The 535,095-nt window shown below is 41.2% G+C and overlaps 6 protein-coding genes across 14 annotated transcripts; 2 read left to right on the forward strand and 4 right to left on the reverse strand.

Moving 5' to 3' along the window:
* Positions 1-17,949: 17,949 nt before the first annotated feature.
* Positions 17,950-48,025, reverse strand: GART (phosphoribosylglycinamide formyltransferase, phosphoribosylglycinamide synthetase, phosphoribosylaminoimidazole synthetase). 2 transcript variants are annotated; one of them, XM_036850908.1, is made up of 22 exons: positions 47,937-48,025; positions 44,746-44,931; positions 41,889-41,984; positions 41,236-41,410; positions 39,008-39,119; positions 37,866-37,934; positions 36,497-36,622; positions 35,558-35,645; positions 34,905-34,990; positions 34,548-34,716; positions 31,706-31,937; positions 29,219-29,313; positions 28,819-28,928; positions 27,894-28,092; positions 26,634-26,885; positions 26,015-26,167; positions 24,259-24,465; positions 23,016-23,153; positions 21,446-21,576; positions 21,057-21,198; positions 19,901-20,016; positions 17,950-19,804 (listed from the first exon to the last, which is right to left on the reverse strand). In XM_036850908.1, exons 2-22 carry the CDS (start codon positions 44,888-44,890, stop codon positions 19,613-19,615), a joined length of 3,033 nt encoding a protein of 1,010 aa, XP_036706803.1. In that variant the 5' UTR covers positions 44,891-44,931; positions 47,937-48,025; the 3' UTR covers positions 17,950-19,612. The 2 variants fall into 2 exon arrangements, 1 of the variants encoding a protein (XP_036706803.1); XR_005019720.1 differs by lacking the exons at positions 17,950-19,804; positions 19,901-20,016; positions 21,057-21,198 and adding an exon at positions 23,558-23,616 and having other exon boundaries at positions 21,448-21,576; positions 47,937-48,019.
* Positions 48,026-48,977: 952 nt separating this feature from the next.
* SON (SON DNA and RNA binding protein) lies at positions 48,978-80,060 on the forward strand. Of its 6 annotated transcripts, none has more exons than XM_036849765.1 (12): positions 48,978-49,104; positions 52,171-52,337; positions 54,093-60,011; positions 61,327-61,487; positions 63,404-63,550; positions 63,731-63,919; positions 71,001-71,111; positions 72,092-72,208; positions 76,342-76,489; positions 78,107-78,178; positions 78,285-78,400; positions 78,932-80,060. In XM_036849765.1, exons 1-12 carry the CDS (start codon positions 49,028-49,030, stop codon positions 78,989-78,991), a joined length of 7,284 nt encoding a protein of 2,427 aa, XP_036705660.1. In that variant the 5' UTR covers positions 48,978-49,027; the 3' UTR covers positions 78,992-80,060. The 6 variants fall into 6 exon arrangements, with proteins under 6 accessions (XP_036705660.1, XP_036705658.1, XP_036705661.1 ...); XM_036849763.1 differs by having other exon boundaries at positions 78,985-80,060; XM_036849766.1 differs by lacking the exons at positions 78,107-78,178; positions 78,285-78,400; positions 78,932-80,060 and adding an exon at positions 75,628-75,707 and having other exon boundaries at positions 76,342-76,486.
* A 540-nt stretch (positions 80,061-80,600) lies between these two features.
* DONSON (DNA replication fork stabilization factor DONSON) lies at positions 80,601-89,839 on the reverse strand. The gene is made up of 10 exons (XM_036849770.1): positions 89,450-89,839; positions 88,621-88,701; positions 87,284-87,487; positions 86,125-86,303; positions 84,753-84,931; positions 84,039-84,120; positions 83,827-83,931; positions 83,029-83,227; positions 82,107-82,319; positions 80,601-81,014 (listed from the first exon to the last, which is right to left on the reverse strand). The coding sequence occupies exons 1-10, from the start codon at positions 89,762-89,764 to the stop codon at positions 80,877-80,879; spliced, it is 1,695 nt and encodes a 564-aa protein (XP_036705665.1). The 5' UTR covers positions 89,765-89,839; the 3' UTR covers positions 80,601-80,876.
* A 584-nt stretch (positions 89,840-90,423) lies between these two features.
* Positions 90,424-123,681, reverse strand: CRYZL1 (crystallin zeta like 1). Of its 3 annotated transcripts, none has more exons than XM_036849771.1 (13): positions 123,214-123,679; positions 114,938-115,009; positions 113,208-113,285; positions 110,862-110,934; positions 107,764-107,808; positions 106,460-106,528; positions 99,817-99,950; positions 98,678-98,789; positions 96,714-96,812; positions 95,193-95,314; positions 94,255-94,360; positions 91,520-91,565; positions 90,424-90,997 (listed from the first exon to the last, which is right to left on the reverse strand). In XM_036849771.1, the coding sequence occupies exons 1-13, from the start codon at positions 123,310-123,312 to the stop codon at positions 90,898-90,900; spliced, it is 1,155 nt and encodes a 384-aa protein (XP_036705666.1). In that variant the 5' UTR covers positions 123,313-123,679; the 3' UTR covers positions 90,424-90,897. The 3 variants fall into 3 exon arrangements, with proteins under 3 accessions (XP_036705666.1, XP_036705668.1, XP_036705667.1); XM_036849773.1 differs by having other exon boundaries at positions 90,498-90,997; positions 91,520-91,569; positions 123,214-123,681; XM_036849772.1 differs by lacking the exon at positions 107,764-107,808 and having other exon boundaries at positions 90,498-90,997; positions 123,214-123,681.
* Positions 123,682-123,977: 296 nt separating this feature from the next.
* ITSN1 (intersectin 1) lies at positions 123,978-359,746 on the forward strand. The gene is given in 40 exon segments (XM_036850123.1): positions 123,978-124,236; positions 184,373-184,432; positions 186,636-186,728; positions 187,718-187,781; positions 201,113-201,273; positions 210,473-210,652; positions 212,137-212,233; positions 215,673-215,773; positions 220,173-220,236; positions 223,484-223,621; positions 225,048-225,163; positions 228,530-228,792; positions 230,962-231,111; positions 231,198-231,338; positions 242,367-242,454; positions 242,589-242,728; positions 261,507-261,634; positions 264,589-264,818; positions 266,650-266,771; positions 276,683-276,930; positions 279,726-279,885; positions 283,449-283,577; positions 283,580-283,659; positions 284,431-284,513; positions 288,436-288,602; positions 291,729-291,774; positions 294,126-294,247; positions 297,633-297,750; positions 299,439-299,630; positions 318,498-318,619; positions 320,446-320,552; positions 326,024-326,207; positions 328,219-328,317; positions 339,846-340,013; positions 344,087-344,299; positions 345,313-345,434; positions 346,502-346,584; positions 346,908-346,991; positions 347,810-347,983; positions 350,075-359,746. Coding segments are annotated over 39 exon segments (5,154 nt in total). The 5' UTR covers positions 123,978-124,236; positions 184,373-184,404; the 3' UTR covers positions 350,224-359,746.
* Positions 359,747-364,831: 5,085 nt separating this feature from the next.
* Positions 364,832-374,049, reverse strand: ATP5PO (ATP synthase peripheral stalk subunit OSCP). The gene is made up of 7 exons (XM_036851263.1): positions 373,939-374,049; positions 372,686-372,736; positions 371,577-371,687; positions 368,694-368,823; positions 367,864-367,976; positions 365,317-365,403; positions 364,832-365,015 (listed from the first exon to the last, which is right to left on the reverse strand). The coding sequence occupies exons 1-7, from the start codon at positions 373,972-373,974 to the stop codon at positions 364,902-364,904; spliced, it is 642 nt and encodes a 213-aa protein (XP_036707158.1). The 5' UTR covers positions 373,975-374,049; the 3' UTR covers positions 364,832-364,901.
* Positions 374,050-535,095: the final 161,046 nt, after the last annotated feature.

Genomic DNA, 535,095 nt, shown 5'->3' on the forward strand with positions numbered 1-535,095 from the left:
ACTGTTATCAAATTCAGCAGATTTAACATAGATACAATATTATTATTTATTTTTTTTGGCCATGCCACATGGCTTGTGGGATCTGGGATCTTAGTTTCCCTCACCAGGGATGGAACCAGTGCCGCCTGCAGTGGAAGCGCAGAACCCTAACAACTGGACTGCCAGGGAATCCCCAACCCATGGACTTTTAAGTCAGCAGGTCTTCTTCAGTTTAGTTATGGGCAGAAAGAGTCCACCATTTGAAAATATAGTTCTCATTAAAACAGAAAAAAACCCAAAAGAATTAAAATATAGTTCTGTTCTTTTTTTTTTGGCTGTGTTGGGTCTTTGTTGCTGCCTGTGGGCTTTCTCTAGTTGCGGCGAGCGGGCTTCTCATTGCAGTGGCTTCTCTTGTTGTGGAGCACGGGCTCCAGTAGTTGCGGTGCGTGGGCTCTAGAGCACCCGGGCTTCAGTAGTTGTGGCTATGTGGGATCTTCCCGGACCAGGGCTCAAACCCGTGTCCCCTACATTGGCAGGCAGATTCTCAACCACTGGACCACCAGTGAAGTCCTAGTTCTTTTCCTTGTAGAAGGTGCCTGCATAGTCTGCAGTCAACAGTCCTAAAGATTATAAGATGTGATCAGAGGATCAAATTTAGAGTCAGAACCAAACACGTAGGTTGACTAACATTTTTTTTTTTTTTTAATTTTGGCTGTACCGCTTGTTGGCAGTTCCCGCGGCCGGGGATTGAACCGAGGCCACGGTGAAAGCGCCGAATCCTAACCACTAAACCACCAGGGAATTCCTGGTTGACTAGCGTTTTGAATGTGATCATGCTACCTCGCTTATTTAAACTCCATAGACTATTTTTTTTAAAGATTTATTTATTATTTATTTTATTTATTTTTGGCTGCATCAGGTCCTAGTTGTGGCATGCGGGATCTTCACTGAGGCATGCGGGATCTTTTGTTGTGGCGCGCAGGCTCTTCATTGTAGTGCGTGGGCTTCTCTCTAGTGGTGGCGTGCGGCTTTTCTCTCTCTAGTTGTGGCGTGTAGGTTCCAGGGCACGTGGGCTCTGTAATCTGCAGCACACAGGCTCTAGTTGAGGCACGCGAGCTCAGTAGTTGTGGCGTGCGGGCTTAGTTGCCCCGCAGCATGTGGGATCTTAGTTCCCTAACCAGGGATCGAACCCGCGTCCTTGCATTGTAAGGCAGATTCTTTACCACTGGACCACCAGGGAAGTACTTCCACAGACTTTTAAAAACCTGTTCATTTTCTATATAAAATTGTTAACCACTTTAAGGTTATGTCATGATTCAAATCAACATGCTTGAACCTCAATCTATTATTTTCCACAAAGTCTAATTATTACCTCCAGTTTGTCAGCTGGGTTGTAGTATAATCTTGCACATAGGGCTGGTTTTAAATTAAAGTGTGTTGGATTAGATGTGTGTGACATTTCCTAGTCTGGAACATCTTTTTCATAATTCCATGCTCTCAGAATAGAGTTGAGCATTTTGAAACAGATTTCCCCATAAACAAGGGAGGGTAGAGAATTGGCATGAATTTAGTTAGCACACCAAAACTTAATCATTAATTCTGTTTCTGAGTGGGTGGGAAATAGATGTGTGATATTTTTAAAAAGTTACCAGAAAACAAATTTTCTTACCTAATAGTTATATTAAATACTTCACTGAGCTACTGCAAGAAGCATGGCACTACAAAAGTAACCTCTTTTCTCTTTGTACTCTCAGATGTAGTTTCACACTTTGACTAAAGCAAGTGAAGGCTCAAGACTTCCTTGGTGGTCCAGTGGTTAAGACTCTGAGATCCCAATGCAGGGGGCCCAGGTTCGATCCCTGGTCAGGGAACTAGATCCCACATGCATGCTGCAACTAAGAAGTCCTCATGCTGTAACTAAAGATCCTGCATGCTGCAACGGAGATGCCACAACTAAGACCTGCTGCAGCCAAAATAAATAAATATTAAAAAAAGAAAATAAAGCAAGTGAGGACTCTTTTAATCCATCTGTTTCTTTTTTTCCCCTTTCTTTCATTTGCTGGTTCTGTGGTAACTGCAAAGAAGTTGATTTATTTCCAGTAAGTTGTGGTACCATAGTAACCAAAATCACACTCCCCTGAAGATTGATTTATGGTTCCATTTGCATCCTAAAATCACATATTTTTCAATGATGTTTGCGAATCTTATCTTCTGAAGCTACAATTCCCAGAAGCACTATGAAATATGCTTCTCAATTCATTTACTATGAAATATGATTCTCAATTCATCTCAATTCCTTTTTTTGTTAATTTTATTGAAATAGAGTTGAGGTACAGTATTATGTTAGTTTGAGTGTATTAATTCATTTTTTACTCTATTTGATCAAGGAAGAGTTGGCTGTAGACAGTGTCAGCTTTAAAAGAAAGACAAGGAGGGAATTCCCTGGTGGCTTAATGGTTAGGTTTCAGTGCTTTCACTGCAGAGGCCTGGGTTTTATCTCTGGTCCAGCATGCTGCAAGGTGTGGCCAAAATTTTTTTTAAAGAGGCAGTAGATTAACTTAATTAGCATAACAAACACCTAAAGTCTAGGGGGGTTGGGAAAAGGTACCCTGGAAAAGAGGAGATTCACACTCATTTAGATATTTTTCCATTTTCCCTCTTCGCAGGTGGGTTGCCCAGTTATTGAACCATTCTAAGGTGGTCAGTAAGGGCCACACGCAGGATTTGTGGAAATTTGCTAATGGAAAACTGCCTTCCCCAACCCAGGATGCCAGTTTTCATTTTTGGCATCGAATTAACAAGGTGATTTATTGTCATTTGAGCCTGAATTATCTGCATTTGACTGGTGCTGATCTCTAGTGCTTTCTGTTCCTTGAAACTATGAATAATGTATATACTTCACTCTAATTGCTGGCTACTAATGGGAAAACAAGTGCACATCAGCTGCCTGAGAATCGAGATTTGAATTGATTCCAACCCATATTATATTTACCCAACCTGTTTATCAAAATCACTGCTTTACAGCACAACACTATGTTTTTCTCATCCTTCAAAATTTGTTTCCAGCTTTATTGAGGTATAATTGACAAAAATTGTATATGTGTAAGATGCACAACTTGATAATTTCATATATGTATAATTGTGAAATAATCATCACAACCATGCTAATTAACAAATTAACATATCATCACCTCACATAGTTACCGTTTTCTTTTTCTTTTCTTTCTTCCCTTTTTTGAGATCCCAACTGCAGGGTGGAAAGCCTTCATCAATCCTTGGGAAACCTGGGACTTCATTTATAGGTAAAGAATTTTTATATGAAGTTAAGATCCATTATGTTCTTTTTCTCTTATGCATTGGGTTTGTTCAATAATTAAAGTCCTATGTGATCCGAATTCCCCTGGTATCTACTACCATGTACATTCATTATCTTTGGCTTTAAACATTTTAGCTCTGATGTGTCTGGATGTGAATCTTTTTGAGTTTATCCTTCTTGGAGTTCATGGAGCTTCTTGGATGATAAATGAATGTTTTTCCATAAAATTTGGGATGTTCTCAGCCATTATTTCTTCAATTGTTTTTCTCATCCCTTTCTCTCCTTCTGACACCCCCATTATGCATTTGATGGTGTATTTAATGGTGTCAGATTTCTCTGAGGCTCTGTTTATTTTTCTTCATTCTTTTTTCTCTCTGTTCCTCAGGTTGGATAATCTCTATTTGATCTATCTTCAAGTTCACCATTTCTTCTGCCAGCTCAAATCTACTACTGAGGGGACTTCCCTGGTGGTCCATTGGTAAAGAATCCGCTTTCCAATGCAGGGGACTCGGGTTCGATCCCTGGTCGGGGAACTAAGCTCCCACATGCTGCAGGGCAACTACCGAGCCCATGCGCTCTAGAGCCCACATGCCGCAACTACTGAGCCCTCACGCTCTGGAGCCCATGCACCACAACTAGAGAGAAGCCTGTGAGCCACAACAAAGAGCCTGTGTGCCGCAACAAAAGATCCCACATGCCACAACTAAGACCCAACACAGCCTAATAAATAAAATTAATTATTTAATTAAAAATATAAAAATAAAAAATAAAAACTTTTTAAAAACCCCAAATCTACTGAGTCCCTCTAGTGAAGTTTTCATTTCAAATGTTATATTTTTCAACTTCAGAATTTCTATTTGAATCTTAATAATTTCTCTTTATTAATATTCTATATTTGATGAGACATTTTCATGATACCGTCTTTTAATTCTTTTTTTAAAAAATATTTATTTATTTATTTAGGCTGCGCCAGGTCTTAGTTGCGGCACGTGGGATCTTTGTTGTGGCATGTGGGATCTTTAGTTGCGGCATATGGACTTACCCACTGGACCACCAGGGAAGTTCCCCTGTCTTTTAATTCTTTGTACATATTTATAATGGCTGCTTTGAAGTCTTTGCAAAGTGCACCATTCAGGCCCCTTCAAAGGCAGTTTTTATTGCCTACTTTTTTTCCTGTATATGGGTCACACTTTCCTATTTTTTGCATGTCTTGTAATTTTTTGTTGAAAATTGGACATTTTAGGTAATATATTGTAACAACTTTGGATACTGATATCCCCCCTCTAAAGGTGGTTGTTATTTGCTTTGTTGTCTGTTTGTCTAGTGACTTGGCTGAACTAATTCTGCCAAGTCTGTTTCTCCACAATGTGTAGCCTCTGATGTTATTGCTCAGATTTTCCCCTCTTGCTTTTTTCTTTTAACATGGCTATTTAGGGGTTGCCTCTGCGTGGGAATAAGACACTTATTGGGCAAAGGTTGTGCTTAAGCCCTCCTAGCCAGTTAGATTTTTGCTCTTTACCATTGTATGTGTGTGTGGCTATCATGGTTCAGGGAATTTATGTTTTTGCCTCTTGTTCAGCCAGGGAATAGTAACTTGGAGGTTTCCTCTCTGATCGTTCCTGAAAGGGCGCAGCCTTGGGCATGCACACAGTTTTCAGACTGCCAGGGATGAGTATGGTATTTTTAGGCCTGGCTTCCTAGAAGTTGCTTCTGGGTCAGAGTAGCTTATTGGTGAACCACTGTTAGTAAGAGATTGTGTTTAAGTCCCTTGTGCCAGTGAGGCTTCTGCCCTGGATGGGCAGTTCTGTGTGTAGCTTGGGGAACACTTTCAAGTTTGCTCATGTCCTGCTCTGATTGCTCCTGAGTAGGTGCAACCTACTGTGTGCACATGACTTTCCCAAACTCAGAGTTGACTAGATTCCAGGAGGGCTCTTCTTGGCCGTCTCTTTCCCTGATTAACTCCTTGCTTTGCCATTGTGTCCTGACAGATCTATTCAAGTGAAGCAGAGTGTTAAGTACATGTGCCCTGGATCCTTACTGCCTTTGTTCAAATCTTGGATATGCCTAGCACTCAATGAAAGTTCTTGGGCAAGTGACTTAACTCCTCTATGCCTCAGTTTCCTCATTTATAAAAAGGGAGTGATGATGGTATCCACCTGGTAATATTGCTATATGGATTCAATGAGCTAATGTTGTAAAGGATGTGGTGAGCACTGTGTCAGGGTTTGTTTTGAATTCAGTGTTTCTATAGTCAGAATCAGGAACTTGGAGTCTCTTTCCTTCTTTTGGGCTAATCTGAATTCAAGCAGAGTAGTGTTTGATGACCCTCTTCAGATATGAACTGGGAGGGCCTAGAGCATAGTTCTCACCCTATAGTGTTCAAAAGAGTGACCTGAGGAGCTTCTTTATAATTCCAGATGCTACCTCTAGAGATTCTAATTCTGTGGTGCTGCATAGAGCCAGAATCTGTATCTTTAATGCATTTTCAGATGATACTGATGCAGGGGGTCCATTGACCACATCTGAGGCAAACTGATTAGACCCTGAGATCCTTCTTGGAGTGACTGTAGACCACTGATTCTCAACTGGGGAGGAGGAAAATTTTGCCTTTCAGGGCGCGTTTGGCAATGTCTGGAGACAGTATTGATGGCCACAACTGAGAATTGTCACTGGCATCTGGTGAGTAGAGACCAAGGATGCTGTTCAACATCCTGCAGTGCACAGGACAGCCCCTACAATAAAGAACTATCTGGCCCAAAATGTCAGTAATGCTGAGGATCGGGGATTCTGCTGTGGACCATTTTTTCTCTCTTTTCTCTTTTTCCTGTATTTCCTCCTAGATCTATTATGATGTGCTAGAGTTGCTAATCAAGGAATAGAAGAATGTTGGAACTAGAAGGGACCTTCGAAATCATGTAGTCTTACTCATCTGAGAGAGAAAAATGACATGCCCAAGGCCATACAGTTAGTGGCAGTCTACTGCACGATGTTTTCCTATGATCCTCCCCATCCAGAGGACAAACATGCTGAAGTGCTGCAGAAGGAAAAGAAGTGCTAGAGTATTTGCATATTGGCTTGGCACATAGCTTTCTAAATTAACAATCTCAACTCTAGGAGAAATTGTTTCAAAATGTAGTTAGTAGTACCAGACTGTTGTTAAGTCATTTATTAGATTTTCTTTTTTAATTTATTTGTTTTATTTATTTATTTTTGGTGGCATTGGGCCTTCGTTGCTACGCATGGGCTTTCTCTAGTTGCCGCGAGTGGGGGCTACTCTTCATTGCTGTGTGTGGGCTTCTCATTGTGGTGGTTTCTCTTCTTGCGGAGCACGGGCTCGAGGCGCGTGAGCTTCAGTAGTTGTGGCACGCAGGCTCAGTAGTTGTGGAGCACGGGCTCTAGAGTGCAGGCTCAGTAGTTGTGGCGCATGGGCTTAGTTGCTCCGCAGCATGTGGGATCTTCCCAGACCAGGGCTCGAACCCGTGTCCCCTGCATTGGCAGGCAGGTTCTTAACCCCTGCGCCACTGGGAAAGCCCCATTTATTAGATATTTAAACATATTCTTTGTGTCCAAATCATCAGCTGACAAAAGTGCTAAGAATAAGAAATAATTTCTCAGCAAGGCTCCTAGGAGCCTTTATTGCTGCCTCCTACAGCTCTGGGGCAGGTTTGGGTACTTCTCTTCATATTATAAGATGTCACTGAAAAATGGACATTTCGCTGAAGATTAGAGGAGACGGAGGGGAGGGTTCCATTCAAAGCCACCAAGCAAAACTTCCTAAAAGTTGCCTGTAGGTATCCTGTTCTCCTGCCTTACACCTCTCATCTCCTTCCTTCTCCCTGCCTTGCCTCTGAAATGCTCTCCAAGTTTCAAAACTTCATGTAGAAAATAGAAGCACTGAAGTTTGCCATCCACCCAGCCTCTCAAGGACCATTTATTATCCTCAACTGGGTGCCTTGTAAAGGTGGGAGATGGGATGATGGTGTCTGTCTCATTTCCATTGCCGAGTGGTTTCTCAAAGGATTCAAACCACAAAACATTTCTCTTCTCTTCTCTAGGTACAGGAGTAAAATTCTGCTAGTAAGAAAAATCAGATTTTTTTTCTCCAAACCATTAACATGACAAAAATACATAAAACAAAGTAACAATGACAGAATGTTCTTAATCAATAAATTCTCCATTTAAAAGGCCGTGATCAGCATAAAAACAATTCACACAAACTTTAGGATCTTGATTACACAGCCTGTAAAAAGACTGACATGGATCTCTAGGCAAAGCCATGGAAAGATGGCCATTGTATTTTGTGAATAAATAAATATTGCTAAATTATGTTTGAAAGGGATGAACCAGTTTTCACTACCAGCATATTGGTGATTGCCTGTTACTCTACACACCCTTGATAATGCATTGAGTTAGTAATCTCTCTCTTATTTAAAAAAATATTTATTATTTATTTATTTATTTTGGTTGCACTGGGTCTTAGTTGCAGCAGGTGGGCTCCTTAGTTGTGGCACGTGGCCTCCTTAGTTGCAGCACACAGGCTCCTTAGTTGTGGCATGCGAACTCTTAGTTGTGGCATGCATGTGGGATCTAGTGCCCTGGACAGGGATCAAACCCGGGGCCCCTGCATTGGGAGCGCATAGTCTTAACCACTGCACCACCAGGGAAGTCCAGGTAATCTCTTTTCAATTTTTGCTAGTCTGACAGACTCATATGCACATATGTGTGCGCTCATTCTCGCGTGCATGCCCACACATGCGTAAAATCTCTTTATTCTAATTGCTAATGAGAAATGAGTAAAATCTGTTTACCATCCAAATTCTTTCTTTTTTCCCCAAAGGCTCTCCAGAGATTTATTTATTTATTATTATTACTATTTTTAACATCTTTATTGGAGTATAATTGCTTTATAATGGTGTGTTAGTTTCTGCTTTATAACAAAGTGAATCAGCTATACATATACATATATCCCCATATCTCCTCCCTCTTGCGTCTCCCTCCCACCCTCCCTCTAGGTGGTCAGAAAGCACCGAGCTGATCTCCCTGTGCTATGCGGCTGCTTCCCACTAGCTATCTATTTTACATATGGTAGTGTATATATGTCCATGCCACTCTCTCACTTCGTCCCAGCTTACCCTTCCCCGCCACGTGTCCTCAAGTCCATTCTCTACATCTCCGTCTTTATTCCTGTCCTGCCCCTAGGTTCTTCAGAACCTTTTTTTTTTTTTTAGATTCCATATATGTGTACTAGCATATGATATTTGTTTTTCTCTTTCTGACTTACTTCACTCTGTATGACAGACTCTAGGTCCATCCACCTCACTACAAATAACTCAATTTCATTTCTTTTTATGGCTAATATTCCATTGTATATATGTGCTACATCTTCTTTATCCATTCATCTGTCGATGGACACTTAGGTTGCTTCCATGTCCTGGCGACTGTAAATAGAGCTGCAATGAATATTGTGGTACATGACTCTTTTTAACACGTCCGTTTTTGTTTGTTTGTTTTTTAAATTTATTTTATTTATTTATGGCTGTGTTGGGTCTTAGTTTCTGTGCGAGGGCTTTCTCTAGTTGTGGCAAGCGGGGGCCACTCTTCATCGTGGTGCGCGGGCCTCTCACTATCGCGGCCTCTTTTCTTGCGGAGCACCGGCTCCAGACGCGCAGGCTCAGTAATTGTGGCTCACGGGCCCAGCTGCTCCGTGGCATGTGGGATCTTCCCAGACCAGGGCTCGAACCCGTGTCCCCTGCATTGGCAGGCAGACTCTCAACCACTGCACCACCAGGGAAGCCCCCATGACTCTTTTTGAATTATGGTTTTCTCAGGGTATATGCCCAGTAGTGGGATTACTGGGTCATATGGTAGTTCTATTTTTAGTTTTTTAAGGAACCTCCATACTGTTCTCCATAGTGGCTGTATCCATTTACATTCCCACCAACAGTGCAAGAGGGTTCCCTTTTCTCCACACCCTCTCCAGCATTTATTGTTTGTGGGTTTTTTGACGATGGCCGTTCTGACTGGTGTGAGGTGATACCTCATTGTGGTTTTGATTTGCATTTCTCTAATGATTAGTGACCATCCAAATTCTTGAAGGATCAGTTTGTCTACTCTTCGAGTGCACAAAGCTGATGGGATAAAATTAGTTACTTTGATTTGTTTTGAAACTTTCTCTGCCCTGGTGGTAAAGGCCTATTTGAAGGGTGCTAAGAAAAGAAAAATAGAAGAGGAGAAAACATTTCCTAAATGTTCCTCATTCTGTGAGGTCAGTATTATCCTGACACCAAAGCCAGACAAAGACATTACAAGAAAAGAAAACTACAGACTAATATGCTTTATGAATATAGATGAAAAAATTTCAACAAAATACTAGCAAGTCAAATCCAGCAGCATATTAAAAGATTATACACCATGACCAAGAGAGACATTCTAGGAAAGCAAGGATGATTTAGTATATGAAAATCAATTAATCTACCACATTGATAGAATGAAAGGAAAAAAAACACATGATCATCTCAATTGATGCAGAAAAAGCATTTAACAGTATCTAACTCTCACTCATAATAAAAACACCCAACAAACAAGGACTAGGAAGGAACTTCCTCAATCTGGTAAAGGGTATCTACTAAAATCCACTTAAAAGGAAGGATTGAAAACTTGTTCCCCTAGCAACAAGACAGGATGTCAGTTCTCACCACTTCTATTTAGCATTGTATTTGAAGATTTAACCAGGTAAATTAGACAAGAAAAAGAAATAAAAGACATATTTTATTTGGGAAAAAAGTGGGAAAGAAAGAAGTAAAACTACATTTCCAATGACATTATCTTCTATATAGAAAATCCTAAAGAGTTGATAAAGACACTGCCAAGACTTAATAAATGAACTCAGTGAAGTTGCAGGATACGAGGTCAAAATACAAACATAAGTTGTATTTCTATAAACTAGCACTGAACAAGCTGAAAAAGAAATTAACAATTCCACTTAAAATAGCATCAAAATGAAAAAAGAAAACAATTAGGAATAAACATTACCAGGGAGGTATAAGACACTCAAAATTATAAAATAATACACTACTGAATGTAAAATAGATAGCTATTGGGGAAGCAGCCGCATAGCACAGGGAGATCAGTTCGGTGCTTTGTGACCACCTGGAGGTGTGGGATAGGGAGGGTGGGAGGGAGACACAAGAGGGAGGGGATATGGGGATATATGTATACGTATAGCTGATTCAGTTTGTTATACAGCAGCAACTAACACAACAATGTAAAGCAATTATACTCCAATAAAGATGTTAAAAAAAATTATAAAATATTGCTGGAAGAAATGAAAGAAGACCCAAGTAAATGGAAAGACATCCTGTGTTCATTGATTGGAAGACTTAATATTGTTAAGATGGCAATACTCTCCAAATTAATCTACAGGTTAAAATAAATTCCTTTCAAAATCTCAGTCGGCCTTTCTGAAAAAAGTTGACAAGCAGATCATGAATTTATATGGCAATTCAAGGAACACAGAATATAAAAAATACTCTCGAAAAAGAAGAACAGGGGACTTCCCTGGTGGTCCAGTGGGTAAGACTCCACGCTCTCAATGCAGGGGACCTGGATTCCATCCCTGGTTGGGGAACGAGATCCCGCATGTATGCAGCAACTAAGAGTTCAAATGCCACAACTGAAGATCCTGCACGCTGCAACTAAGACCAGGCACAGCCTAAATAAATAAATAAATATTTTTTAAAAAAAGAAAAAAAAGAACAAAGTTAGAGAAGTCGCACTTCCTGATTTCAAAAGTCACTACAAAGCTACAGTAATCAAGACTTTGTGGTACTGGCATAAGGATAGACATATAGATAAATGGAATATAATTGAGAGTCCAGAAATAAACTCATACATTTATGGTCAACTGATTTTTGACAAGGGTGCCAAGACAATTAAATGGGGGAAAGAATAGATTTTTCAATAAATGGTGCTGGGACAACTGTATATCCACTTGCAAATGAATGAAGTCGAACCCTTGCTTCACATTATATACAAAGATGAACTTGGGATGGATCAAATGTAAGAGCTGAAACTCTAAAACTTTTAGAAGGAAACATAGGTGTAAATCTTTGTGACCTTGCATTTGGCAATGATTTCTTAGATTTGATACCGAAAGCACAACTAACAAAAGAAAAAATAGAAAAATTGGACTTCATCAAAATTAAAAATATTTGTGCTTCGAAGAATACCATTGAGAAACTGAAAACACAAGCCACATAATGTGAGAAAATATTTTCAAATCACGTATCTGGTAAGGGTCTGGTATCCAGAATATATAAAGAACTCTTACAACTCATTAATAAAAAGACATTTAACTCAGTTTTAAAATGAGCAAAGAATTTGAATAGACATTTCACCAAAGAAGACATACAAATGGCCACTAAAACATTAAAAGATGCTTAACATCATTAGTCATTAGGGAAATGTAAATCAAAACCACAGTGGGATACCCCTTCATACCCCTGGAATGGCTATAAAATGATAGACAATCATTGTCTATCATGATAGACAAAATGATAGACAATAGCAAGTGTTGGTGAGGATGTGGAAAAATCAGAACCCTTATATATTGATGATGGGAATGTAAAATGGAACAGCCCCTTTAGAAAACAGTTTGCAGTTTCTTGAAAGGTTAAACATGGAGTTACCAATGATTCAGCAATTCTACTCCTACCTATTTACCCAAGAGTACTGGAAACATGCTTCCACACAAAAACTTGTACATGAGTGTTCACAGCCACATTATTCATGATAGCCCCAAAGTAGAGACAACCCACATGTTCATCAACTGATGATAAACAAAATGTGATATATCCATACAGTGGAATATTATTCAGTCATAAAAATGTATGAGGTACCAATACATATTACAACATGCATAGACCTTACAAACATTATGCTAAGTGGAAGAAGCAAAACACTAAGGTGAGTGAATGCTAACGGATAGGGGTTTCTTTTTGGAGTGACATGAATGTTCTGGAATTAGATAGTAGTGATGGTTGTACAACTTTGTTCATATTCTAAAAATCACCGAATTGTACACTTTAAAAGTATAGTATGTGAATTATATCTCAGTGAAAAATCAGAAGTGTTAATTTTTTTGTGTTAAGAAATTAGAGTGTATTTGGTATTTTATATAGTTTAATATTTAGAAACTCACACCTAATAGAATTCTGGGACAGTCTTAAACTATAATTGAAAATGTGTAATTGAGTAATTTAGACTTTGATTTAAAATTGAAATCTTCCTAAGTTTATATACATTATTAGCATATCTAAGAGAATTTTAGCCATCAACTTATTTTGTAAGTTTAATGTATCATAGTGATACTCAGGCTTTTTATTTTCTTAAGTCAGATAATAGAAGTATTTGGAAAGGAAAACAAATATAGAAAACTTAAAATTCAGCCTCAAATGTTTTCATTTGTTAATGGAATCAACTATTTTTTAAAATATTTATTTATTTGGTTGTACCAGGTCTCAGTTGCGGCTCGCAGGCTCCTTAGTTGCACCATATGAACTCTTAGTTGCGGCATGCATGTGGGATCTAGTTCCCTAACCAGGGATCGAACCCAGGCCTCCTGCACTGGGAGTGCAGAGTCTTAACCACTGCACCATCAGGGAAGTCCCTGGAATCAACTATTAACTAAAGTTCCCTTAACAATGACAGTTAACCTTTGTTAAACTTATAAATAAGATAATAAGATATGTAAGCTGAATTTCAATTCTGTAACTTTAATAAATTAATTATTAGTTCTAAAAAGCAAAATATGCCTGAAAAATCTCCCCTTTCTTTTCTGCCCCCCTCCTTTGCTGGGGTGACAGAACAGAGTTACTTGTGTCCTCATAGAGATAGTCTATACATAAGCATGCTTTTTTACTCCCACTCCCACCTTTTTAATTCTCTCCCTTCTTCAGAATGACCTCTATGAATAGCCAACCCTGGACGGTTTTTGGGCTGGTACTTCACTTTGAGTGGCCGGAAGATGCCACTGCAGTGACAGCTCTCAGACCCAGTAGGCCATCTGTGAACTTGCACCTCAGATTTGGAGATAATAGTTGTTAGGGACTGAATTGTGTCCCCCCCCCACCAATTAATATGTTGAAATCCCAACCCCTAGTATCTCAGAATGTGACAAATAGGAAATTGGGCCTTCAAAGAAGTGATGAAGTTAAAATGAGGCCATTAGGGTGGGCCCTAATCCAATCTGACGGGTGTCCTACAAGGAGGAGGAAATCTGGACATAGAAAGTGAAACAGGAGGGAAGGGGGCAGGGCACAACCTTTAAAAGAATGATATAGCCATAGGACATGACAAAAACTGGTTAGAACTAACTAGATCCAAGATGGCGGAAGATTTGACTTCCAGTGGACCTTGAGCCTCATCATACACTCATTGTAGTACATTAGCGTAAGGTAAGTGACACACCCACCAGTGCCACGACAGTTCTGAGGCCAACCATCAAAGACCAGAAAGTGGGCTGTGGCCCAATTCCTGGAAGTCTCTGCCCCTCCCCCAAAATTATTGGAATAATCCTCCCACTCATTAGCCTATGAAATTACCCAGCCCATAAAAACTAACCATGCAGGCTCTAGAGCACAGGCTCAGGAGTTGTGGCGCATGGGCTTAGTTGCTCCGCAGCTTGTGTGATCTTCCTGGATCAGGGCTCGAACCCATGTCCCTTGCATTAGCAGGCAGATTCTTAGCCACTGTGCCACTGGGGAAGTCCCAAACCTGCTGACAAATTGATCTTGGACTTCCAGCCTCCAGAACTGTCAGAAAATCATATCCGTTGCTTAAGACACCCAGTCTGTGGTATTTTGTTATAGCAGTCCTAGCAAACTAATACAACAGTTCTCTTTGATCTCATGCATTCTTTCAGTGGACTTCAGGAATTTGTATTGTTATCCAAGCTGTTTCCTCCCAGATGGAAAACTCTGAAAGCAAGTAGAAGTTTTAGCTCTCTCCTTTCCCTCTTGCAGACATGCCCTGTCCTGCAGGTCTCCCCCTGGGGCTGCTGCTGCCTCCTCCCCTTTGAACTTTATTCTTCCCTTATTTTGCACACCTAGCCCTTATCCTGAATCTTACAGGATGCTCTAACCCTAAACACCCTCAGGGTACCAAACGGAGGCACAGTTGAAAAGGCTGATTTGCTGTGAGAATAAGATTATTCTCTTATTTGTAGAGAATAACAAATAAATTCTTTACAAAACTGGAGGTTTTCCAGTGCTTGGCTTTCAGCACAACGTAATAGCTTTGTCAGCTGATTTTTAAATTTTTTTTCCATGTGGGATCTTAGTTCCCCGACCAGGGATCGAACCCACGCCCCCTGCATAGGGAGCACAGAGTCTTAACACTGGACCACCAGGGAAGTCCCTTAGCTGAATATTTAATTTAAAATGATTTTTTAATGATAGATCTTGTTTTATTTTGTTTTTGCTTGTAACAGAAGCAGTCAAGGAATTGAGTGATACTGCTACACAAAACTTTTTTTTTTTTGGCTGCGTTGGGTCTCGTTGCTGCACGCGGGCTTTCTCTAGTTGCGGCGAGTGGGGGCTTCTCTTCATTGAGGTGTACGGGCTTCTCATTGCAGTGGCTTCTCTTGTTACAGAGCTGGCCCTAGAGCACGTGGGCTTCAGTAGTTGCGGTGCACATGCTCAGTAGTTGTGGCGCACGAGCTTAGCTGCTCCATGGCGTGTGGGATCTTCCCGGACCAGGGATGGAACCCGTGTCCCCTGCATTGGCAGGCGGATTCTTAACCACTGCACCACCAGGGAAGTTCCCCCAAACTCTTTTTTCCTATAAATTTTTGGAGGTTAGTGATGCAGAAAAATTTTAAATGCAATTTGACTTTCATTGTCCACAAATATTTCAATTCATGAAGCTTAAAAAAATGAAATCGATTTGGAATATTAAAATCTTCATGCAATGCTTTATTGCAATGCTCCGAATACAGATGGGGCTCAGGAGTTAGCATTTTTAATAAGCTTACCCAGGGAACTACCAGGTTAACAGATGGAGGCTTTGAGGATTAGGATTGCTATTCTGATGGATAGTCTTTAGTATGGTTTGGAAACCAGGGCGGGGGGGTGGGGTGACTGTGGGGCTCCCGCGCATGGAGGCCTCTTTTTGTCGCCCTTTCCTCGTAGACCAGACTCCAGCCTCCACGACCTTCCCTGAGTTCCAAAGGGCAGATTCATACAGTTGCTCATCAAGGGAGGAGCAGCCAAAAAACCACCTGAGGCGAGATTAGAGGGACCAGAGAAGCTCATCAAGATTAAGAGACCCACCACCTGAGACCCTGCTCACACCCTCATCTTGTCAGTAACCCCACCCTTGGAGTATTGTTATAAAACTCCTCATCAAATCCTTCTGGGTTGGGACACATTTTTTGAGACAGCGGCCTGTTCTGTCCCCCTTTGCCTGGCAAAGCAATAAAGCTATCCTTTTCTATTTCACCCAAAACTCTCTCCAAGATTCGATTTGACAGCGGTGCACAGAGGCCGAGCTTTTGGCATCAGTTTCCGTGACAAGGTGTGGAAGTCCTATCTGTATTCATTTAAGTGACTTCATGCTGAACGGGAAGTATTTTAAATGTAAACTTGATGCATTTTATAGCATAAGATGACATGTAATCTTGATGTATTTCAAAAACTATGAATTAATCTTTCTACGGTAACAGAGAAGGAGTTGTATCTCTCTTTTTTGGGGAACGGTTTTATTGAATATAATTCATATGCCACAGAATTCACCCATTTAAAGAGTACAATTCAATGGCTTAGGTGTGTTCATGGGGTGGTGCAACTGTCACACAATCGATTTTATTATATTCTCATTACCCCAAAAGAAACATTGCATCCTTTAGTCATCATCTCCAAATACCTCTATCCCCACAGCCCTGGGCAACTATTAATCTACTTGGTCTCTCAGGATTTGCTTATTCTGGACATTCCATATAAATGGAATCCTAAACATGCAGTCATGTGACTGGCTTCTTTCACTTAGCATAATGTTGTAAGGTTAGTCCATGTTGTAGGGTGTATCAGTATTTCTTTCCTTTTTTAAAAAAAAATATTTATTTATTTTTAATTTTTTAATTAATTAATTAATTTATTTATTTTTGGCTGTGTTGGGTCTTCGTTTCTGTGCGAGGGCTTTCCCTAGTTGCGGCAAGTGGGGGCCACTCTTCATCACGGTGCGCGGGCCTCTCACTGTCACAGCCTCTCTTGTTGCGGAGCACAGGCTCCAGACGCGCAGGCTCAGTAGTGGTGGCTCACGGGACCAGTCGCTCCGCGGCATGTGGGATCTTCCCGGACCAGGGCTCGAACCCGTGTCCCCTGCATTGGCAGGCAGATTCTCAACCACTGCGCCACCAGGGAAGCCCTATTTCTTTCCTTTTTATGGCAGAGTAATATTTCATTGTATGGATAGTCTACATTCTATTTTTCAATTCATTAGCTGACATTTGGATTATTTCTACTTATGGCCTTGTGTTGTGGTTAATATAAGCTTTACATGGCTTGAGAAAGAATGGCTATAAGACTGTCTAAAAGAGAATAGTGATGGAAGAGGTAAAATTTATGTATTAGATAATTGGTAAAAAGCAGTTCAGGGAGATAAAAAAGCCAGGAGGAACTGTCAGCATAACATGAACTTAAAAAGAAAAAACAAACAACTGGAATTTTATTAATCTTCCTGAACTACTTGCAGCTGCATCTATCAGGTGACCTGTGCAGCTGGACCTTTGTCAAGTGGGGGCTGCTGAGCATGGGAATCCCTTGTTGTCTGGGGCATCCACCATTGTGTGAGAGGCAGTTTTTCTCGTGACAGCCCAAAGGCCATTTTCCTGTTTTCTTTGACCCCCGGCCATGAGAGCAGGGTGAGTGACCTAGACTTGACCAATCAGATAATCCTGCCTGGGCAAGTGACCCAGAGATAGAGGCATTCTGAGTGCATTTCGATTGTGGGAGCAGCTACAAACTGAATGCTCACTGAAGTAGGGCCGAAGGAGCCTGCTGTGGCCGTGGCAGCAATGTCCTTGCCAGTCTCTTCCTGGGCGTGATTCTGGCTGTGGTTCTGGCTGCTTAGCATGGGAGAATAGCCAAGAAAATTCTGAAAAAAAGTAATGAGGAGGGACTAGCTGTACCAGTTGTTAGACTTTATTATAATTAAATACCATGTTGTACTTATTTATTTATTTATTTTTGGCTGTGCCGCGTGGCTTGTGGGATCTTAGTTCCCTGATCAGGGATTGAACCTGGGTCCTCGGCAGTGAAAGTGCCAAGTTCTAACTACTGGACTGCCAGGGAATTCCCTGTACTTGAGTTATTTTTAAAGTTTATGTATAGTAGTTAAAAATGGTAAATAATTTAAGAAGGAACAGTTAGAGACTGAAATCTCTTAGAAATTATTATAACATTCCTCTAGAATATTTGGCTTCCTCATCATTTTGGAACTCACATTTGAATCCTTTTTGATTGTTGTGTGTAACCAGCAGAACTGATTAACAGTTGAACCCTCTTTCCCCTATCCACCCCATCTTTCTACCTGAACACGATGTAGGGGCTCATTTGTATTACTCCTGCTTACACAAATAGAAACAGAGACATCTATAATAAAAGACAAATATCCATATTTATTACATTAGTAAAAGACTAACATCTTATTTTCACCCTTCTATGCATTGCCTTTTTCATAACCTAAATGACCTTTTCTCTTTGAGTATCACTATAAATCAACAGCTGCTCACACACTCAACATGTCCAAATAATAGTTTATCACAAACTAGACAGTAGGACACCCTTTCAGCTGACTCCTCTGTCCTTTCAGTATCATCCCTGCTACTTTCAACTTTTTTTTTTTTTGGTTTCTGTCAACCAGATATTTCAGACACACTTTGACTCTTCCTATCATCTGCAGATACTGAATCAGCTACCTTCCATGGTGTCCAGGTTCCTTTTAGTGGATATTAGTGTCTAAATAAGGGCTGGAAAATTGTATTTCTAAAGTCATAAACTCTTATTGATTTTTCTAATTTACCCTGGTAGCAGCTTCTACTTTTATTACGGTATATGATTTTATCAACCAATAACATTTTCCTTTATATCTTCTAACTTTCTAAAAACTTCATAGGATAGTTTGGCATATACATAATAGGTGCTTATTATGTTGAGTGAACCCTCTAGAAAAAAATGAGTCAGTTGTTTTTGCAGCAAAGACACCTATGTGAAATGATGTGCCTGGACATCATCTGATGGCAGTTGCTGACTACAGTCAAGGAGAGGTAGGGTAATGTTGGCCAGCTGCCTGGAGAAACTGACTTGCACCAGAGGCAGTGATGAGGGTCTCTCGGCAAAGGTGTCTGTCCTTTTCTCTGGCACTCTGCTTCTCTTGACCCTCTACTCTTTCCTGTATTAAGGCGAGAGTTTACTCTCTTCTGTATATAACTACTGTAAGAGTCCTGTGCCGTTAAGCTTTGAGTTTAAACTCCAAGGGAGGACTTGAACAGGGCTTCAAGGTACCCTTCCAGTAAGGTGCCCCCCTGTTGGGCAGGCAGAGCTCTTAGGCCACCCTGAAGGTGGCTCAGCAGTCTAAGGCTGGCTGGCTGCCTATGGGCCAGGTGGCCATTCCCTGTTTGCTCAGCTATGACAGAAACGTGGTCCTATGTGTAGGGTCATGCACATGTGCCCAGTATGTCAACCTAGACCTCCCAGTTCCAGAACTGCATATCCACATTAGAAATGACTGGCTAGAGTGGGAAATCATGCAGTCCCATTATACTCTTTACTAGTCTGAGTAGATTGCCTTCCATCTTCCCAAACTGTGAAGCTAAAATCTGGGTATTACAAAAATTGTCAATTATTAGAGGAATGTGTAATGATATTTCAAAGCACAAAGAACACTATCCCTCAGAAATGGGAGCTACCTCAAAATTTTATGACACCAACTTAGGATCAGAATAATTAGAGAAGTCTCAATTAAAATCAGTACAGATATACAATATGGGGAAGAGATATTAACTTATTAGACTTATTAGCTCTTCAAAAAAGAATATAAGAAAGATTAAGTTTTGGTATCTTATTTGGCTGAAAGTAAAAGGAATTCTGAATGCCTATTTTGATGATGAACAAAAAGGCCCCAAACAGGTAAAACCTGTAAGACCACTGGAAGCAACACATATATATCTTAGATATCTTTCAGGCTGAGTCCACGATAAAAGTCACCCTGCAAGCAGCTAGAATTCTTTCAAAGCTGGCTCCATTCTTGGATTAGGATGCTTCATTCCTCTTTGACCCAACAGATCTTGCCATTTTCTCCAAGCCGTACAGTTCCACTGGCCACCAGCTGGAGGGCTGAGGGAAATATTTTATGTTCTGCTAATTTTACTCTTTCAGATAGAGTTTCAACAGTGTCACCCCTCTTCACCGGAACAGCTTCTTGTAAAATAATTTGTCCAGCATCTACGTCTTCCTGGAGAAGAAAGTGAGAAAGTTTTGAACATTACCTCTGCCAAGTACAATTTACATTAAATACTAATAAGATTTTGGTAGAAAGAGACATACTCACAGCTACAAAGTGCACGGTGCACCCAGTGACAGTGACCCCGGCATCCAGGACTTGTTCATGGGCATTTGAACCCTTAAACGAAGGGAGCAAGGATGGGTGGATGTTGAGCATTTTCCCTGGAAATTAATTAAAACATAGTGGTCAGAATTTAAAAACCCTATGTATTCTGTTAAAGGAACATACACTTTCCTGTCTAGAATCAGGAGTCAATAGGAGCAAGGTTTTTCTAGGATGGGTGTTTTCTTTGTCAAAGACAGAAATGAGGAAAAGTGAAATACACATTCTCATCCAAGGAGGCCCTGGGAGCAGCAGGTTTCTGCCTTGCACAGCTGAAGACACACCAAGGGGCTTCTGAACAGGCGCCTGCAGTGACTCAAAGCTGGATGGGAGGGGTTCTAATCTGGATCATAGGGCTCTTGAAGAAAATTCAGCTTGTCCCTGGCACATAATATTAGAAAGACAGGAGGTTCCTGCGTAGTGTCTATGTGCTTGACTTCTAACCATGAAGTGGCATGTTCACATGCGACTAATCCACAGATGCCGGATTAGTCAGTCTGTGTGCCTTAAGTCACCAAAAGCATTGCCTGTGGTATATTACACCACAAGTGCTCTAACTATATTCACTTAAGAAAACAAACTCTCCGAAGAGGAAATACATTTATTGACCAAATATGTGCACAAAAAAGAACCACAGGAAGCAGTCAAAACTTCTGTGGGAAAGGCATTAACAGCAGATACTATGTTATCTGGCAACAATGCCTTCCTTTCCATCTTCTGGCAATGGTTCACACTTCCTCAGAAGAGGAACTCTATTTTGGGATACAGAGAGTCACCTTCTCTTGCTTCTGAACAAGTAAAAATAGTCTCTTCCCAATATTTATCCAGAAGATGAAATAGTACGTTTGTAGTAATGTGAAACCAACCTAAGCTACATTAGAAACCGTAATTATAGCAGGCCAGAGAAAACTGATAGAGAGAGCAGGATAATAAATCATTATTCTTTGGGCTAAAGGCAAAGGAAATTCCGATATGACGTGTGTCAAAATAAACCGTCACAATAAATACCATGCATGACTGGGATTGTTTGGCAAGTTAACCACCGTATGGCCCATTTTCAGTATATTCCTCAATGTAGTATCAAACAATTTTTGCTTACCATTCCATTTTCTGACAAAGGGGCCAGATAAAATTCTCATGAATCCTGCAAGACAGACTATGTCTGTGGAGAACTCTTCAAGGACTTGGTCTACTGTAGTGTCAAATGCTACACGATTTTTATATAATTTATGATTAATTACCTAGAATAGAAAAAGATAAGTACAATCTGTTTCCAACAAATTACAAAAAATAATTTAAAACTCAACCTTTACATAGACCATACTTCACCTCCTTCTGAAGATAGACGTGATGTCAAGAATTAAGTAATGGACAGGATGAGTATAAAGGCAAACCCAGCACCCACCCCAAATCCAGGCATCCAAAGAACACTTGGGGGCAGATTACGAGTTTAAATAATCTTGAAAGATACTTTTCAAAGTAACTTACTCTGGTGGGAATTCCGGCTCTTTCTGCTTTATCTAAGCCAGTCACTGCAGCTTTGTTGGAGATCACAACAACAATGTGTGCGGAGCTGCTTGGCTCCCTAGTACTGTCTATGAGAGCTTGGAGGTTTGATCCTGAAAAAGGGAGAAAAACACAGGTGAGTGCACACTGCTTTAAAACGTTTATACCATTTTGAATAGGGAATGGTCAAGATTTTTCAATAAAAATGTCTTAGAGGGCTTCCCTGGTGGCGCAGTGGTTGAGAATCCACCTGCCAATGCAGGGGACACGGGTTCGAGCCCTGGTCTGGGAGGATCCCACATGCCGCGGAGCAACTGGGCCCGTGAGCCACAACTACTGAGCCTGCGCGTCTGGAGCCCGTGCTCCGCAACAAGAGAGGCCACGATAGTGAGAGGCCTGCGCACCGCAACGAAGAGTGGCCCCCGTTTGCTGCAACTAGAGAAAGCCCTCGCACAGAAACGAAGACCCAACACAGCCAAATAAATAAATAAATAAATAAATAATAATTAAAGGTGCTAATAATTTAAAAAAAAAAAAGTCTTAGAAAAGATTGGCAAAATATGTGAGGCTTTAAAATTCCGTTCCTCTTAGAATAATGGATTAGTATCTTACAAAAACATAGGCACTCCTGGTTCAAGGATATGTAATTGCTCCTGCAAAATAGTATGATTTAGCATAGCAGTAGAAACAGTATAACATGATTTTAAAACTGATTGATGAGGAATAAGCTGCTTAATTAAGAAAAAAAAATCAACCCTCTGAAGAAGAACAAACCACTATGACCCTTACAGTAGTTTCTTTGCTTTACCATCAACTTGGGTCTAAAGTAGACTGAAACCTTAAAATAGACTTGTAAAGCAATTATACTTCTGGGAAAGTTAACCTAAAGAAATAATCAGATATGCACTTACGAACTTATTGTATATTTAAAAGAATGTTATTAGCAATGTTACTTAAAACAGTGGAGGGAATTCCCTGGCCGTCCAGTGGTTAGGACTCTGCTCTCACTGCTGAGGGCCTGGGTTCAATCCCCGGTCGGGGAACTAAGATCCCACAAGCCGCATGGCGTGGTGCAAATAAAAAAAATAAAAAATTTAAAAAAAAAGGAAAAAAGAATCATACTATATCCATCCATATGAGAGAATACAATGCTCTTAGTACTTCATTTACCCCGCTGTCCGTAAGAGTCAAACACAAATTTTGTATTGTTACTACTAACAACTTAAAAAAGCCTCAACTATCCTAAGACTTTTCAACTACAAAGCTATGATTCAAAAGAAGTTGGAATTTCCATTGTCTTTTCTAGCTTCTCTCTCTTCAGCCATCTTCCCAACACCCTCTACTTTTCCTTTAGAAGCTGTTTCAAATGCCTCAGAAAAGTGGAAAGACTGAGGATGTAGAAAAGATAACACTCCTTAATGATACCTAGCCCCAGTACTGAGAGTGTTCTCACAGTTGGAAGGAGGGTTTTTTTTTGGGGGGGGGTGGTGTGGGTGGGAGAAAAGGAAGAGCATTTCTACAGCTCTGTAGTAAAGAGGAAGCCACATCTCACCTGTCCCAGATATTAAGACAGCTACTCTTGCCTTTTTTGGTTGAACAGAGAAATGATTTTTCAGGGTGCCATTCTCCAATACTGATCCATTTATTTGCATGGTTTCAATCAGATGCTTGACTTTCACACGAGGAGAACCTTTGTTTCAAACACACCCAATAAATAAAAAAAGAACAACTGTGAATTAACAGTAATATGGAAAGAGAAGTGTTCTATAAAAACTTCAGAGTACTGTATTTTATTCTGAAAATAAGATATGCAAGGACTAAAATAATAGGTTTGCTTTACTTATCGTCACTCATTCATACAAACTTCCTGATGGTGAACATATATAACTGCCCACTTCAACTAAAAGCTACAGCACTATATCTAAACATAAAGTGGATATGTTACTGCCTGCCAGTGTTCTGTCTCCCCTTTCCTGCAAGTCTTGCATCCACAATAGTGCTATGACCTCTTGGCTTCAAGGGTAGGCATGTGACCCAAGCAAGGCCATTCAAAGACTTGATATAGGATGTTGAGAAAGAGAGGGCCTCTCTTACTGCAATGTGAGTTGAAGGATGTGGGCTCAAGACATCTTTCCGGTATTTGGAGAGCCTGCCTGAAAATGAAAGCCACACAATAAAGGGATGAAAGGCAGATACAGACAAAATAAACAAGCCTTGACATCTCTGTTAGAGAATCTGAGTTGGTTTTCTGTCAATCTGCCAATTTCTAGTACTTCTAACAGAGTTCTGAGTCATACACAGTACTGGTCAGGGTGCTTACTCACTACTCCTTGAATTGAGCTGAACCACAAAGCAGAGCCTGAGACAAGGTCTTACATGCGAGGTGATTACTTTGGGAAGTGATCCTAGGGAACCAGAATGAGGATGGGGAAGAGCCAATATAAGAGTGTTATTAAACTGGTCACCACTGTGGGCAATTGGGGCTTGATTCCACTGAGAACCTCAAAGGAGCCATGTAGACTGTGCCTCAGAACCGCTCCCTTCTTCTGTCCCTAGAGTGGGCATTTATTCACTAGTTCTCACCCCGCTGGTCAAGGGTTGTCCTGCAGGGTGCAGTTGTGCATATGTGACTGCTACACAGAGGTGTCAGAGCCCTGAGGCAGAAATGAAGAGATGAGTGCTATTACTGGCATGGGTGTTTTCATGTTACAGCTGCGTAAAGACAGCTGCCATATCAATGGCTTGAAATGGAGCAACTAAATATACCGAAGAGCAACTAAATAAGGAACAGTTACCTTCAGGACATGCAACCACTCTGCCGATCACCCAGGCTTCTTCCTTGTGCTGCTGAATATCCTGCAGAATCTGCTGTGTCAGATCCTTTGATACCACGAGGGCAGCCCCAATCCCACAGTTAAATGTTCTGGCCATCTCTTCTTCAGAGAGGTGTCCTTCCTGCTGTAACCACGAGAAGATCCTGGGGATCCTCCAGGTCTGGGCATCTGAAAACAGGCAAGAGATGTTCAATTAACCTATTATTGACACAAAGTGTAGAAGTATGTACATATACAAACCTATGGAAATTAAAACCAGCACTGCTATTTTATAGAGGGTAAAACTATAAACTGGCCTTTCAGAAGTTTTTTTGGGATCCATTTGTACCTCAGGCATTAAGAACACTTTTCTTGTCACACCTGGCCGGTATTCACAACTGAGTGAAGTTTTGTGCTGCGTTAACTAACCAGATTCTTAGAAATCCCCTAATGAATTAGATGCTCTAATGGCTGAATTCCAGTAAAGGTTGGCCTACTACCCTTTTGTGAATGAGAAAAAAAAACAACTAGATTTAGGTGTAAGAACATATCCTCTAATACAACAAAAATCTCTAATAAAAAATTTTAGGTAATACCTATATAGACACACACATAAAATTCTTTTTTTTTGGCCCTGCTGCATAGCTTGCAGGATCTTAGTTCCCCAACCAGGGACTGAAACCGGCCATTGCAGTGAAACCACTGAGTTCTAACCACTGGACCACCAGGGAATTCCCAACCAATAAGTTTCCTGAAACAGCAATCTTCACTCATTGTCTCTGTATCTCTGCCATCATCCCCCGCTCCAATATATGGGGGTTGGTATCTATCCTCACCAAGCTGCTTTTTGACACTGCTAACCAGTGTCATGTTGAAATCCTTGCTCGGAGTTGATACTTTTACATGGTTTACTGCCTGATTTTGACTATTCTTTTTTAGAAAGTCTACCTCTGCCAAACTTTAAGGTGGGTGGAATATTGAGGAACAACCTTTTGGTCCCTCCTATTCTCTTTGCGATTAACTATTACTACCTGCATATAAGTACCCAACTTAACTTCTGCTCACAAAAACACTACAATAAATACTTCAAAGATTTAAAACACTGTATTTCCACTTCCTATTCCAAATCTACTCACCTACTAAACTAGAAACTTGGGACTTCTTTTTTCCTTCTAAGCACAAAATGATTCTCCAATCTGTTTCCCTTCTCTATGCCTTGGTTCAGGTCTCCTTTATCCCCTGCAGGGACGATTTAATAACTACCACTTCCCTTCCCAGCATGTTCCTGATTCCATCTTGAAAGAGCTTGAGCTTACTGACCCCCTTGGAGAATCTGCTTAAAGAATTTCATCTAAGTCAATTACACGAGGACTTTATGCCTTATAAACATGGCTAATGAAGCGAGAAAAGGTGGAAAAGGGTCAGTCCTGTTTTTTCCCCAAGAAGCCCCAATGATTTAAGAATTTTCCAGGCAAGGACTTCCCTGGTGGTCCAGTGGCTAAGACTCTGCACTCCCAATGCAGGGGGCCCAGGTTTGATCCCTTGTCAGGGAACTAGACCCCACATGCCGCAACTAAGACCTGGCACAGCCAAATAAATAAATAAATAAATAAAATATTTAAAAAAAGAATTTTCCAGGTATAATCATATGTGTACTAACTACCCATAAAGTTTCCTTCCACAATGTATTTTTTCTCATAACAGTTTTCTGAGCAAACGTTCTTTTTAGCAATCTTACCTAAATCCACCCCAAATTTCTGAGGTAGGACTCTGGGGATGTTTTCTAGCAATCCTCCACCGGTAATATGTGCAAAGGCCTTAACATGTCCTGAACGCAGGACAGGTAACAGTGAATGGCTGTAGATTCTGGTTGGAGTTAGAAGTAAGTCACCTGTATATTAGAAAGATGAGACAAAAACTTAGTCTATGAATATACAACCAAAACATATGCAATTTGTTCCATTCTAACTTTATTTATTTATTAATTTATTTATTTTTAGCTGTGTTGGGTCTTCGTTTCTGTGCGAGGGCTTTCTCCAGCTGTGGCAAGCGGGAGCCACTCTTCATCGTGGTGAGCGGGCCTCCCACTGTCGCGGCCTCTCCTGTTGTGGAGCACAAGCTCCAGACGCGCAGGCTCAGTAGTTGTGGCACATGGGCTCAGCCGCTCCGTGGCGTGTGGGATCTTCCCGGACCAGGGCCAGGGCTCGAACCCATGTCCCCTGCATTAGCAGGCAGACCCTCAACCACTGCGCCACCAGGGAAGCCCCCATTCTAACTTTAAGTAACGAAAGCCTAACCCAACTAAGTGGTTGCTCAGACATTTCCAAGCAGGAGAGTTTAAATGTGAGTATGTTTACCTAAGGCCTGGCCACCACAGCCATCAGGTGCTGGAGAGGAGTACTGAAGGGAAGATTTCGCTACAATTTTCCTCACAAGGCTAAATCCATTGCTGTGAAGACCAGATGAAGCTATTCCAATAACAGCATCTCCTTCAGTGATTCTTTCCAGGTGAGGGAGTTTCTGATCCCGCTCCATTGCACCAACGGCAAAACCGGCTAGATCATACTCTCCAGGAGGGTACATGTCAGGCATTTCTGCCGTTTCACCTCCTGGCAGAAAGAGAAAACAAGAGCAAAGAAATCACCGAATACTTATAAACCTGTCTAGGAAGTAGTGACACTAGCTACTCTTCATATGAACAATTAAACAAAAGCTGTATTCTGCAAACATCTAAACATGATTTCAGGGGAAATAGCACTAATTTCCACAAAGGGTGAGTATAGCCTCCAAACATCATTATTTTTACGGGATGAACACTCAGTTGAATATAACACCATTTCTCCAGCAGTTTAGTTTCAGAAATGCTTTCACCTATATTTGATCTTTACAATCACTCTATGTTCCAATAATGGTACAGGCTTAGAGAAGTGATTTAATCAGACCTGCCTAACTCTAAGTGCCCTGGCCTAAAAAATATGTCATAGTTCATATTACCACCATATTGTGTAAAGACAGGGTCTAGGCAGGCAGATCCAAATTAGGAACTGTTCTAAAAGATGGTTGAAAGGCAATTTTGGCTTTTGGGACATACTAGTCCACAGAAATGGTAATATAAAATAGGTAGTTTTGTTCCTTGGTCAACCTACAAATTAATTTTGTTCAAAATTCTCATGTATGTATTTAATATTTCTGTAAACCTTGGGTACATTTTATTCTTAGTGTCATTTCTGTGGGAAAATAAGGCTTAAGTTAAGATTCAGAAAGCCAAGAACCGATCTGCCTCTGCTGCAGGGCCATAAGGAGGAAACAACCCCCTACCCTGTCTGTCCAGGAGGCCACTGAGAGAGATGGGAGTGAAATGGTGGCTGAGGATCAGGGAGAAAGATGAGGCCTGGGTGATGGTGGAGGAGTATGAGTCTCAGTCTGGGGACCAACCCTTGAGGGGAGGGTTTGAGGGCACAAAGGTCTAAGTTTTCCTTAGGTGGTATCATCTATATTTTACTTGCCTCATCTTGTGACACATAGTTTGTCTCGTTAGGTCTACTGGTAACCGATCATGTTTGTACATAGGGCTGAAATACATAAGAAGGATGCGTGATTAAAATAGATGATCATACCGAGGAGAGCACATCCGGCTTTTTTACAAGCTTTAGCGATTCCAGCAACAACAGCTTCAGTCGTACTGGGGTCAAGTTTTCCACAGGAAAAGTAGTCGAGGAAAAAGAGGGGCTCCGCTCCTTGTGCCAGAATATCATTTACACACATCGCAACCAAATCTTGACCAATGGTTTCATGTTTATGGCACTGCTGGGCAATCTACAGAAGAATATAAACATCCACATAAGCGAATAAGCTCCAAACTATATCTTGTCAATTATCAGTGGAGGCTAACAATATTACTGACTTTTGGCTAGGTGCTCTGAACACCTAAAGACAAAAGAACACTAAATTCCGATAAGCTACTTGGTCCGAAAGTATTCCCTTTTTTCCCCTAAGATAACCCTTCTGTCTGGATATAGCCTCACCAACACTGTGTTATTAGAAACACGTAGCTATTGTAGCCAACTGTATGATTACTTGGTGTGGTTCTCTTTAGTGCATATATGTCAAGAGGGGAAAGATATGTATTTTATTTGTTTATTTATTTATGGCTGCGTTGGGTCTTCGTTGCTGCACGTGGGCTGTTGCGGTGAGCGGGGGCTACTCTTCGTCGTGCTGCGCGGGCTTCTCATTGCACTGGCTTCTCTTGTCGTGGAGCACGGGCTCTAGGCGTGCGGGCTTCAGTAGTTGTGGCACGCGGGCTCAGTAGTTGTGGCTCACGTGCTCTAGAGTGCAGGCTCAGTAGCTGTGGCGCACGGGCTTAGGTGCTCCGCGCATGTGGGATCTTCCCGGACCAGGGCTTGAACCCGTGTCCCCTGCATTGGCAGGCGGATTCTTAACCACTGCACCACCAGGGAAGTCCCGAAAGATATGTATTTGATACACAGTAAATTCTTTCATATCTTTCATAAAAGGCCTTTACTCACATAAGTGTCTGATTACCTTCAGTTTAGTTCCAACGCCATCTGTTCCACAGGCCAGAAGAGGATCGTTGAAACCGGCTGCTTTCAAATCAAAAAGACCAGCAAAACCTCCAAGATCAACATCACAGCCTGTTGGAGAGAAAATTAATTACTTGCTGCATTTCAACAGCAAAGAGTTGATCACGAAAGCAGATATTAAAGGGGCATACATATCCTTTTGAGTTTAAGATCATGGATAAGAAATGCTTTTAATGTTAGAGATAAGAAAGCAGAACACTGTGAGTTTGGCTTAAATAGGGCAAGACTTACAGCAACTTGGCATTAATCTGGAACATTTTCCTCAGTAAACTACAAAGCACAAATCAATACACAATGTTTGTCACAGTTGATGAACTAGCAAAGGACAGACTCTGACTTACCTGGTCTGGAGGTGGCTTTTGCTAAAGGCTTAATTTTCTTGACCAGCATATTTCCAGCTGCAATGTCTACCCCAGATTCCTTGTAAGTCAGGCCCCTAAAGAGTTTAAAAAAAACAAAGACATCACCTAAATGCCAGGGAAGAATCATTTTAACCTTAAAATATTATTTAAAGCAGACGATATCACTAGTGATTTTCATATCCCCCAATACGCTGGGCCATATCCAGAGATTTTGATTTAGCTGGTCTAGGGCCGGTCCTAGGAATTGAAATGTGTTTAAACAACCTCCTCAGTTGATCATCACTATTTGGAACTTCACTATTTGTAACTACTTCTCTAACTTAACTATTTCTTCCAGAAGTACTTGTCACAGGCAGTTAAATATACCAATATTTGGCCGTAATATTTCTCTGTTCAATTTTGATATGGGAAGGAAAGGACTGCCAAAACGGAGTCAAAAAAGTGAAAATTAGGATTATAAGAACTCTACAAAGAAATCCCTCAATAATGAAACTGAGCCCTTACTGCAATAATAGAGAACTGTATTAGTTTCCTTATAGCTAAAGACAGTAAGAAATAAGATTTTAAAAACTCTAAAAAAAGCAAAACCAGGTAATGATATTCAGTGCATCATTTCCATCTATAATAGTGCCAACAAGTTGGAACAGTACATTTAGAGATCAAGTTTATAAATGGCAATGTGACTTCATTAGTCTTGCCTTACAAAAATGACAACTCTGGACTAGTGGGATTCAGGGATACGTGAAGAAATATGTCAAGTTTTATTAGAAGCAAGGTGCCAGGGTACAGACTTGAGAGAAATCTGGCAGTTAACTCCAATAAAGTTAGCAGTCTGGGGTCACACTTAGATAGGAAACGAAGTTCTACTGGTTAAAAACAACTCTTTTGTCAGGTAGCAACTGGCACTGTAGCCTCTCATCTTCTTCATCTTTAAAGAATTAGACGAGTATTAAGATTTCAAGTCCCTTGAAATAGGTCATTTCAATAGAATCTAGTCATTTTAAAATAAAAAATAAAATTTTAGCATGGTATTTTAATGTTCAAAAAAAAAAATTCCATTATTTAACCTTAAAAAATTTGCCTATCAGTAACAGTGTAACTTGAATTAAGTTGCTAAAAATTTCTCATTTTGTCCTAAAACACATTTATTTCTCATAGATGAACTCAATGAGCAATAGTAATTGTGATGAGATCAAAACACCCACATTTGCAGTTAATAGTTCATTGATTTTACAAAGGAATAGTTAGTTGTATATGACAATAAATGAATCAATAAAGGGTTACAAAATACATTTCAGTAATAAGTATAAATGCAGTGGCCAAATGAGATGGCCAAAATTTATAGTATAATTAAATAAAGTTGCAAAGTTAGACGACCAATATTTTCATCTTGAATTCTTTGACAAAATCATGAACTAAGATAAATACAACAGGGACTTCCCTGGTGGTGCAGTGGTTAAGAATCCGCCTGCCAATGCAGGGACACAGGTTCGTGCCCTGGTCCGGGAAGATCCCACACGCCGTGGAGCAACAAAGCCCATGTGCCACAGCTACTGAGCCTGTGCTCTAGAGCCCGAGAGCCACAACTGCTGAGCCCACGTGCCATAACTACTGAAGCCTGTGCACCTAGAGCCCATTCTCTGTAACAAGGAGCCTGTGCACCACAACAAAGAATAGCCCCTACTCGCCGCAACTAGAGAAAGCCCGCGTGCAGCAATGAAGACTCAATGCAGCCGAAAATAAATAAGTAAAAAAAAGATAAATACAACAGTAATATATAAATATATGATAACTCAAGGAATAAAAATCCCTTCCCCCATCTTTATTGATGAATAATTGACAACTGATTGCATGTATCTAAAACGTACAATGTGAAAAAATCTTTCAACAGCACTGATCTTATTGAGCTTTTCAAAGATGAGCTACCATGAAGTTTTTTCCATTTCATTTGAATATTGCTGTAACTAGTAGTTTCAATTCAAACTAAATGCAAATCAAAATCAGATCAGTCGGGCTTCCCTGGTGGCACAGTGGTTAAGAATCCACCTGTTGATGCAGGGGACATGGGTTCGAGCCCTGGTCTGGGAAGATCCCACATGCCACGGAGCAGCTAAGCCCGTGAGCCACAACTACTGAAGCCTGCACACCTACAGCCTGTGCTCCGCAGCAAGAGAAGCCACCACAATGAGAAGCCCACACACCGCAACGAAGAGTAGCCCGCGCACCGCAACAAACAGTAGCCCCCGCTCACCACAACTAGAGAAAGCCCACACCAGCAACGAAGACCCAACGCAGCCAAAAATAAAATAAGTAAAGTAAATAAATTTATATATATATAAAAAAATCAGATCAGTCTCATAGAGTTAAGAATATAGAATGACTTAGTACAGGGTTAATGGAGTTTTCTACATCGCCATTTATGCCAGTTCTGAAGCTGTGCTATAATCACCTTGGTCAGAAGTTTACCTGGGCTGCTGGAGGAAAGCTATGGCACGATAGCCAATGTCGTTCCTATAAATGGCTCCCTCAAACTTTATAGCAGCTAGTCCTTTCTTGGCTCCTTCAAGGGCTGAGATGAGATTTTCCCGGATGGCCGTTACTGTAAGGACCCTACCCCCGTTAGTCACCACTTTGCCATCTTTTAGGGCAGTGCCTGCTTGGAACACCTCTAGTCCTAAAGCTTGAGCCTCAGGAAACCCTGTAAGAGAGCATATTTGACATATCAATTGCAGTAATAATATTCTACACTGTGGCTTATAATTTCCAGAAGTTTTTAAATAAAATCTTTATTTCACTTAAATGAATCTTCACAAGAATCCTATCAGAAAGGAATTAATGTAATATAATAGTAAATACAGCCTTTCTCCTAAGAACAGTCTGTTCTGCTCTAGGGTGACAACTGTATTACTAAAACCTTGTGTTATCATAAATCTCATGTAAGAATGATTATTTCAATAAGGAAGGAAAAAAAAAAAGAAGCTAAGCCCTGAAAAGTTTGAAACTAGAAGCATAAAGTTATTTTCTCCTGAAAAGTTAAAAAAAAGAAAAAATTAACAAAACCTAAACATCATGAATAAATCCTGCATTTGATCACATTTTTTACTGAAGAGTAAAAGAATTTCTTTTTGCTTTATCATAGCCAACTAAATAAAGTTGCTTTCTTTTTTAAAAAAACCAATAAGATCATTGCAATGCAAAACATATTCTTAATCTTTTCCCTAATAAAACAATTGTAAAATTTTAAGACAAATATGATTTAAATTAGGTTTTGGGCTCCACCTAAAAGAAAATCCCTGGCTTCATTTTTTCTTTTGGCTGCGTTGGGTCTTCGTTGCTGTGTGTGGGCTTTCTCTAGTTGCAGGGAGTGGGCTCAGTAGTTGCGGTGCACGGGCTCTAGGGTGTGCAGGCTTCAGTAGTTGTGGCTCGCGGGCTCTAGAGCACACGGTCAGTAGTTGTGGTGCACGGGCTTAGTTGCTCCACGGCAAGTGGGATCTTCATGGACCAGGGATCGAATCCGTGTCCCCTGCACTGGCAGGCGGATTCTTAACCACTCTGTCACCAGGGAAGTCCCCTGGCTTCAATTTCTTTTGAATTAGTTTTAAGATCTCACATACGTATTTTACATTTAAAATATTATTAGACTGTGTTTTCTAAATTCTGAAATGACCAACATGGACAGTTTATACAAAGACAACCTCTTAATTAAAAAGAAATATTTTTTTCCTTATTAATTTATTTATTTTTGGCTGAGTTGGGTCTTTGTTGCTGTGTGCGGGCTTTCTCTATTATGTGGCGAGTGGGTGCTACTCTCTGTTGTGGTGCACGGGCTTCTCACTGAGGTGGTTTCTCTTGTTGCGGAGCACAGGCTCTAAGCTCATGGGCTCTAGAGCACAGGCTCAAAGGTTGTGGTGCACAGGCTTAGTTTCTCCATGGCAAGTTGCTCGGTGGCATGTGGGATCTTCCCGGACCAGGGCTCGAACACATGTCCCCTGCATTGGCAGGCGGATTCTTAACCACTGTGCCAGCAGGGAAGTCCCCCTGAAAAAAACTTTCATATCCCTAGTTTGTCCTTTTCCATTTCTCTTTTAGTACCATATTTGGTAATCTGTTAATACACGTCTTCCCTAAGTGTTGTTTTTTTTTGCTGTATCAAATTTTCTGTAAAACAATTTTTTTATTGTAGTTGATTTATAATATCGTGTCTTCTCTAGGTGTTTTTATTTTTATTTTTTCAAAATATTTATATATTATTTATTTATTTTGGCTGCTTTGGGTCTTAGTTGCGGCATGCAGGCTCTTACTTGCGGCACACGTGCGGGATCTAGTTCCCTGACCAGGGATTGAACCTGGGCCCCCTGTATTGGGAGCGCAGTCTTACCCACTGGACCACCAGGGAGGTCCCTCCAGGTGTTTTTATAACATAGGGGCATTTAGTCACAGGTACTCAAGTATCTGGTGGTATCAGTAACACCCAATATTGGGGTGTCAGAAATAACTATGACACTTGTCACCCCAATCTTAGGGAAATTTCACCAATACAAAAGATCTTGATTCTATTCCATCCTTTTCTTCATTTTAAAAGGCAATCAGCTCCTAACTGCCCAGCTGCCATGTGTGGGATGCACAGGGCAATGGACTTACTGTCTGGGTAAGACAGTAAATAGGGTGTCTGAATCAAACACAGTATTGGGGTATTAAGGGGGGCCAAATGACAGCCTGCTAGGGATTTTAAAGGTCTGGTGTTGGCCTTATGGTGCTGGAACTTATTTAGCATTTTAAAACACTGCTTTATCTAGCATCATTTAACTAGATGCCTCACCTCCTATAATGAGAAACAGAAAAGAAGGCTATACTTCCGAAACTTTTAATTCTGCCATCAAAGTGACCATGGGGTGCACTGCAAACTGGGGGGTTAATTTGTGATCATTCAGAGATCAAGCCCTGAAATTTTCTCCTTGATGTAATTTATATTAAAGTTCCTCCAACTCTCATACATTCCTATTATCTTCCTGGCTCTTGGAGGATGGACGAGAAAGGCAGCTCTGGGTGATTCTCTGGAAACTTAGCTAGGCCCACTTAAGTCTTCACTGTGCAGGAAGAGAAATGGACGGCAGTTCTTTAAATACAGTAATTTTGGATATCTGGACACCCATATCCAACAAGCAACGTGGTTATGTTAAAAACCCCTGAAAGGTTACTGATGTCTCTACACCCTTAAAAGGAACACAACATTGAATGGGACAAAGGCCTACTGTGGTACTGGTCACTTGTCACATTGCAATCCAACCTGTTGTTCTCTGATATTCACCTGTTATCTCTACACCCTTGGTGTAGTCTCCTGGATAGCCTTTACTTGCCATGACCACAGTTACGGCAGTGCGGTTGTCAAGCCAAACAGGCAGAGATGTGCAGAGCAGGCCATGTAAGGTAGACTGAATCACTTCATAAAGGTCACTTTTAAGAAGTGGGAGGATCACCTGGAAAAACATAATCAACACGGCAACTGAGAGAAATTTCAGTTGTCCTTAGACATTTTATTCACTGGGATACCAGAACTTGCATATGTTTCTCAAAGGTAATTATCTCAAGGCTGATAAATCCTGAGATTAAAACAGCACACATATTCTACAAAGTAACACTTTATATTATTATCTTTATTACTCACTTGGCACTCTGGATCACCAAAACGGCAATTAAACTCCAGAACTTTTGGGCCGTCCTTGGTCAGCATTATACCAGCATAGAGGATACCTTCGTTAAAAAATGGGGAAAAAAAAAATCTATAATGAAGACATTGTATTGTGACTATGAAAATCAGAATATAAACTTATAGTACTGAAAGTTTTGGAATGACCGTAACAAATGTTATAACAGTGGTCAATTAAGAAAAGAAAATGGTGGGCTTCCCTGGTGGCGCAGTGGTTAAGAATACACCTGCCAATGCAGGGGACATGGGTTCGAGCCCTGCTGGGAAGATCCCACATGCCGTGGAGCAACTAAGCCCATGCACCACATCTACTGAGCCTGCGCTCTAGAGCCCACGAGCCACAACTACTAAGCCTGTGTGCCACAACTACTGAAGCCCGGGCACCTAGAGCCCGAGCTCCGCAACAAGAGAAGCCACCGCAATGAGAAGCCCGTGCACTGCAACGAAGAGTAGCCCCTGCTTGCAGCAACTAGAGAGAGAAAGCCGCGCACAGCAACAAAGACCCAATGCGGCCAAAAATAAATAATAAATAAATAAATAAATTTATAAAAAAAGAAAATGGTGTAAACTTACTCTATAAATAATGTCCACAATGACATCAATATGCTTACCTGCATATGGCACACCCTCCTGCTGCATGCCATCCACTGTCCTCTGAAGAATAGTATTTTTAATTTTTAGCAACAAATCCTTAGAAACCTGGGGAACATAGAGACATATTTAAATGTAACTGGTATTAAACTGAAAAAGTCCTCGCCCACACTGAGGCTCCTTTGTATACTTACAGTATATTCTATGCATACCTCATTAGCCTATAAATTAAGAATCTAAAGTTTATAAATTAATTGTAGAAATTATTGCACATGCATGCCGCAACTAAGAGTCTGCAACTGAGACCCAGTGCAGCCAAAATAAATAAATAAATAAATAAATAAATTTTTTTTTAAGTAAAAAATATATATAAATAAAATCACTTATACTAAATGGTAGTTTTAATACACGACGTCTAAAGTAAACCCTGTTTGGTTTTTAATCTTTTAGTTAAGAAAAATATCTAAAAGGCACTATATTATTAGCACAAACAATTATAACTATCAGCAGTGAAAGGAAATGGGTGAGTTTCTGAAGTGCTAATCTATTTATAATATGCTCAATGCATATTTTTCATAAACATTGTCAAGGAATTGTTTGGAAACATGCTCTATCCGTTATGAAGTAGAAAGACTAGAAGAACAAATGACAGTCTGACTTGGTTCTCAATTCACCATACCTACTCTTACTGAGCACTTATGTATAGGGCCCTGGATGTCCAAAGATGAATAAGGAGGGGCTAGAAGGATCTGTTCAATCGATACTTAAGTTAGTTTCTCAAAGGCTTTTAGAAAAGGTTAGTTTTAGAGTGAGACCAGAAGAGACACTTTTCATTTAACAGGAAAACCAATTTGCTGATTAGTAATATCATTTACAGAAAGAAAAAACAGAAAAGTGTCTAAGAGCTCTTTGAGAAGACCAAACGACTACGGAACTTCAGCTGAGCCTCTGGGAAGTACCTGAGGTGCTGGACAATAGGCTCCCATTCCCCCTGTGTTGGGGCCCTGATCTCCCTCCAGCAATCGCTTATGGTCCTGTGCTGGGGGCATGGGGGCCACAGTCTTTCCATCAGTGAAGCACAGACACTGTAGAGAAAACAAACGGTCCACTTAACCTTAAATGCCAATAAGTAAAAAAATAATTGAATAAGGAGAACTATATGTATCTTAACTCTAATTAGAGGAAAAGTTTTCTTTTTTAAAGTAAAATGATTTAAAACATAAATAACCCTAAGTTTCCTAGATCGAGAATCAAAAGATCCTGTATACTCTGTTCTGAAGGATCTGTAATTTTTGAGCTAGGTTGGGGGGAAAAAAAAAAATCAAGCTACTCTCAAAGTAAAAAATTTCAACCTTTCCCCTGTTTAAATAATGGGTGATATAAGTCCAATTTGCCTACTGCTACACTGGGGATGATTAAAAGAAGATAAATTCTTCGGACTTCCCTGGTGGTGCAGTGGTTAAGAATCTGCCTGCCAATGCAGGGGACACGGGTTCGAGTCCTGTTCTGGGAAGATCCCACATGCTGCGGAGCAACTAAGCCCATGTGCCACAACTACTGAGCCTGCGCTCTAGAGCCCGCGAGCCACAACTGAGCCCGAGAGCCACAATCACTGAGGCCGTGTGCCACAACTACTGAAGCCCGCACGCCTAGAGCCTGTGCTCTGCAACAAGAGAAGCCACCGCAATGAGAAGCCCACGCACTGCAACAAAGAGTAGCCCCCGCTCTCAGCAACTAGAAAAAGCCCACGCAGCAACAAAGACCCAACGCAGCCAAAAATAAATAAATAAATAAGTTTGTATATTAAAAAAAAGAAGATAAATTCTTTTTTTAAAATATTTATTTATTATTTTTTCTTTCTTTTTTTTTTTAAATTAATTAATTAATTTATTTATTTTTGGCTGTGTTGGGTCTTCGTTTCTGTGCGAGGGCTTTGTCCAGTTGTGGCAAGCGGGGGCCACTCTTCATTGCGGTGCACGGGCCTCTCACCATCGCGGCCTCTCTTGTTGCGGAGCACAGGCTCCAGACGCGCAGGCTCAGTAGCCGTGGCTCACAGGCCTAGCTGCTCTGCGGCATGTGGGATCTTCCCAGACCAGGGCTCAAACCCATGTCCCCTGCATTGGCAGGCAGATTCTCAACCACCGCGCCACCAGGGAAGCCCTCTTTTTTCATTTGTATCCGAAATACTAAACGTATACAAATTCCTGTGTAACTGCTCAGTTTATGCTCTTGGATGAAGCGACCAGAGTAAACCAAGCCTTTTTTGGGATCATAGGTCAGATAACACAGCTTATACTCTGTAAAAGTCCAAAAGATGAATATACGTACAGACACCTCTTCTCCTTCAAGAAGTTCTTCAATGACAGTTGTTTCTCCAGCTTCTCCAAAAGCTTTATCCTTATTGTCGATAAAAACAAAACAAAAAGAGAAATAAATTATAAGCTTTTATTATTTACTTAATTGGCTGTTGTCATTTTGCACCATTTGTATTATGAACCAACGCACTAGTATTATAATTTCTCTTTCTCTTTCTGAAAGCTGCAAAGGAACATATATGAATGTTTCCTATTTTTATTTTATTTATTTATTTGTGGCTGCACTGGGTCTTCACTGGTGCGCGCAGGCTTTTCTCTGGTTGCCCCGAGTGGGGGCTACTCTTCGTTGTGGTGCGCGGGCTTCAGTAGTTGTGGCTCGCAGGCTCTAGAGCACAGGCTCAGTAGTTGTGGCACACGGGCTTAGTTGCTCCGCGGCATGTGAGATCTTCCCGGACCAGGGCTTGAACCCGTGTCCCCTGCACTGGCAGTCGGATTCTTAACCACTGTGCCACAAGGGAAGCCCGAATGTTTCCTATTTTCAGAGTTGCAATGATGTAGAGTTAGCACTGGTACAGATGAGATGAACACATCATTAAAACTCTTCTGGGGATCCAGCTTTCCAGTTTCAAATAAGGTTAACAGAAAAACAGATGTTTTCATCATTAGCATTTAACTCTTCTTTCTGACTTATAATTATGTTTGCTTACAATAATTATACTAAGGTCTGTGAAAACAGATTTCCACAAGGGGGAGAAACCCACAACAACCAAGAAGGATCATAAAAGCAAAGTATATTAATTCATTGCTTCACTTTTCTTAGACCTGAGACACAAAGGATAAATACTTTTTTTGTCCTCATGGATTGTTGAGTATTTATTTATATGTTCTGTAGTCTGAGGACTTTCTACCTTTCGGAGCAGACAACAAAGGATGCTAGACAGAACTTACTTGCAAAGAACAGAATCATCGTTTTAGCCATCAGTGTAGATGTGTCATAACCCTTTTATAGAGATGGGTTACAATACATAGTACTATGAAAAATAACTGTGTTTGCTATACGTTTTCCTTGCCTTGAGGAATATTTGTAAGCTTAAGAGTATTTATTTATCCAGTGTGACTAGAAAATTATAAACTTTTTAAGAGGGATCAACTTACCTGCATAATCTCCTGTACAGCTTTGCAGGCCTCTTCTTTGCTCTTTGCGACAACTACCCCTTTTCCAGCTGCAAGACCACTGGCCTTCACAACCAAAGCGGGGAAGTCTGCACTGTGAAGACAGAGTAAATTTCAATATCCAATAAATCTTTAAGATTCAAAAGTTTAAAATGCTTTGGGATTGTGTAATGATATGCTATAGCAACAACTGAAAAGCAGAAAAAAAAAAAACTGCTAACACCATTTTGATGTACTTCCTGCCAGGATTTTTTTTTCCTATGTATTCCTTTATAGTTGTGGTCATATGGTACATACAGTTTTGCTTTTCTCACTTATCATGAGATCATATAAACAAAATCTGTGGGGGAAAACAGCAGTTGCATAGCATGAATATGGAATGACCTTTAAGATACAATACAAAGTAATGAATCATGCTCTCCTTCAAGTAAAAGATGTAGCTGTATAAGACCAGTATAAGCACAGATACACAGATCATTTCTCCAAGTACACATAAGAAACTGTTGTTGGTAGTTTCTTCTGTTGAGTAGAACTGGAGATCTAGAAGGAGACTTACCCAAAGTAAGTAACAAAATTGTTACTTGGAAGGTATCTGGCTACTAGGAAATAATAAAATTCAATGTAGGATGAAGAAAAAACAAAGAATGAAACTGACCCAACTAAAAAGAAAACATACCAGGTAAAAAGGAAAAGTGTCAACAAAAATAGGGGGCAAAGGCATGTATCTACCAACATTCATTTATTGCTCAATGTTCTCCATATAATAGAGAACAGGATGTTTAATTTTAAGATTTAGGATTGAACAGTGGTGGCAGAAGGCCAAGTGATGATTCCTCACTCTAGTTAATTATTGATGAAAAAAATCACTATCCTTTATGTGGTAAGATGCCACTGTGTCAATTTGGCTAAGAGGGCACGCCTATAGAACCAAATGTATCCTTTTCTCCTAGAAACTCTTCAGCAACAAACATTAAAAAATTTATCTGGTGGTGTGCTGAATTGGGCGATTGGGATTGACATGTATACACTGATGTGTATAAAATTGATGCCTAATAAGAACCTGCAGTATAAAAAAACAAACAAAACAACTAATACTAAACTTTCATTGGGTTATTTGTATGGAAATATGTTAATATAAATGTTTCAGACATTACATGAAATTTCTAAAAATCCTATATTTGTATTTGTATGGAAATATGTATGGAAATATGTTAATATAAATGTTTCAGACATTAAATGAAATTTCTAAAAATCTTATATTTGTATTTGTATGGAAATATGTATGGAAATATGTTAATATAAATGTTTCAGACATTACATGAAATTTCTAAAAATCTTATATGTTCTGGTATAATGTTATAAGTAATAATCCTAGTTATTACTTTAAAATGTATATCTCAGAAATAACTAATTTTCTTGTCAACTGAATTATTATGAACTTTCATCAAATCTTTAACCGTGGTCATTTTTAAGTCTTTTGTCATTTACAGACAGTTCTGGGTGTACTCTGATGATTTTGCAAATATGTTCCTATAAAAGGGTTTCATCTTCAAGAAATTCATGGAAAAGACTCTGACAAGTACAGGTTTCTGGTAACTGACTGTACTGCTGAACTGAATGAATAAGCATTTTCAGAACTCTAATGAAAAACTGATGAACTCATAAAAGTGCTAACAAAAGATCAAGATGAAAAAAAAAATTAATTACATGGGACTGAGTGAGCTGATGAGGATGAGTATAATTTTTGTGACTTTCTGTCTGAATTTAAAAAAAAAAAAATCCCACAAGGACTCAGAGGCAAAGAATATACAAATCAATTTTCACTGCAAAGTAAAGGAGCTGTTACAGTGGAGGATTACTGGACTGAATGTCAATATTATGACATAGTATGAGTGTGTTTCATGTTTGGTAATTGCAATCATTGTTGCTTTTGTTGTGGTCATCCATGTACAATGCTTGGTGTCAGTCTATTTATCTCTTGTAAAAATAAAATACAGTGTGTGTGTGTGTGAAAAAAAAAAAAAAAAAAATTTTATCTTTCTGCAAGGCCGCAAGAGTAAATCCCATTTTATTTTGATGTTGGAAAAAGGCAATCTACATCCTATGAGTTTTCCCCTAGAATTATCTTACTATAAACTCATAACATAAAAGTGACCCCTATATTCAAATATCATGTAACAAGTGCCCTTCACAGGCTATCTTCTGTTTACCTCATAATGAAGCGGCAGGCTTCTTCAGCTTTGGTGAAGGCTCTCCACTGTGCAGTTGGGATTCCATGTCGGTCCATGAACTCTTTGGCAAATCTCTTGCTGGACTCTAACTGAGCTGCTTCCGCTGTCGGGCCAAAGCACCGCACTCCTGCAGACGCCAGGCTCCCAGCAATTCCTAGGGGCGGAAACAAGCAGCCGCAGCCCAGCTTTCTGCAGGGCCTTTTCATTCTGAAGAATTAGGATCAGGCTCAATATACACTGAGATGAGGCAAATGGCAGAGAATAACTACGTTTTTCATGTTTTCTATAGGATATAAACAAAATGCTACTGACACATGATTCAAATCCAACAAAAATCATGTGTGATATTCAAATATATGGATTATTAAATAGACACCAGAATAGAGCAGAATAAACACAAAATATCTCCCACAGCTGCAAATTTGATCTCTCATTCAAATTTAGTCTTGTTACTCATACTACTGATGCTTGGGGGGGAAAAAAATCCTAGAATCCATAAATTTCAAGAGGGTGAAAGCTTTTTCAGTGTATTATATTAGAAATCCTCATCTGTAAAATGTATTAGATGAGATGATCTCCAAGCTCCTGTTGGCACAGTGTATACCATAATAATAAACAGAAATGAACTTTACCAGCAGCCAGAGGTGCCTCTGGTCCAACAACTACAAATTCAATTTTCTCATCTTTGCAGAACTGTGCAAGGGCAGTGTGATCACTGATTGAGATGTCTGTGAAAAGAAAAAAGAAACAAACCCACCTTGTTTATAAAAACATTCTTTAAGTTAACTGTCTTTCTGAAATCTAAGTACTATACTTTGGTATGCCTATTAATTGTTGGTTTTCTTTTACTGGTACAGATGAGTTTCACCATGAGCAATTCAGAGCACAGTACATTAGGCTAACCAACAAAGCTCAGTTCTCTGCTATCACTACAGTGATAGCAGAGAACTGAGTAAGTTTTCCAAGAGCTATAAGGTACTTTCTTGACTATGGTGTTCATGTTGCTAGTGTCGATTGTAAACAAAAAAGTGTATCAGAGAATATACTCAGAAACTGGTCTTTTAAATGTCATTCATTCAAGATTTACTGAGAACTGCTATATGCTAGATACTGTCCGAGTCACCAGGTTAAGATGCAAACACAAACAGGGTCCCTACGCTTAAGATGCTTATATTTCACTGTGGGAATGCTAAGTTATAAATATCCAAGCAAAATAATACAAAGTATGAACAATTAGGCAAATCTGATGTGAGGTAAACTGGGAGGCTATTTCTGATTAAGCCAGAAAGGGTCTCTGTGCAAAGACGTTTAAGCTAAGAACTGAAGGATGACTTTTAAGACCTAGCTCACTTCTCCAATGTACAAGCCAGGTAAATTTTCTTTCTTGATGAGAGTTCTAAGTAGTAGCAGGATCAACCATATATTAATCATGAGTAGGTTCTATAGGCGCTCTTCTGCTTCACTGTTATTTGGGCCACCATTCTTAAGCTGGCTGAAGTCTCTGTACATATGTGGTATTTGTGATGTGTAGGGGATAAGTGCAGAAAAGGTAGAGTTCTCAGTCTACAGGAACTGCCTGAGTGGGATAAGGATGGAGTACCATGCACTCTGGGTTAGTAGCTGCAAACACAACTGGGCTGAACAGAGCCAACTACCTCAGCACAGCAAAGGGTGGCAAGAGGAAGATGACACACCTAACCTGTCACTACAAGTGATAGCAGCCTCATGACAATATTGGGAGATTTTCATGGGCTGGTCTGTATAACATCAATTGCATCTAGATAAAATGTGCCATTTCTTTAAAAAAAAAAAATACAATACCTCACTCTCAGAGTTAAGATCCCAGGGAAGCAGATATTTTCTTATTTATCTTTTTCTTATTATTTTTGCTCCTATGTACACAATTATCTTCTCCCAGTTGGTAGCTTGCTGGGTCTATGTTCTCTCCATAAATATTATGTGCCACGTAGGGTACTAGGCACAGTGCACACAGTGCAAAATAAGACAGGAGACACGGGACTTCCCTGGTGGTGCAGTGGTTAAGAATCCACCTGCCAATGCAGGGGACACCGGTTCGAGCCCTGGTCCTGGAAGACCCCACATGCTGTGGAGCAACTAAACCCGTGTGCCACAACTACTGAGCCTGCGCTCTAGAGCCCATGAGCCACAACTACTGAAGCCTGTGCACCTCGAGCCTGTGCTCTGCAACAAGAGAAGTCACCGCAGTGAGAAGCCCATTCACCGCAACGAAGAGTAGCCCCCGCTCACCACAACCAGAGAAAGCCCACACGCAGCAACGAAGACCCATCGCAGCCAAAAATAAAGAAATAAATAAATTTATTTTAAAAAAAAGACATGCGACTTCCTTGCCCTCATGCAGTTTACATTCTAGAGCTTATGTTCTAGGAGGGAAATGAAGATAGGAGACAGACAAAAGTAAAAGAAGATACAGATAATAGTTCATGATTGAAAACAAATGAATTGGGGGGTGAACATGCTTTACTTAGAAACTTTAGGAAAGTCCTCTTTGAGAAGGTAACATAAGTTGAGACCTGAATGATGAGGAGCCAGTCATGCTAGGAGTGAGAACAAAGTCCAAGGCAGCTCTGTTTGGGATGCTGGCAGGACTGCATGGATAGAGCACAGTGAAAAGGAAACAAGGGCTGTAAAAGATGAGGCTGGAAAGGCAGACAGAGGTCAGATCACAGAGGCTTTTGTAAGGACAGGAGTTTGAGCTTTATGCTAACTGCTATGAGAAGTCACTGAAGAATTTAAGGCAGCATAAGAACTGATCATCTTTTCCTATTTACCAGTGGAAGAGATGAAGGCTGAGATCTATTATGGAGTAAGAATTGCCAGAACTTACATTTAACAGCACTGCTCAATTTTGCATTCCCCAAAATATACACCAAAACACCTTTAACCAATATTAGGCATTTTGTAACTTTTTCAGTGGACGTGTTTTATAAGGTTTAAAATAATTTAAGGTAAGAAAATGATACACTCTGAACAACAGGATACCTTAAATTACAACATATGGCAAGTATTCAAATTACCACATAAATTTTTGGGTTAAAAAAAGCATTCAAATCTGAACAGCAATTGACCTTTATAAAGAAGAGTTGTGGGGGGCTTCCCTGGTGGCGCAGTGGTTAAGAATCTGCCTGCCAATGCAGGGGACACAGGTTCGAGCCCTGGTCTGGGAAGATCCCACATGCCATGGAGCAACTAAGCCCGTGAGCCACAACTACTGAGCTTGCGTGTCTGGAGCCTGTGCTCCGCAACGGGAGAGGCCACGACAGTGAGAGGCCCGCGCACCGCGATGAAGAGTGGCCCCCACTCGCCGCAACTGGAGAAAGCCCTCGCACAGAAACGAAGACCCAACACAGCCAAAAATAAATAAAAATAAATTAAAAAAAAAAAAAAAAGAGTTGTGAGTGACAGTTTATCATCTACAATCATTCAGTTTTACTTCAAAAAAATGATTACCAGTGTTCGAAATCTTTTCAGAGCAGGCAGTGCCTGCATTTCCTGGGGTGACTAACACTTGCTTGACATGATTAGACTGTGCAAGTTTCCAGGCCAGAGTATGTTCCCTTCCTCCATTGCCAATTACAAGTACTCGGGCTGCCATTGCTCAGTCTGCAAAGCAGGAATTCAGCAGGAAAATGAAAGCTGCAGAAAGAAAATCACAGTTGATAGTTTAGAATACATATACTTTAGAAACCACGATTTCTAAATATGATTTAAGTAGTCATTTGTAATCATACAAATAACATTTTATCCCAGCAATTCATTTGTGGAAAACTAGGATTCATAATTTGAGAAATATGACTGTGTACTCTTAAGGATTAGAGCTGTACTTTAAAGCTCCTTATTTCATTAAAGCAAAATCTATGAACAATCACCCTTCTTTGGGCTTCACTTTTATTTATTTATCTTGGCCGTGCTGGGTCTTAGCTGCAGCACGTGGGATCTGTGTTGCGGCATGCAGACTGCTAGCCGCGGCATGCATGCGGGATCCAGCTACCCGGACCAGGGATCGAACCCTGGCCCCCTGCATTGGGAGGGCGGACTCCCACCCACTGGGCCACCAGGGAAGTCCCTGGGCTTCACTTTTTAGAAGATTTAAAAATCATCAAACCTCAGTTAAAAATGAATCTTAATGTTTTAAATTTAGACACCAAATTGAAAATAACTTTTTAAACCTTTAGTCTTATAAATAATAGACTTCAAAGTTACAATAAATTCAAAGAAATGTTTAAGACTAGAGCCCGTAAAGGGTCAAATAGTAAATATTTTCTGAGGGCCATATAGTCTCTGTTGCAATTACTGAACTCTGCCACTGTAGTATGAAAGCTGCCTTGGACAAGAGACAAATGTGGCCAGGCTATGTCCAGTAAAAACTTACATAAATAGGCAGTTGGCTGTAGGTCATAGTTTGCCTACTTCTGCTCTAAGTAACAGGAAGCTATCAGAGGTTTATAAAGCATAACTGTGGCTGTGTTTCCATAAAACTGTATTTATGGACACGGCAATTTGAATTTTGTATAACTGTCATGTGTCACAGAAACACCACTTTTCCTTTTCTTCCCACAAACATTTAACAATGTAAAAACTATTCTTATTTGGTGCACTGTACAAAAACAGGTAGTAGGAAGGATTGGCACAAGAGCAGTAGTTTGCTGACCCCTATTTAAGAAGTTAGTGCAATATGCCAGAAAATTGGTAGAGAAGGCAAAAATCAAATTTGAACACGTCTTGCTTAGTTCTGGCATTTGATCCTGGGCAGGATGGGCAACTATCTCTCAAGCTAACAGTGTGACCCTGGTTAAGCTCTTACTACCTGCAATTCAATTTCTTCACATCTTAAAAGGTGGAATTAAGAGAATTTGTCTTATGAGGCATAGTAAGAATTGAAATGACATTTATAAACAATTAGTACAATTTCTTACACTCAGCAGTAGTAAATGCTAACCTGCTATATTTTATTTATTACTTTTGCCAAATTGATGCTTTAGGGAGAGAAAGAAATTCTAACAAGAGAAAAAAAGCCAAAGGGGGCTTCCCTGGTGGCGCAGTGGTTGAGAATCTGCCTGCTAATGCAGGGGACACGGGTTCGAGCCCTGGTCTGGGAAGATCCCACATGCCGCGGAGCAACTGGGCCCGTGAGCCACAACTACTGAGCCTGCGCGTCTGGAGCCTGTGCTCCGCAACAAGAGAGGCCGCGATAGTGAGAGGCCCGCGCACCGCGATGAAGAGTGGTCCCCGCTCGCCGTGACTAGAGAAAGCCCTCGCACAGAAACGAAGACCCAACACAGACAAAAATAAATAAATTAATTAGTTTAATAAATAAATAAATAAATTTATTAAAAAAAAAAGCCAAAGGAATGAATAACTTGTCACATTCATTTACTAATTTTCAGAAGACATGTAATTATGTAGAATGCAAACTGATAACAGGAAAAACTGAAATCAGTTAACTTCTTATGAGATGCTAGCATTACACATTTAAAGAAAAATATAACTTGATAATATAAAGAAGACCTTTTGAGCACTTACTTCGTGCCAGATGCTATTCTAAATGCTTTTCACGAATTACTTCACTTAATCTTAAGAATTCTGTGAGGCAGCTAGGATTACCATGCCCACTTCGCAGATAAATAACTAAGGTTCAGTTAGGTTATGTAACTTGCTGCAGATCACATAGATAAGTGGGGATGTAGCCTGGATTCCAACGGAACCAATTTTGCTTCAGATACTCTTTAACAGTTGAAAATATGAGGAAGAAAAAAATTACTAAATTATCGTCAGAGAGAAAAACACTATTTTAGCTTAATGGAAAACACAGACTTGCCGTGTGTATTGAAATATCTGAAATGAACGTATCTTTAAATCTAGAGAAAACATTTATGTTTAGTTTGAATAAGAGGGCCAATGAAGGGAAATTATCCTGATTACTGCCGCGGATCTCTGAAATAGGATTAGGACTCAGCCTGAGGGAATCTACACCCAGGAGTGGCTAGGAGGCCGCCAGCCAGAGTTGCCTAGGTTTGAGTTAAGGAGTTAAGACTTCCTAGCTGGGATACCTTGAGGGACTTAACCTTCTTGGGCCTCAGTCATCTAAATGGGTAACACGAGGAGAATTAGAGAGCCAGGAAAAGCCATTTCAAAGGACTTGGTGAATTGGGACTTCCCTGGCGGTCCAGTGGTTAAGACTCTGCGCTTCCACTGCAGGGGGCCTGCGTTCCACCCCTAGTCAGGGAACTTAGATACTGCATGCTGTGCAGCATTGCCAAAAAAAGAAAACAAAACAAAACACAAATGACTTGGTGAATAAAATAAGGTAGAAACCAACTACAAAATGGGACTAAGTAATCTGCTAGAGACAAAGGATGCATAATGAGAAAGTATGCAATTTAGGTGCATGACCTAAAAAACCTAAAAAAAGCAGAAAGATGCAAGAAGGCCCTGACATCTTACAAAGCAGAGAAAGTGATAGATCCAATGTAAACCTCAGTTAAAACTGAAAAGCACATGGCCAACCCTCACCCACTGCGATTAAAAATAAGAGGACAATCCCCACCGCCAAACCAGTTCCTACAGTTTCATCCAATTCCTGATAGTAATCCCCAAACCAAACCATAAATGTACTTTCCTGAAAAGCGGAGGAAACTTACCCACGTACCCAAGGCGGTCTGGGCGCACGCACTTAGACCCTCGCTGAGCGCTCTGAGCCCACTAGCCCGCCACGCGCCGGAAGTCCGCCGATGGGATCCGGCGCGCACGCCCCCCGCCCACCCGCCCCGCCCCGCCCCGCCCCCGGCTGGCTTCGCTTCCCCATTGGTCGGCGCGGTCAGTGGGCCCCACCGCGAGGTAATCAAGAGTGATTCCCTCCGGCTCTCGGGCGCGGCCTGAACCTCCCCTAGGGTAAAGCTCCCTATCCCTAGCAAGTTTACAGTGTAACACTGTAGTGTCAGGTGCCACGTAACGTCTCTTCGCTTCTTCCAGAGCCTCCTGAGCTCTGAGGAGGGGGAGCGCCAAAATGCTTAACCCATGTTCAGCTAATTGTGTGTTGCTCACGAGTCAGGACTGAACAGCTACCGTGCAAAAGTCTCGTGACACGCCTGGCTCCTGACGAGATTAGAGTGCACCAAGGTTTGAACACACATGGTTCAGGACCTCTGGCCTAATGCTAAAACGAAAAAAAAAGCCGAGGCCAATTATAGGATGCCACGGGAGGCAGATGGCGGTAAAAACGTGTTCTTCGTATGGGGGCAAGCGCTGATTAATGCTTTCCCGGATGGATCTCCCTGCCGAAACTCGGTGCCATCCGGGAACGTTGGAGGCCCCGGTCAAACACCATGTTGCCCTCCTTGCTCCCTTTCCTCACGGAATTTAATCTAGGGTGTTTAGTGACCAAAATAAACCTCTTAGGGCCCCCAAACACTGTTTAAGACTGACAACTTCAGCTGACAGTCGCCTCTAGAGAGACTTCTCCTGTAATGGCGCCTGCGTCAGTCACTAACATGGCGGACATAGTCGTGCGCGGCGCAAACGTCAGCAGCTCTACCCCAGACGCTCAGAAACAGCGGAGGAGAGCGGGGCCGTGCTCACTGATTGGTTCAGAGGCGGAGCGTGCCGGACTGGGCGCTCCCACAGGAGCCAATCAGGACGGCAAGAAACGGAATTGGCCGCTGCGCCTCCTCCCGAGGCATGCTGGGAGCCTGGAGGACTAGTGAGGAGGAGTTGAGAGAACGGAGCGGACGCCATGGCGACCAACATCGAGCAGATTTTTAGGTCTTTCGTGGTCAGTAAATTCCGGGAAATTCAACAGGAGCTTTCAAGGTAAACGCTTCCCAGACTCTTCTGCCCCCAAGGGACCGATAGGGCCTCACGTAGCCGTCCGTGGCACCTTTCTTCAGGGACGCTGTCGTTCCTCGTCTCAGGCCCGGCTACAGCCCCGCCTGGGCCTGGGATCCATTTTCCGGCCCCCCCCCCCGTCCGCTCCCTCCCTTCCCAGCGAGGAACTTCGCTCTTTCCGAGGTAATCCCAGGCTCTCTCGTCTAGAACCGAGTTAGGATGCTCAGGCTTCTCCCCCGTTTGGTCATCCCCTACCATTTAGCTACTGTAGGCCTGGTTGTCCACCACGGACGGGCCTAGTTCCTTCCTGAGCTCCTCCTCCGCCGCGGCGCTTCCCCTCCCCCTCTCTGCCTTCGCGGATTTCGCCGGCCGGTGTCTTTGACCGGAAAGGGGTCTAACGGCCGTTTCTTGGGTAATCTTAAATCCGTTTTATTATTGCGAGCTTCAGACCATTTGGGGGTCGGGATCCTTTAATTAGATTATTTGGGTCCTACTGTTCTGTGGCTTCCACCAGGTAGCATTCTAATAGTTTAATAGATTGGAAATTTAAATTGAAACAGTTCAAATTAATGTTAGCTACTTTGACAGAATATTCGAGGTGAGGATGGAAGGGGATTTTGCATTAGTGGTAATTTTTTTAATTTAGCAAGCGGAAAGTGGACTTCGTGTGTAGCTCTAAATATTTTTGCCGTCCCTGACCCAATTGACATATTTGACCAACACGCTACTTTTGTCATTGCTACTGGTTTACCCTTGCTTCCCCGCAGTTTGAATGAGAAGAGATTTTCAAAGAAATACTTGCTTACTCAGAAACGAAAATCGCGTGGGTCATGTTGTTATTCAGTGGTTGCCTTTTTGCTTTGTATAACGTAAATATTTGTTCCGAGTTCAAATGTATTGCTGGTTGTATTTTAAAAGTTGAGAGCAAGAACCAGACGTAACGTGAATTTGAAAATCAGCCGAAAACGCATTTGTAAACTGAGCGCTCAAATTAACATAAGGTTATTGGGGCAATGATACAGTATTGCTGTAATATTTTTCCAGGATATATTGTTTTTTCATTGGGAAATAGATCGTCTCATTGATTTAGTTCCTTTTTAAAATTTTGTTATATGCTGGTTATTTTTAGGATGATGAGAAACGACCTGAGTCAAGGGAATATAATTTTCCTGAAAACTTTTTAATAGTTGCATGTATTAAGTAGTTGTGTTTGCTGGTTGTAATGTCTTGTTTCTATACCTTTTAAAATTCAGTTTTTGTATTAGAAGTGTTATTGTTGTGGAAAGTTTAGAAAAAAGAGAGGAAAGAAAATTTTAAAACACCACATGGTTATTGATCTTTATGTTCTTTCGTTTTTTTCTTGTGCATACAGATGCACATGTTTTGTGAAGTGTGATCATCTTGTTTTGTGTTGGTTGTTTTTTTCACCCATATATTGTGAACACGTTTGTGTTTTATCAGTCTCAGTAGTCTTTGAAACATTTTTCATGGCTCTGTAGAATTCTGTTGTAGGATTGTATTGATGGATATTTAGGTGCTTTGAAATTTCCACCCCTTTTCAGCAGTTCAGTAAGCATCCTCACAGCTTTAAGATGATTCTTTGTTATAGACAGACAGGTTTTTTTTTTTTTTTAGCCCTACTTTTCTGATTTTTAAATCCGTGGCCTTTTTAGTAAGGTACGCACTGCGTAAGTGCTTAGGAAAAATGTAAAAGAGCTCCAGGAAGAAAGTTTAAAAAGAATATGAGATGAAGCAGTTTATTACTAGAGGAATATTCAGCTTATTTTCAAATATTATGCTATATATTGTCAGTATCAAAACAAGTTTTTGATTATTTGCCATTTCAATGAACTATAGTTCCTTTTTTTCTCATTTACTTTTACGAATACGGGTTTGGGTGAGGAGACTGACATTTAGACAGTTGAAGTTATTATATATAGATGGTTAAGAGTATGCGCTCTGATTTTGAATACCAGCTTTACCTCTTAATAGATGTATGACGTTCAGCTAGGTTTTTTTGTTTTCTCTGTGCCTCGTTTTCCTCATTTAAATAATCAGAACAATAGTGCTGATCTTAGAGTTTTGTTAGGATAAATGAGTTTGAAAATGTAGAACCGTGTAACCCTAATTAATAGTTAATAAATGTTACATATTGCTATTGTATGATTAATTGTATTAGAAAACCAAATGTTCCTTATTAACACTTGGTTAACTACTGAATTTTTTTGTTTTTTGACCATTCAGACTTTTATCAGGTAGTGGAGCATAATTGTCGACCCATTTTGTTACCTAAAATTTAAGTTACATTAAGTCAAACGTGCTGTTTAAAGTATTTTTCAAAACAATTTTGTAAATTTACACAAAATAGTACAAATGACTAAATGATATGTTTTTATGTCTGTTAAGATTCTTCTGACCCTGTGAATTGAAAATAAGTGATTCATTTACTGTTAATATAAATGAATTGTTTTACATGATTTTTGATAATTGGGTGAAAATTATATAAATGTATTTTTCCTTTTCAACATTATGGCATTTCAGCAAGTCTGATCAGTCTAAACCTGATTTTGACTTAATGTGTCTGTGGCTAAAGTTGTGTTCCTTGATACTGCTGATGGTGATTGTGATCCATGCACAAGTGTGGCTTTACTGTGGCTATAGCTTCTACCGTAATGTTAGGTCATGTATTTTTCTTTGGTTTTGTGATTGTGATCTTAATAATAATTTTCCTCCCCTGAGATAAATATGCTGGTTGGGGAGTATTTTGTTTAAAAAAAAAAAAAAAAAAAAGATGAGCTTAGAAACCTGTTTTAAAGACTTTTTCTTAACTTTCACAGTTCTGAAAACTTTATAATCGTGTGAAAATAAAAATGTACCAACTGTAAGTAGATAGTGTTAAGGAAGCACTATTGATGGGGAATAGCATCCAAAATAAATATAAAATGGTGAAGTGTACAAATAAGATTGTTTTAATCAGTTGAGTTACAAATATTAATTTATTATATGGCATGATAAAAATATTAATGAATTTTGGTAACTTTTCTTGTAAAGTGGAAGGAGTGAAGGCCAGCTCAATGGTGAAACAAATACACCTGTTGAAGGAAACCAGGCAGGTGATGCAGCTGCTTCTGCCAGGAGCCTACCAAATGAAGAAATAGTTCAGAAGATAGAGGAAGTACTTTCTGGGGTCTTAGATACGGAACTACGATATAAGCCAGGTAAGTTGGAGATAATCAGCTGTCTTGAAAACTTTAAGATTTTTTTTTTTAATAGTTAACAGTAGTATTTCTTGATTGCAGGGTATTTAAGATGTTCATTAGATTTAAAACTTCAATAAGTTTAATTTTTAGTTTAATTGATTTACTGAAGATTTTGTTTAAGTATTTTTTTGAAAATACAATTGTACTGGAACATGAGCATCGATGCATTTGTTTACTTTGCTGGTGGAATATAACTGTCTTTATTTGGTTCAGTCTAACAGTGCCTCAGTGCCAGGATTTTGATTGTGGGTTTTCATTGAACAATTGTATAAATGTCAATTTTGGAAGGTACAGGAGTCTGGACCATATCTGTAATGATTTTAAAACCCTGGAAGGTTTTATTTTAAAACTCAAGGTTAGAGATTATCTTGTTTTTGTATCTACTCCTCTTAAAGGTGCAATGAATGGAGAGGAATCATTGCTGGATATTTAGCATTTGGGGAATTGATTAAATAATTGATGCTTAGAAATGGATTTATGATCAACCACAAAAATAACAATATTGTTTAGTTTTGGAAATGGGGGGCCATGGTATGGGTTTTGTTTTTTACTTTTTTTATTTTTAGTATAGAGTATGGTTTAAAAAAATAGCATAGACTGTAGCCTTGCTTAGATTCATGGTTCTAGCAACTTTTTCTTGAAGTATAATGTAGCTAACTAACATTTGGTACATAATAAACAATTAGTGGAAAATGATTAATTTTGCTTTGGAGGAGGTCTTGTCATGTGTTGATATGCTTTTTCCATAATCTTGATGACCTGGATTTCTGATCAGCTAAGATCACTAAGGTTTATCTAATATGATATTGGCATTAGAGTAAATCTCATCTGGTTACAAAGTGGATTATAAACCACTTTTTCTTTTAGATATGCAAATTGAAATGTTCTTAAGTTACATGTTAAGGGCCATACGAATTTCCTTCTCCAAATGACTTTATTATCATTTTTAAAGTAGAAACATTAAAAAAATTATTTCTTAGTAACTTAGAAGAGTATTGGGGGGAAGAGATGTTATTTTTATTAGAATGCAACATGGGTGAAAATTCAGGTTCCATATTTTACATTTGTTGTTCAGACCTTATAGTATAAAAGCAATCTCTAGCATTTGCTGAGGGCTTACTTGGTGCCAGGCATTATTAGTGTACTTTGTATGTTTTAACTGAGTTCGTCCTCTAACTCTGGAAGACAGAGTGTCAGCGGTTTGGCCACGTCTATTCATTTAGTGAGTGGTGAATTGATTCAGTATCCAAAAGCAGACAGTGTGTTCCAGAGCTAGTGCTGTGTTGCTTCCTGTATAAATAAGGATTATAAAATAGTCACAAAAGTTCTTTAACGTATGTTTTTGTGGGAATTCTAATAGTTAATAATATGAAAGATATTCATCTTAACTGTAGTTTAAAAGTAATTTGCTGTATAGTGAGAGCTGGAGAAAATGTTTTAAATGAACTTAGTAAAAACACATCTTAATGTAATTCTAAAAGTTTTTGTAATAAATTAAGAACTTAATTCTAACCCAGGTTTCAGTTGTAAAAGAAGTATTGGAGAAGTGTCAGTCTTCAGATAACTGGTTTATGGAAAATAGTTTATTTAGTAACCTTTTATTTAACAAGAAGTGTTATGGTATCTTAACGTGGAATGTAAGTTTTGGTTTATACAACTTATCTAAATCTATTTTGGGGGATATTTGACAAAATTAATTTTCCTAAATTTCAGACTTGAAGGAGGCTTCCAGAAAAAGTAGATGTGTGTCTGTACAAACAGATCCTACGGATGAAATACCTACCAAAAAGTCGAAGAAACATAAAAAGCACAAAAATAAAAAGAAGAAAAAGAAGAAAGAAAAGGAAAAAAAGTATAAAAGACAGCCAGAAGAATCTGAATCAAAGCCGAAATCACATCATGATGGGAACGTAGATTTAGAATCAGATTCCTTTTTGAAGTTTGATTCTGAACCTTCAGAAATGGCACTGGAGCATCCTGTAAGAGTGTTCGGCCTATCTGACACCAGTGAGTCTCCTGCACTTGTGCTAGAACCTCCTGTAGTATCAATGGAGGTATTAGAGCCACACACCTTAGAAATTCTGAAGCCAGCTACAAAAACTGCAGAACTGTCAGTTGCATCTACATCAGTAGTTTCAGTGCAGTCAGAGCAGTCTGTAGCAGTAATGCTGGAACCATCCATGACAAAGATTCTGGATTCCTTTGCAGCAGCACCAGTGCCTACTACAACAGTAGTGCTAAAGTCATCTGAGCCGGTTGTAACAATGTCAGTGGAGTGTCAGATGAAGCCTGTGCTGAAATCATTGGAGAGCACACCTCCAGAGCCATCAAAGGTCATGTTGTTAGAGCCTCCAGTAGCAAAAGTGCTAGAGCCATCAGAAACCCTTGTGTCATCAGAGACACCTACTGAGGTGCACCCTGAGCCAAGCACATCGACAACAATGGATTTTCCAGAGTCATCGGCAACTGAAGTGCTAAGATTGCCAGAGCAGCCTGTAGAAGTACCATCGGAGATTGCAGATTCATCCATGACAAGACCGCAGGAGATGCTGGAGCTGCCCAAGACCACAGCGTTGGAGCTGCAGGAGTCGTCGGTGGCCTCAGCGATGGAGTTGCCGGGGCCACCTGCGACCTCCATGCTGGAGTTGCAGGGGCCCCCTGTGACTCCAGTGCTGGAGTTACCTGGGCCCTCTGCTACCCCGGTGCCAGAGTTGCCAGGGCCCCTTTCTACCCCAGTGCCTGAGTTGCTAGGGCCCCCTGCGACAGCAGTGCCTGAGTTGCCGGGGCCCTCTGTGACGTCAGTGCCACAGTTGTCGCAGGAATTGCCAGGGCTTCCAGCACCATCCATGGGGTTGGAGCCACCACAGGAGGTACCAGAGCCACCTGTGATGGCACAGGAGTTGCCAGGGCTGCCTGTGGTGACAGCAGCAGTAGAGCTGCCAGGGCAGCCTGTGGTTACAGTAGCAATGGAGTTGACCGAACAACCTGTGACGACGACAGAGTTGGAGCAGCCTGTGGGGATGACAACGGTGGAACATCCTGGGCAGCCTGAGGTGACGACGGCAACAGGGTTGCTGGGGCAGCCTGAGGCAGCAATGGTGCTGGAGTTGCCAGGACAGCCAGTGGCAACGACAGCGCTGGAGTTGCCAGGGCAGTCTTCGGTGACTGGGGTGCCTGAGTTGCCAGGGCTGCCTTCGGCAACTAGGGCACTGGAGTTGTCGGGGCAGCCTGTGGCAACTGGGGCACTGGAGTTGCCTGGGCAGCTCATGGCAGCTGGGGCACTGGAGTTCTCGGGGCAGTCTGGGGCAGCTGGAGCACTGGAGCTTTTGGGGCAGCCTTTGGCAACAGGGGTGCTGGAGTTGCCAGGGCAGCCTGGGGCGCCAGAGTTGCCTGGGCAGCCTGTGGCAACTGTGGCGCTGGAGATCTCTGTTCAGTCTGTGGTGACAACAACGGAGCTGTCAACGATGACCGTGTCGCAGTCCCTGGAGGTGCCCTCGACGACAGCGCTGGAGTCCTATAATACGGTAGCACAGGAGCTGCCTACTACATTAGTGGGGGAGACTTCTGTAACAGTAGGAGTGGATCCCTTGATGGCCCAAGAATCCCATATGTTAGCTTCTAACACCATGGAGACCCATATGTTAGCATCCAACACCATGGACTCCCAAATGCTAGCATCCAACACCATGGACTCCCAGATGCTAGCGTCCAACACCATGGACTCCCAGATGTTAGCCTCTAGCACCATGGACTCCCAGATGTTAGCAACCAGCTCCATGGACTCCCAGATGTTAGCAACCAGCTCCATGGACTCCCAGATGTTAGCAACCAGCTCCATGGACTCCCAGATGTTAGCAACCAGCTCCATGGACTCCCAGATGTTAGCAACCAGCTCCATGGACTCCCAGATGTTAGCAACCAGCTCCATGGACTCCCAGATGTTAGCAACCAGCTCCATGGACTCCCAGATGTTAGCAACCAGCTCCATGGACTCCCAGATGTTAGCAACCAGCACCATGGACTCCCAGATGTTAGCCACTAGCTCTATGGATTCCCAGATGTTAGCATCTGGCACTATGGACTCTCAGATGTTAGCTTCCGGCACCATGGATGCTCAGATGTTAGCGTCTGGTACCATGGATGCTCAGATGTTAGCATCTAGTACCCAAGATTCTGCTATGTTGGGTTCAAAATCTCCTGATCCCTACAGGTTAGCTCAGGATCCTTACAGGTTAGCTCAAGATCCCTATAGGTTAGGTCATGACCCTTACAGGCTAGGTCATGATGCCTACAGGTTAGGGCAAGACCCCTATAGATTAGGCCATGATCCCTACAGACTAACTCCTGATCCCTATAGGATGTCAGCTAGACCTTATAGGATAGCACCCAGGTCCTATAGAATAGCTCCCAGGCCATATAGGTTAGCACCTAGACCCCTGATGTTAGCATCTAGACGTTCTATGATGATGTCCTATGCTGCAGAACGTTCCATGATGTCATCTTACGAACGCTCTATGATGTCTTATGAGCGGTCTATGATGTCCCCTATGGCTGAACGCTCTATGATGTCAGCCTATGAGCGCTCTATGATGTCAGCTTATGAGCGCTCTATGATGTCCCCTATGGCTGAGCGCTCTATGATGTCAGCTTATGAACGCTCTATGATGTCAGCTTACGAGCGCTCCATGATGTCCCCGATGGCTGACCGATCTATGATGTCCATGGGTGCTGACCGGTCTATGATGTCGTCATACTCTGCTGCTGACCGGTCTATGATGTCATCGTACTCTGCAGCTGATCGATCTATGATGTCATCTTATACTGCTGATCGTTCAATGATGTCTATGGCAGCTGATTCTTACACCGATTCTTATACTGATACATATACGGAGGCATATATGGTGCCACCTTTGCCTCCTGAAGAGCCTCCAACAATGCCACCATTGCCACCTGAAGAGCCACCAATGACACCGCCATTGCCTCCTGAGGAACCACCAGAGGGTCCAGCATTACCCACTGAGCAGTCAGCATTAACAGCTGAAAATACTTGGCCTACTGAGGTGCCAGCATTACCTCCTGAAGAGTCTGTGTCGCTGCCTGAACCTCCTGTGAGTCAAAGTGAGATTTCAGAGCCTTCGGCAGTGCTTGCTAATTATTCAGTATCAGCATCAGAGCCTTCAATGTTAGCATCAGAGGCTGCCATGACTGTTCCAGAACCACCACTGGAGCCAGAGTCTTTGGTCACGTCAACACCTGTAGAGTCTGCTGCCGTAGCAGAAGAGCATGAAATTGTTCCAGAAAGACCAGTGACTTATATGGTGTCGGAAACTCCCACAACATCAGGTGAACTGACTGTGTTAACATCAGAGCCTTCTGTTATGTCAGAGGCAGCAGAAACTTTTGATTCCATGAGGGCTTCAGGACATGTTGCCTCAGAGGTATCTATGTCCCTGCTGGAGGCAGCAGTACCTATTCCAGAGCCATCACAGAGCACTGTAGATCTGCCAGCCATGGCTGTCTCAGAGCTACCAGCTGTGGCTGTCCTGGAGCAACCAGCTGGAACTGTTTCAGAGCCACCAGCCATGGCTGTTCCAGAGCCACAGGCTGAGGCTGTGCCAGACCCAGTGGCTGTGGCTGTCCAGGACCCACCGGCTGAGGCTGTCCCAGAGCCCCTGGCCTTTTCTGAGCCAGAGCATGTTACCGTTCCTGTGCCAGTTGTTTCTGCCCTGGAGCCTACTGTGCCTGTCCTGGAACCAGCGGTGTCAGTCCTTCAACCTAACTTGATTGTTTCAGAACCATCTATTTGTGTCCAAGAATCCACTGTGACAATTTCAGAGCCTCCTGTCACTGTCTCAGAGCCGACTCAAGTAATAGCAACTGAGATGGTTTTAGAGTCTACACCAATAATACTGGAGTCTAATGTTATAAAAGGAATGAATTTACTATCTGGCGATCAAAATCTTGCTCCAGAGATTGGCATGCAGGAGATTCCCATGCATTCAGACGAAGAGCCATATGCTGAAGGACACCTGAAGAATGACTCTTATGAAACTGAAAATGATATGAATATAGACCTTAATATAAATAATCACTTAATTGCTAAAGAGATGGAACATAACACAGTGTCTGCTGCCAGCACTGGTGCTGTTGGTGAAACTGGTGAAGAGAAAATTTTGCCCACCAATGAGACTAAACAATGCACAGTATTGGATATCTGCCCTAGTGTTAGTGAAACTGATGTAGGAGGGACTCTGTCTTCTACTGGTCCCCTTGCTCTTGAACCTGATGCAGTGGGAACTGGTAAGGGTCTTGAATTTGCCACAGCATCTGCTCTCAGTTCAGTTAGTAAATATGATGTTGAAGTATCATTAACTACTCAAGATACTGAACATGACATGGTAATTTCCACCAGCCCCAGTGGTGGTAGTGAAGCTGACATAGAGGGACCTTTACCTGCTAAAGACATCCATCCTGATATACCATCTACTAATAACTTTGTCAGTAAGGATGCAGAAGGATCATTACCTATGCTGGAGAGTGACCAGACATTAGCAGTGGCTCTCAGTCCTAAAGAAAGTAGTGGAGAAGATAAAGAAGTACCTCTCCCTACTAAAGAGATACTGTCTGATTCAGGATTTTCTGCCAACATTGATGATATTAATGAAGCTGATTTAGTGAGACCATTACTTCCTAAGGACATGGAACGTCTTACAAGCCTTAGAGCTGGTATTGAAGGACCTTTACTTGCAAGTGAAGTTGAACGGGATAAATCTGCTGCCAGTCCAGTTGTAATTAGTATACCGGAAAGAGCTTCAGAGTCGTCTTCAGAGGAAAAAGATGATTATGAAATTTTTGTAAAAGTTAAGGACACACATGAAAAAAGCAAGAAAAATAAGAACCGTGACAAAGGTGAGAAAGAGAAGAAAAGGGACTCTTCGTTAAGATCTCGAAGTAAGCGTTCCAAGTCTTCTGAACACAAATCGCGAAAGCGCACCAGTGAGTCTCGTTCTAGGGCAAGGAAGAGATCATCTAAGTCCAAGTCTCATCGCTCTCAAACACGTTCACGGTCACGATCAAGACGCAGAAGGAGGAGCAGCAGGTCAAGATCAAAGTCTAGAGGAAGGCGATCTGTATCAAAAGAGAAGCGCAAAAGATCCCCAAAGCACAGATCCAAGTCCAGGGAAAGAAAAAGAAAAAGATCAAGCTCCAGGGATAACCGGAAAACAGGTAGAGCTCGGAGTCGCACCCCAAGCCGTCGGAGCCGGAGTCACACTCCGAGTCGTCGAAGAAGATCTAGATCTGGGGGAAGAAGGAGCTTTAGCATCTCCCCGAGCCGAAGAAGCCGCACCCCCAGCCGAAGGAGTCGCACCCCGAGCCGACGGAGTCGCACCCCGAGCCGACGGAGCCGCACCCCGAGCCGTCGGAGCCGCACCCCGAGCCGTCGGAGCCGCACCCCGAGCCGTCGGAGAAGATCAAGATCTGTGGTAAGAAGACGAAGCTTCAGTATATCACCAGTCAGATTAAGGCGATCACGAACACCCTTGAGAAGAAGGTTTAGCAGGTCTCCCATCCGCCGTAAACGATCCAGGTCTTCTGAAAGAGGCAGATCACCCAAACGTCTGACGGATTTGAGTGAGTCATTTAAAAATTTAATGGTATTAGAGAATGATTTAAAGCTGAGTTTTTTCTGTGAGTCAAATGGAATATTTGGGGTTATTGGTTTAGGATAAATATTTTTATCTTTAAATTTTTGTAGTTAGGTTAGCTTCTGTTTAGAAAATGTAGGAATAAGTACATTTGTAATTAGCATTTAAAAGACCTGCTTTGGAGTAAATTAGAACCAAGGTATTTCCATACTTGCATGCTTTCTTTTTGCTTTAACCATATTCCATAACTAAAAATGGCAAGTAGAAGTCCAGTTAAAGACAAGGCTAGTATCTGCTCAGGTTGTTATTGTATGTATTCCAACATAAATTCTTGCAGATAAGCCTAAAATCAAATGTTTCTTTTTTAATAAGTTACATGTCTTAAACTGGCAATACAGTATTGTTATATGTTTGTGAAAATAATTCTGGTTGGTATAATGGGTGATGGAAGTGAGTAGGGAATTTTGCATATGGGGAGTTAAAGTGATATTTCAGTCTGCCTTTTAAAAGATGAAGTGTTCTAATTTCTCCTAATTTTAAAAAGTGTGCAGAGGTGATTAAAACTTGATGGATCATGTGTGACTATGTGTAATAATAATGGATAATTTATCATTATCCCAGTGGATTGGACATTTCCAGGTCAGAGTTGTCTAAAGAAAAAGATCTTAACAGAACCCTAAGGGAGAATGCATTCAGTTCAACAAATGTTTCTGAGTTCTTTTTTTATTCAAAGCAGAGGAACAGTATATGAGTGATTACAAGTTAGTACAAGAGACACAGATAAAATGCATATATGTCTCTTTTACCAAATAGTAAAACTGCCATGATTGCTGTAATTACTGGTATAGATTAGGTACTTTGGGAGCACGGTGGAGAGGAATGTTAAGTTCTGACTTAAGACTTGTTACTTTGAAGAGGTGGCAGTTTTGAACTCGGGCTCAAAGAGTGATTTAAAATGTTCTCCGAGATTAGAAGGAAAGTAATTTAAGGGGCATGATAGTTGTGGAAAATAAAGTAGGCTTTGGCAGGTGTGTGTCTTAATGTGTGTGGCAGAGTGATCATTTATAGTTGTGTAGTCTAGCTATTTTGTATAGTGTTTGAATGGTAAGCTAAATGTGGACTTAATTCTTTTTTAAATATGGGGCATTTGTTTTAAAACTTTGAGCCAAAGAGTGATTTTATCACAGCTATAAGTTAGGGCAGAAAATTGATGCCTTTAATTTTGTTAGCATATGAAACATTAGATAATACAAAATGTACAGCCTTTTAGGAAAACTGCTTCTTATATTTTCCTCTTGCAGATAAGGCTCAGTTACTTGAAATAGCCAAAGCTAATGCAGCTGCCATGTGTGCTAAGGCTGGTGTTCCTTTACCGCCAAACCTAAAGCCTGCACCTCCACCTTCAATAGAAGAGAAAGTTGCTAAAAAATCAGGAGGAGCTACTATAGAAGAACTAACTGAGGTAAGCTAGACAGAATTTGTCATTCTTAAATGGATTATTCCAGTGATGTTGACTCTGGAGCGTGCCAAAACCCGAATTGTGGGCTGAACTGATAATGGCTGGCACCGAGTGGCCAAAACCCGAAATACAGACGTGGCAGCGGCAGAAGCTCTATTTAGCAGGCCATTATCCGGGATGGCTAAGCTCCGCTAGCTAAAAGTTACTTCCCATTACTTTTGCTTTCCAGTTTTAGAAGCCAAACTGACTGAGGAGTGGGACGGTTCGTTTGAATGGAGGAGGTGTTGAGTGAGCAACACGCAGAAGCTCGCCTACAGTTTCGTTTCCATTCACGACGTGTTCACTGATCGCCACGAGTGTACTGCATATACGCAAAGACACAGACAATCTTCAGAAATGATCTTTTGCCACCGGAGCTTGGAAATTAATGAGAATAGCTGGCCATTGCCTGAAAGGAACTTCTTTCGCATCAACATTTCGGGTTTTGGCTGTTTGGTACCAGCCATTGGTGATAATGGCCGGCCATTATCAGTTCTTCCTGCGGTTCGGGTTTTGGCAGTAACATATATATTTTAGACACACTTATTTTTGTTTTTAAGAATTTGATCTTTTCAATTGAGGCTTTTTTTTTTGGTCTTTTGGCTTTATTTTATTAAAATTTGTTTTTTTTTTGGAGGACGCTGAAATATTGCTGCTAGGATCCAGAAATACCACATTGTTTCAGATATTGAAACTTGTTATTGGCTAGCCTGATGCCAGCCTGCCACTGTCAATATATTCTGTTCCCCTTGGTTACAAGCTTGGTATATTCTGTGTTTTTGGCTAAATGAGCTTTTTATCCTATTAAAATATTTTCAATTGATAAGGGATATGACGAATTCTACTGCTAGTATAGAGACATGTCCACCCAAATTTACTCTGACCTTTTTATAAAGCCAGGTAATGGAGTCGGTTCCTTTGCTTCTCAAGGCGGAATTGACTTTGCTTTACGTGTCAGACCTTCATCAGTTGCACCCTCCCCATCATGCCTTATATTCCATTCTTGAGTTCTATTCCTTTAGAGACTCAACCTACAAAACATTTATGGAAAGACATGCTATCATCTAACCCAGTTGCAAGTGTTTGAGATTTTATTTAGCCGTACATTTGGGGATCATATAGTTTCTTAATCTGTTTCCTCACTTAGATTTATTACAATATGAATTACAATTTTTTTTTTAAGTTTAAGGACCTAGTGAAGGCTTCTGTTGCTTGCTTATCAAATCCAAGCTCCTTATCCAAAACCTTGTGAACACTTAGTGTTTCCCTATATATTTTAGCCTCATCTTCAGCCCTTCTAATAAGTTTTTTCTCACCTCTTTACCACTACCTGACTAGGGTGACTTTCTTTTCCTTTCCCTGCTAGTCCTTGTTCTTAACTATGAAAATCTGGCTTAGAACTCTGTGAGGAATATTCCTTGATTATCAGATTCTGCCTGATTCTGTTCTCTCTTAAGCTTTTGTTCTTTGAGCACTTATGTACTCAGTTTGTATTATATCAGTTTGCACTTGTTAATTGTGTTGCTCTGTAAAAGCGTTCCTCAATTATCTCATGTGTATGTATTCCGTCTGTTGAACTAGATTGTAAGCTCCTTGAGAGCAGGGACCATGTCTTCTACTTTATTTTTTTGTATTCCCTGGACAGTGCCCAGTACAGTGCTCTGCACATAGTAGGTGCTCAATAAATGTTGTTAACTGACTGACCAACTAGAGTGTGTTTAAATAGTAACCAGTAAGCTAAGTTACGTATCTGTAACCTATCATTAATCTTGTTTTACTTTTGAAAGTTGATTTTATGTGGTTTTGATTCTTTTAAGAAATTACATGTTACTCTGCATAAAGTGTAAGGTTTATCTTTTGTTTGTTTTTACTTTTTTAAGAAATGCAAACAGATTGCACAGAGTAAAGAAGATGATGATGTAATAGTGAATAAACCTCATGTTTCGGATGAAGAGGAAGAAGAACCTCCTTTTTATCATCATCCTTTTAAACTCAGTGAACCCAAACCCATTTTTTTCAATCTGAATGTGAGTATTAGTGTTTCTGGACTAGTGAAACAGCACAACTTGTGGAACTGTTTAAGTAAAATTCAAATGGAATTTAGTTTTTAATTTAGGTTAAATACTGTGAGAAATAATGAACAAAGTCATTTTCAGATTATGTTGAACATCTATTGAGTTTTAATTAAGAAAAACATTATTTTTTAGATTGCTGCAGCAAAGCCAACTCCACCAAAAAGCCAGGTAACATTAACAAAAGAATTCCCTGTGTCATCTGGATCTCAACATCGGAAAAAAGAAGCAGATAGTGTTTATGGAGAATGGGTTCCTGTAGAGAAAAATGGTGAAGAAAACAAAGAGGATGATAATGTTTTCAGCAGCAGTTTGCCCTCTGAGGTAAGTAAAAGGAATATTATGTATTTTTTCCTTTTATATACCTGAATCTGCATTTTACTGTTATTTTATATCTGATTTGGATTCTGTTTCACTCTTCTTAGGGCCGGGTTAAACGGCAGGGCCGGGTTAGACGACAGATGAAACAACCCGCAGCTTCTCATTTGACAGTAACTCGATGCAATTCACTTTGTGGAACCAAGCCACAAAGTGAAAAGCATCGAATTGCAGAGAACAGTGTTATCACATCCCTACCCAACATTGGGCCCTCCTTGCACTTGTGGGAAGGTAGCCCAAGGTACAACTATTTAGCTTCCCGTTTTGCTTCAAGGCTCTATAGCTCTAGATTTTGGTGGTAGCAAATTTATTGGGTGGAGGGATTGAGCAGAGAGAGGCAGATCCTCAGGTTCAACACAAGAACTGGATTGGAAAAGGCATTGTAGGCTGATGTGAGCACCTTGGATACATAGCCCATTGCCCTTAAATAATGGTTTCTATTTCTCTGGGTTGTTTGTCAGATAGCCTTTAATTTTAATTATTTTCCCTTCCCTATGCTACCTTGGCCCTTTGGATTCTTGTGTTTAACCTAATGCTCAGCCTTGGTACTCCGTTTCCCTTCTTCTCCTTCCCCTTTTTGCTACTATTAAAAGTTGGAGAAGCGGAATTCACACCTTGAAATTTCCAGGAGGCTATAGTTGTATCTTGTCAAAATGACGCGGTAATAACGCCAAGTGTCAAAACAGCCCCATTAAAATGCCGCCTGATTAAATAATGTGCTGCTAAATATAGTGCACATGAAAACAGCAAGACTGTATATATATGTAAATATATATATATATATCTGTATCTTTGTATGTATCTCTGTATCTGTACCTTTGCTGTATCTTTTAATAAACAGTTTACTTTTATTTAACTTGTTGTGCAAAATCACGCTTGGGGGATCTGGGAGGGTGGAGACTTACTAGGGGGGTGGGAGTTTTAAATGATACCATAGACTAGTCATCACCTCTTGCCCTTCGTTTGCAAAGCCCAGACATTTGTCCAAGGACTGGATTAGCTATCTGATGCCCTTACAATGTAGGAATTCTTCCCCAGTTCCTTTCCTTGCAGTTCTGGGATATGTGGGTCAGAGAGACCTGTACTCTTCACATACAGGTTCCCTTTATTGGCCATATCATCGTCATCCAGTAAACACCTCTGATAATACAAATAAACGAATTCTGTTTATAAAGTTAAAAGTGAACAGAACCCAAATCAGAAACTTTGATAGTATTTTTTTTCCCCTGGGCTATTCACAGGTGACATTTTCACTGTGGTTTTCTTTTTACCTGTGGCATTTGAAAAGAGAGCAAGTTCTATACAATGAAGCTGGACATAACTAGCCAGTGCAACTTACAGTCACTGTTGATGATCTATATTTACATGGGGGTCAACAATTGAAGCAAGTTATACCATCACCAGTGAGGGAGAGGATAGATAGCTTGTTGGGACAGTTTTTAGTGAAGTCAGTTGAGTAGCTCAGTTGCTAATTCCCAAATCAAGCTACCTGCACATTTCAAGAGGGAAAGTTTAACTGACATTTGTAACTGATTTAAATCTTGTAGAGGCTGAATATAAACCATGGTGAGAGGGCTGAACAGACTGACTTAGAAATTCTGATACATACGCTTTTAGTAATTTCTTGAAGATTAAGCAATTAACAGAAAAAAAACATTAGGGGATTATTTATGTGAAAAATTTTCCAACAGAGTGAAGCCCTATAAATATTGCAAAATTCCAAGGGATTTTCCTGGGAAGATAAGTGACCATAACTATTTTGACTTCAGTTGAACATCGGGAGAGTGCTTAGTGAATCCTGGTGATTATGGTTCTTATTGATTGAGAGTTTATGTGTAAATATATGTATTTCAGTATTTAGCCATTTTCAGTTTTAACACTAAAACCGTGGTGCCTTACACTGTCATCAACAGTGGTTGTCAGATTTGAATGAAAAGTTGGGGGGAATTATTCCAAAGAAATCCTACGGGGGAGTAGGTGGGTATTCAGATTTTATAATAAGTAAAGGAGCCTTTTATTAAAGCAGGAGGGGAAAAAAAGTTTTGTTCATGAAGCAGATTTCTCCTGTGGGGAGGATATATACAACTATTTGATATCAGAACTCTAAGCTAGTTTCTTAGACGATTAGACTAAAAAAATATATATGTTAACTATAATTTCAAATAAAACAATCCCAAAATTTTAGGAAGAAAAGGGACAATTTTGCTTTTGCTTTCAGGTCTCCGTACTTTTACCTAGAAGTAATATGAAACACCTAGAGGAAATGTTCATAATATAAAATGTTTAGTTCCATTTATTTAGCTGTATCTTATAAATATATTTGTAAGATTAATGTTCTGTATTCCAGTGTTTGCAGAATACTATTGGTGACATTTTATGGGAGCACTGACTCTTGATTCCCTGTCAGGGGTTGAAATAAAGACTTTAGAGAGAAAAGGAAAGTTCTTCTAAATGGTCAACATTTTAACCGAATAGTACTTTGAATTTTTTTACCTGTTAGTCTTTTTTATTTTAATAAATGTAAATGGAATTTGTGGTTCTTTAGTTTTGAGCATGAAACATTTAGGCAAAGATCACAGATTTGATCTCAGCTTTGCTATGATCCTTAATCCCCCCAATTGTTTTGCACATGAGTGCTCTTTGACATAAGTATGAGTGGATAGACGTGGATGGATCAACATAAATCCATATCTTACGGAATATCAACTCATCAGACTGTGTGCCCTACTGCCATAGCATCGTCTTCCTACCCAGAAGCCAACCAGCATCATCCTCAGTAAGGAGTGACTGCAGAACCTTGATCATATTTGTGTCAGTTTGATTTATAAATGAAATCAAAAGTGTTGGAAAACATTTTAAAAATTGTCCTCGGGGGCATTAATTCTTGGTAATAAAGTTAGCAAAGACTTATTGGGTAGAAGATATAAATGTAGTCTCTGACATAAAATTTCCTTGGGTTAACTATTTATCATAATGTCCAGAGGTAGCTTGCCGTTAAGTCTAGTGATTGTTTACACGTTAGGACAGTTTTTGTCTCTGGCAACTGTGCTTGATTTGTTACTATTGAAGAGTATTTCCCCGTCCCAGTGGAGTTAAAATTCCCTTATATTTAGAAGCTCTAAATTTTTGAAGTTTAGGAAAGCTGAGTTCTTGTGGTAAGATGAAAATTTTAATTGAAAATGCAACAACTAGGACCTGGCAGTGCTAGAATGTGTTAAGTACAGCTTTGTTGTTCATTCTTCTCTCCTTAGATTCTCTTAGGTGATTAACATGGAATTTCTTTACCATTTAATGGTTTATCTCTTATCTTATTATAATTCATTTGGATTAAATGTACAAGTTAACTGAGAGTTGCACTAAGGAATTTTATGTGAAATAAAAGGTTCATAAATCAGTTTTAAAAACCAAGCCACATAACAACTGAGGCAGTGTGTATTTAGTGTGGCTTTTGTTTCTGTAGTTTTCATTTTCTACATGAACCTCTTTGTATTTTATTAATTTTAGCTAAATATTTTAAAATCATGTTTTGTATGCAGGTTAGGTGCTTTTTCTTTAATTCTATTTTCTTACAATTAAAAATTTCCTTTTTTACCATCTTTTAATTTGAGATACCTGCAATTACCTCTGTAGAAAATAATTTGCCTATTACAGGGATTATTTTTTCCTTACCTGACTGACCACCTTCTAATAATTCTCTTTAGTTCGTGTATATACTTTAATTGACTTTATAGGAAATACTTAAGATAATTGTTCTATTTATATAAACAGTTGGGTTAACAAAGGGGGGGGGAGGTAAATTGACTTAGAAGGGTTGTTTAAATGAGGAAGATACAGAAGGTACACAGCTGTAATTTAGGCCATGAAATGCATGTTACATGGTGTCAATTATATGTGTTTCATTAGTCCTGACAACTTTTTAGGTTATGGAAGTAGTAATCTGCTGTGTTACTGACGTAGAGGGGTGAAATAACTTGGACAGGTTTTTATTAATGTGAGAACTGGAATTATAATTCAGGGGATACTCTTTTATGTGGATTTCACCTTTTAGAACAAGTCCTAGGGAGAAGGAAATTAAACATTTCCCCCCATGATAATACCTAGAGTATTACTACACATTACATAGAAAGTCTATCATGTATTAGCGGAAATAAATAAGGCGTGTTGATGATAGCTTGATAACAGTATTCTGTACAGTTTAAGATAATTTTTCCCCCAGTTTTTAGCATTCTAAAACTTTTAGCATCATTTTGGTAACTTTTACACATTACTGTTTTTGAGCAACATTAAAAGATGATTAAGATTCTAAAGCCCTGCTACACTGTATAGTTTACTATATACTATATATACACAAACACTATACAGTCCAATACAGTAGTCATTAAGTGAACCACTGAAAAATCAGTTCTTTAATTGCACTAGACACATTTCAAGTGCTCATTTGCTTTCACTATAGAAAATTCTGTTGGACAGTGCTGTTCTAAAGGGTAGCTGTGATATTTTATGAGTGTTTTAATACTGATTCATAACATTTGGTGTAGTCTTTGAATATTACTGCTTTCGGGCTTTCTATTGCATATCCTGAGTTACCTTGAAAACCTGGAAATATGCTTTTTGATACAAACTCTTGAGAATCCTTAAGAGATTAAGGTAATCCTGATTGATTCTACTTTGAGTATATTTTTCCACATTAAAAAGTATGAATATGAAATTAATAGTCAAATTACTATTTGGTAATACTGTTTTGACATGAACTTACAGCTCACTTGGTAAGCCTGTTGAAGAATAAATGAAGCTGTATTAGGAAAAAACTAGTTGTAATTTTATCTAAAGTAAATTTATATTAAATCCCAATGTTGATATATTAAATAAATACTATTGAAATAAATAAATAAAAATTCCTTTCAGAGTGAGATGTGAATTTAACGTATAATATTAGTGAGATTTGAATGAAGTTTCATCCTGAGGATAATGATGGGGTATTTAGGTTACCTGCTTACTTAATAAAGGTTAAAAGAGAAAAATGTATGAAGATATAAAAATGTCTTCAGAAGGAAGAATTCACAGATAGGTATGTTAATTTACTTTCCAGTTGGCAAGAAGTAATTTTATTCTAGAAAAGTTGGTAGTTTTCGGAGCCATCTTAACTACATTTTTATGGCTAATTTACAGTTGGAAATTGGGGGATCAGAGCTTGGGGTGGTAATGGGTAGGTGCATTTTCCTCAGTATTGCCTCTGAGTTTCGACTTTTTAGAATAAAAACCTATTATTTTATACCTAAATAACCTAACACTTAGATTTGTAGATGGGTATGAAACCCAAAGTAATTGTGGCAAGGTTAAAGAACAGTACTTGAGATATATTTAGTGGGCTTTCAAAAATTACTTCGATGATCTTAAGATCTAAGGCCAAAGGAATGTAAATTTTGACCTAAGATATCTGGGTTCCCACTTAAAGTCCCAGCAGTGATCACAATTGTAAATAGAAGTGAAAAGTGAACCTACTAAGTTTTCTAGTGTTTCAATCTGGCTTTGCTTATATAGCCCCAGAAATATTCTAATTAGTGTGGATAATTTACTAAGTTGACTAAGAAATTAGGATCTTTCATAAATGAGATATGTAAGCAGTCTAATAAACAGTTACGGAATGAATTCAGTTTAATTCTGCTTTCATTTTAAGAAGGCAAATATATAGAAATCTGTACTTTCTGGTACCTTGTGGAAGAAAAATTGAGTTTTGCTAAAGGAATCTTACTAGGTGATTCAGCAAGATTACTAAGGATGATGGAGTGATTAAGGGGTTCTGAAGATAGGAAAAAGGAAGATTAGTAATCTTTATGCATGAGATATAATTATTCTTTCAAAGTCATATACCCTTCTCAACTATATAGGTCTTATTTTTAAAAGAAGTATTTCATACTCAACTACACAGTCAAATTACAGGTAACCTTAGTTTAGCTTTTTAAAAAAACCTTTGTTATTTTACTGAGTTCCTTGTATTTGTCACATCCATGCAGTACTTACTAGTCATTCTTTGTAAATGAATTTAGGAATACTTCATGTCAGATAAGCGTTTTCCAAAAATGAATTTTCTTGGGTGGAATACTAGAAAATATTAATGGGTTAAGTAGTGTTAGAAGAAAAACAAGTATTAAGAATTGGTGAGTTGACACAAATCAACCTAACCTCTTAATGTTAGAACAAAAAACATCAAATTTTCTTTCTCTGGTTGAGCCCTCCACAAATTTGGCAAATACAGTATTTGCTCTAAAGATTATCCTTAAAAATTTCCTGGACATTATGAAACTTCTTAAAAAGTTAAGTCCCATCTGCTTAGCTTAAGCTTTTTACAAGTAGAATATGAGCTTTGAAAAGGAGGACCTAAGACATTTCAAACATATTTTAAGTGTTTCAATTATGTACCCCACAGAAATATTTTAACTTCCATCATAAATGTACATAAACTGAAAACAAAAGATCCATTTACTTAAATAGTAAATATATTCTTTGAAGAAACCAAGTTCCTAAGACCAAACTATATGAACAACTGCAAGTAGGTGAAAACATGTGCAGACGAGTGAAGGAACGATCACTGACGTGATAATGGTTTTCTGCTTATTTAAGAACCTTGCTTATTGCTTTTGAGGGTTATGCTGAGAAGTAGGGTAAAATGAAAACTGCTAATGAGTTACAAAATTAATTGTTCAAAAAATTCTCATTTATTATAAATGACTGTTTTGTTAGTGAAGGCCAGAGATTGATTGTAATTTGATGTAGTAGAAAATATTAGGAAGAAGTCGGATTTTAGGTTGAGTTCAACTGCTGCCTGATACGTTGTAACTTACCTTAAACAATCGTTGTCTGTTTTCCAAGGTTAGTTTACCTTTTAGAGTCTTCTCCCTACTTTACAAAATTTTAATATATAAAACTTACTTTGTTTTTGACATGAAGCAACTAAAGATATGAGCATTTTTCAGAATTTAGGGGGACTGTTGTTATTTGAGATAATTATCTGTATTTTCTTTCTTAGCCTGTGGACATCTCTACAGCAATGAGTGAGCGGGCACTTGCTCAGAAAAGACTCAGCGAGAATGCATTTGACCTTGAAGCTATGAGCATGTTAAATCGTGCTCAGGAACGGGTATGTAGCAGTTTTAATATCTACATGATCATTTATCTAGCAAGCTCACTTAAAGTGATTTGGGGCTTGATCATTCAGTATATGTTGTGTACTGTGGGGCAGGAGCTGTTTCTTGAGAGAATAAAAATGGAAAAAATTATCTGCCCTCATAGAATTTATAATCAATCTAATGTATAAAAATAGCTAAGTGCCCATAATAGCCCTGTGAGGTGTATTGAGTTTCCACTTTCCATCTGAGAAGACAGGTAAAGAGTGGCTAAATGAGGCCCAAGGGCACAAAACCAGTTAAGTAGGGAACTGGGATCCAAACCCAGACAGTCTGAATCCAGAGTCTGTGCTTTTTAAACAGTGGACAGCGGCTCCATAGGCTACTTTTCTATGGTAAATATATGGAAGCAGTAAGTACATGTTCAGAGAGAAAATACATTGCCCGACAATACTGGGTGTTCAGTAAATATACTTTGAATGAATAACAGCTAATTCTTTAATTATCACAGTGTTTGAACAATTTCCTATGTTTATTATTCTTTAACTATCTTGAATTTATTCTCGATTTGTAACACTTCAAAGAAAGTAATTAAAAATTGAGGTTGTCAAATTAGCATGCATTTATGAGATATGTAAGCAGGAGGGCAAGGATCCTTTGCCATATGAGTGATTTTCTATATTTTTCATGTATCTGTGCTATTTTGAAGAATGAGTGTCAGCTATGCTTTTTAGTTGTTAGAGATATATCTCAAATTTTATCAGTGGGATCCACTGAGCAGTTACTGAACTGCTGCTTTGGAATGTTTAGGAAAACAATATTTTAAAGATGTACAAATTCAGTATATTGTTTTTGAAAAGTTGAAAATTTAAGTCTGTTATTAAGCCTTTTCGGGAACTAAGTAAACCATTTCATTTAGGGAATTAAATTAATACCAGTGGCACTTTAACTAGAGAAGTAATTTTACTTAATTGAGGACTCTTCTTTTCTTCAGATTGATGCCTGGGCTCAGCTGAACTCTATTCCTGGCCAGTTCACAGGAAGTACAGGAGTACAGGTTCTGACACAAGAACAGTTGGCCAATACTGGTGCCCAAGCCTGGATTAAAAAGGTACACAACATATGCACATACAAAAGTGTCCACGTACGAAGTTAAGATTTTTAAGAAAATGTTTTATTAAAAGTGCAGAAAGAGGCCAGTGAATCTAACCAGTTTCATGAGTAAATTTGCTATGTGTATATACTCCAGGATGGACACTGAAGATGGATCGATTCATGAGACAATGGCTAATGTATAAATATGGCTCAAGAGCCACTTAATTTATATCCTGCTGCTCCTGGGTTTTGTGGGGGTGGTTTTTTAAACTGTGTTTTGAATGCTAACAGTGTATCTCAGGTGCTGTTCAGAATATTCCACAGTTCCTGTTGGACAACCAATCTAATGATTTCAAAGCAGTGGTTCTCAGATTTTTTCTCATCATGGGATACTTTATTACAGGTTTATTTTTGGTGCACTGCCCCCAAGAGCCTTCTGCCACCTGATTTTCCGTTCCTCTATTCCTGTGCCCTTCTTTCCCTCTTCCTTAGTGCCTGCGCCCTCCTGTAAGCTCCCTTGGCCCCTAGTCCTCATTCCTGTTGTGAGCTCCAGCCCCAGGCCCCCGTGGTTGTCAGCTGTTCGTTACAGCAAGTGGTTGGGAGGCCCCAGTGTTAGTGCTGCATGTGGTGATCTTGCCAGGGGTCTGGAAAGCTGGGGGAGGATGGCTGAAGTGTTGGGTGGGCAGTGCTGAAGGGTGGGGAATCGGGTGGGATGGGGATGGCGAATACTATCTGTGGACCACCATTTAGGCCCTGGTGGCCTCTGGTGATCCACAGGTTCAATTTGAGAACCGCTGATCTCATGAAAAAACAGGATATGTAAGACCTAAATTCAAGGGAGAGGACGGACGCCTCGTGCTGTGAAGATGTAGGTGCTCCTGGTTTCAGATTCCTCCTGCAGTGAGACGTGTGAACTCCACCTACGGCTGCCTCGTTGTTGGGGGAGTCTTAGGTGGTTACAGAGGGCTTTCTGAAGAAATGTATTCTGGTGAAGGGAGTGGCTTGGTTGGATGGGTGATGGGGAAATTTGTTTCAGGAGTATTGGCAGCATAGCAGTGCTGAAACTGGGAGGCTGTGTGGTCTAATGGATTGGGGAGGTTTCTTTATTTATCCTGCTGTACTCCTGACTCCTTTTGTGACTGTGGCAAGTAATTACTTGGAATTTCAGTCTCCAAGTGCCTTCTTCCTGCCTCTCAGGGTGGTGATCAGTAATGGGATGGGTACCTATAGAAAACTGCTGTGAGTGCCAATGAGTGAGCTGAATTTCTGAAAAGTCATATTTTTTGTTGCTTTGGACCTTTTAATAACTTTTTTTTCAGTTTTGATAGCATTATCTCTGGTGATCTTCTTATTAACAAATTAATGTAAAGCATATCCTTACTTTGCCTGCCCCCCTTTTTGGGGGAGGGGGGAATAGTTGCACCAATATCTATATAGTGAGTACACAATCAGGTTGGTTAAAAAAATTACAACTTACCTAGTTTACTAGGGGTTGATGGAAAAAAGATGAAAATCTAGCAAAATATTTTTAAGCTTGTATTAGTTTTGGACTAATTATATTACAGTATTTAAGATATGAAAGTGATTCATGTGCTTGAAAAATGGCTTTCATCTCATTGGGAATAATTATAAATGTACATCTATTTCTTTAACAATTTTAGTTCTTTAATACTATTTAATGTTGAAGCTGAGTACTCCATATTTCAGAAAGTTAGACTTGAAGTTTATGTGGGTGTTTAGCACATAATAATTAAATAGTCATGTACATTACTAGGTAGAAACTTCAGAATGTGATTCCATTGCAAAGTTGGTCTTCATTTGTACAGTGAAGTTCTGATCCATACATAATGCTACAGACTTCTAAACATCATCACTTTAACATAACTTACCAAATGATTAAATTGGTTCCCTGTAAACTTTCCCTTAATTTTTTTTGGTTTCCAGTCTTGTAGACAGTTGGCAGATTTTAAATAATTTACATCATTTAAAATATAGACATAAATCATTTTTGATAAGTTATCACAAGAGAAAGATGTGTTCATTCATCAGACCAAAGTTTTAAATAATTATAGAAGAAAGCAGTGCTTTCAGGAAAACTTCCATTCATATGTTACTGAACAATATATGCTGCTAATATCAGTTAAGGCCAGGAACATTTTATTTATAAAAATGAGCAAAAACATGGAAAAAGTCATTAGGCAGCTAGAAATTTAACATTCATCTTCACTGTCAAATATCACAAACTGTCTACTTGTTTTATTTAGAAAACTTTTTCAAAATGTTCATTTGGTGTTTTCTTGCCTTGCTGTAGGCCAGCACCCTCTTTTAATGTTAAAGACTACATGGAATGCCAACATTCTCCATATTCTTTTTTACTTTGCTGCAGTGTATTCTTAGATGAAAAAGTATGAGAGTTTATTAGTAGTAAAAAAAAAAAAAAAATTTAAATGGTTATTGATTTGAAAGAAGCTTTATTTTCTGGAATGAAAAGATTTGGACATGACCTGATGAATATTGTTTACTTTTGTAGTCTCATTAATTAGCTTTTTGTTGAACTGTATACACACTGGTGTAAAGATTTGAAGATATTAGAGAATGGAAACAAAATTGGAAACCTGCGTTATTGGGGATTTGTATTATACTCTGCACAGTTGCCCTTTTTTTTAGGAGTGTTTCCTGGAAAAGAGGGGCGGATGAACCTGGAAGTAAGTAAAAGTAATTTTAGGTGTGTAGCAACAAGGCAGTTGGTATCCAAGCATCAGCTAACTTTTCTCTGTCCACCAACACTGCATGGCCTGCACCAAGTAAGGAACTGAACCAGGGGTATGTTTTTACCTCCACAGCTGCCTCCTTCCATCAGAGTACCGTGTTGAACTTAATGTCTAGTCACACTTCATTGGCATGTTTTCTCCCCAGCAGATAATTAAAAAGCTGGGAAAAAATAACAGTACACAGTTTTACTATTGTGTAAAACGAAGATTTAAAAATTCACTATTAACTTATCAGTAGAGGAGGTGATTAATGTATACTATTTCTAGAGCTACCAAAATGTTTGACTGCCTCTGTTGATAAGTTAATGACTTTTGCTTACATTTGCTAGAGAATGTAAATCTAGAATGTTTAATAACAAGGGGAAATAAAACATGATTTGGAGATGTATGTTATAAATTTTTTAAAAATGGCCATAAAGATCAACAGTAGAATTCAGTGGTTTGTTACATATACATGGATGCCCTTTAAAAAGAGGCATCACATAGTTCTTAACACGTGAAAATAACTGTTGACCATGCTAATGTATATAGTTGTGCATCTTATGACATTAAGTGGTTTGCTGCTTTGATGGAAATTATGGTTCAGTGGGTTGGATACAAGAGAGATGACTGTTCACAGAATAACCTGTGAACTTTCACCCCTCTGTATGGAAACTTGTTTCAGGGCCAAATCCTTGTAGCTGTCTTCTTGCCCCGGTCAGTGCCAGCCCTACTATTCACAACACTGCTGCTACCGAGGCCTAGGTATGTAAACGTTTAAGGAGTTTTTTAAAAGTCTTTTTAACATCAAGTTAGGTTTTAAAAGAATTCAAAATTCAGTTTGGTATAATTACAGGGTATTTTATGTGTTATCTTTCTACTTCATAGGGATTTTCTAAGTAAAATATTTATACTTGATTTATGGTAGAATGGGGGGAAAAAACTTTGGATGATAACAGTATGCTTCTTCAGTGTCCAAACTATTTCTAAATGATTTCTAGGCTTTATTCATTAACTAGGTACACCTGGGACAATTAATATTATTGACTGTTTTAACATTGCCTTCTTTTTATTTTGCAAGCTAAGAAGAGATACCAGTGAACCTAAATAGTGGACGAAAACAGGAGTGTTCTAATTTTTTTTTTGGAGGGGGGCACAAGGGCCACTGTTCTAAAACTGCCATTTGACTTATTTGACTTTCAAAATACTGTTATGTTTATGTGAAAATAATTAGAACATACACACTACAGTATGTATATAAGTATAGAAGCATTTAATTGCTATAACTATAACAGATCTAGAAGTAAAATAAGATTTCTTTCTTTAAAAAGTTACACTGAGTTTGTAGTCAAATTCTAACTATAAAATGGGGATATTTTACCTTTCTTTCTTTGGATAGGATCAGTTCTTAAGAGCAGCCCCAGTAACTGGAGGAATGGGAGCCGTTTTGATGAGAAAAATGGGCTGGAAAGAAGGAGAAGGATTAGGAAAAAACAAAGAAGGAAATAAGGAACCTATCCTAGTTGATTTTAAGACAGATCGAAAAGGTAAGTTTTTTTAGAAAGTTTATTATACCTTCTTTAACATTTAGGATTTCATTACTATCATAAATTCTTCTGATGTCAGTGATCCTGAACTGGAGGCACTTCTTACAGTATATATAGGTTTTTGTTAGGAAAAAAAAGTTTAACCCATTTTCAGAAGCTTTATATATAGATGGAGACACTAATTTGAGCGTAAAAGGCAACAAACAACCTTTGTGCAATATATGATTACGTTTTTAATTAGATTTCATATTTAGATAGAATTTCCATTTTGTTTTCTGTTGACAGGGAACATGTGCTTGTTTTTGTTCTAGGATTTATTTTTTCTTTCAACGATATTTATCCCACATATCCTCCTCATTTCCTATTAGAGAGTTCTGTTTAGTCTTCACTTTCTAAACCCCTTTTGCATATCACTTTTTTCAAGCTCAGTAATTGAGTTCTGTTGGGTTGGGGCTGGAGAGTAGAACAACTGCTGACAGCAGTGTTACCTCTTTTCATTGCATTTCTTCCCTTGGAATAATGTCCATTGTAGAATCACATGGGGCTGCCAGCTAAATGTGATTTCAATAGCTTGTTTAAATCTGATTTTTAAACACTGGAAAATTTAAAACTAATTTATTTTCCTTATTTTTGTAATCAGAAAGTTAAGTTGAAGTTAATGCAGTTAAATTATTGTCCTAATGAATTTGGAAACCAAGTAGCTCTGACCAAATTATGTATTTTAAAAAATGTTTTGCATCAGAATTTCTACATTGTCATCTACCGAGAATAACATGTTGCCATTTAATTCCAAATTGGAATTTATTGTAATAGTGATACTCGGAAATAGGCTAGAAATAACACAATCATCCCATAATGCAGCATTAATGCAAACTTTAAATTAGAAAAAGACATTGTACTTCTTGTCACATTGACATTACTGCTTATACAAGTTGAATAGATTGTGTGTGTCATAAAAGGTGGTTTACGAGAAGACAACATCTGTGGGTGCATTGCATAATTCCAGGGAATAGTCCCTTTGGAATTGTGCAGTGTGGCCTGGGATTGGGAAAGCATAGTGGCAGAATTGGCAAAGAACTGGTTGAAAAATTCCCCTGGGATAAATGGAAAGCATTGATTTTAGTTAGTAATATAGCTAAAGCCCTTTTAGAAAGTGAGGCTGAGGCTGTTGGTCTTTTGAGTACATCTCACGTTTGAAGTCAGAAAGGGCTTGTTTGCTGGAAAAAGAAACGGACCCATTTATCCACGAGAGAGCCTTTCTCACTTTTTCACTTTGTTTTGGCCTAAAATCCTCGACTTCTGGGGAACATACTTATTAAACTGAGCATCATTTTTCAAGGGATGAGAAACCTTTAGAAATCATTTGCAAAGAGTATTAACTTTTCTGAAAATTTTAATTTTGTGCAATTTCCAATACTAAGATAAATGAAGACAGTGTATAGATTTACGTATTGAAACAACAAAATAGGAGTCAAGATCAAGGGTAGTGGGTGGGTGTTGACTTCTATTTGAGGGCCTGGATTGAGGTTCAGTTTCCTATAGAGGGAGTCGTTGTTTCGCCATATTGTAATTTGAAATGCTCTGAAATTTATTTAGTGATCATTGGTTTTTTTTAAGGTCTTGTTGCAGTAGGAGAAAGAGCACAAAAGAGGTCTGGAAACTTCTCTGCTGCAATGAAAGATCTGTCAGGTGAGAGTACAGTTTTGAATTTCTTCTTGTTCCACCCTCCCCTTGAATTCAAATTTTTTGCCTCAGATGTGGAGATGATTATAACTGGTTATTTTTTTCTCTGCAGGCAAACATCCTGTGTCTGCCTTGATGGAAATCTGTAATAAGAGAAGGTGGCAACCACCTGAATTTCTCTTGGTCCATGATAGTGGCCCTGATCATCGCAAACATTTTCTCTTTAGGGTAAATATGAATTTCTGCATTAATTGTATACATTTGTTAATTTGATGACTTGATGTTAGAGGGTGACGGATAAGCATTATATGATCACAGGATTAATGTATTGTTTGTGGGTTGGGAGTGTGTATATGTGTATATGCTTTAATATGACCTGTTAATATCCTATTATTTTCTAAATGTTGGCGGGAAAGATGTGGGCAAAATCTGGTGAACAATTTGTTGACCTTTTCTAGTGGAATGTGGGGAACTAATTGTTTTTATCAGGCTTCCCTCCCGCCGCGCCCCCAGCCCCGCGCTCCCCCCCACGCGCCCCCCCCCCCCCCCCCCCACCACGCTTCAATTTGGAGACCTGCTCTTAATTTGCAGTCCCTTTTCCCAAATGATTTGCTTCTTTTCGGGTTGAGGTTTATTTGACTTACATGGTATGGGTTTTATATTTTTGTAAATTATCTTTCTAGCATTTAGTGAAAAAATTACAAAGCTAATAGATATTAAAGTTTGATGCTGTTCTTATTGTATGTTTTTCTTGAATAGGTATTGAGAAATGGAAGCCCTTACCAGCCCAATTGTATGTTTTTCTTGAATAGGTATTGATAAATGGAAGCGCTTACCAGCCCAGCTTTGCCAGCCCTAATAAGAAGCATGCTAAAGCCACAGCAGCTACTGTGGTTCTTCAAGCAATGGGCCTTGTACCAAAGGACCTCATGGCTAATGCCACTTGCTTCAGGAGTGCCTCACGTAGATAGATTGAGGTTTTATATTAATCATTTCAGATAATTTTACTCTGCATCAAAATGTATTTCCTCTTTAATGTTGTAAATATTTGGCAATTTAAGACATTGTGTAAAAAGCAATCTGTACAAACATCTCCAGGCTTTGATTTTTGTACCATGGAAATTGTATTTAACCATACAGGGTTTTGGTATGTTTATATTGTTTACCTTAGTGATGTATTTGTTTAAGTGGCTAACATCCAAACGATTGTTTGAAGGCATCCGTAATCTTCAGTGTGGAATGTTAAATAACGCTTTTATACTGTATTTTGTACTATGATGTCAACTCCCCTTACTTATGGCTAGGCTGCTGTAACACTTGCCTGTAATCAGTGAAGGGCTGTGCACCTTGTACTAGTTCACAATGGGTTCTGCTGGACAGATACTGGGCCAGTGTTATTGAGGTAATCAAGCAAGATCTGTTCCACAGGGCTAACGCCACCGTATCCCCTTTAAATTTTGTAGAGGTTATAAAAAAAAGAAAGTGGTATGTTGTGTGATGATCAGCACTAAGTCCTGTGTTTCTGTCAAAAGCCACTTGGGCCATGAATGAGAAGGGAGTTAAAAAGAAGTCTGACTAGAATTTTACTGCAGAGGCCAAGTACATTTAGTATGGCATTGAGTTGTGATATAGTTTTACTTTGATGTGCATTTTGAACTTCAGCTACACCTAGATAGACGTAAAATGATAATTAAAATGCTGTAACCAACTTATCTAATAAAATCGGCACCCAGCCACTATTTTGTTGACTATGAGAAAGTTTAAGTTTATGTTAATTTTTAGGGTCTGATAGAATATTTCATGTGTATTACAGTGGTATTCATATGCTATGTCTCTAAACTTTATTTTCAAAAGCTTAAGGCCCAAATATAAACTTCTCTGGAATAAATGTGGTGTTTTATTTTCTGGATTACAAAGTGAACACATACTTCTTCACTACTGTTACTTCTTTACCCAATGCTTTGGATTTCTAAGCACTTTTATTTAAGAAAATTTGAATTATATATATACACGCACATACACAAATACCTACAAGAACATATTAAATACTACTTTGTCATGACAGCTGAGCATACTTTACAACTCTTAACCCTATTCTATATGGAATACAAAATACCCTTATCTGAGTTAACATGCATTAAAACAAGTAATATGTATTTTGAGAATAGAGGAATTGTGAACAGGAAAACAACTAAGGTGGAAGCGTCAACAATCAACTCAGTAGATACTGTCTACATTTGTTTTCTACCTTTATAAAACTAGAACTTGCTAATAACAATCCTAAGGAAATTGTTAAAGATAGTTTTGTCCTGATGCTCTCAATGGCATGAGATAATTGATACTAAGCCTCAATTTCCATTTGCAAGGAAACACTCAGTTTTCTACCCAATTTATAATTAGGTTAATGGATCTAGAATTTTCATTCAAGGTTTTTGAAGTTTTTAAAAAGTTTATCTTCATATCTGAATATCTAATCAAAAGAGTAAAAACAAATGTTGATTTTGAAACCTTAATCCTATTTACTGCTTAGTGCATGTAATAAAAGTATTGTAAAAGGTTAATGTTTGTAAACATTTGAGTATTTTTAAAGCTATATTCCTTTAAATTTCCAAAGTGAACTTTAAAGCCAAAGATATAAGAATCTTGAATTTCCTTGCTAGAAGGCTTTTTTCCTCAAAGATTCCTTTTAGGCTTACTTTGGTGTTCAGGATCTCCAATTATAAATGTAGTCACTCATTTCCACATGCCGTAAAGATGATTTCCCCAGTATCGGTGTTCGACTAAGGTGGTCCAGAGTTTTAGGGTGCAATCCACAGTTGGCAAGCTCCTCATGAACAGCCTCCTGTGGAAATTTGTATGCAAATCAGTAAAAAGCATTGTCAGAGTCCTTGAACACTGATGAGTTTTTAAAATTACCATGGGCTCTTTGACAAATAGATGCCTTATTCAGTAAGGGCAAATTCATCGTTATCATTATCAATAGAAGCTCATCCTAAGAATTTTTGCATAATGACAGCATCCAAAAATAATTTTGGTTATTTTTATAAGTCTGGCAAACGGATAAAAATAGTTAACAAAGGTCTCATTACCTCCAAGTAAAAAGCTGTTATGTCCAAAATTAAAGGCAGATATGTTGTAAAGCAACTACTTCAGTTTTAAAGCAAGTGTGGACACATCTAGAAACTGCTGGATCACATGAAACAAGCAGCTCATCCCTCCCTGAATCTAAGAAAAAGTTCTATAGAGGGCTTCCCTGGTGGCGCAGTGGTTGAGAGTCTGCCTGCTAATGCAGGGGACACGGGTTCGAGCCCTGGTCTGGGAAGATCCCACATGCCACGGAGCAGCTGGGCCCGTGAGCCACAACTACTGAGCCTGCGCGTCTGGAGCCTGTGCCCCGCAACGGGAGGGGCCGCGATAGTGAAAGGCCCACGCACCGCGATGAAGAGTGGCCCCCACTTGCCTCAACTAGAGAAAGCCCTCGCATGAACCGAAGACCCAACACAGCCAAAAATAAAATAAAATAAATAAATAAAGTAGCTATAAAAAAAAAAAAAAAAAAAAAAGTTCTATAGAAAAAAAAGAGGCCTATGCGGCTAAATAAACACCCATAATTATTTATTTACCCCCACCCCCAGAGTAAGTAAGCAGGCACTATTAGGTTCTGGATCTGAGAGGACAATGAAAACAACTTGCCTTTTGTTTGGCAAGTTCTTTAGTCAGTGTTGAATACAAAAGCCTGAATTCATAAAATTTACCTCACACACACACAAACTTTATAGTCATTATCCCTTCCCTCTTAGTAATTGTACTTGATAATATGAAGCAGTACAGTTTAATAACTTGAAACACCAATTTGGTTCATCATAAATGACTTCCTCCATCCATCTAGTCTGAGAAAACTGCAACTAAATCTGTTTACCAGCTGTCTACTTACCTTATCCAGTACTTTATCCTTTGGTGGGCAGATATTAAATACAGCAGTTGGCTCATGTGTATACAGTCCTGCAGAAAATGACCCACTCTGTGAAGATCTGAGTAGCATAGTCACGGAATGTAGAGAATGAGGCATGATAGGACCTGTAATCTCCAAACTAAATTGATCTCTGTATCCAGAAGGAGCTTGTGTCTTCACGTTTACACTTCGCGCCTTCAAAAAAAATTCAAAGAAAATTATGGTCACCATCTCTCAAGCTTTTGTCCCTAGCTAAAAATGTGATCAATAACTTCTCATTTGGGTATTCCCCTCTTTAACAGTTAAGGAATAAAAGTAGTTCATAAGACATCAAAAGAATGTTACATGAGTAAAAAATGTTCAGTAATTCTGTTTCCAGCATCCTCTCCTCCAAATTATGAGGCTGTCAATTTAAATATTAGTTCTAGAGAATGTAACTTTTTAATATGGTATCCTTTCTGATTTATTAATGCACTTTCAATGCATAATATTAGGAAAATAAAAATTAGATTCTGTTGCTATTACATTCAGCATATGTAACACGAAAATTACATGTGTAATTCTTCAACAATATGGATATATACTTATTCTTTTCACTTATCCATGATCCAGTGTTTGAGACCACCTATAATTTAACAGAACATTCTTGGCTCTGTTCTTTCACTGGTTATGAAAGACAAACTTTAAGAAAGCAACTTTTCCTTATGGCAATAATTCAAATATAACTTTTCATATAATTCCTTTGATAATAACTTTATATCAAGGAATTTTTTTACTGGGAGGAAAGAAAAAAAATATGCACCATGTAAAAATACCAAGAATTTATCCTATCAAAAAAGGAAAAGTATGTCTTTAAAAGCTAGGTTATGAGGATTAGTGTAGAATTTTTTTTTCTTTTTATTACCTTAAGCATTTGCATTGTGGCACCTCGGAAAGCTATAGGTGATAAGAGGGTTGGTGGAAGTCCTGCCTGGGGACCTGAGGTAGCAATTAAACTCTTACAGTTGATCAAAAAATTTAGCAATGTAAAGGTATTTGTCCCCTTCACCAACACAACAGACTCGGGTCTGTGATCCATTTGTACTTCATGTATCTCTTTACGCCTGAACGTGACAATCAAGGAAACTGCAAATGCAAATCCCATACCAAAAGGAACAGCAGTTATCTTAATCCTGAATCACCTGGAACCCTCTTCCCCCACTCCAAACTGGAAATGCTCTTGCTAATCCTCTTCACTGCAATTATAAGGCATCTGAATGATCAAAATGATTTCTTTCTGACCATCTGAATTAGCTAGAAATTGATACCTAACAACTGATTTCTTCTCTAGTCAAAAATATGTTCCAGTCTCCCCACAAACTTAACAAAAATAGAATATTTTCACTTAAAAAAGTTTAATAATTGTTCATGGCTTTTTGGTACTTAGGGGTTTTTTAATGTCATGATGGAGTATCAGTTTTAATATCTTAAAGATAGTTTAAGATTATAGTTAAATAAAACTGTCAGTCAATATTACATTGCTCAAGGGAATTCCCCGGCAGTCCAGTGGTTAGGAATCTGCGCTTCCACTGCAGGGGGCAACTGGTCGGGGAACTAAGATACCGCATGCTGTGTGGCACGGCCAAAAAAAAAAAATAATTACATTGCTCACTAACTTAATTCAATGAAAATAAATTCTAGTTAACAGCAACTGAAAGGATACAGCTTGATAGAAAGTACATCTGGTTTTTTAATTTTATCTTGCACACCCATCTCTTCCAGCCAGGAAAAACTTTCTTCTTCATCCTCATCGCTGACTGCTTGCTCCCTAGGAAATTGCTATAGTTAGTCAGGGTTCCCATTTCCTAAAGCTGTTTCCTCTACACTGAATCCATAATTCACCAGATGATGTAAAAGGTTATTTTAATCACATACTCCCCATGTCCCAAGCTTGTTCCAGACGCTTTCCTCTTCTCATGGCCACTTTCTTTTATTAAAGGCAAAGAAAATTCAATACCTACGTGAGAAAAGAAAAATGTAACTATGTTTTCTTTAATATAATCTGAAGGAATTAAACAGGCGTGCCCGACTTGTAGAGAGTATATATGAAAATGAGTTTTTACTCCTGATGTATTAAAGCAGTACTTTTCATGCTTTCTTGACGGCAGCTCACAACACACGTATCTCCTTGAAACAAATGGTTCAGGACAATACATAGTCTCACTACGTGTGGTACTCTTTCATCAAGTATATACTACTCTATTTCATTTTTTTATAAGGTGCTGAATGAGTCCACTAAATAGATTTCATGATCCACTAATGAGTTGACCCTCTTTAAAGATCATGTTATTAAAAGGGGGTAGATAATTTGTATTATAAAAGAATTTCTATAGGAGTATATTCAGATTGGGACTTTCCAGCTTGATATATGTTTAGAGATCAGAGAAGGGAACACAACTTAAAGCTATGTACAATGGACAGCTTAATTAAACGCTGGAAAAAAATCAAAAAAGAAATAAAATAATTCTTAAAACAATTAGATAAAACTGGTAGAAGACAATTCAACTGCTAAAAGACAGTTCAAATTTTAGCTTTTAAGGAGTGTTTACTATATAGTGTGGTATTCTCACTTTAAACCTATAGTTTTACCTTCGTTTTTCATAGCTTCTCTTATACCTCTAGTTGTAGGAGAGATGAGAGCCGTGACTACATCATCTCCTGCTAATCCCGCTGCACGGAACAGGACAGTAAACTGATAGGTACAAACGTAGAAATAGGGGCAAAGTTTTGTCTTCAGCAGATTATACAGAGAAGTAAAGCTCACAGACCTATGAAGAAAAACATTTTTCTTTAGGCATTATTAAAACTAACTCAACATCTAAAATTTTTTTTGTATAATTTAATTTGATACTCACCTGATTTAAAACACAAATATTACAGATAATGGTCTGAATTTTTGCCATGACATAGAACTTGGCTTTTTAAAGGACTGAAATTGGTCACAGGACTCACTGATGACTTCTAAATACTTTAACGAATAGTGTTTACCACTTAAACACTAGTCATTTTTTCTTTAAACAAAACTTAATTGATAACTGGTTGCTCACTTTTTTTTTTTAATAAATTTACTTTATTTTATTTATTTATTTTTGGCTGTGTTGGGTCTTCGTTGCTGCGCACGGGCTTTTCTCTGGTTGCAGCAAGCAGGGGCTACTCTTTGTTGCGGTGTGCAGGCTTCTCATTGCGGTGGCTTCTCTTGTTGCGGACCACGGGGGCTCTAGGCGCGCAGGCTTCAGTAGTTGCGGACCACCGGCTTAGTTGCTCTGCGGCATGTGGGATCGTCCCAGACCAGGGCTCAAACCCGTGTCCCTTGCATTGGCAGGCGGATTCTTAACCACTGCGCTACCAGGGAATCCCTGGTTGCTGACTTTTAATAAGCAGCTTCTACTGATGAGAAGGGAAGCAGCCATTGGCAAAAAGTATAATAACGTTAAAGAATTAGGTCTCTATATATTTATCAAACACTTATGTATATATTCCACAACTACGTAAAGAGTGAATAAGAGCTGGGAATTCCCCCCCCGTCTGGTGGTTAGTACTCCGCGCTTCCAGTGCAGGGAGCACGGGTTCGATCCCTTTGGTCAGGGAACTAAGATCCCACAAGTCGTGCAGTGTGGCCAAAAAAATAAATAAATAAAAATTTTTAAAAAAGAGTGAATAAGAGCTAAAAAAGTAAACAATTAAAATTTTTTTTCTTTTCGGCTGCACCACGCAGCATGTGGGATCTTAGTTCCCTGACCAGGATTGAACCTGGGCTGCAGCAGTGAAAGCACCAAGTCCTAACCACTGGACCGCCAGGGAATTCCCCAAAAGTAAACAATTTAAATGTTAGTTATTACAGTTAAATAAAATAATTCAGAAGGACATAGAAATCCATCTACTACTGCTCATCTCCACATCATAAATAAAATAAGGAGAAAATACGGCTAAAATAGGTTGCACAAATTTTTACTAATCTTACCAGTCACTCATTAAAATGTGTTGCAGGGTTTCATCATTTGACCAAGGGTTTGTCTTTCCAGCCATCTTTCTGTCAGCTCCAATACGAGGGAACAATGGTAGCCAAGACAAGGCAGGGTGGAGCCAATAGATAAGGCTCTGCTGGAAGGCACAACGGAGCTCAGTGGAGAGTTTGGGATCCTAAAATACAAAGATGATATTGGACAGTTCTTGCCCCAGTAGAAATACAGAATTTAGTTAAAAAGACACTGAATATACCAAACACTCATTCTCAGGATCTTTACTGCTTCCTGTAAGAAAGTGTTAATAACTGTTAACAGGGGCTAAAATGTAGTTTATTATTGTTTGGGAAAACCTTCCTTGCCAGCCATTACAGTCTGTTAAACCACATACCAGCAGGGACGCTTAGATGTAGATGGGAACATTCGTCTGGGTCTACCATCCTTGAGAACAGTGACTATCACTCTTTATCACCAGGGCAGGGGGGTGGTGTGTGTGTGTGTGTGTGTGTGTAACACTATATTCAACCCCCTCCCCTCATAGCACTGTTTCAAAAGTAGCCAATAAAAACCGATCATCCCAATCACAAATCATCTGCATCTATTTATCAGAAAAGATGTACCAAGGCCTCTTTCAGGTAATCTCTTTTAACCTGGTTTGAGTTGATGTGCTGCTTGAAAGTAATGCAATTACATTTCTCTAAAACCTTTCTAGCACTCATCAACTCTCCTAAATTTACAACAGACCATCACCCAGGTGGTAAGAATTAGTGCATTTAAAAAATACAGTATACATTATGTGAGAAAACCAGTAAAATAACCAATCTGTCTTTGCAATCCTACTCCTCAATTGCTTTTCATTTCCTGATATTTTCTTTCTCAAAAGGCCTTAGAAAAGGATAGCGTAGTTCAAACACTTCCTGCCTGCAGCAGTGACTAATTCTCAGGACAGGTCTATAAATTTAACAGGCAGTTACTATATCTGATTTAAAAAACAGTATGAAAGCAGCATTTGGGAAATAAAAAATTTCCCAAGTCTCTGTGTCTTTAAATGTCAAAAGAAAAACTTAATGAAAGGAAATGTCTCTGATATTTTGCAGAGAAGTACATTTTACACTTAATTTGTTACTTTTAAGCATAGCTATTTTCTTACAGAATTACCTGTATACTTTGAGGCAAAGTAACTTCTGTTGCCCTACAATGCTGGATGACACCTTGAGCCTCTTCCTGTGCTTTCAAATGATCTGCCCAGGTAAAGGGTTGAGAAGAGGCGAAAAGGAGTCGAGTTTTAATACTCCAGTCCACAGGTAACTCAGTACTCTCTGAGGATGGAATATCAGATTCGGAGAATGATACATGAGGAGTCTTTCAGAAAACAAAGAACACAAAAATTAGTAGAGTACCAAGGAAAAAACCCTTCAATCTGTAGAATTCATCAACTAACATACTCATGACCACTGAAATTTCAAAATGTTATGAATGGTACAATAAATAACACTGAAAATATACTACACACTGTGAAAGAGTCTGGAAAGAGCCACACTAAACCCTTAACAGTGATGTTATCTCTGGAAAGTGGGAATTTGTTGTTGAGGCTGGTGGAAGGAAAGGTTTCACTTTTTAGTTTATTATAGTTCTATATAGTTTAGTTACAAGAGACGTACTATTTTCACAATCATGATTTAAAAACATCTACTACTGATACTGCTATCAAAGCAGAAATCTTCCAAGTATTTTTTAAAAAGCACTTTTTAAGCCTCTAAAACTCTGGAACCAGGTCTAAGTTGCTCTTGCAGGTAACTTAGGTTGGGTTCTTAGAGGCCATATTTAAGAAGCATTTGCCGACCTCAAAAATTCCTCCCAAACCGTTTTGCTGTCAAATCAGTATTCTCCACGTTACAATGATTCTTCTAGATGACATTATTAAAAAATAACAAGGAAGGGGGAACTATTTCCAAGAGACCCGAAGGCCATTTATTTGCAAGGAAGGGAGACTGGGTCTTGGGAACTCTTCTAGCCTGCTCCCATTAGGACAATCTATGCATTTGTTAAACTATCACGAAAGCAGCAGCTGAGGAATGGAATCAAGGAGCGTTTCTGTGTGTGGTGGTGGTGGCAGGGAGGTTCAGTGATATACCACAGCCTGTGGAACTAATTTGGGGATTTGCAGTGAAGGATTAAGTTCAAAAAGCAGCTGAGCCTGGAGGCGTCGCCTCTGAGTGATGAGCTGGAGTTGTCACTACCTACAGAAGAGCGTGAAAACTGTTGGGGGCAGAAATAAAACCCACATCTACGCCTACTTTAGCATTGGTGCCATTATAAACATTACCACAACATACAAAGTCCTTTACCAAGGCTGATGCCTGGCACCTTTTCAACCCTGGTAGAGATGATCACTCAGGGCTCTCTGTGAAACTATTTTCCAAGTAAAACACTTCTGAGAAGTATACACTTATGTTATAAGAATATACACTCTAATGACATTTAAAAAGTGTTACCTGGGGTAATTCAGTAATGGCTGTTCTTTCAGGAATCTTCTCTTCCCATAGCAAATCATTTTCTTGATTAGAATCTAAAAACTGAGGTTAAAAAATGGTCCTTTTAAATTATAAATGATGCTGGAGTTCGCTTTAAACATGTAGACCTTCACCTGGCATACAAGTTTCTCAGCAAGTGCAGGAATTCACGTGAGCGCAAATCAGTATAACAGTATTTCACTTCAGTTTTGTGCCTGAACTTTACTATCAAAATGGACCGGGAAAAGGGCAGGTGATTTGCGCAACTAAGAACTCAGTAACCAATAATCTCAGTTCAAAAGATCCAAAAGGTTGCGGGGTAAAACAAATATTAGTAAATTCTGACCCCATCAATCCTCAACATTCCCCCAACCCCAGAATAATTTTGAGCGCGTGAGAAGGCAGGCACTGAATCACGCAGGAAAGAGGGTCCTGTAACCTTCCCATCAAACGGTGGCCTTCCGGGAGTAGTGCCAGGATTACTCGGCGCTCTCTTCCCACTGATCTCCAACCCCCCACCAGACGGCTGCAGCCCAAACTCCCCCGCCGCGCGCCGGGCGGGGCCGCGGGGTCCACTCCTCAGGACGGGCCGGCCCCGCAAGTCCCGCGGCAGCTCGCGGAGCGCACTTCACGCCGCCCCGACCTCGCAGGGCAGCCACCCCCAAGGCTCAAGGCCCCCTGAGGCCGCGGGCGGCTTCAGCTTCGCGCCCATTTCGCTCCTGGAACGCGAGAACCCGCCATCCCTACTTCACAGACGAATCGACCCACGAACTACGAGAACCCCTCGGCTCCCAGGCACGAAGACACTCACCGGGCCCGGCGCCTCCTGCTGGCCGCGGGACGGCCCGTTGGGAGGCTCGGCGGCGGCCCGCGGCCGGTTGTCCAGGCGGGCGAAGGGGTTCCTTCGGAACGCGGTCGGGCCGCCGCCGCCGCCGCCACCTCTGCCCACTGCCGGGAAAGGGCGGAGGGGCAGCCCGGCCGTCAGGGCGGCGCGGCGGGTCGCCGGCTCGGGCCGCTCCTCGGTCGGGGAGGCGGCCCCAAGGCTCCGGCCCCTTTTCCGTCGGAGCCGCAATGTCTCTGGCGGCCTTTTGAAACTGGGCGAGTAGCCGGGCACCGACAGAGCCATCACGAGCCGCGGAGGCCGAGGACCCAGCCCGCAGCCCCGCAAGCGCTTCCCGCGCGCCGCGGCCCCGCCCCCGACGTGGCCCCGCCCCCACGGCGTCTCGCGGCGCGTGTGCCGTACGGCGCCCGCGAGGCTCCGCCCCCGGCTGTGTTCCTCCGAGACCAAGGGCGCGCGAGGGTCCCGCGCCTCGCCGGACGCCGCCTTGGCGCTCTGGTTGGGTCTTTGGCTGTAGTCGGGTCGCCGGGTGCTAGGTGGCTGGGAAGCACGCGGTCCTGCGCACCGGGATAGATGAGCGCTGTTCAAATCCGCAGCAGGGTGTGATGAGCCCCAGGCACTGCGCCAGGATGAAAACGAAACGTCACACTTGAGCTGCCCCTTCGATAAGCTTCCAGAGCGCAGCGGCGACGTCCAGGGCTGGAGAGAGGGGCCTGGGCCGCCTCCCCCTCCCCCCGAAACAGAGAGCCCCGACAGGAAATCAGCACGCCGGCTACGCAAGCGCAGTCTCCCGCCCCGCTTCCCAAGCATCGCCACTGCAGCCTTCCACGCAAACACTGCAGCGGTCACGGACGAGTTACCGTGATGCTCCCGTTCGATCCTGAGGAAACCCTGGAGTGAATGAATATTTGAAAAAAAATTTAGCTTTCAATGGGCTAGGTCCTTTGAGACTTGAAAATATATTCAAAGTATTAAATTACGACAGCAAAGGATGTTAAAGAAGGAAGGTGTTGAGAATGGAGTTGATACAAAATAATGTTATTTTGACATAGCAAAAGACTCCAACAGCTTTATCAGAGTAGCGTGGCTTCTGCTGAAAGCAGTTTTCTTCATGTAAAGAATTTTATAAGAGGCAAATATATAGGAACAATAATTTTAAAGGCTTTCAGAATATTCCCTTTAGATGTTAAATTTTAGAATTGTCTTGACCCGTCTGTACAATGTTTCCAAATACTTTTCAGATACTTCAGACTTTTCAAATACTTCAGATAACTCTGAGCATCGTGTCTCAGCAGGAAAACGTGCTTAAAAACATAAAAACTTGCTTTTATCTTCCTTGACTTTTCTGAGCAATTTGCAAGGAAACTCTGGCTTCAATACTGGAAAAGGTTCATCCAACTGAGGTCTGAGAAAGAACAAAATTAAAATTGAACAACTTGCTTCTTTCTTCCTTGATTTTTCTGAACAACTTCCATGGTAACTTTTGCCTCGTATAGTGGAATGGGTTCATCCAACTGAGGTCTGAGGAAGAATGAAACTATTAGAAATGTCTAGTTAAAGATGGGTAGAGTACATAGCATGGTAGTTGACAGTTGCTATAGTTCAACTCTATTACTCTAAATCAAATTTGTCCATTAATATTTCCACTGTTGAAACCGGTTAAATTTTGAATGGGGAAAAATACCTATTTTATCCATTCTCTCTTTTTTGATAAACAGATCCAGCTGAAAAAAAAATTGTACTTCTTGTCAACCTGTAGGTTATTTCAAGTTGCTTTGGGAGGGGTGATGAGGATAAGCAAAGGGTGAGGTACAGTATGGAATGGAGTAAGGAAAACTAACGAACCACTTCTATCTTAGGGAATGCATACTGGTGTGTATACACTTCGAGAAATACTAAGGAGCAGCTATTTATCTAAGCAAAATAATAAAATATGGAGGCAAGAGGTGTACTGAGAAAGCTGAAACAAAAATGGGAATGCCCATTTTATCTCCTGGAGAATAGAAAAATAAACAAGAACAATGATTTGGTCATTTAGCATACCTAAAAACACCAGTTGATAGCTTCTCCATCACATCTTTTAAGATACGTAGCTGGAAAGACTGTTAAGGTGGCAACATAAAGGAGAGAGGAGTAAATAAAACCATTTGATAAGCAGAAGATACTAGGCAGGTCACCTATTTTTTTTTTTAATAGAAATTCTGTAAGCTGTCATGTTTACCTCTAAAACAGGAAAATGGGGGAACTGATTTGAGAGAGGTGGTGACATAATAGAGCCTAAACTTCTAAGGACAAGAGATGAAAGAAGCCTAATGCCTGTCCTAAGTAATGACTAGTGTTATCCCAAATGCATGGTAACAGAATGGGGTCAGGGTTTCATTTTAGCGCCACTTATGTTATCTTTAGTTAAAAACAATTTTAGCACTTATATCTCTTACTTTGGGTGCACATTTATTTATTAAACCAGCTGATAAATACGTATGCAGGAAAGTTAATAATCTGTGTGTGTAATATATGCCACTAAGAGAATTAAAAAGCAGGGTAAAATTTAAAACTCTAGTCATTTACTTGAAATTATAATATTAGAACTGAGAGTCTATATAACTGCTAGTACAGGAGAATTATTTATGGCATATAATCACACAATTGGAAGGAGATTGCTACGTTAAATCACAAGCAGCAGCTGGCTCATGTGTGATGCAACTGAGGGGGGTGTGCACAAGTGAGGACTGAAGTCTGATTCAGGACTTTAGAAAATGTAAATTAGAAAATATGAACATAAGCTACTTTAAAAGGACCTAAAGAATACCGATTCACTTTTCACGTACTACAAATTCTCTTTCTGCTTCTGTTAATGAAATTGCCAGCAGTATGTGTAAGTATATAAATATAAAACATATATTTCTGATTTTTGAAAATTTAACATTTCATATGAACATGTCACGTTTCAGTATGGTCCATGGATTTGTCAAATAGGTTAAAATCTCATGGTGGGGAGAAAGGGGAGCAGTTGAGAGACTTAAGTTATTAAGTAACGCAGGCAGAGCAGCCAGGCTACCTTCTGACATGAAAGACTCAAAACATACTAACTTATGTTACTTTTAATACATGGTCTCTGTCATTAACATCCCATGGTATTCTTGATAATTACCATGTTATTGAATGTGTCATTATTTAAAGTTGAAATTTAAAGAATTCTTTTAGAAAGTTAAAAATTAAGTTTATTTTCCAAATTTAATATGAAAATATTTAATCAGAAATACATTAAACACATACATTCACTACATTAAGGGGACGTTCTGGTTTTGAAATGTACTCTTTAAAACTCAACATATGCAGTATACTAATTAAATATTATTCAACTATTTGAAAGCTCTGTATTAAGTCTGCCATTGCTCTTAGAGGAGGCTGGCCCTTGTACACGTCACGCATATATAACAATGCACATTTAATAAAAATAAAGAATGATATTCAGTGAGACAAACATACGGTTGTGCAAGTCTCTTTCTTCACGCACAATTATACTCTATTAAATAATGAGAACTTATTTTTTATCCAATGTATTAAAGTTTTTACCAAGTACAGCTGCCTTTAAAACAGGCGTCTTAGAAATAAAACGTTTAGGGGCTTCCCTGGTGGCGCAGTGGTTGAGAATCTGCCTGCCAATGCAGGGGACACGGGTTTGAGCCCTGGTCTGGGAAGATCCCACATGCCACGGAGCAACTGGGCCCGTGAGCCACAATTACTGAGCCTGCGCGTCTGGAGCCTGTGCTCCACAACAAGAGAGGCCGCGATGGTGAGAGGCCCACGCACCGCGATGAAGAGTGGTCCCCACTTGCCACAACTAGAGAAAGCCCTCGCACAGAAACGAAGACTCAACACAGTCATAAATAAATAAATAAATAGATAGATAGATAGATAGATAGATAGAAATAAAACGTTTATTCTTAAGTTGACCCTGCTCTAAAGAGGTTTGGACCTTTCTTTTGGAACTGCTCTCATATTCTCAAGAAAACTTTTCATTACTTTTACCAAAATGGAATGATCGATTTCATTCACTAAATTTGTTACTGAATCACTTCCATTTAAAAAAATCAAACCCATCTTCATTTGATGAAGATTTCCTAGTATTGATATTCTTAAAAACACCCCACATGGGACTTCCCTGGTGGTCCAGTGGTTAAGACTCTGCCCTTCCAATGCAGGGGAGGCGGGTTCAATCCCTGGTTGGGGAACCAAGATCCCACAAGCCGCGCGGCCAAAAAAAAAACCCAAAAAACAAAAAAAACACCCCACAAACTCTTAATTTTGATAACTAAGATTATCAGGCATTATCAAAATGTTTAACATAATGGCACCACCGTAGGAGTAAAGATGCAGCCTGTCAAGGTGATCTGTAATTTCCATAATGCCAGGTTAAAAACAAAGCAAACTCTTCCATGTATCCTACAGTTTCTCATTCAGAAACGAGCAAGACTGCCTGGGTGTGATTCCTGTCCTGCCACTTGCTAGCTACATCCTTAGGCATGTACTAACCTTTCTATCCTTCAGTTTCTTTACCTGTGACATAGGGATAATATAGTACTTAACTTTCACAGGGCTGTTTTAATATTTAAATAAATTAATACCTATAAAGCACTGGGAACATTGTTTGGCATGTTCAATGTAAGTTAGCTGCTATTATTATTAATTATTATTATCATTATTAAAGAACTTAATGACGAGAATACAAGGTAAATTTCAAGCCAGAAACTCAAGTCAGTAGAAAAAAAGGATATAAAGATACTTTCCCTGTTGTACATTTGACAAATTCCAAACTTCATCATTAAGGAAAGCCACCGTCGCTCCCTTGAGGAAAAGGCAGTGGCTATCTGGAGGATCCAACTTGGATAGAATGCACAAAGAATAATCAGTTGCTGTGAGTTTAATAGCAGAAGAATGATTGGTATCTTCAGCCAGAAAAGCTTTTACACAAATTAAATAATACCCAAATCACAAATAATCAGCACACACAAACTTTAATAATAATAATATGTATACTATACTGTTTTCTTTTCTAATGCATTGTCCAAAATGATGAAACAGCAAGGTCAAATGCAAGGCCAATCTAGAGGTGATGAAGCGGTAGTAGGTATATGTGTGCAGGGGTGTGTGTGTGTGTGAGAGAGATATTTCTTGTTGCTACTCACCAGTCATCTTCATGAGGAAGTTGGAAAATTGGTGAAGATTGGTACATGAGAATTACGGTATTTGCATATCAACCATGATAAAAATACTTGAATTGAATTTTGTTGAGAAATGTAACTTTGGAAGACAATGTGTGTATATATACACACACACACACATATAGTAAATTATAATTTGAATAATTAGGAAATTGTCATAATTTTATATAGAAATACTTTGTTAAGTATATGTCAACAAGAATGTTTGTTACTAAGGAAAAAAATCTTATTTGAAACACTATTAAAAAATTCATAAGTCACTACTTCAAAACCACTAAATAAAAGTTAAATGAACTCCTCTGCTAAGCACTATATTTCAACATTTGGCCAACAGCTAAAGTTTAAAAAAAAAAGCTACATTTCTTTAAAAATAGGATATAATTCAGAATTTATACAAATTTAGCCACACCTTGCTAAAAGACTTAGGCATTATTCTTTGTTAATTGCATCCTTTTGGTGTATCAGTAATGCTTTATTGTTTCTGATAATACCTGCAGGTTTTCTTCTGTTGTTACCCAGTGGCCTCCAACACCAAGAAGGGTGATGATATCATGTTTATGTGGTAGTAGTTGTAATTTTACAGTTGGTTCATCATCTTTATTATATAATCTCACTTACAAAGGAATTGTTTGAAGAGAGAGAGGGAGAGAGAGAGAAAATGTATTTTATAGTAATCTGATAAAAATTTATTCTTCAAACTAGTTCTCTTTACTTTTTAATATAGGAACAAGGAAGCATTTTGTATTCAGACACTTAAAATATATTTTTTGCATGAAAACTGGTCATACACTTTACTTTAGATTTAATTATAAGTGATATAACTAAAGATAAAAAGTCTATTTTAATTTGAAAATCAGGCAAGATAACATAGCACATAACTAAGTCTGATAATTTCAATTATAACATTGATAGCTTAATACTTTGGGAAAAGCTGACTTCTTTAAGAGTAAGGAACTCAGATTCAAGACAGTCATACTGGGACTTCCCTGGTGGCGCAGTGGTTAAGAATCCACGTGACAATTCAGGGGACACGGGTTCGAGCCCTGGTCTGGGAAGATCCCACGTGCCGCGGAGAAACTAAGCCCGTGCGCCACAACTACTGAGCCTGCGCTCTAGAGCCTGCGCGCCACAACTACTGAGCCCGCGCGCCTAGAGACCGTGCTCCATAACAAGAGAAGCCACCACAATGAGAAGCCCGGGCACTGCAATCAAGAGTAGCCCCGGCTTGCCGCAACTAGAAAAAGCTGCGTGCAGCAACAAAGACCCAATGCAGCCAAAAAAAAAAAAAAAAAAAAAAGACAGTCACATTTTGACATAATTATTGAAATGTCCATTTGAAAAGTTAATGAAGTATACATTCACTTCCACTGAAAGATTTTTCTGAGTTAATTTCGAATCTTGAAAATGCTGGCTAAAAAGAAATACATATGGTCATAGTTGTATTCATTACAATTCTTACGATAGAAGATAAATTCTAACAAAGTATAAACAGAATCCCTTTGCAGGCTTGTGAAACCTGTTCTTTAGGTGTGATGGCACTACCTAAGAGTGTGAAGATTAGGTGTTAAATAGATATTGGTTAAACTACAAAAGTTCAAGCAAGGTGAAAATGCAACAAAATTCTGTGCACTTTCCAAACAGGGACTGCAGAAGTCTACCATCCAATAGAGGGCAGCCATACATAGCAGAACTGACTAATTAAGCAGCTGGCTGAGACCTGAACTAATCCAGGAACCACTGAGGAGATCATGTCTGCAGATTTCTTGTAGAGATACTTAAAGTCCAATGCCTACCTTTAAAAGGCAAGCATGTTCTCTCTTCCAGACAGTGCTTACAATGGGAATAAAATTAAGAAGCGCCAATTTAAATAGAAAAGTTCAAAAATAAAAAAACCCTAAATATCAATTTAATAATATATAAATAATTATCTCCTGGTTATATATTTTTTTCCCAGGAATTCTCCCATCACAATATAAAAACTACAGAGACTACTGATTTAGTAAAGTACCCACCTCCAGCATCTAGGACAATATCTACTCCAAGGCCACCTGTTTCTTCTAAACAGCTTTCAGCAACCTGGGCTTTCCCATTGGACACATCGATCACTCGGGCTGTAAAGGACAGGAAGTCAGGCAATCTGTATGTGATCAACACAACTCAGAGAAGAAGAGATAGAAAAGCAAATATCTCTTCTCTGAAATGAATTAAATGGTTGAAGCAATTACTGAATCAAATTATACTTTTTCTCATCTAACCAGTATTGCTAAGGATCAATTTAAATGAAGGAACTGGTATATCCAATAAAATAAAAATATGAGCATTTTATGGATAATGTGTCCCAATGTTGGTCTGTTGACATAGAGGATTGTTCTTTACAGCTAAAGGATATTTTGCCAGAACTGAGAATCTCTAAACCACAGAGGTACATATATATGAAGATGTGGACTGAAAGATTAAGCAATTTCTTAAGTATGTTCAGATTTAATAGAGTTTAGAACTAAAAAGTGCAAAGATATATTTATGTGATTTGGTACTTCTCTGTTAGAGGCTGTTTTAACCTTTCTCAGTCATAGGAATCCCAGTCCACACCCGCATCTCCCGACTCTGCCCTCCAAAACAAAAAAAAATATCCCGAAGGTGAAAAAAAACCCAGGATTATTTTAAGCAGGGTTAGTAAAAATAAACTAATTTTAACTGGTTGCTTTAATGTATTAATAGAACAAGCCAGTGAGAGAACTAAAAAAAAATCTCAATTTGAATTGGCAGACGAAGACACATGTTTATATTTCATTTTTGTATCTTTTAACACCTTCTCAGTAAAGAGAATCCCTCTCAGAGATTCTCAGATTGGAGGTGTAGTGCAGTAGTGACTGAAGTCTCAGGGGATGGAGGTGAGGGTGGGGGGACTCGAGGAAAAGGGGGCTGAAGCACCTAAGAAGGGCAGGGTTAACCAAGAGGAAACTGCTCCCTCCAACAATACTATTCATGCTACCCACCCCTTCCATTTTCAATCTCTCTTTTTCCTTTTTTTTCTTATTCTCCTCCTTTCTCCAGCCCCTGTTTTAACCTTCCTTCCATTTCTTGGTTATCTCTGCCAGAAGCATAACATAACCATGGAAATAACACAGGCTTTACTATTAGGCAGGCTTGGGTTCAAATTCCATTCCAGGCCTAGTGGTACATCTAGTGGTACATCCTTGGACAAGCTAAATTCTGAAATGCTGTTTCCCAGTTAGTTGACACAGGGTTGTTGAGGATTTAAGGAACTATCATCCATATTAACACTCAATGAACCTTACTTTCCTTCCTGCCTGCCCTTCACTTACACTCTGCTCTTCTTTTCTCTTCATCTGTTAAACTCCAATATTAATTCTGTTAACTCCAGTCTATAAAATTCCATTCCTATCTTTCTTCTCTTCTTTTTCATTTTTTCAATCTCTATTTTCTTTCTCCTTTCCATATTCATCGCTATTCATATAGGTTCAATCTTTTCAAGAGCTCCCCAGCCTCTACCATGTCCTATTTATCCTAAACTATATCTGACCTGGGTTTCTGTGTAAGTGGCTCATCTCCCTTCCTAGTGTATCACAGGAAACAGACAACTTTAGAGGTATATCACTGGGTAAAAGAGGTTGAGAAACATAAAAAGTGATGCAAAAATATATTGATTTATTGACTAAAACCAAAGAGGCATCAGGTGTTTCTCAACTGTGTCAAAGTTCACCTAATTCAAACTTGGGTGAGTTGGTAACAATGAGGCAAAGAAGAAAAAACACTGAAAAATGTAGGTTTAAAAAACAAATCATTAAAATTTAAACTATAACTTATGTAAACTTGGACTTAGCACAGATACTAAGTGCATTTTTTAAATGACATGCGTTTGGCATTTTGCAGTTTGTTTTACAAGTGCAGTTTTTAAGGTGATATCTCTTCAAAATTTTATGTTTTAAAGTCTGTGTTGAGTACTATTACCCACCTATAGAAGGCCTAAATCTTTCAAGACACTGCTTGTCTTCAAGGCTGCACGCTGTTGAAATCACTTTGGCTCCTCTATGGTGTGCTAACTGAATAGCTATTGTTCCAAGTGCCTGTGTGGAAAAAAATACACGATGGTGTTATAGATATAGGTCAGAGGCCGTATCTAATTCATTTTATAGGTTGGTTAATAAAGTGTCTGATAGAAAAAGAAAAAAATACGGGTAAGTTTAGAAGTGGAAACATTTGATACACTCTTCCTCAAGAGGGGTGGTGGAAAAGCTATGTGTGCCACAGGCTCTCAGCCAGTCTGACTGCAAGCAGCACACAATTTCAAGGACAGAGGCCGAATTCAGAACACGGCCTTGGAATGAGAAAAATGAGCCATTAAGGGCCTTGTCAGCATAATGTACTACGCTAATTATATAATATCAATACATATGCAAGTCCAGCAACCTCAACTTCAAAAGTTCCATCCTTTTGCTGACCTGTGGAGTAAGTTCAGGGAAACACTACTATCCTGATGTAGGACGTAAGGATGAAGCCAATGCTGAAGACAGTTATGCCTTTTTTTCAATGAAAAGCAGGGGAAAAAGCATTTTCATCAACAGCCAGTTAGAAAATAAAACTATAAAATCACCCCAAGTTTTGTGACATTTTTAGATTATAATTATATTTTATGTAATCTCTTTTAGTATCTTGAACTATATTTTGAAGATGCATGTAATATGTTTAAATTAGCACAGTTTTGATCTTGTGTGATCTATCTATAAATGCAACACCTTAATCACATAAGTGTTAAGTATGAGGGAGATGACACAAAATTGGCAGGGAGTCCTGGGGTCTGTCTTCAAAGACTATGAGCTCTTTCAGGCTTTGTGTAACAGACATGAATAAAAATGGCTTGTCTGCTTTTTTAAAGTACTAGCAGATTCAAAGTAATAAGAAACTAAACACAGTAATGCTAACTTTTATCTCCTTGATAAAAGCTGCTTATTTTAGAAAATGGGAGTTTGGTAAAAGTATCAGTGAATAAGCTAACTGGCAACAAATTATATTAGCAAATGGATGGCCCATTTCTCAATTCCCTAAGTTTATTTGTATTTTGGTTTGTTTCTTAACAAAACCATTAGCACCTACACTTGCTCCGTCCATTATCAGCACTGACTTTCCAGGAGAGAGATGAGAAAGATAATGCAGAGCTGTATAGGCTCGTACTCCATCCCGGATGGTTCCAGCGGCTTCTGTCCACGTAACTTTTTCTGGTTTGTGAACTATCACAAAGAACAAGAGGAAACAATCTGTTAGCAAGTCCCGTGAGACCTGCTTCCTGGATCTGTTTCCCTCCATCTCTGCTCCCACCATGGCCCTGGTCCAAGCCTACTTCTAGTATCTCTCACCTACATTACGGTTTCTCTGCTTCCATTCTTACCCATGCATACTCCACTTTCAGCATAGAAGTGTGTGTGTGTGTGTGTGTGTGTGTATTTTTTAAACGTTTTATTGTTAAAGTAAAACGTATGCAGAAAAGTACACGAAATAAAGTACAGCTGGATGAATAAATATAAAGCAAGTAACCACCATCCTGGTTGAGAGAGAGAGCACAGCCCTCACGCCAACAGCCTCGCCTCTCCAGCAGAGACGTTTTTGAAAAAATTGAGATATAATTGACATCAGAGGTCACCACCATTCTAATGTATTTTCTAATTCAGCTTCATAGTTTAATAACTCAAGTATCCATTCCTAAACAATATAATTTTGTTTTGCCTGTTTCTGAAATTTATCTAAATGCAATTGTACCACACACATTTTTTCTATCTTCTTTTTTTGCTGAACATCGTTTTGTAAGACACATCCTTTCTTGTTACATGTGGCTATAGTATAGTGCTTCCGTTTTTGATGTCTTATGGCAACATCTGATTTCATAGGATGGATTGGTTATCCACTCTCCAGTCAAGGAACATTTGTGTTTTTTCCCATTTTTGGTAGTTAAGCATTCTTAACTAAGAATGCTCTTGTATAAAAGTTACTCTTACACTGGTACACAGGTTTTCTCCAGGATATTTACTGAGGAATGGAAATCCCAGCTCCAGGATATATTACCTTCGACTTTATATTTCCAAAGTGGCTGTATGAATTTACTCTCCCACAGCTGCTGTTGTGAACATCCTTGTCAACCCTGGTATTATATATTTTTGCCCATCATATGGATGTGTAATGGTTTCTTACATGTGATTTTACTGATAATTTGCTTTCCCCTGACTACTAATGAAGTTGAGTACCTTTCCGTGTTTGTTGGTCATATGGAATTCCCTTTGTGAAGTGACTGTTCAAGTGTTCTATCAATTTTTCTATTGTTGTTGACTTTTTCTTATTGATTTGTAAAAATTCTTAATATATTCTAGATGAGTCATTTGCTTGTTTATGTGTTGTAATTATTTTCAACTTTATGGCTTCTCTTTTCAATCTCTTTAGTGGTGTCTTTGAAAAATAGAAGTGTCAGAATGATCTTTTAAAAACATAAATAACATCCTAACACTTCTTTGTTTAAAATTCATCAATGGCTTTCTATTGCACTTGGAACAAAATGCAGACTCCTAGTATACTGTAATTTAAGCCATATTAGCTTTATATTTTCTGACCATTACGCTGCTCTTTAATCTGTTTATTTAATTTTTATTTTGTTTTTATGTTGTACACTGAATGTGATTTTTTTCACAGTATAGGCAATACTTTCTCATTTTACCTATAATCAAGTTTATAACACTTTCCATAGTCTTTACCGGGACTATTTTTCCTCTTATGTCAATAGACGCAGATGGGTTAGCACGGCCAGTCAGCATGGAATTTACCAACTAATTAGTGCCATCTAGTGGGGAAGCAAAGCATCCAAGCACATGATGAAAATGTTCAGACAAGCAAGGCATTCAAAGAGTAAAACAGGGGATATCTCACACAGTACTTTATTCCTTACCAAACTCGAGATAGCTATTTTCCCACTTTTACTGATTATGAAACGGGGTTCAGGGTAATTAATTTGTCTGAGGCCACAAGTTTCAAAGTCTGACTTTAAAGCCCACCTACTCTAACAGTGCATGTTCAATCTATATAAAATTTATTTATATGGAATTTTTTGGGAACATCTTTCATCATAAGGATTGGGACTACCCATATTTTCATTAGGAAATCAAAAATTCAGGGCTTAAAAAATTCTAACAGTAATAAAACTACATTTAAGATTGCAGAGGCTTTAAAATTACATGGTTGGACATGGTTTAACGTTGAGATCCTTGCTTTTGTGTTAGGTGGTACACAAGTGTTTATTATGTTATAAAAACTAAGAAAATAAATAGAAGAGAGCCATGTATGGATCAATAATAACAGTATGTCAGAGCCCAAGAATTACAATTTCAATTCTTTCTACCTCAGGTCCAAAGGAATAATGCTGAAAATGTGTGCCAATTTTTAAAAAATTTAACTTTTATTTTATATTGGAGTATAGTTTAGTCACAACATTGTGCTTGTTTCAGGTGTACGGCTAAGTGATCCAGTTATACATATACATATATCCATTCTTTTTCAAATTCTTTTCCCATATAGGTCACCACAGAATACTGAGTAGAGTTCCCTGTGCTATACAGTAGGTCTCTGTTGATAATCTACTTTGTATGTATCAACAGTAGTGTGTATATGTTAATCCGAAACTCCCAATTTATCTCCCCCCCAACTTTCCTCTTTGGTAACCATAAGTTTGTTTTCTAAGCCTGTGAGTCTGTTTCTGCTTTGTAAATAAGCTCATTTGTATCATTTTTTTAGATTCCACATATAAGTGACATCATATGATATTTGTCTTTCTCTGTCTGACTTACTTCACTTAGTATGATTATCTCTAGGTCCATCCATGTTGCTGCAAATGGCATTATTTCCTTCTTTTTTTATGGCTGAGTAATATTCCACTGTATACATGTATCCCACCTTCTTTATCCATTCCTCTGTCAATGGACATTTAGGTTGCTTCCATGTCTTGGCTATTGTAAATAGTGCTGCAATGAACATTGGGGTGCATGTATCTTTTTGAATTATGGTTTTCTCCAGATTATGCCCAGGAGTGGGATTGCTAGATCATATGGTATTTCTATTTTTAGTTTTTAAGGAACCTCCATATTGTTCTCCATACTGGTTGCACCAATTTACATTCCCACCAACAGTGTAGGAGGATTCCCTTTTCTCCACACCCTCTCCAGCATTTATTGTTTGTAGACTTTCTGATGATGGCCATTCTGACCGGTGTGAGGTGATACCTCATTGTAGTTTTGATTTGCATTTCTCTAATAGTTAGCCATGTTGAACATATTTTCATGTGCTTTTTGGCTATCTGTATGTCTTCTTTGGAGAAATGTCTATTTAGATCTTCTGCCCATTTTTTGATTGGGTTGTTTCTTTGACATTGAGCTGCATGAGCTGTTTGTATGAAAAATAAAATCAGAATGGCTTGAGAACTGAAAGCACAAAAGAGCTGGAAGAATTACTCAACTTTTTACCTTTGTCCTCAATATTCTGAAACAAGATTAATAAGACATCTTTTGGGAGTTGTTTGGAGACTGGTTCTTTGGTTTGGTAAAAGAGCTGACTTACTAGAAGGTGACTGAGTTGTGAGCTTTTATTTAAAAAAATCGTCAAATAATTAATAGGAACTAAAATAGTCATGGCGAACTAAATTATTTCTCCCTGCAAATCTTCAGGGAACATACTGAAATTATTTTCTCTTTCATAGAATGTTAGAGCTACAGCAGAGATTAGAGGTTATCTAGTTTGGCATCCTTGTTTATAGACAAAGTAAAGTGTGCCCGGGTCTTGCCTAAAGGTCACGCAGTTAGTGGTCATTCTTCTTTTTTTTTAATTTGATGTAGAGTTGATTTACAATGTTTCAGGTGTTAGTGGTCATTCTTAAAGTACTTCTTTTAAAGAAACATTTTGTTGTGTTTCCCTTCTCAAGGAATATCTATCAATAGAATTGCTTCCTCTGTATATGTTGGTGGATTTTGGGACTATAATCCTCCTGATTTGTAGGAAAATAAAAGGTCATTTGTGTGGTTCTCTTGTCTTAGATTAAGCTTTATAGCTAGAAAATTTTGATGTTCCAGTTTGCTGTTCTTCTTCTGGTCCATCTTATAATCCTCCAGTGTTCAGCAATGCTTAAAGAAATGGATCTTTTTTTTTTCTTGGTTTGTTTTTTCAAGAGTTAACTTTCTATAACAATTTAATTTAGTTTACTTTGTCAAAACTCAAGCCTAGGAATCCAAACTAAAGGTTTTAGTTGACTCCATATTTATAAGGTTCTCAAAAGAACAGGGACAATAAGGGCCCAAGGGGGACTTTCCTGGTGGTCCACTGGTTAAGAATCTGCCTTCCAATGCAGGGGACGCAGGTTCAACCCCTGGCCAGGGTACTAAGATCCCACATGCCACGGGGCAACTAATCCCAAATACTGCAACAACTGAGCCCGCATGCCACAACTAGAGAGGAGTCCGCGCAACGCAACAAAAGATCCCACGAGCCACAACTAAGACCTGATGCAGCCAAAAATAAATAAATAAATAAATATTTTTTTTTAAAAAAAAGGGCCCAAGGAAATTCTGGGATTAAAAATAGTAGAGTTTCCCATAAAAGAGACAGCAGCCGTCCTCAATTTTCAAACTGCATTATATCAAAATAGTCATGGATCAGAGATTTGCACTGCATGGTACTTGGAAGTGAGTTTTATCTTTCAAAGGAAGACAAATAGTTGGCTCCATATGTAGGCTTAATATATATATAAATAAGCACAGGCCTCAGATTTCTGGAAAACTGTCTTTTAAAGTTAATTTTTAAGGGACTTCCCTGGTAGCACAGTGGTTAGGAATCCACCTGCCAATGAAGGGGACACAGGTTCGAGCCCTGGTCCGGGAAGATCCCACATGCCGCGGAGCAACTAAGCCCGTGTGCCACAACTACTGAGCCTGCGCTCTAAAGCCCGCGAGCCACAACTACTGAGCCTGTGCGCCACAACTACTGAAGCCTGTGTGCCTAGAGCCCGTGCTCCGCAACAAGAGAAGCCACCGCAATGAGAAGCCTGCGCACCGCAACGAAGAGTAGCCTCCACTCGCCCCAACTAGAGAAAGCCTGCGTGCAGCAATGAAGACCCAACGCATCCAATAAATAAATAAATGAATGAATGAATGAATGAATAAAATTTAATTAAAAAATTAATCTTTAATAAACAAGAAGGTATTACTTGGAAATTTTAGACATAGTAAATGTCATTAATTTAAATATAAATTACTTAACAATTTATAATTTCAAAAATGAAATGCCTAAGATTTCCTAGCCTAGTTCAAGTTACTATATAGACTCAAATGTACAAATTTACTATTTTTAATAGTCCAAAATCCAAATTGGCCCACATGGTCTGATTAGCATTTATATCATTCAAGAAAGAACTTAGGAAAAATTTTAATAAAATAGTTCAAGAACACAAAAGAATGTATGATGACCTATAGATAAGATATGAAGAATAACATGAATCCCAGCATAAGGAATAGCCGACTGGCAGTACCACTGTAGTCCTGTGGATCTACTCTGATCACATCCTCTTTCCTTGCCCACAAAGGTAACTTCCACATGACTTTTCATCCCTACCTGTTCCTTATATCCTTAAATAACACATGCGTAATTAAACTTTGTATGTTTTTGAACTTCATAGAAATAAAATGGAATCACACTGTTCGTATCCTTCTGCAATTTGCTTGCTTTTTTCACTCAGCAGTTTGTGAGGTTCATCCATCTTGATATGTTTGACTGTTATTTATTCATTTTCACTGATGAGTTAATTAGAAGTATCTTTAGTTATCCATTTTCCCATGATGAACATTTGGGCTGTTTCTCTTTTTATTCCACAATTACAAACCATGCTACTATGAACTCTTGTGCATGTGCTACTGGTACACATCAAGCTTCTCTGGTATATGAAAGTACCAGTGGAATTACTAGGTCTGAGGTGTTAATACATCATTACCTTTATTAGCTCATGCTAAGTTATTTTCTAATGCATTTGTACTAATTTACACTCCCAGTGCATAAAAGGTTCTACTGCTCCACATCCTTGCCAACACTTGGGATGGTCAAACTTTATAACTGTCAGTCTCATGGATGCAAAACGGTATCTCTAAGTGCTTTTAATTTGCTTTCCCCTGATTACTAAGGAGATGCAGCATCTTTTCACTACAGTTTCATGAAGAGTGTCTGTGTTTATACATTTATTCATTTAAATTTAAATATTTAAGAAGTAAATTACTGTAAGAAAATTTTTAAATTAACATTTAAGTTATATTGAATACTGGTCAAAAGATATTAGCAACAGAAACAAGAATAAGTGTTTTTGAGTCTTTCCTGACATCTAGACATGTATTGTCTAGATTTTATACATTTAAAAATTTCAATTAATAACCGAGAATAAGAAGTAAAAAATTCTGGTTAGTGATATAATTTCAGAGCCAAGGGAGAAATGGCTTTTCAAACCTCTTACCATGAGCAGTGTAAGGGAAACTTAAAGGTCTAAATACTGTTTAGTTTGAAAATGAATTTTATGGATACAAAATATAAGCTAGAAGTAGTCATATGACCACCCGATAGTTATTTCCTAGGTACACACAGCAGATGCAAATAAATCATACTGTTACTAAAAACCACACACGTCTGTGAAATAAGGCTTACGTGAGTTCCAAAACACTGGACTACCACATACCCAAGTAATGCTCATGTACTCGAACAGCTTCACAAAGTCCAGGGTCTTCAGAATCCAGGGGTAAAATTCCTGAAAATTAAAACGAGAAACTTAAGGGACACAAACCAAAAATGAATTCACCCCTAATGAGATGCCAGTAAGCATTAGTCTAAATTTTCCTCAGTGGAATTTTGAGGAAGGTTCCAGTACTAGTGTGGAGAAGGGAGAGATTTCAGAAATAAGGAAGGGAAGTAGATAGTTTATTTTCTGATACGAACACTATAATACCTGTACTACCTCTTTTTCTTCCTCTTCTTTCACCTCTGAGTGATGATAAAGACGACGGCTGATGTACAGAACAAAGTCAGAGTCCTGGGGGCATCTGTGCTCATCATTAAACTTGTCCCTGATTCACGGCTCCCTTCCAGAGTTTGGTTCTATAGGATAGTGAGGTATGCTTCCAATAAAATCCCATTTTCCCCTGAGCTACTCTGATTTTATTTTTGGTCTCTTACAAAAAGGATCTTGAATAATACAATGTCACTGACTTCTTGGGCAGATAATAAAGATAAGATAGAAATAATAAATTCTCAAAGAAAATACCCAAGTCAAAGGCAATTGTGTTAAAAGCTGATGAAAACTTTCCTATAAATTTATTCTTAACAGCTTCAAGCATGCTGTAAAGCTATACATTTTCTAAGTCTATATGAATATTTTCCTATGAAGATTTTCTACAGAGAAATGGCAATTTCAAAGACTACTACTAAATGCATACTTTATATTTGTTTGTGTGAATGTCTAGGACACAAGTATAAATATATATTTTTGCAAAATGGTATTAACTATGGATTAAAAAAAAAACCAATAAATTAAATGTCTCCAGTAAATTTTTAGTTTTACGAGGGTAGTAAGGGAGCAGCTCTATATAATTCAAGTCGGATGTGGAGAGAAGAGCTTCTATATAGCCAAGTCAGTCAGTAGTCTTCAAGCAGATGGATTGTGACTTTTCTTTTCTCTGGAGTCTTCAGTCTAACTATAGACCAGGGTCCTGTCAGTGAAGGGCTGCACCAAGGACAGCAACAACTATGGTCATCTTTCTATCATATCTACAGCCAGATATTGAAAAGTTTTAAATGTTCTGCTATTGCGATCAAAATCCCAATTCTCTTCATCAATGGATATTTGAGAGTAAATTCCAAAACTTAGGTAAGTACTTGTATATGAAGCAAGGTCACACTAAGCATCAGCAATTGTATAGAAAAAAAAAAAAAAAGAAACAACAGTAAGACAGAGGACTTGAAATAGGACTAGGACCTATAACTTACCAGCTACTTCATCACCTGGTTGAAAGAATGATACCTTGCTTCCAACTAAAGAGTGGAGAAAATTAATAATCATTATTTTGAGGTTATTAAATATAACTGAACGATTAAAATAAATTTTAAAAGCCATGGATTAATAAAAAGTCACTAACTCAGAGAAAAAGTCAAGAACTTCTAGGACATTTTGATCGTCTGTAAGGACAGTAGGATAGAACATGTCAAATCTGGATTCTCTACAATATCTGGGCCATGTGGTTGTTGACACCGTAGAGCAGGATGTCTCTCCGTTCAGCTAAGGATGAAGGAATAAAGGAGAATAATCCACTCCACAGCTCTTATGATGATTACACTGGATATACTGGGTTCCACCCCTCCTGAGGCTAGTCCAATCTGTCATTGTTTGAGTTGTAAAATCTCTCACGCACAATGGGAATTCTGGTTAGAGTCACATATGAACTACTTTGATTTGGGATTATGGAAATAAGTTCAGAATGGTGCCAAGAAATTTTGGGGACTATACAGAAGTGATAGTTACATTTTCTCTTTGTGTGTAGAGAAAAGTCCTCCACCATCAGTCAATTCTTTAGAATATTTTTGTTCAAATAGTTACAAAAGGAAATGGGAGGAAAAAACCCAAACTTCATTGAATGCCTACTTGTGCCCAGAATTTTAGCGTGTTATCACATTTAATCTTCATGGCATACCCATTAAGTACCTATTATTACTCCTATTTAACAGACAAGGAAACTGAGGTGCAGCAGTGAAGTAAGGTAGAGCCTGAAATCTGGAAGTGGCGCCTCAGGCTGGCTCTGTCTGCAAAAGGACCCCAGTTTGCTGCTTCTTTGGATCTCTTCTGTACCATTATCCCCCAATATTTTTGGCTTCTGTACTTTTCTTTTTCCCTCCTGCTGAGGATTCTTGTCTACCTGAAATCACCCTGATCCTTTTTTCTTGGCTTCCTTCGTACTCCTCTTAATTGTCCTTCAAACAGTGGCATTGCCAAGGGTTCCATGCTGTCTGTCTCCTTCATTTTGACTCTCTCCCTGGATGAACTCATCACCCTTCTATAGTTTCAAACACAACTTATAAGTTGACAACTTTCGAATGTAACCAGAATCTTGTAAATCATTTCCTGCTTTTACCTGTTTTTAATATCCCTGTTCCAGTCAATTATTAAGTTCTGCTGGCTTTACTTTCTCAGTATTTCTTGAATACATTCACTACCTCTGCCGCCACTGTCTAGGTTATGGACTTTGTCATTTTTTCTTTAAATTAATTATTTATTTTTGGCTGCACTGGGTCTTCGTTGTTGCGCACGGGCTTTCTCTAGTTGTGGCGAGCGGGGACCACTATTCGTTGCAGTGCACGGGCTTCTCATTGCGATGGCTTCTCTTGTTGCAGAGCATGGGCTCTAGACGTGCGGGCTTCAGTATTTGTGGCACGTGGGCTCAGTAGTTGTGGCACGTGGGCTCTAGAGCGGAGGCTCAGTAGCTGTGGCTCACGGGCTCAGTTGCTCCGTGACATGTGGGATCTTCCTAGACCAGGGCTCGAACCTGTGTCCTCTGCATTGGCAGGCGGATTCTTAACCACTGCGCCACCAGGGAAGCCCCATGCCATTTCTTGCCTGTTGGTCTACTACCCAAACAGTCCTCTTGCCTACAGCCTGGTTTGCTTCAAATCCACCCTTCTTATGGCCACTCGAATACTCTCTCTACAACCCAATCTGAGATAGGAGGCTCATCATGGGTCTGGCCCTTGCCTACCCTCTTGTCTCATTTTTTGGGGGGGAAGGAATCAGTGTTCCTATCATCATGAAAAGATTCTGTTCAATATCTTTTATTCTGTGATCTCTGAAGGAGAATTTTCTTGACACAGTGGTTTTTTCTGCCAAGTACCTTGCCTATGACTAATGCCCAGAACTTAATTTTGCTCTCGTAACACCGAACTCCATAATTCTTACATACATCACATTATTACCTGCTTCCGCGTCTTTGCTCATGCTATCTTCTCTACTGAGTGTGATTCTTGGAGAAGAATTCTCCTCCTGCCCACCCCTTACTGTCTGGCTAACTTACTCCAAGAAGCCTTTCCTGTTTCTGCTGGCTGGTTGGGCACTTCTCCTTGGAGCTTTCAGAATGAATTTGCCTATACATGTTTGTTTGCCTCTCCCCTAGATTGTGAACTCTTGGAGGGCAGGGACTTTGTCTTATTTATCTTCACATTCCAAGCACTTTGCAAGTGCTCATGAAATGATGAATAAAAAAAAGAATGAATGAATAATTGATTGATCATCTTCTGGCTATTATAATTCTTATTTTTATTTTCGTACAATCCAAGCAGAAGAAAGGAGAGGGAATAAAATTATGATTTAGTTATGTTAGAAGATTACATTAAGAGTATCAGATGTATTATAGATTAAATTTACAGGTGAAATTCAAATAGTCTAACCCACATGATAATGCTCATTCATCCACTCACATATGCAAGAAGAGTAACCATAAAATGATTGATCATGAACTATTAGCAGAAAATATGAACACTACGTTTATTCAGAAACAAATTATTTCAAGTACTTAGGCTTACTGTTCTACATGTTAAGACCATTATTTACTAAAATTTTTCTTTATTTAAGGCATTTATCATAAAATGTTACTGGTTATTTCTCCCCAGAACCAATTTCAGATGAGCAAACTGTTTACCTTTTAAATACTCCATTTTAGGCATACTTTAAAAATTTAATGTGAATGTAGTTACCGACCATTATATAAATTCTGGCCCAAAGCCAATTTACACAAGTAATTTAGCTGGTCTGCAAATACCATAAAAAGGACAATACTGGTCATTCTATTCAATGTGATTACTCATGGATTTAAATACATAATCTCTAAATATTTACTAAACTGTAATAAGCTCTTCAATTATAAAATACCAATTTAGTTCTAGTTTTCTTTTTAATTAAAAAAAGGGAAAACACTTCTGCATAATTAACTTTTGTATTTGAAGAAGTGTGTATAATTTTATGTGTCAGTAAACCAATTAGCTACCATTTAATTTCTTTTACCTTAGAAAAGGAATACAGATACTTATATCTGTAAACTTACCATCTAACACAATTCCAGCAACTTCTCTCCCAACAGGAAAGAAATCCTTCTCCATCTTCATTTCTGCTAGAAGCTAAATAATGACAAAGGCTTGAATTTATTGTCAAGAATAAATCCGAACCTCTTTTCATACATGAGGAAAGCAAGAGCAAAAACCAAACCACATAAAAAGCAAATATGACTCCATTTTTGGCATCAAGACAAAAAGCAAGTAACTTCACAAAACAGGTTCCTCTACAGAGTAGGAAACCAAGTTTGCTGAGGAATTAGTGGACATGCAGGGCTTAGGTATGAGTATTACCATTCAAATCACCATCAACATACTTTAACATCTTTATTCTGCCAAATATGAAGGGAAATTATAGCCAGAACAATTTTCAGTTGGCTAAACACTTTGTAACAGTCACCTCATTTGGGTGGGGTGGGTTTGATTGTTTCTCACAAGCCTTGGGTTAGGGAGTAGGTGAGAAGTAGTGATGGATATACACAGGGAAACTGCCACATAATCTCAGGCTGGAGTTTCTTCTTTTAAAGGATAAATTATTTATTTATTTATTTTTCATTTGTTTATTTATTTATTTTGGGCTGTGTTGGGTCTTCGTTGCTGTGCACAGGCTTTCTCTAGTTGTGGTGAGTGGGGGCTACTCTTCATTGCGGTGCGCGGGCTTCTCATTGCGGCGGCTTCTCTTGTTGCGGAGCATGGGCTCTAGGTGCACGGGCTTCAGTAGCTGTGGTAGGCAGGCTCAGTAGTTGTGGTTCACGGGCTCTAGAGCACAGGCTCAGTAGTTATGGCGCACGGGCTTAGTTGCTCCGCGGCATGTGGGATCTTCCGGGACCAGGGGTCGAACCCATGTCCCCTGCACTGGCGGGAGGATTCTTAACCACTGACCACCAGGGAAGTCCAAATTATTTATTTTTGAGAGATTATTATGTTGTTAGATTCTGACCACATTCAGCACTTCATTTTTAAAGTGACAGAGTGTACATAGATAAGCCTGTAGTTTAAGCTCCTTTTATACTTTTCTAAAAGTATAGAAGTTACTATACTTTTATAATAATACTAGAGATGCTGAACATTATTTGTAGATATGTTAGTATTTTAGGAACAGTAAGTAAAAAGAAATTGAAATAATTTTCTTGTATATTTCCCTTATTTTTCAATTCTTTGATCTCCTATACATACTTCATTGCCAGAAAAGTCTCTTTCTCAATGTGGAACTTTACCTTTTTCCTAAGATGTTCACATAACATTCTTACAGAAACATTCGGTGTTTTACAGTATTTATTTTTTATGCAGAGCTAAAATCATGGTTGTGGCAATTGCACCCTGTTCTCCTTCACTTACCATAAGCATCTTCTCACATTCCTACAGTTTTCTAATCATTATGATTAATAGTTGTTGTAAAATCAAACTGATTTCACTGTAATTTACCATTTCTTTCTGTTAGACATGGAGATAATTTCCTAGACCGGCATTTGAATGGATTTTTTGTAGTTTTAAAAAGAACATCTTGGAAGGGCTGAACACAGAACTCTGCAGATAAGGAACAGTAGATTATTCCCAGTGAAAGGACTTCAGGGCATCTCACTAATTCACTTCTCAAGTCATGCTCATGTTACAGAATCGCCCAGTGGAAGCCTATACCTTTGTTCTGTAGTTTCCCTAAATGTGACTTTATTGAAGAAAACTTTTAGATCCCTAGAAATTATGCTGACATTAAAAGCCAATAAGTTAAGGGCCCAATAAAACTACAGTATTTATCTTTATAAAACTGAGTAAATGGGCCTGCTCTATTTATCATGGCACATTTAACCATACTTCATTTATTTACCATTTGAAGACTTTCCGTGTACTTTGTGGTCAATAATGGAAGATTACTGTGGGGTGGTGTGAGGTGGTGAGAGAGAGACAAAGAGAAATGACAAGAAGAATATGAACCCTATCAAGACATTGATTAGAAATATCTACAGACTAGAGACTTAATAAGTTAATTTTAGGTTTCTAGTTTCTATTTTTACTATATTTAAACAGTCACTTCTTCCTTGATTATAGGCCTTAGTAATTATAAATTCTCAGCTTTTCACAATGTAAAGGAGTTTATAAAATATTTTCATATAATAATATGAAATACATGACTTCAATTAGGCTAATAATTTACCTTAATATAGAAATACACAAATGAACATTTAATCTTTTTCCTAGCTGTTCTATTCTTCTAAGAATGATAATTTCTTCGTACTCAGAAGTCAGTTGTTATTATTATAATTTTTGTATGCTAAATATATTGTGAAACTCTCATTTGACTTTTGGCCAAAATAAAAGCACCAATACCTTTGTATTTATACCTTTGTATTTATCTGGCTCAGAGCACAAGCTTTAACTTGAAGCTTCACATAGTTATCCTCTGTAACAGGAAGATTTTCCTAGAACCAAATAATAAAATAATTACACATTCCTTTTAGAATATGCCTTCATGTCGCAAAAATTTTCACACATAATTGAACAAAATCAAACAGACTCCAAATCTTACACCTTACTTAACTGAAAAAGGTACAAGCAATTATCCTATAGTATATAATACAAAAGAATATAGGGAATGTGGGGGTAAAAATTTTAAAAAGCCTTAGTTAGGGTACATATTTTGAAAAGGTACTTAAGATACTGACAGGGATATATGCGTAGGCAATGAACACAGGATAACGAAGTAGAGCAACAAATACTGTACCTCATTTTAATTTAAATAATCTCAAAGCATCAAACCTTCATGCAGCGATAGCCTTAAACACATACACATAATATATACACCATAATGATTATGGAATTTTCTTAATGCTATAAATAAAGTTTGCTAGTGTCATTTGTTAATCTCTGCTTTATTTAACATCTGTCTTGGACATTTCAGCATGCCCCATGGCACTCTGGGGTCAAAATACAAACTTAATGGAACTTAATTATTCCTCATATTTCACAGCTAGATATAACTTCAAAGGCAAAGATATTTCAGACTCAGGTACTCAATGTCATCCACCAATGACACCAATAATTAAAATGCTTTCTTCAACCCCTGATATGCCCCAATATTAGATCAAAAGTTGGCTAGAACAGCTACTTGCACAGTGCCTCCTGTGTTCTATCAAAGGGATCACTGCGTTTAATTTGATATGAACACAATATTCTGGGATATCCCTTTTTAAAACTCAGATTTGATAATATTTGGTGATAACACGAATATATTCAACAATATCGATGAATTTGTGGATTTTACTCATGATTGTGTGAACCTGGTGATGACTGCTCCTGAGAGCCAATCAAAACTCTTAGACCTTTCATCCTGACCCAATGGTAGAAGCCAAGCTGTCTGAGGTTTAGACTCCTAACTTAAATGATTTTGGAGCTGTAGAAAGATAACACAGAAAAACTGGATTGTGTTCATGAGCCGGAAATTCTTATTACTACTATGAAATATACAGGCACTATGAAATACACATAGCACTTAGTTTTCGTCCCTAAATTTACAGTGGGATAATGACTCTGGCCTGCCACAAACCTTTCAATCAATCACCAATGTATGAAAATTCTACTATCTCTGCTTAAAGTGGTAAAAAACTGGAAACCATTTAAGGCTTAGTGAATGAGGTAACTTCGCACAGCTCAGAAGTTAGTGTGAAAAACAATGCTCTTCCACCTCTTTCATTTCCCAATATGAGAGAAAGTATTTTCTGAAATATGCCTACAATCTGAAAACTCACTTTACTGTGGTATTCAGAATAAATTGGGTTAATTTTGCAACACATAAGACTACTGAAGTTGTTCTGTTTTCCTAGTATCTTTTATGCCACCACCCTGAGGAACTAAAAACTCCTTTGTAGCAACTCTTTTAAAAAATATAGTTATACCACAATATGGACCACTGTTTTCACATAAGATTAAAGTAATTTATAGGGTTTCACTTAAGTAATTTTCACTCATTTAGTTCAACTCAAAATAATTTGTAACAGGCCATTTAAAACTGGGTCTGTCACATATGGAAAATACACTATCTTGTTTCATTTAATGATTAAACAATTTTTCTTACCCTTTCTTGGAACACAAATGCTATTTCTTCACTTGTAGAACTCTGCTGAAAATATAAGCCTTTCATAGTCACCTAAAAACAAAAAAAGAAAAAATATACATGAAATAAACTAATCAACAAAACGTCTTCCAGATCAAATGAAAGTAAAAATTGAAAAACAGTGCTGGCAAAGGATAAAATGACAACTCTAAGTGTTGTCTTCAAACGAATTCAGGTAATAGTTCTTGAAAGCAATTAAACAAGATAATATGCAACAATCTCTGGTACGCATTTGAGAATGGGCTTATAGTTCAACCTTTCACACAAAGGTGAGCATGTGCTTAACTTCATTTTACTGTTCAATAAAAATTTTGAGATGTACTTGAAAAAATTTAAAAAACCTTATGCAGGCCAGAGGGCTCAATTTTCATAACCAAAGGTGTCATTGAAAGGGCTTTCAAAGTCTTAAAATAGACCATTAAAAAAGGAAAAAGTGGACAATGAAGACACATTGAAATTGTACCCCTAATTCCTCTGTATCAGTTTATAAGCCATTTAATGGAAGTATTTAAACCTGTATTCTGCAGACTTCTTGAAGCATCTCTAAGGATTCACAGCTGTTTCTTTAATTTTCATAGTAATTGCATGACAAGACTATTTTTTAAATGTAAATTTTATAGAAGTACTGTATAAAATACACATAGAAGGACTTCCCTGGCAGTCCAGTGGTTAAGACTCCATGCTTCCAATGCAGGGGGTGCAGGTTTGATCCCTGGTCAGGGAACTAAGATCCCACATGCTGCGTGGTACAGCCAAAAACCCAAACAAACAAGCAAAGGAAAACTTACCCAAAAAAAATTAACTAAAAAAAATATACATAGAAAAGTTCACAGATCCTAAGTGTATAGCTTGCTGAATTTTACAAAGTGAATGTGGCCATGTCATAGCAGGAAATACATCTCTAGAACTCCAGAAGCTCCCTCGTTCCCCTTCTAGTCACTACCTTCCCCTCCTAAGGACACTCAATATCCGAGTTTTAAGAGCAGGTGAGTTTTGTCTGTTTTTTACTTTATATATGAAATCATGCTCCTTTATGTTTAGTTTCTTTCTCTCAGTGTTATGAATTTCACTCATGCTGTTGCCTGTAGTTGTATTATTTCATTCATTCTCATTGTTATATGGTATTCCATTGTATGAATAAATTATTATTATCCATTCCACTAAAGATAGACATTTGACTGTATCCAGTTAAGGCTTTTACAAATTATCCTGCTAAGAACATTCTTGTACATATTTTTTGGTGAAAGTAGTACAGTATTATTGAATTTATTTTATGGATGAGCAAACTGAGACTTAGAGGCTAAGGCACATACCTAGGGTCTCATAGCACCCCCTGGGCTAGAGCTGAGACAAATCAGGTGTTACCAACTCCAAAGTCATTTCTCTTAACCATTATATTTAATGGTTTTCTATTGAGCTGCTAACGTTAGATGTATCACTTAAAACTAGAATCCTATCTCCTTTAGTTTAGGATAGATAATTAAGTGCTTGTTGACAGAACTAGCAACCCAACTTGTAAGGCTCACTGAAAAATGAAAATGTGGGGAAACTTGTCCAGAAATTATTAAAATTTCAAGATGGTGACAGCCAAGCATTTAAACCAAGCCTGAGTCCCTTCTGAGTGTGAGGTCCAGCGTGACTGCACAGGTCCCGTGCTCATGAAGCCGGCCCTGCAAGCAGAATCTTAGTGGATCTAATGGATCTGTATAGTGGATTTTTACTGAGCAGTTCAGTAATGGTTGCTACTTTCTAGAAGGTAATAATCAAATGCTGGAACTAAGAGAAATGAGTACACATTCCAGACATTTATAGAAATTATGTATGTAGCATCTATCAACAAAGTATATAAAGAAAAGAAGAGCCAGGTAGGAAGATTAAATTAAGTCTAGCCCTCTGGTTAGAGAAGCCCTCTGGGGTGGGTGTGTGCGCGCCTACATACATCAATGTGTTTGTTGGGGTGGTAGGGGAGAGGGGAAGAACCTAAGCACAGAACAGCAGCTACGCATTCCCTTTCATAGAAATCTAGGCTCTTCTGCCTAGTTGTCAAGGCTGTCTAAGATGCATACCCACTGTCCCTAGTCTACCTTACTCCCCCCCATTTTTCCAACACATACCCTGTCTGATCCAGTCAGCATGACTTCACACCATATGGCCACCGCTGTCTCAGGGCTCCAGGCACTGCCTGCTCTCTGAGACTGTGCAGTACTTACGCTATAGATTCTGTGAAGTAAGTAAAGCTCAAGTCCTACTCCCTATCTGAAATCACCTCCCAGTGACGTGCAATCTACCCCATCTGTCCCATGCTTCTAGATTTCATTGTTACATACTAACAAACAAGGCCTTGCTTTATTCACTAACTAGTGGGTTTTCCCAGCTATTGCTTCGAAGAATCAGTATTCCTTATTATGAAATAAACAGATCTCTGCTCCTACTCAGTCTGGAGCTACTGGAGTTGCCTTTTCGAGAAATGAAATAATTACACATCAACATCTTGATTTCAAAGTGTCTCCCTTTGTAACTCTGGAAGCCACTGTCTTTCCTGCCCATTGCATCTGAGAACATACGGCATGTCTCCCAGATCAGCAGTCACATGGATCTCATACTGTATGCACCTCCAGTTTCAAAGACCCTGGAAGCTGTTTGTGTGAACCCCTAGTGTCCCTTAAGACAACTGTTATATACATAATACTGCCAGTATTTTTGGTCTGATCGTTCTAAATAGTTCCTCCAAATTAGGTTACAATCAGTCTGGCTGGTAGAAAAAAGTAATGTTTAGTTGGTCCAATAAGGAAACATGTGGGAGCAAAAAAACCCCTCAAAGTTACAAAGTGAAGAAAGAGAAGTGTTTTTACAAAAGTGGCCAGAAGAAAATTGAGGAGCTATTACTTGTTTTGCAACCCCAAAAATGAATACTAAGTTCTTTTTTGTTAATTAATTACTTTATTAATTAATTAATTTATTTATTTTGGCTGCGTTGGGTCTTCGTTGCTGCACAAGGGCTTTCTCTAGTTGCGGCGAGTGGGGCTACTCTTCGTTGCGGTGCGTGGGCTTCTCATTGCGGTGGCTTCTCTTGTTGCAGAGCATGGGCTCTAGGCGCACAGGCTTCAGTAGTTGTGGCAGGCAGGCTCAGCAGTTGTGGCTCTCAGGCTCTAGAGCACAGGCTCAGTAGTTGTGGCGCACGGGCTTAGTCGCTCCGCGGCATGTGGGATCTTCCCGGACCAGAGCTCGAACCCGAGTCTCCTGCACTGGCAGGTGGATTGTTAACCACTGCGCCACCAGGGAAGTCCCAATACTAAGTTCTTAACAGGGGGAAAATGGTAGAACGGATGATATTCAAGTCCCACTAAGTTTCTTAGGCACTGGTCCAGATTAAATGGAACACTTAGTCCATTATTTAACAAAATTTTTATTGAATGTAAAGATATTTGCACACAGGAAATAAAATAACTGAACACCTCATAAAATAAAAATATAAATTAAATGTATACTATTTATCATGCCATTTCCAAGGATGAATGTCATGTAACCTCAAAATTATATATTCTACTGTAAGCTTTCCTTTATCAAAAAAGTGCTACGTAAAACTTTTAAATAAAAATAAATCTGTTTAAAAATATAGGCTGATGTAAAAAGCCCTATAAAAAGCATAAAGATTTTTAAATTTTCCAGGTACATCTGATTTTAAATATATTTGACATAAGTCCACAAATCGAAGATTATGGTTGTAATACTTTAAATTTTTATAATGGTAACATATGAAAAATTTGGAGAAACAAAAATTAAGACCTCTATTTTAAATAATTTTTGCTACAAAGCAGAATAAGGAATTTGCATAAATTAAACACTTACCATAAATAACACCAAGAAAGTAGTTAAAGAAAGTACTAATCTTTTAAGGAATTTCTAAAAAAAAATCAATGGGAAGAAATTTCAAATGGTTTCATCTTAGTTATAACAACATGAACTCCACTTGCTCTTCCCCTGCTACACTATGCCCCAAGGAGCTCATCTATTAATAATTGTAAATAAAACCTCTACAGATCATTCCTTATCTACACTTTCAGACCAAAAGTGTTCTGAGTATCAGATCAACCTCAAAATCAACGGACATAAAACTAGACTCGTTTTTCTTCCCCCAAACAAGATTTTGCTGTACCAAACTTCAGTCATCAAGGATATTTTAGAATCTATCATAATTCCTTCCTCTGCATTAAGTTATCAACCATAAGGCTTCCTTTTCCTTTACAATGTCCTGGCTTACCTGCTCATTTTAGATGTTAGCACAAGCGATGGGCTAACACTGCAATGCCTCAGCCCGGGGCTACGGCCACAGGCTGCTGAATGGCTTCCTTTCTTTCCTTCGTCCAATACACCTGTTACTCTATGGACAACCTAAGCCTGAAAGTCCAAACTCTTCTTGCATGCTCAATTTTCCATTTTTCCCCAACACAAACTTTACAATTTGGTGGCCACTTCAGGTTCAGGATGCAGTTTTAATGCTTCTAACCCACCCTAATTTTTATTTTAAGGAAAGCACAGATACACTGTCAAGCAGCTAGGCTACCAAAAAAACCAGATGAAGTCAACTCTGAAATGCTGGCCCATCATGCTGGGCCTAGTGTACAGCATTATGATACTAGCTGGATTGTTAGGGGTAAATCTTCAGTTATATTGAAGAGGTGACAATACTAAGTTTTAACAATGTTCTTACCCATCTGTGGGACTTTTCATACATATCCACATATCAGAGAAAGAAGTATGTCAAACCATGTACCCATAAAACATATGGTCAGCATAATCAAAGTAACTAATGGAGGTTTGGTTCAAATACCATACTTTGCAGGTTGTGGAGGAGACTGGTAGTCCTAACTATAGATAGGCCAGCTCTGCTTCTTAAAGAGGGAGGCATATCTCTACATTGTGCAGGCAACAGTCTCTAGAAATCCGTATATTTTAAGGACACTTTACATAAGCAATGAATACACAGGTGTTTGGCTACATACTGTACTGTTCTCCTGGGTCTGTCACAAGATGGGCATGGGAGGCACTGTGATAGTGGCTCATACCTAGCTAAACCTGGAAAGCATTTCTAGCTAATAACATGTATTATAAGAACTTTTTATTTCACATTTTAGGTATATAATTTAAAACTTAGGAAAATGCATGAAGTTGCATGGTCCCTCTTACTAGATGGATTTAAACTAGAGGCTGGATACACATTTACAGTGGCATCATAAAGGAGATTCAAGCATCAGTTGAGGAGGTCGGGGGATGAGATGACCATCACAAAGTCTCTTCTAATTATGAGAATCTAGATTTATATGAACATTATCAAGACATACTCAATTCAATGTATACAAGTGACGCATAATCTTTACATCTCACACAACCTGAGATCTAAAGATAGGTAAAGAATTAGGAAAGGAAAAAAAGTTGTTTTGATACGGGCTTTAGGCGGAAGCAACAACAAGAGGCATTCGATTGGATACGTCAAATTGTTGCCTATATATGCAACAAGTGGCTTCAGCAATGACCTCTTTTGAATCGCAAAAGAATATGTGATTAATTCTCCTGCCTCCAAGAGAGCTTAACTATTGTTATTTGTTGATTTACAAAATACCTTTTCACTTAAGAATTCTTACTAGTAGGACCCCCTTGCTAGTACTGCTGGGGGGTGGGTAGTGGGTTGGCTGGGGAAGTGGGATGGTTATTAATTGAAAGATTAGAAATTTTTGTTCCAGTTTCTATTTGATGTAGGGCCATTTAATATAGTAAGATCTAGAACGACAGAAACTTAACTTTCATTTGTATTTCTGAATTAGCATCATATTTTCCCATATTGTACTACTAGGGAACAGTGGAGCCAATGGTGGCACGAACGACAGTCATCCCTTCCTGCTGGCTTAATCATGTCACACTGGGACAATGCAGGTGATGAGGAAGATAAGCAATTGAGGGATCCTCCCTGTATCTCTAATACATTCTCCCTCTTCTCCAACTGACTTAAGGGATGTTCTCCACAGACTAACATTACTGCAGTTTGTCAACACTTAGTTTTCTAAATCACTATAGGATTTTTAATCATTTCTTACTTCAGATGCAAAGTAGGAACTGTAATTCTGATTAAATATTTACTAATAAATTCACAATCAAGGGAAAATAATTCATGAGATGTCACCTTTATTATAATGTATAAAAAGAGAAGAAAATTATTTTGCAAAATACTACATTTTAGCATTATGTGGATATGTGTTTTTGCTTTTCTACTCATAAAACTCTCATTAGCTCAACGTATACTGTTTATTGGGTCTAGAAAAATCATAAATAAAGCTGTATTTGAACTATTCTATGTGAAGTTCACAGGAGCAAGAAAACATTTTTATCAATTAAAAAAAGATTTCACCAAAAACAAACCCCCAAAACACTGTGATTCCATAGTGAAACATTTTAAGAATTTCCAAGCCTTCCCTTTTTCCTCCTTCAAGGAGGTACACAAATGAACCAAGACACATTACTGTCCAGGGTATAGTACTGGTTCAAAGGCCTATATATCTCCTTGAGGTTTTGCGTACTCTTCTTCAATCTAGAACTCTGATTTTGAATGCACAGCACAGAGAGTTGTAAAACTACCGAAATATTTCACTGCAACTGACAGGCAACTTTGCCTTGTATGGTGAACCCTCTCTTTCCAATCTGAATGTCTCATCCTCTGCCATCTAGAGCAGAGGCATCAATAAGTTGAAATTAGTGATAAAAGGTAACAATTATACACTGCAGTGATTGATGGATACGATTTAGAAGTCATAACTGGCCCTACCCTGAATCCTGGCTTTCCTACTTATTCACTGTATGACTTGGGCTACGTAATTTTAACCTTCTGGGCCTCAGATTCCATACCTATAAAACAGGAATAATAACAGTAGTTACCTCAAAGGGGTACTGTAAGGCTTAAAAAAATACATGCAAAGCCCTCAGTACAATACCTGGCACACAGTAAGTGCTCAATAAACGTTGACTGTTTTTACTATTATTTCTGTAAACTGAGCAGAGAACTTGTAAAATATCAAGAGTTCCAAAGCCCATCTCACAGAGCGGCGAGGGGTTCTGTCCAGGGCAACTTGAGTTTTAACACCTTTTAATTTCGGCCGTGGGCTATGACATCATCTAGACCTGTGCCATTCAGTAACTGTAGCCACTAGCCACCAAGGAGCCCTTGAACTGTGCCTAGTCAGAACTGAGACGTGCCGTTACTGTAAGATGCACATCAGATTTCGAAGACTTAATATGAAGAAAAAAAAGAATGCAGAATATCTCGATTTTAAAATATCTGATTATGTATCGAAACGATATTTTATTTCTTATCTTTGGCCACACCGCGCGGCTTGTGGGATCTTAGTTCCCCAGACCAGGGATGGAACCGGGGCCCTTGGCAGTGAGACCTCGGAGTCCTAACCACTGGACGGCCAGGGAAATCCCGAAATGGTAATATTTTAGACATTCTGGGTTAAATGAAACCTTAAAATTAATTTCATGTTTCTTTTCTTTTTTCTTTCTTTCTTTCTTTTTTTTTTTAAACGTGGCTCTCATTAAATCTGCACTCAGAGCTGACGGAGAACCCGGCTGCTCATGACGCGGACCAGCAGCACCTGAGAGCTTGTCAGAACTGCAGATTCTCAGGGCCGCCCAGACCTACACAATCAGCATCTGCGCTTCAATATGATTCTGAGGTGGTTCTCTCGCATCGCTCCGGAGTATTCCGCTGTCGAGCTTACTCCGGAGGACAAACCTGGCCCTACAGTTACATAAATGCGAATACCCTGTCTTTAAGTAAGTGCTCACCGAAAAACAAAAGTGGAGGAGAAAGCGGCGGTAGGGAAGGAGTAAGGTAGAAAAAAAAGAAACTCCAAGTAGAGGAACAAAAAGATGCAGGAAGGGGAGAAATCCAACCTGGGAGATTCAGTGGAAGGGAACTTCCATACTTCTGCCTCCATAAATGTGGAGAGAGATACAAACTGAGGTAAAATCTACCATCCAAACCTGTAAGGACCAGGAAATCGTCAGTCAAATCAAGTCTTACCCGCCCCTCAGCGGCCTCAGCTAAGCGAGGCCTGGGCCCGAGAGATCTGAGGACGGTAACCACCATCCGCCCCAGGGCTGGACGGTTCGCCGGGGCGTCTCCCGCTCTTTCCCCCAAGGCCCGGTTTCCCGAGACACGCAGCGCGTTTCTCGGCACTCACCTGCCTCGGAGCGGCTCCAATGGCCTGCACCTTCACCACAGCCACCTTCGAGTCCTTCTGCAGAGAGTCCGCCCCCTCTGGGCCAGGGGCTGTTCCCATTGGCCAGGCCGCTCGTCAGTCTCGGAGGCTCTCGGACTCTCCGAGGCTGTAGGGAACGCCATAGCAACCGAACATGGAACTACATCTCCCGGCATGCTCTAAGGCGATGCACCAGGGGCTACCAATAAATGCGCGAAGTCCTAGTTGCCGAAGGGTTCAGTTTTATGCAAATATCAAAGACCACACCCTTCCTCATTCCAACCGTATCCCCATCATCTTCTTTGGACTGTTCCCCGCCTCCGTTTTGCCTCCACATTGTTCTTTCCTTTAACACTTTCCGTTAGTTAGTTGAACGCATGCTAACTAGTGTCTCGCTTCGCACGGCAACGGAGAAATGCACCGAAATCGTGGAACAAAATCTGCCCAAGCCCCGTCAGGAAAATCCCAGACCAGACATCTCTAGTTACGCCTTCTGGAAAGGGGGTGGGGAGGAAGGAGAGCCCAGGTCACGCCCCCTTTGGGCTTGCTGATTGGTTTATTCGGCTGTCACTCCGTCCTCTTTCATTTCTCTCAGCTGCCCCTCCTTTGGTTCCCCGCGGTGGGCGGGGCTAGAGGTAGGGGGCGGTGAGGAGGTGTGGGCCCCTTCTTCCGATTGGTAGGGTTTTTGTCCCCACCCACCCGGGGGCGGAGATGGAGGGGGGGATGGGAGCAGGGGAGGCAGCCGAGGGAGATGAGGAGATAGGCGGGAGCGAGGGAGGGAGCGAAGGAGGTAGAGAAGATCGGAGGAGAGGGGAGGGAGCGCAGCTTGGTTGCTCCGTAGTACGGCGGCTCGCGAGGGAGAATCCCGAGCGGGCTCCGGGACGTACGGAGAGGCGGGCGGGCGGGGATGGTGTGCGGGGCTGTGGCTCCTGCGTTCCCTCCCGCTGCGAGTGAGCTGTACTGATTTGTCCCTGCGGCGGCAGCGTGGACCCGCCTGGAGATGAGGTGAGGAGCGGGCTGGACCGCGGCGGCCTGGACCGGGAAGGCGGCAGGGGCGGGGGTCGGCGCGGGGGTCGGCGCGATGGCCGCCTGGGGCGCCCGTTCCCCGGGCCGGCGCGCGTCCCTCCGGGCGCCCTTCACCCTTTGCCGCACGGTCGGGAGGCGAGGCACCCGCCGACCCTGTGCCTCGTCCTTCCTATCCTCCCGGGGGCTGCGGTGGGGCGGCCGGCTGGCGGGCGCCGGGAGGCCAGGGCTCCGCGGCGGACTGAGGGGGTGGCGGCCACGGGACGGGCTTCGGGTTGAATGGGCGTCCGCAGCCGTGGCCGGCGAGCGGGGTCCCTCCTTCCTCAGGGGGACGTGGGGCGGCCGGTCCTTCCAGGGCTGACCTCGCTGCCCTCGGCCGCCTGAGCCTGGCGGGCCGGCCAAGTCTCGCTTCCCCGCCAGCCTCCCGGGGATCCGGAGCTCGCGGGGAGCGGCGTCGCGCCTCCCGCCTCTCTCCCCCGGCCTCGAGTTCCCGGCTCATCCCTTTTTCTCTCTCGTGTGCCTGCGAAATCCCTGTCAGTGAAGGACAGTCAGTGCCGTTTGGCCCTGAGTCCTCCTGCTGGGGCTGTCTCTGATAGTATTTAACAGAAAGCGGCTCTCCTTTCAGTGGGAGCGCGTCCCCGGTGTCTGCCGTTCCCCTTCCTTTCTTTACGCACAGACACGGCTTTACGGTGTGGACCGAAGGCACAATTACCGGCTCTCGCTTGAACGAGGAAATGTGATCAGAATCCCCAGGAAAAGGAAACCAACGAGGAATGGGTTGCGCCTTCCTTTGCTCCTTGTTTGCCTTTGGATTAGAAGGCAACTTCGTAGATTACATTTCCCATAGACATCTTTTGTTGTGATTCAGACTAAAGGCTTTGCTTTTGAAGAAATAAATTAGCGGCTTCTATGTTGAGTTGAAGGCTATGGAGATTTTTGATGGCCTCTTAATATGAAAGTTTCCTTTAGAACTTTGCCATCATCAGTGCTATTCTGAAGGCAGCACCAGCCTGAAATTTTAAATACATGCAGACTCCGGACAGATGCGTTTCTTTGTGCTTATCTGCTGGCATCCTACTCTTAATGTTTCCGTGGTCGGAACGTACGGATAATAAAAACAAGTACAATAAAAAGTATAGGTAATAAAAACAAATACCATACCAAAAAATGCATCTGGAAAATCTCAATTCTGTCAACGCGGAGGCAGTTTTTACTAATCCCTTTGAAAGGATGAAGACCAGGCTCAGAGATCTCATGGATTATGTAGTGGACAGGATATGAGGGAAGGAACTGGGGCCATGGATCCAGCAGGCCAGCTGGTTTATATAGTGCTACTCTTAACCTCTGAAATAGGAGGAATGTATTTGTTGGGATACCTTTATTTTTAGATGATTTAAGGTGCAGAAGCTTAAATGCCCCCCAAAATTATGATTTCTACCTGTCACTGAGAACAAAATACTGTGTTTTTGTTCTCAAATTTTTAATAGTTTACTTGAAACATTTATGTTGTTTTGATGGTTGTTTGCTTATTACTAAAGAAAAAGCGTTTTAAAATATTGAGTTCTTTCTGTAGGAGGTTTGTAAAGAACCCAGAAACTTTAGGTAATCTGAATTGAGAAATGAGGGACACTAATTTAGTGATGGTTTAAAAACTGTTTAAAACTTCTTTAAGTAGCTCCAGTAAGGAGCATTTCTGATACAACTTTTTTTTTAAGGCTATTTCTTTATCTAAGAATGTTATCTATTGAAATTGCCGAGGCATATGGTACCTTCACAAAAGTCTATTATTATTCTGCCTGAGTAAGAAAGGAAATGAACAAATTTTTGATGTACTTTGGAACCCTGTGGATTGTTCAGATACTAAGCATTGTGAAATAGGGCATAAAATGAGTGGTAGCAAGTTAGTTCCCTGAAATGTTTGTCTCTCTTAGCTAATTTTTTTTTTTTTTTGCAGTTGACTAACAATTTCCTTTTTCTTAATGCTTATCCCTAATATTGGTAGTAAAATTCTGCTTAGGTTCATGTTTTCCCCAAATAACTAGATTAAGGCAAACTCAAATCTCCTATAACGGGGGTTAAGAAGGCGGTGCTGGTAAATCCCTCTACTCTTACTCAGCTTTTTTATTTGCTAGATTTGTGAATTATAGGGAATTAATTACAGATCGGTTGGGTTTATATTACTCAGTTCACATTCCACTGCCATAGAGCTTTTCTCTTCCGAATGATCATTCTCTTCTGAATGGTTCCACTTACTGGCGGGTTTCTCAAAGTCTGGACCTCAGAACACTTATATCAGCATTACCTGAGGTTCTTGCTAAAAATACAGACTCCTGGGATCTGATTTCCAGCAGGTCCTCCAGGAAGTTTTCTTGCACAGTAGCGTTGGAGAACCACTGGCATTGTGCTTCCTTCTCACTGAGCGTGTCCTAAGACCATGTTTTGAAGAGGATAGCAAGTTTTTTCAAGAGACAGAATAACTTTTATGCCTTAGGGCTGCTAATAAAAAACTATGACGTTCAGGTATGTAACACACCTATAATATAAATTTCAGAAGGGCAGAGACTTTGGTTCATCATTGTGCCTCCAGTGCCTAGAAGAGTGCCTGGAGGAACTTCATGAAACACTTGAGTGAATTACATCACAGTGAGGCCACGTCTTTAAACCTTTACTTGTAAAGTTAATCTTATCACTTTGTAGTCATTGATTTTAAGCCAGGAGCCACAAGTACTGTACCCCAGTCATTTCTGTAAGTTTGGTTGGCTCTGAAAGGAGAGAACCTTTCCCAAGCTTAGACTGCTCAAGGCGATAAGCTGGAAAGAAGGCTCCTAGCAAAATGTTTGCTTAGACTCAAAATATAAATTTAAGTCACAGTATAGTGGTAAATTACTATGTTATCACTACATTAAAATGCCATTTTATAAGCTATGATAAGCCCAACATAGTGCAATAAAAATTGGTTTCCAAACAATGTAGAAAACTGGTATGTTTTCCGATTTTATTTTTCATACTCGTAACATATGACCTTCACTCCTTTTTTTCAGAGTCCAGCACAGGACTCAGTCCCATAAATAACAGCTTCTGTTGTGTAGTTGAGGGGATGGATAGTTAAGAGTGCAACATCTAGAGAATATTGGGTTTGACCGCACATAGTCTGTGACTTTGATCTAGTCACCTAACCTCTCTGTGCCTCAGGTTTCTCAGCTGAAAATGGGAATAGTTGTAGTAAAATTTAATACTTCTAAGTGCTTGCTTAAGTTCTTCAGATACATTCATTTAATAAATGGTAGTTATGATGATCATAAAAAGTTGAGGTATATAAAAATATATGAAACTCTAGCTAGTCCGCTCAGTTTTTGTACTACTGTACTTTATGGTAGTAAGTGAAATCCATTGCTTAAAAAAGAAGTCTCTTGCTAATTTCCTGGCACTAAATATGTATAATTTTTAAATTATAACAATAACTAGACTAAACATTAAAAGTATTTAATAAAGCATCAAGTTCTATGCAAATTTTTTTCTAAATAAAGATAAACCTGTCATCACTTTCAGCTTAATAGTATTATTTCAGAAAGAAACTGATAATCAGTTTAGATAATCCCTTGTATTTTAAAGAATCGCATGTTTATGGTAGAACAATTGAAATACAGAACAACAAAAAGTAGAAAACCATAAAATACTTAGAGGTCCACTACCTGAATACATTTCTCTCCAGACCCTTTTTCTGTGTGCATGTGGCTATTTATATATAGTTTTTGGTAGCAAATATGGGATCCTGCTATACATATGATTGTTTTGTAACCTGTACTTTTTTTCTTAACATCTTATCATGAATCTTTTCATGTCTGTATAGTCAGTTATAATAGTAGTTGAATAATATTCCATTTTATGGGTCTATGATAATTTAACCAATTTGTTTTTATTAAACATTAATTTTTTTCCCACCACTATAATCAGTATCTCTGCAATGACTGTCCTCCATGCATCTCTATATATACTTTTGAGATTTTTTTTTTTTTTTTTTTTTCCTTAGGATAAATTTCTAGAGGTGTGATTGCAGGATCAAAGTACATGCTATGGTTTAAGGATTTTTGATACATATTTCCAGTTTGTTATTTTGAAAGGTTGTAGCAATTTACACTCTTAGCATGGTGTATGAGAGTTCCGTTTCCCTCCCCCTTCCTTTTTTTGGGAATGACTTAACCAGTGACAAACCTAGTGAATTGTTTTCATTTCTAGGAAGAAGAATGGGATGTTATTGTGACCAGTTTGGTGCTGCGATATGGAAAGTCAGAAAATTCATACACCTGTCATAATGATAGCTAACTTTTTTTTTTTTTTTTTTGGCTGTGCTGGTTGGATTGCGGGATCTTAGTTCCCAGACCAGGGATTGAACCCGTGCCCTCTGCAGTGGAAGCACGGAGTCCTAACCACTGGACCGCCAGGGAATTCCCGATAGCTAACATTTATTGAATCCATTTACAGCATTTTATAAGCATTAACTCACTTAATTTTTACAAATTCTCGGTTTTTTAGATGAATATGACTTGGAAACCAAGGTACCTGCCGTTAAGTAACAGAGAGCCAGCAAGTGGCCATGCAGATTAGTTACTCTAGAGCCCAAACTCTTAGCCACAGTGCTGGATTGCCTGTCTCCTGCACATGTTGTACGGCATTGGGGGTACTTTTTACATTCCTGATTTCTGTTTTGAAATAACCTAGCAGTTTCTTGGCGTGCATTAATTTATAAAGTAGGTGGGGCACAGATTTGAAGCCCTCTCATTGAGGAGTTCGTCGCATAAGTTAGCTCACAAACAAGCCTCATGTCCTGTCTAGCACCCACCTCTCAAAGCAGTGTGCTACCCTCTCCTCTGTAGTGGTTTTCCTAAAGCACCCCTGCGTAAGAAACAGGATTAGAGTCACAGAGAAGACTAGCGAAATTGGAAAAGGCAGTTTACTTGTGGTGTGGACTTGCCTTGGGAACACAAGACAACGTACAGAAGTGTGATTAGGGAGACAGCCGGGAGTCTGTCCAAACATTTCCATGTCGGCCAGTTTGGAGATCTGAAGTGCCCGGTGGAAGTTCAGTTCGGGAATGCAAAGGCCTCACTGTAGAGAGCTGTCACCCATCCATTGGGAGACCATTTAAAAAAAAACAAACCCCTTCTATTCATAAGTGTGATGGTAGAATATCATTAAAGTTTTGTTGCTCATGACTGTAGCCCTCTAACAAGGTGAATTTCCAGTAAGCTAATCTGTTTGAATTCATCATTGCTCTTTTCACCTTTTTCTAGTAGGATTGATGATTGGCAGCTTACCTTACTAGCTTATTGCCCAGAGAGAGGGCTGGTGAAATCATTTTGGCTTCAGCTCTCTGGCCTGAGTTTGTGCTGCTCAGTCAGGCAGGACAACCACGGCTCAGTTTTAGGCTGGACACCAAAACCCACTCTCACTGTTGTGAGGGCTGGAGCTCCACCCAGGCCGGGTGGGAGTGGTCCTGGGGGCACTTTACTCCTCATCCAGTGGTGGAGCCAGGAGGTGAACTGAGGGATGCGATAGAGTTTCGGATTCAGCTGAATTTGAGAAAATATTGTTGGCCAAAAAGCTCATTCGGACTTTTGCATAACATCTTACAGAAAAACCCGAACGAACTCTTTTGCGAACTCAATAACAAGGTCATAGCAGTTGGTCAAAGTTTTTTTTAATCCTTGGTGGTTAAAATTAAACGTCCTTTCCCTAATGCAGCTAAAAAAAAAGTTAGCTATCATTGTGACAGGTGTATGAATTTTCTGACTTTCCATATCACACCACCAAACTGGTCACAATAACATCCCATTCTTCTTCCTAAAAATGAGAACAGTTCACTAGATTTGTCACTGGTTAAGTCATTCCCAAGAAAAGGAAGGGGGAGGGAAACGGAACTCTTGTACACCATGGTAATGCAGGAGGGCCAGCTTTGGATCCTATGTGCCTTGGTGAACCTTTTGACTTGTTTCTCTGTCAGTGATGGTTTTGTTCATCCCAGCATTTTGTCTGCAAGTCCTTCTGGTGACTGGTGGATACAGGGAAATGGACGAGGCCAACTGGCTTTTAGTGTCATGCTTTCACCAACCTGGTTACGAAGGACACTGATTCTTATGATAAAAGCTTGGAAACAAGGTGTCATTGGAGCCATTTGTTGTGTGTGTGTGTGTGTGTGTGTGTGTGTGTGTGTGTGTGTAGAGGGCTAATCACCTCTCTCTGAGGCAAATTTCCTGAGCAGTTTTATTCTAACAAGGGTAATGTGTTGTATTATAAGCCATTGTATAAACACACACACACACACACACACCCATTCCTGTGCATTATCTATAATAAGAGTGTTGTGGATCCACTGTTTTATAAAAATCAATTCATTTCTGCTGTAATCTTAGGATAATAGATTTTAAAAGCAAGTAATCTTTCAGTTTCTGGAATCATTTGAAACTCAACTGCTCCATTCTTACAGAATTAAGGTATTCCATTTTGATCACTGACATATAAAAGCTGTATAGCTAGTAATGAGAGAAACCTTGAAAAGTTGACAGAAAAATTAGTGCCATTCCTGGTATATATACCAAGTTTCAGTGGTTAAAGGTCCACCCTCCTTTGTTTCTCCTCTTTCCTTCACTTACAATAAATAATATTAAACAAAGTCAGTAAATAATAATATGTCTCTTATAGGTAGTACTGCTAATTTTCAGATACCTTGATATATTGTCATTAAAATTGCTGTTTTAATATTCTTTAAATGATTAGAGAAATTGTGGAGGGAGAGAACTTGGTAGAGGGGTTGACTAGGGTGTGAGCTCCACGAGACAGGGAGTTTTGTCTGCGTTCCTCTCTGCCTTATCCTCAGGACCTAGAACAGTGTCTGGTGCACAGTGGACACTCAACAGTCGCATGCTGGCATGTTGAATAGATTAGTGTTTGAGGCTCTGTTTACCTGGAGGCCCGAGTCACCCAGGTGAGGTGAGCACTGGAGAGACAGGTGAGGAATAAAGGAGACAGGAGCTGGTTTGGATTTTATTCAGAGTCAGTGGAAGTAGGAAGCCAACATCAGTTTTAAGCAGGGGAGTACCTTCTGTTTGAATAGATCCCTCTGGATGTCACGTGGGAGTGGATTGGAGGAGAGCGAGAGAGAAATGTTGAATTGACCCTGCTTTCAGTTATCTGAAATTGACATTTCTACCTGGCCTTGTACTTTTTCTTTGCCATGAGGGTAATATGATTTACTCTTTGATGGGATGAGATGAATGGTGATTTGTATAAACTTTTGAAGTTCTCTGAGGAAAAGAGAACCCCATAAAACCACTATTCTTATGGATCAAATAAAATAAAACAATGTAAAATAAAGATCAGGAATTATTTAACTTTTTTTTTTTTTAATTTTATTTATTTATTTATTTTTGGCTGTGTTGGGTCTTCGTTTCTGTGCGAGGGCTTTCTCTAGTTGATGCGAGCGGGGACCGCTCTTCATCGCGGTGCGCGGGCCTCTCACTATCGCGGCCTCTCCTGTCGCGGAGCACAGGCTCCAGACGCGCAGGCTCAGTAGTTGTGGCTCAGTAGTTGTGGCTCACGGACCCAGTCGCTCCGTGGCATGTGGGATCTTCCCAGGCCAGGGCTCAAACCCATGTCCCCTGCATTGGCAGGCAGATTCTCAACCACTGCGCCACCAGGGAAGCCCCTAACTTTTTAACCATTAATTTCATTGAGGTTATGACTATAGATTTCTGATAGGAGAGATTTTTCTGTTTACATTTTTTGGTGAAAGAAACTTTAAATATATGGAAGTGAATCCTTAAAAATAGCTGTTTTATGAATTGAGTGTCTATAGAAGCTATTCACTTTGAGGAAGATCTAATTTGTAAAATGCTAATATTGTCTGTCCAATCTGGTGTTTTAATTAGTATCAAAGGGAGGGAAATACTGTAGTAATTGTAACCTTACATTACTTCCTTAGTTCCCTTAGTTTTAAACCATAGTCATTATCTGTTATCTTTAGTTGTTTTGATCTCATTAGATTAAGTGATATTGCAGTTGTGAGTTGGTAATTTAAAAAGTAACATGTTTTTCTTACTACAAAAGCAATACATGTTTATTGAAGAAAACTTTTGAAAATTCAGGTAAAGGAGTAAAAGAGCATATCTGGGGTCTCACTGTCCAGAGATAATGACCATCCATGCCCTGTGAGGGGTCAGCTTGCTCAAATTACCTAGAAATTTAGGTGTATTCAGTCTGGGAGACATGAAGGCATGTTAGGGACGCTGGGGACTGAAGATGGTCCCATGGATGGGGCAGCCCAGGGCCAGTCTGCCCAGACATTTGTGGCCCTGGGAGGATACATCTTGGTGTTACTACACCTTCTAGCTTTTTAAGAGAAGCTGGAAATCTAGAAATATGGATTTAATAAGAAATCTCCCAATTTTTATGTGGGCCACAATTTTTAATAACACACTGGGGTTCAAACAAAGCGTACCTGAGGGCTGCATTCAGTCTCTTTTGCCTTGCCAGTTTATAACCTCAGGTATATATAGTTTTGTAGCCTGTGTTTTTCACTTAGTATATTGGAATATGTTCCCAGGCCTTAACCGTATGCTACCTCGGCAGTGTGTACCTGTCTCCTGTTTCCTTACCAGCATTGGGTAAAACCACCTCAAAAAAAAAAAAATCTTAGCCAGTTTTATTAGTTTTAACTCGCATTTTTTGGTACTACTACTGAGTTGAACATTTAAATGCTTATTGGCCTTATACAGATTTACTTGGTAACCAACCACCTTGCTAGAACTCTGAGTTCCAGTAGTGCTTTGGTCATTTATTCAGTGCTTCTCAACCTTTCTAACATTATATAATATTTGTACCACATCAGTCCTAGTAATTAGTACTAATGGCAGGCATCATCCCCTAAACCTGAGGGCATCAGTACCTTGGGCACACCTCTAACCCATGTTAAAGATCTACAGGTGGGAGGTTCTGAGTTTGGTCAGTGGTTTAGTGAACGTTTGAGCACGTGCTCTGTGCCTGGCATTGCTCTAGGTGTCCAGCCTTGAACCAAGACAAAGGTCTCAGCTCTCCAAGACCTCATGATTTTTTTCATTTCTCTTGAGTTTTTCATGTAGACCATCATATTTATAAAAGATACTTTTTATTTCTAGAATTTATAATTAATTTTTTGGCTTGTATTTCTTACTGACATGAACTCCCCAAACAGTGGTGAATGCTAGTTACCCTCTCATTTCTTAAATTCAATTAATTCTCTTAAGTTCTATTAAACTCTAGACTTTGGTGACCATTTCCTTTATTTTGATGATGAGAAAACCAGGGTACAACCCTGGGAATGTATAATGGGAACTTTTGGAGTGTCTGCCTGACTCAACACGAATCCCTTAACTGTCCTCTAACCTAGACATCCACTCCCCTGCATACTTCTTCATTCCCACAGAAGACACAGAGGATTGAACCAGGTTTAGGGACCTGACCCAAGGTAGTCCAATCAGTGTCCTTTCCTGGAGATTTGACGTTGGGCCCAAGAGAGAGGGATTTGACCTTAATGTGTTCACGGGCCGTACATAACGTAAAAACTTGGGAGTTATAGGCAGTTACGTTCTGCTGTTGTGTCTGGGGACAGATAAAGGTGGTTTGTGGATGGAGAACATAAAGCAAGTATCTAGAGAGAAGCAGAAAGAGAGAACACTACCTGAGACTGATAACTTGAAACATCTCTTCCAGTTTTTTTCTGGGGCTGGTTGCATTCCTGTTCCTGAGTTCTATGAAGTCCTCCTATATTCTTAAGATTACACCCCACCTCCCCCGAACACACATGTTAGTTGAAGCCAGCTGATGTTGGGTTCTGTTACTCTGATCTAAGCCTTCTCTTCATTTTCAGCTCTATATTCTTTTTATAATCCTACCTCATCTCTTGTAGTTCTTGACTGTCGTCTGAGGAAGTTGTGAATTTATTATTATTTTCTCCATATAACAGCAACATCAAAAATTAAGGATACACTACTATATAAAAGATAGATGGGACTTCCCTGGTGGCGCAGTGGTTAAGAATCCACCTGCCAATGCAGGGGACACGGGTTTGATCCCTTGTCCGGGAAGATCCCACATGCCACGGAGCAGCTAAGCCCGTGCGCCACAACTACTGAGCCTGCACTCTAAAGCCCGCGAGCCACAACTACTGAGTCCACGTGCCACAAATACTGAAGCCCGCATGCTCTAGGGCCTGCGTGCCGCAACTACTGAGCCCACATGCTGCAACTACTGAAGCCTGCGTGCCTAGAGCCCGTGCTCCACAACAAGAGAAGCCACCACAATGTGAAGCCCGCGCACTGCAATGAAGAGTAGCCCCCGCTCGCCACAAGTAGAGAAAGCCTGCACACAGCAGCGAAGACCCAACGCAGCCAAAAAAAGAAAGGTAATCAACAAGGACCTACTGTATAGCACAGGGAACTCTACTCAGTATTCTGTAATAATCTATATGGGAAAAGAACCTGAAGAAGAATGGATATATGTATATGTATAACTGAGTCACTTTGTTGAACACCTGAAACTAACACAGTATTGTAAATCAGCTATACTCCAATGTAACATAAAAATTAAATTTAAAAAATTAAGGACAGGAAGAGACACAGAAGTGCACAAATTTAAGCTAATTCAGGCAATTATGATTTTATTGGAAAGGCCATTTTGCAAATGTGGATGCCCCCTCTGACCTCTCTTAAGCCAGTTCAGCTCTCTAGCTGAGGGGAAACAAAAAGGAAGAGATTTTGAACTTAATTCCAAATGTCCTAGAATTTCAGTGGAGTTATTCCCCTTCACATACATACAACCGTTTGACCTCGTGAAAAAAATGATACTGCATCTGTGTAGGGGGTCTGTTTAAGCGTGTTCTGTTCCAGCCAGTGAAAGAAGACTCTTTAATATCTAAATATCAAGAAATTGAATCACAGTATAATTTACCTGGGGCTGGGCTTATTCTTAGATTAACTTTCTGTCTCATGGTGATGTCATAAGTACTCAGTGCTAAGTTTAAATATTCTACTATCCTAAAGGCATTGGATGGGGAGGGGAAAAAATGAAGAATAATAGGAAGAGAAGGAAAGAATTGTAGTAGAGAGAAGGAAGAAAGCTCAGTGCTGTAATTCTCCTTATTCATAATTGTATTTATCTGAACTTTTTCATTTGCAAGCGGAAGAAGCACAAATTATCTTAAGAAAAAAAGGGAAATGTATTGACTCACATAACTGTCAAGTCCAAGGGTTCTGACTGGCCTGGCTTGATCATGTGCCTGAACCAGTCTCACCATGGCCAGGGGAAGGCAGGACTCTCATTGGCTGTCCTGGGCCTTTGGGTCCACCTTTTGTACCAGTTGGTAAAGTCAGTAGCTAGACTCCTGGAATTAGCAGAAGGAGGGAAAGTGGGATCAATTACGAGAAGAAAGAATGCCGGGCAGGCTAAAACACTCATACAGTGATCCGACAAAGGGGCTGATGGTGACCCTTTTTTTTCCTTTTGAGTGATAGTCTTTAATAAAACAATAATAAAAAGACATCAAAGCAATCCAAAGTATATATGAACTTTCTTCTCAATAAAGTTTACTTTTTAAATTTAAATGTTCAACATGCTGCCCAAGAATCTGTATTGTTCATTCATTTTAAAACAAAATGTATTTTACTATCCTGTGATTGCTCGAGATAGGATGAAGTTTGGGCAGCTCATCTCTAATCTGGTTAGATCACCTTTGGTTTAGAAGTGTGGACATTATTTCACTAGTTTGACTACTTCTATAATTATAGATTTTGTCAGATTTTTTTCCATGCCTAAAGGTATGTTAGCATTCTCTTGTGGTGTGTATTTGGAGGCTTTCTAACTTACGGTTCATCTGGAACTGCTGGGGAAACGTGTGTACTATGGAAAAGTTGGAGCTGGAAAGGGATATCCTTTCTGCAGCCATCTGCTTTTTTAAATTAGACTCCAGGAAAGATAGCAGTTTGACCTTTTTCAGAAGGGCATGGGTCTATTTTTAATTGTTTTGTTTTGTTTTGTTCTAAGAGACCGATAACAGTAGGTGGTGAGAGCTTATGGTATCTTGAAAAATGTTGCACTTTTTTTTTTTAATTCTTATTTTTTATTTATTTTTTGGCCACGCCCCATGGCTTGTGGGAATCTCAGTTCCCCGACCAGGGGAAGCAGTTGTGAAAGCCTGGAATCCTAACCACCAGGCCACCAGGGAACTCCCACATATTTTTTAAATTATATACCCACAGCATGATTTATCAATATCTCACATGTTCTGATTACAACAATTCCACCCATAAACTCTAGTTCCTGGACCTTCTTTGTTTTATCTCAGATTGTCAGTTTCCCCCTGGTTTCATTTCCTTCTACCTGCAGCTGGGACCTCAGAGTGGGTCACCCCAGCTATTTCCTTGCCCTGGTGTCCTTCTGTCACGTCTACCCCGCAGACCTCCATTGCTAGACCAAGCCAACTATCTGTGTTCTGTTTCCTGTATTTGTGCTGTTAAAAGTCAGCTGACAAAAACTGTACAAACTTGCGGACTTTTGTCCTTACCCATTTAGCTGCATTCTTCCCGAACTTGCATTCTGCTAAGAATTCTTCCTCAGCTTTCTCTCCATTCCTCACAGACACTGTACCACATTTGCCCCTTTCCTCAAGCCTCCCTGCTCCTCCTGCACCTTCGCTCTCAGGAGCAGTTCTGCCTCCTGGCTGGGCCTGCTGCCCACTTCCCAGGCAGGTCTTGTAAATCTATCTGACTCACACTTGCTCTTTGCTTCTTGAGATAAGAGGGTGAAGGAAGAGGCAGGTGTCTCCGTCCCTTCCCCTGGTTCTAGATGCCGTCCTCTTCGGTTTCCTCTGAGGCTCTGAGCTCCGTGCCTCATCAGAGCCACAACTCCATCCCGCTTGACTGCTGTGTGCAGGTGCTGTGGTAGGAGCTGAGGGGACAGTAGTGACAGGTCCCTGTCCTCACTCTATTTATGTTTTACTAGGGACAGACAGACATACCCCGCGCCCCCCAATCACAGAAATAAATGATTCCTAGCTGTTGTAAGTGCTATAAAGAAAGTGTCCAAGAGGACCTAGTCTAGTCCTAGAGTCCAGGGAAGATGTGACATTTCCTTGGCATCTGAAGGATGTCTAGCAGGTCATCAGGGAAGGAAAGAAGTTGTTTGGCTGAGGGACCAGAACGTGACAGGGCCTGTGGCATAAAGGAGCACAGTATATTTGAGTAGAAGGCACCGTGGCCGCCATGAGGAAGCTGGAGAGGGAGGTAAGGCCGGACGCGCAGGACCTTGCAGGCATGTACAGAAGGGTTCGGTGTCCATCTCAGAGCCCCGATCTGAATCACGCAGCATTGCTCTTGGCCTCCTGTGTCCTCCATGCCGTCCTGTCCTCTGCTCGCTCCTTCACGCCGCTCGGCTTTGACCCCCTCGACGCTGCACTGTCGGCATCTCACACCTTCCTCTAACAGCCTTGTCTCTTGGAAGAATAGCCGTGCTGGGTGTCTGCCTTGTCCCTGTTGCCTGTTGCAGTCTGCGTCTGCCTCTGCCCCCTACATCGTTGAGTCCCATGCACAATTTCCTGTCAGTTCGTTCCTCGATCTTTCTGTGACTTCCAACACGTTCTGTAGAAACACTCTTCTGCTTGGGCTTTCTGTGTCTTCTGCTCTGTGTGTTCTCCCCTCTCTCACATCTAGGACTTCTCAGTCTCCTCTGAGGGCTCCTTATCCTTCAATGTTGCTGTCCCCAGGGATGTTTTTTCTACCCTCTTTTTAAAAAAAATTTATTTATTTAATTTATTTACTTTTGGCTGCGTTGGGTCTTCGTTGCTGCACGCGGGCTTTCTCTAGTTGTGGTGAGCGGGGGCTATTCTTCATTGCGGTGTGCAGGCTTCTCATTGCGGTGACTTCTCTTGTTGCGGAGCACGGGCTCTAGGCACTCGGGCTTCAGTAGTTGTCGCTCACGGGCTCTAGAGCGCATGCTCAGTAGTTGTGGTGCACAGGCTTAGTTGCTCTGCGGCATGTGGGATCTTCCCGGACCAGGGCATTGGCAGGCGGATTCTTAACCACTGTGCCACCAGGGAAGGCCCCTCTACCCTCCTTTGACCCTACACTGTCCTCCAGGACGGTCATCTCCACTCTTAGTTTTATCTGTCACATTATCTGCATGTCCATACCTGGAGCTCTGTCCTTTCTTCTGGGTTTTGACCCTTTATCTGAGTGCCTCCTGTGATCCTTGGGCACTTCCAATGCAGTGTGTCCAAAACAGAGCTCACCACCACCTTTCTTCTGACAACCTCTTTCTCTACCTGTATTTCCCATTCTGGTGAATGATACTATTATCTGCCCTTTTGTTCATTCTTTCAGCAATTGTTTATTGAGTACTGTTACATACCAACAACTATGTTATTAGATATTCTGGTGTAATAAAAAAAAAAATACAGGGCTTCCCTGGTGGCGCAGTGGTTGGGAGTCTGCCTGCCAATGCAGGGGACACGGGTTCGAGCCCTGGTCTGGGAAGATCCCACATGCCGCGGAGCAACTGGGCCCGTGAGCCACAATTACTGAGCTTGCGCGTCTGGAGCCTGTGCTCCGCAATAACAGAGGCCGCGAGAGTGAGAGGCCCACGCACTGCGATGAAGAGTGGCCCCCGCTTGCCACAACTAGAGAAAGCCCTCGCACAGAAACGAAGACCCAACACGGCCATTAAAAAAAAAAAAAAAAATACAGTTAGTCTTTGTCCTGGATTCCTGTCACTGAGCTCCTAAAACCTTTGGATTTTCCTGAGTTGGTAGGAATGCCTTTTGTTATCCAAAACGAGCCCTTTTGGACCTTACCTGAATTTATGCTAATGAAGTGCCTTTCAGCTCCCCACTACCACCACCTGCAAGGAAGGGGAAGAGGGAAGGATGAGATCGAGGTCAGTCACATGGCCAATGATTTAGTCAGTCATGCCTACACGATGGAATCCCATATAAAGATCCTAGAATGATGAGGTTCAGGGAGCTTCTGGTTTGGTGAACACTTAGCTGTATGGGAAGGAGGGCACCTGTATTCCATGGAGGAGGAGAGGAAGGTGTGGAATCTCTGCACCTCCCTTCCCCCATACTTCGCCCTATTAGCCCAAATGGCCAAACGGTTGTTCCCGAGTTATATCCTTTATAATAAAACTGTAATCACAAGTATGGAGCTTTCCTCAGTTGTGAATTATTGAACCTGGGGCAGCGGGGGTCGGTGTGGTCATGGGACCCTGCGAGTTTGTAGCCTACATGGCAGAAGTGCTGGTAGCTTGGGGATCCTTGAGACTTGGGGCTGGCATTGAAGTGGGACTGAGCCCTAAACCTGTGGGGTCTGCACTAAATTGAACCATAGGACACCTAGTTGATGTCGGAGAATTGTCGTTAGAACACATATTCTGGGACTTCTCTGGTGGTCCACTGGGTAAGACTCCACGCTCCCAATGCAGGGGGCCTGGGTTCGATCCCTGGTTGGGGAACTGGATCCTGCATGCATGCCACAACTAAGAGTTCACATGCCGCAACTAAGAAGTCCACATGCCGCAACTAAAGATTCCACATGCCTCAACTAAGAGTCCGCATGCCACAACTGAAGATCTTGTGTGCCACAACTAAGACCCGGTGCAGCCAAAGTAATAAATAAATAAATATTTTTAAAAAAACATATTCTGACTATAGAGTCTGTAGATGTCTATACAGTTGTCCCTCGGTATCTGTGGGGTGGTGAGATTGGTTCCAGGACCCCCCACGGATACCAAAATTCCTGGATGCTCAAGCCTTTCATGTAAAATGGTGTAGTATTTGCATATAACCTATGCACATCCTCCCGTATACTTTAAATCATCTCTAGATTATTTATAATACCTGATACAATATAAATGCTATGCAGATAGTTGTCAGTGCTCAGCAAATTCAAATTTTGCTTTTTGGAACTCTCTGGAAATTTTTTTTCTGTGTATTTTTGATCTGAGAGTGGTTGAATCCACAGCTACGGGACCTGTGGATACAGAGGGCCAACTGGATATGGTGTAGACTCAGTACCTGTCTCTAAGCCAGACAAGTGGACAGTCAGTTACAATTCAGCCATGCAAGCAGCAGCCTGGTCTCCTTCTGATTCTGAAGTTGCTAGATTTTGTCGATTCTGTCTCCATAATATCTTTTGAATTCACCCCTTTCTCCCTCTTGCTGTTGCAGCTGTCTTAGTCCAGGCAGTTACCGTGTTTTACTTCACTGCTTTGCTCTTACTGGCTTCCACTTCCTGGCTGGTCAGGCTTCCCTCATCCACTTCGTCTCACCTGCATGTTGTTGCCAGAGGCGTGTATTGGTTCACGTGCTGCCTCACGATGAAATCTTCCCCTGTGCTTTCATCTCTTATGGGAATGGGTTTCAAACTTTGGTATCAGGACCCTTGTATACTCTTAAAAGTTATTGAAGACCCCAAGCAGATTTTCTTCACGTGAGTTTTACCACTATTTGTCAGATTAGAAATTAAAACTGAGAAAGTTATAAAATATTAATTTATTTATTGAAAATATCTGTAGTAAACCCATTACACAGTCACATAAAAAACAGATATTTATGAAAACTGTTTTACAAAACAAAACAGAGGGACTTCCCTGGTGGTGCAGTGGTTAAGAATCCACCTGCCAACGCAGGGGACACGGGTTCGAGCCCTGACCCGGGAAGATCCCACATGCCGCGGAGCAACTAAGCCCGTGGGCCACAACGACTGAGCCTGTGCTCTAGAGCCCACGAGCCACAACTACTGAGCCCACGTGCCACAACTACTGAAGCCCGTGCACCTAGAGCCCGTGCTCCGCAACAAGAGAAGCCACTGCAATGAGAAGCTTGCACACCACAACAAAGAGTAGCCCCTGCTCAACGCAACTAGAGAAAGCCCGCACGCAGCAACGAAGACCCAACGCAGCCAAAAATAAATAAATAAATGTATTTTTTTTAAAAAAACAAAGTTAGTGAGAAGAGTGGCACTGTTTTACGTTTTTGCAAATTTCTTTAATGTCTGACTTAGCAGAAGACAGCTGGATTCTCATATCTGCTCTGTAGTCTGTTGCGAAATGTTGTTTTGGTTGAAGTAGTTGACGAAAATCTGGTCTTACACAGATATGTAGTTGGAGAAAGCAGGAGTCTTTTAATGGCATTTTCCAAAAATTGTGGTTATTCTTTGATACTATACCAGCATTTGACATTGGTAGTTTCTTGAGGGTTAGTTGCAGTGTGGAATCTGAAGTTATATTAGTAAACTCTTCATACTCTGTTAAAATAAAATCTATTGATCCATCTTGCAATTTGAATGGATGTTTTACTCCTCTATGATTTTGTAACATCATGTATTGATCATTTGGAAAATATTGCTCCACTAAGTTATGTGGGTCTTCCAGATGTTGATACATTTCATTAAACAATATCACGAAATCCCATTTGTTAATTTTACCACCCATCTTATTAGAAAATTCTCTAAGTTTGAGGGAAGCAGTCTAACTCACAGTGGCAGATACTAGTTTTCCAAATTTAAAATTTTTACCCCAAAGCTTAACTTTTATCATCAGCAACGAATACTGTCAGTCATTTTTCTTGAAGCAGCAGGCCCCCTTCATTTTTGAGAAACCATCTGCCAGATACTCGTCTGAATAACCATAGTTTTTCTGTTGTCATTCTGCTGAACAAAAAACTGTGTTCCATGAAAAAAGTGGCTAGTTCAGCTTGTAACTCATTTGCACAAGTGTGTTACCTGGAGGCATTGGTCATATTCTCTGGTGTGCCATAGAAGTGTCCTTTAGTCACACCAGTATTAAACACATGTACTCAACGGCTGAGATTTAATAAAGTAATACTTTTTAATAACTCATCAAGGATGTTCTGAGGTGAAATTGTTTTTTAATTTTTTAAAATAAATTAATTTATTTAAATGTGAGTGTGTGGCAATGAAGAATACAAGGACCACTAGTACAGTTTGGTCCCTCTGCTAAGGTGGCTGTAGTGTCCCCCACCCTTTTTTTTGTATCAATGCAAACATAAGAAAAGGGAAAATAATGTCTGAGTACTATTATGATAATAATTTTGAACTTCAGGATCCCTGAAAGGGTCTTGGGAACTCCAGGGATCCACAGACCACCTTTATGCACAGTCTAAAGAGTGCTCTATGCTCTGTCCCTATTGACCTTTCTAATTTTTCCTCTTCTCCAGCTATACCTCACCTTTCCCAGTTCCGGCCACCTGCACCCTCAAAATGTCGTCCTTTCGTCACACGCACTTACCTTGACATTTCTTTTCCCCCAACCGAGCATTTTCCTTTGCCCTCTTCCCCTGCCTCCCCTACTCTGGCTCTGGCCGATACCCTTCTAGGCCAAACTGGGCCTACCTGAGGCGGAAGGTCCTGCCACAGCTGTTAGTCGTTTTCCCGCTGATCCCACCCCCCTCCCAAACTTTTGAGTGTACCTCTTTCCATCTATTTCCCACGTGCCTTGATTTACAATTCTTAATTTCACAATCCTGTCATAACAGGAAAGCATTTTACATCCCTCTTGGGACTTAAGCTTATTCATGCTAATGTTTTACATGTTGAACCTTCTTAGCCATAATTCAATGGAACATTTGAACAAACAGGTGGTGAGATATTTGTTCGGAGCCTTCTACTCTATCAGAAATGGTATCATAGATTGGTCTACCCAAGGAATAACCTGATTTCCTTTAATAACTAGGTGAATGATACCCGTTTTCCTTATTAGGAAACTCTTCTGGTATCATCTAGATTTGGGGTTATATACAGCTAAGTTCATCAGATAAGTAAGCTGAGTTGTGCCTAGCTTATGTAAAGTATGCTTTAGAATGACTTCTGGTTTTATCTGACCCACACCTGTCACTATCCGCACCCCCTCCCCCCATGCACACACCCATACTGCCCATCCCCCCACACACAGAGGAATGCTTACTGAGTACCTGTCCCAGCTCAGGTATTTTGCAAGGGACTTTCACATATCCCATCTAATTTGTTTTCCACAATTCTGTGAGATAGATGGTAAATACCCTTATGTTACAGATGAGAAAGCAGAACCTCACATTTGCTACATTTGTAGTAATGAAAACATTATAAGTGTCATATTGGATAGCTGAACTTAAATAAAACAATTCTTGAGTTACCACAAAAGTAAATAGGAGGATAACATTATGAAATGACACTTGGTGTAAATGAACATTTATCAGGTAGGCACACTTCAGGGCTTTGGTCCACCTTTTAATTCTAGAAGAAGCAAGAGTTATTTGTGAAGAATTATTCTAGATATGGCTTAAAGTTCCTTCAAATTCTGAGGTCCCATAACTCTAGGCAGTTGCAGCAATGTTAGAAATATCAGGAAGTTATGGCTCTAATTATTGCTCAGAAAATGAAATCTATAAACTCCAGTGTTGTGTTCATATTGGTTTTATTATGAAATATATTACCTTTTAGATTTCTTCTCAAGTTTGAGGTTCAGTTTGCAAAGCCATTAACTGCTGTATAAATACTGCAAATTATGGGTTTGAGTTCGATGGACCTTTAGGCACTGGCTTTGCTGGTAACTGTAACCTCTTATAATTACTGTCAAGATGCAATCCAGATGCTCTTGGAAATAGACTGTTGAGTCACATCCTGAATAGCCTTTGTCAGATTCAGAAATCTTAGAAAAGACCTAAGTTGGAATGATAAAATGACATTCACCCCTTTGGTTTTTGGCTTACTTCTTTGTGACATTCCTAAACCCGATTAAAGAGTTCTAGAACCAAGATTTGTGCAGACAGTGGGGATCGGAACTTGAAAGTGACATATCAAAATGTAGTTACTAGCATTTTCTAAAAAAGTCCTCAGTTAGGCATTCAGGCAAGGCTTATTATTTCATGGTTGAGAGGCAGTCTAGCAAAGGGATTAAGAGCACAAATTCTGGGGCTTCCCTGGTGGCGCAGTGGTTGAGAATCTGCCTGCCAATGCAGGGGACACGGGTTCGAACCCTGGTCTGGGAAGATCCCACACGCTGCGGAGCAACTGGGCCCGAGAGCCACAACTACTGAGCCTGCGCGTCTGGAGCCTGTGCTCCACAAGAAGAGAGGCCGCGACAGAGGCCCGTGCACCGCGATGAAGAGTGGCCCCCAGTTGCTGCAACTAGAGAAAGCCCTCGCACAGAAACGAAGACCCAACACAGCCATAAATAAATAAATTAATTAATTAATTAATTTTTAAAAAAAGAGCACAAATTCTGAAGCCAAACTGTTCAGATACTGATTGTATGACCATAAGTCAGCTATGTAACTTTTCTGTACCTATTTCCTCATTTATAAAATGAGGTGGATCACAGTTCTGCCTTGTAGGGTTATTGTGAGGATGTTAAAGCACCTAAGACAGTGCCTTACTAAATAGTGAGCACTTTCTGAGAAATGAATATTATTATTTTATCATCATCTATGATTCAATCCTGGATTTATAATTTAAGACAGAAATGAAGGTGTTATATAGTATTATTGCCAATTGATTCTGTGACCTCTTTTAACTTCTTGGTTGCTCTTTCCATCATCTGGAAGGTTGGCATTTGTCTTAAGCTTGGTAGAGAGGAGAGGACCAGATGCCTGGTAGGTTTAAAGTGCTTTCATCTGCTTACAGAAAAATAGTTAGACATAAGAACTCTTACATCCAACAACACAAAGAAACAACCTAATTTAAAAAATGGGCAAAAGATGTGACTAGGCATTTCTGCAAAGAGGGTAGTATGAACACTCAACAAGCACATGAAAAATGTTCAGTGTATTGATATTTAGTCAATAGGGAAATGGAAATCTAAAGTATGAGATGCCACTTCACACCCGTTAGGATGGCTATTAAAAAACAACAGAAAATAAAGTTTTGGCAAGGATGTGGAAAAATTGGAATTGCTGGTAGGGATGTAAAATTGTGCTACTGCTCTTCCTCAGTAAGCTAAATATAGAGTTACGTGGCCTAGCAATTTCATTCCTAGGTATATACCCAAAAGAATTGAAAACAGGTGTTCAAGCAAAAACTTGTATGTGGAATGTTCATAGCAGCACTATTCACAGTAGCCAAAAAGGTGGAAATATTCATGTCCATCAACTTTTGTTTATCAATAGACAAACAAAATTTGGTATATTCTTCTAATGGAACAGTATTCAGCCATAAAGAGGAATGAATGATGTATCCACAACATGGAGGAACCTTGAAAACATGCTAAGTGAAAGAAACCAGACACAAAAGGCCACATACTCTTTGATCCATTTGTATGAAATACTCAGAATAGGCAAATCCATAGAAAGCAGATTAGTTCCTAGGGGCAGGATATGGGATTTCTTTCAGAGAGGATGAAAATGTTCTGGAACCAGGTGTTTGTTGTACAACATTGTGAATGTATTACATGTCGCTGAATTGTCCACTTTAAAATGATTTAAATGGTAAATTTTACATTCTATGTTTTTTTTTTTTTTTTTAATTTTTATTTATTTATTTATTTATTTATGGCTGTGTTGGGTCTTCGTTTCTGTGCGAGGGCTTTCTCTCCTTGCAGCAAGTGGGGGCCACTCTTCATCGCAGTGCGCGGGCCTCGCATTATCGCGGCCTCTCTTGTTGCGGAGCACAGGCTCCAGATGCGCAGGCTCAGCAATTGTGGCTCACGGGCCTAGTTGCTCCGCGGCATGTGGGATCCTCCCAGACCAGGGCTCGAACCCGTGTCCCCTGCATTGGCAGGCAGATTCTCAACCACTGCGCCACCAGGGAAGCCCTACATTCTATGTTTTTAAAAAAGGGAGAAAATTAGACATGACATTTAGTTTACCCTAATGGCAATTTTGTCAAAATATTTTCTTAAACTATTTTTTTAATAATTTTAGGATGTGGTCATTTTCATTTCATATATAGTTCAGTGAAATGTATCATCATTATTCTCTTGTAGATCTAGAAAAGGTAGAAAATGAAGGCAATGAGAATTTTGATACTTGTTCTTTCCTTAGTGCAGAGGTTCTCAAAACGTAGTCTGGAGCCCCTGAGGATTGTTGAGACCCTTTCAAAGGATCTGCAAGTTCAGATTATTTTGGTAATGATGGTTAAATGTGATTTCCCTTTTATACTCTCCTTCTCCATGTGTTCAGTGTAGTTTCCCAGTGGCTATATGCATTTGATGGCATCATTCCTTTGGTGGCTAATGTTTTATGTGCTTATATACGTCTGTTTTTTAGAATTTCCTAAGGTAAGCTCTTTGGGTTCCTCAATAATTTTTAAGAATGTAAAAAAGTCCTGAGGCCAGAAAGTTAGAGAATCAGTGTCTTAACAAAAATGTTATGTGCTAATAATAATTTTTTTTAAATGTATGAAGTGCCTACATTATGCATTTTTTAAAATAGAGGGAAAATAATCGTAAGCCAATTGTTTTTTTTGTTTTTTGTTTTTTTTTTGGTGGTGGTGCTTTTACGTCTTTATTGCTCAGAGGTTATTAGATTTGGAACCAGGGTGTTCTTTTCTGGACACTGTAAGTCTCCAGTTTAGGAAAAGGATCTCGGTTATTGGTTAAGTCTATAGTTTTTAAATTTGAACACGTTTTACAATAGGAATGATATTAGATATGTTGATTAATGTTACCATATTCAGTTCCCCCAAACTTCTATAACCTATAATGTATTTGAAGTTTCATAATAACAGCTGATGTTTACTGAGTGCCTAATATGTGTAGGCAGTGTTCTAGGTCTTTCCCCATGTGATAACTCATCTAATCCTCCCTATAACTCTGCAGAATAAGTAAACTGTTATAATGGTTAAATAATTTACCTATGATCCCACAACTGGTAGGCGGCAGATCTAGGTATTAGGACCCACGCAGTCTGGCTTCCAGAGTCTTCACTGTTCGCACTATGCTATATACTAGTTTATGTATGCATTCTGTATAATAATAGCTCACTGGGAATATATATATAGACAGTTCCCACTTGGAAGGCCTGCCTACACTTCTACCTCATTGTAGTGCTGTGTGACAGTGGTGCTAGGGTTGGGAGGGGGCCTGGGTCTAGTGCCTAGGGCAGGGGCTTCAGCAAAGAAGTGGTTCAGGGAGACATGGGGAGCAAGAATAGGAGGTTGGGGAGCTGTAGGGTGCCAAACCTCTTGCCCAGGATGCCTCTGGTCCAGTTTTCTAGTTGGATGTTTCCTTCCTAGGGATTGGCTCAGCTTATGGCTTATGGGAGCATCTCTCTCCCTTTCTTCAGCCCTTTGAAATAAGTTAGATTTTCACAGTTTTCTCCTAATCTGTCTTTGAGTCACGCATTTACCCCATTTGGATGATTCTGAGGGTTTTTACTACCAACTAGAAATGAGAAAAAAGGTTGGGGTGGGGGAAGGTGTTAAAGACAGCCTTTAAAAAAGTAACTTTTAAGGGACTTCCCTGGCCGTCCAGTGGGTAAAACCCCATACTCCCAATGCAGGGGACCTGGGTTCGATCCCTGGTCGGGGAACTAGATTGCGCGTGCGTGCCGCAACTGAGTTCTCATGCCACAATTAAGAAGCCCACAAGCCGCAACTAAAAGATCCCACATGCCGCAACTAAAAAAAAAGAAAGATACTGCATGCCGTGACGAAGATCCCACATGCTGCAACTAAGAACTGGTGGAGCCTAAGTAAATAAATAAATACTAAAACAAAAAACAAAAAAAACAATTGGCTAAGATTAAAAAAAAATAAAAGTAACTTGGAAGTAGTAGGTACAGCTATTAATGGTGATAAGGGTCCTTGGGATTCATATAAAGGAAAAGTTACCAACCTCTAAGAATGTCACCTGCCTTGGTGTGAGCTGCCCCAGGCTTGTCATCACTGGGGCAAGGAGAGGTGGAATAACCCAGGCCTCTAGCCCTGGACTACAAGGGGAATGTTGCCAAGAGATCTGCCCTGGGGCTCAAGGATGTGCCCTCCCACCTCCTGCCTTTCTCTCTCTCTCTCTTTTTTTTACCTATTTTTTGTTTGTTTGTTTTGTTTTGTTTTGGCCTCCACATGCGGCCTGCGGGATCTCAGTTCCCTGACCAGGGATTGAACCTGGGCCACGGCAGTGAAAGCCCGGAATCCTAACCACTAGGCCACCAGGGAACTCCCTGATTTTCTCTTCCTAGTATCAGTCTTACTGCCCCGGATCCCTTTCTAGGTCCAAGATCCACACTGGGGTGATGTAGGAAGCAGGGGTGGGGCCTGGGGATGGTTCCAGGCAGTTTGTGTGATGGGGTGGCTCCACTAGTGTTAAAAATAGGGCGTTTTTGGACTTTTCCTTAAGAGACTTTCTTTGCTGCGTGGCCATATCCGTTACTCTGTCCTGAACTCTGGGAGGGAAAGCACAACGCTGCGGGGCCAGTGAGAGGCAGAGCCTGCCCAGGAGTTCCTGCAGAAACCTGCCACGGGGCAGTAGGTGGTCCCTCCTTCCTGCTTCTTTGAACATCTCTGATTTAAAAGGTTTTTGAAGCTGAATCCTTAAAAAAATATTGTATGGACTCCTTGAAGATGCTGGCTGGAGGAGGCCTGGCGGGGGGTGGGGGGGGGGGAGGAGGGCGGATACTGTCTCTCCTTTTCCACTTTTGGTGCCATGGAGTGGGCTCCAGTCGTGTTCATGACTATTGTCCAAACGTTCTGGTTTCTTAACATGTATCAGAAGCAGTGAGGGAAGAAGGTATTTTTGACTATTATTATGTCTGCATGAAAAAGGGCTGTATGTGCTGGTAGTTTCATTTAAACTTTTATGTTTGTGGGTTTATTTTCTACTTAAAAATTGTTTTTATGACACAATGGTTACGGTATTAAAATTCCTCTGAGTGGCATCCTGTATATTCAGCTGCCCAAGTCGGAAGCTTATACCTCATTCCGGGATTCCTTCCTCTCCCTTCACCACTTGTAATCCAGCACTACTGATCTGGCTTGGTTCTCGAAGTTTTCTCACCCTACTCAGGTACTGCTCTGGTTTGTGACCTGCTCCCTCTCCAGCCAGCTGTTCCCTCCTTCCTTACCTTTTTCCGTAAGAGCAGCAGTTTGCAAACATTTTCATCTTAGGACCCCTTCATGCACCTAAAATGTATTGAAGACTATCAAAGAGCTTTTGTTTATGTATGTTTTCTTCATTGGTATTCCCATATTAAAATTGAAACGGAAAAGTTACCTATTTTTAACACTTTTGCTTTATTTATTCATTTAAAAATAATAATAAATTCATTACAAGTGAGCATAAATAACTCTTTAATGAAAATAACTATTTTTCATAACAAAGAATTGTAGAGAGGTAAGTGGCCTTTTTTTTTTTTTAATCTCATTGATTCTTTTTTTAGTAGCTACTTTATTTATTTATTTATTTATTTATTTCTAGCTGTGTTGGGTCTTCGTTTCGTGCGAGGACTTTCTCTAGTTGCGGCAAGCGGGGGCCACTTTTCATCGCGGTGCAGGGGCCACTCTTCATTGCGGTGCAGGGGCCACTCTTCATCGCGGTGCACGGGCCTCTCACTGTCGCGGCCTCTCTTGTTGCAGAGCACAGGCTCCAGACGCGCAGGCTCAGCAGTCGTGGCTCACGGGCCCAGTTGCTCCGCAGCACGTGGGATCTTCCTAGACCAGGGCCCGAACCCGTGTCCCCTGCATTAGCAGGCAGATACTCAACCACTGCGCCACCAGGGAAGCCCAGTGGCCCTGTTTTGCAGTTTTGCAGATCTCTTTAATGTCTGGCCTAGTAGAAGTCAGCAGCACTGTCATAACTGCATACATTCCTCGGGTCACCACAGCAAGCTCTCAGCCTTGTCACACCCAGCGCTGCCTTTTTGTAATGCTTCCTTTAGTCTCATGAGGTTAAATTCATCAATAATATACACATAATTTCAAAACGCTCAATGTAATGCCCCAACTTTTTTATAAAGAAGCAATCTAAGCATTTCTTTGGCATTTGAATATGCCCGAGCTTGGTCTTGACTGCACCAGAAGACACGGGAGTGAGATGCTCATTGCAAATGCAGTGGCTACCAGTGTACCCCGATGGAGGTGGTTCAGATATTGAGAAGGGCAGTATAGTTAATGACGTGGCTTTTCCAAAATTGTGAACAACTTTTGGTAAAACTGAAAACAATGTTCTTTTGACTTATACTGCTAGCACCCTACTAGGGTTAGGGTGTATAGTAAAAACTTGTAAAAAGTCCTTTGTGTTTATATGTAAAGTGGAATTTGGTTCTAGGTTCAGAGAGTTATAAATGGATTTTGTTTCCCCCTACAGGAATGTCTAGACAGACATTCGAGTCACATGGGACAATTCCTTGTATGGGACTGTTCTCAGGAGCCTGTTAAATGCCAGTGGTGCCTCCCAGTGAATGTGACAACCAAAAACACTCCCACATATTTCCAAACATCCACTGGGGAGTGGTACAAACCTATGGAGAACTACTGATTAATGGAATCTTGGCTGGGTTAAAAAAATTTTTTTTAAATGTTCGATGATCATTTTAAAAAAATAATTTACATTATAAAAGAATTTTGAATTGGGACAATAATCACCTATAATCTTCCCATTCAGCATAATCGGTATTAATATTTTTGTTCCATATTCGTCTTGCCCTTTTTTTGTTGCTGTTGCTTCTATAGATAATTTTTCTCATTCAAAAGCAGGATCATTAGGGGACTTCCCTGGTGGTCCAGTGGGTAAGACCTCGCGCTCCCAATGCAGGGGGCCCGGTAAGAGTCTGCATGCTGCAACTGAGAAGCCCGCATGTGGCAGCTAAACATGCGGCAACGAAGATCCTGCGTGCCGCAACTAAGACCTGGTGCAGCCAAAATAGATAGATAGTTAGATAGATAGATAGATAGATAGATAGATAGATAGATAGATAGATAGATAGATAAATATAAAAAAAAAAAAGCAGGATCATTAGAAACTACTTTTTTTTTTCTTTTGCTGTGACGCACGCGGCTTTAGGGATCTCAGTTCCCTGACCAGGGATTGAACCCGGGCCATGGCAGTGAAAGTGCTGAATCCTAACCACTAGACCACCAGGGAACTCCCTGATAAACTCCTTTTTTTTACTTGGCCTGATGCCACTTGATTTTACCTAATTGTATGTCCCCTTTTTAATAACAACAAAGTCATTTTTATTCTTGGCTTTATTCTTAGCACAATCTCATGTAAGATGCGACAGTGCATACTCATGTCTCCTTTTGGTGCTAACATTAGGGCCAGGATGGAAGGGCAAGAGCAGAGCCTGGACTTGTAGGGAGTTGGGTGGCCTTGAACAAGTGACTTAGCCTCAAGTATTAAAGAATGTATGTAAAGTTTCTGCCCTGGGGTGAGTGGAGGTCCTGTCTGGCCTCTGCCAATCTCCAAGTGGACCGCAGCCTTCTGGAGGGCAGGAAAGGTACTTTAGACACCATTTTGTCTCTGGCACTAGCTTAGTACCTGGCTCTTTGAACAGATGAATGTGGCAGAAAAATTTGGTACTTCATTGGGCTGTGAATAAACTTTGTTTCATTTGTCTCATGGTTATACCTCCATTACAGGTAAACAACTATATTAATTGTTGTTCACATCAAACGCCAGTAAACCTTGCCCCAAATGGGCTCACCGATTGGTTCAGGTTAAGATGTTTCTCAAGTTTTTAGCACACCTGATTGTTGTATTTATGTCTAGATATGGCTTCAGTATTGTTTTTACTGAGGAGTCTGGTTGATTGTTTGATTGTGAAGGCCTGCCTTTGACACTTGTAATTAAATGGGTTCGCATTTAGCGTGTTCCTTGAGGAGGCCAGGTGTGTCAACCTCAAAGGCCGTGGAAGGCTTGAAGTGATGTCTCTAGGACTCACTGGTACCTTTTAAGACATCTCTACAGGTATGGTTTTCTTTCCTTGTTATCTTTTTATTTTTCTTTAAAAATTTTGTTTTCAGCTGTTACGATTAGAGATTTAGCACCTCAGTCCCCTTGAATGATTTAATGTGTTACCATTAGAATTCTGAAAGATATAATTTGAAAAATGATTTGACTGTCTAGGAGAGTTTCTGGATGCTGAAGGCCCAAAGATTATAGGCTGAAACAGTGGTTCTCCAACTTTGGCATGCATCAGAATCACCTAGAGGATCGTGATAAAACTCACTGTTGGGTCCCACCCTGTTTCTTATTCTCTAGGTCTGAGGTGGGGCCCAAGAATTTGCATTTACCAGCTCCCTGTTTATGCTGGTGCTGTAGGTCTGGGACAAGACTTCGATAACCACTGAGCTAAAGTGTTGAAGTCCATTAAAGGTATTAACATGGAGGGAGATATGGGACCCAGCATGTTTCAGGAGAATCCCTTTGTGCCCCCCTAAGCTATTTAGAATAATGAAGAAAAACTGGTTTTGGTACATGAAGAGAAGGGCATAAACCCTTGAAAATACTGTGTGATAGTTGTAACGGTCATTCAAATTAAGATAAAATTGGAAAGTAATTTTTAGAAGTTTGTTTTACCTTTTTAAAAAATAAGTAGTGCATGTTCATAATGGGAAGTGTGTAAAATACAGAGAATTTCAATTTTAGAAGTGAAGAAAATTCCTGAAATTATATTTTATCACTTGAAAATATCTCTTGTTAATTTTTTGGTAATTTCTATTCAATATGCATAGGACTTTTATTTTTGTTTTTACCCCCAAAACGAAGTTTTTATTATCAAATAATATATGCTTATTATAATGAAAGAAAAAGATCATAAAGAACACTTAATTTTTCTAGACACAACCACTGTTAATTTCCTGTAATTTATTATTAGAGATTTCTTTCTATGAATATGCGTATTGCTATGTATTATCCTGACTACAATTTTAAAACCTAATTTTTATTTTTACACTTTTATTTATTTATTTAAATATCTTTATTGGAATATAATTGCTTTACAATGTTGTGTTACTTTCTGCTGTACAACAAAGTGAATCAGCTATATGTATACATATATCCCCATATCCCCTTCCTCTTAAGCATCCCTCCCACCCTCCCTATCCCACCCCTCTAGGTGGTCACAAAGCACCGAGCTGATCTCCCTGTGCAGCAGCTTCCCACTGGCTATCTATTTTACATTTGGTAGTGTAGATATGTCCATGCCACTCTCTCACTTTGTCCCAGCTTACCCTTCCCCCTCCCCGTATCCTCAAGTCCATTCTCTAGTAGGTCTGCATCTTTATTCCCGTCTTGCCCCTAGGTTCTTCTGACCATTTTCTTTCTTTTTTTTTTTTTAGATTCCATATGTATGTGTTAGCATATGGTATTTGTTTTTCTCTTTCTGACTTACTTCACTCTGTATGACAGTCTCTAGGTCCATCCACCTCACTACAAATAACTCAATTTTGTTTCTTTTTATGGCAGAGTAATATTCCATTGTCTATATGTGCCACATCTTCTTTATCCATTCCTCTGTCGATGGACACTTAGGTTGCTTCCATGTCCTGGCTATTGTAAATAGTGCTGCAATGAACATTGAGGTACATGTATTTTTTTGAATTATGGTTTTCTCAGGGCATATGCCCAGTAGTGGGATTGCTGGGCCGTATGGTAGATCTATTTGTAGATTTTAAGGAATGTCCATACTGTTCTCCATAGTGGCGGTATCCATTTACATTCCCACCAACAGTGCAAGAGGGTTCCCTTTTCTCCACACCCTCTCCAGCATTTATTGTTTGTAGATGTTTTGATGATGGCCATTCTAACTGGTGTGAGGTGATACCTCATTGTGGTTTTGATTTGCATTTCTCTAATGATTAGTGTTGTTGGGCATCTTTTCATGTGTTTGTTGACAATCTGTATGTCTTCTTTGGAGAAATGTCTATTTAGGTCTTCTGCCCATTTTTGGATTGGGTTGTTTTTTTGATATTGAGCTGCATGAGCTGCTTGTATATTTTGGAGATTAATCCTTTGTCAGTTGCTTCATTTGCAAATGTTTTCTTCCATTCTGAGGGTTGGGTTGTCTTTTCGTCTTGTTTATGGTTTCCTTTGCTGTGCAAAAGCTTTTAAGTTTCATTAGGTTCCATTTGTTTATTTTTGTTTTTATTTCCATTACTCTAGGAGGTGTGTCAAAAAGGATCTTGCTGTGATTTATGTCATAGAGTGTTCTGCCTGTGTTTTCCTCTAAGAGTTTGATAGTGTCTGGCCTTACATTTAGGTCTTTAATCCATTTTGAGTTTATTTTTGTGTATGGTGTTAGGAAGTGTTCTAATTTCATTCTTTCACATGTAACTGTCCAGTTTTCCCAGCACCACTTATTGAAGAGGCTGCTTTTTCTCCATTGTATATTCTTGCCTCCTTTGTCAAAGATAAGGTGACCATAGGTGCGTGGGTTTATCTCTGGGCTTTCTATCCTGTTCCATTGATCTATATTTCTGTTTTTGTGCCAGTACCATACTGTCTTGATTACTGTAGCTTTGTAGTATAGTCTGAAGTCAGGGAGCCTGATTCCTCCAGCTCTGTTTTTCTTTCTCAAGATTGCTTTGGCTATTTGGAGTCTTCTGTGTTTCCATACAAATTGTAAAAATTTTTGTTGTAGTTCTGTGAAAAATGCCATTGGTAATTTGATAGGGATTGCATTGAATCTGTAGATTGCTTTGGGTAGTATAGTCATTTCCACAGTGTTGAGTCTTCCAATCCAAGAACATGGTATATCTCTCCAACTGTTTGTATCATCTTTGATTTCTTTCATCAGTGTCTTATAGTTTTCTGCATAGAGGTCCTTTGCCTCCTCAGGTAGGTTTATTCCTAGGTATTCTTTTTGTTGCAGTGGTAAATGGGAGTGTTTCCTTAATTTCTCTTTCTGATTTTTCATTTAAAACCTAATTTTTTTAATCCAATAGCTTTTCATGTTATTAGATGTGATTCTGAAGCATCTCTTTTTTAGGTGCAGAATATTCTAATGTGAAAAACATAATTTGTGCTGAAATCTTTTGAAACAAATCCCCTGATACCCCTGCCTTTTGGATGAGTTCCATGAAGCAGAATTGGTAGGTCAAAGAGCTTGTAAAATCTAAGGCTCTTTATACATTTTACCAAATTGTCTCCAGAAAGGGCTTAGTAATTACTGCCCAGGTTCGAAGTCTATACTCATTGCCATTTTAATATTTATGAGCTCGATAGGGGAAAAAATAGTATCTCCTTGTTTTAATTCCTTGTGCTGATAAGTTTAGCATTATTTTTATGTGTTAATTACTCACTTATATTTCTTCTCTTTTGAATTTTTCTCTTGTCCTTGTCACATTTTCTTTTGGAGTTAATCTTTTTTCTTCATTTATGTGAGCTCCTTGTACTTAGGGATTTTTTTTTTTAATAAATTTATTTATTTATTTATTTTTGGCTGCATTGGTTCTTCATTGCTGCACGTGGGCTTTCTCCAGTTGTGGCGAGTGGGGGCTACTCTTCGTTGGGGTGTGCAGGCTTCTCATTGCGGTGGCTTTTCTGGTTGAGCACAGGCTCTAGGTGCACGGGCTTCAATAGTTGTGGCACACGGGCTCAGTAGTTGTGGCACGCAGGCTCAGTAATTGTGGCACACAGGCTTAGTTGCTCCATGACACGTGGGATCTTCCTGGACAAGGACTCAAACCCGTGTCCCCTGCATTGGCAGGTGGATTCTTAACCACTGAGCCACCAGGGAGGTCCAGGGATATTTCTTTATTCCCAATTTTTCATTTGCTTTTAAAACTTGTGGTGTTTTCTTCTATAGAAGTATTTACCTCCCCCCCCAATCCACCATTATTTTCCATTTTTAAGGATTTCTGCCCACAGTCAAATGAAGAAGTCCTCTCTCATGCCAAGATTTTATGAATATTAACCCATATTTTCTTCTAGCACACTTTCATGGTTTCCTTTTTTTCACTAGAATCTTCAAGCCATCTGTAATTTGTTTTGGTGTCAACAAATCTAGTGTAGGCAAATGTGATTTACATTTTCTTAATTTAATTATTTGTCTACACTATGCAAACATTAGGCAAATTTAGGTAGCAAGTTGGAGGTAAGCATTAAGTTTTCACACTGCTCTGAGAAGCACTGGGATTTCTGAGAAGTCTTAGAGGGTTTGCCATGGGAATAGAGGTGGGAGAGGTATATGGGTGTTTCCAGCTCCAACTTCTCCCAAGAACTGCAGACTTACATGGTCAGCTAGGCACCATCTAAGTAGGCAGATCTTCTTGGGAACCTAATGACAGGCCATTCAAAATTAACATGGTCAAAACAGAGGTTTTTTTTTTTTTTTAATTTATTTTATTGAAGTATTGTTGATTTAGAATGCTGTGTTAGTTTCTGGTATACAGCAAAGTGATTCAGTTATATATATATATAATACTTTGCATATGGTAATCCCAAACTCCCAGTCTATCCCTCCCTCACCCCCCTTCCACCCTTGACAACCACAAGTCTGTTTTCTATGTCTGAGCCTGTTTCTGTTTTGTGGATAAGTTCTTTTGTGTCATATTTTAGATTCCACACATATAAGTGATATCATATGATATTTGTCTTTCTCTTTCTGACTTCCTTTAGTATGATAATTTCTAGCTCCATCCATGTTGCTGCAAATGACATTTCATTCTTTTTTTATGGCTGAGTGGTATTCCATTGTATATATATACCACATCTTCTTTATCCATTCATCTGTTGATGGACATTTAGGTTGTTTCCATGTCTTGGCTATTGTAAATAGTGCTGCTATGAACATTGGGGTGCATGTATCTTTTTGAATTATAGTTTCGTCCGGATATATGCCTAGGAGTGGGATTGCTGGATCATATGGTAGCTCTATTTTTAGTTTTTTAAGGAACCTCCATACTGTTCTCCATAGTGGCTGCACCAATTTACATTCCCACCAACAGTATGGGAGGGTTCCCTTTTCTCCACAACCTCTCCACCATTTGTTATTTATAGAGTTTTTAATCATGGCCATTCTGACCCATGTGAGGTGGTACCTCATTGTAGTTTTGATTTGCATTTCTCTAATAATTAGTGATGTTGAGTGTCTTTTCATGTGCCTATTGGCCATCTGTAAAAACAGAATTCTCGGTGCTATGCCCAGTCTAATCTACACACCCCAGACCTTTCCGTCTTAGTAAATGGCGCCCTTATCCACCCAGTTCTCCGGGCCAGAAACTTAACAGCTCTTCTTGATTCCTCTGTCTTCTACCTGCTCCGTATCTATTCCGTTAAGTGCTGTGAGCTTTCTGTTCAAAGTACATGCCGAATCTCACCACTCATCATCATTTCCACTGTTAAATGTTACTCCTGGCCACCACTGCCTCTCAAGTGAGTGTCTGCCATGACCTCCTCGCTGGTTTTCTTGATTTCACTCTGCCTGTGTGGAATCTGTTCCACACAGCACCTTCTACACTATAAATCAGATCCTGTTATTCCCTTGCTCAAAACCTTTCAAAGACTTCCCATTACACTTAAAATAAAATCCAAGCCTCACTTTAAGAGATGCTTGTATTTTGGTCTCTGTTGCCTCTCCAGTTTCCTCTTTCTATGCTCACTTTGTTCACTTTGCTCCAGCTGGACTGGCCTCTTTTTCTTCCTTGGACAGGTTCTTTTCCTTCCATGGGTCTTTGCACTGGCTGAACTCTCCCAGAAAGAACCCCAGTGTCTTTTTAGAGAGGTTCTCCTTGACTACCCAGGCATACAGAGAAATCCCAGATACCACCTGCAACCGTCATCTGCCTTGTTACCCTACCTCATTTTCTTTGGAGTAGTTCTCTGTGTTTGAAATGATCATATTTGTTTGTTTACTTCTTTATCAGCTTTCTCCCCGTTCTAGAATGTAAGCTCCCTGAGGGCAGAGACTCTGTTTTGTTCCCTCCTGAATTCCCTGTGCTTAGCCCAGTGCCTGGCTCATGGGGCTCCTTAGTGGTGGGAGGTACTTGGTAGCCATTTGTGGAACTGCTCCCACCCTGTGACCCTTCCGTACTTACACTTTAATCATAGCAGCTCAGCTGTTCAGTCTTGAGCTAGGGTGAGGTTTTGTGTACAGAAAGTTTTGTTGGTTAACAAAAGTTTGGAGACAATTTCCTCAGAAGATAGGAATTTACTCTGAGGATATATGAGGACGAAGAGGTTTTAATTTGACATTTCTGTCAGAGTGTTGCATTCACTTCCTAAGTATATTGGTGATATGGTTCCTGACTTTTCAACCTGAAGGGGCAAGCATGAGTACAGCATGATTTTAAACATTTCCTGCTCAAGATTTTAAGCATTTCCTGCTTTTTCTTTACGTACTGAACTGCATACCATAGATTGTTTTTAATCCTATAATTAGGATGATTATGAGATTATATCATCTCATATTTACCCTTTTAAAAGAGTGCTTCCTGAATCTCAAGCCAAAGCATTTGTATAGCTTTATTGTGTAAATATTTTATGTTCCAGGTGTGTTATTCATACATATAAACATATTTTCGCCTCGATCTATATGTATATGGTAGTGTAGTTTATGACTTCTGTGCTTCCTGTTTAACTCCTCACTGTTTTGATACTCTATACCAGGTTGCTGCTCCCTAAATATTAGTTCATTTCTGTGACAGTTGTCCTATGACAATTTCAGTATTTTAGTTTCTGGCTACTCTTATTAATTAGAAACATCCCAATTGTTTTTTAAGTTATTGCTTTCTACATTTTAACCAGTAAGTTCAAAGAGATTGCCTTTTGTTTTTGTCTAATGTGTTTTCATGTTATAGTATTGGGAGTATAAAGTTTTACAACTGTTCTTTTCATTGTAGATTATACATCTTATGAAAATAAAAAATTTTTATTGTATACAGCTTTTTCCTTGAAGTGGTACTTTATTAAATTTAGTAACTCTTCCTTTCTTTTCTTTTTTTTTGATTTTCAATCTCTGTCTTTTATTTTATTATTATTATTTTTTTGGTTGCGCCATGCGGCTTACAGAATCTTAGTTCTATGACCAGGGATTGAACCCAGGTCCTGGCAGTGAAATCGCCAAGTCCTAACCACTGGACCACCAGGGAATTCCCTCTCTTGTTTTTATTTTAGGTGTATTCTAGTTAGCTTGGCCTGCTCTTTTCACAGCAGACTATTGTTTAATAGATATGGTATTCTTCTGCATTTTATTTCCGAAGCAAATAGCTTCTAATTTAAAAAATAACTTATTTATTTATTTATTTTTTAATTTTGGCCGCGCTGCCGCAGCTTGCAGGATCTCAGTTCCCTGACAGCGGACTGAACCCGAGTCATGGAAGTGAAAGCACCAAATCCTAACCACTAGACCACCAGGGAACTCCCTACAGTTAACTTTTGAAAATCGAAATATAATTGACATATAACACTATATTAGTTTCAGGTGTACAACAATGATTCTTACAGTTAATTTGTTTCAAAAGAAAGTAGTAGATTTCATTCCTCTGGACATTGCTTGTTCTCTTGTGTCCTGTAGAATATTTTCATTGGTGCCGTATTTTGGGGGTTTTCTTCAAGGAAGGGAATTTCATACCTGTGTAAAGGGTTGAATTAGAGGGCAACTCCAAATGCCTGAAGTGCAGCAAATTGGCCAGCCCAGACGTCTAGAGAGAAAACAAAGCAAAACAAAGCAAACAGTGGGCTAGTGATATCCTGGTTGGGGTCAAATTGTTATCTACTTTGCAAGAGTAAGTTAGAAACTATAGAGGAGGTTACTTATTTCTTCCTCCTGCCCATTGGTGAGTGACGGTCTTTAATGTATCAAAGTTTAGTGAGGGGTATATGAATTAGTCAGCTTTTGCTAAATTATGCTGTAGTAACAATCCCCAAATCTCAGTAGCTTCCAACAACAAAAGTTTATTTCTCACATTAATACCCTTTGTGGGTTTCATTCCAGGACCCAGGATGAAAGAGTGGAAAGAGCCATGATAGACCCTCCCCATGGCTATTAATGCTTCTGCTCAGAAGGTGACATTTGCCATTGCTACTCATACTTCATTGGCCAAAGCAAGTCACGTGGTCAAACATGGCCTCAGTGGATAAAAAGTATAATCCCCTGCAGGGATGAACGGGTAGGGAAGGACCCGGTAAGGGAAGGAGAGCAAATATTTTGACAGTAACATTACAGTATATTTTTGGATGTAGTGACCTTACAAAAAGGTTTCCTAGGGTTTTTTTTGAGGGGTATTCAGAGTTGGAGATGGGGCAGGGAGGTTTGCAGCCTACATTTTTAAGCACCTTGATAGTGAGAATTGACTAGTATATCTTAATTACATTTTGGGGATCCCAGCAGACAGTGGATTTAATACATGATAACTGCTTAGTAAACGTTTGTTAGATTAGTGGACAAAGACTTCTAACAATAGTAAGAAAATCAATCTTTTCATTATCTTTAGTGCCTTTTGCAGCTTAGCTTGAAAGAATTTTATAGAGCAGGTCCTATAAACTACACGTGTTATATTATTAAATGAAAAATGCTTTCTCGGGGGTCTTTTTTGCCATGTAAGAAATTGTTTTTTTAATGACCTACATATTCATTATAGAAAATTTTGATTGCATTAAATACAATCAAGGAAAGGATAGTCTTCTATCTGGCTACTCAGGACCACTACTGATAATGTTTATTATATATCCCACTGTATTTTCTTCTCCTCCTTTTTTTTCTCCGTATGGATTTTGAACATTGTCCATATGTATAGTCATATTGTGATTACTTATTTTTGTACTTTTTGCAGTATCTCTTGCTTAACACATAATGTTGTGAATCAACAGTTGTAAGGGACATAGATGATGAGTATTATAAAATTAATTTTAATTTTCCCTCTTCTCCTCTCTTCCTGACTGTCCTCCTTCATACGAACTATTTGCTCAATCAAAAAAGTTACACCCTGTTCCTATTCTCTCTCACCACAGCAAGCATGGAAATGAGCAGAAGAATGGTGAAAGGTAGACCAGAGGCATGAAAAATAAGGTGGGGAGGTGATTCTCAGACTAGATAATCAGCTCCAGGATCATCAAGCTCATTTTCTTTTTTTGTGTGTGTGTTTGCTTATTTGTTTTTATATTTTGTTTTGTTCATTTGTTTTTGTTTTTGGCTGGCCTGCGGGATCTTAGTTCTCCAACCAGGGATCGAACCCGGGCCCCTGGCAGTTGGAGCACCAGAGTCCTAACCACTGGACCCCCAGGGAATTCTCATTTTCTTTTTTAATCTTTTCTTTTTCTTCTTTTACTAAGAAATCAGTTTTTCATATCTTGGAGTTTTCACAGTCTTTTGAAAGTCAAAAACTTGGAAATAAGTTGATTTTAGTACTATTATCTTTTTGTGATGTACTAGATAACTTTAATGTGAGTCATTCCAGAATGTTGCCCCTACTTGAACCTATGATTTGAGTGCCCTCTTTATCTAAGGTTGAAGCACTTTTTAGTTAGCAACTGAGCTTTTGTAAGCAATCCATTGTAAAAGTTCACCATGCCTTGTTGTTTTGTATCATTAATCATCTTCCCTCTAAGCTTTGGAAACATGGCTGACTCTTGAGTCATCTGGTCCTTCGCAGTGCTGGAAATCCACCCTGCTGAGGTGAATGCATGAAATATTTGCTGTCTCAGTAGAGATCTAACTGGTTTGTCTCTTGTAATGCATAGACTGAATTCCTTACATGTTACTAAAAGATACCTTTTGTGTCCATTTTACAAAGGGATCTGATTGGGGCTATCAGAGTTGCCATATAGATGACATGATTAACCAAACTATTTATTAAACTCTTTTGAATACTCCTGTACTTTATGTAATTTCCAAATATTTTGAAATACCAAATGTAGACTCAGGGAGCTCAGTGACCAGTTTTTGAATTTTGGTGAATTTTTCTAGTTTAGTTTTCATAGTTGTCCATTTTTGAAATGTCTGCTCTGCCAAATAGGTTAGGAGTATGGGCAGAGCAACAGTTTAAATAATCTGTTTGCTGTTGAAGCAGATGCCTCTAAGTAAACCTCCCAGATCCAAAGGAGAAAGGGGGGAAAAGCAGGAGAATGAACCCCGCCATGTAACATCTGTTAGAGATAATGTGAGCCTTGCAAGTTATTCTTCGGTTCCCATCCTAGATTTTAATTTTCCCAGTTCTATTAAGGTATCTTGGTAAATTCTGTATGAAAAGAGTGCTGATAACTTCTTAAAGAAATGTGATTCAGTGATAACTTTGAGTTTCCATGTGATTACTTATCTAATCTAACATTTATCTCCTTTAAGAAAAATGTCCATTATTAAGTCAATTTACAGGTCAGACATTAATCTTGGTTGTCAAGTGTCTCAAATCAGTTCTGGAGGCTAAAGTGATCTTGATGGCACTCATCGGGTACTGATTCTGTTGAATAAAAGACATCAAGGCTTTGGTCTCTTTTGTGTTGCAATTTTTAGCAGAATTTAAAAGAATGAACATTTCCAAATATGGACTAGCATGATTTATGAGAATATTTATCAAGATTAAAGTAATATGTTAAAAATCAGCTTACTTTAGTTTAATCTAAGCTTAACTCTTAGAAACTGATGTAAAGGGTAGTTTAAAATATGCTAAGCTTCATTAAAAGTCTGGATTTGGTGGTAGAAACAGTTTCCCTACGGCATCTCATAATTTCCTTAATTTTGGAAAGAGTGTCTTTTGTCAGGATGAAGAAAAAAATGACCAGTAATTCTTTTTAATCAGGTTTAATTGCAATGACAGATAAAGGAGAAAACAAATTGTTAGCACAAGTTTGTGTGCCCAACACACAGTGAGGCCAAACAAACTGAAACGTAGGAGTTTGGGGCAGAGAAAGCTTTATTACAGGGCCATGCAGGAAGATGGGTGGCTCATGCCCTAATAAGCCCCGAGCTCTGGGAAGGGTTTCAGCAAAGCATTTTCAAAAGCCAGGTGAGGGAGGGGTGTCACAGGGTCTGTGATCAGCACGTGCACAATTCTCTGATTGGCTGATGGTGAGGTAACAGGGTGGTGTCACAGGGGTTAACATCATCAGTCCTTAGGCTCCAGGAGGCCTGGGCCCATGTGCTCATGGTCATCAAGTAGTTAATGTCTTCCATTTGGTGGGGGGTTTTCCCATCTGTAAAACAACTCAGGAAATGTGCATCAAATACTGTTATCTAGGTACTTCAGAGAGGAGCTAAAGCAGCGGATACGGGGGAAGGCCTGTCCCGGGAAGACCCCATAGGGTCCAGCTCGGTTACAATAGCAATTTAGAGACAGGTAATTTCTTAATTCATCCTTTCACACCTGTGTGAACAACAGAAAAACCATAGGGTCATTCTAATTGTTTATAAAGAATTTAGATAATTCTTGCTATATTATATTCCTTTAGAATTCTCAGTTAAGTATTTGTATAAGCTGGTCTTATAGAAATAGGCTAGCTGAGAGGCATTTGCTTTCTAAAACTAGCTTTCTTCTCTTTCTCTGTTTATTTAACCTTTTATTGTGAAAAATTCCAACAACTACAGAAGTGTGAGCAGTAGTAATCCCCATTACCCAGCTTCAGCAAGTGTTAACTCTCATCAGTCTTGTTTCATCTTTCCCGCCAGCCCCAACTCTAGATTATTTTGAAACAAATTCTAGACATCATATCATTTCATTAAAGTGAATTGCTTTTGATAGTGACAGTAGAAGCCGTTTTCCCTCTTGGCAGTAGCACAGACTCTCAGGGCTGAATAGAATTTATAAGGAGACAGACTCTGCATTGAAGAGCTTACCTTTTGAGAAAGGAGCTCATATTTTCACTGGATACTTTCTTCAAGTTTCTCTTGTCTTTCAAATAGGCATGTATTTGCAAAGTTCTTAAGTTCTTATCTGTTTGGAAATTCCTGTAGCAAGTTCAGGTTTAGACATCCTGTACTGCTTTGGCTGTGCCTTATCTAAATAGTATTGAAGGGAAGAAAGAATTATTTCACCAGGAGTTGGCTTTGAGAGGAGTTAGATATATTGGGTATATTTAGGAAGTGCCCCTTAGTGCTGTAATAATATACTAGCTTTTAAAGGTACCTCATAATAATAGCTTTTAAAAAGCACAAATAAAACACTTAAAGGTGATCTCTTTTCCTAGCCATCAGTGGGACAATTTAATTCCTTTTTTGAGTTAAAATAAAATATTCTTTCAAGTACCTGAGATCTGCAAGTATTAGTTGACTCATCTTTTGTTTTTAAACCTATTGGTTTCCCAGGCCAGTGTGTCTTTTTGCGTATTTTGACCTTGCACTTTAAACTGAATTCCTTTCATCCTTTGAAGGAGGCATAAAACTGTCAGTTTATATTGGTGAGTGTGAGAAATAGAATTTTCACTTTTCTCTATGATTTCTAAATTTCAAGTAGCTTTAATAACCGTCATAATGGTTTCTCAACTTCTAAAAGTAGATTCCAAAAAAATTTAAAAAGTAGATTCAACAGATTAAATAGAATACTTGAACCGTTTTCCTTGAAAAACTAAAACCAATTTTGACTTAATTGTTAGAGTTTAGTTCTTGAACATAGGAAACTGTGGGGTTCACTTTTATATTTTACTTTGTTACAATCCCTAGGGTTACTGGTGACTTGGCTGTATGGGATGCTGAAAGTGCTGGATTGAGCCAGATCAGAACTCTAATTTGCGGTGTGATTAAATATGTCTACTTCTCTTCAGTAGCGAAACAGAAGTACTTACATTTACATTCCACCTATTTCACAGAGGTGTTGTTAGAAGTCCTATAATTAGATTTTCTTTAATTTGCAAAAATATTTGAGCTGCTTCACAGATAGGTGCTATATAAAAGCAAGGTGCGGCTAACATCTCACTTTTCTTGATTTGTGTTTTTGACACTAGAAGCATATATTACTTTTTCTCTTTTCCTGGTACAGGTTCTGCTACATGTTTTGAAATTTGTTCTCTTCACATTTTTAGCAGCTGGGATGCTATAAAAGCAATCTTGTGTCCTATTTTTAGTACACAGTGATGAGTCTGGATAGATGGCTCAGGTAATGGCAAGGTAATTGAGCTGAGCACTAAGCGCTCGCCTGTGTATCCTCTGGCCTCTCCCCTTTCAGGGTAGAGTTACTGTTTACAGTGACAGTTTCACCGTCTGTGACTGGGTGGTCTGAATCAGTTTGCCTGCTGCCTGGCTGTCGTGAATGCAATTTTTGTCTTATCCCCTCCCCCCCACCTTTATTTTATATCTTGCATTTCAGGGTAGATGATCTACTTGGCTAACTACTACAGGGAAGCTTAGTGCTGTCTAATAAAGTCAGAATGAGGTCCTTCGTGTTAGGCGACAGGAATGAGAGAGCAGATCTGTGACGAGAGCCACGTCACTGGACTCCTCAGTTTTTCTGGGCTTATTGTGCGCTTATGGGTGAAAGCGTTCTCCTTATCAGGTTTGGGTTGTATTGTTTGGAAAAGTTTGGACACGCTTCATGTATATTTAGCAGAAGATTCATTTTCTTTTAGTCCCAACCATGGTTGGCCAACCTTGTACTTGGTTAAGGTTGAAGAATTCTAACTTTGGTTCTACTTAAAGGATTCCCCAGCCTCATCGGGATGCTTCTGTAGGCATGAGCTTTTCACATAAGGAGACGAGCTGTGATATATTTAGGTTTTGATGTTTCTAGTTTATAGAACTTGAGAGCCTGAGGATTTGGGGTGGTGGTTCTTCAGGGAACAGGAGCTTCTCTTTCTCACAGGGTGGTCTCCTTCGTTACATTGTTACATTGAACTACTCAAAGGGTTTGGTTTCTGTTACATTTGGAAATGAATTAACTTTTTTTTTTTAAGATTTTTTTTTTTTAACGTGGACCATTTTTAAAGTCTTTATTGAATTTGTTACAATATTGCTTCTGCTTTATGTTTTGTCTTTTTGGCCTGAGGCATGTGGGATCTTAGCTCCCTGACCAGGGATTGAATCTGCACCCCCTGCATTGGAAGGCGAAGTCTTAACCATGGGACCGCCAGGGAAGTCCCTGAGTTAACTTTCAAGACCAAGTGAGATGACTTGCTTAGGAGGGCATTCCAAATACATAGGTAGGGACAGTTGTCAGTGGTCCTCATTGTGTCCTACAACTAAATTGGCAACTGCGACAACTGCCTTGTTTTGAAAAAGTCCTTAAAAAACAGGGATGATGTCCTTTGGTACTGAGTAAATAAAATAAGCAAAGGAAGCCTCTGATGTTAAACTGAATTTATTTGATTTTAGGGCCAAATAAATGAAGGCTGTTTCTAAGAGAAACTTATGCCCTGTGCAGATAAAGAGAAACCTCCTAAGAGTTTTGATTGTTGCTTCCAAAATAGCAAATTTCTAGAACATGAGTGCCTGGTTTATCCTTAAAAAAAAAAAAAAGTCATCAGTGTTTTCATTCATAGCTTTTTTTTTTTTTTTTGAAAAGGCATTTGCTTGAGCATCAGCTTCATTAGTCGGTCTATGTTTTATGTATTTCTGTCTTAACTCCAGATAATTGATTTGAAAATTAACATGGCTAATATAGTACTGTGAAATGTAGGGAACAAGTTCATTTCTGTTGTATTCCTTGGAATTATTTTTATTCCTTGGAACTTCTAAAAATCAAGATTTGGTTTTTGCTTTGATATTTGTCACTTTGGAGAATTGAAATTGGTTTGGCTCCTGAACATTTGCAGGATTATACAATATCAGGAATCTTGACTGGGGAAAGACTCCTTGTTTAGTTCTCAGTTTATGCAGGTGACCCCTGAAGGTGGAAGGGTGATCACATGGAATTCTCAGTATTTACTTCATTCATTCTTTCTAAGACCCATTCATTCAGTACACATTGTGTGTCATTCATGGGCCAAACCATGTAACAGGTGCTAGAAATGCAGAAACAAGTTCCTGTACTCAAGGGACCAAAGTCTTGTCTAATGAACAAGCAGTAAACAAGCAGTTTACAGTGGATTTAGTTCTAAGCTTAGAGCATGCAAAGGGGACAATAGAGGAAATCCACTTAAAACCATTCTAGCCTCCAAACAGGACATGTGGCCCAAGTTTAGAAGAGCAGGAAGAGTTAGCCAGGTCAAGAAGGGAGGACAGAGAAGGAGCGTGGGTAGAGCCCTACAAGGGGTAAATTCAATTCTTTTGTAAGGATAGTTCAGTAGTTAATAGTTACCAATCTGTAATAGTTGTACAGTAAATAAAATCATTATGGTTGCCTAATGTTGACATATTAATTTTGGCTCTTTTTCCCTTGGTGTGTTTCTACAAACTGTCTGTGCTCAATTTTTTTCCCTTGTCCATTTTGTGCTTGTTGATGAGAAGTATCTACATTTTCTTGCCAATTACATAATGTGCGTTTATTTGGATTTAAGCTGCCACCTCCCCAAATCCGGCTTCTTAGTTGCTGAAGAGGGAGAGACTGGAAAAAAGTAAATTGGAAAAGGTAACTCTGGTCCTGGCACGTTCCTGTTAAATCTTTCAGTAGCTCCCTTGCCCAGGTGTGCCAGTGAGACATGGTGTAGTCTCAGCTCCACCCTTATACCTTTGCCCTTGGTGCCTTTGCCCTTGGTGCCTTTGCTTCCTCTTCCTGAGTGTTCATCCTCCACCTTGAAAGTGATGCTGCAACTTCTCTTCCTCCTTCAAAGCCTGTCTGGTGACCTTTCCACTACACTCAATTCATCAGTTTCTCTTCTCTGCTGCCTTTGTACCCTGACCTGCTGCTGTCCATTGCTGTATGAGCACATGTAGAGTGATTCTCTGTTCCTGTTCTAAATTTGAGCTCTCTGAGGCAGGACCTGTATCGTTCTGTTTGGGTCTTTATGTTTATCACAATAAATGCTGTATAATAAATAGCCATTAATTGATTTAAGCTGAACAGTTGAGCCTTTAAACATTTAGTTACTCTTTTATATTTACTGGATGGTAATCGTGACTGAACAAAAGTGTATAAGTTAATGTTCCAAGTGTTTTATTTACATTAAAACTCATTTTATCCTCCTTGTTAAAGAAAAACTTAATCTGACACTTGTTAAAACTATAAGGAAGACTTTATTGAAGACTATTGCAATAGAGGAGAGAGAACAGGCTCAACTCTGAGTATAACAAGGATGAGTGGGGATCTATAGCCAAGGAGCAGGGTGAAGGGGGTCAGTGGATGGAAATTTACTAAGAGGAGACATCAGGGTAGGGGGATTCTTGCTAAATTGACCTAGTACAGGGACTGGTACATCAAAGGCTGGAGATGAGGAACTCAATCAGATATCAGGTGTGATCAGATATCAGGGGTAGGGAGGGTCTGCTCAACTGCCTAGCAGGATTCTTGCTAAAACTGGTCTAGGCAGACTGAAGACAGCACAGGGCCAAGGCTGAGGCCTAGTCCAGAAGAGGGCTCAGAGCAGCCTGATTAAAGTTTGGACAGGGGAAAGTCTTTGTCATTATGAGCTTTTAAATTAGGTACTATTATTATCTGCATTTTATAGATAAAGAGTCTAAAGCTTAGAAATAGTCTAAATTACTTACACCAGGTCCACAGCCAGTAAGTACCAGAGCTAGGTGCCTGCTGGATGCTTTCCATCTGAAGGCTTCAAACTGTTGATCATTTTCTGGACTGTGTCCTGCCTGTGATGGCTCAGTTAATTTTTGCTAACCTACTGTGAGAGTCAGTAGAAGTTTGCCTCTCTTTTAGAATGACTCGTGGCCTTGCTGCTGTCAGTGCTGTTGTAAGGCCCATGATTTCCACAGGAGCAGCATACTCAGGTTGCAGTAAAGAAGGAGATTTAAATGTTAGCAGCGTTATTAGAATTCCAGATAGATGGTGTGACTATCTATACACATTTCTACTTTCTTATATATTCATCAGAATACCATTTTTCAGTCAGATTTCTGGATCTACCTATTGAAATATGACCACAGAAGGGAGAAAAATCAATCTATTTCTCTGCTGAGCTCTTCACGTATGAGTGAGTTATCTTGTAAACTTTATGAATGGGCTGTTTTCTAAATGGTAGTAATTGAAAAAGACCATTTTTGTGTGATTTTCTCAATTTTCTATGAGAAATAAAAATTAAAAATCAAATAGCTTATATAGGGCTTCCCTGGTGGCGCAGTGGTTGAGAATCTGCCTGCTAATGCAGGGGACACAGGTTCGAGCCCTGGTCTGGGAAGATCCCACATGCCGCGGAGCGACTGGGCCCGTGAGCCACAACTACTGAGCCTGCGCGTCTGGAGCCTGTGCTCCGCAACAAGAGAGGCCGCGATACTGAGAGGCCCTCGCACCGCGATGAAGAGTAGCCCCTGCTTGACGCAACTAGAGAAAGCCCTAGCACAGAAACGAAGACCCAACATAGCAATCAATCAATCAATAAAATAAATAAATCTTTAAAAAAAAATAGCTTATATATAGCTGCTGCTTCTGTGGTCTGTGTTCAGAGGAAGCCCTCTTTAGCATGAAGACAAGGTTCCTTAGATTGCAAGACATTTTGGAGGTTTCTCTCCACTATTTGGTTCCCATCCTATGTATAGCATTTCTTATATTCTCTTGTCCCTTTTCCATTCCTGCCATTCAGAATTATTGACTAGTCCTTGGATGCCTATTAAACTTTTATATAGTGCTTTGCCCATGCCCTTCGTGCTGTTCTTTAGTCTAGAATGCTGTTTCCTATGTATCTATATACTGCTATTAATTTCAATCACACTCGTTGCTAGTTGTTCTGAAGAGTGACTTACTCTCTTGGGTGAGTTGGTAGCTTTTTTCTCTGGGCTTTCACAGTCCCGTGGGTTGTTTCATTTGATGCAAGGTATGGGAAGTAGTGACTGTGAATCATTGCACAAGCTTTAGATGAAGATTATATCAGTTCTTAATTGTTAAAAATAAAGTCACAGTAAACATCTTTGGCTATAGATCTTTGCATTTTGGATTATTTTCTTAAGGCAGATTCCCAGGAGTTGAATTATTGGTTACATGGATAAAGAATATTTTCCACTCTTGAAGCTTTGTCACATTGCTTTCCAAAGGAGATGTAACAGTTCGCCCTCCCACCAGCAGTGGGAGGGGGGCTCTAGTTGCTATACGGTTTTTAATATTGGAAATCTGCAATAATAACCTTATTTATTTCGAGGTTTTACTTCGTTCCTTTGTGGTGAGCTTTCAAGCTGGATTGACCTTAATTAAATTGGCTCAAATTCCCAAGTAAAATGTCCCTCTGACAAAAACTTTCTAAGGTCCATTTTAAAGGTTGAGGTGTAAAGGAAATAAGAAAAGCTTTGTCAGAGAGGGAATAAAAGGGTTAGTTTTATAACGTCCACGTAGATGAATGTTAATCAGTGAGCTGCGTATTGAATGAATTAACTTTTCTTCCCTTCAGTAACAATAGTTATCTTTTCAAAATCTTTTGATCTTATTCGGAATTGTAAAGCTTAATAGCTCTACTGGATTTCACAACATTGAAGTCAACTGCAGTCAACTTGACATGTGCAAACATGCCTAAATTCTAATTCTAGATAAACTGAATTGGAATTCACATTTTGAGAATAAAATTGGCTTCTACAAAGTTTTTCATATTCTGAGAAGTTGAACCTTTTTAAAGAAAATACGAAATTGAGAAAAACTGGGATTTTCTTCTTTTTCAATTTTGTTCCAGACCACAGTGTATTTGTGATTGCGTGTGTGTGTGTGTTTACCTTCTGAAAGCATCCCTTTTTTAAAAAAATTATTTTATTTCATTTATTTTTGGCTGCATTGGGTCTTCGTTGCTGTGCATGGGCTTTCTCTAGTTGTGGCGAGCGGGGGCTATTCTTCGCTGCGGTGCGCGGGCTTCTCATTGCAGTGGCTTCTCTTGCTGTGGAGCATGGGCTCCAGGCGCGCGGGCTTCAGTAGTTGTGACACATGGGCTCAGTAGTTGTGGCTCGCAGGCTCTAGAGCGCAGGCTCAGTAGTTGTGGCCCACGGGCTTAGTTGCTCTGCGGCATGTGGGATCTTCCTGGACCAGGGCTTGAACCCGTGTCCCCTGCATTGGCAGGTGGATTCTTAACCACTGTGCCACCAGGGAAGTCCTTTTTTTAACATCTTTATTGGAGTATAATTGCTTTACAATGTTGTGTTGGTTTCTGCTGTATAACAAAGTGAATCAGCTCTGTGTATACATATATCCCCATATCCCCTCCCTCTTGCATCTCCCTCCCACTATTTGTGATTTTTAACAGAAACTTCCAAGCTTCCTTTCTGTACTTTAATGGTACAGATGGATCTACTTAAAGAAATTGAGTGAAATCCTCACTAAATAATGACCAGGATCCTTTTCAGCTTTTCTCTTTTTTCTCAGGCTTAAATATATTTCAGTGTAATTCAGTCAAGTGAAGTGAAATTAAAGATTGGAATCATGTATCTGTTGCCTTCTGAAACACTCTGGTTTTCTGTTGGCTGCTGTCTGTTGAGTGTTTTAGTGATGCTAATGTTATTGAACAGTTTTTTAGTCCTAAAACTTCCTTGTGTCGATAAATCTTGTGCTGCATAGAAGTCCTCTAGGTCACCTAGCAGGGTGCAGTTGGTTTTTGTTAATGACTGCATTGTCCTTTACTCTCATTCATGATACTCAGTGACTTTTCATTGATGTTGCAGTAAGGCTTTTCCCTTGGACTTCGCCCATTCTTTACACGTTGGTAAATAATCTTCAGCTGTAGCAGGAGGCAACCAGCATCTGTGCATGGATCAGGTTATCAACAGGTAGCTCTGTAGATTTCCTTTATCTCCTGATTGGGCAAACACTTACCAGTCCTTAGGAAAGACTCTACTAAGAGATTAAAACAAATCTCCCTTGAAGTTTCCACTTGCTGGCCTCAGGAGTTGGTCTAATTCTCATTGTTGTCCATTGTGGCACACTGCATCTGTGAAGATGTCAAAGGTGTGAAATATTCGCTGCCTTCTCAGTTGTGTACTCATTATCAAGGCTTACATGTAGCCAAATTTAATTTTGATGAATATATTCAAATGCAGAGCATTTAATCAACACTAGCACATGGTTTTTTTTTGTACAGCATGCGTATGTTTCACTTCTTCTTTTACTATGATCTATAAACTCATATTTAATTTATCCGGTTGCAGCTGTTGCACTATTTTTGTTGAACGAGGCTTAAAAATCTGGCAGGAGGCCTTCTTGCTTTCTTGCTCTTTTCAGTGTTGTTTTGCACAATCGGTGCTTTCTGGGTAGTTTCTTGACTTCTTTTCCAATGCTGAGGCTTTCTGTAAAACTTTTCTCTGCCTTGGCTTGACCACTGTTCCTGCAGCTGAACTGGTAAGACCAGGCTTGGTTGCTGCCTGTATTTGGAGGCTTACAAGTTAATTATCTAGCGATAAAGGGGAGAGTAGTCAACCAGTACACTGTTGATTTAAGACTAAGTATGATATTATTTCTTGTGCTACGACAGGGAAGGTTATTTTAATATTTTCTTTTAAATGTGCATGTGCCTTGTAATGTGTTGAGAATTCAGTTTTTATTTGAAAGAAAACCTTTCGATCTTCTCTTTTTAGTGACCACCATATTTATCCACATGACACAGAGGACAACATTTTGTTCTCCCATTACCTAGTTCGTTACTTTTTTTTAATGTGGTAAGTATTTACAATTACCTGTGAAATTTCAATTTTTGGTCACGTATTAATTTTTATTTGGGGAGCAACTGGAAAGTGAGTTGATAGCAGGCTAAATGTATATAATCTCATTAATTTGGCTGATAATCTTGAAATTCCAAAAGTTTTATATTTAAAAGAAAATTTAATCTGAAATGCCCTTCTCCCACTCATTGATTCTTTAGATTATTGTTTGCTCTTTGGTTTGGGGTAATCTGCTCTTTTCCAGGAATTACTTTTTCAGCTTTCAATACCTTTCAGTGATAATGTTTTATTCTTAATGACCTTCTTGAAAATGAGACTTTCTGGGAGAAATAAAGTCCCTCATTTATTTTATTGAAGACTTATGAATGGTTATCCTGTCTGCAGCTGTAGTGCTCTAGAATCCTATTTCTTAAAAAAAAAAAAAAGTTAGACAAGCTATAAGTTAATGACTTACTTTTCAGATGTGACTTTGCAGCTAGTAGGTGGTCTAGAGGTGCAAATAAGCTTCAAAGAGGGGCTGGTTAATTTCCTTTTCTCTCTTAAAACAAGAATGCCTTTTCTCTGTCTCTTTGTTCACTGTCCCTCATTTTTCAACTTTGTAGCTACGTTTTGGTTTTATTGCTCCCCGATGAATTCTCTCCTATTGCAAATATTAAAGGAAGGGTGATTTAGAAGAACTGAGGTTAAAATCTGCTCCTTGAGCTCTATAGGCGACATTCCTTGGCGTTTCTCTTTGTGGAAAGTAAGCAGGAGTAAATGGGCAAGTTGGCTGAAATGCCAGTGAGTGTTGCCAAGGGATGTGCTGACAGCTGGGCCTGACAGTGATTGCTGACCACTGGTCATTCCTGATGCATCCCCTTCTCACCTCCGTCCCCTGCCACCAACCCTTCCCCCAACAACAAAAATCTGGGAGGCACGCCTGTTCTCTTTTGAGAGGACAACTTGAATATTCACTACAGCTTCTCAGACAACGTTGACAATGTCTCTTTGAATTTAGTTCTCTTTTTTATTGGGTTCTTCACCCTTCATGCAGTTTTCAAGTTTTACTCATGAACAAGCTGCATGTCCTTACAGGTCATCTTGTTCAGCTTCAAACAGTAGCACATTTATAAGCTACATTGGAGGTCCATGACTTCAGACATGACAATTCGGCATTGATCAGGTTGGCTGTATGTTTGGGATTTGTCAGTTCCTTTGTCCATTTATTGTTTGGCTTTCAGTACCTTTTCTCTGTGTTTCAAAAGAGCTTTGTTTACATCCTGCCTTTATGTGTAATCTTACAGGGCAACTTTCTGCCTTTTGTTCATCTCCTCATTTTTCACAGGAGTGGAATTTGGTGTAAGACTTGCTTATAAAGCAGGGGTATAGGCTCTTCTGGTTGTTTTCCATTCATTGCAGACTTCTTTTTTTAATAAAAGAGATCTCCTTTTTTTTTTTTTTTAAGGTTTTCTAATTTAAAATTTTTAGAAATGTAAAGGCCTCCAAAAGTAAGAGGTGTGGGGACAATAGTTTGTTTTTATTTTTATTTTTTGTGATTCCTTTTAATTTTTATTCTAGAACAGGGATGAATGTGGGTAGAACAGTGCCTTAAACCAGACCTTCACAACTCTCAAATATGAGACAGTATCATGATATCAGTATATTATACACTTTTATGTGTTCCTGAGAATATTTTTATATTTTTCAAGATATTTATATATATTTTTTCATTTTTCTCCCACATTTTGACACTTTCCTTTCTTTCTCTATGTTTCATTGATGCCAAATTGCTAGAAATTTAAAATTTCTATTCTGTACCTTCCCATCCTGTAGGTCCTTTCACCTAAAACTAAACCTTTTGATCAACTTTACAACAAAATTAAAAAAAAATTTTTTTAATAAGTGAACTTAAAGTTTATTGCCTTAGTACCATGAAAATCTATTTCAAATAAATTAGCCTGAATATTGGGAAAGGACACTGTGAACTGGGTGTAGACAATAGACCTGTTAAAATGCAAGCCAAAAATGAAGTCTATTTTAAATATGAGGAAGAATAGGTCTTTTGTTTCCTTACCTCTCTGACCTCTGATACCTTCTAGCCAGCTTGCCTTTCTGTGGTGACGAAAGTAGTTTCCTGCAATCTAGAACTGTTGGAATACTGTAAATTTAAGGAGAATAGGTGGGAGAATGTAAGCCTAATTTGTTTATAATGTTCCATTGTACATAAAATGCCTTCTCTACCAAGGGTATGTCTTTAAATATTGAGACCAGGTGTTCTCTGGTTATGAATCCAGCAACATAAGTCAGTGGCGTGTTCATAGCACAGCCCAGGTCTCTGCCTCTCCTGTAGCCTTTGCTTGTCTAATTGTTGGAACTCGTTTTCCTTATGTGTATAAGATGATTCCAAGATTCTGTGAGGGAATGGGCATTAATTAAGTAAAAAACAGATACTGTATATTCATAATCTCCTTTTGGTCTTTCAGTCATTAATCCTTAACTGGCCCTGCTTTGGTTGTTAGAATTCTGCTAATTATTAGAATTGCATAATTGTGAGGATTTCTTTTTCTGTGAATGAGTATATGTTTGAATTATCTCATTTCATCTTGATACTTCTTTTTATATTTACCCTTTCCCGCCTTTAATTTTAAAACATGTTAGAAAAATTTCAAACTTTCAGGAAATTCAGAAGAATAATGTGACATACCTGTTTTTAAAGACGTCTTAAATAGTTTAATTATTTAATATAAGGTTAAAAGTTTTAAATTATGCCAATAATTGAGTTTAGAAATTTTATTCCTCATGATTAGTTTTTGCCTTTTTTAGTATTTTAGTGTCTAAAATTTTAGTGTCTGTTGCGTGCTAGAAACCAGTTATACATGTTTCGTATTTGTATTTTGTTTTTTGAAATCATTTAACATTTTCTGAATAATCTCCCTTTATTTATGATACCAAAACATTGGAAATCAAATAACAAACCTGTTTTAACAGTTTTTTATCATGCAAAGTGACATTTTAATAAATACTGTTTTAAGGATGATCTACCTATTTTATACATATACATTTATAGAGGTGTCTTCTACTTTAAATACATCAACATTTGGGATTTTAATGTACATAGTGAAACTAGGGGTCATATTTTTTTTTTCAACTTTCTATAATCAGCTTTCATTTCTGAAGCTGAAATGAAGAAAGGTTGAAGACTTTTCTCAAACATGTTTTAGCTTTTGGCTTAAAAATCCTAACATTTAGCCAAGCCTTTCAAACTACTATTTTCCTGTTTCTTGATTACTCAATATGTCTGAGTGTTTTTCTATCTTTTATATGTAAATATAGGAGTGTTTGCCTCACCCTAAAAATTAATATCTAAGCCAGCAATGTGTTTATGAAAGGTTTTACTAACTTTGGGAAAGTATGTATTATAATGTAAAATGTGCAAAAGAAGGCACAGTTGTATATTGAGGAAATACAAATACTAAGGTGGGCACGCTTGTGTGCATGGTGGATACCTTCTCAGCCTGTATGAACAGATCTTCCACCCGGAAGCACTGCATCAGCTGCTGAGCTTTCTGCACTTGTTCTGGGGCAGTGGCCCTGCCTCCCTGCTTCCCAGGCAGTAGGGCCAGGCACCTTAGGGAGAAGAACACCCTTCTCTGTTTCCTTCCAGGTAGATTCCTACGTTTCTGTGTGTTTTCTTTGTAGGTAACACACCTTACCCCGCTGAAATCCCATCATATGGGTTGAACTTCTGCCTTCACTCACTCCTTTTTTGTTTTTTTAAACTGCTCTGTTGTTGTTGTTTTATTTTAATATAAGACTTTCAACTTCCATTTGATAAATGCTTACATTTTACTTTTCATATAAGAAGTAAAAGCTCTTTGGACTTACCTGGCAAAATTCTGTTAAACTTATTTCCTGCATTCAGTTTCCTCTGTGGTCTACTATGACACTTTAAAAAAACAGGACTTCCCTGGTGGCGTGGTGGTTAAGAATCCGCCTGCCAATGCAGGGGACACGGGTTCGAGCCCTGGTTCGGGAAGATCCCACATGCCACGGAACAGCTAAGCCCGTGCGCCACAACTACTGAGCCTGCGCTCGCGAGCCACAACTACTGAGCCCATGCGTCACAGCTACTGAAGCCCACGCGTCTAGAGCCCATGCTCTGCAACAAGAGAAGCCACCGCAATGAGAAGCCCGTGCACTGCAACAAAGAGTAGACCCGTTCACTGCAGCTAGAGAAAGCCCGCAAGCAGCAACGAAGACCCAACGCAGCCATAAATAAATAAATAAATTTATGAAAAACAAACAAACCCACTTGCTTTCCCTTCCCTCGTCTTTTTTGCTTTCAAGCGCTTTTATTGCTTGGGACAGTATCCTTTCACTCCCCACCCCCAGCTCCACCCTGGAAGGTTTACCAGGCTAACTACTTCAGGAATATTCCATTAAGTTCTTAATCTTGAAAGTATGAGGTTATACACGAGCACTGAAACAAGACTGACTCTCTGTTCCGTCATTTAGAAAATTTTCAAACCTTCAGGAAATTTCAATGACTGTATAAACTGTGCCTTTGTTTCCACATCCCTAAGATGGGATAGTAATATTATTTAACCCGTAGGGTTGTTAATTGGATTAAATTGGCTAATACAGGTCAGGTGTGTTAGTAGCATTTACTAATACAATTTTAGTGAATTATTATTTGTCACCTACGTTTTCTCTCTCTCTCTCTCTCTCTCGCTCTGCCCACACACATACACACAGATTTTTTTTTTTTTTTTTTTTTTTTAAAACACACAGATTTTTGATGTGATTTTTCCATCCCCTGTTTAATTATAAACTCCTTTTTACCCCCCAGCTCTCTTGAGGTATAATTGACAAATTAAAAGTTTATATATTTAGGGTGTACAGCATTCAATATGTGTATACATTGTGAAATGACTACCACAGTCAAGCTAATTAACACATCCACACCTTATCTACCATTATTTTGTGTGTGTGGTGAGCACACTTAAGATATATTCTCTTAGCATATTTCAAGTATACAATACAGTATTATTAGCTGTGGTCACCATGCTACACGTTAGATCCCCAGAACTTACTCATCTTATAACTGAAAGTTTGTATCCTTTGACCAAGTCTCCTCATTCCTTACTCCCACCCCTGGCAAGCACTGTTCTGCCTTATGATTCTATGAGTTTGGCTCGTTTAGATTCCACTTATAAGTGAGATCACATAGTATTTGTCTTTCTGTGTCTGGCTTATTTTACTTAGCAAAATGTCCTCCAGGTTTAACCATGTCACAAATGGCAGGATCTTCTTTTATTAAGACTGAATAATATTGCATTGTATATGTAGCCCACATTTTCTGTATTGATTTATACATCTGCAGACACATGTTGTTTCCATGTCTTGACTATTGTTAATAATGCTGCAGCAAACATGGAAGTTCATATATCTCTTCGAGATAATGATTTCATTTCCTTTGGATATATATCAAGAGGTGGCATTGCTGGATCATATGGTAGTTCTATTTTAATTTTTTGAGGAACCTCCATACTGTTTTCCACAGTGGCTGCACCAATTTACATTTCACAACAGCAGTGCACAAGGGTTTCCTTTTCTCCACATCCTCACCAGCATTTGTTATCTCTTTTTGATAATAGCTATCCTAACAGGAGTGAAGTGATATTTAATTGTGATTTTGATTTGCATTTCCTTGACCATTAGTGATGTTGAGCACCTTTCCAGTGTACGTGTTGGCCATTTGTATGTCTTATTTGGAAAAGTGTCTGTTCAGGTCCTTTGCCCATTTAAAAATTGTTGTTGTTGTTATTATTATCATTATTTTTCTATTGAGTCAAATGAGGTCATTGTAAACTCCTTAATTAAGTATTTTTGCTCAAAAGCCGTATTGTCTGTCCATTATTTGTTCTATCCCTTCTATTTTTTTTAACTTGAGCTTAAAGTTGAGTCTTTTTTTATGTGTGTTTTAAAGATAAAATACTTGTTGAAAGTTATTGGAAATAACTACTTCTGTTAAGAAGATAGTCCAATGTAGATATTCTAGTTTGTATTCAACTGCTAGGATTGCCAAACTCTTGACTTTTATTTTTAGAATTTTCTTTGTGGCTTGTGACCTAATGGGAAGTATCAATACACTAAACTGCATGTATTTAAAGTGCACAGTTTGGGCTTCCCTGGTGGCACAGTAGTTAAGAATCCGCCTGCCAATGCAGGGGACACGGGTTCGAGCCCTGGCCCGGGAAGATCCCACATGCCATGGAGCAACTAAGCCCATGCGCCACAACGACTGAGCCTGCGCTCTAGAGCCTGTGAGCCACAACTACTGAGCCCGCGAGCCACAACTACTGAGCCCACGAGCCACAACTACTGAAGCCCGCACACCTAGAAGCCGTGCTCTGCAACAAGAGAAGCCACCCAATGAGAAGCCCACACCCTGCAATGAAGAGCAAAGCCTGCACGCAGCAACAAAGACCCAACGCAGCCCACCTCCCCAAAAAATTAATTAATTAAAAAAAAAGTGCACAGTTTGATCAGTTTTGACATATGGATATACCTGTGAAACCATCACCATTATCACGATAGCAAACATTTCCATTCCTCCCCGAAGTTTTCCTGTGCCTCTTTGTAATTTTATATTCTGTCCCTTCCTCTCTCATCTCCTGGCAATCACTGATTGGTTTTCTATCACTATAGAGTAGTTAATATTTTCTGCAATTTTTACAAAAAAGGAGTTATACTGTCTGTGTGTGTATACCTGCTTCTTTCATTAAGCATAGTAATTTTGACATTCATGCATGTTATTGCTTATAGCAACAGTTGGTTCCTTGTTACTGCTAAATAGTATTTCATTGTATGGGTATATCACTGTTTATTTATACATTCATCAGTTGTTTGGGTTGCTAGTTTTTGGCTCTTAAAAATAAAGTTGATATGATATGTGTAGAAATCTTCCTGTGGATAGAAATCTTCATTTCTTGTAGCTAAATATAGGGAAGTAGAGTGGCTGGGTTGAATGGTGGCTGTATAATTTTTTAAGAAAACTGTTGCCCAAAGTGATTATACCATCTTACATTCCCACCAGCAGAGTCTAGCTGTTCCACATCTTTGCCTGCACTTGGTATGCTCAGTCTTTTTCATGTTTGCCATTCTAGTGGAAACATAGTGGCACATCACTTTGGTTTAGTTTCCCTAATGGCTAATGACGTTGATCACCTTTTCATGTGTTTCTTGGCTGTTTCTGAGAGTTATTTTGTGAAGTGTCTGTTCACATCTCTTATCAGTTTCCTCACTAAGTTGTTTGTCTTACTATTTACTTTTAGGTTGCAAGAGTTCTTTATATATTCTGAATACAGCTCCTTTGTCTGATGTATGTGTTGCAAATGTTTTCTCCCAGTTTATGGCTTGCCTTTTTGTTTTCTTAATGAGCTAACATTTCACTTTGATGAAGCCCAATTTCCCACTCTCTCTCTTTTTTAAAAAATAAATCATGCTTTTTTGTGTTCTAAGAAATTGTTGCCTAGCCCAAGGGTCATGAAGATATTCTGTCTTTTAGAATTTTTTTGTGTAAAACTATATGGTTTTAAATTTAGGCCAAATTTAAATTTTGATCCATTTTGAATTAATTTTTGTGTATTTTGTGAAGTAGGATTGGTGTTCCCCCCTCCTGCCTTCACCACCTCCCCATATCCAGTTGATCTACTTCGGTTTGTTGAAAAGACTTTTTTCCTCCAGTGATTTGCCATTGCCAAAAATGAATTCACCAAACATATGTAAATCTATTTCTCAACTCTTTGTTCCATTGATCTGGTATGTCTGCCTTTACATCAGTCCCCAAAGGTCTTGGTTATTACATTGCTTTTTTAGTAAATCTTGAAATCAGGTAGAATAAATCCTCCAATTTTGTTCTTTTTAAAAATTGCTGTGGTTATTCTAGGTCCTTTGCATTTGCAAGTAAATGTCAATATCAGCCTGCCAATTTCTACTCAAAAGCCTGCTGCAGTTTTAATTGGAATTGCACTGAATATATAGATCCATTTGGCGGGAATTGCCATTTTAGCAATATTGAATCTTTCTATTAACATAGTATATCTCTCCATTTATTTAGGTCTTCTTTAATTTTTTTTTTAAGCAATATTTTGTAGTTTTCAGCGTAGAGACCTTGGCCTTGGATGTCTTTTGTTAAATTTATACCTAGGACTTTTACATTTTTTTGGCACTGCTGTAAGTGGGATTGTTTGTCTTAATTTCAATTGCCAATTATTTGTTGTTCATATATAAGAATTCAGTTGATATCAACCTTTCATCCTGTGTTTTTGCCAAATTCACTTATTGTACTATTTTGTAGATTCCTTGGGGTTTTCTCTGTAAACAATTATATCATCTGTAAATAGAGTTTTATAGATTTTTTAAAAATCTATATGTCTTTTTTTTTTTTTTTTGTCTGTTTGTTTTTCTTACCTTATTTCAGGGCTAGAACCTTCAAAACAATGTTGAATAGAAGTGGTAAAAGCAGGTGTCCTTGCCTTCTTCCTGATCTCTGGGGGGAGAAATTTAGTCTTTAACCTTTAACTATGATGCTAGCTGTAGGTTTTTCATAGATGCCCTGTATCTGTTTGAGGAAGTTTCCTACTAATCTTAGATTTCTGAGAGTTTTTATCATTCCTAGGTGTTGAGGTTTTGTCAAGGCTTTTTTTCCCACATTTATGGAAAAACGATCATATGAGCTTTTTGGTTTATTCTGTTAATATGGTTGATTACATTAATTTATTTTCAGATATTAAATTAACCTTGACTTCTGCATAAACCCTTGGTTATGTTTTTGCCAACATATATCCTTTTTTATATATTTTTGAGTTTCAGTTTTGAATTCTTCTTCGGTGAAGAATTTTTGCATATTCTTTACAATCTTGTTCTGTAATTTTGGGGGGATAAAGCTCAAAAGACGTATGACTTGTCAATTTCAAGGACATTATGAAGATTAAGTGAGGTGAAACACTAAAATTTTTTGGAAAATTATCAAGCTTACCTATATAATATATTGACTGAGAAATAGTGGAAGAACAGAATAGCAGCTGTAGTTTTTAAAGGGAATTGGCAGTGAGAAGTGGCCTGCTTCATAACTGGACTCAGTTCATTGTGGTGGCTTGACCACATGTGTTTTCTCTTCTCCTTCCCTGATGTCTGCCATAATCACATAGGCAGCTAAAAGATGTTAACTCCTAAGGAAAAAGATAATAGTAGAGAAGATATTGACACAAGTAGAGAATAGACAGTAGAGAAGATAGTGACAGAAGATTTTTTTTTAATATAAATTTATGTATGTATGTATTTATTTATTTATTGGCTGTGTTGGGTCTTTGTTGCTGCGCGCGGGCTTTCTCTAGTTGTAGCGAGCAGTGGCTACTCTTCATTGTGGTGCACGGGCTTCTCATTGCAGTGGCTTCTCTTGTTTCGGAGCACAGGCTCTAAGTGTGTGGGATTCAGTAGTTGTGGCACACAGGCTCAGTAGTTGCGGCTCGCGGGCTCTAGAGCGCAGGCTCAGTAGTTGTGGCGCACGGACTTAGTTGCTCCGTGGCATGTGGGATCTTCCCAGACCAGGGCTTGAACCCGTGTCCACTGCATTGGCAGGCGGATTCTTAACCACTGTGCCATCAGGGAAGTCCCCAGTGACAAAAGATTTTGACAATTTTTTGTAAAAAGAAACATAACTTTGGAAAAGAGTGTTAATTTGAGTTCAGAGGTGGATAAACAGTGCCTACAAATAAAGGTGAGGTCAAGCCAGCTTGTCCCAGGCTCAGAGTGATTGGAGGCTCCTGGCATTCCTTGGTCAGTTTTGCAGCTGAAAATCGAAATTCTTCAACAGTCTGTGTTTCAGACATTTTGAACTATTCTCTCCTGCACCCCCAGCAGACAGGTGACTACATCAGCCCCCTTCCTCTGGGGAGATGTGAAGAGCACTAGGCCAGAGATGCTCCAGACTAGAGGGGTGAAACACGGGGTTGAAAATAAAGGGATTGTATACAAGTCCACCCACTGAAGTATAGGCCCCTCACTTCTTTCTCCCTTCTCCACTCCTCCCCAGAAGCCAGCTGGAATACCACATCTAGCTGAATAGCTTCAATAGAAAAAATCTACCTACTGACATTTGGAGATATCCCAATGAACAGGTGACTAGATATATCTGATCATCATAGGGAGAAGCCCATCAATTAACAAACCTGCCACCCACACCCAGCTTCTGAGCATTGTTTTAGTGCCTCCCTCTTAAATATGAAGGTGCATCCAAGGATCACCAGATATATGAGGAAAGCCTCAAAAGTGAAAGAGAATGACCCCAAACGAACTATCAGTGAGCAAACAAAAAAGGAATCAAATGATGCAAGAAACAGAAGAAAACTAAAGAGTAAAATGAAAAAAAAAAATCAAAAGAATAAAAGAAGTTGTGTCCATTTAAAAAAGAGAGGGGGGAGAACACTAGGAATAAATAGTTGAGAACAAGATAGAGCTTTTGGAATTTTAAAATTCCATAGACAGATGAAATTGAGGAGTATTAGGGCAAAGGGACTGTCACTTTTTAATTCTAAATTTATCTAATTTTTTTCTGTTACTATTTAGTATTCATTTTTAACTGTGTGCATTTACCATGTTGTTTAGTTAAACATAAGGAAAAATATTAAGTTTGGATTTTTTTAGTTGGGGAAGAGGACTGGCTTGGTTTCACGTTGACTGTTCATGAGCAAATAATGCCTGATGGGGATCTTTGAGCCTGGGTTTGTGTTTGGTATTCTGGGCAGACATTAGTGTAATATGCATTTTAAAGCAGCAATTGCAGACAATGTTTTTCATAAGAGCAACACAGGCTGTGGAGTTTGCTGCCCCTGCTCAAATCCAGCTTGGTCACCAAACGTGTGATGTTGTTCTAATTACTTCACCTCTCTGATTCTCATTTTCTTCGTGCATAGTATGGAATGGTAATATAGTACCTATGTCATAGGGCTGTGATACGATGGAAAGAGATAAGAGACTTCCCTGGCGGTCCAGTGGTTAAGACTCAGCACTTCCACTGCAGGGGCACAGGTTCGATCCCTGGTCAGGGAACTATTGCGAATGATGCACAGTGCAGCCAAAAAAAAAAAAAAAAAAACGGAGAGATAAGACAGTGCGCAGCATGTACTAAGTGCTCATTAAAAAGAGCAGTTGTTGTAACCATGAAGCAGATGCACTAGTATATGTAGATGGTTAGAAAAAAGATATATTTAAAAAATAACAAATACAACAATACAGTTAATGAGATAATAGGCTGTCCCGAGCTAATAGTATCACTCACCAGACTGAAAGCTTCTTGTTGCCGGAGAGTCTTTCGTTCACATTCCTCAGTGCCCATCATTGCACCTGGGACTGAGAAACTGCGCAGAGAAGGAATGAATGAATGAACCCTTAGTTGTAACATTCATTTGCAGTGCTATCCCCTAACTCTAGTATCAGTCTTCAGGTCATTAAGACAGCATGTTAGTGTGTTTATAAGTACCTAGGAGTGAAGTTTTCATAAACTTAAATGTTGCATTTCAATTACAGGCGTCGATTAGCAAGGTGAAAGTAACAGAACCATGGCTCAGTTTCCAACACCTTTTGGTGGTAAGTTTTCAAAGATTTTCCTTTTTTAATGTACTTTGGAATCGCATTTTTAAAAACTTAGTATTATGGCAAATTTCAAATATTCACATAAGTAGAGGGAATAATATAATCAACCCATCATATAGTTTCAGTGATTATCAATCAACTAATGGCCAATATACTTTCACCTGGATTCTTTTGAGCATCTCTCATATATCAGATCATTTCATCCACAAACACTTTAGTGGGTGTTTCTAAAAGATAACACTTTTAAAGATATAACTACAATACTGTTAACACTCCAGTAAAGTTACTAGTAATTCCTTAATGTCTTCAACTATCAAGTCAGTGTTAATATTTTCCCTGATAGTCTTTAGATATTTTTCATTGTTGTTGTTACGGTTGGTTGGTTCAAATCAGGATCCGAACAAGACACATACATTGCAATTAGTTCATGTGTCTCCTAAGTTGCTTTGTTAGTGAACCCTTCTCCATCCCTGTTTTTTTGGTTTTTTGTTTTGCAATTTATTTGTTGAGGTGACTGGGTCATTTATTTTGTACTTTTTCTTTAGACTGGATTTAAAGCATGACATGTTTGTTTTACTTTAGTTTATCTGCTTGAAACATCAATCTGCGTAAAATGTGTTTTTCAGGTAATTTTCCCTAAGATTATTAGGAAAGTGTTAAATGTTGGTTTTGCTTACTGGCCAAGTTTTGTTTTGTTTTATTTTGTTTTGTTTTAAAGAGAGCATGCCATATGAATGAATTTCTCTTGGCAGCTGTCGAACCTAGCCACCATGAAGAGAGTAAGGCAGCATAAAGCCCCATCCCTGTGATCACATCTGTAAAAGTCTCTGTGAGGTTCTAGTACAGAAGTCTGCAACCTTTTCAAAACCATTAGTCTTACTGTTTTATTTTCTGTTTTGTTTTTGTCCCCCTTCTTAATTACTGAGCAAGTTTTTTGTTTGTTTTGTTTTGCTTGTTTGGTGGGGTTTGTTTCTGTTTGACAGATTTTGACAGGGCAGTAGAAGTTGCAGGACTGTAAGGCCTGTGAGGGAAGGGATCTGATCTGTTTCGGTCACCATCTTATCCCTAATGTCTAACGCAGTGTGTGGCACATAGGAGGTGTTCAGCAAGTCTGTTTTCAGTGGCTGAATGAATTGCTGCTCTGCCTGTCGCTGTCATATCAGACCCTGCAGAGAAGGGAGATTTCAGTGTTTAGACATTTTGCTTGTATGCTAGGCACATTCACATACTGTCTGTTCCCACCTTTTGGGAAAATGTCTGAACTTTTGAAAACCTTCTACCTATGTAATCTAGAGTTATTTGGTGAATTCGTTTGAGAAAACCTAACACTAAAGTGAGGACAATCTCAGAAACAAGGGGATATCTGGTCAGTCCAAGAACTGAAACTGAAGAAGGACCTAAACCCTGTTCCCTTTGGTTTGCCATTGTTTTTTTCAGGATACCCATTTTTAAAAACAGCTTCAGTGAGTTATAATCTATATGCCATAAAATTCACTACAATCTAGTATTTGAATATTTTATCACTCCAAAAAGATTTTCATGGAATCACATAGGATACTGATTTAGTGAAGCTCAATTTTTCCATAACTTTCACTTGCGGCATTTAAGACATCTGAAAATACTGTTTTAAATTAGACTGTTGATTTGTATATCAGTCTGTTTATGTAAATAAATGATGATTATTAACATGTCTTCATACAGTCCTGCTAACTACAGGGTTATAGGACAAGTTTTTAAAAAAAGAATTTGTGCTAATATCTTTTTTTTTTTTTTTTTGGCCTGCTTTACTCTTAGTTTTCTTTTTTTTTTTCCTTTAAAAAATCTTTATTGGCGTATAGTTGATTTACAATGTTGTGTTAGTTTCTGTTGTACAGCAAAGTGAATCAGTTATACATATACATATATCCACTCTTTTAGATTCTTCTCCATATAGGTCATTACAGAGTATTGAGAAGAGTTCCCTGTGCTATACAGTAGGTCCTTATTAGTTGTCTGTTTTATATATAGTAGTGTGTATATATCTACTCTTAGCTTTCTGACTTTATATTCAAAACTCCCAAGAACAAACAGATGTTAACTTATCAAATCATTTATAACATACTGACAGTATCTTAAGGTACTGTGGAAACTGTGGGTGTGAGCACTTTGTTTTTCTTTTCTCACTGAATAATTTCTTTGTCTTTTCTTTGGATTGTAGGTAGCCTGGATATTTGGGCCATAACTGTAGAGGAAAGAGCAAAGCATGATCAACAGTTCCATAGTTTAAAGCCAATATCTGGATTTATTACTGGTAATTGGAGTCAGTATTTTTATATTTTTACTTATCGTAGTGCATATATCTGTGGAAAATCTATTATGCAGAGCGAAGGTGGGCACATGTGATCAAGGGTACACTTTGCCTATTTTGCCTTAACCTGGAGTCTGTATTTTTACAGTTGCTTCTCCTCTAATGCACTCAAGTCTTTTTTGCAGTTTTTAATGGATGCCAAGTCACTGTTTTAGGCATATCACTGATGGGAATTGATTAAGATTAATGGACCACATTCTTTAAGTAATTGTAGCATTGGACTGTGATCCTTGAGCAAAAACACTTCCTTAATTCTGATCTTGAACTGGCTTGAGTAAATTAACAGATTATGAACATTAAAAAAAATTTTTCCTATTGTTATGTCCTTAAAGATCCTTTTGTACTTTGCTTTTCCTAATCTCTTTCCTGTTTGATTACTTTTCGGGAATTAGCTTTAGAAAAAATGGGATCTAGATTTCCTGGGAACTTGCTTTTGTGTGTATTTGTTTCAGTTCTCTTTAACTTACTATTTTCTTAGTCCTCCATGTGATTCTTTTAATCATTGTTACTAAATCTCCATAAATATGTTAGAAGTACCAAAAACCTGAAGTGTCGGTAAATGGGAATGGCAGAGAGCTCTTTTGTAAAGTATAACTATGGGTCATCAGTTTCTTGAGGATTTCTGTAGGTTCACTTTGTTGTAATGTGCAGCTGTTACCATCTTAATTACGAGCAGATTAATTAAAGTGGACAGTCTACCCCTACACAATGGTAGGCCCTTTTTGAGATGATTTTTTTTTTAAGTGTTACATTCTAAAGTCAGTGCTGGTGGATTCATTTTACTGTTATTTATAAACGTATCATTTGGCTTTTAAAATGTATTCAGTTCAGTATTTACAGGATTATTAACCTTTTTCTTTTCGTAATTTTGCCGTAAGTGGTTTTCTGTCAGCTGCTGTTTTCTTCTAAAACTTTTTCCATTTAATTTACAGGTGATCAAGCTAGAAACTTTTTTTTTCAATCTGGGTTACCTCAACCTGTTTTAGCACAGATATGGTAAGTTGGAACTTCATACAAGCAGAAGGTTATAAACTAGTCCAGTAATATCTAATCTTAATTTCTTAAGTTACAGAGGAGAACATGTATTTCTAGTCTGAAATACCCCACTACTTCTTACCAGAGAAGTACTTCTGAAAAGTGTCTTTCTGGTAGGAAACTTTAAGAAAAAAAAAAAAAAAAGTGGTGACATTTGCAACGTAACTGTTACAAAGTTGAATTTCCAGTTGAGAAATCTACATTTTGATATTTTCTCACCACTTTGTTTTTTTTTGTTTGTTTATTTTCTGGGGTTTTTTTGGCCACACCGTGCTGCCTGTGGGATCTTAGTTCCCCACCAGGGATTGAACCCATGCCGCCTGCATTGAGAGCACAGAGTCTTAACAACTGGACTGCCAGGGAAGTCCCTTTCTCACCACTTTGTTTTACCTTCATCGACATCACCCATATTCGTCTAAATGTTCCACATTTCTTGCTTTATAATGTGATAGTTCTGTATCTTTCATTGAATAAAAGGTAAAGAAGATATTTGAGGGTTAATAATGGAATAATCAGTGAAAGAGTGAAATAACCAGTATTCATTACAGTGTTGTACAAGGTGAGCACATAAAAAATATTGTTGAATCCCTTGATTAACTAGCACAAATAAGTGTTCAGTCTTTTGAAACCACAGGAAAGAAAGAGAATGAATGAAAAAGACTGGCAAATACAGTTCTGGATTCTAGGCTTATGACTTTCGGAAGCCATGCTGAATTCTTTGGCCAAGAAGCCACGTTTTCCTTCAGTGTATGGTTCTTACAGTTAGTACATCATTTCCCTGGGTTTGTTAGTGTTGTGGTGGCAGCTTGTTACGGTGAAAAGAACACATGATTTGTAGTTGAATCCCATCTGTACTACTTTCTATCTTTCTGATTTGGAACATGTACTTACCCCACCTCAGCCTCAGTTTTCACATCTAGGAAATGGGAAGACACGTTTCCTTACAGGGTTATTGAGTGGATTAGCAGAGAAACTGTATGTAAAGGACTTAGTGTGGGCCCTGGCACATAATAGAGCCTCAAAACAAAACCCCAGAAAGGTACTGGGCTGGCCAAAAATGTTCGTTCGGGTTTTTCTGTAAGATGTTACGGAATGCAAAAATAAAGATTGACATAGTTCCTTGTTGCCTTTAAGCAGAGTCTACAGAACATAGTCTAAGCTTGATTATAAGTGTCGTCAGTATGAAAATCATTTACTATGTTCTGAAATAACAAAACTTTCATGGGAAATTATATATTATTTGTGTGTGGATTTATTTGAATTGAAATTAAATGATACCAGATTCCTGTGCTTTTTTTGGTGTCTGCTTTATTTTCTTTTCCCTGGTTGTCAGCATATGGGCTGCCAGACTGTCTCTTACAACTATGATACCCTTTTAGTGCTAACGTCTCATCTACTTGGAAGTAGAAAATTCAGATAACCAAGGTTTTTGGAATTACTTTTATTTATTTATTTATTTAAATTAATTAATTAATTTTTGGCTGCGTTGGGTCTTCGTTGCTGCGGACGGGCTTTCTCTAGCTGTGGCGAGCGGGGGCTACTCTTCGATGCGGTGCGCAGGCTTCTCATTGCAGTGGCTTCTCTTGTTGCAGAGCACGGGCTCTAGGCGCACAGGCTTCAGTAGTTGTGGCACGCGGGCTCAGTAGTTGTGGCGTACGGGCTTAGTTGCTCCGCGGAATGTGGGATCTTCCTGGACCAGGGATCGAACCCGTGTCCCCTGCATTGGCAGGTGGCTTCTTAACCACTGTGCCACCAGGGGAGTCCCTGGAATTACTTTTAAAGTAAGGTAAAAGAGACACACACACACACACACACACACACAGAGGGAACACTCATGTACTTGTGAGCACAGGGGCACTGACCTGTTGGTTAAGTGCCTAAGTCTAAATGCAAGAAACTTATGACATCTGTGTTAAATTTCGTTTTGCTTTGTGTTCTGCTGTGTGATTGTTTTTCACACCATCAGCCAAGATCACTCACTAGAATCTTCCTTTCCCAGACTTAGCTTCCTTCACTGAATTCTGCTTTTATACTGTATTTCCAATCTATGAAGGTTCATTCAAGAAGCAGTCTTGTAATGAATACTCTGCTGCAAGGAAATCTCACTTAACATTTATTCATTCAACAGTGGAAAAATATTTATCAGATGTCTACTATGGGCCTGTGCTTGTTGTAGGTGCTGGGAATACAGCTGTGAAAAAAACTGACAAAATTTGTGCTTTCATCGAAATTGCAATCCAGTGGAAGGAGATGGCCAATAACAGCATAAAAACTGTCACATGTTAATAAGTGTAATGGAGAAAAAAAAAGTATTATTTAGTAAATTTCAGTTCTTTCAATTAAGACAGTTAATTTTCCAAACTGTTTTTTTGTTTTTTTTTTTAACCAGAGTGTACCAAAGTCATTTTTACCAACTTATTCTTTTCATTGTGAAAATTTTTTAACAGTGAAGATAATGAGTCTGCAGACTTAGGTTAAATCAAAAGTGTTCTTTGTCTTTAATTTTTTTCCGACATTTTGTTAAATAAATTTGTGATGGCATATTTTACTTTCATCAAGAATTGCTATCAGGGGAAAAAAACCAAAATGAAACACACCTCTAAGAATCTTTTCCCAAAAGCAATATCTCTGAAAAGTCGTTGGAAATTTCTCGAGCCACAGATGTCCTGCTAAGATGCTAGAATGGTGTGGTGCAGAGTGTGAGGAACATCTGTCTTTTGGCACCAGCTCTGATGCTTCTTCACTTTGTTAGCTTGAGCAATACTTCACCTCTTCAAAGTTCAGTTTTTAAATTTATAAATAACAGCTGACCTAATGAAATAGTTTTCCCTCCCTATCTCTGATGCTAATCTTGTGTTCTCATGTGGTTTTTCTGATGGGGTCACAGGGAAAGCCCAATGCCCCTTTTGGTAGAGAGAGGAGTGGGTTTGAGTCTAAAGTTTTAGGCAGTCCCTGTGTCATTCCTCTGGGGAAGAAGAAAATTTTGGATTGAGAATTAGGACCTTTTTCTAGTTTCTCTTTCTCTCTGGGCCTTACTTTCTTTGCTCTGGACCTCCGTTCAAAAGTATGAGTGATGTGCACAGCTGGGAAATATCTGTTGGAATCCATGTAGAAATTATATTCTAGTTAATTAATTTATGAGCTTTGGAACTATAACCTACTAATACTTTGGAGCTACCTATCTCTCCAATCCAGTTTCCAATTAAGAATACAGGAAAACTTGAATTCTTCCTCAGAATGGAGTCAAGTCAGTCAATGCCAAATTATAACTGTGGCGGACGATGATACATCTTCCTAGAAATTGTCTTGCGGGCTTCCCTGGTGGCGCAGTGGTTGAGAATCTGCCTGCTAATGCAGGGGACACGGGTTCGAGCCCTGGTCTGGGAGGATCCCACATGCCGCGGAGTGGCTGGGCCCGTGAGCCACAACTACTGAGCCTGCGCGTCTGGAGCCTGTGCCCCGCAGCGGGAGGGGCCGCGATGGTGAGGGGCCCGCGCACCGCGATGAAGAGCGGTCCCCGCACCGCGATGAAGAGTGGCCCCCGCTTGCCGCAACTGGAGAGAGCCCTCGCACGAGCCGAAGACCCAACACAGCCAAAAATAAATAAATAAATAAATAAAGTAGCTATAAAACGCAGCTTTCTTTAAAAAAAAAAAAAAAAAGAAATTGTCTTGCTAATAAGGAACTGGAAGGAACCGGGCCTATATCCTTTTGGCAGCTTAAATGCTTAACATTGTTGCAACCTTGGTCTGGTGTGGAGACAGAGAAGAAAGCAGAGGGCAATGGACGAGAGCCTTAAAGGCAGAGGAAAGCAGAGGTGGAATGAGGACTTTGGAATCAGAGGCAGTAGGTAGGGGCCACAGAAATGGGGGTTAGAAGCTCTTAAGGAGAGAAATGAGGGGAAGAGAGGGCGCACCACCTAGAAATGGGCCCTGAGAAGAGGAGGAAGCCAGAGGCGTAAGGGCAGAAATTAGAACAGCTTGGGGATCTGGCTCAAGGATGGGGCAGGGGGCAAGGCAAACACCTGTGTGACACCTTTGGATACTATCTTAGGATACCACTGAGCATATGTCAGGAGGGCCTTCAGCCCCCAGCAAAATCAGTTTGCCAAAGTCATTTACCCCCAAGAAAAGTCATCCTGGACATTCCTGAGTCTTCACCATCTCAGTTCGTGGCTTTGAGCATCTATCCGGCTGCTGGGACCCATGCCTGATTCCTCTCTTTTCCTTACCCTACACAACCAATCCATCAGCAGGTACTTTTGACTCCATTTACAGACTGTATCCCCAATCTGGCCATTTCTTTCTGTATCCTTTGCTACCATCCTAATTTGTCATAGTGGGCCTAATAGCTGGGCCCACTATTCGAGCGTTCTGACTGGAGTGTCTCACACTTGCGTGTTTAGATTCCATTCTCCAAACGGCACCCCAACAATCTTTTGAAAAAGTAAATCCATTTAAAACTCTCCATTGAGAAGAAAACCCAAAGTCATGACCAAGGCCACAAGGCCCAATATGATCTGGCTCTTGCTTTTTCCCTCTTCTCTTATTTTGAACCACTCCCTTCCTCAATTTTTGCACTCTGGTTTCACTGACCTTTTTTCTATCTTTAAATGGGTTCTTTTGGCCTCAGGGTCATTGCACTTGGCATTTTCTCTTCCTATCATGCAGCTCTTCTAGATCCTCACATTATTTGGCCGATTACCCTTCAGGTTTTGGTTCACCTCCCCAGAGAAGGCCTTCCTGACCACTAGTCTAAAGTAGTTCCCTCTCCCCACCTGCTCCTACGAACATCTTCTCTTTCCCATCACCTTGCTTTATTTCTTTTTTTTAAAAATAAATTTATTTATTTTATTTATTTATTTTTGGCAGCGTTGGGTCTTCATTGCTGTGCGCTGGCTTTCTCTAGTTGTGGTGAGCAGGGGCTACTCTTCGTTGTGGTGCACGGCCTCCTCGTTGCGGTGGCTTCTCTTGTGGAGCGCGGGCTCTAGGCGCGCGGGCTTCAGTAGTTGTGGCACACGGGCTCAGTAGTTGTGGATCACAGGCTGTAGAGCGCAGGCTCAGTAGTTGTGGTGCACGGGCTTAGTTGCTCTGCGGCATGTGGGATTTTCCTGGACCAGGGCTCAAACCCATGTGCCCTGCATTGGCAGGCGGATTCTTAACCACTGCGCCACCAGGGAAGTCCTTGCTTTATTTCTTAATTTTTTTTTTAAATTTTTATTTATTTATTTATTTACTTATGGCTGTGTTGGGTCTTCGTTTCTGTGCGAGGGCTTTCTCTAGTTGTGGCAAGCGGGGGCCACTCTTCTTCGCGGCGCGCGGGCCTCTCACCATCGCGGCCTCTCTTGTTGCGGAGTACAGGCTCCAGACGCGCAAGCTCAGTAGTTGTGGCTCACAGGCCCAGCTGCTCCGTGGCATGTGGGATCTTCCCAGACCAGGGCTCGAACCCGTGTCCCCTGCATTGGCAGGCAGATTCTCAACCACTGCACCACCAGGGAAGCCCCCTTGCTTTATTTCTTAATAGCACTTACCGTGTGGAATAATCTGACTAGTTTTCTTGTTGAATGTCTGCTTGCACTGAAACAAGCTCTGAGGGCAGGAACCTTGCCTGTCTTTTTCTTAGTTGTAAGCCTAGTTCCTGGATAGAGACCTTAGTAGGTGACGTGTTCAAAAATATTTGTTGGGGAAATCCCTGGTGGTCCAGGTGTTAGGACTCCGCGCTTTCACTGCGGTGGTCCAGGTTCAATCCCTGGTCGGGGAAGTAAGATCCGCAAACTGTGTAGCGGCCAAAAAAAAAAAAAAAACTTCGGATGAATAAACAAACAGATAAGCGAGTGACTGGGCCAGGTTAATCTGCACAGTGGGAGGTGAGCAGCCTGTGATGAGCCTTTGTGGATGAAGTCGGCTCCTAAAGGAATCTGTTGGCTTCAGTTCTGGTGTAGTGAATGAGATGGAGTGAGAGGAGGCCCGCCTTTTTTCCCTGAATCTTATGATACAAACAAGATAGTTTCAGAATTTCTACACTCCTGTCCACCACAAACAACAAACCTATTCACTGACGTTCAAGGTTACTTCATAGTTCTTTTGTTTATATCCTGAGGATATATGAAGTTGTGTGTTCAGAAGTTATTTAGATTAGTTTTTTTCCCTTCTTCCTATGTGGACATGTTACTTATTTAAAATACTATTAGATTGATTTGTTTTTTTTGGTTGTTTTTTGTTTTTAATTAATTTTTATTGGAGTATAGTTGATTTACAATGTTGTGTTAGTTTCAGGTGTACAGCAAAGTGTATCAGTTATACATATACATACATCCACTCTTTTTTAGATTCTTTTCCCATATAGGTCATTACAGCCTACTGAGTAGAGTTCCCCATCCTATACAGTAGGTCCTTATTAGTTATCTATTTTATAGGTAGTAGTGTGTACATGTCAATTCCAGTCTCCCAATTTATCCCCTCCTCCTTGGTTTATATGTTTTTGTTTTTATTTAGTTTAGGGATCTGCTCTCATCTTTGTGAACTTAATTTTATGTTTTGAATATGTAACACATTAACAAGATTCCAAAAGCTAAACTCTACAAAAGTGTGAACTCAGAGAAGTGTCACTCGCTGTCCTATTGTTTCATCCCATTCCCACTTATTTTATTAGCTTCTTATTATCCTTTCTTTGTTTATTTCTGTGGGAAAAAAGCATGCCCATAATATGTGTGCAAATTTATATTTAAATTATTTCCTCTTCCTACTTTGAAAGTAACCTCCTATAAATGTTCTTTTGTTCTTTGCTTTTCTCACTTAACAATGTATCCTAGAAATCACTCATAACATTCCATAGAGATCTTCCTCATTTTCTTTTTACAGTTATATAATACTTATTGTTGAAGATATACCATAGTTTATTCAACTAATTTCCTGTGTTTTCTGCATTTCGGTTATTTCTAATATTTTACAATTACAGATAATGCAGCAAAGAATGAGTTAAAGCATGTGTTTTTGTATGGTTGGAAGTGTATCTTCAGGGTGAATTCCTAGGATTGAATCACTGTGTCAAAGAGTAAATGCATATGTAGTTCTGTAGGTGTGGCCAGATTTTCCTACACTTGGAGTTGAAGCACTTTTTCCCACTGACAGTATATAAGAGCGCTATGTGGTTTATTTGTACAAATCAGACAGAAAACTTACCCTTAGTATTCAGCATACCTGTGGACCTTTCCTCATCTCAGCCATGCCTGCTGTTATATATAGATTTTTTTAAAAATTTTATTTATTTTTGGCTGCATTGGGTCTTCATAGCTGCGTGCGGGCTTTCTCTAGTTGCGGCGAGCAGGGGCTACTCTTCATTGCAGTGCGCAGGCTTCTCATTGCGGTGGCTTCTCTTGCTGAAGAGCACAGGCTTTAGGTGTGCAGGCTTCAGTAGTTGTGGCGCATGGGCTCAGTAGTTGTGGCTCACGGGCTCTAGAGTGCAGGCTCAGTAGTTGTGGCACACGGGCTTAGTTGCTCCGAGGCATGTGGGATCTTCCCAGAACAGGGCTTGATCCTGTGTCCCCTGCATTGGCAGGTGGATTCATAACTGCTGCACCACCAGGGCAGTCCTTATATACAGATTTTAATATCAGACTAAACATTGTTTGGTTTTTTTTGTTTTTTTTTTAAATTTTATTTATTTATTTATTTATTTGGCTGTGTTGGGGTATTCGTTTCTGTGCGAGGGCTTTCTCTAGTTGCGGCGAGCGGGGGCCACTCTTCATCGCCGTGTGCAGGCTTCTCACTGTCGCGGCCTCTCTTGTTGCGGAGCACAAGCCCCAGACGCGCAGGCTCAGTAGTTGTGGCTCGTGGGCCCAGTTGCTCCACGGCATGTGGGATCTTCCCAGACCAGGGCTCGAACCTGTGTCCCCTGCATTGGCAGGCAGATTCTCAACCACTGCGCCACCAGGGAAGCCCCCAGACTAAACACTGTATTTAAGATCAGTTTGTTTTCAGGAGTCATAAATAGCTATTGTTTGTCTTATTTTTTATTAAAAATACTTTTTTTTTTTTTTTTTTAATTTTTTTTTTTTTTTTATTGCTGTGTTGGATCTTCGTTTCTGTGCAAGGGCTTTCTCCAGTTGCGGCAAGCGGGGGCCACTCTTCATCGCGGTACGCGGGCCTCTCACTATTGCAGCCTCTCCTGTTGCGGAGCACAGGCTCCAGACGGGCAGGCTCAGTAATTGTGGCTCATGGGCCCCATTTGCTCCGCGGCATGTGGGATCTTCCCAGACCAGGGCTCGAACCCGTGTCCCCTGCACTGGCAGGCAGATTCCCAACCACTGCGCCACCAGGGAAGCCCTAAAAATACTTTTTATCATACTTTCTTTTTAACTTTGGAAGTTTTGTGAATTTAATTTCAGGATCCTCAGACTTTTAGTTAGTCTTTCGGGGAGATTATTAGAAATGAGTAAACTGGACTTCCCTGGTGGCGCAGTGGTTAAGAATCTGCCTGCCAATGCAGGGGACACAGGTTCGAGCCCTGGTCTGGGAAGATCCCATATACTGCGGAGCAACTAAGCCCGTGCACCACAGCTACTGAGCCTGTGCTCTAGAGCCCGCGAGCCACCACTACTGAGCCCATGTGCCACAACTACTGAAGCCCGCACGCCTAAGAGCCCATGCTCCACAACAAGAGAAGCCACCGCAATGAGAAACCCGCGCACCGCAACAAAGAGTAGCCCCCGCTTGCCGCAACTAGAGAAAGTCCGTGCGCAGCAACGGAGACCCAACGCAGCCAAAAATAAATAAATAAATAAAATAAATTTAAAAAAAACTTTCATTAAAAAAAAAAAGAAATGAGTCAACTGAGAAATAACTATAAATAAGAGATGAACTGGACAGCAGAGCTGAAATCATATTTTGCAGAGAAGATTTGAGAAATCGAATTCCAAATCTATTCCAGTATATTAGGAGGGGGTGAGGAGAGTTGAGCTTTGTAGGAGTAACTGCTATAGTTCTAAAAGACCTTTGAGTTTTTACTACAAAGGAGTCCCAACAGTTATATTCTGTTAGTTGAGCAAAAGAATTTATTTTAAAAGGTCACACAAAATTGTCAAAAAAGTTTTGGAATTTTGGTGGATGTCTAGAACCTGAGCATTATGTGTTTCCTCTCCTCTCCTTTTGAGGCTTCTCCTAATTTAAACCATTACTAGAAAGTCTCTTCTCTCATAACCCACTCATTATCCCACACTGGATATTTTTGTTTCTCTCTAGAAAACATATTTTGGGGACAGTAGTGTGGGGAATAGGGAATGGGAATCTATCTGCCTGATTTTTTTTTTTTTAAGTATGCATGTCAGTGTTGATTGTTGGGAGCTTTTATTTTATCCATGAAAACCATTTGAAGTAGCTGAATATCTTTTTAAAAATATTTGGGGGACGTCCCTGGCGGTCCAGTGGTTAAGACTTGGTGCTTCCACTGCAGGGGGCACGGATTCCATCCCTGGTTGGGGAACTAAGATCTCGCATGCTGCGTGATGACGAAAAAAAAAAAAAAATTTGGTAAAAGAAAGAAAGCTCACCATTTCATTTTATTGATTTAGCTTCCTTTATAAAACCGGAAAAACAGTACAAAAATAAAGCAGCCAGAGACCAGTCTCAATTATGATCGTAGACACAGAAAATCAAAACAAAATCTTAGTAAACAGAATTCCACAATGTACAAAAACTATGACCAACTTGAGTTTATGCCAGGGGTGCAAGATTGGTTCAGAATCAAGGAATTCCCTCAACATTATTATATCAGGAGCTAAAAGGAAAAAGAAAATGTGCGATCAGATCAGCAGATGCTGACTAAGCATTTGATAATAAGTATAGTAACCATTTCTAATAAGTAGAAAAGGGAACTGCTTAAATATGTCAGATTACTTTTTAAAAATCAGTACCAAATATTATTCTAAACAATGAAACACTGTAGTCATTTTTTTTTTAAAGCCATTAAATTTAAACTCAAAACCAAGCAGGGATGCTCACTTAGTAATGTCATAGAGGCAGTAAGACCAATAAGAAAGAGGAATGGTGGGGACTTCCCTGGTGGCACAGTGGTTAAGACTCTGAGCTCCCAATGTAGGGGGCCCAGGTTTGATCCCTGGTCAGGGAACTAGATCCCACATGCTGCAACTAAGGAGCCCACGTGCCGCAACTAAGACCCGGCGCAACTAAATAAATAGAAGTAAATAAATATTTATTTATTTACCAAAAAAAGGAGGAATGGTATAAATATTAGAAACGAAAGTTAACTCTCTTTTTTGCTAGTTATGTGATTGTGTAAGATTCACAGAAGTTTGGTAAGATGGCTCAATACACCCAGCATAAATGATTATTAAAAGCAAAATTCTTCTCTATGCTTGAAATAAGCACCTAAATATGGAAATGGGGGACATGTTCTATTTAAAAGAGTGACAGAAATGATAAAATTCCTAAGAACACATTTAACAAGAAAAGTAGTTACTTATATGAAGGAAGTGATATAATCTTATTAAAGGAAATATTAGTAGAACTGAACATACTATTTTCTTTGAACAAACTATCATAAAAATGTCAGTTCTCTAAAAATTCATGTATCTAATGCAGTTCCATCTTGATTTTCATTAGAGTTGTTTGTAGAATAGATAAATTAAAAGTTCATAGGGAAAAAGAAACGTCTGTGAATGGCCAAACAAGTTTTTTTTTTTTAAGTTTTTATTGGAGTATAGTTGATTTACAATGTTGTGTTGGTTTCAGGTGTACAGCAAAGTGAATCAGTTATACATATAAATATATCCACTCTTTTTTAGATTCTTTCCCCATATAGGTCATTACAGAGTATTGAGTGGAGTTCCTGTGCTATACAGTAGGTCCTTATTAGTTATCTATTTTATATATAGTAGTATATATGTGTCAATTCCAATCTTCCAATTTATTCCCCCCCCGCCCTTACGCCCTGGTAACCATAATTTTGTTTTCTACATCTGTGACTATTTCTGTTTTGTAGATAAGTTCATTTGTACCCTTTTTTTAGATTCCACATATAAGCAATATCACATGATATTTGTCTTTCTCTGTCTGACTTACTTTACTCAGTATGACAATCTCTAGGGCCATCCAACAAGATTTTTTTAAAAAAGCCTTGCCAGATACCAGAACATACCATAGAGTCAGTGGGATCAGATTCTTTTTTTTTTTTAATTTTATAGCTACTTTTATTTTTATTTATTTATTTATTTTTGGCTGTGCTGGGTCTTCGGTTCGTGCGAGGGCTTTCTCCAGTTGCAGCAAGCGGGGGCCACTCTTCATCGCGGTGCGCGGGCCTTTCACCATCGCGGCCCCTCCCGTTGCGGGGCACAGGCTCCAGACGCGCAGGCTCAGCAGCTGTGGCTCACGGGCCCAGCCGCTCCACGGCATGTGGGATCTTCCCAGACCAGGGCTCGAACCCGTGTCCCCTGCATTAGCAGGCAGATTCTCAACCACTGCGCCACCAGGGAAGCCCGGGATCAGATTCTTGTCACATTGACCTGGGAATTGTTCAGTCAGAGTAGATAATCCAGAAATAGATCTCATTTCATATGGACATTTACTAAACCACAAAAATATTTTTTTTTTGCTTCAATGAGAAGAGGATGGATTGGTTAATAAACATTGCTGGGAACCCTAGGTATCCACCTGAAGGAAATCTGGTTGAACCCTGGGGTAACATACCACACACATACATGCAATTACAATTGGTTTAAAGATTGAAATGTAATAAAGTAATACCATCTTAGAAAAGAAAGCTATGTGATAAAAGAAATATTTTACACATATAAAACTGTAGAATTTCTGTATGCTAAAGATATTACACACAAAATGGACAAGTTTTAAAAAATCTTTCGACAACTGACAGATAAACAGTTGATATGTAATATACAATGAGCGCTTTTAAACTGACAAGGAAAAGACATGCAGTCCATCAGAAAACTTGGCAAAGGATGTGAATGAGCAATTCATGGAAGCACGAGTCCAAATGCACAAGAAACATGGCAAGCGATGCTCAAGGCCACTAGAAGTGAGTGAAATTCACACTCCACTGGTGTGGTTTGCTGAAGGCGGTCATTGACCACAGGAGGCCTGGGGCACTCCTATCTGAGGCAGAAGGGTGGTTTTTGTAGCCATGGGGTTCCCTTTATGACTTTATGACCTTTAAAATTTTTCTGAAGAACAGTGTTGACTTTTACAATTCTTAACATTTTTAAAGATTTTTAATCTTTGTTGTATTATTATACTTTTTATTGTGCTTCATGTTTTCTTACTTTGAGTTAACTCTAGAAATGTAGGGTTATTTTCTATGTAGCTTAATTTTCTTTTGCGAACACTATCTGTATGTGGCTCATTTAAAACATGGCCAATGACGGCATTGTAATTGGAGTAGCTGGTCTTAACATTTGAAGTTTCAAATAAAACTTTTCTTAAGAAAGGTTTAAAAAATAAATCCTTATGCCCTTAAAATCTAGACTTCAACAAATGAAATCTGAGTGAACATTTTTTGTCAGAAGAGGTTAAATCATGAATATGCAGTTTCAGTTAGCAAAAATGTAGTTTCCAGTTGCAAGTACAAACCCCTTTCTTTTTCTTACTCTTATTTGAGAGAAATGCTTTACATAATAGCTCATTGGAAGTTGACATGACCATTTGTTTGAGTACCACTTTCAAATAGTAAGTGCGTTTGTAAGGTCATTTAATGAATTTCCAGAGCTTTGAAAATATGCTAGTATTAATAGTATAGTAGAGCATAGTATGTCACATCCCCATGGTGAGGTTTGTAGAACCCCACAGAGGAGTTGATGCAATCTAATCAAGTATCTAGAAATAAACTCTGTTTCTAAGTACTTTTTTCCTCCTAATAGCTTTATTGTCACATAATTCACACAACAGAAGTCAGTTTTAAAGTGTATAGTTCATTGGTTTTTAGTCTTTCCAGAATTGTGCAACCATCACCACCACCCAGTTTAGAACATTTTTATCACTCCAAAAAGAAACCCCATTTGATGTCCATGGTATATATCCTGACATTCAGACTGAAAATTACCTTGTGTATCATAAAAGTAGAGAGTAACACAATAAAACATATTTCATATTTGTATAAAACCTTGTCCGTTTTTCCCTACAGCTTGGTAAACAAGTTTTGTTTTGTTTCGTTTTCCCCGTGACCAAGGGAGCCGATTATTTAGTTTTTGTGTGGGTGGGAGTGGTGGTTTGGGAAAGGTTCTTTTAAGGTCACAGTCATTCTAAGCCCATGCTGTTGGTTTGCAGGGCGCTCGCTGATATGAATAATGATGGAAGAATGGATCCAGTGGAGTTTTCCATAGCTATGAAACTCATCAAACTGAAGCTACAAGGCTATCAGCTCCCCGCCGCACTTCCCCCTGTCATGAAACAGCAACCACTTGCTATTTCTAGTGCACCAGCCTTTGGTGAGTCTGAAAAGGAATTGGTTCCTAAACTTCATTACATGTTTTTAAAATAAATATTTCCCTTCTCCCACCCTCCCCTCTCAGTTTGTAGTACTGTGAAATTCTAGGAGGCATTCTGTCTGAAAAATGATGGCCCTGTGCAAAAACATAATGATGGAAGGGAAGAAGCATGGTCACATTCTAACCCTGGGATGAGAGTAATCAAAATGAAAGCAAATAAATAAATTTTACAGCTTACATCTCAACCAATACAAAGGCCTGGGATGAATAATAAAAATAACCTGAATTGGGGGCTAACTCCATACCGTACAATATATGAATTAATCATCCCACTGTAACAAGTTTGATATCTTTGAGTCATTGGCTTATGAGAAATTAGACTGAGATTTAATTTTGTACTTTATAAAAATGTAGAGTAAGTTCTAGTCATATAAATCTCATTGCAGGATGCATGTGTGTGTAATCTGTGAGGTGTAGTGGCCTCTGTTACGTTTCACAGGACTCAGCTATCCAATTGATTTCTATAACAATGCAGAATAAAACTCAGGTCACTTTGAAATTAAGATTAATCTTTTTTTTTTTTAAACATCTTTATTGGAGTATAATTGCTTTACAATGGTGTGTTAGTTTCTGCTTTATAACAAAGTGAATCAGCTATACATATACATATACATATATCCCCATATCTCCTCCCTCTTGCATCTCCCTCCCACCTGCATCTCCCTCCCACCCTCCCTATCCCACCCCTCTAGGTGGTTGCAAAGCACCGAGCTGATCTCCCTGTGCTATGCGGCTGCTTCCCACTAGCTATCTGTTTTGCGTTTGGTAGTATATATTAGTCCATGCCACTCTCTCACTTCGTCCCAGCTTACCCTTCCCCCTCCCCATGTCCTCAAGTCCATTCTCTGCATCTGTGTCTTTATTCTGGTCCTGCCCTTAGGTTCTTCATAACCTTTTTTTTTCTTTTAAGAGTCCATATATATGTGTTAGCATACAGTATTTGTTTTTCTCTTTCTGACTTACTTCACTCTGTATGACAGACTCTAGATCCATCCACCTCACTACAGATAACTCAATTTCGTTTCTTTTTATGGCTGAGTAATATTCCATTGTATATATATGTGCCACATCTTCTTTATCCATTCAAGATTAATCTTTTTTGATTCATTTAAAAACTAGCTCCCCTGCCTTTTTGTATTGGGGTGGGGGAGAGGATATCTATAAACTTCAGCCTCCAGTGACTCACATATGCCAAAGATTTTCAAGGAAATTCATATTATATATTTTTAAAATGATTTATGAACATTACCCACCAAAAGAAATAAATTTTTCCCTCTTGGGAAGATACCACCCATTACCCTCTAACCTGAGAATCAGAGCCCTAGATTCTACCTTTACTATTAAACTCAACCTTGAAATTGAGCTTGATTAACTTTTCTGTGTCTTAGTTTCTTCACTTTAATATAAAGTACAAAGTTTACCATATGTATTCATTCTCTCACCTTGTAGAAATGATCACTCTTAATTTAAATTTGGTTCTCACCCTTTAAAAAATTGTAGATGGAAAAGTGATTGAAAACAGTTTTGAGAAACAAACATGTTTTCCTCATAAAATATATTATAATCTGATTTTCCCGTCTTATTTTCTGGTGGGAAAAATTGGAGAAAATGTGTATTGTCTTGTGACATTTTGTAACATGGCTTTCTCAGGAAAAAGACCACTTTCAATTGTAATATTTCCTCAGATAGTTCAGTATGGGTGTGAGGGCCATTATTAGTTCAGTATTGTGTTGATCCTATGTGATTTCTTAAAGGAGCTTATCAAACATTTTAAGGATTCTAAATGGAAAACATGAATAAAACACTCTAAAGTATTAGCAATCTACCATACTTAGAGTCCTCAGTTTTCAGTTGCAATGGGCAAGTAGTCATTTAGGATTATAATTAACATAAGTTTCTTATTCTCTCACCTCCTTAGTACTATAGCCAAATACCATTTAATTTATAGAAAGCTTATCTTTATGGTTCTGTTTACTTGCTTTATTATACATCTGAAGGTAACACTTAAATTGGGCAAATACACCAAAGCTACAGGAATCTTTTCCTGGCTTTCAATTTGTTGCCACCATTTTAGTCCTGCAGATGGTAAAGCATCTCCTATTGGCAAGGATTTCCCGGCGAGGTCCCAGCAATCCCGGTTAAGTGCAGTGTCTTCCTCCTTTGGAAGGTCTTTTTATGTTTAAAGTAGACTAATTGTGAGAACAGACAGAAGGTATTTGCAGGTTGCTTTACCAGCATGAATCTTGTTTTTCTGGCTTAAAATCTCAGAGACTGCTAAATTATTCTATAAGAAGGTAAGCTTTAATACAGAGATTAACCTCATAGTTGTTGGTGAAGTGTCTTTAAAATTTCTATATAAGATGCAAACCTGTTTTGTTGCTGTAATGCTTATTTTTCTGTATTTGTTTACACATTAAATTGTTACAAAGCAACAACAACAACAACAAATGAAATCAAAGGTGCAGATTGTCAGGGAAAAAGGAACAAACTTGCAGTGTCCTGCTGCATCTTCTGTTTCTTTCTTGCTCTTATTGGATTCTTGACCTTTCACATTGTCATATACTTCCTTTTGAAAGGTTTTGTGTTTCCAGAGCATCTTTGTGTTTCCTTGTGCTCCTTTTCTTTACGGTATTAAGAAATATGTATTTTATTCACAGTATTGAGGCAATTGGCCGTATTAAGTTTTTGGTTTTTTTTTTGGCCACGCCACGTAGCACATGGGATCTTAGTTCCCGGACCAGGGATCGAACCCTCACCCCCTGCATTGGAAGTGCCGAGTCTTAACCACTGGACTGCCAGGGAAGTCCTAAGTTATTTCTTAGAACAAAATGCCACAGGAAAAAAAAACCCATTGTTATCCCAATTTAAAACATAATTCCATAAAAAGCTGTCTTTTAGTCAGATGTTTTTCTTAAAAATTAAACGGTAATTAGCTAAAATCACCAACAGTTCTGATTTCTTCTGTGTTCTCACCCTAGACTTTAATTATTTAGGTTGATTTAAAGATTACAGTAATCAGATCCAACATCTGATTCATGGGAAAGTTCTTAGACAGTTTAAACAAAACACAAAAATTGTGGATAGAGTTTCCTTCTCTCCTCTTCATCCTGATATATCTGATGACAGGGAGTAAAGTGAAGGAGGTTTGGGAGGGGACAGTCAATAGTCATTCAGGTTGTCTCTGATACAATTAATGATAAGCTGAGATAAATGAATGCTATGCTTTTACTTAATAGGTTCACTATTAAAAACAAACTATGCATTGCCTTTCTTTTGGTGAGGTTGAGCCGCAAGTCTGGATATTTTAAGGGGAAAGGTACAGGTTTTGGGTTAGGCAAGTAGGACCGTGATCCAAGAGAAGAAGGAAAACTCAAGAAGTCACGTGAGAGCAAAGGCTAGGAGGAGCAGAGGTAAGCGGCGCCACAGGCTCCAAGGGACCAGGGCCCCTGTTGGTCTTGTGCATCGTGTGTTCACGGTTCCTAGTCCTCAGTTAACCAGCTTATTTAAAAGTGGACGTTACTCTGAATCTCTGAAGGGCCCTGTAGCCAGCATTTGGTCGAAACCCAAAACAGCTAAAGGGTGTTTGGTTTTCTTTTGGCCTCCCTTCCGGGGCTGCAAGAAGAAACCTCGGAGTGGAGAAAGGGTCAGATAACCACCGGCATCCCATTGCCTCTTTTTCCCTCAAACCCGGGTGTCAGTAATTCTTCCTCTGACATGTAATATGTCTCCTCTTATTCCATCCTGCTATAGGAACTTCAACTCTAGGGTTATTGCCGATTTATTTTCAGGAGGGGTGGCCTCACTGCCCAGAGGGTTTTACAGTCAGCTGAGTAACCTGCCCCGGCCTCTAAGGGAAGCTGGGATTTCTTGGCTGCCCTCCTGCCAGTCAGACCTTAGCTCTTCCCCCCACCCCGGCTTCTCCACTGCTTTCTCTCCCCTCATTCTCGTCATGTCACCCTTCTCAGTAAACTGTTTTCAAGAAGATAAATCATGAGGGAATTATAGAAAATAAAGAGAAGTTAAAAGTACATGGTCTTAATCCACTTTGCCCAAGTTTACTCAAAGATCGGGCCTTTGCCAAGGTAATTTTTTTTTCCTTCTTCTAGCTACTTGAGAACATAATTTATTACTATTATCATTATTTTCTAATTAATATTAGATATTATCTGACCATGGGTTTCCTAGCCCTGTGGTCTGTCTTTACATATAGTGTTTTATCTGGTCACAACAGTAATCCTAAAAGTGTGCAGAGATTATTGGCTCTCTTATACAAACGAGACACCTGAGATTCCAAGAAGTTGAACAGTTTGCTTGAGACCATGTTTCTGAAAGGGAGGTAGAGCCTGTTCAAACTCAGATTTCCTAAAAAGGCTCTTGGTTTCCTTATTTCCTTCTCTCTTCCCACCTTCCTTATCACCAAATCATGAGGGTGACATGGGGCATCATCACTCTTCCAAGGTTAATGCAAATGTTAACACACTGTGGAATTAAGGCTGGCTAGGGGTTGAATAATCATTTTTGTTAAGAAGAGGAAAATGGGGTGCAGTGATATTGTGATTTGCCTAAGGGTACCCAGCTGTGTTTAAGGACATTCTGTGAGTATGCCTCTTACCTTCTTCCTTCAGTGTATTTGCACACAGCATCATTCTTCTTTTACTCTGGACTCAACCGTTTCAGGGGGAGGTGGTTGTTTTTGTTTTTGCCAGAGTCCATGGTTTTATTAAGTCAAACCAATCAATATTTTTAAGCCCTGATTGTGTGTCCTAGTTGCTGGGAAGATGGTGGTGAGCAAGACATCGTGGCTCCTGTTGCTATGGAGCTTGTTGACAAGTTGGGGGAAGCAAACAGATAGACAATTCCATAAAACGGGGTAATATGATAGAGACAAATAGGACCCGGTGGTTAGGGGAGAATTTTCTGAGGAGATAACTTTTGAGCTGACTTAGGCAGGAGAGCCTAGTGAGGGGAGAAGACCCCCAGGCAAAAGCAACAGGTCCTAAGGCAAAGCTTGGTGTGTGGGAGGAACAAAAATGAGATACTTCAGTTGTAGCTGAAATAGCCTTAGGACTTAAGGTCAGGGAGGTAAGGCTGGAGCCAGGTGGTTTGGGGCCTGATAAAACCACTAAAGAGTTAGCATTTTTTTCTAAGTGCAGTTGAAAGCTTTTAAGCAGGGGTGTGCCATGGTTGATAGACACTTAGAAAAAAAAAATCTGTGTTATCTGAAGACTATTTTTATTTCTTTGTTATTTTTTGTTTGTTGTTTTGTCATTTGTGTTATCTGAAGACTGGATTGCAGGGGGACAAGAGTAAAATCAGGGAAATCAGTAAGGAGGCTTTTCCCATAGGCAAGAGATTATGGTAATTTAGATCTGGGTGGTGATAATAAATGTGGAAGATAGGGTAGAACTAGATTCACGATATCCTGTATTGTGGAGAAAAAAATAAATCAGATTTTGACCATTTTAAGTTTGAGGGGCCTCGTTGATTTCCAAGTCGAGATGTGAAGGAGGCAGGTGAATCTGTTTGTCTGCAACTCGGGAGGGATCCGTCAGTTCCCGGTGAGTTTGGGTGCGGGTGGCATTGAAAGCCCCGGGGCTGGATACGGAATCTTAGAGAGAAGTGAGAAGATTTCAATCTTAAATGGAACCAGAGGATATAAAATGGAGAATCTCATGTGTGGGTCCTCAGGAAAATGAAACTTAAGGACCAAGGGACTGGTTAGGCATTTACAGAAAATCGAAACTGATCCCTTGACTAATGAACATCCTGCAAGAGTCTCTTCTCCTCCTCAAGCCAATGAACTTGCTCCTAGGACTCTAACTGAATTCCCTCCTCTTTGTGATCCTTGCCCATAAATCCAGCCCACCCCAAAGCCTCAAAGGACTCACTTGTAGCTTGCTGTAGTTGGCGTGTCCAGAATTGCAATTCTTGGGACTTCCCTGGTGGTCCAATGGTTAAGATTACACGCTTCCAACGCAGGGGGCGCAGGGTCGATCCCTGGTTGGGGAACTAAGATCCCACATGCCGCGCGGCGCACCCCCCCCCCCCCCGCAAAAAAAAAAGGCATATCAGAATTGCAGTTCTTCTGCTATTCCTGCATAAACTCAACTTCTGGTAATTCAAGTTTGCTTCAGTTTTCCTCTTTACTTAGGTTGACAAAGGGTAGCTTTAGAGTAGGCGGAAGACCTAGGACCAGGCCTTGGCGGTCTGTGACATTTAAAGCTCTAGTGAAAGGGAAGAAGCCAGAAACAGAGTGAAGTGGGAGGAAGTTGGTGTCCTAGTAGCCAAGGAAAAGTGTTTCGGAGGGGAGTGCCCCATTGTTCAAGTTGCTTCTGAGGAACTGAGTAAGAATAGGACAGAAAAGTGATTGGATTTGGCAAGACGAGCTTGGACCTCACCTTGACGAACCGTTTCCTTGGAGTGGTAGGGACGGGAGCCTGCTGGAGGCTTGGAAGAGGGGAGGGTTTAAGTGTAAGGAGGAGCATGTCAGCTGAAGAATGGTGTGTTTATGGGGGGAAGTGCCTCCGTCAGTGGTTGAGGAGAGAGGGTAAAACTTCAAGAATTGAGACTTAGCCCCGTCAAGAGGGATGGCATCTAAAACATAGCCTCTGGTAGGTGAGTTTATTTAGAAGTATTCAGAAAACACTCATTCATTCAGAAGAGACAGTCAGTTGGTAAAAGGATGATAGTCTTTGCAGTGGCAATTTAGGAGCTGAGTAGGTAACTTAAAATGGAAAAATTATGATGTTAGAGAATAAGAATAAGAAGACCTGCAAGATCTGGTCCCTGTGAACGCTCAGCACTGGCCCAACAAGGCTGCCTTTGGGGACAGGATCTCACACTGAGGAGAAGTGCCTGGGAGTGGAATACAAATTAAGCAGGGCACCGACACAGAGACAGAAGGAGGAGAAAGTCCAGGCCAAAGTGGGGGAGGAGAACGAGCCTGGAAATCCCAGGAGTCAAGGCTCATGTCAAAACGAGCATCAGGCAAGGTCAAATCCCACACAAGGTTATTATTAGAAAAAAGAGGATGAAGAGCCGAGTAACACCCCTGTGGACAATGACAGCACACCCGTAACCTACTATTTCAAAACAAGCTGAAAGGTACTAAGAAAATGATGCGAGTCATGAAAGACTAACATAGATCAGAATTTTAAAGCCCCAGAAATCAGGTGACCACTCAGGAAAGAATGAGACATAAAAGAAAAAGTCATTTCAGAAATGAAGAGTGAGCCAGAAGCAACACAAGAGAGACTGTCTGAAAGGAAATAGAAGGTAAAAAGAGGAAGATTTCAAACATTAAAAGGAAATGAAAAAAGAGATACAGAGAATTTGAGGAAAAGCGGCAAATGTTGAAGGCAAAGAGAATTGAGTAGGTTAGCTGGGGTCTCTGAAGAAGAAAACCAAAGCAAGGGAACAGAACAAATGGCAAAAACTAGTTCAAGACGGCTTTCTTGACATAAACGGTTTGAAGCTAAATTTGAACGAATATATACAGTATGTGCCCGAGAAGATCGACCTGGAAAGATCAACACTAAGATACATTCTAGTAAGACAAAAAATCATTTGGGCCCAAAGAAAAAGAAAACACATGGCTGATGAGAAAGAAAATTAGAATATCTTCGGACTTTTCTGCAGCAGTGCTTCATGCCAGAAGGAAATGGAGTGACATATTTAGGATTCTCAAGGAAAGAATCAGCCAAGAATTCTGTGTCCAGAAAAACCACACCAACCAATTTTCCAACTCTCCGGACACTAACTTTATATCTTATAATTAAATTCCATTCTGACGCTGACTCTGGTCGTTAGCGTCAGATTCCGCAGGTTTAAGGGTTTGGTCTCACAAGACTGCCCTCACTTCCGACTTGAGTCACGAGTAATGGGCCACAGGGTACCCATGCTCCGTCTGACTTGACTACAAAACCAGAGGGTCCCACAAACTCTTCTCCCCTTTTCTGTAATTTGCTAGAACAGCTCACCAAACTTAGGGGAACATTTACTTACATTCGCTGGTTTGTTATAAAGCATATTATAAAGGATACAGATGAACAGGCAGACGGAGAGGTGCATAGTGTAAGGTCCGGACGGGTCCTGAGTGCAGGAGCTTCTGTCCCTGTGGAGTTGGGGAGCGCCACCCTCCCAGCATGTGGATTTGTTCACCAGCCTAGAAGCTCTCCAAACCTTGGCATGTAGGAGTTGTTATGGAGGTTTCATTCTGCAGGCATAATTGATTAAATCGGGAGCACTTGATTAGCTCAGTCTCCGGCCCCTCTGCCTTCCCCTGAGGTCTGTGTGGAGGTGGAAGTTGGGTGGGGCTGAAAGTTCCAACCCTCTAATCATGCCGTGATCTTTCCCATGACCAGCTTCCATCCTGCAGCTATTTAGGGGTCCCCAGCCATCAGTCACCGCATCAAACACACAAAGATACTCTTACCACCCTAGAGATTCCAAGGATCTTAAAAGCTCTGTGTCAGGAACCAGGGACTGAGACCAAATATTTTGGCAAAAGATGTTCCTATCAGTCAGGAAATTAAAAGGGTTTTAGGAGCTCTGCCAGGAATCAAGACCTGGCGGACAAAGACCAGATACATATTTCTTATTATATCACAAGTTAGGATAGAGAAACTAGAAGAATAGAAACATCTATTTTAGTTTCTATCGTTTCTTCATTTTTTGGTTAGAATACTTCTATAAAGAGAAACTTTCTCATCAAATATTTGATTACTCTGAGGTTCAGTATATAAAAGAAAGGCAGGATAAATGTTTATTTTCTGCCTTTATTTACTAGTTTTCAAAATAAATTGATTGCCTGTGGTGACCAATTAGGATTAAAAAAAAAATCATTGTGAATTTATGAATTGATTTCTCTTTGGTGGCTTTCAGTCCACTGCAGTTATTATTCTTATTGATCCTCAACTTCGGCCAGTAGATCCTTCTTTAAGTTGGGTCTTGAGCCCTTTTGATATGATCCTTGACAATTTTTACTACTCTTCAGAATGATTAATCTGAATTCATATTTTAAATGGAACTATGTTACAACTGGAAAGGGATTTTCTTCTCCATGCAGTCCTGGGTTAATTATCATTGAATGCTGAAATGTGGTTCCATGTGAATTTTGTTGGGATTTTTCCCTTCATAGGTATGGGAGGTATCGCCAGCATGCCACCGCTGACCGCTGTTGCTCCAGTGCCAATGGGTTCCATTCCCGTTGTCGGAATGTCTCCCCCGCTAGTATCCTCTGTTCCTGCAGCAGGAGTGCCTCCTCTGGCTAACGGGACGCCCCCTGTCATACAGCCTCTGCCTGCATTTGCTCATCCTGGTACGTGACCTGCTGAAGCCACAGGCTGAACTTTTACCTGTATTTTACTCTTCATTCTCGTTAAGTTTTCTGTCTTCATGTTCTGATTATATTTAAATGGTATTTTATTCCAGAAGAAATCATCTTCATTTTTTCTTTTGTTTCATTTAATGTCTCATTTTGGGGATGAGCTAGGCTAGAGAGAGGGAAAGGAGAATGAAATTATGAAGCTTTGGGTGCCATTGTGCACAGAGGTGAACTCAACAGCTAAAACCAAGAGCATAATTTCCTTTCAAGGGCTTGATGAGAGCAGCTCAAGTTTGAACAGTATTTGAACACTTTTTATTTCCATGTATCAGTTACTACTTTTCTTCAGCTGCCATGAATTGCTAATAAACAAGCCAATCCCTTAGGAGTAGAATTGTGTGGGAGGAAAAAAAAGAACATTGCCTTTCTTTTTTTTGAGGAGGTGGAGTGAATCAGGCATAGAGGGGGAAGGAAGTCTATTGAATGGCTAAATATATTAAGGTTATAGTATTACATGCTTGCTTAATTGAGACTTTATTCAAAGTCTTTTTCCCTTTAGTTAAAGAAAAGCATAGTGTAGATGTAGATGGTCTTAGTCTAACAAATCAGAATGGATTCATATCAATATGGAAAGTTTTTTTTGTTTTTTAAGTACTTCGGATATGTCTGAATAAATTCGTAAGTGACTGACAGTGTGGGTTTGAGCCTTATATATGAATCTGCCTAGGCCCCTGCATTTATTACATCTGTCAGGATGTGTCTCTAAGTTATAGCCACAGAATCCAAATCGACCTCTAGTTTTTAAGATGTTCTTTTCACATGTAGTTTATCTTTCATAGGAGACCATGACTGCAGGTGTGATGGCAGCTGAGAAAATGCTTGTAATTATTTTTCCAGTAGTAGCAGTGAATCCACGCACTGTGTCTTGTTTTCTTGTGTGGCGAATGTTGCAAGACAGTAGGCAAGGTTGAAGGGAATGTTGGTTAAGGCGCAAAGTTTTTCTCCTGACACACAGCTAACCAGCCTGAATGAGACTCAGACACAAAAGCTGGCCCTTCTGGCATCACGTGTCATCTGGCCAAGACAAGTCTGTGACTTCTTGGCTCTTACATCTGGAACTAATACTTCAGCTTCTTCAGTGCAGTTACGAATATGCCAGCTATCTATTTAAGCTGTTACTTCTTTAACTATTGGAACAGAGCCTATAAAATGTGATACTAAGTGTTTAATGAAGAGTCAGATTTTATGGATGTAAACATTACTACCTAGTAAGGTGCTTTTCTGAAGGAACTAGTAAAACACTTTTGGCTAGAGGGCAGGAAGCAAGGAGGGACTAACTTTTTGAGTCTGGAATGGTAAGAAGGGAGGACTAATTTCTGCCTCAGATTTGATGACTATACATTTTAATTTTTATAAATAGGGAAACGTTTCTTACTTTTGTAAAATTAAAATTATTCAACATTTATTTATCTTTTCAGCAGCCACATTGCCAAAGAGTTCTTCCTTTAGTAGATCTGGTCCAGGGTCACAGTTAAACACTAAATTACAGAAGGCACAATCATTTGACGTGGCTAGGTAAGTTTGCTTGTTTTTTTAAATGGGTGGTTTGGTTAAGCCATTATCTGATTGACTCATATATTTGAAAGTGAATTAGCTCTGTGTTCTTTTGTCTTGTTTTAGTTTGCAGAATGCTAATAATTTTCTTAATTCTGGATAATGTTACTAGGTTTTATTATTTATTTGTTGTAAAGATGACAGAATCAAGAACACTACTTTTCCTTTGAAAGCTTTTCATGTTGATTTTTTTTAAAGAGGATGATAAATAGGTAGTAGTAAATGTTTAAAAAAATAGAACTCTAGGTATGAGGAAAAAAAGCGCATTAACTATTTTGTGTCAGTCATTTAAAAGTTTATGTATAAAAAATACTGTATGAAAATTAGAGCCAAAACTGGCTCTAATTTTATCTCAGAGAATCTTATGGAGTCTGTGTGGATTGTTAGTAAAACTTAAGATCAGTTTTTATGAAATGAGTTATTCAGGTTATGGGACAGTTGTTATTAAATCAAATATGTGGCTCAATTTTGGGTACAGCTTGCATGACCTGTTTGCTTCTGTTTTGGCCAATCTTGGTTCATATTATCTTTCATATTTTTATTTTACCCATTTTTTCCCCTTGCATACTGCTGTACTAAAATAAAAAATTAAGTCTCTTGATAAGCTGTCTCAAAGCTTTCCAAATGAAAAGGAGATGTAAATGAAGATGATTCCATCTTTTCTTGTTTCAGTCCTCTTTAGGAATCTTTCCTAAGTGAATTGAGTCATTTTTCCTCTTCAAAGAAAAGAGCATGTTGAATATAATTCAATAATTCATTGCCTTTTAAAAAATAATATAAAGAAAATCCATAAACTGAAAAACACTGTGCCAAATGCTTTATGCACATTAACTCATTTAATGCTCACCTTCTTCCCCATAAGATGACTATGATTTTCTCTGTGTTATAGATGAGGAGGAGCCCCAGAGACAGTAAGTGACTTGCCCAGGATAACTTAACTCCTAAGTGATAGGGCTGAGTTGAACTGAGATCTTTCTGATTTTAAGGCAGATGTTCTTAAAATTTGCCCTGAAAACTTCGGTTAATTGTGGTATTACAGGTATTTGTTCCATTTAATTAAGGTTTTACTTCTAGGATGCAGGAATATTTATTGAGTATCTGCTTTGACTCATTAATCCCATTTAACCCGCACAACCACCTGTAGGGTAGTAATTGGCTCCGAATTGTGAATGAAGAAACACCCAGAGAGGTTATATTTCTCACCCATAGTTTACAGCTTACTAAACAGCAGAGCTGAGATTTAAATTGAGATCATCTAACACCAAATTCCATGTTTTCTATTCTTTCTCCCATATCACGCTGAACTTTGAGTTTTCTCTGACTTTCCACAAGTGATTTTGAAATCTGTCTTAAAATTGACTTGTGACATTAAAATGAACAAACAGCCAGTATTAGCAACATTAATGCTATTAAAATGTTGGGTCTGCTCGCCCACGTGCAGTAAACCCAATCTACTGACACCAGGTTGTAAGGTGCCAGACAAGGAATCCGGAGCAGCTAATGCTCAAAAAACCTGAGCTCCCCAATGGGTTTTAAGGGAGCATTTTTAAAGGCAAGATGAGGGAAGGGAGTCGCAGGATGTGTGATCAGCTGTGTACTGTTCTCTGATTGGTTGATGGTGAGGTAACAGGGCAGTGCCACAGGGGTTAATGTTATCAATCCTTAGGCTCCAGCTTCCCTTCGGTGGAGTTCTAGCATCTGTAAAACAACTCAGGAATGTGCATCAGATACTGTTATCTAGGTACTTCAGGGAGGAACTAAAGATTCTGTGGCTGCCATATGGCTGACTGTTTACATTGTTACCAGTTCTCCTGGCCCAGTTGCTACTTTTGTCACTACACATTCATGTACTTTCAGTCATTAATTCTTGAGCCAGGCTTCTGTGACTCAGGGGAGGCCTGGGAGACTACAGCTTTTCTACAAACAAGAGGTAGGCTGAGAAAAAAAATAGAGACAGGCAGAGGATGTGAAGGGAGGGGTCTGTCCCCAGAAGGCCCCATAGGGTCCTGCTCAGTTATAAAAACACTGGGGTTTTTTTGGTAGTTACCTTTCAATAATTTAAGTTTCTAGCAAGTTTTTATAATGTGGCATCTAACTTTTTGGTTAATGCATTTTTAGGCCTATTTAAATTCTCAGGAATTTGGCAGAAAACTATGATTGGATAAGTGTAATCTTGAACACCTTCTGTGTAAGACCCTACATTCCTGGGGTGCAGGAGAGATATAATTAGCTTCTTGACAAATAGGCAAGAGTTGGAATCTGCAAAATATTAGTTTAAAATGAGAGAGTTGTTGCAGAAGTATGCACAGCAGATTAGAACTTGGTAAATGTTTTTATTAAGAAGTTTATAAAAATTGAAAAGATAAATTTTTATAGGTACTTTTCAAGTATTTAGGAGCTGTTTCTGTGCTTTGAGAAGTGTACATAGTAAGTATCAGTGCATAGGTAACATACATAAATGATGATTAAAAGGTCCAGTTCATGATTAAAATTTCACTGTAATCTGTGAGAAATAGGTATTTTTGTTGAAATGAAAGGAAATTGCAAATGGGGCATTAGTTGTAATCTGTCCTGGAAGTGGAGTGCCATTTTTACTGCCAGCTCAGCCATCGTGTTTAAATTGCCCAGTTGAAACATCTGGCTCTCAACAAGCCATGGGTACCAACCAGCATGATACTGTGTGGGAACTAATCTGAGGAACTGATCACCAAGGAGGTCTACACCCGAACTGGCTGCGAGCAAGGGGTTTCCTGAGGTCAGCTGCACATTGGCAAGGAAAGGTCAGCACTGGATCGCAGTCAGAAGCAGAGCTCCTTCCCATACTGCACTGCTGATTTGCCAACCACCCTGGGAATGTTCTCTTCTCTCTGGGAAACTCCATTTTGGGCATTTAAATTCTCAGAATGAAATAACTTCCTTTCATTAAGAAATACATTCTGTATTTTGGTGTAAAGAAAGTTAAACATTTTAAAGAATTAATACGTTTAAAAGTAGTTATTTGTTTTCTATCAGCATTGCTTTTTAAACCTAAAGAGGACTGTTCTAGAAGTTTAGAGAAGTCTGGTCATTACTGTATCACCTCCGTTCCAAGGAGATTTTCCATTCTTTTGTAGAACCTTTAAATTAGTAAATTGTCCATATAACTTGAACCAGCCACTTGGTCTGTCGTGTTTACCCTTGATTTGGAAAAAATAATGAGCTTACCTGGAGAGAAAGGTTTATAACCTTAAAAAATGGAAAAAATCATTATAGAAAATTCAGAAATAGTGATTAGGAAGTGAATAAAATGTTAAATCTAGTTTTCTAGAGAAGTTCTTAGTTTACTGTTTTTAGGGAACTTAAGTATGCTATTCTTCACTATTAATCCTTTTTTCCTCTCCTTCCTCTCTTTGCCCCACAGTGTTCCTCCGGCAGCTGAATGGGCTGTTCCTCAGCCATCCAGACTGAAATACAGACAGTTATTCAACAGTCACGACAAAACCATGAGTGGACACTTAACAGGTATTTACAAATAAGAATTAATGTAGTGAAACATGATCTTTGTTCTAAATGCACATTGTTTCTAGATGTTGGGCTGAAGATTTTCCAGATGTCTTCCTCTATTTACTGTACTTCTTTCTAAACAGGGTTTTCGTTGTTCCTCTTACAGTTCTCATCTACTGATAAGGCCATAGTTATTTTATTCTCCAGTGCCTCAGGCTTTTGCTTCTTGGTAAACAGAACCTAGACCAAGGATCCCCCAGCACCCCAAATGCCACTGTTGTGCAAATCAGCGCACTTGCAAAGAAACACTGCTGTGGACAAAACCTGGTTCACATTCTGAAGTTCAACTTAGTAGATGAACTTGAAACCGTCTACTCAAACAATCAGTGTTTATGGCAGGACGCAGGGTGAAAGTTAGTAAATGGTTGGGGAGTTTAGAACCTAGCTTTGCCACTAACCAGCTGGAGGTCACTTTACGTATTTGGATCTTATTTCTTCATGTATAAAAGGCCAGAGTTAAGGTATATGGTCTCTATGGATTTAAAAAAAGATTGTTGTCTACATTAGAAGGATTCAAAGGATTTTATGATACTATCCAGAAACCTTTCTAATAAGGGGTTAAACACTTAAAATTGATTAGAGAGTTATAAAGAAAAGCATAATTTTAATAAAGGAAAATAGAGATCTCCGATACAAACATTAAGTGTAAAAGGGGGGAAAATGTAACTGCTCTTTAACAAATATGAAAGGAGGGGAGAATGGGGTCATTTTCCTGGGGTGGAGAAGCAGTGATATTCAGCAGAAAACATTTTAAATTTCTGATTCTTACTATCTTTTTTTTTTTTCTATCACTTACAGTTGCAATTTTTACTTCCAAAAGAAAAATTCATCCTTGTTTAAAAATGTCAGGATTGGGTGAGACTTAGAAGGGTTCTGGTCTAACCTTGAACCCTATCCCAGTAAAGAATCTCAGCAGTCATTTCAAATAAGCGTATATTTGTATCTGAAAGGGCGAATTATAAGTATGCACAAATTCTCTGTATGCCTCTCTCACTCTGCTAAAGCAGTAGCTGTCACTTTTATACATAGCATGAAAAACCAGGCCAGCTTATATGGGCACTGAAGGAATATTCAAAGATATAGTTTTAAGTATTGTTTAACATGATTTGACACCAGTGTGTCATACAGACCCAGACCTTGTCAGTGAATCTGAAAACATTTTTCAAAGCACTTTTGGTGTTTGCTGGGAGTTACTTAAAATAGTATTCAGATGCGATGTTGATGCCGAAATTCTCTTTCCTTGGTAGGATGTGTTTTATGACCGAAGTATAGTATCAGGTAGAAGGTATATGACGCAGGAACTTAAATATTTAGAACTTTTAATATCTGAGGCAGAAAATAAAATTTGAAATATACTGGATGGATGAGCAGATTTTTGCTGCTGTTTAGCTGTATACTTATTACTATTTTGTCCTGGAAAGAATTTAAGGTGGGAATTTCATTTTCAAATCTTTGTATAGTCATGTCAAATAGAAAGAATAATTTATTCCAGTACATTTTAAAATAGGAGTAAATAAAAGACATTTAATTTGTTTTCCCTTTGTGAGGAATCAATATAGGGTCTGTTTTAGGCCAAATAAGACTGTTGATGGAAGCAGAGCAGGTTTGTTGAAATGAAATACAAAGATTATTTTCATGATCACAACTGTGAAAATAATTGTATGAATCCTCAACCCCCAAAGCAGTTACTCAATTCAGCTTAAGAATTGAGTAAGATTAAGAAGAATATCAAGAAAGTTGAGAAAAGTTCCCAGAATGGAAAGAGGCACAAGTGAAATATTTAGCAATGGCACAGTTTACCCCATTGATTACCTAGGTTGATTTCGCTGATACACCTGGTTAGGTGGGCACCCCCTTGTTCCTTCCCAACCTGATGTATATGCTACTGCACGCTCTTAAAAGAGACACTCTTATAAAAGAGAGAAGGAGTCCTTCTTTAATCTAAGTTATATAAGTAGCTCTAGAATTCTGGTAATGCTATTCTTGCTAGTTCTCTTCTCAAAGAGGTATTTTATTATCTCCTTGCATTCTGAAACAGTGCATATGTTATTTGGTTATTCATATGCTAATTACAAAATGCTAAAAGTCTTAGTCATTGTTTGAAGTAAAGCATTAACTTCATTTAATTGTCTCTGTTCTTTCCATTCAAGCTTCCCTACTCAAACATAGCTACCCACTGTAGGCTTTGTGAACATGAGATTTGTGTTTATTCCCTTAATGTTTCCTTATAAGCCAGTCTGCCTTTCATGAATGTAGGCTTCTACAGAATAGTTCTGTACACTCAGAGCTTGATTTTTATGTTGTCCTGTTACTATCTTTGCTGTTGCTGATCTAATTTAATGTTTCACAACCTTGTCTTAGGACTTAGAGTCAAGTATTAGAAATTGCAAAAGATAGTTGGGATCTTTTAGTGCAGGGGTCAACAGGCTTCTTCTATAAACAGCAAAATAATGTTTTCAGATTCACTGACAGTGCAGGTCTGGGTCTGTATGACACACTGGTGTCAAACCATGTTAAACAGTACTTAAAACTCTACCTTTAAATATTCCTTCAGTGCCCGTATAAGCTGGCCTGGGTTTTCATGCTATGTATAAAAGTGACAGCTACTGCTTTAGCAGAGTGAATGAGACATACAGAGAATTTGCATATACTTATAATTCGCCCTTTCAGATACAGAAACATTTTAGACTTGCAGTCATACACTGTCACTGCTCTTCAACTTTGCCATTGCAGTATGAAAGCAGCCGTATATCATGCTTAAATGAATGGGCATGGCTATGTTTCAATAAAACTTTATTTACAAAAACAGGTGGAGGGCTGGATATGACCTATAGACTGTGGTTTGCCAATCCCTGTTCTAGATCATTTTCCTCATTTCAGAGATAAAAGAACTTCCTAAAAGTAGTTTTGTTAATGTCACATGTCATTAGGGAGTGGAAGAGTCAGGACTGGAATCCATATGTCCTGATATCCAGGTCCAGGGCTAGTTCTTTTCATTTATTGTTACACTTTTTATTGAGTAGGTGAAATATGAACTTTCTTTTATATAGTTCTGAAGTGGGCAGAATTGTTACAAGTATAAATTAAAGCATTCACTAAACTTTTGCTAATTCTACTTTAATGCTGCCAACATTCTAAATACAATGTTAGAGACTAAATAAAATGATCAGTGAACTTTTCTCATTCCAATATACCACAGAACAAGCAAAATTTTGTACGTGGTCATCTTCCTAACACAGTTGCTACCACTTTCCGTTCCTTGGTCTTCCTGTCATCCTGGGACCACACCTTGGGTGTCAGTGATGGACATAAGACATTTGTCTCTCTCCTCCTGACACTAGTTTATGTAAACATTCAGATTCTTCCATTGTAGCCTTTCTGGTATCTAAGGCTAGTTTCATGCCAGAACTGAAGATATATACAAGTATTTTAAGAAGTGAGAGCTGATTTTGAGAAGAGAGTTGAAATTCCAGGAATTCTTCTTTATCACTAACCTAGGAAATGGCTGTGATATTGGCCACTTATACAACCTTGAGCAAGTTTTTTTTTGTTTAGTTTTGTTTTAGAGTCTGTATAATGAAATGAGTAGAAGAGTTCTCTCTAAAGTCCCTTCCTCCTCTAAGATTCTCTGAATCTTATCTGAATTTGTTAGTCATCATGGTGGAGGAAGCAGGTGGTGGCCAAGATGCTGAATTTAGAGAGAATAAGTTTCAGCTTTGTAAATAAAAACCTGATACGAATAGAGACGGTAACCTGGACAACAGGGCAGGTTATATTTTGAAACTCTAATCCTTTACATACTTATTCCTCATTAAACATCTATTTAACAAAAATTTATTGACTGTGTGCCAGGTGCTTTGTGTTTCTTGCCTTTTTCATTGGGGCTTAATTTCCTTTTTTAAAAAGCCCCTCAGGGGGGGCTTCCCTGGTGGCGCAGTGGTTGAGAATCTGCCTGCCAATGCAGGGGACACGGGTTCGAGCCCTGGTCTGGGAGGATCCCGCATGCCGCGGAGCAACTAGGCCCGTGAGCCACAATTACTGAACCTGCGCGTCTGGAGCCTGTGCTCCGCAATAAAAGAGGCCGCAATAATGAAAGGCCCGCGCACCGCGATGAAGAGTGGCCTCCACTTGCCGCAACTAGAGAAAGCCCTCGCACAGAAACGAAGACCCAACACAGCCATAAATAAATAAATAAATACAAATAAATAAAAATTGTAAAAAAAAAGCCCCTCGGGTAATAGCAAATATTGTTTAAAGCACTGTGATTGCATGAGATTGCATAGTACCTATGTGCAGAACACTGATCAGTGAAGATTTGCTGATTCATCTTTATATTTTTTTCCTGGTTTTTGTTTAGGTCCCCAAGCAAGAACTATTCTTATGCAGTCAAGTTTACCACAGGCTCAGCTGGCTTCAATATGGTAAGAAATGAAAAAGTTCCTTGGTTTGTAAAAAGTGGAAACTGTATTTCTTAAATTGATATGACTCATGGATCTTTAGATTAATACCGTTATTTCTAAGGGGGATATATGGAGTAGGCTTAATTTTCCAGTGAGTTGTTATGATTACCCCTCTTACTTTCCCCCCTTTTGATTATGAAAAATACAAAAGCAGAGCAATCAATATAATGAATTCTCAAGAACTCATAATACAGCCTAAGTAAGTCTCAACTCATGACTTGTCCTGGTTCTCCCCTCCTCCTTTCAATTATTTTAAGCCAAATCTCAGTCATTATATAATTTCCATCTGCAAATATTTCAGCTTGTATCTCCAAAAGACATAGGGATTTTTTCCCCACGTGACTGCAATACCAAAAGTCCACTTAAAACTTAATAGTAATTCTTATCATTAAGTTAATCAGATGGTGTTTAAATTCCTTAGATTGTCTCATAATTTTTTTATAGTTGATTTGTTCAAATCAGGACTGAAATAAATCTGTATTTTGTAACAATTGGTTGATACATCTTTTAAGTCTCCTTTAACCTATAAACTCCCCCTTGTCTTGTTCTCCACTCCTCCCCCACCCCACCCCGCAAAAAACCCCCAGATCATTTGTCCTATAGTTTATTATAGCCTAACTCTAGCTGATGGCACCCTTGTGGTGTTAATTCGTTCTCGTGCTTCCTGTAGATCGGTAATTAGATCTTTTTTTTTTTTTTTTTTAAATAAATTTATTTATTTATTTATTTATATTATTTTTGGCTGTGTTGGGTGTTTGGTGCTGTGTGCGGGGTTTCTCTAGTTGCAGCGAGCCGGGGCTACTCTTTGTTGCGGTGCATGGGCTTCTCATTGTCGTGGCTTCTCTTGTTGCGGAGCACGGACTCTAGGCACGCAGGCTTCAGTAGCTGTGGCACGTGAGCTCAGTAGTTGTGGCTTGCGGGCTCTAGAGCGCAGGCTCAGTAGTTGTGGCACATGGACTTAACTGCTCCACAGCATGTGGGATCTTCCCAGGCCAGGGCTCGAACCCGTGTCCCTTTCATTGGCAGGCGGATTCCTAACCGCTGTGCCACCAGGGAAGCCCCGGTAATTAGATCTTGAGCAGGGTTCTCCACCTCAGTGCTATTGCCGTTTTAGGCACGATGACTGCGGTGGAGGCCTGTCCTGTGGACTGTCGATTGTTAAGTAGCGTCTCTGGCCTATGCCTACTCCAGCAGCATGAGCCCCGCCTCCACTTGTGACAATCAGAAATGTCTCCAGACATTGACAGATGTTCTTTGCAGTACTAAATCAATCAGTGGTTGAGAACCACTCATCAGATTCAAGTTTGAATTTTTTTTTTTTTTTTTTTTTGCAAAATACATCAGAGATGATACCGAGTACTTACATCAGTAGGTACATTTATGTCTCTTTGTCTATTTTGTAATGACTTTTAGTAGCTATTGATGAGCCTTGCCTAATCCTATAGGATTCTTTACATTTAAATATTAACTAGAATGTTAAATATTTAATTTTAATATATAGTTAAATATTAACTAGAATACGCACTCTTCAGGAGTGTGTATCTCTCAGTTATGCGTTATCCATTGATTCCACCTGGAAGATAAACCCGATTTATACCACTTACCTGCTAGGTTCATGATTTTGCTGCAGGCTCATTGATGTGGTTGTTTCATAAGTGGTCAAGCTCTAGTGCTGCTCCCTTCACCCATTATGGTCCCTTCTGCTTTGCGTTAAAGGGTCAGCCTCTTGCAATAGCATAATAACAGACCAGTTAGCAAGCATCTTATATCTATGACACATCCAGACCTCTTTAAGTCTGGGTGTGTACCAGTATCCTAGGGCCCTGTGAAATAAAAACTAAAGACCTAACATTTATGGACGTTGGTTGTTCTCATGACACCAGAATATAATGAAATGTTTAAGTTTCTCATTTATAACCTGCCCTCTTTGAAAAAAATACTTGAGTCTTCTCCTACTAGAATATTATATTCTCCTCCTACACGATAAAAAGATATTTAATTAAGTGTGTACAGCCATTCTTCAGGCAAGTATGGGGAAAAAAACAAATAGGAATTCCACCTGCCTTTTAATTGCATTTACCCAGGAGTGGGCAGTGGAAAGGAAGAGAGAACAAGGTAAAACAGGCAGGGTTTTCATTTGTGGCTCTGTTCTGCTTAAAAACAGGAGTCTGGCACCTGGAAAAGGCAAAGGTAGAGGGACAGAAAAGAGATCAGTGGTTGCCAGGGCCTGGGAAAGGGTGACTATAAAAAGACAGGAATTTTCGGTGATGATGAAACTTCTATACATTGTAGTAGTTACACAACTGAATGTGTTTGTCAAAACTCAAAGAATTGTACTCTAAAAGGGGTGGATGTTAACCGTATGGATATTGTACCTTAAAAAAAAAGAGTTTATGCCACCTGAGGAAATTTCAGATTTAAGAGGAGTTTCTTGATTTATCGCATCAGCAAAGTCAGTTAGTTGCCCAGTGTAGCATCTGTCCTGTTGGTATTTTAGTGAACAGTGTTGTGGTCTTGCATCCTCTTTTGGTGTCCAGAAGTTGTTAAGTAAAATCACATTCTTGGACTTGCTAGAAAAATCTGTTTACTTTAATTAGCTGCCAGGGCAAGTTGATTATGAAGAACAGTGACGACTGAATCCTGAGATTAAGGAACAGAAAACACCTTGCCTCTGTGGCTGGAGGCCGTAAAGATCCACCCTTGGAGGCCTAGATCAGGGGCTGGTCCAGTGAGCTGAATCTGGCCTGCACCTGGTTTTGTTTTTTAAAAGAACCGCGCCCCTTTGTTTCTCTATATATTGTCTATGGCCACTTTCCTGCTGCAGCAGCAGAATTCAGTGTGATAGAGATTGTGTGTTCTGCAATGCTTAAATATTTACTATCTGACCCGATAGTCTGCAGAGCGTAGTCTAAATTAGACACATGGAATGTATGATACATTTAAAGTGGGTTGCAGTGATTGAGAAGAGTGTAATTATAATCATAGTTTACATCTGTTGAATGCTGAACACCATCCCAACTCTATGGATTGTCTCATTTTGTCTTTGCAACGGTGGTGTGAAATAGGTACTATTTTTATAAACTGAGGCACAGAGGAACTCAACTGGCCTAGAGTCAGAATAAGAAAATAGAATGTTTAAATCACTCATGAATAGTAACAAGCATGCATTTTCATGAAACTAGATTACAATGAACTTTTTGTTGAATAGGAATCTTTCTGACATTGATCAAGATGGAAAACTCACAGCAGAAGAATTTATCCTGGCTATGCACCTAATTGATGTAGCTATGTCTGGCCAACCACTGCCACCGGTCCTGCCCCCAGAATACATTCCACCTTCCTTTAGGTAAGGAATATTTGGCTCTCATAAGAAATTGTGCGCTGAGTATGTGAATTTCAAACTTGGCTTTGTTGGCTGTGTATCTTATAGTCATTTTTTATTCTTGGCAAGTAAATGAAATATCTATGAATTCAAGCAAATCTTCTTAGGTAGGTTTGTGTTAATCTTTCTGTTCTGTTCTTTGAAGTACTTATAGGATATTAGTAAAACAGTCAAGTAAAACATCACAGATTTTGTGATTTTTGAGACAATCCATATAATCAAAGCTCACCCAAAACTTGCTTAGCAGTTTAAGTGCAATGATATCAACCTGTACATAGAAAATAAAGCAAGGAGATTTCTGCCTATGAATTCTACACATTCCAGACAGAGGTAACGAAATGCTGGCAATGTAGAAATTATAATCAGGAAGATAATTAAAGAAAATTATCATGGTCTGAAACATAACCTCAGTGGAGACATCGGGAGGGTAGTTCAGGGTCCAATTGGGAGGACTCTGCAGTTACTGGTATCCTCCGCCTACACACAACCACGCATACACAGCCCTCTTGGGCAACTGCGTCTCAAAGCTTTAACTCAAAAGACAAATTTGAGATCTTACGAGTACAAAGAAGAACAAAAGAAGCACAGATAAGAATTTCTGTCCTAATTCCTCACGGGAAGGACTGGGGGAAAAGTCCCCATAAAAGTATGAGACATGAAGCCATCACTGTCGGCACATACACGATGCAGGGGGAGCTGAGAAAACTGTGAATGTGTAGGAAGAAACCGGTAGCTGGACAGTTTGCCCATAAAATCTCACAGCTGCAAGAATCGCTACAAGAAACACAACACTGGAAGCTGATAAAAAAGCATAAAAAGAAGATAGGTAGATGGGTTTAAAAGAGCAAGATTAACGGTGTAAAGTGAAACTAACCAGTAAACTAAGTGATTTGTTTTAAGGACTATAAAGTGTAGACATTTCATGTGTTTGTTAAGAGATAACATGGAGAGACTTTGTAAAGGGAAAAAAAAAAAGATGGTCTCAATTAGCTGAGCTGCTAATCTTCCCTTGGAAATTTAATGTTCCGTAGGAGGGTTATGATCGTAACAGCGAACACTTACTATGTCCCAGGTGCTGCTGTAACCACTTGACAATTGGTAATTGATTTAATCCTTTGGAATTGTCCTACTTTTGGTGACGGTTCTAAACATTTGAATGAATATGGCACTCAGAGTCTGATGACGTTCAGATACTCATTTTTAAGAAACTCTTTGTAAATAGAGAAGACCAAATCTTTATCTTTTCCTCACTAAAAATGAAATTTGCTCCATGATATGTGGCATAATCTTAAAAAAAATTTTTTTTTTCATAATTTACCCAATTCTACCTAGACAGCTTTACGTGAATCCTTTTTTTTTTTTTTTTTTTTCTTTTTTTCCACAACTGCAGAAGAGTTCGATCTGGCAGTGGTATATCTGTCATAAGCTCAACTTCGGTAGATCAGAGGTTACCAGAGGAACCAGTTTTAGAAGATGAACAGCAACAACTAGAAAAGAAATTACCTGGTAAGACAGTCCTTATATTTGAATTATAGCATATTAGAGATTTTCTATCTCTAAGGCAAAGATGGAGGTAAAAATAAATTTAGCTTTTGACATTCTTGCTATGTTTCTTTTTTAAAATTTTATTTATTTTATTTTTTTGCTGTGTTGGGTCTTTGTTGCTGCGCACAGGCTTTTCTCTGGTTGCGGCGAGCGGGGGCTACTCTTCGTTGCGGTGCGCAGGCTTCTCATTGCGGTGGCTTCTCTTATTGCAGAGCATAGGCTCTAGGTGCGTGGGCTTCAGTAGTTGTGGCATGCGGGCTCAGTAGTTGTGTCTCACGGGCTCTCTAGAGCTCAGGCTCAGTAGTTGTGGCGCACGGGCTTAGTTGCTCCGCAGCATGTGGAATCTTCCCGGACCAGGGCTCGAACCCGTGTCCCCTGCATTGGCAGGCGGATTCTTAACAACTGAGCCACCGGGGAAGCCCTTGCTATGTTTCTTTAACTGACCTTAGTCAGAAAGGAGACACTTTTCATATGCTTTTGGATTTGAATATATGTATAGAAATAAGAACATTATGTACTCTGCTAATGCACCCTTGTTCTAGCTTTTGAATTGAAATCTGATTATTTACCACTTAACAAAAATTTTATAAATGTTATCTATAAAATGCTCAAAACTGATAAGCCTTTAAGGTGGTTGCTTAATACCACCAGTGCAGAAATAGAATGTAAAATTGCCTACTGTTGTTTTCTCATGTTGTTATAGAATCGGAAGCTCCGTGATAACAAGAAGTTATTTTAAATTTAATATGAACCTAATTTAAATTATCCTCATTTACAAAGATAAATTCATCATACTATTAAAATATTCTATGGTAGCTATGAATTATTAATGATGAGATGATAATTGATACTGACACCCTAATGAAATTTATTATGGAATCTCTTTATGTTAAATACTCTGTCAGTGTCATTTTGTTGCATTTAAAGTGCTCAGGGGATAATTGACCTGCTCAGGACACTAGCTCTCCTAGTCTCCTCTTTAACTAAATTACTTTTTGTTCAGTGATAAACTGCTTACTGAAAATGTTCTTTGTTCAAGTGTGTTGAGTACAGTGAAGGATCTAAATGTTAATAATACATGGTCCATGCCCTCTAGAAGGTTATAATACAACTGAGGATTTAAGACATCCATATAAACAATCATCAAAGCAGTGCATAAGTATGATAAGTTCCTGAAGACAGAATTATAGATGCACAGCAGAGCTTACTTATAGCTGGTTGGCATAGACTGGGAAATACACAAACAATTAAATCTCTATGGAAGAGGTCACAGTTGAGTTGAGATTTGAAGAGTAATTGGGTCATTACAGTGGAAGGGAGGAACATTTCAGGTTGATAATAATGGGAATAAAGTCTTAAAGCAAATAAGGACAGGAATCCTTAGAATTTGGAATTTTCTTTTTCTCTTGGTAGAAGACATTCATTTAAAGTTTTGAAAAGGATGTGACAGCATTAGAGTTTTTGGTTAGTGCATTCTTTCTTTCAACAACCATTTATTATGTGCCTCTGTGTACCAGAAATAGGGCCAGATTTTGGAATTAAAAAGATGTATAGGGATTTTCAGTTTTTTTCTTTTTTTTTATTGAGGTAAAATTTACTTAAGATAAAATTGATCATTCTGAAGTGTACAGTTCAGTGGCTGTCTAAGTCAGCTTGGGCTTCCATAATAAAATGTCATAGTCTGGGTGGCTCAAACAGCAGGAATTTATTTCTCACAGTTCTGGAGGATAGGAAGTCCAAGATCAGGGTGCCGTCCACTTCCATTGCTGGTGAGGGCACTTTTCCTGACTTGCAGATGGCTGCATTGTCACTAGGTCCTCACATGGCCTTTCCTCGGTGTGTGCACATGGAAAGAGAAAGATAGCTCTCTCTTCCTTTTCTTGTAAGGCCACTAATTCATAATGAGGGCCCCATCGTCATGACCTTATCTTAACCGGAATTACAAAGTTCCCATCTCCAAATACCAGCCCATTTGGGGGTTAGGGTTTCAACCTACAAATTGGTGGGGTGGAAAACATTCAGTCCAGAACAGTGGCCATACCTAGTTACTCTCCATTCTCCCTTTTCCCCAGCCCCTGGAAATCACCAGTCTGCTTTCTGTCTCTTTGGATTTACCTCTTCTGGATATTTCATATAAATGGTATTATGCAGTGGGTGACCTTTTACGTCCGGCTTCTTTCACTTAGCATAGTGTTTTTGAGATTCATCCACATTGTAGCATGTATCGTTACTTCATTCCTTTCTCTGACAGAGGGGACTTTCGATTTTAAGGTGGCAGAGTAAAATGGATGCTGCCTGTTCTGAAATCACAAAAGGAGCCAGAAGAACAAGAAAATAAAACTTGCTTGCCATCTCTGATCTCTAATCTAACTACAGTATGTAGGGAAGGTCTGTTTTCAGTGAAGGCCAGACAGGAATGTGGGAAGAAGCCAAGAAAGGATGCTCACAGCTACACATCTCAAGACAGAGTGTGAAGTGACGGTCCTTGAAATAGATTGGGAACAATGGGAATGACATGCTGCACAGGCTGGCAGTGAGAGCTTCCCTTGTCTGGGGCTGGCTCCAAGGAGAAGCGTGTGAGGCAAACACAAAACTGAATAGACGCCGCTGAAAACATAGTAAGGGATGTGGTGGATGGAAATTTTTTTTTAAAGTAAAATAAAATGGATGTAAACAGTGTTAGCAAGGATCAGAGAAAAACAATTATTGACCTGGGGATAGTTCTAAAATTCATAATTGGTGTTCTTGAAGAAGGAAACTGAGTAATGGGTTAGAAAAAATAATTTACCGAGTATCATTTCCATGATGATTAGGGCACAACCTGCTCTTCAGTGTGAAACCCAGGAGGAGACTTACCTTCTTACCTCTGCGTTCAGAAACTGTCTTGTTTGTTAAAATTGAAGACACAATAGCACGGTTTTAAGCAAAGGAAAAAGGGGTAGAAAGGGAAAGATTCGTGGTACAGAAGTGACAAGGGGTCAATTGCTGAATCCAGGTCATAGAAAAGGGAAAGGGTAGAGTGACAGGGAAGGTATGGAGGTTGGGTGATGATGCAGAACTGCTGTCAAAAGATTATTCCATAAACCGCATTTGGCATTTCGGACACTGTGATGTGGTTCATCTGGAGGGGAGAGTATATAAGCAAGAAGCTGGGTGAAGGGCGCATTCATAGTGCTTATCAATGAGGGCACAGGTGAGAAAGAAGCTTTGGGAGTTCGGGTTTGCAGGTACACTACACATTTCCAGTGTGCCATTGAGTTTTCCCTTTGAAAATACTATGTTGAAAATCATGGCTTTTCCTAATCGTTAACGTTTCTTGTTTTGAAGTAACCTTTGAAGATAAGAAGCGTGAGAACTTTGAACGTGGCAATCTGGAGCTGGAGAAACGGAGGCAAGCACTCTTGGAGCAGCAGCGCAAAGAACAAGAGCGCCTGGCCCAGCTGGAGAGGGCGGAGCAGGAGAGGAAGGAGCGCGAGCGCCAGGAGCAGGAGCGCAAGAGACAACTGGAGCTGGAGAAGCAGCTGGAGAAGCAGCGGGAGCTAGAACGTCAGAGGGAGGAGGAGCGGAGGAAGGAAATCGAGAGGCGAGAGGTGAGCAGCTGGGGAGCGGCCCCGTCATGAACACGTGTGCTCTTCCAGAATTGGTTAAGTAATATATTAACACAGTCTTTTTTTTCTTTTTACAATTCAGTAGTTTTAGTTATTCACAAAGTTGTGCAACTGTCACCACTAATTCATCACCCCAAAAAGAAACTCCTTACCCATTAAGCAGTTACTCCCCGTTCCCCCTCCTCCCTGCCCTTAACAACCACGAATTTCCTTTCTCCATAGGTTTGCCTATTCTGGACATTTTGTATAAGTGGAATCACATAATTTGTGGCCTTTTGTGTCTGGCTTTCGATTAGCATGTTTTCGTGCTAAGTTGTAGCGTGAATCAATACTTTATTCCTTTTTGTGGTTGAACAGTATTCCATTATATGGATAGACCACATTTTATTTATCCATTCATCAGTTAATGGACATTTGGGTTGTTTCTACTTTTTGACTATTTTGAATACTATTGCCATGAACGTTCACGTACAGGTTTTTGATAATACAATCTTGTAACAAACCATTGATAGCAGTTAAGTATTTTTGTCTAGCCTTTTTTCTGCATTAACATACAAATATAGAAACAAAAAGGTTTATATGGTGGAGAGGTTGAAGGTTTAGTGAAATTGTTTTTTTAAACCACTGTAATGGTATCACACTAATTTTATTGTTCTGCATCTTTTTCTTTTTCCACTTTAGAAAATATGTGTAGTGATCTTCACCGTACTTTATGGATGGCTTCCTAAATTTGGTGCCATACCTGGATAGGGGCCAAGCCTATCTCCTGTCTGTTTTTCCAATTTTAGTATATTGGGTTTTTAAAATTAATTAATTAATTAATTTATGGCTGCATTGGGTCTTCGTTGCTGCGTGCGGGCTACTCTTTGTTGCGGTGCGCGGGCTTCTCACTGCGGTGGCTTCTCTTGTTGTGGAGCACAGGCTCTAGGCGCACACGCTTCAGTAGTTGTGGCACACGGGCTCAGTAGTTGTGGCTCGCGGGCTCTAGAGCGCAGGCTCAGTAGTTGTGGCGCATGGGCTCAGTTGCTCCGCGGCACGTGGAGTCCTCCCGGACCAGGGCTCGAACCTGTGTCCCCTGCATTGGCAGGCGGATTCTTAACCACTGCGCCACCAGGGAAGTCCTAGTATATTGTTACAGAAGCAATGACATGATTCTCTTGTGTGGATAAAATGTATTTTAAAGATGGGGGATTTGTCTTTATAAAAAAATAATACTTTGGTTTCATCTCCTGATGATTGCTTTAGAAAACTTGTAGCTATAAGCTGCCTTTCATTTGGGCAGACACACACAGATACTAACAGGATTTTCATTTCCAGAATGGCAACCAAAAGGTAGACAACCTTTCCTTCTTCAATGTTTTTAAAAAAAAAAGTATTTTAGAGTGTTTATTCAGGATTATTTAATTGACATTTACCATGTGCCAGGCATTGATAGTCCCTGGAGATAAGGTGATGAATAGGAACTCCACCTGTCCTCCAGGCCCTTACAGTGTAGTTGGAGCACAGGTATGTAAGAAGCAATTACAATACGATAAAGAGTGCCAGGTGCTCCGACAGATACTCTGCCTAGCAGCCATCAGAGTCAGCGTTGAAGAGAGCTGACATTGCCAGAGAAATTACAGAACCTTCTGTGCTAAAAAGGAAATGAATGATTAGGGAGATGGGGGTCACAGACTTTTTAAGCTTGAGACAAATAATAATCTCTCATGTGACAGAAGAAATAATAACTACTTGTTTGATGGAAGAAAGCTTTTTTTGTTTTGTTTTTTGTTCTGGGGTTTTTGGTTTGATTTTACTAGATTAATTTTCCTTGTTTTTTATGAGTCAGTAAATAAGGAAGAGCAGCTTATTTAGCACACCAAGCATCCTTAGCGGCATAAAGGATTGAATGTCAGTGGTGAAACAATCCAGTCTGTTCTCAACTCATGTAAATATAATAGCCTTTCTGAATATTCTCTTTTTTCCCATAGAAGGAATATTATATTTGTATAAAATTTTTCTGCTATTTTAAAACAAAAATTTCTTGTAATGCTTAATAATATTTCACCCCTAAAAGAAAAGACTTACTAGATGTAATGCTTACTAAGAGACCTTGAAGAGTGTAAGAACTGAACAATTAATTAATAAATCGTCTGTCTGTGTATGTCACAGGCTGCAAAACGGGAGCTTGAAAGGCAACGACAGCTTGAATGGGAACGGAATCGAAGACAAGAACTATTAAATCAAAGAAACAAAGAACAAGAGGACATAGTTGTGCTGAAAGCAAAGAAAAAGACTTTGGAATTTGAATTAGAAGCTCTAGTGAGTAGTTTGAGTATGCTTTGGGAATCTACTTACATTGAACCATTAAAATGCTAATAATTCTTATTATTTTTCATTTGTTAAAGAATGATAAGAAGCATCAACTAGAAGGAAAACTTCAAGATATCAGATGTCGATTGACAACCCAAAGGCAAGAAATTGAGAGCACCAACAAATCTAGAGAGCTGAGAATTGCTGAAATCACCCACCTACAACAACAATTACAGGTGAGAAAATATGTCCCTTAAAAACTTTTTGGCTTCCATGCCTTTCTCTGATTCATCTCATGCATTTATTCACTCAACAAACATCAAGCATCTAATAGGCACTGGGAAGCCAAGATGAAGTAGACAAGGTCCTTGCCTGAAAATAGGTTGTCTAGTAACTCAGCACACTTGCTGAGACTGCTGCATGCCAGCTCAACGCAAGCTCTGGTAAGCACTGAGGATCCAGCAGTGGACAGCAGAGACAGGACCCCCACCCTCACGGAGCTTACCTTCTGTTTGCAGGGGAGACAAGCACTAATAAAATGACAAGTATGTACTCTATTAGAAGATGAAAAGTTGCTCTGGAGAGCGAGTAGGGAAGAGAGTCCCCAGTAGTAAGGAGGGCTGTGATTTTGAGTCATGTGGTCAGGACAGACCTCTCTCTGAACATGCTTTTTGAGCAAAGACTTGAAAGAGATGAGTGGCTGAGCCATGTGAATATCTGGCAGAGCAAGTTATAGGTAGGGAAACAATAGTGCAGAAGACCTGAGGCTGTAGCTGGTCTCTGGGATGCCAGTTACAGCAAGGAGACCACTATGGTTGGAGCAAGTGGGGGCTGGATCACACAGGACCTATAGTCCATTCATGGGACTTTGGCTTTACCGTGATAAGCACAATAAAGAAGTGCAGTTAAGTATATTAGGGGGAGTTCCAGAGATGTATGTATAGACAACAGTTAGAGACACAGTGGAGTACTCCAAGCAGTTCTACTTTCATTTTATTACCTATCCAACCTTGACCACCAAGTTGTTACAATATCACCTGGTTTGGTTTCAAGTGTTGAGCTAGGGGGGCATCAAATTCATGTAGATACTGTTCTGCATATCATCATGAAAGATGATCAGTTTTGAGCATTGTGACTTTTTTTTTTTGTAAGTCATTTTAAGACCACTGTGTTCTCAGAGACATTTTCTTTCTTTCTTTTTTATTTATTTATTTATTTATTTAGGCTGCGTTGGGTCTTTGTTGCTGCACGCGGGCTTGCTCTAGTTGCAGCGAGTGGGAGCTACTCTTCATTGTGGTGCTCAGGCTTCTCATTGGGTGGCTTCTCTTGTTGTGGAGCACGGGCTCTAGGTACGCGGGCTCAGTAGTTGTGGCTCATGGACTGTAGAGCACAGGCTCAGTAGTTGTGGCACACGGGCTTAGTTGCTCCGTGGCATGTGGGATCTTCCCGGACCAGGGCTCGAACCTGTGTCCCCTGCATTGGCAGGTGGATTCTTAACCACTGTGCCACCAGGGAAGTCCCTTGAACATTGTGACTTTTATTTCAGCTTCTTCTTCTCTGCATGCTGTTTTTGAGATTTATCCATATTGGTGAGTGAATCAGTTGTTTGTTCCTTTTCATCACTGAGTAGTATTTCCTTATTTATCCCCTCACCTGTTGAGGGACGTGTAGGTTTTTTTCCAGCTTGGGACTTTTTTTTTTTTTTTAATTTACTTTTGGCCACGTTGGGTCTTCATCCTAGGGTTTTCATTGCTGCGCGCAGGCCTTCTCTAGCTACAGCAAGCAGGGGCTACTCTTTGTTGCAGTGTGCGGGCTTCTCATTGCTGTGGCTTCTCTTGTTGCGGAGCACGGGCTCTAGGCGCCCAGGATTCGGTAGTTGTGGCTTGCGGACTCAGTAGTTGTGGCTCACGGGCTCTAGAGCGCAGGCTCAGTAGTTGTGGTGTAAGGGCTCAGTCGCTCCACGACACGTGAGATCTTCCTGGACCAGGGATCAAACCCATGTCCCCTGCACCGGCAGGCAGATTCCTAACCACTGCGCCACCAGGGAAGTCCCTGGTTTGGGACTTTTATGAATAAAGCTGCAATGAGTATTTATTTATACATTTTTATGTGGAAATGTGTTTTATTTCTCTTGGTTAAATTTTAGGAGTGGAATTACTATGTCATGTAAGTATGTGCTTAACCCTATCAGGAACTATCAAATTGTTTGCAAAGTGGTTGTACCGTTTTACATTCTCACCAGGAGTGTATGAGTCCTTCAATTGTTCCTCATCCTTGTCAACACTTGGTTGCCATTATTTTTAATTTTAACATCTCTGGTGGGTGTGTAACCATCTCTCATGTGGCTTTAATTTGCATTTTCCTGAAGGCTAATGATGTTGGGCGTTGTTTCATATGTGTATTAGTATGCATCTTCTTCTGTGTGTCTTTTGTGAAAAAATCTTTAGCTCATTTTTTAGTAGGTTGTTTAGCATATTATCAAAGTTCTTTATATATTCTTGTAAGAAGTCCTTTTTTAAAAAAAATATTTTATTTATTTATTTATTTGGTTGTGCCGGGTCTTAGTTGCGGCAGGCAGGCTCCTTAGTTGCAGCTCACAGGCTCCTTAGTTGTGGCTCGCTGGCTCCTTAGTTGCGGCACGTGTGCTCCTTAGTTGTGGCAGGAGGGCTCCTTAGTTGCGGCATGCATGTGGGATCTAGTTCCCTGACCAGGGATTGAACCTGGGCCCCCTGCATTAGGGGTGTGGAATCTTAACCACTGCGCCACCAGGGAAGTCCCAGAAGTCCTTTGTCAGATAGATGTTTTGCAAACATTTTCACCCAGCCTGTCGCTTACCTTTTCATTTTTGTAATGGTGTTCTTTAAAGGGCAGACGTGTTTAATTTTGGTAAAGTTCAATTTATTCATTTTTTTCTTTTATGGTTTACACTTTCCATGTTCAATGCAAGAAATCTCTGACTATCCCAAGGTGGCAAATATTTTCTCTTATCTTTTCTTCCAGAAGTTTTACCCTTTTATATTACATGTTTAGGTCTGTGATCCATTTCAGGTTCATTTTTACTTAAGTGTAAGGTAAGGGGTGAGGTTCATTTTTTTCTATACCAACACCCAGTTGTTCTAGCAACATTTATTAAAAACACTGTCCTTTTCCCCCATTGAATTGCCTTGGTAGCTTGTTGATAATTAACCACATTTGTAAAAAATCTTTTCTAGATTCTCTTCTGTTCCTTTGATCTATGTCTGTCCTTTCAGCAGTATTTCACTGTTGATAATTTTAGTTTTATAATAATTTTTGAAATCAGGTAGTGTGAGTTCTTCAGTATTTTTCTTTTTCAAATTATTTTGGCTATTTTAGGTCGTTTATATTTCCACAGAAGCTTTTAAAATCATCATGTCAGTTTTTACAAAAGTACTTAGAGTTTTTATTGGAATTCCATTGAATTTATAGATCAGTATGGGAAGAATTGACATCTTAACAATATTGAGTCTTAATAGTATATCTCTTAATTTTATTTGGGTTGTTATAAATTTCTTACAGCAGTGTTTTGTAGTTTTCAGTGTACAAGTCTTATACATATTTTGTAAAGTTTAGCCCTAATTATTTTAAGGTTTTTGATGCTATTATGTATTACATATTTTAATTTCAATTTACAGTTGTTTGATGCCAGTATATAGAAACAGTTCATTTTTATATATTGACATTATATGTGTGATATTGCCTAACTCATTTATTAGTTCTAATAGCTTTATTGTAGCTTCCTTAGAATTTCTACATGCATAAACATTGTGAATAAGGATAACTTTATTTCTTCTTTTTCTTTTTTTTAAAAATATTTATTTATTTATTCATTTGGTTGCACCAGGTCTTAGTTTCGGCAGGCGGGCTCCTCAGTTGTGGCATGCGAACTCTTAGTTGTGGCATGCATGTGGGTTCTAGTTCCCTGACCAGGGGTTGAACCCGGGCCCCCTGCATTGGGAGCGTGGGGTCTTAACCACTGTGCCACCATAACTTTATTTTTTTTCCAATCTATACGCCTTTTATTTCTTTTTTTGTCTTAACTGCATTGATTACAACCTCTAGTACTATGTTGAATAGAAGTGGTGAGAGTCTTGTTCTTGATCTTAGGAGCACAGCATTCAGTCTCTCACCATGAAGTATGATGTTAACTGTAGGTTTTTTTTGATTGATGCCCTTTATTAGGGTGAGGGACTTCCCTTTTGTTCCTTGTTTGCTGACAGTTTTTATCATGAATGAGTGTTGAATTGGGTCATATTCTTTTTTCCTGCATTTATTGAGATGTTTATGTGTTTTTTTTCTCCTCTATTTTGTTAATATGGTGATATTTGAATGTTAATCAACCTTCCATTCTTGGGGTAAACTGCACTTGGTCATGGTGTATTATTGTTTAACAAACATTTTGCTGGATTCAGCTTGCTGTTATTAGGGGTCTCTTTATTGAAATTCATGAAGGATATTAGTTTATCGATTTCTCGTAATGTCCTTGTCTAGCTTTGGTATCAGGGTAATAAATAAGAAACTAAGTTGTAGGGTATTCTTTTCTCTTTTAGTTTCTAAAAATATAGGATGGTAGTCTTTCCTTGATATCTGTGGGGGCACTAGTTCCAAGTTGCCTGGGGATACCAAAATCTGTGGGTGCTCAAGTCCTTTATATAAAACGGATAGTACAGTAGTCCTTCCATATCGGCGTATTTGGATTGAAATTCGATCCTAGGCTGGTTGAATCCAGATAGGGTGGACTGACTGTAGTGGTAGCTACCATTTAGCGAAGGCCTGGCATGTGCCAGGTGTGCTCAGTGCTAAGACCTTAATGTGGATATTTAATAGAGTCCCACAATAATCTGGTAAGGACACTATCATTACTCTCATGTTATACGTGAGAAAGTGAAGATTCGAGAAGGGAACATTCTAGAATCAGTTTCTGGCATTCAGTTTCTAGCTGGGAAACAGGAATCCAAATTCGAATCCAGATCTATGTGACTTCAAGACTTTACTTCCAACCTTGACACTACACTGCCTTCCTAGCTAACCCCATCAGCTTGTCTCTTAAAATCCTGTATATTTCTGTAAAACTTTCTCTCGGGCTTCCCTGGTGGCGCAGTGGTTGAGAATCTGCCTGCTAATGCAGGGGACACGGGTTCGAGCCCTGGTCTGGGAAGATCCCACATGCCACGGAGCAACTGGGCCCGTGAGCCACAACTACTGAGCCTGCGCGTCTGGAGCCTGTGCCCTGCAACGGGAGGGGCCGCGATAGTGAGAGGCCCGCGCACCGTGATGAAGAGTGGCCCCCGCTTGCCGCAACTAGAGAAAGCCCTTGCACGAAACGAAGACCCAACACAGCTAAAAATAAATAAATAAATAAATAAATAAAGTAGCTATTAATTAAAAAAAAAAAAAAGTGGTAACTCTTGGGAAGAAACAGAGAAAGATCGCTTTAAAAAAAAAAAAAAAAAACTTTCTCTCACCTCCTGGAATAGTTATCAGGTTCCAGTATCAGATCAGTTGGTCCAAATGTGCAGATTAAAGGATTCGGGAGGCTGATTGCACTATGCCATTTTAATATAAAGGACTTGCGCAATCTCAGATTTTGCTATTGAGGGGATCCTGGAACCAATCCCCCATGGATACCGAGGGATAACTGTGTTTCTTCCTTAAATTTTTGGTGGCATTCACTAGTGAAGCCTTCTGGGTCTGGAGTTTTGTTTGTGGTAGAATTTTTAATTGCAAAATTTATTCAATAGATATTGACAGATGGCTATTCCAGTTTTCTGTTTGTTCTTTGGTCTGTTTTGATAATTTGTATCTTGCAATGAATTTGAACATTTCATCTAAGTTAACAAATTTATTTGTATAAAATTGTTTATATAATATTCTCTTATTATTCTTTTCAAGTCTGTAGTATCTGTAGTGATGTTACTTCTTTCATTCCTGATATTGGGAATTTGTATCTTTTCTCTCCCACTCCAACTCCTCCTCTCCTTCCTTCTCTCCCTCCCCTTTCTCCTTCTCTACCTCCTCTCCCTTCCCCTCCTCCTCCTTTACTCCATCAATCTAGCTAGGAGCATATTGGGTTTATTGATTGATTTTTTTAAAAAAGGTTTTGGTTTTATAGATTTTTTTTTTTTTTCCTCTGTGGTGTGTCTGTTTTCTATTTCATTGACTTAGGCTTCTTATTATTTCCTTCCATCTCTTCATTTTGGGTTTAATTTGCTTTTTTCTAGCCTCTTAAGGAGGAAGCTTAAATTATTGAATTTGGATCTTTCTTCATTTCTGATAATGTATAACATTTTAAGCTATATAATTCCTTCAAAGCATTGTCATAGCCATATGAATATGTTGTATTTTTGAATCTTTTTTAAAATTTCCTTTGTCATTTCTTTGATGGGTTGTTTAGAATTATGCTGTTTAGTTTCCAAATGCTTCGATTTTTTTCCATTTGTCTTATTGATTTCTGATTTATTTATGGTATGATCTGTGAATATACTCTGTATGATTTTAACCCTTTTAAGTTTATTGAGACTTATGGCCCAGCATTTGATCTGTCTTGGTGAATATTCCATGTGCACTTGTAAAGAATGTGTGCTCTGTTGAAGTTGGGTAGGGTGTCCTGTAAATGTCAGTCGATCAAGTTGATGTCATTCATGTCTTCTGTGTCCTTACTGATTATCACTGAAGTCCTAATCAGTTTGAGATATTAGGATATGACATATAATGTAAATAGTATCAGAAGTTCACTGCTAGAAATTGTTTGAAAATATTTTAAAATGCATACACCTTTTAAAAGTGTATTCTTTTCTGTGGTAACTGTTTTTCTGTGTCTTTCATTAACTATTTATGAGAAGTTTCATAAAATATTCCATTGAAAATTTAGGAGTGAAGGCCATGTGTTTGTTTATTATCTCACTGAATGCTCTGTGTCCAAACGTATTTTTATTATTTAAGATTGATGCTTAGTATATTCAGTTATTGATAATAAAATACCAATCAAGGTTCCTGAAAAAGTAGTGAAGTTAAAAATAATACATTGTTTGAAGAAAGGCAGGTACATAGTAGGCAGTGAGAAATCGGTTTCCTTTCTTTACCGTAATTAGCAAATTCTTGCTCTGCAAATGAGTCAGGTAGCCCTTCATATTGGTTTGACCTATTTTCGAAACTCAGGTAGTCCATTTAAAAGTAACGTTTAAATAAGTGAAACAATCTGAGTGATCTGAGCCAGGCTTCATCTTGATCCTTCATTGTTTGTCCTGGTTCAGCAAAGAATCTTTGGGATTGGGTAAGAGGCCTTGCCTTAATTTAGCAAGGAGAACAAGAGGAGAAGCTTAGTTGGCTATGCTTTTTTGGGAAAATGATCGATTTTTATATTCTGTTTTTTTTTTTTTTTAAGCATTAATACCAGGTATTAATTAATTAATTAATTAATTTATTTATTTATTTATTTATTTATTTATTTTTTAATTTTTTTTTTTATTCACACACACACACACACTGTATTTTATTTTTACAAGACATAAATAGACTGACACCAAGCATTGTACATGGATGACCACAACAAAAGCAACAATGGTTGCAATTACCAAACATGAAACACACTCATACTATGTCATAATATTGACATTCAGTCCAGTAATCCTCCACTGTAACAGCTCCTTTACTTTGCAGTGAAAATTGATTTGTATATTCTTTGCCTCTGAGTCCTTGTGGGATTTTTTTTTTTTTTTTTAAATTCAGACAGAAAGTCACAAAAATTATACTCATCCTCATCAGTTCACTCAGTCCCATGTAATTAATTTTTTTTTTTCATCTTGATCTTTTGTTAGCACTTTTATGAGTTCATCAGTTTTTCATTAGAGTTCTGAAAATGCTTATTCATTCAGTTCAGCAGTACAGTCAGTTACCAGAAACCTGTACTTGTCAGAGTCTTTTCCATGAATTTCTTGAAGATGAAACCCTTTTATAGGAACATATTTGCAAAATCATCAGAGTACACCCAGAACTGTCTGTAAATGACAAAAGACTTAAAAATGACCACGGTTAAAGATTTGATGAAAGTTCATAATAATGCAGTTGACAAGAAAATTAGTTATTTCTGAGATATACATTTTAAAGTAATAACTAGGATTATTACTTATAACATTATACCAGAACATATAAGATTTTTAGAAATTTCATGTAATGTCTGAAACATTTATATTAACATATTTCCATACATATTTCCATACAAATACAAATATAAGATTTTTAGAAATTTCATGTAATGTCTGAAACATTTATATTAACATATTTCCATACATATTTCCATACAAATACAAATATAATATTTTTAGAAATTTCATGTAATGTCTGAAACATTTATATTAACATATTTCCATACATATTTCCATACAAATACAAATATAAGATTTTTAGAAATTTCATGTAATGTCTGAAACATTTATATTAACATATTTCCATACAAATAACCCAAAGAAAGTTTAGTATTAGTTGTTTTGTTTGTTTTTTTATACTGCAGGTTCTTATTAGGCATCAGTTTTATACACATCAGTGTATACATGTCAATCCCAATTGCCCAATTCAGCACACCACCATCCCCACCTCACCGCATTTTTCCCCCCTTGGTGTCCATATGACCATTCTCTACATTTGTGTCTCAACTTCTGCCCTGCAAACTGGCTCATCTGTACCATTTTTCTAGGTTCTGCATACATGCATTAATATACGATATTTGTTTTTCTCTTTCTGACTTACTTCACTCTGTATGACATTCTCTAGATCCATCCATGTCTCAACAAATGACTCAATTTCGTTCCTTTTTATGGCTGAGTAATATTCCATTGTATATATGTACCACATCTTCTTTATCCATTCGTCTGTTGATGGGCATGTAGGTTGCTTCCATGACCTGGCTATTGTAAATAGTGCTGCAATGAACATTCGGGTGCATGTGTCTTTTTGAATTACGGTTTTCTCTGGGTATATGCCCAGTAGTGGGATTGCTGGGTCATATGGTAATTCTATTTTTAGTTTTTTAAGGAACCTCCATATTGTTCTCCATAGTGGCTGTATCAATTTACATTCCCACCAACAGTGCAAGAGGGTTCCCTTTTCTCCACACCCTCTCCAGCATTTGTTGTTTGTAGATTTTCTGATGATGCCCATTCTAACAGGAGTGAGGTGATACCTCATTGTAGTTTTGATTTGCATTTCTCTAATAATTAGTGATGTTGAGCATCTTTTCATGTGCTTCGTGGCCGTCTGTATGTCTTCTTTGGAGAAATGTCTATTTAGGTCTTCTGCCCATTTTTGGATTGGGGTGTTTGTTTCTTTGATATTGAGCTGAATGAGCTGTTTATATATTTTGGAGATTAATCCTTTGTCCGTTGATTCATTTGCAAATATTTTCTCCCATTCTGAGGGTTGTCTTTTCGTCTTGTTTATGGTTTCCTTTGCTGTGCAAAAGCTTTGAAGTTTCATTAGGTCCCATTTGTTTATTTTTGTTTTTATTTCCATTACTCTAGGAGGTGGATCAAAAAAGATCTTGCTGTGAATTATGTCAAAGAGTGTTCTTCCTATGTTTTCCTCTAAGAGTTTTATAGTGTCCAGTCTTATATTTAGGTCTCTAATCCATTTTGAGTTTATTTTTGTGTATGGTGTTAGGGAGTATTCTAATTTCATTCTTTTACATGTAGCTGTCCAGCTTTCCCAGCACCACTTATTGAAGAGACTGTCTTTTCTCCATTGTATATCTTTGCCTCCTTTGTCATAGATTAGTTGACCATAGGTGCGTGGGTTAATCTCTGGGCTTTCTATCTTGTTCCATTGATCTATGTTTCTGTTTTTGTGCCAGTACCATACTGTCTTGATTACTGTAGCTTTGTAGTATAGTCTGAAGTCAGGGAGTCTGATTCCTCCAGCTCCATTTTTTTCCCTCAAGACTGCTTTGGCTATTCGGGGTCTTTTGTGTCTCCATACAAATTTTAAGATGATTTGTTCTAGCTCCGTAAAAAATGTCATTGGTAATTTGATAGGGATTGCATTGAATCTGTAGATTGCTTTGGGTAGTATACTCATTTTCACAATGTTGATTCTTCCAATCCAAGAACATGGTACATCTCTCCATCTGTTGGTATCATCTTTAATTTCTTTCATCAGTGTCTTATAGTTTTCTGTATACAGGTCTTTCGTCTCCCTAGGTAGGTTTATTCCTAGGTATTTTATTCTTTTTGTTGCAATGGTAAATGGGAGTGTTTCCATAATTTCTCTTTCAGATTTTTCATCATTAGTGTATAGGAATGCAAGAGATTTCTGTGCATTAATTTTGTATCCTGCAACTTTACCATATTCATTAATTAGCTCTAGCAGTTTTCTGGTGGCTTATATTCTGTTTTGTTCAAATTTGGGGGGATGGGAGGTATATGTGTTTGTGTGGATTATTCATATGAGAAGATGCTACCAAATCCTCTCCATTGAGCTGTATCTACTGTTCAGACGTATAGTACACAAAGATTTATTACACACAAGCCAGTCTGTATCTAAAGGTGGCTGTTCCAGAAAGGGACTGGTTCTTAGCCTCTAGTGAAAATTTTTAATTGACATTTTTATTTTTTCAAACCAAAAGTTAATACACAGAGATTTTTTTCTCAAATCAAAGTAAAAATAAAAGTCAAGTATTTCTTAATAAAGACAGGAAAATCTGTCCTTTTTCTAAAATGTGTAGAAACTATATTGAATAATTTCAGCTGAACTTAGGCAAAAACAATTGCTTGTCAAGTCACCCATGAAAACTCCAAATAGCCTTGTACAATGTGGTTTAGCTTTTATCTATGTCAGTTAAAAAATAGTTGGTTCAAGATTTTTGTGTAGCTGTTTAAAATTGTGCCTCTATCCTGAGTGTTGGACAAACATATATGGCAGCTAAGATTCTAACTGTTAAAAGTCCTTTTTTGATTTCTGTTTCCAACTTCAGGTATATGGTAATCCAGTTCAACCCTATTAAGGCTCAAAGTTCAGGACAGAACAGTTCCTGTTTAAACTACTGAGTCAGTTTGCAAACAGCAGGGTCACTGCATTTGCATTTGATCCCAGTGCAATTGAGAGATCATTGCTTTCCATTTTCTCTGCTGAGTTGTGAAACCACCCTGACAATTTCACTGTAGAGGATTCAGGTTGAGATCAGGAGAGTCTTTGAGGGATGAGAAAACATGGTAGTTTTCTCCATCATTCATTGCTGTGTTCTCTTTCTCTCCTAGGAGTCTCAGCAAATGCTTGGAAGACTTATTCCAGAAAAACAGATACTCAATGACCAATTAAAACAAGTTCAGCAGAATAGTTTGCACAGTAGGTGTTTTATAAAAGTTGACTTTTTTCCTTTTTACTGGCAAGAATTTTCTTAATTGAAATGAGAACGTTAAAAACCATTTTTCCTCACTGCCAGTTTGTTTTTCTTATCTTGTGATGTTTTTCTAATACAGGAGATTCACTTCTTACACTCAAAAGAGCCTTAGAAGCAAAAGAACTAGCTCGGCAGCAGCTACGAGACCAACTGGGTGAAGTGGAGAAAGAAACTAGATCAAAACTACAGGAGATTGATATTTTCAATAATCAGCTGAAGGTAACTATTCTGTGTGTGCCTACATGTATGTCTTACTTTTTAATTTTTCTAACTGGCCAGATGATTAGTTGGTATTTGATCCCAGGCAGAAAAATTTATTAGGCTGGTTTGTCAGCCTTCATGAAAGCCTTCACATTTATGGATAAACATTAAACAATCTAAGTTGAATTTTTCTCCTTTAAAATATAAAAATGAATTTGGCATCTCTAAATTAGGGCTGAGTGAATGGCCCCAACATGACATCTGTCTTTTACCTGAATTACATTTTTACACATCTTCATCCTTTTGTCTATTGAGAACTACATCAAGTTGAATTTCCAAAAGCTAGGCTCCAAAAGCTTCATCTTTCTTATGTTCTTTAAAGACTACTGAAAAGGAACTGCTGTCTCTTTTAAAACTAAGAATTTTTCTTCTACTTCTCACCTTCAAGATTGTACTTGAATATAAATCTTTATTTTGTCACCTCGCATTTTAAAATATTATTGTTTAATGGAGTAATTGCTTTTGTCTTTGTGGCAGAAGTGGTGTATGGTTTTGTCATATTTACACAGTAAAACTCAGGAAAATGCCAAAGCTCTTAGGGAATGTAAAAGTAGTTAGATCACAGCCTTTTTCTGATTTGGTGCTTTTGATTTAACTTTAGAACTTTATCATCTTAAGAATGATTATTATCTTGTAATAAAATATCTTGGAGTGCAAACAGCTCATTTCCTATCAATAACGATCATATACTTTAGATTTAAGTAGATATTGGAGTTTTTAATCAGTTATGTTCTTATAAAAAGTTGGATTTTACACTTGTTTTTCTCAAATATTTTCTTTTTCCGACCTAAAATCCTTTATACTTGATTCTGACCAATTTAGCTTTTGACACTAGGAAAAAGTTAAAATCCTATTCTTCATTAGTAGAAATAGAAAAACAAATTAGAAAGCATATTTGAGATTTTTACTTGACTTTTGAATTGTGATTCTAGGCCAAATTGTCTAGACATTTGAGTTTGAGGTATTTGTACTGTTTTCTCAGAGTAATAAGTAATAAGCTTTTCTCAATTATACAATTCCAGGAAAGTGATCTTAGGGGAAATATTATTTGAGTAAATTTAGTGTTTAGGGTTTTTTTTTGCTTTCATGCTTACACAGAATATGTATTTGTGTGCATGTGTGTATGTACTATATATATTTTTTCTGTATTCGTACACGTATGATTGTGTCACATGTAAGAATTGGAAGTACAGCTATCAGTTCTCCTTCTCTAGAATAAGTACAATAGAAACATGTTAACTCTCTTATGACTTGTCACAATTTCAAGCAAAAGGAATATGGCACTAGTGCAAGCTTGTAGTCCTTTTTAATAGTCTCTTGTATTATAAACTGTTAAGTATTCAGGTATCTTCTGAACCCAGGCAGTACTCTAGATTTCTGCCTTAATCTTAAGATTCCTTTCTATAGAAGTTCGACCAAAACAAGGTTCACACATTTTAGAAAATGATACTCTGATGAATTCCCTGGCAGTCCAGTGGTTAAGACTCGGCACTCTCACTGCCAGGGGCCCAGGTTCGATCCCTGGTTGGGAAACTAAGATCCCACAAGCTGCAGTGTGGCAAGAAAGAAAGAGAGAGAGAGAGGAAGGGAGGGAGGAAGGGAGGGAGGAAGGAAGGAAGGGGTACTCTGGTGGATGACTTTTTTTTTCTTTTTTTGGTTGCACTGGGTCTTAGTTCTGGCAGGTGGACTCCTTAGTTGCGGCTCCAGGGCTCCTTAGTTGCAGTATGCAAACTCTTAGTTGTGGCATGCATGTGGGATCTTGTTCCCTGACCAGGGATCGAACCCAGGTCCCCTGCATTGGGATCACGGAGTCTTATCCACTGCACCACCCGGGAAGTGTCCCTGGTGGGTGATTTTTGATAATGCCTAGATGACTTACAGATTATTTTGGCTGTATTTAGGCTATTGAGTTACTGTTGTCATTGCTATAGAGAACACCCTTAAAATGTGGTGTTTGTCACTCTTACTGTGTTTAGTTGACTAATGCTGCCTTCAGTATCAGAGAGTTGCTTATACAAAGGCTAATTTTTTAGCCCTTTATTCCACTAGCCCCTTTTCCAAATATACTTATTTTTAAAATAAGAACATTCCTTTCTGTTGTAATTTTTATTTTAGTTTTCCATTTTTACTTTAAATTTAAGTCAATGTGGAGAGTAAAAAAAAAATCACAAGCCAGTATGTAGCTATATTGTTTTGTTATTTAAAACTCGTTTGGAGGACTTAGTGACTATATTATGTTACCTGACGGTTATTATTTCTATTAATCCTCTCAAACCTGGTGAGACCAAAGCAGAAACAGTTACACTGAAGAATCAAAAGATTTATAATTTGATTGAGATAACTCAGAGGGAGATTTAAGTAACTATTGAGTATCTCCTGCCAATTTTTCTTTGTTGTAGTCACCTTGGAGAATATGAAGCTTTTTTTTTTTTTCCGACTTTAGAGCATATATTCACTAGCAGCTGTAGTTTCTTGTGATGGACCAACAGAGCCACATTCTGACCCTTTGGGATTTCTTCCATGTCTCCCTTGATACAGCAGTGCCTTTACAGCATCCTCACTAATGATGCAAAAATTACTTCTACCTTGCTGACAGTGAAACAGTTCAACTGCCCAGTCATTCCACACATCGAATTTGATGGTGTGAATTTGCTCCATCCTAAACCTTCCTCTCCTAAAAGGAAACCAGCCGGGAGAGTATAGAAAAGAAATTCAGACTTAGTTTTGTTTTATATTCGTATAGAGTGTTCATCTAGAGAAAGAAAGTTTAATTCACTCATTATCAACTAATATGGTGACACTGGAGAAATACCTTATGGAGTGCAAAGTTTTAAAATTAGTTGATCGGAACATTAAACCTATATTCAATGGCTGGCTCTGTAAATGAGGGTTCCGTTTAGCAAAATCCAACTCTCATAGTTCTTTTGATACAAAACTACTTACAATAAGCCATTCACTTCTTTTGATGCACACTCAAGGTCATGTCCAGTTACTTAGGGATAAGGTCATGTAGGGAACAATAGCACCCTGCTTTAGCCCAGATTCTTAAGCATAAGACTGGGATTGGGAAGTATAATTATATTTAGTTTCTTGAATGAGAAAGAGTTTAGAGAGTAGGTATGCTTTTTCCTTTTATTCTTTCTTTAATATGCAGTCTGGATTAGTTCTATCTACCAGATGTCTAGTTGAGATTCATTCTTTTGAGAATCTCTCCTTTTTTTCTTCAGTTAAACAAGAACTACACTTATGCCTCCTAATTCAATATCTGATAACCAATGATGGAAATACTCAAGGCATTAATTAAAGAGGAAAACAATTACTTTTGCAGTTAGATTAACAGGTATTTGTTTCATATTGGTAGCAACCTACTGAAAATATAAAGCTTACTTCAGTTCTGGGGAAGTGTTATTTAGGGCTGTGGAACATAAGGTCTCTAGAATCTTGGACCTTTACATTTCTATCTGATCTCATGGAAATTGAGGACTCCTTTTTTCCTTTTAGAAAAGGCTATTTTCCCATGCATTTTAGTAGATATCTTCCTTATAGATACGATATTTATGTTCTCCAAAATTGATCCCAAGACATAAGTGTCTTTCTAATTTATCACCCAAAGCGAAGAATTACTTAAAAATGGAAACAGAGGGAATAAACTTGGCTTTTGTAGGTTTAGCAAAAAGGGGGGAAATGATAGCACTCTGATATTGAAGCTTTTGTGCTCAAATTCCCAATTGTTAGATTTTGTATTTTTACTGCCTTTTGTGTGAACAGTAAATTTTTAATGATCAAATGAAAAATTTAACCAATGATTTAACTAGGAATAATTGATTTTGTTAGTAATTATTGCCAGGATGAATTAACCCTTCTTGAAGTAGCTTTAATTCAGTGGACCAAATTTGTTTACCAAATTTTCTGCTTTTAAAATGTGTTATAGATGCAGCAAATATTTCTCATGCTAAGGAATCAAAAGTCTTCTCATATTCATGGCCTAGAAACATCAATTTAAAATTATTGATTATTGGGACTTCCCTGGTGGCAAAGTGATTAAGAGTCCGCCTGCCAATGCAGGGGACACGGGTTTGAGCCCTGGTCCGGGAAGATCCCACATACCACGGAGCAACTAAGCCCGTGTGCCGCAACTACTGAGCCTGTGCTCTGGAGCCCGCGAGCCACAACTATTGAGTGTGTGTGCCACAACTACTGAAGCCTGCGTGCCTAGAGCCCATGCTCCTCAACAAGAGAAGCCTGTGCACTGCATCAAAGAGTAGCCCCCGCTCGCCGCAGCTAGAGAAAGCCCGCGTGCAGCAACGAAGACCCAACGCCCTCAAATATAAAAATAAATAAATAAATAAATTTATTAAAAAAATAAAATTATCACTTATCTATGACTTTTCTCTTTTTACCTTGTTTTACAGGAAAATCAAAGCTCTCGACATTTTTTGGAGACTCTGTCTGCCTTTTAGGCACATAGAATCATTCTGATAGTTATTTTTCTTATATACAGTGCTTAGCTATAGGTGTAAAATTGTGGCTCTAACAAGTGTCAAATACCATTACCAGTAGGGACTTTTTAGACAGCAGCGTTTGACCACTTGCCTTTGGCAATGTTAGTAGTTACTGTAACAGTTTTCCTTGGCCCTGATAGCTTAATGTTCCATATTTTATTGACCACCATGATATAGAGCAGCAACATAAAGTACAGCTTATAGTTTTCAGGGCTCCATTGTCAGCCAAATAAAGAGAATCCACGCAGAGGCTAGATGTTGTGTTTCATGTTGGAAAGTTGAGTCCTTGTTGGTTCCCATCTAGTCACTGTGTGCTGGCCAAGTCCTAACGTGAATGGCGTTTACATCGGAGCATTTCTTTCTTCCAGTCAGTGGAAATGCAGGAGGCAGTGTTGTAGTGCCTGGCAGTTCTCCTGGGCTGCGCCATCCACTTAGACTTCTTTCTAAAGGTCTCCATGCCCTACTCAGGCAATGCACATCTTTCTCACACTAAGAATGGTGAACCATCCCCAGCTCTGTGCTTCAGTTTTCCCCATGCAGATGAGTGCTTAGTGTCTAAGACAGCATTTACCATGAAGCGCTAAGCCTTTTTTGTGAAAGTTAATAATGATTAGTTATTATACATCATTGAAGTATGGGTGAATCTTTCCTCTTGACAAATTGTGTGTGTGTGTGTGTGTGTGTGTGATGAAAGCTCTGAACTACAAGCTGGATAAGGTACTGTATCTTTATAAGGTACTGTAGTCTTTATAACAAGCATATTTTAGATCATTGAATTTGCCACGTGGCTGCAAAAATTTGAAAGACAACCCTTAGTCATTATTTGGGTTGATGTGCAAATTTTCATCATCAGATAGTATAGTCAGTATACTATTCCAAAAGGGGATAGTATTTTATTTCTTAGAAAAATGTATTTAGGACTAATTCAGAATTAAGAATTATATTTCTTAATATACTTGGGAAATCCAGGCTTTGTAAATTGAACACAAGAGGCTGTTAGAAATATAAACTCTGCTTGTAATGATACCTGTCCTAAAAATTGCTCCTAGGAACAGAATTGTTGTTGAAATGAGAATGCCAGTTATAGTAAATAAGGTTCTTGGCTTAACTAAGGCTTTTATGCTCTTGGTTTCAGACACTTGTTTTCATGGCAGCCTCATTCATTATGAAGGCAGTGAAAGGCAAAATGTTTAGCAACCAGGGGAGAAAAGAAAAGATCTGGAGAAGGAACTGCAGAACAGAATGAGAAGTCAGGAAAAAAATGCATGCGAAGGGAAACAAGGAAGGAAAGAAAAAGATACAGAAAGAGGAGATGCAGAGACAGCAAGAGAAATCAGTGTGAATTCAAATTACAGTGTTGCTTTCTTATGTTAGTAGATTAATGTTTGGCTGTTTCATGGTTTGTTCAAGATTAAATTTTATTTTTACCTTTGTGATCCTTTTGAAAAGACCTCTTTTGCACAGAAGTAATAAAATGCTCTAACTCTCATTCAATGTACTTGTGATTGTGGAAACTTTACACAGATTCCTTCAATGTAGAAAAATAATTAGAACGCTCCCAAGACTCAAAATAGTTAACAGACATTGTACATCAGATTCTGTGCCATACCAGTAGGCTTGTTGGTTGGTTGAGTTTTTTAGTAATAGTGTGGGTTTTTCTTTTGAGGGTTTTCAAAAATACTTAACAAAAGGTGATTTGGGAAAGGGACAAAAGCAGAACTCAGTCTTTGAAAAAAATGTTTTCTTTTTTTTAATTCTCTTCTTTAGCCAAACCCCTTGACAACTTTATCCTTTAGAATGACACGTATTTAAAACAATGGGATATTGCTTTATAAATAAAGTTGAGACATTTGGGGAAAACACAGATTTTTCAGGACAAAATGGAGTCCATTTTCTCTTTCTGGGAATATATGGGTGTCTAGCAAAGGCTCTTGGGAGACATCGGAAAAGTTTCTTAGTTAGCTACTTCTATTGCAGAAAGCACAGGGTTTTCTAGTTCTTCTCCCGTTTTTTGTTCGCCTATTGCCTCGCCCCTTCACAGACACACGCACATACATGCTGCCCAATTCATCCCTCTTTGGCTCTTCTATAGCACTTACGATACAGTCACTGCCGCCTTGTGCCACGGGGAGTTGGACTTACTATCTGGTTGAATACTGACTCCAGATTTAGAAGTAACATTTAAGCATGTTTTTAAATGTTAGTATACCCCTTTTCGGAATTTAAATAGCCAATCAATATTTTTTTTATACTCCTCTGACTTTTCTTACATCAAGAATGAATACATTTTCTAATTTTGCAATAATGGAATATCAATTTACCTTGATATGGGTAAAATTTCTCTTTTGAAATGGTCATTTTTCAGATTTTTCCACACAGATAGGAGTTCCCCTCTCTTCGTTGGGTTTGTTGATTGGCTTGCTTTAATAACTTTCCATTTGTTTCACAACCACTTAATTGGGATAAGTTACTACATTTAAAGACTCAAAAGTCCTTTTAAAAATTCTGTTATTGTGTGCTACACAATATCCCTGGGTGAGAAGTAAAGTGATGTTTATTTATACAAAAGCACGCCTACCTGTAAAATCTGTAACTTCCCCTCTCCCCCTAACATTTGTATAGAAATGGGACAGTTTACAAGGCATTTCCTTCCATATGGATTCACTTGTTTGCTCTTCATAGCACCTTCCCTTTGCTGTAGGTAGGACAGGTACTACCTGCCAAGTCTTGCAGATGAGTAAACAGAGGCTTAGAGAAGGACCTGCCAATTGCACTCTTCCTTTATCAAGCTGACTCCCAGGGACAAGAAGGGTCTGGAGGCTTTGAGATTTCTGCCATTCATTGAAGTTTTTTGTGGAAGCCAGGAAAGATTCAAGCTGAGTGTCTTGGGTGGAGTGTGGGGAAAAAAAATAAAAGCCCTTCTCCTTCTGACTTTCTGTAGGTATTAGGTCTAGACAAAACAAACACCTGAAATTTCTGTTGCTGGTACCTAGATCAGTTTCCTAAGAGGTCCATTTAATATTAACAGTACCAAGACTGTTGTAAATAGGAGATGTGTCCTCCACAGTTTTATTTTGATTTATAGTGTTGAGTTCATGAATTTCTAGTAATTAATCAAGGTATGTTTGGTTTTGTCTTTCTTTTCCAAGAGATAGCCTGAGGCAAAAACCAGAAGCAGAGTAATCCTTCAGAAAAGTTAGATGACCAAATTAGCAATATATTCTCATTAACTGCTAGTCTTTTTTAGCCCCCGCCCCACTGCCCCCCATTGCTCGTTCATTTTTTTTCTCTCTTCACAAACCTTTATGCAATGTCATGTTTATGAAAAGGAAAGCCATACATATTGTTCAGGTGGATACTTCTTTTTTTTGAATTTTATTTTATTATTTTTTTATACAGCAGGTTCTTATTAGTTATCTATTTTATACATATTGGTGTATATATGTCAATCCCAATCTCCCAATTCATCCCACCACCACCCCCTTCACTTTTCCCCCTTGGTGTCCATACGTTTGTTCTGTACATCTGTGTCTCTATTTCTGCCTTGCACACCGGTTCATCTATACTGTTTTTCTAGATTCCACATATATGTGTTAATATACGATATTTGTTTTTCTGTTTCTGACTTACTTCACTCTGTATGACAGTCTTTAGATCCGTCCACGTCTCTACAAATGACCCAGTTTCATTCCTTTTTATGGCTGAGTAATATTCCATTGTATATATGTACCACATCTTCTTTATCCATTCGTCTGTTCATGGGCATTTAGGTTGCTTCCATGACCTGGCTATTGTAAATAGTGCTGCAATGAACATTGGGGTGCATGTGTCTTTTTGAATTACGGTTTTCTTTGGGTATATGCCCAGTAGCGGAATTGCTGGGTCATATGGTAATTCTATTTTTAGTTTTTAAGGAACCTCCATACTATTCTCCATAGTGGCTGTATCAATTTACATTCCCACCTATAGTGCAAGAGGGTTCCCTTTTCTCCACACCCTCTCCAGCATTTATTGTTTGTAGATTTTCTGATGATGCCCATTCTAACTGGTGTGAGGTGATACCTCATTGTAGTTTTGATTTGCATTTCTCTAATAATTAGTGATGTTGAGCAGCTTTTCATGTGCCTCTTGGCTATCTGTATGTCTTCTTTGGAGAAATGTCTATTTAGGTCTTCTGCCCTTTGGATTGGGGTGTTTGTTTTTTTTAATATTGAGCTGCATGAACTCTTTATATATTTTGGAGATTAATCCTTGGCCCATTGATTGGTTTGCAAATATTTTCTCCCATACTGAGGGTTGTATTTTCGTTTTGTTTATAGTTTCCTTTACTGTGCAAAAGCATTTAAGTTTCATTAGGTCCCAATTGTTTATTTTTGTTTTAATTTCCATTACTGTAGGAGTTGGGTCAAAAAGATCTTGCTGTGATTTATGTCAAAGAGTGTTCTTCCTATCTTTTCCTCTAAGAGTTTTATAGTGTCCAGCCATATACTTAGGTCTTTAATCCATTTTGAGTTTATTTTTGTGTATGGTGTTAGGGAATGTTCTGATTTCATTCTTTTACAAGTAGCTGTCCAGTTTTCTCAACACCACTTACTGAAGAGGCTGTCTTTTCTCCATTGTATATCCTTGCCTCCTTTGTCATAGATTAGTTGACCATAGGTACATGGGTTTATCTCTGGGCTTTCTATCCTGTTCCATTGATCTATATTTCTGATTTTTTGCCAGTACCATATTGTCTTGATTACTGTAGCTTTGTAGTATAGTCTGAAGTCAGGGAGTCTGATTCCTCCAGCTCTGTTTTTTTCCCCTCAAGATTGCTTTGGCTATTCGGGGTCTCTTGTGTCTCCATACAAATTTTAAGATTTTTTTGTTCTAGTTATGTAGAAAATGCCACTGGTAACTTGATAGGGATTGCACATTGAATCTGCAGATTGCTTTGGTATAGTCATTCTCACAGTGTTGATTCTTCCCATGCAAGAACATGGTATATCTCTCCATCTGTTTGTGTCATCTTTGATTTCTTTCATCAGTGTCTTACAGTTTTCTGAGTACAGGTCTTTTACCTCCTTAGGTAGGTTTATTCCTAGGTATTTTATTCTTTTTGTTGCAATTGTGAATGGGATTGTTTCCTTAATTTCTCTTTCTGACCTTTCATTGTTAGTGTATAGGAATGCAAGAAATTTCTGTGCATTAATTTTGTATCCTACAACTTTACCAAATTCATTGATTAGCTCTAGTAGTTTTCTGGTGGCATCTTTAGGATTCTCTATGTATAGTATCATGTCATCTGCAAACAGTGACAGTTTTACTTCTTCTTTTCCAATTTGTATTCCTTTTATTTCTTTTTCTTCTCTGATTGCCATGGCTAGGACTTCCAAAACTATGTTGAATGATAGTGGTGAGAGTGGACATCCTTGTCTTGTTCCTGATCTTAGAGTAACTGCTTTCTGTTTTTCACCATTGAGAATGATGTTTGCTGTGGGTTTGTCGTATATGGCCTTTATGACGTTGAGGTAGGTTCCCTCTATGCCCACTTTCTGGAGAGCTTTTATAATAAATGGGTGTTGAATTTTCTCAGAAGCTTTTCTGCATCTATTGAGATGATCATATGGTTTTTATTCTTCAATTTGTTAATATGGTGTATTACATTGATTGATTCGTGTATGTTGAAGAATCCTTGCATCCGTGGGATAAATTCCACTTGATCATAGTGTATCATCCTTTTAATGTGTTGTTGGATTCTGACTGCTAGTATATTGTTGAGGATTTTTGCATCTGTATTCATCAGTGATATTGGTCTGTAGTTTTCTTTTTTTGTAGTACCTTTGTCTGGTTTTGGTATCAGGGTGATGGTGGCCTGGTAGAGTTTGGGAGTGTTCCATCCTCTGCAATTTTTTGGAGGAGTTTGAGAAGGATGGGTGTTAGCTCTTCTCTAAATGTTTGATAGAATTCACTGTGAAGCCATCTGGTCCTGGACTTTTGTTTGTTGGAAGATTTTTAATCACAGTTTCATTACTTGTGATTGGTCTGTTCATATTTTCTATTTCTTCCTGGTTCAGTCTTGGAAGGTTATACCTTTCTAAGAATTTGTCCATTTCTTCCAGGTTTTCCATTTTATTGGCATAGAGTTGCTTGTAGTAGTCTCTTAGGATGCTTTGTATTTCTGTGGTATCCATTGTAACTTCTCCTTTTTCATTTCTAATTTTGTTGATTTGAGTCCTCTCCCTCTTTTTCTTGATGAGTCTGGCTAAATGTTGATCAATTTTGCTTATCTTCTCAAAGAACCATCTTTTAGTTTTATTGATCTTTGCTATTGTTTTCTTTGTTTCTATTTCATTTATTTCTACTCTGATCTTTATGATTTCTTTCCTTCTGCTAACTTTGGTTTTGTTTGTTCTTCTTTCTCTAGTTCCTTTAGATGTAAGTTTAGATTGTTTATTTGAGATTTTTCTTGTTTCTTGAGGTAGGATTGTATTGCTATAAACTTCCCTCTTAGAACTGTTTTTGCTGCATCCCATAGGTTTTGGATCATCGTGTTTTCATTGTCATTCGTCTCTAGGTATTTTTTTATTTCCTCTTTGATTTCTTCAGTGATTTCTTGGTTATTTAGTAACGTATTGTTTAGCCTCCATGTGTTTGTGTTTTTTACGTTTTTTTCCCTGTAATTGATTTCTAATCTCATAGTGTTGTGGTCAGAAAAGATGCTTGATATGATTTCAGTTTTCTTAAATTTACTGAGGCTTGATTTGTGACCCAAGATGTGATCTATCCTGGAGAATGTTCCGTGCGCACTTGAGAAGAAAGTGTAATCTGCTATTTTTGGATGGAATATCCTATAAATATCAATGAAATCTATCTGGTCTATTGTGTCATTTAAAGCTTGTGTTTCCTTATTAATTTTCTGTTTGGATGATCTGTCCACTGGTGAAAGTGGGGTGTTGAAGTCCCCCACTATTATTGTGTTACTTTCAGTTTCCTCTTTTATAGCTGTTAGCAGTTGCCTTATGTATTGAGGTGCTCCTAGGTTGGGTGCATATATATTTATAATTGTTACATCTTCTTCTTGGATTGATCCCTTGATCATTATGTAGTGTCCTTCCTTGTCTCTTGTAACATTCTTTATTTTAAAGTCTATTTTATCTGATATGAGTATTGCTACTCCAGCTTTCTTTTGATTTCCATTTGCATGGAATATCTTTTTCCATCCCTTCACTCTCAGTCGTATGTGTCCCTAGGCCTGAAGTGGGTCTCTTATAGACAGCATATAGATGGGTCTTATTTTTGTATCCATTCAACGAGCCTGTGTCTTTTGGTTGGAGCATTTAATCCATTCATGTTTAAGGTAATTATCGATATGTATGTTCCTATGACCATTTTCTTAATTGTTTTGGGTTTGTTTTTGTAGGTCCTTTTCTTCTCTTGTGTTTCCCACTTAGAGAAGTTCCTTTAGCATTTGTTGTAGAGCTGGTTTGGTGGGCTGAATTCTCTTAGCTTTTGCTTATCTGTAAAGCTTTTGATTTCACCATCAATCTGAATGAGATCCTTGCCAGATAGAGTAATCTTGGTTGTAGGTTCTTCCCTTTCATCACTTTAAATATATCGTGCCACTCCCTTCTAGCTTGTAGAATTTCTGCTGAGAAATCAGCTGTTAACCTTATGGGAGTTCCCTTGTATGTTATTTGTCGTTTTTCCCTTGTTGCTTTTAATAATTTTTCTTTGTCTTTAATTTTTGTCAATTTGATTACTATGTGTCTCAGCGTGTTTCTCCTTCGGTTTATCCTGCCTGGGACTCTCTGCGCTTCCTGGGCTTGAGTGGCTATTTCCTTTTCCAAGGTAGGGACGTTTTCGACTATAATGTCTTCAAATATTTTCTGGGGTCCTTTCTCTCTCTCTTCTCCTTCTGGGACCCCTGTAATGTGAATGTTGTTGCGTTTAATGTTGTCGCAGAGGTCTCCTAGGCTGTCTTCATTTCTTTTCATTCTTTTTTCTTTATTCTGTTGCGCGGCAGTGTATTCCACCATTCTGTCTTCCAGGTCACTTATCCATTCTTCCTCAGTTATTCTGCTATTGATTCCTTCTAGTGTATTTTTCATTTCAGTTTTTGTATTGTTCATATCTGTTTGTTTGTTCTTTAATTCTTCTAGGTCTTTGTTAAAGATTTCTTGCATCTTCTCAATCTTCGCCTCCATTCTTTTTCCAAGGTCCTGGATCATCTTCACTATCATTATTCTGAATTCTTTTTCTGGAAGGTTGCCTATCTCCACTTCATTTAGTTGTTTTTCTGGGGTTTTATCTTGTTCCTTCATCTGGTACATAGTCCTCTGCCTTTTCATTTTGTCTGTCTTTCTGTGAATGTGGTTTTTGTTCCACAGGCTGCAGGATTGTAGTTCTTCATGCTTCTGCTGTCTGCCCTCTGGTGGATGAGGCTATCTAAGAGGCTTGTGCAGGCTTCCTGATGGGAGGGACTGGTGGGGGGTAGAGCTGGGTGTTGCTCTGGTAGGCAGAGCTCAGTAAAACTTTAATCTGCTTTTCTGCTGATGCTGGGGCTGAGTTCCCTCCCTGTTGGTTGTTTGGCCTGAGGCGACCCAGAGCTGGAGCCTACGGGCTCTTTGGTGGGGCTAATGGCGGACTCCGGGAGGGCTCATGCCAAGGAGTACTTCCCAGAACTTCTGCTGCCAGTGTCCTTGTCCCCGGGGTGAGCCACAGCCACCCCCAGCCTCTGCAGGAGACCCTCCAACACTAGCAGGTAGGTCTGGTTCAGTCTCCTATGGGGTCACTGCTCCTTCCCCCTTGGTCCTGATATGCACACTACTTTGTGTGTGCCCTCCAAGAGTGGAGTCTCTGTTTCCCCCAGTCCTGTTGAAGTCCTGCAATCAAATCCCTCTAGCTTTCAAAGTCTGATTCTCTAGGAATTCCTCCTCCCGTTGCCAGACCCCCAGATTGGGAAGCCTGACCTGGGGCTCAGAACCTTCACTCCAGTGGGTGGACTTCTGTGGTATAAGTGTTCTCCAGTTTGTGAGTCACCCACCCAGCGGTCATTGGATTTGATTTTATTGTGATTGCTCCCCTCCTACCGTCTCATTGCGGCTTCTCCTTTGTCTTTGGATGTGAGGTATCTTTTTTGGTGAGTTCCAGTGTCTTCCTGTTGATGATTGTTCAGCAGTTAGTTGTGATTCCCGTGCTCTAGCAAGAGGGAGTGAGCGCACGTCCTTCTACTCCGCCATCTTGAACCCCAGGTGGATACTTCTTTATATTTTATGTAATATCACTTCACATAATACATTTATTTTTGAGTGTTTCTAAAACCAAATGAAGGAGAAACAGTCACAGTTTTTTAATTAAGTGATTCTGTGCCACTTGCATAGCAATAGAACAACTGTCTTTAGTAAACTTGAAAGTGAGCCATATTTCTCAGGGCAAAATATTGGATCTTCTTGAGTATTCAATTTGTGAAGCATATTGCTTTTGAAATACTTTGGCTGTATGCCACAGGATGTCCAAAGATGTTTTATGGTGCAAATATCTTAATTCCTTAGGGGAGGTAAGTAACTTTTCCCCCTTGGTTGAAGGAAGAAATTTAAAAGCAAGCTGATTTTCATTAATCTTAACTAATATAAGACAGAATCTTTATTTGCCAGTCATTTTCTTATTGTGGTTTATAATCTGTGTTTGATCCAACATCCCTTTGAGAGTCAAATAAAAGCTATGTGCCTTCTCAGCAAGAAAAATGCCAATATACCCCAGTTTGCATGTAATTTCATAGTGTTCACAGAGCCAAAGCTTTTTCATAGACCCTGGATAAGAAACTCTGCTTTATCTTAGAATTCTGTAGATATTATTGGTGAAAAAAATCTTATTTTAATTTATATATACTATGCATTTTATAGGAGTTTTATTTTTCCTATATATTTATTTGTAGCTAAAACTTATTGAATGCATGCTTATTTCTTATTTATTAAGAAAGTCACCATACTTTATTAGGAGTTAATATTAAGCTATTGTCCACTATATCTAGTGTAAAACATATACCCTTGAGTAGAACTCAGAAGAAAGGTCAACAAAGTTGTACACTCAATACCATATTGCTAGATAAATATCCAGCCAATAAATAAATATGTGACTGTAGAGTTACTTATTTTAGAAAAAAGTAAGTTAATTTGAGGAAGAGCTACAAGTGAGATACTGAGTTTTGAATGGCAGTAATTTCTTATTTGTTCTGTTTATCTTAGTTATAATAGAGAAATAACCATGACAAGATTTAACAGAATTTGCAGGGTCACTTACATCAGGCTGGTCACCAGGAGAGTTGATACGATTTGTGTGGGGAAGTTTTTCTTAGCTACTTCTCCCAATAGCTCTCTCATTTCCTAAGTAAATAAAAAATTTAATAAAACACCAGATTTATTTGTCACCGAAAAATGTTTTCCCTGAAAGAATTAAAAGGCAACTTGTAAATAACTATACTTATACTTGAATTTCTTAAATGGTATTGAAAAGGAATGAAGGAACAGGGCAACCCTCAGCTCCCATGTGAAAGGACCCGTTGCTCCTTGTCATGCACAGAAAAACAAGTTGTTAGCTAGTTTTTAGTTTATATTCCTTCATTCTATAGGTTGCCGTCTCAGAAGTTCAGCTTTTAAAAAAAAAAAAAAAAGTAATCAACTGAGGAATCATACATTTTCTGCTTATTTTGGTTCATGCCATCTTAAACTCCCAAGTCCAAGGAAAGAGAGGAAAACCCAGAATGCCTTCCTATTCATAGCATCTTGATTTTCTTACACTGGATTGTGTATCTCAGCAGTATTTGACTTGGATGAAGGAAATGACAGAAAAATTTTGCAGTCTTCAAATCTGGATCATAAGATGTCAGAGCCTTCTGTTACCTCATTTGACATCTGTTATTTTATGGCTCCTGCAAGCTCCATTTCCTTGGAGGTACTTGAAGCTGCAGCTTATTTAGACAGTTCCAAAGATAGGTTCAGCTTATCCTCTAATTCTCTTATACTCAAAAAAAAATGTGCTTTAAATTTTTTTAAATATCTTCCTTCGTGTATTTGAAACATTTAAAAATTGTTTTCAAACTCTCATTAACGTGATTTTTTCCTATAGATTCTTTAAGTTTATTTCTTATTGCTTTTCATTTTATAGTCCCTCATAATATGTTGCTAGCTTTATTTCCATCTGTCTTGACTTTGTATCTGGTAATTATTGATCTATAAATTAATATCCAATTACTAGAGCCCAATATAGAAAGGAAATATGCAGTATAATTCTTTGTTAAAATGAAAAATCTTCATTTGTGCCCCGGTCTTCCTGATGCATTGGTACATCATGGCCGGCGTCCATTCTAACTGGCCAGCGCTTGTGCAGTAAGTACGTGTTGTTAAGTGTTTTGAATATCACTATGCCTAAAATACATTTTTCCTGGATGAAGTAAGAATTTTTCTGTTTTAATATACAATCAGGTTCCTCCTCTGTCATTTCTTTCTTTTTTTTTTTAACTATTTATTTATGTATTTATTTATGGCTGCGCTGGGTCTTCGTTGCTGCACGTGGGCTTTCTCTAGTTGTGGCGAGCTACTCTTTGTTGTGGTGCACAGGCTTCTCATTGCAGTGGCTTCTCTTGTTGCGGAGCACAGGCTCAGTAATTGTGGTGCACGGGCTTAGTTGCTCCACGGCATATGGGATCTTCCTGGACCAGGGCTCGAACCCGTGTCCCCTGCATTGGCAGGTGGATTCTTAACCACTGCGCCACCAGACAAGTCCCCTCCTCTGTCATTTCTTACTCTTTTGTATTTAATTTCAGCTTAGAATTATTTTGCTTACTGGTTATACCTTTTTAGTTTATGTAATAAGAATAAAATCCTAAATAAAAGAGACACAGGTAAATAGAGAATAAAATTTTATGGTGATGAACAATGTCTAACAATTTAACAGATCTTAAAACTAAAAAAGAAACAAACAAAAACTAAAGATTGTCTACTCTGATTTAGCTTGTGGTGCATATCAGGGACCTGAGATTAAAATCCTGGTATCTTTGTTCCCAGTTCAGTACCTTTTAATTATAGTCTGTTGCCATAAATTATTTTTCTGAACCTATTTGAGAATTTTGTGCAGTTGAAGATGAGATTTGAAAATAGAAGAAAAGTTAATCTTCATCACTTCTTACCCTTCTTTTTAAAGGGTCTCAGCCATTGGGTCAGTGACAGAGTGGGCCATCCCTGTCTATGCAGAGGCTAACTTTAGGCTTCCTCTCTTAGGACATATAGAGTTTCGATTAATAGCATTCCACTGCAGTTTTCTTTTTCACGTAGAGATGTTAACTTGAACCAAGAGTGCAAATAACTCTAACAGAAATTGACCCTTATTTTCCATTTGTCTCTGAAATATCAAATCCCAAATATTAACCAGATTTTTTATTCATGTTTTTAGAGATTACTATTTATGCTTGATTCCAAATTACTATGAAAAGCAATACTGCTGAACTTTTAGCACATTAAAGTTTTACATCCCATGGTATAGCAGTGAGAAAGATGATGAAAAATGGAATTCTTTTTTCCTGATGTTGATTTTTGTCTCTTAGAACTGTAAACAGACCAAGGCGTCATCATTATGTTCCAGTTTCCATTCTTGGCCTTCCATGGCCCCTCTATAGCTAAACTCCTGTCTCAAGTACCCTTCATAATTTGGAAGTCACATGCCCATGGCTGCAGCCACAGGGAATAGTCCTTCAATTTGTGCCTTACAAAATTGTGTCTTCCTGCTGCATCCTGTCTGGTTATTCCCAGGCTCATCTGCTGGGTTCTCTACTGAAGCCCCTTTCTTCTTTCCTTCCTTCCCCCTCTTCAAGTGCCTCCTTCTCTCCAGTCCTTCCTCCTTGCCCAGTACCTGCTCCCCCTAACCTTCTGATCTCCAGTTAAACTTTTTCTCGTATTGCATTGATCCCTTTTAGGACCTCTCAATGTCACTTATGCTATACAGAATGCTTGTTACATACTTTCTAACTTTATCTTAAGAACGGTCTAGCTAGTAGGAAAAGGTTAGCCTCACTCTTAGGGCTTTTCTCTAGGAATAAGTGCATTTTAACGCTGATCTTCTTCAGACCATCTCTCTACCTTTGACGTCTGATCTGTGAATGAAATCTAAAAGTAGAAATAAGGCAGGAAGAAACCTACCCATCTGGACTTACCAGTGAGCAAATCAAGAGAAGACAGGGCAGGCCTTAGTTCTTAAATCTCACCATATAGACCCCTTGGCTGCCCGCCTAGTTAGCCAGACCAAGAAGTCAACTGGAACTTTACTCTTGGTTCTACTGGACACTTTGACTTGTCTGATTTATTGTTGACACAAGTAAGAAGAGATTTGGTGACTGAATCTGTTAGCAACCATTTGATTCCTATGGAATCAGAGGGTTTTCCCTCACCAACAGGCATTTCTTTGTTCTTCATATTTTTGGATGTTTAAACTTCTGACTTGAGTACTTCAAATATCATAAAATACACTTTATTTTCAGTAGCATGCTAAGGAAATTACTGTTATTCCTGTGTTAGTATCAAATGAGGAAATCGGATCCAAAGTGATAATCAAATTATAGCTTTTTACTTTCCATCTGACTGCTGGCTTAGTTTGGGGCAGCTGACAGCTTCACACATGGTTTTAATAAGAAAAGATGCTTCGGAAGAGGTCTGATTCGAAGAAAAATATACCCTGGGGGGAGACTCAAAGTTGTGGAGGAGAGGGATGTCGTTTTGTTTCAAAGCAGCATGTCATAAGAAGGAGGTGAGGTTGTAATGGTTTAGTGGAGCGAGTGTATGAAGAAGTGTGTACATCTTCAAAGCCAGTGGAGGTTGGTGTTGATTATTATCAAAAGAATCTTAAGATTCCATTCATGATCATCACCATGTCTCAAAATTGGTTGAGTTCCATTACTGTTGCTGAGTCCTGAGCAGTATAGTTTTTCTAATGCTCGTCCCTAGCAAGCTCCTTCTAAAGCACCTCATGGACCATGGTGCAGTGTGTTATGCCTCACTAAAATATGATCTCAAACAGCTTCTGGAGATGAGTCATGTCAAAATGTAGAGTGATTTTAGTTTTCCAAGGTAACGTTTTTCAAACCTGAAGTATTATCTCCTACGTGTCTAGGCTTCCCCACTATGAAATGTTGCATGCTGATAAACAGTGGAAATGTCTATCAGCGCATGTCATTACATGAACTGTTTCTTGATCATTTATAGGAACTAAGAGAAATACATAATAAGCAGCAGCTACAGAAACAGAAGTCCATAGAGGCTGAACGACTGAAACAGAAAGAACAAGAGCGAAAGATCATAGAATTAGAAAAACAAAAAGGAGAAGCCCAAAGGTGAGTCTTTTCAGTGGATTGTGGACCCTTCTGGAAGGAACTTTGAGTATTTACTATTCTTTGCCGGGCTTCTCCAAGTTCTTACTGCACCAGAAAGAGCCTTCAGTCTTTAATGTGTGTGTGGGCACATGTATATATAAATCTTTGCATGTATAAGTACCCCCCAAAGTTTTTGGTTGGTGCCCAGAACTCTCTCAGGCTACGACTATGTAGATAAATGGAATTATACAAGAAATTGGGACACTTGGTATGCTCATTTGCATGCCAATGACCAAAATACGTTTCCAGTTCACAGCCTTTTAATAACAGTGGCCATCAGAGTCCTGGGTTTGAAATCAAAGTCCCTGAGCTCAGTGGCCACACAGGGTTTCTCCAGTGAGACAGACAGTATACCACGCCATCTTCTTTCTTCTTTTTTTTCAACTGCAAATGAAACTTGAGTACAAAAGGACAAAATTTGCTGTTGCTGCTGCTGCTTAGGACACAGACACATTTTTGTTTGAATATTTGTGTCTGTAGTCTTCTATTTTTATTTGTAACCTTTCGTAGTAAATTGTAGAAATTTATTGTTTCACTTTTGGTGTGTCTGATTTTGTTATTGGATATTTGCTTTTTAAACTACAAATTGATTTTAGACTCCCAAGAAACAAAAATGACCAAATATCCCAATGATATAGTGTAAATTATAAAAATTGGTTGTTGAAATTAGACTAAAAAAATGAAGAAACTCATACTTTAGGCAAGTCACTGATTTTACTGGGCTGAGCTCAGTTTAACTGCCAGGGTGCACTTTTTTTTTTTTTAATATTTATTTATTTATTTAAATTTAATTTTTGGCTGCATCAGGTCTTAGTTGTGGCATGCGGGATCTTCATTGCGGTGCATGGGCTTTTCTCTAGTTGTGGCGCGCAGGGTCCAGAGCACATGGGCTCTGTAGTTTGCAGCATGTGGGCTCTCTAATTGAGGCAAGTGGGCTCAGTAGTTGTGGCATGTGGGCTTAGTTGCCCCACGGCATGTGGGATCTTAGTTCCCCAACCAGGGATCAAATCCGAGTCCCCTGCATTGGAAGATGGATTCTTTACCACTGGACCACTGTGGAAGTCCCCAGGGTGCACTTTTGCAGCACTTTTTATTATGGGTACATATTGTATTTTGCATTTGGTGTTTTGGTTTTTTTTATCATGCCAGTGGGTAGGTAGGGTTTCAAACCAATTTAGAGGACTATTTTATGGTTCTCTTGGTGGAAGGAGCTAGGTCTAGGATTTTGTCCCAGGGATTAATTCCTTGGATATGTTGATTAACTCCATCATTTTCTTATCTTCAAAGTTTATTATTCACAATACACTGCATCGAAGTTCCACATTCCTACAGAGTAGAAATACACATACAGTGTCATAATATAAAAGTTTAAATTTTCTGCTTACAATTGTATGATAAATAGCACCCAAACTTTAACTTCAGAAATTACGTGGTTATATGCTTTTATAAATGGTGGCCTTTATTGGTGGAATATGTTAAGCAAATTTTATTTGTTGTTATGAATAACAATTAACACTCCTACCCCTCCAAAAAATGTCTTTTGTGCTTTCTTAAAAGATGTTTTGAAAATTGTAAGTGAAATGCTTGATTTAAATTGAAAAGAATTCTACTGCACTAAAGCTTCACGTTTCTACAGAGTAGAAATAAATATAATATTTTTTAAATGGAGAATAAAAGTTTTATTTGTTTATATCATGTTCCCTTGGCAGTTTCCTCGTTCCAGGAGATGACCTTTGTGCGTTGGCCATGTCACAGGCTAGTGATTCATGCTGTAGACTTTAGAACCAGGCTGCCTGAAGTGGTCCCCAAGCTGGTGTGGCTGTGTGACCTTGGACAAGTCATTCACTCCCTCTGCCTCATTTTCATCTGTAAAATTTGGATGATAATGATAGGACCTACCTACCTAGTGTGAGGGTTAAAGTAGTTAACAAATGTGGAGGACTAGTTATTATTAACATGGTATCATTTATTATTGCACATTAGTTTCTTTCTTTATTTGGTTGCACTGGGTCTTAGTTGCAGCACATGGGCTCCTTAGTTGCAGCAGGCGGGCTCCTTAGCTGTGGCATGCAAACTCTTAGTTGCGGCATGCCTGTGGGATCTAGTTCCCTGACCAGGGGTCAAACCCAGGCCCCTGCATTGGGAGTGCAGAGTCTTACCCACTGTGCCACCAGGGAAGTCCCACATTAGTTTCATTTAAAGTGTGATCATTTAAAGTGTTTTCTGATTTTCTAAAATATTATGGAAAGAGTGAAAAATCATCCCCGATCTTTTCCTATGGATTTCACGTTGAGGCCATCATATTTTTCAAGGCCTGTATTTAATTGCACTTTATCTCTTTGTGTCAGCTAGTTTGAAAAACAAAGTAGTCGAATTCAGTAAAATATATAGAAACTGTTGCTTAGTAAGGGATGGTTACTACCTCAAGGGTTCAAAATAACCTGTTGGTTTCCGCTTCAGTTCTGGGGAGCTACTTGTGTGCGTGTACATACGGTGTGTCCCCTCAGTGATCTAATTGTTCATGGACTTCTTTAAGCAATATTTCATTTGCAGTGCTGGGTATACTTTCTCTTCATGGAAGTTATGTTCCTGTGTTTTATGGCTTTTATTTTTCTTTGCAATTATATGCCAGTTTTAAAATCGAGAAGTATTTTTGTGATTTTTCTAATCACTTTATAAGCTAGCTATATCAGGAATTTTCTTTCTGTGTTTTTCTAAATCATGTGATTTCGTCTCACTCAGAAGGGGAGCCCTGAGAGCCTCTGTTTCATTGATTCAGATCCCTCCATCTGAAGAACAATATCCCTTGGTGTTCAGCATCCCATTGACTAGATGGAGCCCTTTGTGCAAAGGGGCCACACAGCAGTGTTAACTTGGAGTTGCTTCCCTGCTGTAATCAGGCATTTTGTTGACAGACGAGCTCAGGAAAGGGGCCAGCAGTGGCTGGAGCACGTGCAACAAGAAGATGAGCATCAGCGGCCAAGAAAACCCCACGAGGAGGAAAAACTCAAAAGGGAAGAGAGTGTCAAAAAGAAGGACAGTGAGGAAAAGGGCAAACAGGAAATGCAAGACAAGCTGAGTCGGCTTTTCCTTCAACAACAAGAGCCAGCTAAGCCAGCTGTCCAAGCACCCTGGTCCACCGCAGGTATGAGAGGCCAAAATTATGCGAACAAATAAGTCCTTTTCTACACCTGAAACTAACACAACATCGTAAATCAACTATACCCCAATATAAAATAAAAATTAAAAAAAAAAGTCCTGTTCTCCCAGATCCTCTTGGGAAATATTCATGTCTAATCAGGCTCTATCTTGGCTGTGTTCATAGCGATGAGAACATCAGTGTCTTTTTTTGGACGGTGCAGCTGTTCATCTTCTAGCATCATCAGATGTCTGTTTAGTTCTCCCCTCACCGTGCCAACCTTTGGCATCCAGAAGTCTTTTGCAGACGACAGTGGCATAAAGTTTCATTGCCAAGCCCCATTCATACACCTGTATTCCAAATGGAGGTCATAACCCTTCCTGCTTCTCTGTTTTGTTATTTTCTCTGGGAATTTCAGAGCTGTCTCAGCAGCAGGAAGTGGCGCTTCTTCCCCTTGCCTATAGTGACGTGACATTCACTGTCCTTAGTCTGCACTGCGTACAGCTGTGTTCTTACCTTTTGAAACTTTTTTTTTTGCCCTTTGAACGTAAGTTACGTCTTTATAAATAACAATAAATGAAAGACTTTGAAATAGCTAGAAAACGTTATCCCTTTTATCAGATGCAAACTGGAATGTATTTTTTTGAATTCTCTTGTGGCTGTAGAATACTGTAAAGCTTAGGAGGTAATACTCAGCTGAGGAAAGTGATGGCCTTTTCCTTTGTTTGGCAAATGACAAATGTTTGTTTCCTGTTTGCACAGCGGGCAGGGATGGGAGTGAGGGTTCAGAGTTGGCCGACACCCTCCCTGCCTCAAGATGCATGCAGTCCAGGGAGAAAGACTGGCAAGCCGTCAGATCCACACAGGAGCCTGTGCCATACGAGGACAAAATATATGTTTTAATATTTTTTTTGATCTGAAAATTATTTCACCATGACTTGATCTTAAGTTCCTTATGCGTCCTCTTGGTATAAAATGAGGATTTTTTTTCTCCTTTGGTCAGTGGGAAATTATGCACATCATTCAGTTCAAGATGACACAAAGATAGTACTTTCACGGCTTTTCAGAGAAAATAGGTGTGTATCAAAATACTTGCAGCTCTTGGGTAAAACAGTTCAGAGGGCTGTGAGTAGTTATTAATCAGGATCCACAATATCCTCTGCTCATGTGCATTTTTAAAAATTTTACTTCATTGAAAAGCTACATTATTTTCATCTAGGGTCTGTCTTTGGTTCATTTTTTTCTCTAGGACTTGTAATTCACCAGAAATTACGATTGAATGATCAATAAGAACGGTTCTTGGTGAAATCAGCACTTATGTTTTACATCACCACATTGAGGGCCTAAAACATCAACCTTTCCATGTCTCCTAATATGGAAAGTTAAAGTTGTGCTTCTTTGCCCTGTCCCCTGTGGGTTGGCTGTTTCAAATTTGCGTCACATTCGAACCGCTGCATCGTGCTAGACACCCTGCATGGGGGGAAAGAGGTCTGGATGCTTTATAGATGCGCACTGCTGACGCCTAAGCCAGGGAGCAGAGAACGGGGACTTCAGGCAGCCTCACTGCACTCGGCACTGGGATGACCTTGGTTTAACGTCCACTAATGACCTCTCTGATGGGTTCTAGTTGCTGACATCAGATTTGGCTCTCCTTTGGTTTCAGAACCAAACCCATCCTCACTATGTGTTTCAGAAATTCCTTGAGTAGATGGAAATTGTTCAGATGTTAAGATAGGCAGCAGAGGAGATAGATGTCTGTAATTTGGCTTGGGTCATGCATTTGTGTTCCGTGTAACGTTTTACTTTTGTTCCCTTCTCCTTCTTTCCTCGTAAACAGAAAAAGGCCCACTGAGCATTTCTGCACAGGAGAATGTAAAAGTGGTGTATTACCGAGCACTCTATCCCTTTGAGTCCAGAAGTCACGATGAAATCACGATCCAGCCAGGAGATATAGTCATGGTAAGAAAGACTCCAGCGAAAGCGTGGTTTCCATTGATGGTTAGCCATCTGTCCTCTTTTTGTACTTTATTTGACAATTGTAAAGTGGTTGGTGAGTGTGAAATCCAGTAATCCAGCATTTGAGTTTTTGAAGTAAGGCCTCACTCTTCTTCCTTTTCTATTAGAATGAAAGTTGGCACTTAAAAACGTATCCCAGCATCAGTTTAAAATAGAATTGGTAAAGAAAATGGGTTCTTAACATAGCCTTGCATAATTTTAAATCTGTAAAGCTCTGGTAATTTTAGAGTTTAGATTACTACTTAGATATTAAAAGTAGTCTTTCAGAAATAGTTTTAAATGCAAAATGCTTGATCATCATTTTCATAGTTGCCACTGATAATTTTTGTATCTTTGGGTCAAAGCATCTTTTTTTCCCTTTGTGTAAACTTTGAATTGTGTGAAGAGTAATGAATTAAATACAGTTAACCTGCTTTCCTACTCTATAAATGAACAGATGAAAGAGTGTAGAACTTTGCTTGTTACAGCTTGTTTAATTATTATAATAATAATCTTATGATTGTAACTAAAACTATAGTAACCAGTTTAAGAAAGAATAAAGCAATGTGGTTGACCTAAATTATTTCCTAAAAGAAAATAGTAGTTCCTCAATCCAGTTATTAACGTTGTCTTAGAAATGGTTAAGCTTTGCATTACTGTTGGCTTTTTTTTTTCTTTTTAATATGGAAATGGTTCAGAATTTTTTTTAAGAACTATGAAAGTTAAGAATTGAGGCAAGCACACTTCCCATACTAGGACCCATGTCTTTGAAGTATAAAAGGGTGTCATGCAGTCACTGTAATTACTCATGCATTCATCTTCCGTTTATGCATCGTATCTAGATTTAGAGTATGTGATCTTTCATGGGTCAAAATATATAGAAAGAACAGTATGTTTGGTACTCAAAGAACTCAATCCCTTCTCCACTTATTTTCTGATAGCTTTTTCTCTAGTTCTTATGGGCTGGAAATAAGGGAGTCGTGCCCAATGCTCCAGAATTTTTCAAAGTCAACATCTCCTTAACAATAACAAAACCCTCTTCCAGTAATCTCTCTGCCTTCATTCAGCACAGAGTTTTGAATGCCTGGGCGCCAGCCTCACTCATTCTTTACAGAAAGAACTGCTGGTTTCTCTCAAGTGTGGACACACCACGCTGCACGTGAATGGTGACCCGGTCGGAGTGTTTCGCAGCTTCTTCCCTGTCTTCTGTTTCCTAATGGCCTGAGGCTGCTTTATTCCTCCTGCCTGGTCTTTGAAATATCTTGTGCCTTTTAAAGCAGATTAATTGGAAATTATCTAAATACCATGCAATAGCAGGAATCTAAACATTATGAAGGTACAAAGCCATAGCAGAGAAGACCTCATTACAAAGTTGATTTTTATACTGCTTTAAAAAAAAAAAAAAAAAAGCCTAACATATTTGAAACTGGATTTTGTTGCAACACAAAGTGCAGAAAAGTAATGTTCTCTTCCTGAGATAAGGAAGTGTTACCAAATATTACCATAAGGAAATGTTACAGATGATCTGTATTTTAATGAGTATATATTGCTATTTTTTTGAAACATAGTCTTGTTACAATGGTACTGAGTCCTTTTCCTCAAATTGACTAGTTAAGCATCAGCCCCACTAGAAGAATAGAGTGTAAATATACCATGAGAATGAAACATGTCATTAAACATGTATTTTGCCTTGCTTTCAAACCTTTGCTTTCCTGGTGGAGGTTAAAGGGGAATGGGTGAGTGCCTTGTGACTGTCAGGAAGTCTGCATCTTATTAAATGTTTTGTTCTCTTAAATCACTTTAATTCTGTGTAAGCACACATATCTTTGGGTGTTGTCGTGGCAGTAAAAAGATGTTTTGAGTTTGTGTAGTAAGTTGTGCTTAAAATAGAAAATGAAGAAAAAGGTGTAAATGTTTGTGTTACCAGGTTTCTGTTTGCTAGATTCCATGTAAGGACTAACTTGAAGTTTCCATATTGGCAAATTATTAGATCAAGTCTCTGTCTCAGATCATGGACAAAAATAAATTCCAAGTAGGTTAAACTTAAAACTTAAACTTAAACAATTCTTTTTTAAAAGGCTTTTTTTTTTTTAAGGAGAATATTGGAATAGTTTTCTAAGAAATGCCTTTCTGAGTTAAAACTAGAAGCCATCAATGACAAAAATGGACAGATTTGACAATATTAAAAACTTAAATCCTGTAGATTGCAAAATACATAGGAGACAAAGGGTCACTATCCATATTACATAAAGACTCTGAAAAGTTAATATGAAAGAAACCCATAGCTTTAAAATGTTGGCTGAGGATATAAAGAGACATATACAGATGAAGAAAAGTAAATGATTTAAAAAAAAATACAAAAAAGATGCTTCTTTCTTTGGTGATCAGGAAAATGCAAATTTTAAAAATGAGATAGCATTTTTCATCTCTCCGGTGAGCAAGTTTAAGAGTTTGATAATATTAAGCTTTGTCAAGAGTATAGGAAAGTGGATACAATATACATCGTCAGCATGGTTGTATGAATTGGCTAAGCCATTTGGAGGGCAATTTGGCAATACCTATTCAAATTTAAAACTCTCATTCCCCTTGACCTAGGAATTCTGTTACTCTCCCTCCTCTAGGCTGTTTTTAGCAAGTGCACGAATAAATGTGTCCATGGATGTTCACTGCAGCATTGTTGGTAAAAGCAAACAAGGAACAGCCCAGTATCCATCAGTTAAGGGAATAGTTTAAATAAATTGTGATAAAGCTAAACAATAAATATAATGAAGATGTTTTTAAAAATTACACAGATCTACATATACAAATAAACTCCAGTAAAAAAGCAGAAACAATATGTAGAGCATAGTTGCATTTGGTTAAATTAAAAGCTGTGTGTGTGTGTATGAATGTTTTTACATATATAGTTTACAGTCTCGCGGTATAGGCATCAAACTGTTAACAGTGGTTACCACTGGGCAGTTACAGAGGTGTCTTTCATGTTTAATTCTATGTACTTCTATATTCATGTTTACAAATGTATTAACATTTGTAATTTTTAATGAAATACTAAAGATAAATCCAACTTCGACAACTATTAACAGAGAATGTCTCCCCAGGCCTGGAATGGTGTTTATTTTATCTCAGACATCCCACATATGTTAACGAAGGGGCTGTGCTGTGAGGCATACTGTATTCTCTTGCTGAGGGGACAGCGGTGGTGTCTTCATTTTGTACCACAAGGTGCAGCAAGACACCTCAAATGGCATTCTACTGTATCATGTTTGTGAGACTAACAATCGGTACCCAACAAGTGGAAATGGACATGTAATAGTAGCAATTTTTTTATTTCATGAAGTTTGCAGTTGAGAAACACGATCGTGAAAAATACGCAATAGAACATTCCTAGCAATCTCTCTTGGTTGAATAATCAGGAGTTCACCTACTTTTGTGGGCACAGTAATCATTGGCTTCTCAGATTTCTCAAACTTCTTTGAAAAGTAGCTGACTATACCTGTTAGATTTTAGAAGTCTAGCAACGTTTTCTGTTTTAATGTAGGCAGTCTTGGAGGGGGCTTTAAAAAATATTTTGCTGTTAAAAAAACTTGAGCATCAGCCCAATTTTCTCCAAAAATATTTTTTCATGATTAACAAAAATTAAAGTGGTATTTTATATATAGTCCCGTTCTAAATGTTGTTGATAATACAAAAAAATATAAGATAATTCTACCATTCATATGTTTAAAATCTCTTTAGAAAAATAGGGAGAAACACATGAAAAGGCCATTGTGTGATGAAGTTCCCAATGAATGCTCACTAACTGCTAGGAATGTAAAAGAGGAAAGAAATCAGAGTGAACTAAGGTGCTCAGGGAAGACTTCTGAATGGAAACATCTTAATTGAGTTTGACCTGGACAGCTAAGGCTTAGATACTTTGAAAATCTATGGCCTGTCTTCTGATCTGGGGGTCCCAATACCTGGAGGGTGAATAAGTCCAATTTGACATCCACAATGTATTGGAATAGCATAAGAGATTAGGGACTTCCCTGGCAGTCCAGAGGTTAAGACTCCACACTTCCAATGCAGGGGGCACAGATTCGATCCCTGGTCCGGGAACTAAGATCCCACATGCCACGCGGCCAGAAAAAAAAAGAAATTGGAACACCTCTGCTCACTGCCATTTTGTTGAAGTTTATCTTAAGAAAACAGGCTGATCATCTACTCAGCTGGTTTTAAATGGTGCAGGGCTGAGTGCATCAATCCTGCTCAGGGACCTTAAAAAAAAACACAAAAAAACCCCACAACCAATCCAGGGCTCATCCCCAGAGACTGTGGGAACTTTTCATCCATATTTAGGATTCAAAATCTTGTCCAGGTGGTTCTATCAGGGAGTCAGTTTAGGAAACCACTGATCTAACCTAATCTCTTTTCTGTCAGGACTAATTAATCCCAAGTCATTCTGGAAAATATCCTCTTCTTAGAGATATCCAAAAAAGGAGACTTCTTTAGGGGCTGTCAGTCATCAACCAGTCAATTCATTCAGAAAGTTGTTTATCTTCTAATTTAGTGTTTCTTTTGTAACAATTTAAACTCATTCTTTTTTCCTTTTCTTTTCTTGATGGAGAATTGTTTTGGGGGTTTTTTTTGTTTTGTTTTCTTTCAATGTAGTCAGTACCTTTTATTTCCTGCCTTTCTTAGATTTCCATAATCTTAACATCTGAGCCATTGCTGTGTTGAGGGATCAGCACATACCTGATTCCAGGGGTGGACCAAATCCAGCCCATGCCTGTTTTGTAATAAAGTTTTACTGGAACACATTGAGGCGTGTTCATTTACATATTGCTTACAGCTGCTTTTGTGCTACAGCTGCAGAGTTGAGTCGCTGTGAGAGTTAAGGAAAATTTTGCCGACCTCTAGATTAGCGCTTTAGAAAACAGTTTTAATATCCTCATCCAGGAGTTTAGGGGGAAACCTTTTATTTCCAAACTAGCAAATGTACGAAACACGTGCTTCTCCCCACATTCTGCAGCACATCCCAGGCAGCTGCACTGGTGGGTCTAAGTTGGTACACAGTTTAAACCTGTTTGCTGTCCATGCCCTTTGTCCTGCTTGTGAGGGGAGAGGGGATTTCTGTTACTTTTCTTTGTGACAAGGTCAGAGGCTTTAAAAGTCTTAGTGTCACCATGAAGATGGCGGTCATGAAGCATATAAACATTGAGAAAAGAAATATGATATTATTGGGTTTCAGCCACGTGTACTTGAACCTGATCCGCTGTGTGCATTTGATGTTGCATCAGTGCCCTACAGTATGCAGTGCATAATTATTAACAGTTCGTAGACTAGATCTGTAACATATTCCCAGACATTTAAGCAACATTTGGGGTTTGTGCTTCCCACGTTGATGTTTCATTAGAATGACCCCAAATGTTTTGAGGTGTGCTGTGGGGCTGATTAAATGAAATTGTATTAAGACCAGTATTGTTGGGCTTCCCTGGTGGTGCAGTGGTGAAGAATCCGCCTGCCAATGCAGGGGACACGGGTTCGAGCCCTGACCCGGGAAGATCCCACATGCTGCGGAGCAACTAAACCCGTGCGCCACAACTACTGAGCCTGCGCTCTAGAGCCCGCGAGCCACAACTACCGAGCCTGCATGCTACAACTACTGAAGCCTGTGGCGCCTACAGTCCATGCTCCGCAACAAGAGAAGCCGCCTCAATGAGAAGCCTGTGCACCGCGATGGAGAGTAGCCCCCGCTCGCCGCAACTAGAGAAAGCCCACGTGCAGCAATGAAGACCCAACGCAGCCAAAACTAAATAATAATTAATTAATTAATTTTTAAAAAAGACCAATATTGTTAATATCAAAATCCCCCTGACTTACAGCCACCGATAGATGAATCTACCCTATGTGTGTATAAGTCCACATTATAGCCAGCCACATTACAAAAAAGTCTGTGTGCTTGACTTTGCTTATTCTATCCTAATTGTATGTCCCGTTTTTCCACAATGGGATTGGCATTTTGAGTAAAGCTTTTCAAATCCACGAAGGAATGTTTCTCATTTTCATATGAGACCCCTTATGCTTTTTCTTTTTTTTTTTTTAATAAATTTATTTATTTTCATTGCTGCGCACGGGCTTTCTCTAGTTGTGGTGAACAGGGGCTACTCTTCGTTGCGGCAGGCAGGTTTCTCATTGCAGTGGCTTCTCTTGTTGCAGAGCACGGGCTCTAGGCACGCGGTCTTTAGTAGTTGTGGCACGTGGGCTCAGTAGTTGTGGCTCGCAGGCTCTAGAGCGTGGGCTCAGTAGTTGTGGCGCACGGGTTTAGTTGCTCTGCGGCATGTGGGATCTTCCCGGACCAGGGCTTGAACCTGTGTCCCCTGCATTGGCAGGCAGATTCTTAGCCACTGCGCCACCAGGGAAGTCCCCCTTATGCTTTTTCTAAGTGGTTAATTTAATTTAATGTTAGGAGGGAATTTTTATTATAATCTCTGAACCTTAAAATGTAATTACTCATTAAAATTAATGGATTCATATAAGAATAGATAAAACTAATTGAGATTATTGTTTGTTCAAGTTGACTGATGGATTTCCTTGGTTAAAAGTGAAATACTGGGGCTTCCCTGGTGGCGCAGTGGTTGAGAATCTGCCTGCCAATGCAGGGGACACGGGTTCGAGCCCTGGTCTGGGAAGATCCCACATGCCGCGGAGCAACTAGGCCCGTGAGCCACAACTACTGAGCCTGCGCGTCTGGAGCCTGTGCTCCGCAACAAGAGAGGCCGCGACAGTGAAGAGGCCCGCGCACCGCGATGAAGAGTGGCCCCCGCTCGCCGCAACTAGAGAAAGCCCTCGCACAGAAACGAAGACCCAACACACCCAAAAATAAATAAATAAATAAATAAATTTATAAAAAAAAAAAAAAAAGTGAAATACTGATTTCACTATTGCCCTCAAGGATGGCAGAAACTCTTATTTGCAGGGATAAGGAGCTGATGTGGCACCCTCTCCCCTTCCTGAGTACACACAAGCACCTTTCAGTGGTGAAGCCTGCTTTCTGTCATATCAGGTGACAAGGCTGGGTGTGATTAACTAGGGTGTGAGCTAGACCTGCCCATAGGGTGGAACATTTCCTCAGGGCTTCAGATCCAATTCCAGATGTCAACCAAAAGTCTGGTTAACCAGGTAAGACCCAGGTCTCAAGGGAATGACAGTGGGTCACAGGACATAATTAAGTAAAGCAGCTGGCATTCAAGGAGGTCCAACTAGCTTAGACCAGTAGGAGTTTGAGAGGTCGTGATCAGGGATCACATTCCAGCCCCTACAGGAAGATAGGAAGGCCAACCCCGAGGGCCTAAGGTACTAGACAGGTTTCTAGAGCAGGGAACTCCCCATAGAGAACCAGAAATCTCTGGTTACCTAAAGTAAACAGGGTCAAATAGAGGCCAGGCTTTTAGAACCGGGCAAAAGAGAACTGCAGTAGAGTCAGAGCTGGACAACAGGAGAGATGGCTTTAGAAAATCTGTTATTAAGCACGTCTCATATGCCAGGCAGTGTTCTAGATACTTTTCATTCCTTACAACAACTATTATAAAACAGGTACTGGTATTATCCTTCATTGTACAGATGAAGAAACCAAGGCACCAAGAGATTACACTTTGCCCAAAGTCAACCAGCTAATAATATAGAAGTGGTGTTAAAACTGAGGCAGTCTAATTGCAGAGCCCTACTCTTAATCATGACACCTTGCAGTCTTTTTTTTTTTTTTTTTTTTTTTATTTAATTTAGGCTGCGTTGGGTCTTCATTACGGTGTGCGGGCTTCTGATTGCGGTGGCTTCTCTTGTTGCAGAGCACAGGCTGTAGGCACGCGGGCTCAGTAGTTGTGGCACGTGGGCTCAGTAGTTGTGGCTCACGGGCTCTAGAGCACAGGCTCAGCAGTTGTGGCGCAGGGGCTTAGTTGCTCCGCGGCATGTGAGATCTTCCCGGACCTGGGCTCGAACCCGTGTCCCCTGCATTGGCAGGTGGATTCTTAACCACTGCACCACCAGGGAAGCCCCACTTTGCAGTCTTGAGGTGAAGCGATTGTGTCTGGCTCCAGCTCCTCACTCACTGCTGCCAGACCTCACCTTTGGTCCTGGGACGTGTGGAGGGGGCGGGAACTGGGCTTTTTAACCCGCTGAGAAGCTGGGGAGGCCCTGGCTCAGCCTGACCTAGAAACAGCTGTGTTTTCAGTGCAAAACAGCTATAAAGTTAAAATGCGTCATAATATCACCAATAAATATAAACAAGAGAGAAAAGGCATCTAGCCATTTGAGTTCAGCAGAAAATAAGATCCAAGTGGGGAAAAAATGTCACCTTAAATCCTCATCTGGAGAAACAGTTCGGGCTGCCCAGAAAAAGGAAAGAAAGAAGAAAACAATGCGGGGCAGCTGAATGAGAAGTGGCCCACGTGCTCACATTGATACAAGTGTTAGCACCGGAACTGTAAAGCCAAAAATAGAACCTTTGGAAGCAGTGTTGCTATCTCGGGGAACTCCTTTTTGGAGAATTCTCAGCTTTAAAAACTGCTTTTACCCATGACAATAGGGTTCCTAACATAGAGAGAGCAGCAAGGAAGCTCTCTTATGGACTGAATATTTTATAAATAACATGCAGAATTAAGTAGAAAGTCCTGTATTCTACTTTCTCCACCCCTACCCCAGGCATTTTTTTTTAATTCAAATAAGCTAATAAACATTATACCATATTACTCTACACTGAATACAAACAGATGTTTGGTTCCATAGTTATTTGCTTTGGGGTTTTTGTGGGGTTTTTTTAACTGAATATTTGAACGGGTTAGAAAACTGGTATTTTTGCCACTTTTTCCAAAATCATTGTTAAGACCCTACATACTCATTTCTGTGATTTCGAAAAAGCAACATTAAGGTCCAATGTACTACCTCCTTAGGCAGTATATTATGCAATAAAAATAGGATAAGGTCTCTGACAGAACCTTATTTGACTTATTGTAATGAAAATAATTTTCTACTAGTGAATGTAATTGTCCTCAAATTGATCTCCTGTTGCTCATAAAATAGTGAGGGTAACTTCTAAAGATAAGTAGAATCATTCTGGTGATTTTGACTAATCCTTTTGGTCAGAATTAAAATAAAATGCAAACATTAAAAACACAGTTGTAATAAATCTCTGAAATTTTTTAACAGCAGAATCCTATATTCTCATGTGCATGTTTGTGAATATTAAAGTGAAATTTATACAAAAGAAAACTCTAGGACTTTAATAAAATTAATTGTTGCTGTAAATAATCATTTCCTTAATTTTCTCGTCATGTATCTGTGGAGCTTTTAAATGGCTAAACACAGCAGCCAGTTTTACTTGCTGTAGAAACCATCTAAGGCTCTATTTTTTATCTTGTCCCTATGCTGAACAAGTACTGCTTAGTTTAGAGATTTTTTTTAGAGTGCTAAATTCATATTGATTGCACCCTTTGCTTTGTTTTAAATAATAAACCTAAGTCAAATTATTTTTAACAATTACATGACTTCCTGAGTGATGAAGTCTGTCACATCACTTTCTAATTCAAAGCAGCTCTAAAAATTTAAACTGTAGGCCTTATTAGGATTCCTTATTGGTCTTAACTGCTATTACTAGGGGAAAAAGAAAAAGCTAAACAGGCACAAAAGACTAAGAACTTGAATTATAGCACCTACAGTTTCTTCAGAGTTAAAGTTTAGAGACCATTTTTCCAGACTCTTAGACTAAGAATAAAGTGAAGAAATGTCTGTGCCGTGTGTTAGTCTGACCGGGTCAGAGGCGGGGGCTTTGTTCTGGTAGAGTGTTTGGTGTCTTTAGGGGTTGATTTAGTTCCACTGAATTAAACTTTATGACTTTCCTGCAGGTGGATGAAAGCCAAACTGGAGAACCGGGTTGGCTTGGAGGAGAATTAAAAGGAAAGACAGGATGGTTCCCTGCAAACTACGCAGAGAAAATCCCAGAAAACGAGGTTCCTGCCCCAGTCAAACCAGTGACTGATGCTTCCTCCACCCCTGCACCCAAACTGGCTGTACGTGAGACCCCGACTCCTTCCGCGGTGACCTCTGCAGAGCCCTCCGCGACCCCCAACAACTGGGCCGACTTCAGCTCCACGTATGTGTAGGATGCTATTTCTGATGATTTTTGAAATCCCAGCTTAGTGATCTTTCAAGTGTTGTTATAGTCTTGGGTTGTACCTCTGAGTAATTTTCATGGCCACTTTCTCTGGTCTTCCGGCAAATGGTGGATTGCATTCTCTGACCTGGATTTGATTATATCATTGCTCAACAATGATTTGCCCTGGGATAAAGTAAAGCCTATGACCCTTGTTTCGTTCAATAATTTGTCTGTATCTTACATTCTTGTGGAAGAAATGGAGAAATACAGTTTCCTAATAATGTGCTTGACACCCGTGACAGCAAATATTTAGAGTCATTTCCTGCATGGAAATAGCACTTTTTTTTTTTTTGCTGGACAGAAACAGAAATTGAATTTAGTCATGTGGTTTTGAATAAGATAGAAAGCTGTTTCCTGGGAAGCTTTTCTCTTTCATCAGTCCTGTACAAACGTACAGCAGAGCGAAGAGATGTGTACTCTTGGCCGCTGTTCGTGCTATGCCTTTGGTCATCAGGAAATGGCATTAAAAACGGTGTGTAAGCAGAGGTTTGAAAGGAGAGGTGAAGCCACTGTCCACGCTTCCAGTTATAGGACTGGTCTAGGTGTGCAGTAGTCTAAAAATATTTTATAGTGGCATTCAAGTAAAAGGGACGTAAGAAGTGTTTTTTTGTTGTTGTTTTGTTTTGTTTTTAAATTTATTTATTTATTTATTTATTGCTGTGTTGGGTCTTCGTTTCTGTGCGAGGACTTTCTCCAGTTGCGGCAAGTGGGGGCCACTCTTCATCGCGGTGCGTGGGCCTCTCACTATCGCGGCCTCTCTAGTTGTGGAGCACAGGCTCCAGACGTGCAGGCTCAGTAGTTGTGGCTCACGGGCCTAATTGCTCCGCGGCATGTGGGATCCTCCCAGACCAGGGCTCGAACCCGTGTCCCCTGCGTTGGCAGGCAGATTCTCAACCACTGCGCCACCAGGGAAGCCCCAGAAATGTTTTAAATTTGTTTTCAAGTCTGATCATCTTTCAGAAGAAACAAATTGAAGGCAAGGAGTCAGGGCTTAATGCTGGAGAAAGATCAGGTGGAGGAAATAGAGGAGAGAGAGGTGAGTGATGACCAAGGGCAGGAGGAAGTGGAGGGAAGGATGTAAGGAATAGCAAGTTTTTCATACTTACATTTTCACATAAATTGTTGAAAGTGCTAAAGAAGGCCCTCCCTATCTAATCTCTGCTAAAAAGTAGTCTTTTATTAGCATGATTGAAACCAAGTTGAAATTCTCCTCTCGATTGTTTTTTTCTTAATTGAAGTATAGTTGATTTATAATATTGTGTTAGTTTCAGGTGTACAGCAAAGTGTTTCGGTTATATATCAGTAAGTCCCCTCATACGAACCTTCAAGTTGCGAACGTTCAAAGACACGAACGTGCATTCGCATGTCCAATCACGTAAGTCAGTTCACGCGTCTGGCGTACATTGTCACATGGTTGTTCTTTTGTGTACTTTATGGTACTGTGTAGAGTATCTTTATTTCAAGCCCAAGATGTCGGGAAGCAAGCGTAAAAGCAGCAGTAATGTAGCTGGTACTGTACTGTACTTTTCAAGGTATTATATTGTAAGATTAAAAATGTTTTCTTTATTTTTTGTTTTTTATGTATTATTTGTGTGAAAAGTATTATAAACCTATTACAGTACAGTACTATATAGCCGATTATGTTAGTTGGGTACCTAGGCTAACTTTGTTGGACTTATGAACAGATTGGACTTTCGAATGAGCTCTCGGAACAGGACTCGTTCGTATGTAGGGGACTTACTGTATATATTTTTTCAGATTCTTTTCCATTATAGGTTATTACATGACATTAAATATGGTTCCCTGTGCTATACAGTAAATCCTTGTTGCTTATCTATTTTGTGTATAGTAGTTTGTATTCCCTGTCTTGATTTTGATTGAAAAGTTATGACTTTGGAAACTAAAGCTTACACTAAAATAGAAGACAAGCACTGTGTTTTCCAGGATTTTGTTCTGCTGTGGATCCAGTCAGTGTTACTCTCTTGCTTGATAAATGTGTGGTCTGCAGCTCTCCTGCTATAATTCCAGGCTTCTTATTTTCCAAACCCTGAATCAGGATGTGCCGTCTATCAAAGGAAATATTTTAATGTTCAAATTTGTTTATGTCTTATAAAGATTTTTAAAAAGTCAATTGAATTTAAATCTGCACTGACACAGATGTGTTTATTTAAAATTATAAAATCGCAAAATTAAAACCATCCCCGATATCAGGACAACAGGTTGCTCTAAGGATACCACTGGTAGTTACCATGGTATCCGAGCACATGGCCTGGTGCTTGCTGTGTGATGATGGGACAGAGAGATGGTATTACTAAGCACCAGCTGCTGGGCTGGCATGTTTTCACATGTGGTGCGAGACTTCTTCTTTGCTTATCTAGCATTGTCTTTACAAATGAAGATAATGATCACGTGAGGATGTTTCTCTGGGGCTTTCTCGTTACAAAGTATTTCTCTATGTGGTATTTCATGTGACCCTCACAACTAACCAGAGTGGCACAATATTGTTCCCATTTTATCAACGAGGAAATCAAGATTCAGAGAAACTACTAGAACTTGCCTGAGACCCATCGCTAGTGTGTGACGGTCAGACCTAAACCCAAGTCCAGTGCCCTTTCCCCCCTCCTTGTTCTTAAACAAGCCCCATGCACATCCTGGGTGTATGTTTATGGCGGGAGAAACGCCGGTGCATCGGGAAGTCCTTGCCAGTCACGGTGGCGTGCTTCGCCTTCCAGGTGGCCCACCAGCACGAATGAGAAACCAGAAACCGACAATTGGGATGCGTGGGCAGCCCAGCCCTCCCTCACCGTTCCGAGCGCCGGGCAGTTGAGACAGAGATCAGCCTTCACTCCAGCCACAGCCACGGGCTCCTCTCCATCTCCTGTTTTAGGCCAGGTAACAGCATCGATGGGAGCAGGAGGGCCTTGAGCGCCCGTGCGGGGCGGACAGATTCAGCCAGTGCTTGTTGTCAGTGTCCTTTAGGACTAAGCCTCATTATATGCATCTCGGTCGGCTGGCAGGGCGGGATCCAGTTCACATTTTCCCAGTAGAGGGAATAGTGACAGTTCAGAGGATGGAGTTCAGACATTTGAACTCCATCTTGAACAGTGGGTAAGAGCTTATTAGGAAACGGAGAGGGCTGGCATGTCAGACAGAAAATACTGTGAGGGTATCACATCATTTTTAATCAGCTATACTCCAGTATGAAATAAAAAGTTAAAAAGAAAATAATGCGAGGAGAGGCTTTAGGTAGGAGGTCAGAGAGTGTTTCGGGAAAGTCGTGGGTCAATCCATTTGGCTAGACCATTGAATATTTATCAAAAAAGATAGACCAATCACAGATTAATGGGAAGCTCTTAAATGCCTTGCTAAGAAAGTAATTTCTGAAAGGGTAATAAATAAAGGAATTTATTCCTTTATTTATTAAATAAATAAATAAAGGAATGAAATTTCTAAAATAGTCAAACCAAACAGCGAAATTGCCCGTCTGGCAGGCATCTGGGGGTCAGGGACAGTTTCTGCTCGGGGAACAACCAGAGTGAACACAGGCTCTGGGCAGATTCACGTGGAGGGTGGTGTGTGCAGGAAGATTCGAGTCGGGGACACGGGGGCACTGACAACAGTTGAAGAGGGTGGAGCCCCAATGCCAGTGGGAGCAAAAAGGAGAGGAAAGGTCTGGGACTGAGAAAAAGATTTGACTTTACAGGGGAACAAGGAAGGCAGAAAGAGAAATTGATTTTTAGCGAGAAGAAGTTGGGTTTTAGACGTGTTAATTTTCAGGTGAGAGGGGGACAGCCAGGTCATTCTGTCTGGCCGGAATTGGGACATAGATCAGATCTCAGGAAATGAGTGAGCTCTTCGAAGGAGAGAGAGTGCACGGAGATGGAAATTGCACAGAGCGTGTGTCTTCTCTGACCTGGAAGTAGGGCAGCTCCTGAGAGGAGCTGCCCCTTTTCTTTGCATCTGTCCCAGCTCAGCAGGCGGCACAAGTGTCATGCTCAGCCGTGGTGACTCTGGTGGACGGGAGGGCTCAGGACCAGGAAAATGAGGGGAAGTTGAAGGCTGTTTCCAGAAAGCGGGGGTGATGGTGCTCATATTATTAAAGGCGGTGGTCCGGGCAAAAGGCAAGTAGAAACCTATCTGTGATCTGGAAAGAGCAGGATAAACCAGATCGTAGAGGGATACAGAGGAATGTTTGGTGGGAAAGTGGAAAGATCTGGTGAAAGGAAAGAGAAGGAGCAGAGGAGAAGGAGGACAGGACGCAGCCACATGGCCAGTGGAGAAAGGGACTGAAAAGTTGAGCACCAGAGAATCTAAGTGGAAGCAGCATTAAAAGCACAGAAAAGAAGACAGGCTTCTTTTTCTTCTGGGAGAGGAAGGGTGAAGAGAGGTTGGAGAAAGAGGGAAAGGAGTTCAGGTTGTGCTCTGGGCAGCTTTTTCAGGAGGGGCCCCCGAGGGCCTGCGGAGCATGCATGAAAGGAATTGAGTAAAGAAGGATGAAGCCTGACGTGGCTGAATGTGTGTAACTGGTCATCACACATTATCTTGGTTTTCTCCAGCAATACTGCACAGTTTGGGACTAGAAATAATAACAGTAACATAAGCCACCCCTGTTAAGATTATTACTCTCATAGCTGCTCCAAGGATACATCCTGTTACACTTTCTTAACCACCTTTTGAAGAAAGTGTCTCTGTTTTAGAGATGTGGAAACTGAGGCCTGGAGAGATTAAACAGTTGTCCAAGGTCACACAATTAGTAAGTGACAGACTTGGGATTCAAACCCAGAGTCCGTGTTCTGCCTGATTCCACGCTGGTTATTCAGGTATCTCCACGTGGAAAGATGGACAGGGCAGGTGCAGCAAAGATTTCTCGGGGTGAGAGGTTATGAAATACTGGAGCCCAGGTGAAATGGCAGAGACTAAACGGAAGTGATGGAGACGATTAGGCAACAGAAGCGCTGATCTCCACGGCTCCGGTGTGAGGTGCCCTGCAAGCGCGAGGTGGGGACACGGCGGGCAGAGACTCTGTGGTCCTGGGGGGTGTTTGGAATCCAGAGACCCCTCCTCAGTTCTGAAGACTGGGCGGAGTGTACAGTCGAGATGGAAGGAAATAGGGATGTCATAGGTCTAAGAAGGCGAGAACCCACGGAGACCAACATGGAAGCCAAAACTCTTCGACCTGTCATAAATTCTCCACTTGTCAGACATAATCACAGTTAAATGTCATTATGAAAATATCTTCTATAGGCAAGTCCAAGTTGGTTCTGAATGAACTGTCATTGGGCATTATCCCTTGTTCTTGTCCATTTACGTATATAATCGAAAGTTGACGTTGTTGTATTTTATAGTATTGTTTTAAGATACTGTAACTGTTTTATGTTACAGTCTTAAAAAAGATAATAAATGCCTCACCCTGCCTTTCCAGCCTCATCTCCTACGCCACCCCTCCATGAGACTAGGCCACACGCACCCCCAGATTGCGCTTCTCCTCCTGGACACTGCGGGACAGCATCTCGCGGCCGTGCCCTCCGCCTGGAGTGCACTTCCTCCAAAGCCCTAGCTATCAAAATCCTTCTGGTCCTTCAAGGCCTAGCTCAAACGCTGCCTCCTCTGTGAAACTCCCCCTGTTGCCCTCAGGCAGCATTAATCCCTCTTTTCTCTCTGTTCCCGCAGTGAATAGTTGGAACCTCTTCTTAGCGTATTTCATTCTGCCGGGTGGTAGGCATAGTTGTTTGTATCTCTTTCTTCCTCATGAATTATGAGTTCCTTGGTAATAATATCATACTGCCCATTTTTATAGTGCTTTCTGGTTAATAAAGTGTTTTAACCTAAATTATTTTGGGGAGGCAGAGATGGCATTTTATTCATCTTTGTATATGGTTTGCGTATAGATGTATTTACAGTAAATGGGGATTACAGTGGATTTATGCTTGCCAAACCCCTGTTCCTCTAAAAAGGAACTGAAACAAGTCCAATCCAATGCAAGGTGTATTTCCCTGTGTCCACCTAAACTAAGACATCAGTTAATTACCTTTTGAGATTTCATAACGTTTCTGCTCTGGTATTAATCCCCCACTAAACACCCAAATCCGATTGGAAATTGGCAGGAGTGGGAGTGCCCTGGGCAACTTGAGACTTAAAATAGAACCCAAACAGAAAAGGCACACAGCCAGGTGCAACAGACTAAACACGACCTCCTGGCTTGTTTAAATGGAGAATTCTAGATGGCCCGACCACGGCTTTGTGAATAGGCTAGCAGATTTTCACCTCCACTTTTGGAAATAAACAGTTACTGCGAACAATGGCGCGTGTGGCACCAGTGCTGTGCTGAGGCAGGGTCCTCCGTGGCTGCGCGTGTGCCTGCGTGTGCCCATCGCGGGGGAGGAGCCGGTGTTCACGTCACCTGAACGGATAACAAGTCAGAGTGATGAGAGGTCCTTTATGTTCTTCCACACAAGGGCGAAAAGGTGGAGGGGCTACAGGCACAAGCCCTGTATCCTTGGAGAGCCAAAAAAGACAACCATTTAAATTTTAACAAAAATGATGTCATCACCGTCCTGGAGCAGCAAGACATGTGGTGGTTTGAGAAGTTGAAGTTCAAGGCCAGAAGGGTTGGTTCCCCAAGTCCTACGTGAAGCTCATTTCAGGGCCCATAAGGAAATCTACGAGGTATGTTTGTATTTATCTGCTTCTATTGGATGAAAACCATGTCAGGCATGAAATTATTGTTTGCACTAGTTACGATTCATAGATAGGAGTTGCAGGATTATTTTGTCTTTAAACTGGATCTTTTAACTGCAAAAATTAGGCTACATGGCAACAGGGGAGAACCTCTTACAGATAAATGGTCATTTTTTTTCCTTGCTCATAGAAGCCTGTATATCCTGTTTTTCATTGAATTATGCATGAGGGAATTCTACTCTGAGCATTCTTGGGGATTTGTTGGAGATTATGCCCCTCTTCATGCTTAGTATCCAGTACTGTTCCAGACATACAGGACTACTTAGAGGCCCAAAGCATTTGGGAAAATTTATGGAAGAATGAATTATCTTTTTCATTAGGATACTTATAGCATGGAACCTTGACACAAAGGTTGTTGTTTAATTGTTCTAACCATGTAGATGGTCAAAACAAATTATGAGCTTCAAGAAGAGATGAAGAGCAAAAATATTGAATGAGCATCTGTCAGTCATGCTTTGAAATAGACCAGTACATTAGCTGTGTATCCAGCAAAGCAAAGTGCTGGCAAACAAGGATGTGAGCTTAGAATCAGGCCTCTGTGGCCCCTTGTGATGTGTTTTGACTTAGCTGAGTGCATCTATTTCAGCTGTAGATGATCAATGCTTTAAATGTTAAACAGTTTTTAAAAAGAAAAATCAGTGTCATTTGTACTGTTTTCTTTGAGGGTGAAAATTAAAATACTTTCCCCCCCTCTTCCAGCATGGATTCTGGTTCTTCAGAAAGTCCTGCTAGTCTAAAGAGAGTAGCTTCCCCAGCAGCCAAGCCGGCCGTGTCAGGAGAAGGTGAGAACCTGACTCAGATCATGTTCTTTAGAAGGTGGAGGGAATCGTGTAATACAGTGAATGTTGGAAACGAAGTTGGATTTCATGTTTAAATAGTTTACATTAATTTACGTTCATTATATTAAACTCTAAGGTAAAATGAGGTTTAGCTCTTTACAAAGTCATAGTACTTTATGGAGACTTTCAAAATACTATCAGATACATTGATCATAAAAACTGAATTTTCTAATTATGTTTGATTATGAGCCCTTTGACTCTTGAAAGAGGCCCATCAGAGTCACTAAGGACCAAGTTCTCTGAGCATCTCTACAGCTAATTTGTGGTAGTTGCTATTTTTCTGACTTTATACAGATAAGTATTTTGGTTTAAAGCCATAACTATACAGGTCAGTAAAACTGTCACAGTAACGTCAGTGCCATTTGTACCCCAAATGAAACAGAAGTTTCATTTCTGTGTTCCATGTAAATAACCACACCAGATTATTTAGGCCTAAAAATTGTATTTTGAGTGTTTATTACACAAATAATTAATTGCTTTATTTCCTCTTCTTCATGACCTAATCTTTCCGATTATATATGCCAGTATATGGTATAGGTTTAAAAATGAACAAAACCTACATAATTCAGGCTCTAATGGTAAAAATCTCATGTCTTTTCTTCATTTGGTCCATGAGCGCTACCCAAGTTAGACAGGCTTTCCATGTTGAAGTATGAACAGTGTTTGTAGCTAACAGATGTCTACACAACTGTATAGTAGTTTTTCATAGGTTCCTTGAATTAATTCCATGAGGGTGGAATCTTTCGTTCAGTTTGTTTGCCATTATGAGACTTACATTCCTTAGAAACTTTGCCTTATGAAAAATAGAATTATTAAAGCAATTGTTTCAATGGAGACAGCAAGGGTTAAAATTTAATGGTATTTCAGATAGTAACAAAGTTACTTTTTCAAGAGGAATTTCAGAAGTAAAAAATTTTTTTAGTTTATAGGTATAGCTGTAAAACTTCATCATCACTGAACAAATCCAGTATTTTATTGTATCCAGTTTTTGCCATTACCGCCAAAACAATCATTAGGATAGTTCTCTTCATACATTCTTGTCATCTTAATGACTTTTTTATCCACTGTTAGGAGAACAGGCAAAAAGGTCTTTTAAACACAGCACATGTAGTCAGTATTATGTCAGGCAAATTATGTGTGCCTCCTGTCCCCCCACATTCAGTGTGTTATATCCATTCAGTCTCACTGGAGCACCAGAGTTTGTATCCTGGCTCTCTCACCTAGTGACCATTTAATTTTAGTCATGCCTTAACTCCCTCATCTGTAAAATTGGCATAATAATCACCACTTGAGGTAGGAAATTATTACAAGGCTTATGAGATAATAGTGTAAGCTTTTGGAATAAAGGTCAGTAAATGTCTGCTACTTTTATTTCCTTTTTGCTTCATTTCCTGGATTTATTGATAGTCACTTAAAGCAGTGAGCTTTCTCATCCAACAGCTGGGTTTTTTTTGTTTTTGTTTTTTTGTTTTTAGCATCTTTATTGGAGTATAATTGCTTTACAATGGTGTGTTAGTTTCCAACAGCTGGGTTGATGAATGTTGATTTGTTTTGAAACATTCTACAGAGGCCTCTACACTTGAGACCTCAATAAGTAGGTCACAGATGAACCACACACATCCTTAAAGTTGGGCAACAGAAGAGAGTTAAATTCTAACCTCGGTTGGCATTTATTACATCCATTTTGAAATGATTTAGGTATTAGAAATTTGAGGAGAGATTGCTGGCTTTCTGGAGGGGTGTGGGAGGACACTGACATCTGAAATTCTGAGAAAAGGTACTTAAATATATTAATGGACCACTTATCAATACTGTATTGAATGTAATCAGATTTCACGTAAACCAGAAACCAGATTAAATAGATGGTCAATTTGGGTAGCTCTTAAAATATGGGCTTGGGAATGGCCAGTGCCCTGTGTTACACATCTGGTGAAGAGGGTCTAAGTGGTGAGGAGCCCCCGCGTAGCGGTCCTCATGTCTCCCTGTTTTCATTGAATCAGAAGGTCCTCGCAGATGCCTGCGTGCACACAGGGCAAGTAAAACCACAGTCTTTCCCGTCTCCTTGGTATCTTCTGCTGCAGTATGAAGTTCAGCTAGAGTTCACGCTTCTGAAGTTTCTTAAGCATTTCGAAAGTGACTTCAAACTTTGGATCCATTTTAAGAAAGTGACTTTTAAGTGCAGGAATCACTGGGAAAAGTATTGATTGCCAAGGATCCAATCCTAAATGGCCAAACATGAGCTAAGGAACAAGTAACGGAACAAAATGAAAAGGGAAGGGTCAGAATATTGAGAAATCAGAAAAAGGAATATATTAATGAAAAAACAATGTCTTTATTCAAGCTGCCAAACTTTGATTTCCTTGTGTGGGAAATCATTTTTCCAGTTTTAACTGTGGAGGTGTGTGTCACCAGTGCTGGAGGGCTAAAGACAGAGGGGCTTCTGTTCTGCCTTGTACGTTTGGATGACCTTGTATCTCAGGGTCTGCTGGCCTCAGCCTGCAGGTCAGCACAGCGAGGCTGAAGTGGCCCCTTGGAGAGCTGCCCACATTAGCATAAGCATTAGCAGGATTTGTGTTTTTTGGTGTCTGTTTTAGCTTTCATTAGTGCCTCCTGCAGAGGCTCTTATAATTAGACAGTGGAGTCCTCCATACTAAATTAATTGACATTAAGCTCTGCATTTAAGGATTATCATATGAAATTTTAGCAAGAAACACTCCATCCATCATCCATCATAAACGAACTTTTCGGGTAAATGTGTTGTTTTTTGTTTTTTTTTTTGTTTTGTCGTTTTTTTGGGGGGGGGTTGCTTTTTGCTTTTTAAAAAATACACAAAGGCCTAGAATAAAATGGACAAAAAGTGGAAATAAGAAACGTATGTTCATCTTTCCAGAAATCTTTTATTCTCTACCTAGTGTAGTGTCTAGAATTTTGTGTCAAATGATCTTTCTGAGAGTGTGACTTGGTTTCTAAGCCTTAGTAAAGTCAGCTGTTTATAATTCAAAAGAAAAACTTCCTCTGGAATGCACATCCTTCACATTCAAGACAGTAAAGAACATTAATTCTTGTCCTTTACGACTAAATTACATGAATAATCAAATGTAAGAAACTGTGATTTGTCTTTTCCACTTGTTCAGAAAGGCGTGATTATTTTCTGGGATTGGGTAGACACTACTTTTATCAGCAGTCCACTCTACCTGTTTATACTTGAATGACAAGTAGATGTCCATTTTTAACTAAAGAATATATATTTTAAATTTTGTGTTCTAACAGCTTCCTGCCATCTGTGTATATGGCACAATAGGACTTAAATTTTCACCGAGGCACTTGAATAATGAAAAATGTGTCTTATTTAATTGACAAAAAGGATATACCACGTCTAAAAGGTTTCTAAAATGGTGACTTGGTACCTTCAAAAGTGAATTACAGATATTTGATGAGCTCACCAAGGAGCCTGCATGTCAGTGCATCTAACCCACTGCTCAGCATGACCTAGGTACTCAGTAAATGTTAGCTAAAAGTGAACGTGAAAACCATTTTCATGTAAAAAGAAACCATGGCATTAAATCGGAGATCACTCTCAGTACTGGTGTTGGTGGACATGCAGTTGGGTTTTTTTTTGTTTGTTCCTGGTCCTGGGTCTTCACAGGAATTGTCTCCCGGCTGCAGTTATTGAATTTTTATGTGCAATCGGGGAATTTGGAGCCCAGGGGGTTCTGCAACTCTGAATTTTATCAGTGACTAGCCTTTCTCTTGAATGGACCTTATCCTAATAATTTCCTTATTCATAAACTTGCTTTTGCAAAGTTGTCTGGGATTTCTGTAAACAATCAAGCTCTCTCCGTATCTCAATATTTCTCCCCACCAGAATTTATTGCCATGTACACTTACGAGAGTTCTGAGCAAGGCGATTTAACCTTTCAGCAAGGGGATGTGATTTTGGTTACCAAGAAAGATGGTGACTGGTGGACGGGAACAGTGGGCGACAAGTCCGGAGTCTTCCCTTCTAACTATGTGAGGCTTAAAGATTCAGAGGTAAACCCACATTAACTGTTTCCTCTCCCTTTCTGTGCAGCGATTCTCTTTTCAGGGAGTCATGATGTTTGCCGGTGGAACATCATTGTTGGGTTTTGCTAAGTTCTGGAACGTGACAGCAAATACAGTGTGACCTGTAATTGTTTGAAATTGTCTATTGGTGCCGCAGGGTCAGCCTTGGCTTCCCAGAAGCAGAAGAACCCCCCGGGGCTCAGTGGAGGCTGATCGTAATGAGGCTGGTCTGCGTCAGCTGGGATAATACTCAGGATTCATCTCTATTCCTGAATGTAATTGACTTAGGATTCGGAGTAAATATTCTAGATTAAGTCTTCAGGGTCACTGATTTGAGAAACCCCAAGAAAGATACACAGCAATATCTTGCCCATGTAAACAAAAGTATTTTGGTGATACTGGCCCCAGAATATTGGGCAGTAGAGAGTTTTTAGAATTTGTATTTTTGCCTACACAGTAGGAAGACACAAGATCTAAGAAATTGGTACACTTTGGCTAGAACTTAGTATCTCTGTTGATCAGAGACTGAATTTATTTTAAATGCTGTTATCCTTACCAATTGGAAGTGGCTCCCCATTGTTGTTAATGGGTCCCTAAAAATTCAGTTGCATGAAGTGGCCTTGAGATAGCACAAGATTAATGAAATGGTGGTGTGGGCCTACTAGAGTATGGGAGCCCATCTCGTAGTGGCCAATGTCAAGTTAGTGGGAATTTCAGGTTATAGATGTAGTCATTTAACAGACCCATAGCTGCTTGGGGAGCGAAGCTGGGCCTGGTGATAAGCTATGGTAGTTATGATAGTTCTACCAGGTCAGCCGTCTCACCCTCCCTGCAGTTCCTAGGAATAGTTTTATTTGCTGGTTGTTTTGTTTTGTTTTGTTTTGTTTTAAAGAATGTCATTGTTGTTTTGGGGTTTTTTTGTTTGTTTTCCCTTGCTTTGGTCTTGAGAGCAGCTTGCTGAAATTCCCCTGGAGGGATTTGCATAAGTGTTTTACCCTTGGAGAATTTGGCAGAAGCTGGAAAGAAAGTACTTCTTTTCTGTAGGACAGTCGTTGTATTGTCCTCTGCAGACCTGGAGAGGGAAAATTCAACTCTTCTGCAGGCCAGCTAGTTATATCCAATAAGAACCATGGAGATATTTCAGGGGAGTAGAGGGAAAACATTAAAAACTAAACTGGATTTCTGCTCCCATGCACAAAACCTCTTAAAATGGCTTTACCTTTGGGATCAGTTAAACACAAAAGCCATTACTAGTATTATATTTTAATAAATTAGAGTTTTCTACCAAAAACCATCCAAAGTCAGTAAGTTTCAAAAAATGCACTGTGACATTTTCTAAAGGTAAGTTGAGTTGTAAAGTGCTTTCTTAACCACAGTCTTAAATATCAGCCACAGAAGAACGTTATAACAGTGCTAAAGATTTTAGACAAACATTTAGCAACGTTATTTCATAATAATGAAAAAATCAAAAAAGGCAGCTCTTTCATCCTACTTGGACATAGACTTCAATATTATAAGGCCATATCCCGCCAAACTTAAAAACCAGACCCAGCTTCAGATACCAAAATTGACCCATGGACAAGGGGGAGGTTGTCCTAAACCTGCTTCCCTTCTCTACACGAGCAGGGCTGGAGCACGTAGCCTGGATGAACTTTTCTGCTGCATTCTTAAAGAAGCGCCAGGATGGAACCTGGCCATCTGACTCCGTCTCAGCTTAAGTGCTGGCTGTGGTGTTTAAAAGGGAGCACATTGAAGCTGCTTGAATTCTATCACTGGGTTGCTAATTGCTTTGTTCTTTTTATGGACTAGAGAGAGTATATTTAAGCCTGTACTGGGAAAGTAACTGGTCATTTGGAATCTTGTATCATTAGTGTTCCTTCATTTGGATATGCAGCCTATAAAAATTGCAAGGAAGATGAGTATTGTATAACTTCGTTAATACAGAAAGCATAATCAGAGTAAACATTTTAATTCAAACTTTCCCTGCCAAATGGTTATTGAATTTCAGTATAAATATAGGTAGGGACAATGATAAGTTGTGTTCCTGGTAGATAATTACATATTTTTATTCTTAAAGTTACTCCCATTTAGTTAATTAAGCCTTTTGTTTTGTTCTGTTTTAATTGGAATACTTAATTTACTGGAAGATAGGGACACAAGAGTGAAAATTAATCTGGAGTAAAGCACTTTGCAACGACAGATTACGGCCTGGCCCCTGTCCCAACTGAGTCTCTGCTGGCTTGGCTTGCTCAGCTGGTTTAAAATTCCATGAGTATCTATGAAGGAATTCAACCCCAGAGCACTTTTGGAACACTTAGTAGCTGGGAAAAAAAATGGTCTGCTTCTATGAGCTGTGTGTCCAGCATTACAAGAGAAATTTCAGTGTTTAAACAGTGTAAGGTTTGGGTGGAAAGGATATACAGGAGAGTGGCTGCCTCTTTGGGTAATGGGATGGGGGAAGGGGTGTTTGAATTGCCACTCTACTGGTTTCCTTCTTTAAAAAAAAAGAAAGCCCTAAAGCAAATGTACCAAAGTATTAATATTTCCATGCATTGTTAATATTAATATTAATTTAATTAAAATATTAATATTAATAATATTAATATTTTCACGTATTTAGTCTCTAGTATATGGAGACTATAATAGACATCCATTGCACTCATGGATGTCTATTATAGTCTCTGTACTTTTTTTATGTGTGAAGTATTTAATAATTAACCATTTGGACATCAAGCATGAGCTTAGTGTTTAGGCTGTAGACTATTAACAGTCTTCCTGGTGGGGCAGCCCCTGTTTCACCTGACCCAGGGACTGGATGCGTCCATGTTACACACAGTCAATACCTGAGCCCTCTGGGGTCCTACAATGCCACTTACTTTGCTAATTTTTCTCTTAAGAAGAGAGTTAAAGCTACACGCTTTTAAAGTACTTATTTCGCCCCATGTTTTCCTTGATACAGATCGTAATGTCAGGAGATACAATGCTACTATGTTTCCCCAGAATGAAAAGGGGAATTTAGGGGCTCACGCGGGCTTGTGTCATCATTAATCGTTTTTTAAGTTGCTTGACCAAAACTCTTCAGTATGCAAATGAGAACTTCTGCTCTGTTTTAAGGGCTCTGGAACTGCTGGGAAAACAGGGAGTTTAGGAAAAAAACCTGGTAAGTGACAAACCCTGATGCTTATTTTTCAATTTTTTAAATGTAATTGATAGTTGCTCCCAATCTTTGTTTATTGGGGCCAGAAGCCTTAAAAATGAAAAGAGAAGAAAAGACAAAAGAATCTGTCCGAAGAGTGGTTGGAGCAGATCCTTTCCTTGGAATCCATTAATAACGTATTTATAGATGGTTATGAAATATGGCTGTTGCCTCACACATGGAGAGTAGGGACATTACCAGACAGGATGTTCTCTTGGAATGTGAAGAAATAATTCAGGCAAGATGGTGGGAAGTTGTCATGCATGAACCTGTAGGACTTGGGGTCAGCAGCTGCTTAGTCCTCCTCTCGTTAGGTTCAGGAAGCCCTTGTTCGTTTCCTGGAAGCATATTCAGACCCAGGACATAAATAATGGAGGAGATGAGAGAGCAACACGTATTATCAGAGTGCAGGTCCTATTAATTTAGAAGCCATTGGGTGGTTTTCCTCAGGTACACGGTGAAGGTACAAAAATTATAGTCATCCCTCTGAACTCAAAGTGTTTTAGTTTATTTAAACAAAATCACATATTCTATAAATAGAAGCCTGAAAGAAAGAAGAAAGAAGCAGATGTGAAATCATATGGTTGTATGGCCTGTCTTCCTCTCTATTGAGCTTTTTTGCTATTACAGCCTTAAGAAATTACAGGTTGAAAGAGTCACCGCAGTGCTGACAGGGATGTGTGTATCTGTGTCTGGTGCTGAGCTCCAAATGCGCTTACCTGGCAAGGAAAGGTGGGCTTTTAGGTAGTTGTAGGATTTTAGTCTGACTCAGATATTGGACCACCCCGGTCAAATCTCTGTTTTAACCAGGAGTATGCTACATTTTGAATTGTCATTCCAAAGGGTCCAGAGGGGCTTAACTTTGCACTGAAACCAGCGAGCTGCTCAAAAAAGCTGGAAAAGACAGAAAAGAGTGTCAGGGCAGGTCACTGGCTACGCAGGCCAGGTCCTTTGAGGAGTAGGAACATCAGGGGCCAAATAGGACACTAATTTGGATCTTTTCCAAATGGAAAACTTGTGGCGTCTAGAGCTAGTCCTTGGCATGCTGGGGGAGAATTCTCATCCCCAGCACAGATTTCCCAGCTTGAGCTCTCAGTGGAGCCCACGTATGTGTAAGCTGGGCTCTTTCTCGCTTCCCCTGAGCTCTGGGATGCATCTGTCAGGGCCAGCCCGCACCGGGATGGCCTGGCACTCCTAGCATGGTGGCCACTTATTACAGAACAGGGTCCTAGGGGGCTAATGTGCCTTCAGGGAAGCAGGAGCGTGAGCCTTTCACCTCTTTTCCTTCTGTCTGTCTGTCTGTCTTTACTTCATTCCTTCTTTCTTCATCTCTTTCTTTCAAGAACAGTTATGATGGGGAGAGAGTGGAGAGGAATAGAACAGTCTGTTCTGTCTTGCTTCTAGAAGTTCACAAGGCCGTCGCTGCGGATACGCCAGAATTCAGTCAGAGGAGGATTTTTTCCTTTCGTAGTCGACCTCCTGTGCCAGGAGAAATGTACTTTTCAGAGCCTGGTCTGTGGTACTGCTGGAATTTTTCCCATGAGACTGTTCACATTCAGGAAAAGTACAGAACTGTTTACATTTTTTTTTTCTGTGCTGAATTGTTGTTTTGCATAAAATCCCTCCTCTTGACTGCAGGATCATCCTCTAACTTGAAATAAAAAGAAGTAAACTTACATTGATGTGATTCCTACCTGATATTCAGGGATCACCCTCAAAATGTGAGCCTCAAAGAAAATGGTCTTGTGGGTAGAAGAGAGAGTCTAAAGAAAGTCGTAACATAGAAAGAAATTAGCTAGTGCATGCTCCTGGTGGTTTCTGAAGAAAACAGATTTCTCTTTCTACTGTACTTGGCAGGTGGAAAAGGTTCACTTGAGTTCCTTGATTCGCTCAACCATCCTTGACTGGACCATGTGCTAATAATAATCAGCACTGTGTGAGGGCGGAGGGCAGTTGGGGATGAATGAGGCCCAGCTGCTGGCATCGGGGTGTTCTTGGGAATTGGGGCAGTGGAGGTAGGGTGCGGAGTTGGGGGAGAGTGGGGAGGTTGTGGAGGCAAGTTGGTATGTTCTGAGAGATGAGGGGGTCCTCGAGCAGACCAGGCACAACCGGAAGACAAGCCCAGCTCCTGAATACTGCTGCATTTGCCTGTGGTCAAAGAAGGGCCACTGAGCCTTCTTCATTTAGTAGAAAACCGGCCCCGTACACCGGCTTTGACGATGTTGACCCGTGAACCGGGGAGGTGGCTGTGTCTTCTTAAGCTCTCCTTTTCCTGACTCTAATGGTGCACTGCCATGTTTGGTCTTGTTTTCCAGAAATTGCCCAGGTTATTGCCTCCTACACTGCTACCGGTCCCGAGCAGCTCACCCTGGCCCCTGGTCAGCTGATTTTGATCCGAAAAAAGAACCCAGGTGGATGGTGGGAAGGAGAGCTGCAAGTCAGTGTCTTTTCCATTTGTTTAAAATTCTCTGCCCAAATTTCAATATGCAAGATCTCAAAGGGACACCGTTTCATTGCAAAGTACAGATAACCCTGCACCACCTACATCCTGCGTTTGTGTAGTGAGAGATGCCACGTTATTTGAATCCATTCGGTTCCTAAGCTTTGGGCAGCCAGGAACAGAATTGTGAGAGCTAAGCATTCTTCTGAAGATGCATCTAAATCTGTTGGATTCTTGAGTTCAGACAGTGAGTGGTGGGATAGTGAGAATTCATGATGGAGTCATCCGTAAGTCACAGCGTTGTAGGAGCGGAGCTTTCCATCAGCGGTGCTGTAAGGTGTGGTACCATAGTAGCCTTTGCATTCAAAGCCACATCTGTACGTCACAACAGTTTTAGTTCTTGTGTGTGTTTGTGTGTGTGTGTGTGTGTGTGTGTCCTCAATTCATCATTCTGTCAAGGCAAACCTTGGTCAGGAAGGCAAAGGCCTATGTTGTGGTGAGGTAAAGAAATACAGCACCTTTCTGTGCAGCTAATTAAAAACTAAAGTGCCGGAGAGTGAAGAGTGAGCTGGTGGACTGAAGAAATGTATCTTGGCTGGAATAGAAGGCACTTTTGGCCTGGAGTACCCAAAGGCAAAAGTTCCCCTGGGAGCTTGCTGGTGGGCAGCCATAAAAACCCTATCCAGCAAGGAGGACGAGATACAGTTTATTGGCTCAGGATTCCATTGGGGTCCTGGAATCCACACCCCTCCCCTTTTTTTTTTTCTAATTTTTTTTTTAGTGATTGATTTTTTTGGCTGCATGGCTCGCAGGATCTTAGTTCCCCGACCAGGGATTGAACCCGAGCCCCAGCAGTGAGAACGCCAAGTCCTAACCACTGGACCGGCAGGGAGTGCCCTCCACTCCCCCTTTTAATATGTCTCTTCCTTCACTGGGTAGCAGGAGGCCTTCCTCAGACCGGTGAGTCTCATTTCTTGTAGAGAGTTGTCACCTCATTGGCTTTCCCATCCATATGTGACTCCCCTGTTCTGAAGACTTAAGGGGTGTCCCCTTGACATATATACACTAATATGTATAAAATAGATAACTAACAAGGACCTGCTGTATAGCACAGGGAACTCCACTTCGATGTACAGTAGAAACTAACACAGCATTGTAAAACAACTATACCCCAATAAAAATTTTTTTTAAAAAAAGGGGGTGTCCCCACTGGCCCTCCTCATCAGCCTCTCCTCAGATGCCCTCTTCCCCTTCCAGCATCCGTCTGACCAGTCTGACCTCTCACAGCGACATCTCTACTCCAGCCTCATTCGGTGATTTGCTCTCTTGAAAACAAGCAGCAACCCTCAGACCCCGATGCCTCACTGCCTTTGCCCATAGCGCCTCCCCACATGGTCATCTCCACCTCTCCCCCGTTCCTCAAGAGCCGGCCAAATCCCACTTCTTCCGGAAGCTTTCTATGACCATCCCACCAGAAGCGGCATCTCCTTCCCATGAACCGTGGTGGCCCCGATGCCTGCACCACTCTTGGTATTTAGTGTTGACGCAGATATTATTACTTCCGTGCATATTTCTTACTTCCTCTTGTAGATTATCAGCTCTTTTAAGGCAGAAACCATATTTTTTCAGCCTCACGCTCCTTGTACCTTGCTCAAAAGAGAGTCCTGAGTGATTCTTACAATCCACAATTGCCGTGCCCAGGGCGGCTTCTGGTGCTTTCACCAGCCCTTCTCCCCTGTGGACACACAAATGAAGAAATTGCCAGTGAGCTCTGTGTTCCGCCCTGGTGAAGGTGCAGGGACGGGAGAAATGGTGGGGTCGTTGCGAGACCTATGGCAGTATATACTCAATAGATTAACATGGGGGAGCCTTTAAAGGAGGGGCTTCCACCATTGGTGGATTAACTGTGGATTAGAGCTTTAGTCCTTGAGCCAAGGTCATGAAATCTATCAGACTTCAAGGAAAGTGAAATTTGATCTGCGTTCTAAAAGTAACCCAGAAGTATCCCTCTTGATAAACTGAATCAGATGAGAGGGCAGAGGTAAGATGGTGGCAAGTTTCCTTTTCTGTTAATTTTATTTCCTTATTTTGGGAACAGGTAATATACTCACATGGTTTCAAATTTTTAAATTACAAGGGACTTCCCTGGCGGTCCAGTGGTTAAAACTCCGCGCTTCCACTGCAGGGGGCGCGGGTACGATCCCTGGTCGGGGAGCTAAGATACCGCATGCTGCGCGTCGTGACCCCCGAGAAAATAAATAAATAAATAAATAAAAATTACGAAAGGGAATTCAAATGTCTCCCTCCCACCCTGTCCCCAAAGGCAGCTGTCTTTATCAAAGCCTTGCTTCTAGAGGGTGTGTGTGTGTGTGTATGTACGTGCTGTAAGTTAAGTTCTCTGCTCCTGGTGGTGTGCAGAAGGGTAGTTTTAACACTTACCATCATCCCTAACTAGAGTCTTCATCTCATAGAATTGTGTCAGGAGTGCAAGTCTTGGTTCGCCAGCTTCATTATAAGTTCCTCTGTGTCTTATACTATCCCTTTCCAACAACTCCCAGCACGTGAACACTCAGTGAATGGATTTTGTGTCGAATTAGATTAAAGTGAAGGAGGCAGGAATGGTGGTGGAAAATGTGGCTGTTCCATCACATAAGCCTGATGGCTTTTGAAAACAAGGTGAAGTTTAGACTCCTTGCGTCCTCCATATATTGCGTGTATGTCATCTTGTATATGCACAATTATTCTCCATAAGAAGATCGCAGATGTGACTGTGAATCTTGGCTTGCCACCGACTAGCCTGTAACCTTGAGATTGTCGCTTAACTTTTCTGAGCCTTACTCTTTTTATCTGGGAACTAGGAATAGTAATAGTGGGAAATGGAAATAGTAATAGTATTATCCTTCTGGAATTGTTGTGTAGGTAAATGCACATAAGGCGCTTAGCACAGGCCTGGCTCAGAAAAAGCACCCAGCACGTGTTGACTGCCGTTATTATTATATTTTCCTAATTATTATATTTTCCTATAATTATATTATTCCTAAAATCCATATGTAACATTGGCATAAACCATAATCTCTACATTACCTGAAAATGACAGCTGAGAGCTGTTAAATGAGCAGAGTTTTCCATCCTGTACATACTACATTGTACTCTGTGATCCGCACAATCCAGCCCATGCCAGAACATTCTAGGCTTTGCTGATTGATGGCTGCCACAATTTGAATTTTAGCTGGCATGTTTTCATTTTGTAATACAGTAATCCATAGATTCTACTATTGATGTCATTTGTTTTTCAGTTATATGTAAACTTGGTATAAGTGCAAAGTATAACATGAAAGAACATGAACCTTTGAAACATTTTAATATAATTTTTTGTTATTAGGCACGTGGGAAAAAGCGCCAGATAGGCTGGTTCCCTGCTAACTATGTCAAACTTTTAAGCCCTGGGACGAGCAAAATCACTCCAACAGAGCCACCGAAGCCCGCAGCATTCCCAGCAGGTAAGCAGTTCATACTCTCTGCTCAGAAAATGGTCTATGCGTCGTGGTAGCCTTTCCACTCAATTTTTTTTAGCTTAGATTGTCTTTCACACCGGCTGTAAGCGCTTCTTGTGCTTGCTGGGGCTGACACCCAGCTAATGTGATATGGAGTGTGTTTTTCAAAAGGACCAAGTATCGAAGCAGCTTTGCTGTGCTGGGTACAACAGAGCCCTTGTTGGAACCGGCTTCCTAAAGGGGCCCTGAATGCTGTGCCATTGAAGCCAGATTTTTCTCTTGATTTCCTTCCAGCTATTTAAATTGGAATTTGGGCTAGGGGGCGAGGGGACAAAAAGGGCCTCCTAAAAATAAATGGCCGGGGTCTAAATAGGTCAGGAGATTGAGCTGGGAGGCCCCAGGGCTCTGTTGGTTGTAATGTGCCGCTCAGTTGAGACTGAAATAGCTCCCCTGCGACATTTCCTGTGAACAGAGGGGCTGCGCTTAATGGACAGGATGTTATACACACTCTCCTAAAGGGCTAAAAAGGAACAGAGGGCTCCGCCGCTTAGACGGTTGGCTATTTTCTGATTGAAGAGACCGAATTAGATGCTTCGGTAATAGTTGAGATGGGCGAGGTTAGGGGAGCAGACTTCTGCTTTAGGTCTTTAAGCCATCAGTGCTTGGGTGGCACTTGTGGAAAATGCAGAATTTTCGTTCCAGTACCTTGTGGTTAAATGTCTATGCTGTACATCCCCAGCGAAATCAGATTAAAACCTGGCAGCCTTTGCAAGAAATGAAAGGACTGGCCAACATTGTGACTGGTTCCCAACCACAGCTGGGCCCCTTTGCTTGAGCCGTGGCCTCATGTGGGCAGAGGGGTGTGGTGCCAGCTGGATCTCCTCTCCCTTGGGGAGGCCTGGCGGCGTCCCCTTCATCAGGTTGGTTAAAACCCGCAGAAATAGTTTGCTGAGGTGATTGAATTAGCTGGAGCATCTTTAAAGCCTAAGACTGTATAGAGGTTGATTAGGAAAGATTAACTGGGGGTAAAACCTAACTAGGCAAACTTTATCTGAAGTGTAAAAATGCCGGGGAATAAAGGCAGTGTAACCTCCTATAGGTTTGAGGGAAAAATGAGAAAAGAAAAATTGTTCTTGAATGTGGAAATTGTTTCTTTCTTTGAGAGAAAATTTTGAGACACAAAGGTACAGCAGAATAAAACACTGATTTTACTTTTCACTAAGAGTCGAACTTTTTGGATCTCAGATGATAATTACCTTCCACCTTAAAAAAAAAAAAACAGAACAGAAATAAAGAGCAACAGTGAAGTCCCCATGATATGCAGCTGTGTGTGAAGTTGGGCCAATGTTCAGAGTCAGCATTTTGAAGGAGTGCCACTGCACTCAAATAGAAATGATTCCATGGAAGCTTTCAGTTATCACTGTACATTTTCTGCTGACAACTAAACGTGTAAAAGAGGAAGATATTATAGAAACTCAAGGCCTGGTCTGACATTTTTGCTGTCGTCTTGGTTTTCCATCCTCCGTCTTCCTCTACTGCCCCCACTACACAAAGCCCATCAGAGCCCTCCACTTACTTCTGTCCTCTTTGGAAAGGACACAGATGAGACACGAGAGTACCTAATACCCCCAGGTAGCCCGTCCCGCGAGCCGCGCAGGTGTGCCGCCGCCCCTCACCTGGCCTGTCTCCTGCAGTGTGCCAGGTGATCGGGATGTACGATTACACCGCGCAGAATGACGACGAGCTGGCCTTCAACAAGGGCCAGATCATCAACGTCCTCAACAAGGAGGACCCCGACTGGTGGAAAGGAGAAGTCCACGGGCAAGTGGGACTCTTCCCGTCCAATTACGTGAAGCTGACCACAGACATGGACCCCAGCCAGCAATGTAAGTGCCCTGGTGCCTCGGTTGCCTCTCCTCTCTGGTATCTCATGGTGAAACATGCAGCATTGCTCTGATTCTGCTGAGCTTTGTTTGCAGAACTTAAAGCTAGACCATTGCTGCATTCGCAACAGTCTCTTTGAAGACCTTCTGTAATGCAAGACTTTATCTCGTGGGGTTTTTGTTTTGTTTTGTTTCTTTAAAAAAAATCATTCCTTCTGTAGCATGTCCCCTCCCTTCCCTCCCCCCTTTTTCCTTTTTTTTTTTTTCTTTTTAATCATTTTGGCACCATGCTGTTTACATGCCTGACTCATTTTCCTAGCTTGAATTTTGCTCATTGTTTTGTTTTGCTTATGTGTTGTTTTCCTCCTTTTTCTAGGAATCATATGTTGTCCATCCCCCCCTCAGGCTTGAAAGTCCTCAAAGAGACCCACTATCCCATATCACTGCCCAGAGGGATGATGGGAGATGCAGCCTTGATCATGTGACTTCCAGCATGATCACCTACTGCCTTCTGAGTAGAAGAACTCACTGCAGAGCAGTTTACCTCATTTTACCTTAGTTGCATGTGATGGCAATGTTGAGTTATTACTTGCAGAGATAGAAGCAAAAAAATTACAAAAATACACAGGGTAGTGGGTCCTTTTGTGGCTTTCCTAGTGACTCAAATTGACTTCCCCCCACCTTTGCACAGGTGCTTTCAATAGTTTTCAAATTATTTTAAAATAAATATCTTAGCCTCTTAATAAAAAAATAAATGAATTACTTCTTTGCTATTTTGGTTTTGCAAAAAGACCCACTATCAAGGAATGCTGCATGTGCTATTAAAAAATGTTCCAAATGTCCATAAATCTGAGACTCGATGTATTTTTTTCATTTTGTCCAGTGTTACCAACTAAATTGTGTCGTTTGGGTTTTCGACCCCCTACTATAGAAGTACAGAGGAGTTCAGTATATCTGTTTTAAAGACATGTAGAATGAGGCCAATTAAACAGAAGCTGTTTTGTGCTTGTTTGTGTGTATCAGATGTACCTTGTTGAGCATGTAATAATACATCCTGTACATAAGAAATTAGTTCTTTCCATGGCAAAAGCTATTATCTTGTATGATGCTCTAATCATATTACATTAATTTTATTTTGCACAGTGACCTTGTAGCCACACGAGAAAGCACCTGTGTTTTTGTTCGGTCTCAGATTTATCTGGTTGAGTTGGTGTTTTCTGTTTTGGGTTTTTAATTTTGCGTGTTTTCATGCCATAAATCCGTAGACAACACCACTGAGGTTGTTACGATCAACAATATCTACAATCTCGCCTTAGTCTCTGTTACACCAAGTTTTATTCCAGTGACTTTTCATGGAATGACATATTTTGAACAAGTAATTTTCTTGACAAGAAAGAATGTATAGGAGTCTCCCTGCAATTAATTTCCAATGTTTACATTTTTTAACTAGACTGTGGAATTTCTACAGATTAATATGAAATGGAGCTCATGGTCCGTTGATGTGTTGGATGTGTTGTAGCTGAAGCCATGTTTGTCTTTTAAACACTAGTTGGAAGCTCTCAATAAAATCGCCGTTGCCGACAGCACAGAAAACGGGGCGGGGGGCAGGGAGCCTCAAGCACAACCTAGCGGTTCTACTAATGACTTTTTAACAGTAGTGAACTTCTGTTTTTACGTCCCTCCCCTTGGGGATTCCGTGCTGGCGATTGTGTAGAGGTCTTTCTCCACTCACGTGGTGCCGAGAACGAGGACTCCCCCTCATTCACTGGCGCGTCAGTATTTTCATGGATATGAATGTAAAATATATAAATATATAAACCTGCAGCTTTAACAACTGTAATACAACTTTTGAATTAGTTATGTGTATAGATAATTAAATTCTTCATATAAAAGTTAGACGGAAATGTCTCTGTGTTCTTGATGTTGGAAGCTGGCAGTGGTGACGGGGAACAAGCAGACTGGACATGAGCAGGTGGCCTGCTGTCCATGGTGATACAGACACCATGAGAACCTCACTGAGTCTTCTTTGAACGGCCCTCCCTCTTACCCTGCTACCCACCCCTCCCTGATCAATATGCAAACAGTTACCCCTCATAATACTGGTTTTGAAGAATAGAACTACCACCCAGCTTCGTGCTTAACTGTCTCATTGGGCTTTTGGTACATGCTATTGATACCTTGGCAGGTGTGTGATGTGACTCAGAGTATAAAACATTTGTCCGAAAGATGTATCACGATAAGGGTCTGTTGAACATACAGATGTGGGTAAATATGGAAACGTTCACATCTTCCATACTGTTGTTCTCCATCCGTTTCTGCCTTGCACACTCCAGTCTCGTTGCCTTTGCAGAAACAAACGGGGGTACACGTTGATGGAACTGTTGGCTACAACGACCACGTGCTTGATTCCGTTCAGGAACTTCACTTATTGGTCCTCCCCTGCCATTCAGTGGAAAAGTGATTTCCTTCATCAATTCAGCAAATATTGTGGGGGAGAGATCCATCGGGTGCGGACGCCCCTCTGGGTTCTGGGGAGAGTGTGCTGCTCTGTCAGTAGAGACAGGGTCCCCGTCCTCATGGAGTTCATGTTCTAATGGGAGGAACAAGCAGAAAACCAAACTACTGCATAAATATATGTACATAAATATATGTGGGGTGGGTGGGTGTGTGCGCGTGCGTGTGTGTGTGCGTGTGTGTGATACGGTGATACGTTCTGTGCTAGGAGAAATATGGATGCCAGGTGACACTGAGCAGGGCATCCAGAGCCGACCGGGCAGGGAGGGCGGTTGAAGGGAGGGATCAGAGAACCCTTCCAGGAGAAAGGGATGTTTAAGCTGAGACCGGAAGGATGAATAGGGGCCAGATGAAGCCGGGAAGAGAAGTGGCTGTTTGAGGCAGAGATGTCACACGGAGGCCCAGAGGTGGGCGGAGAGACCCCTGTCACTGTCACCCAGCCCACCCCCTTGTTCAGCGAAACCCTGTCTCTTGGCCGGGACCCCTTCACCTGTGTAAGTCAGTCTTTCCAGCCTTGAGTTCGGCTAGCAGGGATGCAGTTGCCAAGGTGGGTAATGCTCTTTAGTACTCTCTATAACTCTCTCCAGGCCCCTCTGCATAGATCATCCCTCTAGGCTGTCTTCTGGGTTTGTTGATACAGGTTGGTCCCCAGGAAACTGCTCTTTCCCCCTCCCAGATCATTCAGTTTGCACTTGATTGTAGAGTATCCATCTGACCCAGTGCTTCTCAAGCAGAGGGAGGGAAGACTGCGGCATCCAGGGGTAGAGCTGGGGGGCGCGGCTAAACATCCTACAGTGCACAGGACACTCCCCCACAGCGACAGTCCCCTGGGGCCACAGCGATCTGGCCCCAGGTGTCACCAGTACCAAGGTTGAGAAACCCTGGTCTCATCCCACTGGCTGCTGTGGGTAGTGCTCTCCTGGTTGCTCTGGGTGAATATACTTGCGACTGAACTTTGGGTAGAGTTTTGCCCCAGTGGCACATGGACAAGAAGAGGACAACTTGCTTTCCTGTGTCCGCCTGCCCCGCCCATGCAGAGCAGAGACAAGAGGGCTGAAGGCAGCCGCGTGGCCCAAGCTCCAGGCTGCCTCTGCATAAAATGGTATCTAGGAGAAGCCGATCTCAAGCAAGGACTCATTCCCCTGTAAAGTTACAGTGTATTACATCATTGCATGTGCACCCTGTTCTGGAAGTAGGCCCAGACCCCCTAGCAAGTGGTGACTGGGTCCTCTCCACCTTCTCTGATGCCATCAGAAGAAAAACCTGCTAACACTAGCTTAGGAAAACCTTCGAAGTGGTGGGTTTAACTGTATGAAATATTTGCCAGTACTCCTGTTTCTTACTTATAAAATGGCAATTTCATGTGGTTCAACCTAATACACTGTATGATCTCAGGGCACATAGTAGGGTAGGTGCTCAAGAACGCCTGTCCAATGGGTGGGACCGGGAATTAGTGAATGAGAGGAAAGCACCGACTTCCGGTTCTTGGGACGCAGCCTATCACCCCCGGAGAGGAGGCCGGGCTGTCTCTGCAGTTCCCTTCCGCTTTTAGGTGTGAGCTTCCTGAGAACGACAGTCTCCTTAGAAGGGGCTGCTCCTGAAGCCTCTCGCTCATTGGTCAGTTCAGGAGGCTGAGGACCAGGATGCCAGGGCGTCTTCCCCTGCGTCTGGACCAGGTCTCCGTGCCAGCCCGGGTCTCAGCTGGGGAACAGGCCCAACAAATCAGTCAGTCCTGTTTCCTGGCAGAGTGAAAATCACTTATGAGAGAAAGTGAATATTCATTTTTCCTTCTAGCAAAATTGTAAGTTAATTCTATTCATTCTTTTTAGTTCCCAAAATACCCAAGAGAATTTTTGTGGAAACTACATGGAATGCTAACAGTCCCAAAACTGCACAGAGAAATAGCCCTTTCTTCAAAATGTCTGATATTTTGGATCTGGTAGGATAGGGAAACACAATAAGGTCAAGGATCATGATAGCTTGATGTGAACATTTCACTTCAGCCAAACTTCTCTTGGGCCTTTCTTTAAGAAAACTCCACACATAAAAACCAGACTTCCAGAATGTTTTCTGGTGTGTGGTGATTCCATATCAAAGGTTTCCATTGCCTCTTAGGAAGGTTCTGTTCTTTACATTGAAAACTCCCTGGGCATTTTTTAATAATATAACTTGAGTCACAAAAAGTGAAGGTTTTGTTTGTAGAAAATGAGAATCAGCTATAAAATTGTATCAATGCAACTTCCTGTTAAGCATGCTACCCCTTAGAAGCTCCGATGTTATTATTTTATCTTGTCAGCAGACTGTGTGTGTGTGTGTGTGTGTGTGTGTGTGTGTGTGTGAGACAGACAGACAGACAAAGAGAGACAGTGATTTACAGGTGACTTAAATGCCCATGTCAGTAGCTTGGTAACAGCGGGTGAATGGTGAGCTCGTAGTACCACCAGCAAGCAGACAAGTATCACTCTCAAAGATTCTGGCGTAGGCTGACAGCTGCTGTTCCCACATCTGCTTGGCACATAATGTCAGATGATGTCACAAGCTTCAAAAGAGGAAGCGTCCCTTCCTTTGACTCAGCCCATCATGTTTTTAAAAGTTGGACAGGGTCTCCTCTGGGTGTATTTTCTCCTAACTGACACAGGAGGGGGAAGGGCACTTTTGAGCTGCCATTTTTCATCAGCGATGCTGCTTCACTCAGAGTACTGAGCAACTTGACTCCCCTTACATGCCCCACGCTGTCCCTTCTCCCCTCGGTCCCTGCCACACACAGTCCCCTTTGGTCCCAGCCCACTTAGTTGCAGTCGAGGTCCCACATAGGAAAAGGTCTACGGTGGCCGCAGGTACATGCAGAGGTGCTCCCCCCTCCCCCCGGGATTATTTGAGGAGGTTGAAATCTTGGAGAACACTGGGCACACGCCCTGCACTTTGTAGCTGAGGGCACTGACGGTCTGGGAGCTACAGTGACATTCTCAAAGGCAGCTCCCAGACTCTCTGGCTTGTGCGTTTGAGAAGAGCAGCCCTATCTCTCCCAGGGCTTCAGAGCCACCCACCTCCACATCATCAGTGACTGCATCTGTGGAAAGATGGAGAGCGAGTTTCCCTTCCCTTGTGTGGTCCTCCCACTCCTGGGGCTGCCATGGGAGGGAAGGATTCCAACAGATTGCTGCCCCTTTCGGCACATGGGCTCAAGACGCCACTGGCCTCCTCAACCTTAGTCCTTCTCACCTCAACTGCAGGCAGATTTTCCAAAGACACAGGCTTGCTCTCACTCTGGGCCAACCTAGGAACACATGTTGCTGTAGCTTCTCAATTTTCATTCCTTGGCCGCTGTATATAATAACACAACTTATCTACAAGTTTAGTGTAATATTTGACTCCATTTCTCTTAAAATTTTGGAACACTTGCTTTTCTTTCTTTCTTTTTTTTGGCTGTGCTGTGCAGCTTGTGGGATCTTAGTTCCCTGACCAGGGATTGAACCTGGGCCCACTGCAGTGAAAGCGCCGAGTCCTAACCACTGGACCACCAGGGAATTCCCTGGAACATTTTATTTGGGTAGATAGTAGAGGGGAGCATGGGGGATGCACATAACTGTATCCTGGGCCCTCTTAGAGGCTAGGAAGCAATACCAGATGGCAGTTCAGAGCAGGGGTTCAAATCCCAGCTCTGCCCCTCACTGGTTGTGTGTTCGTGGGCAGGTTACTTAACCTCTTTGTGCTTCATTTTCCTCGTTTACGTATGGAGAGATAATAATAACACCTAGCAGATAGTAAGCTCCCAATAGATATTAGCTTTGTTGTTACTGTTGCTGGGGAGAAAAGGCATCTGTGCCTGGTCGGTGAGCATCACAGAATCCATTTAACTGGCTTCTTGTTTTCTTGCATTAAACCCAGACAGCACAGGATTGTGTGCATTTAAGACTTTCAGAAAACACGCTTTTGCAGATGGGAATTTCAGAGAGAAAAGCCTGGACAGCTTCCCTGAAAACTGTCAGACGTCTCATTCATTTGTGCGCAAATCGGGGCCCTTCCCTGTTAGCAGGAGGCTGGCCCGTGTCAAAGCAAGCAGCTTTTTTCAAACACCTTCCTGTGCTCCCTAAACGTGCAGGGGCATTTGGGATTTGGGCCACAGTCTCGGCAGATGTCCTGGCAGAGGGGGAGAAGCCGCCCCGGGTTTCACACGGCTGGTTGGCAGCGGGGAGACCAACAGAGCCAGTGGAATGCACGAGGCTTTTAAATGTCACGTCTGTGGACTGTGTTGGCAGGCCCATGCGGCGCTCCACAATAAACCTGTCACACAGGCATTGAGTCACTGGGTCCTTTATTTCTCATCACTGCATTCTGTGGCCTTGTGTTCTCTTGCCAGCAAAGATTGGAACGTTCAGCCCCCAAACATGCCAGAAGCTCGTTGTTTTTTAAAGCAACCGTGTAGCTTGGCTAAGGGGAATGTATCACTAGGGGCTGCTCCCCAAGGTACTGTCTCCAGAGCAGCCGCCCCCAGCACACTTGAAGACTGGAGGTTAATTCTCTCCTACCCCCCTGTGCACACCCTGAGATGCTTCTCAGGATCCAGAGCTTTGGGCCTTGGGCACCTCTGCCCTCTTTGCCGGGCCTCCAGCAGACCGCAAGCCCTACAGTCTGCCCCAGCGCAGGAGGCAAAGCCAGGTTGCCCCCCCCCTCCTCTCTGGGGCATTGCCTTGGGGTTCTGAGGCCCCCTTGGGAAGGACCCCACACATCTGAATCCTCCGCTGATGTGATCTCCGGCAGGAACCTTCACCCTACCCGATCCTCAAGGGGCAGAAGTACATCTGCCCATCCTCTCCCTCCCTTTTCCCCGTGACTGTATCAAAGGCTCAGGACACCGCCTGCCTGCTGATCTCCAGCAAGCAACTCCTTTCCCGCTACTTCCTTGAGAATCTCAGCTGAGGAATATGGATCCAGGTGATGAGGCTGGGCTCAGCAGAACCCCAGCAGACAAGGTGCCTGCTCTCCTGAATCTAGGAGATAGATTCAGTAGCGGGAGGAGGCCACCAGCAGACAAATAAGCAGAATCGTTTCAGCTAGTGGTGGATGAAATGGCACAAGTGTGACGGAAGGCCAGGGCTATAGCAGATGGCCTCTCTGGAGAGGTAACGTGGAGGGGTGGAGATCTGACTGCAGAAAAAGAGTCGGCATGCAAACGTCAAGGGGAAGCGTATTCCAAGCCCCAGGAACAGCCAGTGCAAAGGCCCCAAGGGTTGATGAGTTTCTCCTGCTCCTCCCGTAAGGATGCACTAGTCTTCTACCCGGTACTTGCTCCATGCTTGCCGTCTTCCAGCCTCTTCTCCACACCATGGGCAGAGAGCTATTTTAAAAACCCAATTAATTCTGCTTAAAATCGTCCAGGGAGGTCCCAGTCCTCCTGGGATAACGACCCAAATCTTGCATTTGGTCCATGAGGCCCCGCTTGATCTGCTCCCTTCTCCTGCCCATGCGCAGCCCCTGCCCCGCCCTCTCTCATTTATTCCTACCTACTTGCCCATTTGTGCTCAGCCTTCCCCAACCAGGGTCTTCCTTTCTGAGCTGCTGACAGGACCACCATTAGTGGCTTCTGTCATCTACAAACCTTGCAGGTTTCTGGCATCAGAACGGGTTGCGGGTGCAGGGGCTGCAGCCACTCTGGCTTCCAGGAGGAGATGCTGATGCTTAAAGAGGTGAAGTCCCAGGCTGGTCTCCAGCATCCTGGTCTAATGTTCTTTCTAGTTCCTTCTGCTACCTTTTGGGTCACCATGATGACCCTAAACAGAAGCCCGGGCTTCTCTTGGCCCAGTGGGTTTCCAACTGGCTCTCTTGAAAGCCGTCTCCTCTGACCTCCAAATTACTTGATGGAAAGGTCCACTTTTGGGACTTCTCTGGGGGTCCAGTGGTTAAGACTCCACGCTTCCACTGCAGGGGGCACGGGTTCAATCCCTGGTCGGGGAACTAAGGTCCCGCATGCCGTGTGATGCGGCCAGAAAAAAAAGAAAGGTCCACTTTCATCACTGGTCCCCACTGTGGCATCCTGGCTGGGCAGACAGCATGGACGCGGAGCCTTTCCCTGCCTTGGAGATCACACCACTCAACCTCCCTGAACTTCGTCTTCCCCCCAGGGCTCTGTGTGCCTGCACGTCCGGGGGAGGTGGTACGTGCGCTCGGGTCCACGGACCCGCATCACCGGCCCCGCCCTGCCCGTCGAGTCTTACGCAGCCAGACCTTCTATCACCACGCTCTCCTCACCACCTCTCCAAGATTCTTGCATTAAGCTGAAGCCACTGGTGGGCCCCAGCTGGAATGCCCTCACCCCATCTTCCCCTGGTCTGTCTGCCCACCTTCACCCCTCCTTTCTCTGCTGCCTTGGCCAGCCCCTCTAAGCCGCCATGTCTGAGCTCTTTGCTGAATGCTGGTTACTTACCGTACATGAGCTGAGTGGATGGAGGCTGGGGCATAGACAGAGATACTCTTAGCTCCTTCCTCAGACTGTGAGCTTCTTGGGAGCCAGGTCCTATCCCATGAAGACCTACAAACACTAAGCAGCAATGGTACCTGCCTTTGTATTTAGTACTGAATGATGCCCAGTCTCCCCATCTGCCTAGAAACTGGAGGGCAGCCCTTACCTCTCACACTTGTGTATTCCCCACGGTACCTCACTCTCGGCCGTTGCTCGGGAAGTGTCAGTGGTGGACAGTCTGGTGCTGCCCCCGCGTCATTCTGCAGGCTTACTTCTTCATCCCCAGTGAGGCTGGAGGGAAAGGACACACCCCAGTGTCCGGTCTCCTCGCTGTGTGTGGCCTAGAACCCTGCACCAACTGTGCCTGGGAAGGCACCGCTCTGAAAAGATAAATCCACAGGAGGGAGTTCCCTGGCGGTCCAGGGGTTAGGACTTGGCGCTTTCACTGCCATGTCCTTGGTTCGATCCCTGGTTGGGGAACTATGATCCCGCAAGCTGCGCAGTGCAGCCAAAAAAAAAAAAAAAAAAAAAAAAAAATCCTTGCGAGAAGACCTTAGAACAGGAAATGAGCTTGTTAATCATGAGACTTACTATTCACCATTCTTACGCCACCCTGAATAATATATATTGATTTTGTGTTTGGTTTTATGTCTCCCCTCCACTAGAATGGAAGCTCCATGAAAGCAGGGACCTGAGGGCATCTCTGCAGTTGCTGAGAAAGAGCAGGAGATGTCACGGGCTCAGGTGGCCTCTTGTGTTCCAGCGGGGTCAGTCTGCCAAGTTAGGAGAGACCACAGGGGACCAGGTTGTTCTTAGACCCTTGTGAAGAAAGTTCCATTGGGATGAGAAGTCCACCCATGCCCCTGTGGACCACCCAGAGCTGGTTTGGTGTCCGGAGCTTCCCATGGGCTGGGGCTGCCCTGGGACTGGTCAGCCAAGGTCATTTTCAGAGGAGATCCGGCTGCCTTGACCCAGCCTGGCTGCCACCAACCCCCGACAGCCTCTGGCTCCGAGGACAGGAGCGTCCTCTCAACCGGCTCATCCAGGAATGGAGTGGGAGAGCCGTGGGTATGGGCCACCCTCAGCCGCACTCTTTCAAAAGCTCGTGGTTTCCTTGTGAGCCTCCACTTTCCAGGACAGCAGGAGCGAAGGTTTTATTCCTGATCACAGAGGTCACCGTCCATCTCTGGGCTCTGCTCTCCCATCTGTAAGATGAGGGCCTCAAGCAGAGTGATCTTTCAAGCTCTAGCCCTGGACTTGGGGGTCAGGTGGTGGCAGTGTGGCCTCCGGGAACAGAGCATCAGAGGTTCTCTGGGCTCCGGGGTGTGGATGGCCTTAGAGGATGGCATTCTGTGGTTACGGCCGTCACATCTCCTTGGACAAGTGGCGTGAGTGACCTGCCTCGGGCTGGATTCGGCTCAGCGGTTGTGGCCCCTCTCATCCTGCATGTGCCTGGACAGGTCTAGTTTCTGAGTCTTGCTCCCTCTGCACACCAGGCGCCGTGTTTCCAGGCAAGCTTCCCTCCCGTGGCGTGGTCCTCACCGTTGGCTGCACATCAGAACCACCTGGAAGGGTTACAAGTCATGGACACCCGGGTCGCACCCCAGCCAGTCATATTCGATGGGTCTGCAGTACAGCAGGGGCGCCAGGCTTTTTAAAGGCTCCTTAGGTGATTCCGACATGCAGCCAAACTCGAGAGCCACGGCCCCCTCCATCCTCCACGCAGCTGCCACAGTGACCCCCCCAAAATACAGCCAGACCTTCCCTGGCTCCCCAACCAAAGACGAAAATCCAGACACCTAACTACATCGCTCAGAGCCCCCTCGACTGTACTTCCCCACCTGTTAGGGGTGAATAGTGTCCCCAAAATTCATATGTTGAAGCCCTTACCCTTATTCTTCATACCACAGAATATGACTGAATTTGGAGAAGGGGCTTTTAAAGAGGTCATTAAGATGAGGCCATCAGGGTGGGTCCTTATCCAATCTGACTGGTATCCTTACTAAGAAGAGGCGATTTGGGCACAAAGGGTCACCAGGGATGAGCGCACAGAGAGGAAAGGTCATGTGAGGACACAGGGAGAAGATGGCCAGCCGAGGAGAGAGGACTCAGAAGACACCAGACTTGCTGACACCTTGATTTTGGACTTCCAGCCTCCAGAACTGTGAGACAATACATTCTGTTGTCCAAGCCACCCAGTCTGTGGAACTTTGTTACAACAGCCCGGCTGACTGATGCATCACCCTTCCACCAGGCGAGAGGCATAGTGATCAAGAGAAAGAACGCTGGGGTAGGATCCCCTCTGCCTTTTATTAACTGAGGCTCTGGCAAGTTACTTAACTTCTCTGTGCCTGTTTCCCTGTCTGTTCAATGGGGAATAACAGCAGTAGCTACCACGTAGGATTACTGGGGAGGGTTTCGTGAGTCCATGAACGTACAGCACTTGGAACCACGTGGCTCAGAGTAGCACCCGTGTTAACTTTCCTTTCTCCCTGGTACCCCAGACTCTGCTTCCCTCTTCCTCACCTGCCTTCTGGCCCCACCACCCCACTCTTGCTGCCCTTTTCTCCAACTGCCCCTCTGCTCTGATCCCTAACTCCTACTCACCCACCCTGACATTTGCCTGATGAAAGCCCAACTCAGATTCCTCCTCCTCTGGAAAATATTCCCAGATCCCTCTCATCAAAACTATGGCCTTGGGACTTCCCTGGTGGCGCAGTGGTTAAGAGTCCGCCTGCCAATGCAGGGGACACGGGTTCGAGCCCTGGTCCGGGAAGATCCCACGTGCTGCGGAGCGACTAAGCCTGTGCACCACAACTACTGAGCCTGCGCTCTAGAGCCCACGAGCCACAACTACTGAAGCCCGCGTGCCTAGAGCCCGTGCTCTGCAACAAGAGAAGCCACCGCAATGAGAAGCCCGCGCACCACAAAGAAGAGTAGCCCCCGCTCGCCTCAACTAGAGAAAGCCCGCATGCAGGAATGAAGACCCAATGCAGCCAAAAATAAATAAACTTATAAAAAAAAAACTATGGCCTCCTTCCTCATACTGCGATAGAAGTGTGTTTGTACTTCTAACACACCGATCTACCTTGTATACTCAAAAGATTTATTTACGGCGGCTAGTAAGGACCCCTAAAATATTGCAGGATAGAGCACATTGACAGCGGGAACTCAGAAAGAAAGAAAAACAAGGATGGTGACATAAATGGGGCCAGGAATGAGCTAACAAATGCAGACCATGGGGCACTTGATGCCACACCAGGAATTCCAACATCGGTTATAAAGCCATGAATGATATGCCTTTGATTTAAAAAAAAAATTACTAACATTCTTTTTGATGCAAAATTAAGAGATGATTTATCCCTGGGAGTAATTTGATTTTCGCCACTTCTCAACAGTCATTAAATTGCCCAGCAGCCCATGTAGCTGGATTCTCCTTCTTGGGAGACAATTAAGCTTATCTGGAAACCACATTGGCGCTTTTAAACTTCCGGGTTGTGACTGAGTGCAGCTGAGTAAAAGGCCCTGGTGGGTCCCCAGGACAGGCTGCAGAGGGATGCCTGGGCTCAGCTGGACCTGGCTCAGGGGGTCTTTGGTGCCATCAGGTAGAATTTCCCCCACCTCTCACCACAGGCCTCCGTGCCCACTTGGCATCTCTAGACCCCCATCAAAATCCAGTCTTAAGGATTTGCACCTCTGAGGTCTCTGGGATGGATGACAGGGTGCATGGTGTCCTCTACGAGGTGCCTGTGAATCGGCAAGGGCCAGAGTGTGCATGGGATGCCCCAGCCTCCAGCAGACTGAAGCTCCCGCAGGACAACCGTCCGTCCTGCTCCTTCATCAGTGAATCCCAGCATCAAGCACAGTTGCGGCCATAGCGGGCCACAGCTTAGAGAAGAGGGGGTTTAGACATCGGCTGCAGGGCAAGGACAAAGTGCTTTGACCACAGAACCTTCTTTTTGTCACATCCATTGTGGACAATAAGGGCAACATGATTAGATTCATTTTCCCAGGAGAATCCAGTGTAGCCTTGAGGGAAGTGCGCCCACCTGGCAGGAGACACCAGGGCCATGAGGCTCCCATTTCCTACATTCAGGCCAACCCTGGAGAAGCCTTCTGTGCAGACGGGAGCTCCAGGAGCCCAGTTAACATGGATCCTGCTGACCCAGGGCCATTTAGCCAGAGGATTTGGACTGAATGTCCCCACAGACATTGGTAGATCCTTTCCCTTAAAGATGAAAAACCATCGCCCAAGCTTCTGTACTGCTTCTCCCCCGTCCCTCTGGCATCACGGCCTCTGTAATCTACTTCCCACCTTATCTACTGTCTACTTCCACACTTATCTTCCATAGCATCTCTGCGTTCACCTGGCATGCTGGCCCACACATCCCCAACATAATGGCCCCATCCTCCCTGGCCATATAGAAGCCTGGCGCAAGGAGGACCAGGTCCTCGTACAACCTTCCTCCATCGGGATGGAGAGCACCTAGTTTTCTGAGTTGCTGCATCCTCCACCATCAGCACAGCCCGCAGGCCCATTCTTTGTTGCTTGCTATTTTAAATTTAATTTTCATGTCCAGTCACCCCCAGGGCTGTGAGTTTCCTTGAGGACAAGGACATTACCTTGCTTATTTCTGTGTCTCTTGGACTTCAGGGGGAACGCAATGCATATTTATCGACCATCTCATTGTATATTTTGGCCCTTTCATAAGAGGAATGAAGCCTGTTTATTTGCTTTGCTCTGTGGCCAGCTTGCTGTGGGGCCTGGTTTGGTTTTAAAAATTATGGTCCCCGCTGGGAAAGGAAGTAGAATGATTCGGGTAGGGAGAGGGGGCTTTTTACCCTACATCTCGATACTTCGTGTCTTTTGAACTGTTTACAGTAAGCATGTGTTTGTGCATTACTTTTGTAATAAAGCAATTTATTTAGATTATGTTGTTCCTGTGAGCAATGTCCCACTGAGGGGACAAGATGATCTTTTGGGGTAAGATACTTTTCTGCAGTGCCCCAGACTCAAATCCTTTCAGAGGGGCGTCATGGCTCTCTCTGTGCTGTAAATGTGTCTAACTGTATGAAATTATAAGGGACAGCACACAGATTAGGAATTTCACATGGGTTGTAATTGGGGATCATTTCTGACTGCCTGGAGTCATTTGCAATATTATTTCAGCTGCGAGAGGATTATAGTTAGTTATAAGAATCCCTCCATCATGCCGAGATGTCCACGAAATTTATTTGCTGTGCTTTGCCCTCTCGTTTTTCACTGGGAAAGGAAGCCAGCAAAGCATGTTTATTCTGGTTCCCAAAGGAGAGAAAGACCACATCCCTCCACCCCTAAAGAAAACTCTCTATTTGAAATGTCTTTTCCACTTACCCTGCTCTGAATAATGGAGTTTTTAAACTCTCTTGTTTTGCTAAATATTAAGTTTTCAAAGGAAGGATATTTTTGAGTTCAAAGCACCTATTTCAAGTCTTTAATCGTTCTCTTGGTCTGGCATTCATCTGCAAGAATTTTTAAAACAGCATCCTATGGGTCAGTTCAGTAGCTGAAAAGACTGTTCCAAGCCAACATTGTTGGCACATAATGCTGAGACGAATCTCCCCACAGAATCTTTGCTGTTCTTTGGGTTCTGGGTCCTGGAGAGGCCATCTGGACCATCCCTCTGTCTCCAGGCAGGCTGGTTGGGGGGCCAGCACAGGGTGGGATTTGTTGGGGCGAGTAGCCTAGAGTCACACAGCACTGCCCCTCCCCCATATTTCTCAGCCTGCTGGGTGGATTGACCGAAGGCTGGAGCTGCCGGGAGTAGGACGCCATGCAGCCTTCTCATGCCCCCCACCCCCATGAGCAGGAGGCGGTCAGTTCACCCTGAACTGGCCTCAGTGCTTGGGATTCTTAGACCAGTGACCCAAAATCCACCCTGGACCTGCTGTTGCTCTGGCTCTGAGCTTCTTCAAAACCACACTGTGTGAAACTTGAAGACTCAGAAGAATGAACTTCTGAAATCCAAAGCAAACCAGTTCCTGTCATCTTTCCTCAGTCGTTCTGTGTGTCTCTGGTCACGTGCACCATCCTTGCTGCAGAGTTGTCAGTTTCTAGGAATGTCACCGTTTCTCAGTGGGGTGCTATTGGCACTGGAGGTGGGCCATTCTCTGTCCTGTATATTGCAGGTCATCTAGCAGCCCTGGTTCAGCCCCCCCAAATTCCAGCAGCCACCTCCAGTCATTATGACAACCAAGAATTCATTCTCAGCCTGGAGTTGGGAGGTGGTTGCAGTGCAACCCTCAACCTGGTAGGGAGCAATACCACCCTCAGCCTGTGGGGGGGGGGCAGTACCGTCTTCAGCCTGTAGGGGGGGAGTACTGTCTTCAGCCTATAGGGGGGCCAGTACCGTCTTCAGCCTGTGGGCGGGCAGTACCGTCTTCAGCCTGTAGGGGGAGCAGTACCGTCTTCAGCCTGTAGGGGTGGGCAGTACTATCTTCAGGCTGTAGCAGGGGCAGTATTGTCTCAGCCTGTGGGTGGGCAGTACCATCTTCAGCCTGTGGGCGGGCAGTACCGTCTTCAGCCTGTAGGGGGAGCAGTACCGTCTTCAGCCTGTAGGGGTGGGCAGTACTATCTTCAGGCTGTAGCAGGGGCAGTATTGTCTCAGCCTGTGGGTGGGCAGTACCATCTTCAGCCTGAGGGGTGGGCAGTACCGTCTTCAGCCTGTAGGGGGGGCAGTACCACCTTCAGCTTGTTGGGGGTCGGCACCACCCCCAGCTGAGGACCCCAGGGTTCTTAGCTGTATGCTCTGATGGTCAGGCATTTCTCCTCTTCCATCATGAATTCCCAGCACCCAGCACAGTAGGATATCAGTAAATATTTGCCAAATGAATGAAGGAATGAGATCCATGAGCAAGCTTCAAGAGGGCCTGCAAATCCTTTAAAATTGTGTGCAAAATGTGTATATTGTGTACATTGTATACATATGTTTTCTGAGGTAAGATTTCACAGCATCCACCAGATTCTGCAAGGGGAATTGTGACCTACAGGGACATTTGGAAGACTGTTCCAACCAGAGTCCACTACTAGCCCGATGTTTGTATCCCTGCAAACATCACTGCACAGTGTGTGGGAACTGAGTTTTAGAGCTGCTGGTCTGTACCAGTACTCTGATATCCCTGCAGAAAGGAAAATTGTCCTGAAAATTGCAGGGGAGACCCTGCTTCCCTGAGTTCATACAAGTCTGTAATGCAAGGGCTGTATTCTACCCTTTAACAAGAAATGGCCTTACCCCTGGGCCCTTGGACTCACTAACAGGAAAGTTTGGTAAGAATAAGGCAGGAATGAGATATTTTCCTCCCAAATTCAAGAGTGTTTCCTGGGTGGCTTTCCTAAAGAAAGCTAAAGAAATTGGTGACATCACTCAGCTTCCGGTAAGCCGGGGCTCACGCATCACCTTGCAGAGGTTGGCTGAGCCCCCCAGGTGAGCAATCATGACTTGCTTCCTTCCTGAGAATTCACTGTTGATGCAATTGTTTTAATAAAACACAGTCAACGCACCGAGGCAGGAAGGACAGCTAGGCCAACTGGTGGCTGAGCAGAGGGCCCGAGTCCCAGAAACATCTGCAGACGTACGCGAAGGCTCACGCTCAGCCTGTGGCCCTGTGGAATTGCAGCTTAGCCGCACTGCCGTGGCTTTGAATGAGGTCTCGGATGGAAGGGCGTGGAGCTTGTTAACATGATGACGGCTCAGCCTTGATGCTTTCCTGGCATCCATCTGCCCATCCTGGGATTATCCTGTCCCAGGAAGAGAAGCTCCAGCATTCTAGAGAGGGCATTTGGCCAGGGGAGGGGACAACACTGAAGGCTGGAAGCGCCCAGCTCAGAGTTAATCTTGGGCACAGTGAAGCATTTACCGAGAAGTCTATGATATCATTCGCCCCAGAGGGATCATTCTATTTGCAGAAGCTTCCAGCATATAGACTAGATCAGTCATGAGCCTAGAAATTCCCTCGGGGGAAGATGGAAACTCTGAGGAACCCCTGATAGTTCAGAGCAGGCTTCTCAGATTTGAGTGTACCTAAAAAGTCACCTGGATAGCTTGTTAAATCAGATTCCAGGCCCTGACTCCACAGTCTGGTCAGCAGGGGCCTGAGCATCTGCATTTATAATAAGCTCCCAGGTGCTGCTGCTGCTGCCAGTCTAGGGACCCGACTTTGAGAACCACTGGTGTCCAGCAGGGGGTTCCGCACTGTGCTCCACGGCACCCCCTTGTGGGGAGAAGAAGGGATGCGAAAAGGAAGCGAATGGGACTCAGCGCCCTCACCCCCACCTACATGCAAGACACCTCCCAGTCTTCTTCATAAATCTGGTTTTGGTGATTAAACAAAGAACCCCTGATAAAAGGGACAGGGGTGAGGGGACCACTGACGTGGAAGAGGTAGATCCAGACCTGCAGGAGGGGTCCTCCCTACAGCCGTGAGCTTCCCCGCCCCTCATTCCAGTGTGCCTGGGGCAGGGGACAGCCTCTGCCTGAACCCCGAGAGCATCCAAAGCAGACCAACCCCAAGTAACCGGCTAAATGAGCAGAGGCCAGGGCGGGCGCCACCTGCTGTGCATGCCCCACCCCACGTCAGCAGAACCTACTCCTTGTGGACCTGCAGCCAGATCTGTGTCCGGCTGTCTGCACCTGGAGGAATTCCCTGTCCGCCTGTAGGTTCGCTGCTCAGCTCCCGTGGGTGCAGGACAGCAGCCTGGTCCAGGAGAGTTTGCCCAGCAGCGTCTGGATGTGCCCCACCTCTGCCCTGTCCCCGGGCCCATCAGGAGCCTCAGCACAGCCATTTCATCCTCCAAAAACCAACCTCAGGATAAACATGTGCCCTCCTGTAGCTCGGATCCAACAGTAGTGATCTTGGGTAGAGCCCAGTCTCTGGGGTCAAAGTGTCAGGGTCCCATCTCAGCTTCTCCACCACCCAGCTGAGAGAGCTTGGGTGAGGCAACCTCTCTGAGCCTCAGTTTCCCTGTCTGTACAATGGAGATGATTTTAGTGTCTATATGAGCATTAAACACAACTGTCAGTGTTCAGCTCCTGGTACAGCACCTGGCATGGTGAGAGCCCTCAGGAAATGTCAGCCAGTTGTTACTAAGTCTACTCTGGTTTTTGTTTATTTGTTTGTTTGTTTTCATTTGTTTTTAGGCTGCCCCGTGTGGCATGTGGGGTCTTTGTTCCCCGACCAGGGATCGAACCCGTGCCCCCTGCATTGGGAGCATGGAGTCTTAACCACTGGACTGCCAGGGAAGTCCCCACTAAGTCTTCTCTCTTGACACTCTTTTAGTGGTTTTGCTGAAGCAGGAGTGTACGGCCTGTAATAGTTTCCTGAGGCTGCTGTAACAAATGACCGCAAACTGGGTGGGCTTAAAATAACAGAAATTTATTTTCTCATAGTCCTGGAGGTGAGACGTCCAAAATCAAGGTTTGGGTAGGGCCATGTTCCTTTGCGGGCTTCAGGGGAGAATTATTGCATGCGTTTCCCTTAGCTTCTGATGCTGCCAGAAATCTCTGGCATTCCTTGGCTTGTAGACACGTCACTCTAGTCTCTGCCTCTGTCGTCACGTGGCGTTCCCTTCTGTCTGTCTCTGTGTCGTCCTCTTATAAGCACACCAGTCATATTGGACTAGGGCCCGCCCTAATTGAGTATGACTTCGTCTTAATTGGATTGCATATGCAGAGACCCTATTTCCAAACAAGTTCCCTTCAGAGTTAGGACTTGAACATATCTTTTTAGGGGACAACACTGTCTAACTGGAGTGAGACCACAGGGCCCGGCGGCCACGAGGACCTTGGGGATCTTCCCCATGAAGCTGTACAGGCTTCCCCAGACCTGGACTAAATCGTCCCCATGGTTGTGTTTTGCAGGGTGTTCAGACTTACACCTCTTGGATATGTTGACCCCAACTGAGAGAAAGCGACAGGGATACATCCACGAGCTCATTGTCACGGAGGAGAACTATGTGAATGACCTGCAACTGGTCACAGAGGTAAGGGCAGCTGGGGGTGCTGGGGCGGGGTGGGGGGCACTGGCAGAGGGTGGGGAAGGCAGGGACTCTGTCAACGAGGGCTGGGTCCTGATTCCCAGTGTGAGAAGCTTTCTGAGGTATGGGAGCATCTGGACGGTACATCACAGAGGAGAGTCTTACCCAAGAGAAGATGCTTAATTCTCATCCGTGGCCACGGACTCACAATTCTCATCTGTGAGTCCTACCCACAGAGGGGCAGAGGCCCTTCAAGCCAGGGATAGATGAGCCCGTGAGGAGTGCCTGGGAGGGGACACACGGGCTGTGAGCTGGGAGTCTGGGCTCGGCTCAGAGAACTTGCAGCTCAGCCGCCAACTAATTGATGCCGTAGAGCGTCATCTCCCTGGCCCTCAGCGGTGACATCTGAAAGTGGCAGTCATCTGGCTGATATCTTGGTTATTCCTCATGCTACATATTACCCCCCAGAAAAATCTGTTGCAGAGAATGAAGATGTTTCCTCCCGGGGCCCTGTGCACACCCTCCCTCCCCCGTCCTGGACGATGTCTCATTTTGGCTCTCCTCCCAGGGAGCTGTTGAAGGGCCTTGTCTGCCTGGTCCAGAAGGATGGGGAGGTGGAGAGTTGGGAAGTTCTGCTTTTCAGGAAGCCTTTGGTCCATACATATTAGGGAACAGGGGTTTGCAGAGCTGGACCTCAGGGTCACCCTACAGTTTGAAAAGTACCGTGATCGTTTGGGAACCCCCGTACCCCAACTATTGTGAAACCATCTCCTCTGATAGTCTTATCGACCCAGAAAGACATTGCTCAGTGACCCAGTGTTGATGAGTACAGGTTGCAGGATGAGTTGATGGCCCCCAAGGCCATCATTAATGCTTAGGGAGCATTGGTATGAAAAGGTGCCCCTTTCTCAAGACACGTGACTGTCACTAAATATACAGTCTTGGATGTCTAGGCTGTGAGTGTCACCCTCTTAGATATGGTACATTGTGCAGTGGCCTGGTATATGCCAGGTTCAACATCAGCTTAAAGACTCATGACGAGTAGGGCTCCCAGGGATCAGCCTCAGCCCAGCCAAGTTTATTTCAAAGACAGGCTGTCCCGGTCCCTAAGGTACCTTCCAGCGAGTGGCCTGCCTGCAATGGTAGCTATGACCTCTCTCTAGGCAGGGGCTCACCACGTGGGGCTCAGCTAAGACCTGTGGTCTACTGTGAGCTGCCCACCCACGCGGAGCTTGGGCAGGCTCCTGAATTTCCCAGAGCCCAGGAGAGGGGCGGCGCCCACCTGGTACCAGGCCTTCACTCGCTGGCTCTGTCCCAGGCCCAGCCAGGCTGCGGGCAGAGCAGTGGAGTCCGTCCCGTCCCCAGGCTGCTGGTTGGGGGCCCGGCTGCCGGGGCTGCTGCCCTGGACTTCCTGAGGCTTGTCTGTGCAGCCGATGCTGGGGGCAGGAATGCGGGAGTCCCCCCTACCCCGTGCATCTCTCGGCCCTCCACTTCCCCCCTGTGCCCAATTCCTCACCGTGGCAGGTGAGAGCTTGAGTGCCTTTGTCCAGACCCCCGGCTGAGTCCTGGCGGAGTTAAGGCCTGTCCTCCAGGGTTTAGTGGGCCTCCTTGTAAAACAACAGTGTGGACCTGATGGGAACCCACCACCCCCCCATACCCCCCGGCAGAGGGAGGGCCACCTGCTTCAGAAACTCTGCAGCTTCTGGGCCTCCCAGCCAAAGCTGCAGATGCCTCGGTCCTTCCCGTGGCTCCGAACAGATCGGTGTGTGCGTGCGTTTGAGTTTGAAGCTAACTGTTTGCTTTCTGAACTGCTTCGTTTTCTGCATCTGTAGATCTTTCAGAAACCCCTGATGGAGTCTGAGCTGCTGACAGAAAAGGAGGGTGCTATGATTTTTGTTAACTGGAAGGACCTGATTATGTGTAATATCAAACTGCTGAAGTAAGCCTCTCCTCCAATCCCCAGCCTGGCTTCGCCCTCGCACGCCGGCCCTGCTACGTGGCTTCGTCCGTGTGTCCCCTCTGTGCATGCCGCCCTGTGTTTCCTTCTGCCTCTCTTCCTCATTTCCGCTCACAAGAACCATCGCTCTTTCTAGCCCTGATGCTTTCTGGAAACACACCCCCAGTTTTTCACCGGGGAGAATGGATTGCTCAGGCATCCCGGTTCCTGCTTTTACCACGGTTCTAGAATGAACAGAGCTGAGCCGATTCTGGCTCCTAGTCACTGCCCAGCTCCATCCAGGGTGGGGGGCAGCCCCCCCATGCCTCAGACCCTGGTTCCATTGGGGGAATGTTGATCTCTTGAGACTTTCTTGGCTCCCGAAGATGGGAAAGTGTGGGACCGCTCATGGCCACGGTCAGCGGCAGTTCTCAGGATAGGCCTCTGAGAAGCCGGCCTGGAGCAGTCGCTATTTTATTCCTGTTTTAATTCTCAGAGGCAGCTGCAGGGCCAGGGAGAAACACTGGGCCAGGAGTCTGGAGACCTGGGCTTGGAGCCCAGCTTGCTGCCCTTCCTCAGTTTCCCCACCGGTAAAGGGAAGGGATTGGATTACATCATCACAAAAGTCCTTTCCAGTTCTTAAAAAAAACTTCCAAATCTGTGTCCACCAGGCCCTCGGTATAACATCATTTGCTAGAAAACAGATGAAGTCCGTGGTGATCCTGGGGGCCAGGAGGAAGCACAGGCCCTGGGAACTGGTGTCCATTCCAGATCTCTAGGTTCATGTAATTGGGAAGCAGCTATTTCCTGAATGTGGTCCCTGGGATTTTATAAAGTGATTTCAGGTCCCCACTTTCTTGAGTGTGTTTGGGAGTAGATGAAGGGATGGACAGAGAGGTGCAGAGAGGCGGATGTGAAGAAAAACTATAACGTCTTCTGTTTCTATGTTCTAGAAGACGTTAATCAAAGATGACGGCATAGGGGTGGCTTGGAGAAAGTATTTCCATTACCCACCCCTGAGAAGCATACTGTAGAGGTTTCTAGCGTAGGTCTGGGTCAGACTCTTGGGCTCACACCCTGCTGTTGCCTACCTGCTTTGAGCAAGTCACCTATGCTCCCTGGGCCTCAGTGTCCTCATCTGTAAAATGGGGGTGATAATAGTACCTACCACATATGGTTCTCCTTAGGGAGCATTTAGACAGTGAGTGCGTGGTCCCTAGTAAGTGCTGGGCTTGGGCCCCAGGGTGGACTGAGCACCCACTCTTGCCTTGGAGAGAGGCTGCCTTGTCACTTGGGGCAGGTGGGCTAGTTAACCCCTGAACCTACAAGTACTAAACCTAAAGTGTTGGAGACAAGTTGTTTTGAAATAGATGAAAAGGTTTTCTGTTGAAAATATACCTACAAGTTAACGCCTCTTTCCTTGGGCAGCTGTGTGGGGGTGGGGAGGCGGGCGATGTGTCTGATGTCCCCGAGTGACACCCCTCCCCAACCCTCCCAGCATCGGCGCTTCCCATGCCTTTCTGTTGTCTCTGTACTTTTAACCCTCCGTCCTGCTCATGTCAGGAAAGCAGAAGCCCCTTTCTTGAGCTCTGTCAGGGCCAGGCCTGCGTGCTCCTTCCTCCCATTAGCGCTGATGGGCTCCACAGCCCTGGAGGTAGGAATTGGGAACGCTCTTGCAACCGCAGAAACAAGGCTCAGAGAGGTTGAGTGACTTGTCCAAAGTCACACAGAAGGCGATCAGGGTGCCCCAGGCTGCTCTGTGGACAACGCCCAGGGTCCCACTAGGGGTTCCACCCTGTCCTGCCCTCGATGGAAAGAAGGTGAGACCACGAGGCAGACGTCTCGAGTTTTCATCTGGGCTCCAGCGCCTTCTAACTCGTTCTGGGCAGTTACCTTGGGCAGATAACTCCCCACCCCTTTGTTTTAGAGCTTGTAAAATTGCAGTCAGGGCTCCTGCCCTGTCTAGCATGCAGGGTTATCCCAAGGAGCAAAGAGATCAGGTATACAGCTGGCACCCTGTCAATCATGGCACCAACAGGCACAGACACCCCCTCTCCCATCACAGGTATGCTCTGCGCCTTCCTCTGATGACCTGATTGGTTAGTTTGGCTAATCTTTTCGTTTTCCAGATAAAATACTTGTATTTAGCAGGAGCTTTCTGGGGACCTGATTTCTTTCCTCCTTTCTTTTCTTTTTTTTTCCTTTTCAACATCTTATTATGAAAAATTTCAAACATACCAGAAAAAATTGGACGAATTTTATGGTGAGCGCCCATATTGTAGATTATACAATTTTGCTGCATAGACTTAATTTCTTTGTGCAAAGGGCTAATCCCAATGATGGGACGGGTTAGGACTCCTGGCAGGATGGAAGAAGATGAAGAGAATTTAAGGCAGCTCTCCCTGGAAGGCCGCAGTGGGCAGCCACGTATCTGTCACTCCTGATCCAAGGGCCAGCGACTGCTTGTACTTAGAGGGGGGACATAGGATTTATCAAACAGATAAATAAGAAACAAATAAAATGAACATAAAAGGGAGCTACCTGGGGCACACAGACTTCCTACTAATGCCACCTCTGGTTGGGGGTTAAAATGGATGGTTGGCTCTCTTACCTGTGAGCAGAGAGCTGAGAAGTTTGCCTTCAATGAGCAGAGTAGGGAAGAAGAATCTAGAACATTTTAAAGTTAAGAGCTAGGTGCAGGCCGCTAGGGATGGCTGTTAGAAGTGATAGCAGGAGGGGTGCAGAAGCGAGATAGGGTGTGTAGAACCAGGTACTGCAGCTGTGTTTTTAATGAAGATCCTTTCCTGCCTCCTTGCTTGAATAATAAATAAATAAATAAATAAATGAAAGAGCTTCTCCAAAAAAAAAAAAAAATTTTTTTTCTTAAATATTAAGTATTCAGTTTTCTTTTTAACTTAAGAAGAATAGGCATGATTTTATTTTAGGCAGAAAAACAAAGAAAAATAAAAAGATACCTTGGGGGGTAAAGACAGGATGGGGAGAAGGAAGAAAGGGGCTTTGGATGGGAGTGGGCAGGGTGAGAGGAAAGGAGGGAGAGGCTTGAGGAAATGAAGAGGAAGGACAGAAGGGAGGGAAGAGCAGGGGGGCCGTGGAAGCCCCCCTTGGTGGGATGGCAGGAGCTGCTTCTGGAGCAAGGACAGGCCAGGAGCCCTGAGCATCTTGAGGGGAGGCGGGTGGGCACGGTGCTCGTCCCCCCATGCGGTGCTTACAGACTGTGGGCTCTGGAGACCAGGGCTTCCTGCCACCCATGAGCTGTGTGACTCTGGTCAAGTCACTCGATTTCTGCGTGCCTCGGTTTCCCCAACTGTCAATAGGGATAATGTCATATAGATTCAAAAAAAATTGTTTGACACATAGGACACATTCATAAATGCCAGCTCTCTTGACCATCCCCTTGATCTGCGAACTTCAGAGGGCTACTCATTCGTTCAGCAAATGTCAAGCTCTCTGATGTGTTCATTAGCTGATTGATTACTGTCACAGTTCAAGACCTTGAATCCATAGACCTTTATGTGAGATTACAAATCAGCTCACCAAAGGGCGGGGCTGAGGCTGCAGCAGTGGAGTCATGTGATCCCTGAGCCTGGTGACGCGCCCTGTTTCAACCCACTCAAACCCAGTCCTCAAAAGCCTTGCCTGTGCAGTAGAACATCCCAGAAGGTGACTCACAGTTCAACCTAACAGGTGCCTGGTCCGTAGCAGGGGCCTGATTTTAGGTCTGTCTCCCAGTTGGACAACTCAGGTCTCCAAGCGTGGGCCTCCAGAACCCAGGAACTGGCTTAACTTCCTCAAGACAGTGATGATCTGCGTGTGATCTTTTTTCTTTTCCCTTTTTCTTCTCTCCCCATCATTAAAAAAAAAAAAAAAAAAAGGAGGGGGGCAGGTGAAACCACTCTTATTCCCTTGCAGAAAGATTGTGTTTCTCCTCATTGGAAAATCATGGAATGATGGAATTTCTTCCCATTTCCGTCCATAGCAAGTTTGTAACATGGTTATTCAGCACTCTCGTCCCCCAGCATTGGTAGTGACGTAACCCTTGAGCAAATTTCTACACACTGGGAGATATCCCACACCAACCCCCCCCCAATGAGCAGTGGCCACCTGGCCATCCTGAGGGTACCAACCTGCCACTCCTCACACCCCAGGCAGCCAGCGCTGACCAGCACCTCTCCCCACAAGGGCACCTGCTTGAGGGGGAATGGCTCATTGTTTGGGCCACATAGCGCACTGTCCCTAAAGCTTTTCTCCTTGGCTTGTTGCCCAGTCCAAAGATTCTTTTTTTCTTGAACCAAAAACGTAGGAGAAAGAAAATAAAGTGATCTGAAGTTTTTAATACTAAGATTGCAGAGCCTCCTTAGAATTATATAGCCCTACCCATGACCTTGAAAGCAGCCAGAGGAATTCATAGTAACATCCTCCCAGCCTTATGTAAAAATTCCATATCATACCATTCTGTTCCTTCCATCCATCCATCCATCCATCCATCCAGCCATCCATCAATCCAGCCATCATCCATAATCACTAGGGTAGGCAGAACACACCCATGGCCTCATATGTCGAGGTCCTGCCCTTATAGTACATTGCTATCCTTGCTGCGTAAAAGCTCGGTGCCACGCCCTTCTTATAGATGCTGGGTTAGGAGTTGACGTGCGAGTTAGAAGGGTGGGATGCACAGTCCTGGTGTTATGGTCCTGAACACTCAGAATGCAGCTGGACTCCTGAGCAAACACTTTCCAGTCCCTCTAGTACCTTCTCAGCTTCCAGGATATAAATTGTTTGAGTCTACAACCCGTTATCACATGAATAGGCTTCTCTCTTCAGAACTCCTCTTAATCCAGTCAACTTCAAATTAGCCACAGCGATGAAGCAGTGAACCAGAGAATGGCACAGATTGTTCAGACAATCATTTATACCTGGCTTTCGTGAACATAATGGGATTATTTTTCTGTGGCAGTTGATTTACCATCTTGATTATGTTTTGTTTGGTCTGAGATTGAGCCTCCATGGCCCCTGGCAACAGCAGCTTCCCTTGGGCAGCACTGGCCCCGGAAACAGGTTCAGTGTTGGGGCCATCCCAGCCTGGACAGATCATCCATAAAGTCAGACATCCACCCAGGGATCCTGTCTGAGTTATTCAAAAAAAGGATTCCATATATTTCCACAAGAAAACATTGTCTTTTATGCTGACTTGTTCAGCAAAGTTTTTTTTTTTTTTTAAGTTTTTCTTCCTAAGAGCCAGCAAACAGCCTTCATCTCAAAGAAAAATGCCCCAGTGATACCTCTTTGTAGCACTAGACTCATTTCTTTTTCTGTTCCTTGTCTGCCACATAGATGCTTTAGTGGCCCTGGGTTTGTGCCCCTCACACACATCCCATTTCTGTACCACCTAGAAGTGTGCTGTGTACCCATCAGAGAGCGTGAAGGGGGCGCTCACTTCTCGTGTTTCTGTGCAGAGCGCTGAGAGTTCGCAAGAAGATGTCTGGGGAGAAGATGCCTGTGAAGATGATCGGGGACATCCTGACCGCCCAGCTGCCACACATGCAACCCTACATCCGCTTCTGCAGCTGCCAGCTCAACGGGGCTGCCTTGATCCAGCAGAAGACAGATGAGGCCCCCGACTTCAAGGAGTTTGTCAAAGTAAGGAGCCCAGGCTGAGCTGAGTCTCTGCCCCTGCCGAGTGGCCGTCTTCCAGCGGCTGGGCGTGTGAGGGGCTGATTCACACATTTACTGAAGGCCAACAAGGGTGAGGTCTCGGCTGAACAGTAGGGGCTGCCCCTCGCTGGTGGGTGGCTGGGACCAAGGGGGTGGGCTTGGACAGGAGGGACCAGCGCTGGCCTAGAAGCTCTGCCTTGGCCAGGTGTGAGTGGTGTTATCTGAACACAGGTTTAAATCCTCCGTCTCATTTTTAGGCCTAAGAGGGCTGGTGGGTCTCAGGTTTCCTATTCTGTTTAATCTGAGCATCTTCAGTTCTTTGCTGCTCTCTGCCCTTCCCCTGCAAAGGGAATGGCCGGCAATCCCAATGGACCCTTTGTTTTTTTCCCAATTGGTTCTTTTTGATGGGCTCAAGCTCTAGGAAGCCCATGGGGGTGAGTGTGGGATGCCAGGACCGCTGCCTTGGAGGATAACAAGGGTCTGGAGAGCCATGTGCCCACCAAGGGACATTGTGGGGAAGTGGGCCCCATGCTGCTGGAGGCCTCAGGCTTTGGGTCTGCTGCCCTTCGCTGGGGTGGGTCCCTGCTGGCCTGGCCAGCCCATGCAATCAGCCCCAACCTCTCCCAGAGGGGAAGAAAAAAGAGAATAAAATAACTTCTGCTGAACAGGCACATTTTGATGAACGGACAGCAAAATAATCATACTAATGACAGGCTTATCTTTGCACCTCCTGCATTTTGGGGGCAGGCCTTTCCCACTCCCCCCAGTAACCATGTCTGTGGGGTCATCATTGGGAGGGGAAGATGCCATCTCTTCTCGGCCTAGCATCAGATGTTCTTGTTCTTTCTTTCTTGCCCTGTTTCTCAATATTAAATGCTCTGATTTTCTACCCAATGAGTGGGGTATCTAAGAGGAGAAACACTGCTATGAAGTAGGCCTAGGGTGGGCTGGAGACTGGAGAGCAGATACTGGGCTGCCAGGTGCCACGGGCCACCTGGGGTTCCAGCCAAGGGCCGGGTCCTCCCTGGGCGCAGGCAGGATGAGTTCATCACTGGATGTACTTGAACTTGAGGGAAATGCTGACACCAGCCCAGGAGGGGCCTTGTTGCCCCTCCCCTTCTCACCCCTCCCCTCATCCCCTCTCCCTGCCTCATTCCTGCGGGACTTTGACATGCCTTTGCCAGCTGCAAAGTGTTCCTGGAATAATGGTGTCCACGGCTGGAGCAGGTTCAGGCACTGACAGGTCCCAGGGCTTGGGGCCCAGGCCATGGCATTCAACCTGTTCCTAAGACAGTAAACCTGACCAGAACCTTTGAGAGCTGTCACCATATAACCCCTGTGACTTGTAGACGGGGTCACTGTTTGGAGGTAAAAGGACTCTTGTCCTCCAGTCAAGTTGACAAAAGTGGTGGAAGGAAAGAGGCAGGGAGTCCAGGGTGGAGACTACCACAGCCCCTGGGACTGGGGGCCTGACCCTCATGTCTCGGCTTCACCATCCCTACCCTGCTGGGGCTCCCACGGGCAGGTGCAGGTTTCGCCCAAAACAGACAGTGAGATCCGGCAAGGCCCTTCCAGCATCTGTGGGACTTGAGGGGGATTTTTGTTCTGACCTTAGAGTCTTGTGACTCTCCTTGCTCCTGGGAATGTTATAAAGTTTTGGTAGGTATCCAGAGGAAATATTCTCTGTAAAGCCAGAATCTCATCTTTGGAAGTAAGAAACCACATGTCCCATGGAAGGTCCACTGGATCTGGGGAGCAGGGTTCAACCCTGCAGCTGAGTCACACCCAAGGTAGAGTCCCACTCTCCATCTGGAACGGGCCTCCTCCTGGCCTGGGGATAACCAGCCCGGCTCTTCCAGCTCCGGGCTCCTCAGCTGTTATCCAGATAGATGAGACAATGTGATGGGTGGGGAGTCCTGAATAACATCGATGTTGATGTCACTGACCAGATTTTGCAAACTTCTTAAGTACATTTTAAAAAAATCTCTTATTTCAGAGACTGGCCATGGACCCTCGCTGTAAGGGAATGCCACTCTCTAGTTTTATACTGAAGCCTATGCAACGGGTAACGAGATACCCACTGATCATTAAAAATGTAAGTAGCTGTCTTGCCTTTTCGAGTAGAGGAATGCTTCCCCAGCAGGTCAGGGATCTGGGGCCATGGGCAGGTTCCCCAGCCAACACACCCGGTATCTGCTGTGTAGAAATTTTATACCAACAGGCTGCAGGAGGCATCTTCTTGATAACTCAGAAAGCAAAGCTAGCTTATCGTGAAAAGAGCTGATAATACACAGCCTTCAGCTCTGCAACCAAGTGGCCTCCACCTTATAAGTCGGAACATGAGAGCTCAGTTCTTTTCCTAACACAGGCAGAGTGTCTTTAGGCCTTGGTTCTCCTAGTAAGAAAGAGAGAAAGAAATATAGTTTCCACCACTTGTCTTCAGAAAGCCATTGTGAGATACTCTATGTTGATATTAGATGATTGTTTTTCTCCTGTCATTTTAAGAAAGCCAATACCAAAAGAAAAGAAAAAAAAATTAGGGTTTCAGCGTGCCCATCTGTAAAGTGAGTGAGCAGACTTAGACATCCTCTGAGCCTGTGATTCTATAACCACAGGGAGGAAAGCTCCTGGAGAGAGGTTTTAGATCTGGTTCCCTTCGATGGAGAATTTAGAAACCCAGATCTAGACACTGGTGTGCTCACTGATACTGGGGTGTTGTTGCCTTTTGACTCTCTCAGTGGCCGAGCCAGGCAATATACGTATGTGTATATATTCATACCCACATATTAACATAAGTGTGCTAACATATTTATTTCAAGATTTATATATATTATAATATGTATTAAAACCCATGAGTTCACACCAATACTTCCTGTTCTAATCTAGTATCATGGAATTTATTCTAGCCTTTCCCCTTTCTCTATATATAACTCCCTTCTCCATGAGAAGCCTGGCTCTCATTATCCTCAATAGATTTACTTATTTGCTGAATCCCCTTATATGTAACAAATTTCCCTCTCATATAAGCCAGTTCCTCAGTCCAACCCCAGTTTGACCCCACAAAATACACTGTGGCCACATTGGTTGAGGTAAATAATTAGTTTTGAAAGAAGCTTTCAATCTACTGTTTCCTTTTCTCCAACTTGACAGTTACTATTAAACTAACTCAACACTTTTCTTTACTTCCCCCAATATTTAGTTGGGAATTGAAGTTGGAAACAAGATTTTTAAGTTCTAGGGGCTTCCCTGGTGGTCCAGTGGCTAAGACTCCACATGCCCAGTGCAAGGGGCCCAGGTTCGATCCCTGGTCAGGGAACTAGAGCCCACAGGCTGCAGCAAAGATCCTGCATGCTGCAACTAAGACCTGGAGCAGCCAAATAAATAAAATAAATATTTTTAAAAAATAAAATAAAATAGGTGTTCTAGATCTAGCTAATGGGGAGAAAAACAAAAACAAGAAAATAACTGAGAGGCATAAATATTAAAAAAGAAAAAGCAAATTATCATTCTTTGCAGAAACATGATTGCTACCCTAGAGAACCAAAAAGAATGAACTGAAAACTAGCAAAACTAAGAAGAGAATTTTTAAAGGTGGCCAGTTATAAGATACATATGGAAAACTGTAAAAATACTAAGATTAGATATTCTTTATAATACTGAGGTGGACAAATTCTTAGCATGGCACCAAAGACAGAACTTTAAAGAATTTAGATTTGTAGCAACTTGAAAAAAAATTTTTTTCCTCTGGGAGAAACCTAGATGTTCATTAAGGAGAGTAGTTAAATAAAGTGGTGAGTCTATGCTATGAAAGAGACTTTTTTGTATTAGCTGGAATGATATCTAGAAAATGCTGTCAAGTTAAAACAAAACAAAACAAACAAACAAAACCCAAAAACAACCTTTCACAAGCAATCCTACAGTATGGTCCATTTTGCAAAACCAAGGAAAAACTCTGTGTGACTGTTAAATGTATGTGGAACATCTGAAGGGAACTAAAGGGATGCCCTTAAGCCTGGGCACAGTTACCTCTGAGGCAGGAGAGCAAAGGGGATAGAACACAGTTGTTATCTATACTTCTGTGTTGTTTGAATCTTGCATATCAAGAATGTGCTAATATTATTTGAATAAACATATTTCTTAAAAAATTTTGTGTAACCGAACATAATGAACAAGATTAAAAGACAAATGACAGATATAAGCTGAGTAAACAGATTTTAACTGTATATAAGAAGATACTGAAATATACATGGATTATCTATCTATAATATCTATCTATCTATCCACCTATCTATCTATCTATCTATCTCTCTGTCATCTCAAGCACTCTTATAACTCAGAAAGAAAAAGACAAATACCTTAATAGAAAAATAGGTAAGGGGCTTCCCTGGTGGCACAGTGGTTGAGAATCTGCCTGCCAATGCAGGGGACACGGGTTCGAGCCCTGGTCTGGGAAGATCCCACATGCCGCGGAGCAACTGGGCCCGTGAGCCACAACTACTGAGCCTGCGCATCTGGAACCTGTGCTCCGCAACAAGAGAGGCCGCGATAGTGAGAGGCCCGCACCGCGATGAAGAGTCGCCCCTGCTTGCTGCAACTAGAGAAAGCCCTCGCACAGAAACAAAGACCCAACACAGCCAAAAATAAATATTAAAATAAATTTTAAAAAAAAGACCTAAAGAAGAAACACATGGCGAATATCTTTCTAAAAAAGAAAAATAGGTAAAATATACAACTAGACATTTCTGAGAGGAGTGTAGAATAGCAGTAAAGAACATGTTGTCATCTTGAATGAGGTGTCGTGCAGAAGTCTGCTGTGGAATCTGTGATCTGACGTGTTAGGCACAAAGCCTCTGCACATGACCCCCTATAAGCACGTGACACTGGACTGAGAAGAAGAGTCACAACTATTGCCCTCGAGCTGAGGTGTCACTGTCACCATTTCCCATGAGAAAGTCTGGTCTGAAGTGCAGGGGGGAGGCCTCTGAACGTGGCCCCCTATGAGCAAGTGGAACTAGACTGAGCACAGAGGAAAAGAAAAAAGTCGTGTGGCTGACAGGGTCTTGGTGCTCTGTCCAGGTGTCAGGCCTGAGCCTCTGAGGTGGGAGAGCTGAGTTCAGGACACTGGTTCACTAGAGACCTCTCGGACCCACATAATATTAAATGGTGAAAGCTCTCCCAGAGATCTCCATCTCAACGCCAACACCCAGCTCCACTCAACAACCAGCAAGCTACAGTGCTGGATACCCTATGCCAAACAACTAGCAAGACAGGAACACAACCCCATCCATTAGCAGAGAGGCTGGCTAAAATCATAATAAGGCCACAGACACCACAAAACACACCACCGGACGTGGTCCTGCCCACCAGAAAGACAAGATCCAGCCTCATCCACCAGAACACAGGCACAAGTCCCCTCCACCAGGAAGCCTACACAACCCACTGAGCCAACCTTAGCCACTGGGGGCAGACACCAAAAACAACGAGAACTATGAACCTGCAGCCTGGGAAAAGGAGACCCCAGACACAGTAAGTTAAGCAAAATGAGAAGACAGAGAAACACACAGCGGATGAAGGAGCAAAGTAAAAACCCACCAGACCAAACAAATGAAGAGGAAATAGGCAGTCTACCTGAAAAAGAATTCAGAGTAATGATGGTAAAGATGATCCAAAATCTTGGAAATGGAATGGAGAAAATACAAGAAACGTTTAACAAGGACCTAGAAGAACTAAAGAGCAAACAAACAATGAAGAACAACACAATAAATGAAATTAAAATTTATCTAGAAGGAATCAATAGCAGAATAACTGAGGCAGAAGAACAGATAAGTGATCTGGAAGATAAAATAGTGGAAATAACTACCGCAGAGCAGAATAAAGAAGAAAGAATGAAAAGAATTGAGGACAGTCTCAGAGACCTCTGGAACAACATTAAACGCGCCAACATTTGAATTATAGGGGTCCCAGAAGAAGAAGAGAAAAAGAAAGGGACTGAGAAAAAATTTGAAGAGCTTATAATTGAAAACTTCCTTAATATGGGAAAGGAAATAGTTAATCAAGTCCAGGAAGCACAGAGAGTCCCATACAGGATAAATCCAAGGAGAAACATGCCAAGACACATATTAATCAAACTATCAAAAATTAAATAAAAAGAAAAAATACTGAAAGCAGCAAGGGAAAAGCAACAAATAACATAACAAGGGAATCCCCATAAGATTAACAGCTGATCTTTCAGCAGAAACTCTGCAAGCCAGAAGGGAGTGGCAGGACATATTTAAAGTGATGAAAGGGAAAAATCTACAACCAAGATTACTCTACCCAGCAAGGATCTCATTCAGATTCAGTGGAGAAATTAAAACCTTCACAGACTAGCAAAAACTAAGAGAATTCAGCACCACCAAACCAGCTTTACAACAAATGCTAAAGGAACTTCTCTAAGCAGGAAACACAAGAGAAGGAAAAGACCTACAATAACAAACCCAAAACAATTAAGAAAATGGTAATAGAAACATACATATTGATAACTACCTTAAATGTTAATGGATTAAATGCTCCAACCAAAAGACATAGACTGGGTGAATGGATACACAAACAAGACCCGTATATATGCTGTCTACAAGAGACTCACTTCAGACCTAGGGACACATACAGACGGAAAGTGAAGGGATGGAAAAAGATATTCCATGCAAATGGAAATCAAAAGAAAGCTGGAGTAGCAATTCTCATATCAGACAAAATAGACTTTAAAACAAAGACTATTACAAGAGACAAAGAAGGACACTACATAATGATCAAGGGATCAATCCAAGAAGACGATATAAACAATTGTAAATATTTATGCACCCAACATAGGAGCACCTCAATATATAAGGCAAATGATAACAGCCATAAAAGGGGAAATCAACAGTAACACAATCATAGTAGGGGGCTTTAACACCCCACTTTCATCAGTGGACAGATCATCCAAAATGAAAATAAATAAGGAAACACAAGCTTTAAATGATACACTAAACAAGATGGACTTAATTGATATTTATAGGGCATTCCATCCAAAACCAACAGAATACACTCTCTTCTCAAGTGCTCATGGAACATTTTCCAGGATAGATCATATCTTGGGTCACAAATCAAGCCTTGGGAAATTTAAAAAAATTGAAATTGTATCAGGAATCTGTTCTGACCACAGCTCTATGAGACTAGATATCAATTACAGGGAAAAAACTGTAAAAAATACAAACACGTGGAGGCTAAACAATACACTACTAAATAACCAAGAGATCACTGAAGAAATTAAAGACAAAATCAAAAAATACCTAGAGACAAATGACAATGAAAACATGATGACCCAAAACCTATGGGATGCAGCAAAAGCAGTTCTAAGAGGGAAGTTTACAGCAATACAGTCCTACCTCAAGAAACAAGAAACATCTCAAATAAACAACCTAAACTTACACCTAAAGCAGTTAGAGAAAGAAGAACAAAAAAAACCCAAAGTTAGCAGAAGGAAAGAAATCATAAAGATCAGAGCAGAAATAAATGAAATAGAAACGAAGAAAACAATAGCAAAGATCAATAAAACTAAAAGTTGGTTCTTTGAGAAGATAAACAAAATTGATAAACCATTAGCCAGACTCATCAAGAAAAGAGGGAGAGGACTCAAATCAATAAAATTAAAAATGAAAAAGGAGAAGTTACAACAGACACCGCAGAAATACAAAGCATCCTAAGAGACTACTACAAGCAACTCTATGCCAATAAAATGGACAGCCTGGAAGAAATGGACAAATTCTTAGAAAGGTATAACCTTCCGAGACTGAACCAGGAAGAAATAGAAAGTATGAACAGACCAATCACAAGTAATGAAATTGAAACTGTGATTAAAAATCTTCCAACAAACAGAAGTCCAGGACCAGATGACTTCACAGGTAAATTCTATCAAACATTTAGAGAAGAGCTAACACCCATCCTTCTCAAACTCTTCCAAAAAATTGCAGAGGAAGGAACACTCCCTAACTCATTCTGTGAGGCCACCATCACCCTGACACCAAAACCAGACAAAGATACTACAAAAAAAGAAAATTACAGACCAATATCACTGATGAATATAGATGCAAAAATCCTCAACAAAATACTAGCAAACAGAATCCAACAACACATTAAAAGTATCACACACCATGATCAAGTGCGATTTATCCCAGGGATGCAAGGATTCTTCAATATACGCAAATCAATCAATGTGATACACCATATTAACAAACTGAAGAAGAAAAACCATATGATCATCTCAATAGATGTAGAAAAAGCTTTTGACAAAATTCAACACCCATTCATGATAAAAACTCTCCAGAAAGTGGGCATAGAGGGAACGTACCTCAACATAATAAAGGCCATATACAACAAACCCACAGCAAACATCATTCTCAATGGTGAAAAACTGAAAACATTTCCTCTAAGATCAGGAACAGACAAGGATGTCCACTCACACCACTATTATTCAACATAGTTTTCGGAGTCCTAGCCACGGCAATCAGAGAAGAAAAAGAAATAAAAGGAATACAAACTGGAAAAGAAGAAGTAAAACTGTCACTGTTTGCAGATGACATGATACTATGCATACAGAATCCTAAAGATGCCACCAGAAAACTACTAGAGCTAATCAATGAATTTGGTAAAGTTGCAGGATACAAAATTAATGCACAGAAATCTCTTGCATTCCTATATACTAATGATGAAAAATCTGAAAGAGAAATTAAGGAAACACTCCCATTTACCATTGCAACAAAAAGAATAAAATACCTAGGAATAAACCTACCTAGGGAGACAAAAGACCTGTATGCAGAAAACTGTAAGACACTGATGAAAGAAATTAAAGATGATACCAACAGATGGAGAGATATGTCATGTTCTTGGATTGGAAGAATCAATATTGTGAAAATGACTATACTACCCAAAACAATCTACAAATTCAATGCAATCCCTATCAAATTACCATTGGCATTTTTTACAGAACTAGAACAAAAAATCTTAAAATTTGTATGGAGACACAAAAGACCCCAAATAGCCAAAGCAGTCTTCAGGGAAAAAAGCGGAGCTGGAGGAATCAGACTCCCTGACTTCAGACTATACTACAAAGCTACAGTAATCAAGACAATATGGTACTGGCACAAAAACAGAAATATAGATCAATGGAACAAGATAGAAAGCCCAGAGATAAACCCACGCAACTATGGTCAGCTAATCTATGACAAAGGAAGCAAGGATATACAATGGAGAAAAGACAGTCTCTTCAATAAGTGGTGCTGGGAAAACTGGACAGCTACATGTAAAAGAATGAAATTAGAACACTCCCTAACACCATACACAAAAATAAACTCCAAATGGATTAGAGACCTAAATGTAAGACCAGACACTATAAAACTCTTAGAGGAAAATATAGAAAGAACACTCTTTGACATAAATCACAGCAATATCCTCTTTGACCCAGCTCCTGGAGAAATGGAAATAAAAACAAAAATAAACAAATGGCACCTAATGAAACTTCAAAGCTTTTGCCCAACAAAGGAAACCATAAACAAGATGAAAAGACAACCCTCAGAATGGGAGAAAATATTTGCAAATGAATCAACGGACAAAGGATTAATCTCCAAAATATATAAACAGCTCATGCAGCTCAATATTAAAAAAACAAACAACCCAATCCAAAAATGGGCAGAAGACCTAAATAGACATTTCTCCAAAGAAGACATACAGACGGCCAAGAAGCACATGAAAAACTGCTCAACATCACTAATTATTAGAGAAATGCAAATCAAAACTACGAGGTATCACCTCACACCAGTTAGAATGGGCATCATCAGAAAATCTACAAACAACAAATGCTGGAGAGGGTGTGGAGAAAAGGGAACCCTCTTGCACTGTTGGTGGGAATGTAAATTGATACAGCCACTATGGAGAACAGTATGGAGGTTCCTTAAAAAACTAAAAATAGAATTACCATATGACCCAGCAATCCCACTACTGGGCATATACCCAGAGAAAACCATAATTCAAAAAGACACATGCACCCCAATGTTCATTGCAGCACTATTTACAATAGTCAGGTCATGGAAGCAACCTAAATGCCCATTGACAGACCAATGGATTAAGAAGATGTGGTACATATATACAATGGAATATTACTTAGCCATAAAAAGGAACGAAATTGGGTCATTTGTTGAGACGTGGGTGGATCTAGAGACTGTCATACTGAGTGAAGTAAGTCAGAAAGAGAAGAACAAATATCGTATATTGACGCATATATGTGGAACCTAGAAAAGTGGTACAGATGAACTGGTTTGCAGGGCAGAAATTGAGACACAGATGTAGAGAACAAACGTATGGACACCAAGGGGGGAAAGCGGCGGGGGTGTGGTGGTGGTGGTGTGATGAATTAGGTGATTGGGATTGACATGTATACACTGATGTGTATAAAATTGATGACTAATAAGAACCTGCTGTATAAAAAAAAAATAAAATAAAATTCAAAAAAAACCCAACAAAACAACCAAAACCAAAAATGGGCAGAAGACCTAAATAGACATTTCTCCAAAGAAGACATACAGATTGCCAACAAACACATGAAAGGATGCTCAACATCACTAATCATTAGAGAAATGCAAGTCAAAACTACAATGTGATATCACCTCACACCGGTCAGAATGGCCATCATCAAAAAATCTACAAACAATAAATGCTGGAGGGGGCATGGAGAAAAGGGAACCCTTTTGCACTGTTGGTGGGAATGTAAATTGATACAGCCACTATGGAGAAAAGTATGGAGGTTTCTTAAAAACCCAAAAATAGAACTACCATATGACCCAGCAATCCCACTACTGGGCATATACCCTGAGAAAACCATAATTCAAAAAGAGTCATGTACCACAATGTTCACTGCAGCACTATTTACAATAGCCAGGACATGGAAGCAACCTAAGTGTCCATTGACAGATGAATGGATAAAGAAGATGTGGCACATATGTACAATGGAATACTACTCAGCCATAAAAAGAAATGAAATTGAGTTATTTGTAGTGAGGTGGATAGACTTGGAGTCTGTCATACAGAGTGAAGTAACTCAGAAAGAGAAAAACAAATACCATATGCTAACACATATATATGGAATCTAAAAAAAAAAAGAAAAAGTTCTGAAGAACCTAGGGACAGGACAGGAATAAAGACACAGATATCAAGAATGGACTTGAGGACGCAGGGAGGGGGACAGGTAAGCTGGGACGAAGTGAGAGAGTGACATGGACATATATACACTACCAAATGTAAAATAGATAGCTAGTGGGAAGCAGCAGCATAGCACAGGGAGATCAGCTTGGTGCTTTGTGTCCACCCAAAGGGTGGGATAGGGAGGGTGGGAGGGAGACGCAAGAGGGAGGAGATATGGGGATATATGTATATGTATAGCTGATTCACTTTGTTATACAGCAGAAACTAACACAACATTGTAAAGCAATTATACCCCAATAAAGATGTTAAAAAAATAATTAAAAAAAAATGATGTCAGGGACCAGGCTGCTTGTATTTGAATCTTGGTACCACTGCTGTGTGCCCTTGGGCAAGTTACTTAACTTCTCTGGGCCTCAGTTCCCTTATATGTAAAATAGGTATGCTAATAGTACCTAGTGCATAGGGTTGTGAGAAATCAACTGAGTGAATATATGTATGTCTGGCTCCTACTAAGCCGTATATAAATGTTAGCTTTATCATTTAGTGTACTTACGTACTAAGTGTACACAAAATTCAAATTCTCTGGTAATAAAAGAAATGCATAACCAAATAAGAAAATACCTGGTTTTGGCTTGCCAGGTAGGCATATACTGAAAAGATTGTGAGTCCTCAGTGTTGGCAAGTTTGCTTGTGGAAGGTAGACTGGTTCAGTCTTTTGGAGGGCAATGTATACATCAAATTCCATGCTCTCTTTGGCTCAGCACTACCATGTCTAGGAATTTATTCTAAAGAAATAATCAGAGAAATATTGAAAAATTGGAAACATGAAGTTTTATGGGAGGGAAACTGTTTAAATGCATTGTGGTTCATCCTTACAATGACATATTATAGAATCTTTAAAAATGATGCTCTATATACTTCAATTAAAAAATAATAAAATGATGATCTAGGTCCATATAAAGTGGACACTAAATGCTGTGCTATAACTGCCATGAAGTGGGAAAGAAGCAAGTACAAAATGGTACAGTGTAGTATGGTAGCATGATCCAATGTTTATTTTTTTAAACTATATGTATTTATATCTACACAGAGTGTATTAATGAATAGGTAGGCAGAGGTTAATTCCAGATGGTGCAATTATGGCTGGTTTTTAGTTTTTTTATAACTTTCTAAATTTTCTAAATTTTGTACAATAATACTTTTACAATGAGAAAAAACATACACCTATTTTCATTTTGAAAACAAAAAACAAAGAAAAAAGGAATTCACACAATTCAGCTATGTGGGCTTCCCATCGAGAGCAGTTGTCCTCAGTCTTGGCTGTATGTTAGAATCACCCGGGGAGCTCTAGAAAATTCCGATGCTTGAGTCCCTCCCCTGGGGATTCTGATATGGTCAGAGTTGAGGCATCAGGACTTTTCAGAGGGGCTCTAATGTACACCCAGGATCCACCCAGGGCTGGGGTTGTTGTTTGGAGATGATTGGTGGACACACAGGACCCAGATTGGGTGTCTTCCTCAAATTGGGTGCCTCCTTAGGACTTTAAACCAAAGTACACTTTAGGGATGAGATATTATTCAGGGTAAAGCCCACTTGAATTATTTGTGTATGGACAAGGCCTGGGCAAGTACACCCTCAACATAATCCTAGTACATTGCAAAGATGGCTTAGGGTCTTTCTTCATTCTTAGTGTCTTTCCTCATGATGACTGTTCTCAGTGTCCTCAAAGTCCTTTGAGAATCTGATGGTAACTGCTGTCACTTACTGAGCACCTTCAAAGGGCCAGGTACTTTGCAAAGTGCTTTACTTGTATCAAGCCATTTAGTCCTCCAAACAACCTTATAAAGGAGGTGCTATTAGTATCCCCATTTTTCATACTAGGAAAATGAGGCTCAGAATATTTATGTGACTGACCCATATCATGGCTGGTCAATGGCAGGGCAGGGATTTTAACCCAGGAGGTCTTGCTCTAGAGCTGGCACTTTTAACCACTGGCTTGGAATAATTTATCCAGAAAAATGCACCTTTGCTCAGATGCACCCATTAGCATGCAGTTCCACGGGTCCATAGTTGCCTACAGCTGTGCATAGACCCAGGAAAGAGCCATTCTCCAGGGAGAAATCCACACGGGGTGCAATATTGCCCTAGCTGTAGCCACTGCCCTCCTCATATCCCAGGTATAGATAATGTGGCAGCCCATGCCCCCCAAGGGTCCCCTGCCAACAAAGAGTGGTCATCTCTCTCCATGTCATTGCCAAGGTGGGTGCTTAGAGCTGCAGTTGCTCTTGTGGGCACTGTTCAGGAAAGTCTGTGCTATGCCCTGCCTCTGTTGGGTCTGGCCCTCCAGGACAGTGAACTGCAGGCTCACCCACACTGCCTAAGGATGTTGTCTTCTGTTCTCCAATGTAGATCCTGGAAAACACTCCTGAAAACCACCCAGACCACAGCCACTTGAAGCACGCCCTGGAGAAGGCAGAGGAGCTGTGCTCCCAGGTGAACGAAGGGGTGCGGGAGAAGGAGAACTCGGACCGGCTGGAGTGGATCCAGGCCCATGTGCAGTGTGAAGGCCTGTCTGAGGTAGCGCCTTAGGGTGTGACCTGCGTCTCCTCCACTGAGCCTTGGCAGCCGGCCTGAAGGAGGACGAGACAAAATCATGAATTGTCCTCCCTGTTGGCCTCCAGTTTGCTAGTTCTCTCTCCAGCTGCTTCTAATCTGCTGTTTAATCCATCTACTGAGTTCTTTTATTTCAATTATTTTCTTTTACCCTTTCCAGCATTCTAGTTATTTTCTCTAATCTGCTGGTTTCTTTCTTGTCTTGTTCCTTTCACAAATGACCAGGCTTCTCATTTATTTCCTAACACATTTAAAATATATTCTTGTATATTTCAGATCTATAATTCCACTAACTCAGGTTATGAGTTTCACTGTTTGGTCTGTTGCTTCTGCTAGCTCTCACCACACATGTCTGTTTCTCTGTATGTACTTTGATTTTTGATTGTGAGCTCAACATTCCTTGGAACTTTATCTGTGGGATCTTTGAGGTCTGAAGTTGTATTCCTCCTGCAAGGATTGCTAGCTACCAGGATCACCCTAAATTAAATATAGAGGGGTTTTCACACTAGTGTGTGAATTGTGGTTGTAAACTTAAATGAGAACTGCATTGTGGTTACAGATTCTCAGGGACATTTTTTTTTCCCTCCACTTACACCAAGTTCAAAAACAAGCAAGTTTCCTTGCTCATCCCTTCTGTGCTGAGTTTACTTGTCATTCTTCCTTTGGAGTCCAGCTTTTTGGGATCTCCTGTTATCTCATGTGGGCCCTGGATATATCTCCTGTCTCTTGCACCCTCCATAGCCTTTAAAATGGAAGCTTAAGGTCACCAGATTTAAGAAAGACTCTCAGGGCTAAAGCCAGCTTAGGGGCTTGTTTATCTTCCAGGGTTCACATTTTCATGCTGTTTTTGGCCTCTGCAAATTTCTTATTTTCATTTTTAATTTTTACCACCTCGCTTGCATTTAAAAACTACAGTTCTATATTTTACTCGGTTTTGAAATTTTTCACTGGGTGAGTCAGAGTCTCTAGTCCACCATACTACCAGAAACAGAGTCTCTCCTGTAGTATTTGATTCTCTTCTTGTCCCTTATCTTTGCTTTAGTCTCATTCATTCTTTCTGCCTGTTCTCACTCTCTTTCTCTTTGCCTCTGTACACACACACAGATACACACATACATACACACATTTGTGCACACACACCATTGACTAGGGTTTACCAAAATGCCCAGGCAGACTGTCTCCCTCACCCACTCTCCCTGTGGCTCCTTCCTTCTTACAAGCTTCAAAGGCATTCACTACCTGAGGAAGTTACACCACTGCTTCCTCCCTGCCCTGCCTCCTGTCCCCCTTCCGTGAAGGTGTGGGATAACCAAAGTTATGGAAGCAGCCATGTGGAAACCAAGGTGATGGATGTGGGTTCCCATTTTGGAACTGTGTTGATAAGCAATCCAGGGGCACTCACTGGTTGGCTTACTTATTCATTCATTCATTCAATAAACATTTACTGAGCACCTGCCCATGTGCCTTGCTCAGTACTAAACACTGAGGACATGGAAATCAATAAGATGTGACCTACACCATCTCAAAAAGCCTACAGTCCTGGACCAAGTAGAGGGATCAAACCAATATTTACCACACAGTGTGAGACATTATGAGGCAGATCTAGGTGCCAAGTGCTGTTGGACACTCATGGAGGAAGGAACCGTCGTGGAGGGATTCAGGGACATGTTGGAGAAGGTGACACTCGGCTGGGTGTTGAAGGATGAAGATACGTCTCCAGGAAAGAGTCCAGGGGGAGGGCATTTCAGTGGAGGGCACAGCCTGAGCAGGACTTGGGTGAGCAATGTAGGGTGATAGGTGATAAGCTTTAAGGCAAGTTGAAGCCAGGGCAAGGAAGGGCTGTGTATCATTCCAAGGAGTATTAATTTGATCCTGAAGACAGTGGACTTGAACAGCTCCTGAATCTGCCAGCCTTAAGTGCAACTGTGCACTTTTTCTTTTTTTTTTCAATGTTCCCTATCTTTTTCTTTCTTTCTTTCTTTCTTTTTTTTTTTTTTTTGCCACACCACGTGGCTTGCAGGATCTTAGTTCCCCGACCAGGGATCGAACCCAGCCCCAGCAGTGAAAGTACAGAGTCCTAACCACTGGACCGCCGGGGAATTCCCCTCACTGTGCACTTTTAAAGGGGTCCTTCCCTGAGTCTCAGGGCTGCAGTTATGGGACTCAGTGAGGCCTGGGTCTTCATCTTAGAACATTAAGAATAGGGAATTCCCTGGTGGTCCAGTGGTTAGGACTCCACACTTCCACTGCAGGAGCATGGGCTCGGGGGACTAAGATCCCGCATGCCACACGGCATGGCAAAAAAAGCCCCTCAAAACATTAAGAATAAAATAAACTCTTGTCATTTGCTTTTTTGTGATGTACGTGCCCTCTTTGAAATAGACTGTTGTCCTTCTTTAGTGACCGATCCTTCGTGGCTATTGTACACCAGCTTTCTGTATGGTCTGTTTCGTCTGTACAGTCAGGGTTCATGATCGTGGGGAGGGGGCGTGTTGGCTTCTGTTTCCTGGCCCAGATCTGGACGCACACCGGTAGTTAAGTTTCAAACAAATGCCGTCTTTGGCATTCTTGTCTTAAGATCAAGAACTATCAAGACTGTTCCCAATTCACATATGTTCAGTGTTAGCCTGGCCAGTTGGAGGCTCTAACCTTTGAGTATGAATAAACCACATCACCTCTATGTCATCCAAGTGAATTGCTAGATTCATGGCCCCCAAGTGGCTTGAACTCTCTCTTGGTGAGTAAAAAGGGCTAGATTGACATCCTTTGAAGGCTCCCTTTGTGGTGTCACCTTCAGTCTTTGGGGCTCCCTCAGAACCTCAGTGGGAGGTTAGAGGCCCTCATCCCTCCTTGTACCTGAGAACAGAGTGCACTGGTCACTCTTCCTTGCTGCCTATAGGTCTCTGGTCCTAGAGGCCCCACTGCTGGAGGCAGACAGGTGGCCAGCAGCATCTCTTGGGGAATGCGTGTTGTGAACTGTCACCTCTTCATTAATGCTCTTCTCAGGGAGGTCTGTAGGGTTCATAGCTCTGGAGAGAGCCTCAGCCTTGAAGGCTGCTGGCTGGAGGATACCCCAGGGGCCCAAGTGTGGGCAGGTGGAGACCCAAAGTTCTGACTCCTGCCTGGATCGTATCACTTCCTGGGCACAGCTGTGGCCTTCCCCTCCCTCAGTCTCTCCCCCACTATCCAAAAAGGGGGGCCTTAGTGGGGTCAAATCTTCTACAGTCTCCCTCTTCCCCTTTAGAACCTGCTCACAGGAGATGATAGAGCCCAGGGGGGATGATAGAGCATGAGATGATAGAGCCCAGGGGGATGACAGAGCTGCGTTTCAGCACTTAGATCTGTCTCCAAGTTTTGGGAAGTGGAAGGAAGAGAGCTGCCTGTCCCCTTCACGTTTTCGGGACCAGTGAGTTGGGTGAGATTTAATGGGCACCAACAGTGTCTGTTCTGCTTGGCTTTGAGGCATCTGTCAGCACCACTGAGTTCTGTAGTCCACCCACGTGGTAGGGGCCTGGACTCAAGCTGCGCCTTGGAAAGTAGCATTTGTCCTGTGGAACTGTACAGAGAGAGTCGCTGCTGCTTTCCAGAACCGCTTAGGACTGTCTGAGCCTGTGCAGGGCCATCACTGGAGCTGGTTCACGCCACCTCCGGCAGACTAGCCTGCACACAGCACAAACCCATCAAGGAGGGAGAGGGCTGAGTGTTTTCTTCCTGCTGCCCAGTTTCCCCACTAAATACAAGGGAGAAAAGCACCAGTCACCCTGAGACACTGAGCAGACCTCAGGGAAAATCATTAGGAATTACAGCCAAAGTTCATCTTGACACGTGGAATCTCCAGAACCACGACTTTGACTTCTTGGCTCCAAAAGTCCCTGCCTGAAGTTTTCAAAGAAGTCCTTGATTTGAGCCTAAGTTACAGGCCTCAGATTCTGATGGAGCCCATGCTTTCAGATGCAGAAAAACAAAATAAAACAAAACAAAACAAAAAATGACCTTACTTCATCGTGTCTTCTTTGGGTTTTGTTTTCCTTTCTCAGCAACTTGTGTTCAATTCAGTGACCAATTGCTTGGGGCCACGCAAGTTTCTGCACAGTGGGAAACTCTACAAGGCCAAGAGCAACAAGGAGCTGTATGGCTTCCTCTTCAACGACTTCCTCCTGCTGACCCAAATCATAAAGCCCCTGGGCTCTTCGGGCACCGACAAAGTCTTCAGCCCCAAATCAAACCTGCAGTATAAAATGTACAAAACCGTAAGTTTGATTCTGGATTGCAACATCAGGGTTGACGTTTGGGGGAGGAGGAAGTTTCCAAAAGGAGCATTTCAGCAGGGTTTGGGGGCTGTGGCATACGGGAAGTGCAGGGGCTGAGACAGGATTTAGGGTGACCACAGCATCGCGGGTCCAGCAGTATCAGAAAAGGAACGCTGCTCAGATCAGTTGACGAAACATCTATTAGCTGTCAAGTGGCTACTGTGGGTCCCCCAGATGTGTTGAAGGTATGCCTTGCCCTGGTGGGGTTCCTGGTCTAGTGTGGCAGGTGTGGGAAAGCTCGAGACTAGAACTCAAGCACCCACCTCCCGAACATTCCCAGATCTCCCTCCAAACTTCTCAAGACGGTTTGGAACATCTGTGCCCCTCACCTTTTTCCAGCAAAAGCCAATCTAAATAGTCAACGTGTAGAGAATTTTCCTAAGCTGTTTATTTGGTCTGCTTCTACGTGCATGGCTGTGTTTGTGTGTCTTCGTGTCATGGGATATTGTTTTTCTAAACTTGTCTCTGTGTGAGTATTTTCACAGAAGAATTTTCTCTGAAGCAGCAGTTAGCTTTATTTTGGGAAAAAGCACAATGTACTTATGTAGATTGTCACTAGCAGCTTCGTATGAACAACTTGGAGAGAATTGCTTGGAGGTAGAGTAGATGGGGACTGTTTGCTGATTAGGATATACTGTGGGAAAAACAGACGCATCACGTCTTCTTCTGGAGGACTTTAAAAATACCTGCAAAATGAAGGGGGGAAATCCATATTTATAACTTGTAGTATCTGAAAGTTAGTATGAACACAAAATCATTATTCTGCTATAGTTTACTGAAACACCCTCCCACCCCGGCCGCAGACACACACACACACACACACACACACACACCCCCTCACCCTCAGTCTAGTTTATTAGAACACGTGCATGTAAGCACACACACATACTCATAGTTTACTGCAATACACGGCCCCCAGTCTGGTTTTGTAATGGCTGTGCATTATTTTTCAGCCTATTTTCCTAAATGAGGTTCTAGTAAAATTACCCACTGACCCTTCCGGGGATGAACCCATCTTCCACATTTCCCACATTGACCGAGTCTACACCCTCCGAGCAGAAAGCATAAATGAAAGGTAAGAGCTGCCTCCTCACTGGCACTGGGCACCCAGGTCCCACCAGGTGTAGGACAGATGTGGGACATTTAATTAGTCAGCAGCTCCCAACGTTCCCTCAGTTGCAATGCCATCCCCTCTGGCTGGAGGTTGGTGGGGGGGGGGGGCATGAGGGTGGGGCGGTCTTAATACGTTTTTCTAGAGCCTCTCAGAAGTTTGACCCATGGCATGAATTTTGCAAGATAAAATGCATTGAAATGAATTTTGCTTGAGAATTTTTTAAAAAGCCATTTTCAGAATTTGAGATAAATGGAGCATCTCGTTTCCCAAGGTTTCCCAGGTGGCAGAAACCAATAGGAAAGTGATTTGGGGATTGATAGGACCACCTAATCCTGACCCCCCTCCTCAGCTGGCTTCCTTGGACAGACATTCTGGATCCTAGAATTGTGGGCATTTTTGCTTTAATCGCATCTTCAAGGTTCTGCCCCGGAGCCAAATGAAACAGATTATTTTCTGAAGGGTGAACTTCACGTAAGACCTACAGCGTTCCAAGAGCATTTGTGCCAAAAAGCAGGAAATTGGCTAAAGTCGTCATGCATATGCTTCTCGGGAAAAGGAAGGCGAAAACATCACGCCAAGATGTAGGGGAAAGCCAATATGCTTTCCCCAACGTGTGTGTGCTTTTTCACGGAAAGTGGTTCTTTATCTGGGAAATGGTTTCTTTCCTTGGATGGTTTAGTAAGAGAAATCCTTCTGGCCTTATTGGATTAGGCAAATATATGATGCTTTTCAAGAAGGAAGGAAGGGGAGTTGTTGCCAACATCTCCTCCAGGGCAGCATTTATCATCATAGATTTTCTTCCATGGGGACGCAAACTCAGGTCTTGAGTACATCAGTAAAAATGTCACTCGTGCCTTTGTTGTGCATGCTAGAAATCATGATTAGCACCATGTGACATAAAACCAGACTTTCTTTGCTGAACCTTTGTTGTAAAAATCAAACGAACAAGACAGAGTCCTAGAAACTGAATTTGTACAGACCTGAAGCCTGAGTTCTGTTTGGCACCGTTCTGTCTCTTCCTTTCCAAGGACCGCCTGGGTGCAGAAAATCAAAGCTGCTTCTGAACTCTACATAGAGACGGAGAAGAAGAAGCGGGAGAAGGCGTACCTGGGTAAATGCATCGCTGAGCAGGGGGGCCCGGGATCCCGCAAAGTGGCGGCAGAGAACCATTTGGTTGTGCCTAGAACCCTTAGAGCTGGAAGATGGGCCTGGGGGTAGGGGAAAGCCTGAGGGGGCAGGCAGGCGGAAGAGGGAGAGCGAGGTGCAGGGTGAGGGCTGGAGGGCAGATTCCAGGATCAAGGAAGCAAGAATTCAAGGCGGGGGAGGGGTGGGGAATTGTTCTTGCAGGGGAGCATAATACGGATCATGAGGCAAACCAGAAAGGCTGCACATCCTAAACGGGAGCATTTTGTGTTGTTTCTCCTGCCGTCATAGTCCGTTCCCAAAGGGCCACAGGCATTGGAAGGTTGATGGTGAACGTGGTTGAGGGCATTGAACTGAAACCCTGTCGGTCACACGGTAAGGACCCAAGAGGCCCCCTCTAGCACGTATTAGTGGTAGAAGCCTTTTCTGCATCCCCTCCACCTGGCTTTAAAACAAATGTGCTATTTCCATAATCCTCAATTTCCTTCCAGACTTGGTTTTTCTAGCACTTGTTAAAAAGAATTTTTTTAAAATTCTTTTCCACCGTTTTGCTTTCGAGAGAGATCTGAGTGGCTGCCCTTTCACAAAACAGTCAACCCCTCTGTATCTGCAGGTTCTGCACCTGCGGATTCAACCAACTGCTGATCGAAAATATTCGAAGAAAATTCGAAAAATTTCCAAAAAGCAAAACTTGAATTTGCCACACACCAGCAACGTTTTACATAGCAGTTACATTGTATTAGGTATTATATATAATCTAGAGATGATTGAAAGTATATGGGAGGATGTGGGTAGCAAAGACTATACCATCTTATCTAAGGTACTTGAGCATCTGAGGAGTTGGGTATTTGTGGAGGGTTCTGGAACCAGTCCCCGTGGATACTGAGGGATGACTGTGGTTTTGACACAATCTAGTGCTAAAGTGAGGAGACAGGAAAGGCTTAGTTTTGAAGCCCACTAATGTAATTATGTAAGTATTATGAATATTTAAGTATTATACTTTAAGTATGATGCTGGATTGTGTGAGTTTCCGCCTGGATTCTCCATTTTATGCAGCTTATTAAGTGTGGCATTGGAGGGAGATCAAAATGAGGGGTGTAGCGGGAAGAGCTGCCACATGGCTGTGACCCCGCCACGCTCATCCAGAAGAGCTGGGCGGCAGGCGGGAGTCAAGCAGGCTCTGTTCCCTCTAGGAAAGAGTAACCCGTACTGCGAGGTGACCATGGGCTCCCAGTGTCACATCACCAAGACAATCCAGGACACTCTGAATCCCAAGTGGAATTCCAACTGCCAGTTCTTCATCAAAGACCTGGAGCAGGAGGTCCTCTGCATCACCGTGTTTGAGAGGGACCAGTTCTCTCCAGACGGTGAGTAAAAAGCAGCCCCGAGGCACCCTTCCCCTTTCGCTGTCACTTGGCTTTCATGGATAAATATTTTCTACCTGGGAACTTGGTGCCCAGAATTTCTTGGGCTTCCTGCCAGAGAGATGAGGTTGGCATAAGACAAGACTCAGCATCCCCTGGAAAGAGGCCTTCACTGATGCCAGGGTGTCTCAGAGAAGGTGGACAAAGCATGCTTGGTCTAGAGTGGTCCAGCTGCCCTAGACAAAGACCATGGTCCTATGCTTCCGCAAAGCAAGTAAATGCAGGGAGAGCTATACCACAAAGCCTCAGCCAATTCTTTAGTCCTTGGCTAAAAGCTATGGTGAAAATTCATAAAACTAGCCAGTAGAGCAAGAAGTACATTAGCCCACAAAAAATGTGGCAGAATCAATCAGTGCCCTTTGGGTGACATTTCTGGTTAATTAAAGGGATGGAATTGTGTTGGATGCATCATCCCTCCAACCAACTTTCTGTTTCTGCTTGAGCCTGGAAAAAAAATGGGACTGGCAATGATTCTGAGAAACTTCTCTCTCCCTTCCTCAACCCAACAAAAATAAGAGAGTAAGTTTAAAGACTGCGGTCTCAATTATATTCAAAGGAGTAAAATTAAGTGCTAGGAGTGAGGGTCCAGTGCAGGCATAATCTGTGCCAGGCTTAAACTGCTCCATGTGGCTTTTGTCTTTTAGTACTTTTATATGAATTATCTCGTTGTGAGTTAGTTACTATTAATTATTGCCAAAAGATGTTCACATAGCTGGCTAAATGTTAGAGCATGACCAGAACAATCTGACTCTTAAGTCTGGGCTCTTAAGCACTGTGTTTCAATGGCAATTTTTAAAAAAAATTATTTATTTTATTTATTTATTTTTGGCTGCGTTGGGTCTTCCATGCTGCACACATGCTTTCTCTAGTTGCAGCGAGTGGGCTCAGTAGTTGTGGCTTACGGGCTCTAGAGCGCAGGCTCAGTACTTGTTGTACACAGGCTTAGTTGCTCTGCGGCATGTGGGATCTTCCCGGAGCAGGGATTGAACCTGTGTCCCCTGCATTGTCAGGTGGATTTTCAACCACTTAGCTACCAGGGAAGTCCCTCATTGGCAATTTTTATTCTGATAAATAAAGGCTTGAGGTTGGATTTTTTTTTTTTTAGTAGTGTAATACCACGACACAATGGCAGCTCCACTAGAGTTTAAATTGCAAATCCTAGTATTGTTCTTACTTCAGAGATCATTTCCATGAAATGCACAAGGGGCAAAATAAACCGGTATCTTCCACCAGAAAAAATTCCCAGGTTTTAACCGTTGAAAGAAAAGCTGTTTCCTGTACAAGTGTTCCTGGATCATAGCATATTCCAAAAACTAATTGTTGAATGAAAAAATGAAGGAGTTAACGGTCTGGAGGCCCGTTTAACACCATTGTGCATTTGCACAGCATCAAAAATTGTTTCAAACACGCTCACATCCATTCTCATACTGACACTCAATATTTGATAAAAAGTGGTGTTGAGATTGTCCTGGGAGCACGGCTGGAAGCATGCAGCTCCCGTGCTGTCACCTCCTCCCCACCCCCTCGAGTTTGCTCTCTGGCACTTACAGTGGTACATTATAAGGACCAGCCCTTGTTCACCATCCTTGACTTTTCAAAAAGGAGTGTAACATCACGAAGCATGTTCCTGGGACAACCCCTGGGAGAAACTACTGTCCCAGAAATAGCTGACTTTCTTCTGGGCAATTGCTTTAAATTTCATGTAAGTTGCAAACTGTGCAGCTGATAGGACACCTGGTTTTGCATTGCCTCCCAGGAAGCTCATAGCCCTTTGGGGGTCCTCGGGTGTGAGGAAAGTCTGTGTTTTGAGCTCCTTCTGGGCTCTCCTTCATCCCCATCCCGGTACCTTTTTGTTTTCACTTCATTTAAAAATTATGCTGTCATTGTAGTCCCTGGATTCTCGGAAACTGACCTAACTCCCTTTTGGAAGAAGGAAGAGTATAACAACTTGCTGGGACATTCCCAATATGCCAAGTACCCGCCGTGAAGAGAAGGAATCCTCTCTGAGGAGGGTCTGTGTGTTTCTCCTTTCAGATTTTCTGGGTCGGACGGAGATCCGCGTGTCTGACATCAAGAAGGACCAGGGTTCCAAGGGTCCAGTTACGAAGTGTCTCCTGCTGCATGAAGTTCCCACGGGAGAGATCGTGGTCCGCTTGGACCTGCAGTTGTTTGATGAGCCTTAGGGAGCCGGCCCAGGGCGTGCTTGGCAGAGTTCCAGCCTGAGGCAGCAGATGCTGTCTGGAAATGGTGTTGCTTTTCGAGGACCACCGTTTGGTGTTCAGCCACAGGGCAACAGGACAGCAGAGACAGGACCCTCAAAGCTTCTGGGAATACTTCTTGACAATCCTTCCCCCTAAACAATTTCCCATTGTGTGAAGCAAAACTGTGTTTTCCTTTGTTTTCACTGCAGGGCTCATCATGGCTTCCAGGGTCTTTGAAATCCCATCGCCCCCAGCTACGTTCGGTTGGGAGTCTGGCCCATCCCTGGGCCTGAGGCTTGGGTCTGGTTACTGTAAAATAGATTTATAAATGCCATGTCTGTATTTTTGGAGAGCTCATGTAATCCTCCTGTTTCTTACCTCCACCAGCCTCCAGGTAGGCCCCCCTGACCTATGATGCCGAGTCCTTGGTGTGTTTAGAAATAATCATGATGATCTTGTCGTTGCTTCAGAATCTCATTCTCCCACTGGGACCTCATTTGAAATGCTCCCCTGCATCTGGTCACTCGGGAGATGGTCTTCTGATCAGACACTGGTCTAGCTCTTTGAAGAGCTGGTCCATGGAAGATTCCAGCAGTTGTGTTGTTAGAGCTTTTCCAGTCTCCTCTAGGTCTTTTATTGCTAGATGTCAATGAAAACTATCACTGGCTACTATCAGGTGATCTGATTTTGATTTCCAGCACGCTTGGAAGGTGGTTAAGGAAGGTTGTTACCTACCAAGTTATACTCTGCTGGATTAGATCACTGCAGGTCACCTGAAAGGCTACTTTCGGACATTATGGGGTCCTGGTTGCCAGCCAGGTTGGAAAATTCTCTCTTGGCTTGGAGGTCCTGTGATGTTTCACAAGAGTAGTTGTTGGTGACCAGATCTGAGCCTACTCTTGCCTGATTATCATGGGAAATTTCCGCAGATGTCTTTGGTACGTTTCCCCCAAAGGCATCCCCAAGGTGTGAGAAGGAAACCTGACAATCTGTGGAGGAAATCTATTACGTGGTGGGAGAGAGACCTGAGAAACACGCAAGCCCCTCAATTCCAGGGAAGAAGACCTGAGACTCTTTCCCAAACCCCCCCGTACACAAGCAACCTCTCAGTAATGGAAAAATACATGGCGCGTTGACAGAGTCAGGAGTGTATGAACACGTGCCAAGTCTGGCTTGTGCTCTTTGAGTTTCTCTCCTTAAATGCCACGAGATAGGCTGCTTAACCACATAAGAACTTGATTCGCTAATGAAAAGCGTGGGCCGTATTTTGTTTGCATGATAATGTTCTCATAATCCCAGTTTGTCGTTTTCATGTAATGTTCTTTGCGCGTTCTCTCGGTCCTGGAATCTAGCTTTCCTGTGTGAGACGGTGTTTTCTTTGATTGCAGGTCCTTAGAATTTACTTAGGGTTGTAGAAGCACTTTTTGAAGATAGCATCAACCTAGCGGCAGAGTGAACTACCCGCTTTGCTGGGAACTGAATATGTCATGTCGTCCTTTCCCATAAGAGCCCTGTCAGTGTTCAAGCGATTTTTAAAATGTGTGTGTCAGAAAAGGCAACAAAGTTTACATTTCATACTTTTAAGGAACACTCTATTATTTATTTATTAAAGATAGTGTAGACTTTTGTATCAAGAACAACAGACATAAGTATTTTTTGAAGCAAGCAGATATACCCTTCAGTTAGAAACTCTCCACTGAAGACCTTAGAGACCAGGTTCAACTTCAAGCATGCATTCGTTTACCACTTTCCAGCAGCAGACATGGTTCAAATACTTTAAATTTATCTTTTTTGATGTTGTTAGGAAACTGTTTTAAATTAAATCTACGAATAGACCTACCAATCATGCTTTCCTATTTCTATAACAAATACAGTTTGTTCAGTGTACTTCTGAAGAAGGACATGTTACTATGGTAGAAAAAGAAGGGTTACCTGTGTAAATGGGGTCATATTGGGTCACCATTCCAATCCCTTTCTTTCTGTTCTCCCTTTTCTTCACCGGCTTTCTTTGCATGTGAATGCCGGGCATCTCGGTTCATGTAGGGAGGATGCGATGTGCTCAATGACAAACATCTTGTCGCCTTTTTAGGTCCACCAGGTCACCCACCCACAGAGTCCCATTATCAGAATTAATGTAGCATGAAGAAGCAATATGTGAATTTTTTTCCCAAGTGACTATACTGAGCATCCTTTAGATGCTCCTCCAGGGTAGCAATTCTGTCCTTGTACTCACTGGGGTAATTTGTCAGGTGACTGATCCTCCTTACGGGTGAGTTAGGCTGGCCCTCAGATCGAGCTGTGACTCGTGAGTGGTGTGTGAGATACAGGAATGTGGGTGATGCGTGGAGTCTCAAATTCTTTGACCTCTAGTCCTTCCCTTCTACCTTTTGGGCTGCCTGGGCTGTGTTTCATAGAGATGAAATGTCCCTTGCCAATTACTTTCGATCACCTAGCTCTTTGCTTTTGAAACACAGGGTTTCTCCAGGCCACTGCCTCCTGGCATTCTGACCCCAGCCCTCTAGACACCCCCGCAAGCTTCCCTTTTCTCTGAGCTACGCTGAGCTCCTCTAAGCCCAGCCAGGGGCCTTTCTGCTCACAGGGCTGTGCCCTGAGCTTCATTCAGACCCAGGGCTGGCCTGACACACAGAGAGAGACCTTTCTAGGTTGGGGTCTCCACGGATGCTTGAGAAACTGGGACCAGGCTTCCTACATGCCCCTGACCTCTGATGGCAGAGGAGAGAGCTATGCTCCCAAAGAACGTTCATGTTAAAAGGATCATTCTTTTCTTCTTTGGTTTTTGAACAGTTTAAGCATGACCTGAGTCTATGAAAGTAACTGACTTCAGCTGGTTGAGTAGCATTGAATTTAGCTGGAAAAAAAATTCCACCAGAAAATGGATAAATTGACCACTTGCATTGTCTCGGTGACCTGGTACCCCAAACTCCTGTCTCTCCAGGAGTTGCCTGGTGCAAGCGTAAAGCCACTGACCACAACAGAACAGGGGCGTTCTAGAATCTGATGGGACTGGAGAACAAAGGGGAGTGAATGAAGTGCTTCTGGTTCTATTTGAAAGGAGATCCTTGGAGTCTGTTTTAGAGTTTGCCAGTACTTTGTATGAGCAGAAAAAGACTTCTCTATCTCTACTCCAAATAATTTTTTCCTAGTTGGTTGGGCCTTTTTGATTCGCAAGAAGAATATTCGTTTTGTGTATGTAAAGATTTTAAGAATTTCCATTGGGAACAGCAAGTCGTTTTTCATTTTATTTCAATTCACTGCATTCTCCCTTCTCTTTGGGGCTGGAGATGAGCTTTACAGTGGACACTAGCACTTTGAAAGGGACGCCTGCATACTTTAGAGGTGGCAGGGTAATTTCAGACTTGAAGTTAGTGTGAGGTTAGCGATGGGTCTGCCTACTCCAGATGTACTTGCTTTGAAAGTTCAGAGCTTCCTGTGCAGAAAGTGAGGTGATGACAACAGACGAGGCTGGATATTCTTGTTTGGTTTTTAGGATTAGGACTTTAATTCCTACCAGGTGGAAGCATAATCAGTGAAGCAGTGATACGGTGAAGCTCTCAGATGCTGTGGTCTGAGCCACCCTAAGGGGTATCTGGTAAAACTAATACCGCCTTCTCTTTGCACTCAGGGGCTCCTCCTGACTGCAGGGAATGGCTCAGATCCGATGCCAAGACTCAGCTGGCAGTGCCCTGAGCCATGTTTTATGGGGGCCACTTAGTATTGTGTCAATATGGTTGGGATGTTTATTGCACTTGGAAAGCAGCTGTTTATTTGAGCTAGAGGAAAGGAACCTTCTAGAACTCCCATTTCTTCACCCTGCATTGTGTCATTTCCAGGATATGTTTGTAGGTCACCAGGCTCAACTAAGGTACATAGCCTGCTGTCTTTAGGAACCAAACTCTATTCCTGATAAGCATGGAAAACTCATGCCACATGAAAGAAAACTTCTAATAGCTCCCTATCTTGGGAGCATTAAAACCCAGATGCCAACAGTTGGAAAGTCCCATCTCTGGGTTGCGGTCTCTCAGTAACACAATCAGCACTGTTAATAGCGCATTGGTCATTCAGGGAGTCCCCATTCTGGACCCAAACACCATCCGAGGGGCTGGGAGGTGGTAAGGAGGGGCCTGCCTTTGTGGCTTTCACAGACTAATTGTAGCTCTAACTTTAAGTCATTTGAATAACAGCCAGTGCTTGTAAAAATTCATCTCCACCTCCAAATAATTATTTCAGTGACATGCAGGTTCAGTCAATTCCTCCACTGAAAGGAACCCTCTTTAATCTGGCCTCGGGGAACCAGAAAACACCCACATAATAACTTGTTCAACACTATGTGTGGTTGTCATATTTCAGGGTAAATTTGCCCCTACTGTTTGTCAGGGTGTTTTGTGAGTCATTTTTAAATAAGATTTTGTTCTACTTTCTATACCAGCCTACATTGTTAAAATCATTTAAGAGAGTATTTTAGGATTCAAAGCCCACCAAATAAACTGTTCAGAAGTGGGCTTACGTGGTCAGCCTTGAAAAAAGTTGAACGTTTCTCTGATATTTACTGAGAATTATCCAGTAACCAGGGTTTCTTTTTATGCAGTGGAAAGAATGCATAGTTTTCTTCTAGGAACTCTGGTTTTGTACTTTTTTCATTGAAAAGAATAACATTCCTATGCGGCGGTGTTCCTAAAACTATGTTCCTTTGCATTTTTCCTCTCATACTCAAACCCCTTATTTCCTCCCGTTTCTCTGTCTAAACAGAATGGGGCCTGGAGCAAAGAGGGTGATTCAGGAGCCAGAGAAGGGCTGGGTGCTGGTGGAGGCTTTGCAGTGCCTGGTTGAGGAACCAGCAGCTGCCGTTCTACCCACTGTCACCGCTAGGGGGCGATCTCCCTGTTGGAAACTTGCAGGTCCCACTGGCGGATCCCTGGGCGCTGGCTCCACCTACTGAAGCTCCCGGGCAGTGCGCTCGTGTAAATCACGGAACGAACTTGCTGGATCTGAGACGGAAGGGGTGGGGGGAGTTAGAAGCGGGCGTGAGACTCGAACCCAGCACCCTCGGGGTACCTGGTGACACCTTGCCTTTCTCTCCTGCTGGGGTTGGGGCTATAAGGGGTTCTTAGCCTTTCTGCCTTTTTCTGCATCTGTTTTGATGAAGGCCCCTGAGATTCATCCCTGCAGGGGCCTTAGGTGCAAGTCGGAGGTGTCCCCCCACTGCTGGGCTGACGCGGGACAGGTGCACTGGGTGAGGTGCCCTCTCCCCAAGAAGGGTTCTAGAAGTAAGGTCCCCTCTGCTTGGATTGGATAGCAGAGTCTCTACTTGGAGACTATGACTTCTGGGATTTCAGATGTAAAGGAACTGTTGGGGCCATGCAGATCATTGCATGGTGTGTGTGTGTGTGTGTGTGTGTGTGTGTGTGTGTGTGTGTGTGTGTGCATGTGCACTGGGAGGAATGAGTGGATATGTGGATTGAACAGGAAAACAGGTTGGTCTGACCCTCCCAGAGTCACACTCAGGACCCGCTACCTAATTTGTGGGCTGAGTGCAAAATGAAAGTGTGAGGCCCCTTGTTCAAAATTATGAAGAATTTTGAGGTGATGACAGCAGAGAATTAAACCAAGAGCAGACCCCCTTAAGCACAGGGTCCCATGTGACTGCACAGGTCGAACACCCGTGAAGCTGGACCTGGTCACACTGTATTTTCAGTTGATTTTTGAAGCAAGTGGGGCTTCATCTTTGGCTTCTTACTTTGTAAAGGCACAAATGGTCTGGACCAATCACAGGGTACAGGACCCGAGCCCCTAGCTGACAGATGCGCCTGGTCTCCGGGCTGCCAGTCCAGGGCAGGCTGCCGTGTGCCAAGAGGCCTCCAAGCCTTTACCATTTAACCCACTGATTTGAAATAAAACCCTTCCTTTTAGTCGTTAGTCATCCACTGGGGGCTTGTCTCCTCTTTGCTGGCAGGACAGGGAGGCTTTTCCAGCCTCTGCCTTTCAAGTGACCATCCAGGTGATGGTAACAAGAACGCAGAGCTGGCGGGGTAGGGTAGTGCCCAGTGCCCCTTCCCCTGGGTCTGGACGCTGCTCCTCCATCTCCACTCCCTGGCGAGAGGGAAGCCAGCTGCCGCCCTGCCCAGGCTGGTCCCTTGCTCCACAGGTGTCCGGAGGGCTCCCGCTTCAGAGGGGCAGCGGCGTCCCAGCTGGGCTCTCCCCCATGGGATCCCATCCATGAGCAGGGTGATGCGAGGAGAGAGGAAAGACCCCACTGCGTGAGTAGCCTCAAGTTCTAGAAGACCACGTGCCGGGGAGGCAGCTGACCGTGGAGTTGCCCCTCCTGCTGTGTGGTTATTGTTACTTTCTTTCGCTAGCGTTTTCTAGCACTCGGCTGGATGCTCCAAAACCTTTGCACTTCTGCTTTGTCTTTGCAAATCGATTTCACGTCTACACACACAGAGCAATAATCCCGTCTATGTTTCCCGATTCTGTCTGGGATTATAAAGGTTGCTAAGTAAAAATGTTGACAGAAAGTTGAACAGGAATATCAAATTCATCTTGCATGGATTTGATGGAGTCACTTTGAACGAAATAGCAAATTATAGCTTTGTTTCTACGTGTATTGCCGTCGTCCAGACTACTGAAAGTTCAGAAGTGTTTTCTAGAGGCATTTAATTAATATTGTGTCAACGTTAGTTTTCATGAATGAACATTTTGGTGTACATTTTACAAATCAACACCCTTATAATGTCATCTGCTAAATATTCACTATTGGAAAGTAGATATTCTAGCAAGATCTTTGGTAATGATATTTATTTTAACACATGCATTTAAAACATACATTGCCAATAGCCCAAGTGTCTTTGATCTGTAAAACCAACTTCAGATCTTGTCTGCTGAAGCCCAGCAGGCTGAGGTCTGTACCCTCCTGGCCCACTTCTTTTACCCCTTCATAAAAGGGGTAGATAGACAACTTGGCAGTCATACAATTCATGTCCTATTGCCTTAGCTACTTCAGCTTTGTACCTTCACATCTATAGGTGGTCAATATATGTGTAAATACATGTAAACAGATGAGAATCTGCAACAAAAATGTCCTGTGTGTGATAATCAGTTCTTAGCTTCCAATTTTCTGCGTTTTATACAGTTTCCAGCTAAGAAAAATTCAGAATTCCACTAAATAAAGTGAAAAAGTTATGCTCTTTAAATGCTTTGTCCAGAAATCTCTGCTGTATGTTTATGGGAATGTCCATGACTAAATGTACATATAGTGTGTAAGAGGCTATGGTTAAATGTTGCATAAACTAACACAGATTCTGTAGTTATAAATATTTAACTTGTTATTGTAAAATGTGATTTGTCATTGAGAGATTATTTTTCTGTATGTATATGAGAGTATTTTAGGAATCTAATTTAAGTGCATAAAACTATAGAAAAAAAATTAAAAACCTATCCCAGGAGTAGAAAATACTTAATCAGATTACTTGGGTTCAACCCAACTAAATTTCTTATATTAAAAAGAAAATCCGAGTTGCATACGTTAGAAATTCAAAGAAGTCATTTTTGAGGGGCATAGAATGTGATGAATTTAAATAAAGTGGGTGGTGTTGTGATAAACTGATAAGTACCTTCTAGCCATGACCTTGGATGAGACCCAGGTATTTCATTAAACAGGTAGGACAGGAGGATTGAGAGCCTGTTTCCCATCAGATCCGTGTGATGTGCTCCAGAAGCCTCCATGGGTTCTGGCAGATTGGTCAGGAATCTTGGGTGGACCTAACCATCCTTCTAGAGAGTTCCTGACGTGGGAGGGAGGCCACCCCCTGACCCACCCTGGCTCACCCTTTGCAGTTCTCTTTCTGGAGAGATTCAGCACATCCCTTTGGTGTTTGCATTTTCCATGAAATTTCCTGGGGCATCCTCACCGTCTTCACCTATGGCACTGCTGGGTGGGTTGAAGGATGAAGTTTGGGGCTTTCTGGGTTAAGCTGTTTCTGGCACACAGAACAGGCAGCACAGAGCAGCCTCCTAGGTGCCTGTGTCCATGATGGAGACCCCTGGGCAAGAGGCCTTCCTCTTTTTCCCTGTCCCAGAAAAGGGTCAGAGGTCCAGGCTACTTCTGGGGCACAGACTTTTTATACTTTGCTACCAGAAATGTCCCTGCAGGCCACCTAGGGAGGGATGGAATGCAAAATCCTGTGAAACTCAAGGTCTAAACCCCTGAGAGGTGCATTCGGAGGTCATTTCAGGAGGTGGCAACCCCGTGAGTTCAACCCCTCCTTTAACAAGCTGGGAATGATCCGGTGGCGAAAATAGCCAGTTCCTGGTGATCGGGGGGTGTTGCATATGGATCACCATTTGTGGAAAGTTGAGGACCTTGGCTTGAAAGGACAAATGGGGAGTGCATGCCTTCGGTTTTCAACAAGCTGTGTGCTTCCTAATGCTGTCAACCAACAGTCAAAGTCCTTTTTCGACATGCCTGAAATTGGCAAATGCTGGAGTCCAAGTGACCTCCTGGACTTCAGGGGTGTGGGGAGCTGTGATTTCTGGAAGCTTCCTGGAATCTCTTGTCATATGAGTAATCTGCAAATCACCTTGAGGAACTGTCCATGTGGATGTAACTGACTTTATTTCCAAACATGGAGCTGTTTAGAGATCTCTTTGTTCAAGGTGGCCAGGGAAGGCCATCTAAAGCCAGCCAGCAGAAGTGGACAAGCTCCGGTCCACTCACCCAGAATAAGTCCTGACCTTCTTCCTGGGCACCAAGCCCTCGTGGCTGGTGTGGCAAGAGGGCTGTGACTGGGAATGAGTCAGCCAGTCAACCGCCCTTTGGGCCCTGGTTGTTCCAAAAGTCTGGGGTCAAGAAAAGCCAGAGAATGTGGGGTCCTGCCCAGTAGTGACTGCTTCAAGCCATTCCACTTAGCCTTCGTCCGTTTAGAAAAGAATGTATCAATCCTGACATGAGTCCTTTGTGTTTCCAGTGACAAATGGGTCACAGTGCTGGTGGCATATTGCTCCCCTTACAGCCCTGCCCAGGGGTGAGACTAAGCCACCCCGATGGATGTCCTGTTGACTGTAATATACTTCTGTTGCCAAATAATGGTACTGTTCAATTTCCCATCAAAGGGAGACTATATTGTTTGATGTGTAATGTCAATGGAGTTCCAAAAATTACTAGACACTATTATAAATTGTAGAATTATGTATTTGTCTAAGGTTTGATGAAGCAGGGCCAAAACATTAGGTTTCTTTTTTGTTTGAAAGAAGCTGAGGTTAGTTTTGCTGTCTGAGCATTCCTTTGGCACCTTATTATGTAAGAAATGTTAAATTTTACTGATCAAGATTATGATAACGGAGTTTTTTTTTTTTTCTTCTTTAAACCAGTAGCAACATCAATACAGATGGCTATTCCTGTGTATCTTGAATCTAAAAAGAAGAATCTCTTCCAAACAACTCTTTGGTCATTTTGACCTGTATGGTTTAAATTCACATAGTTCATGAATAAAAGGAGAAAAACCAACCCTGTTACAGTGGATTGTTTTGGATTCTTTCTGCCCCACCTCCTTTCTGAGCAGACTGACAGCTGTGCAAATGGCATCTCTTCCTGTGTGTTTCCTTTTCCCACAGACAAGGCTCTAGTTATGGAAGGAAATTTATGCAAAAATAAACATAAAAAACCAAACCAAACCAACCACCCTTTCACCTCCCCCACGCCTTCTTCAGACAAATGTTAGCACAAAGTAGAAATGGATTTCCTGTACCAAGTACTTCTGAGAATTTCAGAAGTTCTATGTTGTGTATCATGAGACATGCCAGGGGAGGTGAGGGGAAAGCAAAAGTGAATATTGTCTTACAGAGACATTCAGAAGGATTCCTCGGGCTTTCCCCAAAGAAGTTTCCAACACAAAAAACTCCACATGTTCAGAACTTTGACTTAACTCTGGGTCAAATTAGCAAACCAACACAGAATTTTATTGTAACCTAAGTTTCCATGGGAAAGCTCTAGAATTTTCTTCAGTTCTGGTTTTAAGGTAATTCCTCCTTATTTCATCACTGATTTATCTAAATATGATCAAATCCCTTAAATTCACTGGTTGGCTTGGACACTAGTTGAATTATTATAGCACATTAAAAAGACTGATCCTGAAGCAGCAAATCTTTGCCTTTTTTAAACCAGTAGGCCCCATTTTTGATAAACATAAAAAATCTTAGGCCATTTTCTTGGTTGTCATTTGAAGTTCTAAAAATAAATTAAACATCATTGAAAAACAAAGAAAATAAAGTACTTTTTCCAAACTACACCTAGTTTTCTCCGAGATTGACAAGGTCCCCCTGAACAGCTTGGTGGGTGGATGGAATCACTGGTATAAAACATGTTGAATAATGCCTATTTCACCACATTTAGCAGCCAGCATAATCAAGGCAACATTTTGTTCTAGAATATCTATTGCTTTCCTTCTAATTCCAGAAGTAATATTTGTTAATGCAGATAATTCAGCAAACACAGAAAAATACAAAGGAAATAAAATCACTTAATGGGATATTCTTCCGCACAAAAGTAAATGTTAGCATTTTGATGCACATTATTCCTGTTATTTTTCCATGCGTGTGTGTGTGTGTGTGTGTGTGTGTGCATTGCATATGCATTTTAGATGCTCTTGTACTATTTATAACTAATAAACTTGAACACTTCCCTTATGCAAGGCCCTGTTCAATTACACAATTTACATAAATCATCTCACTTATATTTTGATTGCTTTCTTTTCAATCAGATCTATATCTATATAGCTATATCTATCATCTATCATCTATCTATATCTATCTATATCTATCTATCTATCTATCTATCTATCTATCTATCTATCTATCTATCTATCTATCTATCTATCTATCTACCTATCTATCTATCTATCTATCATCTATCTCCATTCTTCAACAACTTGATTTTTAAGAACTTCGTAGTATCCCATTGCCTGAATGTATTCCAGTTTACCCTAATTTTTAAAAGAATCCTGAATGGTTACATGTTGAGGCTGCTTTAAAATTTTCACCGTGGTAAAAAAGTGCTGTGAAGAAGATCATTGTCCACAGATCTCTGGGTTAATCTCTGATGACCACGTACGGCAGTGTTTGAAGCATTTCACCATTTCCCCCCATTTCTATGTGCTTAATTTACAGGGAGGTTGTTGAGTTTGATTCTGAAGGATTCGGGCAGTATTACCCCCAAAGATATTTTGTCTATCAGCCGTCACGTATCTTGGAAACTTGTGGTTTGACAGGGGTATGCAGTGTGTGATGCCCTGTCTGGTGCAGTGTGAGCCCCGCTGCCATCAGGAAGCAAGCCAGGAGGAAGGCAGGTGAGTCTTGGCGAACCAGAGTGTTGGCTGGGTTACAGACGCAGCTACTGAGACTTAGAGGCCCATCATCCTGTGGCTTCAATGACAGGTTTATTCTCCCTCATGTTAACAGCCCAGAGGTCCGAGGTCAGGCCTGGCAGGGCCTTGAAATCACTTAGCTTTTACCTTGAAGTGTAGCTGCCCCGGCTCCCGCTGCCTCGTCCACATCTAGCCAGAGGGAAAGGGAATTGTGTGCCTGGTTCTCGTGAGGCCAGTCGGGAAGGCACACACATCATTTCCTCTCCTCTCATCTGCTGGAACTTAGCTCCATGATCACGTACCTCAAGGGAGCTGGTAAATGTAGTCCCCGGCTGGGTGGCCAGATGTCCAGCTGAAAGTTAGGTGACTGGATACTGGGGCCACACACCAGTCTGAGCACTCCCGGCTCCTGGGAAAGAACCGAGAGACCCAAAGTGGTGTCTCTGTCAGTTGACAGGTGATTGTGGAGCTGGTTTGCCAGGAGGAGACCAGATTTCCAGCAACATGACAGCCAGGAGGGAAATGTCGTGGCAGACGGAGGGCACATTGATCTGAGCCCTAGGATGTGGCCCTGCGTCCCTCATTGCCCTGCTGGACTTCCTAGCTGCCGTAGTCCCGCCCCTGCCAACCCAGGGGTAGTTCTGGGAAGGGAATCAGTTTGCTGTCCAAACACTTGGAGGGTGACCAAGGAATGGGCGCCTGAGATGGCTGTTGTCTGGACCACTCTATTTTCTCTAAGAAGGCCCACAGGAGGGAAAGTGTAGGGGAGAGCTGGCCTGGGTTAAGGGGTGAATAGGGAGCATCTTAGGGACAAAGTGGGAAGGGACACAGGGACTAACCTAAGGTTAGCTTGGCTTGTTGGCTCCAGTGATGAGGGACCATGTGCCAGGGTGTGGCCAGTGACAAGCTGGAACAAGCACAAAATGGGGCAGGGGTAGTGAAGGACCTGGGCTCTGGGACCTGTCCCACTAGCCGTCCAAGCCCGTGGTCCTGAGCAAATCTCTAAGGCCCCTCCATCTCTTTCCTCATTTGTAGAGTGGGGTGATGTCTGTCCCACCTGGACCACAGGGCTGTTACAAAGCTTAAGTAAGATATACATGAAATGGCCTTGAAAACTGCAGAGCATCCTTCAATTAGGGGTGTTATGTCAGAATTAAGGGCATTGTACTGGGGAGAGACTTCCCTGGAGGCCTGATGGAGCGAGTCATCCTAATGATCTAGTAGGAACCAGGAGTTCTGAATGACTCTTGAAGGCAGGAGATTCTGGCAGGCAGAATGACTTGCCAGATGACCTTGCTTGAGTGACTACTACCTGTCAGGTGCAGTGTTTAACCCCTGAGGTCAGATGGCCCAGAGATGTCAGAGGCCTTTGGACCAGTAACCAACACCATTTGCTGACACCTTTACACCTGTGAGACCTGGTACTAAGCTCATCATAATCTTGCTTCACCCTCGCAGCTACTCTGGGAGTGGGCATTACTGCTTCTTCCATTTACAGGGGTGGAAACCAAGCCTCGAATGTGGGACGCTTCATGGGTTGGAACAGCAGAGGCTTGCACGTACACCGCCCAAATGCTCCAAGATGCGTTCTGGGTCACCGCGCCTACTGTTGCAGAGAGCAAAGCAGCGACCATCACAGGACTCACCGCGGACGGCATGTCCTAGCCCCTCTGATGAAACTTCCTGTTGAATGAGTTTTGTAGAGTGGTTATTACTCCCGACTGGGTCACTCTACAGTCTGGGAAAGGGTTACCATCCCAGTGGAGTAACACATTCACCGTGGCTGCAAAGGTTCTAGTCCCGTCAGGATGTATTTGATGACCTGAAGTATGGGGGCTGCACGCACACCAGGTTAAGTGTCTGAGATATCTCTTCCGGCAGTTTCAGGGTAATTGTAATTACCAGAGAAGCGAAAAGATTTATTTCGAGTTTGGCTCCCTCAGTCTGGCTGGAAAGGCCTTAACTGGCAGGACCAATGGGCAGAAGTTCTGCCACACAGCAGGGACTTGCATGCATGCATGTATGTATTTATTTATATTTTTGGCTGCGTTGTCTTCATTGCTGCACGCGGGCTTTCTCTAGTCGTGGTGAGCAGTGGCTTCTCTTGTTGCACAGCACGGGCTCTAGGCGTGCGGGCTTCAGTAGTTGTGGCATGCGGGCTCAGTAGTTGTGGCACACGGGCTTAGTTGCTCCACGGCATGTGGGATCTTCCTGGACCGGGGCTCAAACCCGTGTCCCCTGCAATGGCAGGTGGATCCTTAACTACTGCACCACCAGGGAAGCCCCAAAGAGCAGTGACTTCTAACAATCAGTGTACCTTCCACTGGAATACCTGCTCCCAAGAAGGGAGAAAATCCCCTGTGATTCTATTCTGTGCAGACACTCCTGGCCATTCCTTGGTGCAGGGGACATTCTCAGCAGCTGTGACAGCCAGCTGGCTGAGAAAGCTGCCATTCTGCTGCCTTCTCTTGCGAAGTGCCCAGCTCCGATGGGGACCTCTGTGCTCATGGGGCTGAGGGAATGAATGCTTGTTAGCAGAGTAACTGCTTTTAGATTTTCTAGATTCTAGACTAGAGGCATCTTTTTGGCCAGAATCTGTCTGAAAGCTTTTACAGAAAACACTACTGCCTTTAAAAGTAGGATAATGTGGAGGGTGAGACTGTAGGACAGATCACTTTGGGCTCAAGTGACAAGTCAGAATGCACACGCTGGAAGTACTCGTTCGAGTTAGGCAGGTGAGCACAACCCGGCCCTCTTTCGAGACCTTCTGAGCAGCCCGGTCACCCGGCGGACACGGGACCCGGGGGCACAGCAGCAGGCGCTGGCCCACGTGCTGCAGAAGCTGTAAGAAGCGGGGCAGGAGCAGCTGCCGGTGTCTGGCCAGCGTGGGCTCAGGGACCACTTTCAGCGTCTGGCTAGAGATGGGCCCCAGCACGTGAAACTTGGAGATGACAACCGGTTTGCTTTACCTTAACTCCACGTGCAGGCTCAGGGCTCGGAGACAAAGGAAATGAGGTAAGATACGTGAAGTACTTAACAGTCCCTGGTATAAAGGTTAACTTTTTCCTAAGGGATACAAGCTTCCATGAATTCCTAAGAATAATCGACACAAACTAAATTCCAAAGGGCCTTTTAACCTTTAAACTAAGAGGATCCTGAAAGATATAAAAATAAGGCTCCCTATATTTCCATTTTAAAAGACAGTAAACATAGTATATTCTGTTCAGGAAGCATTTTATTGTTGCTCCAAGTTTAAGAACTTTCACTCTTAGGAAATCAACACTTTTAGGAAATCGCCCGCATCGCTTTGCTCAGCTTCTGAATCTTGGTTTTTGCAGACATATCAACATATTTCTCTCCAATACGGACAATCATTCCACCCATGATTGATGGATCAATCTAGGAAAGAAAATAGGTTGGAAATGTGAAAACACATTGACATTTCATTAATCAAAAAGAAAGATGAAAAAGTGCTCTGAAAGGTCTACGCGCTACATAACTGTAAGCGGTAACAATTGTATCTAGAAAATGACAGAAGTCAAATTGTGAATGGACTCAATAATCATTTATATTGAAAATAAATATGAAGGTTCCACTATAGGCAAGTTTTTACACAATCAAATCTAATTTTCCACTTTCTATAGCCATTTTAGGTGTCAAACAACCTGAGGAAACGTACCGTACGTAATTAAAAACCCACCTTAACTTCCAATTTCAATACTTGGCCTTTACTTAGGAAACTCTTCAGGACTGTTTTTAATTCGGTAAGAGTGGCTTCATCTAAAGGCTAAAAAAGGACAAAACCATTCTTTAAATTTAGATAAAGCAAAACAGAAAGGTACTATAGTTGAAGGAGAGAAAAAACATCCCTCTGGCAACATATCACCAAGACAGGCCTTGTGAATTCCTCTGTTAAATATTTGAGGACCCATCCTCGAGTTGTGCCGCAATGGTCACTCATCAATGCTGGTGTCGGGGTGTGCAAAGGCCCTGCCTCACAAGAACACCTGGGCAGCTCACACTGAGAGGTTAGGTTCACTTACTGGCCATCTCTGCTTCATGGTACTAGCAGTACAACTTAGAAGTAACGATTAGGGGAAAAACCTGAAGTTTATAATGCCTGAGGATGCAGGCCTCTCCTCCGCGCAGCTCCCCCGGGTGCAGCCTGAGTCTATTATTCCCTTGGACGAAAAGCTGCAGTTTGACCTGGGATCTGCGGGTACCAGGAGCTCTGGCATGCCACTCCACTCTCTGCAGCTCAGAGAGAGCCCAGGCAGGCGGCTGGCTCCTGAAGTCAGTGCAGCTCTGTAATCTTGTTCCTACAGAGCAAGTGCCCTGCCCATCCACACTGTGTTCTCTCCTTTTTGCCCCAACTTTTACCCCCGATTGGGTGAGAACGGCAAATGTTGCTGAAGGAGTGGCATTTCACCTGTCACAAATCCTACCTCCCAACCCACACACCCAAGAGTCCAAAAGCTAGCAAAGAAGCCTTTAAGCTCTGCAAAGATCCAACAGTATCTTTTGGGGGGTGGTGGTGGGGAAGTCTATCAGTGCTCCATCAATCATTCGCTGAGGCTCTGAGGTTAGAGAAAGAAGTATACGCCCGCCTTCCATTCAGACACATGCTGCGTGCTAAGCACCCGTGTGTGCCAGGCATTTTATACCACCACCTCCTTTAACCTGGACAACTCCGGGAGGTCAGGAGTTATTGTTCCCATTTTACGTGTGGGAGAACTGAGGCTCACGGTGGTTAAGAAGAACTCACCTGGGCAGGAGGGATAAATTGGGAGACTGGGATAAACATATACACATATATATACGTATAAAAAATAGATAACTAATAAGAAACTAGTGTATAGCACAGGGAACTCTACTCAATACTCTGTCATGCCCTATATGGGAATAGAATCTAAAAAAGAGTGGATATGTGTATAACTGATTCACTTTGCTGTATACCTGAAACTAACACAACATTGTAAATCAACTATACTCCAATAAAAATTAATTAAAAAAAAAAAAAGAACTCACCTAAGGTCCCACCAGCAAGTGAGGACTAGTGCCAATATTTGAAATCAGTCTATTTCTAAAGTCTGTGCCCCTGGTCATTAATCAAGGTGTATATATGTATTTTTTAAGGGTGGAAATTATTTACCCGGGAGACTCAACATCAAAAACATTAGCATCAGTTGGTTCTAAGAAACTTACAAAATCATGTCCTTAGAATCACTGAAGAATGACCTGCACCAGTGCTTGGCCATGGGGATGGTGTGACCATTTGGCCAGGGAAGTCTGGTCTGAGCTCTATGGTCAAGGAGAACCAGTGCAGTCACGGTGGGCTCCGGAGAACATGAGCTGTGTTGATTCTCAGCCAGGTATGTGCTTTGGGCACACCAACTACTGAACTACAAATGTACGAATAGGTACTATGTGCTAAAACGTCTCCTTGATATTATGCTCTTTTGGAGAGTTGGAATATCTTTTAAACACTAGAAATATTAATCTAGGTGAGGTCAGGTGCTGCATACCCCAAGTAAATCTACCATGCTCTATTGATAATTAAGCCCCACAGACTGTTTCCCTACCTTGACTGAACTACAGTGGGAAGAGAATATGTACTTAAGACAACAACAACAAAATTAATTCTGGGGAGGTGGTGCAGGTTAAGGAACACAGGCTTCTGAGAGAGAGGCCTGTGTTCAAATCCTAGCCCACATTCTGTGACCTCGAGCAAGCAACTTACTCCCCTGGGCTTCAGTTTCCTCATGGGTAAAATAAAGATAATAACACTTCTGCTTCACACAGACCTTTGATATTAAAATAAAGCGCCCAGAATAGTGTAGGTTTCAAAATGCAGTCCACTTCAGCGAGTCAGTAAGATCAAAGGGCCCTTCCGCCTTACCCCTTCCCACTCACCACCGCCAAAGATTAGACACTCATTTCAGTAAACTACTTAGTGTGATATTTACAAAATAATTTAAACCTGTAATGGAACACAAACCAGTATTTCCCGACACATTTTTAACCCAATCTACACTCTTTATGAAGAATCACTGGTTAGGGAAGCACCAAGAAGACACGCTGGCCCTTGCAAAGCAGCGGTTCACAGAAGCTGGTATAAATGAAGCAAACCGCCCAAGTGCCAAGTCGCCTGTCCCGATTTCCTGATTTTAGCCTTTTTCTTTTTGTTCTGCAAAATGTGACACAGGGGACGTCAAGGCAAATGCAGCAGCAACAGCCCGTCACCTACAGACGCGGTGGCAACTGTGCAAGGCACTTCTCCCCGGTGGGCACTCATCATGGTGGAAAAGGCAGAAATGACCCCAGCGGTATTGTTCAAGCGACCATTTTCAGCAAGCAAATCTGGGAAAGTAAAGGTATTTCACTTAAATCAGGTCATTCATGAAGCATTATATTCACCTCGAACGCAAACTTAGATTTGTGGCCTTAAAATTCAATGTCATTTAAGAATGTGAATGGAGAAGATGCAACTTGTTATTTAAAAAGAATATTCAATGTTCAAAAAAAAAAAGACTGAACAAAGAAGGATTTAAATTTGTAAGGGTGTGTGGTCTTACATGGATTTGCAATAGATTTCTTGATACAGCCTGCAATCTGATTTTCAGGTTTATGCCACAGATACCAGTGTTGGCCACAAATCCCGAAATTAACACACTGTCTATATTCACTACACGCTTTCTTTGAATTCTGAGTGATCATGGGATTTGAAAAGCAACTCAAATGTACCAAAGAATGCAGATGTCTTCAAGGACAGGGGCACAGCCACTGGTTACAAACCATTTTCTTGGTATGAGTCCCACTGGTCTCGTCCATGGGTTGAAACTATGCAATCAGACATTCTTGCATCTTAATATCCTTTAGACAGTGCTCCTCAAACTTTAATGCCCAAACAGTTCACTTGGGGAACCAATTAAGATGTAGATTCTGATTTGGCAGGTTGGGGTGAGACCAAGATTCTGCACTGCCGAAAGGCAGGTCATGCTGGTGTTCCTGGCCCATGGATCACAGTTTCAGAAGCAGAATTTTCAGAGACTTCAATAAAAAAGATCTAATACTTACTGATCAGGTTGGACGTGAGGGGAGAGAACTTCTCTTTTGCTGTAATGTCATTTAGGCTTTTCATTTTAATGGAACGCTTTACATAGGGATTCATAATAGAAGCAGCCATTTTGGGTTCCTTCACGATTTGCTAAAAGTACCAAAAAATAATTTCTTAAACTTTTTACAGCATAAATGATCCTAGCTGCCATACACATACGTTCTGATGAATCATATATTTCATGAATAAAATTAGCACTCGCAAAGCACATGAAGAGAAGTTTACAGTCACAAAATTTTCTTTGCTTTTAAGATGATTTTACACAGGATACAGTATTTCTTGAAAATACTTAAAACCACTTTAATGAAGTTTCTTCAATTTATTTTTGCCTTTCAAGAGAGATTATAGAAAAACTAAGCAGCCAAAAGATTCAATTCACCACCTATTCTAATGCATCTACTACGGGTAATACTCTAGTTCTTCCCATGCGAAGAGGACGCTAGTGGTGCCCACACTCAGGTGTAGACCTAACAAGAGGTGCTGACTGCGGGCGGCCTCTTGGCCTTGCCCTGGGAGGGGGCTCTCCCTCTCAGGCTGACCCGGATTCTGTCCTGCCTCTCAGAGAGCTCAGGAGAACCAACCCTGTGCCGTGCGGGAGCTCTGGGGCCTCCAGAGCAGCCTCAGTCAGTCTGGGAGGAAACACGGCCAAAAGACGGGAGTGCAACTGCCATGAGAGACACAGCTTTGTCTCCGCTGTGTTCCGTCACCACCGTCTGGTCGGTGATCGCGTGCAGCGTCCAGCACTCTGCTGCCCTGAGCGTCAGGCCAGAGCGCCAGCAGACCAACGGCCGCTTCCACTTGGGCGTCTTTCAGTCATGCGCCTCCATCAGCCCCTCTACCCCTCTGTCAGCACCCTCTCCTGGGCTCCTGGACAATTTCTGTCTCTGATCCTAGCTGCCTGCCTACACTGTCATCTAATGCTAAAAGTTCAACTTGAGCGACCCCAAAGAAACAATATCTTTCCATAAAAACTGCTAGCTTATACAAACGACAAGCATTCCGGAGTTGGAACCACACAGTTCTTCATGTTTCTTATCTGTTTTTGCTGCATCACCCACGGACAGTTAGTGACACTGGGCAGCATCACGTTTTCCTCTCAGTGCCAAGAAATGGCTGATTTTCTCTTATAACGAGTCTTAAGGTAATGGCCTCCTCTGTGTCTCCACGTCTTAACCGACTTCAAGTTTTAATTAAACCCCATTCTGGCGTCCACAAGCCAGGCCACTGGCCCCTTTGCAAACACCGGGGCTCAGGTCTAAAGCGGGCGTGTGGGACGAGCAGCGGGCAGTCATCGTCGCCGCCCAGAGAGCCTGCGTGTGACCCCGTCTGCCCCGCTACTCGTCCCCCGAGTGTCTCCAACAGTAAGTATGACTCTGTGAGCGTCACAACAGTTGACGGTACCAACTGAGACCAAAAGCGTTATCTGCAGAGATAGATGGACGAAGGGAGGAAAACAGAGCTAAAATTATTGTCTGTTAGGACGAAAGTTCCCACAAAAGCTCAAAATGAAAAAACGAACAAGACTTATTGTTCTATACAACTGGTCTGTGAAGGTTTTATCCCCTCTAACAAACAGTAAGATTAAAAAAAAAAAATCTTTAGAAATAAGTTGATTAAAAATTACAAGAGATTCTTAAAACATAAAATCAAAAAAAAGAGCACAACTTTCTCTGGAGAGATTATATACTAGCTGTATATCCCCCTCCTTTAATGCAGAACTTACTGCTAGAGGTGGGAACTAGAAAGTACTGTACTGTACAAAGTACAGTAGTACAGTATCTTTATTTCAAGCCCGGGATGTGAGTGAAATTGCAGCCCTCCGTCTCCTATTGCTGACCACCCTTCAGCTCTACCACCTCCCACCTCCTCTCCCTCCTCCAGTCGTAACTCTTCTTGCCTGTTCACTCGATACCAGCCCCTGGATGCCAGCTGTTGTACTGTACTGCTGTACTTTTCAAGGTACTGTACTGTAAGGTTAAAAATGTTCTATTTTTTGTTTGTTAGTTTTTATATATTTGTGTGAAAAGTATTATAAACCTATTACAGTACAGTGCTATACAGCCAATTGTGTTAGCTGGGTACCTAGGCTAACTTTGTTGGACCTACGAACGCGCTCTTGGAACGGAACTCGTTCGTATGTAGGGGACTTACTGTAAAAGGAGCAGGGGAAGAAACAAAATGTGTAGTAACCTGTTAACTAAAAAACTCAGGGGAAACTGCAGTGGGGATTCTTCTGTTGAAGTTACACTGTAGGCTTTTGTTAATTCAGTTCATTTACTCTTCATGTTTAAAAAACACGTAAAAATAAACTTTCCCCTGTAGCCTTGTGGCCTTTGTCAGTTCTCTATTATCGTCATGAAGCTCTTGCACCTTCACTAATTTTGCTGCCCAGCGTGCTCTGCTCATTTTCTCCTCACAAAAGGCTTCATAAGGAAAATAAATTCCCAGTTAAACAAAATCATAATATATTCTAAAGACTGTTTTGGAAATACCTGGAAACACAAGCAAAGATTCTCAAGGTGACTTTTTAATTCTCTTTTGAAATGACAATGTTTCTTAAATTAACATCTTAAATTTAGATTTTCTATTTCTTCTCTGAGCCCAAAATCTTGGTTCCTAATATTAATACCCTTACCTGCGTCAGGTTGTACCTATTATACAATAGGTTCAGAACAATAATACCCAGTATTATTACTATCAACATCATTACAGAAAATATATTTTTCCTTTTTCTTGCAACTCTTTCTCTTAGGATATACCTCATTAGGGATGCACAGTCAAATATCTAAGCAAAATATATACAATGAGAACTTAATAAGTAATGAACAGGAAAGGCTACTTACTGCTACTCTCAACAATTCCTTTTCTACTTGCTCCAGTTTATTCTGTTTAGATGCAGCAGAATAAAGAGCAGTGGCATAGCGACCTTCGATACCGTACACCTGAACAGGTGGCTTTAAAAAAAAGGGTGGAGGAGGGGAGGGAGAGAAAAGGAAAATCAGTTAAGACAATACTACGGTATCCATAGCAGAAAGAAATATTTATAATTAAAAAAATACACCTTTTATAGCACAAAACAGTTTAACTATGTCATCAAAGAGCTACCCTGAATGACAATTCTCAAAATTAGGGATGTTTCCTTGGCCAGGTCACTCTATATGTGAGCTTCCAATTTCTCATCTTAAAACGAGGGGTTTAGGAAACATGGTGTCTGAAGTCCCCTTCTGCTCTAACTATCTATAATTCAACTGTGTTAATTATGAGATGACCTTAGGATTCCTTTGAATTCAGTAACTACTTAGTTCCAAGTTTGGGAGGTTTTAAACACTGATAGAAGGTGGTTTTGAACATGTTAGAACCAGGAAAACAGGTGTTTATGAAACACACACAAGCATACTTCTATACATTTCAGAGTAATACTGCAAATATCCCTTACAGAGCTCTATAAATGTTCAGTTTAATGGAGCCCTTTAGCAATTTACTAAGTGCCTGAGGCTTGAATTATTTTTTACAATGAACCACTGGCTTTTAAAACCACACTACCATCAATGTATGACTACATATGCTTAGTGGTGCTGTGTGATTGTAGTGGAAAAACTTAGGCTTTGGATGAGCAAGATTTAGTTTCAGTCCAGCTTTAAGACTAAGCTGAATAACCTTGGGTAAGTTTTCCCAAAGTCTGTTTCCTTTTTTTGTAAAATGGGAAGACCAGCTACCTCCCATCACTGTTATCGGGTTTTAAGAAATTCTCCTACTTAAAGGTTATGCATGGGCCTGTCCCACGGCAGGCATTCAACATTATTCCGTCCCCTAGCCCCTCCACCCCCATCATATGTGGGGAACCACAAGTCATGCAGAAAGGTTTAGGGGTAACTATACAAAATCCATGCCCTAAGTGTACTGCTGTCTGATGCACACACATTCATCTGCTTTACAATTACAAAAGACATACCCTCACAAGCTTGGCAAATGGCCTGACCACAGATGTACTGAAGCATCGCGCCTTTAAAACAAAAAGAGAAAAGTAGATCAAATGAGACTACTTAAAGGATTTCTGCATTTAAACCTGCAATAATAAACAGTAAACATGACTTCTAGGTGATTCGCTTCTCATGTTTCCTTGTATCATCACACAGATTACATGAGCGTGAGCCGCTCTTTATTACCTAGGAGTAAATTTCCCCACTGAGACTCATTCCAGGTTGCTTGGGAAATTGCTTTTCTACTTCTAACTTCCTAGTTTACTAGGAATAGGCTGAGGCAAGCACACCACTATGAGAGAGAAAACACTAAGTTTGGTGAAATATGTCTTCCAAAAAAATTTAACAAGATTTTCGACATTTATATTACCACCCTCGAGCATCATTTTAATGAAAAGTGGGAGGATTCCAGGCATGATCTGCAAGAGATGGACCTTCTTGGAATCCAAATGCTATCTGAAAATACAGACGAATTCTTTGGGTACTCCAGCCGTCTGATGTGAGAACAGGCCCTAGTACCTTGTCTATCAAAATACTATCTTGATATTTTTGAGATGGTATCTTGTCTATCAAGAGTTGGAATCCAGAGTTTAAAAGGCACCTGCAAAAGCACAGGTCACCTTCAGATAATTCCAGCTCTAAGTGTACTATACCGGTTGTGAGGGTTAAAAGACTTTATAACGCTTATGGAAAACTTACGGAAGCTGTACGCTGTCATGATATGTAAAGCATCATGTAATATAAAGAGCACGATTTTTCTTTCCAACTCTGTGGATTCGAATCTCAGCTCTACCCCTTATTGGCTGAGCAGCCAAGGACGAGTCATTTTAACTTTTCGGTCTCACTTTTTTATTAAAATGCGAAATGTGCTTTTACAAATACTCCTTAGCATTACTGGTGACCCCTGCCAGGTGTGACCACCACGACAAAGAGAGATCCCCCTTCACCTGTGCCCTTCAAACCAGCTGCTTCTCGGGGCTGTGCTCAGAGGACGCCAAGGTCGGACACGCGCAGCCCCAAGCTCACCGGCCCGCGCGCATCCCGGGGGGGGGGAAAGCGGGGCTGCCCAGGCCGCCTGGCGTCGCCCCCCACTCGCCTGGCCCCGCGACCTTGAACGGCGGCCACGCTCCCCAGCTGTGGCCTGGAACCGTGGAACTTAGGGGTCTGGTACGAGTCACCCCAGAAGGGCTCCTCCCGCTGGCTTTCAGGACCTCCGTTCTCTCACCTGCAGGGAGAGCCGGGACACTGTCGGCGCGGCCATCTTCTCCTGGTGGCTGTAGGTCAAACCCGAGCTGGCAGAAGGGACCAAGAGCGCACGCGTGCGTCAGCGTAGCCGCTCGGCCTGCTGGGAAATGTAGGCGTAGGTCGTCAGGCCGCATGCGTAGGGATCTCCCTCAGGCTGGGAGTTGTAGTCCTTAGAAGCGAGTGGTCAGGGCTGGACCCACAGGGCTGGGGGGTGGGACTAGTGGGCTCGGACACAACCTGGAAATGAAATTCTAGAGTTACCAAGTGACCCTTATTGTAGAATAGATATATTGCCCCTAGTTTAAAATTTCCATTTAGATAAGTACGGTGGCATTTGTTCCATTTCACATTCATCACTAGCATCATTAGCGTGTTTACCTTTTCTTCCTACCACGCTAAAGGGTGATCAAGTGCAGTTCCTCGCGCTGTATGTATATATAAAACCCGAGCCTTACAGCTCCAGCAGCGGACACTACGTGCCCAGTACCTGGGCCGTGACTGCTCCTGCATACCTCTATCCCACCTCCGCCCCATCTCACCGGAGTACAGCACTGACCTCTTGGTTTGTGCGGACGCGTGAGGTTCTGGTGTTTAAACACTTCCTTCTGGGTAAGGCAGAGTGATTATCTGAGAACCATACCTAAAAATAGAACTGGTGTTTGAGCAAGTGTGACATTGAAACTGAGAACCCAACACTAGCTTTGGCTAGTTTCTCTGCATTCATAAAAACAACCTATTTTCAACCCACTTCCCCCTAAATGGAATTTACTATAATTTTCTCTTGTGTACAGAAGAGAGTTGGCTGTCGGAACTTGGTTGGAGTTTCCTGGTTGCAGTAATGGGGTCCTATGGTCAATTAAGTTGTCTTTCTGCTCAGCTCTATTATAGGAACACAGATTAAGTCTTTAATTTACCCTTTTCGAGCGCAGGTTTCTCATCATTACAAAAACTTGTTAAGGGGCTTCCCTGGTGGCGCAGTAGTTGAGAATCTGCCTGCCAATGCAGGGGACACCGGTTCGAGCCCTGGTCTGGGAAGATCCCACATGCCGCGGAGCAGCTGGGCCCGTGAGCCACAACTACTGAGCCTGCGCGTCTGGAGCCTGTGCTCCGCAACAAGAGAGGCCGCGATAGTGAGAGGCCCGCGCACCGCGATGAGGAGTGGCCCCCGCTTGCCGCAACTAGAGAAAGCCCTCGCACAGAAATGAAGACCCAACACAGCCATAAATAAATAAATAAATTTAAAAAAAAACTTGTTAAAATGCAGAAAAGTAGAAGGGATGTAATTGCCCTCTTTTCGAACACGCAGAGGCATCTGTGGTCAATACTTTAGTGTGCTGTCTCCCATTATTTTTTCAGATAGTAGCCTGGACTGCCCAGGCTTGAATCCCAGTCCTTTCATTGACCTTGGTCCAATTATATAACTTCTCTGTGCTTCAGGGTTCTTATCTATGAGTATTAGAATAGCACCTACCTTAGGGCTGTTAGGAAAAATGAACAAGTTGTATACCTATCTATCTATCTATCTATCTATCTATCTATCTATCTATCTATCTATCTATCATCTATAGATTTAGAACAATTGTCTGACAGACTGGCACTCAATAATGTTCTCTATTTTGTTTTTGTTTTTATATTCTGTAACTTAATCATTCAATAATTTTGAACATAATTCAGATGGTTGCCTTTTTCTTTTTTTCCATTTTAAACAATACTTCATCTCCTGAGCATCTTTAGACACAAATTTTTTTTTCTTCTTACTTAGGATAACTTCCAAATAGATTTCCGGAGCTGGCACAACTTGGCGAGAGGGTATGAGCACTTTAAAAGTCTTTGATGAATGAGGCCATGCTCTTTTCAAAACTTTAAACCAATTTATGCTTTCACTAGCAGTGCATGAAAACCCTTGTTTTACTTTTCTCTGCAAACTCTTTTGGGAGGCTGTCTTCAAACATGTCTAATGGAAAGTATATGCATTATGCAACACATTTTATTGAGCACCTATTATGTGCAGGCAGCTCTTCTATACCCTGGAGGTACAGCAGTGTACAAGACAAGGTGCTTGCCTTCATAGACCTTATATTCTATGTGGAACCAAACCACAAACCCCATGTTTCCTAATGTGTGGGTGTTATTAAATGTAATTCAAATCAAAAGTTCTGGGGCCAAATATACTTGGAAAACTCGAGACTATAGCATTGATAATTAATTATAAGGAAGCTGTAAGGTTGCATAGCAACAGGGAGATTCCTTCTATTTCCTTTGTATTTACCCCCATCTCACTTCAGCCCTCTGCATTTTGCCAAAATAGTAGTTTGTGGTCGTTTGAATTTTAGGGTTTATCAAATGGTTGCACATGTATGGTTTCATTTTTATTTTGAGTCTCAGGATAGCTCTAAGATGTAAGTAGTCTGGCGCTCCCCTACCTTATAGGTGCTGAAACTTCTTGCATCCTGTTTGGGCAGCTCATCTAGGAAATGGCAGTTCTGGGTCTCAGGATGCATTTCTGGGCGTCAGATTTTGATGCCAGTGTACGCTGCTTACATCTTGGTGATCTGGACAATTGGGGAAACACAGAAGCAGCCCTGATGCCTGATGCCTCCTCAGTCAAGCCTCCCTTCACCTGCTCATGGATTCCTGGGTGTCTGCTGAAATCTCACAGCAAGCAAAGCCCAGCAATGACCAGCCAGGGTCTCAGAGACAAACTCTCACGAGGGACCAGCTGGCAGCAGTCTCCTAGATGGGGGACTATCAAACCTTCTTATATGCAAGAATAGAGAATTTGAAAGAAAAAAAGAATTGTGTCCCACAGAAGAAGGGAAAGGACTTAGCACTTTACTTTTATAGTGCTTTCCTCCTGTACAAACTTAAATTGTTTAAAAAATAGTTATTTTAACAGCTGAGGCTGACAGAGTCGAAGGGACTTGCCCAAGGCCACAGTCCAGGGCTACAGTGGTAGTGAAACCCAGACATCAAATCTCAGCTTTTTTGTTTTAAGCTGATTTTCAATTCAAAACAAATATATTTCTCACCATTTTATTTTCTCTGTAAAGGCACCATATGCTGTCATGAAAACCAGCAGCGTGGTGTCATGAGACCCTCAACTGCACATGTTTTAAAAAATGAAGTGATTTTCCCCTTGACCCAGAAAGAACTTTCTAAAACTCAGAAATCTGGATGAAAGTTAATATGCAAAATGTTCACTGCATTCACTTTAAAATGGCAAAAAATTGGAAACAAATGTCTGAGCATAAGAGAATGGTTTTAAAAATGGAACATTGTGCAGCTGATACCATGAGATTTTCAAAAAGTATTTAGTGGCATAGAAAAATATTTAGTGACACCAAGGAAAAAATTCCAAACTACATTCTGTATTTTTCTATAATGAGCACGTGTCGCTACCATAATCAGAAGAAAAAAAAAGGGGGGATGCCGTGATCCTGTCCCTTAACTATGTTCCCAGTAAAGAAGAGATCCGTCCACTCTAGTTTCTGATAATGCCCAGCTTCTGACCTGCAGGGCAATGCTTCAAGTTGACGAGTTCCATGAGGGACCAGGCTCCAAAGTTGGACCAAAGGACTTCTAAGTTTTCTTTCCAAGATTAGCTTCAACTAGACTCCACCAGCCCAGGGAACATTTTCTTGAGCTTTGCAGAATACATACTAAGGATGTTATCTTCAGGGCAAAGGGTGTTAAGATTTTCCCCACACGTTTTGTTACACTGAAAGGACCTGGGAAGTGTTTGCATTATTCATATATTTGTTTATCTTGGAGTGAATTTCCATCAGTTTTCTCTTTCTTTTAGTTCTTTGCCCCTCCAAGTTTATTTTGAGAACTGTACATGGATCCTTTACAGCAGACCAGAGCCACTTGCTGTCCTGGGGACCCAGGCTGGCAGCCCCGATTTAGAACTTCATACGTAGCTTGTCTTTCCATTTAAACCTTAAGAATGGGAAAGTGACTTTGGCAGCTTGCTACACATGTCTATGGCGTTAAAGGGGGTTTGAGGCCAGTCCTGCCAATCAGCAGAGGCCCCTGGGCTGGAACTGATCTGGCTTTGAACAAGAAAAATTGTTGACAGTGGGACTCCAGGTGCTGAGACCATATGATTTTAAACTGTTTATCCTCGGGATTTGATGCATCTAAGAGTGAATAAAACACATGAAAATGGCTTGGTGATATTTTTGAGTCTTTGGAGAAAGCTGCATTAGATGGGTCTGCAGCACAGAGCCGGGACCTGGACGGCGACAGAGGGAGGACCAGGTACTGCGGGAACCGGTCCCCCTCCCCGGCCACGGGCACCTTCCCGCCCCTTCTGCAGCGGTCGTGCCTACCTTGAAGCATCAGGGTCACTGCTCGCGCTCAGCCTGGTCCAGGTTTCCGAAGCATCATCCTGACACTGGGGGGCGCCATCTCCTCACGTTGTCAACTCAGCCTCTGGCCTTGGAATCAATTTCTTTCTAGAGCTTTCGCCATTCAAACCCCCGTGTCACAGCTCACACAAGCAAGTATGAATCAGAGTATTGTGAGATTGACTAACAACCTGGTTCCTGAGAGGTGCTCTAATCCGGGCTCCTTGTGTTTCGGGGCTCAGACGGGTTCAGTTTCTTGTTATTGTCACCCAGCCTCAGTGGGGAAGCCGGTCTTAGGACCCCCAGGGACACTCCCCCCTCCCCCTCCCCCATGCTCTTTCCAGTCGGCGCTGGCCCCGCCTCCTCCTCCTCAGCCCTCACACTTCCCCGGGCTGGTTCGGCGTTTGCTTCCACAGGCTTTAGAGTCCATCGCTCCTGGGTTAGAGCGGACCGAAGTCTTTCTTATCAAAGTCCTTTTTCTTTCTGGGTTTGGGGCAGTTCAGGGAAAAGTTATACCATTCAGTGGGTGCCCTGTTCTGGGAGGTGGTAATGACGGAAGGAACGAGCAAATGATAAATGCAGAACATTCTTCTGTTTGTTGATTTGATAAAAATGTTGACAGTAAACAGTGGATGTTTGGGGGCCTTTCTGATGTAATGAAGCGCTCTGCAGCTCCCATGCTTGCTTCTATTTGGTGGTCCTGCCGGGGCTTTGGGGGCGTGGGGAGGCCCTCGTTCCCTGCGGTTTGGTCATTGTCTGCTGTTCCTGCAGAGGTAGTGCCAGGCTCTGCAGCCCCGCGGCCCGGTCGGGGTTGGAATCCCAGCCCTGCCACTCACCAGCTGTGTGGCTTGGGTGGGTCCCCTAACGGCTGTGCTTCGGTTTCCCCACCTGGAGAATGGAGATAGGAACCATACAGGTCATGTGAGTTACCCAGTGCGCCATGGACTTGAACTGTTACTCTCCTCCTAGAGACCATCTCTCTAAACAGCATCTTTCTATATAGAGGCAGGAGGAACACAAACCTGGGTCATTCTTCATTATGGAATTTTAATTCTTATTTTCATCTCCTTCTTGTGCTGTGGCCCAGAACGTAGAGCGGAGCTTCACTGTGGCTTCTGAAAGCTGGGAAATTGTTATTGTCAAAAGCAGCCCCTTTTTGAAGGAGCTTGCCTACAGGGGGAAGGCCCATAGCTGGTGAATCCCAACTGGGTCTCCTCATCTGGGAGGTTACAAGAGAAGACGGACTGGTGGTTTTAGAACAATCGGCTCTCAGGATATACTGGTGAACAAGAAAGCATTGAACACTGATTACTTAAAAAAAAAAGCAGTATGTACATTTGGTGCAAATAAAAAGGTGAGAATAGTGAAGGCTTTGTAGGAGTTTGGTGTGGAAAAGGAAATTATTTGATAAAGAAAAACATTATACATTTTTTTTCTTTGCACAGTTATTTAGCTGTAGTAAAAGGGAAAATAAAAGTCAGGGAATGAAATGTATACAGACAGGAGGGGAAGCGCTCTCAGAACACGGGACAGTGTGTGGTGCAGTCAGATTTCGAAATGCCCAGTAGAGAGATGGGATCATCCTGGATCCCACAGTGGGATGCAGCACCCAACAAAGTGTTGATGAACCCTGGTGGCAGACCAACCACTGTGTCGTTTTTATCAATAAAGAAGCACACAGGGAGGAACGCTTACTTTGAGGTTCCTGGTAAATCAGCCTGGAGCTGTTTGGGGTGGTGCACTTTAGTACAAGGAAGATGGAGAAGAACAACGGTCAGTCCAGTCTCCTGGAGCTGAGCGCCTGGGAACAGTGTAGATGAGGTGACTTGAGAATAAAGGAGGCTTTTTTCCACCTCCGAGTTTAAAGACAGCCACTGTCTCTGTAGCAAATGAATTAGTGTGACCTTGCAGATGACCCTTGTGACCCGGAAGTGAAAAGGAATAATGAGACTTTTCATTTTGCTAACTGAGTACTGGGAAAGGAAGATCAAGATGGAGTCAGTATTGCTAAGAGAGCTCTCTGAAATGGAGCTGGGAGGCCATTGAGAGGGTGACTTGTGCACGTCTCAGCCTGGATGGAATCTGACCTTTGACTTGATCAAATCATCCAGAACATCTACCAGAAACTCATGACAGTCTATCTAGTTATCAGACCCCTACCCTAAAACAGATTATGATTCCTTAAGGACAAATATTTTCTGATTTGCATCAGAGTCAATCATAATTCTCTCCAGGCAACTTTTTAACAACCTTGTGATTTTTGGCTTTATAAGCCCCTGACTTTTTTCCTTCCCAGAACACTCTTTCCAAGTAACCTGAATCTGTGTCCCCCGAATTGCAATTTTTAAGACCCCCAAATAAACTCTTTTTCTTATTTGCAGCATCCTGCATCATCATCATCATCATTATTATTATTGTTACTTCAGTTGACAGTACCTCCTAGGGGGAGACTGGTGACATATTTCTGTGGGTTTTTGATTCTGTGCTTTGAATTGCAAGGCTGAATAAGAACACTACCTATTTTGAGTTTTTCAGTAACGGGGGAGTTATTGGTGGGGTGGTCTTTGGAGATTAAGGCCAATCTGCAGGAAAACTGAGTAGTTCAGATCATTTATACTGTATGGCTTGAAGTGGGATAGAGGACCATCCCCTAATTCATTAACTCATTCTTTCAGGCATTAATTCATTTACCAAACATTAGCTGCATGTTAGAGATCATGATAGATGCTGTAGAGAATGAAGGCAACCAAGACAGACTTTGCCTTCAAGGAGCTGTTGCCAGCTCCCTTTGAATCAGTTTTTCATTTTTTATTTTTATTTTTTAAAAGATTTTGGCTGCACTGTGTGGCTTGTGGGATCTCAGTTCCCTGACCAGGGATTGAACCTGGGCCACAGCAGTGAAAGCACTGAATCCTAACCACTAGGCCACCAAGGAACTCCCAGTTTTTCACTTTTTAAAATGACCTTCCCTTTGTTCTACATATTGGAAAAGAAATTGGTATGGTGTTTGGCTAAAAATCAAACTAACTAAATTGCAACATAATTTTATAAACTCTGGGCTGTCTTTAATCTTTAAATCTTTACATTTTGTAGGAATCCCTTCTACATCTGGGCTCCTAAGGGACAGCAAGCTCCTCCTATCATATCTTGGCAACAAATTGAAGCAACGAAAGGGGAAGAAATGACAAAAATAAATCATTCCAGCTGGCAAAACATCACTGTATAGTTCTCAAAGTGGCTGTTTATCAGAAATAAGGTTGATACCCTCTTGGTGGCACTGGATCAAATTGGTCCACATTTTTTTAAAAAAATTAATTAATTAATTAATTAATTTTTGGCTGTGTCAGGTCTTCGTTGCTGAGTGTGGGCTTTCTGTAGTTGCGGTGAGTGGGGGCTATTCTTCACTGTGGTGCACGGGCTTCTCATTGTCGTGGCTTCTCTTGCTGCAGAGCACAGGCTCTAGGCTTGCAGGCTTCAGTAGTTGTGGCACGTGGGCTCAGTAGTTGTGGCTTGTGGGCTCTAGAGCTCAGGTTCAGTAGTTGTGGCACACGGGCTTAGTTGCTCCACGGCATGTGGGATCTTCCCGGACCAGGGCTTGAACCCGTGTCCCTTGCATTGGCAGGTGGATTGTTAACCACTGCGCCACCAGGGAAGCCCCAAAGTGGTCCACTTTTGACGATGACAAGAGGACCAATGTTCTTTCTTCTTGTGATCTGTGACAGTGCTGTGCACCCTGGAATCAGCAGAGTTTTGTAATCCAGATTTGTTGACATTCTTGAGGCATGGAAATTTGCCTCATTTGTATTCCAACTCCACAGGTTTCCTGAGAGAACATCCTAGAAGTAGCCTTTCATGGTGGTAGCCATCAGTCCTGGCTACTGATTGGAATCAGTTGTGGAACTTAAAAAACTACAGATAGCCACCGAAGACATGGGAATTAGAATCTACGTGTACATTTTATTTTAAATTAATTATTGAGCTTGAATGTTCAGTGATTGGACAGGGATTAAATAAATTGTAGTATGTCTAGATAGAATACCTTGCTGCCATTTAAAATTATAGTGAGGAATATTTGCTGAGCTGAGAACCTATTCATAATGCATTGCTAAGTTAGAAAAAAGCAGGCTGAAAAGAGCATTTAGTGTATAATCTGATGATATTTTGTTAAATAATCACGTATTTGTATGCATCATACAAAAAGCCAGAAGGAACCGCACAAATACGCCTAAGGTGGTAACAACTGTTAGTCTTTTCCTTGGTGCTTTTCTGTATTTTCTAAGTTTTAAGCATCAATCATATATTGTTTTTGTACTGGAGAAAAATTCCTTCAATAAATGTTAGTGGTTTCCCCATCAGGGACAATGTGGTGAGAAGGAGCAAGGAAGCTAGATACACATGACTGTCTCATTCATTCATTCATTCATGATTTCTATTTAGCCTTAAAAATTTTTCTATTAATATTATTTAATGTTATTTTCTATTTATTAAGAAAAAAATGTCTTAAGCACGTGCTGTGAGCTACACATTGACAGTTTTAAGCACTTGGGCTGCAGAGGCTCAGTTTCCTCAAATCCAGCATGCAAAAGGGGCTGTGAGGGGCGGCTTCCCTGGTGGCGCAGTGGTTGAGAATCCGCCTGCCAATGCAGGGGACACGGGTTCGAGCCCTCGTCCGGGAAGATCCCACATGCCGCAGAGCAACTAAGCCCGTGCGCCACAACTACTGAGCCTGTGCGTCTGGAGCCTGTGCTCCGCAACAAGAGAGGCCGCGACAGTGAGAGGCCCACACGCTGCGATGAAGAGTGGCCCCTGCTCGCCGCAGCTAGAGAAAGCCCTCGCGCAGAAACGAAAACCCAACACAGCCAAAACTAAATAAATAAATTAATTAAAAAAAAAAAAAGTCAGGGGGGAAATGAGTATTAAAAAAAAAAAAAAAAAAGAGGCTGTGAGGATCTCGTTGACAGGCACGTTCCCTGCCTGGAGGTGCCAGTGAAGTACATCTGGAGGGGGGCGGGGCTGGGAATTGCCTATGTTAAACAAACACCCTGTGTGGTTCTGACAGACTGTCTGGTACCACCCTCTGAGAACCTGTGAGGAGTGGGCCCTTGACCTTAAATAGCTTAAAGTCTAAAGATGGTGAAAATGGCAAATGTGAAAACCTGATTTGTTGGTTTCATCATGGAATGTCGACTAAGTTCCCCCAGGATGTCCTTGGACACATGCTCCTTAGCTGTCTTATTTTAGAATGTGACATGTCTAAGTGGGATGACAATCAAAATATACCCAGCCAGATTGCCAGCCTCCGTGAGGGTCATTAGATGAGGCAAACACCTTCCTTCCTTAAGGACAGTCAGAGAGCAACAGCACGAGGAGTCATAGCAACTCTGACAGCAGCCACTACTTAGGGAGTGGTTAGTGCCTGCCAGCCCCTTGTCTAAGCATTTTTTATATTTTTTTTATTTTTTAATTTTTGGCTGTGTTGGGTCTTCGTTGCTGCACGCGGGCTTTCTCTAGTTGCGGTGAGCGGGGGCTACTCTTCATTGCGGTGCGTGGGCTTCCCATTGTGGTGGCTTCTCTTTTTGCGGAGCACGGGCTCTAGATGTACGGGCTTCAGTAGTTGCGGCATGCAGGCTCAGTAGTTGTGGCTCGCAGGCTCTAGAGCACGTGCTCAGTAGTTGTGGCACACAGGCCTAGTTGCTCCGCGGCATGTGGGGTCTTCCCAGACCAGGGCTCGAACCCGTATCCCCTGCATTGGCAGGCGGATTCTTAACCACTGTGCCACCAGGGAAGCCCTGTCTAAGCATTTTATTGAATTCTCTCAAAAACCCAGAGGTTACCTACCCCATTTTACAGATGAGGAAACTGAGGTTTTAGAGAGATTAATTACCATGCCTGAGATTACGTGGCCAGTCAGTTGGCTTGTCTCCAAGAAAACCTGGGCTCAACTACTATATTATCCAGCCTCAAACTTGACCCATGGCCACTGTGCAACCTCTTGTTGTGAGGCTGCCTCCAGGGCTCAAGAATATTGAGACTCAGGCAGCTTGCTACTCGGCGACCCCGGTTGAACGTTTTCTGGTGTGAAATTATTAACTTCAACCTTCGAAAACTGTGCCCTTCATGGTCCCAGCCAGTACAAAGTTAAAAACACTTGATAAAATGCATAAAACACAGCCAGCAGCATATTTCCAAATCACGTTGTAAGCCAGGCAGCGTTCTCCTGAAACATTCTCGGGGGCAAACCAGTTAAGAGAACTTCCACTGAAGTCTGTGGACTGGGGTGTCCACTGAACCAGGGAAAGCTGGGGATTTGGGGAGGCCAGCCCCCTGCAGTGGGAACAGCTAAGGGAGGGCTTTGGGAAATTTGGGCAGTGACAAGGATGTAGGGACATATACTACAGTTTTTGCCTAGGAGTGAGACTCACATTTGAAAGAAAACCTATCTTCTACTCTACCCCCAGGCATGTTTTTTTTCCCACTCTTATTTATAATACAATGATGGGGCATTATTATTATCTCAATTTTTAATTTTACTGAGATATGGTTTACATACCATAAAATTCATGTACCCTTTTAAAATGTACATATCAGTGGTTTTTAGTATATTCACAAGGTTGTGCAACTATCACCACTATCTAATCCAAGAACATTTCCACCTGGCCAAAAAAGAAACTCCATACCCGTTACAATCACCCCCCATTCTTTGCCCCCAACAGCCTCTGGCAAATTATGAAGATTTTTAATCGTTATATCTTTTCAACTAGATTACAACAGACCATGGAACTCATCACTCTTCCTGGCACAAAGTAGGTGCTCAGTAAATGTTTTTTTCTTGGTGATAAAGCTCTCAACCTTAAGACTCTCCTTTCTGTTTTGGTCCGTGTGGTAATTTAAAAATTATAGTAAATGACTGGAAGAAGAAAACATGCAGCTGAGTTTTTTCCCCCTTCCCCCTCCCATTTAGGAAGGCCTGAACTCAGAGGTCTCATGTCAACCAGATAAATGTTTTATTGGACTTTAAAAAATTCAGTTTGATTTAGGAAAAGACAAAGACATCTTGGGTCTTATAATGTAACACGAACATTGACAGTTCAGTGATAGTTCATGTTTTTCTGGCTCATAAAAATACAGTGAGGAAATGAACAGCTTGGACTGTGGGAAAAAGAGAAGTTATGCTGAAACTCTGATAGGCATGGGTCTGTATTGGTTGTTTATGGAGTGAAAAGCAGGTCACACACAACGGCTGAGACGCAGCTTCCGTCATGCCTGGGAATCTACAAACTCAATGCCATCTCATTGGCAGAACATGAAAGCTAAAGATTATCCCCTAATCCTGTGGCATTTGCTGCTCAAAAATTTTCACTTGAAGTCACACACTCTTTGGAGATACAAATATTTTGTTTACCCCTGCAGTATCTATGGAAAAACTTGTCAGAATGTTGTCTATGATGGTTACTGCAGACGAAGTGGGTTTTGTCACCATCCGGAATTGACCATGCTCTCTCCACCCAAAATCTCCACTTCTTTTTAAATTCAAATAGTGGAAGCTTATGTGACAGCTTTACCTCTGATAGCAAAGAGAATAAGATTCAGTGCCCTGCTGAAAAGTGGAAACAACCCAAATGTCCATCAGTGGAACAACAGATTAAAAAAAAGGAGTCATATCTCTACAACAAAATAGTATTCAGCCATAAAAAAGGAATGAAGTCCTGACACGTGCTACCACATGGACACACCTTGAAAACAGCATGCTGAGTAAAAAAAGCCAGACACAAAAGGTCACAGGTTGTATGATTCCATTAATGTGAAATGTCCACAAAGAGGCAAATCTATAGAGACAGAAAGCAGATTGCTGGTTGCCAGGGGCTGGGGAAGGGGAACTGGGGAGTGACTGCTGACAGCTATGGGATTTCTTTTTTGCAGGTGATGAAAATATTTTGGAAATTAGATAGTGGTGATAGTTGCACAACTTTGTGAATATACTAAAAACCACTAAATTGTGTGCTTTAAAATGGTGAATTTCACAGTATATAAATTACACCTCAGTTAAAAAAAAAAGTAAAAAGAAAAAATTTGCCCCAAGCCTCCCAAGGGGTTAAAAATAAGAAGAGTAAGGGGGGACAATCTGATCTGATCTGCTGGTGCCTGTGCTGAAGATGATTTAGTCGCTCTCCTTGCGAGGCATTTGCTGGAAAAAAAGCACGCGCTCACCACAGCAACACCCTCTTTCAGGCCTTTATCATTCTTGCCTGGCTGGTGGAGCTAAAGAATTTTGACAGCTGAAAAGGACCTTGGAGAGTCTAGTCTGACTCTCTCACTTGGCAGGTGAGAAAGCTACTTGCAGGCAGTAGAAGTGACATGTTCAAGGTCGCCTTGTTAGTGGCTGAGCTGGACCTGAAACCCAGTGTTCTTTTCACTTGACCTCTTTTGCATTTGTTTTTTTCCCTCTTCTCTGTCTCTCCCTGTGCAAATATGGTTGTGCATTGCACAGACCTTAGTCTTCCTGAAACACAGATCGTATGCCACCTCCCCCTAAAAAACCTTCATGGCTCCCCACTGTCCTCCATCTCCTCTCTGCCACTTGGCTCCTGAAATAAACTGTCCATGTGGGCCCAACGCACAGTGTACTTTCCAATATCACTTTCTTGTTCATGTTTTGTTACTAAACTTTGTATATATTCAAAGTCCTCAGCTAAATCCTGAGTTTCTTGAAGACTGGGATTGGGTTTTTCGTGTCTTACGCATCTTTGACCTTGGGACACAGGGCACAGTGCAGTTCCTTGAACTTGGTAGGGCTCAGGAAATACTTTAAGAAGAGTTGATTCCATTCAAGACTACAGCTAGTCTTTGCCCAGATACATGCAAGGAATATCCCAGGAATTCTGTCAGTAGGTGGCTATTTTGTACTTCATCTCTTCTGTTGGAAGACCAACACTGAGTTTAATCTTTGGCTGTAATCCGGACAAAAAGATTCTAGAACCCTCTCATGAGAATAGATTTAGTCACAAAAAGGCAAAACTCAGTGACTTAAAAAAAAATAACCCAACATTATTTTTGAAATAACCTTTTTATTCATTACAGAAGTAATTTGTGCTCATTGTAGAAGATCTGGAAAATTCTGAGAAAGTTCCAGGAATATAAAGGAGAAAATAAAAAGTGCCCCTAATCCTAGCCCCTAGGGAATATCTATCGATAGCCTTTGATCTGTGCAGCCATTTTTCTATGCACACGTATACATCACAGGTAGATTGTTTACAAAAACAAGATCCCGCTCTGCATGCTGTTTTGTAACCCGCTTTTAAATTAAATGAAAAATGAAAATTTAAAAGCACTGCATTAAGTGGGAAGAATTTTGTTGCCGTCAACTCAAATGACTCATGCTGATGACATGGAGAAATGGCAACTCAATATTTGTTTTGCTTCTTTGCTTTTCTTGGTGCAGGAAAGGGTGAAACAGACAGGGTAGGAAGAGTTCCATGAACTAAGGAATGAGTGCCTTTCTAGCTACCAACTCACTGCGGGGCGAGGAGGTGCTTCATCTCTTTGGGTCTTTGTCTTCTCACCAGTTCTATGAAGGAATTGTGTCCATTAAGGTCCTTTCCTAGCTCTAGACTCTTGTGAGCTTTAAGTTTCTCCTTGTCCCTTCTTTGTCCTTGGATATTTCAGAGCCCTCTATGTGCTCAGGAAGGCAGGGAATGTGACTGCTTTTTCCCTGATTTACGCCAGCACAGTCCCTGGCAAAGAACTGACACTCAACAAATATTTGTTAATGAATGAAAGGATGAGATGCTCATGAATGATGTCCTTTGTCACAAACATCATTGGACCACATGGTCCTCTTTTGGAAGCACCAAATAGGAATTCTATATTTAGGTTCTTGGAATTCGGATAAAAATACAAGTGAGTAATAATGTGTATCAGTTGGTTAATGGAAAATATTGTTCCATTCTCCAGATCCCACTTGGCTCTCTCTGTGTCTCCATGAGGGAGATGTGACTAGTTCCGTTCCACAGGTAAATGGATGGCCAGTTTCCTCTGCTGGCCTCTTGATTCCAGGTCCCAGGTCCCTTCTGCTACTCCTCATTGCCTTTCAGACATCCCATTTCCTCTCTGGTTGGGAAAGTCACTCTACAACCACTCAAGCAAGTTGAAAGCAGAAGTTCTCAAACTTTAGTGTTCTTAAGAATTGCCCAGGGCATAGTGATCCACATTTTAAATAATTGTTCAGGGTGATTTTGATGCAGGTGGTCTGAAAAGCACACTTTCAGAAATACTAGCTTAAAATATTTCAGGTGTAGTATTTTGTCAAGCAGAGGAGACTGCCAAGAGAAGGCCATCAGGCTCTTCCTCATCAAGCATCAGCTTGCCCAAGCTTTGGTTTCCAAGGACACTTGCAAATAACAACACAATGTTTCATGTTCATTATACATTTACTGTGCCAAGAGCTTTTCTAAGTGCTTTACATACATTATGTTCTTTAATGTTCCTAAAAGCCCTCTGTTGTAGGTCCTATTATTGCCTCCGTTGTACAAGGAAACTGAGGCTCAGACAAGTACGTCTGGCTTATCTATGATCGGGTGAAGTTGACAACAGGATTAAGTAATCAAGTCCTACTATTGCCAGGTTAAGGAAACGTAACTCTTTATTATTTTTATAATAGCTGGGAGAAACTGGTGAATGCCATCGGCTAATAGGGAGAGTAATTCATATTTTGGCTTACATATTCATGTCTTTCCTCATGTGCGGATGGCGCTTGGCAATTGTGAAACTGGAAAACAAAACAAAACAACACAGTGAAATGAATGAAATTCATTTCTTCTTCCCCTGGGTAAGACCAGCCCTAGGACCAGCCCCTGCCATGTTCTGAATCTAATGTTACTTTTACCTCAGAACTGAGGTAAAGTTCTATCAGGGAAACTTGAACACTGATTACTGACTGGCTATTTGCTGATATTAAGGAATTATCATTACTATCATCTTAGGTATGATACTGATATTGTGGTTATGTTAAAAAAGAGTGCTTATCAGAAATAGAGTCACAGATGTAGAGGACAAACTTGTGGATACCAAGGAGGGGAAGGGGAGGATGAATAAGGAGATTGGGATTGACATATATACACTACTATGTATAAAATAAATAACTAATGAGAACCTAAAGTATAGCACAGGGAACTCCACTCAATGCTCTGTGGTGACCTAAATGGGAAGGAAATCTAAAAAAGGGTGGATATATGTATATGTACAACTGATTCACTTTGCTGTACACCTGAAACTAACACAACATTGTAAAGCAACTATACTCCAATAAAAATTAATAAAAAAAGAGTGCCTGTATTTTATAGCTCTATACTGAAATACACAGAAATTAAATATTAGGAGGTTTTGGATTTTCTTCTAAAAATCCAGTTTGGGGCGGTGGATGAATGAAACAGGATCAGTTTTAGGATGATAGTTGTTGAAGCTGGCTGGTGGACACATAGGGGCTTATTATACTATTGCCTCGAGTTTTGTATGTTTGAATATTTTCATAATGAAGAGTAAAAAGTAATTTCCTGTCTCGTGTCCCTTACTCTCTGCAAGTGGATTTCATACGTGTAACTAAACACTCGAGGTTAATAATGGATTAATATCTGATTGCTGTAAGAGAGCATTTACATTTTAAACAAGGATCTGTAATGTCTTAACAAAGAAATACTTTGTTAAGACAAAGTAAGAAATACTTTGGAAATTTCAGGCATTACCCCAACCTGATGAGAGAAATATTTTGTATTAGCTCACACTTTCTCCTTCCCTACTTTGTCTATGTGCAGAATTGGTCCTGATCCCTGCCTTTGGGGACACTTTTGATCATCATTATTTTTTCTTTTCTAATAATGCTTTGTAATAACATGGTGTTACGTAGTGTTCAAAATGCTTTCATTTGCTACTCCTAGACCCTCATTCCTTTTCTGTGAGTAGACAATGCATATCGTTAAGCATGGGAACAAATAAAGGTCCAAGAGGTTAACTATCCAGTTTTTGGACTGGTTAATTAATTCTTTTGTTTATCTCTCCTTCAAACAAGAAGCATGCATTGAGCATCTACTACACATCTGTTAAGATGCTGGACTGACATGATATAGGGATGCGTAAAATAGTGCCTGACTTTGAGGTGCTCATACTTGGGGAGGGAAAACAGTGCTAAGTGAATACGTTTACAGGGTTGAGGGCTTCACTGAGAAGAAGAGACTTGTGCTGGGCCATGCAAAATAAGCAGAAGTTTATCCCACTCCCAGTGAACGTCAGAATCAGAACCAGAACCCAGGGATCCTGCCGTCTGTTTGGTCCAGCACAATTTCTGTGTGGCAATTACACTTCTCTCTTTTTTTTTTTTTTTGAAAATCCCAATTTCCTTTGTTCCTTATAACTCCTGCAGGATTTTTCTTAAAGCCTTACAATGATGCTGTCATCTGTGCTGCACAAAGTGAAGCAGATCTCTTTGTTAGGGATACAGGGAGCAGTTCGCTGCTGAAAAGGAACGGGTGGAGGGCAGAATGCTGACCGAGGTACTGTCCCTTCTAGAATATAGCCCAGGGGCGTTCCGTTCCTGTGTGATACAAATGACAGCATTCTCACACTTGGTGGCTTTCCAGGCGACTGACGGCACGGAGAACCTCCCTCCTGTTTACCTGTTCTTGCAGCCATTACTCACCTCGTCCCACACACCCCGACACTTGCACACAAAGCCACAGAGCGACTTAAAGAAAAAAAAATCAAAAAACCTTCCCCCAACCCCATTCTAAAATGTCAAGTGTTTCAGTTTTGAGAAAAAAGAAAGCTGAAGAAAGGATGACTCATGACAGGGCTAACAAACAACTATCTGAAGGTATGCTGGTGAGTCACGGCGTGGAGATTTGCCTTTATGTTGTGGAAAGGGCCCGGGATTGAAGAAGCATCATGGGACCAGCCAGTAAAATTCCACTACTCTCTGAAGCCGCTTTGGAGGTAATTTAAAAACCCTGGGCTTTTTTCAGCCCCAGTCTAGTGCAGGGCTTTGGGTACCCTCAAGTATGTTGATCTATACAGGAAATCAGAAAGAATGATTATTAATAACTGGAACAAAACCATTATTATCTTTCCATGCCCAATGCCATGCTGAACCAGCCCTGCTTGCTTCTTCAAGCCAGCGAGACGGCTGGATTTTCTTGAAGGGTATTGGGTTGCTAAGCAACAGCGCTGGCAGCATCCATCATGCCCAGCAATGTCAGCGCCGGAGTGTGGCCGGCAGAACACGCCTCCCCCTCGCCTCCCCTCGAACCCCTCCCCCATGAAAGCATGAATTTGCATCTAGGGTACAGGACCTGTGCCAGGTGATTCTGTGTATAAAACACCACAGTGCAGCACATGAAGTACAAATATTGTTTTTGGTTGCAAAGCAGGGCATGTGACGTAGTTGAAAATACATACTCATTTGTGTACACTCTTCACATAAAGAGTGTAGGCATAATTTAAAAGCCTGCATGTCAAATATGCTGGTGTGTTCTGCCTTTAAATCATTTTCTTTTCTCTCCGCCCATACAGCATCTTATTTATACCCTGTTCTGTCCATATCTTTCCCCCTCCCTTTGTTCTGTGGTCTCCTGTGTGATAGAGCTATTGTTTGTGTGTGGGGCTGTGTGGACAAAAGGGAGCCTGTTTCTACATGGGAGACAGCCCTGTGGTTAACCGTTGGAGGCTGCCGTTTACAAGGCCTGTCGCTGTGGCTGCTTTGCTCCGGAAGTGCCCATTTTCTGGGTAGGGTCTCTACCTGGGCCCCATCTGTCTGTGCCTTTTACTTCCTTTCGAGGGGCAGCAGGCCGAGTAAGCTGATCAAGTGCCAGAGGCAGAGGGATGGGCAGGAAAGGGTATCAGCTTTGGGGCTAGACAGACCTACATTCAAATCCTCTCTCTTCCGCAACCAGCTCTGGCATCCTGGCAAGTTTCTCTCCCCATTTCTGAAAAAGTGTTAATAAAAACCACCTCACTGGGTTTTTGGGAGGGCTCAGTGTGTCAATGCATCAATATGCCTGGTTCCCAGTGTTTATTAAGTGGCAGGTATTACAAGGATTGAGTGAATCATAGATGATTCCCAGTTGGAAGGGAGTTTAAGATGTCATCTGGTTCAGCCCAACAAGGAATTCTAATTCCCCTACTTCTTCCAGTGGATAATTGGGGCAGGATCCAGCTGGATTGTCAAAGTTGATGCTTGGTGATTGGGTTCGGTTATAAGTTCTCAGACTCCTGGCTCAGTGATCTTTTTTCTGGGCCCATTATGATATCTATTTGCCTTCCTTAAAGTTATCTCTTGGCTTTGGGGGCCTTACCCTGGACCGATGTTCCGCCTTATAGGACTGAACAAGGTTGGTTGGCAGGAACCCTTGTCTGACTGTGAGATTTTGGTGGTGGTCAAGACCTGGAATTTGATGGAGGTCTGACGAAGCCGAAGGATGTGCCCCGGGAACCTGGCAGGATGACTCTGCTGGGTCCGACAACTCTAGCACATGTTATGCGACCTCTGCTCTGAAGCTGTTAGAGCTGCGTCTAATGCCCCATAGAGGTCGAGCTCTCAAACAGGAAGTATGTGGGATGCCTTATCTGAAGGTGACTTTCTGATTCTAGCTTTTAAACCACAACCACTGAAGATGGTTGGTGCCAGCAAGTCCTCCTCAGTTAGTACCCAAAATACTATTTTGTACATTTAAAGACTCCGCCTCTCACTCCCAAGAATCTGAACCATTCGCTCTTAGAGAAACCACTCCCCCTGAAGGAAGCCCGGGGGGCCTTCCTGGTCTGGTGTTACCAGCCAAGGAAGAGCCAAGGAGACAGCCCTCAACTCCAGCCTGAGGCAGCCACGTCCCATGGTCCGAGGGGTGTGCCGCTCCTTTTTAGGAGACTGGGAAGAGGAACAAGGGATCAGCCTAGGTTTAATCCAGGTCAGAGTTGAGTGAGAAGACTGATGGGCAAAGCAAATTCGAAGGAGACAGGTAGGTCAGTGCATTCGGGAGACACTGGCTGTGGGGGATGCGGAGGGCTGCACCAGTGGCCAGGAAGAGGGAAAGGGGTTAGGAGGGGCTCTTGGGAGTCCTACCAGGGAGGGTCTCCCCTACTCCCATCCCCACCCAAGCGTGCTTTGGAGCCCCAAACCATGAAAAGGTAAGAAGGATTCCTCCGAAGGCAGGACAGTCTGTGCAGTAGAGGTGACTTAGAGTCCAGGATCAGTGACAAAATATTCACATCTAGAACGCTGGTCAAGGAACACGAGCCAGACCTCCTAGCTTTCAGTCCTGGCTTTGTCACTTGGCTGTGTCACTTCCAGCAAGTCATATAACCTCTTGGAGCCTCATCAGGGAAAATGGGGATAATAATACATACCTTTGGGGTTATTTTGAGACAAATGAGATAATCCATTTAAAGCACTTTGTACAGTGCCTGGCACACAGAATACTCTAGAACTGTTAACTCTTTTTTTGTTGTGTTGTTATGGCCTAAACATCTCTCTGGAAAAGAAGCTGTTTACTCACACTTGTTCTTTTGCTCTGGGTTAGAGATGACAGTGGATTGTAAGAAGCCCCAGTTCTACCTCAAAATGTGAAAGCCTGTTCACTCAACCACAGGGAAGTGGTCTTCAGGAAACTCACTACCATGCTCTGGGGTCGAGTCCAGCTCCCTGGGAAGAACTACTGGTTTCCCAGCCTGCCAACAATTTCCTTCTTTTGGGTGGCCTGGGGCATAGCACTGGGGCCTCATGGGCTGTTGAAAATTAGGACACAAGAAGAACAAGCTGTACCCAGGGATTAAACCTGTTCTTCCTTCACAGAGGTGTGACCTTGAAGGGGATTTCACAAGGACTGTGGAGGCAGGGCAACAGGTGGGTGTGGCTGCCCTCACATCCACCTTCTTTGCACACCTGTCAGCAGGGCTTGGCAGCCTAAATCCCAGACCGGCTAGCAGAAACCTGGGGCCTGACAGGGGTGAATGGAGGCTCCACAAATAGCTGCCAACCTCATGGGACCAGAGGTGGGTCCTTAGAGCAGCCAGGCGGTTGGTCTCTAGCCAGTTGGGCAGCAAGGATGTGGAATATATTACACCTGGGCCTCTTAGCAAAGGAAATGCAGGGAGAGGTACTTCCTCCACTATGCTCCCCTGCCCCTTTGGTGTTAAGTGAAAGTATTTTCTCTCTCCTTCTCTACTCTCTCCTCTTCATTTCCAACCAAACATCATCTTTAGACTGTAAAAACAGTGTCAGGAAGACTTTTCACACCTTGGTGGGGACATGGAAAGATGATGGGGCACGTTATGAACTATGTAACCTTGCGACACTTCTGTTGCAAAACCTCCTGACGCTCTAGATGAAGTGTCAAGTACAGCCTTTTAAGTGTAGATCTAAGGTCATAAGAAAGTAAAGGGGACAAATAAAGAGGGAATTGCAAGCTAGAGCATCAAGCATATGACTAAAGCAGTGATATCCCTGGGGGTGGGGGTAGGATGTACCGGCTGCTTTTGTTAATATAGGCACTTGGGTTTGAAGGTTCAGCCACAACATTTGTGTGGTTTCCAGTTTGGGGATACTATGAATAGTGCTGCTTTGAACATTCTAGTACCTTAATTTTGGTTGCACATAAGACATTACTGTTGGACAAACATCTAAAAGAAAAATTATTGAATCTTAGATATTCATAAACTCAGATTTGAAGGACACTGCTATACAGTTTTTCAAAGTGGTTGACCATTTAAAATTCCCAGTGAATGAGCATTCTAGTTGCTCCATATTCTCTCCAACAATTAATATTGTCTTTTCTTCTCTGCCTCATTTGAACCACTCTGGTTGGATTTGTGATTCCATGATGACTAATGAGAGTGAACACTTTTTCATAAGTATTTTGGCAATTTGGCATATGCTTTTGTGAAATGTCTGTTCAAGTATTTTGTTCATTTTCCTGTTTTTTCTTACCTGATTTATAGTTCTTTATATACTTAAAATATAGATCTTTGTCAGGTATCTGTATTGCAAATATTTTTTTCCCATTCTGTAAGTTGCCTTTTCACTCACCTAGTGATGTTTTTTGATGAATAGATGTCCTTGATATTAATAAAGTCCAATTATCAGATTTTCTTCATAGTACTTGCTTTATGTGACCTATTTAAGAAATGATTGTTTTCTCCAAAATAATAAAGATATTTCCATGTTTTCTTTTGGAAGCTTTATTGTTTTATCTTTCACATTTATATCTACAATCCATCTAGAATTCATTTTTTGTATATATAGATTTTTTTGTATATATAGAGGTTGATATTACTTTTCCACATCGAGTTATCCAATTGATCCCAACCATTTAATTAAAAAAAGAGTATTCTTTCCTCCCTTGTACTGCATTGTCACCTTTGTAATAAGTCAAGTGACCATATATGTATTGGTCAGTTTCTGGATTCTCTATTCTGTTCCGCTAGTTTGTTTGTTTACCCTTGTGACAATATCACGCTTTATATCATTACCTAGCTTTATAATGAGTCTTGATATCAGGTGGAGAGAGTCCTTCAACTTCTTCAAGCTTGTCTTGGTTCTTCTATTATTTAATTATTTATTTTTCTTTTCGGCTGCACCACATGGCATGTGGGACCTTAGTTCCCCGACCAGGGATCAAACCTGCACCCCCTGCATTGGAAGCACAGAGTCATAACCACTGGACCACCAGGGAAGTCCCTGTCTTGGTTCTTCTTGATCCTTTGCATTCATGTATACAGTTTAGAATCCACTTGTCAATTTCCATGCATACTCACTAAACCTGCTGCTGGGTTTTTTTTTTTTTTTTTTTTTTTAATAAATTTTATTTATTTATTTATTTATTTTTGGCTGCGTTGGGTCTTCGTTGCTGTGCGCGGGCTTTTCTCTAGTTGCGGTGAGCGGGGGCTACTCTTTGTTGCGGTGAGCAGGCTTCTCATTGTGGTGGCTTCTCTTGTTGCGGAGCACAGGCTCTATGCGTGCAGGCTTCAGTAGTTGTGGCACGCGGGCTCTAGAGCGCAGGCTCAGTAGTTGTGGCGCACGGGCTTAGTTGCTCCGCGGCATGTGGGATCTTCCCAGACCAGGGCTCGAACCCGTGTCCCCTGCATTGGCAGGCGGATTCTTAATCACTGCGCCACCAGGGAAGCCCTGGGATTTTTAATTTAGATTACTTTGAACTAAATAACCAAGATATCACTGAAGAAATCAAAGAGGAAATCAAAAAATACCTAGAAACAAATGACAATGAAAACACAGCGACCCACACCCTATGGGATGCAGCAAAAGCAGTTCTAAGAGGGAAGTTTATAGCAATACAATCCTACCTCAAGAAACAAGAAAATCTCAAATAAACAACCTAACCTTACATCTCTAAAGCAACTAGAGAAAGAAGAACAAAAAAAATCCCAAATTAGCAGAAGGAAAGAAATCATAAAGATCAGATGAGAAATAAATGAAAAAGAAATGAAGGAAACAATAGCAAAGATCGATAAAACTAAAAGGTGGGTCTTTGAGAAGATAAACAGATTGATAAACCATTAGCCAGACTCATCAGAAAAAAAATGGAGAAGACTCAAACCAATAGAATTAGAAGTGAAAAAGGAGAAGCAACAACTAACACTGCAGAAATAAAAAGGATCATGAGAGATTACTACAAGCAACTCTATGCCAATAAAATGGACAACCTGGAAGAAATGGACAAATTCTTAGAAAAGCACAACCTTCCGAGACTGAACCAGGAAGAAACAGAAAATATAAACAGACCAATCACAAGCACTGAATTGAGACTGTGATTAACAAACTTCCAACAAACAAAAGCCCAGACCAGATGGCTTCACAGGTGAATCCTATCAAACATTTAGAGATGAGCTAACACCTATCCTTCTAAAACTCTTCCAAAATATAGCAGAGGGAGGAGCACTCCCAAACTCATTCTACGAGGCCACCATCACCCAGATACCAAGACCAGAAAAAGATATCACAAAGAAAGAAAACTACAGGCCAATATCACTATGAACATAGATGCAAAAATCCTCAACAAAATACTAGCAAACTGAATCCAATAGCACATTAAAAGGATCATACACCATAATCAAGTGGGGTTTACCCAAGCAGTGCAAGGGTTCTTCAATATACGCAAATCAATCAGTGTGATAAACCATATTAACAAATTGAAGGAGAAAAACCATATGATCATCGCAATAGATGCAGAAAAAGCTTTTGACAAAATTCAAAACCCATTTATGATAAAAACCCTCCAGAAAGTAGGCATAGAGGGAACTGACCTCAACATAATAAAGGCTATAAATGACAAACCCAAGCTAACATAGTTCTCAATGGTGAAAAACTGAAAACATTTCCACTATGATCAAGAACAGGACATGGTTGCCCACTCTCACCACTATTATTCAACATAGTTTTCGAAGTTTTAGGCACAGCAATCAGAGATGAAAAAGAAATGAAAGGAATCCAAATTGGAAAAAAAGAAGTAAAACTGTCACTGTTTGCAGATGACATGATACTATACCTAGAGAATCTTAAAGATGCTACCAGAAAATTACTAGAGCTAATCAATGAATTTGATAAAGTAGCAGGATACAAAATTAATGCACAGAAATCTCTTGCATTCCTATACACTAATGATGAAAAATCTGAAAGAGAAATTAAGAAAACACTCCCATTTACCATTGCATCAAAAAGAATAAAATATCTAGGAATTAACCTACCTAAGGAAACAAAAGACCTGTATGCAGAAAATTATAAGACATTGATGAAAGAAATTAAAGATGATACAAATAGATGGAGAGATATACCATGTTCTTGGATTAGAAGAATCAACATTGTGAAAATGACTATACTACCCAAGGCAATCTACAGATTCAATGCAATCACTATCAAACTACAACTGGCTTTTTTCACAAAACTAGAACAAAAAATTTCACAGTTTTTATGGAAACACAAAAGACCCCCGAATAGCCAAAGCAATCTTGAGAAAGAAAAATGGACCTGGAGGAATCAGGCTCCCTGACTTCAGACTATACTACAAAGCTACAGTAATCAAGACAGTACATGTACCACAATGTTCATTGCAGCACTATTTACAATAGCCAGGACATGGAAGCAACCTAAGTGTCCATCAACAGATGAATGGATAAAGAAGATGTGGTACATATGTACAATGGAATACTACTCAGCCATAAAAAGAAACGAAATTGAGTTATTTGTAGTGAGGTGGATAGACTTGGAGTCTGTCATACAGAGTGAAGTAACTCAGAAAGAGAAAAACAAATACCATATGCTAATGCATATATATGGAATCTAAAAAGAAAAGAAAAGAAAAAAAATGGTTCTGAAGAACCTAGGAGCAGGACAGGAATGAAGACACAGATGTCGCGAATGGACTTGAGGACATGGGGAGGGGAAAGTGTAAGCTGGGACGAAGTGAGAGAGTGGCATGGACATATATACACTACCAAATGTAAAATAGATAGCTAGTGGGAAGCAGCTGCATAGCACAGGGAGATCAGCTCGGTGCTTTGTGACCACCTAGAGGGGTGGGATAGGGAGGGTAGGAGGGAGACGCAAGAGGGAGGGGATATGGGGATATATGTATATGTATAACTGATTTGCTTTGTTATACAGCAGAAACTAACACACCATCGTAAAGCAATTATACTCCAATAAAGATGTTAAAAAAAAAGAGATTACTTTGAAAACTCTATATATATCAAATGGTAGAGTTTTTATATCTTTACAATTTGAATCTTCCAATATATGAGCATGGTAAAGCTCTTGTACAACTTCCATTACATGAATACCTAGGTATTTGATGTTTTCTTGATGCTACTGTAAATTCCTCATGTAGGTTCAAGGTTCAAATGTACACTACCCATTTGGTCTGGGAATTCTTAAGCTGAGAAGTTAATATAAAACTGTTCCCAAGCAGTGATAATATCCCTGCAATGCCTGTCAGAAGCAAATAAAACACCTCCTTGGAGGGATATGCCTTCAATCCAGGGAGCTCAAGATTGCTAAAATAGAAGCATGCTAAATATGAGTTCACAAACCAACATTCCAAAACATGTAATGAACCAAAGTCCAGCATGAGCTGGAGTCAGCAGATAAGCAAGTGCGAGATTAGATCCCAACAGCTTAAGATAATAGAACTATCAAATAAACTATAAAATAAATGTATTTAAAATGAGTAAGTGCTTTGGGGGCTTCCCTGGTGGCGCAGTGGTTGAGAATCTGCCTGCTAATGCAGGGGACACGGGTTCGAGCCCTGGTCTGGGAAGATCCCACATGCCGCGGAGCAACTAGGCCCGTGAGCCACAATTACTGAGCCTGAGCATCTGGAGCCTGTGCTCCGCAACAAAAGAGGCCGTGATAATGAGAGGCCCGCGCACTGCGATGAAGAGTGGCCCACACTTGCCGCAACTAGAGAAAGCCCTGCGCAGAAACGAAGACCCAACACAGCCATAAAAAAAAAAAAAAAAAAAAAAAATGAGTAAGGGCTTAAAAGAAGGTATTAAACATATAAAGAGAATTAGGCATTATTAAAAAGAATGAGGCAGATCTGAAAGAGAATCTAATAATACTAATAAAAATGAAAAGTATATAGGCATTAAATTAAAAAGTCAATGGGCAAGTTAGGCAAAGCTGAAGGAGAATTAGGAAATCAGAAGATAGAGCAGAGGGTATTTCACAGAAAGTAGCTCAGAGAGATTAAAAGATGGGAAATATGAATGAGAGGTTAAGAGACAGGAGGACAGGATGAGATTTTCAATACAGGTATAATGGGATTTTCAGAAAGTAAGAAGATAGATAATGGGGAAGAAGCAGTACTCAATGTGATAATGGCTCAACAATTTTTAGAACTGTTTAAAGACTTGAATCCTAAAAACCAAGAAGCCCATTTAAGTCCTGAGCAGAATTAAAAAATATATATCTGTAGTGTAGAGGGAAAGAAAAATCAAGAAAACTCAAACAATCCAATAGAAGGAGAAAAAGAGAAAAGAAAAAAAGAAAAGGTAGAGTAAGGAGAAAAGTACAAAATAAGGCAATAGTAATAAACCTAAATGTATGAGTAATCATAATAAGTATATATGTAGAATACATTATTCAAGAGTAAAACAGTAAGGTTGAAAATAAAATAATGAGAAAATATACACCAACAGAATACTAATCAAAAGAAAGTTAGTATAGCTATAATAATATGAGACAAAATAGTCTTTAAGTATGAAAGCACTATTGGGGAGAAAAATAGTCACTACATATGATGAAAGGAATAGTTCATTAAGATATGTCCACCTGGATTGCACCTAACAAGATCACCTTAAAATATATCTAGAAAAAACTTATGTAATTACAGGGAAATATTGGCAAATTCACGATCATGGTGGGAGATTTTTAACATATCTTCCATAGTAATTGATAAGCCAGGAAGACAGACAGCTAGTAAGATTATAGGAGATTTGGACAACACAATGAATAAGCTTGAACAATAATCGTACCTGTAATTCTATACTCAGCAGTAGAGCATATATGTGCTTTCTAAGCAAGTATGGAAGATTTATAGAAGTTGACTATATACTAGGCATTTACATTATGAGGCCATTTTATGTAATGTTTAAAAACTTGTAAAACTATACTATACAATATTTGTGAATATTACACATATTAAAAGTGTAAAACACATGGAAGCAGTAAGCCCCAAGTTCAGGCTGTTGTTTTTCTGGACATGAAAGGAGAAAAGGGGGATGAGAGAAGGACATATTAGGGTATAGCCAACAGTATCTGAAGTGCTTTTAAAAATAACTTAAATAAAAGAAAAGATCAGCTCCCTGTCCTGGTACAGATGGAGTGTACCCTCTAAGTCTATCTCTCCCACTAATTATACCCAAAATGCAGGACAAAAGGAGTAGCTACGAGAGGACTCTCAGGTAATCGCAATCAGATTGGGGAGGGAAGTAAAAACTTGAAGAATGACTCATTCAGGGGTGAGAGTCTCATTTTTTCCCCCTTTCATGTCCCAACTTTGATCAGAAGGCAACTTAGTTGTGGGCAAAAATTCTGAAAGAAACCCTGTCTTCTGGCCAGAAGACTGAGAAAAGGGATGCGGAGCTAGAGAGTAGGAGAAATTCTGAAGAGGAGAGAGCTGGAGAAGGGGGTCCCCTAATTCTATGTGTGAACCAACACAAATCCTGGGCTTGGCCCAGAGCTGCATATGCCCAGGGCAAACCTAAAAGCAGTGCTGCAAAGGCTTTGACAACTGACCTGACAATGGAACCCCACAAACAGAAGACAAAACAGCACTTATGATCTGAACCCAACTGGATTGACTGCCTGCGTAAACAAAACAAGACAAAAGCCAACATTCTGTAGAGGTTTTTTGGTTTGCTTTTGTTTTAAACAGGATCTAGAGTTTTACAGCATAATATTCAAAATGTACAGGATATGGTGCAAACTTACTTGACATACAAAGAACCAGGAAAATGACCATTTCTCCAAGGAAAAGGCAATTAATGATGTTAATCCTGAGATGGCCCAGATGTTGGAATCATCAGACAAATACTTTAAGTAGTTATTAGAATCATGCCCATAAAGTAAAGGTAAACACTCTCAAATGGAAAGACATAACTGGTCAGCAGATAACAGAAACCACTGAAAAAGAGTGCAAGAGAAGTTTTAGAAATGAAAATGATATCTGAAATTAAAATATTCATTGAATGAATTCAGTAGCAGAGTGGAGGTGGCAAAGTCAATGAACTTGAAGATAGATTAAAAAAAAAGATCAAATCTGAAGGATAGAGAGAAAAATGATTAAAAACAAATTTAACAATCTCAGGGAGCCTGTGGAATAAGATCAAAAGTTCTAATATTCTTGTTGGAGCACCACGAGGAGAGAAGAAAGAGATTGGAGCGGAAACAAAATATGTGAAGAATTAATTGCTGAAACATCCCAAATTTGGTGAAAAACATATATTTGTAGATGCAGGAAGCTCAACAAACCTCAAATAGGATAAACAAAAGGGAATCATGCCTAGATATATCATAATCAAACTGTTGAAAACCAAATACAATGGAAAATTCTTGAAAGCAGCCAGAGATAGGTAGCATATTGTACATAGGGGAACAATGACTCATATGACTGAGGATTTGTCACCAGAAACTGTGGAGGCCAGAAGATAGTAGAATAGTAAAGTGCTTAAAGAAAAGAATTGTTAACCCAGAATTCTATATGAAGAGGAAATATCCTTCAAGAATGATGGTAAAATAAAGACATTCTCAGATTAAGGAAAAGTAAGAGAATTCTTTTCCATCAGACTTGCTTTAAAATAAATGCTAAAGAGAGTTCTATAGGCCAAAGGTAAATCATATCAGAGGGAAACTTGGAACTTCAGGTGTGAAGGAAAAGCAAAAGAAATGTAAACATCTGGGTAAATATAATAAACTGTTTTTCTCCTCTTAAGCTCTTTAAGTATGTTAGAAAGCAAAAATTATAACATTAGTGGGGTTCTCAATGTATTTAGAAATATTACATATGGCAACAATTGCAGGAAGAGGGGAGAGAAAAAGTATGTATATGGTTGTAAGGTGTCTACATTTTACTAGGAAGAGGTAAAATACTAACTTGAAGTAGATTATGAAAGGTTAGAAATGTATATTGTAATCTCTAGAACAGCTACTAAAAAAATAGATGAAAAGATATAGCCAAACAGTCAATAGATATATTAAAACAAAGTACAAAAAATTCAAATAGTCTGAAATAAAATGGGTAAGAGGAAATGGAACAAAAAAGCAGAAGGTACAAACAGAAAACAAATACTACAGTGATAGACTTAAATCCAACCATACTGATAATTACATTAAATGTAAGTGATCTAAACACACCAATTAAAAAACAGAGGGCTTCCCTGGTGGCGCAGTGGTTGAGAATCTGCCTGCCAATGCAGGGGACACGGGTTCGAGCCCTGGTCTGGGAAGATCCCACATGCCGCGGAGCAACTGGGCCCGTGAGCCACAATTACTGAGCCTGCGCGTCTGGAGCCTGTGCTCCGCAACAAGAGAGGCCGCGACAGTGAGAGGCCCGCGCACCGCGATGAAGAGTGGCCCCCGCTCGCCGCAACTAGAGAAAGCCCTCGCACAGAAACGAAGACCCAACACAGCCATAAATAAAAAAAAAAAAAAAAAAACAGAGAGTGTCAGATTGGATAACAAAGAAGACCCCAAAATAAGCTGTAAACAAAAAAACCCCAATTTAAATGTAATGACATAAAAAAAAGGAAATGAGATAAAGCAAATAGGATAAAATAATAAAAGCAGGTGGTAGGTATCTTTGAGTTAATTCTATTACTTGTTATTATACTATAATGTGTGAAATATTTATAATAATAACAAAAGGAGTTTGGAAAAATAAATTTTCTCCAAAACCTTCCATGATTCCCCTTGCCTCTGAGATAAAATCATATATGATCTCAAGATGTCTGGCCCAAATCTGACCATCCCATCTCATTTCCCTGTAGTCCCCTATATAACTAGACCAGCGTAGGGGCTAAGTGCCTAGGATTTAGAGTCAGGAAAACAGACCTCAAATTCCACTTCTTGCTGGCTGAGCATGGACAAAGAACTCAACCTCTTTAAACCTCAGAAGGCTTCAACTGTATAATAGGTATACATTACCTAACCATAAGTGTTTTATTTTGAGGAATAAATATAATATTGTACCAAAGTACCTGGCATAATGCTTGGCACGTTGCTCAATACATATCAGCCATTATTAGCCAGATTGATTCACCTGCTGTTTTAAAAACTTACTGTATATCATCTTACCTCCCTGCCTTTTCTTACTAACAAATTTCAGATTGCAACCTATTAATCGATAGTGAAATCCATTGAGTGGATTATGACCAGCATTTGAAAAAAATTGGAATAAAAATGATATAGAATAGAATAGAATGAGATAGAATGGAATGGAATAGAACTGAATAGGCTAGAATAGAATAGAATTTTTAAAAGTTTGAACTGTGTGTAGTTAGGGTAATTATTGTTTCTGGGTATGGGTGTAAAATCTCTTTCTTACTGTGGGTTTTGGCCAAAAGGAGTTTGAGAAACACTGGTTTCCATGATTCCTTTGGCCTGGAATGATGAGCTCCTTGCCCCTCTCCAGTGGCTACTTTCAAGACCTACTTAAGACCCACCTCCTCTGAGAAGTCTTCATATGATCCTCATTGCTGTGGGCTGCCAGTTCTGGAATGAGTTTCAGCTCTGGACCACCCCCCTGCCCCCCGCCCCTACGGAGGAAGCCATTTGACATCTACCTTCAGTACAGCCTCAGTTCTGATTAGGGTCAAACCCGCTTTTGTTGACGGTAGTTTCGGAAGCTCTGTGAAGCAGTTCTGAGGATATAGAGTAAACCTCTGGCCTTACGTTCCAGACTTCTTAGCTAGGTTTCTGTAACTCCGCCCTCATCTCTGCTTTGACTCCAGTTAACAGGATTTATAGACCCCCAGCATTGAGCATGGGTGGATGGGAGGCTCTCAGGGTACTAGTGTGGCTACCAAAGAGCGAATGCTTAGGCAGCTCTTTCCTGCTCACTCCTGAGGTGACCCTATGAAGGGTGGTCCTTGCCTTGCTCCTCTAGAAGAGAATTAGCGAATAATGCATCATTGCCCCAGCGGAAAATCAGGGTTAGGTTCCTGCAAGCCTCTGGTCACAACATTTTCATGGACACAACACCTAACCTTATTTTATGTGTGTTTCTGTTTAAAGACACCATATATAATACACGTTGTTGACTCACTGACATTGAACTCATGCCCAACAGAAGACCACAAGCCTGAAGAAGCTTCTCTAACATACGTATTTTCTCCATAAGGCCCATCCCAGTCTTCTTGTGTGTAGAGACAGTAGACAGCATCTCAGCTGTGTGCTTGGGGGACACTTTAACAGTGAGGTCACCAACAGAAAGTGCCAAATGTGAAAAGTGTGACAGTGAAGAGACCGGGAAAGGGACACTTGTTTACAGCCTGAGAGCTGAAATAAGAGCCAAGAGCCCCGCCTTGCTCAGCCTCACTGGGAACATATGCAGAGGTGACACAAACTCTTCACTGATTCGAGCATGCACCCATCCTCTGTGCGTGACCGGTCGTGAAACCACCACGAGTATTGATTTGGGGGTTACAAATACATTTTAGCAAGTAGGAGAATTTCAAATAAGGGATCCATGAATAATGAGGATCGACTTTAGATCCAGAGTCTGTTTGGCTAGCACCCAGGGTAGGGGAGCTGATCGGACAGCAGTATATACAAACATGGCCCTTCCCTCATGGGGCCTGTGGATCGCTGTGGGAGAATAAACACAAGCCAACAACAAACTAGTACATCTATCCTTTCAAATTGTGCAAAGTGCCATAAGGGATATGGAAGGGTCCAGACCCCTCTGAAACCAGACGGGTTAGAGGAAGATGGTACAGAGAATGTTCTAGGCTGTGGGAACTGTACATGCAAAGGCCCCGAGATGGAAAAAAGCTTAGAGTCTCAAGCTTCAATTCAATCTGTCAGCGAATCCTTCTGGTTCTACTTTCCTACTATATCCAGAATGGTTCACTTTTCACCACCTCCCTGGGCCACCCTGCCCACAGGAATCAAAGGAGAACAGTGTGGCCGCAGCACAGAAGGGAAGGGGAAGTGGCCTGAGACGTTGGCAGGGGCCAGATCATGCAGGACTCGGGAAGCCCTGGAAAAGAGTTTGGCTGAACCTGAAATGCAGTGAGAAGCCATATAGATGTAGGTTTTAAACAAATGAGTGATGAGATGTGATTTATATGCTAAGACCAGGTACTCTTAAGAAGAGGAAGCATCAGGGGCAAGTAACAGCAGAGGTGAGTTCTGTGGTTGTCCCTCGGGTGCTGGTAATGAAGAAGGAAAGGGACAGGTGGATTTGGAAGGTATTTCAGAGGTAGAATGGACGGGACATGTTGGTGGCTGTGAGGTGGCGGGTGAGTGGTCAGGGAGCAGCCCTGGGGTCCTCCGCACTTGGCCTCTTGGGCTCAGCTTGTCCTGTTCTTGGCCAGTCTGTCTTGTTTCCTCATCCTCAATCCTCCAGGCTTGGTCCTGGCCACTCCCCACATTCTGACACCTGACTTTGAACTCCTTTCATATTTACTGTCTTTGTCTCTTTTCCATTCTCGTCACACAACATCCAGTTCTGCTTGAAGCTTCTGTGTGTATCTTATCTCCAGGTGGACCAAAGCTCTCGGAGAGTCCTTTCCTCTTGTGTCCCACATCACCTCTGATGACGCCCACATAGGTATCTCCCTCCCCCAACTCCAAAATTCATATCTCCAGCTGCCCACTTGGTGCCTCTGTTGGAACAACTAAGAGGCATCTCAGACGTAACCTGTCCAAGACTGAGCTCCTAAGATGCTTCCAAACTGCTCCTCCCCACACACTTCTCTTCTCGGTTGATGGCAACTTTATTCTCATTATTCAGGCCAAGAAGCTTGGAATCATCCTTGTTCCTCTCTGATGCCCTTTCCTTTGGGCTCTACCCTCCAAATGCATCTGTAGTCTGACCACTTCTCACCATCTGCCCGTCCCACCCTGCTTTTTTTTTTTTTTTTTTTTTTGGCTGCTCTGGGTCTTCGTTGCTGCACACGGGCTTTCTCTAGTTGAGGAGAGCGGCGGCGACTCTTTGTTGTGGTGCACGGGCTTCTCATTGCGGTGGCTTCTCTTTGTTGCGGAGCACGGGCTCTAGGCATGCAGGCTTCGGTAGTTGTGGCACGCGGGCTCAGTAGTTGTGGCTCACGGGCTCTAGAGCACAAGCTCAGTAGCTGTGGTACATGGGCTTAGTTGCTCCGTGGCATGTGGGATCTTCCTGGACCAGGGCTCAAACCCGTGTCCCCTGCATTGGCAGGCAGATTCTTAACCACTGCACCACCAGGGAAGTCCCCACCCTGCTTTAAGCTACCACCATCTGCCACTTGGATAATGAGGATGGCCTCAGATGGAGTCCTTCAGAGCCTTCTCTTCTCTGACATCACCTGATGTTGCTCTGCCCTCCCTAACTCCCCTCCCCCCTCCCTATGCTCTTTGGCACGGTGGGCTGGCTCCCACTCAGAGCCTCTGTATCTGCTGTTCCCTCTGCCTGGAAGTCTTTCCCCCACATACCTGCACGGCGCATCCCTTGTCTCTTTGAGTCCTTATGCAAATCCCCCTTCTTGGTGAGCTCTTCCCTGATCATCCTAATGAAAATAGCAAATAACCCCCCTTTCCTGACCCCCTACCCCACCTTCCTGATCTATTTCCCCCATAGCACTGATGATCTTCTACTATTCTCTATTTTATTATTTATTTTATTTATTGTCTACCTCTTCTTGCTGGAGTGTCAACTCCACGAGGGTAGAAATGTTTGCTTATTTTGTCACCGTTGTGTCCCTGGCTCCTAAGACGCTGCCAGCAGCCAGCTTCACGGCCACCGTGTGCAGGTATGTGCTCACAGGGCCCTGCGCTTGGTTTAATGCTCTGCCGTCCATATCTTGAAATCCTTAATACGTTTTGAATAAACCCTCTCACCTATTTTCATTCCACATGGAAATTATGACTGCCAGGCACACAGGCGGCACTCAATAAATAATTCACCCCTCTGTCAGGTGGAGTCCATTTTTAAGTTATCTCTGAGGAATGAGAGGCAGTGCTCCACCAAGAAGGACTTTTAAACCTCAGGAAGCAAGTGGTGAGGCCCTGGGATAGGCAGGGCCCCCAAAGCCCTGAAGTCACCCCCAAATCTGTCCACACATCAGGCCAGGCCCCAGAGAATAGCAATGGAAAAATAGTCCTACTTTTGGCCACAAAGTCTAGAAAGCCATGAAAAGCTAGGGAAATCCATTTTGAGTCACACCTTTAAGAAAGAAGAGAAAATGAAAGTAGTTAATCATAGGATGAGTTTTGTTAGACAAAAATGGCAATTCAGGTAGAAACACACATTTAAAGACTCCTGAGTATGCACAGCTGACATCTCATGGGGGTGGGGGTAAGCCAGAAGTTACCGTCTGCATCCTTGGTAACTTACAAGCTAAAAATGGGGACCAGACTTAACTTATGAAATACACAGAAGACCAATGCTACAGGAGCCAGAGGAAACATGGCAATTCCAAAGCTTTGACCTTGGCATTTGTCTTTGTGATTTCATTTGAAAATGGAGTATGATTGAAATTCTCAGAATTTACAAAATTTATGAAATACATAAGAATATGATATCGAATATAAATATGATAATAATCAATAAAAATAAATATACAAAATATTCTCTACATAAGTATAAATACAATAAGTAATAATATAATATATAATATTATGTAAGGATATAATATATAAAGTAAGAAATAGGTATAAGAAATAGAAGTATTGAAATTGTGAGCTTGCTTTTTGCACTCAGACCCACTTCCCTATGGTGTTAGGATGCTTTAATTGGCAAGTAAGAGAAAGTGAACCCAGCCTAGCTTAGGACAAAGGGGGATTTTACTTATTTATTTATTGCTTCTGCTTGGGAATAAGCAGGGTTGGGTATCTGTCCACCTACCCTTGGTCCCTGCAGCTTGGCTCTCCCAGGCATCATACCTTCCGGCTCTGGCTGCAGACCCGGATCCTCTGGCCAGAGAAACGTGATGCCTCACTCCCAGGTCTCTATGGCTTGATGCCCAGAGGAGCAAAGGAAGCATCTCTTTCTCCCAGCAGGGACATGTGAAATTGTGAACGAGCTGGACGGCCCTCCTTGGTCACATGCCCCTCCCTTGGCCTTCCAGGTTGGCAGGAGCCGAGGGCACCTGTGATTGGCCAGACCTGCGCCATTGTCACTACCGTCTCAGGGGGCACTGAGGCTCAGCCCTGCAGAACCACATCAACTTGGGGAGAAGCAGCTCCTCAAAGGAACAGGGAAAGGAAACAACAATCATAATCTGAGCCTTTTTCCCCATGCTAACAAAAGACATTTTCTCTCCGAGGCTGATACAAAGTACTGCTTTTTTTTTTTTTTTTTTGAGTTCTCCCATTATTATTATTATTATTATTATTTTTAACATCTTTATTGGAGTATAATTGCTTTACAATGGTGTGTTAGTTTCTGCTTTATAACAAAGTGAATCAGTTATACATATACATATGTTCCCATATCTCTTCCCTCTTGCATCTCCCTCCCTCCCACCCTCCCTATCCCACCCCTCTAAAGAATGTTTATACAGCCCTTTCTCCTGGATGTTTCCACAATCCAGGTATTTTGCATTCCAGTCAAAGACTTGGATGAAAAATTCCCCAATCTAAAGATCAACTTACTTTTTATTTGGGGAGCGGTTGATAAAATGTGGGCTCTGACATTAAACTAAAAACCTTCTGCACAGCAAAGGAAACCATCAACAAAATGAGAAGGCAACCTACTGAATGGGAGAAAATATTTGCAAATCATATATCTGATAAGGCGCTAATATCCAAAAAATATAAAGAACTCATACAACTCAATAGCAAAGAAACAATCAGATTAAAAAATGGGCAGAGGATCTGAAGAGACATTTTTTCAAAGAAGACATACAGATGGCTGAGATACACATGAAAAAATGCTCAACAACACTAATCATCAGGGAAATGCAAATCAAAACCACAGTGAGATATCACCTCATACCTGTTAGAATGGTTATTATCAAAAAGAAAAGAAATAACAAATGTTGGCCAGGATATGGAGAAAAGGGACACTCTTGCACTTGTTGGTGGGAATGTAGATTGGTGCAGACACTATGGAAAACAGTATGGCGGCTCCTCAAAAAACTAAAAATAAAACTACTATACGGTCCAGCAATTCCACTCCTGGGTATTTACCTGAGGAAAATGAAAACACTAATTTGAAAAGATATATGCGCTCCTATGTTCACGGCAACATTATTTACAATTGCCAAGACATGGAAACAAAGTGTCTATCAACAGATGAATGGATAAAGAAAGTGATTATATATATATATATATATGATCCCATGTTTTCTTTTCTTTTTAATTTATTTTAATTAATTAATTATTTTAAAAAAAATTTAAACATCTTTATTGGAGTATAATTGCTTTACAATGGTGTGTTAGTTTCTGCTTTATAACAAAGTGAATCAGTTATACATATACATATATGCCTGTATCTCTTCCCTCTTGTGTCTCCCTCCCTCCCACCCTCCCTATCTCAACCCTCTAGGTGGTCACAAAGCACCGAGCTGATCTCCCTGTGCTATGCGGCTGCTTCCTACTAGCTATTGGCTTTACATTTGGTAGTGTATATATGTCCATGCCACTCTCTCACTTTGTCCCAGCTTACCCTTCCCCCTCCCCGTATCCTCAAGTCCATTCTCCAGTAGGTCTGCGTCTTTATTCCTGTCTTGCCCCTAGGTTCTTCATGACCTTTTTTTTTTTTAGATTCCATATATATGTGTTAGCATACGGTATTTGTTTTTCTCTTTCTGTCTTACTTCACTCTGTATGACAGACTCTAGGTTCATCTACCTCACTACAAATAACTCAATTTCGTTCCTTTTTATGGCTGAGTAATATTCCATTGTATATATGTGCCACATCTTCTTTATCCATTCATCTGTTAATGGACACTTTGGTTGCTTCCATGTCCTGGCTATTGTAAATAGAGCTGCGATGAACATTGTGGTACATGACTCTTTTTGAATTATGATTTTCTCAGGGTATATGCCCAGTAGTGGGATTGCTGGGTCGTATGGTAGTTTTTTTTTTTTTTAAACATCTTTATTGGAGTATAATTTCTTTACAATGGTGTGTCAAAGTTTCTGCTTTATAACAAAGTGAATCAGTAATACATATACATATGTCCCCATATCTCTTCCTCTTGCATCTCCCTCCCTCCCACCCTCCCTATCCCACCACTCTAGATGGTCACAAAGCACTGAGCTGATCTCTCTGTGCTATGCGGCTGCTTCCCACTAGCTATATATTTTACGTTTGGTAGTGTATATATGTCCATGCCACTCTCTCACTTTGTCACAGCTTACCCTTCCCCCTCCCCGTATCCTCAAGTCCATTCTCTAGTAGGTCTGCATCTTTATTCCTGTCTTGCCCCTAGGTTCTTCTGACCATTTTCTTTCTTTTTTTTTTTATTTAGATTCCATATATATGTGTTAGCATACGGTATTTGTTTTTCTCTTTCTGACTTACTTCACTCTGTATGACAGACTCTAGGTCCATCCACCTCAGTACAAATAACTCAGTTTTGTTCCTTTTTATGGCTGAGTAATATTCCATTGTATATATGTGCCACATCTTCTTTATCCATTCATCTGTTGATGGACACTTAGGTTGCTTCCATGTCCTGGCTATTGTAAATAGAGCTGCAATGAACATTTTGGTACATGACTCTTTTTGAATTATGGTTTTCTCAGGGTATATGCCCAGTAGTGGGATTGCTGGGTTGTAAGGTAGTTCTATTTTTAGTTTTTTTAAGGAACCTCCATACTGTTCTCCATAGTGGCTGTATCAATTTACATTCCCACCAACAGTGCAAGAGGGTTCCCTTTTCTCCACACCCTCTCCAGCACTTATTGTTTGTAGATTTTTTGATGATGGCCATTCTGACTGGTGTGAGACGATATCTCATTGTAGTTTTGATTTGCATTTCTCTAATGATTAATGATGTTGAGCATTCTTTCATGTGTTTGTTGGCAATCTGTATATCTTCTTTGGAGAAATGTCTATTTAGGTCTTCTGCCCATTTCTGGATTGGGTTGTTTGTTTTCTTGATATTGAGCTGCATTGTTGCTTGTATGTTTTGGAGATTAATCCTTTGTCAGTTGCTTCATTTGCAAATATTTTCTCCCATTCTGAGGGTTGTCTTTTCATCTTGTTTATGGTTTCCTTTGTTGTGCAAAAGCTTTTAAGTTTCATTAGGTCCCATTTGTTTATTTGTGTTTTTATTTCCATTTCTCTAGGAGGTGGGTCAAAAAGGATCTGGCTGTGATTTATGTCATAGAGTGTTCTGCCTATGTTTTCCTCTAAGAGTTTAATAGTGTCTGGCATTACATTTACGTCTTTAAACCATTTTGAGATTATTTTTGTGTATGGTGTCAGGGAGTGTTCTAATTTCATTCTTTTACATGTAGCGGTCCAGTTTTCCCAGCACCACTTGTTGAAGAGGCTGTCTTTTCTCCACTGTATATTCTTGCCTCCTTTATCAAAGATAAGGTGACCATATGTGCGTGGGTTTATCTCTGGGCTTTCTATCCTGTTCCATTGATCTATATTTCTGTTTTTGTGCCAGTAGCATACTGTCTTGATTACTGTAGCTTTGGAGTATAGTCTGAAGTCAGGGAGCCTGATTCCTCCAGGTCCATTTTTCTTTCTCAAGATTGCTTTGGCTATTCGGGGTCTTTCGTGTTTCCATACAAATTGTGAAATTTTTTGTCCTAGTTCTGTGAAAAAAGCCAGTGATAGTTTAATAGGGATTGCAGTGAATCTGTAGATTGCTTTGGGTAGTATAGTCATTTTCACAATGTTGATTCTTCCAATCCAAGAACATGGTATATCTCTCCATCTATTTGTATCGTCTTTAATTTCTTTCATCAGTGTCTTATAATTTTCTGCATACAGGTCTTTTGTTTCCTTAGGTAGGTTTATTCCTAGATATTTTATTCTTTTTGTTGCAGTGGTAAATGGGAGTGTTTTCTTAATTTCACTTTCAGATTTTTCATCATTAGTATATAGGAATGCAAGAGATTTCTGTGCATTAATTTTGTATTCTGCTACTTTACCAAATTCATTGATTAGCTCTAGTAGTTTTCTGGTAGCATCTTTAGGACTCTCTATGTATAGTATCATGTCATTTGCAAACAGTGACAGCTTTACTTCTTCTTTTCTGACTTGGATTCATTTTATTTCTTTTTCTTCTCTGATTGCTGTGGCTAAAACTTCCAAAACTATGTTGAATAATAGTGGTGAGAGTGGACAACCTTGTCTTGATCCTGATCTTAGAGGAAATGGTTTCAGTTTTTCACCATTGAGGACAATGTTGGCTGTGGGTTTGTCATATATGGCCTTTATTATGTTGAGGTAAGTTCCCTCTATGCCTACTTTCTGGAGGGTTTTATCATAAAGGCATGCTGAATATTGTTGAAAGCTTTCTCTGCATCTATTGAGATGATCATATGGTTTTTCTCCTTCAATTTGTTAATATGGTTTATCACATTGATTGTTTTGCATATATTGAAGAATCCTTGCATTCCTGGGATAAACCCCACTTGATCATGGTGTATGATCCTTTTAATGTGCTGTTGGATTCTGTTTGCTAGTATTTTGTTGAGGATTTTTGCATCTATGTTCATCAGTGATATTGGCCTGTAGTTTTCTTTCTTTGTGACATCTTTTCCTGGTTTTGGTATCAGGGCGATGGTGGCCTCGTAGAATGAGTTTGGGAGTGTTCCTCCCTCTGCTATATTTTTGAAGAGTTTTAGAAGGATAGGTGTTAGCTCTTCTCTAAATATTTGATAGAATTCGCCTGTGGAGCCATCTGGTCCTGGGCTTTTGTTTGTTGGAAGATTTTTAATCACAGTTTCAATTTCAGTGCTTGTGATTGGTTTGTTCATATTTTCTATTTCTTCCTGGTTCAATCTCGGAAGGTTGTGCTTTTCTAAGAATTTGTCCATTTCTTCCAGGTTGTCCATTTTATTGGCATAGAGTTGCTTGTAGTAATCTCTCATGATCCTTTTTATTTCTGCAGTGTTAGTTGTTACTTCTCCTTTTTCACTTCTAATTCTATTGATTTGAGCCTTCTCCCTTTTTTTCTTGATGAGTCTGGCTAATGGTTTATCAATTTGTTTATCTTCTCAAAGCCCCACCTTTTAGTTTTATTGATCTTTGCTATAGTTTCCTTCATTTCTTTTTCATTTATTTCTGATCTGATCTTTATGATTTCTTTACTTCTGCTAACTTTGGTTGTTTTTCTTTCTATAATTGCTTTAGGTGAAAGATTAGATTGTTTATTTGAGATTTTTCTTGTTTCTTGAGGTAGGCTTGTATAGGTATAAACTTCCCTCTTAGAACTGAGTTTGCTGCATCCTATAGGTTTTGGGCCATCGTGTTTTCATTGTCATTTGTTTCTAGGTATTTTTAAATTTCCTCTTTGATTTCTTCAGGGATCTCTTGGTTATTAAGTAGTGTATTGTTTAGCCTCCATGTGTTTGTATTTTTTACAGATTTTTCCCTGTAATTGATATCTAGTCTCATAGCGTTGTGGTCGGAAAAGATACTTGATATGATTTCAATTTTCTTAAATTTACCAAGGCTTGATTTGTGACCCAAGATATGATCTATCCTGGAGAATGTTCCATGAGCACTTGAGAAGAAACTGTATTCTGTTGTTTTTCGATGGAATGTCCTATAAATATCAATTAAGTCCATCTTGTTTAATGTATCATTTAAAGCTTGTGTTTCCCTATTTATTTTCATTTTGGATGATCTGTCCATTGGTGAAAGTGGGGTGTTAAAGTCCCCTACTATGATTGTGTTACTGTTGATTCCCTCTTTTATGGCTGTTAGCATTTGCCTTATATATTGAGGTGCTCCTATGTTGGTTGCATAAATATTTACAATTGTTTATATCTTCTTCTTGGATTGATCCCTTGATCATTATGTAATGTCCTTCTTTGTCTCTTGTTACAGTCTTTGTTTTAAAGTCTATTTTGTCTGATATGAGTATTGCTACTCCAGATCTTTCGATTTCCATTTGCATGGAGTATCTTATTCCATCCCCTTACTTTCAGTCTGTATGTGTCCCTAGGTCTGAAGTGGGTCTCTTGTAGACAACATATATACGGGTCTTGCTTTTGTATCCACTCACCCAGTCTATGTCTTTTGGTTGGAGCATTTAATCCATTTACATTTAAGGTAATTATTGATATGAATGTTCCTATTACCATTTTCTTAATTGTTTTGGGTTTGTTATTGTCGGTCTTTTCCTTCTCTTGTGTTTCCTGCCTAGAGAAGTTCCTTTAGCATTTGTTGTAAAGCTGGTTTGGTGGTGCTGAATTCTCTTAGCTTTTGCTTGTCTGTAAAGGTTTTAATTTCTCTGTCAAATCTGAATGAGAACCTTGCTGGGTAGAGTAATCTTGGTTGTAAGTTTTTCTCCTTTACCACTTTAAATATGTTCTGCCACTCCCTTCTGGCTTGCAGAGTTTCTGCTGAAAGATCAGCTGTTAACCTTATGGGGAATCCCTTATGTGTTTTTTGTTGTTTTTCCCTTGCTGCTTTTAATATTTTTTCTTTGTATTTAATTTTTGATAGTTTGATTAATATGTATCTTGGAGCGTTTCTCCTTGGATTTATCCTGTATGGGACTCTCTGTGCTTCCTGGACTTGATTAACTATTTCCTTTCCCATATTAGGGAAGTTTTCAACTATAATCTCTTCAAATATTTTCTCAGTCCCTTTCTTTTTCTCTTCTTCTTCTGGGATCCCTATAATTTGAATGTTGGTACGTTTAATGTTGTCCCTGAAGTCTCTGAGACTGTCCTCCATTCTTTTCTTTTCTTTTTTCTTTATTGTGCTCTGCAGTAGTTATTTCCACTATTTTATCTTCCAGGTCACTTATCCGTTCTTCTGCCTCAGTTATTCTGCTATTGATTCCTTCTAGAGAATTTTTAATTTCATTTATTGTGTTGTTCATCGCTGTTTGTTTGCTCTGTAGTTCTTCTAGATCCTTGTTAAACGTTTCTTGTATTTTCTCCATTGTATTTCCAAGATTTTGGATCATCTTTACTATCATTATGCTGAATTCTTTTTCTGGTACACTGCCTATTTCCTCTTCATTTGTTAGGTCTGGTGGGTTTTTATCTTGCTCCTTCATCTGCTGTGTGTTTCTCTGTCTTCTCATTTTGCTTAACTTGCTGTGTTTGGGGTCTCCTTTTCACAGGCTGCAGGTTCGTAGTTCCCGTTGTTTTTGGTGTCTGCCCCCAGTGGCTAAGGTTGGTTCAGTGAGTTGTGTAGGCTTCCTGGTGGAGGGGACTGGTGCCTGTGTTCTGGTGGATGAGGCTGGATCTTGTCTTTCTGGTGGGCAGGTCCACGTCTGGTGGTGTGTTTTGGGGTGGCTGTGGTCTTATTATGATTTTAGGCAGCCTCTCTGCTAATTGGTGGGGTTGTGTCCCGTCTTGCTAGTTGTTTGGCATAGGGCATCCAGCACTGTAGCTTGCTGGTCGTTGAGTGGAGCTGGGTGTTGGCGTTGAGACGGAGATCTCTGGTAGATTTTCGCCATTTGATATTACGTGGAGCTGGGAGGTCTCTTGTGGACCAATGTCGTGAACTTGGCTCTCCCACCTCAGAGGCACAGCCCTGATGCCTGGCTGGAGTACCAGGAGCCTGTCGTCCACATGGCTCAGAATAAAAGGGAGAAAAGAAGGAAAGAAAGGAAGAAGATAAAATAAAATAAAATAAAGTAAAGTTATTAAAATAAAAAATAATTGTTAAAAATTTTGTTTAAAAAGTAATAAAAGAAGAAAAAAAGAAAGAAAAAAAAAAAGAAAGAAGAGAGCAACCAAACCAAAAAGCAAATCCACCAATGATAACAAGCACTTAGAACTATACGAAAAAAGCAAAAACATGGACAGACAGAACCCTAGGACAAATGGTAAAAGCAAAGCTATACAGACAAAATTACACACAGAAGCGTACACATACACACTCACAAAAAGAGAAAAAGGGAAAAAAAAATATATATCATTGCTCCCAAAGTCCACCTCCTCAATTTAGGATGATTCATTGTCTATTCAGGTATTCCAGAGATGCAGGTACATCAAGTTGATTGTGGAGATTTAATCCACTGCTCCTGAGGCTGCTGGGAGAGATTTCCCTTTCTCTTCTTTGTTCTCACAGCTCCTGGGGTTCAGCTTTGGATCTGGCCCCGCCTCTGCATGTAGGTCGCCTGAGGGCGTCTGTTCTTCGCTCACACAGGATGGGGTTAAAGGAGCAGCTGCTTCTAGGGCTCTGGCTCACTCAGGCTGGGGGGAGGGAGGGGTACGGAGTGCGGGGCGAGCCTGCAGCGGCAGAGGCTGGCGTGACGTTGCACCAGCCTGAGGCGTGCCATGCATTCTCCTGGGTAAGCTGTCCCTGGTTCACGGGACCTTGGCAGTGGCGGGCTGCACAGGATCCCGGGAGGGGCGGTGTGGAGAGTGACCTGTGCTTGCACACAGGCTTCTTGGTGGCAGCAGCGGCAGCCTTAGCATCTCATGCCCGTCTCTGGGGTCCGCGCTGATCGCCGCGGCTCGCGCCTGTCTCTGGAGCTCGTTTAAGCGGCGCTCTTAATCCCCTCTCCTCGCGCACCAGGAAACAAAGAGGCAAGAAAAAGTCTCTTGCCTCTTTGGCAGCTGCAGACTTTTCCCGGACTCCCTCCCGGCTAGCCATGGCGCACTAGCCCCTTCAGGCTGTGTTCACACCGCCAACCCCAGTCGTCTCCCTGCGATCCGACCGAAGCCCGAGCCTCAGCTCCCAGCCCCGCCCGCCCCAGTGGTTGAGCAAAGCCTCTCGGGCTGGTGAGTGCTGGTCGGCGCCGATCCTCTGTGCGGGAGTCTCTCCGCTTTGCCCTCCGCACCCCTGTGGCTGCGCTCTCCTCTACAGCTCCGAAGCTTCCCCCCTCTGCCACCTGCAGTCTCCGCCCGCGAAGGGGCTCCTAGTGTGTGGAAAACTTTCCTCCTTCACAGCTCCCTCCCACTGGCGCGGGTTCTGTCCCTATTCTTTTGTCTCTGTTTTTTCTTTTTTCTTTTGCCCTTCCCAGGTACATGGAGAGTTTCTTGCCTTTTGGGAGGTCTGAGGTCTTCTGCCAGCGTTCAGTAGGTGTTCTGTAGGAGTTGTTCCACATGTAGATGTATTTCTGATGTATTTGTGGGGAGGAAGGTGATCTCCGAGTCTTACTCTTCCGCCATCTTGAAGCTCCTCCGGCCCGCGGTCCCCAGGACTCCTCATGTTTTCTTTATAGATACATAATGGAGTATTATTCAGCCAAAAAAAAAAAAAAGAGAATGAAATATTGCCATTTGTGAAAGCATGAATGGACCTTGAGGGCATTATGCTGAGTGAAACAAGTCAGACAGAGAAAGACAAATATCATATGATCTCACTTTTATGTGGAATCTAAAAAAACAAACAAAAAATAGAACTCATAGATACAGAGAGCTGATTGGTGGTGGCCAGAGGCAGGGGAGGGGAGCAGCTGGGCAAAATGGCTGAAGGGGTTCAAAAAGTACAAATTTCCAGTTATAAAATAAGTAAGTCTTGGGGATGTAATGTACAGCACGATGACTATAGTTAATAATTCCATATCGCACATTTGGATGTTGTTCAGAGAGTAGGTCTTAAAAGTTCTCATCACAAGAAAAAAGCCTGTAACTATGGATGGTGATGGGTGTTAACTAGACTTATTGTGGTCATCATTTCACAATATATAAAAAATATTGAAACAAATATAATGTTGTACACGTGTTAAATAGACCTCAATTTAAAAAACAAAACAGAAAACAAACAACAACAACAAGACATGGGCTCTGAAGTCAGACAAACCTAGATTTAAATATTGCTTCTGCTGCAGAGTGTAGGAACTTGGGAACATTACTTAGGTTCTGTTGGCCTCACTTTCCTCCTCTGTAAAATGGGGATAAAATTATACCCCTCTTAGTTTTATGGTAAAGATTAGATAACATAACATGTATTACAAAATAGCACGGGGTCTCAGCAGATGTTCTTTTATTTACCTTCCCCTTCAAGTACCAAATGGGTAGTTCTTTACCTCTTGGGAAGCCTTAAAAAAACAAAATCTCACAGCTTGCAGTGATGCTCTACGCATACTCTCATCACTTGTCGCATTCATTATACTAAAAGAATCCATTCGAGTCTTTTTCTTTCCCACTGGAAGGCAGGTCCCTTGAGACCCAGGGCCATGTGTTACCCATTTTTATGTCCCCAAACTCAGTGCCTGGAAAACAATAGGAATTCAATCGATGCGGAGCTGCTGAACTATTGAACCTCCAGGCAGAGATTCTGAGGGTGGCTGATCAATGGTGCCTTTAGAAAAGCGAGAGATGAGGGTTAGATGCACAGAGCAAATATTCGACTATTTTCTGGACTTGTTTAACTTTGGGTATGTGTTTATTGGGACTCCAAAGGGAATGGTTATGTGAACATATCATCTTACTGGTTAGAGGCAGCATAGGAAGGTGGAGTTACACTGCCTGGGTTTGAATCCTTATTCCACCACCTACTTGCTTGTGGGATCTTGGGCAAGTTTCTTGATATATTTGTACATCAGTTTCCTCATCTTTAAAATGGGACAGCAGTGGTACCAACCACATAGGGCTATTGGGAGAATTAAATGAGATAATGTAAAAAAAACTCATTACGTAGTATGTGCCCCATATTACATATGCTCAGGATAAAAAATACTGCCCCGATATATCAGATTTAGGCTGTGGGAAGGGGCTTGATCTGGGGCCACAGCACTTGCTCAGTAGTTACTGTATTTATAGGAGTACTGGCTTGGCTGCTGTAACAAAGACATTCCAAAGTGTGGTGACTTACCAAGATAGAAGTTGATCTTTTTTCCATGTAACAGTCAGCGGTTCAGGGCTGTTGGGTCAGCTCTTCATCCTCTACGTGGAGAATGGCTACCTGGACAGTCTCTGCGCTCTGAGGAGTCTTCTCTAGTTCCTGTCATCTCTTTCCAGCAAAGGAAAGGGGGAAAGGGACTGGGAGTGGGGAGGGGATTATCCTTCCAATCCTTGAGGGCAAGGTCAAGAAATGACCCTCATCGCTTCTGCCAACCTTACCTAGTCACGTGATCACGCCCACTGTAGGGGAGGCCGGGAAATGTGGTCTTTAGCCAGATGTCCACGTTGCCAGCTAAAATGTTACATGGTGAAAGGAAAGAAGAACTGAAATTGGGGGACAATCGGCAGCCTGTCAGAGCCTCTCAGGACCTCATTAAAAAGGCAAGAGTGACAGTTACCTTTCGAGAGGGCTCTTTGCTGGATTCCAGCAGCAGCAGTATACTATACAATGCCAAACTCCCCACACACCAGGTGGGAATTTAGGAAATGATTCAGGCTCCCTGGCTGACTCATACATTGAACATCCTGGAGAGAAAAGTAGCTGTACACCCATTTGAGGCTTGGGGTTTAGTTTGTAATAATAATAATGACTTTGGCACAGAAAACTTCCTGAGGGTTAATGAATGACTGGCTTGGATTAATAGCCCGAATCGCTGCCTGAAGTCTATCAACTCCTTCCAGCTTCATTTAATCTACAGGAAATTCTTTGTACACCCAGCTATTACTGCTTCAATCTCACAAAATAAAAATGAATGGATGCTTCATTGGAACTTGGGGAAACAAAAAAAAAAAAACTTGATCACCATTGTGTGTGGCCACCAGGCTATTATTTTTTTTTTTTTCAGGCACATTTCCTGCATTTTCTTTCCTTCTCTTTCTGGCTTCCATTTGTTGCGGTGGCAGCAACAGCAGCAGCAGCTGGTCCTCTAGATTAGCTTTAACTCCCTTGCTATTTATAGCGCACTCTGCAAAGCTCATCACACTTGTGATTCCCTATTTAAACGTGCCTTCCCAGCTAGATTGGGAGCTCTATGAGGTCAGAGACAACCAGGAGACCCTGGGCTTGGCAGAGCCTGGCCACAGCACCGCTCAGTAACGATTTGTTGGATTTAACCAAATAGAGTAGCTGCTGAATTTTGAACAAGTTGCCATCAGTCCGGTGGACTCCTCAAAGCAAACCTGGGAATCTTTGCATTTAGCTGGATTTAAGATAGCACACTTTTAGCCCATAAGAATTTGATCAGAGTTTCCCAAGAGGGAAACTTGAAACAGAAAGGCAAGGTTGTAGAAGTAGTTGTAGAAGATGTTGTCTAATGCCATCAAACTGTCAACTGTGGAGAGAAACCAGGGATGTGCTAAAGTAACTGGTGACTCTTCCTGCCTGTAGGGATGCCCACTGCTTCCCTGGCCTCAGATTCTCTGCCAGTAGATGTCATTGACAAAATAAGCATGTTTCCCTCGGCAAAGTCCTCTGGTTCAGGGAATTAGAATTTAGGGATGGCTCTAGATTTCCTCCGCCATGCTATTTAAACTCCTGCCTTCTTGTATGGTATGCGGTCAGCATCCGTGAGGAATTGCCAAGCGAAAGGTGCAGGCCCTGCGCAAAGATCTCCTCAGCAGATCTTGTCATTGTCGCTCATTGAGCTGACCTCGTCTCAGTCGAGGATGGCTACCCCGGCCATCAGTAATCTACCTTGATTCCACACTGGTCCTCCAAGGTGGGCTTCAGACAGCTTCCCACTTCAACCTCCCTAATTAAAACAAGCCAAGTGGGTCCCAGCTACAGAAAATTCCTGGCAACAGAGATGGTGTTGGTGGCTTTTAAACCAGCAGTGGAGATTGAGTTAAAGAAACAGGAAGCCTGGCACAGTCAGCGAGGGAGGTTAGGTAGGAATAGGATTAAGTGTTTAGAAAGTGCTTGTTTCCTTCTGTTGTCCTTATGAGAGCTGAAAAGGGGATTTCAGAGTTTTGCGGGGGGGGGGGGGCTGGTAAAGAATGAGAGAGTTTAATCAACTAGAGGGACCTTCCCAACTTACATTTCTCAGTGTTTGTTACATGGTATGTTTGCCCAAGTTAAAGGTGTCAAAAATAGAAATGAAAGCCCCCTCACATTAAGGTTTGACACGCTGTCATCTTCTGGCTAGGGGTCTTTGACTTTTATTTTTTTCTCTTTAACCCAGGGCATGAAATGTGCTGTGATCTCTCAGATAATACTGTGGTATCATGTCCAAGTAGTATGTATCTAACCAGACTTTATTTATACATAAACATATAGATTATTAAAGCTAGGTGAGGTCAAAATTTCTGTATCAAAGGGAGTAGGTTGTGTAGAAGCTTTCATATGTAAAAAATACTGACTAGCTCAGCAACAGATAGGCTTTCCTGATAAATTGTTTTCTCAGAAGATGAGACAAGGACAGATACCTGCAGTTCTTCCACTGAGAGCTTTCAGAAAGTAAGAGAAGCTTCCCCCACTCCTTCTAGTGAGCACTCGAGCCATTCTTTCACCTCTCTGGGCCTCAGAGTCCTTATTAAGTTAAATGAGGTACTTTCTCAATCTACAATTCCTGGGTTTTTGGAGGAGCTAAAAATGAAAGAGAAAATTCAACACATGTCAGGTGAACAGGCCTCAAGGATGGGCTCCGGCACAAAGGTGACCAACGTCTATTTATGATGTGCCTGCCTTCTGATCAACTTCAGGAAAGGCAAATGTTGGAGTTCAAGACCTTCCAAATGAGAGCCGTCGGTGGTATCCATCCTACTCACATTCTGTTATTTAGCAGGACTCTCAAGGGGCAGGACCTTTGCTTTCCTGCAAACCTTTCTTTAAGTCCACTGCTGGAGGTGGGCACGTGGGGTAGACAAGATCATCACTTTCTATTGCAATACGAAGACTGCAATGTGATCAGAGAAAACAAAGCACAACATTGAGCTTAATGACGGCTTTTAGAAATGACTCGTCCTAGTCAAGTTTTTATTTGGTGCTTCTCAATTTTCCATTGGCTATGGTTTGAGGAATGAATGCAGTTCAATGATATGTTCTCTTTCTCATGCTTCTCTCTCCTCCTGCTAATAGCGTGTGTGTGTGTGTGTGCGCAGGTGTGTGTGTGCACACATCCGCATGCTTACTTAATTTATCTGTTTCCCAATTATTGTATCCCAAACTGCTGCAGCCTCAGAAGCAACGTGGTGTAACAGAAAGAATGTGAGGCTTAGAGTCAAAGGCCGGAGCGTGAATTCTAGCTCCACTTACTTGCTGGGTGGCTTGAAGCGAGTCAGAGTAAACCTCACTGTTTACTCATTTTATTAGTTCCTTATTGCCACTGTAATATATTACCGCAAACTTGTTGGCTTAAAATAATACTCATTTATTCTCTTAGAATTCTGGAGGTCAGAAGTCTGAAATCAACTTCAGTGGGCTAAAGTCATGTGTTGGCAAGGCCACGATCCTTCTGGGGCTCCAGCAGGGAGTCTGTTTCTTTGCCTTTTCCAGCTTCTAATGCCATATTCCCTGCATTGTGTGGTTCTTGTCTCCCTCCTCCATCTTCAAACAGCAAAACATCTTGCTTCAGTGGTCACACTGCCTTCTTTCCTGTCGAATCTCCCTCTACATCCCCTTTAAAAAAATTTTATTTATTTATTTATTTATTTATTTATTTTTGGCTGTGTTGGGCCTTCGTTGCTGCACATGGGCTTTCTCTAGTTGCGGCGAGCGGGGGCTACTCTTCGTTGTGGTGCGCGGGCTTCTCATTGTGGTGGCTTCTCTTGCTGTGGAGCTCGGGCTCTAGGTGCATGGGCTTCAGTAGCTGTGGCGCATGGGCTCAGTAGTTGTGGCTCGCGGGCTCTAGAGCGCAGGCTCAGTAGTTGTGGCGCATGGGCTTAGTTGCTCCGTGGCATGTGGGATCCTCCCGGACCAGGGCTCGAACCCGTGTCCCCTGCATTGGCAGGCAGATTCTTAACCACTGCACCACCATGGAAGCCCCTACTTCCCTTTTATAAGAACATTTGTGATTGCATTTAGTGCCCATCTGGATAATCCAGAATAATAGCTTCAAGACCTTTAGCTTAATTACATCTGTAACAGCTCTTTTTCCATATAAGGTAATAGTCACAGATTCCAGGGATTAGGGCATGGACATCTTTGGGGGCCATTATTCAGCCTACCACACTCATTTATTAAGTAAAGATAGTAATTCCTATCCTAAAGGATACAAAAATTAAAAGAGGCCACATTTGTGAAAATGTACATAGTGGAATTCAATAAATGTCACTGAGTTTGGAAGGAGGAGTTGCCCTCCCATTGGCCAGTCTCTACCCCAGATGGACACAGTAAAGAATGACAGAGCCAGGACTGATGTGGGCTGGGGAATGTTCAGGGTCTGAGTTGGCTGTAGGTGCCAGTGACCTTGGCCATAGAATGACTCCAGGAGCAAAGTTCAGAGGAAGGCAGAAGATGCTTCAAGAAAGAGACCCAGGTGCTCATGACCAGAGAAGTCCAGGCTTTCTGACCTTGCTCGAGCATGATGAGGATTCATTTCTCCCAAGTGGGAAGATTATTATTTTTTACTGCTTAGAGATCTGATAGTACCTAGTTACCTTATAATGCCAGGAGGTGTCAGGTTGAACACCGCCATCAAGAGTCTTAATGCATTTGGGGCCCCAGCTCTAGCCACAGCAGCAGATATCTTCTTCCTTTTTCTTGAGCTGGATATTCACCAGGCAGTTATGATGTTATTGTATAGGAAGAGAAGACACACAAACATCTTTTGTGTCCAGGAAGGCAGTGTGGTCGCTGCCTATGGAACCCTGTGGGCTGTTAATCGTCACATAATCCCTCTTCCCCGTGAAGCTTTATTATCCTGGGGAATGAGATTACTCCTCAGCATCCTTAGGGCAGGGGCGCTGGGGCCAGTGTGTGCAGCCCCTTCCCTGGAATTGTCACCATCCTTCTGGCCTCTGGGGGAGAGCTGCCAGTGCTCAGAGATGGAAGTGTGTTGGGAATTCCATGGGAGCAGCCAACAGGGATGGGCTCACAGGCCCATGGTCAGGAGAGGGGGCGAGGCCTGGAGAGGGGCTCCCCTAGGGAACACGTGGCTCCCCCAAGTCCAGTCACGGGATGAGGAATTACAGCTGGGCTGCTGCTCGATGCACCTGTGAATTCCTATCACAGGAGCTTGATGCATTTGTCATTTGCTTAAGTGCCTGAGCCTGAATGATACTCTTTCGGTGCCTGTAAGGGAGAGAGATGAGGCAACCATCACCCCCTGCCCCCGTGGCTCTTCTTGCCTTTCCAGGAGCTTCCCGAGAGTCCCTCCTTTGACTCTCCTGGTAACTCAGGGGATGGCTGAGATGGAACATCAGAGGTCTTAGTCTCCACTCCACAGGAACCGGGCTCAGAGAGCTTGAGCGGCTTCTCAGAGTCACACAACACACGTGGTCAAGCCTGAGTCCAGGGCTCTGTTCATGACACCAAGAACCGGGAACTTGCCTGTTTCTGACCCCTCTTATGGATTTATTCAGTTTGAAAACTGTATTTTATGTTCCTCAGAACCATCTTGTTGAGGTGTAGGGTGACCGGCCATCCCCGTTTGCTCAGCACTAAGGGGTTTTCTGGTCTCTGGGGTTTTCAGTTCTAAAACTGAGCGAATTGAGACGACTTCGTCACCCTTTGTACGGCCTCCCATAAACACCCAGTGCCCTGTCCAGAGGGGACTGGGGGGGAGAGTGCCTGCGTCTGGCCTGCATTCTCCAGAAGCTGCAGAGCCCTTGCGTCTGCCAAGGTCTGATTGGGAAAATAGGCCTTCTAAGTATTTAAACAAGGGAATATACATAATCCAGGAAATTGGTGGGAAAACTGAGAAACCAAATAGGAAAGAGTCAAACAACTCAGAGACTAGCAACAACAGATGCCACGACCACCCCTAGGCTGCAGGAAGGAGGAAGGGCTACTGGACCTGGGGGTTGGGGTCACGCTCGGGCGCTGGAGCCAGGGTGGGCCTGACCCGTGGAAGCTGGAGTCACCAGAGACACAGCCACCAGTGCAGACGCTGCTGCCGGGCCAGAGGGGGGTACACACTGGCTGCTCCCCACCTCTCACCCTAACCCTCGGTCTCCCAGCAAGAGTTTCTCCTCTTTTGTGGAAAGGCCAGGGGTGGGGATGTAAGTTAAGCCTGGCTCATTGGCCATGCAGGAGAACTTTCCTCATGCCTGGGTTTCCCTTCCGGGGGAGATGCAGGCTTCTTCACATGTCAGCTTCAGTGCTGACACACGCATTTGGAATCAATCCCCCGTGACAATCGGCTACTTTAATCAAAGAAACTCAGAATCATCAAACATTTAAGCTGAAAGGCATCTCCAAGATCATCAGCTCAGATGGCGAACAGAAGCCCGGGCTGCTGATGGAGGGATGGTGGTGCCAGTGTCAGGACCAGAACGGGGTCCATCCGCTGCTCAGGCTGCGGCAACTTCCGCCACCAGCTGCCTCGGCCCTCAGGACCACGGGGGCAGGAGGCTGTGGTCCCACTGCGCAGGCGCTGATGGAGTGCGGCGGCTCCAGCCCTTCACGGTGACAGTGGGGACATCGGCATGAGACTCCTGCCTCTAGGAGGCTAACGGCTGTAATTGCAAATGCTTATTGCAAGAGAATGAAAACTTTTTAAGGAAAATAAGTCGTAGCTAGATGTTCTGACTCCACCTTTATCCAGAACACAATAGGAGGGAGTACCGAAAAATTTAATGCTTTGATTTCAGGGGATGATGGGATTTAGATGAGATAAAAAAATTTTTTCTTCTATTTTGTTCTCCAACAATATTATGTTGCTTCAATAAACTCTACATCTCACATATACGATATGTGTGTTTATTCAACAAATATTTATTGTGTTCCTACCATTCAGTCATTCCATAAACTTTCATTAGATGCTTAATATTGAGTGAGGCATTGTGCCAGTGATGAGCGAAGCGGACATGATTGGCGTTCTCTCCAAGCTCACCATCTGTGTCCCAGGTACTGGCTAGGGCTCTCCCTCTGTCTTTGTCTTCTCCGTTCCGTCCTTTCTTTCTTTCCCAAGCCCCACCACCCTGGGGGGTACGATGCTATGCCGTGAATAGTAACCAGTGGTGTTTCTTCCACGTTTGCCTGTGCCTGCTCTTACAGAATCTCCAACCACTCTGCAAAGCCCACCTCCAAGAGTTTATTGATATATCACAGGAAGTATAACTTTAAAAAAGTCTTCCCTAGCTGAATTTTTTTTTAAATTACTACTATTTTATTTATTTATTTATTTAATTTGTTTTTGCCGCGTTTGAGTTTTCGTTGCTGTGCGAGGGCTTTCTCTAGTTGAGGCGAGCGGGGGCTATTCATCGTTGTGGTCCGCGGACTTCTCATTGCCGTGGCTTCTCTTGTTGAGGAGCGCGGGGTCTAGGCGCGTGGGCTTCAGTAGTTGCAGCATGCGGGCTTCAGTAGCTGCAGCACACGGGCTCAGTAGTTGCGGCACGCAGGCCCTAGAGTGTGTGGGCTTCAGTAGTTGTGGCACGTGGGCTCAGTAGTTGTGGCTCACGGGCTCTAAAGTGCAGGCTCAGCAGTTGTGGCGCATGGGCTTAGTTGTGGCACATGTGGGATCTTCCTGCACCAGGGCTCAAACCGCTGACCCCTGCATCGGCAGGTGGATTCTTAACGACTGTGCCACCAGGGAAGTCCTTTCCCTAGCTGAATTTAACTTCTATCTTGAACCCCCATTTTGCCATGTCATGTTAGGGTTCCCATGTTTCCCCTGGGAATATATATGTTCCAGGGGGCTTTGATGTGCCAAGGTATGTCTGGGGGTCCCTCCGGTCCTTGCTGATGTCCGTGGAGTTGTCCATGGTCGTTGGTCCACACAGGTTGCCAAGGATCCCTCCCCTGCTGCAAGCTCTGTGCAGTCCATCAGCTCTGTGTTTCCCATCCACACTTGGGTGCACAGCAACCTGCCACTGCTTCTGCCCTACAGTGGGGGCCAAGGTCCTTTTACCTAGCAGTTTTTCCTCCTCTGGGGTCTAGGCCCTGCTTGTTGGGTGCTACTTGAGCAAAGAGGCCCGGAATTCCCCTGCTATCAGAGTCCACATGGAGGTTGGTCCAGCACTTGGCTTGGGGTGGGGATGGAGGGCTCTTCTCATTGGGACCCATCAGCACCTGAGGCCCATTGCTTCCATGTGGTCCTCTTTCTCCTCCCATCCAGGAGAGCTTTACTTAGACTGGAACATGTGTTCACTGGATGCTCTTCCCAACCTGTCACCTAGGGGATGATCTTGGTCCTTTCCATGTCCCTTGGAAACTCAAAAACTAGAAGATATTCTATTATCACATCCCTTGGCTGAGGCAGTGGGCATCAAATGACTCAGCTGCTCCTTCTAAAGGTTGGAGGAAAGAAGAGAGGGCTAAGGCTACAAGGAAATTGTGGCTAAGACCATTATTTATTATTTCAATAATATTATCCTCCCGGTGATACATGTACTTATATGTGGATAATGTAAAATTCTATACATTTATAATTAAGTGGTTAGATCATTTATAGATGGTATCTGTTCATAGACTACAGATGATTTTTATTTTCTTTCTAAAACTTATGTGTATTTTAAAACTGTACACATTTTTGTTAGATGACTTTCATCCATATGCCAGGCTTTAAATACCATCTATAATGTGCTAATAACTCCACGATTTATATCTATAGCTCAAACCCCTCCTCTGGGCTCCAATTGCAGAAGTGATGGCTCCACTTGGAGGTCTCACAGGTGTTATCAATTTAAAAGTCTACAATGGAAAATTTGAATCTGCTTTCTCCTGACTCCGGTCCCAAAATTTTAAAAAGTGCTCTTTTCTGTGTCTTTCTCATCTCAGTCAAAAGCACCCCCAGTGTCTCAAGTTAAGTTTTTTTGAGTAATCCTTGATCCCCACCGCAGATTTCCTATCCAGTCTGTTTGTAGGTGAGCTGCATTTCCCTCCAAAATACATGTGTCCACTCCATTCCACCTGCACGGCCGCCACTCTGCTCCAAGCCAATGTCATCTCCAACTTGCATGACCGTACAGATTTTTACCCCTACTCTAGGTGTAGTTTTCTTCATTGATTACTAGAGAGACAGGGTGATCATTAATCAATGTTGAATAAACAGACCCTTGAGGTTTCTCACCCTGGGGCACACTGAAGTGTGTCATGAGAGAATCAGTGTTGTTGTCAACCAATACCTACCATAGCAAGCAAATGTCCTTGTCACTTTCCATTTCTCCCTCCTATTGGGAAACCTGGTTTGCTTCCTCTGAATCTTACTAGACATGGCAAGTCTCTCCTGATCAGTTGCCAGGTGGGTCCCGCTGGCTCAACTTCAGCTGCCCTGGAGGATGGCTGCTGGCCTGATTTCTGTGAGGTCTGCCCAAGGCTCCCCAAAGTCAATGACTCACATGCTATGGAGCCCAAGCTTAGGTCGTTCCAGATACGCTTCTGATTTGATGAAAATCTGGTCACTTTTTCCACATGAAGATATTCATCTTTCTTTAATTCTCACTCCTTCTTTTACTTCTAACCTTCCATTTGGGGTTATTTTCCTTTTCGTTTTAGATGCTGATCTGCTGGTGGTGAATGCTCTTGGGATTTTGCATTTTTTCTTGTCCCAAAATGTCTGTATTTAACCTTTATTCTTGAAGGATATTTCCCATGCCTAGAGGATCTAGGTTTTTCTTTTGGCAAATTGAAGACATCATTGCATAGTGTTCTGGCTTTCATTGTGGCTTTTGAGAAGTCAGCTGACTGTTTTCCCATGGCTTCCTTAAAGGCAATCTCTTTTTTCTCAGGCTGCTTTAAGATTTTCTTTTCCTCTCCCTCTCTCTCTGTCTCTGTCTCTTTTTCTCTTTTCTGAGTATAAGAGTGTCTTTTTCATTGTCTTGCTTGGGATTCATTGGTCTTGATTCTGGGGATGTGTCTTTAGTTCTGGATAATCATCCATCATCAGATATTCAAATATTTTTTTTCTGTGCCTTTTCCTCTTTTTACTCCATCGGATACATACATTAAATGTTTATTAGGTTTACTCATTGTATACTCTATTACCCTCTCTTCTGTCTTTATAATCTTTTTATCTTCCCATACTATAATCTTGATAGTTTCTTCTGCTTTAGTTTTGGTATACAAATTCTCTCTTCAGCTGTGTATAAAAGTGTGGTTAAAATCATCCACTAGGTCCTTAATTTTAGCTAATGTATTTTTCACACCTAGAAGTTCTTTTTAACATCAATTATGACCCCTTTTTATAGTTTCCAGTTCTTTGCTAAAATTTTCAAACTTGCTGATTATTTATTTGACAGAATTGTTTGAGTCTGTGTCTAGTAATTCAAATATCTGAAATCTTGGTGTTTCTCTTGTCTGTTGGCTCTCACTCATGGTGTCATGTTTTCTTGTATGTCTGGTTGTCTTTGAATATGACCAGCTCCAGTTTTTTCTGGGCACGCCCAGAGGTCACACATCATGGACATAACCTGTCCACGATTCCCCAGCGTTCTGCTTGGTCTTCCTCTCCTGCCCTGGCTGCCCTCAGTCACGTTCAAGGAGAAGCCTCTGCCCTCTGCAGAGCTGTGTGAAGTCACCTCATTTTTGCCTTCAGTGAAAGTTGCCTCCTGCAGGTCATTGCCTCTTCCTCAGACAACCAATGTCACTTTTGCTTATTGTGCCAAAACACTAAGTGACGCTCAGAGGGTCCGAGTGAGTCTGTATCCTCCGAGGTTCTCAGAAAACTGCAGCCACACAGCTCTCCGTGCAACAGTGACATGTGCATGTGGCAGTGGCGGTGGTGGGTCCCTAAGCTGCTTGGGCCAGTTTTTAATATTTTGAGTAAAACAACTCCTTCCATATTCACTTGTAGTTCCTCTGGCTATATCCCACGGGGACAATTCTGGTCACAGGGATCAGAGTAGACTGTAAATATAACAGCCCCTCCCATTTGCTGATAGTGGTTATTTTTTTTTCAGAGGGCAGTCAAGCTTTTCAAGGCTAACTTTCCCTTCCTTTCAGGTACTCACTTGAGCTGCTTGGTGCGCGCAGATTAGCTTCTGGGGCGGGGGTGGGGGGCACCTCACATGCTGCCAGACGTTCTCAGATACATGGAACCTGGGAGGGGGAGGTGGAGGTGAGGATGGGGGTGGGAGGATTTGAGTGGGGAGAGCCACAGAACCTGCTTTATAAATTACCAGAACCTGCCAAACACACACACACACACACACACACACACACACACACTCATTCACTCACACATGCTACTCATCTATTTTTGGCCTAAGTGCCTTGAGCTCTTCTTCGGGAAAGCACATGCACTCTTTCGAGTCCTCAGGTTCCACTTGGTAAATTTCCTACAGCCACACTCTGAAAGTCCCTGCCACCCTCCTCCCAGCCTCGGAGCTGGGTGCCCGGGCATGCCTGCCCGCCCGCTTCCTGTTTCACCTCAGTGGACTGAGTCAGCCGTGAGCTTGTGGAGAGGGGCTCAAACACCCACAGTCCCCCGCCCTCCTAGTCCCGGACACTCTATGTCCAGTGCCAGGGACTGCTCCCAGAACAGTGTCACCCTCTGTGCTTGTCCCTTGAGACTCACTCCTGGACTCCCTAAAAGTGCAGTTTATTCCATTTTCATTGACAAGAGGGGACTCCACCATCCTAATATCATCTGAATGCCTGAGGAGTCACATCTTACACCCTCATGAAAAACACAGCAGCTTGTCACGATGAACGATGTTACTGTGAATAATGCAGTTTTGAGCTGAAGCTCCTTCTTATTCCAAGAGTCAGTAAATTTCCCTTTTCTCCTGTATTTCCTCCCCTCCCCCATTACATATAGGTTTAACAAGTCATGAATCATCGTGGTTTTACTCCTGGGCAGAATTGTTTTTTCTACTGTTATTGCATTGCCAACTGATGGAAACATGAAAAAGGAATCTGATTAATTAGTAATTTGAGATGAACTTAAAATCTCAACAATCTTGAAGGGAGAATGAACTACAACTAATCAAAGATGCTAGAATCTTCAAGGAGAAAAGGACTCATGGGATACCAGCTTAGTCCTTTTACAGGACCAGAAAGAAAACTAAGGTCCAGAGAGGAAACTGGCTTGCCCAAGCTCACAAAGCAGGTATCTGGTGTCACCAGTGCTAGAGTTCAGATGTCCTGACCCCCGACCAGCAGCCTCCTTGTGGTTGGAGAAAATGGAAAAACAGCTTATGTTTAAAATTTTAAATCATGCCAACACAAATATTTGTATTCTAAAAACATCAAGCTTTGCTGTGTGCCACTTGTTACGTGTTTCATAATTATTATCTCGAAGAGCTCACAGTATTTTACGTATAGGATTCCATTACTTACCATCTCAGCCTTTGAGGCATTTGAAGGGACCCCATTGTCCAGGGAGGAAATTGGATTTATTGATTAGTAGGTGGGTGGTTTGGGTGCCTGGGGACACCTACCCTTGTCTTTTGATATAAGACTGCATTGTAGGGCCACATTCATTCTCTCACTAAGCCATTGTATTGAGTGAGCACCTACTGTGTGCCAGGAGCTGGAGAGAGAGTGGTGAGCAAAGCAGAAAAAGCCCCTGCCCACACAAAGAAGAGAGAAACAATAAAGAAGCAAACAATTGCACTTGTAACGTAACACCAAGTGTGGGAAATACCACAAAGAGAAATAAAACGAGGGAGGATGCCATTTTGGAAAGAGTAGTTAGGGGAGGTCTCCCCGAGCGCAGGCCTGCAGTGCTGGGAGGGGAAGTCCTGACAATGTCTGGAGGAAGAACATTCCAGGTGGAAGGAACAATGTCAACTGGAAGGCCAGGACGGCTAGAGATGAGGAGGAAGGGGGTGGGGTGGGAAACGAAGTCCGAGACAGAGGCTGCGCCAGATCACATAAGGGTGCAAAGAACATGGAAGGAGTTGCATTTTTAAAAAAATTGTGGTAAAACACAAATAACATAGCATTTACCATCTTAACCGTTTTAAAGTGTACATTCAGTGGTGTTAAGTGCAGTCACATTGTGCAACCAATCTCCAGAACTCTTTTCTCTTATAAAACTAAAACTCTGTACCCATTAAACAAAAGTTCCCATTCCCCCTGCCCCCAGCCCTTGGTCACCACCATTCTACCTTCTGTCTCTATGAATTTGACTACACTAGGGACCTCATACAAATGGAATCATGCAGAATTTGTCCTTTGTTTCTGGCTTCTTTCACTTAGCATAATGTCCTCAAGCTTCATCCATGTTGTAGCATGTGTTAGAATTTCCTTCCTCTTTGAGGCTGAATAATAATCCATTGTATATATATATATCACATTTTGCTTTTTCATTCATCTGTTGTTGGACACCTGGGTTCTTTCTCTTGATGATTGTGAATAAAGCTGTTATGTATGAACATGGGTGTACAAATATCTCTTCCAGACCCTGCTTTCAAATCTTTTGGGTATGTACCCAGAATTACCAGATCATATGGTAATTCTGTGTGTGTGTGTGTTGTATTTTTTTAGTGGAACCACCATACTGTTTTCTGTAGTTGCTTGACCATTTTATGTTCCCACTAACAGTACTCAAAGGTTCCAATTTCTCTCCAACGTGCTCTCCAGCAGTTATTTCCTAATTTTTTTTTTTTTTGATAGTAGCCATCCTAAGTGGTGTGTGGTGGTATCTCATTGAGGTTTTGATTTGCAGGTGTTGGATTTTATTCTAAGGGCGGTAGGGAGCATTCAGAGGATGAGAGGCAGGCTTGAGGGTAGGAGAACAGGATGCTCAGATTCAAAAGGACCTCACTGGTCGCTGTGTGGAGAATAGATGGTAGGAGACCCTGGAGATAAATTGGGAGGTGCTGGTAGCTTGGATGAGGATGAGAGCAGAGGAGGTGGGAAGTTGTCAGATCTGGGTGTACTGTGAAGGTAGAGTTGACAGATTTTGCAGATGGATTTAATACGGAGTTTGAGAAAAAGAAAGGAGTCAAGGATGATGACAGATTTTTGGCCTGATAGGGAATGGTAACACCATTAACTGAGACGGGGACCAGAGGGATGGGATAGGTTTCAAGTGGGGAGGGAAATCAAAAGTTGTGCTTAGAATGTTACATTTGGAAAGTCAAATACACATTAGACATCCAAGTGGACATGACTGAGGTCTTTCAAGCTCAGAGAGAAGGCTGGGTAAAAGATAGGAATTTGATTTGTGGGGTTATCATACAGATTTAGCATTTTTAGCCCCGGGGACCCAGTGAGATTGTTGAGGGTTGGCAAACTATTCCCCATGGGCCAAATCTAGCCTGCTGCCTCTTTTTGTACCAATGGTTTTTACATTTTTGAATGTTGGAAAAAAATGTTTAAAAGAATAATATTTTGTGACACATGAAAATTATATGAAATTCAAATTTTGGTGTTCACAAATAAAGTTTTATAGGACCCCAACTACGCTCATTTGTTGATGTATAGTCTTTTTATTTTTTTGAAATTTTCAAGGAGACTTTGCTTTCTGTATAAATTTTAAAATAGGAACTCAGTTCATCATCGTCTGTGGCTGCTTTCTTGGCCTAGGGAATGAGTGAGGGAGGGAAGAAAGAGAAGAGATACAGGGGCTGAGGCCTGGGCAGGGCTTGTCAAGGGTCAGCCACTGTCCCTGTGAGGCCAGGGCACCAAGATGGCACCACCTCTATGACAACTGCGTCCAGGGGCCCAGCAGGCCGGGCCAGCTTAGCATCTTCTGGACAGCTGAGGTCATAGCGGCTCATGTCAGGCACATCCATTAGTCGGAACCATGTGAAATGGCTGATGTCCAACCTTGTTTGCCTCACTGTATTAATTTCCTAACGCTGCCATAACAAGTCACCACAAACTGGGTAACTAATATTTGTTGTCTCATGGTTTTAGAAGGCGTAAGTCTGAAATCAAGGCGTCGGCAGGGCCATGCTCCTGACAAAGGCTCTGTGGAGGGATCCTTCCCTGCTTCTCCTCACCTTCTGATGTCCAGTCTTTGGCGTCCCTCGGCTTATGGTTGGATCACTCCAATCTCTGCCTCTGTCCTCACATGCCTTCTTCCCTGTGTCTCTGTGTCCAAATTTCCCTCTTCTTATAAGGACACCAGTCACTGGGCTAGGGCCCTCTCTCATTCAGTGTGACCTCATCTTAACTTGATCACATCTTCAAAGACCTTATTTCCAAATACGGTCACATTCACAGGTACCGGGGTTAGGCCTTTAACGTATCTTTTGGGGGACACAATTCTACCCACTATACTTGCAGACACAGATGTCACATGGTTTAATCTAAGAGTGCTTGAGTTCTTGAGATGTTTTTTTAAAAGGACACAGCCAGGCGACTGATCTTGGGGAGGAAAAAAGAAAAAAAACAATCCCTTTATTGGTTTTAAGATCCTCACCACTCCCCCACTGCCTTTGGGCAGACCGGCTGCCTCCCCATGGGCAGAATCTGGACAGAAGAATAACACAAGCTTCTCTGATGTCATCACTGAACTCAGGCAACCCGCTACGGCGTTTCCTGAGTTTCGGGCAGAGGTTTTCGGCCAGGGATTCTGAGGCTCGGGCCTGAGATGCCACGTAAAGAGGCAGATTGTGGGGGAAGGAGCACTGAACCAGAGTCTAGGGGCTGCCACCCCTGAGGCTGTGTGACCTTCAGCAAGTCCCTGCTCCTTGTCCCCACGAGCCCCAGCTGCTTCGCCTGCAGGAAGGAAACCACCACGGTTCCATCTCCCTCTCGGTGCCGCCATGAGGATGAGAGGAAATCGGAGTACCTGGACCCAGCAAGCACTCTGCAAACGTGATGTTGTTTCCAGATGAAGCAAACCTGACATCGTAGAATGACTAAAAGCTTGACACTTAGCATTTCATCTGTCATGGATCAAGTTTCTTTTCAATGAATCAAATGTTTCGAACTGGAAAAATTTCTGGATAACTCTTTTTTCAGTCTTCTTTTTTTTTTTTTCCCTCCAGTTGTAGTAAAATACACATAACTGAAATTTTATCATTTTAACCATTTCAAAGTGTACAATTCAGTGGCATTAAGTGCATTCTACTCCCAGAATATTTTATCATCCCAAACAGAAGCCCTGTTCCCGTCAAGCAGTAACTCACCATTTCTGCTCACCCGCTCCCCTGCCCCTGGCAACCGCAAATCTGCTTTCTGTATCTATGGATTTACCTATTCTGGACATTTCCGTTAAACGGATGCATGAAATATGTGGCCTTTTGTGTATGACTTCTTTCACGTAGCATAATGTTTCCAAGGCTCATCCATGTTGTAGCACGTGTCAGTATTTCTTTTTTTTTATGGCTGAATAATATTCCGTTGCGTAGATATGCTACACTTTGTTTATCTATTCATGCATTGGATGGACCTTTGTGTTGTTTCCACCTTTTGGCTATTGTGAGTAGTGCTACGATAAACATTCCTGTATACGTTCTTGTTGGAACACCTACTTTCAAGTTCTTTCGGGTACATACCTAGGAGTGGGATTGTTGGGTCATACGGTAACTCTATGTTTAAATTGTTGAGGAATTGCCCGACTGTTTTCCATGGTGGCTGCACCATTTGTATTCCCATCAGCACGCATGAGGGTTCAGTTTCTCCTGGATAATGTCTGAACACTTCGTTTATTAAATGCAATAACCCCTCCTGGGCCAGCCAGCTGCTTGCTGTCTGTCTTTCCTGCTGTAGCCGGAGGCCCTGGGAGCAGCTGGCTGGTCACCCACTCTGGTCCCCTCATTGACCTCTCCTGGTGGGTCACTCATGGCCACTCATTTGGGCAGGTCTTCCAGAACCACAGAGCTGACCCTGGAGTGAGGATGTGGGTGCAGCTGACCAGAACCTCTGCGGCAGTCATGAGGGCAGAGGACAGCTCTGGCCAGTGTGGGGGTAGTCCCTGTGGTCTTGGACTTGATCTGAATCAAGTTCCTCTTCCTGGCTGCCTCCTGCCTGGCCTTGCTGGCTGAGGAGTCAAGTTGAGGGGATCTGTTCACCCACAGCCCACATCTTCCGGCAACTCCTTACTCTGCTGTATTGGTCTGCTGTTCCCTTTGGGTTTTCTCTTGTCCTGGACACTTTCTTCTACCGCTCTCCAGCTCTTTGATCCTCAAAGAACATTCCACAGTCTCTTAGGGGAGAAGAAGAGGCATCCCAGTTTACATTCAGACACACGCCATGAACTCACACAGAACCCTCAGTAACCATTTATACACAACCAACCGGGCTGAGTTATGTAAGTACATGTATTGTTTACGCTCAGTGTTCTAGAGTGATGGAAAGAATATGGGGTCAAAGGATCCCTCGGTCTGGTGGTATGACCTTGGGCATTCATCTCCCCTTCTTCTCCTCTTAGGTGGGGATAAAAACCCCACGGAACAATGCCTCCGGGTCACTGTGAGGAAGTAGATGAGAACACCTCTTTCATGTGGTAGCATTTTTATCCCCTGACAGAATGGAGCCATTTCTTACCATGCTTGCCTTGGATGACCAAACGGCCTGCCACATCTTCCTGCTGGGATGTCTTTTGAAGAACATTCTGGAAGTGGAGGTCTGGCCCAAAGCAGCTTTGGGGCCGGGCGCCTGCCTCAGGAGGACATAGAGGAGGTGGTAACATCTGAGGAGAGTCTGATGAGAATCATCTCGGTCTGGAGAATGCGGCAGGAGACGGTTTCTGGCGCCTGGATGCATTCCATTTCGGTTTTTAGTTCTTCACAAGCTATTACGGGAAACGATGTTTTCAAAAACAAGGTTGTCCCTGGCCTGGTAGCACCGGGTCACTCCACGCAAACAATCCCCACCGGACGAGGGAAGGTCCAAAATATGCAGGCACATGAGCGATACCGCTGAGCACATGAGGCCGCATAATTTTCGCGGGCCCCTGCCTCGGAGTTCTGGTGAGAGCTGGCTGTCTGTTCAGGAATCAGCCTCCAGGTCTGGCTTTTGGCCTTTGCCTCACCTGTGGGGTCTGTGCGGGGCTCAGGATTCCAAAGGCAAAGGACACGTTGCTAGTGCCGGTCACAGCTCCCAAACGTGTGCACTTCACTTCACGTGAAATCTGTTCCCATCTCCGAAGCTGTGCTGTAGGCCTGGCGTAGATTCCGCACAATGTTTTATATTGGAGATACTAATCTGGGGAACGGAAGGGACATTAATAGTGGGAGGGTCCGTGTCATCTTCTGCTTTTATTTTGTGTGTGTGTGTGCTTTTGTCTTGCCAACTTTTTTTTTTTCAGCCAAAGAAGACAGATGTCTGCTTTTTGCTGCAGGGCCCAGAACTGAACCGCTTGCTAAGAAAATGTCAGCTCACCTCAATTCTCAAGGTTGACACTTGGCACAGGGTTTTAGGGGCAGGAAGGAGAAGAAAAGGAAATGGAGAGGCATCTTGGAAGGATTAGTATTTCTTTCCTTCTGTCTCTTCCGTTCTCTGCTTCTAAGCTGATGGGAAGGTAAATAAAAGTAGTTTGGCTTGATGGGCCCTGGGTGGAAGGCAGGTGGGGTAGAGACACACCACACACACACACACACACACACACACCCAATACCACCCCCAACACCACACACACACACACTCACCACACCATACCACACACACTCACCACACACACACACCACACACACACACAAACCACACACACACCACACACACACACACACCATAGCACACACACACACCACACACACACACCACACACACACCACACACACACACCACACACACACTACACACACCACACACACACACTACACACACACACCACACACACACACACACCACACACACACTACACACACCACACACACACTACACACACACACACCATACACACACACACACCACACACCACACCACACACACACACCACATGCACACACACACACCACACCATACCACACACACCACACCACACACACACACACACACACACGCACACCACACATTCCCTTATACCACCCACCGCCTCCACACCACACATATACCCAATACCACACACATACTACCACACCACACGCACAGCACACACATACCCATACACACCACACACACACACACACACACACACACACACCCCACATGTCCTGTGGGGTCGTGTAGGGAGCTCCTCAGGAGAGCTCATATTCCTGGAGAAACAAGCTGGATAAGTGTCTCCGAGGGTTCCCCTCACCCAGCCAGCAGTTGCTTGTCTGGGAAATATGGCAAATCATTACTTGACAGGATTGCCAGGTGTATTGGTTTGCTAGGGCTGCAAAACGAAGTACCACGGACTGAGTGGCTGAAACAACAGAAACAACAGAAACAACAGAATCTGATTGTCTCACAGTCCTGGAGGCCAGAAGTCTGAGATCAAGGTGTGAGCAGGGTTGGTTCCTTCTGAGGCTGTGAGGGAGAATCTGTCCCTGACTTTTTCTCTAGCTTCTGGTGGTTTGCTGGCCATTTTTGGAGTTCCTTGGCTTGGAAATGTATCACTCCGTCTCTGCCTTCATTGTCACATGGTGTTCTCCCCGTGTGCATGTCTGTGTCCAAATTTCTCCTTTTTATAAGGATACTAGTCATTCTGGATTAGGGTTTACCCTACTCCGGTATGACCTTATCCTAATTAATTATATCTGCGATGATCTTATTTCCAAACAAGGTCACATTCTGAGGTCCTGGGGGTTAGGAGGTCAACACATGAATTTTGGGGGACACCGTTCAGTCCGTCACACCAGGTATATGAGTGCCCAGCTGCTGGGGCTCATAGCCCTCTGGGACTTTGGACTCTAGAGGCAAGACTTAGGGCTTCTTGACTATATGCCCGGGGACCAAACAAGAGGCCCAGGATTTTGAGCAGGTTAGGTGCTTGGTATTATGAGAAATACAAAGGTAAGCAAAGACCTGTGTGTCCCTGGGTCCTCAAGAAACGTACAGTCTGGTCATAATAAAACTTGACAATTGCCTAAGGCATCATAGCTGGGAAGGTATTTCCATGCTTATTATCCATTTGAGCCTCACATCTAACAACCTTGAGAGGCAGGTCTGGCAAGAACTCTTATCCTCATATCCAGAGAGAAGAAGTAACTTGTGCAGAAATCATGCTGTTGGTTGGAATCAGGACTTGGGTCCTCAGATTCTGCTTGGCCCTCTCAGGAGGTAGAGCCAGGTACACAGGGGTGAGGGTGCTTGCGGAGGTTCACCTTTGGGGGATCCAGAAAGGCTTCATGAAGGAGGGGACATCTGAGGAAGCCCTTAAGAAAAATCTGAGGAAGAAGGGAGCTTTCTAATTACAGTTACGTGCAAAGGGCTGTCAACTGGAGGTGTCCCTGAGCTGCAGAGTCCTTGGGCGACATGGTTTTCTCACCGGATAGGCATCATCCATCACTCTAGTCTGAATGTTTGTGCTGCCCCCACATTCATATGTTGAACTCTTAATATCCAGTGTGATGGTGTTAGGAGGTGGAGTCTTTGTAAGGTGATTAGGTCATGAGGGTGGGGCGCTCATGAACTGGATTAGTGCCCTTATAATAGAGAGCACTAATAGAGTGCCCCAGAGAGCTCGCTGCCCCTTCTACCGTGTGAGGACACAGTGCGAAGTCTGCAAACCAGAAGAGAGTCCTCACCCGACCATGCTAGCACCCTGAGCTTGGGCTTCCACTTCCATAACTGAGAAAAAATGTTCTGTTGTTTATAAGCTACCCTGTCTGTGGTATTTTGTTACAGCAGTCCAAACAGACTAAGATGCCCACTGTCACCCATGCCTCCCCATTTACCCCATCTATTCAAAAATAGAAACTCTTACAACCTTCTCTCCATGGGGCTCATCCAGTCCTTGAGACCAACAGAACCGATTTTCCTTTAAATACTCCTCTAAATTTTCCTCCTTCAACAAGATTCTCCCAGCAGCCTTGGTGACTGTCAATTAATGCAAATAAACCCAGAGGATGACACCAAGCTGGATTTGGGGCTCTGTTAGGGCACCCTCTGCTCCCCTATTGCTCAAACCCCCTCTGGATCACAGCACTTCCAAGACAGGATTCCCACCTACAATCCCTCCAACCCTGGGAGGAAAGTGACCTCAGCTGTGTCATGCTGGCTCTGGCCTCTAGGATCCTTCCCGCAGCAGAGCCATGCTCTTCTCTGCACACTGCCCAGGCCCCCAGCCCTTCCCACTCCCCCCACCCCACAAGCTAGGATGGGCCTTGGAGGATGGGCAGGACCTTGGCGGGCAGGAATGTGGGGGAGAGGGGAGGCTGCAAATGGTTGAAGAGCTCAGTGCTATTCCCAGGTGCTTTCTGGTGCATTATCTTGTCTGCCTCCTTGAAGAGCTTCCTGGGCAGACTGGGCCAATCCTGTTCTTGCCATTTTTTAGAGCTGGGGAAAAGAGCCCTCCATGACTTGCCCAAGGTCCCACAGTCAGCAAGCCTCGAGTGAGACTAAACTCATCTCTTCTGATTCAAGCTCAAGTCTCCTTTCCCAACATGACATGGCCTCTGGGTGGAGGCAACTTCTTGAGAGAGGACACATCTGATGTCCCTGAAGAAGAACCCTCCATAGAGGCTGCTTGATTTGCAAAAGTATGGGGGTGGGGTGGGGTGGGTGCTGTTAAGAGCCTCAGAGTTCCCAGGAGGGTCTGCAATTCTCCCATGAGTCATTTTTCTGGGGGAAAAGATAGTGTCTACCAAGCTTGGAGGAGAGGCTCTGTGGATTGCATTTAAAACTAAGAAGAAAGGTAAGGCTTGTGGAAATGGATAACTGATTCAGTTAAAGACACTTACCAGCTCTCCCCTCAGTCTCTTCTGGAACACATGCACTGTTTTGCCTAAGTTTAAAGCAAAGCCCTTTTGCTAATCACTTCTTCCCATTTAAGCGCAGGCTCAGGTGGCAGGTAAAACACTTCAGGTGGCTGAGGGCCCAGCCTGCTGACAGGTGAGTGTGTCTGCTGTGTGACATCTACAGGGGAGCAAGACGGAGTCTGGCTCCAAGCAGCTGATGACCTCAAGATGGCCTCGGGCTGAGAGCATGGGGTCTGAGCCCAGAGACCCCAAGAGATCAGTGAGGAGCTGGGGACACACGGGATGACCAGACAGGCAGGCTGTGAAGAAGTGCTGTTCCTCTCTCTGAAGCCTCCTTGTGGCAGCAGTCAGCTCAGATTTTGGGCCATCACCCTGGCCAGACACCAGGTCCCAGTTGCTGGGTGTCAGACCCTAGGGAGCTGAGGACGTTGTAAGGGGTTGACCCAGGCTGTGCTGATGAGTTTCCCACTTCCTCAAATGCAAATTTCAAGTACAGGTGATGTTGTGATGCATGAAATACCAATTTCAATGTTTTATTAACATACCCTCATTCAACAGATCCTCACTTAACATATGCTAACATTTAACATGTATTAAAGTATAATAAGGACAAATTAAATTATTTGATACTGCTATGGGCTGAATTGTGCCCCCTCTCCAAATCCATATGTTGAAGCCATAACCCCCAGTAGCTCAGAATGTGACTGTGTTTGGAGATGGGGGCCTTTCAAAAGGTGATTAAGTTAAAATAAGGCCATAAGGGTGGGCCCTAATCCAACTGGACCAGTGTCCTTATGAAAAGAGGAGATTAGGACACAGAAAGGCACAGAGGAATGACCATCTGAGGACACAGCCAGAAGATGGCCATCCACGAGCCAAGGAGAGAGGCCTCAGGAGAAACCAACCCTGCAGACACCTTGATCTTGGACTTCCAGCCTCCAGAACTGTGAGACTATAAATGTCTGTTGTTTAAGCTGTCTAGTCTATGGCAGCCCAAGCAGACCATTAAATGGGTTCTCCTGCTCGGAAAGGCCGTCTAGCACTTTCTCACTTCTGGCTACATGTGGAGTTAAGGAGTCACGTGGTGGAGGCTGGAGAGGCTCACTGGCTAGTCAGCTCCCCTCCACACCCAGGGACCCTCAGGACATACTTGGCATTGATACTCTCAGTGTGGAGATGCTTGGCCTTGGTGGGTGGACCCACTTGATCACAAGCCAAGCTCATAAAGCAAAACAGAAGGCTGTGGACAGGACAGAGGAAGCCAAGACCACAGCCACGACCCTAGCCGACCACCACACACCCACCCTGGACACTGGCCCTCGGTTCTGCCCTGCAGTGTGGAGGCCTCTGTGGCTGCACTGGAACAACTTCTTGTGGGCTCTGCTTCTCACCATCACCGCTCCTGAGTCAGACTCTGGATGGGCTGAGCCCTGGCCATATGCTTGAGCCCTAATGGCAACGTTGGCTGGGAAGGGGGGTAGTCTGTGTTTTCAGCTTCTGTTCGAGGACATTCTTGACCTTGCCTCCCACCAGATGCATCCATAGGATGAAGTATCCCCCAAATGCAGAGATGCCGGGCAGCCAAAATAATCACAAATGCTCTCTAATGTTGGGATGAGTGTGTGCATGCACGCATGCACAGAACGGGGCTGGTAATGACCTCAGATGCATAGAGTAGCTAAGAGGATGAGCTTTGGCATCACACAGATGTGTCTGAGTATCAGCAACCTCACTTACTAGCTTTTGATCCTGGCTTTTTACAACCTAAGCCTCAGTTTTCTCACCTGTAAAAGGGGAATAATAATGCCTACTTCATAAAATGGAAGCCATTATTTTTATCGTTGTTGATGTTATTATTAGAAATATCATGAGAGCCATGTTGTGACACATCTGTCAGGGACTCCAGGCCTGACTACAAGGTCTGATTAGATCAATCTTCCAGGTTTTTCACCTGTCTCTCCGGATGCAGAAGGTCAAGTCATCTTTTTCACCTTAAAATGAGAGCCATCAAAATGCATCTTTTTCACCTCAAAATGAGGGCCATCAAAATCCTTCAAAAAGGATTAACTTAAGCTTGAAGCATAAGGTTTTTACTGCTGTTTTATCCTGTGGTGCGTGGCCCTCAAGCACTGTTTTATAAAAATTATGGCTCGTTGGGTATACCAAAGTCCTCTGTAGCTCTAACCTTCAGAAAAATAAATAGAAGGGGAAGGAAATAGAAAGAGTAAGCTAAAGTAAAATAATTGAGTTTCCCACTAGAGCTTGCAAGAAGACGGAGTTTGGGAGTGCGAGAGCTGGAGGGGTAGGTCGGTGGCAGGTTTTATTAGCAAACAGGCCGGTACAAGGAGTCACCGCAGTTTATTGACATGAAAGTGTTACAGGGTGGGCACCGAGGCACAGACAGACCCAGAGCATGTGGAGGGGCAGCGTGTGCCCAGCTAAAGCACGCAGCACCCTTTCAAATGGGTCCTTTAACCACGGGACCTCTGTACCTTTTGTAAAAAGATAATGCCTCTCAGAGTGAACTTAGGGAGGAATGAATGATGTAAACAGCAATTCTCTATCCACCACAGTGTTTAATGGAGCAGAATACCCTGTTCTCCCGCCTACTCAAATAGTTACCTGACTAATAATAATAACTAATAGTTACCTATAAAGTTTGCACAGCAGACTCCTTTTCTTTTCTCTCTCTTGTATCTAGGGAAAAATAAGTACATGGTCAATTTCTGGATTGTATCACAGTGGAAAAACTTTACCTAAACTCCAAACCAGTATATGCACCAAAATTCCGGATCAAGACAGAATGGTAGGATGAATAGAGGTTTACAGAAGGTGGCTTTTCATTCTGGTACTTACCTTCGTCTTTACTTGAGTGGTAATCAAATGGATTATCAGATCATATCTGCTTTTGCGCAGGAAGCTCCTGAAATGATTGATTTATCCAAGCATGGGTTTGCTTCTTCTGTCATGTTTGACTTAGTCACGCCATAGAGATGTGGAAGCAAGAGGAGGGCACTATTGGGGATAGTGCTGGGAGGGGATGGAGAGAACTGGGCAGAGGAGGTGGATTTTGAGCAACAGGTTTAAGGGATTGATCCATATAGTTAACAAATAGCTCTTGAGCATCTACCATGTGCCAAGCACGGTCCTAGGTACTGGGGATACAACAAAGAACAGAATGGACACCATCCCTGCCCTCATGGTAGGTGTGTGGCTTTCAGGTTATTCTAAACCAAAAGAATGAAAGTTGAGAAAGATGGAGGAGAGAGTGAGTGTTGTGTAAATGAGCTGCACGTGGGCTTTTTTCATTTGTACTTTCTTTCCACTCCTCCAGCATTTACTGACCACCTACTATAGACAGGTTTTGTGCAAGACATTGGGCATACATTGATGAACCAAGCCCCATTTCCAGCACTTGAAGAGTTCAAAGTCTGGGAGGATGGAGGTGTAGATATTCCAGGACAATATATCTGAGCTCTGGTCAAGGCAGGCTTGGAGGAAGAAGGTGCAAACCCTGCCGCAGAGCGTGTAGAAGGTTTCCTAGAAAGGGAAGGGGGGTGTAGGTCTCCATCTTAAAGGAAGAAGGAGAGCTTGCCAGATAGCATAGGGAGGAGAAGATTCCAGGAAGAGGGAGTGGAAGACATCCACTGGGGGAGGGGGACACAGGAAGAAGGTTCTCAGGTAGGGGAGGGCTGATGGTGGAGAGCCTTGATGGGAAACCTGGTTTTAATTTAATTTGAGACATGATGGGGGCAACAGCCAAGTTCAACGAGTAACTCAATGTAAATGACATTTGAGGTTGAAGATGTCTGTGTGCTTGTTCAGGATCATGGCCTTAAACAGGGAATGCCTATTAGCAAGCTAATTAAGGCCCTTAATAAGTAGGACCATAATTGGTTGGGTTTTAGAAGACTTAGAGGCTGGGGAACAAATAATAAAAATACTGATTGAATTTTGGTTTGTCAAGAAATTCAAGAGTCTACACTTCACTAATAAAAATGAAGCAAAAATATTTTTTTTGAGAAGACTAACACTAAGGCAGTGATGACTATAATAAATCAGAAATCTTTGTCCACAGACCAGTTTGGTTGACAATAAGAGATTAAACATTACCCTAATAGTAAGGAAATTATTAATAGCTGCTACTTATTTATAGCCATTTATTGCCAGTCTCTGGGGAGGGGGAGGAAGCAGAAAGGTACAGGTGCAGGTGGCTTTGAAGGGGGTCGGTTATGCCTGGCCCTACTCTTTTCTCTTCACCCCACTCCCTTTTCCGAATGAAAAAGCTGGACACCATGCCCAGGCGGGCTGGGAGATGAGTGAGGAAGGCAAGAACAACAGTTTGAACGCTTTCTGTAGTTCTCGGTATATCTTTACTTTCATTTTAACTTTTTACACCTGTGAGTTAGTGGAGCTGGAGCTCTAAAGTATCATCGTCTCTCTGGACATCGCCTCCAGCCCTGGTTGTCAGCCTTGGCAGGCATCAGAATCCCTTAAACAAAAGGTTGGAAACTGCACGTTGCCACCTCACCCCCTTTCCTGGGTGTTCTGTTTACCTAGATGAGCAGTGGAAATCCAAAATCTGTATTTTGTAAAGTTCCACGGGATTCAGCTATCTCACCTGGGTTGAGGTATTGACTTGGAGGCTCATGGGTGCTCTTTGGCGTTCTCTTTTAAGTTGTAAATAGCCTGGGGACGTGGCGCTGCTCTGGACTTTACCCGGCTGCCTTCCTGGACACGCAGCGGAGTTCAAGTGGCTTTAGGGTGTGGGGTGTTGGGGGTTCAGGGAGGACTCCGAAAGAACGTTCTGGAAGGGGTTTGGAGCATAGCAGCATTGGGCGTATTGGGGCAAGGAAGAAAGGGACAAGGTAGAGAAGGTCTAGGTGGTAGGAAAGGCTTCCAGAAGGAAGCAGAGAGGACACCAAGGACGCCTCCAGCTGCTGGGGATTTGCTGGGCACGCCCCGCCCCTGGACCTCCGAGCGGGCTCATTTCCAGCCTCGCCCCTTCCCTGTGGTGGGTGGAGCATGTCAGCCTGCTAAGGAAATTCCTGGAAGGAAACCCTGGCGCAACCACCTAAGACCGGTACTTTTCCACTTCATGTGTTGATCTGTGCTTCTAGAACTCCTGGCACGTCCTCCCCTACGATGGCGTAGAGGGCTGGGGCTCCGCGTAGGGACTTTAAGCTTCGGCTGCCCCCTGTTCTGGTGGTGCAATGAGTCTGTCGACGTCACCACATAAAGTTTTCCTCCTCTGAGTCATTCTCCATCGTCGGTTCTCCTCAGTCTTGTGTCCGCCCAGCTTCAGCAATTTGTGATGAAAGGATGTGTTTTTCCACTGTGGCCTGCGCTTGCCACCTGCCTCCCAGTTTTTCCAGTTGCCTTCAGGAACTAGTTAGTTTTTACAAAGGAGCGCTCCTCCCTCCAATCCAATCTCAAAACAAGTATGGTTTTGGCATACCGAGCCTGACTAAGGTAACGGCTGCTCTCCTGTGCCAGTTGCTGTCACTTCCTTCACGTGAGCAAAGCATGCGTTTCCTCCCTTGGTTCCTCTTTATTTCTCCGCCTTTCCCCCTCTGTGGGAATGAGGGTGGGCGGGACCCCTCCCCGGGACCCCTCCCCCCTCCCCCTCCCCCTCCCCCTCCCCCTCCCATCAGGCCCTGCATATCTGATCGGTATCCCGGAACTGACTGGTGGAAGATTCTGATCATGTTGAGATCTTCCTTCAAAATCTCCACCGGCATCTAAGATTTTTGCTGCAAGGCAAAGGCTGGTTTCCTGTCTATCATCCTCATTAATGTCTTCTCTGTCTGGGGTGAGTCTGGTGTTCATTGCTTTAGTTTTGTCAATTCCGATACATACTCTGTGCTAGGGGTCCTGAGGGAGACAAAACGGAAAGGGCCTCATCCCACTTCAAGAAGAGATTTCAACATGATACAATTTTCTTTCTCATGAAATATCCTGAGAATAAGCAGTGAGCAACCCTTTGTGTCGGGACGGGAAACCCAGGCTCTTTCTGTCTTATTGCTCTGCGCCCTTTGCATGATCTAAGATACCTATCAACGGTTTCTTGATCCAGGCAGTAGGAGGCCCTTTAAGGGCCTGAGGGAGAAGTTAAATATATCACTTCTGTCATATCCCACGTGCGAGCTGTTAGCTGCATGACCATACCTAGAGGCAAGTGAAGCTGGGAAATGTAGTCTTTTTCTGAGAGTCTGTGAATTCAACTAAAACCTCTATTAATTATTAGAAGATTAAAAAAAATAAATGTTTCATGCATGTGTGAGAAGGCTGTGCATTTTCTAATTATTGGTTGCAGAATTTTGTATATGGTCATTAGGTCAATCTTGTTAATTGTGTTGCTGGTTTTTGTCTGCCCAACTTTTCAGTAATTGAGACCTACCAATAATTGAAATCTCCCTCTGTGTTGGTGGATTTGTCAATTTTCCTATGAACTTCTATCTTTTTTTGTATTTTGTGGCTAGTTAATTAGATGCATTCATACTATGAATTGCTATGTCTTCTTGGAGAACTAACCCTGTCACCACTATTGAGTGATCTTCTCAAGTCCTAATTATGCTTTTTCTCTTGAAGTATGTTTTATCTAATATTGACATATGTCTGCTATCTTTTTTCATTTTTTCATTTTTAACTTTCTATGTTTTTAATGCTTTCGATCTATCTAACAAATAGTACATAGATGGATTTTGTTTTTAAAATCTAATCTGAAAACTTTCTGTTTTTTTAATTGGAAAATTTAGAGGGGCTTCCCTGGTGGCGCAGTGGTTGAGAATCTGCCTGCTAATGCAGGGGACACGGGTTCGAGCCCTGGTCTGGGAAGATCCCACATGCCACGGAGCAGCTGGGCCCGTGAGCCACAACTACTGAGCCTGCGCGTCTGGAGCCTGTGCCCCGCAACGGGAGGGGCCGCGATAGTGAAAGGCCCGCGCACCGCGATGAAGAGCGGTCCCCGCACCGCGATGAAGAGCGGTCCCCGCACCGCGATGAAGAGTGGCCCCCACTTGCCGCAACTAGAGAAAGTCCTCGCACGAACCGAAGACCCAGCACAGCCAAAAAATAAATAAATAAATAAAAGTACACAATTGAATGGGAATAGAATAATAAAAAAAAAAAAAAAAAAAATCTTCCAAAAAAAAAAAAAAAAAAAAAATTTAGATCACTTATATTTATTTAATTTTTGGTGTATTTAAGCTTGTTTCTGTCTTCTTAATTTTAATTTCAGTAAAAGATTAAAAATTAAAATTCCTGTTTCTGTTATTTAGAAAATTTCATACCAATATCTTTTATATAGCTTAGCATGCTTTCATATCCTCTGAACATATCTTCCCCATGTTAATATCCACAACAGCAACAAAAATTCCAAGATGTGTGATCCCTTTCATTTTGTGTATTTCTTGCAGTTTCTTCTGGATTTGTTTTTTTCTTTTTTTGAGTATCACATCTTCAAGAAGTTTTTTTTTTTTAAAATTAATTTATTTATTTTTGGCTGTGTTGGGTCTTCGTTTCTGTGCAAGGGCTTTCTCTAGTTGTGGCAAGCGGGGGCCGCTCTTCATCGTGGTGCGCGGGCCTCTCATTCTCGCGGCCTCTCTTGTTGCGGAGCACAGGATCCAGATGCGCAGGCTCAGTAGTTGTGGCTCACGGGCCTAGTTGCTCCGTGGCATGTGGGATCTTCCCAGACCAGGGCTCGAACCCGTGTCCCCTGCATTGGCAGGCAGATTCTCAACCACTGCGCCACCAGGGAAGCCCTCAAAAAGTTTTAATGTGAGTCTTAGCATAGCTGACTTCCTCAAGCCTTGTATGTTGGAGAATAATTTTTATTACATTCTCTTGTTTTGAATGACAACCTTAACGGGAATGGAATTCTAGGTTCAAAGCACTTTTTCCAGTGCTTTTTAAAACTAATACTCAGTTATCTTTTGCATTCAGCATGGTGGTTAAAAAATGTGATTCTTTATCCTTTGTGTGATGTGCTCTTTTGGAGATTTTCAGAATTTTCCTCTTGAGTTTTGTGTTCTTAATTTCATTCAAATGTGTGTAAGTGTTTGGATTTTCCCTTATCTCTCCTTTTGCAATGCTATGCACCCTTTCAATCTGAAGTTATTTGTCTTCTTTAATTTGGGGGAATTTGTCTCCATTAATTCTTAGCATATTTCTTTCTCTCCATTTCTATTTTATTTTATTTTATTTTTTCTATTCCATGACTCCTATCTTCTGGATGCTTCTACAAATTATATTTTTCATTTCTGAATCTTTCCCTGTATTCTTTCTGGAGATATATATAGCCTCATCTGGTTTTCCAACTCACTAATTTATTCTTCAGCTGTATTCATTTAACCATGTAGCAGACTTATTGTGTTATTTATTCCCATTATATAATTTTCATACCTTGTATTTCTCCCTATTTTTGTTTTATATACCTTTGTTGTCATGAACAAGGAGAGAAACAGGGGAGCCCAGGGAAAAGCCCCAATAGGACACCCCCATTTAGTATCATCCAGCAAGCAACTCTTGAGACCAAGTCTTCCCCTTCAGATTGTGAGGGGGAAGTGGCTCGGGAAGAGGAACTCACAGATTATCATTGACCAACCCTGGGTTGGGGAGAGCAGGAATGCAGAGGCTACTCAGCCTCACTTGTGTTCAGAAACATTTACTGGAACATGAACTTCTGAGTTGCTCCAAGTTTTGCTCCTAAACCAGTAGTCTGGGCTATTACTATTACTTTCTAAAGGGGAGGGGGCAACTATTGATAGTCCCAAGGCAATGGTAGGGAAGAAGAGCAGAACTCAAGCTGCTTTTTCTACTTTATCCTCCTAGAATGGCACCAGCTGCTGTCCCTGTCCCAGGCTGCAACACCCGTCTCCCACCTAACACTCATATATATAGCAGTCGTTTTCCAGAGTTCTCATAGTTTTTCCTTTGTTTCCTGGATTTTGGGTTTCCTATCTCAATTGAGTTGACTCTGAAGGAGACAGGTGTGAATTCTCCATTGTGGCATGTGTGGTATGTGTGAATTCTCTATTGTGGCAGGAATTGGAACCTCAGCAGAGCACTCTGCAACCATGCTCTATTAATCAGGCCAGAGAAAGGATATATGTATCCTTAAGATTTATATGTATATTATATATAGAATAAGGAATTATAAGATACAGGGTGTATAAGGATATATGTTATATTAATATTTTATATATATAATAAGGAATTATAAGATTTATATAAGTTAAAATAAAGTATAAATATGTCTTATTTATATAGGATACATTTACATATCTAATATAGTATAAGATTTATCTAAATCTTATATAAAATATACATATATATGTATATATTTATATTTATTATAAGGAATTTTTATAAGATTTATTATAAAGAATTGGCTCATGTGATTATGGAGACTGGGAAGTCCAAAATCTTCAGGGTGTGTTGGTAAGCTGGAGATCCAGGGGACCCAGGAGAGCTAGCATTCCAGTTTCAGTCCAAAGGCAGTCTGCTGGAGAATTCTCTCTTGATCGGGGGAGGTTGGTCTTTGTTCAGTTCAGGCCTTCAACTGATTGGGTGAGGCTCACCCATATTATGGAGGGAAATCTGCTTACTCAATATCCACCAATTTAAATGTTAATCCCATCCAAAAACACTCTCACATCCAGAATACTTTTTTGGCCAAATATCTGGGCACCCCATGGCCCAGCCAAGTAGATACATAAAATCAAGCCGTGCTCCCAACAAGAGAAGCCACCACAATGAGAAGCTCACATACTATTATTTAAAGTAAGTCCAAGGAGCAGTGTTGGCCTCCCCAGGAATTTGTAGAAATGCAGAGTCTTGGGGCCCACCACAGAACCTACATTTTTAAAAAAATGCCTGCATTTTAGCAAGACATAAATCTTCTCAATTTATTGAGCCTGAGCTTCACTCTGTAAGATAAGGATTACATCAGAGATTCTCCTGGACATGCAAGGGCCTTTAAAAAAATATGAACACTATCTGGGCTCACCCCAGACCAGTTGAAACTGAATCTTTGGAGCATGCCACAAGCATCTGTATAGTATTTTAAAAAACTGTGTTGGTGATTTTGCTACCCATTGAAGGTTGGGAACGTCTAGAGCAGTGTTTTGTAACGTGAAATATGCACACAAATCGCCTGGTGACCTTATGAAAATGCAGATTGTGGTTCATGGGATCACGAGGCTGGAGATTGCATTTCCGGCACGCTCCTGTCACACTGCTGCTGCTGCTCTAGGACCACTCTGTGAGTCTGGAGGTGCTAGACTGGATGGTGAGTGAGGTCCTGTGCAGTTCTGAACTGCTCTGATCCCTGCGGGTTGGGAGGGCTTCACAGTTTCACCAAAGTGAGCTCCACCCAGGATGCGTCTTAGTATCTAACCAGCAAATAAGGCCTTGCCCTTTGTGGTTTCCAGCATCTTCTGAATTCCCCATGTCAAAAAATCAGATGTCTTCCTGTTGCTATTACCCACATGGAAGTGACTGTACTGTTCCTATGGAAAGGTTGGCTCTATACCCCATGACCAGGGTATAAGGCTCTAGAAGACAGCAATTATGCCCTCCACGGGGCTGGGGAGATTGAGAATGGTTATTTGGTATCAGACTAACTTCATGCGGAGACTGAGAAATTCAAGTCAATGGGAGACCAAACTCAAGATGTGTTCTGGACTTCCCTGGTGGTTCAGTGGGTAAGACTCAGTGCTCCCAATGCAGGGGGCCCAGGTTTGATCCCTGGTCAGGGAACTAGATCCCACATGCTGCAACTAAGGAGTCTGCATGCCACAACTAAGAGTTTGCATGCCACAACGAAGATCCCATGTGCTGCAAATAAAGACCTGGTGCAGCCTAAATAAATAAATACATAAAATACATATTAAAAAAAAAAAAAAGATGTGTTCTACCTGCAGCCTCAGGCTTGGTCCCTGCTGCAGCTCCATTGAATCCTCCCATTTCCTCAGCTGGAATAGCTTTTTCTCACTGGCCCCTTTCTCAGCCTTTAATTTAAAGCTCTGTTGTAAAACTTAACTAGAGCACTCTGACCTGAGTTCTAGGTATTTTGTGTTTGCTCCTTCTCTAAGTTGAGATGTCCTTCAGGGGAAGCCACCACAGCCCTTTGCTTTCCTTCTGGCCCCTTCCACCATCCATCCCCAGTGGCAGCTGAGGTGGACCTCAGAAAGCCCAAATGAGCTCATATCACTCCCGTGCTTGGTGCCCTCCAATGGCTTGGCTTGATGCTTTGAGTAGAATCCATACTCACCGCCATGGGGCCCTGATAACCTCCCAGTGTCATTCATTACCACTTTCCCCCTTGCTCGCCACACTCTGGCCATGTTGGCCTCTCCCAGCACTCCAGGCTCACTCCTGCCTTGGCTGTTTCTTCTGCTCAACACACTTTTCCCCAGATCTTCATGTGGCTGGCTGCCCCTTGGCATTCATTCCACAGCCCCTGTGTCACCTCTTTTGAAAAGCTTTCTCAGGCCACCCTTCTAAGCGGCCTTCCCCATCCCAGTATCTTTCTGTGCCCCATTACCCTGTTTTGGTGTCTTCATAGCATGTACGACCATTAGAATGATCTTATTTATGGATTTGTTTTCTTATCTACTGTCTGCCTCATCCCCACTAGATTGTAAACTTCACAAGGGACCTTATGGTTTAATCACCTTGTTCTCTCTAGTGCCTGAAACTTTGACATTCAGGAACAGGAGGTATTCAATTATTAACGGAATGAATCGTGACTCTTTCACTGCACTTAGCTCAGTTTGTTCATTTAACAAAGCTTTTTAAAATTATTATTTCAACCAAAATGTGTTTATGATTTTGGGTGTTTTCCAGAAAAACTAGTTCATGGAGAAATGTTGCAAAAATAAGGCACATTTGACAGGAATAGTATGGGACTCAGTTGGATCCCATTTTGCATTTGTAGGGGCGCATGTGGGGTCCTGAGTTATGGTATGTTTGCCTGTCTGATTTAAGGAGCTCACGCAAAGTTCAGAATAAGCTTTGCTTGTACCCCGCACTCTAAATTCCTCTTTCGTGCCAGTGCAAGCTGGCAAGAAGCAGCTGATGAGGATGTGGGGCAGACAGGGTCAGTCCTGGAGCTCTGCTTTGCTCTGACACCCCAACACCTCTGGCAAGATAGCAGCTCTCAGCACCTGGCCCGGGGTCTCAGGGAAACCCTGGCACAGTAACCCAAAATGCCAGGCTGCTGCACAGGCAGGAAAGGCACCTTCAGTGAAGGAGGCTGGTGCTGACAGGGACATCAAAGTGAGCCAGGGGCCAGCTGGAGATTGGTGGCGGAGTGGCTGGGAACAGGCTTTGTCTCCACCAAGCTTTCAAGCCGCCCTCTGACATTGCTTGTCAGGGTTTTACCATTCTCCCAGGTCTGCGTGATTCACCCAGCCCGCCTGGTAAGGTGGAAGGGCAATGAGGTGTTTCCCTGGTGCTGTAGCTTCACCAGGCTCCTGGGGTGGTCCCTGGGCTTCTTTAGGTGGTCTTGGGTAGGTGGAAATTGGCATCCAAATCACAAGTCAGACTGAATCTACTTTCTTTTTTTTTATTTTTATTTTATATTGGAGTATACTTGATTTACAATGTTGTGTTAGTTTCAGGTGTACAGCAAAGTGATTTAGTTATACATATACATATATCTATTTTTTTTCAGATTCTTTTCCCATATACGTTATTATGGAGTATTGAGTAGAGTTCCCTGTGCTATACAGTAGGTCCTTGTTGATTATCTATTTTATATTTAGTAGTGTGTATATGTTAATCCCAACCTCCTAATTTATCCCTCCCCCACACCTTTCCCCTTTGGAAACCATAAATTTGTTTTTGAAGTCCCTGAGTCTGTTTCTGTTTTGTAAATAAGTTCATTTGTATCTTTTTTTAGATTCCACATATAAGTGATATCATATGATATTTGTCTTTCTCTGTCTGACTTACTCCATTTAGTATGATAATCTCTAGTTGCATCCATGTTGCTGCAAATAGCATTATTTCATTCTTTTTTATGGCTGAGTAGTATTCCATTGTATATCTGTATCACATCTTTATCCATTCGTCTGTCAATGGACATTTAGGTTGCTTCCATGTCTTGGCTATTTTAAGTAGTGCTGCAATGAACATTGGGGTACATGTATCTTTTTTTAAATAAATGTATTTATATACTTATTATTTATTTTTGGCTGCATTGGGTCTTTGTTGCTGCTCATGGGCTTTCTCTAGTTGTGGTGAGTGGGGGCTGTTCTTCATTGCAGTACGCGAGCTTCTCATTGTGGTGGCTTCTCTTGTTGCGGAGCATGGGCTCTAGGTGCGCAGGCTTCAGTAGTTGTGGCACACGGGCTCAGTTGTTGTGGCTCACGGGCTCTAGAGCGCAGGCTCAGTAGTTGTGGTGTGCGGGCTTAGTTGCTCTGCAGCATGTGGGATCTTCCTGGACCAGGGCTCGAACCCGTGTCCCCTGCATTGGCAGGTGGATTCTTAACCGCTGTGCCACCAGGGAAGCCTGCATGTATCTTTTCAAAGTATGGTTTTTCTCTGGATACATACTCAGGAGTGGGATTGCTGGATCATATGGTAGGTCTATTTTTAGTTTTTTAAGGAACTTTGAAACTACTTTCAAGGTGTTTTTCCCACTGGAGATGTAAATTTCCATTAAAAAGTGCAATGTGAGCATGAAAACAGAGCCACAATGAAGGTTATTTGTCCAGAAAAAAATCGCTAAGCTATATTTTGTGTGTTGGGGAATAAAGGGGCATCAAAGGGTGAACAAAGGCAATTCAGGACTTCAGCACGTAGGTGGTTTTTGTGGTTTTGGCTTCACCAAAAGGTCCCAGAGATGGAGTGGATTGGGTGATAACTATGAGGGGTCTGGTGTGGATGACTCTTTTGGTTCAGCTGAATTTAATTCAAGTAAAAACGACGTGCCTGCTCCGTGCCAGGTACTGTGGGCAGGAGGCCTATCAGTTCCCACCCTCTTGAACCTTATTATGCCGCGGGAGACGCAAACAAACGTTACTCCCATAGCAGTGTGATGGCAAACAGAGACAGCTGCCTCTTCCTCAGCGAGGCCCAGGGATTTAGAATCCCAAGCCTCAGTTCAAGTTCCTAACTCACCAACCTTTAGTTCTTTGACTTTGGGCCAATTATTTAATATTTTTAAGCTATAATATGAGGAAATTACATCTGCCCTGTCCATGTCATGGGTTGTTATGAGGATCTGATGAGATCATTTATTTGAAAGCCCTTTTGAACTCATAAGGAGAAATTTGAGTTGTTATTGAGACTACCAAGCACTCAGTTTTGGAGTTTTCAATGATAATCTCTTGCTGTTCACTGCCACATTGTGACACTCTCTGTTAGCAATGGGATGTGAAAATCTGAAGAAAGGTATAGAGATGCCCTGTCCAGTATGGGAGCCACTAGCCACAGGTGGCTGTTGAACACCTGAAATAGAGCTAGTCTGAACTGAGATGCACACTAGGATGTGAATTTTGTAAAAAAAATGAAAAACAAAGAAAAGAAAGAAAGTTGTAAAATATTTCACTAATGATTTTTTAAAATATTGGTGACATGTTCCAATGATAATATTTTGGATATATTGGGTTAAATAAAATATATTAGAATTTATTTAAAACATGGCCATTAGAAAATTTTAAATTACGTGTTATGGCTCACATTATACTTTCATTGGAAGTACAGCTATAGAGATTCTCTTTGGAAATTTTCTTTTGTACACAGTACACATAAACATTCATATAATTTCAGAGGTATTGCAGACCCCTTGAAGTCCCAGCTATGGAACTCTAAAATGACTATTTTAAAGGTTGTTTTCCATTTACACTCAAAATACGCACAAAAAGTGTTCCTGTGAAATTAGATCACTTTAGTGAGAAGCATTACTGTGTTTCTCTAGGCAGGAAGTGGCTTCATCATCATGATCATCGCAGAGGCTGCACGGAAGGCCCCCTGTAGAGTGTGTGCAGTGCACTCAGATCTAGATGGACAGAACTCTGCAGAGAGGCGGCTGAAGCATCACTACAGTTGTGTGGTTAGAGTGAAGACACGCCAAAGCTTCAGTAAGGAAGAGATTTTCCAAGTACCAAGTGAACAACCTCAGTTTCCTCCCACCCTCGAATCTTTTTCCCTCTCATGGAAAAAAGACAAAACAAAAAGAAAGACCCATCCTTTAGTTCTCTTTTATATTCCCTAGCTCACGGAATTCACCCCCAAATCTTTTGAGGTATTATCCATGCTGATTTTATCAGTTGAGGAAAGGAGACTCAGAACAGCTCAGAAACTTGCCAGCGGTCATGTGGGTAGGAGAACTGGAATGCAAACGCTTTCCAGGGTCAGTCTGTTTCTGCCACTAGCTGCTGCCAGAGGAAGAGGGAGGAAAGTAGAAAGGGGGGAGTCAGAGGCAGACATTGGCCACACCCGCCCCCTGACCTTTATTCTGAGAGGGAAACCATGACGTCTGATGGTAAGAGAGGATCAACCACGGACCAGGTCTAGGGGATTCCCTGTAGTTCTTGGGGAGCCATCTTTTCTTTTTTTGGCTTTATGTTAATTTTGTTCTGTTTGTTCTTGTTTTTTTATTTTTTATTTTTTTAATTGAAGTACAGTTGATTTACAATGTTGTGTTAATGTCTGCGGTACAGGAAAGAGATTCAGTTATACATATATATACATTCTTTTTTTTAGATTCTTTTCCATTATGGTTTATCATAGGATACTGAATATAGTTCTCTGTGCCGTACAGGGGAGCCATCTTTTCATGGCTTCCTTTCAGAGGAAAACTCCTGTTAGATGCGTAACAGCAAAAACAAAGCCGCAAACAAAAGACCAGTCTATAGCATTTACACAGCTTGGGTTAGTTGTGGTTCCCTGTCTAGAGAAGCCAGGGAAACAACCCATGTCCATCCACCAAAGATGGGCTTGGAATGCTGTCAACCCTTAAACACAACACTACTGAGGGCTTCTGAGTTGACTGTGATCTAATGAAACGCTGGTGTCAGTCAACTCCTGGAAGAGTTTGCTGGCTGGCCTGGTCCCCAAGCAGGAGCAGCAGATCCCTGCCCAAGTTCTAGGAGTGGGATGACCAGTGGCAATATAAAGGGCAAAAAGACAAGAGAGTCTTTCTTTCTGAGAATGTTTCCACTGCAGTTAGGTTAGAAAATGATCCAGGGAAGATATAAACTAGCCCTTTCATTTAGCAAAATAAAATGCCTATCCATTTGGTAATCTGTGCAGTAGACGTCCCGGCCAGAATCTTGTTATTAAAGGTTTTATTTAATTTGCACGCCCCCCTCCTCCCACTGCCCAGCATCAGGCTGGACAAGAAGAAAGGGGGCAGTGGCCTGGCAGATGCTGCCACGTGGTATGTCCTTGTAGAATAGCTTCCATGGCATTTGTATTAAATAACCACCGGGAAAAGGTGAAGTGTTGATGATAGGAGGTGTCTGCGTTTCCTGGGGTTTTGTTCCAGGTTTAATGAATATGGATAATGCATGGAACGTCTCAATTTTCAGAGCTGTGTTTTTTCATTAAACACTGTCACTCTTCACGGGGAAGGAACTAGACATTCCTGACACATGATTTGGCCAGTCTCAATCACAAATGCTCCAAACTTGGCTTTCAGAAACCCATTCCAGATTTGGCCCAGACTGTCAAATCTTGTCCAAGCACCAGTTGGGAGAGGACTGGCCAGAGAGGCCTGATCAGAAGGCCATGCTCTAAAAAATACTTGCTGAGTCTCCCCAGGGAGTTCGGTTGAGGAGGGCAAGTGATTTGCTCTTCAAATGACCTTTCCTTCCTTGGAAAAGAACACATGGAATGAAAGTGCACAAGATGTTTCTGGTGTCCCCACAAGAGTTTCACACAAGTGAAGGCACCAAGGACCCTCCATGCATGGACCAAGTGAAGAACGTTTTGTCCTATCTCTAGGATACCTTCCTCATCAGCTAATTTAACTACAGTACAGCTGGTGGCACCTATCAAATGAAAATTGAAATTGCCTTTAAGGTAAAAATGCATTATGTTCAAGGTTGGGGCTGTGTCTTCTTCTGAGTTGTGCCTCATCTAGCATTTCTCAAAACATGATCTTGAGACATTCCTGCATCAGAGCCAGGGGATCTGTTTCAATAGCAGATTTGGAGGCTCCTAATCAACAAATATGTGAGAGCGGGAGCCCAAAATTTGCATTGTACCAACCCCCAGGCAATCCTGATATACCCCAAAGTTTGTGAGCCACTGGATGTGAAAAGAATGAGATTGGTTTCTTTTTGAACTTGTTTAATGGTATGTCTGTTGGAAGGAAAGTTTGAACCACAAAAGACAGGGATCACTCTAAGCCCGTGTTTTTGCTGACTGATACGTGTATCTTGTCCCTTCCCAGTTATGGGGCATCATCTGCCCAAGAACAGTATTTCTAAGAGGTTGTTTCTGTGTGTCTTCTGAAAAGAATTTGTCCTTCAATATATGTGATTGCAACATGTTGATAAAAGCAAGAGAAAAACAATAAAACTGTTCTGTTGAGTTTCTCATTTTTCTGAAGCAAACAGTTTTTAAGTGATAAAAAAGCAATTCAGTGAAACACTGTTCACGAGTTTACATGACAGAATGGATATGTACTTGTGTATTCATATACTGATCCTTGCACACATGATCACCCAAGCGTCTGAGTTGCCTGGTCCTTAAAAACATGCTTTTTCAAATTTACACCATACCCAAATCTAGAATGATGTTTGTTGCTTAAAGGACACTGATGTCAGATCAATGTAGCAAGAAGTCAAAAAGTGCATTGACCATTTCTGGATAAATTTCGGTGGATCTGCATTGCTTATGTTAGGACAAATTTAGTTTTAATTTTAAACTATCTGGTTACCTTAGGCCAAGTCTATTACATTACACAGCAATGAAAACGAATGGCAACCCCTCCCCCCCAAAGTAACAAGTGGCTCTTCAACCAAATAGTCCTTAATTACTGCAAAACCACTCTAGTTCTCTAAAATACCCCAAGCCATGGCACCTAGGGACTGGCCACATGAAGTCAATAAGACAAAATGAAGATGCCAACATTAAACCAAAGGTACGACATTTCTTCTTATGAACGGAGGACTCTTTTTGCCATCAAGGAAGCTCTTTGTAGTTTGTCCAGTTAACCTAGAAATACCAGGGTGGTGCCCTGAGACTTCCTAGTGAGAAAGAAGAATGTTGCCTCCTTCACTGTGTGACCATGGAGAGTCTTGCAAGTGTGTGTAGCCAACAAATTTGTTAGTTTCAGATAAGATACACTGAATGATTTTGCTGGGGTTGTTGATCCAGGAGGTCCTGTAAAGTCCAGCCATGCTTCTCTAGACCGTTCTCTCAGGTCCTCTTATTACTTGAGCATAGCGATGGGGCTCCACCTTGTTCAGCTCCCGTGTTGCAATATACTCTAACAGTTATGATATAAAGTGAGGAGGACAGATGAAAAGTGATTTCAAAATGTACGTGTTTCCTTTTCTCCATCTGGATGAAAATGAAAAAAATCAGGTCTTAAGGCATTGCAGAGTTTAATCAGGAAATGAGAATCCACTCAGCATTTTAAATAGAGGATATTTAATACAGGGAATTGGTTAAGCAGGTGATGAAAGTTCTGAGAAGCCAAACAAAGGGCCAGTGAAGGAATCCAAAAGCAGGAGGCCACCAGTCCCCTAGGCTGGGGAATCAGAGGAAGGAGGGGTGTTGGCAGAGCTAGGAGCTGGGCCATCCAGCACCCATGGTGGGCATGTCCGGTGGGAGCTGGGGCCATGCCAGAGATTGCAGCAGCTGCTGAGACATCCCATGAGGCAGAGAGAGAAGGAGAGCGACTCCCTGGCTTCTCCCTTCTTTCTATTCCTCAATCTTTTTCCATTGCTGTCCTTCAGCCAGACTCACCAGGAAGCCTGGAAAACACAGTCAGCAGGGGTTAGTTTCCATGTGATCAGCTCATGGGAAGGAGGAGGGATGGATTTAACCAGCACATCACCCCATTGGGAATACGGCAGGACTCACTCCTTGCTGTCAAACATGGAATTCATTGAACTATGGAACTCTGGCCCATCATCTTGACCACCCCCTGTAGGGCAACTTTTCTTCTGAACCATTTATTTCCTTGAGTGTGATATGCCATGATCATCAATACAGATAAGGCAAATGCAGACCTTTATCCCTGCACTGGATAACCGCTATACTTGGTATCTACCTGCTGTGGCTGGCTGGGCCAGTGTGGTGGTTCTGATAAAGGTTAGAAATGGAACTAAAAGTCCTTTGAGGGCCACTAAGAAGAGGACCACAACTTTCAGAGATCCTTCTCAGCAATGGGCTGTGAATCTGGGATGGAGGCTCTTTATTAAGCCAAACTGGTTCTTTCCAAGGAAAAGTATATGCCTTTGGATAGTTGTACTGACTTATACTCTTTAACTAAAATATAGCAATTATTAGAACAACAATCCACCTATAAAATGCATCCTTCATGGGAAAAAATTCATGTTGAGAACTGTAAATGCTTTCCATTTTCTGTACTGATCCCCTCCTCCCCATGTCACCCCAAAACTGGGTTCACCTCTTAGTGGGTGTTGAGCCAAAAGACATAACCAAGCCAAAGATCAGGAGAGGGAAGGATTTATTACTTGCAGCAAGTAAGGAGAACACTGGGGATCTTTCCCAAATCAGTGTCTCCCTAAACAGCAAAACTGGGGAAGTTTTAACCTAAGGGCATATGCATGAACAGGCTTGGGCTGGTGACAGAGTCCAAGCTTTAGTTGATGGAAGTCACGAGGGTCAGAAAAGGTCAAATCATCCTCCCTTAGTTTCCAGTTGATCTGGTGGTTGAGCTTCAGGCTAATCTTCACCATTGAAACAGAACTGGGAGTCTTTACAACTGATACTTTATCTTTGCTATTGTTACTTCTCTTGTCTGAAACCAGTCGTTTGTTTCTGTATTCTTTTGTTCCTTTAAGATCAGTAATTACTCAGACCTGTTCAAGGACAAGCCAGGCTCAGATCACAAAATGTCTTTTAAGCCAAAAACGGCTTCTCTTCTGTCAAGAAAGCCATGCTTGGTTCTCTTTCTCCGGGGACGCCCTACCCTACCTGCTTACACTTCCTTTCTGGTACTACATCCTGTATCAGACTCATCTTGTATATTTCGTGCTCCAGTCCTAGAATCAACCATTTCTCTAAGGAGACCTGGATCCTTATATTGGAGAACAGTCTTAGAAACCAAGATCTAGCTGCTAGATGTGCTCAGTTTGGCCCACTTTTAATCTATCCATCCATTTCCTAAACATACACCTTTCCCAGTGTCAACTTTGGGCAAGACTCTGGAGCAGACGAGACAAATGAAGTGCAGGTAATTCTATTACTCCATGGTCCAAGAGAAGCACTGCCCACGGGCTATGAACAGAGCTCCATGCTAATTGCAAGGTGAAAGGAGATTTCCAGTTGGAGATCCATATCACAGAAGTCTTTGTTCTTGATTCTAGACTTTACCTCCTATCTTCCAGGGCCATATCTTAGTAGCTTGGCTCATAACTACCCTTCCACATGAGAGTCTATAATATCAGCCTGACCTGAGTTTAAATTCTGGTTCTGCCACTTATTAGCTATGTGACCTGGAGCCAGTGTCTTAACTGCACTGTACCTCGGTTTCTTCATCTGTCAACTGGGGATGGTGATGCCAAAAGGACCCACCTTTAGAGGGCTTTGGGAAGATTAAGCCGAAGGCACGTGGAATGCCTGGCACAGTGTCTGGTGCAGTCAGGCACAACAAATGCTGGCAAGCAGAATGGCAATGAAAGCTGGTGTCCTTCTTGGAGCAACGTGTCTTGAGTGTCATCTGATTCTTAGGACAGGGATGCAGAAGAGGCTGTAATTAACAGTTTGTAAAGGCAGAGCCAAAAGAAGTGGCTGTGGAACGGGCTGACTCCTGGGGTCACAGTCAGGTCTGTCCTGTAGATGACATTGTTTTTGAGAAGTAAACCGTAAACGATAGAGGTTTTGGGGTCACCTGGCATTTGGTGGCTCAGCACAAAATTTAGCACCAGGAGGTGAGGCATCTGCTGCCACCCCCCCCCCCCGCCGACCCCCCCACCTGTAATTCATGCTTATCAAAATGCATTAGCATAGCCTCCAATGTCAACATATGCTTGACATTCCAGAAGGGAGCTTCATGCTAGGGTTCTCCACCCCAGAGCTGCTCCCCCCAGACGGTGATGATGAGCCTAACAAATGTTTCCTGTTCTGGAAGGAAAACAGTATTTTTTTTTTTTTTTAATCCTCTTGGGCTTTGCTTTTTTTTTTTTTTTATAAATTTATTTATTTATTTTTGGCTGTGTTGGGTCTTCGTTTCTGTGCGAGGGTTTTCTCCAGTTGCGGCGAGCGGGGGCCACTCTTCATCGCGGTGCGCGGGCCTCTCACTATCGCGGCCTCTCTTGTTGCGGAGCACAGGCTCCAGACGCGCAGGCTCAGTAGTTGTGGCTCACGGGCCCAGTTAATCCGCGGCATGTGGGATCTTCCCAGACCAGGGCTCAAACCCGTGTCCCCTGCATTGGCACGCAGATTCTTAACCACTGCGCCACCAGGGAAGTCCCGGAAAACAGTATTTAAACTAAGCTGTTTCAGAGAGTCTTAAGACCTTTTAGGAGCAGGTGAAGCATAGATGTCATGAACTTTCCCTGGAGTTAGGTGTGTCCCCAAAGTCTTAAAATTGAGCTTAATATAGAGGTTGTGGTTGTCCCCTTTGGTGTTTTTCTTTAACCTGAGAAGCATCTAGAACAGTGATGCTCAAGGTGCGGCTCCTAGACCAGCAGTATCAGCAGCCTCCAGGAACTTGTTAGGAATATAAATTCTTGGGTCCCATCCCAGACCTACTGAATCAGAAATTCTGGAGGTGAACCCTGCCTCTCTCCCCTGCCTATTACATTATATGTTTTAACAAGCCCTCCAAGTGATTCAGATGCCAGATATAGTTTAGGAACCATTGATCAAAAGGATGCAGGACTTTCCCAAACTTTCAACCTTAAAACTAAAGGCGTTTTGAACTCTAAACACCTTAAGAGACTGACTCTCTCTAATGTATGACACTAAGTAGGTACACATTAAATATTTATTGAATGGATGAATTAGAAAATACTGAAATGGTTAAAATTTAAGACACTAACAGCAGCAAGGGCTGGTGAGGATATGGAACAAAGGAACTCTCATTCATTGTTGATGGGAACGCAAAATGGTACAGCCACTTTGGAAGTCAGTTTGATGGTTTCTTACAAAACTAAACATACTCTTACCATACAATCCAGGAATCCCACTTTTTGATACTTACCCAAAGGAGTTGAAAACTTATGTCCACACAAAAACCTGCACAGGTATGTTTATAGCAGCTTTATTCATAATTGCCAAAAAGTGGAATCAACCATGAAGTCCGTCAGTAGGTGAATGGATAAATAATGTGGTACATCCAGATAATAGAATATTATTCAGCAATTAGAAGAAATGAGCTATCAAACCATGAAAAGACATAGAGGAAACTTAAATTCATATCGCTAAGTGAAAGAAGCCAATCTGAAAAGGCTACATACTATATGATTCCAATGGTATGACGTTCTGGAAAAGGCAAAACTATGGAGACAGTAAAAAAGGTCCGTGGTGTTCAGGGGCTGGGGGAAGGGAGGAATAAAAGGGTGGCGAACAGAAGATTTTTAGGGCAGTGAAATTTCTCTGTATGATACTACAATGGGCAATATATATCATTATACATTTGTTCAAACCCATAGAATGTACACACAAAGAATGAGCCCTAACGTAAACTATGAAATTCAGTTAGTAATGACGTATCAATATTGGCTCATCAATTGAAATAAATGGACCACACGAATGCAAGATGTTCTCTTTAAGCCTTAAACACATTGGGGTCAACCCATCAGATACATATGTAACTGATTTAAGAGCATCCTGTTTCCTTGGAAGCATAAATTCTTCTCAGTCTCTTATCCAAAGAGGAGGGGTCTTCTTTCCAAGAAAGAAAAGGAAGATGGGTCTTTCTAGCTCCTAAAGGTAGTGGTGCAGTGAGCCCTGGATGAATTATGCCTGTCCCCTTTTTGAAACACCAGATCCTTAGGAAATGCTTTGGGAAATTGGTGCATGAATTTTGATAGTTGGGCTGTTCTGGTGGATCAAGGTCTTGGATTCTGCTCCTCATGGGGAGAATCAGTCATTCTGAAGAAGTTCAGTATTTCCTTAAGATGATAAGTGGGAGCTTCTCTGTGACATGACCACATTTCACATGCATAGAAATGTTCCAGTAATACTATGTGGCTCTTTTAATCTTAAAGAATGATATTGCCTCAGCAATGCTGGCAAAGGGGTTTGCTAGAGAAACAATGGAAGCTGCAGCAGAACATCATTTTTCTTTAAGGTTGGACCCAGCAAAAATTCTATACTTTTAGCCAGAGAGGGCCCTGTGGCAGCTCCAGCCAATGAGATATAAGCAGATGTTGTGTGGATGGGGCTTCCAGGTGAACTCTTTAAAAGAGGACAGAAAAAAAGGTGGAGTGGTGGGGGTGGAATAAATTAACATGCACATTTTGTCCTCTGTCTTTTTCTTTCTTCTGCCTGGAATGCTGATGCAATGCTGGAGGTAGAGTTGCCACCTTGTAGCCATGAGGTGGCCATGAGTGCAAAGTCCACAAACTAAGGATAGGAATGCAGAAAGATAGAAGAAACATCATTTCTAGAGGGTGTTGTGCAGCTGCTGTACCAGTCCTGAACTACTTACCACTGAATTTTTTTTTTTTAAAGGAATTCCTTTACTTTTTAAATTATTTTTATTATTTATTTATTTTTAGCTGTGTTGGGTCTTCGTTTCTGTGCAAGGGCTTTCTCTAGTTGTGGCAAGTGGGGGCCACTCTTCATCGCGGTGCGTGGGCCTCTCACTATCGCGGCCTCTCTTGTTGCAGAGCACAGGCTCCAGACGCACAGGCTCAGTAATTGTGGCTCACGGGCCTAGTTGCTCCGCGGCATGTGGGATCTTCCCAGACCAGGGCTCGAACCCGTGTCCCCTGCGTTGGCAGGCAGATTCTCAACCACTGCGTCACCAGGGAAGCCCCCACTGAATATTTTTACATGAGAAAAAAACCCCAACAACCCTAATTTGTTTAAGTTGATATTTTGGGAGTTTCTGTAACTTGCGGTCAAATCCAACGTCTAACTGCATGAGAGGTATTTTTAGTCTACGCTCATGGTTGAGAGTACAGACTTTGAGGTCTGACAGACCTAGTGATGTGTTCTGCTACATGACTTTGAACATCCTCAACTTCGGATACTTCATCTATAAAATGGACTCAATAGCAGTTCTGACCACTGTATCGTTTTAAGGATGACTTGAATGAACATATTTTAAGTGCTATTAGCACAGTGCCTTGCACATATTTTTTTTTAACATCTTTATTGGAGTATAATTGCTTTACAGTGGTGTGTTAGTTTCTGCTTTATAACAAAGTGAATCAGTTATACATATACATATGTTCCCATATCTCTTCCCTCTTGCATCTCCTTCCCTCCCACCCTCCCTATCCCACCCCCTTGGTGGTCACCAAGAACAGAGCTGATCTCCCTGTGCTGTGCAGTTGCTTCCCACTAGCTCTCTATTTTACGTTTGGTAGTGTATATATGTCCATGCCACTCTCTCACCCTGTCACAGCTTACCCTTCCCCCTCCCCATGTCCTCAAGTCCATTCTCTAGTAGGTCTGTGTCTTTAGTCCCATCTTGCCACTAGGTTCTTCATGACCTTTTTTTTTTTTTCTTAGATTCCATATATATGTGTTAGCATACTGTATTTGTTTTTCTCTTTCTGACTTACTTCACTCTGTATGACAGACTCTAACTCCATCCGCCTCACTACAAATAACTCAATTTCGTTTCTTTTTATGGCCGAGTAATATTCCATTGTATATATGTGCTACATCTTCTTTATCCATTCATCCGATGATGGACACTTAGGTTGCTTCCATGTCCTGGCTATTGTAAATAGAGCTGCAATGAACATTTTGGTACATGACTCTTTTTGAATTATGGTTTTCTCAGGGTATATGCCCAGTAGTGGGATTGCTGGGTCGTATGGTAGTTCTATTTTTAGTTTTTTAAGGAACCTCCATACTGTTCTCCATAGTGGCTGTATCAATTTAAATTCCCACCAACAGTGCAAGAGGGTTCCCTTTTCTCCACACCCTCTCCAGCATTTATTGTTTCTAGATTTTTTGATGATGGCCATTCTGACCAGTGTGAGATGATATCTCATTGTAGTTTTGATTTGCATTTCTCTAATGATTAATGATGTTGAGCATTCTTTCATGTGTTTGTTGGCAATCTGTATATCTTCTTTGGAGAAATGTCTATTTAGGTCTTCTGCCCATTTTCAGATTGGGTTGTTTGTTTTTTTGTTATTGAGCTGCATGAGCTGCTTGTAAATTTTGGAGATTAATTGCCTTGCACATATTAAGGACAGAATAGGTGGTACAAAACTGGAGTTGCCTCCCACTACAGATATAGGGTGTGTCATCATTTGTAAGAACTTAAAAAACAGAGCAGGATCTGGCAGCATTGTGTCTTGGACACTCTGAATATTATATAATGTCTGGATTTCTTTGTCATGTGCTAAATCAAGGTCACCTGATGCCAAGTGGATCTTCCCAGGCTTAACCCCAGACTGTTATTCACTCCCTCACCCACTTCTACGGCTTGATGCCTACAGATTCCTCTAGGGAAATGACCCACCCCCCCCACCACCACACACACACTCAACACACAGCCACTTATGGAGCGAGACAGTTATGCAGAGAGAAGAGGCCGTGATTCATGCCCCAAGGCCATTGCCTCAGACTCAGCTGATTGCACCGGAAGTAGACTTCCAACCTGAAGGGGCACACTCTGTAGGCTGGCCAGAGGCCTAGCAAGGGTCCTAGTGGGACAGTTCTTCCCACAAGGGACAATAGCTAGAGAAAAACACAGCTCTGCCGGCTGGTCACCCCCCATGAGGGACCTCAGTGCTGCCTGGCAAGCTGGTTCCATGTCACGGATCCATACACTCTCCTACCCTCTGAGATGGCCATTTTGAATGTTTTTATCTCCTCTCAGAACTTCTTCCCCTCCTCATTCTCATCTGATGATATTAGTGAAAAAAGAGAAGCAATCGGAAGAGAACTGTTTCTGAGTCCTTTGCACTACCTTCCCTCCTATTACCTGGGATGAACTGTGCCTGCCCCTCGCAGAGGTCAGCCCTCACCTGGGTTCTGGGCCTGTGTCCTCTCGCCACCCTAGAACATCACTCCAGAACAACACTCTTTTCTCTCTCCTGTGTCATAATGTCCAACTGTCCCTCTGTCCTGGATCATGCTCTATGCAAACGTGTGCTAAGATTCTCATGTTGAAACAATGACAAAATCCTCCTCGAGCCTGAACGCTCTCTACCCTCCACCTCACTCCTGTGCTCCCCTTTTACAGCCCACTTCTGCCCTGTCCTCACGGTTTCCATTTCCTCACCTCTTGATTTCACTCGAGTCAGGTTTCTGTTCCTACCATTCCAGGGAAACTGCTCTTGTCACCCAATGGCTTCTTTCTTGTCAAATCTGATGGCCAATTCTCAGTCCTCAGCTTACTCAAGCTTTTAGCAGCATCTCACACAAATGATTATTCCTTTTTGGAAAAAGTGTCTTCACTTGGTCTCTTCAGTGTGGGAAATAGACAATAACAAATGCCTTTATGATATGATGAGAGCTCTGTTAGGGCAAGGACTTTACTTCATTTACAGCCGTATCCCCAGTACCTGGGATGGTGGCTGTCATGTATGAGACACAGAGTATCTGTTTGTTGACTGGATGAGTCTAGATCGGGGTAGCAAAGTACAGCTCACAGGCCAAATCCGGCCCACTGCCTGTTTTTGTAAATAAAGTTTTATTAGAACACAACCATGCTCATTTGTTTACAGATTGTCTAAGGCTGCTTTCACACACTCCACAAGTTGAATAGTTGTGACAGAGACCGTATGTCTGACAAAGCCAAAAATATTTACTATTTGACCCTTTACAGAAAAAGTCTGTGGACTCCTGATTTTAAAAATTATTTCAATTTCCACTATGTGCTGTGTGTGTAAGACCCTGACCACAGATGATCAAAGAGAGAAAGTTCATGTAAAGAAATCACAGTGCCCTTTCTCATCCAAAGGTATCATCAGGGTTTGTCTGTGGCTCGGGGCTGAGAAGGACTCTCCGTGGTGAATAATTCAGTGGTGATGGGAGAGTGGGGAAGGTGGAAGTGAAAGAAAAAAGAATATTAACCTTATTTTTTAAATTAATTTTTATTGGAGTATAGTTGCTTTACAATGTTGTGTTAGTTTCTGCCGTACAGCAAAGTGAATCAGCTATACGTATACCTCCCTCTTTTTTGGATTTCCTTCCAATATTAACCTTATTAATCGGAAAACATTCCCTGAGCAATCATTTTATACCGTGTATTTTGCATATTTTATTTCACTTCATCCTCATATAATCCCGTGAGGCAGGCACTACCATCTCCATTTTATAGATGAGAAAGCTGAAGCACTTGCAGGCTAAATGTTTTGTGAAAAGTCACACAGAGCTGTGAAGTATCGGAAAGGGGATACCGATGCCAGTACCTGAGGTGGACCCTGGCCCAGATGACAGTGATGATAACAACAAACACACATGGGGCCTCTGATGACGTACAGGTACTGTTCTCAGTCCACGCCATCAACCTCAGGACACTAAGGCATGAGAAGAGTGACCGACTTGCCCAAGGTCACCTGGCCCCGGTCAAGGGCAGGGCCAGGACTTGACCTGGTAGTTTGGCTTTGTGTCTGTTCCCTTCCACTTTACTATAAAGTGTAATAGGTCCTTGACGAATAGTCATCGAGCTAATGGATTTGAACTGGAATTTTCTGAATCCCAACCCAGTGCCTTTGCCACTGTCTGGCAGCATCCACCCTTTTAAGGTTCAAAGGGCTGTGCAACATTTTGCTTAGAGTAGAGCTGGAGGCCATCTAACTTGTTTCTGCAGAAATTACTAGAACGTTTCAGAATTTACTCATCCTCTATCTACATTCTTATCTCTCTTGAGGCACTGCCCACTCCCTTGGGGAAACTATAATTTCAATAACTGGTGACAACATGTGTCTTCAGAAATCATCTGCAGAAATGTACATCAGCAGAGAACTAAGCCTCCTAGTTTTAAGGAGGTTTCTTACAAAAGTCATCGGGAGCAGCTTTCTTATTCAGGCCTGCCAAGAGGTTTGAATCGGGCAGGAAAATATATTCTCCAGTTGACGGTTGTGTACATCATGGCTCTCCAGTGGGAGGTGAACTTTTTCCCCCATGTGAAAGTTACTTAACCTAAAAAATGGGATTTGATGTATTTATCTTCCAAAATCAGATAAAACTGTTATGAATTTTATGCACGTTTGGCCATCCCTCAAGACTAGGACAGGGTTATTCAAGAAAGGAGGCATTCTGTGTTCATTAAGGCACATTTTCAATTTTTTGCTGGCGGAGAAAGAAAAGTGACATCTTTCCTTCTGTCTTAGTCATTTCGAATTCCCATAAAAAAGTACCACAGTCTGGGTGGCTTAAACAATAGACATTTATTATCAGTTCTGGAGGGTGGGAAGTCCAAGAGTAAGGTGCTGGCCAATTTGGATCCTGGTGAGAGTTGTCTTCCTCTCTTGCACATGGTCGCCTTCTTGCTTTGTCCTCAAATGGTCTTTCCTCAGTGCCTGCATTTGGGGAAAGAGATCTCCCTCTCTTCTTCTTAGAAGGCCGCCAATCCTGTGAGATTAGGACCCCACCTTTATGACCTCACATAACCTTAATTAGCTCCTAAAAGCTCTGTCTCCAAATACAATCACTTGGGGGTTAGGACTTCAGCTTATGAGCTTTGAGAGGACAAAATTCGGTCTATAGCACTTTCTTCCCATCCACGAGAACCTCTCCATGTGACCTGACATGATGAAAGTTTGCTAGCTGATTTTGCAAATATGATTTAGTCTGGTTTTGAGTCCACGTTAAACATGCTTCTGTATGAGAATACCTCCAACAATTTGCTTTAGCTTCAAGTCCTGTACACATGAGGAAAAGTCATGTATGCCAGTGGCAGTTAATCATTTTTCTGGCTATTCCATATGGAAATAATAATGGTGGTTTTCTTTTAACAATTGCTTAAAAGATACCAGGTGCCATCCTACACAGTTAGTATCTCTGAGCATTTTGTCTTATCTTTTCATCTTCTTGACAACCTATGATGGATGGGGCTGTATTATTTTTACTTCCATTTTATAGATGAGGACACTCAGGTTAGAGAAGCCCAGTAACTTGCTCAAGAGGACACAGTTAGGAAATGACTCAGTCCGGATTTGAACCGAGTACAAACTCCAAGGCGTTCTCCTAACCATACTCCCTGTTTCCCAGAGCACTTATACTTCCAGAGACTTCAGTCCACAGTCACCAAGAATGATGGTTCAGCACAACCCTTTAGACCAATCTCTAACTGAGAAGGAAGCTGATTCATTTTGATTGAGTTCTTGCTTTCATTCAGATTTATCTTATTCGTTTTTGTTAGTCATAATTGAGGCAAAGGGACACCTTTCTGAAAAGCCACTCATGACTTAAAAACATTTGGCTTTTTATTAGATGTTTAGAAATTTCTGGAAAAAGCCACTTCTGAAAAGAAACAGTAGAGGATCATAATGGTGCCGTTTCTCATTCTGTAATTTCTTTTCATAGCTGTCTTCTCTCATCTATGTGGAGTGCATCCTGAGACAGTTTTATGGCTTTTTTTTTTTTAAATGAAAATTTCCCTCACTTTTCAGAAGTGCAAAGGAAAAACCATCACAGAAAATGTTTTTCTTTTCCCTCTCAGTTCTGGGTTGCAAGTAATGTGTTTTTGTCATTTATTAAAGGAGTCATTTTTTCAGAGGAGTCCAGCTGTTTGAACGCTCTGAGTCGGAAGCGTGGAGAGGAATGGAAGAGTTGCTTCTTCCTTCTTGAAAGCTAACGCGGGTAGAATTTGGGCTGCACAGACCTTAGAGATGAACTGTGATGGCGGTGAGAATGTATGAGCCAATAGGTTATCCTTAGTTACTGGAATTAGGGAGCTTATCTCTTTTTTCCCCCCTAAATGTTTATACTCACGGGAGAATTTTTCAGCTCCCTAAGAAAACACATTTTTTCCAAGAAAGATAAGAGTGCTTATTCTTTGCAGTGTCTATTCAACTGTAAAGAAGTCTTGCAGGTGGAAATAAGCCCTTCGATTACAAAGCAGCCCACTTCAAAGCATCCACGCTTGCTTTGTTGTCTGTGCCCACTCATCCTATAGACTGGTCATCAAAGAGTTAACTCTCCCCTGCTGCCCACCAGCCTGGAGGATGGGAGGATGGAAGGAAACCACCAGTACAAAATCCTGTGGCAACAGCGACAACCATTTGGCCTGTTTAGAGGTGCTTAAGCAAAAAGAAGCACAAGAAAACAAAGGGGGAAGCGTATGTGAACTTCTAACCCTCTTCCCCGCATGCCAGTGGGGTAGTGGGTGGCATGAGCAAGTGTTCAAGTTCCCTGAAGTGGGCGTTTTTATGGGGCCAAGTGACAAAGAACCAAAGAGGGTAAGGACTTGTGAGCAGCAAGTGGAAAACTACCAAGACCTGGTCAACCCTGCCTGCAACTTAAGTCACTTCACTGAAGTGAGGGTAGCTCGGGTTCACTTCCCCACTCTGCGGTCCTTCGAGGCCCGACTGCTGTAAGGGGCAGAGATTTTGCTAAACACTGAGTTTTCTTGCCCAGCCCCCTTCTCAGTTCCTCTTGTCCAAATGGAGTAACACTTTGTCAGCTGGTGGGCAGACAGGGGAGGGAGGGTATTAATTATTGCTAAATGACGTCTGTTTGCACTTCTGCCTGTAGCTTTTTATGAACCCCACATGTTTTAATTAACACATCGCAAAGGCAACATAGGCTCAAAAGTGCCAGTGATGAGAATACTTCAATTGATCCCCACTCTGTGGTTGTCTGAATGGATCCACTAAAAGTGTACTCAGAGGAAGGCAGTAAACATTCGGGAAAATAGTGTGAAAACTCAGGCAGGCCACGCAGTGCTACATCAAGGAATCCCAGAAGGCTTACCTTTGGGTTTGCACATTGGCTTTAGCATTTGGAGATGGGAATATGGGAACCCGGGGGAAAGTGGAGGTCTTTTCATGATAAAAAGTGAATAGACCTTGGCTGCGGATGGCGAATGCACTTGAGTTGGTGGTTTGTGTTTTTACAGAACATGATTCAGGAAGGCAGTGGGATTTTTCTGGAAAGCATGTTGGTTCTGGAGACATGAGAGGTGGGATTGAGCTGGAATTTCCTCTTACTGTGACACTCTGGGCAAGAAACGTAACCTTTCTGAGAGTCTGCTAAAAGGGGATAATGCTACCTGTCTGTCTCACATGAGGCAGAGGGTGCGAGAGTGCCTTGTAAAACACAGCATTACCATAAACGTTATATAAATTATCTGTAGGACTTGTAAATAATGTAAGCTGTTGCTTCATTTGTTGGTTCAACAAACATAACAAACATCTACAAGGAGTTGGTGATACACAATAAATAACAGACTCATTCCCTGTCCCCCAAAGTTTACAGTTGACACAAGTAAACAGAAAAATACTCTATAGCATGTAAAGTGCTATGATGGGGAGATAGAGACCGCCTGGAAGTTCATAAATATGGCACTTAACCTGGACTTGGAAAATTTCCAGAAGGCTTCTAGGAGGAAGTAATGTCCAAGCTGAGCTTAAATGTTATCTTTTTGGTGGGGACTCTCATGCCCACCTTATTTAAAAACTTAGCCCAGCCTCTTGTACACACTATCCCACTTCCAGCTTTACTTCCCTTTATAGCACTTATTGCCATCTAACACACTCTACGTGTCTACTTGTTTATGCTTTGTGTCTATCTCCCTCATCCAATATATAAGCTCATAAATTTAGATATTTTTCTTTTGTTCCCTACTGTATCCTCAGTGCCTAGAATAGTTCATAGCACATAGTAGGCACTCAGAAGATACTTGTTGAATGAATGAATGGGAAATGTATGTGTTACATGAACAGGAAAGAATATTCCAGGTGAGGAATAAGCATAGCAAGGACCAAGAGGCAGAGTGCAGGTGGTTTTGTGTCTTGGTCTGTATGAACTACTGTAACAGGATATCATAAACTGGGGGGCTTATAAACAACATTCATCTCTCACGGTTCTGGTGGCTGGGAGTCCAAGGCCAAGTTGTTAGCACATTTGGTGTGTGGTGAAGGCCGTCTTACTGGTTCACAGCTGGCCATCTTCTCGCTGGGTCCTCACACAGTAGAAGGGGCAGTGAGCTCTCTGGGGTCTCTATTATAAGGGCACTAATCCCGTTCACGAGGGCTCCACCCTCATGACCTAATCACCTTACAAAGACTCCACCTCCTAATACCATCACACTGGGTATTAAGAGTTCAACATATGAATGTGGGGGCGGCACAAACATTCAGACTAGAGTGATGGATGATGCCTATCCGGTGAGAAAACCATGTCGCCCAAGGACTCTGCAGCTCAGGGACACCTCCAGTTGACAGCCCTTTGCACGTAACTGTAATTAGAAAGCTCCCTTCTTCCTCAGATTTTTCTTAAGGGCTTCCTCAGATGTCCCCTCCTTCATGAAGCCTTTCTGGATCCCCCAAAGGTGAACCTCCCCAAGCATCCTCACCCAACAGCATGATTTCTGCACAAGTTACTTCTTCTCTCTGGATATGAGGATAAGAGTTCTTGCCAGACCTGCCTCTCAAGGTTGTTAGGACCCAAACTCCAAACACCATCACATTGGGGATTAGGTTTAAACATAAGAATTAGGTGGGGTGGGGGGGGACACAATCATTCAGCCTATAGCATTTGGTTTAGCTGGAGTATTAACATACAAGTGTGGAATATGGAGAGATGAGACTAGAGGGTACGTAGGGCCAGATCATGAAGGGCCTTGTAAACCAAGTTAAAGAGTTTGGATTTTCTTCTGAGGGTAATAAAGACAATCAAAGCATTAAATGTGAAAGTGACGCTAAGATTTGGGTTTCCACAGCTGGGAACTATGGGAAACTCCTCCAATGGTCTGGGAGCAAGATGGTGACGATGTGAACTAGGACCATTGCAGTTTAGGGAGAGGTATTTGGGAGGTAGAGTCGAAAAACCTTGATGCTCGGATGGCAGGGGAATGAGGGAGAGGGAAGACCCAGTAATCAGGAGTGGAGGCAGAAGATTTGTGCGGGGCTGGGGGCAGTGTCCCATTCACTGAGATGGAGGAGATAACGGGAGAGCAGGTTTGGGGTGAAGATGATGAATTTTCCACGTGGGCTCTTCAGTGGAATATGTTGTGATGTTTTGAGCATTTTCTACACAGAGGTCAGTCAGTAAATAGTAACTGAAGCCATAAGAGTGGTTGGAATTTTCCAGATAAGTGAGAAAAGGAGGCGGCTTGCCCAAAACCCTGAGAGACACTAACCATAGAAGGATGGACAGAGGGAGTGAAGGCCAAGGAGGAAAGTGAGAAAAAGATTTCAGAGAGGCCCAGAGAAGACCGGAATAGATGGTGTCCCAAGGAGGGAAGGAATGTTGCCATGTCAAGTTTAGATATGAAAGTGTTATGGGTTTGAACTCTGTCTACCCCACCTCCCCATCCCCACAAAATATGTTGAAGTCCTAACCCCAGTATCTGTGCGTGTGACCTTATTTGGAAGTAGATACAATCTACGTTGCAGATACAATCAGGTTAAGATGAGGTCATACCAGATTTTAGGGCGGGCCCTCATCCAATGACTAGTGTCCTTAAAAGAAGAGGTAAGTTTGTACACGGAGACACACAGGGAAGAAGGCCATGTGAAGATGAAGGCAAAGATTGGAGTAATGCAGCTCTAAGCCGAAAGCCAAGGATTCATAGCAGCCACCAGAAGCTAGAAGAGACAAGGACAGTTCATGGTCCTGCCCACACCTTGATTTCAGACTTTCAGCCTCCAGCACTGAGAGAGAAGAAGCTCCTACTGTTTTAAGCCACCTGTATTTGTGGTAATTTGTTACAGCAGTCCTAAGAAACTAATACAGGAAGGGAAAGTGTCCATCAGATTTCACAACAAGGAAGTTATAAGAAACCTCGGTGAGAGCAGCATGAGTGTAGCAGTGAGGGGCCCTTGACTTCAGAGGACAGTGGAGCTAATGACAGGGGAGAAATGGAGATCACGCACAGGTGACTCTCAAAAAATCGGGCTGTATAAGGAAAAAGAGGGCAATAGTTAGAAGGTGTTGAGATTTTATTTTTAATATGAGGATCTGATCATATTTAAATGCTAATGGAAAGAGCCATTAGGGAGGAAAACATTTTCTGAAAATACAGGAAAGGGAAGAATTTGTCACAAGCAAAGTCTCTTAAAGGGGTAGGGATGGGATCCAGAGTGGAGGCTTGTGAGCTCAGGTGAAGACACTGGTAGGTCTGGAGGTTTGGCTGCAGGGAGCCAAGTGAGTTGACCGGACAGCTCCCCAGGGCCTGCAATACAAGGCTGTCCTGAGGGCAGACAGGGTAGGGCCACTCGGAGGTTAGAGAAGTGAGAACAAGGCTGGCCACAGCCAATGGGCAGAACGAGAGGGCTGACAGGGGACATGGTGGGTTGCTAGGCAGCATGGAAAGTGGGCTCAAGCAGAGGTGTGGTTACCTCTCCCACCCACCCCCTTATCCTTGTTGACTGAGCCCCTGTGTCAGGGAAGATGCCCTAAATAAGTATTTGTTGAATAAAATTTGATCTGATTTCTCTGGTAGAGTTGAAAACATGTGGGTTTCAGCTTCACACAGTGCTGGAATGGAATCTTGACTTTGATACTGTAATTGGGTGACCTTGGGAAAGTTACTTAATCTAGCCGAGCCTCAGATTCCTACTTATTGGGGATAAAAATCCATGAAGGAGCATATGTAAAGTGTCTGGTTTATTGCCTGGCACCAAACAGGCACATTGTAAATAGCTGTTCTCCTCCACGTTCCAGCATGATATAGAACAAGCCACGCGCTAAGCTCCAATTGATGAATATTCTAGAAACCCAAGTTTTGTGGTAAACATAATTAAGAAGGTGAATCTGCTGCCGGAAAATTTTGTAAAGCACTTGCAAATTATTTTTGCCTTTGTTTCTACTTTGTATGATCTACGACAGGGTTTCCTGCTCTTAGTCCAGTGAATTGAGAGCCAGCGATCTTTCACGTTAACACCCATATGCTCAGAGGATCTCCCAGACACACAAAGGCGAAGAAAAGTATCTTCTCTCCATTTTTCAGATGAAGTATTTCCCTTTCCAGCTGAGCTAAAGGATAGCTTAAATTCTAATCTTATGCTAACATTATAGACTCTGATCAACTGTTCTTTTTTAAATTAATTTACTAAAAAATTTTTTTTTTGGCCATGGCATGCAGCATGCAGAATCTTAGTTCCCCGACCAGGGATCGAACCCATGCTCCCTGCAGTGGAAATGTGGCATCTTAACCACTGGACCACCAGGGAAGTCCCTAATTAATTAATTTTTAATTGAAGTATAGTTGATTTACAATGTTTCAGATGTACAGCAAAGTGACTCAGTTTTACATATATATATATATTTCCATTCTTATTACAAGATACTGAATGTAGTTCCTTGTACTATACAGTAGATCCTTGTTGTTTATCTATTTTATATATAGTAGTGTGTATCTGTTAACCAACTGTTCTTTTTAGTTGTTATTTCTCTCACAATTGACCTGGGAGACACAACTGTAAGACAAGGTTAGACGGGAGAAATTCGTCCCTGCTGGTGCTTGCTGGGCAGGCAAAGCAGAGAGCATAGCTTGTCCTTATATTGTTTGAATTAAACTTAGGGCTTCTGAGCTTGGGTCTCAGCTCTGTGACTTAGCTGAGACCCAAGCTAAGTCTCACTTCAAATATGCCCTGGCCTTGGTTTCTGCTTCTGTAAAATTAGGGTTTTAGACCAGATAATTCTGGAGGTTCCTCAAGCTCTGAATTCTGTGCCACAGGTTTCTTTGCTGCTTCCTTCTCCTCTTCTTGATTTCTTATTTCAATATTCATTTCTTAAATAATTCAAAAGAAGAACAAAGTCAACCAGAGCTCCCTTATTTTTCCATAGGGGGGAAAGAAAACAGAAGTAGCGTAATGTCCAATAAAAAGGAAAAGGCTAAGTGAATTATGATGTCAATCACCTCACTGAAATATTACCCAATGATCAAAGGGGGTGTTTATGAAGACTCTCTAGTAAAACAGGAACATGTTTTTGTATGATGTTAAATGAAAAAGGCAGACGATAAATGATCCCTCTGTAACGATAACAACAATCTAGAAAATATACAGGAATATGTAAAAATTCTAGAAGGGAGTACCAAAAGTAAAAACAGTTGATATGTAAAAAATATGGTTATTCTCTCACTTCTTGTGAGAGGAGGGAGGTTTCCAATATATTTAAGGCTTTGCATTGGGTGTCTTGTAAGTTTACCTGAGGTAGACCAATGGCTTCAGGTGCCTGAAATGCTAGAAGCTGCTGGAGGATGACTGACCTCAGGTGGGTGAGATTCTAGGCCCTCCCACCTCTGTGTCCAAGCTCCTTCCACGCCAGGGAGCTTGTCTTGGTGATAGGGAGGAAAATGTGTCCTAAATACATTGGGCTTTACTTTACTCTGCCTGCCCTCTTTCTTCTTTTTTCCCTTGTTGTTATTTACTCCCCACCCCCCATACTCTTTTTTTCCATTAAGGAACAATTTAGACACAATTAAATGTACAGATATGGAGTGTATAGTTCCATGAGTTCTGATAAATGCACACATTCATGTATACTCATGAAGTCAAGATACAGAACATTTTTATCCCCAAGAAAGTTCTCTGTGTCCCTTTCCAGTAAATCCCCTTACCTCCAGGCAATCACTGTTCCGATTTCTATCAGCATAGATTAGTATTGCCTGTTCTAGATCTTCATATAAATGCAATCATACAGATGTTCTCTTTTTTTGGTCTGCCCTCCTTTGCTCAATATACTGTTTGCAAGATTCATTCACTTTGCATGTATTAGCAGCTCATTCTCTTCTTCCTCTGGGTAGTATATTCTTGTGGTCGACTGAATAATGGCCTCAAAGATATCCAGGTCCTAATCCTTGGAACCTTTGAATCATGTTTTATGTTGCAAAAGGGACTTTGCTGGTGTGGTTAAGCAAAGGAATTTGAGATGGGAAGATTAGCTTGGATTATCCAGGTTGGACCTAAATGTAATCACAAATACATAGGAGGAAGAAGGAGGTTTGACTACAAATGAGGAGAAGGCAATGTGATGTGACCAGAGTCACAGATTAAATTGATGCACTTTGAAAGGGCCATAAGCCAAGAAACACAGGAGGCCACTAGATATTGGAAAAGGCAAGGAAACAAGATCCTCTCCTGGAGGCTCCAGAAAGAACCAGCCGTGCCAACATCTTGATTTTTAACCTAGTGAAAGTGATTCCAAATTTCTGACCTCCAGAACTATTGGTGAATAAATTTCTGTTGTTTTAAGCCTCTCAGTTTGTGGGAATTTGTTACAACAGCAACAGGAAATCCTTATTTTTCCATTGTATGGATATACCACAATTGGTTGATCCATTCACTTCTTGATACATTTGAATACATTGCTTGCTATTTGAGGCTATTCTGAATTAAGCTGCCAGGAATATTCTTATACAGGTCCTTGTGTGGACCTATGTTTTCATTTCTCTTGAGTACATACACCTTGGAATGGAATTGCTGAGGCATAGAGCAAGTGTGTGTTTAACTTTATAAAAAACTTCCAGTTTTCACAGTGATTATACCATTTTACATGTCTACCAACAAAGCATGTTACCTGGTCCTCTTTTTAAAACCAACAAAAATAAGAAGGCTAAGATCGTTCACCCCAAAAAGTAAGGGATTGGTGGGAGTCAATCCCTGGGTCCTTTCTGGATGATTCCAGGACCTGACTGTACTTCCAGAGTCTTCAGCATGAGCTCCAGGACAGATTTATGCCTGGATTTTTTCCCCCCTTTATTTTCTTTTCTTGAAAAAGAAATAATTCACCTGCCTAATTGCCCCCACCCTCTTTTCTCTTCCCTCTGTCCCTGTGGGCACTCCATTAGCACGCACTGTACTTTCTCTGTAGATGAGAGTCACACCCCCAGAGGCCTGGACGACCCAGGGAATAGGAGCCAGCAAGTGTAGACCTCGGGGTCCTGACAGTGACACAGAAAGCATGAATGCAGCACTCTGAATGCCTTTCCTGTTGGGGCAGTCAACCATATTATTCTTCAGTTAATGGAATTTTCTTGCTCCTCTAAGTAGAAAAACACCAGTAGCCCAGATGCCTCCCACTAACAGTAGTTGATAAAACACTCAAAGAAAAGGGACCAGGGAAAGAGAGGGGAAAATGCTGCCGGATCTGTTGGTGTTTTTTCTTGTTGTTGTTATTGTTATTCTTGCTTTGGTTTTTTTCACCTAAAGAAAATGTTCCAGGGTCACTTCCAATCCTGATCCCTCTAGATTCCAGAAGTCTTCTGAGGTTAAGCTCAAGAACAAAGAGGCAGTTGTTTTCCAGATGCAACCTTGGTGAGCCAAGTTTTGACACCTGAAAGAGGATCTGGAATTTGGGGGTCAGCTGGTTTATTTCCCCATGATTCTCAAACCTGCTCAGATCACTGATCTTTAAAAAATGGTCCATCAGCTTGCTAAAACACTTCTCCCATCCCTTCCCATTTATAATATCCACGTAGTAGTACCTGCATAGCATGTAACCTTCCAAGCACACACCTTCTGTGTGAGCGCGTGTTAAATTCTGGTACATCATTTGACACTTCTGAGTTTACATCTGTATACATCCTGGTATATTTCCATGGTCTGCTGGCCATACTGATAACCTTGGGAACTCAAGATCCTGGCTGTCATTTGGGACCCTTTGGACCCAAGGAGAGTCTTGTACAATATCAGGGGGGCTGGACCCATCCTGGTTGTTAGTCCTGGAACTCAGGGATGGTCCCTTGGCTGTGACTGAATGGGGCTCCCCTGCTGGGCCTGGCCGGATGTCCATCTGGGAGACCTCTTTGCACATGGTGGGACAAGTCCTCTCCCTGCTGTGCAGTCATAAAAGCTGTGGAATGTGAGCACAGCATGTGGTACGAGCATGAGCTTGCACAAAAGTGGAAGCCTCCTGGGAGGCATGGTACATGGCCTTGCAAAGGAAGGTATTTGGACAGAGGCCCCAGGCTTGACCCCGAGTGAGAGGTGCAACTGCTCAGATAACTCTCCTTGGCATGGAAAGTGCTGTGCAGGGCTTACATGAGACTTTCCTCCCAGAGCATATTCTAGGTTGAACTCGTAACAATGCCAGCCATTTGTTGTACCAGGCTTGACAATACATGCTTGACCTACCATCATCTCTTTGTCTTCTCACCTTATCTGGAAGGGAGGTAGGGAAACAGTAGGGCAACTCCTTTCAGGCACACACACCTCCCCATCTCTTCCCAAGCCAGGCACCCTGAGAGCTGGCACCCTGTGGTTCTGGAATGTGAGAGCAGCGTGGGGTGTGGGCACATGCCTATCCTCTTCAGGTGGAGCTAATGAGCACAAAAGTCTACACCCCGTGGGAGCCATGATTCTGCAGAGCACGGTGGAAGGCACAGGAGACCAGGGTCCGGAGACGAGGATGTGAATGGAATTTTACTCTTGCTGAGTTCTCACTTCCTCATCTGGAAGGTGGAGGCTGCTACTCTCACTTCCTCCCAAGGCGATGGGGGAGGGTCAAAGGAGACCTTGTGAATGAACGTACTTGGTCAACTGTCAAGGCCACATAGAGGTGGGTGATTTTTGTTCTTGGTGGGGAGGCAATACGCATTCAGGCAGCATGAGAGAGTACTTGTCCTTGGCGGGGAAATGGCACCCAGTGAGATTAGCACCCAGAGAAGGGGTGGGAGCCAGGGAGGAGGTTAGTACTCAGGGAAGAGTGTGTATTGGTCAGAAGGATGGTACCCAACGAGACGGCTTCTACTCGGAGAGGAGGATCATAGCCGGTGAGGAGATTTGGACTCAGTGTGGAGGTGGGACCTTGGCGAGGCTCGTCAGGTGATCTGACCCATAAAGGGGTCTAATAACCAAGGTCGGATGAGACGGAAAGAGACGGCTGGTGCAGTTCTTCAATTTAAATAAAAAGCAGCAGTACGTCCTAAACCTTTAGTGCTCTGCCCACGGTGAGGTGTTTTAGAACATGAATTTGTCCACAATGGTTTTAGACTTCTGCCCAAGGAACACTAGTTAAAATTAAAGTCAACATTACTGCGATCAAACTGATCTCATATTTCTCCTGCCTGGAAATACCTACAATTCCTGAAAACAATGTTTCAATTTACCACAAGTCCGGAGGAATTTTAAAGTGTAATAGCCGCCCTCCCCTTTCCTTTTCCTGCCTCCCACTCCTGGTCTTTTGGAGACAGCAGCGCACACGCGGACTTTCCATCAAGGGGAAGCTCTTCATCCTTTATTTGGGCACCTCTATCTTTGCTGAAGTGCATGACAAACCTACAGAAGCTGGTGACTCAGGTTGGATCATGGGGAGCAAGTGGGCGAGTCATAAGTGAACGACGTGCGTGTGCTTTCCTATCCATCTGACATGTTCCAGAGCTTAAGTCAGAAGGATCATTAAGCCACTTCGGATTTGAGGCCATTCATTCGCCCAGTAAGCTTAATCGACCTGCCCTCCCCGTCATGTGCCTGCATTTGCACCTGTGGTCAGGGCTGATATTTGGCACGTACAGCTCAGTCTATTAAAATATTGAGCTACTTTCATGTTTGTTGCCAAATAACCATTGACTGGACACTTTCCAACATCCCCAAGGGTCTGTGTCCATGCTAATTGATCAATGCCTGTTACCACACTGACCGTTAAATAGTTGTCATCCCAGCTTATGGGCAATTAAAACAAATTTCCATCCGCATAGGTGGTGAGAGGTGCCATGCATTCCCTTGCTTGGAAAAGTCTCCATGGTTCTTTCAGGATGAAAGGAGCCCCTAACCATTATCTTTGTTTAGGTGATTGAGAAAACTCAGTTGAGAGAAGACCCTTCATTGACAAGGACCAGAATTAATGTTGGCTATTTTTTTTCTGTGGTAGTAAGAAAGTCACTGAAATAATTCAATCAGATAAAATAAGCAGACATGTGGCCTAAAAAAGATGAGGTTTGTACAATGAGGCAGATGCCATCTGGCCCAGTAGGAATTCAATGAAAATGGGATCATTTTCTTTAATGTCATAACTATCCAGATCATTGTCTATCTGTAGAGTCTTGGGGCACATTGGAGGCAAAATTCAGAAAGCAATTCTAAGTTGAAGCTTTTTAATCCTGAACCACAGTTGATCACCATAGGGTATGCCTGTACTGGAAACCTCTCATTAATTTCCATATGTTCACCCATAATATATGATCATTGTAAAAAAAATTAGAATAGCTGAAAGCACATATTTTTCCCCATGCCAGCCACTGCCAACACTTTCTTTAGCCCTCCCCAAAGAGTCTCTGCTAGTGATTTGCCTGCATACAAACATATATTTTAATACTTAACACATGAACCACAGTATCTAAAATCTAATGTATAACTTAATGTACAGCAGACAACTTCCACAGTGGAAGTATGGTGTGCTCCCTAGATCCTGCTTCCGAGTCGAGACACTCATTTCCCCAGCTGTCTGGAAGTTGATTGGTGACAGATCACAGCTAAGTCCTTCCCCTGGAATTGCCCTTGGCCAAAATAACACCTTCTCCCAGGGGACAGCTCATATCCAGGGGCTGGTCAGTGCAGGGTATAAAGGCTCAGCCTTCACTCTGAAAAGCCTTCCCAGCCAGCTCCAGAGTCTCCTGTGGCATCAGCTGAGACCCTTGTTACAATTGCATCTCAGTTTAACTCCTCCTTTTGTGCCCTCCTACTGCTTTCACTCCTGCACAGGTGTTGTCCCTGAGGGCATTTCCCAGTAAAACTCTGGCCTGCAAACTTCCATCTCAGAGTCTATGTCCCAGGAGCCAGTCACGACAATGCCCGACTTTTCAATACCTGCAGAGTATTCCATCATACAGAATCTAACAAATATCTTTAGTCTCATTCCTATAATCATGTTTTACATTTTCTGTTTAGTATTCTTTCTTGCTGTTTCCTTCTAATTTTTAATAGATTTTATTTTGTTTTATTTTACCAGATTAGTAGTTTCCTTTGTACTTTCTTCATTCTAGACAAACACTAATAGTAATATAGTTAGAGCCACATATGCAATTTAAAATTTTCTAGCAGTCACAAAGGCATGACTCATTGGGGATCATCTTAGAATTCTGACTACCACACACATTATAAAAGGTTTTCAAAAAATGAAATTAATTTTAATAATATGTGTTATTTAATCCAAGATAATCAATATATTATCATTTCAACATATATTACAAGTAAAAATTATTAAGAAGATATTTAAAATTCTTTTTTTATTGTGTTGGCTTTGAAATCCAGTATGTATTTTATATTTAGAACACATCTCAATTCGCACTAGCCACATTCAAGGGTTCACTAGCCTCATGTGGCTAATGGCTACCTAGGCAGCACACTTCTAGAGGTTTGAAAGTCTCCATCAAAAGTATATTCTAGGATGTCAGCAAAAATGATGAAGTAAGGACCTCCAAAAATTCTCTCCTCCATAAAAGCAACAAGAACACTGGCAAAAATGTTAGAATCAACATTTTCAGAACTCTGGAAATTAACCAAAAGCTTGCAGCAATCTGGAAGCATTTATTCAAGCAAAATAGCTGAATCCTGGTAAGAACAATGAGCTTTGTGTCATTTTCTCTTGCTGTATTCCATTACTCCCTCCCCAGCACCACAGCAGCCCAGCAGCCTCTGGAGGGGGCAGAATGGGGTTGGAGCTCCTTCAAAGCCCCATCCTTAGAGAACTGTCACAATTTGACCTGGCTGATCAGGTCAAATCAGCCCCCCTTTGCATTGCAAATGGAAGACCCCCCTTGCAATGCTGTCTTTATTTTATCCCACTCAGAGCTCATCTAGTGCAAGCAGCCTTTTCCCCAGGGGTGTGTGTTGAAAATATCAGAGGCAATTACTGAACATCATGGCAGCCTGAGATAGTGGAATAAGAGTTGGGACAAACAATAGGCTAACCAAAAAGCTTAAAAGGAAAATCTGGGGAATGGATATCCATAGGGGACTTTGGAAATCTCCACCATATTCCTGGGAGTCTAGAATGTCATGCAAATATGTAGGGTTGTGTGCATGCCCGGGGCTGTGTGTGTGTGTGTGTGTGTGTGTGTTTGTGTGTGTTTAGGAAAGACCTGAGGAGGTCCTAGTTCTCACCCCTGCTTAAGATGGAGTTGTAAAGTGCTTGACTGAATGTTGATGGTGTCCCCCAAGACACCCACAGAACTTCTTGGCAAAAACTGGGAGCTTTGTTGATTCCAATCATCTAAGGAAGTGTCTGTTGAAACATTAACTGATCACTAATCAGAGACTTCAGTGTTCTCATACAACAAACAATATACACTTTACAGAATTACTTCAGAAAATTCAACAAACAAACAAACATACAACAAACAACAACAACAAAACCTGGGATGGAATCTGATTCCCAGAGTTGCTACATTATATTATTTTAAGTGTCCGGTCTTCAACAAAAAATTATGAGACATACAAAGAAGCAAGGAAGTATGTCCCACACGCAGGAAAGAAAAGCAGTCAATAAAAACAGTCTCTGAGGAAACACAGACATTGGATTTACTATGCAAAGTAAATCAGCTATGTTAAATATGTTTTTAAAAACTGAAGGAAACCATGACTAAAGAACTAAAGGGAAAAAAGTCCTGTATATAGAAAATCCTAAAGAATCCACAAAAAATACAAGATCAGTATACAAAAATCAATTGTATTTCTATACAATAGCAATGAACATTCCAAAAATGAAATTAAGAAAACAATTTCAATTACAATAGCATCCATAAAATACTTAAAAATAGATTTAACAAAAGAAGTACCAATCTTATACACTGAAAACTACAAAACATTGGTGAAAGAAACTGAGGAAGACCCATATAAATAGAAAGACACCTATGTTTATGGATTGGAAGATGGTAATACTTCCCAAATAGATTTTCACGTTCAATACAATCTCTATCACAATTCCAGATGCTGCTTTTTGAAGAAATTGACAAGATGATCCTAAAATTCATATGAAAATGCAAGGGATCCATAATAGCCAAAATAATCTTGAGAAAGAGGAAAAAAGTTGGAGAACTCACATTTTCCAATTTCAAAACTTAAGCTGCAGTGGTCAAGATTGTGTGGTACTGGCATTAAGGATAGACACATAGACAATGGAAAAGAATTGAGAGTCCAGAAATAAACCCATACATTTGTGGTCGATTGATTTTCAACAACACTGCAGAGACAATTCACTGGGGGAATATAATCTTTTCAACAAATGGTGCTGGGACAACTGGGTATCCATATGTGTAAAAGAATAAAATTGTACCTCTTACATCACACCATCTTCAAAATTTAACTCAAGATGGATCAAAGACTTAAGTGTGAGAGCTAAAACTATAGAACTCTTAGAAAAAAACATAGGTGTAAATCTTCATGACTTGGAATAGGCAACTTTTTCTTAGATATGACACCAAAACCACAAGCAATTAAAGGAAAAATAGATAAGTTGGATTTCATCAAAAATTTAAAAATCTGTGCTTCAAAGTACACTATCAAGAAAGTGAAAAGACAAGCCACAATATAGGAGAAAATATTTGCAAATCATGTACTTGATAAAGGTCTAGCACCCAGAATATAAAATGACTATTACAATTCAACAATAAAAAGGCAAATAACCCAATTTAAAAATGCGAAAGGAATTGAGTAGACATTTCTCCAGTGAAGATGTACAAATGGCTAATAAGCACATGAAAATATGCTCAATATCTTTAATCATTAGGGAAATGCAAATAAAAACCACAAAGAGGTAACACTTCATACCCATTAGGATGCCTATAATCAAAGACAGACAATAACAAGTGTTGACAGGGATGTAGAGAAACTGAACTCCTCATACATTACTGATAGGAATATAAAATCTGGCAGTTGCTCTGGAAGAGTTTAACATTTCCTTGAAGAGTTAAACATAGTTTCCATATGACCCAGAAATTCCTCTCTCAGATACATAATCAAGAGAAATGACAACACATGTTCACACAAAACCTTGTACATGAACTTCATAGCAGCATTATTCATAGTATCCAGAAAGTGAAAACAACCCAAATGCCCATCAACAGATGAACAAACAAAATGTGTTATATCCATATAATGGAATATTATTCAGCTATTAAAAAGAATGAAGTACTGATTCATGATACAACATGGATGAATCTTAAAAACATCACGCTAAATGAAAGAAATCAGACATCAAAGAACACAAGTTGTATGATTCCATTAATATAAAACGTCCAGAATAAGCAAATCCATACAGACAAAAAGTAGATTTGTGGTTGCCAGGGGCAGGGGGGGAGGGAAAATGGGACATGATTGCTAATGGGTATGGAGTTTCCTTTCAGTGATGATTAAAATACAATAATGGTAATGGTTGCACAACTTTGTGAGTATACTAAAATACACTAAATTGTACACTTTAAAAAGATGAATTTTATGGTACATAAATTATATCTCAATTTTAAAAAATTTTAAAAGGAATTTAAAAAAAGAGATTGGAGAAAATTTTTTACTATTACATACTCTTAAATTTTTAACAAACCTATTTTTTTTTTTTTTTTAAAGATGTATGTATTTCTAATTATTTATTTATTTATTTATTTATTTGTTTGGCTGTGTTGGGTCTTTGTTTCTGTGCGAGGGCTTCCTCTAGTTGCGGCAAGCGGGGGCCACTCTTCATCGCGGTGCGCGGGCCTCTCACTATCGCGGCCTCTCTTGTTGCGGAGCACAGGCTCCAGACGCGCAGGCTCAGTAATTGTGGCTCACGGGCCTAGTTGCTCCGCGGCATGTGGGATCTTCCCAGACCAGGGCTCGAACCCGTGTCCCCTGCATTAGCAGGCAGACTCTCAACCACTGCGCCACCAGGGAAGCCCATAACAAACCTATTTTAACCTACATTTATCTATCAACATCAAGAATGAAATAGCCTTTATAAATCACCTTCCTTTCTATTATCTCCACAATCTGAGAATTAAACATATTCTTACTCTCCCTACTCACCTCTCTACAACCTACATTTTTTTGTTAATAATGATAGTGGAAATAATAATATACTTATTACTTGTTGAGTGCTAACTGCCAAGTACCTTGTTTGTTTTATACACATTGTCTCATTTTTCCCTAGCTCTTGACTACCACCTCAAACTACTCCTCAGACTGTTTAGGGATTTTTGAAAAACACTGTCTTCTATTTTAAGCCTCCATCAAACAATTTAAAATTAAGTCATGTAACAACACTACTGATGATTTTTTCTATTGATTTCTTAAAGCCACTTTCCTTCTGTGGCTTCTTTGACACCACAGAATCCCAGGGTTCTCTCACTTCTAGGAGGCTTCTTCTCATTCTCTTTTGCTTGATTCTCCTCTTCTTCCTAACTTCTAAATATTGCAGTGCCACAAGACTGAGTCTTGAGACCTCTCCTGTCTTCATTTACCTCACACTTTAGGTGATCTCACCCAGTCCCATGGCTTTAAACACCATCTTTCACAGATAATTCTCAAGTTTGTGTCTCCAATACTGACCTTTTTCCTAAACTCCACCTGCCAATTTGACATCTCCACTTGGATGTTCAAAAAGCATCTCAAACTTAGCATGTCCAAAACCATACCCAGACTTGGTCTTCCTCTGATATTCTCCATCTCTGTGAATGGCACCATATTAATCCAGTTACTCAGGTCAAAAACTTAAGAATCAAACTTGAATTCTGTCTTTCTCTCATACTCTACAAATTCAATCCAATAGTAAATTCTGTTTTTTCTATCTTCAATGTAAATCTCCACTTCCTCTACTAATATCATCCTGGTCCAAAACAATGTCACATATCTCCTGGATTATCACAATAGACTCTTATCTATCTTGATTCGTTTCCTCTTGCCTCCCTACACTCTTGTCCCCAAACCCAAGACAGAGTGATCCTTTCTATTGTTTCCCATCACACTAAAGTATAATCCAAAGTCCTTCCTATGGTCTGAAGACCTTAGGTGATCTGCTTTCTTAATACCTCTCTCCTTCCCCTCCCACTGTTCTCCTTGACTTCACTTGACCCCAGCCACACTCACCTCCTTATTGTTTCTTCAGTTTTCTGAGACCATCTGTGCCTTTATGACGCTTGGAACACTTGCCCCCCATAGCCTCATTGTAGCCTCCCTCACCTCATTTGGGTTTTTGCTTCAATGTCAACTCAGAGAAGCCCTCTCTGACCAACCCCCCATCTATAATAGCAGCTCCTCCCACTCACTCTCTTTACCCTACATTGTTTTTCTTTATAGAACATGTATGTTTGTAAGACTTTGTGTCCAGAAGCATGCAGATATGATACATATTTTGTTTTATTTCCTCCTGTAACTCTATCACCTAGAGAAATCGAACAAATAGTTTCCATCCATGTTCATCATCGAGTAAAGAGACGGGTAAGAGCATCGGTTGTGTAGCCAACTTCTTGGGTCCAAAGAACCAGCTCTGCCACCCTTCTGGCTGTTTAACCTTGGACAAATTATTCTTATTCCTTCATCCGTGTAATGGGGAAAATAATAGTTCATACCCATAGTGGTATTGGGAAAATTAAATGAGATATTAAATGTAAAGTTGTTTAGAATAGTGGTGTTTTCATCAGTGTAAGCCTTCAATAAATGTTGACTATCATTATTATTACTATTACATACTAGACTTTTTTCTTGATTCAGATTCTTTTTTATTATTTGGGTACAGTATATTCTTAAGTAATTTTCTCAGAAAGGGTAAGGGCATGTGAATGCTCTATTTTCCTGCATTCCAAGTCTCTCCCTTTGATTATCATGTTTGATCTATAGTCAGTGCTCAATAAATGTTACCTATTATATTTAGTATATACAAAATCTTCCCTTTCTTGTCATCTTTATTCTTATCTGTTTTCATTGGTTTAGAGAACTTCTTCAAGTAAAACCTTCAGAAAGTACATGGGGTGGTACGTAATTTGAATCTTTGTATGTCCAAGCCCATCTTCCTTTTATTATCACACATGAATCATGGTTTGGCTCTAGAATTCCCTCAGAATTCTATCAATGTTGTTTCACTCTCCTAGCATTTGAAAACTGCAGATGAGAATTTCAACGTCAGTCTTCAATACACAGTCTTCTATTTTTGTTTGGAAGTGTGTAGGATTCTCTCTTCACGTGACATTTCTTTTCATGTCTCGTTTGTGACAATGTGGATGAAACTGGAGGACATTATGCTAAGTGAAATGAGCCAGATACATAAAGACAAATACTGTGTGATCTCACATATATGTGGAATTTTAAAAAGTTGAACTCATAAAAACAGAGAGTAGAGTGGTGGTTGATGGGCTGGGAGGTGGGGGAAATGGGGGATGTTGGTTAAAGGGTACAAACTTTCAGTTATAAGATGACTAAGTTCTGGGGATCTAATACACAGCATGTTGACTATACTGTTAATAACAGTTAATATAGTTAACAGTACTGTATTGTAGACGTGTAATTTGTTAAGAGAATAGATCTTGTGTTCTCACCAAAAACAAACAAGAAAAGGTAACTATGTGAGGTGATGGATGTGTTAATTAGGTTGATTGTGGTAATCATTTCACAATGTATACATCTACCAAATCATTACTTTATATACCTTACATATGTATAATTTTTATTTGTTTATTATACCTCAATAAAACTGGGGAAAATAAAAGACACTTCACCATGGCAGTTTTAGTTGACTGTCTTCTATTTAGTATTCCTGCCTAGTGTTTGTTGGTTTCTTTTGATGTGAAGGTCCAAGTCTTTCTTTAGCATAGGGGAATTTTCTTTTATTACTAATTGGATTATGGGTTATCTTCCAAGTGAATTATTGTCTATTGGAATTGATTTAAGTGGCTGACCCTCTTAGATCTTTCCTCATATTTCGTATCTTAGTCTTAAAATGTCTATTTCTTTGGTCTTTGGTTTTTGAAAAATTTTTTAGTTATTCATGCATTGAATTTCATAAGTGTTCTTTTTACTATTCAGCATCCCCACTGAAGTTTTTTTGATGTACTTTTTTTTAAACTTCCAAGATATCTTTTCTATTTTTGTGGTAGCTTGATTTGTGAATGTAAAATTTGCCATAGACTGAATATTTGTGTCCCCCCAAAATTCGTATGTTGAAACCTAATCCCCAATGTGATATACTGGGAGGTGGGGCCTTTGGGAGATGATTAGGTCATGATGGTGGAACCCTTGTGAATATGATTAGTGTTTTATAAAAAAGACCTTAGAGTACTTGCATGATGACTCAGCAGGAAGACAGTTTTATGAGCCAGAAAGAGTGCCCTCCTCAGACACTGACTCTCCTGGTGCCTTGATTTTGAATTTCTCAACCTCCAGTGTTATGAGAAATAAATTCCTTTTGTTATAAGCCACGTAGTCAATGGTATTTTTGTTATAGCAGCCTGAACAGACTAAGACAAGGACGAAAACAAGATGTTTTTTGGAAGTTTCTTCATGTTTTCTGTAGTATTTCCAATGACTTCATGTTTTTCCTTCTCCAATGGCTCTCCAAATGGGTTTACCTGTCCCAGTGCACTAGGCCTGTACACTGTGGAACTGTGTAGTGACTCCTGGAGTTCTCTTTCAATTTAATCCACATTGCATCATATCTGGACAATATTCTTCAGAGTTTGTAATAAAACATTGGGGTTTTTCTTAGTTCCAGTTAGAATTATTCTTCTCTATTTTAGTTTCATTTTGCTTATTTCCTCCTCTACAGTTTTTAAAAATGAACTGTAAAGTTAACCTTTTACTATGTAAGCTTATTCAATTCATACCTAATTTTTATGTCAATAGAGACTACAATGGAGGCTAGTGTAAAAGAGTGATGCTCCTTTATTATACAAGAGTTGACATATGAACAGTTTCTGTTGTGCTTTAATTTTTCCTATCTTAGGATGTTATTTTACTGTTTTATCAACAAAATATCTTCTTAAATTATTTTTGTGACATTTCTGTAGTTGTGAGTTTCTATACACTATAGGATTAATCTATTATCTCTCGATCAGTAGTTTTTAAACTGAGCCCTTCTGTATAATTATCACCATCTGAGTTCTATGGGAAGTTTGACGAGTCTTTGTCATTACCTGCAGAATGTATAGTTTGATTAGAGGGCAAAAATAATAAAACAGAAAAAGCATATAATTAAGGACAAATTGAGATATAAAGATAAAAATATATAGATATCTGGAGAAGAAAGAAATTAGTGCAGAATGAGATAATCATCAAACTCCACGTGACGACCAAGAATCTTGCATGGAATCTTAATGGATGAGTGTCATTTGAAATGGAGAGAAGTGAAGTCTGACTTTTCAGATGAGAGAAACAACAATGGAAATGGTGTTTGTGAGACAGTAAAGATCCAGGCCTGATTATATTTAAAGTAGACCAGAGTCAGAAATTAAAAGAGAGACATCACTACAGATCCTATAGGCATCAAAAAAAAAAAAAAATCCAAATATCAAAATAGATTCAAGAAAACATTACCTGAATAACTGTTAGAGAAACTGAATCTGTTGTTTAAAACTTTTTCCCACAGTCAAACTCTGTTCCCCAAAGTCTTCAATGGTGAATTTAAACAAACATTTAGAGAAGAAATAACATCAGTCTTATACCTATGGTCCCAGAAAATAGAAAAGGAGGAATTTTCCAAAACTTGTTATATGAGGAAAGCATAACCTTGATGTCAAAACTTGACAAGGACATTACAAGAAAGGAAAATTCAAGTCAATCATACTCTAGAACTCACAAGCAAAAATCCCAGACACTGACCAACCAAATCCAGCATTATGAAAAGATAATATCATGATTAAATTAAATTTGTTCTGAGAATAACATTAGAAAATAATCAATGTAATTTGCCACATTAACAATAAACTATGACTATCCCAGAGATTTGGAAAAATATTTTGATAAAATTTATCATCCATAAAAATTTTTTTTTAGAAAATTGTGAATGGAAGAGAACTTAATGTGGTAAAAGGTATCTAGAAAAAAAAACTATAGCAATAGCAAACATCATACTTATTGGATGAAATGTTGCAAGGTTACCCTTTGAAAATGGGAATAAGACACAAATGTCCACTCTTATTCCTGTTCAACGTTGTGCTGGAACTCCTAGCCAATGTAGAAAAACAAGATAAGGAAATTAAAGATATACGAATTAGAAAGGAAAATATAAAACTCTCATTATTCATAAACAATATCATAGTATGTGTCAAAAAGAACCTACAGGTATTGAAATGCAAAGGGCCAAGAACTGCAAAGCACTCTTAAGAAGAGTAATAAGGCAGAAGGATTTGCTCTACTGGATATCAAGTTATAAAATCACACTAATTAAAATAATGTGTATTAGTGGATAGATAGACAGATGTTTCAATGGTATAAAATAGAGAAATCTAGAAACAGACTCATGCATATTTGGACCCTGGGTATTTGACACAGCTCTCTTCAATAAATGATACAGGACAATGGATATCTACATGGAAAAAAAAAAAAAGAAACTCAACCTATATCTCACACCATACATAAAATTCAATTTCAGATGGATTCTAGATCTACATGTGAAAGGTAAAACCAACCTTCTACCTTTGATAATATAGTATACTCTTTTCCTACTTTGATAATAAGTATACTGTTTTCCTACTTTGGGGTAGAAAAAGCCTTCTTAAACAGGACACATAATGCATTAACCGTTAAAATAAAGATTGATAAATAGTACTTTATTAAAATTAAGAATTTTTGTTCAACAAAAGATACCATTAACATAGTGAAAGGGCAACAACTATTCAGAAGTTTTTTAAAAAGCAACTCTTACAAACCAATAAGAAAAAGACACTAGAAGAAAAAAAGGCAAGCAACTTGAATGGGCAACTCACAAAAAATGTTATCCAAGTGGCCAATATACCTATAAATCAGAAAAGTGCAAATCAAAACCACAGTGAGAATCAACAGATTCATCAGAATCTCTACAATTAAAAAGACTGATAATACTAAGTGTTGATGAGGATATAAAGCAAAAAGAACTCTCATACACAGCTAGTTAGAGAATAAATGTTGCAACCACTTTGAAAAACAGTTTAGCATTACCTATTAACTTTGAAATCACACACACAGTATGCTCCTACAATTCCACTCCTATATCTATGCCCAATAGAAATGCATGTACATGTGTATGCACAAGAATGTCCAGTGAAAGTTCCCAGGAGCCTCAAACTTTAAACAGTCAAAATGTCCTATAACAGTAGGATGGATAAATTAATGGTAACATATTCATAAAATAAAATAAGGTAAGCAATAAAAATGAATGAACTTCAGCTGTATGGAACAACATGGATTAATCTTGTAAACATAACTTTGAAGGAAAGATACCAAATGCAAAAGAATGTATACTGCAAGATTCCATTTATATGAAATTCAAAAATCGAGTAAAACTAAACTATAATGTTTAGGGATATAAGCTTAGGAGGTAAAAAAAATTTTTTTTAATTCGAAGTGACTTCCATAAAAATCAGGATAATGGCTACTTTTATCAGAGAAGAATGATGATTGGGATATTGAGGAGACTTCAAGGCTGCTGGTAATATTCTATTTTTTGAACTGGTTATATAGATGTTCACTCAAACGATTAAACTATACATTTTTGTTTTCTCTCTTTTCTGTATTTGGGTTCTCTCTCTCTCCTCTCTCTCTGTCTCTCTCTCTCTTACACACACACACACACACACACTCTCACACACACAATTACAAAAAGAAAAAAGAATGATTAAATACATTAAGATACATGTAAATTATGGTGTGCTGAGATGCTGAGTAGTAGTTTAACAAAATGAGGTAGATTTATACATAGCGACATTGGAGAGTTTTTGAAGACATATTATTACCATTATTAAATTGCAGAATGATGCACACAATGTGATACATTTATATCAAAACAAACAATACTAGATATTTTTTATATACCTGCATACATGCACTTCTATAGTACATACGTACAAATATACCTACATATACTTTTTCAGTACATAGAAATAATTGCAGAAGCATCTATGCAAATCTAAAAACAGTGGTTACTTCTAGGGAGAGACCTGTGTGCATGCTGGGGGTGGGCGGGGCTGTATGTATGACTTGCATAACTAAAAATAAACAAACAAAGAAGGAAGGGAGGGAGGGAGGAAGGAAGGACCAAGCCCAGAATTTTGAGCCAAGCCACCCAAGATCACAATGGAGGTAGTCTAGAGCAGCCTCACTTAGAATATTCCCTAGATGTTTCTTTCTTCCATCTACTCTTGGGGGTGCCATTAGTCAAGAATTAGTTCATTCATTCATTCAACAAACATACATATTATTGTGTTCCCTGAAGTAGACCTGTTTGTAATTTTCATGTTTCAGTCCAGCCATTGAATGGGCAAGTATTTGACAATAGCAAGACAATCTCACCTTGATGACATTCAAAAACTTCACCATTAACAGGTGGCAGGTAGATCAGGTTTATAAGAAACACGTGCATTTCTGAGTGTTTAGTTACGTAATCTAAGAATTGCACACATTCTTCTTTATTCGGTTCATCAAATCTTTAAAAGTCTTAAAAGTGTAACAGTGGCAGAGGAGCTTCTAGGAACTCTGGGAAACTCTAGGGAGGATGTTGAAACTTTAAGCGTTCAAATACGTAGACACAGTGACGAGTGTGAAACCCCAAGGAGACAGGAAAGGAACTAGAGACACAATCACACCGGAGAACCAGATGTGAACGTCTGCCTAGGTGTGATCCCCACAGAACTTGACACAGGACAGCTGTGTGATTCCCCTGAGATGCAGGAAACACGGACATGTTCTCAACATCCCATCAGGCACAGACGTGCTCTTCATACCCAGCAGAAAATTTTCTAACTCTCCTTTATAGTGGGGAGTGTCAGTAAATCACAGGGTACTTGGCGGGATCAGAAGCTTCATCTTGCCATCACAGTAGTCTCTTGTGTGGACTCCCTGCTGCCCTTTCTGGCCTTGCAATTGATTCCCTACCTGCAGTTGAGTATTCCTTTCAGAGAGAAAATTAGATCACCTCTCTCCCTGATTTAAAACCCTGAAATAATGACACTTTTTATGAAATGTCAGTGCTGCTTCCTATTCTCATGCAATCCTTCAAGCATCCTTGGAGCTGTTCTTAAGATTCCCACCTCACAGTTGAGGAAGTTGAGATAAAGAGAGGTCTTCCCAAATCCCTCTAGCTAATTTGGAGTGCCCCTCCGCCATCTCCACCCACATGCTCTCTCCCATTATTCTTGGGTTTTCTTCACAGCACTTATCACTCTCTGAGATTTCTATCTGCCTATATGTTTATAGTCCATCTTTCCCCACTAGAATACAAGCTCCAGGAGGAGAGGGACTTTGTCTAACTTTGCCATAACTCAAGTGTCAGAATGATGCCTGACACATGGTAGACGCTCAAGAAAACTTTGTTCACTAGGCACTGAACAGGTGAGCTTAAAGCTAGTCCCTCCAGAGTTTATGAAATGTTACATCCAAAGGGTCCAAGATAGTTACTTGCATTTATAATGAATCATGTAAATAAGTACAGTTTGAACCTTTAAAATCACTGGGGTTAGGGGCACTGATCCCCTGTTCAGTTGAAAATCTGTGTATAACTTTTGACTCCCCCAAAACTTAAATACTAATAGCCTTGTTGATCAGAAGCCTTGCCGATAACATAAACAGTCAGTTAACATATATTTTGTATGTTGTATGTACACCTACATATATTTTATGCATTCATGACAGACCTAACTTTTCCTTAGTTTTTAAGATATTTCTAGGCTGGCTACACAGTTTGTGAGTTTTTTCAAACTGTCTCAAATCTCCCCCAAATATTTAATATATTTAGTGAAAAAATAATTGTGTATAAGTGGACCCACACAGTTCAAACCTGTGTTATTCAAGGCTCAACTGTACATTAAATATGATATTAACTCAACAACAAGAATGATGTATGTTATCTGTATATAGTTCATTTACCAAATGCTGACTATGTACCACGCATTGTTGGGTATGGGTGATAAAAATTACCCTTAACTTAAGGAGCTTATAATTGTGTGTGTATGTGTGTGTGTGTGCAGGGTGTGGGTGGGAAAGAGAATACAGGCAAGTAAACAATGTCACCACACTGTGTAGTAAATGCAATTATAGAGGTAAACAGATGCTGATGGCATAGAGGAAGGGGAGGTGAATACAAAGGGGAACTGCGGTGGGGTGTTAGGGAAAACTTTCAAGGGGAGCTGAGAATGCAGCTGAGTTAGGAAGAACATAATAATTACCCAAATAAGTGGGGAAGCCTATACAAGGCACCAACTTATTAAAGGCAAGGAAGTGGGTACTTTTGGGGAACTGTATGGTACAAGGCAGGGATGCATTGAGAGATTAAACTGGATATGTATGGGAGAGCCATTCACAGGTGACCTTGAATTTCACTGAATTTTATATCACCATGTCTGCTCTATTTCCCAATGTATATCCACTGCTGGCACAGTGCCTGTCAGATGGTAGGACCTCCTTAAATATTTGCTGAATGAGTGAATGGATTTGGAATGCTACCCCAGAGCAACCCTTGCTCCAGGAGCCAGCTAGAGTTTTAAATAGGGAGGGGACCTGATCAGATTGACTTTTGAGATAGACCACTCTGGAAGCAGAAGAAGGAAGATTCAGGTCAGTGAGGGGTGGTCGGGAGTGAATTTAAGGATCCTGGAGTGAGGTAGGTCAGAAGGATAAGATGGATTTGAGAGTTACTTGGTGACTGGTTGGATGGGAAGTAAGAAGTAAGATCAAGGCTAAGAGGGTTGCAGATTTCTGGCATAAGACCTGGGTGTTTGCTGGTGCCACTTGCAGGACATGGGACCCAAAGGGGAGCTACTGGATTCAGCTGGACTCCTGAATCTGAGTTGCATTTGGAACATCTGGTAGAGACGTCAATAGTCAGCCAAAATGCGGGCCTGGAACCCAAAAGAGAGGTCTGGGCTGGAAGAAGATGTGGACACGCCCTCCTTGGTGTGGGACAGGTAAGGTGCCATCCTGAGGTGTGGGCATTTAAAATGTGCAAAATCTATTAAACACAAGTTTTAAAGAGTAGTGCACGGTGAGCAGGGGAAGCTACCGGAAAGTTCTTGAGGGCCATTCTCACAGCCTGTCCCTGACCCTAGTCATGAAGCCCCCGGTAGGTAGGCTCATGAGGGTGGGGCACTCAGCCTCCTGTGGCCACTCTAGTTAATGTCCCACCCTGGTGCACCAAGAGTAGACTCCCAGGCCATAGGGAAATAACTCCATCAAAGGCAGGGGGGTGGTGTCATGGGGTAGGGGCAGGTCCCCTCTGGGAGACTCCGGAGAGGCAAGTTGGCTGACAGCTGGCCCAGGAAGGCACACCAGCGGTGGCAGAGACCAGTCTCTGGTACCCGAGAGGTGCAGATGGGAGTAGAGGGAGGTGAGGGTGGGGTACTGGATGGCGCAGTAAAATAGGGGCTAGACTACAGGAACAGGACAGCCAGGCTGTGTTATAGCTGACTCTCTGCGGGATGAATTATTAGGGAGATAAAACACCGATGATGTTGCAGTGTTGTTGTTTTGCACAACTGTGGCCCCAGGAAAGGAGAATGTCACCCTTTTCCACTCGACACTAGGATGGAGAGGTCAGCATTTATCCGAAGGTTTGAACTGCCTTTGAGTTCCTCCTAGAACGTTTTTGATTCAGGCCCCCTGAGGGGAATGATGCTGAAGGGACTCCCGAGGGGGAGGGTACATGGGGACAGAAATGGCAGAGACCTGTGTCCCAAATGGAACCCAAGGCCCCAAGTTAGGCTCTTCTTTTTTCTCTAGCCTCTGTCCCTGGGGGCTCCCCTGAGCTAAAGTCTTGGGTACCACCCATACAGGAACTCACAGGTTGATACCTACAGTCCACCCCGTCGACGAAATCCTACCTTTTACTGCCAACAAATATTTATTGAGTGCCCTCTTTGTGTCAGGCGTTGTATCAAGGACCAGGATCAACAGCAATTAGACTAAGCCCCTGCTCTGGAAAGCCTGCATCCCGCTTGATGGTCTCAAAGGCAACCGCAAACCCATTATGTACTACACAAACGCTGACACTATAGAACCATCACCCTTTAGATGCTTTACGTGTATAAACTAATTTAATCTTCACAACAGTACTTTCCTCATTTTCAGAGAAGAAACCTGATAAAGAGGTTAAGGGGCTTCCCTGATGTGCAGCTGGTGAGCAGAGAGCTGGGCTGAAACCCGGGCAGCCTGATTCTATACACTACCAAACTTCCTGTTTCCTGCCCTAAACAAAAATTGTGATTTCCCTCTCACATCGTCTCCCTAAATGTCACCAGTACCCATCCAATGACAGAGAACCACAGCCCAGAAGTCACTGCTGACACCTTCCGCTCCCCCTCCACACCCACTCAGTCAACAAGCCTCACTGATTTTACCTGTTAAGTTTTTCAAGAGGCAGAAAGGTGTGTGGTTTTGGTTGCCATTGTGTCCAGTCCTCAGCAAGTATAGTGACCACTCCACGGCGAGTCCATCAGTGAATCCCACACTCGTGCTTGGCCTGGAGGGACGGAGTCCCCTATCTTTGGATGCATCACTTTGTTCTAGATGGAGAACGAACATCCCAGAGGGCAAATCATGACTGAGATGGAATCTCTTGTCAGGTTTGGTAGGTGGGAGCCAAACTGGAAGATCTGATTTAGATAGATAAAGAGAGAGATAAATTTATTAATGAATGCAATAATTCTAGCACCTGAGGTGGGGAGCAAGTTCATGCAACCTCCATCTGTTTACTTGTCTGTTTTTTCAATCAGAATACACAGCAAACAGTTGTTAAACACTTCCCACATGGCAGGCAGGTTTCCTCATGCTTTCCACGTACTACCGTGTAACCCTCACCACAGTCCTATGCCTTAGGTATGATTATGTTACAGATGGAGAAATTGAGGCCCAGAGAATTCAGTTACTTAGTCAAGGTCACAAAGCCATTAAGCCATGGGACCATGTGTTTGGATCCAGGAAGTCTGGCTTTGGCTCCGTACCGTTTACCAGCAAGCTTTACTGCCCCCAAACAGCCACCTTTGGTGAGATCTCCTCTGAGGACAACTCTTCCCTGAGAACCAAGCATTTGTCCTTCATGGCCACACTCTCTTGGATTCAGGGTGGATGCACCTTCTAAGGTGGATCTCAAGTGAGATTCCTTCTTCAGACCAAAGGTGATGGTCAATGTCAGCAGTCATTTGAACTCAGCACATGTGTCCTCAGGGCAGTCAGGCTATGGGCCAGCCATCTTCCACAGTGGGGGTGGAGAAGCAGAGAGACAAGATACTTCTAGAGCAGAGCAGAGACAGATACACGTAATTCTGGAGACACCAAAATTGTCACATCTATTTCTTCAGGAACCTCAGCCTCACGTCCTGTTCCAGATTATATTCCAGGATATACTCTGGAATCCTTTAGTAAGTTCCTGTTTTTTGCTTTTTCATTGTAATAACTACAAAATGATGGCCATTGAGATAGGCAAAGACATAAAAAGAGTGTTGCAGACAGCATTCAATTAACCCTAATTTTGCAGATAAGAGATTAGCTGCAATCTGCTGTCTGTGTGTGGGTTTGAGCCTGCATGTATTTATAGGGTGTGTCTACTCAAATCAGGTGATAGAAAGTTGAAAGAGGCTTCAATTAAAATAGTTTAAAGGAGAAACTTGGAAGCCACCCAGAAAACACATGATGCAGTGTTACGAAATGAAATTCCAGGTGAAGAGTGTAGGCACAGAGATTCCTCTTGACACAGGAGATAGATTCCAACTCTAGTTTCCCAACCCCAGTATTCACAGCTGCCCAGGCAGGATCATTCTGGAAGTACCATGCACCCATATCCACTTCCAGTCTTCACTTCTCTATCAAGAACTTGAATCTGTAACTACTTCAGGATGCTGAATCTCTCACAGCTAGACCAAGTTGGCCCAAGATAGCAAATATCCTCCTCTTGGTTGTTGGGTAAGTAACTTTGAAACCCCAGGAAAATGTGGAGATCAGAACAGAAAATGAGCTAAATCAAGACCACAGTATTGCTATATTTTATCGATTTTAACATCTTGCAAATTGTAGTGCATTCTGCAATCAATGGTGTCATACAACTATAAATGGTGGTACTTCTTCTTTAACGATATTATAAAATAATGATGAATCTTATAATTGAAGATATCTTAGATCCCATGAAATACTGTTGACCTTGAACAACACAGGTTTGAACTGGGCTGGTCCACTTATATGCAGATTTTTTTTCAATAAATATATTGGAAAATTTTTTTGAGATTTGCAACAATTTGAAAAAACTCACAGACAAATTGCGTAGCCTAGAAATAGAAAAAAAAAAAGAAAGAAAGAAAAAGGTAAGTCATGAATGCACAAAATATACATAGATGCTAGTCCATTTTATCATTTATTACCATAAAATAAACACAAGTCTATTAAAAAAAGTTAAATTTATCAAAACATGCACACAAACACTTACAGATCATACATGGTGCCATTTACTGCCAAGAGAAATGTAAACAAATGTAAAGACACATTAAAGATGTATTAAATCATAACTGCATAAAGTTAACTGTAGTACATACTGCGCTACTGTAACAATTTGTAGCCACCTTCCATTGTTTGGCAGTGTTTCAAGTGTTGTGATATCCACTTAAAATGCAGTGTGATGCTCATCATTTCCGAGTGAGCAGTTCCTCTCTCCAGTAAATTGTGTTTCAAAGTAAAAAGTGACCTCTCACGGTTCTTGCTTACTTTTCATTGTGTTTAGTGCAATACCATAAACCTTGAATAACACTCTGGGACCCATACGAAGTGCCACTAGTGATGCTGGAAGTTCTCCCAAGAAGCAGAAAAAAGCCATGACATTAACAAGAAAAAGTTGAATTGCTTGACATGTGCCAAAGAGGAGGCAGTTGCCCACCATTTCAAGATAAATGAATCCAATGTAAGGACCATTGTAAAAAAAGAAAAAGAAATTCATGTAGGCATTGCTGCAGCTACTCCAATAGGTGTGAAAACCTTGAGCTTCTGTGAAGTACCTTTTTATCTCGTATTGAAAATGCAGCTATTGTGTGGGGGCAGGATTGCTATAAGAAAGGCATGCCTACAGACTCTAATGTGATTTGAGGAAAAGCATAGTCATTATATGACAACTTAAAGCAAAAGGAAAGTGAAAGATCTAAAACAGGAGAATTTAATGCCAGCAAAGGATGGTTTGATAATTTTAGAAAGAGATTTGGCTCAAAAAAGTTCAAGATAGCAGGAGAAGCAGCTTCTGCTGACCAAGAGGCAGATGAGTTCCCAGTTGCCATTAAGAAAATCATTGAGCAGAAAGAAACTTGCCGGAACAGGTTTTAAATGCAGGTGAAAGTGCCCCATTCTGGAAAAAAAAAAAAAAAAAGCCACAAAGGACATTTATTAGTAAGGAAGAGAAGTGAGCACCAAGATCTAAGGCAGGAAGTGACAGGCTAGCTCTACTGTTCTGTGCAAATGCAGCTGGGTTTATGATCAGGACTGCTGGTTGTACAAGAAGGCTTGAACAACAACAACCCTTTTTCTGGATTGGTTCATCAATGCATTATCCCTAAAGTCAGGAAGTACCTTGCCAGTAAGGGACTGCCTTTTAAAATTCTTTTGTTATTGAACAATGCTCCCAGCCACCCAGAACCCCATGAGTTCAACACCGAAGGCACTGAAGTGGTCTACTTGCCCCCAAACACAATATTTCTAATTCAGCCTCTAGATCATAAGAACCTTTAAGGATCATTATACCTGGTACTCTATGGAAAAGATTGTCAATGCTATGAAAGAGAACCCCGATAGAGAGAACATCATGAAGGGCACCTGGAAGGATTACATCATTGAAGATGCCATTGTTTTTGTAGAAAAGCTGTGACAGCCATCAAGCCTGAAACAATGAATTCCTGCTGGAGAACACTGTGTCCAGATGTTGCACATGACTTCACAAGATTTACAACGGAGCCAATCAAGGAAATCATGAAAAAGATTGTGGACATGGAAAAAAAATGTGAGCGTGAAGGGTTTCAAGATATTGGTCTTGGAGAAGTTCAAGAGCTAATAGACACCACACCAGAGTAATTAACAGAAGATGACTTGATCGAGATGAGCGCTTCCAAACCAGTGCCAGATGATGAGGAAGAAGATGTAGAAAAGACAGTGCCAGAAAACAAATTGACATCAGACAATCTGGCAGAAGAGTTCCGATTATTCAAGACTGCTTTTGACCTCTTTAACAACATGGACCCTTTTATGATATGGACACTGAAACTAAAGCAAACAGTGGAAGAAGGATTGGTACCATGTAGAAATACTTTTAGAGAAATGAAAAAGCAAAGGAGTCAGACAGAAGTTATGATATATTTTTGTAAAGTTACACAAAGTGTGCCTCCTCCTCCTGCCTCCCCTTCCCCCTTCTCCACCTCTTCCATCTCTGCCATCCTGAGACAGCAGGACCAACCCTCCTCTTCCTCCTACTCCTCTGCCTATTCAACATGAAGACGATGAGGATGAAGACTTTTATGACGATCCACTTCCACTTATGAATAGTAAATAATCATCATGCCATACAGTTCATAAACATATCTTTTGTGTATGTGTGAGTGTCTTTGTGTAAAAATCTGATAACTGTACATCAAGAACTGTGTGAGACGTTTTTGTGCCATCATCATGGAAGTATTTATCATGTAGAACATCGTGGGCAAGACTTGTATTGAAGTGGATAGCGTATCCTTACATCAGCATAAGGTGAGTGATAGTGAATGTAAAATTAATAATACGTTAGTTTTCTTACTGCCTTACAACTTTGCTTCCAAAGAATTACATTACCATATAGTATGCCTCTCTCCCTTGTAATTGGAGAAAGTGCATATCAGCCTATCATCACAGGAAAGTGTTTTTTAAAATGTAACAATGTTTCTAATACTGTATTATGAACATGGTTATAATACTGTATACCATAGATATTTTATAACAATTCGTGCATTAGTGTATAAGATAGGCTATCATGAGGCAATCTCATATCGATTACACTAGGCTATAATAAGGCAATCATATTGCTGCATCTTTGTTTCAATGCATGAATCGTTATGCCTGTAAATAAATATGAATTTTTGTTTCACATTATCTTTTCATTTTTGATATCTAGTTTTAGTAATACATATAACAGCTACAGTGTTTTGTATCATTGAAGACACTACTGATGACAAACAATTCATTTTGTAAACAGATGACGTAAATTTATGGTATCATAAATGCAATACAGAACTGTAAATGTATTTTCTTTTCCTTACGATTTTCTTAATAAAATTTTCTTTTCTCTAGGTTACTTTATTGTAATAATATGGTATATAGTACATATAACATACAAAATATGTGTATCAACTATTTTTTATGTTATCAGTAAGGCTTCTAGTCGATAGTAGGCTATTGGTAGTTAAGTCTTGGGGGAGTCAAGTTATACATGATTTTTCAACTACAAGAGGGATCAGTGCCCCTAACCCCTGTATTGTTCAAGGGTCAACTGTATAGCATTCCTTTTGCAGTAAGGTTAGAAATAAGTTTTTAATCATCATAATCTGTGTGTTATTTAAAGAGCCTTGAAACATTGAAGAAAATCTAACATATTAGAAAACCTGGCATATTAGACTTGTGATTTTAATTTGAAATGTTTAAGAGTATATAGTTAATTAAGCTTAGGGACAGTCTTTGGAAGTTGTATCATCGGGGTACAATCTAACCCAAAATTACAATGGCTCAAAAATGATAGGAGTTTACTTCATGCTCCTGTAACAGTCAAGTGGTGAGTGGTCCAGAGCTGTGGGCCAAGCAGCTTTGCTATGTGAGGTCTTCTAGGGAATTGGCTCCTTCTCTACTTTGGCTCTGCCATGGCCTAAGGTGTTATCTTCATCAGCCTGGATGATGTTGGCACACCACCAAATCCAAGGGAAGTAGGAAAGAAGAGAGTCCAGAGCAAGTGTCTTAAAGAAGCACACACATCATATCTGCTTATATCTTATTGGCCCAGCTTAGTCACATGGCCACAACTAGCTGTAAAATGTAGCCTACTGTTGGGTGGACATGTGTCCAGCTAAAACTCAGGGGTTTTAGCTAAAGGGAAAAAATGGGAGAATTAACACTGGAAAATATTTGGCAGTCATCCACCTTGAGTCTTAAGAAACTTCATTTACTAGATTTATTAAATTTCAGTTATTGCTTAAAGGCTTAGAAAGATTTCACTTGTCAGTTTTATAAGTTTGCCATGGCAGGCATGTGAAGTGTTTTAGAGAAACAGATATATTTTAATTTTAAATGCACTTAAAATGTTTCAAGGAACTAAATAATAAGTTTATAAATAGGGTTAATTATTTAGGAAGACTTACTATGTTAAACTTAAGAGTCAATTCAACATTAATCAGAGAAAATGAAAGCAATTAATATTATTGTTATATAAAAACTACTGCACATAATTAAGAATAAGATTGTGAGTTAAACATAAAGGGTTACAAAAACCCTAGGTTTTAAAATGTTAAAACTTTCCAGATTGACTTCTTGTACTTAGTAACATGCATTTAAGTTTCCTCTGTGTCTTTTCATTGCTTGATAGCCCATTTATTTTTTATTGCTGAATAATATCAAATTGTTTGGATGTACCATAGTTTTGTCAACTAAATAAACTTAGGAGGCAATAATCAAGCAAAAGGCGTTTATTTGGGATTGAAGAATTGCAATTCGGGACACACAAATTCAGGTAGCAACCCAAACAGTGTCCCACTACGGAATAAAAGTCAGGGGCTTTTAAAGGCAAAGAAGAAAGGTTTGGATTACGAAGAATTTTAATTGGAGTTGCAGGCAGAAGCTAGTCTTGGCTAAACAAAATTGACTGCTAAGTCTATCGCTAGAGAGAAGAAAAAGTTCATTACTGTGACAAGTTGCAGGTGCTCTTGCAGAGTGCTTTGAATATTTAGTGTCGGCCCAGTTCGAAAGTTCATGGCTCCACCTGGGGAGGATGTGTATGTTTGCTCTTCTTAATGTTCTCTCTGCCCCATTTTAAAACCCTTTGACATACGCGACTCCATTTTATTCCACATTTCATAGTTTCTTCATTCGTTCACCTGCTGAAGGATACCTTAGTTGCTCCAAGTTTTGGCAATTATGAATAAAGCTGCTATAAACATCCATGTGCAGGTTTTTGTGTGGACATAAGTTTTTAACTCCTTTGGGTAAATACCAAGGAGTATGACTACTGGATCGTATGTTAAGAGTATGTTTAGTTTTGTAAGAAATCACCAGACTGTCTTCCATACTGGCTGTACCATTTTGCGTTCCCACCAGTAATGATAGTTCCTGTGGCTCCATATCCTCACCAACATTTGGTGTTGTCAGTGTTCTGGATTTTGACCATTCTAATATGTGTGTTGTGATATCTTACTATTGTTTTAATTTGCATTTTCCTGATGACCTATGATGTGGAGCATGTTTTCATATGCTTATTTGCCATGTGTATATCTTCTTTGGTGGGGTGTCTGTTAAGGTCTTTGGCCTATTTTACCATTGAGTTGTTCTTTCTTTCATAGATTATGCCTTTAGTATTGTATTTAAAGAGGCTACGTACTATGTTATTTCAATTACATGACATTCTGGAAAAGGTAAAATTATGGGGACAGTAAAAAGATCAATGATTGTCAGGGGTTAGTGGGGAGGAAAGGATGAATAGGTGGAGCATAGAGGGTTTTTAGAGAACTGAAAATAATCTGTACTATACTACAACAGTGAAAACATGTCATTATACATTTGTCCAAACCCATAGAACGTACAATACCAGGAGTGAACTCTAATGTACACTATGGACTTTGGGTGATGATGTGTCATTGTAGGTTCATCAATTGTAACAAATGTACTGCTCTGCTGGGGGATGTTGGCTGTGGTGGAGGCTGTGTATGTGTGGGGGCAGGGAGTGCATGAGAAATCTCTGTACCTTCTGTTCAATTTTCCTGTGCATCTAAAATAGCTCTAAAGAAACAATCTTTAAAAAAATATTACTGGTGAAGTCATCTGGCCCTGAACTTTTGTTGTTTGGAGTTTTAAAAATCACTGATTCAATTTCATTACTGGTAATTAGTCTGTTCATATTTTCTATTTCTTCCTGGTTCAGTCCTGGGAGATTGTACATTTCTAGGAATTTGTCCATTTCTTCTAGGATGTCCATTTTTATTGACATATAATTGTTTGTAGTAATCTCTTGATCCTTTGTGTCAGTTGTAACTTCTCTTTTTTCATTTTATTGATTTGGGCCCTCTCTTTTTTCTTGAAGAGTCTGGCTAAAGGTTTATCAATTTTGTTTATCTTTTTGAAGAACTGGCTCTTAGTTTCATTGATCTTTTCTATTGTTTTTTAGTCTCTATTTTATTTATTTCTGCTCTGATCTTTATGATTTCTTTCCTTCTACTAACTTTGTTTTTTGTTTGTTCTTTTTTTTTTCTAGTTCCTTTAAGTGTAAGGTTAAGTTATTTATTTGGGATTTTTATTGTTTTCTGAGGTAGGCTTGTATTGCTACAAACTTCCCTCTTAGAACTGCTTTTGCTGTGTCCCCTAGATTTTGGATCATTGTGTTTTTATTTTCATTTCTCTCCAGGTATTTTCAAATTTTTTTCTTTGATTTCTTCAGTGAACCATTGCTTGTTTAGTAACATATTGTTTAGCCTCCAGTTGTTTGTGTTTTGCAGTTTTTTCTTATAGTTGATTTCTAGTCTCACAGTGTTGTGCTTGGAAAAGATGCTTGATATGATTTCAATTTTCTTAAAAATTACTGAGACTTGTTTTGTGGCCTAGCATGTGATCTATCCTGGAGAATATTCCATGAGCACGTGAAAAGAATGTGTATTCTGCTGCCCTTGGATGGAATGTTCTATATATCTTTATTAAGTCTATTTGATCTAATATGTTGTTTAAAGCCAGTGTTTCCTTATTGATTTTTCTGCCTGGATGATCTGTCCATTGATGTAAGTAGGGTGTTAAAGTACTGTACTATTACTATGTTACTGTCATTTCCTCACTTTACGTTTGTTAATATTTGCTTTATGATTTTAAGTGCTCCTATGTTAGGTGCATATATATTTACAACTGTTATATCTTTTTCTTGGATTGATCCCTTGATGATTATGTAATGTCTTTCTTTGTCTCTTGTAACAGTCTTTGTTTTAAAATGTATTTTTTTTTTGGCTGCACTGTGAGGCATGCAGGACTTTAGTTCCCTGACCATGGATTGAACCCGCATCCCCTGCAGTGGAAGTTCAGAGTCTTAACCACTGGACTGCCAGGGAAGTCCCTAAAGTGTATTTTGTTTGATACAAGTATTGCTACTCCAGCTTTCTTTTAACTTCCATTTGTATAGAACACCTTTTCCATCTTCTCACCTTCAGCCTGTGTCTATTTTTAGATCTGAAGTGAGTTTCTAGTAGGGAACACATATATGGATCTTATTTTTCTATCCTTTCAGCCACTCTATGTCTTTTGATTGGAGCATTTGACATTTAAATTAATTATTGATAGGCATGTACCTATTGCCATTTTGTTAAATGTTTTAGGGCTGTTTTTTGTTTCTTTCTTCTTCTTTTGCACTCTTCCCTGTGATTTATGATTATCTTTAGTGTTATGCTTGGATTCCACTTTTTTGTGTGTGTATCTATTATAGAGTTTGGGTTTGTGGTTACCATGAGGTTTATATATGTGAAACTTTAAGTAATCATATATATGATTGTTATATGACTATAATATGATCTCTTAAGTTCGAATGCATTTTAACAACCCTGCATTCCACCAAACATTTAGAGAAGTGTTAACACCTATCCTTCCAAAACTATTCCAAAAAATTGCAGAGGAAGGAATGCTTTCAAACTCATTCTACAAGGCCACCATCACCCTGATACCAAAATCAGACAAAGACATCACCAACAAAAAAAAATTACAAGCCAATATTAGTGATGAAAATAGATGCAAAAATTCTCAATGAAATATTAGCAAACTGAATTCAACAATACATTAAAAGGATCATGCACGATGATCAAGTGGAATTTATCTCAGGGATGCAAGTATGGTTCAATGCCCACAAATCAATCAACATGATACACTACATTAACAAATTGAAGAATAAAATCATATGATCATCTCAATAGACAGAGAAAAAGCTTTTGATAAAATTCAACACCCATTTATGATAAAAACTCCAGAAAATGGGCATAGAGGGAACCTACCTCAACATAATAAAGGCCATATATGACAAACCCACAGCAAACATCATACTCAGTGGTGAAAAACTGAAAGCATTTCCACTAAGATCAGGAACAAGACAAGGATGTCCACTCTCACCACTATTATTCAACATAGTTTTTGAAGTCCTAGCCACAGCAATCAGAGAAGAAAAAGAAATAAAAAAATACAAATTGGAAAAGAAGAAGTAAAATTGTCACTGTTTGCCAATGACATGATACTATACATAGAAAATCCTAAAGATGCCACTAGAAAACTACTAGAACTAATCAGTGAATTTGGTAAGGTTGCAGGATACAAAATCAATGCACAGAAATCTCTGGCAGTCCTATACACCAACAACAAAAAATCAGAAAGAGAAATTAAGGAAACACTCCCATTTACCATTGCAACAAAAAGAGTAAAATACCTAGGAATAAACCTGCCTAAGGAGGCGAAAGACTTGTACTCAGAAAACTATAAAACACTGATGAAAGAAATCAGAGATGACATAAACAGATGGAGGAATACACCACGTTCTCGGATTAGAAGAATCAATATTGTGAAAATGACTATACTACCTAAAACAATCTACAGACTCAGTGCAATCCCTATCAAACTACCAATGGCATTCTTCACAGAATTAGAACAAAAAACTTTGCAATTCGTATGGAAACACAAAAGACCCCAAATAGCCAAAGCAATCTTGAGAAAGAAAAATGGAGCTGGAGGAATCAGGCTCTCTGTCTTCAGACTATACTACAAAGCTACAGTAATCAAGACAGTATGGTACTGGCACAAAAACAGGAATATAGATCAATGGTACAAGATAGAATTCCCAGAGATAAACCCACACACATATGGGCACCTTATTTATGACAAAGGAGGCAAGAACATACAATGGAGAAAAGAAAGCCTCTTCAATAGGTGGTGCTGTGAAAACTGGACAGCCACATGTAGAAGAATGAAATTAGAACACTCCCTAACACCATACACAAAAATAAACTCCAAATGGATTAAAGACTTAAATATAAGACCAGACACTATAAAACTCTTAGAGGAAAACATAGGAAAAACACTCTTTGACATAAACCACAGCCAGATCTTTTTTGACCTACCTCCTAGAGTAACGAAAATAAAAACAAAAATAAACAAATGGACTCAATAAACTTAAAAGCTTTGCACAGCAAAGGAAACCATAAACAAGACAAAAAGACAACCCTCAGAATGGGAGAAAATATTTTCAAATGAAACAGCAGACAAAGGATTAATCTCCAAAATTTACAAACGACTCATGGAGCTCAATAGCAAAAAAACCAACAAGCCAGTTAAAAAATGGGCAGAAGATCTAAATAGACATTTCACCAAAGAAGACATACAGATGGCCAAGAGGCATATGAAAAGATGCTCAACATCACTAATTATTAGAGAAATGCAAATCAAAACTACAATGAGATATCACCTCACACCAGTCAGAATGACCATTATCAAAAAATCTAGAAACAATAAATGCTGGAAAGGGTGTGGTGAAAAGGGAACCCTCTTGCACTGTTGGTGGGAATGTAAATTGATACAGCCACTATGGAGAACAGTATGGAAGTTCCTTAAAAAACTAAAAATAGAACTACCATATGACCCAGCAATCCCACAACTGAGCATATACCCTGAGAAAACCATAATTCAAAAAGAGACATGCACCACAATGTTCATTGCAGCACTATTTACAATAGCCAGGACATGGAACCAACCTAAATGTCCATCAACAAATGAATGGATAAAGAAGATGTGGCACATTTATACTATGGAATATTACTCAGCCATAAAAAGAAACGAAATTGAGTTATTTGTAGTGAGGTGGATGGACTTAGAGTCTGTCACACAGAGTGAAGTAAGTCAGAAAGAGAAAAACAAATACCGTATGCTAACGCATATATATGGAATCTTAAAAAAAAAAATAATGGTACTGATGAACCCAGTTGCAGGGCAGGAATAAAGAGATAGACATAGAAAATAGAATTGAGGATATGGGGTGGGAGAGCAAAGCTGGGGTGAAATGAGAGTAGCATTGACATATATACAGTACGGAATGTAAAATAGTTGGCTGGTGGGAAGAAGCAGCATAGCACAGGGAGATTGGCTTGGTGCTTTGCGATGACCTAGAGGGGTGAGATGGGAGGGTGGGCGGGAGGCTCAAGAGGGAGGGGTTATGGGGATGTGTGTATGCATATGGCTGATTCTCTTTGTTGTTCAACAGAAACTAACACAGTATTGTGAAGCAATTATATTCTAATAAAGACCTATTAAAAATTTTAAAAAAAGATATATGCACCCCTATGTTCATTATAGCATTGTTTATAGCCAAGATATGGAAGCAAGCAAGTGCCCACCAATAGATGAATAGATAAAGAAGATACGGTGTGTGTGTATATATATATATATATATTTCACTATATATATAGTGAAATATTACTCAGCCATAAAAAGAATGAAATCTTGCCTTTTGTGACAACATGGATGGACCTAGAGGGTATTATGCTAAGTGAAATAAATCAGGCAGAGAAAGACAAATGCAGCATGGTTTCACTTATATGTGGAATCTAAAAAAACAAAGCAAATGAACAGACATAACAAAACAGAAACAGAGTTATGGAGAACAAACAGGTCGTTGCCAGAGGGGAGGGGGTGAGGGAGGAAAGAAATAGGTGAGAGGTACAAACTTCCAGTTGCGAAATAAATGAGTCACAGGTATAAAATGTACAGTGTGGAGAATAAAGTCAATAATTATGTAATATCTTTGTATGGTGATAGATCATAACTAGACTTATGATGATCATTTTGAAATAGGTAGAAATATCAAATCACTGTGTTGTGTAACAGGAAATAACATAGTTTTGTAGGTCAATTATACCTCATGAACAAACAAACTCGTAGACAAAAAGACCAGACTTGTGGTTACCAGGGGTGAGTGTTGGGGGGAGTTGAACTGGATGAAGGTAGCCAAAAGGTACCAATTCCAATTATAAGATAAATAAGTACTAGGAATGTAAGATAAATAAGTACCAAGGATGTCAAAAAACATTACAACTTTAACAACTTGAATATTAACTAAAACAAGTAGCTATAGGTGATCCTCTGCACATAAAAGCCTTCTTCAGATATTAAAAATCTCAAGTGCCATGTTTATGAGCCTTTGGATGGGTTTTGTTACTTACAACCAAAAAAGTTTTGAGGAAGATTCAGTTTCTCCCCTAACCCCATTACATCATGTTTCTAGCCTGTCTCAGTGACATAGATCACACAGCTATATTTCTAAATTTTGTTCTGCTTATGACAACCCTCCAAACACACATGGGTGGAGAAGATGCCTATTGGGGTGCCTGTCCTCTTTGCTGCATACTGTTTCTCTGCACCCATAAACCTCCAAATCTACAGGGTTCAGAGGTATCTTGCTGTTGTAATGATATGATTTGACCCACTATTTAGACTTGACTATTGGCCCAAGGTAACCACTAACCTAAGCAAGGCTAGTAAGAGTGCCAGTTGAAAGAGAGCCTCAGACTATATCTAGGTGGCTAGAAGGATCATATGTAGACCACAGAACTGGGGATAGCTATCGTCTACCTTTGGAGACTGGAGTGCAGAAAAAAAGAGTCCTTTTAGAGAGAGAAGAATTAAGCTGATGGCAGAGAAACAGAAACAAAAGATGGAGAGCATCGGGTTCTAGTCTGTTCCAGAAGCCCGGTCAGCTGCACATTGCCTTGAGGCTTGGGAGACATCTGGTACACTAACAGTAATTCATCTCTCCCTTCTGAACAAAACAGAGTCAGTTTCTATTATTTGTAACCAAAAGAATACTATCTAATATGCCTGAAAAGATATTAAACTCTTCGTATGAAGCAAACTCACGGGTTTTTATTTTAAAAAGAAATAGCTGCTTGGTTGTCTCAATTAGAGGAAATTTCCAGTGTAGTTCTGACTTTTGGGTTATAAGTACTGGTCCAAGGTATGTCCCCTGTTAAGTCCACAAAATCCAATTTACCTAAAACTCAACTCAGAGTAACTCTGGCCTGATAATCACTTGCAAAATACCCAACACTGAGTATAAGAAAGTTACAATTAACCACCTGTGACTCGTGTAGCATCTCATTATACTTAGTCTATTGGAAGATCTCCAAATTGCATTATATGGTCCATGGTTGAAACTATTAGTTTACCATTCTCTCCCAGCAAAAGCTACATTTCCCAGCCCCCCTTGAAGGCAAAGGAAGGCCATAAGACTAAGTTCTGACCCATAAAAAAGGAGTGGACATGATGGGGGCAACTTCCAGAACATTCCCTTAAAGGAACATCCCAAGTCTACTTTTTCCCTTCCTTCTGGAACTTGAACATAGACTGGCAGCAGGAATGGCCAGGCTAGACCACAAGACAGAAGTCATGTGCTGTAAATGGAAAGCAAAAGTCTAGAAAGAGCCTGGGTCTCCAGCCCTACTTACATTTAGACTTTTCCATGTGAGAGAAATAAGCCATCTTATTTAAGTCCCTGTTATTTTGACTTCTGTTTCAGTAGCTGAGCCAGCACCTTAACTATAACACAGTCTTTGCATGAAAAAAACAGAAATGAATGACTGTTTTCTACAGAAGGTAGTATAGCCAAAAGTAAAACTTTAAATTTGTGCAATTCACTCATTCAACAAATATTTATTGAGTCACAAAGGTCTGAATGTGAACAGCCTATCACCCTTGGAAAAAGTGTCCAGGCTGGTGAAGCAATCCAGCTCATGTGAAATGAGGAGTGCCCAAAGGAACATGGGGCATTTAGCCTAGGGAGGGGAAAGGTTAGGATAGGTTGGAGAGCTGTCATCAGATTTAGGAAGAACTCATGTGGAAGAGAGGATAGACTTGCTCCATATGACCCCAGGGGGCTGAAGTAAGACCAATAGGTTATGCAGGGAATTGAAGCCCTAAGATCCAAAGAGTTCCATGTCAGTTCTGGTTCTTGGCTTTAAGCAACAGAAGCAGACTCTAATGTCTTAGGCAGAAACAAAATTTGTTGGAATGATATTTGGGGGGGAATCACAGAATTAACCGTATATCAGAGTACTGGCCAGGAATCAAGAGTATCTGGAGGGCTGGTTAGCAGGAAGCATAGCCACAGCCATGGAGCAGACAGGGTCTAATCAGCATGATGAATGACTTCTAACTGGTCCTCACATCTCTGAGCCATTCACTCAGGAGTCAGAATCATGGGAGAGAGTCTTATGGTTGCACCTAGATCATCTTCCATTCCCTGGCTGAACACGGGGTGGACGAGGGGAAAATAAGGTCCCTGTTGACTCTGACGAGGAAGTCAGGTACTACCTCCAGGAGGAACCAAGATAGTATCAGACAACTATCCAGTGCTACTTCTAATGATTCTTTCAAAGCCCATGAATCTGTGACCCGTGTCTTGGGATTGGGAGGAACTTGTCCATTCAGGGAAGTTATCTCCTTTCTGTATTCCTCACGTATGCTCATACACTCTCTGCCGAATGATTCCAACCACGAAAGGTTCACTACCTCACAAGTTCTTTTTCACGTTAGGATGAAATAAAGGCTGGGGGCTTAGACTCTGCCTGATGCTCAAGACCCTCCAACTCTGGTCCCACTTTTGTAGGGGTAAGTCCTGTGATTCTTCCACAGAAACCTTTCTTCCCATCCAACTTATTCACTCAATGTCACCATCCTCTGACCCCATCAAAGCATCTTGTGTTTATTCTCTTTACTCCTCCTATCTATCTAAATGTTATCCATTCTTCACATTCCAGCTCAAATCCTACATCCTACATGAAACATTCTTGAACCATCCCAGCCCAAAGTAACTCTTTGGAAATTTTTGCCTGTACTCTTCGTTAGGTGGTTAATCACTCTCTTTTTAAATGTTTTCTATTTTTTAGAATTGATACTTATACTTTATTAGATAATTTAATTTTAAACATACTTATATCTTCTCTCTCTACCTGGATTATACCTTCTTGAAGACATGAAATATTTCTTATCCAACTTTGCATCTCCTGTAGAACGTAACAAAATTCTTTCCACATGGACTTTTTTTTCCCCCTTAATTGATATGAATACCAGAGGTGGGTATGGTCTTGACTCCTTATCCAGGAATTTGGGGAAGGGGAAACAGGGGAAGATGAGGGGAGAAGTAAGTCAGACAATGACTTAAAATAACTTTACTCAGACTATAATAATGATGTGAATGATTTATTGTTTTTATAGCGTTTTGAGTTATAATTGGTATGAAAACTGCATATATTTGATAAGTTCTGACATATGTTTATAACCATGAAACTATTGCCCTAATCAAGATAATAAATATATCTACCACCCCCCAGAAGTTTCCTTATGTCCCTTTGTAATCTCTTTCATTCACTTCCACCTTAAGCAACTGCTGATTTGTTTTCTGTCACTCTAGTTTGAACTTCTAGAATTTTATATAAATGGAACCATTCTGTATGTACTCTCTTTGTCTGGCTTCTTTCACTCAGCATAATTATTTTAAGATTCAGCCATGTTGTTGAAGAGTTCACTCCTTTTTATTGCTGAGTAGTATTCCATTGCATGAGCATATCACAATTTGTTTATCTGTTGATAGTCATTTGAGTTGTTTCTAGTTTTTGGCTTTTACAAATTAAGCTGCTATGAACATTTGTACAAGTCTTTGTGTGGATACATGATTTCATTCATCTTAGGTAAATACCTAGGAGTAGAATGGCTGAGCCATAAGGTAGGTCTCTGTATAACATTTAAGAAATTACCAAAATGATTGCACCATTTTTATTCCCACCAGCAGTGTAGGAGAGTCGCAGTTGCTCCATCTCCTCACCAATATTTGCTCTTGTTTTTTAAATTTTGGCCATTACAATGTAGTGGTAGCTCACTGTGGTTTCAATTTGCATTTTCCTAATGACTAATGATGAACATCTTTTCATGTGCTCATTTGTCATCTTCTTTGATGAAGTGTTTGTTCAGATCTGTTGTCCATTTTAAAAATTGAGTTGTCTTACTGCTGCGTTTTGAGTTTCAATTTCTCTATATATTTGGACACAAATTCTTTATCATACATGTGATTTGTAAATATTTTCTCATGGTCTCTGGCTTGTTTCTTAACTATATCTTTTCAAGAGTAGAAGTTTTAAATTTTGATGAAGTCCAATTTATCAGTATTTTCTTTTATGAATTGTGCTTTTGGTGTTGCGACTAAGAAATCTTTAATTCAGGGTCACAAAGATTTTCTTCTTCTGGAAGTTTTATAACTTTATGTTTTACCTAAATAGGTTTATGATAAATTTTGAGTTAATTTTTGCATATGGTATGAGGTATTGATCAAGGTTCATTTTTTTGTGTGTGTAAAGACATTAAGTTGTTCCAGAATCACCTGTTGAAAAGACTATCCTCTCTCTGCTGGATTGCCTTTGCAACTTTGTTGAAAATCAGCTGACCATATGTGTGTGGATCTGTTTATGGACTCTATTCTGCTCTAATGATTGTTGTGTCTGTCTTTACACCAATATGTCACTGCATGATTTATATTCCTATAATGTCTTAGATAAAGTGCTTTCACCCACAGATATAAAGTTGTGTTCATGATGTGGACTCTGGAGCTAGATTACTGTGTGCAAATCCTGGCTCTAGCACTTACTGGCTGTATTACTTTGGGCAAATTCTTTAATATCTCTGTGCCTCAGTTGACTCATCTATAAAATGGGGATGATGACAGTATCCACTCATCAGATTGCTGTGATCGTTGTGTTGATACAAAAAAAAAGTCTGTAGAACAACACTCGATAAAAGTTTTCTCTTATATAACTTCCTGAATAAAACAGTCAGAGGAGTTAGTTAGGTATTATTGTTCCCTGAAATGTCTTGGCCAGTGTCACACAGATAAAGACTACACTTAGGTCTTCCGGCTCTAAACCCAGTGTCTTTTCCACTCCATCTCTGAGACTATAATGGAAACCCCAGTCTTTTTATAACCTAATCTCCGAGGTTATCTTCTATCACTTCTGCTGTATTCAGTACTTTAGAAGCTAGTCTTTAAATCTGGCTCACACTCAAGGACAGGGAGCTATATGAAGTATAATGCCAGTCGGTGGGGACCATAGGAGACCATCTGAGAGGCTACTTATGACAGGTCCCTTCACTTTTCTAGGATTCTCACAAGTCTGGTAGGAAGCGTCAGAGGCTTGGTCAGAGGCTTCTGAACTATGGAATGAGAAGCCAGGGAGAGTATTCCTGAGCCAATGACCTAATAGGAGACTTTGCTTTCCCCTCATGGAAAGAAAGCGAATCTTAGCTGCTTCGTTCACCGTTGTACACTGGCCATACCTTTTAATTCGGAAGTACAGTCTCAGGCTACGCCCGTGGAAATAAAGGAGGTATCAAGTTTGGCCAAGCAGTTTTCTTCTGCCTTTCAGATGACACTAGAAACGTGTTCATACGAAGCACAGAAGTGGGAATCTCACTTTTAAAATAAATAACTTATTGATTCACCAAGACTTACTCAGCACCTACCATGTGCTAGTCCCTCTATTAGGCACTGGGGGCACAAGAATTTCTTTTTTCCTAATTTTTCTGTTGATTGTTAAGGCCACAAAATCAAGAGGAAATTACATTGTGTTAGTTTAGGTTCTCTAAGAAGTGGATACCAAGATAGGATTAGACATGTAAGAGATTTCTTGGAGGAAATGCCTATGAAGGATAAAGGGAGGGAACCAGAGAAGGTGGGGGGAGCTTTCAGACTGCATTACTGGTCTGACATCTGTGCAAGGCTGGGGGAAGGAAGGAGGGGTGGGTAGGGAGAGTTTTGCGCTGCAGTGCAATTCCAAGAAAGGATGTGCCGGGTCACTGGGAAGTCTTTGAGCCCAAGTCACCCATCAGAGGAGTCCTGTGTGTAACAGAAGTGAGCCTGGATTTGTACCTTCACTGTGCTCAGTCCTTGACTGGGAGCAGCCTGAAGGATATGTGGCCTCAGCACTAGCGGAGCAGTGGGTCCAGAGGGACAGCAGTTGGGGATCTGAGCAGCATCTTTTCACATCTGTCATGTGCATGCAACAGGGTATGACTAGTGTCATGGTGAGGTGGGCATAGGTACTAAAGAAGTACAAAAGAGGTGCACCTAATCCACACTTTCAGGGGTAGGGCAGGCTTTCTGCAATGCAGTGGTCAAAACTGAGACCTGAACAGAGAAGAGGAATTAGCAAATTCACACATACTGCTGATGCAGGTGCAAACTGGTACCACCCCTTGGGAAAACCATTGGCATTTTGTAGAAAAGTTGAAGTTTTGCATACTCTGCGAGGTAGCGTTCCACTCCTAGGGACAGCAATTAGAGGAACTCTTTGCACGTGCACATATATGCACTGGCCTCTATGTAGAAGAATGTTCCCAGCAGTATTATTTGTGATAGCCACCCACAAGGGAAACAACCCACGTCCATCAGCAGAACAGATGAACTGTGGTACAATGGAGTAGTATCAGCAATGAAAATAAATAAATTTACAGCTACATTAAATAACTTGGATCATAAACACAATGTTGAGGGGGGAAAATCAAGATACTCATACAATACTTAAAAAGCAGGCAGAAATAAGCTATGGCTTAGGGAATGCATACATTGATGGTAAGGCCATAAAGAAAAGCAAGGAAAGTGGGGAGAGTTGGGGTTGTGTTTGTGGAGACGCACAGAAGAGGATTCTGGGATGTGCTATTCTGGAATGCTTGTTGAATAATTTTTCTTTAAATTCTCCATATGTGTTTCATGCAATCTCTGTCTGTATATTTCATAATTTAAAAAAGGGGGTGGATAGGAGTAGGCTGGGTGGAGGGAGTGGGGTGTGTTCCAGGCAGAGGGCAGAGGCCGGGGGGGAAGTGCATGCAGAGCTCAGGGACCTGCAAACACAATGGGGTGATGTGGTGAGGAATGACAAGAGTGATGGAAGCAGACAGGAGGCCCCTACAGAAGGAGGGGTCTCATAAACCCCTGCTGAGGAGTTTGAACTTTACCCTGAGGGCAATAGGGAGCCACTGAGGTATTTAAGCTGTGGAGAGACTGAATCAGATTTACATTTCCAGAAAGATCCTTCAGCCCCAGTGTAAGGATGTGCCTCACAGTATCCAGGCGAGTGGCAGTGAGGTGGGAAAAGGACGAGGGTTCCTGATCCTAGATGTTGCTGGTGGTTGGTCTTCCTCACCATCAGACTAACTGCCTTGCTATGCTGCTGCATCTAGGGACTTGTAATTTCTTAACCACTGAATCATTAATAACAGGAGGAGAGTCTCCTATCTGGTTGCTCTCCAATGTCCATCGGTCATATTATTAATTGAGGTGAAAGTGTCATTCTGGGTCCCAAAGTCCATCTCATTAAGATGCTGAACATTTTGGTGCAGAGGAGAAAAGAAAAAAAGCAAAAGGATTTGTAAATAACTGATCATTCCAAAAGATAACCCTCTGTAGGAATCATTTAATAATAGCACTATAGGTAATGATTCTTTATCACTAAAATGACTTGTTCCATTTGCAATGCTATTATAGATGAGCATTTGGTTAATATGGGAAAGTTTTCTTAGTGATTATGTATTTAATACTAAGGTCAGTTGTGGACTTCTTTATTCAAGTGAGGAACTAAATTCCCAAGATATTTCCTGCATGTTCTCTTAAGGCCTCAGTAAACCTAGGCTGAAAGTTCAAGATGATTTATTGTGGGAGGAACCACCTAATGGCTCCCAATTACCTTGTAATTTTAATTGCATGTGAGGAAAATTTTTTTCTTTCTGGCAGCGTGGATAGCTGTTATTGTTGCCGTTGCGTTTATTTTTTAAAATATGGGCAATCTGAGAAAGTAGATACTATCTAATAGTGAAATAATATATCTAGATTTGATATATTCTAAAGTATAAAGTCTTCCTCATAGCAGTTTTGGAGGAAGTTGGCTACCTACTAAATACCTTCTCCAGTGACAATAATCATTTACCTCCTGAATATGTTCTCTGTTGGAATTCCCTCTGCTTCCTACACGCTCTTGCCTAGCTCTCATCTTCTTCCTTTGTCAAGGGAAAGTCAACGAAGTTCAGATCAAGGGCACAACTCTGTTTTGCCAAGGCAAACTTGACCCTGAGTCAACGGGGGCTGCACAGCTATTAGGTGTAATCTAGTGCCTATGGGCTTTGCTTCTTTTACTAAAGCTCTATTCAGTCCTGTCTGATGACAAGGTGGACGTTCTCGCAAACGTGCCTCAACAGAGCCCCAGAAACACAGGGTGGGATGATCCTCACGGAGGGCTAGACTCTGAGATGGTACTTGAATGTATGACCTTCTTACCAGGAAGTGTTGACCGGTGCTGTCATGACACCCACCTTTCAACATTCCTTGGGTGGCCAGATCATTTAGGTGGTGCTTCTCCTGCAGGCTTCAGGACTGTCAATTTCCTTCTTTTGGTTAAAGTCCTGAACAGGGAGACAATTTTGAGCAATAAAAGATATCACCTAGGTTCTCCAGAAGATTATAACATTGTTATGAAGATTTATGAAGGTAAGACAATCAGAGAAAAAACACCAACACACTGAGTTGTAATATAAGCTTTATGAACTAGGAGCTGAGGAAATACCACATGGGGATGTGACCAGAACTAAAGGAAATTCAGTCGAGAATGTTTGTTGCCATTGTTGACACTTGCCTCGCTAGCTGCCCCTCAGATATCTGATCAGTCTCCAAATCCTACAGATTCTATCCCTAACACTCCTGCCTTCAACCTCCACAAGACTCCACCCTTTTTTTGGCCTGCACAATGCCTTCTGAGCTTGTCCCTGCTTGCACACGTGCACACTTGCACACATGCCCCCTTTGAATCCATTCATCCCTGATCACCTCCAGCCTCGAAACTCCTATGTGCTGAGCAGGGCAGGCTCATGTCCCTCTCAGGCCTCCCCTGAATGACTGCCCATCTAGCTTATTTTGCCGGGTGCTCCCGCCTCGCCCAGAAAGCTTCGCCCCTCCAAGATCCCTGTAGATGTGTTTCATCCACCCACAACCTTCTCTAGCTTCTGGCCTTTGTTTATTTTACTAAATCTCAAATCCTTCCACATGTGTTCTTCTGTATTTTGCACTTGTGGAGAAAGAACGTAAAGCTTTTTAATACCTTCAACATTATTGACATTTAACGTTAAGAACACTTGTGGGAGGAGACCTTCAAGATGGCAGAGGACTAAGATGTGGAGACTACCTTCCTCCCCACAAATACATCAGAAATACAACTACATGTGGAACAACTCCTACAGAACACCTACTGAACGCTGGCAGAAGACCTCAGACTTCCCAAAAGGCAAGAAACTCCCCACGTACCTGGGTAGGGCAAAAGAAAAAAGAAAAAACAGAGACAAAGAATAGGGACGGGACCTGCGCCAGTGAGAGGGAGCTGTGAAGGAGGAAAGGTTTCCACACACTAAGAAGCCCCTTCGAGGGTGGAGATGGCGGGTGGCGGAGGTGGGGAGCTTCGGAGCCACGGAGGAGAGCGCAGCCACAGGGGTGCGGAGGGCAAAGCGGAGAGATTCCCGCACGGAGGAGCGGCGCCGAGCAGCACTCACCAGCCCGAGAGGCTTGTCTGCTCACCCGCCGGGGCGGGCGGGGCTGGGAGCTGAGGCTCGGGCTGCGGTCGGATCGCAGGGAGAGGACTGGGGTTGGCGGCGTGAACACAGCCTGAAGGGGGCTAGTGTGCACAGCTAGCCGGGAGGGAGACCGGGAAAAGGTCTGGAGCTGCTGAAGAGGCAAGAGACCATTGTTTCGGGGAGCGCAAGGAGAGGGGATTCAGAACACCGCCTAAACGAGCTCCAGAGATGGGCACAAGCCACGGCTATCAGTGCGGACCCCAGAGACGGGCAGGAGACGCTAAGGCTGCTGCTGCCGCCACCAGGAAGCCTGTGTGCGAGCACAGGTCACTCTCCACACCGCCCCTCCCGGGAGCCTGTGCAGCCCGCCACGGCCAGGGTCCCGTGATCCGGGGACAGCTTCCCCGGGAGAACGCACGGCGCACCTCGGGCTGCTGCAACGTCATGACGCCTCGGCCGCCGCAGGCTCGCCCCGCCTCCTCCGTACCGCTCCCTCCCCGCGGCCTGGGTGAGCCAGAGCCCCCGAAGCAGCTGCTCCTTTAACCCCGTCCTGTGTGAGCAAAGAACAGACGCCCTCAGGTGACCTACACGCAGAGGCGGGGCCAGATCCAAAGCTGAACCCCAGGAGCTGTGCGAACAAAGAAGAGAAAGGGAAGTCTCTCCCTGCAGCCTCAGGAGCAGCGGATTAAATCTCCACAATCAACTTGATGTACCTGCATCTCTGGAATACCTGAATAGACAACGAATCACCCCAAAGTTGAGGAGGTGGACTTTGGAAGCAACGGTATATATATTTTCTTCCTTTTCCTCTTTTTGTGAGTGTGTATGTGTAGGCTTCGTTGTGTGATTTTGTCTGTATAGCTTTGCTTTTACCATTTGACCTAGGGTTCGTCTGTCTGTTTTCTTTTTTTTTTTCCATATAATTTTTAGTGCTTGTTATCATTTGTGGAATGGTTTTTTTGGTTTGTTTGCTCTCTTCTTTCTTTTTTTCTTTTTTTTCTCCTTTTCTTCTGAGCCGTGTGGCTGACAGGGTCTTGGTGCTTGGCCAGGTGTCAGGCCTGTGCCTCTGAGGTGGGAGAGCCGAGTTTAGGACATGGGTCCAGAAGAGATCTCCCAGCTCCACGTAATAGCAAATGGCAAAAGCTCTCCCAGAGATCTCCATCTCAATGCTAAGACCCAGCTCCACTCAATGACCAGCAAGCTACAGTGCTGGACACCCTATGCCAAACAACTAGCAAGACAGGAACACAGCCCCATCCATTAGCAGAGATGCTGCCTAAAATCATAATAAGGCCACAGACACCCCAAAACACACCACCAGACGTGGACCTGCCCACCAGAAAGACAAGATCCAGCCTCATCCACCAGAACACAGGCACTAGTCCCCTCCACCAGGAAGCCTACACAACACACTGAAACAACCTTAGCCACGGGGGGCAGACACCAAAAACAATGGGAACTACAAACCTGCAGCCTGTGAAAAGGAGACCCCAAACACAGTAAGTTAAGCAAAATGAGAAGACAGAGAAACACACAGTGGATGAAGGAGCAAAGTAAAAACCCACCAGACCAAACAAATGAAGAGGAAATAAGCAGTCTACCTGAAAAAGACTTCAGAGTAATGATAGTAAAGATGATCCAAAATCTTGGAAATACAATGGAGAAAATACAACAAACATTTAACAAGGACCTAGAAGAACTAAAGAGCAAACAAACAATGATGAACAACACAATAAATGAAATTAAAAATTCTCTAGAAGGAATCAATAGCAGAATAACTGAGGCAGAAGAACGGCTAAGTGACCTGGAAGATAAAATAGTGGAACTATTTTACTTTTACTTATACTGCAGAGCAGAATAAAGAGAAAAGAATGAAAAGAATTGAGGACAGTCTCAGAGACCTCTGGGACAACATTAAATGCACCAACATTCGAATTATAGGGGTCCCAAAAGAAGAAGAGAAAAAGGAAGGGACTGAGAAAATATTTGAAGAGATTATAGTTGGAAACTTCCCAAATATGGGAAAGGAAATAGTCAATCAAGTCCAGGAAGCACAGAGAGTCCCATACAGGATAAATCCAAGGAGAAATATGCCAAGGCACATATTAATCACACTATCAAAAATTAAATACAAAGAAAAAAATATTAAAAGCAGCAAGGGAAAAGCAACAAATAACATACAAGGGTATCCCCATAAGGTTAGGAGCTGATCTTTCAGCAGAAACTCTGCAAGCCAGAAGGGTGTGGCAGGACATATTTAAAGTGATGAAAGGGAAAAACCTATAAACAAGATTACTCTATGCAGCAAGGATCTCATTCAGATTTGACAGAGAAATTAAAACCTTTACAGACAAGCAAAAGCTAAGAGAATTCAGCACCACCAAACCAGCTTTACAACAAATGCTAAAGGAACTTTTCTAGGAAGGAAACACAAGAGAAGGAAAAGACCTACAATAACAAACCCAAAACAATTAAGAAAATGGTAATAGGAACATACATATTGATAATTACCTTAAATTTAAATGGATTAAATGCTCCAACCAAAAGACAGAGACTGGCTGAATGGATACAAAAACAAGACCTGTATATATGTTGTCTACAAGAGACCAACTTCAGACCTAGTGACACATACAGAGTGAAAGTGAAGGAATGGAAAAAAATATTCCATGCAAATGGAAATCAAAAGAAAGCTGGAGTAGCAATTCTCATATCAGACAAAACAGACTTTAAAACAAAGACTATTACAAGAGACAAAGAAGGACACTACATAATGATCAAGGGATCAATCCAAGAAGGAGATATAACAATTGTAAATATTTATGCACCCAACATAGGAGCACCTCAATACATAAGGCAAATGCTAACAGCCATAAAAGGGGAAATCAACAGTAACACAGTCATAGTAGGGGACTTTAACACCCCACTTTCACCAATGGACAGATCATCCAAAATGAAAATAAATAAGGAAACACAAGCTTTAAATGATACATTAAACAAGATGGACTTAATTGATATTTATAGGACATTCCATCCAAAAACAACAGAATACAGTTTCTTCTCAAGTGCTCATGGAACATTCTCCAGGATAGATCATATCTTGGGTCACAAATCAAGCCTTGGGAAATTTAAGAAAATTGAAATCATATCAAGTATCTTTTCCGATCACAACGCTATGAGGCTAGACATCAATTACAGGAAAAAATCTGTAAAAACTACAAACACATGGAGGTTAAACAATACACTACTAAATAACCAAGAGATCACTGAAGAAATCAAAGAGGAAATAAAAAAATACCTAGAAACAAATGACAATGAAAACACGACAACCCAAAACCTATGGGATGTAGCAAATGCAGTTCTAACAGGGAAGTTTACAGAAATACAATCCTACCTCAAGAAATACGAAACATCTCAAATAAACAACTTAACCTTACAACTAAAGCAATTAGAGAAAGAAGAGCAAAAATATCCCAAAGTTAACAGAAGGAAAGAAATTATAAAGATCAGATCAGAAATAAATGAAAAAGAAATGAAGGAAACAATAGCAAAGATCAATAAAACTAAAAGCTGGCTCTTTGAGAAGATAAACAAAATTGAGAAACCATTAGCTAGACTCATCAAGAAGAAAAGGGAGAAGACTCAAATCAATAGAATTAGAAATGAAAAAGGAGAAGTAACAACTGACACTGCAGAAAAACAAATGATCATGAGAGATTACTACAAGCAACTATATGCCAATAAATGGACAACCTGGAAGAAATGGACAAATTCTTAGAAAAGCACAACCTTCTGAGACTGAACCAGGAAGAAATAGAAAATTTGAACAGACCAATCACAAGCACTGAAATTGAGACTGTGATTTAAAATCTTCCAAAGAACAAAAGCCAAGGACCAGATGGCTTCACAGGCGAATTCTATCAAATATTTAGAGAAGAGCTAACACCTTTCCTTCTCAAACCCTTCCAAAATATAGCAGAGGGAGGAACACTCCCAAACTCATTCTACGAAGCCACCATCACCCTGATATCAAAACCAAAGATGTCACACAGAAAGAAAACTACAGGCCAATATCACTGATGAACATAGATGCAAAAATCCTCAACAAAATACTAGCAAACAGAATCCAATAGCAGATTAAAAGGATCATACACCATGATCAAGTGAGGTTTATCCCAGGAATGCAAGGATTCTTTAATATACGCAAATCAACCAATGTGATAAACCATATTAACAAACTGAAGGAGAAAAACCATATGATCATCTCAATAGATGCAGAAAAAGCTTTCGACAAAATTCAAAACCAATTTATGATAAAAACCCTCCAGAACGTAGGCATAGAGGGAACTTATTGCAACATAATAAAGGCCATATATGACAAACCCACAGCAAACAACGTTCTCAATGGTGAAAAACTGAAACCATTTCCTCTAAGATCAGGATCAAGACAAGGTTGTCCACTCTCACCACTATTATTCAACATAGTTTTGGAAGTTTTAGCCACAGCAATCAGATAAGAAAAAGAAATAAAAGGAATCCAAATTGAAAAGAAGAAGTAAAGCTGTCACTGTTTGCAGATGACATGGTACTATACTTAGAGAATCCTAAGGATGCCACCAGAAAACTACTTGAGCTAATCAATGAATTTGGTAAAGTTGCAGGATACCAAATTAATGCACAGAAATCTCTTGTATTCCTATACACTAGTGAGGAAAAATCTGAAAGAGAAATTAAGGGAACACTCCCATTTACCATCGCAACAAAAAGAATAAAATACCTAGGAATAAACCTACCTAAGGAGACAAAAGACCTGTATGCAGAAAACTATAAGTCACTGATGAAAGAAATTAAAGATGATACAAACAGATGGAGAGATATACCATGTTCTTGGATTAGAAGAATCAACATTGTGAAATTGACTATACTACCCAAGGCAAGCTACAGATTCAATGCAATCACTATCAAACTACAACTGGTTTTTTTCACAGAACTAGAACAAAAAATTTCACAATTTGTATGGAAACACAAAAGACCCTGAATAGTCAAAGCAATCTTGAGAAAGAAAAACGGAGCTGGAGGAATCAGGCTCCTGGACTTTAGACTATACTACAAAGCTACAGTAATCAAGACAGTATGGTACTGGCACAAAAACAGAAATATAGATCAATGGAACAGAATTGAAAGCTCAGTGGTAAACCCAGACACATATGGTCACCTTATTTTTGATAAAGGAGGCAAGAATATATAATGGAGAAAAGACAGCCTCTTCAATAAGTGGTGCTGGGAAAACTGGACAGCTACATGTAAAGGAATGAAATTAGAACACTCCCTAAAACCATACAGAAAAATAAACTCAAAATGTTTTAAAGACCTAAATGTAAGGCCAGACACTATAAAACTCTTAGAGGAAAACATAGGCAGAACACTCTATGACATAAATCGCAGCAAGATCCTTTTGGACCTACTTCGTAGAGAAATGGAAATAATAACAAAAATAAACATATGGGACCTAATGAAACTTAAATCTTTTGGACAGCAAAGGAAAATGTAAACAAGATGAAAAGACAACCCTCAGAATGGGAGAAAATATTTGCAAATGAAGCAACTGACAAAGGATTAATCTCCAAAATATACAAGCAGCTCAATATCCAACAAACAAAAAACCCAATCCAAAAATGGGCAGAAGACCTAAATAGACATTTCTCCCAAGAAGATACACAGATTGCCAACAAACACATGAAAGAATGCTCAACATCACTAATCATTAGAGAAATGCAAATCAAAACTACAATGAGGTATCACCTCACACCGGTCAGAATGGCCATCATCAAAAAATCTACAAACAATAAATGCTGGAGAGGGTGTGGAGAAAAGGGAACCCTCTTACACTGTTGGTGGGAATGTAAATTGATACAGCCACTATGGAGAACAGTATGGAAGTTCCTTAAAAAACTAAAAATGGAACTACCATATGACCCAGCAATCCCACTACTGGCATATACCCTGAGAAAAGCATAATTCAAAGAGTCATGTACCACAATGTTCAGTGCAGCTCCATTTACTATAGCCAGGACATGGAAGCAACCTAAGTGTCCATCGACAGATGAATGGATAAAGAAGATGTGGCACATATATACAATGGAATATTACTCAGCCATAAAAAGAAACGAAATTGAGTTATTTGTACTGAGGTGGATGGATCTAGAGTGTGTCATACGGAGTGAAGTAAGTCAGAAAGAGAAAAACAAATACCGTATGCTAACACATATATATGGAATCTAAAAGAAAAAAGAAAAAAAACGGTTCTGAAGAACATAGGGGCAGGACAGGAAAAAAGACACAGATGTAGAGAATGGACTTGAGGACACAGGGAGGGGAAAGGGTAAGCTGGGACGACGTGAGAGAGTGCCATGGACTTATATATACTACCAAATGTAAAATAGATAGCTAGTGGGAAGCATCTGCATAACACAGGGAAATCTGCTCAGTACTTTGTGACCACCTAAAGGGTGGGATAGGGAGGGTGGGAGGGAGACGCAAGAGGGAGGAGATATGCGGATATATGTATATGTAGAGCTGATTCACTTTGTTATAAAGCAGAAACTAACACACCATTTTAAAGCAATTATACTCCAATAAAGATGTTAAAAAAAAAAAAAAAAGAACACCTGTGGGCCTGCAATAGGCAGTTGGGGATACTTCACAATAATGTTAGAAGAAAAACTAACTGCTTCAGTAAGTGGAGATGCAGGAAGTAGTTTGTCTTTTTAAAGTCATAAAGTTAAAAAATACATTAAGCATTTCTTTCCTAAAAAAAAGATATTGTGCTAAGGAGAACATCTCCCACAAACATCCCATAATTTATTTGCAGGCGAGGGTAGGCAAGGGTGCAAGTAAGAGAACATTCCATTTTAGGCAAACTTTACTTATCTTTTTTTTTTTTTCTTATAAGTGGAGTCCAAATTTGAGCTGCACCCACACGCCCCCCCCCCAAAAAAACCCTTATTTTTTCAAGATTAAAAAAATAACTTGTAAATTGGGGAATTGAAAGAGAGGAAAATGTTTACGGAACTCCCCAAATGCCTGACCTAACAATATATGTAGCACACAGGATTTCATTCTGCAAGGCACACAACCAATAGCACATGCAAGCTGACGGGGTGAGAGAGGTAAAGATTAGTCTAGATATTTCCTAGAGGCTTGCTGAGAAGACAGAAAGAATCACAGGCAAATCAACAAGGCTGAAAGGATCTAAAAGGGTGGGCAAGGCTGTGGGTAGGGGGTTTAGGAAATACCACCGGTACACTGGTAAATCATTTAAAAACAAAATAAGTGTGAAATGTTGTCACTTGGGTGTGGGCCATCGGATGAGGAACAAAGGTACCTACTGAGCAGCCAGGCAGAGAAACAGGATTTTACAGGTCCATGTTCTGGGAGCAATTAGTGATGGAACAATCTCAGGTGTTAGTGAAGTAAGATACAGGAGGGGGAGCTCACATTTGCCAGAAATGGTGGCTCCCTTTCATCAGTGAGAAGATGATAGGCTGATGAGAGTGATGATTGACAGCCTTAAATATGACTTGATTCCACCGTGGGATTATTTTCTCCGTTGATTGAAAACATTCACATTTCTTCACTTTCTGAGGGTTGTATTTAGAAACACAGGACTCTTTTTGAGATACCTTTGAGAATTAATGATCTAGTGTGACTCAAGGTCAAGTCTCATTATACAGAATATAAAATAAAAGGGCAAAGGTGATTAAACTGACATAGGGCATAAGCTGAGGTTACTTTTTTGAAATAGGATCAGATTTTGACTTCTTATTTTTTCTTTTCTATTCCCTCTCATAAAAACTTACTTGAAAATGTATTATAATTTCTGGCTAATCAAATCTTAAACGTATACCATATCAAATCTTCAGGAGACTCTAAATTACAGAGTAATTTTTTTTTCTTGTAGAACTGAAACTGTGCTCTTTGACTAACTAATACCTCCTCTTTCCCCTGCTTCTCCCAGCTCCTCCCAATCACTATTCAACTCTCTGCTTCTATGCGTTTGACTATTTTAGATGCCTCATATAAGTGGTATCATATAGTATTTGTCTTTCTGTGTCTGGATTATTTCACTTACATAACGTCCTCCAGGTTCACCCATGTTGTCACAAATGGCAAAATTTCCTTCTTTTTAAAGGCTGGATAATGTCCCATTTACCACATCTTCTTTATCCACTCATGGACATTTAGACTGCTTTCTTGTCTTGGCTGTTATGAATAATGCTACAATGAACATGGGAGTGCAGATATCTCATTAACATCTTGATTTCAATTCCTTTAGATATATAATCAGAAGAAGGATTGCTGGATCATATGGGAGTTTTATTTTTAATCTTTTGAGGAGCCTCCATACCATTTTCTATAGTGGCTGCACCAATTTACACTCTCACCAATAGTGTACAGGGTTCCCTTTTCTCCACACCCTTGCGATACTTGTTGTCTCTTGACTTTTCGGTAATAGTTATTCTAACAGGTGTGAGGTGATATCTCATTGCAGCTTTGATTTGCATTTCCTAGATGATTAGTGATATCAAGCTCCTCTTCATGTACTTGTTGGTCATTTGCATGCCTTGTGCAGAGAAATGTCTACTAAGTTCCTTTGCCCATTTTAAAATCAGGTTATTATTTATTTATTTAGTGCTGTGAATAGTATGAGTTTCTTATATATTTGGATATTAACACCTTATTAGATATATAGTTTGCAAATATTTGCTCCCATTCTGTAGGTTTCTTTTCCATTTTGTCGATTATTTCCTTTGCTGTGCGGAGGCTTTTTAGTTTAATGCAATCCCATTTGTCTATCTTTGCTCTTGGTGTCATATCCAAGAAATTATTACCAAGGCCAATGTCAAGGAGCTTCTTCCCTATGTTTTCTTCTAGGAGTTTTATGGTTTCAAGTTTATATGTACATCTTTAACCTATTTTGAGTTGATTTGTGTGTGTGTGTGTGTGTGTGTGTGTGTGTGTGTGGTGTAAGACAAGTCCAATTTTATTCCTTTGCGAGTGAATAGCCTGTTTTTCCAGCACTATATGTTAAAGAGACCATCCTTTTCCCATTGTGTATTTTTAGACCCTTGTTGAAGATCATCCATTGACCTTATATGTGTGGGTCTATTTCTGTGCTCTCTATTCTGTTCCATTGGTCTGTATGTCTGTTTTTATGCTAGTACTGTTTCGATTACTATAACTTTGTAATACAGTTTGAAATCAGGAATTATAATACCTCCAGCTTTGTTCTTCTTGCTCAAAATTGCTTTGGCTATTCAGGGTTTTTTTGAAACTCCACATGAATTTTAGGATTCTTTTAAAGAAATTCTCTAAAAATTGTCATGGAGATTTTGACAGGGATTGCACTGAATCTGTAGATTGCTTTGGGAACTATTGGCATTTTAACAATATTAATTCTTCCAACCCATGAACATGGATATCTTTCCATTTATTTGTGTCTGCTTTAATTTGTTTCATCAGTGTTTTGTAGTTTTCAGTATACAGATATTTCACCTTTTTGGTTAAGCTTATTCTTAAGAATCAGAGCAATTTTTAAAATTTATACATGGATACTGAAGAAATATTTTATAATTCTCAATGATGACTATACATTGCACAAAAATCTTTTTTGGCGAATTTACATTTATAGTTACAGTAGGAAGACACTAAATTTGCAGCAGCATTCTGTATGATTTTATTATTATTTTTAAATGAACCCGCCAGCATTCTGCAGCTGTGCTTAAAAAAAAAAAAAAAAAAAGTTGAAGGGGTTTAAAGTTTATTAACAACAACAAAAGATGGAACAGTAAACAGCTACTGAACATGGGATACTTCCTTATCTACAAGTTTTGCTGCAGAAGGCCTGTTTTAATCAGCATTTCAAATAATCAAAGGAAAGTTCCCTCTATGCCTATTCTGCAGGGCTTTTATCAAAAATGGGTGTTGAATTTTGTCGAAAGCTTTCTCTGCATCTATTGAGATGATCATATGGTTTTTCTCCTTCAGTTTGTTAATATGATGTATCACGTTGATTGATTTGCGTATATTGAAGAATGCTTGCATTCCTGGAATAAACCCCACTTGATCATGGTGTATGATCTTTTTAACGTGCTGTTGGATTCTGTTTGCTAGTATTTTGTTGAGGATTTTTGCATCTATGTTCATCAGTGATATTGGCCTGTAGTTTTCTTTCTGTGTGACATCTTTGTCTGGTTTTGGTATCAGGGTGATGGTGGCCTCGTAGAATGAGTTGGGGAGTGTTCCTCCCTCTGCAATATTTTGGAAGCGTTTGAGAAGGATAGGTGTTAGCTCTTCTCTAAATGTTTGATCGAATTCGCCTGTGAAGCCATCTGGTCCTGGGCTTTTGTTGGTTGGAAGATTAGAGGGAACTTTCCTCAACATAATAAAGGCCATATATGACAAACCCACAGCCAACATTGTCCTCAATGGTGAAAAACTGAAACCATTTCCACTAAGATCAGGAACAAGACAAGGTTGTCCACTCTCACCACTATTATTCAACATAGTTTTGGAAGTGTTAGCCACAGCAATCAGAGAAGAAAAAGAAATAAAAGGAATCCAAATTGGAAAAGAAGAAGTAAAGCTGTCACTGTTTGCAGATGACATGACACCATACATAGAGAATCCTAAAGATGCTACCAGAAAACTACTAGAGCTAATCAATGAATTTGGTAAAGTAGCAGGATACAAAATTAATGCACAGAAATCTCTTGCATTCCTATACACCAATGATGAAAAATTTGAAAGTGAAATTAAGAAAACACTCCCGTTTACCATTGCAACAAAAAGAATAAAATATCTAGGAATAAACCTACCTAAGGAGACAAAAGACCTGTATGCAGAAAATTATAAGACACTGATGAAAGAAATTAAAGATGATACAAATAGATGGAGAGATATATCATGTTCTTGGATTGGAAGAATCAACATTGTGAAAATGACTCTACTACCCAAAGCAATCTACAGATTCAATGCAATCCCTATCAAACTACCAATGGCATTTTTCACAGAAATAGAACAAAAAATTTCACAATTTGTATGGAAACACAAAAGACTCCGAAGAGCCAAAGCAATCTTGAGAACGAAAAATGGAGCTGGAGGAATCAGGCTCCCTGACTTCAGACTATATTACAAAGCTACAGTAATCAAGACAGTTTGGTACTGGCACAAAAACAGAAACATAGATCAATGGAACAGGATAGAAAGCCCAGAGATAAACCCATGCACATATGGTCACCTTATCTTTGATAAAGGAGGCAAGCATATACAGTGGAGAAAAGACAGCCTCTTCAATAAGTGGTGCTGGGAAAACTGGACAGCTACACGTAAAGGTATAAAATTAGAACACTCCCTGACACCATACACAAAAATAAACTCAAAATGGATTAAAGACCTAAGTGTAAGGCCAGACACTATCAAACTCTTAGAGGAAAACATAGGCAGAACACTCTATGACATAAATCACAGCAAGATCCTTTTTGACCCAACTCCTAGAGAAATGGAAATAAAAACACAAATAAACAAATGGGACCTAATGAAACTTAAAAGCTTTTGCACAGCAAAGGAAACCATAAACAAGACCAAAAGACAACCCTCAGAATGGGAGAAAATATTTGCAAATGAAGCAACTGACAGAGGATTAATCTCCAAGATTTACAAGCAGCTCATGCAGCTCATGCAGCTCAATAATAAAAAAACAAACAACCCAATCCAAAAATGGGCAGAAGACCTAAATAGACATTTCTCCAAAGAAGATATACAGATTGCCAACAGACACATGAAAGAGTGCTGAACATCATTAATCATTAGAGAAATGCAAATCAAAACTACAGTGAGATATCATCTCACACCGGTCAGAATGGCCATCATCAAAAAATCTAGAAACAATAAATGCTGGAGAGGGTGTGGAGAAAAGGGAACACTCTTGCACTGTTGGTGGGAATTTAAATTGATACAGCCACTATGGAGAACAGTATGGAGGTTCCTTAAAAAACTACAAATAGAACTACCATACGACCCAGCAATCCCACTACTGGGCATATACCCTGAGAAAACTATAATTCAAAAAGAGTCATGTACTAAAATGTTCATTGCAGCTGTATTTACAATAGCCAGGACATGGAAGCAACCTAAGCGTCCATCATCAGATGAATGGATAAAGAAGATGTGGCACATATATACAATGGAATATTACTCAGCCATAAAAAGAAATGAAATGGAGGTATTTGTAGTGAGGTGGATGGAGTTAGAGTCTGTCATACAGAGTGAAGTAAGTCAGAAAGAGAAAAACAAATACAGTATGCTAACACATATATATGGAATCTAAGGAAAAAAAAAAAAAAAGGCCATGAAGAACCTAGTGGCAAGACGGGAATAAAGACACAGACCTACTAGAGAATGGACTTGAGGATATGGGGAGGGGGTGGGGTGAGATGTGACAGGGTGAGAGAGTGTCATGGACATATATACACTACCAAACGTAAAATAGATAGCTAGTGGGAAGCAGCCACATAGCACAGGCAGATCAGCTCGGTGCTTTGTGATCACCTAGAGGGGTGGGACAGGGAGGGTGGGAGGGAGGGAGACGCAAGAGGGAGGAGATATGGGAACATACGTATATGTATAACTGATTCACTTTGTTATAAAGCAGAAACGAGGGGCTTCCCTGGTGGCGCAGTGGTTGAGAATCTGCCTGCCAATGCAGGGGACATGGGTTCAAGCCCTGGTCTGGGAAGATCCCACATGCCACGGAGCGACTAAGCCTGTGAGCCACAATTGCTGAGCCTGTGCGTCTGGAGCCTGTGCTCCGCAACAAGAGAGGCCGCGATAGTGAGAGGCCCGCGCACCGCGATGAAGAGTGGCCCCCACTTGCCGCAACTAGAGAAAGCCCTTGCA

The sequence above is a fragment of the Balaenoptera musculus genome, chromosome 4 (assembly GCF_009873245.2).
Source record: "Balaenoptera musculus isolate JJ_BM4_2016_0621 chromosome 4, mBalMus1.pri.v3, whole genome shotgun sequence".
NCBI lineage: Eukaryota > Metazoa > Chordata > Mammalia > Artiodactyla > Balaenopteridae > Balaenoptera > Balaenoptera musculus.

Excerpts from the sequence above, each read along its gene's own strand:
- SON (XM_036849763.1), top strand. The coding sequence starts at position 49,028 with ATGGCGACCAACATCGAGCAGATTTTTAGGTCTTTCGTGGTCAGTAAA. Across the intron at positions 49,105-52,170 it reads ATTCAACAGGAGCTTTCAAG|TGGAAGGAGTGAAGGCCAGC; the intron begins GTAAACGCTTCC and ends TTTCTTGTAAAG. Across the intron at positions 52,338-54,092 it reads GGAACTACGATATAAGCCAG|ACTTGAAGGAGGCTTCCAGA; the intron begins GTAAGTTGGAGA and ends CCTAAATTTCAG.
- GART (XM_036850908.1), bottom strand. The coding sequence starts at position 44,890 with ATGGCAGCCCGAGTACTTGTAATTGGCAATGGAGGAAGGGAACATACT. Across the intron at positions 24,466-26,014 it reads GAAATTTGGGGTGGATTTAG|ATGCCCAGACCTGGAGGATC; the intron begins GTAAGATTGCTA and ends GCCTGTTTTCAG. Across the intron at positions 21,199-21,445 it reads GAGCCGGAATTCCCACCAGA|GTAATTAATCATAAATTATA; the intron begins GTAAGTTACTTT and ends TTTCTATTCTAG.
- CRYZL1 (XM_036849771.1), bottom strand. The coding sequence starts at position 123,312 with ATGGGAACAGCCCCTGGCCCAGAGGGGGCGGACTCTCTGCAGAAGGAC. Across the intron at positions 110,935-113,207 it reads TGAGCCAGATAAATACAAAG|CTTCTAGCAGAAATGAAGAT; the intron begins GTATAAATACAA and ends GTCATTATTTAG. Across the intron at positions 90,998-91,519 it reads CTATCAACTGGTGTTTTTAG|ACCTCAGTTGGATGAACCCA; the intron begins GTATGCTAAATG and ends ATTCTTCCTCAG.
- DONSON (XM_036849770.1), bottom strand. The coding sequence starts at position 89,764 with ATGGCTCTGTCGGTGCCCGGCTACTCGCCCAGTTTCAAAAGGCCGCCA. Across the intron at positions 82,320-83,028 it reads CCACAATGCAAATGCTTAAG|GCGCGAAGTGTAAACGTGAA; the intron begins GTAATAAAAAGA and ends TTTTTTTTGAAG. Across the intron at positions 81,015-82,106 it reads AGGATAAAGTACTGGATAAG|GAGGCTGTTCATGAGGAGCT; the intron begins GTAAGTAGACAG and ends AAATTTCCACAG.
- ATP5PO (XM_036851263.1), bottom strand. The coding sequence starts at position 373,974 with ATGGCCGCGCCGACAGTGTCCCGGCTCTCCCTGCAG. Across the intron at positions 368,824-371,576 it reads AGGAATTGTTGAGAGTAGCA|CAAATCGTGAAGGAACCCAA; the intron begins GTAAGTAGCCTT and ends TGGTACTTTTAG. Across the intron at positions 365,404-367,863 it reads GCACAGTTGCCACCGCGTCT|CCTTTAGATGAAGCCACTCT; the intron begins GTAGGTGACGGG and ends GTCCTTTTTTAG.